The sequence below is a fragment of the Caloenas nicobarica genome, chromosome 12, assembly GCF_036013445.1.
Source record: "Caloenas nicobarica isolate bCalNic1 chromosome 12, bCalNic1.hap1, whole genome shotgun sequence".
Lineage (NCBI taxonomy): Eukaryota > Metazoa > Chordata > Aves > Columbiformes > Columbidae > Caloenas > Caloenas nicobarica.
Window position 1 is genome coordinate 10,932,039 of NC_088256.1, and position 576,716 is coordinate 11,508,754.

The following is a 576,716-nucleotide window of genomic DNA, read 5'->3' on the forward strand; positions in this document are numbered from 1 at the left end:
AAATTTTCCATTCTGAACAGGAATAAGACAGATGCATCCAGTATCTTTTTATGTAAGACCTGACAAAACGAAGTGTACAAATTATCAAGACAGGCTGATTTACTAACAGTTTTTTACTTTATAGTTGTGATATCATTTGTATTCAAGAGTTAACCACTCTACAACTATATTATCTGAAGGGATGTTCTAGCGAGGAGAGTGTTGGTCTCTTCTCCCAAGTAGCAAGTTATATGATGAAAGGAAATTGTCTCAAGTTGCACCAGTGGAGGTTTAAATTGGATATTAGGAAAAATTTCTTCATGGAAAGGGTTGTGAAGCACTGGAACAGGCTGCCCAGGAAAGTGGTGGAGTCACCATCCCTGGAGCTCTCTAAAAGACGCGTAGCTGAGGCTCTTAGGGATATGGGTTAGAGGTGGACTTGACAGTGTTGGGTTAACAGTTGCACTTGATGTTCTTAAACATCTTTTCCAAACAAAATGATTCTATGTTTCTATATTTTCACATCACTTTTCACTTATGGTACCATATCATATCTTGTATAGTAACATTGTTAACTGCAGTCTGATCAGTTGTGTTAGGTGACAGCACATGTGTGATGAACCTCCACTTCCTAGTTCATTTTTTCTTGTTACAGGGTAATTCTTCCTATCCAAACAGAGTTAACAGAAAAATAAGAGATAATGACTGCTTAGTATGTGTCAATTTTTACATGATCTTTTATTGATGTTTGCCTAAAGGGTAAACATCTGTCATGTTACAGGCTAAGTAAAATATATTCTGTTTTTTCTTTATCTTTTATTGATTTCTTACATCTGTAATTTCACACCTTACGCACTATAATATTCTGTAAAGGTATTTATGGAAGAATGTGACCATCTGTGTTCAACTGTAACATAATAATGCCAAGGAGGAGAAGACTTGAAAAAGTGTTTTGTAGCATACTCATAATTAATACCAACATTGAATATTCATTATTAGTACCTATTTCTGATAGGGATATTCTTTACAAAAGCTTTATTTTTCAAAGAAGTAGCATCTGATAATTGTATACATTGTATATATTGTATATATTGACAGTCTATTTGTCTGTTGTTGGGTCTGGATTTTTTTTTTCCCAGGCAACACCAAAGCTTCTAGACCTCACTTTAAGGCTCTGCACAGTTTTGGAATTCAGAAGAGATGGCACATGTACTTAATAGCAGCACAACACCTGCAAAGTCACATTCCTTCAGTATCTAGTGATTTTATCTCATTGTGGCTTTGAAGTAGAAAACTTTATTTGAAGTCATTTCATTACTTTTAAGTAGTCTTCCATGCCTGATAATATTCCAGCATTGAACATGAGGCTTTTGAAAGTTAAAATCAACAGCTGCAGAAAGTTGCTATCTCCTAGGTACAATAGTGTGTTCTGACTTGGGAGATCGTCAGCTTATATATTTGTTCTTACATATTTGTTCTAAGGTGGCTTGTTTTTCTCCCATGCATCTGGCTATTTTAGTTTTCAGAGGAAAAAAGAATCATTTCAGTGGTAAAACATAAACTTTGTCTAGTTATGTTTCTTGGACTGCTAGAAGATGTTGTGAAGAAAATAAATCAGTGTACAGAGCTAAAGGTGGGTGATCAGAAGGAATAGTCCTGCAGCTCATCACAAGTTTTATAACATGGATATCTTTACTTAGGTGTTATAAAAAAAGTGATAGCAAACTGTTGTGGATGACGCTGTCACATACGGCATTACCTGAAGGCCATATTCTGAACATGATCGTTACATGTCATTCCAAGTATTAAGGAAGAACACCACATAGGACAGTAGCATTTAGCATCATTCTAAAGAGAGGATGCTACAAGGTTCTCTCTATAGCCTCATCCCAAGCTGTAGGACTAATGAGATAATACAGGTGCTATAGCAAGTGACAATATTGCAATTACTTAGCAGAAAAATTTAAGACCTGACCCTTGCTATGATGTCATCTGAACCAGCAAACATTTACTGTGGTTTGGACAGGCAGCAAGCAGAAACACTTTGCAAATTTTAATATGTTAAGGATCATTAAGTTGATTGTGTCAATTTGTTAAAGTGCCAAGTAATGATTTTACAGGTAATTAGACTTTAACAGGCAGAAACAAATTTATGTCCTTCTTGTTTTTATGATGCATGTAATGATAGATGTACTATCATACAAGCTGTTGTTTTTAGGTACACAACATTTCTTAATGTCCTAAAGCAAATGAAAGATTACATGTCAGGAACTGATCAGTGACTGTATAAAACACATTAGTAGCTTTTCTTCTTTTAGCTACTTTTAACCGAAGCCCATTCATCATGTCATAGAAAGATGGAAAGTCTCAGGTTATTCTTGCTGCATGGAGAAATGGCAGTGAACCTTTAAGGTCAAGAGGAGAAGACAATAGTTACAGGTTATTACAATTGTTTTTCTATAGCTGATCCTCACGCTGCCATAGTAGATTTTGTTTGGTTTACTTCTCAGTGCGTAAACACATAGTGAATAGGGAAAAACACACCTCAGTTTGAAAAGGCGTTTGTGGTTTAATTTAAATGTGTTTCCGTAGCAGTTTGTTTGCTGTTTTCTAGCCTTTGTGTACCAGAATCACAACAAACCACAGGTATTTTTTATAAGAACAGCATTTATGGTGGTAGTAAAAATTAGTCAATATTCCTGCTACTCTTCTTACAGTTGCACATCCGAGGTGATGATTGCAGCTGCTTTCTTAAATCTAGAAGTCAAACTAACAGTGATTATTAACGAGTATTAACTGAGTAAGAAATTTTGTATGTGGAGATCCCTTTGCAATTTCTGCTGCACCCAGGAGTATTAGCTCACAAAACATGTTGTATAGAAACTGGCCAGTGGTTACTCCCTTGTGCAATGGCTCAGACTTGGAGGTTAATTAAAGATGGTGTAAAAAGTCTGCTTCAGCTTTCAACTGTATTATTATTTTTTCCTGCAGGAAGACGACATGAGGAGAGAATATACATGGTCCATACATTTTTCATTGCTTGGATGAAATCTGGGTTTTGTTATATTTGGCTTTCAATAGTACAGAGCTTCCTGTCAATCAGCTCTATTGTTAGTTGAATTGATTACTACTGAAGTGTGGAGCTGTAGTCTGCGTGATGCTGTCTGTTGTCTGACACTTCAGAAATTAGATGTTTACTTCCGTGAATTCTTACATGTAATTATAGTGTTGCTATTCATGACAATATGGTTAAAAACGTGTCACACCACTGGAAGAGCTATTTTAAGTGGTGAATATCTGAATGATAATTTATCTTTGGCCAAAACTAAGTAAAAGTAGTATCTTGGTGCCCTCCCTGTGACAGCTACAAGAAGACAACCACTCCTTTTTATGATATTCAGAAGACAGTGTCTGTTTACCTGACCCTGGAAAAAATACAGTGCAACAGTCTATCTACACAAATGACAAAACCAAACCCAACATTTTTGTGTTTCATCCCTGAATGGATCTGATTCTTTACTAGAATACTTCAGCTCCCATCTCTTAACAGAAGCTGATTTAGTTGTGCTCCACCTTTAAACTGGAATAATGTGGTAATTGTTCTTGCACTTTTATGGTATAGTCAGTTTTAGCAAAACTTCTATTAATGTCCAATATTAACATAGCACTGTTTATTTTAGAATAAAATTGCTTTTAACACATTTTAATTAAACCAGCGAAAAACAAAAGTAATTTAGGTCCATTACAGCTTGTGTGTATCCAGTTACAAACCAGCATGAGCTGAGCTGTAGCTCTGGTTGCGGGGGACGACGGCTGTTTTTGGTTTTTAATGAAAAATCTAGGAATAGAACCAATTCTATACTAGATGCTAAGTAAACACATACAATATATGGGTTTCATTACCTGCTTTGCAAAATTAGGGATTTCGGCTGCTTCTATTTTTAGATAAACAAATTTATCTTTTGAAGCTACCCTATCATATGGCTTTTCCAGCAAATAAGAACTGAATCCCTAGATCTTCAATTCAATTTAATATAGAGAAATGTTGAAAATGATAGAAATAGCTGAGTTTTTGTTTAAGGTTTTATTACAGAAGATGATGGAAGCATTATTATTCATAATTCTGAAATAGAAGAAAATGTAAAGTTGTTTGTGAATAGTAGTTGAGGAACTGTTTGTCTTTATCTTAAATCTGGACACTACTTTTGTCCTCAAGAAAGGACTTACAATTAACATTGCAAAAAAAATGTGCAGCTTTTGTCATGTGTGCTGCAATGTACTAATCCATTTGCAGTGCATTTTAAATTTTAAAATGTACAAAAAGAACAGAGCTTCCCTGAATTTTTTTTTCAGGGTTCCATTATGAGTAATTATATCTGAGACCATAGGATACAGCTAAGTTCTGTGACTAAATGTTAGTCAAGCCTTTTTAAACATGTGGGGTGTTTTGGTGGTGTTTTTTTACTGTTGTGAGGCTACTGAACTGAGTCTGTCTTCCAGTTACCCTAATGTTACATTGCTTTTGATCATGCCTCATCTGCATGTCATCTGATTGTGTCATGAAACCAAACTGAATGACATTATTAGTTGTGATCACAGCAGAAGGTTAAAAGTTTTTTGGTAGTTTGGTGAAGATTTTGTAAATATAGTAGTTTGATCCCTGCAGGTTATCACAAATAACCAGTGGGACTGCCTTTAGCCATGCTCTTCGTTTAGCTGTCAAGCAATATTATTAATACTTGAAGTTTACAAATATCAATTGTTTGGCTCTAGATGAAATAATATCACTACATGGATTATGTTCTGTTGTAACTAGTACTGTGTCATTCATAAATTATAATGTAATATCTACAGCAATTACAGAAGTATCCGTCATTGAAAGTATGGTTAGAATCTACAACCTTGAAGATATTGAAAACTCAGCTAGGCATGACCCCGAAAAACACAGTCTAACTTTGGATCTAACTGCTTTAAGTGAGTAGAGGATCTCTTCCAACCTAAAGTGTTCTCCATTTGTAAGTAAATAAAAACAAAAGAATTCCCATTACATTGGTGAACAGGTGCTAATGTCCACCAAAAATGTTGTTTACTTATTATAAATGCAAAGATATTTTTAACTAGTTTTCCATACTACCCAGCCACTAAATATCACTAATGACCAAAATTAATTCTGGAGTTATTTGAAACTTCTTTTATATCTCTAGATTTTAAAAATGGTAGACACTTACTGTTTCCTTACAAATATAATTTTTTTAGTGTAAAATTTAAAAAAAAAGAAATCTTCTACGGTAATCCAGCTCAAAAACCTTAGTTTTACTTCAGCATCATTTACAGCCTTAATAGGATGCTTAAGAAGAGCTGCTGTCACCAAATGAAACAGGAATGCAGTTATTCCTACTTTTGGATTGATCAGTAGTATTAGTTTGTAGCAACCTGACAATTTCAAATGGCAGTTTTGAAAGGCTGCTGTTTTTAATTACTCATGATTTGAGTAAGAATGCTACACCAATATGGTTTAGTTTAAAATAAAACAAAATGAAAAAAGAATCATCTTACTACAGCCATTTCCTGATTATTGCTGTACCTCTAAGTTTTCCTCTCTGGTTTATCATGCACAAATTACATTTTCTGATTATGATTAATTTAATTTTTTAAATAAGTAGTTTCAGTATACTAGCTTATTTGTACTGTAGATGCCCTTAACAATGTTAAAATGCTTAACGTCTGGACTGCTATGTAGAAAAGATCTTAACTACCTCATCTAAGTCATGATTTATTTTTCTTTGCAAACATTGAGAAGAAACCTTTGTTAGGTTGTCATCTGGTTTCTTTTCTTTTTCTGTCTTTTGCCCAGTCACAATAAAATAATTTATAGTTCCTTAACTGTGTGAAATGTACATCTACTTAAAATTACAAAAGAGAAGCTGCTTTGAGTAGTTACAGTGAGTTAATTTATCGTGTTCTTATAAATTGTTGTTGTATTTAAATGAGTAGATTCTTGGCAAATTACTTCGATAACTTAGAATCTCTGTCCAGAGCCACCAGATGCTGCTGCAGTTTGGGGTGTGTCTCAATTCATTTATAATGTTACGATATCTGTAAGGTAAGGTGCATATCTTTGCAGTAGAACAAGGGGTGATGGTTTTAAACTAAAAGAGGGGAGATTCAGGCTGGACATGAAGAAGAAAATGTTTACAGTGAGGTTGGTGAGACACCAGCCCAGGTTGGCCAGAGAGGTGGTGGGTGCCCCATCCCTGAAGACATCCCAGGCCAGGCTGGACGGGGCTCTGAGCAACCTGAGCTGGTGCAGATGTCCCTGCTCATGGCAGGGGTGGCACTGGGGGAGCTAGGAAGGTCCCTTCTGACCCAAATTATTCTGTGGTTCTATAATATATATGTATTCAACACAGGGCCAAATGCTCTCTTCTGCTTTTAGTAGTCATAGGACCTTCACCAACCAGCTGGAAACTCAGTGTGACCCTTCTACTCACTAACAGGGAAATTGGGTTTACATCAGAATGACAAAATACAGTGTTCTAATAAAGTCACCAAGTAAAATTCCAGGATCTTGCTTTTTTTTAATGGCATGATTACAAGAGCCTCCGTATAAACTAGTATTGACTATTAAGTTCTTCTCACAGTGATTGCTTCTACAAATTGCAATTTGATGATGAAACCCTTAACCTTTCATTATTCAGAATTAAGTTTAAAATACTGAGATAAAATGATAAAATAATTTTATATTCTTGGTTGTGAGGAGCAGGAAGAATCTTCAAATGATGATCATCTCATACAAAAGTTAAGATGCAAGATTGCAAGATGTGGTGAGAATCAGTATTTGGATACCCAGATGTCCCTGAGAGCTACAGGCTCATTTTTCATAGTAAATTTAGCTAAAGAAAGAATTAAAAAAAAAAAAAAAAAAAAAAAAGAGAGAGAGAGAGAGAAAAAGCCTTTGGCCACAGTACAGTTAGGCAACAGAATGTAAGGAGGTTTTGATATCTTGCTATAGTTTATTGCTTTTAGGTTTAGTGGTTTAATGAATGTGTATTTAGCATTTTGCTGCTGTTCCAATCTCTCTTCTTGCATATTTGACCTTTGGGATAACAATGAACCATCGCGGAATCATGAACTCACTGACATTATTGGACAGGTCTGACTTATTTTCTTCTTCAATGTTCTTTTTTTCTAGTTGTTACAAATTGTTGCATATCCTGGGAATGTCTGGGTTCCTGGTGTTTAGATTTTAATCAGTCCCTTCTCCTTTTTTCTGACAGCACCATTAAGGGAATGCATTCTTCTGCACCTGTGTTAATGCTGCCTTTTATAAGTGTTCTTTGTTTACTGGATTGGAAAAAAAGAAATATGTATTTTTCTTTGAGCTGACACTTCAGCTCGCGTTACTGCTTATACGTTCATACTGTTAGATCTGCATTGTGACCAACAGGCTGGTGCTTTTTGGCAAGATTAGTTTGTAAATTGGTACATATAAGGACTTGCATTTTCCTTCTGTTTTGGGAAGATCATAGAATATATAGATACATTTTTATGATTTATAATAGAAATTTTGATGCTTTATTTCTGGAAGTGTTTTAAGAGATTGTGCTTACTAACAATAAATCTTATTTTTTAAGCACAAAGCAATGAAAACACCCTGTGCTGAAGAGTTTATGATGTGAGCCATACAAAGCTTTATTATTTAATAAGGGTATCAGCTATTTATTTGAACTTTTACATTTAGGAAATCTACAGATCATAGAAATTCAAGTTTTTAAAAAATTATTTTTAAAATCCTCTGATTTACCCATATTTCCATGTTATTCTACTTAAGTTCAGCCTTTGCTAGCTATATTTGGTGAAATAGACAGTATGCACATATACTCCCTCCAAACTTGATTCTGCAATAATTAAGACCGTTGAGGAAGGAGGAAATGGACTTGATTACAGAAGCTTTTCTTCATTGCATATTTCTTGGTAGTGAATGTTTTAATGTGCCGAGGGATATACAATTGTAACAACCACTGTTATTTGCATTGCTTTTATGCATGCATAATGTACTCATGTTCTATTTTATGTGATATAAAACTCGAATGTTAACTGGAGACTGTGGAGTGTGGGGAAGGCTCATGTCAATTATTCCATAATCAGCAGCCATTGTCGCACACTCCAGCACGCCCAGCACACAGCACAATGTGTTCTGCTGCCTGAATAGGCTCCAAGTAGCTGTGGTTATTTGCAGAGTGCTAGAGCTGCATCAACTTTCACTCTGCAATTAGCATTTTATTTTTCTAATTCCATCACATAATTGGCAGTAAAAGGTACTAGGAATTAGTAATGTATTATAGGAAATGAAGAGCAAGAAGCATAAGACAGTATTTCTGTAGTAATTTTAAAAGGTCAGAAGAACCTTTAACAGTGGATTCTCACAGGCAGGAAGCCCTGTGCATAGAAATGCAAATGGTATAAAATGTGGAAGAAAAGCATGTTTTAGTCAGGAAGTAAATTGCTTGATAATTGGAAGGTTCACTGACTAAACATCAGGGAAAATACATTCTGGGGAAAAAAATACATGCCTATTTATAGTCATTTTTCAAAGGCAGCATAGAAAAGATGTAGGAACAAGAAACTTCCATATCCAGCAGAAATGGCTGTTACTATCTCTAGCAAAACTGTGGTTCAGAATGGGCTGTCTGCTTTAGAAAGATGTTTTGTTTTGTTTTGTTTTCCTCTATACTTAGGTTGCTGAAAAACATTGATTCTGTATGGTTACACAGGCAACATTGAAAACACGACTGGAGAATAATCTATGATCCAGTGCTTTCTGTCTGAAATTCCTGTCTTTCCTCATTCACTTCGTTTAGGGCTTTCACAGTCTTGGACTTCAGCTTAAACTTAGAGCCAAGGCTGGGCTTTTTGTTTCCTCCAAGCCTGTTGTAATAATCTGTAATAAGCTGTCTCTCTTTGCTAAATGTCTCCAGAAGGGTTGTTAAAAGGATTATGGTGTGTTGTCCGTGTGCTGTGCTTCAAGGATTTATCACTAGTTCCCAATAAAGAAAAAAGTAGGAGAGGCAAGGGAATCATCTGCACAGGGATTTCTGTTGTGTGTTTTAGTGCTGGAGAAGAAGAGCGGGAAGAAAAGGCAGCGCTAGAACCAAGGAATAATGTCCAGAATTTGCAGAGATTATCTTCTATGTTTCGACTTTTATTTGTGAATTCTTCTTGATTTTGTATTTAGGCAATTACCAGAGGCACCTTAAAAGCTCAACAATTTTAAATTGTCTGCAGTTTTCACTGTCTATATAGAGAATCACTGTGTATTCTGGGAGAAACCATAATAGCTCAGAAAGCAGTATAATGATTTCTTCATAATACTTCCTAAAGATAACTAGTTTCAGACTTAAGAAATTTAGAAATTATCTTCTGGGCTGCCCCCGAGTGTGAAATAGGCTGATCTTAAGCATTTCATGTCACTGAAATCATGATGATTACAGCTCTTATTAACTGAATGCATGTTTGGTTAAATTAGTTATTTGTTAAATTTGACTGAAATTAGCATCAAACTCAGACACATCCAGTGGAAGAGGAAAGCTGACTTGCAGGAAGGTGCTTACATGTCAGTTGTGTCTCATATGCAAGTTCTGCATATAAAGTTTAAAGATTTGATCCATTGTTCAATGTAGCTTCAGCAATATACGATCACTGTGAAGCTGATCTGAACTTATTAGGAGTAAATGTGAATGACCAGGTTATCTACTCACTGAGTACGTGATCATCTCAATTCACTGCACTATCATTCTAGTTCAGTGACCTCATAGGTAGATCCCAAAGAGCTTCTACTGCTTGTTGTGATGCCAACAGCACTGGTACTACAGCACTTGTTATACAAGTGTGCAAAAAGTGTTTTGAGTTATTTTAAAGAATTTTTATCTGGGCTTTTTGCCCCACAATGCTAAAAGATAAAGCAGGGAAATCCTGTCCTCGATATAATATTGTAAGTTAACTAGGTGTGATAAAGGAAAATGGGGAAACTCTCATTTACAAGAAGATATTCAGAGGAAGCAGCTGCTTAAGTCAGAGGCACGAGGAGTGGAGCAGGAACAAGAATGTGGGTAGGCATTTAGGATTGTGACTACTCAAGATTATTGGAAATTATAATATCAGTTTCCTGATATTAAAGGTAGGGAGGATTCTTGCTACCCAGTATTCTAGCAGAAATTATCTGGAACAAGCTCCTCTCTGTTTAACGTTTTAATAATTAGAGAACACTCTATCTCAAGGAAAAATCTAAGTAGGCATCAGATATCAGTTAAATTTGCGAGGGAAAGGTGAAAGATTATGTATTCAGAGACTACTGTAAATATTTCATTTTGTATCTATTCCTATTGCTAGAATTTCAGAAAACTTAGAGCTTTGTTATCAGAAAAAAAGATGTAATCAATTGAATAGCCTGTATCCATGGTAAATGTGTACATCAGAGAACTTACTGCACTGAAATAAAGCCTGGTTCCAGTGTCTAATTGCCAGTTGAAACCATAAGTGAATCTGCACTAACCAGAAAAGCTACACTACGCAGGAAATAAAAAGTATCCTGTCTTAAATATGGTTGTCATCTCCAAGAGTGAGTTATGGCATAACCAGGGGATTTAACTGAAAGCACGAAGTCACTGCATAAGCTAAAGCACATTAAAGTTCTTCATGGAGTAAGGGCAAGCAGTAATCCCCATGAGAGCGCTTCCAAAGAACGGCAACATCCATTACTTTATAGCAGTCTCACTTCCATAAAAACAGATTTATAAAGTGAAATGTCATTTCCTCATGTAATTCTTGTTAAATATATTTTAAGACAGTGATCTCCTAACAAGTCACACTTTCAGAGTAATTAACAAGTAACCTTATTTAGCATCTAACAGTTGCGGATGTGCTGTATTAAATCCAGTTTATGATACATGCTTTTCTGACAATGAAGGTGGAAATGTCTAACCGTGGAAACATAGGGCCGAGAGAAATCTCAGGAATCATTTGTGCCTGAACTCTAGCAATATCACGTAGACCTCAATACTTGCCCAGACTCTTCTGAAAACCTTTCACAGATTATGCTGCAGCTGACTTGTGTGTAGATTCTTTAGAAAAGCGAGAACTGTATCTGAAAAGCAGGTAAAAATGACTGGGTGGACACATTTCTGGAGGGAGTCTTTGTTATAATGTTTAAAAAGAATTGCTTTTTTTCATCTGAGTCATATATTAACCAAAGCGCGTTAAAACTATTAAATCAGGCATTTACTAAAAAGCCCTCAGAATTAGTTTAAAAATTGAGTAATTAGACCCATGCTGCGATGACATTACTTTTCTGATATTGCTTCCAACTGAAGCCCAGTCTCACGGCAGCACTTTCATTAGTTGCTCTGTGTAAATTAACTGAGAAAGAATGCCGTATGTTTTCAATTATATTTTAATGGAAAAGAACAGGTTATTTTCTTTTAGACTGTAAGAGTTAGTCGTAGAATAAGTGGTACGCATAAAATTCGCTTTGCAATCATTTTCACTTGCAGAAGATTGGTTTGCAATAATTTATCTTTGTGAAGGTCTTATAAGCAACTAGAACTTAGATTTACGTAAGATTAGAGATATTTTTAAGAGTACCTTTAATACAAAGTACAGCATAGCACCTTTTGATGAGCACTGTTAGCTAAATTCTGTGACTTGAATGGGAGTTGAAAAAAGCTTCTAATGAAAAAGGTACTATAAAAACAAATTAACTGATGCTAATGACTGACAGCAGCTAAAAGAGTATCCATCCTAAATATGTTTACTTTGGTACCATGTGAAGTACTGAAAGATTTGACAGTTGTGTTAATGTTCAAATTAAAAATGTCTCAACTTCTAAAGCATGCTAATGAAAAACAACAAAATACCAGAAATACTTATGACTGTTTAGCTTTAGAAGGAGGTGCAATTAAGAAAAGGAAATTGTAATGCAGATCAGAAAGAGTGATTAGTTTCTGTTAATTTTGTTTTATTTATTTTAAGCATTAGACACCTGGTTTGTGAATATTCTTCATTAGATTGTGGAGTTTTCCATTTGTAATGTGATTTAGTCTGCATGCATGTATAAAACTTGCAATCATTCATTCTGGTGCTTTTCATGCAATATATAGAAATGTATAGATTTTCTCTTTGAAAACTGCAACTTTGTGGACAGCTCATATAGACCTCCACGATACGTCCTATATTTCTCAGATGCAAGAAATTATCAGTAAAACATGGTACTATGAAATAAAGCATTTTCATTTAGTTGAGATTTCAGCTACCTTCCTGTTCAAGCTTAAGGAGGGGGACAGTATACAGAATCATTTAAATTCAGTCTCTCTTTGTACAGTAAGTGGGTCACATGAGAGAAACCAAATGTAACAACAAGGCTGAATTTAGAATAATATACTTCAATTATAAAAATGTGAAAATACTGGATATTCTCAACAACTCCATCCTCTGGGTGTGAGTGTGGTGACTGCTACCTTGATGTGGTGCAGTCTTTGCTCCGTCCCTTTGCTGTGTCCATAGCATGTCTGCGATACAGGAGCTGGATGAGATTTGGAGTTAGAAAACCACTTCAAACCAGTTCATACCCAGCCTATGTCTACATTAATTTTGGTAGGTCTCTAACATTTTATTATGATTTCATGAAATTTACTGCCACCACTGGACTGTACAAGATTCCCGCAAGTAAGGGGCCGGCTGGTGAGTCTGTAAAATTTGACAGCATTGCGTGTGGATGCTGGTTTCCATCCTGCAGCTGCAGGTTGCATTAGCACAGACAGGTTCTTCCTCGCAGATACAATAAACACAAGGATCAGGGAGGCAGACTGAGTTGTACCACATTGAGACGACTCTTTGGCTGCCTGCCCTTGCTCCCCACTGCTCAAGAAAAGGACACTTGCTTCTGCACTGGTTTTCCTGCCCATGTTTTATCATGGAGTCCCATGTCACCATGTGTGTTGTGGCAGTGACTCTGGACCTGCACTTTTGTTCTGGTTGCTAGTCCCAATTAGCATCCTACAGCTGCACAAATAGTACTCTGGGCAAAATCTCCAAAGTTCAAGGCCAGTGCCTAAAGTCATGCTGGTTATGTTTAAGCTTGTTAAAAGCATGCTACTGTGGGACAAAATGTCTTTCTTTCAAAAAAACCCCAAAAAACCAACCAAACAAAAACTATTCAGTAAGCAGGTTTTAATAGTTTCGTAGCTTTTATACCATCCTGAATTACATTTTCATTCTGACCAAAGCTACTGTAATACAAGCAGAAACAGATGGAGTTTTGGTGGTGATCCAGACTACAGATGTAGTCAAAGGCCATCTCTGACTTGCATCATGGAGGCATTTAACCTAACCAGGTTGTGTGGTGAATATTTTACCCAAAATGTAGTAGCTTGATTCTCGGATGGTAATGACCCACCTTCTGTCCTCAGAATTGTCTGTCTAGTCCCAAGGATTAGTCATCTCTGCACCCTCACGGTCTGTTCTGATGAGTCAGAAATCCACGAACATTTGTGCTGCCGCCTCCTCCTCCTTTTGACAGCATACACCAATTACCTCCTGACTCTTAATTGAACATAATTCTGACTTCCGTTGTAGGCTTTGGTGTTGAGGATTCAGTAAAATGTAAAATTATGCACTAAATAAACATTTAACAAACATAAAGCATATTCGAGATTGAAATGGAAACTCAAGTAAAAACTTGAATAGCATTTTAATAATCAGTTTTATTCTGATTAAGAAAAGGGTTGACAGACTATTACATTTAGAATAATCAGTTGTTCTGGCTGTCTTTTGTCTCATTTGCAGTTGTTCTTTTTTGCTTTAGTGGTTTCAAATTTACATTGCTTTTAACACAGCATTCTATATATTCAGCATATTATTTTTATATATTTTATATAAAATTCAGTTGCATTAAAAAGAGTTCTCTGGATGACTGAGGAGCACTAGCTTCGTGTTATCTCATTTCTACTAGCTGACACCTCTTGTCTCTCTTCCTCTACATTAGCAATTTTTTGTAATTCTTTCCAGTAGATAGCTTCAAAAGATCAGAAATGTTTTTTCATTCTAAAGTAGTCAAATGGAAATATTGCCATTTAAAAAGAATTGTGTGTTCTCTGTCCAGAAACTGTGTTGTATCACTTGAATTCATGCTGAAAAGTGGTTGCTGAGATTATCCTATGACTAACAAAACAAAAAAAAAAAGAAAGAAAATTGCAGCAGTTACTCAGGAGGAGAGGATCATCGCAATATACAAGGAGATTTTGACACCTTTTACTTTACTGTAGCCCTGGTGTCAAAACATTAAGGGATAATAAACTATCAGGCTTTAAGTAAAGCTGGCAGATTATGCGTTTGTGTTGGCACTCGGGCAGATGCTGCAGAACACGCAGACTGACCTGGGAAAAGAGCATCGTCCACCGTGTGTGTGGGGGAAGAGCATCCCCTGCAAAATTAAACAGGAATAGCAGACTTCACCAGCTGCTAGATGTCAAAACAGAAGCATGAGATTGGTCATTTACTGAAGATAGGAATCTAGTTGTTTTAAGAGTAAAATGGCAACGCTTACTTGCTCAAAATACAGCTAAGTAAAAGCTCATTTCAGGACAAGAAGAAATAAATCTGGCTACTACAGAGCTCTAAAACTGAAGAAGAGACTGACAAATAACATTTCATTTTTGAAATCTTGTTGATAACTTCAGTGGTTTGGGACTTACCTGGGAAGATCTTACAGCTAAGAAATATTCACACCATTTCATTTTGGAAGGCATGTTTCTAAAATGCAGAACTATTCTAGATTTAAAAAAAAAAAAAAGGCAAAAAAAGCTTTTTCTCCAGTGGCAAAGTAGCAATATGAAATCTAGATGTTGGTTTGTGTGTGTGTATGCATGCATTAACACACAGACACACACATCGCAATTAAGAATAATTTTTTAACATTTCTGTTATGCAGCAGATGTTGCTACTGGAGAAATTATTCCATTACTCTGCTTGTTCCAAGGACTTGTATTTTGAAGTGCATGCAGTTAGTAGTAATGTGCTGGTTTTCAAGCAACCTCTCTAGCACAGCTTTAGCAGAGAAACAAAGGCAAGTTTGGACTTCTCCTCGCTACCCCACTAGCTTTTACTACTGTTTTTATGGGTTTCTGTGCATCCACCAGCCCCAGTATAGTTCATGCAGCTGGATGTGCTGAGTACCAGACGCTGCTGCTCTTCTCACCCCGCTCCCCTGTTACCTTCTCAGCGGTCCCTGTGACCTTTCCACCCCAACCTGGCCCTGCTGCAGGTGCCACCATGGGATGGAACCTTCTCCCTTCTAAGGGAAGACGCATGAAACCAATCTGGCACAGATAAAGATGGGTTTCTTTTTCGGTCTTAGCAAGATAGCTTCTGTCCTATCGTAGATGAGTTATTTCTTGTGTTAAGCAACAAAATGTTGCTGTTGTCAAAACTATATAGAAACATTTGAGTGCTGAAGGGCATTAACAGTCTAAACATCCAAATAAGAGCTGACGAAGGGAGTTGAAGGTAAACCTTTCTTTGCAAACCTATTATAGAAAGCAAACTTGCAGTGTTGAACTTGTAAGAATGGCCTAAACTAAACTATTCCATCTCTGTTTTTTAAATAATTTAAAAATAAACAGAGATTAAATCATTTAATTATGCCATTATTCAATAACTTGCTTTGAGAAACTCTCATTCCCTAAAGTTCTACAGAGTGATTATTAGAGTAAAAAAAGTATGCAGTCAAACTTCAGGAGTTGAAAAAGATGATTACTGATAATAACCTTGTCTAGTTCCCTGTCAACACTCAAGCGTTTCATCAGAAACTTGCTAGAGTTTTGTTAGGTCTAACTTTAAATAACTCAGTGGATCATTTTCCCTCATGGACTCTTGGGGAGAATTCCAAACTGTAGGAAGTATAATATACTCTCTTTGTCTAATGTCATCAAGTACATAAAATGTAGGCTATAAATATTTCCCAGCTTGAAAAGACTTTAAAACACTTCCTCTGCTGTTGTTCCACTCTTTATTCATTGTTAGCTGAGCATTTTAAATGAGCTCAGCATTTTCCTTCATGATGATCTTTCCTGCTCCCTCACTATATTTTTTGCAGTTCTTCCCCAGTGCATTGTTTTGCTTGGGTATTTTTGTTTGTTTGTGTATTTGGTGTTTTTGTTTGTTTGTTTCAATACATTATACAAATTTCCTTTAAAACCACCAAAAATCCACCATCATCCTTTTCTATAAACAGCAACATTATAATGTGCTGTTAATCAGAACAGAAATGCAGGCTTGTGTTCATTTACATGTATATACTGGTAAATGGGAGTGTTTGGAAGAAATTTTAGAACTCATTTCACAATTAGTTTTATAAATTAAAAAACTAATCAAATATAAATATCTCAACTAATGTCACTGATTTGGTCTCTTCTAATCTTTCCTTTCATGCTTTTATTATGTATTTATATAGCTGCAATGCCTAGAGGTCAGCCCTGAAAATAGAGGCAATTTGTAGTAAACGTTTCCAAATATAAATTAATAGTCGTACTTAGCAGTGAGTTGTCTGTCAGATTATCTCAGTGGTAGCTGTGGTTTGGTGTGGGTAGGAGTGGTGTTCTGCACTGTACCATTGAAAGCGATCTCATTTCATTGCAGTGGATTTTGATTCTTCACCTAGCTCATTTCTTAATAATTTTCCCATATCATCTTTACTGCTTTTAATCCTTAGGGAAGAACAGCTTCTGTTTAAATGTGGTTTTTTAGGTGAATTTTTACCCAGATGAAATCTTAGTTTCCTCCTTTCCGTTAACCCTTCTTCCTGACTTAAATGCATTGTAGAGATCTGTTTGCTGCCTGTTGGATCCACATGACAGAGCCTGTGAAACTGAATTTCTTAATGAAGAACACAACATTCAAAGTCAGATTCTCTAACTGTGCAAATATCTGTTTAGAGATAATGAAAACACCACTGCATCACAAGGGCGAACTTGAAACGTATGTGTGTGCATCAGCTTCATAGCATGAACCACCCGAGAACAACCCCAGTAATGGTTTGTGTTTGGATTTTGTATCCTGAAAATCATTATAAATACTCCTGTGAGATTATTTTGTGGAACTGTAGAGCAGCCTTGCCTTTAGGGATACTTATTTATGTTTGTGAGTGTGTGTGTCATATATCTTAATTTGTGTAGAAAGCCATAATTGAGTAAAGACTTTTGAATCAGAATTTGATTAATTCTGCAGTTATCACCTTTCTCGTGGAAATGAATTCTGTACTGTAAGGCTGACTCTGAGAAACTTCTTTCATGCTTGTAACTAATTTTTGTTGGTAATTCTGTGGAAAGAGAAACTGGAGTTGCTTGAATTTTTGGAGATACTGGGTATTAACAAACCTTGAGCTAAGCACTGTTGGAGTAAGCACTTCTTGTGTAGCTGTTCATTGCCTTGCCTTGCTGAAAGGGCGAAGTTTTTTAGTGCTCATTCATATAAACTTTTCACTGTAATACTCTATATGGTTATGCTTTAGTACAATCTTCACTCTGAGTGAGAGAGAAAATGGATGTGGTTTGTTACTGTTCCTATTTGGCCACCACCTAACAGGAGAGAGCGCAAAGGGGCTCTCCAGTTTTTAGATCATTCTGTTGCCTTCTGATAGATACTCTGAGTAACGGTGGTAAGTTCTGAAAGCTGACCTTATCTCTACTTTCGTCTCATCTTGATCCACCTAGGCAGGAATTATTCAATTCAAGAGCCAATTTTGGCTTAATATTGGGAAAAACTTTAAGGGTTATAGTTCTCTTTAACTGACAGAGCTGTGTGGCCGGGTGGTGACTGGGCATTGCTCTTGCTCCAGTCTCACCAAATCTATCAGTTGCTTCCCAATTGCTAATAGTCTGAAATGAACAGTAAATTGCTTTGGTTTCTCACCATTTCTTGGTATTGGAACGGGAATGATTTATGAACCACAGTGTATAACACTATGGAGCAAATAACTGCAGAAAGAGGTCATTTTATTGTTTTTTCTTTGGTCTATGCTGACGTAATGGTGATGCTGCTGTAGTCTGAGGGTTTGTCATGCCCTGTCCTTCTAATACATGACTCTGGGTGAATCAAGCGAATAGTGGCATTGTTTTTTAAAAATTATTATATCTACCTTAGATACTTGAAATAAGTAACAAACAGAAAGATCAGGAATGGTAAAAGTGAAGGCCTTTCGATGCAGTAGAATTGCAACATAAAATATTATATCAAAGAATATGAAAATTAAGTTTTGAATGAAGACAATAAAGTAAACCTTTCTCTCTAACTTTAAAAGAAAATAAACAAAGACAGAAATTGGAATAAGGAGAACAAAGTAGAAAGAACCCCAGTATCAGACGAAAGATCTGAAGTCTTAGTAAAAACAAAAGCTGTCATTTTATCACTGTTGCCATCTTTTTACCAGATATTTTAGTATTTTAGCCTATGCCACCATCTACTGGACACCAGATGAAAGTGTTCAGCTCACTCCTGCAGATTCACTACTAAAAGTTTAAAATCTAAGAAATGTCTCGAAGGTTTTCACAGATATTTCTGTTCTTGACCTGTGCTTTAGGAATAGATTTTTTAAATGTCATTTTGCATTGGCATAAAACTGAAAACTGCATTTTGTGGTAGAAATTGTTCCTTGATCCCGCAGACACTTCTGAAAATTTCAGCCACTAATATTTCGATATGCACTTGTAAGCTGACAATCATCACGTTGCTAGAAACTTTGGAAATGTTAAAAGTTTTAATTAATGTCCTGAGTGTGTATTTCAGGTTCACTGTGGCACTCGTGCAGTTGATAATTCCTACAATTATTAGTCCTTGGCATGAATTCACATACTGCACAGGCCACATCTAAAGAGCAGTGTTCTAGTGTTAGCAATCTGTTTTACCCTTACCTTCTGGTTTTTTTCAATAAATGGAAATAGAGAAGTGCCAAAACATATTTCTTAAAATGCCAAGCCTTTAGACAAATTTCTGCAGAATTTACAATCGCTTACTATGAATTTGCAGTTTTGGCAAGCATTTTCACTTCACGGCATATGAGAAACGGGATGATGCAGTGCTGAGTTCTGCTGGACTGGGGAGGGAATTAGGTAATTCTGCTGATGTATGGATGTATTTCTTGTGAGCTCTGAAGCTTCTGCATGCACACACACCTCCACACAGCCCTGCAAAGCAGATAGAACTGCCAGGGATGTGATGTCACTTTTGATGGGGAACCTGGAGAGACTTCCCCAGCTCTGGCTGTTCCTGCCTTTTCTCTTCCTCCCCCTTCCAGATACAGACCTTCCTTTCCAGAAGGAGAAGCAGAGTGAAACCACTAATCGGCCTTCTGAAGAATCTCCAGCAGCAAAACAGTTTGGCACTTTAAAATGTTGGCCAGAATAAAGTAGGAATTGTGGCAAGAATTTCTCTGTAAAAAAAAAATTGCCCTCCTGCCCTACCTTTTCATGGGCTCACCACGATCAGAGGATGTTGTTTCCCCAGGCACCACTCCTGGGTGCTGTTTCTCTTGATGCACAGTCTGAGACATTTGTCCTGTAGGCTCTACATTCCCAAAGGCTCAGAGTTTAAGCACTAGGCTTGAGTTAGAAACAAACCCTTCCTTCACATGGGAGGATGCAAGTCACTTTACAGCGCTCATTTGAGTTCAAGAGTGGGTTAAATTGTCACCATAGCCAGAACCACTCTGACGTCAGAAGACCCCCTTGAACTTATGTCAGTAATTGATTAAAGGAAATGGAAACCTTTATTACAGACTTTAATTTCCATATTGCTAAAACCACAAATGAATATGTGAGAGTCCATTCACTACTATGCATGAGTAGCTCATTTGCCTCTCTCAGCCCCATCCCTTGGCCTGTGGCCTGGCAATTTATAAAGTGACAGCAGAGCACAAACCTGTTATCACTGTGGCAGACTCTCCATAATAGTTTCTATAGTGATAACTTCAGGGCTCCATGGTAATGGACACAGCCAATTAATTTCCTGTCTGTCCTTTCTCCTTGCATAGCTTTACTAGGGCCAAAACTAAATGTCAAGTAGGAAAGTCTGTTTTGTCCCTCTAGCCTAGAAACAGTAGATAAGCATAAAATCTAAGCCAAATATTACATCTCTGGAGATTTCACATATGACTAATTATGATTTGGAAGCACATATGCTTTTAATTAAGCACTATTTTTTAACAGACAGAAAATACTAAGGACTGTGGTGGTGAGTACCCTTAGGATGTCAGGCTGGGAAGTCGACTCTACAAGTTGATCTGACGAGAGAGGAGGGAGTTTTTTTCCTCCGTGCTGTCTTTTGCAGGCTTTACTGTGGGAGAAAGTAATCTGGTGTCAGGCGTTTAAAGGACTGGAGGATATTCCCGCGGTCACACACCTCACCAGCAATTTGTCCTATGGTGAATCACAAAGATTTGGCATGATAATGTCCTGTCCAGTAGCAATTTTGAGATTTTGCAGTGGGAAATCAAAGCAGTCTGATGCTGAGCTAGATTTGTAGCTAAATTGTTATTCCTTGTGATAACTGCTATTGCTTCCTATTTGTCATTGCACTCGGCTTGCACATGCATCACTCTGACAGGTACTCTTTATGGCAGCGTTTCTGGAACTGGGTCAAGGAGGTTGATGGGTAATTTGTGCTTGGAAGACCAGAAAGCATGATAATGGGAAGGGAGGTGATTTTGAGTGGTTCTGTCCAACAGTTCATTGATCTACTGATGTGGATTATGATACGGCATTTTCACAGGCACAAAGCTGCGAGCCCCACATACAGCATTTTTTGTACCAAAAAAAAAAAAAAAAAAGAAAAAAGGACTGTTCACTGATTCATGACTTGAAAATAATGCCCTTTTTTTTTTTACTTTTTAAACTTTCTAAGAAAATGAAATATAGAATGAAATACAGAATATAGAAGGTTGTGGATTTTTTTTTTTAATCTCTGGCTTAAGTCCAAGGATATTTTCTGAAAAAGTCATTAAGATATACTGAAAAAAAATCATGCTAATCATGCTTTACTACTATGGTTTTAAGCATTCATTATGGCTACAATAAAAATAGAGATATCACAGAGCATATGGAAATAGCTTTAATGACCCTTGACAGGAAGCTGCACTGTAAAGTTTATCAGGATGTGTGGATGATTTGCATAGAAGTGACAGCCAATAATAGGATAATTGTTCACTAGTAATTTTGGAATTAAATTAGTAATATTCACACAATTAAAGTTTTAAGTATGGAGCTGATTAAGTGGGATCTGTCTGCAAAGCCCTTCTGTTTGAAAGGATCAGATTTGAAGAATGAAGTCTTTCATTAGATGATTAGTTGGATCTTTCGAAATGGTAGACTGAAATTTCTGCAGTTATAAAAAGAAATGGAAGGTATGAGAGTTCTAGAAGCTGATAGATGCTCTTTAGACATTGCCTTGCCAATAGAACTGCCCAGTGACCAGTGACACTGCTTTTGTTTGCGTGGTGCCTTTGTCTGCTGTCATCTGGGCCTTAATCCCAATGAAGCCTCAGGTAAATATCTGTGGCTCTCCTAAACTTTCAGAAATTGATCTTCAGCCCTCAGGGAAGACAGTCAGGGCATCCTGCGGTTAAGTGACATGGACCTAAAAGAAGCCGTTATTTACAATAATTTGTCCTCATCTCTATCACCTGGCAAGTTTTAAGACTGAAGGTATACATTTATTTAAAATGAGGGCTTGCAATAATGAAACAGGATTACAGAAGTTAAAATGCATTAACAGGCTAGACTTAGAGACTCTCTGTGGCTGCTTTCACATTTCAGGCTATTTGCACTCACCTTACTGCAGCTTAAACTTCAATTTCCTCTCAGATTTCTAGTGTTCAAAGTAGCTGTTGCTTCCTTCTTCCATAGAAAAGCGGAGACATGTATGAAGCAAAAGTAATGAACCTTCTTTTGAGCCACCCTGACCTGGAATGCACTGGTCTCTCTTAATTCCCCACTACAAAAGCTTCATCCCTCTTTCTTCCAAACCTCTGTCTCAGGCAGGAGTTGCGTCCTTCCCCTGTCTTCTAGGACGTCTTTGATTACGATGTCCAGTGCAAGGCTTGCTTAACATATACAACTTCTAGGAAGGTTGGTTTGGGTTTTTTGTGTGGGTTTTTGTTTGGGTTTTTTTTTGTTGTTTATGTTTGTTTGTTCGGGGGGTTTTTTGTTTATGGAGGTTTGTTTGTTTTTACTTGTCTTTTGCGAGTGTTCAGAAATACATTGATAGAGCTTCATAGTAACAACATTGTACTGAATTTTCCTCTGTATCATACAAAGATCAAAGCTGGGATCTTAAATGTTGATTTTTAAAATTTTGACAGATGTCCTTTCTCTCCTCTACATGCTTTAAATATATTGGATGCCTTGAAGGGTCCTTACATACCATGCGAGTGAGTTTGTCATAAACAGGGAAGTGCAAATGTACATGGTGTCATGGAAATGGTCACCAAAAAGAAATCTCGTTTTGGTTAAACTTGTTTCCTTTCAAGATATATTAAGGATAGCTTGCGAATTATCTCATACCATGTTTTTGAAAAAGAGAAACAAAGTCATAAGTGTTGTTTGGTTGGTTGGTTTTTTTGTTTCTATTTGCTTGGTGAAGCCTTAAACATTTTTATGAAAGAGAAATAGGTAACTTCTAAATGTTGAGAATATCCTTGTCTACCAATTTAGATTGCTTAAAGACTTGGAATTAAACTCTTAATTTAAAAAAAAAAAAAAAAAAGTACTGCAATAACCTATTTGTGACTGAAGTAGCCAATCATTTTAAATGTAAAGGAGAACCAAAACAAATTACCCAGTGTGTGTAGGTGTTTTACCTGATGAGACCTTGATCTTATTGTGTCTGAAAGTGCAGGGAGTATTGAGCACAGGTAAATCAATCGCAGGTACTGAGTATACATTACACACTGAACTGCCTTGAAAAGATAACAAAAAATAGTTCAAATTCTTGTACACAGGTAATCTACTACTTTAATCATTATTAATTTCCAGGAGAACTTGTGCTTGCAGCAAAATGTACCTGAAAGAAGCCCTATGTCATCTTAATGATAAATGTTTTGCTGTCAAAAGAACAAGGCAACCACCTCCTTCCCCAGCTACTTCTATTACTTTTAAAATATTTTACTAAATTTTGAATGAAGAATATTTAACGTATTTAAATTTATACCATTCTAGTGGTAGCATGGCCTTGAATGTGTTTCATACTTTAATTGACATATGAACTGCATCATTAAATAGATTGTTAAACCAAGCTTTATAAGACAAGTATGACCTAGCAGAAGATAATACAGAGCAGGTGCAAACCTGACGCTACTACCTAGTCTGTTTTTCATTGTCAAAATAGAAGGAGATACAATAATATCATCTGGCCCACTTCTGTTCATTATTTTTCATTAGTGATGTGCATAATAGAGTAAAACAGTATGAAATGAAGTATCTTATACACATGTCCTGTTTTCTGCTGGAAATCTGTTTTACCAACACTGGAGAGGTCACAGCAGCCTGGATACCCTGGCATGGGCTTAGGTTCAACAGTTCAGCTGTTCCTTCATGTTCAGTATGTTAAATGCACAACACCACACTTGGGCAGAATTAAGCAATGAAAGACAGAGAACTGAGGAACAATTGGCCAAATAGTCTTCTCCCCTCAAAAAATTAGTCCAGAGGTTATTCTGTTTCGCAAAGTCTAAGTGTGTAATTTCTCTGTACTGGGGAAAATCATATTTTATAACCAGACTTGTAACAGACCTGCAAGATTTAGCATTTCTGAGCTGAATTATAAGGCCTTACCTATGTTTCATTTTCAAGAAAGATGTCCTACGTTTGGAGAAAATCCAGGGGAGAGGAGGAGTGATTAAATGCCTAGAAAATGTGGTCTACACTATAAAACTGAAGTAATTTGGCAATTAAAAGGGAGAAGCCTCAAAGGGAGACGCAGCAGGTTTCAGACACCTAAAGAATAGTTAATGTAAAAACAAGGTGATGATCTGTTTGTTGTACCCAGATAAGCTCAATTTTACCTGCTTTAGACCAAAAAAAAAAGTAATTAGGTGATCTCTGCATGTAAAGATTTTTCTTTTTATTCTTTCTTTTTGTTTCTTCTTTCTTCTTTCCCTTAATTTATATTTGGCAAAGGCAGTATTGTGGCACAGTTGAAAATGTAACACTGCTATTTCACCAGAATTATTTACATAAATGGTTTTTTTTAAAACAAAAAAAAACCAAAAACAAACAAAAAAAAAACTTCCTTTCCGAGCAACTAATTCCCCTATAGCCATGACCTACCTTTTGCAATTTCCCATGGGTCAGTATCCTCATCTATTATGGCCATTGCCTGCCAGCTCACCTTGATCTCTGAGACTGGTGGCTGGTTGTGTCCATAGTGGATGTTTTTTCTCTGGAACAGACATATTTGTCCTTTCCAAATTTTGAAAAAAGAAAAAAAAGCGAGGGGGAGATATCCTGAATTATTATGTCGTCTTCAGGTGCACTTTTATTAGAAATTAAAAGTTTTTATGGGTTTATAATAGTTCTTGTAAAATTAAAAGGCAAATTGTGTTACACAACATTCTTTTTTTCAACCATCTTCTAAGTACATTTATATATATGTGTGTGTCTTTATATATGTCTGCGGCAAAACCAGAATTTATTTGTATGTATTTTCAATTGAGATATTATAATCTAATAAAACCTTCAGGACTGTTATAATTAGAAGTAATCAAATGTTTAATTTTCAATTTTATTATAAACTGTTCCTTTTAATCACCAGGAGTTCAAGATTAATGGTTGTCCTACTAGCAAAATCACTGTTCCTCAAAAGAAAAGCTTCAGAAATTATTATGAAGGAAACGAAGGACATATTCTGAACAAGGTAAGTGGAATGAATGAATATTTCTCAAACTTTTGTGATCAGAAACCATTTTATTGTATCTAAGACATATAGTATAATGCATGTCAGAACAGAACATAAATTCTTTTGACATAAAATTATGCTCTTTAATGAAAACAAGCTACAGATGGATGGAAACGTCTACTGAATGCTCTGTCAATCCCTTGCTATTCTGAGAATAGTCGGCAACAATAAATATGGAGAAAAAGTGAAGATCTTTCTACTCAATTTTACACATCATTTGTTGTACCTGTACTGATTTCCTTTTAAAAATGGGCATTTTCCAATGTCACATACAGTAATTTGAAGGAAAAGTTAGTCTGCAAGTTGTTTGAGCTATTCGAAGTGATCAGTTTGGTCAAAACTGGGCCCACTAAATCAATAGGCTGTCCTCTCTAACACAGGTGTATATATAATACTTTTTTAATGAGAGTTGATATAATTTCTTTGCAACCATATTATTTATTATGGGACACATATGGAAATTTTCTGTTTCACAAGGAGGTCAATAGACTTACTTTTATTTGTTACATGAAGATTTACCAGTAAGAGAGAGCTTGTGCCCAGCATGGCTTACATTGTGCTGTAACAGTTATCAGCAACGCAAAATAAATATGCTATGCTCAAATGCCAGGTAGTTTTTGAGTACATAAAGTATATTTTGTGTGTCTGTTAAATCTTGCTTTAATAGGCAAACTTAAGACACTCTCACACTCTGTTATAGCTACTAGTATGATAGTTACCTACTAGTTCTGAGAATGCTTGAGGTATATTCCTAAATATAATTCCCTATTTATAGTACAGCTGATTGAATACTATGCATGGGAAAGAAAGACAAAAGTCTGACTTTGTATGTCTGCATTTTACAGAGCCAGAAAACTGCATATACATTGAGTATATTCTGGTTTTCACATAGACTGGGTAGGCTAAGGACTCAAAGACAACAGCTTGTAAAATAGTTAGGTACATTTCATTGCTTCTAAACCCAGGCATTTTGACAATTTTAATATTTGAATCATCTCCATTTTTAACCACTTTTAGTTGTTATAGTCAAGTAGTGAGAAAAAATGGAAATGTTTTGGGGAAGTCCATTTTAATCAGGATATGTACTGGTCACAGTTACTATGTGCTTGAGCATGAGTTTTCATAGAACTGCTTGAAGCTTCCATGAAATGTTGATGTTTGTACTTCAACTCGCTTAATATAATTCTATTGTTCTAAAAGTTCCAGCAATGCCAACTTTATATGTATGCCAGTACACACTTTGTGAAATTGCTGAGCCATCTTGTGATTCTGAGCTTGAGATAAATCCTCTGCCATGTCTCTTTTTGCAGAGACATGTGGGTCAATAATTAATGAAAACAAAATAAAGCTACTACTGACAGGTGGACTTCAAAAAGCAATCTTTTAGAGAAATATAAACTTCATTAGAAATCTCACCGTTGATTCATAGAGTCTTTATTAACATCAAAAAACATTTGCTTGAAACCCTAGAGAATTTCTTACATCTTGGCTTTGTCAGGTTGGAAAATATATTTACATATGGCATTTATTTGAAGCTTTAGAAAGCCGAGAAAGATAAAACATCATGTTGGATTTAGTTTACTTTCTGTTTGTGATTAGTTTTTCATTTCTGTAGTACATGTTTGGGGAGCAGGTGGAGGAAAGTTCAGGGCTTTTTAAAGTTATTCCTTTCTTCACAATGTCCTCCTTTTAAATATAATAGTGTAACTACAATTTAGGCTTCTCAACAATATTTTAGGAAAAAATAAATTTGTCAAAAATACCATTTAACAAATGCAGAATGTTACTGTATCACAATCTAGAATATACATCACTACAAAACGCTTTCAACATTTTGAGAGCAGAACTGACTTTAGGTCCCCTCTCTGTCCAGATCTCTCCTCTAGTAACCAACAGACCTGCTACAGACACAAATCTGCTCTGCAGGTTTCTTGCATTTTATCCACTATAACATTAATTTATTTCGCTACTTGACATTTGCTTATATTTTATCCATCACCCCCTTTTTTTTTTTCCTCTTCCTTCTTCTGTGTGATTTTGCCAGTGAATAGCTTTGAAAGCTAAAAAACTATTTTTCTTGCTTCTTTAAGTTTAAGGTTGTTGGACTATTTTTGAAAAATGAAATAAATGCACATGAAAATTGCATATGCAAACATATGAATGCAAAATAGTGAATGAATTAATACTAGATTTTAATTCACACATTACATTTCCACATTTTATTTACAAAATAAGGCTCTAGGGTAGAAAATATGGCATGACACCCATCTGATTTTGCTCATCAATCTGTGTTTGTAATGTCTATCAATATCAAGGGGTTTTATTGATTTATTTTCCTAAGAAAGCAACAGTGTAACTGAATCATAGTTTCTCCTTTCATAGCAATGTCTACACTGTAATCAAAGCATCTTATTCAGTTTCATTAAAGCAGAATTTTCAATGTGCAGTTCAACAGAGGGTTGAAACAGAAATTTCAAAACACGGTTATTTCTGTGACTTTACAAAAATCTACCATGAACTAGGAAAGCATTAGCCAAGCACTCAGATTTTGACTGCATTGTAATTTATGCCAATAGAAGGTCTGCATTAGCATCAGTGAGCTACTGCTAAGTGCTAAGGTCAGTTGTGCATTTCATACTTCAGCTGCAAAGGAAGAATTTTATTGCTTTTCATAGTCACGGTGCAGTGAAAAAGGTGCTTTATGATGCCACAGACAATTAATTGAGGTACATTACCTAGAAACTAAAAAGGTCACACGTGGAACATAATTGACACCTCATAACCCCTATTAATGATTACAGAAATGCAAATTAGTACTGTTCAGTTTCCAACGAGTAGCATAACTCTTCTCCAGCTTTGAATTATGCTTCCATTTGCTTACCATCTTTACTCATTAAAATGTTTAATTTACCTTTTTTAAAAAGTAACCTCATTCTCCATTAAAAATTGTACATTATATAAATCATACTATTCATAAAAAGTCTACTAAGCTCAATTACATTTCTGTGTAATAAGCATAGGATAAGAGGAAGAACTGGTACAAATACATGAATAACACACTTAATCCTTCAGTAACATTCCTTTAAGGTTATGTGTGCTAATATTTTTTTGTTTCGTGGGATTCCAGAAAAATGTTTCTCCTTCCTTTTGAAGACAAACTTGAAAACCTAACAATTTCATGTACTGAAGAGTAAATTATTGGTTTATTTAAAAGCTGTTCTCATTGTGTTGTTGTTGTGTACAAAAGGAGACATCCTTGAACAGAAGGATGGGGAGGCATTAAATAAGAGTTAGTTACTCAGCTCATTCCAATCTTTCTGCTCGGTTATGTGTGGCTGCTTATAGGTTAGTACATCAAGGGTCAGACCCTACTGATTGACTATAATTAATGTTACAGCTTACTGGCACTTTCTGGCACTGGTATTAAAACCTGTAGTATCGCAGCATGGCATTACGATACGATATCACTGAACTGGGAGAGTTCCTTTCCTTGTAGGCTGTGATGTTTTTAATGCTGACCAAGACCAAAGAAACATTCAGTGGAGTGTGAAAAAAATTTTAAACGGGAATTTGTTTTGTTGGGTTTAATGTCTTGATGTAGTTCCATCTGAAACTTAGATCCTCTGCTGCTTTTCTGAACTAAAGTCTCCTGAAGAGTAAGATTAGAGGGAACTCTTCATGTTATAGGCTCTCAAAGTAGACCTCACTTTGAAGTTGATCAGGTTGCTCAGGAACATGGCCATACAACACAGAAGCTTATTCATATGTATTTCAGAGAGAAAGGTCAAGCACTCAAGCAGGTTGCCCAGAGTGGCTGTGTCATTTCCAACCTTCTGATATTCAGAATCTGACTGGACACAGCAACCTGCTCTAGTTGACCCAGCTTCGAGCAGGGCAGCAAACTCCAAATGTCTCTTCTGACCTCAGCAGTTCTGTGATTTCCCCTCTCTCTCTATTCCTGCACAGCCTCCATAGGACACAAATATCACCTTTCTTAATCTTTGTTTCATTGATTATACAAAACTCTATCTGCCGCTAATTGGTACTAGCTAACAAATGAAAGTTTCAGTATGCCTTGGACCAGCTTTGTCCGGTGTGTCTTTGTCTTTCAGACAGAGAACAGGTTTGGCTCCTTTTCTTCTATAATACATTCCCACTGAAGTCATTATGTTGCAGACCTAAATGTAGTCCCCAAGCACCTTCGTTATGGGCCTGTTGGTGCTGCAGACATAGTAAAACAAATGTAAAGACCAACGTGGCCTTTCCTGAACTTTCTCAATTTTTCCCCAAGAACCTATAAGGATGGATCATCCACATCCACCTCTCCATCCTGAGCTGTGCTATTAGTAATTAAAGACTGTGGATTGCAGATTCCCCAAATTATTCACAAAATTCAAAAAGACAAGTAGTTTTTAAGTACTGCTTACGTCTGTATATTGAAGCACACTTAACTATTTCAGAGCAGTGGTTTGCTGTTCTCACACATGGTATGTATTCTTTGTTCTGCAAAGAGCCTCGTTGCACCAAGTCTTCAGATGTTGTGAACTGATGTAGCTACACTCAGCCTGAATAACCAACAGTGCAGAGAAACTCCCTAATTGTGACTGTAAAGATAATCTTTACCAGTATTTGACCTTTTCAAATTTTTACCTTGCAGAAGCATTTTTGAATGAAGCCATTGATTCATTCACTTTTCCCAGATGATTGGTGTGTTGATTTATAAAGTCATTTCATGGAAGAACTTTTTCTAGGGATGTCTAAAACACAGGGTTGTGCTAGAAAGAGTTTATTGTTTTGAGCTTTAAAAATTGCATATTTTTAACAGTTTAAAACAGGTAGCCACTTTATAATATAGTTTTTGCCTTTCCTTAGTAGCTATCTGGCTCATGTTGCAGTCTGAATGTTGATGACGCATGGTGCAGAACCCTCACCTCAATTGTTGGTAAACAGTGCAGAACACCACCATGGATCATTTCCCATTTGATTCATTGTATTGGTTTTTTCCCCCTTATTCATTTTAGAAGTCATGAAAACCTTTCCTTTTGTCCTGTCTTTGTGTTTAAGACCATAAAGTCTGCATGCTTGTACTGTACAATGTAAGACCATAGTGGTGGTGAAGACAGCTAAAGAATTTCCCTAAAACAATTTGAGTGGTTTGCAGTCCTGAAGTTCACACTGCCTTGTGGCACTAATTGTTGTTATTTTCTAGTTCAAAACAAAAGGCCACTGAAGTCCAGTGGCCATTCCAGCTCTTAATGGGTATAAAAACAAATAAATACCATGTTTCAAATCATAGCCCGGTGCCATAGTAATACTTTTCCTATTAACTGGTAACTGAAAAGTAATTTCGTCTAGTAAACATGACAAAAAATTGATGACGGTTTTAATTTAGTTATATCATTGTTATCCAGTTACTGGAAGTCAGCCCAAATAAATAAACATGCAGTATAAAGAAACAGTTTTTATTAAAATTGTTACGTATTTCAGTATCCTAATTTAGCATGCCAGGTTTTACTATGAGTTATCTTTCGAACTAAATCCCTTTCTTTGTTAGCATTTTGTGTAAACAGTCATCCCTACCCTCCCCCAAAGAAACAGGAGTTCACTGTAAAATTACCATACACAAATGGTACCTCCCTTTTGTAAGAGCTGGATGCATCTTTTTTTCCCAGTGATATCATTTCCTGCTGTTAAATCTGTTACTATTGAGACATGCTAACAAGCTTTTAAACTTTTAAAACTCATTAATGGATATGCAGTCAGAGATATGGTGTATCTTTGTTTCCTTCATTTAAAATGCTGCTTCAGACTTATTTTGAATTTTCTATATAATCCAAATGTCAGTTTTTCCTGATTTTAGCAACATGTAAGGTATAAAAAAGTGGATTTTACTGATGCTTTTAAGAAGTTGTTTTCTATTTCCCTTTGGAGGCATTACATCCATCACATTGCACTGTTGCTTATTCATTGTGCTCATGTGCAGTATTTGATGTAGCTGATGTTGCATGTTTAAAAAGTGTACCTGGGAAATAATAGGGGAAGATTTTGAATGCAGTATTTTATTACAGACTGCTCTCAGGGGGCCGTAGGTGGTGTTGGCGGTGTGTTGTTGTTTGTTGGTAGCGAGGGGGTTTTTTTGTTTTGTTTTTATTTATTTTATTCTGATGTACTCAACAGTTTCCTTTGGAGGTCTGTAACTCTAATATCTGAAAAACAAGAAGTCAGTTGCACTCTCAAATCAACAGCTTATTACTTGCAATTATCAATCAATATCCAAGCACAATTCCACAAAATCCTGTGTTTATACCCTCACAATTCTCTGTTATCAAATGAGAATTTGTGCTGAGACTTCTTCAGTGCATCTTGCCTGTCTGTCTAAATAAAACGTGTAACTCTGCGTTACATTTAGAAACAAATAGACAATAGTTCGATTCCTGGTTAACTTCTTATCTTTCTTTAAAACATGCTACATTGGTCAATACTGGATGTGAGATACTGTGGAGCTCATCACAAATTCTTCTCTTGTATGTCTGTTTACTTTAATGCCATTGTGCCAGCCATTTGGAGATAATAGGAACATGTATTATGTGGAAAAAAGTGGGTTGCCACAGTAGATACTATGAGGGAAAATAAGTGATCAAACTACATAAAGACATTTCAAGGTTGTTTCCCTGGGAAGATTTTGTTTTAAATAGTAATAGAAAAATAAGTTATATAAATAAATTATGGGACTATAAACCTTTCAAGATAGTGACAATTATTGAATCAGTTTCCAAACGGTAGCAAAAGTTTACTTTCATCTCTAGCTACAGTGCATTTATGACAAGATGCCAACATATGAAGTGGAACTTGCATTATATCTGTCTCTTGAGGGCTGAACAAACTTGACAGTCCTGAGAGAATTATAAGAGCTTTATGATGACAATCTAGTGAAGGGGAGGAAAAAAAAAAAAAGGCTTAACTTGTGAACAAAAGAGAACAAATAAAAGGAGCTAACAGACAAATGTGTGTAAAGTAAAATTCACAGAGACTGAGGCTGATGTTTAAAATTTAAGAAAATTGTATCACATTTTGGATCTTGTTAATTTTCTAACCAAAAATGAGTTAAGGCCCTTAAATCCTACAATCACAGAATAGTTTGGGTTGAAGGGACCTCCAAAGCTCCCCCAGTGCCCCCCTGCCATGAGCAGGGACATCTGCACCAGCTCCGGTTGCTCAGAGCCCCGTCCAGCCTGGCCTGGGATGTCCCAGGGATGGGGCACCCACCACCTCTCTGGGCAACTTGGGCCAGGCTCTCACCACCCTCACTGTGAAAAAATTACTTCCTTATATCTGGTCTAAATCTACTATCTTTATTTTAAAACCATTACCCCTTGTCCTGTCATAACAGGCCCCACTCAAGAAGTTTGTTCCCACCTTTTTATAAAGCCCCTTTAAGCAGTGAAAATCTGTGAAAAAGTCTCCCTGGAGCTTTCTCTTCTCCAGGATGAAGACCCCAACACTCTCAGCTTGTCCTCATAGGAGAGGTGTTCCAGCCCCTGATCATCTTCATGGCCTCCTCTGGGCTCACACCAACAGGTCCATGTCCTGCTTATGTTTGGCGCCCCCGAGCTGGACACAGCACCGCTGGTGGGGTCTCATGGGAGTGGAGGGGGAGAATCCCCTCCCTGACCTGCTGCCACGCTCCTTGTGATACAACCCAGAATACAATTGGCCTTCTGGACTCTGTTGCTAAATGAAATAAAAACCTCTTGGCATTTAATCACTATGAATTTTAACTCCATTGCTATGTTTGCATGTGAGATTGCCCCAGTTTTGGCTGGGGTAGAGTTAATTTTCTTCCTAGTATCTGGTATAGTGTCGTGTTTAGGATTCTGAATGAGAATAATGTTGATAACACACTGATGTTTTAGTTGCCGCTAAGTAGTCAAGGACTTTACAGCTTCTCACACCATGCCAGGTGCACAAGAAGCTGCACAAGCAGCCAGGACAGATGACCCGAACTGGCAAAGGGATATTCGATACCATATGACGTCATACTCAGTATATATTTTGGGGAAATCTTTGGGAAGAAGGAAGGAAGGGGGTTTGGAGTGATGGTGTGACAGAACCCTGCTTTCCTGGAGATGGCTGAACACCTACACCTGCTGCCGATGGGAAGTAATGAATGAATTCCGTGGTTTGCTTTGCTTTCATGCACGGCTTTTGCTTTGCTTATTAGTCTGTCTTTATCTCAATCCATGAGTTTTCTCACTTTTACTCTTCTGATTCTCTTCCTCATCTCACCAGGGGAGTTGAGCGAGCAGCTGCGTGGTTCTTAGTTGCTGGCTGGGGTTAAAGCTCAACACAGATAACTGAAGTATGAATATATATACAATTTTCATGTCTAAGTTACTAAATATAGAGTGGAACAGGTTCCAAATACAGCATTACTTTCTGATCTGACAAAATTATTTAGATGGCAGGAAAAAAATATGTAACAAATGCTCTTGAATATTCTCATGGCTTCATTGCTTCTGCTTTGCTTCATGGTCCTCTTGTTTCAGTGTGGTAAATCACCAAATGAGATTTTTTCATAGTGTACTTTGTTGTATTTAAAAGATGAAACGGACTTTGGGAGGTTCCTCAGAGTTTGAATCTATTTGCACCAGTCTCTATCCTGCCGTGCCACTGCCTGCCCGCCCCGCCCCGTTCAGTGTCTGTTTTGTCTCCTGAACTATTCTCTCCAATCGTTCTCATTTTTATAAAATATTGGTAACGAAGTGTGTACAATATTGCTTGGGAAAAACATGCCACAGTGATTTTTCTTTATTTTTGAAGTGTGTTTGATTCCATCTAGCAGCTGCAAGCCCCTTTTTTCACAAAAGAATCTGATTACTGAGTGTGATTAAAATGAATTTTCTTTATATAGTGAACTGTTTTTCCCAACTGTGAATCTGACAAGCATGTGTTTTTCTGAGTATCAGTGTAGTGCCTGAAGTTGTAAAGGCATAATCATCACAAGACTTTTTATTTACTATTGTTCAATACAAACAGTGTAGAGTGAAAGAAAGTAATGAGGTCTTTGATAATCAATTCTTATCAGAAATATCTTGGGCAGAATGTGTTTTTTCAATTATCATCAGTTGTTCAGTAGCTATACACATAGGCTTTTTTCATCTAGAAGTGCTGATTTGATCTTTATTTTAACAAAGATTAACTTACATTTGAATGCTTGAAATTAAAACTGTTCCTACTTGGACTGCTTTCTTGACAACTGGCATTATTTTATCTTGCGTGATTTTACATGTAAGCACTGTCACATAACTATCAAACTAAATCTTTTGAAGGAAAAACTCAAAGGTAGGAAAGTCCAGGAAATTGGCATATGGTGTTTTGGGGAATTTGAGGGTAGGATATTTGTTTTTAAGGGAGTCTCTAAGAACAGAAGCACAGGTAATGGGTTGAACAGCCCAGCCATTCCCTAGGGAAATGATGCTTCCAAATTTTGGAAGAAATTGGAACAAAGCTCGTGGCTGGTGATGAGAGGGAGGGAGAGACAGACAGCAGCAGGGACTGTTCATGTAAAGAATTGCATCCAAATATTAGCTCTAGCTTTTAAAAGGGACCAGTTGGAGACTGAGCAGTTTGGGAAAGTGAGACATTGAATCAGTTTGGATTTTTGGATTTCTTTCTATCTTTGCTGCTTGTACTTCAGAAATCAAGTCATCTGGGGTTTTCTTTTGCCCCACAGTCGTAATTATTGAAGTAACATCTTTGAGGAGGCTGGGCCTAAAAAAGCAAAAGCAAACTTTGCCATATAATACTGGTCATTCAATACAGAGTATTAATAAATTTATGGTATTTTAGCACGCCTAGATAGTGTATAGTTGAAAATCTCTGAGCACGGTGTTATCTTGAGTTCACAGGGCAAGTCAGTCAGTAATGAACAGTTCTCTCTGATTAAAGTATGGCAGAGTAAGGGGTAGCTTTCAAGTGGTGTTATACTTCATTTTCTCCAACAGATTTTTTTGGTTTGGTTTGGTTTTTTAGATCTGTCTTATAAACTCTATAGATCTGCTTGTAAACTGGTCTCTATTCTCTGAAAGAAATAATTCATAAACTGTATTTTTTGTTGTACTTCAGAACCCGTTTCTGAGTTCCAGAAGTAATATAATTGAATTGTATATTCATTCTATGTGATAAAGAGAAATAGTTTGTATATATAAAAGCAAGTTGCAGCTTAGTAGTTTTACAGAGAGACGAGATAAGACTGTTGGAGAATCCTGAACAAGTTGCATCCAAGGTCTGGGAGCAGGTTCTTTGGTCGCTGCTACGGAGGAAGGACAATGCTCTACCTTTTAACCTATAGAAAGAAATTTTAGGATTAGGTGAAGTTTCCTTATATTTCACGCAAAACACGTTGTATTCACCTCTGTCCCCTTTCCATGAGTCTCCTAGTACGGAAAATGTAAAACCAGAAGAAAATAACACATTCTATTGTCTTAACAGCTATCAACTTGTCTTGCTTAGAAAATGTGTCCCTTTTAAAAAAGGCCTAAGTGTGTGGATTAGACCCCGTCTCAGGGGCTGCATCTTAAACGTGTCTGGGTTAAGTCAGGGGAAGGTGGTCTGGGCCAGCTGGCTGGTGATGTGGGCTAATGGGCCAACGGGAACATACTGGCTTCTCTCCACCCGTCTGTCCACATGTCATTGGTCTTTTTGTGGCTAAAGAAATAGTTTTTGTGATTTGTGCTCAGCAAAGAAAAAACAAGCAACTTTTTCAATGTGCCAAAAGCCCAGGCCAGGCACCGGGCCAGATCCCACCTGTTGCACTGGAAATGCTTGCGAAAGGTGCTTTGCTGTAACTTTTTCAAAATCGCTTTTCAGAGGTCAGCAGCATGTGTTTGTGCGTGCGGTGAAAGTGTAGGAATGGTGGTTTCACTAAAAATGTAGTAGGCTTGAGATTATGAAATAGGGAAGAGTTTATATTTAAAGGATAAATATTACTACAAGGTAGCTTCATATGCTCTTATTAAGAGCCAGGATTCTCTAAAAATTGTCACGCAGCACCATCATCTGAGCAAACTCTGTATTGCAAAATGTTAACAAACTGAATTAATGTGACTCACTAGACACTCAAAGCAATATGAGAAAACCTCCAATAGTCAATAAATGACTTTTCAAGCACTGGATTATGAGCAAACTTGTACCCAATTTGCTGAGGAAGAGGACTCAGATTATTAAGAAGTGGGTCTGCGTTTAGCAGGTTCATGTCTTCCCTGACTGAAAAATTCACTGGAAATTCACAGGAAATTCACAATGAGAAAATCCTATGTAGAAAATGAAGCATGTGTGACCCTATTGATAATAATACAAATAGATTTGCACAGATTGAAGGAACGCTGACAAAGTTGCTATAGGGTTTGAATGTAGGCTATTCAGTCCTTGGTTCTGCAATTCTAAGATATCTAGCACTCATCAGTTGAGATTGTGGTTTAGCAAAACTGTTTTATGCAAGAAATGAAAAATTATACTCTTTTTGGCTCTGTTTTTCATATTTTCTGCATTGCTCTTAATGCTACAAAATGCTTTCTAGGCTGTATATTGGGCAAGACATTACAGGAATAATGCAATATTTTTGTAACGATGTATTTTGCAGTAGAATAGAGAGATGCTTATGATGCTTTAAAGGTTGAAAATTATGTGGCCAAAGGGTAGCAATTTTGTAAGTGCACACAAATCGAACAGGTTATAGAAAATCAAGAGAAAAAAAACCAAACTCATACAAGAAACTCATATGCATAAAAACCGAAAACAATTTGGTGAAAGTAACATTGCTAAAGCAATGGAAGGGATTTCTTAGGGGCTAGATGGTTCTTGTGCTCTTCGCCTAAATATCTCCTGCTGGTAGATAGAGACATTACAGTGGTCAAGCTGAAGCTTCAGTTGTCCCCAGAATTGACTTCAAAGGGTAAGTGGTATCTCTGCTTCCCACACATTACACTATAGAAATATTGTTGCTGGTCCAGTTCATTCAGGGATTATCACCCAGTCCAAAGAGGGAAAAGGTGGTTTAAGTGCCAGGGCTTAAAAGGAAAGAAAACACAATGATTGGTGTGGGGGGAGAGAAAGGAGTAGCACTAATAATAATCATTCTGCTAGCAAGAGTCATGATAAAAAGCAGAGAGCGTGCAGCTATCTGGGTACCCAGTCACCAAAGATGTTACGTAACACTTGCACCCACTCATGTTTGGAAAAACAGGAAACATGAAGGGATGACACCTCATCAGAGAATCTCTAGTATTTCCTCTCACATAATAATGTCTAAACTTCTCCAAATTCTCCTCGGTTTGCTTTTCTTCTATCTTCCTGTTCGGTGTCCAGTTTCCTTTTGTGAATTGCAGGTTTCCTTTCACATGATTTTTCACTGCCCTACAGATAACATGGAAGAGAAACTAAAACAAACTTTAGTACTAAAAACACTGAGGAATTCCTTTCTCTAGGAAATTCAGTTGTGCCTTTTTATTGCTTAAATTCAAGTATCTGCTCAGATTTTGTTTTGATGTTTTCTAAAACTTAAGAAACTTCACTTCGGCTTCCCGTGGCACCTTAATAGCAGATCTCTGGGTGCCTCCTCTTCAGACAGAGATTGAAGCTTGAGTTTTCACTCAAGGAGACAGAGTTGCAGAATTATTTCTCCACATGTAGTTTTTAAATCCATTCCCCAGCTGACTGCTTTAATTTATAAGGTTGCATTCAGATTAGGCTGACTTTTCTCTGCTTCGTACTCTTTATTTCTTCTCCCATTTCCCCTCACCCATATTTATTTTTGTGTTGTTCCTATTATAAGATACAGCCTCAAACTTAGAAAGTGTATGAGTTACTACAGCCTTGCCATGGAAATTAGTAGACCGTCTCATCACATAAGACACACATGCAAATATTCACAAATATTCTGTCCTGGTGGCTGTGGTTCACCATAGGAAGAGCTACTGAATTTCTCAAACTGATAAAATTAGCTGCATGCTGCAAGCTAAAAGAATGCTACAATTCTTCTTTCTTATGCTATATTTTAAACAAGCAAACTTCATGGTGCAATTTCTTTAGAGAACAGTAAAGAAATACAGAAAGTGTAATTTTCTTCTAATGCTCTTTTTGAGACTTTATTCAACTATGGAAATGGTAGCATATTAAAAGCTATGTTTAAAGGGAGCGTTTACAGCTAGGTTTTTATCCTAAGTGTCTCATGTCTTGTTTACTGATAAAACTTTTAATAAAATTTGCAAGCTGAAGGAGGAGGAGACAATGGCAGATGAATTCCATGTCATCTCTTCAGTCATAACGTGCAGGTGCCGTGGCTCTCGTGTCTGCATTAAGGTACTCACCCATGGTTCCTGTTCTTCAAAACTGACCTCTTCTATGCTTAAATCTTCATTTTCATTCCTTACTGTAGACTTGCTTAGGTTTTTGGATGTGGCTTTACATGTTGAAAAACACTCTAGAAGCCAAAGGCCCATACCTGCATTCTCTCACGTGAGGCTGTGCTGCCTTTTACCCCGAGCAAACGACAAACTCCACACAAAGGCTTGATGAGAAAGACCCATCAGCACTGGCAGTTTATCAGTGTCTATTCTGACATGCCTCTTGCATGCATCTTGACGTTAGTTGCACATTGTTTGCATACTTTGTATTTTAGAGTTATAAAAATGGGCATTCAATATCAGTGCTTTCCAAACAGGAGCAGAATAAATGAGCTTATACTAGGTACTGGAAACAGTGATGTGCTGTTATAGGAGAAAAGAAGAAAAGCATGATTTTAGAGCTGGAATGATAAGCAATAGTGACCCCGCTCCCTCTGATCCACACAAATCTTTATTTACGTAAAAGAGTGCACACAGCTGTTGCACGACCAAAGCAGAGATAAAACTGAATAGGGCAAAAATATTAGTATTTTTATAATACTGTTAATGTTTTGGAGTTAATATTTGCTGCAAAAAGATGTTCTAGGTAGGTGGTCAGACAGGTGCCCTTATGACAGGGGAGAGAGATAAAATGAACATTTGCCTCACATTCACAAATTTCTTACTCTGCAGATTGACTGTTAAGCTGGGTGGCCAACCCCTTGCATTCACTTCAGATTATTGATTTGGTGGAAGATAAAAATACTTTCCTCCTCTGATGTGAATTCTCCAACTTGTGACCCACCAGCTGGTTTAGGATTCGTTCCCCGTTTCCGTGGCTTTTTGTGTTGGTTTGGGTTGTAGGAATTTTTTGTCCCTCCCGCCTCCCTTTTTTTTTTTCTCCGCAGAGCGATACAATACGAAAATAGACATGAAATAAAGTTTGTTTCCTGGCCAGCCGAGCTAGAGAGAAATTTGTGCATTGATCTAGAAATTCACCGCTAAATGGAGACAGTTCTAAACTGACACACCGATAAGTTTCTATCACAGGGCAGCAGAAGGCAACCTGATATGGTACTATTGGTAACTATTTTAGACTCAAAGAAAGAAAAAATATTAACTTTAACTTCCTTCTAGTACTTTTAAAATAAATTTTAATTTATGTGGACCAGATGCAGTGAGGACACTAAGACAGGATCTTTTGTTCTTTCAGAGTACAAAAATGAGATTGATACTTCTGTGCTTTCTATTCTTGAAAAGATGTAAAATAACACCCACAAAGTTTTAAAAATGTAGTCCAAATTTTCTTAGCAGAAAAAGTAAAGTTTATTTGAATGTAGCATGCTACATATAAATATAATAGATTTTTAAAGTTAAAAATGTTTTTCCTTTTATAAATATGCTTATGAGGATTCATCTTTAGAAGCATTCAGTAAGATTAATGCTATAATTTTTTTTAAATAACATATTGCTGAATTCTGAAAACACAGTATTCTATCAAGAAAGTTAGTCTACACATTCAGAGAATTTTAATATTTGTCCTGACTTTTCTGATACTGACAAAACAGCAACATAACAAACACTAAAGTACATACTGTCCAAATATTGTGCTTTACAGCATATAATATCTTACATACATTCTTTTTCTAAAATACACTTTCAGCGATTGCAAATATAAAAAATGAAATTAATGCAAAACAAATCAAAATTTTCAATAAAAATTGGCACACAAAAAGAAAATATCATGCATGTGGAATATTATGTGCTGTTTTCAAATGACTCTTTTCCTGTTTATTCATAAAACATAAACATGCTTATATAAATGGTACATAACGTTACACAGTGGATGTGGTTTTTTGCTTACCATATTTCTACTGTACATGACAGAAAGCTGGTAATCTTCAGCTGAGGTCAAAGATTGTCATATCAATATGATATAAAATTTCATTTTTAAAGTTATATTCAAGGAATGTAATTATATGATTGTTTTAAATTTTAATGCATGGTGATTATCCCAAGTATAGTAAAATTAGTATAGCACATACTGACAGATGGTTAGTGGGCAAAGACATATCCATAAATAACCTGACACACTGATCAGTATTAAAATATCACATATCTCTGCAGTGTTAAAATATTTGCAACTCGTATTAGCATCCTGCTTTGACAAAAGACGTGTTTTTTTTTTTTTCTGTTGGCATGTACTTAATAACATAACGATACCTTAGTCCTACTATTTCTTTACTTGCACTGTTCAATTGAATATACTGCTAAAAATGGATATTCTATCACAATACTAGCAATGCCAGAGGTTGAATAGTAACCAAATTCTATGCTTTTCTGATTTGATTTTAAAGTTAATTTAGTAATTTAATTTCTAAATATAGAAATGAAGTTACTTCTGCAGAGAATATTCTGTTGCCGATGATATTTATGGGCAAGTATTTCCTTCTGTGCAGTTCTCTGTTGAAGATGTTTCCCCCTTCTTCATTTTCATTTGCTTAAAATACAAAAGCTCTTTTTATAAACATTAGCATTATTGCCAACATAGAAAAGAAAGAAGTTTATGAAATCTTATACACCCACTTAGCACTTTGCTACTGCATTCTATAAATAACAGATACACTTTCGTAACAAACCTGAACCATTTAAACATATTATTGAATTGTTATGCATTAGGCATAAGAAAATAATTCACTTATGCAAAATTCTCTGATTTTTGTAATGCAGGAAGACACTTTTGTGCTCTAATATCATGATGGCCCAGAGATAAGTATTCTCTGTAACGGAGGGCTGCTAAGATGTGTATAGTCTGTACTGCTTTCTGGAAAGGTTTCTTCTCTTCCTGACTCAGTCTTCATGAAACTCAGTTTAGTTTCACAATATTTATAGTCATCAGGGCAACTTCACAACAACGACACATGCTCCAGCCCTTCCAATATTGACAGGAACTTCCTAAAAAATTAAGGCGGGGGGTGGGGGGGAAGGAAACATTTTTATTATTGGATAGGTCTAGAAGCAATTATTTGTAGAATGAAAGGAAAACAATTCGCTTATTTAAACTAATGTACTGCTAAAAAGAATAGATTTAACTGAGGCACTGAAAGAGTTTTACTGAAAAGTTTTTGCTTTTGGGGAAACAGCTTTAGCAGCTGCTGAGAGTTTCAGGAGTGTAGGCTGGTGTTGTTGCTCTTAACTTTTGTAATAGACCTTCATATCCTAGTTCCAAAACTGTGGACTGTGTAGCTACAAAAGGATCTTGGCAGTTTTAAATCTTTCCCCTTGGTCATAAAGGTGAGCACCTGGAAGAGGCTCCAGCAGAGGGCATCGCTGGCCAAGCCATCCTGGCAAATCTCAGCGCTTCCAGCACAGACTGATTTATGCCGCCGGGGTCACCACACCACCAGTGACAATTTTGATACACAGTCATTCGTGTCCATTATTCAGACAGAATTCTTCCTATCTGCAGGAAGAATTCCCAATATTTATTAGGTAACTCTTCCCATTACCTCTGTCCACTCGTTATTTTGAGCGTCGTAGGACTCCACGGTATCCAGGTACGTGTGGCCATCGTAGCCCCCGACCGCGTACAATCTGTCCCCCAGGGGACAAACCCCAACAGCGTCCCGAGGTACACTCAACGGGGCCACTGTTGTCCAAGCATCTGTTTTAGGATCATACCTAGAATGTTTTATGATCAAAAGTAGAAAAAATACATTGTAGAAACATATTTCAAATTTAAATGACTGATATTTGTTTATTTTTTCCTGTGTTGTAGTTCACCTTACACCACAAACTAGTATAGAGAATTAGGACTAAAATGATCGAATATTTAATTTAGCCACTAGAGGGATCTTTGAGCACATGAAAAATGCCCATATTTTTGCTTTTTGATGACAGTATCTCCATTTCTATCAGATTAAACAATCAATACATTTTGAGCATAAATGAGGGCTCAGGGAGGGATAGCAATGCCTTTGGTTGACTCAGAAAAATTAATTTCAGTATATTCTTTTTTAATTTCTTCATAAAGTTTTTTGTTTTCTCTTCCTTGTCAGAACTAATGTCTTTAGAAAATTTCGCTGTAAAAGAAGTTAAATGTCTCATATAGGTGCTAAAAGTTTATAACACAAAAGCATGGCAGTATTTTACACCAGTGTTGATTTTATTTCTAATATGTAGTCTGTCAGTTTCCAATATAAATTCAAGTGAATTCCAGGATAGTTCCAGCTTTACACCAGTTAACTGAGATCAAAACTCAGCCATTGTTATTCACAACAGGGAGCTGAATACTTGCTCAGTTTTCCTTTCTTGTCCCCAAATGACATGAGGATGTCAATCGATTCCCATGGCCCATTAACCATCCAGAGTTGTCCCCACTCCTCGTGTCCCCTTCTCACCCAGGGCTCAAGTGCTGTCCCGTGTCCCACCCTGTGCCATGTGCCACCACGGTAGCAAAGAAACACTTGGCACACAATACTTCTGTTTCTGAAAAGAAATTACCAATATTTGCATTTTCTTAACAAGTCTGCTCATCAGTGAAGAATACAAAAATGAGATTAAATAAGGATCAGCTAAGCAGTATTTTCAAGTAAAAGAGTAATTGCTTGAGAAACAGATATAAAGCCAAGATTTCACTGCTCGGTTGTTGTGTGCTACTAAAATCATTAGGCCAAAGTATTAATACACTATTTAAAGTCTGAACTGAAGTTAAAGTAGTTTGCTTTGGTGCATGTTTACTTTTTTTTTAATCTTAAATCAGATACTTACATATGTTTTAGCCTGGTTTCCTATAGCAACATAGTTTCTTTCAGAAACAAGGCTTTTTCTCTCAGTCTCCTCCATCAGAAAATACCCGTGTAGTGACCACGGCCCGTTTGAATATGTGAAATTTATTATATTTTTAACCTTTTTGTCAATATCAGCCAAATTGTGGAGGAAGAGACACTTGAAAAAGATTTAGTTCCTACTATGTATGACACAAGTAGCCCAAAGCTGGGGTTTGGCACTTGAGAAATAGAAAGGTCACATGCTGAATTTGTCTTTCTTGTTAAGTTGTCTTTACCTGGCTCCTGGGCAGCTCAAATATAGGCAGAGCTGGGAGGAATTTGCTTCTACAGATTACTTGATTTGTTACCATGAGAGCACTGGAAATCAATTGTTCTGCTCAAAATGTTATTTTAAAAAGCATAATATGTATGACAAACATAACATTCCAATTGTGAAGAAATATTGAGGTTTTACCTTCCCTTCTACAAATTATTTTATATTTCCTTCCTGGAATTAAAAAAAAAAAAAAAAATCCTTACCTTTCTACACAGTCGGAAAGCCGAGAGCAGTGGTTGGAAGCAGGTGCATCGTGACCTCCCACAGCATATAAAAACCCATTGTACGTTGCAACACCAACGCCACCTCTTCTCTTGGACATCGATGCACATATGCTCCACTTGTTAGTGTGTGGATCAAAACATTCCATTGATTTTAAGCAGGAGCTCCCATCTCTTCCGCCAACAGCATACAGTCTGGGATAACAACCCACAAGAAGGCAAACAATTTCAGTCTTTACTCTGTCATTTTGATAGGAATTTTGTTTGGCTAGCTTCCTTCAGACTACATCAAAATTATCATTATGCCCATTGTTTGCTAGCTGACAGCTACACTCTGGAACTTTCTTTGCACAAAGTGTTTTGCATGCTATCTAAAGGAAGGTTATAGTCTTCATTTGCAGTGTAAATTTTCAGGCAGTCACATGAAAATTAACTTAAAAATGCATATCAGTTTCTTGACATGTGATCTATAGATGGAATTTAATTGAAAGATGCTACGTATGTTTGAAACATATGGGTGTTATTCCCTATGACAGGCTTGTGGACTATTTGACATCTTAATATTGCAGTAAGCATTTTTCCTACTTTGTTAATATTTAAAAGACCTTTAGTAATGTTATTATATATCAAAAACATATGTCAAGATATATTAAATATATTTTCCTCAATGTTTGTATTGAAGAAAATCTGCTGGACAGAAGTATTTCTTTTGTATTTCAAGCTAACTTGGATGTTGTTAGACATCCTGGATGTATCAGCAGACATGTTTACATGTCAAGTGTTCCAATTGTTCAGGTCATTAAATTGAATTAACTTAGTGCACTAGTTAGAGATGAAGGAAACACATAGACTTGTCCAGAGAAAGTCACCTAAAACAGACTTTTGCATGAGAAGTACCTGCTTTTCTCCAGTGATGGGAAGAGATTTTAGACCGCTCTGGTTTGTATCTAACTAGAAAATTCTTGACCACTGTTAGAATAATACAAAATTTCTAGTGCTCTCTTCTACTGTTTGTGAATGGAAGACAGACTTGAGTTCTATTGTGCAGTTTGTTGCTTGACCCTTAAACTCAAAGATTCTATTTGTTTTCTTTTCACATCATGCCATTAGCTACGGTCTACTTGTTTAGACAGGTTTCAGAGAGAGGAAATCACTGTATATACAAACAGATCGATTGGGATTTTTTGTTTTCCATAACATGTCTAGAAACATGATAGTGTTTCCCATTCTCTATGGAAAAGAACAAATATAGCATTTTTGACTGATGTTCTCAATAGACCATTTATTGGTCAAAAAGCCTTGCCCAACAGAAACATAGTCTTTTCTGGTGGGGCTGAATAGAAAAAAAAAAAAAAATTATCTGACTTAGGCAAACAGGAAAAGGAGAAGCATTCTGCTTGGTTTGACCACAGCAGGAGCACTTAACGATGGACATTTGATCTCAGCTTCCCCTGGCATGCCAGAAATGACATCACCAGACTAACAGACGTGATTTAAGCCAGACTGGAGACAGCTCCTATCAGGAGTGACTGAGAACGGAGTCAGGATCAGGCTGGATTTCCTCTTTGACAAAGTGGTTTCCTGCATGTGGCAGTGGAAGGTACCAACAGGAGCTTGTGGTGAAGTTTACGCTGAGAACGTTTCCTCTGAGATACAACAGGGACTTGAACAGGCAGTTCTGCCTCTTTTGGACTTTTGGGTTGATGATTAAAATCATGTTATGTTTGAATGCAAAATCCTGACTGGTACATGAAGAAGTTTTGCATTTGCTAACATCTGTTTGCTGACGTGTTTCTGCTCTTTATCCTTTTCTTTCTTTGGAAGCTAAGAAGTGAACAGGGAAGCTAGTGATGATGTTTCAGGATAAATGCAGTTGTCTGCCTGCAGTTGTAATATTCTTGACCCCTAAAAGTGTCATTGCTAAGGGCTTTCCACAGATTTAAATAAGAAGGAGGTTGGCTCAAGCCATACTATCCAATATAACTTGGGGCCTTTTACAAGGCTTCTGTATTTCCAGCACCAGACCATGTTGCTGAAGAGGACAACAGAATTCTGTTAGGCATTAATTTATGAATTGTTCTTTCTTGTGCTGAAATACAACTACTTTCAAGTAGGAACGTACACAAGGTGTAACACCCTGTTCAATACAGGTTACACACTGGATTCATACATGCGTCTGTTCCCATGTAAAAGTGCTTGAGTGGCTTTAGTGTCTTAGGAGGATGTTTAAATAAATTTTGAAAGTCTTGTTGGAAAAACAACGGACAGTGAACACAGGAGCTCAGTGTATGTAAGCAATAGATGAAGGGTAGAATAAATCTGGGTACAATAAGACTTATAGAAGGCTGTTCATTCCATACCTTATTATTAAACTTGTCTTCCTTTCTTTGAACACACCATATACCTTTAGCCTTTTAAAAATTATTCTTGACTGTGAACTTGTATGTTGATGTTGTAGATGCATGCAGGAGGTATAAAATGACAGAAGAATGACTGTTTCTGTACAGATTTTCAAATGCTGCTTACTTAGACACATTGATTTTAAAATGTAAACATAAACTTGGAATATTTCTTTAAAGTAACTGATCTTATATCCTCATAAGTTATATTCTAGGTAAAATTCTGATATGCGTGTAATAACATTTGTAAATTGCTATAACTGTAAAGGGCTGAAACATGTTTGAAACATGACTGCAAGTTTGAAAAAAAAAAATACCATACAACAAAGGAAAAGCTTTTCTTTCTTATTTCTGTTCATTACATTTTCTCTTTGTTTTCTTGAGGTGATTAATTACTATAAGATCAAAAAGAAAATTTAAGAAACTGTTTCCAAGGAAGGAAGCAAATAAAAAACCAAAGAGAGATTTTCCTGTTGACATACTTGCTATTTAATGCTGCAACCCCTACAGTGCTCCTAGGGGTTGACATGCTGGCAACATAGTTCCACTGCCGTGCTTGGGGGTCCCATCTTTCTACGGTATTAAGGTAACTCCATCCATCATGACCACCAACAGCATACATTGGTCCTTCAAGCATTGCTACTCCTTCAAAGATAGAATTAGAGACAAATTACAATACCTAATCATTTCAGTGACCAACAGCATATTAACTTCATACTTCAATTCCCCCTATGCAGATAAGCAATTTCAGCTAGTATTAAGTTATCTAAAAGCTGCTTTGTCATTTGGCAGAATAAACAGAGAGAAACAAAATACTTTATATACAGTGTTTTTCTGCAAAAGCATTCTCTTTTGCCAAAAGATTAGGGGAAAGCTGCTTTAGTTTTGATGTTCTCTTTTTGGACTTTCATCTCTTCCACTTCGGTTGACCTTGTTCTGAAGCAAATTTAAGCCCCTAAATGAGAAACAATGCTATTCTTTCAAAGAAAGGCAAAGATTGAGCCTGGCAATGAAAAATATGCCCAAACCAACCACCTATCCCTTATTCTGAGCCAGCTGTAGCTCTGTAGTCCTGGTGTGAGCCCGAGTGGGTGGGCAGCTGGCTGTCCTTACAGCTAAAGTACCGTAACATTTTAATGCCTGTAAGGGAAACACACTTTTGGATGAGAGCTGGCTTGTGTCTGGTATCCTTGAGGCACAGGATAGTGCACTTGGCTGTCTCTGCAGAGCTCTGGGTGGACAGATCCTGGGTCATTGAGAGAAGGGCTTTGGTGCCTCCCCTTGGGGGTCTGCTGCTGTTCGCTGCCTTTCTTAGGTAAGGCAAAATGGTTGAATCTGGCTGCTTAAAAGCTTTCTAAATCTGTCTTTTCAGGCCTAAATATACATGGCCTGATTTTTTCAAAAGTGCGAACTCCCCACAAAATCACACAGAAGCTAATAGGAGCTGTAAGTGTAAGGCAGCTTTGCAAAGCAGGCTGATGCACAGATAGAAGCCTAACTGTGGGCACACAAATTTACCACTGTGACCTACTTGTTGGGTAGAATTGTGCCCCTGCAGATGGTAATTATGAAGAGTTCAATGAGAATCATTTAATCTGTTCTCATTTCTTTCCCTTTGTTACCTACTAGTATTCACTTTTATAAATTTGACAGAGTAGCTGGTAAGAGCCCTACTCTGTACTTTCTCCACCAAGTGATGGAGAAGATGACATAGGCCCGAAAGGTTCACTGAATAATTCTGGATCAATCTTTTTCTGTTATTCCTTAAAATAAAAATATTCTGAGCCATTTGAACTTACCAATGATTTCCAGCATTACCTGTTTCCGTAAACTTAAGAGAAGGCAGCTTTTTCATAAGGACTGTGCTATACAAATAATTCAGAATTTCTCATATTCCCTCCCTTACAGTTTCCTCGACTCTAAACTTATCCTCATTTTTTATAGATCTAGATTTCATATTATTCATGCACTGTCAATAATATTAAGGATTATTGTGCAGTAAAGACCCATAGATACTAAGGCATGGTAGTGTAAATGTTGTGGTAATTACAACAATAAAATTTGTGACGTCATACTTATTTCCTTACCGCAATGTTGTCTTCAGTGTGAGTATTTCTCTGATTTAATTTTCAGACGTGTTTGGTACCTATGTGCTAAGTCATAATTTAGAAAAACCTGAAAACCAGATTGTTATTGTATTGCAAACATATCTCTTGACCACTAAGTTGGATGAAGAGTCAATTATTTTCACTGTTGCTTATATTTTGGAATTTTCTAAAAGAAAAATTAACTCAGGATGACCAGTGCAAGTTAGGTGAATACTAATAAGTATCGTGGTCAGTAAATTACGGCAATAGGTAAGCCTGTCTTTGAAAAACATCTTCTACAAATATTGCTATATGCTATTAAATGCTTAAGAAAGGTGTATCAACAGTGTTTGTGTCAATCAAAATTCACTTGTACATGATCCAAGATAATTCCAAAGGAAGAGCACCTCTTACCTAAGCCGTGTCTGTGCGTTGACATCGGGGGCATTATAGTCCAGACTTTGGTGATAGGGTTGAAACATTCAACAATGTTAGAAGTTTTCAGGCCATCTCTTCCTCCCACAATATAGAGCTTGTTGTCAATCACTGCGACTCCAAACTGTAATCGTCTGCCATTCATGGTACCAATTTGCATCCAACTATTAGTCCTAAGGTCATATTTTTCAATTGTAGTGGTACCTGTTAAAAATGTAAGTATTATGAGCTTATCTTATTATATCTTCTCTCCTCTACCTGCTTTTCCAGATGCATAGACTGGGAAAGAAACTACCCGACCTATCTGCAATAAAAGAAAGAAATTCTACTTTTTTCCCTTTTCCTGTCTTATTTTGAGCAACTGGATTTCTTTGACCGTGCTTTACATTTTCCTAGTCTGTTTGCTCTTCTTTGCTTTGATTCCTTCTCATTTATTCTATGCTAATATGTGAGCACCCCAAAGTTCCCAGCTTCAAAAGAAGTATCTCGCACACTAGCTAAAAAACAGGAAAAATAAATTAAGGTATACAGTGTGTTCATACACCCTGTGGGCTGTAATTTTTATAGAGACTTGAAAGTAGGTTTTGGAAGTTAACGTGGTTTAGGCACAATCACATTTTTCAAAATACCAGCCCAAAAGTGGCTCTTTGATGTTCTTTTGATCATTTGCAGTTGAGATTTGACTTCATATACCACCTGAGATAAGCACAAAGCCAAACCCGTCATTCCCTGCGAGTTTTCTTTATCACAGAAGGCGTATTATTGCCAGAGGTGGTAGTTACTCCCTTCTCAAAGCTGTTCTTCCAGCACATCGTTGTCTCTGAGGTGCTGTTTCCTTTATCTTACAGCCCAGCACAGGCTGGAAATGTGAGTCAGAGCTGCAGAGGCCAGCGGGGAGGAGAGGAAGCGCTGCTCTTCTGAGCCAGCACAGGCAAAAGTTCAAACAATTGGCTTTATTCCGAGGTAATAAGTAATAGGGGCACCAACAGGAAGTGCAGATGCTGGCCAAAATAGCCCTTTTTTGCATAACCTTTACTGAGAAAAATCTATCGCAAAACTTTATTCTTATTTTGGTGGAAGTTAAAGATTACCTTGAATTCTTGGTTGGTTTATGTAATTCGTAAATAATCCGTATCACTAATGAAGCTATACTAATTGCTACAGTTTAACTTCATTTTGCTAAACTATCCTAGGAATGAGTGATGGCGATGAATGAGTGTTTTGCACTGGATTTGGTTGCATAGAGATCGTAAGGTAGCACTGCAAGATCTATCGTACGGTAGCACTGCAAGATCTATCGTACAGGAAAAATCAGTCATCAGCAACTTTTGCAAACCATGAAATGGATTAGCTTCTTTGTGATTCTATTAAAAGTGAACTCACACAGCTAAAAGTAATATTGTTAAGCAAGTTGCTAGACTTTAAAATAATTATAGTTCTTTGGCTCCAAGCTGTGGGTTTGAAGTTAAGGTTCCTGTAGAATATTATTTAATATACTGCCTACTAAATAGAATAATGTAATGTATAAAGCTGTAAGATGACTGCAGTTATGAAAATCAAATAATAGAAGCAGAAATACATTTATTACACTTTCAACCACAAATCTGAAAAAACACCTTTGTATGAAGTCCTGAAAACAGCTGCACATACTGTTGCACTTATGAAAAAGTACAAATCTCTCCAGCTGAAGTTTTATAATAAGGATTGACAAACTTTAGCTAAGAGTTCTCAGTAGTTCAGTAATGCTTTTTGGTTTTATTTTCCTATTGTTTACAAACTTTTCCAGCCTCCTAACTTTTGTCAGGAAGTGGAGCACAGAGCTCTAAAACAACATTAAACAAATCTTGAAATATTTTGAATATTATTTTTTTTTCTTCTGGTTTGTAAAGTCAAACTATACACACAAATTCTTACAAACCCTAGTTTTAAAATCACCCATATGAATCAAACTTGTTTAGTCTGCACTTCAAGGTATGTGTATATCATTTACAAACACGATTCTTGCAAGAAGAAATAATATCTATGTCCTGTGACTTTTGTTGTTTTTCTGTGATTTATTTATTTTATCCTCTTTTTCATCCCTGATTTGTGGCTTTCCTAACATGAATCTTTAAATATTTGTCGTATATTTTTGGATGTCTGCAATACAATTAATTAAGACAATTAAATTAATTTCTGAGCTTACCTTTAGTGGCATCCATACCTCCTACTGCATAAAGTGCACCCACTGTAGATTTTCTAGGCTTAGTTCGAGGGCTCTGCATCATGGACCGTCTTTCTGGTAGGAGATGGTACTTCATGGCCTCCATAAGAAGTTTCTGACACTCTAGGTCGTCTGCAAACATTGGACTATTTTCTAGATCGGCTAGTAGCTAAGAAATGAAAAGTGAGGCTCTTACATATCTCTAAATCATTAAAACTGTATGTACTTCAGTAATTAAAGTATTTGTAACTACAAACACCCATTTTCAGTTCACCTCTGATTCGAGCTTTGCTGGAAACTCTGCTTTAATGCAAGCAAAACAATATAAAGGTAGGAACAAAGACTTTAAGTATGATGTTTTTGCAATTTTAACCTTTTACAGAGGTTAAAATAAAGTTTTCAGAAAAAATAAAGCAAATGTAGTACTGCACCCTCTGAATTAAACTTCTTTTGATGTGAGTATAAGCAAATCTAACAGTATGTCAATGCTCGGAATAGTCAGCAATAATCTAAGTCCTTTTGGTTTTGTCTACTTATATGGCAATAAAGAAATAAGTATTGTGCCTTATCTGTACTGCAGTTTGGAAAATTGAAATAAATATCTTTGCATGGTATATAAGTCGTTGTATTATCAGAGGAAAACTACTACCATTGCTACCCAACAAAGAAACACTGTACTTTTGTAATACTGTTAGACTGACATTTTTATAGAGGTAATCCTGAGCCTAATAATTACACTGGCATTGGGGGATATTTTTTCATCTGTGTTTACAAATAACAAACACATCGGCTACACTGTTTAAAAAACAAAAAAATCACCTAAAAACCCCAGTCAAAACCTTTCCTCTGAATTCTTTTCTCTGTCTAAATGACGCTTGAGGTGGCATTTCAGTGGGTCGTTCAGGTCCCTGGGCTCATACCTGGGCTGGAAGCAGAGGCAGCCTGATGTAAGAAAGGAGCATTCCCAGGTCTCGTTGCCGGTTTTGCAAATCGTGCCTCACCCACATCATCAGTGCCTGGAATATGGCTTCTTCATCTGGCACGTTGATATCATCACTAGACAAGAGCTTTGCAATCTCATTAGCAGGGAGCAAAAGAAATTCCTGGTTTTTTATTACTTCTGTGAAGTGTTCCTAAAATGAAAAAAAATATTTCAGTGCACTGATGATTTTCACAATTTGAAATAACATTCTCTTAGATAATGTAGGCTTTGCATATATTTCATTCCTGTTCTGTTTTACGGCATAGGGAAATGCAATATATATTCTAAATACCACTGAATCTCCTGCTGCCATTTAAAGGAGATTTTAGTTGCTCTTTGCTGCCTTACTCTCACAGAACTGAAGGATAATGTTTATTTTCAAACTCCAGTGTGTTTGTCAGGCTTCTTGTCACTATGTCCTGTCTCAGAGACATGCCACTGGCAGTTTTGTCCATCAGTGGGATCTTAACACTCTATAATAACATAGAAAAACAATTTGAAGGTATAATGTGTATCTTAAGAATGTCAAGCAGGCATTCAAATAAACTGCATAACTTCTGTTATAATTCAAGAATTTTAAGCAAATTACCTTGAAATCTTCAAATTCTTTTGCAATGAGCTGTGCCGGATGTTGACTGCACATCTCTGCTCTTAGTAGCAGAAAATAGAGCAAGGGAAGCTAAACTCACTTTTCTAACAGCACTTTTTGGGCAACAGAGAATTGGACAAGTCCCAACACAGGGGTCTCAGGATTTAAGCTATTGCTATGATAAAATTCACCAGCTCCAGAAGTGGCCACAGATACTAAATCCCTAGAATCTTTCAAATAATTATTTTTCATTAAAATAATATATTATACAGTCAAGTTACTATAATATTAGAATGGATATTAAAATATATTAAGTATGCTTACTTGTGCTAATTCCAAAGGAAAAAAAAAAATTTGATAACAGAGAGAGGGTTTTTTATGTTACTTGCAAATAAATACATGTAAGAATTCGTGTCTCTATTTGAAATATTATTTATTTATGTACCTGGAAGTAATATGTCTTATTTGGAAACCAGACTGAAATAGGGCAGATGAAGAAATTTTTGTAACTGTTATTGGTATTATTTGTTTTCACCAGTTCCTTAGCTTTTCGTAACTCTTTTCAAGAGTACCAAGAATGTAAATAGAGACGTGTCAGTGACTAAAGGAGATGTTAACTTTGCTCTGCAATGTGTACCCTGCTTTAATATTCTGTGACATTCAGAGAATAGGCACAGGAAGGCCAGTCCCCATTTAGTTATAAATATAGCACAAGATGTTTATCAGAACAAGTTCTATCTCTACAAAAAGATACCAGGCAGGAAGCTGTTAATACTGTGCATCAATGGCCAAAGTAATTGAAGGGGAAGGTCTCCATTGTGTCTGTTTTTATTGAATGGATGTGGTGTTTATAGCTGATTGTCTTCTGAAAATATTTGAATACTACTAGTTCATTTGAATGGTGTCTATATTTACGTTACAACTTCATAGGCTTTTCTCTAAGGTACATGTTTTCAAGTGGTTGTTTTATTTATCCTCTTCCACAACACTTGGGTGTGTATGCATTGTTATGGTCTCTTATCCTCCAAAGTTTGAGGTTTTTTTAAAATTACTTCAAGGGTTTAAGAGAAAATTTTCTTGAAGGTTATTTCAAAGGGTGCAGATTTCCTCTTCTGTCTCTAACCTGTCAGTAGCTACAAACTTGATAGCTGCTTTTATGACATGCAAGGTCCTCTTCATGGCAGCATTCTCAATTTGTGTTGCACACAAGAGACAGGAGGTGGTTCTGGGGCTGGAAATGCTCCTGGTTGTTTTCAGGAAGACATAGTGTAAAGCTTACGTATGCCCAGGACTGCTGAGTATCACAGATTCACTGCAATCCTTCACATTACCCAGGGTTCTTAAAGACCCAACTCTCATTTCTGTGACAAACAGTTTTTAAAATAGTAAAATCTAACTCCTGGGAAAAACTGGAGGATTCAAATGGTTAAAAAAACTAACCAAAAAAGCTCTCTTATTGTCTGACATTATAAAATCATATGTCTAATCAAATGATTTTATTTCAATTTTGCAGAAATCTGGACCATGAATTTTAAATGCTTAAAGTTGATGCCCATGTGCTGGTGCTGGTGGGAGAAAAGAGGCAACAGCCGTGGAGGGAAGTTCCTGGTTTTGGTGGAGTATAAAATGGTGTGGAGCAGAAATGACAACACAATTTTATAGAAGCTGAGTGAACCTCTACCTTAAATGCCCTTTTTCAAACTTTAAAATATAAAAATATTCTAGATTACTGTTAAACAAACCATTCATTAGCGTGACAGGAAGGGCACCACCAGTGCCCTCAATCTGCACATGCCACTTTCATTTATTTCAGCGTGTGGAAGTGGACAATCTCTTACTGGAATGCCCTCAGCATTATGAAACCTCCAAACTGGTTTTGGCATACTACGCTAGTATTTCAAGCATAAAGTTGCCACGTGTCTCCTAACAAGGAGTTCTTTTTATATCTACTTAGCTGTAGCAGTTGATATTCTTTTTGTGTTTAAAGTTGCTGTAGCACATCTTTTTGCCTTGAATATTTATCCTTTGGTTTGGTTTCACAGCAAGCTATCTTGCTTCTCTGTTTCCCACACTCTGAATATTCATTTCTTGCTTTGAGCCAGAGCAGGATTATGCTCCAGTCAGGGATGTGCTGCTTTTTAGCATTCCAAATCTTTCTCATGCATTCTTTATTTTGTCTCTTTCTATGTGTGTCTCACCTTAAAATCAGCTTTAGAATTTTCTTTGTGTTGAATCAAAAGCATAAGAATGGGCCATTGCTGTTTGCATCTTGATGTTAGCTGTCTTAAGGCCTCATTTTTTTGGTAAGAAATGTGTGCAAATCATGCTGCAAATTTAAGTCCAATAAATATATCCTTCTACAAGGCAGAACTCTGAAATGGGAAACAGAACTGAACATTTGTCTTTTCTGATCATACTTTTCTCTCCTTCCCATACTTCTGTAACAGCCACAGTTCTTAAATTTCCCTTTGGAGACTGAGCTGGGCAGCGATGTCCCCGCATCAGGGACTTCCCAAAACTGCTCCTGCCAGTGTAGGAAGAGTAGAGCATCAGTCTCAGAGAGGAGCATCCCTGAGCCCCACTCAGCCAGCTCTGCTGAGCCAAAGCCCACATGTTTTCCAGGAGATTATTCACACTTGCTGTCAACATTAATTGTGAAGCATTTCGATTGTTCACCTTACCATGGTGTATGTGTGGGCCACCTTCAGGAGCTCCGCGCAGCCCTGAGCGTCTCCAAAAGAGCGAATCCCCAGGCAGTTGGAGGGGTGGAGCTGCTTCATCAGGAAGCTGCAGCAAACCTCGATGACCTGGGAGAGCTGCAGAAGACAAGCTGCAGACAGCAAACTTTCTATAGTGTCTTCCTTTAACTCTAGAATACCTGTGCAGTTTGTATATAGGGAAAAAAAAAAAATCCATTTTCATTGTATTTTTATCATCTGAAAGCTTCCCACTGCCCAATTTTTCTCCTCTTCTGAAAAATTTTGAGAAGTGTTCTGTGATTCACAAATTCATTTTTGTTTCTTTCCAATATGGTGATTATAATGAGGTCTTTGTTTTACTTCATTTTTTTTTTTAAATTATTCTAGGTTCTTTTAAAGTACTATAAAAATACTGGTAGATACATGTGATACATCTTCCAGCCTTGCTGTTTTGGTGTCAAAATCATGTTATTTCATTCAAAAGCAAAAAAGTAATGTCCTGTGTGGGATATCAGATGACAGGATTTAGTTAACGTTATTTATAATAGGTGTTAACTGAGGGGATGGAGCAGTTTACAAGCAGATGTCCATAAATTCAGAAAGCTGTTATTCTGGTCATTTAAGTGTTCGTACATACTGAGGCAGTAATTTTCTCTGTTGAGATCTGGGCATTTTTGTGTCACAGGAAAAGGGTTTCGCTTTTACCTTTCTGGCTGGAGTAGCTGCCATCTGCATTGAGAGGCTGGCTGAATACCACAATGTGCACACTTCCAGAATCTGCATATGTTTGAACGATCTGGATGTTTATAATTGTAATCTATGCTAACATAGCGGTCATGTTCTACAGCGGTTTTCCCTGTTTACTGTAGAGCAGATGAAAGGGATTTCACAGTTCTCTGGCTTGGTCTTTTTGGCTACTTGGTTCAATCACTTTGGACTCAGCAATACCGGGGCTAATGTTGAAAGTTGGAGAAAATAAATTAGAGGAAAAAAAGAAAATAAAATAGTCATTTTCATTAAGATAAAATCTCTATAATATTTCAAGAGAACATAAGTAAACCTTTTTTAGAATGTAGTGACACTTTCTCATAGTAAAAGTTGCCCTACTCATGGGTGTGACCGTATTCCTATTTTCCTCTGATTATTCCTTCTCAAGAGCCTTGAGTGAGCCAAAGAACTGCCATCCGGGCAGACCATGTCTGTAGCTACCGGTGACAGGAAGGTTCATGGTACCGTCTTCTGTGTCACTACATGAGGTGGGCTACAGGCAAAATACGTTCTTCTCTTTAAAATTCCTAAAATAATTCATATCTAGTTAGAGAAAGATGCCCAATGTGAATTTGTATGTTAATTTTTCTGCATATCTTCTAGAATTTGTTATTGTATAGGACAGTAGTATTTATTCATCCTCTCTACAGAAAGTCTCACATCACATACACATGATTTATGCATGTGTTTATGTGCCGGTGTGAAATGGAAGAAGGAACAACTATGTTTGTGTTGACTAGATTTTATCTTCCTTTACGACAATGACATGAGTAATGGAAAAAGAATTACCTGTGTAGGCGTAGCGCACCAAAGCTTTCAGCGCATCAGGGTCTACTCCCTCCATCTTGATCTCCTCTTGTTTTGCTTCACGCACATCATTGGTGAACATCGCAGCAAAATAATCGGACACTGCACTGAGAACCAACCTTGAAATAAAAGCATTTTAGGAGAACTGCAAATTAGTTCCTAATCTCCATAGCAAGCATGAAATCCATTATTATTACGTAATAAATTTTGTGTGCAATAGAAACATTATCTTTAGCATAGGATTCAAATCTTATTGCAGTGAGCAATAAATTTAAAAAGGGAATTAGAAATTTAGTTTTCTCTCAGTGCTTGTTTGGCCAGATTTTCTTGACTGATCTCACTAGTTTGACAGCGGCAAGAAGGGAAAATAGACAATATCAATGTTTCATGTTTGAATTTCATTCCATTTGAAATAATGAATATGAAACATTGATCACATAATTTTATTCCATTGTTAGCCGATGTACTAACTATAGTAACCATTCATTCATAACTAAACAGGGTAGGCATAAATTGACCTAGTATTTGGAAATTTCAGGCTTTGAAGCCATGTAAACAACACTGGGAAATGTACCTGTGAGCTGGGATCTTTTGGTCACCGACTATGAGAAGAACGTCACACAGCTGCTTCTGCTGCAGATAATTTTCCATTTTGCGGAAAGTTTGCTCTGCGTGGTTTGTTGAGTGGAAATACTCATCGGAGCCGTTGGTGCTCATTCCCAGCAGGGAGCTGCTGGTCCTTGACAGCCTGCAAGGAAACAAGGCAGTGCAGGAAGTTCAGTGTTACAAACACTGATTACATTCTTCATATAATTTTTGTTCAAATGACATTCCAGAAATGCTTAAAATTATAAAGCTCTTATCATCCTGGTCTTGCAATGCCTTCTTCCTTGTTTTCTGTTTGGTATCTGAGAGTTTTCATTTCGAAGGCTGCACATAAACTGTAGTTTACTGCAGTGAACTGTAGTAGGGTGCTACGGATTTTTCTGTTTCCTATCAGTTTTGTGTCAACAATGCACGAACCTATTTTCCTGTGGTACTAATAGCTAAAATATCTTGTAGTATGAAACTCTGGATATTAAGTGTCTTTAGGTCTTATTTCTGTACCTCTTCATACTTCGTACATTACTAAATGCGAATGAATCAGAAGATAATTTGGCAAGGACCATATAATTCTAGACAAATTACCAAACTAAAAACTGATCAAATCAGTACGTTTTATAGCCTTTAAAACCCGAATGCAAACAATAAAGACAAACTAATTTTTCTGCCTTTTCATGGAAAGGTACTTTATAAATATATTCCTCCCACTCCAAAATTTTGTTAGCTGTCCCACTTACAAATACCCATAAAAACTATATACACAATTTCGCTTATCTCACTCTCTTTTAAGACGTCATTCCCATTGCCTTTTAATATGGATTAGGTTGCAGGTTGGAATGCCTTTTTGATATTTTCTTACAAAAATATTTATTTTTATGTTCATCTGTTTTTACTAAAATAGTAATGCATTTGTTGATCTACACATATATTACATCTTGAAAATAATGTTGTCTTCAACACTTTTTTAGTTAAAGGTTTTTTCAGAAAAATGTTTTCTCAATTTAATAGCATATATTATGAAAACGTAAAGCACCTGTTCTTGTTTTTTAATTACCAAAGCCATATAGGAAATAACAGCAGCTGTTTGACGAAATTTAGTGATTGCCTTTGATACTATTAATGCATATTCATAAATGATTAGGAGAGATAAAAATCTCTTCATGAAATTAACATATTAAATTTAGCAGAATACAGGATTACATTCACAATTGAACATCTAGTTCAGAAAATTTAGAAATACAAATGGTTAAATCAGGTCCAATAAGTTAAATTATCAGAAAACAGAGATAAGTTAGATTATACATTTTCAAAGATCATGCGTCATTAAATAGCTAATCAGAATTCAAGGTGAATAATTAGAAATGAAATTATAATGTAATATTGAAGTGAAACACAGCAGAGTTTCCTGTCTCCTCTGCAATACCAGAAAGTTTCTGTACATCAGTGCTTTTCTGAATGGTACCCAACAAAATCACTGTTGGTACGGATATTGTGTATCTGGGTTTTTCCAGGCATAGCTATTTTTTCCATCTGAAAATCTATCAATATGAAGTTTTCTGAATTTGTGCATTGTATTTATATAAATCCCACAGCCCATTTGGAATATGGCATTTTTCAGGCACTGGTGTGTCAAAAGCCTTCAGCTCCCATGTGTATTTGATGCCTTTCAGATGAGCCAGAGTTCACCCAGTGTGTTCACCCAGGCCTGGCCCTGCCGGACTCACTGGAGATGTAAGATCATTTACAGTCTGCAGAGACACATTATTCCTGGTAGAAATGAGATCTGTCAGCCCAGAGATGTGTGTATGTGTCACCTGAGACACAGACACCTGACGCATCTGAGATCCTCAGACGCCCCATGCATCTGCACAGTGGGTGCACGTGTGTTTCTGTCTGGGCAACCTGAGTTTATAGTAATTGCAAGCACATTAAGATTTACCAAACCAGTGCAATAAACTACCTTTCTTTTGAAGGTCTTTATTACAATTTCAAATGCGTTTTCTTTTTTCCTTTTTTCTTTTTTTTTCTTTTTTTTTCTAAGAAAAGGGGCGAATCAAGTTCACGTATAGTGTGTATCCTTTGTAGTTTAGAGCTTATAAAAATTAATTTGTCTCAGTGAGTTTAATTACTGTACTTTTTTATTTGTTTTCCTTCAATACTTCACTGAAAATGAAGAAGCTACAAAATTGGATTAAATGCTCATTAGCTTTGCATGAGCTACTTGATGCCAAATTCATAATACGTAACATTCACACTTTGGTATTTACCTCTTAAACGTTCTTTAACATTTTTCAGAGAAAAATTCTTCAGAAATATCACTTCTTGGAATCATTATATTCACTCTAAGTATTGTATTTAAGTATGTATTATATTGCACTTATCCTTGAGATTTGGAGAAATCGACTAAAATAATACTCAACCATCCCTATTGCAAATGCACAGTACAAGTTTCACAGAACGGCTGAGGTTGGAAGGGACCTCTGGAGATCACCTAGTCCAACCCCCTGCTCAAGCAGGTTCACCAGAGCAGGTTGCACAGGAACGTGTCCAGGCAGGTTTTAAACGTCTCCAGAGAAGGAGATTCTTTACTTCTTGAAATAAATAAATTCCCACAGTGTCTGTATATTTGTGGGTAGAGCAATAATTTTTAAGCTGCAAACATTTACAAAGGGACTTAAAGTCTAAGAATTTCCTTCAGTCCTGGATACTTTTTTCATATGTTTTGTAGAGTGACTTTTAACTACAGCTGAAATACCATTAACAATTTTTTTAAAGACAAATGTCTTCAGAAAATGAAAAACACCAGGAAAAAAAAAAAAAGTGCTCCATTAAGTTTGTTAAGATTAATATTATAGTTGCTGGTTTAACTTCAGCACCTGACTCAAAACAGTAGCTATAGTATATTATGGAAGGAAAAAATTAAATTCGAATATGTATATATTTTCCTTAGTGTTCAATATCACTGCAGAGAAATCAAATATCGACCTTACAAATATAGTACTGGAGATCAGTGAACTAAAGAAGATGGTGATTAAAGTACTTTGAAGAAAGAAATCAGTAAAAATATCCTTGAGTCTGATGCCTTTATGTAGAATTGTAACAGGGGATGCTGTGGCCTGTAGTACAAAGACAGGCAAGCTGGCAGCAAATGTCTGAACATATCTGCCTGTCATGTCTTGTTCTGTGTGTAGGGGACAAGATGGTGAGAATACAATGAGAGAACTTGAGGTTCATGTCAACCTACTCAGAAGGGAAGCATGCAGAAGATGGAGAAATATTTGTTTTCTTTAAAATGTGTAGTTTGGACCAAAAAAAACCCTGAATATTGAGTAACAAAAGTTTCCAAAAGTGCTTTAGTCCTGTGATGACCAAGGAATTAGTTTTCTACTCAGCTGGGAGGGAAAATTATCAATTAACTGTTCTGTAGAATCAGAAACCCAAATTGCTTAATGACATCTTTGTGTTAGTGTTCACTAGGATGTTGAGTGGTGTTAACACCATTAGCATTAGTAATAATGGCTTAAGAAGGCAGATTAGCCTAGAGAGAGCAGAGATAAATCTATATTTGAATGATTCCAAAGTAGCTGAGCACTATGAATTTCATCTTAGGTAGACAGCCAAGTGAAATAACTTTGGAGTTTTCCTGTTAGGATTTGTGAAGGATGGTAAAAATATGGTACCATTTTTCAAAAGAAGCAACACAAAATTTTCAAACAGACAATATAAACTGAAAACTTGAAGAAAAAATCAGAAAGCATTAAAAGTCTAGATGATAACAAGGACATAAATACCAGCCAGCATGGCTGTTCAGAACAAATCATGTCATAACCATTGGTTTTTTTGACAAGCTAACATAGCTTACTGGAAGAAAAACATTAGTTGTCAGAAGTCATCTTGACTTTTGGATCACTTCTAACACTATTTCACATGACATTTTCAAAACTGAACTAGGATGACATGTTTTAAGCGTAATAAATATAAGAGATATGAATAACTGGTATAGCTACTTGTGAAAATTTATCAGGGATTCACTCTGAAAGGGAGACGATGTTCTGAATGCATTCCAGGCAAATTCTGCTTCTGATGCTGCTCGATATTTTTATTATAGACAAGCATGCAATAGAAATAGGGTTTAATTGTTACATCGACATAAGATAGCTAGTGACAAAATTTTGGGGAACAGAATTTAAATTGAGAGCCATCTTTGCCCTTGTCCTTGTTGAACTTATTGGCAAACTTTTACTTTTCTAAGACCTACTCACACGTGTGTGTAATTACCTGAATGAAACAGGCTAAAAAAGGAAAGTTGAGGTATCAGCTAAAACATACTGGACCCTAAATAAGCTGCGTTTCAAAAATGGTGTTGTGGAGGTGAAACTTCATCTTTTCTTTAGTCAGGAAAATGGATGTGATGAGTTTTATGATTCATTCCATTCCTACAATTCCTTAAATTTCTGAATTATGTTAAAATTATTTTCTGTCTTCATAAAGTACTCTTCATTAATCAGCACAGCACTCTTCATTAATCAGTACATAAAGGATAAATTCAATTTTCCTCGTTATTTAATTAGAACATGATAAAACAGAAATGCCATTTATTTGCCATGTCCTTTTTAAAATTCAGTATGTTCTTAAAGTGCCTCATTAAGTGTGCCTATGACCAAAAATCAGAAAAAAAATCTGATGCTAAGGAAGCTTAGAAGCTTAGTATTGCACGAAAACCAAGGTATGAAATGCAGTATTTTAACATTACTGTTCTTGATAGGGCTATTATTTATATATTTATGGTGACCACTTCCCTGTTGGGTATTCGTTGAATGTACCTAACTAACCTGCTATAATATTTGTGAAATTCAGTTTAATCAAGTAACAGTTCAGCTCTCAGTGTCACAGATTTTTATTTTGGATCACCTCACCTCTGCACTGTAAATCAGAGCAGCCACCAGCAGCAAACTGGAAACCAGTTTGAGACACGAGACATCCTAAGAACTTTATCAGAGCTGAGAGTAGCAGTGTGACTTCAGCTCTGTGGGGCACTGGATGTGCCTCAGCGGTGACAGGGCATGGGACAAAACTGCAGCTTCATCAATTCTGTTTGTTTGTGCAGCAATATTTACAATGCAACTCATCTTTTTTTTTTTTCCTCCCTCTATTTTTTTTTCTGCTTATTCAAGGAAACCACAGTCAGCCTCCACACCAGCAGCCTCTCCTGTGCAGCTGTTGGGGCTCTGACCCTCTGTCTGCTGGGTTGGAGACTGAGCGCTGCTGTTTTCCTAGCTCAAGTCATAGGACCATGGCATCTGTTAGAGATAAACTACATCAGCTGGCTGAGAAATAAGAAAAATATTTTGGTTAGGGAGCCACTTCTGAACACAGGTAAAATAATGATAAATCTGATGCACCTGTACCAATTGCTCACTGATATAATTATGCCGTATCAGTAACTGTCCCAATCTCTGCCTTAAAATTTCTACTGTAATTGTTGCCTTTATTTCTTATTCTTTCTAAATGTAACACCTAAATCTTGTGCTGAAGCTTTTTAGGGTTGGGTAAAAAGCTTTGAGTATGCAAAATTTTACAATATCTTAATGACTACTGAGATAGTAACATTAACACGAGGTAGTAACAATGACAGAAAATTATGTAGTAGATGAAGAAATAAGCAATTGAAATGTATAATAATTTAACAGAGAGACTGCTGACTTCTAACCTGTCTAAACTGAAAGTTAATATTCACAATTCCTTTAAAACTTGGTGCTCTTGAAACTGCCTGGTTTTAATAATTTGTTATTGCTAGTATTAACATAGACCTGCCACTATTCTCAATTTGTATTAGTTAAAATAGCTTTTCCCATTTGGGATTACAAGTGTGCATATGATTAAATGCAGAAGCTTCAGCATCCCACTGAAAGTACTGTGGCTGTTTTGAGTTTTGTTCTTCCCCCCAGAAATGATAATATACAGATTAATGCCATTATGAATCATATTAGGATGAGCTTGCGTTAGGGTATTTTGAATTCTCCTGTGAATAGAAGGCACGTGTTTGGTGGGGTAATTTGCTGGAAAAGAGTCTGCAACCAAACTGCAGAGCCCCTGAGCGCTCGTGGCAGCTGTGGCCACATCATGAGTTCCTGTTACGAAGAGGGATAGATCCAAACACTCTACCCACTAAGCTGTTTTCCTTTGGAAATTGTATATTTATTTTTTTAACAGAGGAGGTTAATTATAAAATTATTTCCCAGGCTCACTGCAGTGCAGATTGTTCTCATCAGCATGTGTACTCCCTCAGTTGTTGATCCTTTTCTACCAGGATGACAGCTTGTTGAAAGTTTCCTGCATTCTTTTCTTGGCATCTGGTGTCTATGGTAGAGTTTTCTGTGCACATTTTGCTGTATACAGATAATTATGAAATGGGATATTCCTATGTACATAGTAAAGAGTTTCTGTAATTTATTACTGTGTAAAAGCACAGTAAGACCTGGTTAAGATCTTTACTTGCACTATAATACTATGTGAATAGTTTTTGTTCAACTGCTCAGGACAAACATTTAAGTTTCATTATTATATGAATGCCTGTTCAAGAGTCACTGTCTACGGCATTTTGTTCTTGAGTTTGGGGGCTCAGTTTTTAAAATTGCTCAGCAATATATTGCAGACCCATTCGCAAATTTCAAGAGACATAAAAATAAGGAGTCAACTGGCTTCCACTTCTTGTAAGCCAGAATGGTAGGTTGGGAAAGGCCACCGAGGTGGTGTACATTGTTGAATTCACTAAAAGGACAGTAGGGGCAAAAATCAGCAAATCTTTCCAATAAAAAACTCTCAAAAGCTGCTTCCTGAGCTTGCAGCGTACTGATAAGACTGGTTATATACCTGTGATGTGACTGCGTGTACACATGTTCCCAAAACGTGATTCTGCATACATTTGTAGGTCCATCCTGCACAGCGGTTACAATTCACCTAGCTGAATTAATGAATTCTTTTAATGTACCTTGCTTGGACACAGAGTGAGAATGCACTTTCTTTGTGCACTAAGAGTAGACAACGGCATACAGTAACGATATGCCATTGCCCAAATTACAAACAAGGTCTCTTAAAACCGAGAGACTGCAGTATTGCAGAATTTGAAAAAGTAATTATTTTTCAATAATTCAAATCTGATGTTTTGTAAATTTCTGCAGCTCTTGCTCTCTGAAAAAGCAAAGGCAGAGCACGTTTTCATGCTCAGTGGCTCAGGCTCTGAGCCCTCCTGCCCGCCCAGGAGCCAGGCTGGGCTGTCCGATCCTGGCCAGCGGCGGCTGCCTGCCGGCTGTGTGGGTGCACGCCTGAGGTCACCCACCCAGGCACCAGAGAGGTCAGGGGACAATGCAGAACACTCTGGCAGTACAGCCTGCATGGAGCAGGTTATATAACACATTTTGGCAAGTCACCTCTGCCCCAGGGTCCAACACGTGGGCCGGAAAGGGTTTCACCAGAGCTGGACTTTCTCCTTGCATTTTCACTATGTATATGGCAAGCGAAAATCTTTTATTCTAAACAGATGACTAAAACGTGAAGACGAATGAATCCAAACTGAAGGTAATGTCTGAGCAAATATCCTCAGTCTGGAAACAAAGGTTTTTAATTACAAGGCTTTTGATTTATCAGCGTGGGCATGGCAGAAACGGAAAGCACTAACTTCCAGCAAAGACATAGAACATGACTAAGACAAAATTACAGAGATATTTTTGTCCACATATGTGTATACGTGCATCTCTGTTTCTTCACATTCTGAAGCATTCTGAAACGGTATGACATGGAGAGACAGAGCTTTCCTGAGCATCTGTGCTAAATGAACACTGTAAAAGAGGTTTCCCTAGCAACGCAAACCATATGTAATAGCTTAAAATAGCTTTTCTCCAATTCCTAGGATTTCTTAGTGGTTTGCTCACAATTTCCATTCAAATCAAGGTATATTTGCCCAGTTCTTCTTTTTCTCAACTTCTATTAAAATGAACAGGCTTTCAAAATGCTCATTTCTTGCGAGAATGCCTCCCTCTTGACTTCTAATTTATCAGGTAAAGTGAAGCATAGGCAATGGTGACAGTGGCTGTCTGCTTTATCAACTGTATTCCCTTCATGTTTGCTCTTCAAAACATGTTATTATAAGCATAGTGGTGGTTTTTACTGCTTATTGTAATAGGAAACTTCTAGTTAATGGTAGGTAGGGTGTTCCTTTAAATAGTTTTAGTTATCCTTCTTGTCACCTGTGAGTAGCAGACAGACTTTTAGTGAAATACGCTGACTTATTGTATATAATGGAAATAGTTATTAGAATGAGATGAAAGACGTTTTATGCTAATAACTATTGGATAGGCAGAATTGTTGGAAAGATCTAGGCTCTAAGATCTTGTTCTGTTTGAATTAACTTTGAATTGAGTTTTGACTATTAAGCCTGTGCTTGGGAAAGGAGAGAAGGGGGTGGACTGGGAGAAGATTTGTTGTCAGAGCTGTGTTATAACTTTATTTTAGAGATTATTTTTCAAGTTTATTTCCTATACTTAGCTTAAGCTCTTTCTGTGAATCCTGACAGCACTGCAGCTTTACTTTTGTATTTATTTAGTCTGCATACCTAGGGGCATGCCGGACGCAAGCCATATTCTTTATCACCTGGTACGGTCATTTTCTAAATATAGTATCATTATTTTCTTCTAGGAGAATGAAAGGAGCTAACCCAAATTGGTATATCTTGGGCTAACTTAGCTGTTTGACTGTAGGAAACAAATCCCTTTATTTCTTTAAATGTGAAAGATTTTAGTAATGTTCCTCATTATGGTATTTCAAATGGATCAAAGTAAACAATTCAGCCACAAAACATTGAAAATAAATTATTAATTTCTTTCAAAATGCTGTCTAGCTACATCTTTCAAATCAAGCAAACTCTCTGCTCCTTTTCCAAGAATCCTTCAACAACCATGCGGTTTCCTGTTGATTTTACACTTGCATATGCTCAGTGGGTCTGTAAAAATTGCTCTGCATTGGCCGTGTGTGTTTAATCATCTCCTTAGCTTTTTCTGGCAACATTAAGAAGTGATTTTAAGAACAGTAATAACTCTTTAAAAAGTAATTGAACAGCTGTCTTTGCTGAGAGTGAGCCGTTCCATGGAGTTGAAATGAGAAGATAATTGAATCATAAAGAAATTGTTTTGAAATGAATAGAATTGTCCTAGGTTCTTAAATGGCTATTAAATGTGGGGGTTTTTTTCCCTTGCCTATAATAACTCATATTTGAAAGCTCTGCGTGTTAAATGTAAGCCTGCAAAATATTGTGAGTTTTTAGTAAGTCATATTACTTCTCATTATAGCCTTGTTGGGGGGATGTGCAGAGATGGGGTTAGACTAGATGACATCCAGAGGACGTTTTCACCTATGAAAACGATCTTTGAACAAATATCCACTCCTTTCACAGGCTAAGTATAAAATTAATTTCAAAATACAAACCTGCTTCTTCCTTTATTTTTTAATAACTATTTAAACCCACTTTAACTTAACATAGTTTTGCCATTTCAAGTTCCTCGTAAGATGTCATAATAGAAGGAGAAAATAGGAATAAAATCTGCTGAGGATGTTTTTGAGACATATTGTTTCTCATTTCAGTACCAAGAGCTCTCGTATGAGACAACAACATTTGTTTAGTCAGAATTATTCCATTGGTCACTGTTCATTACATTTGCACATTGCCTAAAGGGTCCTATTCCTCCTTGTGTATTATCAGCTTCTGGGAAAAAGGTAATCCTCCTCTTAGATTTTAATCCTGCATCAGATGTCACTTACTATAACTTCACAAATTTTCTACACTTAGCAAATAATAGACACCAAAGGAAAATTTCCTTGGTTACTCTCTTTTTTCAACCAGTTGTGGCTGGAGTTCAGTAAAATGCTCTTAAAATTCAGCTTAACGTCACTAATTATCTCATGTGCTATATGCGCCTTTGGTCATAAGTACAGGTAAAGTAATCTCTGGCACCAGCAGATGCAGCATCTCAATGATGCCAATGGGATGTTCATCAACCAACATTGCCCAGAGTGTCACCCCCGCGCCCCTGCTGCCAACTGCTCTTCCACTGCGCTGATGTGTGGAAAGGCCACATGAGCCACTCAAGCATCACTTCTGAGAGATCAGCTATAATATCATAAATAACCCACTTCAAATGTCTCCGGTTTCCAATTAATATTTTGACCTTTAGATAAAAGTCATCTTTAGAAGACAATTAGTTTTCACTTGTCCCCGAGTAGTAATATAGCAGACTGGCATAAAAGAATCTTTCTAAAATACACTTCTGAATATATATTAAGTTGTTATACGTATTAAAGAAGCTGTAAAATTCTCCCCAAGATAGAAGCGTAATTTCTTCTTTCCAAATTCTGCAGTGTAAAAGTAATATAATTCTTATTTCTAAGCACTTAAAACAGTCTAGCAGTCAGCAAGAATTTGTGAAGAATAATATGTCAAAATAAATTGAAGTCCTTCATTAAAAAGTTGTAGTAAGCATTATGGAGAGCAGAAAAGAAGTACTTGTAATCTATATCTTGGACACGAGAATATACTTTGACACTCTTTCATGTGAGACAGCACAAAGTTCAACCTGAAGTACCGTTTGGAGTAAACCATTATGGCATGGGTGCAAAGCTGGTTTGAAATCAGACTTTTAAAGTAGTTACCAATGGTTCACTGATAAATAGGAAGCTAAATCAAACTAGGTTCCTAAGGAATGTCCCACTGAAGTTCTACTGCTACTTCTGAAGTTCCACTATTACTTTTCATAAATTTTCTGAATTATTTGGAGGGAGGAGGAAATTAAGAGAAACCTTAGACAGGAACTTTATTACAGTTGAAGATCATGCCAAACTGAGAAGACCTGCAAGTATATTGGAGCATAAGATCAGAATTGAATATTAAATCAGTAAATTGGAGACATTAAATAGGATCACAACTGAATATTAACTCAGCAAATTTGAGACATTATCTGATAAACATAAGATGGAATTTATTTGTGCAAAATACTATATTTAGGCACAAATAACTGCAAAGCTATACAGACGGTAAGGGAACAGGTCTTTGGTACAGGGTCAGGAGGCTCATATGAATCACAAGACAGATACGAGCAATAGCACCATGTTGTTGACAACCCACCCCCGCCCCCCCAAAAAAAAAAAAATCAAAAACACCCGTGCTGAGGAGGATATTAAAACAGTTTTTTAGTCAGAATGACATGTAAGTGATCCTGCCCTCTACCCCAGAATTGTCAGGCTTCAAGCAGCACATATCCAGATCTGACTGCAGCACTGCAAGTAGTCCACAGACACGCTGGAGTCAGGAGGGCACTGAAAATGATCACAGTTGTCTCTAGCATAGGCCTCTGAAAAAAGAACTGCAGCTTTTTAGACTTTTAGCAATTTTGAAACATATAAAGGAATGCATAAAGAATAGTGTAGGAATACAAAGAACAAGGGGAACAATATGCTGTCTGTAGTCATGGGGGAAAGATGAAGGCAATAATGAGCTCAAATTGTGCTACAGATAAGGAAGCACCTGAATATAGTTGATCCAACTTTGTGATGGAAGGATTGACATGCTGTCTGACTACATGTCCAGTATTCTTTATTATATTTGCAAAACTTCTATTTGTTAAAGTTACGATTTTTGAAAGCTGCCTTTTTTTTTTTTCAAAATGTTGGAAGCTCAGTGAAAATAAAAATGGAGCAGTTATATTTTCATTTAAAGATAAAGGCTGCTGCTGCGTGAGATTAGGAATAAACATTTGTAAACTTTTGCCTTAGGTATCAGAGATGGTTCACAAAACTGAATTCTTACTCATGAGGGGAAAATACTGTCATGTGTATTACTCTGAATACAGCACTTCATCATCTCCTCTGCAAAGGAGACACAGTAGTGTCAATGCACCAGGTGCATTGTCATTCTCATGAATCAGTGGTAGGACTCTGCTTATTTGGATACTCAGAACTGTACTCTTAATGCAAAACATCTTCTCAATCTGGTTTGACTGGTGGTTTTATAGAATAACTCGTATGTTCCACTTTCACCAGGAAAATGGTCACCTGTTTTCTTTTATTCGAAATGGTCTTTCCTATTGAAAAACTAAGCAGACATCATTTCAGTGAGTATCTGTTACAAACTTTAGAGGACATAACGAATGTGTAGTATAATGGCTCTCCCCCAAAAAAGTGCTCAGCAGAATGAAACATGACAGCATATGTCCTTCATCTGTGCCATATTAGCTAACTGAAAAAGATGACTTTGTATGTGCAAGAAATTGGGGTTTAGCACTGCACACTGATTTCTACATTTCCACCTGTTCAGTATCTTCTGGGATACTGCAACAATTAAAGGAATAGGTTTTCCTTGTGGTACCTTTATTTCACAGTGGAATATGAGCCAAGAAATAAAAACAGAATTCCAGGGAAAACCTTCATGTGGGGATAATATCCAAAGTAGTCATGTATATGTGGTATATATGTATATGTCATAGACAGTAAGGGAAACGGTCTGTTAGTTGTTTCCATATGGCTGACAAATGAAAAGACAATTAGACAAGTTTTCATGTCTTAAGATGAACTACCAAAAGAACTGAACATCATAAACAGTCACTACCGAAAATGCATCACATCAGTTAAGAGGTTACTCCTGAATATGTTTCCATGTACCCCAGTACCAAATGCTTGGATTATGACGCCAAAGTTTATATTAAAATTAATTAGAAGTATATTTTGCCTCATATGGGAAATTAGAAAGCATGTATCTTTAGCAGAACTAGGGTTTGTCAACCAAACTAGGGTCTGTCAGCAATTTTTCAGCCACATAATTAGAAAAAATGCTCTAAGACAAAAATGATGAATGGATTCATTATCGAAATCTAACTGCCTTCGGGCAACTGGGAAAAGAGGTACACACATCCTTTACCAGCACACGTGGTCTTTGACAGTATACATATAGAATCATAATATATCTCCCAGCAAGCATGCATCAATTGATGTGGCAATGTAGTACAATGTAAATAAATACTAGGCATAGTGCTCATATTGAAAGGTCAATACAGCCATACCTGTGAGTCCAACCTTTACCAAGGGAAGTAATCAAGGTAATTCAGTACCATGGATTCTTCTTATTAGGAGGTATCAGTGCTTTTATTTGTGCACAAGTGTGTGTTCGTGTATTGCACACAGAAGAAAAGTTTCTGTTGTCAAACAAAATCTAGCAATTAAATCCTTCAAGTTTTCGCTGATGTCTCTGGACCAGTGTGTCCTGGTTTTGTATAAATGGTGACACAGTGCCAGATCACTTTCTTTGGAAGAAATGGAACTGCTTCGAGGTCTTCCTGACTGATGAGCCTGAGCCTCAAATGATTCGAGACAGAGTTGATCAGAGATGATCATCAACTAGCTAAAGTGCACGAAAATCCACAACTGTGCCTTCTGAACCAGAAGCATTTCACAGTTTATTTAGCATGCATTGTCTCAGAGATCACTTAAGGTCCTACTTAAAGCTAAACCTCAAATCTTTGAAGGTTTTTACTCTTCATTTGCATGGCCATATCCTGCGGGTTTAGCCTTCTGACCATCCAAGTAATACCATAATATTTTATAGTGGGGAATACAGTGTACAGTCTAAATAAAATAAATTGATATCTCTTCAGGTGTTAGCGAGTTTCTCTGGTTTTCACTTGTGAAAAGTTCCCAATCCTCATTCAAGGAGTAAAGCATTCTAGAGCAGGGGTGTCAAACTCATTTTCACCGAGGGCCACATCAGCCTTGAGGTTGCCTTCAAAGGGTCGAATGTAATTTTAGGACCCTATAAATGTAACTACTCCTACTACTCCTACAAGATATTTTGATACCTGTTGAGTGTGTTCTCTTAGCAATGCTGGATAAGCACTCTGGGAAACTTTACTCTGTGCCAATAACCAATTTATTTATCTGCTATGTACCTAGAATTTATTGGTTGGTCACACCTTAACTGGCTATTGTTACTACAAAACCAGTAAGTTTTGGTCACTTAAGCCCTCATTTACTTCGTCTGTCATTGGTCATGAGATATCATTTAGGAACAAGCCCTATTTCATCAAGCCCCATGCTCTTATGTCTGTGACACTGAAAGCATAAGGACCTGTTGTTTCTAGAGAAATTGAGAATATTGTTTTCATGTTTCCGGAACTTTTTGGTAGAAAGTGTTGAGCTGCTACCAGAAATTGCTTTCATAGTCTGTTCAAGATTGAGGTTTTGGCCAGATTTTCTATCCTTTTCTACTATTTTCAATGTCCAAGTGACATGTAGCAGTGTCCGGCTTTAAATCCCAGCTCAAAACAGGTAAACTTGTTGGATTAGAGACAACCACTTCTAAGGAATACAAGGCAAATTTGTGTGAGATTTTCTTTGGTGTCCTCAGGTATGAATGTGAAAGAGCATATGGCTGCAATAGTTGTATAGTTCATTATGCCATGGCTTTAATAACATGAGAAGATGGAGCCAGGGGATCCTGGAAATGCCTCATTTTTCAGCTGTGTTAATTACTAGCAGAACCCATTGATTACAATCGTTTGTGACCATTTGGAATTTCTAAAGAAAAAGGAGACCCAAAATGACAGGATGATTTCAAAGGTATAAGATAAGGCATTGTTCAAAAGAGATGAAAATATATCCAGCAACAAGATATAGATAGATATAGATATAATGCTGCTTCTCTTTATTTCTTCTTCTCAATATTTCATTTCTACCTAGCCAATTAGCATATTAATTCATGTGTGACCTGTGCTGGATGCTATAGGGGAAGAGAATGATGATTTAATTAATGATTCCCATTGGTACATATTTAAGAACTTTGAACTAGGTTGAGGTGTCTTTACTGATCTATTTTTTTTTCTTGAAATAAAATTTTATTTATAGAGAAACTCATAGACATGCATCACTTTCTAAACAATTTCTTACAAATTTAGTCTTTTAAAGATTTTACTAATAACTTTACAAAAAATACACTTATTTGAATATAAAAATACTTTATAAGATATATATTATACATTACCAAGACTTTTCTAAAAACTGAAAATTTAAACAGCTCAAGAGAAGAAAACTTTTAATGAATAAAAAGGCACAAAATTTTATGATGTCTCAGCAGAAAGTTTATATATAGCTGGAGAAAATGTCACATCTTATTTTAGAAGACAGTGGCTTATTACATTCCAAACTTGAATTCATGATGCTTTTTTTACCTTCTTCTTCACCTGATATAGAATCAATAGAATCTTATTTTGATTATTTAATGTTCCTTTTTTTTTCAGGAAATTTGTACTGTTATTCAAAACAAGTTATACTAAGAGTATGCTTCTTACACAGTACAAACTAGTATGTAAACATACAGAACTATCATCTTCCTTCCTCACTGATTTTTTTCTCTAATGATTTTCTGTAGTACACACTGATTACTAGTACTGTTTTCAAAATGACATTTTGGAATGCCCTTTTTTCTGTTCAGTCTGCGGATGATCCCTATACCAGATGTACAACTTGAAAAATAATAACCATTAAAAATACACAAACTGTCAGCTTTGCTTCTACTGAAACTGTAGCTTCAAGTAAGATGGATTTGTATTTAAATACAATGTAAGTAACCTAAATAATTCCCAAATATGGATGACAATCTCATTAAATTGTCCAAATAATCACATTATAAATGCATAATTTGAGTCCAAGGTGCTGTGAAGTTGTTGTTATGTAAGCTAATAATACCGACATCAATTTTGAAAAAAGATCATAAAAAATTAAAAGGCATGCCTTACCAAATAATTGGTATTAATATTCTCTGTATTAACATCTTAAAAATAGCTCTTCCTTTGTGCTTATACCTTTAAGGTCTCATAGCTGTAATGTTTTTTCACCTGACCTTGTAGAAAGTGTTTGTCTCTTAGTATACAAAACAAGCTGTGAAAGTAATGTGGTTTCAAATAAATCTGGAAAAAAGGCAAGTAATGATGCTTCCTTTCCACGTAGTTCAAGGTTAATTTTACTTGTCAAGAAGGCAGTAAAAAAAAAGCAGTCAAGAAATTTGACATGCTGATGGCAACCACACGGACTGTGCACCTCCAGCAGTTCCCATTTGTCAGAGTTGCACCCATTGATAAAGTTAGAACGAGGACAGGATTTCAGAAGGCTCAGCTTTTCATTGCACTTAAACATAATAAATCAAGACAAAAAATTAGTATGTTGTAAAGTGCGATAGAGAAAATTGATGAACTGGCAGATGGTTATTTTTACGGAATAGTTATGAAATGATGTATCTTAAGCAAAGATCAAAATTTCATGACAGCGTTCCTGTTCATTTTTTAATGTGAATGTGTTCATATTCGAGTGTGGGTGTGCACATATATAAGTGAGACTAATGCAGTAAGGAAGTCTGGTTAAAAACTAAGACAGTTTAAGGGAGTAACTTGGACAGAAGTATGACTTTCTAAGTGCAGACTTTAAAACTCCTACCTCTCTGCAGATTCATCTGAATTTTCTTCTGTGATCATCTGCAACTCCTGTGTGGTTTTACTTGAATCTTCTTTGACACAGTTTTCCTCTGTGCTTGTTTTGGGAAAATCCTCATTCGATCGAAGCTGTTCTATGAGATTCTGTTGATGCCAGGTTTGAATAGATCGGTGGTGCACAGGGGTTGGACCTGGCACAGGTACCAGGATATTGTGGTGGATAGGACTGCTGCTTTTCTTCAGCCCATTTCTGTCCCGAGAGTGGTTCTTGAACCTGTTCTGAACCGGTGTCCCTCTGTGCTCGTATCCTTCCTGCTGATGGCAGCCCCCTGTGCCGGTGGAGCTTTGCGAGGGGTGACTGAACCACCTCCAGCGGAGCCTCAGGATCTGCTTCACATCAAACTCTTTCTTTCCAGATACTGACATTTTTTTCAAGCAAAAAAAAAAAAAAAAGCCTATTCTTTTAGAAAGGAAATGAATTCTTTGTTATCTCTTGTGTTTCAACTCCTCTTCTTAAGAAAAGACAACAAAAGAACAAATACCGGTAGCTCTCTCCCTCTCTCTTCTGATTAATATACTGCAAGCTCTTCAAGCCGATGCTAAGCTGCTGCTAACTGTATAGGTGGGAATCCATACTGACAGGATGATGAGGTCAGACCTTAAACAAGTAAATCAGCTTAGCACAGGAAAGCAGCAACCATAACACTACCCAGCTGCCTGGCTTACACACTCCCAGCACTATAGCACTGCTCTCTCATATATAACCCAGCCTCACATGATCCTCAGGGATCCTAAGCTGCAACTTAAGATGCAGGAAAGCACAGGCAAATAAAGTGACACGACTTTCTATCTCACGAGGTTTTCCATCAAGCCTGCTAATAAGCAATGCTGCGTTGCACAGAAGATTTAGAGAGAATTCTTTTATAGTCTCCTTACACAGATTTTTGGTCACGATTCACTGTGAAACTCTCCTGCAGTTCATGTGTTTCCTTAAGGGGTTTGCATTTGTTTACCGGGCTGTGTAAAATTCCTACAAATGGCCTCAGTGTGGTAGCACTTACCTAAAGGAAAAAGGCAGCAGTTGAATACATTGTGCAGAACTGTATGTATTTTTCTCACCTACAGATAGATTTCTCGATATAATTAGAGGGGTATGAGAACAGAGGGGGAGAGCTCATGAAAATCAGAGATGTGCTCTCGGAATGACTGTATCTGTGGAAAACACACTGTTTCCTGGCTAAGTGCCTGTGTAAACACCCTCTGCCATCCTGCTCTTAATTTCTCATGGACGGTGAAATGAGTGTGATTTTTTTAGAAAACACCTTTCTTTTGTTAGTGTACACTGCAACATGTTTTCAGCAAATTTAATAGATGATGTATATGCATTCCCATCCATTCTTTAATAGGCAGGGCTGTGAGAACTGTTCCCAATGTGTTTTGAAATAACATACACAAAATGTTTTCATATGCAAATTGAAAATAATTAAATGGACTGGATGTTTTTTCTCATGTTCTCTGCAGTTTGCTGCTGATGACTTAAACAGCTGTAAGCAGTGTGCAGAAATACAAAAAGCTGTAGCACAGCTTCAGTAAAACAGGATTCAGAATTACAGGGGGGTACCCGTCTCCAACACATCTTCTTACATTTCTTCTTCAGACCTGCCTATGTTAACGTCCTTTTTATCTGTCTGCGTTGCGATTTATTCTTCTTTTTTTTCCTAAACTCTACTGATGGGGTGTTGAACCCTCAAACACTAACATCTGCTTTCTTTTCTCTTTTGGCTCTATGTAATGCAAACAGAGAAATGTGAAGCAGAGTTTTGAAAAGAAAATCAAAATGAGAGGATAGGACTAAGGAATCATCAGCCTTTACGCTGGGCTGTCAAGTTCCTCTCCAATTCATGGTACTCATGCAAATGCCATGCAGCGTCATGAATGCATTGAGATAAATTACAGGACAAGTGAAGAAAAATAAAATAGTTGGAAGAGGTTATACTATATAGATACATAGAGGGAAAGAAAATACTTTGTACGAAAGAAAACCCACGAGCAAGAGTTGGCTATAAAAGGCAGAAAGGAAGAAGCTGAGGATGTTTGTCAGGCACAGCCAATGCATCTTTGTGCCTGCATGGGCATCCCAAACCAGGGCAGCTCCCCCATAAAGTCATACTCTATTTAACAATTCTTCCTTACAAGAGACTGTGTTCTTGTATATATTTACTTGAAAATGAACTATAAGAAGGATTTCTGTGTTAGAATATCAGGCTGTAATTGTTCTTAAAGGAACACGTTTTTTAAAATATTCAATTTTTGTGTGTTACAGGAATGGATAGAAACTAGGGAACTCATTCAACTCCTAATAAGTTATATTAAGAAGAAGGTACATGAAGGCCTGTTTGTAATAGTGGGTTTCAATTTAAGCATATTGAGAATATAAGTTGCTCCCAAACTTCAGGAATTTTAAAGAATTTATAGAGAGGGAATGGATAGATGAAAAGGCTGGCCATTGAGTAAGAAACACTGTTATATGTCCAGAAGACAGTGTGTTTTCTCACCTTAATGATGACGTTTTTTTAACGATCTGAAATTTTCTGGAGACACAATTGTTTACAGTATTTTTTTCTTGCATTACAGTTATATGATATTTAATTTAATGTCTCTTAACTTTTCAATTTCAGCCTACACGCCTATGGATATTATTTTATTCAGTTTCATAAAAGTAATGATACTTAGTGCTATCTATGTATATTCCTCAGCATTGCCTACATGGCAATCTGAGATCTATTTTAATGAAGGAGTCTCTATATACCAAGTTAATAAAATAATTTATGATAAAATCTTGTAGAGGTGGACAGAGAACATAGGTTCTTGCTACTGTTTTAATCAGTTCATAGAGCTATCTCAGCAGCTCTGTCAGTTCCACTTAGCAACAGCTCTGATACATTTAATCCATATTTTTTCACCATCTCACAAAGCTTCCATTGGTTTCATTTCATTAAATCCCTTTTGCAAAAGTCATCCTTTACTCCAAGATATCACCAAAAGCATATTCCTTGAATTTTCCTTGAGAATGTACAAACAGTACTTCTGTTTGTGAATTACTCTGTTTCCTACTAACTCAGCATATGTTTTGGCAGATGTAAAGTGTATCCAGCTGAAATGAAAATAGTAAAACTGGACATTCGCTGAAGAGACTGTCTTGCTCAAAAAGTCAGCTTGAGTCAGCACAGAACAGGTTTCCAGTAGGGCATAAGTAAATTATTTTTTACACAGCTTGTTACCATTGTGGCTAAAATTTCAATGTGCTGTACTAGGACAGTGTAAATGATTTGATAATCCAAAACTTCATTCCTGACATGATTAGGAGCAGGTATGTGGCATGAAGCTGTACCATGTTTACACATATATATGCCACATACCTGCTTTTAATCATTTAGATCTATCTTCTGGTGAGAAAAACTAAGTTCCTTTGAAACTGAATACAATGTGAGTGTTTACTTCTTGATGATTTCTTTATAAACCTCTAATGTATTTTTAGGTGTATCTCTGACTGGGTTCAAACCTGTAAATGTGAAAAGTTATAAGATTTTTCTGTTATTACTATTCCTAATCTAATATGTTTGGTCTCATTTAGATAAATATCCACTATAATAATTATGTTATTTTTTTCCCCTCATGGTTGGAAATCTCCAAAGAACAGGATTTTCCATGGCTGCAGCAAGTCTAGCCAGGGCCACCAAGAGGGTCAGACAGCTGGAGCATATGATGGAATGTGATTTTTTCAGCCTTATAAAGAAAAGGCTCGAGGGCATCTTATTGCCGCCTTCAGGTACCTAATGGGAGAGAACAGAGCAGAGAGACACAGGCTGTTTTAGAGGAGTCCAGTGACAGGACCAGAGGCAACAGGCACGTGTTGGTACATGGGAAAATCTGGTGGGATATAACAAATACTTTCTCCCCATGAGGGTAATGAAGCAGGTGGGAAGTGGTTGCCAAGAGAGGCTGCAGCATCTCCTTCCTCAGAGAAAGATCCTAACTGGACTCATCCTGTGGAACTGCTCTAACTGGGCTTGATTTGAGCAGGTGGTCAGACTAGGTGAGCTCCCGAGGCCCCTTCCAACCCATTATTCTGTGGCTGTGTGACATGCCAGGGAGTGTTTGAGATGTTTATCTAATGGCTGCAGTAGACCCAAGGAAAACTAATGCAGTTGTCAATTACGAAAAAGAGATACATTTCCAGAAGTCTCAATTTCAGTTCAGAAGCAAAAGACCTAAGTAGCACTGCCTGCAGTTGGGGGCGAGGCGGGGTTGAATTGTTCGTCCCATAGGAGGCTTGCTAGTGGCTTGAGGAAAAAGAAGTCCTCATTCTCTAAAAAACTTCCATTTGATTCAATGGGTATAACCTTTTCAGGAAAATCTTTGATCAGGTTAGGAAATCGCACTAAATATGATAGTAGACTGGCATTTGACAGGAAGTCAGACATGATTTTTAAAGGCTTGTAGAAACATGGTGATCATCCAGATAATTTGAAAGATATGTATTAATAGTAAGAGACTAAACAGGTGTTCATAATAATTTTAAGATAAGTGTAAATACTGAATACAATATTTGAATTAGAAAATTATAAAATTACTTTTGTCACAAACTACCCGTAAGAAGTAACTCTGAATTTTCTTTCTGTCACAAACCATCTACGGCTGCCTCCCATGTTCATCTGCCACCAAAACACTTTATAGAAAGGAATTTTCTAATGCATTTCAAAATGTCCAGATTTTCTAGCTAATAACAGTAATTTCTTTTTTCGATAATTTAAGCAAGGGGAATATGTTCATGCAGTTATATAATCTTTATTCTCCTCTCAAAAGAGACATAGCAAATGTTCTCTTATTCTTTTTCTGTTTGCCCTGAGCTGATAGTACACTTCATGTACGAAAAGCCTATTACAAAAATATATCTCTGTTTCCACAAGCCTAGCGAAGAATAATAAAAAGGAATCATCTAACTTTCTTGTAGAATAATTCAAGAAAGATACCATCTACAGACTGTAAAGGCAGGAGTATTGCAAGGACTAGGTTACTAGCAAGAGCTAATGAAGTAGATCTTTGCTGGATGTGAGGCAGACCAGGAAAAATGATCTTTTTTGTTAGAGAAAAGTCAAGGATAGCTTTGGACCAGAGGTCTTCAATGCGAAGCTGACTGAAATAGGAAAAATCTGTATATGCTGAATGAGACAATCAAAAAAGCAAGCTAAGCACAGAAAGTTAAGAATGTTTTCTCCTATTTTTCAAGATATTTGAAGTCTATCCCGACATTACGTTTTTTAGAAATTCAAGTTAATGACAAGGTCATATCAATACTGTATACAATGCTTGCATTTGGAGAAATAATTATAATGAGGTCTACATATGTACAGTTGTTGCTAACTAACTAAAGTCCTATGCAAAAGCGCTGTCATTCTACCCAAACAGTGTATTGCACAAGGTCTTCACAGTTTGTGTAGCCAGCCGCATGTGAACCCAGATAAAGAGAACAAGAAGTTGAATATTTTTATTACACTGTTTTGAAAATGGTGCTTCAAGAGAACTCCCATTAGTCCGTCCTTTGTAAAAGAGATATTCCAGGAAACATCTGCATAGCACACCACCAGCATGAACAGAAGTCACAGTCAAATGGAAAGGAACAGGACAAAAACAAACAGCTATATTTAATATATGTGGGAAAGTTCAACTTTCTTGTAAAAGAAAACTTTGAATCCCAGCAAACACAAATCAGTTTAAGACAATCAATTACTTCAGACTCTTACTACTAAAGGAATCAGTAGAGATGATCCACTTAAAGGAAAGTGTTGACACATTTAAACACAATTGCTTCCTCAAATAACTGGAAGCTGTACTACAGATTGCAACCCACCTACAAAGCTGTATGCCAAAACTGGAAAAAATCACAGCATTTCTACAAGATCCTGACCAACACTGGGCCAGGCACAAGGTCAGAGCAGGTCACCCAAAGTTTTCTCTACTTTCATCTTGAAAAACTCCAGGACTGAGACATCAGAACACTTCTGGGAAACCTGTTTCAGTGCTTGACTGTCCTAATAGTAACAACGTTTTTCTTACAACTGATATGAACCTCCCTTGCTCTAATTTATATCCACTGCCTGGTATCTTTTCTCCCCTGACCATGCTCTGTGAAAAGCCTAGCTCAGTCTTTTTGCTGACCTTCCTGGAGGCATGTAGAAAATGTTCATGTAGAAAATACTTGAGTTTTCCGCTTATTCACTGACAATAACAACCCTTATTTAACCACCAATTATTATCATTGGATATTAAAGAGCATGGAAAGGATCTAGCATACCCTCAACAAAACCTAGTATTTAGATTTGACACTTGTCAGTATAGGTCTGTATCATATGCCATCTCAAAGCCTTGACAGAATAAGGACTTATGCCCAAGGTCAGTCTTCTTCGGTATTTGAATGTGACTCTAGTTCATTGTATCTTAAAAAGTAATAAATGCTGCCTTTAATTTCAAGAGAGGGAGGCCCTTGAGGGAGTTATATTTCTGTGCATTGTAGAATGTAATGATTCTTAGATGTGTTATTTTTTAAGCCCACAAATGTGTTCTGAGGCTCAAGAAAGGTGCTGTATATGTCAATAAAAAAAAACTTAAAACGTGTGGCCATGCATCTCCTTTGAATCATTGACACCAGAGGTTACAGAGCTCTTTGATTATTCATGGAAAAATGACCTGCCTTGGGGCAGGTGTCTGAGAGGTTTGAGACAGTCACTTGAAGTCTTTCTCCTTAATGACTTATCTAACTTCCAGTACACAGATTGATTAGAACGCAGACACATACTCAAGTCCACACAAGCTGGCTTGTCGTATTTACAAGTGTGGAAACAGGCATTCTGGTGGACCATCTGGTTTACCTTTAGATTAACACAGGGAAACAGGCAACTTTTTTTACAAGTAAGGCAAGTAAGTCTGAGGCTTTTGTTGTTGGGGTTTTGTAGCATAATAATCCATCAACCTTTTTTCTCCCTTCAGTTTCCCTCACAGTTGTCACCAGTGTTCCTATCAATTTTCTCAGATGTTTGATCTATCCTTTGTGATGCCATAAGAATGCAAGGGACAGAATACTTTTAAAAATTGTATGATTGTAAGTATCACAGTCAAAGCTTATCTGGAAAAGTGCTGTAAACCAATATCCTTGTCACCAAACTGTCTCCCAGCATCCTAACACCATCGTTTTGGCCATGCCACCTGTAAAAGCACAGAATAACTCAATTTTCACTTCGACAAAAAGCCATACAGATCCACATCACAATATTATTGTCTTTCAGCCTGGCTCTAGCTGTTGTCAGCTGCCAAGATGCCTTGAGGCTGCACTTTGTGATGCTAGCCCGGAATACAAAAACACATTCTTACAATAGTTTACACCTGAAAAAGAAGACAAATAAATTCACTTGCACAGAGAGACTTTTAGTTTACAGTTAATACTGTAAATGTATACAGTCTATATTGATTAACTTATACTAATGTATCTGTTGCACTAAACCAAAAGTTTTGTACAAAAAGCCAAAAAATAGATCCTTTTTGTAACAAAGACTATTTTTTTTTAGAACAAAAGCTACTTATGCTGTCTGTTGAGTACCTCTTAATGATTTGATGTAATATTACATATCATCTCTCCATTCTCAACATCCGTCCTTCCTTTAGAAAAAAAATGAAGTTTTTCCCCCAATGTCTTGCTAAGTAGTTTATTTCAGACAGTAAGCTTCTTGTCTTTTCCTTGTACTATGTTGTGTCATGGTAGTTTCTCTGATGTTATTTTCAACTCCATGAAGACTGCAGACTTTATTTAAGTACTTAAAGACGTATAGTTGAGCTTTGTATAGATGGCAATTACATATTTTCTTATTCAGTCCAGTTTTAAATATTTAAAATTCTGTTCTTTTTCGCACGGATCTTTGGATTACAGTTGAACTTGGTGATCTTAAGGGTCTTTTACAACCTAAATGAATCTATGATTAATTGACTTAATTCCAGAATACAGAATTACAATTCTCTGATAATCCGTAATTCCTAAATATAGTTTTGTATTCAGTGTACATCGTACATTTTCTGCAATTAATAACATTGTAAACCTCTAGACAGTATTTTTGCTCATCCTTCAGTAAAAATGTGTAAAGCCCAAACGCTGCCTCTCTGAGGCTCACATCCTTCAGGAAAAATTGCAGCTTCCTGATACTTTCTGCCTCCCTTTTGATAAGAGCCTTTGGTCTGTATTCAACCTGCTCTCACCATCCATTACTAACCAGGCTGACTTTTTAGCATGACTCCAGGTCTGCCCTTTTAGCTTTTATTGTGTGACATTGGCCAATTCTCCTGATCCCTCAACAACCTGAGGCCTTGCTGCTGGAGTTGGCCATGCCCTAGAGCTGGAAGCAGCCAAGTGGGCAAAGGTGGGGCTGGGAGCCACTGACTGGCAGAGGCCTCTGTTTGTCCAATTTTTGTTTGTGTTTTCTGTCTGAGTGAGTCAGAGCAGCCGAGGAACCCCAGCCCTGGCAGGCCCTGCAGGGCCCTGATGGCATCGGGAACAGAAGAGCTCTGTGGGGAGCCTGGGAGAGGCGACAGAAAGAGAAACCTGGCAGTGAGGGTGAAAGTGATAACAGAGATTTTTTTTCAGTCCCCAAAATAAGTACAATAGTTGGAGCACAAAACAGGACAGGAGGGAAGGGCCTGCTGTGCAGTAATCCCACGGAGCAGAAGCAACTCCTCAGCATTCGGGTCGGCGTGAGCTCCTGTTGCAGGAGTTGTTCAGATGCACACAAAGGATTTTAGGTTTTTCATCTTTAAGAGCATTCCCTAGCATGAGCCCAAATGTAGTAAAAAGGCAGTAGCCTTGTTAAATTTTGCCCTTCATTGCAGCAGGTGTGAAACAGCCTCACTCCTCCGCCACAGGGAAGGAGGAAAAGAGGCTTCTACAGTTCTGCAAAAACATTTATCTCTACCAAACATCATGCATTGCCAGCATGTCATTAACTCATTGAGCTGGGTGCATAAATCAGCTTTTGCAAGACTGAGAGCTAGACCACAAAAGAGCTGCATCCTTGGCTATACATGTTACTAGAAGCTCCCCAAAGGTTTTATTGTAGGAGATTGCCTTCTGAAAACCAGCAAACCAGCACGTTGCCTGGCTATATTTGAGCAGGACAAAGAGGTATATATTTAGTACGGATATAGTATTTGAATTCTCAGCATGTAGGAACTAATAGTTTTACTTGGTGCTACTTGGTATTTAAGGGTAGGCTTTGCTTTGTGTTGCCATTCTTATAGCTGTTCACAGAACTGTTTGGAGACATTATTCACATGTGATACTGATGTATGGCAGCAAAATATAAAAGTAAAGAAGGAATGAGGCAAAACTACTAGGTCCGTCCTACTCTTTACAAATTTTAATTAGTGTTCATCAGCTGCCACTGCTACTTATCCCAGCTCAGGTTTTGTGAATTAATATGTAACGTCCATGGAGAGTTTTACAGGGCAGGACACATCCCAGCTGATTCTCTCAGAAGGAGAGATGTGAGTTTGAACAACAGAATTCACACACTTTCACAACCATGGAAGACAGTTTATGTGGCACCTGAAGATGACGCCATGTGAACAGGAGCTGCCTAGTGGGGACGAGACATGTTAGAAAAGCTGCATGGGCCCTCCCAGGGAACTGTGAGACAGATTTGAAACCATTTCAGCCTGAGGATTAAAAAAACATGCTTGGAAAAAATGAAAAGAAATATCAGATTCTTTGTCGAAGCCTGTTTAAAATAGTCTGACAGCAGTGTAAAATGGATGAGAGCTGCAATCTCAATTTTTAATGAGATCCGCTGAAATCAGAAGATCTCAGGCACCTAGTCCAGGTCAGTGCAAAATTCTCCTTACGTTATGTTCTCTTTATCAAGCTTCAAAGTAATTGAAATAGATCATCTGTTTCCCTGTAAAAGAGACAGCATTGAATTTACATTTTCTATCATCAGGCTAACTTTCTGAAACTGCAAACTAAACTTTCTTCGTGTATTTTGTTGTTGGTTGTGGTTTGCTTGTTTGGTTTTTACACAGCTCTCCTGTTATTCCTATAAAGAATTCACTGCTGAATTCCATAGCATGATTAAAGCCTTTCCTTATTTTACTTTTTTTTAGCTCAAGGCAGTTGATTTTATTCTTTATTTTCTCCATCTTCCTGATTTTCCTCAAAGCCAGCTTTGATATTTTTTTCCTATATTATTTACTCCTAGGCTGAATGCACGTTTGCCACCTCTTCAATTTAGCAGACAAATATGAGCACAACTATGTGGAAATTTCAGTGTTGTGTTAAGTAATCCTCACAGTTCCGTTAATAGCCTAACTAATATGAATACTTCCATTTTGAGTTTGAGACGGTCTTCTGAATTGCTCGGTTTTAAAGCAAATAAATGTAATATAAAAACTTGTTAATAGAATTCCTTAGTCAGGAAGTTATACGGTCCAAAAGTATAGTCATTAAGTTGGGTCCATTCTTTTTCAGTCCTGTCAAAAACATATTAGGTTTCAGTGGGTTCGCCCCATCCCATAAATTATTTGTGCTACAAAACTGTAAGTGTCAGACTTGCTTTCTTGATTAGTTTACGGTGCAGCTCTCATTACTTAGAAGCAGTTGTGAAAACATTTTTGAGTGGAGAGAAATAAGCTTACCATGTATTCAAGAACTGTAGACTACATTTTGCTCTGTTTTGTCAGCCATAAAAGTAAAACTAACAAGATATTTCCCATACTTCTTGTTATTCTTAAGTATTTGTGGTAGGTTTAATTTTCTCACTTGTCTCCTTGTGTAGGTACAAAATGTGGCCTGTGAGTTTGCCCAACTACAGATAAGAAATACTTAAATTCCTAATAAGCAAAAGCAATCTGTTTAAGAAATTGGGATTTTTCTGACAAAAAATGTCACAGTATTGGTCTAAAAGTTACAATGATAATATGTACTGGGTATTTTTTCAGGATCTTTGATCTAAGGCTCTAAGAATCCCTTCAGAAATCTTTTTATTTTTTTAGAAAAGTAGCGTGCTATCGTCTTTGCTTTACAATATATAAATTACCTTTATGCTCTCTGTGACTCTTCTCTCATTAAAGCAGGCACCAGAGAGCAGATGGCCTCAATAATTAATTTGGCCTGACCATTGTCCATGTCCATATATCTGTCTCATCCAGGAAGAAAGTACCTTGGGACATATCGGGTATTGACTGAACCAAAAAGTGTTCATGTCCCCAGTCCACATTTACATGCCAAAGCAAATCCTTCCCCGCTCTGTTTCACTGGGTAACCAATACTGAGCAAGAATACACCCCTGAGTAGAAGAAAATTTCAAAAGACAGTATGCAATATTTCTGGCTCATCAGTACGCTTTGATCATGGCATTGGGTAGGCTGACTTTAGTGGAAGTGGTTTTGGACAGAAGATATTTGATTTACTGGGGAACAATGTGATGGACCAGAACATGTTAGTGCAACTGTTAAGCTACCTAAATTTTTACTCTTAAAATATGGTACTTAAATAATTTTACATAGCTTTTCTTTGACTAGTGTATATTCGCCTGATACAACTTTATATTTCCAAAAATCTTGTTGCCGATAAATTCATCTGGCTAAATTTCTCCCATTATAAAGAAAAACCACAAGTTCAATCATTTTTTAGTCAAATGGAAAAATGTCAGGCAAGCTTGTCAAGCTGTTTATGTAGTTCCATAGATGGCCAATGCCAATAGGAAACACAGTTCTGTAAACACCCTGATTTAAAGTCAATATTAACTGTGAGACAGCAGAAACTCAAAGCCCGTGTGTGTTTTCATCAATTATTAAATGATTCAGGTAGTTAACTACCTACATTGAGGATAGCTGTAGTGGTTCTGAGATGTTTTTTCACTGTCTTATGATCAGGACCACAAAGGCAAAGTAGGTATTATTTTGTGCTTGTATTATTTTGCTTTGAAAAGGTGTGAATGAAACTGTTGAAACTCCTACTGATCTCTTATCTGGAATTAACTTTCAAAACGACGTTGCAGAGACTTTTTTGCTCGACCTCAAGAATATATTCTGGGAGGTTTTAAGTCATGTCTTCTCTGATCTGGATCTATAAAGCTCTTACGTGTGGGAACCAGTGAAACTTGTGGACACCAATATGTCATTAGAATTTATAACTACTTAAGATTTTTACTAAGGTATTAAAGACAGGATAATTTCTGAAAATTCCTGCAGAGAAACTAATGTGAGTCTTAAAAAGTCATCTTTTGTATTGCTTGTGTGTATGGAACGTTATCCTTGAACTTTCCTCTAGAGATTCAAATGTGTCGCCACAAGCTGTTAACAATATACACATTTGCAGATGTGCAGTTATATAATTATAGGAAGTAGAAATAAAACCATTGTGTAAAGCATTGCACAACAGAGAATCAGGGATGTTAATGATTTAAATAGTTTAAAAGGGATTTTTTTATAGCTGATGAAGGAGATTCAGTTGGCTTTAGGAAAATATGTACAATAATGCCTGCACTTAGTGCAGAAAGAAATGAAACAAAACAGTTATTCTGCTTTTAGTCAATGTTATCTGTATAATAAACCACCCAAACAAGGTATTTTACCAAGGTACTTCTTTAAAAATACTTTGTGAGGCAATCTGATTTATATTTTATGCATGAATCAGCCAGACCTGTTGCGCTTTATGATTTGTGTCCCCATTACATTGCTTTTGCAGCAAACAGATCCCAGCAATCTAAAACTTCTGCAGAAAGCTTTATGTACCACAACATGAAGCTATTAAAAGCAACTGCCTCATGCTTTGTAGGATTTCGCCACTCCCGTTGTGACTAAATTGAATTTATTCATATTTGTAGTCCATTCCGTGACTTTGGTATCATGATGTTATCTGCAGAGAAACATCCTAGTGATACAGACCCAACATGTTCTGAAAGAGAAAAATAGGCAAGAGCAAATGCTGGGTTCAGAATCCATATATTTTTGCTTTTGGGAAGCCTTCTGAATGAAGTAGAGCACACTTTTTGCAGACTTGTCACCACGTTCATTTTGATTTGTGCTTCTCTTTTCGGAGAATACGAACTGCCTCCTTTACTTGTCACAACTAAGTCGTGATCCTTGAGTCTGCGGTGCAGCATTCTCGAAGTGCTGCGCAGTGCAAAGGTGTTCTGCAGGCGTCTCGTTTCTAGGCTGGAAAAGCAAGATGTGCAAGGCAGACCATGCGAATTGAAATTCTGCTCTGCTGATGCCTTGCCAGTTGATGTAGGGATTATTGCATTTGCTTGACAGTGAACAGTTTGAGAAAATCCATAGGCGTATCCATCACCGAGAGGGATTTTGAAGATGATGAAGATCTTTCTTATTTGAAGTGCCAGTGATTGTTAAACTGCATCTCTTACTTTTAGCGCATTCCAAGCATGGACCCTTTTTGAAGACACAGTAGAAAGAGATTGACATTCTTAAGAAAAAAACCCTTACGTACTGTATCTCCTGTCATTCTTTCTCTCTGTAGGGTGTTTGAGTTGTTGCAGATTGTTGAGGGTTTTTTTGTAGCAATGCAGTTTGAATCTATATTATCTGAGAACTTAGAACTGGGACATGGAAACCCAGATTCAAATGCTTTAACAGTGAGAATATAATGCTAGAATTGTGCTAGTGCTGCGTTTTGTGACTGACATTCAAGCCCTGTTATAAATTTAACTCATTACTGCCTTCCCTTCTGTATTATTATAATAAAACTATTGGATAAGTCTAGAGGTTTTTCACACTCCCCTAAATTCCATAAATTTAAGGCAAACATTTCTACCACTTTTTCAGAACTTCTAGGAAACGAAAAAAAATTAGTTACTTGGAAATGTCTATTTTGAGCTGTGCTAAGGTTCAGGTGTGGTGGAAAAGGTGCTCTGAAAAACCACAGTAAAATAACTGCCTTTTAAACTCTGCTACTTGCCTGAGAAATGGCATCCATATCTTCTACATGCTTGAATAGGAGTATATAAATATTGTATGCTTGATTTTTAAGTCAGGTAAATTCATAACAGCAATACAGGATTTCAATATAAGAGAAGGCAATATTGTGCTCAGAAGAGCTGGGGGAACGGCACTGCAGTAAATGACCAAGAAAGGACTGCCTCCTTTTATGTGGGATGGATTTTTCTGAGAGGAATATGGTTGTGTGTTTGCTTTTTGTTAATAAGAGCTTGGAGATTTTTTTTTTTTTTTTGGAAAAGACCTTGGTCTGAGATCAGCTTTTAAACCTGAGCTCCAAAATTTGGCAGCAGGCAGCAGAGTTGCCACGGCAACCCATTATCTCGCACGGTATTACTGAACCTCCTGCCAGTTCATCCACAGTTGAATGCTGAAGGCAACCTTAGAGGGTATTATATGTTCTGTCCTGAAACAGTTCAGCAGGCCCTTCCAAAAATAGACTGTGATTTGAGAATAGGAACAGCTATCTGGAAAATAAACTAATAAAAAGAAAAAAGAACACGCTCTATCTTGATAGTGAATTTTCTTTATCTCGGTTAAACTATTGGGTGGGTGGTTCACAGACATTTTAAGTTAGAAAGATTATTCTGCATTTTGTTCTCGAATTGCCTCTGAATTTAGGGTGCTGTCATCTTCACATGTTCTTAATTGAGAATAGTGACCTGGATGAGGCTGGGAAGTGCTGTCCTTAAGGAAGTACAGTTGACTGGCATCCTGTTCCAACAGAGTTGTCCTCAGACCAGGTACTGGAGATCTTCAGTTCAGGGTAAAAGGAAATCTTCAGGCTGGTTTCAGAGAAAACAGGCAAATCTACAGCCTGCCTTCCCAAATCTTCCTATGGCTGAGACCAACCCCATCTTATTAGTCAAACAAAGGGATAATTTTGTCAGCATTGCGGGATAATATCAGCAGTAGTCCCACTGTGGTACAGCACTAGCAGAGACCCCAGGGTACCACAGCGATGCTGGACTCAGCATCCATTATTTCTTATGGTTTTTTTTCACAAATAAGCACAGTGCTGGTCATCAAAAAAACCTAAAATATATAGAATTAATTGCATGACTTGTGCTCATATCCTCAGGTTTCTGAATCTCAATAACTGTTTTCTGTATGTGTGTTTGTTATTGCTCTGCAAATATTTATATCTATTTTGGCATTCCACCTTCAAGACTTGTGTGTGAAGAGGTTGTTAGCCCAAATACCTTACTGCTCTGACTGCATCCTAAACTGGTTCTTTGTTCTGAAATACTTGTACTGCAATACGCTTGTCAAAATGTGCACAGAAAATAAGCCCCAACTAGAAATGCATGTCAAGTAATGCAAACCCAACAGTTTCATTCAAATTAATGATGACTGATATGATGTGCCACAAGCATCAAAGCTTCCAATAACATTTTCTTGCTGGCAGCAGGAAAAAACAACTTTTTTTTTCAGTTCGGATTTTTTTTTCCACTTGATGGTATGAAATGAACAAGGTTCAGTTCATATTTACACAAATTCTTTTGTTATTTATCTCATGATCTAGTTAATATTGGCAGCATTTAATAAAATACCACACCTCTCCTGACATTAAACTTTTTATGATGTATCCATAATACAAGGTTAACAGAGGAGTCACTTAGGTTACCAGTAAGATTCCACCTTTTTTCGGTTGTTTGACTTTCCTGTTCTACATCTAATAAGCTGAAATATTTATATATGCGTAATGTATATTAGATAATTTATATAAACAATATGTTATCTATTACATAACACATATACTTTCATATATGTTTATATATATATAAATTTCAATATGTTAAAGTAACTTTGTGGGTGGTCTGTATGTGGAGGAGTAATTTTGAGAATTTATCTTTCAAACCTAGTAGAAGATTACTGCTTAAGGCTGAGAAAGTGCTATGTTGTGTATTTGAGATTGAAGCAGAAGAGATATCAAATGTGGATTACTGGCAGAATTTCTTTGATTATAGCTGCTGTTTACAAGAAATTGAAACAAAACATTCACTTTTATGTACAAGTACTGCACTAGTAGGAGGGATAGGATATTTTATTTGATTTCACAATTTTAAACAATTTAAAAGAAAGGAAACATTGATTGCACCTGAATTTCATTCCCAATTTACTTCTGTTACTTGGAAGCTAAAAACCATAGTGACGAGCGCTCATTGTCAAATGTGTTTAATGTAGTTTTAGTTTTCTATCCTTCATTCTGCAGGAAACACAAAATCTGGGGAAAAAAAAAAGGGTTTGTTTGGGTTTTTTTGCTGAAATCGTGCTCTGGAAGATATCTTGAAAATGGAATTTTCTGTACTCCTAAGGTATAGAGATATACCTCAGCTCTAGTTAAACGGTGCAGAGCCGAGGAGTTCCATCGCCTCTGTCATGGCAGTATTTCGAACCTTACCCAACATCACGGGTATTTCCAACTGACCCAGAGGGCTCCCTACACTAAATAAAGCAGCCAAAATAGAAGCCAAGGGCTGGCATGTTATAAATCACATTTGTAAGAAATTTCAATATTTAGCATTTGATAACTTAGTTTGCCAGATTTTTAATGATATTACTGCTAGTTAATATGTTTTCCTGCCTTCAAAAAATAAAAACATTTCAATATTTAAAAGAACTATACTGTTCATTTTAAGGCATATGTCACTGCATATGTTTGTAGTTCTGTTTTTCTGTATGTGTAAGATTTTTTTTTTTTTTTGCATATATTGGTATTTCATTTTCAACCTGGAGGGAATTAACATTTATAGTCACTGTTTGAATTTGTTTCAGTTCTGCTTGCTAAGCCTTCTCCTCTGGGAGTAAGTGAAGGAATCCCAAGGAGGCATAAATGGAAACAAATGCATGACAAGAAAGAAAGGAAGGTGGTGGCAACAGCAGCGCAGCTTTTTTCAGGTCATTGATTTAGTACAGAGAAGACTGCGTTAGAAATCCTTCCTACTCATTTTAAGTGGTAGAAATGCCGTATTTTCCCATTTACAAAATGAATTTTGAGCCATGAAATTTAGCCAATAAAAAACCTAAATTAACTACTCCAGCTAAAATTATACCTTGTGTTGTTATAATGTTAAAGGATTGAGCATCTCTCGAAGTCCATGCATCTCCAAAAGCAAACTGAAAGTTGTTCTGCTCCAACAAAAAGCTGGTGGTGCCTTTGAGAGATCTTAGGTTTTTTTGGTTTTTTTTTTTTTTTAGAATCTTCCATTTCTGTGACTTGCTGTTAAAATTGCTTCTATTTATGTTTTTGAAAAGTATGGGCTTTTTCTTCCTAAATGAAAAATATTTAACAAGATCAGAAAGAAAAAAAAATAAGCTTATGTAATGATAAACTGGTAAACACAGAATGAACTGAGGTTTTTGTTTGTTTTGTTGTTGGTTTCTTTTGGTTTTTTTTTTTTCCACCTGTCTCCACTATTTTGTCAGCTGATAACATATGGTTTACTACTGCTGACCAGAATTTAACCATGTCATATTTGACAATGATGATGCCTTGCAGCCAAATTCTGAGTACATTTAGCAATTTGTGTAAGAAATACTTCCACCTTGTTTTCAAGTAACCTGACATGGGATCACTACTCTAAAGAAAAAGTGCTCTGTATATAATTCAGTAGGGAATTTCCCTTTCTCACATCCCTCCAGAACAGATTTAAAATTTAAAACATGTACATTTAGCAAAAATATTTTGATGTCAACATGTCACTCAACATTCTTTGCCGGTTAACCATGAAATATTTTTTCCAAGTCACATCACTAGATAAAAAGAAATATCTAATAGATAGCCTTTAGCATTCAAAAAACAGATTTCAGTTTTATTTTTGCAAGCCATGTAAAATGAATAAGTTCCATTTTCAGCAACTGCATTTCTACTCTGACAGGCAGAAAAGCTGTAGGTTTGTGGGGTTTTTTTGTTCCAAATGCTGCCAGTTCCTTCAAAGGAACTCATTACTGAAGTTGATAAAGAATGGGTATTAGTATTAAGCATGTCCATTTCATATTAAACGTATTATTCTGGCATAAGAATATTTTCATCTCCAGATCACAGCAGAAGTAATTAAAATTCAAGGCATTAATTATACTTTAATTAAACCAAACCATATTTCATAGGATTGTTTTGGCAGTGTGAGGAAGAAGTCTGTCTCCTCAACAGTTAGTGAGGTGGTTATGACAAATTATAAAATCACTGAAGCCAAGTAGAATTGTTCCAGTCAATTAAGTGCATCTGTGAAGAAATATATACAGTATGTAAGCAGAAGAAAAAAATACAGCAGTATTTTCAAGTTTTTCAGACATACTCAGCCATTGTTGAAAATCACAGATAGTGAAATTTGTTTTTTTTCCTCTCCATGCAGTCTTAAGGAGTCCATTGGTTTGGGTTGTACCAGTGATTCTATATTGACATGTTATGTATTAATAACACATCCATTGACCTGTTAATTTAGATTTCTCTAAATGACATGGCTCAAAGTGCTGCTCCTCTGTATGAGAAAATGTGTGAGCAGCAGACATACTAAAACTTATGGCACATGATACTTTGAAATTTAATGGAAATGTATGTTATTTTTCTTTGTCCTCAGTGCTTTCTTTTAAATATTTTTATATCCAAATGTGGACGTGATCTATAAATGATTGTGATTTTTGTGATTAGATTAGAATTGAAATGCTAAGACTCTATATCCTCAAAAATATTATTTTTTTAATATTCTTCATTTCTTTTTTTTTAAAAGTCTTTTTTTTCCAGAATGTAAGCAAATGTTACTTGCAAAGCTTTCTTATTATAGGCCAGATTACACAGCACGTAGACACTGATTTTCCTAAATACACTACCATGCCACAGGGGATTGGGACAGAGTGACTGACAGATGCTACAAACGGGTGACAGATCCTGCAGCTTAGAGCTCCCTGAGCTGCTCCCCATCTCAGTGTTTTACAGTCTTCACTTTAGTGACCAAGAGAGACACATAGATGAAGTGACTATTGGGATTTGTAGTCTCTTTGATTAGTTGGAAGCTGTTTCCTTTCCCAGTGGTGGTGGTTGGTATCCAGATGACTGTGGGGACAGTGAGCAGACGTGGATATAGGCTGCTGAGAACATGGATCCAGTGCAGTGTGTAACATCTCCTCCACAGACCGACTTAATTGTAGACAAGACTTCGGATCTGGCAGATATCCGACTTCTATGTTTACTGAAACTAATGAACTGACTAGTTAATAGCCATGGGACTACTCAAGAGGAATGTCTTTCTCTGGCGTAGTGAATGAAATTCGATGATACCAAGGCAAAAGTTAAAATGGATGGGTTATACAAAAATGTGCAAACTGCTGATGTGTGCAAAGTATTGGCGAAGCGTTGGTCAAGTTGTGCTTACGTAGTTTGAAAATCCGAGTTGGAAGAATGTTTGTATTTAACTTTGGTAACTCGGAATAAGTCCCTATTTGAGTTAGTGCGGAGCTGGTAGTGGTTATCTGACTTTCTCTATGGTGACAGTGAAGTTGCTGAGCTCAGCTTGTTGTAAATGACTTTGTCAGTCACACGGATGATGCTTCTTACAAGTTCATGGTATACGGGACTGCAGTACTGCCAAAGGTATTTCCTAACAGCTTGGCATGGACATTTTGGAAATCTATATAAAATTATTTTAAGGTGTATCAGCCACATATACAGCCTAATATAACTGTGTGTGCCACTTCAAGTTGCATCTGAACTTTAGTCTTTAGTGCATGAACCAGGTGGTCTAAATTTGAACCAAACCAGGTTCCTTCTGTAGCAGCATTTGAGTAAATATTAATTCAGTAAGCCATGCTAGGAAAAGGACATGTGGCTCAGCAGAGTGTTTGTCAGAGCTTGCTAAACTCTTCCTGTTCTTAAAACTGCCAAGAAATTTCTAATTAACATTTGTGTACAAGTTCATCATAACACTTGCACAGCGTATGGCAATGGCTGCAGGGGGATTTGAACACTGATGTTCAGTAATATGAAACATTCCATATTATTTCTTTGTAGCTTTTCATACTTGCCTCAGTTATTTCCCAAGTTTCTCATACCTGAGGATACTTAATAAGTCTTGATCTGCTCAATGAAACTGAGCTTTTGGAGTGGAAATTGCACGAATTATGCAAATTGATGTTAAGCTTTGGGACCCGATCCACTTTTTTCTGTAATATTTCTGTAATATTCTGTATGAATCTACCAGGTTGTTCTTACTTTGATTCGGCCTTTTGGATGATACATTTATACTTAGTTTAAAAAAATCTATTCTTTTTTTGGGAAAGGAATTGGTTAGCTGAGAAAGGTCAATAGATTTTTTGCAAATTGATCAATTATGTAAACAGTTATGTTGTAAGTTTTCTGAAGCTGTACAGCATGGAAAAATCATTATATTTGAAAAAAACACACACTTGCTAACTGCCATTCCATCCCACTTTGCTAATTTAGAGTACAGTTAGTAAAGGTTTCTTGCTGTTCTGTCTCATTTTTCTGTGAAGGCGGCAGTTCTTCGGAAGCTGTTATCAGCCTCATTTCAGATAAAACCTATTCCCAATGTTATTTGGACTGTAAAGTGCACCTTTCATACAGAAGGAAAGCAACCTAAGACTCTAAGCCTTGCTTCTCTCTTGGTCCATTTAATGCACCTGACTGGGCGATGATCTCGCTGCAGGAGGGTGAATCCCATTTACCCCAGGGCAGTCTGTAATCTGATGATGACAACATCTGATGATAACATACAAACATCCGATGATAATTTACAGCCATTTCCAAGGAAGACAGCTTTGCATCAGGCTAAGAACAACCTAGAATAGGTCATCACACCTGGGGGGAATACTTTCACCACCTCAGTTTGTATGAAAAGCAGGCACAAGTAGTACTTTTCCTATTCTGGTCTGGGTTTTAGGGGTTGTTTTTAGTGAAATATTTCTGGGCACCGTACCTACAAACATAGATGTTACGTTTGCCATGTTCTGTGTACCAGATCCTTCCTTCCTTCCTTCCTTCCTTCCTTCCTTCCTTCCTTCCTTCCTTCCTTCCTTCCTTCCTTCCTTCCTTCCTTCCTTCCTTCCTTCCTTCCTTCCTTCCTTCCTTCCTTCCTTCCTTCCTTCCTTCCTTCCTTCCTTCCTTCCTTCCTTCCTTCCTTCCTTCCTTCCTTCCTTCCTTCCTTCCTTCCTTCCTTCCTTCCTTCCTTCCTTCCTTCCTTCCTTCCTTCCTTCCTTCCTTCCTTCCTTCCTTCCTTCCTTCCTTCCTTCCTTCCTTCCTTCCTTCCTTCCTTCCTTCCTTCCTTCCTTCCTTCCTTCCTTCCTTCCTTCCTTCCTTCCTTCCTTCCTTCCTTCCTTCCTTCCTTCCTTCCTTCCTTCCTTCCTTCCTTCCTTCCTTCCTTCCTTCCTTCCTTCCTTCCTTCCTTCCTTCCTTCCTTCCTTCCTTCCTTCCTTCCTTCCTTCCTCTCTTTAATAGATAATGAAAACTACTCAGCTGTTCCAAAATATTAACATTGTGTACAAAGCAAGATTTTAAATTTGTAGGGAACTTCAATCTTAAAACAGTAAGTGGACTGCACGTATTTTTTCTTGATCTTCCTAAAGAATCGCTGCGTGAAATGAACACTCTCCAGTAATAAAATTGAAGTGGGGTTTCTTCTTTTCCATTTATTTTGATAGCTATACCTATTTTTTCCCCATATCTGGTGATATTTTTGCAGTAAGCTCCATACTGTGTCTACAATGAAAGCATCAGAACTTCAAGAACATATGCATAGGAATACCTTTTATGTATATATATGTGTGTATATATATACCTATTGTTATATTTGCATGAAACATTCAGGGAAAATTCTCATAAACTCTGAAATATTACTAGAGAGTAAATCAAAATACACAGGCTAACTGAATAGTTACATTTTAAGAATTTTGAGCAAAGCTGTTTCATCACAAAGAGTAATTACAGGGCTGAGCATTTAAGTCTAATATTTAGTTTAGTGTACTACTTCTTACTGATATTCTTTCATATACTGCTTATCTGATGGAGATAGCTCCATGTTTATCCCCTTCTTTTTAATAAACTTTTCCTTTAATACTGCCTTTCGTGCAATGGAGACATACTTTTTGGATTAATTTAGCTATAGAGTAGTTTTCCTGGTGATGTCCTTTTTTTTTTAAAAAAAAAAAAAAACCAAAACACTTGTATCTCCTGTTTAAGTCATATACAGAATACAAAACTTTCCATGAAAGAAAATGTTCAAGGTTGCTCTTCAAGGCTATATGAAATATTGAACTAAGGGTTAAAGGTGAATTCTCAAAAAAGAAATGCAGACAGAGATGTGAGATGTTTAGCCACGTGAGAATAGATAAAAGGCTGGTTGAGAGTGAAAGACTTTCCAACACGTGTGCACATGTGGGTGTATTAACAAGACTACATTCCCTCTTTGGATATGACTCAGAAAGCTGCTTCTCTTTAATTAGGAAAATTGTGACACAGTCATGGGTACGTGCCCTAGAATAACAAGAGTGTTCAGCAAATTGCGTTGAATGTTACAGCTGTTGCAAAAGGAAAAAGTGTAAACTTGAAATTATTTATTTTATTTTAGAAAATGGCTTTTTTTTTTCTTTCTTTTTATACTGTATGCATTTTTTTTATTTCTTATATCATTTTTTCAGTCATTTTCTTCCTTCTGGAACTGGTAGACTCCCGTTACATTGCTTTATGGCCAAAGATAAAACTGCCTGTGAAGTTAGCAAAGCCTGTTAAATAACCTGTCAAAACATGACCTGGTTCATACCTTAGAGCTCAGTAAGTAAGACAATTTTATACAACTTAAAATTAAAGTCTTTCAGTGTCACCTTGTTGGACAGCCTGGAGATAGATTGTGTAGAGCTGCTGTTCATCATGATACATCTGTAGGCTATTCAGTTTCAGTAATAAATGGTGAAAGAAACATCACAGTCTTAGCAAAAGCAGCATGATAAAAGGGAGGGATTTTTTTCTTCAGGAACATGTTTTAAATTAAAATGAAAATATTATAAATGAGGTTCATAGTGCTACAGTAGGATTTAGGTAGATTCGTGACAGACATTTTTCTTTGTGGTAGAGAATCCTGAGTTTCAGATAGGTGAGAAAATAGCACTTTGAGGGAGAACCTCGTGTACTTCAGAACAAGTGTTCGACTTATCTTTGCTTTTTTACCAAGGGCTCTCTTCTGAAGTCTGGCTAAAGGTAATTTTTTTATTTGATGAGAATTTCTTGTTAATTCAATTACATTTCTAAGCAGTATTTCATTTACACACATGAGAGAGTGAGAACTGGCTGAAAAGTACAAAAATTAAATATTGGTTGTAAGTAGAAGAAACAGGTCTTGTATTTCAGGAGGAATAGTTTCATCTTAATAAACCTAGCAGCTCGGACCATCAGTTTTTTCTTTAAAAGCTATTAGAACCTAATGCTGTTCACATGAAAGTCAAGGGACAAACTAAGAATACAGTTGTCCTGGGTTCTTATTTACGTATTTGATTTGAGCAAGTGTGCTTGAATGCCTCCAAGCCAGATAAGGTGATTTGTAAATGTGTTTCTAGATTAGCAGTTCCTATAACCAAAGGAAAATTATTCGGTAATCAATTACTAGAAAAAACAGTAGCACTTAGAACTGTGATAGGTGTACTGGTCCATATTTTCTGAAGCACTGATGACTATTGACATTTAGAAATGATCTAATTATGTTGCAGTGACTTCTTGAGTTTTCGACATTTTTAAATACAATAATATCGTTCAGAGTAAAAATGTAAATGGTATTGATTCCTTCAAAACAAATGTCTAAATAGAAATTGACATTAATTTATATTTAGGCATCTTTCCTAACAAAGAAAAAACATCTTTCTGTTGACTGCCTAGAATTTCAGCAGAGAGTACGGGACAAAGCTGAAAAAGAAATAACGAATGTTAACCTCGTAGCTGGAGAGTGGAGGGCAACAGAACTTTGTAAAAGAGCCCAGAACAAAACCACTTCTCCTTGGTTTTGTCTGTTTGGCTGTCCTAAGATGCTCCCAAAATCACTCGGTAGCAAATTAATACAGCTTTTTGTCCCATATGTGGCATCGTAGCACTGAAAACAACTCTCTTTTCATAGTCCTGAAAAGTATATAGATGCCAGTATTAAGTATCATTAAAACCTGTACTTAAGTATGGCAGGTTTTTTTCAGAGTATTTTTCAAGGAAAGGCCTAGGTAGGCTTTAAAAAACAGCGGAACCTGATTTATGGTTGGATTTGCCATGGAAATACATTCATCTGATGTTGTATCTGAAGTAGCAAGAGTTATACTGTCACTGACAAACAGCATTCCAAGTCTTACTTTTCATTGAGAAGCCAGCGAAGCCAAGACACAACTCTTCATTTCCCGTGTTTTCTTACCTGTTGTTATCTATCACGCATGTCAATTTCTGCTCGATTACTCATTTTATCCTTGCATTAAGCGTACTCACAAGCACCAGTAATTATTGAATCTTATCTGTCATACTCTCTGCTCCCCAATGCACAGTTAGACTTTATTTTTTTCATGCCTTATTGAGACCTTCTAGGTCCATGGAAATACAAGCCTATGTATTTCATGTTCAGATGTATTACTTCTGAAAATAGAATTAGTACTCACATTGATTAGTTTGCTGTATTTGGAAAGAAGAGAAATTATGACCTAAAATACATCAGAGTTTTTTAATGTGTTCAGAAAGCATGTTCCTGTTGTGTAGACAATGAGAGAGGCTTTTGTTGCTTTTCAGGAGTAGAAGGCCATTAATGCTCCGTGGAGCTTAAAGCAGATAGAATTTTAGAGGCAGTATTTTTACAAAGTTTTTTAAGTTAAATTGAGTTTTTCATACTAAACTGGTTTTGGTTCTGAGCATCATCTGTAGTTTATCTGCTAGTCAGGCTTGGTCAAGCCCCTTGGGGTTAAAATTTTATTGATCTTCCTGGGGAATTTAGAATCATAGAATAGAATCATAGAATTGTTTAGTTGGAAAAGACCTTTATGACTGAGTCCAACACTGCCAAGAAATATTCTGCCAAGAGTATTTTTTGCACTACAGGGTGAACTGCTGCTTAAACAATAAATAGTTTTCAGAATATATTCCCTACAATGAGGGAAGAGTGATTAAGACTAAAAAACTCGACAGCTATTGTTGGAATTTGCAAGCATTCGTTGCTATGGCTGCAATTAAAATCCTGAATGATAATCAAGCTTTTAGGCCAACTCATGCCATGTATGAAAAAGCAAATACCAATTTATTCCAAAAACATTTTCTTCAGCACATTTTGTTGTTTATCAAAACAAATACATTTGTAAATGCTGTGTTGATTTTGTTAATTATATTTCCACCAATATACTAGACAACATTCTTTCAGAATATTAATTGCTTTATGTAAATTAGAGAAGGGGTTTAGAAATTACTGTGCTGCTGCAAACTATTAATCTATTCTGTGTTGTAAAGAAATACAATTTCAACTGATGTCAGGATGATAATCCTAGTTACTGTCGTCATTATCAAATCCTTTGGAAGGGAATTAGGTTTGTAGCTTATGGCTTTCAAGACTCATATTTTCAAATTTTCACGTGGACCTCATTCAAGAAATGCTTCAAGGTCCCAATCAAAACCAACTTTCATTCTTGCTTTTAGCAGTCCTGTACTCACAGGTCTCATTCTGGCTTGTTTGTCACAGCCTTTCCCATTCACCAGTATCCTTTTTTTTCTCACATCAAGATGGACAGGTGACAAAAACATAGTCCGGGAAACAGTTCTTCTGCTCTCTGAGATATGTTTTTTATTCAATCACTGGGGCTTTCTGTAGTGATTCATCTAGTAAGCTTATGGTCTGGCATTCATTTAGCCTGACAGGTCCCTAATGGTGAGGGCAGATTTAGCTGGATCTCTTGCCATGTCTGTTCCCAGACCAAAGCATTCCTACATGGTTTTGTTTAAGCTGGGCACCAGCAGAAAATGTCAGATTTTCTGTCCTTGAACAGGGTATTTTCTGGGATTTTAGGGGCAATATTCCTGGCTGAATAAAATTAATTTTGCCTTTACTAGCATTCCTTCAATCCTGAGAGTTCAAAGCAAACCAGGTGGAAGCATTGCTAATCCTGATAACAACACCAACAGCATTAATAGTCCTAGAAATCCCCAAACCACTGTTGTTTGGGTCTTTATCTGTCAACGAAGGTTCCTCTGTTTTAGGATCTCTGGAACTGGGGGTTCCTGGAGCTCCATTTGCAGCTCTGCCCACCCCCTGGCAGGGCAGCCAAATGTTTGCTGAGGTTGAAGCTGACGGAAACAGTGGACTGAAGTCCTCTGGGAGATGTAATGACCGAATGGCTCTGGGTTTTCACTTGGTTGTCATAAAGCTCATTCTGCAGCATTTGTAAAACTGAAACACTTCACAGACTCATTAGTGTTTAAGGAGAAAGTGTGTCACTAGCCCAGTATGTTCCAAAGAAAAAGACCAGAGGTGGACATTTCATTTTCAGATGGATAAAACAGAGGTAAAATGGGGGGAAAAAAAAAAAAAAAGAAAAGAAAAAAGAGTGAAAGTACATCTCTTGTACCCATTTGTTAGTATATGCAACAGGGAAGCAAACTGTACTATTGGTTTAATTCCAGTGACAGTCAAAACCAGATTTCAGCTGTACTGTGCATTTCAATAGAACAACCTGCAGAGGCTATGTCTTAATAACTGTACCCTTTTTATAAGCCCAGTTTCTTGAGAATTATGTGATGCTCTAAATAGGAAAAACTGTGAGATCAACTTGGAGGTTTTTTAAAAACACATTAAAATTATATTGTAGCTGTTGATGTTTTTTAAATAATACAAATGCCTTTCAACCAAATACAAAATCTTGTCTTAGTTTCTGGAAGTCCTTCGTATAAGTGAAATAGATATATATTGCATTTTGAGAACTTTTTTTTCACAAAAATATTAGTTATATTATGAAAATATAATAGAAATAGCAGGTTATTCAAACACATTTTAGGTTAATCATTCTAAGTTCAAAGGAGCGTAATGCTAGATGGATAATAAGTTGTAGGTAAGTTGTTGCCAGATTTGCACTTTCCTTCAGCACAGTAATACTGTTCGTTGTATAAGACTTGGGGGAAAATAAGTCTAATTAAACTTTTTTTGTTGTTTGAAGTGTCTGTATTACACAGTACTCAATCAGTTAAGAAATAAATCTACCAAGGTGCTGAGAAAAAATTGGAGGAAGTAGAGAATTCTTCCAAACAAGCCGTCAGGAAGTGGTTGTGCAGCCTGCTGGAGATAGGACACTTGTGCAGCCATGACTTGAAAAAACACAAAGGTCTGCTGAAGCATGAGACACAGACTTCTGCTTGACTTTTAAAAACAGGCCAGGTTGGAGGCAGGCCAGGTTGGAGGCAGAAAGGAGCTCTGACAGCTCACAGAAAAGCAGGAGCACGTTTTAGGGAAGAAGATCTCCAAGGAGCGGGCTGAGGTTTAGAAGTTATTGTTGTATCGATGCTCAAAAATCCTTTGGCAAAGCAAGGGCGAGGGGACAGTCGGGTTGTGTTTACGCCACAAACACGGAGCAGCTGAAAGGCTGGATTGATTATTGTAGCTCAGCCACGAGCTGTTCACAGAGCTTTGTGCACAGCATATTGTGTTGTGAGTTCAGCAGAACAGAGCACATTAATTCTGGGTGATGGTAATGAACTCAGAGCAGGGCGCAAATGAGATGAGGGGAACCATGGGACACACGGTAATGGTTTCATAAGAATGCTGCTCTTTCCTGGGTCTGCTTTATGTTTCACAAAGACATTAAAATAGGTTGTTTCTAAACAATGAGTTTTCCAAACTGAACAAATTCATTTAAAGATAAGCTAGCTCTTTTGCCACTACAACATAATAATCATCATCATAATAACAGCCCTACTGGTCCCTCTTAAAATACAGTTGTAACATTTATGACTCCTTTGTGAGTTAATACTTCCCACAGCATGAAGAGTACTGACAGTCAATTAAAAAGCTGAAGGAGAAATTAACTATAGGAGCAGACGAATAAAACGGATTAAAGATATGTAATTATTATTTATTATCTAGGAAATACTGCTTGAAACAAAATATATTTAAAAGAAGAATCACTGTTATGTTTACATGGAGGGAAATTTTATAGAATCCTTAAATGACTGACTTTTTATTTCTTGTAATTTCAAATAAGACCTCCAACTATTTGATTCCTCTTGGAAACTCATTATCTGTTAGCAGTTCAGTAACAGATACCAGCAAAATAATTGTCAGTATCTATTTAAACAATACAGGTCTTAAATATCTCCCTTCTTCATGAAGTTGTTTCCAAACTCTGAAATATAGTGAGGAAGTAAATTTCATATAAAATAGATTCCTTCTACTTATGTCTTTTGTCAAATAAGGAAACACAGCTACATTTTTATCTTCTTTCAATTAGTATCATTTTTATCTGACTTTGGATGCATAGAGCCAAGTACCAAAGGCTGTTAAAGGATTGTGCTCTTTACCTTCCAGAAAATAAGCACATACTAAGATCAACTTTCAAAATTCTGAGATGAGACACTTTACCAGTAAAACTTTATCAACATAATTGTCTGACTAAACAACACCAGCTAAATTCTCAATGGGAAGAACCTATAGATAAAGAAGCCTGGGTGTAAAATAATTGCAGATAGTGAAAAGCAGTGGAAGATCAGTTTAAGTCTGCACATACATACAGTATGAAAAAAGTATCCAAGAGCCAAGGATAATTGTTCATAACTTACTGTCAAAGCATTTAGTATCTTTAATAGGTTACATCATGGCATATTTTCTGTATTTGATCTCTGTTCTTGCAGGAAATTTTACGCTACTAAGAACAGAAATGGAGGCATATAGTGGGTCTATTGCCTATGTTTTGCAGTTCTACCATGATGTCTTTATGTGTAAGTCTTGAAAATGTTTTTGACCGAATAAATCAGCTCTTGCACTATGCAGAGCTACAGATCTCAATTCGTGTACAGCTTTTCTAGTACAGGAAAGTCACAGTTCAAAAATTAATTATTTAAAGTTGGTATATTAAACAAAAAATATCTGTCAAACTGTGTCAGCAATAATGCATTCATTTTCAAGGCCCTTTTTTCTGACTGTCTCAAATAATGCTCCATAATGCCTTAGGATTTAAAGGAACTCAATTCTAAGCTTTTTATGGTCATGTGCTTAGTATTTTTAGACAAATACTCAAGTTAGACTTCATAATTTAATTGCTGAAATAACTTATTTGAAGCATGGCCTGAGTTTACTCCCATATATGAATTTTATATGAAAGGATTAAGGCTGGCCTTTGGAAAGCAATCCCAGTTCTCTTATTAAGACACCGTTCCTTCTCACGGGCAGCTTTGATCTGTTGTTTTCTAAAGCCATGTAGCTTTTTCTTTCTTTAATAAAGGTTTTGCACTGGATATGTACTTAGGAAGCTGAGCAATATATTCAAATTCTTACTTAACATTTACTGAAAGACTGTACTCCTTAAAAAAGTAATAAATAAACAAATAGGAATAACTTAGAATAACTCATGATAATAATAACTCAGAATAACTGGGTAAAAGGTGAAAAATAAATGCCATGCTCTAAACAGTAAAAATATTGTTGTCAGAACAAAATTTCTGAAAAAGTAGTGATAAACATTTTTCAAAAAAAGCCTCCAGACACTTTCTAGGGTTATGCAGAATTTCTTCTTACATGTTTTCTACCTCTGCTCAACTTTACAGTATTTCTTCTTCCTAACACTGTCACATAGTTAGATACTCATTGCCAATTCCTCTCATTATCTCTGTTCGCTTCAGTCACACCAAATGGTTTTACCACTGTCAGGAGTTGGTAAAACTGTGAAGTGTGCAGGCAATGTTAGGTTCCTGTCCCACCTCCCTACTCTTTCTCTGCTCCTGTGCAAGCTCCATGTTCCCATTGAGGAGCAGCTGGAAAGGAGGAAAGATTCTGCAAGACCAATATAGAGAATGAGGCAGGTAGATGGAGAAAGACAATAAATTTGAAGATGTTCCAGTGCTGCAGCCAGGCATGGCGAGGGAAGTGACATCCTGAGTGATTTGGAATGACCAGGTCTTGAGCCAGTGGAGTGGGAAGGATTTTTGTTAAGTCTGAATAAAAAGCAGTTAGTGGAATGCTAGGGAAAAGGAACTATTTTAACTAAATAGTTAGAGAAAATGACATAAACAGTTATTTTCACCTCACAAACCATTCAAATATGTTTAACCTGAGGTCCCACTGAAGAGTTATGTACATAAAATGAAAAAGCACTTTGAGTTACTGACATGTGGATTAAGTCAACATGAACAAATGGAACATGGACAATTTTTTCATTTTGAAGGCCACTGCGAGGCTGATGTGGCCCCTGGTGAAAATGAGTTTGACACTCCTGCCTTACACTAAAAGCTGAAATATTGTTTGCAGTGCAGTTTGCTTTTCTGTTTGGATTTTGCTGAGGGAGGGAGGGTTTGATGTTCCTTTGTATCTAACTGTATCAAACAATAAAGCCACAGCAAATCCCGGTGTGCCGGGTTGCCTGTGAGAATCACAAACTCTTTTGTTCTCCCGAACACATGACCTGAGGGCGTTCAGAGAACAGGGAGAACATTTCAGTCTAGTAGAAATTTCAGTCAACCTGTTCAGCCCACATCTAAAATATTATATTTTCTAGCTATTTTCTACAATATTGATAAATCAGATTGCTGGTATGTGTCTGAGAAGTCACAAAGAGGTATAAGTCTCCATACCTCAGTCTCAACCATGTGATACCACATTGCTTTCCCCTCTAAGACTGCAAGTCAGGTAGGCTGTTCATTCTCTTACAATTCTTGTGTTCATAAACTGTACAAATAAATAGAAAAAAAAAAAAAAAGGCTTCAGTCTTTTTGGAGAAAGCATTCTTGTCCCTAATTTTGTTAAATGTGTGCCAGAGATTATTAAGGTTGCTAATTGAAAATCTGATGTGTAAGTATCTATTGCAAAGTCATCTTTTTGCTGTTATTTTCGTATGTCTTTCTATATTTCATTTTATTAAAACTTAATTCTAGCTGTTTTCATAGCAGGCCCTGCTTTAATAGAAAGGTTGGGCTAGGTGGACCAGGACCTCCAGAGGACCCTCCAAGCCTGAATTATTCTGTGATTCTAAATTTTTACACAAGTAATTGCAAGGATCCAGGAAATACACTGTGACTATCCAGGGCTGCCTGAAGCAACAAGACCTTCGGGATTGCCAGAGTTAATGGAGTTTATCCATTTCTCAGTGACTTTTGGATCCACTCATTTATGAATATTGTTATTGTTTAACAGTAAAGTTTACAAAGAGCCTTAAAAATGCTGCAATCTTTAATCACCCTTTGTCTGCTTATTTTATTTGTACCGATCCAGCACTAGCCATCTTTAAATTGAGTTACAGAGTAAAATCAGTCCACTGCTCAGTTCAGAGAATGTCATATATTTAAGAATTCCTAGAGTTTCATCAAAACTAAGCAGACTGCTGCCTTAAGATAGTGAAATTGTTTTGGCATATATTTTTGCAGGTTATTTATAGTACAGAGTTATTTGTAGTATACATTCCAGAGTGTTTGAGAGAAGGTGATATGTTGGATTTGCATACAGGGAAAAATGACAGTGTCAACCAGACTATCTGCTGCTATAGCAGATGCACATATATATTCTGCGGTAAGAGAAAGTGAGAGGGGTGCCAGATCTTCCATCCCATTGACCTTGTTCAGTGAGCCTGATCTAGATTATGTTATACCAATCATCATACGCTTGGATCTGGTTATAAATATAATATGACATATAGACTTTGATGGAAATGATTTCCCCTCCTGGGTATTTACACTTCAGTCTGTGAGCTAAATGTGGGAGCCTTTCTGTCTAAAAATTCTCTACACTGAATATGTAGCACAGAGAGAGCGGGGGTGGGGAGGGCCGGGATGGGGGAAAGGCAAAAATCTCCTCCAAGGGGTGGTGTTACTAGATACTATTATTCCTTGGACATTTTCCATGTAATTTATAGTATCTTCAGCTAAAATCAAGACCGTCTTTTTATTTGACAAGATAATTATCCAGCATGTAATAAACAAGGTTTTACATGAAGGCTTCATATTTTCTTAAGAGAAACATAAGTAGACAATCCTGTTCCTTTTCTGAGCACACATGCAAATGTTGCACAGTTTAGATTGTGTGATTTTTAGGATTATGTTTTCTGGGTTGTTTATTTAGTGCTAGTATAGGATAGCACCATACTGTAAAAGGAGTTTAACTGGTAGTTTTATAACAGCTGTATGTCACATATATGTCTTTTAAGTAGAGATTACTCATGTCTTCTGTGCCACAGAAGTAACTTCTTTCTTGTTCTCCAAAACGAACATCTGTGGATTCAGTTGTTTCACATATCTTGGCATCACTGGCTTCTTTGACCTTCTGTATTTACAGAGTGCATATTTGACTTTATCCAGGTTTAAATCAACTATGTCTTGTCGGAACAGTGTTAAGGGACCTTGCTTTGCATGGCTGGAATTGTGTTAACTGGCATTTTCCAAATGGCAAATGGTCAGTTCCCCAAGAGCTGGAGACACATAGTTACTCAGTTCTTGTTTTCCTGCCTCAGGGTGCTCATATGAATACAAAAGACTTATTACATATGGTATTTGCAGAAACTGATACCTAAAATGAAGCATTATCTTGCTCCATGCCGAGTGTTTTCTGAGGGGAATTTTTTTGTTAGTTTTTTGACAGTGAAGTTCTGAGTGTGACTAAAGGCAATATATTCTTGTTACAGTTTGAAATTGTTCAGATTGTAACAAAACCAGATAAATCTCTTTCTTAATCCCAGGACTAAAAAGCAATAAATATAACATGTGTTTTTCACTAGTTGGTACAATATATTTACCAAAAAGTAACTATAGAAATAATGAACTGTTTAAAAACAAACCACCAGTCTGGTGGTTCTTACAATTGAACCTAAACCCTATGGTTATCCTTGGAGTATTTATAAGACAAGTACGGGGATTACGAACTTGCTCATCCCTTTGATATTCCCAAACTTGTTCCCCAAACCTCATCCAATGGGGGTCAGCATAAGAGAATTAGGCAAGATTAGTGCTTTTTATTGACACTACCAGCAAGGTGATGGGGTTTTTTTAAATGAATTCTCTTAGAGAAACTGATCTGAATCTGGCATCTCACTTCACATGGGCATATGAACAGTTAGCTGTCATCACTACCTACATAGCTGTAAGATATCCAGGGTTTAAAAAAAACATAGAACTATCTAATTATATATAAATATCATGAAACTTGGAGGTAACTTGATTACTTGATTACTTTATTCATGTATAAAGTATCTCTCTTTTTTAACTCCTCCTCCTCCATTTGACTTATCTATTAATAAAAATTAAGTACATTATACGGATTACTTCAACATCATTTTCATTTATGGATGGGGTGGAATTCTGGAATGTGTTGGCAATACAGGCTGAGCCCGAGCTGTTGAGCAGTTCTCAATGCTCTCTGGGCATGGTCCGCTGCATCCTGCTTCTGCACGGGAGGAAACCCCACGGTGCCCCGCTCCATTGTGAGCTCGGGTTTCCTTTGAAAGGAAGACTTGAAAAACAAGCCCATGCTATAACACTCCAGCCAGTCCCCCGGTGTGCACAATGGGCAGGTTTGAGGCTGCAGGGCTCTCAGTTCTGCTTTGGAGATGCCACCAGGACATGTGTCTTGGAGCCAGGGACACATGCAGAGATCCGGCCATATGACTCGGGGAACCCCTCACAGGCCTCCCAGTAACACCAAGTGAAGCATAATGAATTACAGAAATAAAAACAAAGCTACTGAGAACATCTTTAATGCTTTCTGATGTGATCGTATCTCCCAACTAATTTGTGTAATTTATTTGTCCTTCTCCCTTCAACAAAACCAAGCGTAAATTGCTCTCTACTTGTGTCCTGCTCTTCAATTCTGTTGCATTCCCACTATTTTACTGTCACGTTTACCTGCATTAATCATGGTCATTTTAGTATTTTTGATGTTATCACACTTTATGAATGAGATAGATTTAAACTGTTTTTTCCTCACTGAGGAGATGCTTTATAAAGATCCGCTTCCTCTGTTCGTGTACAATAAATTAAGGCCTACTTCAGAAGTGCTGTAAGCATCTAAGCATGTGCGTACACTGTCTAGTTGAATCCTCCTTGATGAAGTCATTTATTTATTGTTGCTATAAATTAAGGAAATGGTGAGGAACACATGGTACTGTAGTTTAAACCAGAAAGTAGTGTGAGGGAAAAGATAGGAACATGAACAATGGAGGCATAAGAGCAGGTATCTGAAGACAAGACCCAATAGAGTGCAAGACTGCAATCACACTGATTATTTTCCTAGCATGTTACTTTTTCCTGGCTTGCTATTTTTTATCTACTCTCCATACCAGACATTGCAGGACATATTCATTTTGCCTAGTTTTATGAGCCTTTTGAGTGCAATTCAGAACAACAGGCATAATTTAATTGCCCTAAATCGCTCTCTGGAGCAGCCTTTCTTTTTCTGCTGAGGCACCTAGAGAGTTTTGTTTCATATTATTGGTATCTGGAATTAAATAGTGTGAATATTCCATGTAATGTACTTCGCTCTCTTTCCTACTGTGTTTTCATATAAGCCTGGAAAGCATCTGCCAAACTGAGGGCATTACTACAATTTCTCGTAATGTTTTATTGAATAATAACTCAAGGATACCGGAGTCCTAAAGATAATGCGACTCTAATTGCAACAGCTATGATTTCTAACATTAATTTTTTCCTTTGAGAAGGACTTACTGTTGTGTTCATTTGACCAATAATATTATGATAAAAATATCAATAGTTAAATGTTAGTAAGCATATATTTTGTCTTCAGTCATGCAAGTAGATTTATTACCTGTAATTTAAATAATTAATGAGGTTGAATTTCTTTGGAAGTTGACAATAATCTCTATATTTTTAAAATATACCATTGTAATTAGGGCATTCTTGATTTTTAGTGCCTTAGTCAAGTATTTTGAGGTTAAAAATGATGAGTTCAAGTGTTTTGAGGTTAAAAATGATGAGTTCAAAGTATGATCTCTTTCTCTCCCCACATACAAGTTTAGTGTTGCAGATGAGCGGTATGTTTCCTCTTCTCTGCATCAGCCACCAAAAAGGCTGCTCCACCCCTTGTCCCAGCACCGGCAGGCACAGAGGTGACACCCGTCACAAAGGTGTCCTCTGCCCTTTTATCTAGAGAGGCTTCTAAAAGATTTTGACTGAATCATTGGTGTTTCTCGGCAGGCAGTTAAAAACAGAACAGACAACGGCTACAAAGTTTCTAAGATGTATTGTTTCCGTGATAAGCTTGTGGTTTTCCTATGAGTTATTCCAAAGGCTTAAATAATAAACATGCAAATGATATGTCAAGATATGAACCAAATTAAGCTTTTTTCTCCTACCTTTAAGAAGTGTGAATTGGAAGTAGCCAACTTTCAGATAAAGGCACAATGCTGCAAAAGGATCTTGTGTTGTGGAAGGCTTTAAAATAAAAGAAAAACGAGAATGTTTTCTCACACTTCACTGACATGACTTCAGAGAACTCTCTAGCCCATTTCCTATTTCCTTTGACCTTGGTCTGCTGAGTAATATTTGCATTTTTCCCTAAAACAGCATATCTCCTCTCTGGACGGAAATTTCTGATAAATGTTTTCCGTTTAACTTCCTCCAGCATCTCCATTGAACAGCGCCTTTGCCAAGGATCATTTCCTGAGGTCTCTACTTTCTGCTTTCTGCACATGTAGCCTCAAGATTCTGTCGTGTCTGCCTACTACTATTGTGTGTTACTTAGGATTGCAGGAAATTCTCCGGTCTCTAAATATATAATATCCAGAAGGTGTTACCTTACTATTCTTTGGGGACTAACTTATTGTAACTTTAATTTTAATTCAGTTTTAATTTAATCTTTTAACTAATCCTATAATACTGAATTAAAAAATCAGTGGCAAATTTGGAACTAACAATGGAGATAGTTAAATTGGAAAATGCTGAAACAGGATGATGTCAGAAAGAAAATTCCACTTAATTTTTTATTGCATGCTTCCAGTTTGATTTGAAGCATGTTTCAACAGGATACAGTTATGTCAAAATTTATGCAACTAGTTTTGATCTCTTCAATACCATCTGAGCTGTAGAAATTCTAGCATTACCACTCGTGATTAAATTTTTCCATGAGAATACAATTGTACTTTTCCCTTGCTTCCTATATGAGGGCTTGTAAGACTGGTGAACTGTGCAAAGAACAGTGTGGTGGTTTTGTTTGTTTGTTTGTTTTCAGAAGCTGAGGTGATTTAAATAGAAATGCGATCAAATATTGTGTGTACCTCTGACCAGTTTTTTATCTGTTTACTTAAATGTCTTGTGGATTAACATAGCCAGGTGAGAAAGATGCATACAGCCTTGAATTTCATTTCTGCTTTCTGTGAAGTAAACAGCAAAAAAGAAAAGCAGGTAACCATTCGTCAGGCTTGGGGTGCCAGATTATTAGACACAAAAATTGACTATAAAGCTTACTGGAACTTACAAGTGGCTCTTTCCTAAAATTGCATCCAAAAGCCTAGAGAGGTGAGGAATCCTTCTTTTCCTCTTTCATTCTAAAGCTTCATGTGAAAAGTGAATTTTGCAACAGAAAATTCCTGGAAATCATCATGGCTGGCTATGTGGTCCATCTCCCTCAGTTTTCATTTATTTAAATATGGAGATTATTTCAATCTTTACTTTTGAAGTCAGGAGCCAACAGTGATAACAAAGAATGAAAATTTCTGTAAATACTATTCTTAATCACATGCTACATTGGAAAAGAATGAATAATCCACCACACACCTAGATTCCTTACTTCCTGTTGCATCAAAATCAATAATGTAAATTCCTTCTTATTGTTTCTGTTAGATTCCATATATTATTGAGTTTTGGAATTGGGATTTAGATATCTAAATTCTGTTGATTTTTTTTTTTTTTCTTCAAATTTTGGTCTTCCAGAAATCTGGAAAATTTGATTGTGCCTTCCTTCATTTGATATCAACTTATATTTAAGTCTCAAAGCAGAATAGAGTTTTATTAAACTCTCACCTTCTGGAGGTTATATATTTTGGCTATTTTTTAACGTAGTCTTTACATTTGCTAGGAAAAAGTGAGTAAACTTTTGGATTTTGACTTAAGGAATCCTGATCTGAATTGAACCCACTTTCACTGCTGAGAGAAAACCTTGAAGAAATGTTAAAATCTTGGTAGACCATAAAGTTTTCTGTCAGAGTAGCATTTGCACATTACATTGCACTTCAAAATATTATGATGACATCTGTGTCTGGGGGAGTTAGCTTGCAGCTAGCTAAAGTGGAAAATGTCATTGCATAGCTACTTACTCCTTTCATGGACACTCTTTGCATGCACTGCTGAGCTTTGCAGAAGAAGAAAAAGATTCCTCATAGTTGGTGTGTCCATCGAGTCATCTCGCATGGCAGTTCCCTGACTGCTCTGCCACCACTACCAGTCCTGAGGTCAGTGCTCATGATGACCTTGAATCAAATGATAATGTGCTTCAAAATAGTCGGCAGTGCTGATCTCAGAGAAATTAGCAAGAAAAGCTACCTGACCTCCGAGTGATTAGCATGGAAACTGTAGGCCAGGTTTTGCCATTGTCACATTATGAAGTAATTTATCTAGGAAAAGAATTCTTTAGCCATGGGACATAGTGCAAAGATCAACAGTACCCTGTGTAAGTGAAAGAAACCAGTTTTCAAGTAAAATTACTAAATACTGTAGCAAATTTCTCTAGAAAGCTTAAGGCTCCTTGAAATGATAGACAGATTTGCTACAAGATAGTTGCAAGCTAAGAAATAATAATTCTTGAGAGTTACAGCTGGACTTATTTTTTTGTAAACTAAGAATGTCCTTTGGGGATCAAGATAAAGCATATGGTGTAATGTTACATATTTTATTCTGTAATATTGGTAGGCAATTATTACTTTAGGAGACCAGAGAACACATTAAGATGAATTATAGTGAGGTTGTTTGATAACAGCTTTCTTTTATTTACAGAACAATATTCAGCAATATACCACCTCTTCCAGTCTGCTAAAACCATTTTCTGTTTAGGGTCATTGTCCTCTGAGACAAACTGTTTGATAGCTTTGCACTTACAACGTTTAAAATTTAGGTTTTTATGTGCAAGTTTCAATAGCAGTCGACAATTTGTTAGAGTTTTACTGTGAAAATGAAACTGGTAAGCGAGCTGCATCCATATTGGAATGAACTTCAAGTTTAAAAATCTGTTAAAGCAATCCTTTCAAGACAACTTATGAAAGGTTGCCCTTTAATGTGATGCATAAATATTTGTTAGCTTAAATTTCTCCACAAAACCTGGATATCTTGACTGTGCTGTCATTTACAGCAAAAAGGACTATCTTGAAAAGTTGGGGGTTTTTTGTTTCTAAAAAAGAAGTAATGCCTTCAGAAAAACATTTTTTCATATTGCTAAATTTCTTTTCTGCTAATAACCATGATTTGTCTCCAGATGAATGCTAATCTGTGCTGTTAGATATGACTTGCCATATATTGTGTGAATATTGGACTGTCATCAGTGAATGTAACCATGAAACTCGCATCATTTCCCCCAATTGAAGAAATGTAAAACATATTTACTTTTAAATGTGGTCTGTGAGTACATTTTTCATTGAAGGGTGTTAAAAAGAATTACACCTAGTGTAATGCATTCTAGCTCATATAGTCATGCACATATTTCCCCAGTCATGGCAACAGATAAAAAAACCTGTAGTGCTGTCTTACCAAGAATTATTTTTAAATCTTAGTAATTTATCTTGAAAGACTCCATAATCAATATTATATGGCACTGTGAGCCTGCTGCTTTATTACACTTTTTATTCAAGCGTAGAAAGATAAAGTATTGATTTTTGTTTGGTTTGTGTGCTATAAAAATGAAAGAGAAATATCACTTTTGAATAGCAAGGCTATATGCCCATTGTTTTATTGATTTTTAAATTAAATAAAAGGTATGTAAGGCAATAGTTGAAATTGCTTTGGGGAAAAATAAATGCCATTGAAATAAAAAAAAAAGTCAAGCATTACTATTGAAAATAATTTATAGCAAGTTCATCTCTCCAGCTGAGCTTTCAAAAAATCTTCTGCCATTAACTAGAAGTATTTTTTATAGACCTGTAGTTCTGAATTTATATTTTCCTCCCTTTCTTTTAACTGTGCACTCCAGAAATGTAGCATTTTTAAATGGCTAGCGAGGAGTTTCTGTTATCCTGAGATGCTAAGAATTTAGCCACTGTTACTATGTAAGTGCTGTAAAACTTCAAGAATCAGAAACGTGGGTGGAGATTCTACTATATATAGTTATATATATACATATAGTTACCTAGATGTTGAGAGAGAGATATATATACACATATATGTATATATATACTGTTACTTACCTATCTATATATGTAGGAGGTAAGAAAGGTCTGTAGAAATACTCAAAGAGACTCAGAGAGGCAGGTTTGAGAAGACAGGAAAAATAATCGCATACCTTTCATTTCTTTCTAGTTTTGCTGACCACACACTTTCTGACCAGCAAAATCAGGTCACCCAATGAGGCTTTTGAACTCACAAGTTGTTGTATTCTCTCCCTACATGGTGATCAAAAACTTGCTGTGTGTCAGCTGGGTAGAAATTAGCATCTGCCATCTGTCTTCAGTGTGATCGTTACCATCACATTGCTTATGTGGGAAAAAAAATCCTGTGTATGTATTAGTAGATGCAATTGGGTTTTGTTTCTTTCCAGCAGTGCTTGCAAAAAGAACCCAAAAAGTATTACGAGTGTGAAAATTAGAGATCAAGATAGGCTGTGAATAGACAAGAGCATTTATTTTTAATGTTTAAGTTGACCCCTTTGTAGAAGCACTAGATGAATATTTTATCATGAAAAATTATCAGTACTCTCCTGTCATAAAATAATTCTCTGCAAACTGTTTTCTGTTATTTCCCATGTTGCTATTCTGATACATTTATAAACTTCTCCATCATCTTGGCATACTTAATTAAAAAAATATTTCCCCAAATGTTTTTTTAACCCTAAGTAAGTTTGTACATGTCCATCAAAATTGATGAAAAAATGAAAAAATAAAAATCACTTTATGCTGCCATCCTGACAATCACTTTGTGTTGCAAGACCATGCAAGTGTAAGAATGTTTAAAGGAGAACTTGAGTTACTAAGATAACATGAGGGAATTGGAGAGAGGGAAGGAAGGCAGGCAGGCAGGCTCAGGTCAGTCTGAGGAGGAAGGAGAGGAATTTTTAGGCAAAGGGTACAGTGAAAGTATTATGTTGTGTACGAGGAAATGGCTTCCTTGCTGTTACTATAATATCACTGTTACATTCAGAAAAATGGGTCTTTTTATATCATCCTTAATAAATAGATTCAGAGATAAGTCAGCCATTAGTTTCCTTTCTAATCACAGTCAGTTGCTGGATTGTGAATGTTGTCTGTTAATGAACAAGGCATAAGGGGCTTACAGATTCCGGACTAACTTTTTATGTGTAAATAACCTAATTTATGAAACAGTAATAGTGATCATAAAACAAAATGCTTTTCCACACAGCTATTTTGTGTGTCAAAACCATATCTGATTGTTATTAGTACATATCAAAGAAATACAACCCGGTTAAATTTGTAGTGGAGGGAAACCTGATTTACTTTCCAGTCTTGCTGCAATATCATAGCTACGTTATGGCCCACAATGTAAAGTAGCATTTTACATGTAATAAATTTCTTAGAACATTGTAAAGTACTGTGAAACACAGCACAAGTCTTTTCTGAATTTGCACTGGAAGAATTTCACAGCTTGCAATTTTTTTTAGAAAAAATGTTCTAGAAGAAAGGGGTTTTGTCATATTGCAGTGTGATTAAGCATTGGTTAGAAAGGTTTTATCAGTTATGAATAAATAGAAATAATATCCTGAGAGTTCACAGAATCTAAGAATAAAAAATACAAAAAGTTAAAAAACACCAAGTTCCTGGAATGTGAAAAATTGTTTCGACAACGACATAACTAGATAAGCTGCCATGGCAGCTATTGCAAAAGATACATTCCCTGATAAAATTTCTCCTCAAATTAAAGGTAGATTTAGGAAGTGTTGATTTAGAACTGTACTTTCTAAATATGTGTATTTCAGTACCAGTCATCAGCATGCTTCAATTCCAACATTATATGATGCTTTATAAATTCAGACATTTCTTCTGTGCTACTTTGGTTTGAGCTTGTTTTCATCTGGTCAAATTCTGATGGACATCCTGTGTAATTCAAAGGAATGCAATGGCTTAAATAAGGAAGAGAAATTTTTTATGTTAATTTCTACTCCTGCTATAGCACCATTTTCTATTTTACTGTCAGGTAACAACATACAGTTTTCTAGGTAATTTCCTTACCTCTAATAATGACATAGTGTCATTTAGCAACTTGGGGATGGTGGTACCTGTCAGCCCAAATAATATGTGATTGAATGGTATTCTTGAAATACCACATAGCAAAGTAAGCTTATACATCTTTTTACTGGAAATGTATGAACACAAAGAGGGAATTTATTATTATGTTTTAAACCTCTCTGCCTTATGTCAGAAATATCGCTGCACTTTGTGTGATCTTACAAATTTAGGCACTACCTAGGACTGTGTGCTTAAATAAAACTCTCCTGGGTTTTGATTCAAGGGTCGATTCATGGATGAATTTTAATCTTTAACTGAAGGGGTCCCTCTGCTGGATCATTTCACATTTCACTGCACGGGTTTGAGGAGGGGTCGTTATGTTTAAAATATATTAGTAATGTAGAACATTTTCAGAATGATGCAAATAAATATCTGTTACATAGTGAATGCAGATATCTTCACATGATTTTAGAAATCAGTTTTCTGAAGACATTTCCAAGAAAAAAGTTATTTGTTTTTTCCAGGGATATTTTAATGATGAAGAAAATACAGTACAAAATAACTGTATTTGAAGAAAATTCTAACAATTATAAGACCTCTATTGTGAGTACTTTCTCTTTTTTGGTATTTTTTAAACAAGGTCTGTATTGGAACCAGAATGCTAAGATAAAAAATGTAACTGAATGAAGTAATGTCCCTGACTTTGTTCAGAGTCCGATTCCATTTATGAGTTAGATTGCCTATAAATCTGTTAAAGATATCTAGAAGAGTAACACATGAAATGGTAATGTTTATCACTATTACTTATATCTTTAATGAATGTGAGAGGTCTGTTCTAAAGATGAATATTGACACTGGATTGGGATTTTGAAGATGCAGGTTCAGTTTTAGGTGGTTTTGATCAAAATTTCTGTAAAAAGCACTGAAATGCCAATAATAATGCTTGAAATGCATAGATAATTAGTTAGATAATGCTTCAATAACATAAGGATTTCTGTTGACTTCTTTAACTGTTAGATATTGTCTCACTACCATATTAAGAATTTGAGTGCAACTCCTTTTAATGGAAACTGTAACCTTTGAAGAATGACTTTTATTAAAAAATAGGATTACGAAGTTTTGAATGAATCATATAGCAATTTCAAATTATGTATGATAAGTATTCAAGTAATTTTTTTTTTTAAATCTCAGCAAATTGAGCCCTAATTGCTGTTACTCAGACATTTGGGGCTGGTTGTAAAAATGCTACAGTTCTAAAAAATCATGTCCTGTTCTGGCTCAGTCCACAGAGTTCGCTGGGACAATCACACACTGTCCTATGTAAAGACTTATCTCCATCTAAACAGCTCCTCTCATCACCTTCCATTCAACGTGATGGCCTGTCACGTTATAAACCTCCAGTGTCTGATGGAGCATGTGGAGCTGTGTGTATCCATAACATCTAACGCCTGGCTCCATCTCTGGGCCCTGCACCTCTGGCTTTATACAGGCTACTGGTCAGAATGCCACTTTCTCAGCAAATGATCACTCACTGTCATTTGTTTCTTTAGAGATTCAGCGTGGAGTATCAGGAGTGTGTCAGATATATACAATTATATTCTCCTCTGCTGATGAGAACACTTGGAATGAACACATTCATCAGAGCTTGGGAGCCTCTTCAGCCAAGCAATTGGCTCAGGTCAGAGGTTTTTTCAGTAGTGGCTCCTTCCCATCAAGATGTTCAGACTTTATTATGTCCTCCTGAATAACCACGTAGAGCTGATCACAGACATTTCCACCATCAAGCAGTATCAAACTAATAAGGGAAAGCAAGTTCACTATTGTCAGTTGAGAGGCGACAAAGCTGTGAGTGTAGAATGTCACCAGCGAAGCCCACTTCTGATCAATACACATACTCTTCTCTTCCAACTCTCTTGTGAGCAGTTTCAACAGGAATCCTTGTCCAGGTGAGCAGACAGCTCCCACAAACACAGCCAGTTGGCAATAAGTTCGTTTGCTCTGAGGTCCAAAGGAAAGTTTCACAGATCTTACTGAAAAACAGGGTCAGGGATCTCTATTTGAAAGATTTCTGTATGCCTTTCCCTTGATTCTCTCTCTTTTGCAGATTGTCCAAAATATGCAGAAAGTGAGGGTGCAGGTGACTGTTGATAGGTTTTCTTGTCATTGTCTTTTTTTTTTTCCAGATCTGTGAGGATCCTGACCCAAGGATCAAAGTGTGCAGCCATTTTACACAACTCTGGTGCACAAAGTCATTTTTTATCCCATACTGGATGACTGGTGTCTAAAATCCCACTCATAAAAAGATTCTTTTATATATTTGTGCCCTTTTTTTCCAGATATAGCATACAGTATTGTAGGTATGTCCCTTATTCTTCCTGACCTTATGTCGCAATTATTATTGATTCCAATCCAGATTAGGATGTACAAAACCTAGAACTTGAAAAAGGCTGTAGAACATCTCAGCATCTCTGCTCTTTACCAGACTGTTCTATGTGCTTACAGATAGCACCACGGTTGTGTTTTGTGCTGTCAGATGTTTTCCCATTCTACTTCTATAAAAATGCTGGCTGCAGAGCACCAAAATTTAAATCATCGTGTTAGCTCTTCACATTGCAAGAAAGGTGAGGGTAAAAATGGATTAACTCAGCAGCAGATCATGGGAGCTGTTTGAGTGGTTTGGATGATTCTGTTGTCTAGATATTATTTGCATAGAGTAAATAAGCTGTCAGAGTGCATGAAGATGCCAAAACCCCCTTCCACCCCACCCTCAAAGCCAGCAGTTTTCTGCTGGGTGAAAACCATCACCTCTATATGTTTCTGTTCTGTTTTTCCTCTTAAAGTCAAGGTCAAAAGGAGGTTCAGGTTGGATGGAATTACCATTATACTGATCAGTATGTGCCATTAGATCACTGGTCAGTTTTTTGCTATTTTCATGCCTTTTACCTTGACAGCAAAAGAGGATTCTGCATCCCACCCTAGAAATACTGCACAGTAGTATGGCAAATAATCTGCTGATTACTGTAGACTACATGTTTCAAGATATCATTTTGTATGAATAATCTCCATTCTGAAATCGCTCAATATATTTGGTATCATAAATATGTAATAAGCACAAAATCACAACATTTTGACTGCTCACTCTGGTTTGCTACAATTTCAAGCAGGAGAGATGAAGTCAGTTGTTAATGTAATCATCAAAATCTGCAGCCCCATCAAACACCTGCGCCCAATTTAACCCTCGTTAAAGCTCCTCAAGCTTGCTCACCTGCAGCTGTGAAGGGTGTGTGTTTGTTATCCCACCAGCTGAGGGCTGGACCTATCTGCACTCCAGAGGCAGCAGGGTTGTGTTGGGTGCAGACAGCGCTGGGATAGAAGGTTTGTTGGTATTAGTCTTTTTTAGAAGATATTTGTTAATTGTTGGTTTCCCCAAGTTTATTCCCTGATCTTTCTGCCTGCTGCCGCAGTTTTTCTGTTTAAAATTTTGGTAATGTTGTTTTTTAGTAGCAAGTTTTGTTTGTAGGGCTTTAGGGAAGTAATTTAGTTTCCTGGGCGTCTGGAAAATTCCTGAAATTTTAAAGGAAATCGTTAAACCCTTTACCATTATCATTTCACTAGCTGAGATCATGTAGCAGAGGCATTGGAGCAACGGGGTAAGATTTACAGACTTATGATTCTCATTAGAATTTGCAAAGCAGGTAATTACATTAGGAAGGGAAAAGAGCAGCTAAGAAATGTGAATTCCACTGTGTGTGGTTTTGTCTTTGCAAAACTCTTGTTCAATTAACTGAATTTACAGAGAGGGTCTCTGAAGCCCCAACACAATGAAGAACTTCATTTTCAAGAATATTCTTAAGTCCTTTTACTGTTTGTGTATGTCGAAGTGCTGATCTGAACTGGAATTTCAGCATCTAATTTCGGACTCGAGCATTATGTAAAATATAAAAATGGTCTGATATGCGTTGAAGTGCCATATGCATTGCATGCCACTAAAACTGGAAAAAAAATGGGCTTTTGTCACCTACTAATAAAGCTGGACACTTGATGAAAACTCTTTTTATTATCCAGAACCTCTACAGTTATTCTTGCCTTAGTAACCTGTTACTGACAAAAGAAAAGCAAACTCTGACCCAGAAAGTTAAATAGGTTTATATGTCTAAATCAATAAAACTAAGTAGAATATTGGCATTTACATTTAGAAAGTAATTCATAGTAACTTTAGACTCAAGCTTTAAGTTATCTATAATGAGTTTACTTTTATCTTCTGCTCTTGTAATTGGAAAATAGTAACACTTGTTTTCCTTGAGCACATCTCTATTAGCCAGGTGGAATCAAAGTTGTATGTGATATATAAAGTACAATAGAGGACCAGTTACTTCCAGGATCCAGAGGTTACTGTGGTCTCTCATTTCTCCTAGTAGTTGCATTGTGCAAACAGCTGAAGTTGTAAAAGAAGTATCTGAAAAACATACAGTGCTTTGATTGCATTAAAATATCGTGTGTGATATTATTGGATTACAGTAATGCACGGAATTTCATAAAGGAACTCTAGCAATTGCTGCTCCATAGTTAATGTTTTATAAAGGGTGAAATCCCCAAAAAAGTAAATTTCAATTGAAAATTTCAGACCAACTCGTGTGTAATTGGTTAGAAACTGCTCAAAAAGACAACTTTCTTTTAGTGTTGCATATATTATGAACAATGAGAAAATCTTAGGGACTTGAGAAAATCAAAGACTGCAGGTACCTAATTAGTGCAATATTCTGTAGTTGTATTGGAAACTGATGGAAGGCACGCACCCTTTAAGTTCCCTAATATCTTTTTGCCAAGCAGTATATTATACCTCTTTGAATTTCCTTGAAAGAAAACTTTCCATTTAAGACAAGCTTCCAAAAAGGGAGGGTGGAAGCACAGTAACAAGGTAAGGAAGTACGACATAAAAGCGTAAGATTTCTCTAGTGACAGATTTGAAGCAGAAACAACAGAAATGATAACATTGTAGGTGATAAGAGTGGTAATTAAGTGAATCAGTTGTGAATAGTTAGTGAAGAAATGTGATGTCAGGAATGACAGAAGGATACTTGTGAGTGAGCAGTGGCCCAGTCACAGCAGTGCAGGAGCTGTTGGAGGAACAGTAGAGTACAACAAAGATGCAAAATCAGAAATTGTCCTTTTTTGTCCAGAGAGCTTCAGAGAAGTTAAGGCTCAGAAGAACCGACTAACAACTATTAACAGCTATGTCCCGATAGCTGATGTGCCTCTCAGTACAGGTGTTCAGCTGTTTGTAAAATGCAGCTAACGGAAACAAGAGACCGTAGTATTCAAACAGCTTAGTGATTTTTCCGTGGGTTTTTCAGTGATTCATTTTGCTTTTGTTTTCAATTTTAAACAAGGCAAGAAAATTTCATGCAAAAATACAATTCAGTACAAAATATACAATGAACTACTGTGAGCTGACATAGACAGCTGACAGACATAGTTTACTGTGATTGAGAGGAAACATTTATCTGCTTGTGAGAGGAGCAGGTTTGTAGTCATATGTCTCAACAGAAGGAGAGCGATAGTGCAATATCCCTCAAAGCAGGGGCACCAGAGCATTTTGAGGAAAGGAAGTTTGGTCTTTCCCAGAGAAGTGAAGAATTGTTTTCCTGGCCATCTCACAGCCTAGGTGGAAAGTAATACAGATCTTTTTGCACAGCTGAATGACAAATTAATAAACTCTGCAGGGCAAACAGGTTTTATGCAAGGCTATTTCAAATATCTGTGTGTACTCTGTGTTTCTGGACACCAGTAGCACCAAGGCAGCTCAGTGCCAGCCAGACTTTTTCTCTCAGTCCCTATACTAAGCTGCAATGGCACCACAAAGACCGTTCAGTTTATACTCTGCTATTTGGCACTCTGGAAAGCTTCACTTGCTTCGTCTGTTGATTTTTCAGACATCTGACCTGGTTGTGAAGGAGCCAACCTTTTGGGATTTAGGTTGCCTTCCAGCAGAGCCACGCAATGTTTGCGCAACTCTCTATATGATGTCTTTTGAGATCTGTACTGCAACACATCTTCCCCATGTTTCACAGTATCTCAGGATCCACTGTTCTAGTGAAGAATTGTGGATTTGGGGATTCTGGGAGGGGCATAATATATTGTTTTATTTTACTTCTACTTCATTTGACACTTAAAGTTATCTCTAATTTTCAGACAAGACCCAAAATGATCTGCAAATTTGTTAAAAGAATGGCTACCAAGCAGTGACATAGATCTGATGAAGAATTAGTATGCGTGAATTTCAATTATTGGAGGGGCCACATTAAACATAGTAAAATGTCAGCTAAAAAATAGTTTTTTGTTGGTGATTTGGTGCTGAAGAAATCCATGTAGACACCCCAAAACTTTTTCTGTTCTTGTCCATCTTACATTCTGCCACTAGAGGGTGGTAAAATATTTTCAAGTTTTCCTTCCTTATATTTTCCTTTTTTTCTTTTTTCTTTTAAGTGTTCGAACTCCTATTAAAGCATATACAGATTTCTAAAAAGGTGATTCACACATACTCTCAGTCTTCCAAAAATCTACATTGTACCTAAGTTTAGGGTCCTGTGTATATCAATGCATCTTGATTTTCATTAAGTGTCAGAGGATTGATTTGGGAGTGTATCTTTAGATAGTGATGTTCCATTTTTCTGGCTATGATTGCAATGTTACCCAAGATCTTTGTAGCTGAGCTTAATATCTTGCTTTTAACTATTTTATAAAGGTAAGCAGGGATACACTTCTTTCCCTTTCCATTCTTGTTTTGTATGGATATCAGCACCATTTTTATTATTTCTTGTTTTCTGTAACTATTTATTTACTGGAAATGCAAATATCATTGACACATTTTCTGGAAATGTGACTCTACAAGTAACAGATCATCTAGTATTATTACATTACTGCATGCTTCATACTATACATGGTATACAAGACTTAGCTATGTTTTTGTGAATGTACTTTCCACTATTTGGTGTACAACGTGTAACTTGCATATACACTCACATATAAAGATGCTCCATACTGTATATACATAAAAATACAATTTTATAGATATACTTCATGTATCATTTGTTACTGGAGGTAAATATCTACCTATTGACTTAAGTAGTATATTGTTGATTTTGTTTCAAGAATACACGATGTTTGTATATTGTTTCACTGCCTTTATGATTTCTTTCCCACCCACAACCCTCCCCCTCTCCTTCCCCCACCTCATCTTAACCAACTATTAAGATAAGTAAAAGAATTAGAATTCTTGATTATAGTATTCTAAAAATACTCTTTTTCACTGGGGAGTGTTCCCCAGTATAAGGCTGGGGATGCATTTTATAATTGAAGTATGACACTCAGTGAGAACAATCAGCTCTAACTTATATTTTAGTGGAGATGTTCTTTCCCTTAAACTTTGTGTTGACATTGTTTCAGCCAGCCTTTTTTTTACTGGATTTTCAGTAACTCAAAGTAAAAATTCAATAATAAAGTCATTAAGGAAAGCACATATTGCAAGCTATATGGTATTAATTTTTTACTTGTACTTTAGTTGAAAAAATATGGAAATATGGCTTAACAGACAGTGGCTTAATAGACAGTTTTAGATCCAGTCATTGCAAACTGTAAAGTACTGATTTTTTTTCTTTTTATTTTTTTTTGGGTCTCCTGTGTTTTCATTTAATACCAATTATTCAAATAAGAGAACATGTCCACTTCTACAATTATTATTATTTTTCTTAAATTGCATATAAAATCTTGTATACTACTGAATAATATTTTGACCATTGTAGTAAGTTTACATTGAGGCAACATTGATGACAGTCTTAATTGTAGGAAAGGAATATGAAAGGGAGACTCATTTAAGAAAAAGACTTTTAGCATGTAAGTGTGGTTAGTTTATGTTACAATATGTAAGAAAAGAAACCTTCTGGTTCTTGAGCATGATTTTATTGCCATTTTGGGGGTTTTTTGTTTTGTTGTGGGTTTTTTGGTGGTTGTTTGTTGTGGGTTTTTTGGTGGTTGTTTGTTGTGGGTTTTTTGGTAACTGGGCACAGAAGTCGAATATTCTTCTATTGTAAAATAACTTACCTTTCTTTAACCTTCAGCTGCTAAAATTAGTTGTTCGGCTCTGCTTTTTTGTTTGTGGGCTGACCAAATTCTCTTTTCTCAATGACGTCTGAATTATTTCGGAAAGCCTTCTTGACTGCTTTATCTCCCATTTCATTTCCTTTAATATCTACACAGGCTGGAATCCATACAAAAATGACATTGTTGCTGTGACATATTACCTTATTATAGACATCAATAATTTCCAAAGCTATTCCTACTCTAGTGATTGAAATTTCTAGGGTGATACCAACAGCACTTAAAAGATCGGGAAAAGTGACAGATTGTAAAGGTTGTACTTCAGTAATCTAATTCAGTGCCATCAAGATAGCAAACAACTTAGCAGTATAACCAAGTAACTAATCTAACTGGCTTCTTCAACCCAAATTCACACGTTTGGGGCTACTAAATCCTATCCCGCTATGGTCTCTAGAATGAAAATGGAAAACAAAATAGCATTAATTGCAATGAAATGCTTGCAATGAAATTTTGAGCCACGTAAGGTTTTGCAGAGAAGGCACAACAGTGCAACAAAACTTCACAGTAAAATTAAACTCAAATGCTTGGAGGCCTGGTCGTGCTGGCATAGTGTTCTCGCATCACCAGTTCTAAGAACCCTTAGAGGTTGGGCTGAATTATGTTTTCACGTTTTGTTTCAGCTAGGAAGAAAATACAGCTAGGAACTGCTACTTTATATCATTCACAAACTAAAACCTGAGGTGCTGTTAAAAGTAGTGATTCATCACACACTGTTGACCAACTCATAATCTGTGGCCTTGCCTAGTAATTGCTAAAGATTCCAGCAATTACTTATCTCAGACGAGAAAATTTAAAGTCTTTAACCCCCATATTAATCGCAGCACACCAGACTAAATGTGGTATGGCTGCCTTCTCCATGACTGTTCCAAATCCAGCCAATCTGTTAAATGGTCCATCTATTCCTGTTTTTTCACTGCAGTCCCTTAATCTTTGAACTACCAACAATGGAATTGCTTCCGATGAGCATAAAAATCACAGCTGCTGAGATTACTTTATTCACCCACTTCACTGTCTCTGCAAATACATTTTGAATCCATTAAGTATCTGATTTTCCACCATTTGAGGTTCAAAAATTCTTTTTTTTTTTTCTTTTAGCTTACTACAAAGAGCTTCCTAATATGGGTCACTTTAAGTGTGGTTGACCCATCTCTCCTTGCGATGTCGATCTTTCCAGCTCTGGATTGTTTGTTCCTGCAGGGAAAGTCTCTGTTCAGTGAGAAAAACATCTAGAAGCCCCTACCCAATATCCACATCACTGGAAATATTAAACAGACATGATCATGACAGCCACTTAGGAAGTTCTCATGAATCGTTTGTTTTAATACTTGCAGTTATTCCTTAGTAGCCAATCTCTAGTCAAGAAATTATACTAGAATGTCATGTCCAAACTAAGATCAACAACATGTCCAAACTTAAGATCAACAAAGATCATCTTGCTGGGCTAAACATTTGACATATGCATTCAAATAATTTAAATCAAAATTTTAGGTTTTAGGAAGCGAATTCTTTCTCTATTTCCCAGAAGCCTCTTGATGTACTTCTAATTCTTTATTCTGTCATTGTTCAATTACAAAACTGAATTTGATGACCATAAGTCATTATTCAGTCATTTCTCTAAATATTTAAATTCTGCAGTAAATGTCATTTTTCCTTATTATTGGAGACATGTGGGTAATGAATTTTCAGTAACTTGAAAGAATTCATAGATAATTTAAATTGCCCACTTCTGTGAATACCTGACCTGAAAATTACCCTGTGCTTGTGCCGAAGTTAGACCAGGCAACATTGTGTGTTCTTCAGTTCTGACATTTCATTATGTTGTCACATTATGATATATTCAATGGAAGCAGCTTTAAAGCAAGGATTAACTATATGACTTGTTCCACATTAACCCCTCTCATTTTTTTTCCTTATAATCTAAAAGGCAGCCTTTTGCTTATATAGGGACATTGGAATATATAGGAATGCTGATTTTCAGTGAAATACATTAGTTAATTAATTTACATTGTCTGTTACTCATAGTTTGCACCTTCAGTTGATTATTGTCATCCTGACTTGATCAATTTATTTGAGAAAGACTTTTAGCGAACTGTTGCTCTCTCATGCACTGTGTATGTTGGAGAATTAAGAAAGTTATGCCTATGTATGTGTGCTAAACTTTATTTTAAGCCAATATCGCAGGCAAGGTTGTCCCTTTTTAAACAGGATATTATAGTATTTCTGTGTCTATAAATAAAACACATAAAACTCCTTATTACCAAATGCTTTATTAACATCAGAAGACAGTCTTATGACATGATCCATGGTTGATTGATTTGCCTGAAAGCCACTTTAATACTGAGGAAGATGATTATTCATCTCCAGAAAGAATGACAGTCAACAATAAATCATTTCCTCCATCTTCTTACATAGCAACGAAGTTAAGGCTATCAGATGATAAGAACCTAAATCAAAGCATGATCCCTTTTTTCTTCTTTATCTTTTTTCTTCTTCTTTTCTTTTTCTTTTTTAATAAGGAATGTACAAGCCCGCTTTCCTGTTTTTGATCAGCCTAATACTACAAACACAATCACTGCAAATATGATGAGCTGTCAGAAATTTAAATGCAGTAGGAACGTGGGCTTTTTCTCCACTAAGTTTATTCTCTACTTGATATTTAAGATCACCTTAACTTGTTTTATAACAAAATATACTTATGAACTTAATCAGATTTAATACATATTTTCTATAATACCAAGGTTGAAAGTGTGGTTTAGTAGGGTTCTTGCTTTGTTTTGGTTTTTTTTAGAGCTCCTTCACTAAACTATTTTGGTGATCCAGTAGTTGGAATATTTATGGAATTCCTTTGTGCTTACATTGCTTTTGAATTTTCCGTATGTGTATTTTTCCCTTCCTATGCTAGTAACACTTAGTTCAGATAGAATTGCCCAGGCAGAAAAGCTGCAGAAGGAAGATGTTTTCAAAGACCATCGAATGTTAGGGACAAGTCAGCAAAGTCCCCTAATTTGCCTGTTCTCAGCAAGAAGTGTTTAAGTGTGAATGAAACCCTGGATTTCAAAATGATTCAGGAATTTTAGATCCCAAGTGAAATCCAAATCCTTTTATATCTCATCTTATTATTTAGTAATGGCAATAGCAATACTTCATATCTAACAAGGTTTTTGAAAAATAATGGATGCAGCATTTGTGAAGCGTGCAAGTACCATAGTGAAGACTATGATCAAAAGCACTCGAGTAAATTAATAGCAGTGTATGCAAAGTTTAAATAGTGTGCAACAAGAATAATATCTCAATTTGAACTGGAAGGACAGAATAATATACTAAATTGTTATAAGTCTGGCATCATCCACTCTGTGTCCTTACTGCTGCAAGAGTCCTGGGACAGATGGAAAGAAAGGGGTTTTTAATAATTTCTTTTAATATTACTAATCTCACAGTCATGAGTACATACATCTATGTTTTGTTAAAAGTTAGAGAAATTTGTGCTGCATTTACTGTTTACTCCATTGTTTGAAATAAGTGCAAACAAATTTGTTCTCTGATGCCCTGCAGGTTGTGTTGTGGTGTTTGTTGTCTGGGGCTTTTTAGTCTGGTAGGTTTGGTTTGTTGTTTGGGGTTTTGTTTTATTGTTGTTTGTTTCATTTGTTTGGGGGGGGTTTTGGGGGTGTTGGGTTTTTTTAAAGCTGTTTCTCGCTGAAGTTCACCTTTGTTATTTCTGTTTCTACCTTTTTATTAAGTCATTTCTCTTACTATGGAGTTTAGATAATCTAAAGAGTCGGGGATTTCTTGGTAGTAGTATTTTTTTTTTCTTTTCTAAAAATCCTTATTGGTTTTAGCATTCTGAAAGCTTTATTGAGGTTTTGATTTTTCTTTCTTGACTGTTGTAAACCCACTTAGCACTGCTTTATCAAGTGCAACTAATTAACATCAAAGAGATATTGTTATTCATTATCATTCTATGATCAGTCATGTATGCCATATATGCTGAATTGGCTCTTTTGAATCTCATTCAGTATGCTTACTTTAAGTTTCTTATAGATTGCCTTCTTCATTTGCACAGTACTACAGAAGTTAATATGCATATGCATTTAAGTGGAAAATTACCTCTTCCTGAAGAACCATCAGACCTGTCTATTGGCATTTTCTATAAAATATATACACAAATATTTCACTGCTAACGGAAAAGCTTGCCTATGCTTCTTTATTTCCCTGATCTCTCTTGATTTACTAGGTTCATGATGAAAACCCAACCTGCAAATTTCTGCTAGATTTAATTTAGTCTCATAGGGATCTGGTTTCCTTACATGTGCCGTTATTGTTTAGTGAGAACCCATAAATTGACAAAGGGCTACATAGATTCCGTGGCTGTTTCCTGTTACCCTGCCCTTGCAAACACTCTTCTACTTCCATTCTGTCTGTGCAGAATAGGTTTTCAAGTTTCTGAAATGGGGAAAGAATTCCATCAGCGTTGCAGAAAATGTCCTGTCCCTGAAACTGCAATTCTGTAGATTTTCAGTTTTGTTTCTGTCAGTGTATCAAAATAGGTCTATTCTCAGTATTCTAGAAGTTTAGAGGGAATATTGATTCTCATAATTGAGAAGGCAGTAGAAATCATGCAGAATGAACTAGTGCATCATTAGCTGAAGGTTTAGCCACCATTTCACTTACGCTGAACAGTTTGTACCAATTCATACAATAAAAAGGAATAAGTTGCATGCTTACCTGTCAGCATGTGGGAAGAAGTACAATGACTACAGTTGTGGACTTGATACCGAAGGAACCAAACTTTGCTGCTAAAAATCACATGGAGATTGGTTGTATCGGACTTCTGGTAGTAAAATCTGAAGAAATGTAGTGGACAGTAGCTCCTATTCTAACACTTATATATATAGACAAACTCTCAAAGTACTGAGTTCTACTCTGAGATTTAAACAACAGCTGATTTTCTGTTATCTCCCTATTTTCTCATCATTTAAACAGCCTTAATCAAAGGTCTGGGCTTTGGATACTTACAAACCCTTTGAATACAGTGGGCTTTTTCAATTGGATGAGGTTGTTATATAAGAAGTGAATGGCTGATTAAAAATACATATTTTCAGTGGCTGGGGGCAAAGCATAATTTGAATTTTATAATACTATAACTTCAAAATTAATGGGCTATATAAGGCCTGGAAGAATAACATACAGCTAAGTGTCACTCGCATCATGAGGATTTGCGCTTTAAAAGTATTTCTTGTTGGAGCCGTCCACCTTTGCCAAACTTAATCTCTTATACAGATTGAGACTGAATACGTCTTAGTCTACAATTAACAGCTAGAAATGCTGATTAACATGAATGTTTCTCTCTGAATAAGATATGCTTTTGCAAAAAGGTTGCATCCACTACTAAAAGTGAAAGAGAGTAGAAATCTTGCTTGTCTATGCATATATGTTAGTCTTTTTTTCTGTAAATTTGGAATAAGTCATTTTGTATTTTGCACTGCCTGAAAAATGTAATTTGACATTTTTAAAATTAAAACAGTCATGGTATTTAAAGATGAACTTAAGCTCTACTAATTCTATTAAACTGCAGGCTGCCAATGAGTTATAAAGTCTAATTAATCATTTTGTCAGCTTTGCCTTCTGAAGCTAGTCAATATAAATTTGAATAAATAGGAAGCTGTTGACCCAGGCACCTCTGGATGTTCTGTATAAAGATGTGCCAGTCACAAAATACTCTTACCTACTACCTGTTTTGACTGCATGTAGTATGTACAATTACAGTAGTGAATAATTCAGTGCTAACATACAGGCATGCCGGTCAAGTCTTGATTTAAATTATTTATTTGTGTTGATAAATAGAAGAATATGTGTAGTAATGTCTTATGTGTTTCAACCAGAAATAGTGGGTTTGAGGATAAAAACTTTTCAGTCAAAGTTTGTCGCTGACACTGCAATGTGACATGTCACATCAGGTTGCATCAATAGAGCCATGTTATGTAAAAGTAATGACATGTGACTGATAGAACCCAAGATACTGTAACATACTGTAACATAATGTGTCAGCATTTCTTTAATGGAGCCTTTCAGGAATGCTTTTTGGTAAAATACCTTAAAACAGTTACAGAGAGTGAATTGAGATATAAAATATCTGCAGTTAGTTGCTGTAAAGAACACATGAAAGAACCTAAATAAAAATTATTTCCAGTAATTTCATAAGATACCTATTTGTTGAAATATATGCATCATCCCAGATAATTCTGTAACTGTATTTTATAAAACTGGTTTCTTGATCCTGCACAGGAATAAAAATGTTGCTGTGTTTGATACACAATTAAGTTGTCATGCCCATGTTACTGGAAGTTCTCTTTATCTAGTAGAAAAAACTTGTATTTCTCTAATATATTCTAACAATCTGGGAAACTTCATTTTCATTAAAAAAAAATCCATGTTCCTAGAAAAATGGTTATTTACTTTTGTAGAGAGGTCAAATTGCATGTTTTTCTTAATATCTCACTAAGCTTTTGAACCTGAAAACGGAATAGCGTAGCGTGAAGGATGTGACATCTAAAGCACCATTGCCATGGGCATCCTTCTTCTGAGGAGCAAAGACACTGGACTGTTTGTCTTCAGCAGATTAACAGGGAAGGTTGTTTTTGTTTGTCTGACTGGTCAAGAACAATTTACAGTTCAGTTACTCTGAAGGAAAGACTTGTTGATTTGAGAGTGTTCCCATTATAGCTGCAGGTAGAGGATGATAGATTTAGCCGTCATGGTGATAAACTGCAGCCTATACGCTTGCAATACACAAAATAAATAAACACTGGTAGATCTGTTTGGTTCAGCTACTTAACAGCATGTGCTGATGTGTAAGTGTAGGCAGCTTTAGTGGAGGTACCAAGGATTTAAATGTTAACTTTAGTCCAAACATATCCTAGGCATTATGAGAATATTTAATACTTGCTAAGGGGGGGAAGAAAAAAAAAAAACCACACACCACAAACACCTTTTCTCTATAAAATGACTTTTGAATCCAAATAGGTCAGTTTTCTTTATGTAGTTAAACACTTGTTTTCTCGGACTTTTTTTTTTTTTCCTTCTCCTCCTTATTTTTGGATTTTAAAAATCTAGTTCATCACCTACACGTGTAAGACCGTTCTGTAGAATATCCTATCTTGGAACAGGCAGTGTGACAAAGAATACACAAATTTTTTATAGGCTTAATTGATTTATTACTTCAGTTGTTTGTTATCTGGTTGAATATTACCCTTGATAGCCATTATCATTCCATTAGAGCAATCTTGTCAATTTTTCATTGTTTATCATTTCTTTTAAGATATATTCTATATATATAAATAGCAACTCCTGTTTTATTTAGTAATGGGAATTGTTTGCTATGCCACTAAGCTTTTACTAATGTGAATTTTCTGCTGCGTAATGTTTATTTTCATTATTTTTCTCTTGGTGACATGAGATAAATCACTGTTAACAGTACTAATTCCACCATATTCTAGTCAATTATAACGCTCTAAAAATTTAAATTTAAAATTAAAGTTCATACACCTAAGAACAACCATTAGAACTGTAGAAATACAACCACAACAAAATATATTCATGTCCAAACTCAACACTTAACTTCTGTCTTTTCAATAAGACATGGTGTTTAAAAAAACTGTTCAAGCAAAACCAAAGCAATCAAAGCAAGTGTTTGTTTGTATGTAAGACATTAATGATATGTGCTATAGAAAATGCCATCTGGAGAAGAGGAGGAAGCCAAGGGAGGGTTCTGAACCCACAGTTTGCAGCGGTGAGTGGTACCTGAGTGCACGTCTTTGTTCCCTAGAGTGCTCAGACCAGGGATGGAGGAGAAATTGTACTTCATTGGTTTCATCTTGCAGTTCAAGCAGCAGAGAAGAGATCTAGAATGAGAGATCATATATTCAGCTTCAGTACACTTTACTTTCAAAAACAGTTACGCAGTTTTCTGTTTTTTCAAGATAGGTTTGAGGGTTTTTTAAATGCTCAGATTTGCAAAAATACTTCAGAAGGTAAAACACGAGAAGTTTTCCTCTTTATGAAGACTGCACAGATCTTTTGTTATTTCGTGTCCTTCCCATAGCATGATTGTTACCCTCCAGATGTGTTTTTATCTATTTAAACCTTATGAAATCACCTGCTGATTCAGGAAACCATGGCTTTCTGAAAAGGACCTTTGGAATACAGGGAATTGGTGATTCTTTGGCACCAAAAGGCTTGTGGAAGTCACCTCATCTGCCCTCCAGAAAGAGGGTGAGAGCAGAAAATTAACACTGTGCTTTATTGGTATCTGAGCCTTGAATGGAACAGGTAACATTAGTAAAGGAAATACTAGAGAAGTGGTGGATAGTTCTTTCAGCAAAGATGGCCTATTTATTGTTTCTCTGCCACTCTGTGCTTGATATTTCATTAGTGGTCATGAAATAATATTTTCTGATGTTGGTTTGTTTTGTTGGGTTTTTTTGCTATTGTGTGGTCCCACACAGAAAAATATCACTTCAAGTGATACTAACTATTTTAGGGAAAAGGAGGAAGGAATACTGTTGCAAGTAAAACTCAGTTTCACAGTGAAGAGTAAAAACACCGTTACTGTTGGTTGATGGGTTTTTTGTTGTTTGTTTTTTAAGAAAGATTTATATATATTGAAAATGTGCATTAAGCAAGCTGTAAGTCTATACAACACATTAGCAATTAATAATCTGATAAAAATATAACAGTAGTAGGCAATATTAGAGGAGAGGTAAATGTTACCAAACGAAGTTCTTTGCAAAGAAGTGTGGTTCTGGGAGATGGGTTGTGGCAGTGGCTGTGGTTTCTGCAGATGAATTTGATGCCTGTTATTATTTACATAGTAGGTTGCTTGCAGAGAGGGGGGCGAATACCTGACATTGCAACATTCTTTATCAGCTGATCACTGCTCTTTCAAATCAAAATTTTGTGTGGAGAACACTTTAAAAGTTCTAATACTGGCAAATCTAATCTTATCTTGGCTTTTTAAAGTAAGTTTCAAACAATTCTATTCTTTCTGTTGTACAGGTTGATTTTTTTTTTTTTTTTCTTTTTGACCTCTTCCATATTTTTGCAACTGACTATTTCTTACTGGATTTGTTTTAGACTCACAGTAAGCTTAATTTGTTGCACATGCACTTGCTCTGCACAACAGTATAGTAATTACTGAAACTGCCAATGGAAAAACAAACTACAAAACAATGAATAAAATTTATGCTATATCAAATAGGGTATGGAATTCTATATGACTACACAGGGCAACAAGCTCTAAAAATTGCTGAAGAGTCCAATAAACAAGGTAGATGGTCATACTTGAAGGTGATGTGTCCGCAGAGATCCACAGAAAAAGTCACAAGTTCCTTTGTATGAATGTGAAATGAGATACAATTTAAAGCTTGCGAGTACTTAATAATTATTACTTGTTCAATTAGTAATACAAGGGAAAATTAATGGAGAATCAAAAATGGGCTTATTCTTGTCCATTCCACTCCCTTCCCCTTTTACTGAGAATGCATACAGAGGAATTCTTAGCTAAATTATACAGATCACATTTTCAGCCATTGCCTATCAGATGTTCATAATGACTTTCTTGATCAGCAGAGCAAGCTTTAAAACCAGCTCTGAAGAATGGAAATAGTGAGTACATTTGCAGTAACTGAGTAGGACTAGAAGAGGACCGAGCTCCCAAGTCTCTCAGCAGTTCAGCTGCCAAACATGTATTTCGGTGTCTGACTCCTAAAATAAATGTTCTGAGCAGCCTTGAGTAGCAGATCCTAATTTTTTAAGTCAGTTTTTTTCACTGTGAATTTTCTTTAATCTAATTTAGCAATCATCTGAAAATCAGGCGTTCCAAATACCATTTAAAAATGGGGAAATTTCTGTATGTCTGAGGGTCATCCCTAAAAGTGTAACTGAATAGCAAATGAGTGTGTAGCTGGTGACAACCTAGGAGCTTTTTCATAGTTCAGCTGATGTTTAGAGAGCTGCCATTGTACAGTGAGATGTTTTGGTTGCCCCTCCAAAAGGAAAACCTGTAGGAATTATGATTTGAGAATAAGGCGACTTGGCAATGCTGTTGTGATTTTAATGGAAGAATTAGCTGGAAATGCACACACAGGCTGTGCCAATTACATGAAGAGATTGTAAATGCATTCTGGTTGTATATAATTTATTGCTTTTTCTGCTGTGATTAGAGAAAGCAAACAAGTCCATCTCCGCACTCAAGGAAATTAGGGAATGCGTTTCCTGGAAGGAAAACTAACAAACTAACAGCATCTATGCTAATACAGGAATATTCACATTTATGAAGGTGTGCAGGTTAAGCAGAAAAAAAGTTTCTTCTTTTTGTACCATGATTTTTCATTTTGCACCACAGGCTTTTAGGGTTATTAAATGTCTAGATTTTAAAGTGTATTTCATCAACTGAAGCAGTATACAGCAGCCAGATTCTGGTTTTTGATATGCAAGCATCACTCTCACTGAATTCATTATGAACTTTTCATTTATATTCAAGAAAGAAACATTTGACTCTGCAGTGGTCTGTTGTATAAAATGGATAGCCATTGGAATTCGAAGTGTTTAAAAATAACTTTAATGCACAGGGTTGCTGAAAAACCCTTCTTTATTTAGGAGAGAAAAAAAATAGCTAACCAAGACAATCTCCACGCTTCCAAAAAGGGATGCAGAAGCCTCCATAGGACACATGTTCCAAACGAGACCTGTACATTGTAGAGAGAAAACAGAACTCAAAGTAAACACCTCAAGTCTATTAAACATATTTTTGCCATCCCTGGATTCAGCCGTGAATAACTCGCAGTGTATGTGCCGAAGTGTGCCCTACAAGGAGTTCCAATCACCTTCAGAGATCAACAGGGAAAATAGCCTGTAAACAAATGGGTGAATGAAATTAAGTTGTTGGTGTGCAGGAAGGACGCAGAAGGAACCAGTCATGAATGACAGGGCATCATCTGACATCTGCCTTAATCATCCCTGCCCCTTCCCACCCCTTTGGTGATGCCAGTTGTACTATGTGAGATTCTCAGTGCTCTCTTTAGCTTTGTCCACATCTTGAAATGCAGTGCTGAAACTGGATTTAGTATTTTAGCTCAAGCATTTTCAGTACTAACAAAGGTGATTTTATGCTTTCTCAGGGCATGTTATAGTTTAGACATCGCAGTAAGAGATGCAGCAGTTGGCCTTTTTTAGAACAGCAACACTTTGCTTGTGATCTCATATAACAGTTATCAGTTTCTTCCAGGTAGGTATTTGTTTACAAAGCCATTTTTATTTAGGTATAGAAACTTAGTTGCTGGCTGAATTTGAGGCCAGGGCTCAGATAACTTTCCAGTTTTTAAGTGTTTTATATTCCAAACCTCTCTATATACCTGTGGGCACCTCCCAGCTTTTTGCCATTTGCTCGTGAAGTCAGTTTTTTCTGTACTCCATCATAGTGTTGTGTTCTTTGTGCATGGTTTTTCTCAGACTAGAGGAAAATATAATACCATATTTTGAGAAAAATTACAAGAAAGCATCCTGGTTTCATTTATTTTTTTTTTTTCCCCATGCTTCAGGTTTTCAAATGGGTTATGTGTTTAAATCTCCTGTATTGTTATGGTTTTCTCCCTGGTCTTTCTCCACAGTTTTCTCCACTGTCACAGGTTTGATAATATTTTGAAATTCTAATTACCTAGCAGCATAGCTTTCAAGAGTGCAAAAAGAAGTAATTGCATTTGGGTCTGTAAGCCTGTCAGTTTAAAGTTCTTGGTTTGTTGTTGTGTGTTTGGTTTTTTTTAAAAAAAGGCACAAACAAAAAAAAAAGAAAGGAACAGGAGGCCTTAAAAAAATAAATTAGCAAAAGGGCATCAGCAGATAGCTGGATACAGATCTTCATCTGGTTTCATGCAAATCATGCTGTGCCACTCTATTTATTCAGTCCTAAAGTAATTCCTGAGAGTGGTCCAAAGCAAATAAAGTTGTACCACCAGCCAGTCTAGAATCATCTCACAGAAAACAAACATGAAATACAAGGAAAATAGTTTTACTGTTTATCTATTTTCAGTTGCAAATACAGAAAGAGACAAAAATTGTATTTTTACAGATTTCTTTTTTGCAAGAGAAATAACTTGGGTTTTTTAATTATTGTCACATGACATCAGTTTCTTAAGCATTGGTCTGTACTTTTCTGAAGGCAAATAATGCTACCTCTAAATTTTCAACAAAGTTTTGATCCATGATGCAGAAGAGTGTTTTCCAAATGAAATCACGACTTTAAATGTCTAAATACCCTAAACTGTTGTTGCAAATAGTTATAAGTAAATATATGTTCCCATGTTTATTTAAATTTTTATTTTTGTTCCTCAGAAATGGGGACCATATGACATTGGAATGAAAACTTCTAAGTAACTGAGTTTTTCTCATAGCCCAATATTTACAAATAATTACTCTTCGGCTTTTTTTTTTTTTTAAACTTTGAAATTATATTTTATCTCCACTAGGGAGCAGCAAATGACATAAAAATGTTCTCTGTACTCAGTCTCTAATCCAACGAAAGCAGTGTAGAAGCTGGATAAAGATTTCTTTCAATCTGGCAGGTTTCAAATGTGTTCACTTTCAATTTGTGTTGTTTGAACAGTTGTGGGGGTTTTTTTAACTTCTTGTAGCCTTCTCTCTTTTTGTCTTTTTAGCTATGTTCCTTTTAATTCCCCCTGTATAATGTGGCTTTCAGTGGATAAAATGGGTTTTCTTTCATGTTCAAACTGCTGGACAAGGGCTAACGATGGGCCTGAATGCTTAAATTTGCCTCAGATGAAGGATCAGTATGATTTATCTTTTGCTATATTTTTCATTTTTAAATAGCATCCTTGTTATAAATGCACCCTGTAGTAAGGAATGTGTTGCTGTATTGTGACTATTTTAAATTTAATTCAGCATATTATTCAATTCCTTATCCTCCTAATAGTCTTTGCACCCTGAAGAAGAAACTGAGATTCATCAGAGAGTGCACTAAAACCATGTATATCACATTCATGATTTTCAGTCTAGTTAAAGACTAAACACATGCAGATAATATAAGGAAAGTATATGCAAGAAGAAAAAGAGCAAGCATCTGGGATGGCACAGAGTTTCTTCTGGTCTAATGGGCTAAATCTCAGGAAAAAATTAAACCTTTATTTTTTTGTGGCTGGTAGCTACTAAACTATGAAGTTATTTTCCAATAAAAGTGATGGATGTTCTTTTTTGCAATCATTTAAGAGTGGATACAGAAAAGCTCTAAACAATACACTGCAGAAAATAATCTTAGTGACAGCAAGAGAGGCTCAATCACCATATTTCTTGCTCTGATCTCTTCCTTCTTCTGTCACTTAGCTGGAGTATGTAAATGAAAAATAAGAAATTAATTTCTGGCCTGTGAGAGAGATGGCTGTGGGATGGCCTTTGGGTTTGCTTGGAGCTGTCGGCAGGTTTTGTGAGAACTCAAAAGAGACACTTGCTGTGTATGAAGAAATCCAGTGTTGCCTTAGTCCTCATGTAGCAAACACAGGAGACTGGGAGCAGAGGTGGGTTAGGGACAGCAGAGCCCTGCACACAACCACCACCACACAGGGCAGCATCCTGCAGAAATGCAAGACTAAGACATTTGAATTTAACAAAAAGAACCTTTTACTCTTTGTCGTCTGGTGGGTCTTCTTCCTGGGTGTATTTGTATTTCTGAATAATGCTATTAAAACTAGTGCGTTCTGAAATACAAGTATTTGGTTTAAGTTCAGTTTCCAAGTGATTTCTCAGGTTGAGAAAGAGATTTGTAGAAATAACACTGACATGTTTATATAACCAGTGTTCTTTTATACATTTACATTTGCAGTGGATATTGCTGGATGTTAAAACATACCAATGGTATTTTTGAAAGAGAATTTTTTGCCGTCTTTTCTCAAATATATAAGGAAAAAAAAAAAAACCCACACAATAATTTGGAAACTGGTTCCTTTTAATTCTTTGACTGGAAAAACACTGTGGAAGGCATGTTTTGAATATCAGCACTTCAAAGGTGACGCACCCAGTCCATGAGGCAGCACTGATGGCATATTTTGTCCTCTCTCTCTGGTACATTAGGCAGCCCTAAGGCAATCAAAGGGCCTGTTGTGCTCTCATCCACCTAACCTTCCCATTTCTGCTTCTTTCTTATATCTGTCATACACATAGGAAATTCAGATCACTTAAGTGTTTCCAAAGCAATTCAAAATCTTCCCCTGTCCTACCCTTTCCGCCTAGCTTATATGCTGAACTACTTTGACTTAACTAAAGTCAATGTGTTTAAAATTGTTGAACATATGGCAAGAGATGTATGTAGATATTTATTTTTGTCTCTGAGTAACATGCTGCCCACCAAAATGAAGCTGATGGAGTAGTGAATATGCACCCAGTTTTACAAAGTGTGCAGAGAAGGATCATGGCTGAAGTCCTCTGGGAAAATGTTAATCAGATCAAATCCAGTCCAGAGCACCATGTCCCCGAAGGCAGAGCTCCTTTCAGGGCCAGCCCTGACAGCTGTGCACTTCACTTTCTTCTTCAGAAGAGACGTATACATGAACCTGCAAGTGGGAATGTCACAGATTTGGCGCTATGTGATAAGTATCATACAACATGCATTTCCTTGGTTACCTACACCTCAGAGTTTATACGGCTCTTATGTGGGAAGAGAGAACGTGCTGCAGAGTTTCTGCTCCACCTATTGTGACAGATTGTTTATATAGGCTGGGGAAAGGGAAAGCTTAGTGGAAAATGAGAGGATTGTGGATGAAAAAATACGTAATGAGAAGTTTCTGAAAATATTATCAGTTGAATATTTCCTCTACCAAAAGGAAACATAGAAACTTAAATTTATCTGTGTTCATATGCCATGCAGGAAAGTGATTGGGGTAATTTACCTTCACACTTATTTTGATAGACAGTGAATAGACGGATAGTGAATTCAACTTTTTATTGCTAGCCATCTGTATCCAAAAGCAGGAGCATTAGGAGCATGGCAAATTACTCTGTTTTGCGATGCAGTCATAATTCAATAGAAAAATAAATACATGCAATGTACCTGAAACCTGACCATAACTTTGTGGATGTATTAGTATTGCAATGAATATAAACTATTGAATTCCATTGAATTATCTATGGAGTTCCAGGGCATAAGATTTGTCATTCTCTTGACTGTGTTATAATTAGAATAACTCTGACATCAACTTCAAGTTGCACACAAACCAAAAATAAATAAGATCAATCATAAGATCATGATACTGAGTGAAAGAGCTAAAGTATGATGAGTTCCTAATATATTTCAAGGGGAAAAAAAAAAAGCTTCAGCTGCTCTGTTAAGACAAAATGTTGAAAGTGTTGGAATTTTTCACTGACACAATGGTACAGATTTTATGAAATATTTTAGTATTTTATGCTTCTTCCTTGTTTGTCTAACATGGAATCATCAGTGGCTATTCTGGACAAATTTACGTATTTGTCAGTGCCTCTGAGTAGCCTGAATAATGAAGCTGGTAACTCTGATGAACATTAAAAGCAGTTTGTGTTCGTGGATGCATCTTCGTAAACTGCAGTAATCTCTTGCAGCCTGTTGGAGGATACTCTGTAACTGAAGGTAGAATTTTGCCCCAGCACATCTAGTAAAATGTTCTTCCATGATCTTTTTTTAATGAAGTTTCTAAGGTTCTCTAATTGTAGAAAATAATCTGGTAGAAAGTTTTGTTGATGCATACCTCCGGCCTTGAGAATGTGAATGGATTTTTCATCCCTCTTAAGTAGTCATCTGTTTTCCTATAACTGTTCTCTGTGTTTTTCAGGATTACTTACTGTCAGCAGACTTCCATTCTTTTGATTTGCTTTCCTAAGTAGAACTTCTAGTAGAAATAAATTGCTCTATAACTAATCCAGCTTGCATATTTTATCAGCATTCTTTCCATCATTTGTTTTCTTTGCATTTACTTTAATCTTGCCTGTTAGAAATAATATAGTAATTTAATCATCTATCATATGCAACATTGTTTGTGCCACCAAAAGGTAATGTCCTTCCGAATATGGGAGCAGGATGAGACCCTTGTTTGGAGTGGTTGAATGGTTGCTTTATGCTTCATTTTATCTCAAGTTCTTGCATTAAAGAAAAAAGTTTGAAAAATAATTTTTTATACACACCAGAGAACCAAAGCTCAGTTCTTTGTTTGCTCCACGTTATTTGTTACTGTTGTTTCATACTCCAAGAAACAGAAAACATTTGAGACCTTAAATGGAGATATTTTAGAAGCGCTTTGTTTTGCAGCAGTTCCATTTAGAGACCCCAGTGACATGCATGCAGTCTGATATGACTGTGCTGTGACTACTTATATGAATTCAATATTTTTGTACACATAATGAACATCTGGTGACAAGACGCTCAGAGCAACAACAACAAAAAAGGGACGGAAAGGAAGAGGAGAAGGAAAAGCAAAAGGCAGTAAAATCTCTTGTATGCCTGCTACTTTTATGACTTAAAATATTTTTCCTTCAATCAGTGCATCTAGGGAAACTTTTTTTGATGTAACAATCAATTTTTAACAAGGAAAGAAGTCTGAACTCATAAATATTGTATGTATTAATTGTAGAAGCTTAATGGAACATTTTGTGTTTCTGAACAACTCGTTTACATAATTAAAATCTCCTTTGATCTGTGAGTAAATGATTTAATCTTAATGCTCATTAGGCTAAATGGGTCTTCTATTCAATTGTATCAAGATGGTATGGAAAAGTCTCAAACCTTTAGAAAATATTTGTTAGTTGTTAGATAAGTACAGAAACCTATCTGTGAACAGATATCTTTTATCTCTACAAAAGAATTTGAGTCTAAAACTAATTCAGATTAGAGGGAGTTTTGTGTGCTTTTTTTTTTTCTTTTATCTGTCATTTTGGTTTCAAGAGCAGTTCATTGAAATAGGGCAGGGGGAGTATTCGATTTACATTCATTAACTACTTCACTACAAAAAAAACCTTAGTCCTTGAAAAATATAACATGAAATAAAAAAAATCATAGGATATGCACACTTCTAACTGAAATATGAATTTGTATAACTATAGATCACTTAAGGGTATTTTCTTGTGGGTTCACTCAGAAATCCCTCTGGATATGGCAAAGCTCAGTAACAGCTGGGAAATACACGACAAGATTTTAATCTTTTTTAGGATTCATAGAACAGTAATACCATGTAATACCATGACAATATTGATCTGCCGATGGTTATCACCTATTAGTGTTGAAGATGGACAGGATTCTTTCTTCCAGTTTTTTCTCTCTTAAATGCTAAGAAAGCTCTTATTCAATATAAGGTGCTGCAAAACCAGCATGTAACTTCAGACAAAGTTGATAAGCCCGTCTAACAAACCCACTTCCTCATGTCCTGATCCAAACAAAGCAAGCTTACAAATTGGACATCAGTCTCACAATATTCATTTTTGCCTCAATTCTAAACAAAATAATTTATTTTGAAAATCATCTTTTTTTCATTATCCCATCTGTAATTTTATTTTAAAGCCAGTTTTCATTCCCATGGGGAAGCTTGCTTTCTTTTCTAAAAAGGTAAGAATTTTAATTAGCTCAGGTGGTGCAATAAACACAAACATCTGTGTCCCTTTATTAAAGGCTGTTCTCAGTCCCTCCCCTCTCTCAGGAGCAAATGTATAGCACAAAAATACTCCAGAGTCACCTTGCTGAGAACGTCAGTGACTGGTGGCCAGAGCCACAGTGTTGGACCGGAGAGGGTGTCTCAGAATATTGTGAAAAGCAAAGCAAACACATGGCCCCTCCTGCCTTTCCCCAGAGACACTTCCAGCAATCTGCAGTTTAGGGACATCTTGAGCCAGAAGGTTGTATCCATATTTAATTTCTCTTGAAAGTGTTATCTTCCGTGAAGTAATCCATGGAAGACATATTAATTGTGCTATTACACAGATGCGAAAGCAGTTAGGATGAAATACACTTTTCCAAACTGTATTTAAATATTGAACATGAATGTTTGTTTAATCTTTCTATTTATATATTTTTTTAATTTCCTCTAGTGTGGCTTGAGCTGCTGTATTTATTTGTTTCATTCATTTTAAAAAAAATATATATATTGCCAGAGCTTCATTTGGAAGTTACATTAACAACACTATAGTCTTAAATTACAATTGCGTGTTTCTGAAGATCACCTTATATCAAGGTGAAATTTTGTTTTTATGATGCTAACGCTCAGACTTTAAGAAAACAGCAAAATCTGTCTTGGTTATAATATTTGTTAATTGAACTGTTACTGAGCTGAGTTCTGTTCAACAGTATTTAATTTGGATAATTTTATGCTGAAATCTCTGAAGATTTACTGTATTTTAATTTTAGCAAATGTGAATATATCATTTTAACCAGTATTATCTCATTAGATTTCTTTCACATTCAAAAATCGTTGACTACAGTTCAGTCTCCATATAAGCAAAATACCCATTACTTCAGTGAAGCTTATGTAAGTAATGAAGGCTTGGGTTTACAGGCTGAAGTTTGGGCGTTTTTTAATCAAAACAAAAATTATCCCTCTGATATCAGTTTCAGCTGAAGGAAACAGTTCTTTGGCTGGGCTGAGCATTGAGAATTTGCATAGCAAAGTGCAAACATCCAAGAAAACACATCTCTGTCCTCAAAAGGATTGGTCTAATATATGTGCAAGCAGAGGCTGAAATGCGCGTTTGGCAGGGTTGGTTTTGGCATTGCTGTGATGGTGTGTAACATTTGCAGAATCACCAAAGGGATTTGGGCTCCAAGTACTGAGTTCAGAAAAGTGCTGGTATTCTGGTCTGCACAGTCAGTGCTACTTTGCACCTGAGGGAGCCCAGTACATATATTAGCTGTTACTTGCTTTTAAATTTGAAACAGATGAAGCTATTTTAATGTGGAAAATACACGCGAAAGATTTTTTTTTCCCCTCTTTCATGCTTCTGTAGCTTGAATAAGCATTTCCTTTCTTGCTCACTTTAACTACTGATAACAATGTGAAAAAACTGCATGAACATCCCTTAAATCATTGTGTGGACTATGAGGTAGATTTCTCATTTCAGCAATATAAACACAAAAGTAGCCACAAAATAGAGATGAAGTACAGTTATCCCAGGGTCCTGCCTGTGATTTACATGCATGGGTTCATAAAGAGATAATACGATAAGCATTATCTCTGGGAACAAAACTAAGGAATTTGAACTCTATTAGGCTGATAAAGTTTGAAAAAGGCTTTTCAGCATTACTCTGATTAGTTCTTAATTTCTATGTAAATAAGCTGTGCACAGGTTTTTTTGGAAGTATTTTTGTTGGTCAGAGGATTTTATAATGACACATTTGGTTTGATGACAAGTTTTTGAATAAGACATTGGAGTTTAGATTTCTTTTCAAATGTGTGTATATGTGTATTGTGCAATCGCCATTTCAGATGCCAAGTTACAGCACAGCTTCCATAAAAGAAGCCTAATGTTATTGCTATAAAAATATTACACAGTTAACACACAAACGTTTGCAATCAGCCTATTGAAACATCATCTTCATGCACTTTATCATGGAGAGATAATTCTGGAGTGTATTTGTGTTGAAATCTCATGGCCAAATTGGAATATTCTGAAGACCTAAAAAAATTGCATAATAAGTTGTGAATTTTAGTAATGCTGTATTAACACAGTACTGGTGTGTTTGGTTAGTTGTTGTTTTGTTTGGTTTTTGGTTTTTTGTGGGTGGTTTTTTTTTTTTTTCCAAACAGTACTCCTTTCTTTTGTGTCAATGAAAAGTTGCCCATGGCTTAAAATTAAAGGCACTTTGTAAAAATATTTTGAGTGGAATTCCATTCAGTGCACACTGCATAGATGGAACATTCATGGAGCATGGCTTAAAGAAAGGTATGTTTCAGAAATACTTTAAAGTATTTTTAGTCTAAATATATCAGCCTAAATTGAAGTCAGTATATTTGTGAAGAATTTTAAGCATCTTCTGTATTTGATTGATTTTTAGTTACCTAAATTCCTTGAACAGCCATGATACATGATGGATGGTTGTCAGAATAATAGATTTCTTTATTGAAAATCATATGAAAGATATGCATGCATATTATTTCTGTACACCAGATGTTGGATTTGATTCCTTACGCAAAAAGCAAATCAGAAATTTTCATTTTTGAACCACTTTCTGTTGACCAAGCTATAGAGACCTAAGTACTAAATAAAAAAAGAGGGGGAAAAAAAAGTATTTGCAAATGATTCCAGTTCCAAAATCAAATGGAAATATAAGCAGGCAAAATCAGCTGCTTTTGCAAAATAGCTGAATATTTCAGCATTTAAAACAAAGAATGTGTAACAATGGTTGAATATTACTTGATATAAAAGAATAAGAAGAAGTTAAGAAACTCAGCTGCTCCAAAGGATGTAGTCAAAGGGTGCCTTGTATGTAAGATTCAGGATCAAAGATGTCTTTTGCCAAACTAGAGGAATTTTTGCCGTTAAAATACTTTTTGAAACACTGGGGCTAAACTGTTTTGCACAGAGAAAATATTTTTACAAGAGAATATGAATAAATATAGATTTTGTGCTATTTTTTAAGCAGCCATGTGAATACTTGATCTTTGAAGGTCTAAGGCCAGGGTTTTTCTCTGAAGACCAGAAAAACAAAGTGGCCTTTTATGTAAGAGCTCTGGTTCATTCAGAAGGAAACTAAATATTGTGGGGAAGAGTGTCAGCAAGTTGGCTGTTCATCACAGTAAAAATAGTAGAAGTGAAATATCTTTTATCTGCCTTAAAAACTAGTGTTCAGAGAGGTTGAGACACATTTTCTTAGTTAAAAATAATTTGGTCATCATCACTGTTTATCACTAAAGTGTCCGATTTTCCTCAAGATTTTCTGATTTCGGAACATGTTTGTTATTGGCAACCGAACGTCACATATGATAGGGCACTTTTCAAGATTGGGCCAATATTTATAATGAGAGTAGAGCAAGCCCAAACTGATACTTCTCCAGAATATTTTCCTACCTGTCAGCAGTTTGCCCTCCAAAGGGTACTCAGAGATTTGCCTTTTTTGATAACCTTTTGTGGATTTCTCTTCCATGAACTTGCTCAGGTTCTTCAACAGACCATGTGAAGACGTTTCATTCCAGTTCTCAGATTTTTAGCATTTAAAAAGTACAGTGGGACTTAGAAGTCAGTCACGCCGCTGTACCTAGCAAGTGGATACCTTGGTGGCACAGCCATTACCACACAGAGAGCAAAACCCAACGCCAGTGGTCCTGGTTGCTTCACTACTGCAAACACTTACTAGCAGATAACTGGCGACCTGCACACATGACAGAGGTTGGCTGTGTCAGATCAATATTGTACTGAGATCAAATTTTCATAGCATGGCAAGTGCGCAGGTTCCTAATTTGCACTATTCTAAAAACGCAATGTCAGCCTTATTTTTCTAACATAGTATTAGAATTTTTCATCGTATTATATATTTCTGTTTGCATTAAAGTGCAAATTCTGATTAATAGTGAGTATTCTAATTGTTTAAATTGACTCTTATGCCCATTGAAAGAGCTAAAGCTCAAATAAATTGCTTGGTTCCAAGCTACTACCAAAAGGACATTGTAATTTAGTACTAGGAAACCTTTCTTTCCAGTCGTTAGTTACATTATTTTTTTACATAACTTTTTAATGGTAAAATTTGGACTGAAATTATGAAGCAGGTGATCAGTAGAGCAACTGGTAAAGACTGAAAAAGGAATATGTTAACTTGTTACTCATCATTCCTCAAGTATGTTGGAGATCTAAGATAATCTGGATGACTTTCCCTCAGTAGACCTATGTAAAGTACCTACTATACTGATGTCCCACTAGGTCTTCTGATATCCAAAGAAAACCTATAAATTAGCCCCTTGGAGTCAGGCAAATTCTTAGATATTCTTACAGTGTATGCTTTCCTGCTTGCATCCTATAATGTTTGTCCTTTCATCACTCCATTCGTCCTTCATTTCCCCTTAATCACTTTTAGAAGCTTATTTTGGCAAGATAGAGAAGGGTCTCTTTAACAGTATTTAAAGGTTTTTAACTCTCACTTCAGAATTAAAAATCATAATAGCCTTCTGAAGTAACTTGATGGCTCCTAATATATTGCAATTAGTGATCAAATCGTGCTTGTACACTGCATTGTCCACCAGCTTTTTGTGTCTGGTAAACATCTCAGTAATTAGGATTACACGGTTCACAATAAGTCCCAGATTTCGCTTACACATCTTGAGGGTGGTATTTCTTCCTTTGGTTATAAACTTACGTGAAAGGGAAGAGTGGCATTACAGGCAGAAAATTGAAACAGAAAATGAAATCAAATTTCCTGAGACTGCAGTCAGGTGTCAATTCCCGACTCAAACATGGGAGGTCTTGGCTCCCAGCTTGGTGGTGAAACCACAGGCAGCCTCATGATCCAATTTTTCATTACAAACTATGTTTAGAAGTTGTTGGAAGTGCAGACTACAATTTTATAATCATTGAAACTTTCTATGTGCGCTTATATTTCAAAGCTGATCCTTTTATTATTTCATGAGCTGCATTTTAGCCTAGAGACTGTGGTATTTCTATAGTTTTATTATGGAAAATAATTTTCTTTGCATTTGTTTTCCATGTTACTTTAGCAAAATGTTGATTCCTGAATGTCTTTAAACACTCATCTATTAGAATTTCAAAGTCTCTTGTCTTTTTCAAAATACCAAGGACACCAAGAAAAATTTTAATGTAACCTTTTTCCTGAAATGGAACTGCATCTTTTTCTAAACCATGGCACACTATTAAATGAACTTGCAACATTTTGGGGATATTATGATAAAATATGGACTATTTTAGATAAATTACTGACACATCAAAAACTGATACACTGAATTTCAGATTACTTTTGAATATACAATGATTTTTAATCCATAAAGGCAGAGATTATGATGGATAAATAGCTTTAGTTGACACTGTATCATCATAGGGTGTTCCCATTACCTCTTCTAATAATTCATTCTTTTACAAATGACCCCTCAAACTACATGTATGTCTATGTGCCTATCATTCAACTTGACCAGCAAGGTTCATTTCTCATGTATGGATGAAAAGACAGGAATTAGATTACGAAATGGTAGTATCTAGGAAATGTTTTACTAACATAAGAAGCTTGTAAAAGTAGCTGCCTGGTAATAGGAGCAGTGACAATTCACAAAATAGATAATGGGTGATAATTTTCCAGAAAATAATGGGAATATGCTGAGAAACATCAGGATATCTCTGAAAGAAAACTAGGTATTTTGCAGGATTTGTAGCAAAATTAAATTAACAACTTATTTAGCTAGTAGTGGATGTTGTTTTAAACATATGATAGATCAAGTGCTTTTTTTATGAAACTAACGTATTTGTAATCACTTTTTTTAAAAAAAGTCTAGTTGTGGCAATGCATTTTCTTTTTCAAGCAAGTTTACAAGTGACTAATATGCTGCTGGTCCCTGGCGTAGGGTAAGTGTCCTGGAAACATTCCAAATGTGCAACACGACGTTCACGCTGGCTGTATCTGTTGCACTGGCCAAGAGCTGGCGCTCTGTTTGCGATGACAAAGAAAGCCTTTCCCTTTGATATTGGAATACCCACTTCTTTAGGCCAATCAATGCGTTCCACACAGGCACTTTGTGTAACGCAGCTGTCAGCAGTGGCAGACGGATGAATCACCTTGACACTTCCACTTTACTACAGCACCTAAATCAAATGCATCTGTAAAGGGAGGCTATAAACTACACGTCACCTCCTTGGGAGAGAGGGAGAGTGAGTGATGCAGATGACACTGACATTTCCCTCACAAGAAAAAGTAGCCCAGGTAGACAATGTTTAAACCAACACGTGGATGAGACTTTGCTGAAGTTTTGTTCTGGGCTGATCCTGGGATTCTGGACTGCTGAATAGCTGCACTTCTCCAGAAACTATCAGCCAGTTTTCTATGTTTCCCCTCTTCTGACTTGTCTTAATGTTGAAATAAGACTTCATTATAATGGCTAATCTTGTAAATTAACTCAATTCAATACCTACCATTTTACTTAAATCAGAAAAAGGAGCAAAGGGGAAGAACATCAATATTTTAACAGGTGTAGAGCACAAAAATTTCATAAATAACTGACCCATCAGTACATAACAAATCTCCACAGACTATATCCTGTTGTACAGCTTTACAATTTAAATAATTGACTAAAAGAGCATTCCTAAAATAAAGCTACCTTGCTTAGAGCATTCCAGAAGCAGAGATTGAATGAAAATAAAATTCAGCTACATTATGCAATTTAAACAACAGATTTCTATTCAGTCAGGCTTCACAGACACATTGAATACCAGTCTATATTTTTACAGTAAGTCTGTGCAAATTAATATAGTACAGGACATATTTCTTTCAGCTGTGAAGTATTTTTGTTAGGATCTGTATGAGAGAACATTTATATCAAATACGTGTTTAACTGTTTTTAAAGAACTGCTTTAGAGCTTAATAACTTGTCTCATACAAAGCAAAAATATTTTGTCACTTGGAGTTCTACTGATTCTGTGTAGGAAAATCTTTTTACAGGAAACCAGATAGACTACAATTTTCTTTTTCATTCATATTAGCCAGTGGAGAATCACGTCTTTTATACTTGTCAAATGACTGAAAGAAACTCATCACTGTTTTCCTAGATTCATAAGGAGCCTTTTCCATGGCAAAAGAATGAAACGCCTTGCAAAATAAAAAATTTGAAGCTGTTCACTTGTGACAAAGATATCTATAGACGTTCTGTAGGAAATTTTATTTTTCAGAGAAATCAAGATTTCTATTTTTGTTTCATTAAGATTCTCTGGATCGGGCTATAATTCTTTCTTTCTGAAGTTTTATCCTCAGAACAACAGAACCAAATAAGAACCACCTATGCAAAATAAGGAAATACAGTGTTCCCTAATCATCTTTAACAAAACAGACCTAGGAAATTTTGACAGTCTGTAACAGAAAACTTTAAAAGCCCACAGTTCATCCCACAGGAGCAACAATGCTCTCTGATTGCTCAAGGAAAAAGCTATATACTATAGTATGTTCATGGTAATATGTTTGATTAAAAACCAAAGAAGACTGGAACCACAATGAATTTTCCTGGATTTTACAATTCAATATTCTGTTTCTATTATCGAAGATATTTAGCTACAAGGAATATGAACTGCAAAATTAATGTCACTCGAACTATTGAACAGATTATTATAAATTCTTATTATATGTTGTAGCATTTTTCACCTCCTAGTAAGGGTCTAGTAGAAGGAATTATTGGTCTTCATAGCAGTTTATTTAAAGAGAGTGTACTTTGAAAACAGCTTAAAGGTCTGGCATTGATTTAAAGGTTTTGCGCTTGCTCCTAAAGGCTGCTCCAAGATGTGCTCACTTGGGTGCTCTATCTTGGCACGTTGATCACGGCACAGTGTCTGTGGGTCCAGGTTTGTACTTCACCAACTAATCGCAACTGGTAAACACAAAAACTACTGAGAATAAGCCACAGCCAAGCGAGGGGCAGCGAGTAGGGTGGGGTGGAGGTTAGGCCTTATTTCATCTCTGCATTGATTAAGTCTTTCCATCAATGTTATTGACCTCACAGTAGGTATAGTCATCTTTTACTGTACAGTCTCTTTTTAGTTCTTTGAGGTCACATGAAGAAGAAAAATCAGCTTCACAGGTGCATGTTATTAGACACACAAAGCACTTGTTAACAGAAAATATGAGATAGCTCACATTTATCAAAATTATTCCTGACATTTCCTTTTGCTCAGCTGAAAACAATATTGAAGCTCCCAGAGCAACATGTAATGTGTGAAGAGGAAAAAAAAAAAAGCATATTTTTTTTGTAAAGGACAGCCAAACGAGTATGTGGTGAATAAGCAGTGTTTCTTATAAATACCAGAGTTGTCTAATGAGTCATATTTTATATGTGTTTATTAGAACGAAATGGATTTTAAAATCTTCTGTCTATATTTCTAATATATTGATAGCTAGGGACTCTCATACCCCTGGAAACATGAAAATTGTAATCCTGAGCAATCCTGAAAACTACTGTTCTATTATTCACAAAGTAGACACATTTCCATAGGCAAGGGAAATACAAACTTGGCCATTATTGTCCCATCTGTGGGTGGCAAAAGAGACTTTTAGGGATGAACAATCCAGCTTCAGTCAATTAGTGGTCCAGGTACTAAGACTGCAAATAAAGGTGCATTTTAGTGATAGTTATGCTGACTGTTGTGTCTGTTAATTATTTACTGGAAACTCAGTCTGAGATTTTTTTCCTCCCTTGAGACTGCTGTTGTGATGCTAATAAGTATCTGTATATACTTTGTGTGTTTATTGTATGCTGTCACTACAAAATTTAACTTGGATAGCTCATTCTCAAAATGATGTGTATCAATAAATAAAATATAGTACCTAAACGAAAAGAAATTATGTATCAATAAATAAAATATAGTACCTAAATGAAAAGAAATTATGTATCAATAAATAAAATATAGTACTGAAAAGAAATTTCTATTACAGATAAAAAGAAAAGATGAGGCTTAAAAAGAAGTCATTTAGTAATTGCATGATTTATTAAGGCTAATAAATCTGCTTAATTGTCATGCTTGCCTTAAATTAATAATTTATATCAACATTTGGTGTGGGCAGATAAGATGAATATTTTTATGTTGCGATAATCCTGGAAAGTGGCACTTTGAGCATTTTAAAAAAAAAAACAATTAATTGCAAGTCTTGTCTGTTTTTACACATTTCTGGTAGTAACTGAATAAACACAGGTGAGAATATTTCACAGAGATACACAGGCAGCACAGAGCTTAAATCCAGTAAAACTCTTCCAGTATATTCATTGCAGTAATAAGGAAGATGAGTTAATAATATGACAGGTTGTGTCTGTTGCTATGGCAAAGTAATTCAAACATCTGAGCATGTCATCAACACAAACTGTTAATCTGGAGAACTTTACCACCTGTGGGCTTCATGCTTCTCAGTGACCCAGGTCCATGGTGCTGGGGGGGACCTTCTCCATCTGACACCAGCGTCTCTTCTGAAGGTGGTTGGATTTGCGATGCTCCTTCAGCTGTAGTGGTGCCCCCTGTTAGACCCAAATCTCTTTGCATTTTCTTCCCGTGTCACAGTCTCACCACAAACACAGTGCAAATACTTTTTTTTTTTTTAATGTTTACATATCATTTAACATAAAGTAAATGCAATACTTTAAAAATAGTAGTTTGTTTATCACAGGTTTACTCAAAACCTGTTTTGAAGGATTTGTATGTTACTGCGCTTCCTTCCTGCTGGCTTCCTGGAGCTCATGGCTCTTCTGCTACGTGGCCTGACTCTTCTCCTGCTGTTCCCCTCCTCCTCCACCCCACTTTACATCGGAATGGTGTACATCTGTTAGTGGACAGATTGCACAAGATGAACATAAGGCACTCTTTTCCAGGGTCAGCTAAATTGCCAAGCTAGGTCCACTTAGGCTATTGAAATGTATGTTCAAAATTCCAGAAATTCTACTAATGACAGATATCTCTGTCATATTATGCTGCATAGTAATTATACTTATGCAAGCTTGTGTGAGGTCAGAATAAATACATTGTTTCAGCGTCAGCTACGTATTTGTGTGCATTAGTAATATGTGTAATAATATCAAAGATTTTTTTTTTTCTTGTGATCACAAAAAATGTGGTTTTCAAATTTTCATATTCAATTTGCTTTAGCATAACAAATGTGAAGCTGAAGAAGTTTGGAAACTAGTTTTGGGGGATGCATGTTTATAAGTATTATTCTAAAATGCTTTTGGACATGTATGAAAAATTAACAGATAGTAACAATTAGGAAGAGAGACAAAAAAGCTGAGGTACCTCTCAGCCCATGTTGCTGTTCTTGGTATACATGTGTTTTCTGCGATTTTTTTTTTTTTTTTTTTTAACCATGGTATTAGTGTATAGTAACAAGGCACCGATTTGTCTCGATTCTGTACGCTTTGGAGTGGGACAAGGAACTGTCGCAACACATGGCTTTCAAATGAGTTGATTGTAGACATATTGTCTGTCAGTCAAAACTACAATATTGTAATTAGAGCAGGCCCTGTCTCTCCATACATGCTTCAGATGGCAATGAAATAATCTCAGAAGTGAGATACGGGGATGCTACCGTTCACTATGTAATAGTATGCTATAGTGTTGTTCAAAGCTTACGTCTTACTATACTGGAAATTTTAACTAATTTACAATTGGAATTACTGAAAAAGTCATATTTCATTTTGTTATTCTTGGAAAGTCTTCCTAGTTTGAAAAGCTAAAAAATCACAGGTATAGTATTTCTCAGTAAAAATGTATCAAATATATCAAATTCATGTCCACGTGCTGGAAAAGCCCGAGATGCTGAAGAAAGCAAAGCGCTCTCTACTTTTTTCTGGATCCTGCAGCTGACTTAGTTAGCAGGTCACTCTATATTAAATGGGGTTTATTACTGATGCTGCTGAAAAATTGATTTTTATACTATAGTTGCTGGAAGTCCATAGGTGTAAAGCTTACACAAGTCTATTCCAAACATGAAGAAATGGGGAGGGATATTCAGAATTGTCGATGGAGTACAATAAATGTGTAAGAGAAAAGTAATCCTTTAGGGAAGAGGGGAAATTCTGGTATCATGAGATGAAGTTCCCTGAGGGGCTGATCATAGATGTTATTTGTTCCATTCACAGCTGGTTTGTGAGGAGTGTCCGAGCCCGTACATTCTTGGCACCGGCACCGAGGAGACACATTTGCCAGGCGCTGGCTGCTGCAGCCTGATGAGGGGCATGCTGAGGCCGGATGGAGGAGGGCACCATGACAGACAGGGTTAGTGGCATCACTAATGAATCAGTCTTTTGTTGTTTGTGATATACAAGAAAGTTATTTCAAAAGTAGCGCCATATGGAATGATGCTCTATTTGTAATTCTAAAAGTTAACAATTCGGTCTCCTGTAAATTCTGAGTCTGACAGGGATTTTTCAAGTGATGTGCAGCATAGAAAATACCCACTTTTATTTTTCTAGTCTGAATTACTTCATACAAATCAGCCCTGGCTTTACTGGTAGAGGGTATAAAAGAGAAGGGACGTGCCACAGAGACAAGAGCTGTCTCCTTCATTGTCAACCCAGTCACCAGTTACAAAGCATTCCCCCCAACACAACTCCCTCCAGATCTGACCAGGGCTGCACCCAGCCCTGCAAGCCAAAGCTTTGTTAATACTTTTTTTTAAAAAAAACCTGTTTGATGCTTATGCTTCAGTAGTACCAGGTTCTGCATCTCCACATTAGTTACTGAGGACTGGAACCTTAATTTAATACCTATGTAATAAAATCCCCTCTTCTCTGTGTTTCCTGTGGTAGGGCAGAGCTAGGGCAAGGCCTCTATCAAACACCACAAGGGAAAGAAAATTCCATTTTGTTCATAAATGAAGGCAGTAGTTTCAAAGGGGGTCTTAAGCAGTTAATAAGACTTATTTTCCTGATACTTTTTAAAAACAGAAAAGCACTTAATGACTTCTTGGGTTTATTTTAGTATAATTATGAAAGTAAGATGGCTGCTTTTCTTGACCTGATAATAGGCTTGGAAATCCACCTTCTGATGACTATCTTTTTCTTAATGAGGAAGAATCCTCAGACATTTTTAGTCATTAGTACAGCATGAATAGGGGTTCTTTAGCCCTGGACTTATTAAATAGATGACACCTCTGGTACTCTAAAAGCACGTTTGAAATTTGAAAATAAAAGTGTACTCTGCCAGTATGTTGCGGTGGTGAAGCAGGTAGTAGATGGCGATGAGAAAATCTCCATCCTAGAAAAACCCAAGGTTCCGTAGTTGTTTTGTATAGATATGTGCTGGTATGCTTTAATGTGTGTAGCTATTTAAAAATATGATTTTGCAGTAAAGAATGAAACACTGTTTCCCAAGTTTCGCTCAGTGCGTCTGTGTCCACAGCAAATCTGCTGCTGAATTGCCTCTTAACTTAGGATCCCTGTGGTAATTTACTCTGGAAGTGATAAGAACAAGTTTTGGTCATTATCTTTCAGTCTTGTGGAGGATGAAGTTTCAGTGTTGGTTTGAGCTGCGTCTTCTGCTGCTTTGCCAGGATCAACCCCTGCTAATTCCCTACCAGCACAGCCAGAGGAGGTTGAACACAGAGCAGACACTGATACTAGAACAGCCGCTGCTCTTCACAATGGCATTTTCCTTTCCTTTTCAGTGTTGCCAAATACCTGTTTGTAATTCCCTCCCTCTAATTCACTTCGGAAGTCTGCCCACTAATTCTGCTGCTTTGGTTTTTTATTTCTTTTTTTTCCCATTTGATAAACATGGATTTGTTGTCTTGTTTCTCATGGAACTTGAAATTACCACTGGTAATACAATTGCAGTGCAGGAAATGCTCATATATACACCTTGGTAATATGACTCCATTAGCACCCAGGGACAGCGCTCATTATTTTATTAGTAATGCTGAGGGTAGAAATTGGGGCAGGAGGATAATCCTTGTGAATGTCTTGGAAGAAGTAAGCTTTCCATTGTCACTTATGTAATTAAAATAGAATATTTGTGCTTTTGTACAACTAAATTCATAGCTGGCTTAAGAGTTCCTGGCTTACTTGCAATAACTTTTTTTATTGCATTTTAGTCTATCCATTAATTCTCGTTCATTAGTGAAATGCAGGGGTGCATCTCAGTGTAGAAATTAGTGTAACCTTGCTTCAATTTTGAAGTTGACAAGAATTTAACTATTTTTTACATTATCTTTTTTTTTTGCGCAACTATTTTTTCAGCTGTCTCCAACTGGGCTTTTTGTGATGGTTTTAGACATAACAGCTTAAGTTAGAGTTGCCTTTCTTCAAAGCTTTGAAAATGTGCACAGATCCTGATCAACATAAATTAGCATGGTTATGCCTTCTGTTATCAGTTATTTCAACTATATGAAACAATCTGTTTCTGTTTTAATATAAGATGATGTGCACGTTTACAATACATATCACTACCAGACATAAGTAGGAATACCTGTTGAAGGGCCCTGTGAGTAAAGACAGCCTGTTAAGGATCTTTTTATGCATGAGAGGAATGTCCATATAGTCACTGTGTTTGCAGGAATGTGTGTTACCGGTCTGGAATACAAAATAATGTTTCTGTTTGTGACATAACCTTTTTTTTTTTTTTTTTTTTTTTTTTTGAGAAAAAGGTAGAGGTGGTGATATCATGTCATTATAATCCGCAGGAATTTTGACAACAATTCAAGGGATTCATGAGAAGGCTCACACTGGAATCAACACAAATGAAAAGGTGGCAGCCAAGAAGCATGTATGTGGCTACATTGGTATTCTTTGTCCCTTTTCTTTATAGAAGTCTTGGGAAAGGAGGTTGCTGACACTATTATTAATCTTTATCTTGTGTTGGCACTTAGCTATCAGAATGCCTCTGACATTTGATGGGGTCTGGAACAAATTCTTGTGTTGTAATAGCATTTTTATGTCTCTGACTAGTCAAGGAAAGAAAGAGGAAATTTTGTGAGCACAGAGTAAATATAAACCAGAACTTTAAGTTTTCTCCAAACTTGATTTTGCTTTTATTTTTACTTTATAGCTAAAGGATGTCAGCAGCTCAGAGCGTAACTTCCCATCAATATTTTTCACTCCTTGTTTGAAATCTTTACTTCTGCCCAGGATTCACAGTTGTTACTCTGTGAGGTGGTGTGTCACTGCTCACTGACCACTTCACTACTTAAGGCGTTAAGAAGTGAAGTACAGAAGAAGCTGTACTTTCTTAAGATATCCCCAGATGTAAAATATACAAATGATGAAACTATTGAATGCTTTTGCATAAGGTCTGCCCTTAGTGTATGTAATCTTGCCCAAAGAATTATGGCAGGTCACAGGTGGTTACAGACATGGGAAATAGTATTACTAAAATGCAAGGCAGATGGAGCGGAACACGTGTGTGTTTTCATCATCACTGTAGTTTTATAATTCATAGTATTGGCTGGGAAATTCCTTCCAAATGTAACTGTCTCTTGCTCCATGTTCTGCTGCACTGAAGCCAGAGAGCACACAGGAGGCTTTGTGCTCTCCTTGAGGCTCTGCCTCCACAGGTGGGAAACAAGGACATGGGAGCAGAAGGAGAACTTTGATTTGCTTCTCCTTTTTCAGACCCACATGTAGTTAAACACAAGGGAAAGCACTCTGAGGGCTTCACAATATCTAAATGCAAAACTGAGAGAATGATGGACAAATACATGTAGCTATGAGGTGAAGTGGAAAACATAGGTCCTGTTATTTGTTGGAGTACTTTAAACCTTGTGTGGAGAAAGAGTTATGAATATGGTGGGCACAAGCATCTGAAAATTAGACCTTGTGTGTGCAAGGAAAACACACAGGTTATCTCTCCTGGGACATCTGCTCTGTACTCATCAGAAATAGCACATCTCTCTTCACTAAATGGGTTGTCTTAATGGGCTATGTTAAAAGGACTTCTAAGGCAGATGTATATAATGATTTAAGGAACAAGTTAAGGTCCTGCGGAATGGGCAGGAATAGTCGAGGGAGGCGAGAACCCACGTACGCTGCTCCACCAGCCTGTGCTGATTATGGGGTGAACCCCATTGAGCTCCCTCCTCCAGACCAGTCTGTTAATGGGTCCGTTTCTGACACGCGTTGGGAAATGCAGCAGGGAAATCGTTGGGTAAGCCCAAGAGAGTAAGAGTGTGTGGGGAAAATAGATGAATACGTAGGACAGAAAAACTGCTGTAGTTACTAGTAGAATAAGGAAAATAAGAATAGTAGAAGTAAAGGTAGACCATAACTGTAATGTGAGTGGAACAGAATCCTTTCCAGAGTAATAAAGATACATATTGTAGCTGTAATTTGAGTCAGGGTATGGATTCCTAAAACAAAAAGTTCATATGACAGCACATTTCTGTCTAGATGCAAGAGATGATGGTGATTATTGGGTTTTGGTTTTAAATTTTCCATATAGGAGAACTGTTGAGACATACTACCTGAGCTCTGATGGTAAATGAGTGCACAGAATTATGTTCATGTTTAATTTTTTTTCCTACTACTTTTATTTTTATACCAGGTCCCACTGGAGACACCTGGAACATTACAGTTAAAGGCAGCCACAGAAATTTGATTATGTTTAACAAATCACTGCTATGCACTAACAAGTAAATTGGGTCCATAGACATAATTTTCCTAGCATTTAAGAAATCTGTCGATAGAGCAAAACACAAAAGAATAATCTGCAAGGTCTGTAATTTTGGTACTTTATAGGAGCTGAGGTATTTGAATAGATAAATTATCTTCTGAGACATCAAAGCAGAGGTATTTGTGAGTGGGTAGTGGCTTGGGAAAGGCAAGTGATTAGTGGAGTGCTACAGGAGATCAGAATTAGAACCAATTTTGTTCATTTTATAAATCAATGGTCTGGAAAAAAAGAAAAGACCATGCAGTCAAGGGGTAGCACACACTTCGGTTTCTGTGTTGCAGGGGAGTGGCAGGCCATGAAAAACAAGAGGTCATGCAACCAGATTCAGAAAGATTTATACAAGATGTACAGACAGATAAGCCACTATCAATTTACTTACGAGTGTGTAAATTGTGTGGAAAGAGACTAAGGAAAAGCAAGGAAATGAGGATGCACAAAAAGGCTGACAGAAGGATGTTGTATCACTGGACAGTGCGGGTTAAAGGAAATATTTAAAATAATTTTAGTAATTTCTAGTGTGTATGATTCCTTTTGTTTAAATTTCACTTGTTCAGTGAGGAACAGTCATTTAAAACTCCATGAGTTTAAAAGCATACGTAAAAAACCAGATTGAATCATTTTCCTGTAGCATCTTCAACTTCCAAGCTGATTTCCATAGACAAAAGCTGGGAAACGGATAAAGAATCCGTGAACAGCTTCAGGCCTTGTGGCTGGTGGGGTTGTGACGTTGCTCGGAGTCCTCAGCCAGGGCTGGCACAACAGCCCCAGCTCTGTTGTGCTGAACTACCTGTTCAAGCAACCAGATATGCAGGATTTGTTGAGTCATTGAGAAATGGGTATTTTCTTGTAATTGCCCCAACAATGGTAAAATTGTTTCCCTGCCCAAGTCTGGTTGGCCATGGTAAGTTCCTAGGTGCAGAATTTTTTCCATCCTGTACACTAAAGGTAAACTCAATAAATGTGTTGTTTTGCAAGGCTTTGTGCAGGCAGGGGCAAGTTAAGGATCTTGCAATGTTACTCCCAAAGAGTACTTGCCAAATGCTTGCAGGATGGGAATTGCTTTACAGGTCACTTCCATAAAGAATATTGCTTTTTGGCTTTAAATTAGGGATTAGTAATTTTCAGTTGTTATACTCTTGAAAAATTTATAGTGTGTACCATATATGAATTATATATAATTACACATAACAGACTTGTACACTTACAGGTATGTATGCATTGTTTGAAGGTTATTATTGGCTAATAACTCTCTAAAGAAATGTTCTAGAATTGCAGTTGTCATATTCAAAGGAAATATACTCAATTTGTTCCTGGTGTATTTACTAAGCTGCATATTTTGACATTCTGGAGCTAAGCTAATGCTACAGACTTTAGAGATTAAACAAGTCGTGTGTAACAGCTTAGAAATAATCAGAAGGAAAATACTTTGTAGTTACGGTGATTGTTGTCTCGTGCAAAATCACGGAGCTGCAAAGATGAGATCACGTTGCAAAAGAGACAGGAAAGAAGGGCTCTAAAGACCATACGTGATGTAAACCACTTGAAACGCGGATGAAAGCCGCGGACTAACCGGAAAGGATTTCTAGAGACGGAGCGTTTCAACCCGACCCGCGGAACCGCACGCGGCACCGGAGCGGCCACGCGGCGGCGCCTCCCCGGGCCGCCAGGTGGCGCCGCGGGCACGGGCGGCGGCCGCGCGGGGCAGGGCTCGGGGCGGCCGCTCTGCTCCCCCGGCTCCGGTGCTGGCAGCATTAATTTTGACATTTCAGTATTCAGTTTACGAAAGGGCTTACGGAGGTTCCAGTATCCAAAATGTGTTTACTTTTTACTGGAACGTTAGTAAAAATGGCCATTGCCAAGAGGAAAAATGTGTCTCTACGGTGCTTGTTTCAATCAACTAACAGAGCCATCATTAGAGAAATATTAAACTTCAAACTTAGAACGTTTCTTCACTGAAATAATATCATCTACAAGCTACCACTATAATATTTTGCTTTAATCTACGCAAGTTTATTAGAACAGAAATTGAATTTAAAAAATAAACTCCGAGCCAAATACCCTAATAAGAAACTATCATACTACTTGAGATAAAATAAAACACTATATGAAATAGGGATAATTTATACAGAAATCTCTTCCTGCCAATTAAGTAATCTCAGCAATTACTGCATGTTTTTCCATTTTTGTAAGATTTTTCCCCAAAAGCTTTACTTTTGGTTTAGAAAGAAGTATTTATCTTGGGTAAGTAATGGCGGATAGGCTGTTTGCTCTTATTAAGCTATTACTGGCATGGAATTATTTACTCTCCTTTTCTCTGCCTCTGTTTTTTTTTCTAATGTATTTAACATTTGCATAATTTGTTCAAAATACTTGTTTCAACACAGGCATTTTTTTATTTATAAAGTTGAGATGTAGATCAGACTGGAAAGATTGCAGTCTGATCCTTGTCCTGAGAAAACTCAAACATGAAAATTAATGTCATGCTTTAAAAAAATATTGGCAATTTGATAATGAGAAATACTGCTTATTCAGTTCTTCTGATTCCTTTTTAAATCAGTATGAAGAAAAAAAATGCCTTAACTATTAACGTAGTTAAAGGGTTTAGGAAATGAGGAAATTATTAGCTCAGACTTACTTTATATGGCGTCTCTTGTACTGAATAAACAAACCACAGAACTAAATAGGAATAAATTAAGTTGTCGTAGTCTGTGAGTTCCAGTGCCAATGTTCAAAGCCTCCACAATTTACTTCTCTTAATGAGCGTTATTGCGTATTGACTAGTAATGAAGAGGGCATCTTCTTGCACGTTAGAATGCCGTGATGATTCATTTCATCTTTGTCCAAATAATGGTGCATTTTGGTGATATCTGGCTTCTGAGACCAATAAATGCCTTTCCTAGTGGATGGATGTTTTATGTGAGACAGTGTATTCTCTTTCTGTTGCAGAAATCTTGAGTTATGTAGTATTATCAAAGAAAAACAGAAAAGTGTATATATCCTGAAGAGGCATGTAAAGGTTTGTAATTGTTTTCATATTTTTTTATATTTCTTCTTCACCTTTTCAGCGCTATAAACTGTGATGCCCGCCTTTCAGCAAAGGTTGAAGGGATCTGATTCATTTTTAAAGTGTTTTATTTCTTATTTCCCATCGGAGCGGGGAATCAAATGGGGCTGGTTTAGGAATATGTTTCCCTGTGGCATTCATTGCCTTTGGACTCCCTGGAGATGAGTGGGTTTGATGAATTGGAGGATGGGGTCCTAGTGCTGTGTGAGTGATGGCCTGGTGACCCCGATGATGTGTATGAGTGGATTCAGCAGCGATCTCCTTAAGGAGGATAGTTCAGCTATAGAGTGTCTCCAGATGAAAACATATAGTGTCTTAAAAATATAATTTTGTACAGGTATTTCTCAACTTGACCAACATACAGCATCTTTAATATCTGCTTTTAAAATGGCATGCACTTTGAGGTCACTCTTGTGAGTTGGCCTTTGGGAGTGTGAAACAACCTTCTGCAAGTTTCAGGCACAAAGAAATGCAAATCCATGTCAGTCGTTGCATAGTTTGTACAATGCTAAATGAGGCAATATTAATAGGAAATCCCTTTCTTAAATTTTTTTTTTGAAAGGAGAACCTGTTGTGCTAGACTATAGGCAAATTTCACTGTAGATTATTCTGCATAGTTTACAGTACACGTTGAAGTTACTGAGAAGAAAAGGCGTCATCCCTGAGTGATATCTGTTGTTTAAGTAAGTCATGATCTGCTAATGCAAGCTTTAATATTTTGGTTCAGTTAAGCATATAGCTGCACTCACATTTACCTTTTATGTTGCTTTGACTGTTGTCACCTTTTCTATGCTGTCTTTGAGGAGACCCTGTGCAGAATGTCGTGATTTGTATCCTCCAGTCACCGTTCCCCCTGCTGTCGTGCCCAGTCATGCTGCATGGCCAGAGTCTGCCCAGCAGCTTGGCTCAGCACTGGGGACTGCTGGATAAGTGCATCAGGATCCTGTTTCTAAACTTCTTGACCAAAAGTTGTGTTCTTCACCTTTTCTTGAAAATGTTCTGTAGCTGAAGGTTGCTGTAGATTACAACAGTGGAAGACAGATGCCCTGGATCTCATCTGTCACGCCCCTTCTCTGGTCCTGCCATCCTTCTCCCTAGTTTGGATTTTGCTCAATTTTATTATTTACGGTATGTTTTAATTTGCTGTAATCTCTAACTTGCAGGTGAATTATTTTATTTGTTCTTGTGAAATAAAGCAGGAAGGTGTATTTTGACAGATAAAACCTGTGAGCTAAAGCCACGCACTACCTATGTACCTGTGTTATCTGGCAAGGTACATGTGCTGTCTTTCACTGGTATCTTGTGAAATGTTGGGTAAAACACCATAGTCAGTGATTTCAAGAAAAATCCCACGAATTTGAATGCCCCTGCTTTCATATCCACCTTAAGATATTGGGAGCTATATCTTTGGTTTGTCATATTTTTACAGTCCCCTAGATACAAACTAAAATAGGATTTCAGGATGTGGAAATCATGTTTGGTTTAAAATCAATTAGCAGCTGTTTTCTCTGTTGTCTTTGCTATTTCCTTTTTTCCCCTATTCTAAATCATAATTTGTGTACTGTGAGGCCAACACTGCTAAGAGTACTGGTTTAGACATCTTTATTAGTTAGGAAATGCTATTGATTATGTTTTTCTTTAAAATGTCTAGCTCTCCGCATTCAGGTTTCTCATTGACAATGGGATCTATATGCTCCGCAGTGTTGCAACATAAGAGCTTGGCAAAACAACAGTTTTGTAACTGTTCCAAGAACTGTGGGAAATTGAATGTTTATTAAAGAGTGAGGTGATACTGTTATTCATATTGTAATCATATGAGGCAATGCTATCTTCTGATTTTGATGAAGACTTCTGGAGTCTAAAAATATCTCATCCCTGGTACAGAAAAGTATGTGAAAATATACAGTCTATCCCTTAAATCCACAGCATTAAGTTAAATTAATAGAAGAACTTGTACAGTACGTGATTGAATCCATGAGGGATATAGTGTGATATTGTATATTTGCCTAAAAGCTCACTCTGACAGCAAAAACAATGTACCACAGTATGTTTCTTTCTTATCTAATGGAAAGAATAACACACAGAGGCTCAATTCTTGTAATGAAAACCCCCACATTAATTTTATTTTTTGATGTGTCATTGTAATTCAAGAGATGTTTTTAATCTCAGGATTGCTAGGGCACAATAAACCATTTAAAAAGTATTTGGCAGAGATCCCTGTGCTTAGCAACAGCTCCTTTCATTTAAAACTGTTTTTTGAACCAAGCTATTCAAAGCTTTGTTCCACTTATTAAAATAAAGTATCTTACTTCAAACAAGTATTTCAGAGAATATAATCAAGAGGACAGCATTCAAATACAATGCACAGAAAACATAAAAGGTAGCAGCATGAAAAACTCAAATACTTTGGGTATGTTTTGTTGTTTTTCCTTAAGAAAACTATATAAAAATATACTCATGGTTTTATTTTCCTTTGTGCCATTATAGGGTGTTTAATACTCAATTTCTTTCCATGTTCTGAAATTCATTACTCGATTTAAAGTAAAATTAGCTGTGAAGTATTTTAATGAATGAGATACTGCATTAAAGTGGTATATTTTCTAGTCATCTAGGTGGTATAAAACAGCAAGAGAGAAGCTAAATACAGAATAATGACTATTCATTTTGCTGCTGGCTTTGTACTCTTATGTGAACTATAGTGTTAATACATTGCATAGTATAACCACGAAAGCTCTGCTTTCCAATGAGTTCAGCTTCAGCTTAGTTATGTACGTTTACATTGGCAATTATTTCATATTTTCACGAATGTCATTTTTAGTTCTACCTTAATTTTGTTTGCTTTTTGTATCAAAAGTATTGCCAAGGTAATAATGGCTCCACTAAGAAGGCAAATGCAGTTTGCCTTCACAGGTGAATGGGTACAGCTTGTTCTTCAGTGGGTCCTGTCTCACCTGCATACCTCAGAGAATAAGGAATGATGCATCGTGCAAGCATCCCTTTCTGTAAGAGGATCCAAAGTAGACTTTTATAGGATGCCAGATGCCTTTTAGGGAGTCCTAAGAGTCCTCGGTTCTCTCTGAAGTGAAGAGAGGTTGAGGTGAGTGTTAGAGAGGGCTGAGCATAAAGAATAATTCTGCTTTATGGAAGATTTTGCTATTTAAAAAATTTGTTTTATTAATGAGAACCCCAGACTTGAAAACTCCCAGTCAAGGGAAAGGCCTGGATCTGTAGCTCTGGCTCAGGCTCTGACCTGCTTCCTCAGGCTGTGATTCTTTGGGTTAAAAATACACCAACAAACCTTCTACCCTGCCATGTGGGTTCACAGGAAACTATCTGGACCATCCTACATGTAATTAATAAAATGTTCATGGTCCACCAGAGGTTTGGGAAAAAATGCCTGGAAAGGAGCTTTGAATAATGTAAGTATGTATAGATAATGGTGTATAACTTTTTCAGGATGTCCGTGGCTGTAATATCAATGTGATTTTTAATCTCACATTGTGCGGGCAGAAAAATGGTTATTTCTAAGATGTTAAAAAGCTAATCTATTCTGTTAAGTTTTTGTATCTTGCATAGATATAGCTTCTTTCTTTTTTCTTTTAATTTCACAAACCAAGTTGGGAGCCTTGACATTTATTGGGCCCCCATATTTTTCATTTATATTCTCTCTAGTCTTCACCATCTGTTATGACAGTAAATAAGTTTCAAGTAAGCCATATCTTCCTCAGCATGAGTTGCTTTTTCTGAAAAAAAAAAAAAAAAGGAAAAAAAAATTAAAGTTGCAGTTGGATGTGATATTTGAAGTCACAGCTTGTCTTCAAATATTTAGTAGCATATTCCTGTGCCAAAGGATATCAATCTGCCATTTGCCTTGCTTACAGTATAATAAAGATTATCCATTCCCTTCTTTCATAGATATGTCAAGGCTTTTAATTACTATAGTTCAGGAAAGTAGTGCTTTGCACGTGCTTTTTCCGTTTCGCTTTGACTTAATGTGATTCCTTCTTATCTTTTTACACATTAAATTCCAAAGGGAACATATAGTGTCTGACTTTGGATGACCCATGATCTCCCCTTGCAAGTAAATTCCTTGGCTATAACAACATCTACTTTTATTAACTTCATTAGTGGCTGGTGGTTTTTTCAGATGTTGGTGTCTAGCCTTTGGAAGTTTGACAGAGAACTTTTTTAATCCTTGTAGTATACGTAGGCGTGGGGGTAAATTTGAGGAGCAATGTATAGTTTATTTTTCATCCTTTTATCTTTGTTTTATGCTATGGAAATACACTTCAGTGAGAAGGGATGTGACTTGAAAGTCAACTGTGTACAGACATGCTGCTTTGCTTTCAGATCTTTCCAAATTTGTCTGTTTCCTTGCTTATGAATATTATGTCATGTGGAGGCATTTTCTTTGCCGTTTGAGGATCGTGGTGTAAAATCATAGGTGTTTTTTATTGATTTTCTAGTAAACTGTGCTAAATGTTTCCTTGAAACTTTCTCGAAGCAGCTCCTCTAACAAGGAAATGCCCTAAACCAAAAGTATTGCTAAAAGAAACATTGACGTTTCTCATGGATTGTATTTTTTGCATTGTTTTAAACTGTTCAACAGGTGATCTCGACCCTGTGAGCTTCTCAGATGTGTTAGCAGGTATTGTGTGATGAATCAGCAGTCGTCATGGCTCCTTCTCCCATCCCTAGCACGTACTATTCCATGCTTCCAATCATCCCCATACCAAAGTATATTTTCATCTTTCTTTCACATTTCTGAAGTCTGCAGATATATTTACTAGGTAATTTTAAAAATCTGCTGCTTTCCATCAGTATTTGGGCCTGTGGTACCAACCGGTACTTTGAGAATGGCATCAGAGGATGCTGTGATTGAGCATCAGCTTTGCCAGACACCAGGAGTTCAAGTTGACTGCACTGGGATTTGTGTGAAAAGACTCTGGTAACTTCCGCAATAGCTACAACATTCATTATGCAAAGGTACTTTTGAGTAAAGAAAGAGGTTTTAGAGAATTAAAATAAAATTTGTGTTATAGGCAAAACTGATTCACAATTAAACTTCACCCATTGTTTGCGAGAGGATTTCACTATTATTTTGATATTCATAAGGTTCATACTATAGCAATAAAGCTTTTATTTTAATGTATGCAATTGGTTTAGCTTTTCACCTGTAAAGAGAGTAATTGCACATTTTTATGATTTTCCAGTATTAGATTAATTTTATAGCATGTTCTGAAATTTCATTCTTTCAGCATCAATCTTTGTTTTCTTTTTATTACAGAATTATACTTACAAATAACATCATTTCATACCAATAAACACGAAAATATAATGCAATATAACAGTTACAGCTTTATAGAGTAAACATTTCATTTGAAAGAAAATTCCACTACCTTATGCTATTTCACAAAAGTGGCAAGGTCAGAAACTCTGAGGGTTAATAACAAAGCCATTTATATCCTAAAATTGGGGGGGACAAATATTCAGGTATCAGCGATTACATTTGTGACAAAACAGAGCATATCTTGCCTACGGTTTATCTTTTTTGGAGAGGCTCTTGGATAAAACACTGCTTTTCAATTTAGAGTTAGGGTACAATGTAGAGTACGTTGTATCAAAGCGAAATTATATTCCACAGAATGCGTTTTCTTTCACCTTACGTTACTAAGTGCCAGATATTTCAAAAGAGAATTTAAAATCTCCCCACGCTGCTTTTGCAGACTAAGCAGACTTCTAGATAGCATGGAAAGATAACAAACATAAAGGCAGATGATTAATACGAGGCAGGAGCTGTTTCAGAAAAAAATATTTTTTCCTTAGAAAGAATTAGGAGAATTTTCCAAGGTACAGAATGGAATTTGTGATCAGAGTCTAAAACAAAGAAATAGACAGTGATCAGGAGATCCATAGGGAATTTGGAGTAAGGAAAGGTTTTGCGTTGGATGAGAAAATCTGTGTGATCTGAAGAAGCTCTGCTCACCTAGTACGGATTTGCTTACCAGAAAACACTGTGCTGGACTGGGATCTTTTCCTGGCTTTCTTTTACAGCAGTAGTAAAAATAAAACTAGAAATATCTTGGAATTATATAAATGTCGAAAGGAGACTTTACAATTAGAAAAATATTTTGGTCTAAGACGACAATTTTCTGACAGTTAAATGTATTTTTTTATTTTGTCACTTTTCCATGTAAAAATGCACTTAAATTTATACTAAACAACTTTTATATGGTCTTGAATCTTAAAGAAGGAGTTTTGTCTCATGGTAAGAGAAAATGTTTAAAAGTCAAGATGCTGTTTAAAGGACCATTGGACATCTCTACACAATGCAGTTATTCTCCCATGTGGAGCAGCTTGCCCTGAGGTCCCTGCCACATTGTTCATCATCCTGTAGATGTGGGTCTCTAATGCTCACCTAAAGCACTTCCATTTTCCTAAGATAGCATTCAATTTTTTAAAGACCCTGGTTTAGAAACCCAAGAATTGTTTACAGGTCTCTTAAGTCAGAGCCTTCCATGACATTTCTTTTCTTCCTTTTTCGAAGTCATATGCAGTAAAGAAATGCTATACAAAATTAAATTGGGTGGATTTGCTTCACACTGTTTTTGCAAAGTAGTGTTTGACTCATTTCCTTATTACTAGTATTTACAAGTAATATCTTTAATTATGTACCACAGAATGAATCTGACCATAATTTCCAGCTCCATTTCCCATTTCCTGTTCATTTCTAGGCAATATATGTTGATTGTCAGGTTTTCAGTACTTTGTCCTTTTTCAGTTCTCTAAAATACCATTACTTGTCCTGAGATTCCATGAACAGTTAACCAGCTGGCAGATTATCAGGTCCCAGTAATTTGAAACGGTCTAGCTCAGTGATTGCTTTCTGACCTGTTATTTCTCTGTTCAAGACTGAAATTTCACCTCTTTGTTGTTAATATTTGTCGTAGTCGTCCACAGGATTGACCTTTGTGTGAAGTTAGGTGCACGTGTGCTGAAAACTTTAGCCTACGAATTGTCATTTGTTGATGATACCATCGAATATTGAACTACTGAACCACATTTTTCCTACTGCTAATGTGCTTACAGCATGACTTCTTGGTTTTTGCTTTAATAAATTTAATGTTTCTTCCTACTTGTATCTGCGTCCTGAGATTAATCCTGTGTTACTCTTGTATATATTCCCTTCACCATCTGATCTCATTTCCACTCTCCATGTGCTTTTCTCTTCTATGTGAGAACAGTGGGTAGTTTACATTTAGTGAATTTGTCATTTGATCTGCCTGCTTAAAATCCATGGATTTCATTTTGCTGGTTTTTTTTTTTTCTTTCTTTTTTAAGGGTCTGAACCTTCTCACCTCATTCAGCTTTCCTTATACCCTCCCATTCTCAGCAAGTTTTTCTCTACAACCAATAACAGCTTTTCTTGTCGCTGTCTCCTTCAGTTGCAAAAGCTGCCACTGACGCTTTCTAAGAATTTGCAGGCTGATTTATGTTATATTTCTTTTACAACACATTCAAGTATGTAAAATCTCCCTGTTTTGGGAAACTCGTTTTTTGTGATTCTACCAGTATCTCAAAAATTCCTCATCCACCTAATTTTCTTGATCTGGCATTCTCTAGAAGATGGTCATCATGATAAATGCACATGTTTTTTTATCGTTGTATGTAATCTTGCTCTTTGCGTTGCTGATCTTGAAGCAAATATATAAAGTGTTGTCTTCTAACACAGAAAAATGATGCAAGAGAAGAGGCCAGTTCGGGCGGAACTCTAGAGTGTTATCCTTCAAAGTCGAGCTCTTGGAGGCTTAATTCAGCTGTAGGAGCAGAGAGGGCACCCTTATAATATTTGCCCTTTGTGATGCTATCTTTCAGCAATGACCTTTGAGCTAACTTGGAGTCTGACAACCTGGGTCCTCAGCACAAGATCCTTTTCACTGTCAGCCTCTCACAGTTGATATCTTCTCTGCCTTTGTTCAAAATAGTATCTCCTTCTGATTTTACCTGCCCTGCTTCATGACTCTCTCCTAACTCATGCTATCATTCAAGTCAAATAGAGTTAGTGGACTGTTCCCTTTGTCTTCCAGAGACTTGAGTTTATAATTCTGTTGTGTTCTTTACAGACCTTATTCCTTCTAGGTGAAATATTCTGTCCAGTAAAAAAACTATTCAAGAACATTGAAGTACTATGGGAAGATTCGTAGTCCTGCAGCACTGCACGCTCATTTTGGAACTTAAGCAAACATTAAACATGGAGTTAATCAGGAAAGAGCTCAAACACTCTCCTGACCTGGCAGGAGCAAAATAAGAATGCGACAGCATACAAAATTAGGGAAAACTGTATTAAATCGTATGGATGGTTTCCAAGAACAGAAGAGTCCACACGATTGCCAAATCAGCCATTGCCAGCTTTAGCCATGGTCATTGTGTGGGTTTGCTCATGCTTGTCCAGGCTGTGACTAATGCAGGTGTTTCTAATAGCAGCTTTTAAGAATTCATGCATCCGTTTACATAGCTTTTGGAGTTCTGAACCAAAGTTACACATATAATAAATGAGCTACAAAACTTAAAAGGCAGATTAATATGAATGTAGTCAAAAATTCAGTAAGACTTTTGGTAATAGATCAGATCTGTATTTTGAATGTCAGTAGTTATTATTAGTTTCTATTAAAATGTTGAGAACTGTTCTGGGTTTGATTCATCATAGTCACATCTACACTATTCCTAAAGGCTACTTTTTTAATAAAGTCCTCTTGCTGAAGATTCCTGTTTGAGCCCGCACCTTAGCGGCTGAAGACACTTCCACAGTGCATCGATGTGCATGCGGTGTGTGGGCTGGGGTGGTCTGCAGCTCCTGCACCATCCTGCCACGGCCCTTCCAGCACTCCATGTTCCTGATTCCTCTGCACTGTGCAAAAGCAAAAGCCATGACCTGAGAGCTGCCTCTAGTTCATGGGAGCTTGTACATCTTTATCAATAAGACAATTGTAGAACAGAGGGCCCAAAAAGCCCGCTGAGATTTTCAGCTTTGACTTCTCCATTTTTCCCCTGCGTTACTAGGGCCTGTCAGCGCTTTGTTCCTAATTAGTTGGGCAGCTAACAGAATACCACTATCTCTGTACTTCTCCATGCATTTCTGTACTGGATTGTGTTCTTGCCTTGTCAGTGTATTTTTTTCATCTGTACAATTGTTTCTTTGGTTGAATTCAATATGTTTGTTTTTCTAAATGACAGCAAAACGGGTATTTTTGGTGTACTTCCATATTACTCTATCAATCACTGGATGAGGACGTTGACACAGTGGTAGGGGTTAAGTAAAACCAGGTTAGTTTTATTATTTTTTTGTGTACTATTTTCCACTATTCCCATTGGACTGGGAAAACTGAAATTTCATAGACCTAATCTTCTCAGCTAATGTTATGAGCTAAAGCTAAGTAGCATTTGTTTGAAAACAAGTTCATTTTGCGTTCAGCTTATTCTTCTGTTTGGCATAAATGTAACAGATACCATGCATGAATTGAAACTGCTGTGTTTTGGTTTTTTGGGTTGTTTTGTTTTGGTTTTCACTGTGTGGCTCAGGGTCTATTTGGGTGATTGCTAGTTAACTGTATTTCAAAGATTAGGTTTATTTTGTAAATGAGAAGATAGCTAAATTTTTGACTCAGTATCTATAGTTGAAATAGTGCTAAGTAGTACGAAGAACAAATATGTAAGAGTTGTGCAAGATGATATGAATGGAAGAGAGAATAGGAGAGAGAAACAGAATTTATAAAAGGTCAGAATAGAAAGAACCTCTGGTTTGGCCAGGATTAGGCCTCTGACCGTCGGATATTAATTAATTTGTTAGATGGATTAAAGGCAATGTGAAGGCTGCAAGGCAAATGGGTGAGAAGTCGTCAGAACACTCTTCTCTGGAAGTTAATTGCACTACTGTAACATGCTGGAGAAGGGCAGCAAGTTTATAAATGAAAAAGTAGTTGAGGGGTTGTAATTACAAGTACTGGCAGTATTTAAAGAAAAGGAGTTACAACATATGTGTTGTTACTGCTTTTTGGAATGAAGGAAAGCTGCTAAAGGGAGAGGATTGCTGGGAGTGTGAGACTGTGGATGAAGGCTGGAGGAAAGGGGCAGTTGCAGATTGACACGTTCACAGAAACTGTAGGTTCCCTGAAGGGTCAAAGACCGATAAATGGGAAAGGAGAATACATGAAGAAATGGGTGCTGTCCCTGGACTGTGGCTGATTCATGCTCACAAAAATCATCTGTGTTGCAGAGAATTTCAAGTGCTGAACGGTTTGAATAATATGTTATTATGTAGAAAAGAGATGAGACAGTATCTCTGTTTTCTTCTTCTTGATTTCCTAAACAGAAATCCTAAGTGCATAGTGCAGATGATGTAGGCGAGGCCACAAGCTTAGTGGAAAGGAAAAACCTGTTATTTGGATGTTCTTTGGATATATGTTCCTGAACATGCAGGAGAGAACTCTGCCCATTCTATATACACTATTAATGACTGAGTTTTGTATGACGTATCCTCATTTGTAGCTTTGTTAAGCAGACTTTATAGTCTTTTCAAATTCTCCTCACCTAAGAATTTTTAAATGCTCCTGAAGTTTTTACATCATCTTTCTGAGACCATTACTACAGATAAAAGCAGAACTTTTTTATGAAATAGCACACACTTTTCAGCACTATAGTTTCATCTTTCTCCTGTATCATTCTATAATCATATTTATTTCTTGATTACACTTGTGCACTGAATACAGCTTTTCTGCATCTGCCTAGTGAGAACTTTAATTCTCTTGATGCAGCTGATGACATTAATTTAAAATCGTGTAAATTTTATGGGTAGGATTTGCTTTTTCTTATGAAAATACTACCATAACTAGCTAAAATAGTTTTTTGATACAGGTGTTATATTTATAAATGTAATGTATTTTGTATGACTTAACACCAAACCTTGAAATATTCTGTTCATTCTTTGCCATGATGAACACTGACCACTTCTACCAAACCTTCCCAGCTCTCTAACTAGTGTTGATATTTTAAAAAAACCCTTTCCCTCTCATTCATGATTATTTTCTTTAATAAGTGTTGCTGAAAAACAAACAACTTTTTTTAAAACCCTATGTAACTACCATAATCCATACAACTGCCATAACAACTACTGAAAATCAATAAAATTCATGTTTTTCATAAGAGTGTATTGTCCATTGATAGGTCCTGAAAGATCTGACTTTATAATTATACAAACAGATTTGGTAGCTACAGACCCCGGGTTTAGAAAGCTCAGATGTCTCTTCTCCTTCGCAAGCCCGGGGGCTGGAGTGGAAGCCACGAATTGCTCTGGAAAGACACCAAGGAGTGCAGTCTGGGGTAGATTTTGTCCTCTGCGATCTTTATGGTGTTCCATGAACATGGCCAATTTACTCACCATAGCAAAGAATGTGGGGGGACTACACTTGCTGAACAAAGATTATTCTTCATGAGTAATTTTCTTGCCTGTCGTTTTTTGGATAAGAAGCAATTTTTAAAATGTGTTGTCAGCAATCCATCCCTTATGCAATAAAAAACTCAAAAGCTGTGCCTGATGACATACAAGATGTCCAGATCTGCATTGGCTCCTTCTCTGCAATCTGTTTACAAAAGTTAAAACATGCAGCAGAATGAGTTGGTTTGTAAAGGTGCTTTTTTGAATGCTAAATCGTATCTGCAAAACTGAAACACTAAAATTTGTTTTGTTTCACTACATAAGAGTCTTCTGAAACAAGTTTTAATTTAAATTGAAACATAAGATTAACACAAATAGAAGAGAAGAATAATTCACATACAGAAATCGTTTTTCCTTCTCTCAATGGAAAGAATTCTATGAATTGACGAAATAATATGTTTAAGTTTGTTCCTATCATAGTTTGTATTTGCCCCCCAAAAATATGAAAATTACATGTGCGATTACTATTATTATCTTTTCCAGTAGTATTCATATTAAACTATGATGTGGAATTTTTTATCTAGAGAAAGTCCCTATCAAAAGATTTTTTAATTTACCAAAGTCTTAATTACTGATTCATTTTGAATTTTAAAAATACTTATGCCAGATATTTTGAAGTTTTATTTTGCTCCTGAAAGAGTAATCGGCTTTTTAGAGAAGTGGTGAACCTCATTTGCCATTGATTTAATGTGGGCTAAAAGGCTTAGCATATCTGAAAACTAATTCAGTGATTTTATGCTTCTCTTGAGATCTCTTAAAGCCTGTGGAGAGTTGGAAATTCCCAAATAATTGTTAGGAAATACTGCAAAAGAAATAACTTCTTCTGTCTCAGGTTTGCAGAAATTCCAATTAATGGAGTGTACAGGGTCATATATTCACTCCCTCTAACCACTATTAACTGGTTTAGTTTTGTCGGCATGGCTATAAATTTCTGGCGCTGCGTGGCACTTGAGCTCACTCTGTTATTTTTTAAGGGGTTTTAGTAGTTTCCCTTTGAGGAACCATCCTCCTCGTTTCCCACTAACATTCAGGGAGAAAGGGCCGTGCAGCTGCCAGGACACGCGGCACATGAACGTCGCCGGGTTTTGCTTCTCGGTGTTTCTCGAGGAAGCAGCTGCTGAGGAACCACGTGTGTCACCTGTCGTGTTGATTAACGGTGCTGATTAATGGTGCCGTGGTGTTTCCCTGGCTATGTGTGTGCGCGCAGGCACAGTTGGAATCAGAGCTCACTTACTGCTGCTGCGTGCTGTTCGCCAGCACAGAGCTGCACCAGTGCATGTGAAATAACAATGATTTTGGTTACCTAGCAGTGTTAAACAATCACCTTTTTCTTTTTTTTGAGTATGGACTGAAGCAAGTTCAAAAGTTCCTAAGACTTTCTATTCTGTTTCAATTTCTTGTCCAAAGTGAGCGTTTGCAGGGAAACTTTAAGCTTCTGGAAAATGCCTTTTGCTGCCGGATGCTCCAGCCAGATCCCTTTGGGTGGATGAGCTGGTGTCTGCACATGGGCTCCGCTCCTCGGTGCGGCTGTGTCGGCTGTCCCCAGGTTCATGCTGTATTGCTTAGCTGCAGTCTGTAGAGCTGGGTCACAAGAAAAACATGCTCTGGATTTCTTTCTCAGTGTTTGTTACGTTTGTGTTCAGCTCTGAGCCATAACAGAAAATTCCCTTTATTATCCAAGCAGTAATGTAATTACTGGTCTGTGAGGGGGTTGTTTTGTTTGGGTTTTTTTGTTTTGGTTTGGTTTGGTTTTATGTTGCATGACATAGTGTTATTAGTGTTTCTATGGAGTAACGATGATGGAAGAGGAAACTGCATTCCAGTGATAGGTCACTTCTAGGTTAAAAGAATAAAAAAATACACATTCTCTGTCTTGATTACCTACCATGGCAGCAATTGTACCTAAATATTCACATATTGTACTGAGTAGTAATCTAAACCACACCTGATACAAGACACAGCCCAAAAATTAAATAACAGGGTAAAATGCAGAATTATTTACACAAAGATGAAAGTAGATCTGGAGGTAAATAAGTTATAGACCACAGGCTATAGACAAATATAAATTCTTTGTCCTGATTGAGCACTAAAATTTACATCATTACATCTGCAAATATTCATAATTATCATTATTTCATGAGCTTTATGACATCTAGACAAGTTTCACAATAGATGATACACGAGTTGGTAATACATTTTTATTCTATAAGTAATTGCCAAATATTTTCACCATGGTCTTCCACATGTGTATAAAAATGCTGACATGGGGGCCAACACAGTACTGACATACTGAGAAACATCATTTTTTTAAGATGGGTAACCTTTCTAATGTTTCAGACAAGCTGCCTAGAGAGTAACAGCAGTAGGAAATTATCATTTTTATCTATTTGACATTGTAGAATGTAATGCTGTCTTCTCTTGACACACTTAAAATACATATATAGTAATGGCAAAGGTTGCCTGTATGGTTCAATATGTTGAAAAAAATTCTATTTTGCTCCTTTAGTTTGTGAATGTCCATGCTTTCTGTTGTCATTAATGAAAATATTCAAAAATCTGAACACAATTATATTAGTCTCATTAAGGTAGCTTTCAAGTTCTAGCCATGTGGACTGAATTAGGGAAGAGTAATTTTGAACTTTCAGAAAGGAAATGAGTTACACTCGATTGGGCACTAAAATGATCTTCAGAGAACAGTATTGGGCTGAAAATATAAAGATCATGAATAAAATTTCAGAGGAAAAAGAACATCATTTCAGGTGATTTAGGTTTGATTTTTGTCTGTACCAGATGAAATCTCCACTTTAAAGGTGAAATTCCGTGAAAGGCTTTACTCTTTTTTGAAGGTGCAAAAGCTTCTCACAGATCTAGTTCAGATTCATCGCATGTTCTGATGATTGTCTAAATCAAATTCCTCCAAAAATGCAGGTGTGAACTTGAGGGGGAAAAAACCAGAAAAACAAAAAACCAAAAAAAACCACCACACACAACACAAGAGAAAAAAAAAAACACACAACAAAAACGCTAAACCAAAACTTCTATGGAAAATGTGCAGTGTTTGTTGTTAGAACTGAGTTCAGAGGGCCTGTCTCTCGGCCTTATATGATTTTCATCTCCATCTGGGCCTACAAAGACAGCTCCAATCATTCAGTAGAATTATGCCCTTTTGAATTGTTATTTATTTGATGGAACATTAGTATGTATCTGATTGAAAAAATATGTATCAGCTAATTCTGTTTGAGTAAAGAAAGACTTCTGTGAATTTTTAGCATGCCTGAAGTATCTGGTGCATCTGTATCCTTATGAATGAGAATAATCTAGTTTTGAGAAAGATAACATTTGTAGCAGCTTCATTTCTGTTTTATACAATATTACCTTCTGTAGGTAATGTTGTATTCTTTCTAAAAAAGAAAAAAAGTAATTTACGTGCACTAATATTTAGTTATTTTCAGCTCTAAATGTTTCAATTCTTAAACTAAAATTTTATTTCTTATAAGAAGAAATTTAAACAAGCTAAAACTTATATTTACAAAAATAACCATCCTGATTAGATTAAAATTGGAATTTCTCGATTTGACTGTGGAAACATATTAATGTAATGGATTATTTTGTGAATTGAGTGACAGAGAGATTGACGTGTCAACAGAGAAAAGCTATAACCATCAATGTGTCTCTCATTGTTTGACAGTAATTTACTACTGTCCACCAAGTCTGTTAGCTTAACTTTCAGACTGAGTTATTCCAGTGTATTACACAATTTTTGCTGTGATACCCAGCCCAGTAAAACGGGCTCCCAAAGCTGCTCCACCGGAGCTGTCGCACCTTGAAAGACATTCTGGGACACAGGCCCCCTCCCTGTGCAGTGTACCCTGAAATCACTGATCCGCCGTCAGTCATATGTGTGGGTCTTCTACAGGAGAGGGTCTGGAACTGAGGTTTTGAGATTTTGAGTTCAAGAAGAATTTGGAAACTCAAAGCTGCATTTTTCTCTTTGATGTTTTCTGTTTTAGGCCTGAAAAGCACTTTTTCTACTTAAATGGAAAATTCTGGTGAACAAGTGAATTCTGTAAAACCAGGAAACGACTAGTATGTGCATGATTAAGGCACCTGTGATGTTGGAGATGTAACGTCCACATAGTATTTAACTAGCGGGTAGCTTAAGGTTTGAAAATAGTCTTAGTAGAATTTTAGAAGTTATCATCTAAATATAAATTCCTATGTTCTTAGATCCAAAAGTTTAGCTTAGATAATGGCAGGCCTTGAGATCCCCAATCCTCACTGAATCAGCTGAGAAAATCCATTTTCCTTTCAGCTCTTTTAGAGTCGATGTATTCAATTTTCACTGTGTTATCGTTGGATTTTCAGAAAATACTGCAGCAGAATATTTTTGTTTACCACTGATAATTTTTGTATTTCCTATTTTAAACGTGTATACCTTTATTTATGATCTGATAAATGAACTTTGCTGTTGACTTCAATACAGAGAGAATCTGGTCCTTCATAAATGATTAGCTTAATTATCCATTCATTCACCTTTGCCACTCTTACTAAAACAGTTTGCAAGCAATGTAGGCTGCACTAAATAGTAAAGATCGGAATCTATATAGCACTCATCAGAGTAGGAAGATGCTTGTCTTCATTCCTGGTTTAACACTGAAATGGTGAAGTGCTATTTTGAACTCTAAAAAATTATGATTTTAAAGACATTGAAATAATTTCAGGAGAAAAGGGTGATATTGATCAGAATGGACAAGACTGCAATTTTATCCTGGTTTTCCTCTATTATTTTGGTAGAAGTAATTTATCCAGGTTAATGTAATAATTCTCAGTATATGTTTCCATCTTAAACATTTTTTTGTTTCTGCTTTGCTTTTTCTGAGCTAGATTTGAGCTGGTTTGACCCCCCACCACATTTTTTACGTCACTTGGAAAACCATTGTGTCTTAAGTCTTTTTTCAGTTATGTGGTAATTTTCATAATAGTTTTCTGTAATCTGTGTTGGCATTAGCAAAGGAAATTCTTATGTCCCTGACTCTCTTGGCTTGAAACATGCTGATAATTATATTTCAATACAGAAGTAAACTTAATGGTTCAATACATATAAAGTTAATAGCAACTTAGCTCTTATTTGCTATATTTTCCTTAGTTGCCTGTTCTTGAAAACTCTTGCTGTTTTTTTAACACATTAATTTAAATAAGTACATCAGGCCATCATTTACATGGCAGTGTTTTGCACATAGAGCTTTCCAGAGATACTGTATTGGTGTGTTTCATTTCTGTAGAATGTAGTGTTACATGCAATTAGACATTAATCAGTTCTTCTTGGTTTATATGATCAGCACCAGTTTATAATTCTGAGACAGTTTAGCACAAAGTTGGAATATCCATTGAATTTTCAGGGAGGGCAGGGATGTTGAATGTTTGTCATTAAAAGACCTTAACCTTGTCTGTTGCAAAAAAAATGGCAAGGTGACAGGTTGTGTTTTGCCATGCTCACTCACATTCTGAGAAGGGACGAAGAGAGGTGTAAGGAAGCTTCACACAGGTGCACAAGGTCAGTCCACAAGCATGGACCACAGACATGAAAACGTCCAAGGTGCCCCGGGACTGAGCGGAATGTATGTCAGGCTGTGTTTCATGGTCAATGAATGTCTTTGGTCACTCTTTTATTGTGCTACATTTTCTACTCTATATTTTCTTTCTCTAGACATTGCATAGCACAAGGACCTGCGTCGGATTTACTAGCCTGGCATAGGAAAATCAGGCTAAAATTTGCGTGTTGTCAAAAGACCCAGCATCAATTACTATGACAAATAAAATGTGGACTGAAGAAGAAATTTCAGTTTCCCTCACACATAAATTATTCTATTGTAATTCAGCCATCCCATCTGTTAGAGCAAAATTTAAAGTTTACAATAGAGCATATGTGACTTGAGGAGGGTATTTCACCTTCAATGCGCCTGAGTGTTAGAAAAACAATCAGATTATGTTGTAGTTGTCATAGTAACTCCCAAATTTTTTAATTAAATAAAATATATGAAAACTGTTAGGTGATAGCATCGTTTTCCAAATTAATGAAATAATTTTTGAAAATAGGTATCATTTCAGGACACTGTGAAGATTCTCAAGTAGCTTTAATTGTCCATTGAGTAATATTTCAACTAAGCATTGGGAATTCCCTTCAGTAGCAGTTCATCTGTGTAATAGGTCCAGAATCACCCTGTACATTGTAGTGATGTTACGTGTTGTACCTCAAACCTTCATTTCAGTCACCACTTCAGAACATCATTCATTCAGTGCCAGGGAATGTAGCAGTTAAATGTCTATTCCAATCTAAAATCTGCTGGAATTTCTTTTTCCTTTTCACATAATTTGTGTTATGACTGTTTGATTTCTCAATCATAACACTAGAATAATTACCCTAGAGAAAACAAAACCAAAAAAGTAATGCAGTTATGCTTTTTCTTTCATACTAAGCTATGCTTGATGTGGGAATTTTTAGGTTTTCTGTTCGTTTTTGTTTTGTTTTTAAGTTATTATCTCATTCTAGAGTTAAGACTCAAGTAATAGTGCTACAGAAAACAATAAGAATTCGATTATTCTACATCCTTGACATGAATTGCTGGGACCTGAACTAACATATTTCCAACACATTATTTATCATGTTCCTTATAGTTCTGCCAACTGATCACCTTCAGATTTATTTTTCTAAAATGTATTGATGCAAAGAAAATTTGCTGACCAGATTTCCTCTGAAGAAACACACTATGTGGAAATTTCCCCACAAAATGCAACATATTTTGCCTACCTAGGCAGGTGCACCAAATTCTCTTTGGATAGCTTGCTTTCTGCAGAGGTAAATAATGTGAAACACATCGGTCAGGGCTGGGTTAGTGCCAGGGTGTGCAACTTCGTGTAGTTCAGACTGAGGTCACTCAGCCCATGTTCCACTTCCCTGTGGAAGGCAGTTTGGGAAGAAAGGAGGGTTATTCTGCTTTATTTTTTTTTTTTATCAGTACAGGAGCATTTCTGACAAGAATCTTGAGGAGGTCCCGTTCCCAGTTGTGTTGCAGGTGTCATGTTTTGAAGACAATCTCGAAGCTGCTTTGGCCCAGACAAAATTTTAAATACTGAACTGGGGTGTCTAATTTAGGTGTTTAACTGTTATAGGTCTCCTCTATGGTCAATAAATGAAGACAAACATCTCCAGAAGACCCTTTGAATCATGAAATTAGCAATCAAGATGTTCTTGTCTTTTCTACTGTCCTTAAAGGAACAGGAGATTCTAACTTAGTTGCTTCATTTAGATGTCTAAAACTAGGTGAGAGGTATCCAGGCCCTTGTGTTGTCGTTTTGCATGTTTTACAACAGGAGTAATACTCGGATGTGTTTCAGAAGTGATGTGGAACCAAACGTACAAGTATTTGCTATAGTTGTAACAGCTGTGAAGTTGAGCATAAATACCACTGCAATACATTGTTTGCCCATGGTGTGTAAACACAGTATTTATAAAGTAATAAACATTTGATAGATATTTATTGTGAAGATCTTTTGGCTTAAAAAATCATAATTTTTTAAATATTAGTGTCCTGCCAATTTTTTCCCTTTTCCTCTCTCTATTTTCTGTAGACTTTAAATCTGTTGCCTAGGGGCTTTTCAAGGGAAATAGACTTTTTTATAAAATACCAGCAAAAAGAGTAAATTTTGGCATTAAATTAAAAGACAATGAATCACTTTTTTAGCTGCTAAATTAATTATCATCAAAGGTTTCATTAACAGCAGATTTCTTATCAGCAAAGTCAACAAAATTGGAAACTGGACAATTTTCTCCGATTATCAAAAAAGAAAACATTTTATGGCTCCTTTTTTCTTACTTTGTCCTTTGTAGAAGACTGACTACAGCATGCAGAGTGGGATTTAAAAGTCCTCAAATCTCTTCCTTCCTTCTTTGTTCTAACTGGAGTTGGAAAATGTGATATCAAAATACAATCTCAATGTTAATCTGAGTCTGTCTAAAAATCAGTTTCTGTACATCATTATTACAGAAACATCGGGCTTAGGATGGTGTGTCCATTTTAAATAAAAGAGTTTTTTTCAATAATTATCTAACAATTATCTTACTATCTGCTAAACTTCCCTTGATGTTTAGGTGAAATTACTTTAAATAACCTGGTTGGGCTGACTTCAAAACATTTGCCTGCTAAAAATTCAGCTCAGCTTTACTGGAGCATTTGGCTGTTCAGTGTTTTAGCCATTAACTAATAAAACAGCAACAACCAGAACCCAAATCCCACAACCTGTTTTGATTTTTCTGCTTCTATTATGAATGTCTGTTGTCCCCTTCTTTGGGTCGTTTCTAAGACCAGAACTTCTGCACAAGTTACAAGAGCGAGTCACGAATCATCCGCCAGGTGTGAATTGCAGCATAGCTGTATGTTACTAATGCTATTGTGTGTAAGAAGAGAAACATCTGACAGATTGAGGAAAAAGAGCAACAGTCACGTTTTATTTTTCTAATTTTCATAATTACAGAAGGTCTTTAACTTTTTTTTTTCTGAAATGTGAGAACCAGTAACTCTTGAAGGTGTTGCAATATGGGTGGTTTGATGTAATAACATTTTTTCTTTCCCCTGTCGTGACATGATTTTTGGTGCAGATTTAGATGTATCCAATGGTGTTTTTTGGGGTTTGTTCTCTTTTTGAAGATTCGGTGGTTGTTGTAAGGAGAGGTGTTTGCTTTGCCTGGAGGGTCAGCACTGGTGCAGGGTACTTACTAAGCTTCCTGTGGTGCCTTTGGTGGCTTGTGAGTTTGAACCAATTCATTGAGTTTAATGTCATACGTTGGGATAACATGGCAGCATTCATTGTACATCCCAGGCTACACAGACCGTAAGATGAGGCGGAGATGCTGCCTTATTCATCACACAGGGAGTGGTGCAAGGGATCTACAGGGTTTGTGGGCTATAATTATCCTTAGTAATTTAAGAATCCATTTACCTTCTGTGGATTGAGATACAGTTTAATCAAGTATGGTGGTAAATCAGCCTTTATTAGGCACATTCTATAGGCTATTATGTAGGTGGTAACATTTTAAATGCATCTGTATTGAAAATCTTCCCAGGTGAACAGGCACAGGTTTCAATTGTAAAAAAGAATTTTGCAGTAATAACCGACGAAATGTTTTTTCTTTAGAAACTGTGCTATTTTGAACAAAGACTCTGGATATTTGTAATCCAGGGTTACGACTTCCAGATACTGTGGTCACTCTGTAAACCAAATGGCTGTGTTAGAAAATTAGTAGCTGCAGTCTCATTTGGTCAATGACTAACCAAAACATTTAAAAGTGAACATATTTTCAGGATTTAACACTAACAGAATTCAATACTTTTTTTGGTCAATCTTCTAATTATTTCTTCCTTCAGGATATAGAATAGGGAGCAAATTAAGGTGTTTCTGAAAGCTCTGATCTTCTGCCGTCATCCTCAGGAATGTTATGCTTGTGGTTTTTTATAACAACAACAACAAAGACTAATTATGTGTTGCTGCTGCTTTCATACTTCATGAAAAATCTTTTTTTATATGGTACTGGTGTAGTCTCAAAGAAAGCCGGTACTTACTGTCTCCAAAACTATTCTATTAGCAGCCTGTTCTCTGTGGCATAATGTTTGTTGGAAGAAAGATAAGAGAAAGAGCTTTTTTTAAAGATTGTTTATGGTGAAGGAAAAACAAAGCAGTAAAACAGAACACATAAAAAATGAAAATTGCTATATAGTTTAATGAATATTTTGTAAAAATCATTTTCTATTCTCCTACAAATTCATGATAGGAGCACTGCTGGCTGCTCGTACATGATTTATCGTGTCAGATTATATTGCAGCAAGCAGACTATATACCCTTTGACCTTGAAGACTCCTACTACACTGCTATAAATTTTGTTTTCTTAAAAGTGGGGAGTGAAAATGCCCTTTCATTTAGCCAGTTACTGATCTTAAACACCTAGCAAAATGAGATTTTGTTCTTTTTATTCTGCTTTGTGTTAGCAGGTGATATTTTGTCATCCCGAATTTATGTGGAAAAGTATCTGGATTTTTTTTGCATCTCTGTCTTGATGTGCATGTCCACAGCTAAATGTTATTTTCAGCACAAATATGTGGACAATGTTAACAGACCTTTTCCATGCCAGTATTGCTGAGCTGTGGAAAATGTGAAGTTCTCAGTGCAGCTTTTTTTCAGAAACTGTTTTTTGACTATTTCAGCTTTGTGACAAACAAAGAATTGCTATCTTGTGCAATCCCAGAAAGATACCTTGTGAAACAAGGAAGCCTGATTTCTTGTAAATGTCTATCCTACATTCACATGATATTCCCAAACCAGACCTGGCAGCAGAGTTCCCCTGGTGCCCAGTGCTTCTCCTGTGCCCACCAACCCACGAGATGGTCTCAGCAGCCACTGGCTGGAGGAGGCACCACCGTGCTGGGGTGGGCGAGTTTGGTGGAATGGAACTGTAGTTCAACTTTCAAGCTTTCCTTCTGAAGGGACAGTGGGTTTCCTCTATCAAGCTGCCAATTTTCATTCTTCTTGAACTTTGTATCTTTGAGACCTCTTCTGCTTGTCGAATTCCACTTGACTGGATCCAAAAGTCTTGATGCTGGAGGAAGGGCTGGGTTGTTTCCAAGATGAGAGAAAAATAGTAAGAACATCTATAAAAACGCATTGTGTTTAGTGAAAAAGTAGATTTGTGGTGTAGTTGAAAGGGAGCCTAAGTAGGTAGGTCTCACTTTTTTTTTTTTTTTCCTATAGGAAAGTGTATTTTGGTCTATAAAACCTTCAAAACCGTACTTTGCAGAACCACATCCTGCATAGAAGATACAAAAATTATATCTGTTGAACAAACACCTGTTTTATAAATACTCGGTTAAATAAGGGGTTCAGCCTCATGGAGTTTTCATCTTCTGTTCTTTAATCTGATTCTCAGATTCTTCCATCTATTTAATTAAGCTTGCTCTGCTCTCAGCCAGTTTCATCACAGGCAGCTTGGGTTAATGTACACGTCATCCACTGACCAGCAAAAATTTAATGGCCACTTTATTTTGCTTTGTGGTAAAGCTATTTAAAAGCCTCTTTGACTAAGAATAAAAATAAATAAATTATACATATATCTATTGAGTGAGCTAAATTGTGCCCTAGAGCAAACAATGAAACTCCAGCTAGATGAGTGCGGACTGATCCACCAGGATAGATCCTGTGCAGAGATGGTCATGGGAAGAATTGTGTAATAATATACTAATTGTATCAATAGTGTAAATTAATGAATTATTGTTGTGAAAGTGAACAGAATGTTTCCACAGCAGAAGCACATACGAAAAATGCAGCGACGTTTAGTTACCTAGTCAACTAATTTTCTCGATGCTGAATTGGAGGAACCTGCTGTAAAGGAAAACAAATTTTCAGTTTTATGTCACTTCTGTTTGTGTTCAGAATACCAAAATGAGGACCAAATAATGGCAACTGAATGAAATAACTTCTTGAAACTAAACCATAAGAACTGCATTATTTAATTATGATAATGCCTTTTACATGGCAATCAACCTGTACAGCATTTAAAGCCGTAGGCAGGAAGTTTCTGTTCTTTATCCCGTGAACATAAAGAAATACAGGCTTTTTATTTTATAAAGGCCTTGCATTTTATTAATAATATCTTAAACCTTATAGATTTCTGTATTCAGTATCAAGAGGATTGTCAAAAACAAAACCAAGAATCAACTTTTTTTTTTAGTTATCCTTTCAATAAATATTACCAGAAAGATTACTTTAAAATGTACAATAGAACGAAATCCAAACTAGTCATAAAAAAATTATATTGAAATTATTATAAACAGTGAAATTAGAAATATGAATATATATAAACTAAGATTTTATGTGTAAAACTTTCATATGGCAAATAGTAAAAATAAATAACAGGGAGTATTCAGAAAAAGGAGCTTGAGTTTATAGCCTGGTGACACCAGATATGGCAGTGTCCATGATTCTGATACAGATTTAGAAGCTGATTTTTATTTTTCACTTTAAGCATTCGGCGCAGTGCAAAACAGTTAAGCAGTTCTGATTTCAGAAATAGCAATGATAATCCAATGAAATACCTCATCAATTAAGATATATACTCTCCTGATTGTTCCTTCTCCAGTTCATCGAATTTTAAATTATTTTCTCTGTGCTGTCATTCCTTGAAAGAAGGAGGAGAAAATACCTCATCCCTCGCTCTCCTCTGGCCAGGTGGAGCCATGTCCCAAGGCCAGCAGATGTGATTTGCAGGAAAAAAATATATGAAATATTGTCCAATACTTACCCAGCATTATAATGGGGATCACTTAGCAGAGAAACTTGCATACCATAAATTGCAGTAAAACAAAAAGTAAGACTTATCTGTTAGTTCTGCAAGTAGCAGCTAAAAATACCTTTACAAATTAATGGAGTTAGGGAACTCTCCTGGTTTTTAATTTACTTTCAATAATTCATTAGCATACACTTTAACCTTAATTGCTAGTCCCCACAGGATTCATATGCTGTGCCAAAACAGATTTCTCATAGGCAAAATTAATTTTCTGCAAATAACTTCCCTATTTTTCCTAATTCAGGAGCACCAGAAGGTAGCACAGCTTTGGTGATTTGATCTCGATACATAAGATTTCAGCACTCGCTTTAGCCAGCATTCTTGTGTATTGAATTTTCTTTTTCAGACTGCTAAATATTGGGTGTGACTTACAGGAGGATATGATTCATTTTGATGGAACAGCTTCTAGGTATCTGTATTGGTGCTTATTAATTACTTTAGCAGAAGTGTTTTGTTCCTTCAGTTCCTCTTGAGGATTAAATACCACATAACATATGTTAGATTTTGGCAATCTTATGTTTACAGAAGTTTAAAAAAATACTTTGAGCAGTTGTGCATGAAATTATTTAATATCCCTCATGAGAGGAAATGCTAACAATGTTAAACCCAAATACAACTGCTTTCTATGAATACTCTTTTCGTATCTCATGAGAAAGTGCTGAATGGAATATGAAATTTCCACACTACTTTGGGCTCTGGAAAATCAAGCCAACAGTGATACCTGAAAACAAATATTAAGAGAGGAAGGTGCAATACTGAAAATAGTTGAAAATAACACATATTGGCCTGGTTACACTCCCTGAGTAGGAAAAAAAGTAAATTTGTTTCAGAAGTACATCTAAGTTAAATATTTAAGACGCATATTGTAGTACAGGAATAAAAATATATTGAGAATGTAGCAAGTTATTTTCTTAAATATTCTTTCTTTTCTTTAGTTTTATGTCGTTATAGAGATGATGGCTGTAACAGAAGCTAATTTCTAAATTAAACTGAAATGGTCTCTGAAGGAGAGTTAGGAATTACACTTCTCTCTGTCTTCTCTCTGTATTTACTGGATGCAAACCGCAGGGGCTCCTCCTGAGCCCCCAGCTGGCAGAGCTCTTCCCTGCCCTTGGGGGCAGCTGCCCTTGTGCAGCAGCTCGATGGACTCACCTCACCTGAGAACACCTGGCTCTCATCCTACCTGAATGGTTTCCATGTGAGGGACAGGTGCTACTCTGCCTTCCACAGCTGTCATAGCACCATCTTCCTCTGATCTGAGGTTTAAGAGACTGGAGAAAAGAGAATTGTTTCCTGTATCAAACTTTGGAATTGTACCTTGTTTCTCAGGTCCTTCCTTTCATCTACTGTTATTTCCAGGGGACAAAATCCCTTCTAAAAGCAGAAAAATATTCCTGTCTCCCCTCTACTCCCTTCTGGTTTCCTACATACTTAGCTGATCCCATCACTCCCAAGACTGATGATTTCCCTTCCCAACAGTCCTGAATAATTTGGAAAGTCAGCGGTTCACACGTGCTTAATTGCTTTGACTTCATGTCACGCTGTCTGCTGCTGCACTCCAGGTGAGTTAGCAGTGTTGCCCTGCTCCTCTGGTTCCTCCACCCAAAGAACAAGTACAAGACATTTTTTGATCTTTTTCTGGATTCATTTTTTTCACAGAATCATGTTACTTAGGAAGGCAATTTCTGAGTGTTATTTTCTGTTTTACCTATAACCAAAGAAGGACATTACTTGATATTGCCAGCTAAGATTCACTTACTCATTTAAACCCAGTCATGAACCTCTGGGGTGAGAGACTGCCTGACCATTGGCCTTCTTGCTGTGACTTTTGTTAAATTTTCCTTAATCTGCCTCATTCATTCCTATACGTGAGGTGGTTCAAAGCACATGCAGAGTAAACATTCACCTTTTTTACCCACAGGCCTACCTAGGACTACTTTTTGGAGACTGGAATGGGACTTGTGGACAGAGAGCTTCACTGTGGAAGGAGAAGGAGCTCAGAGGTTCTTCACGGGAGAGATGGCCCTGCGTGGTGAGCAACTGGTGACAAACTGAACCAGGATGGGTAAAAGGTAAGTGAAAACATTCCACTTCTAAAGCCTCATCTTGCCCTTCTCAAGAGACTCCCCGTTCTCATTCCTTTCTTCTCGTGTTTTCTCTGAGCAGCAAATTCAGCTACTGGCTCCCAAGTCTCCTTCCCTCTTTATTCCACCCGATTACTTCTCTGTCATTGCCTCAGAGGTGAATATTGTCTATATGGCTTAAAGCTTTAATGACTCTCTAGATGTCTATACCTAATGCAATTCTAAACTGTGTCATTACTGAGCCAAGCAGCATATTTCAGTGAAAACTAATCAAATGCACGATGTTACCGGTACCTTTACTTCTGAATGCTAAACCCAGACCTATGCTTCCCAACAGGAAAGGGGGTTTCTAAAAAGTGTTTAACACAGACATCCATGAATTGTGTTCGTGGAAGTCACCATTGTCAACTGTAGCACATTGCTCTCCTGTTCTAAGCTGCTGATGTTACCTACGTGATCTTAAGCAAAAAAGGATCACAGGCAAAACTGATGTATGCTTTTGACTTCACATAGGACTAAAATGGCTGTTCTGAATACTTCCCTACGGAGGAGTGACTTTTCTCAGTAGATTTGACACTGTACTGATCAGTCAGGATAAGTCTCTCCCTTCCCAAATTCTTACGGTACCTTGTGTGTCTTCATAGCGTTTTGTTGCAGGAGTGACAATGTCAGATCTTTGAAGTTCTCTCAATATGAAAGCTGAAATTGAGATCTTTATTTGGTCACATCTTGACCAATACCCGCTTCTTAATAGCAGTGGTGCTGCTGGTTGTGCTATCATAGTGTAAGAGGATTAATTTCTACTCTTAGGTGACTCTATGTAAGTTGTCAAAAACCTATCTGAATATGTGTTCTCTAAAACAATTCAGAATTGGAAAACCAGATTTGCAGAAAACTGGCAAGACCTGAGTGGACTTCTCTGTAGCTTCTGACATTGAACATTTAGGGCACAAAGATACGCTCTAGATTTTGTGTGACATTTTCCAAAATTTCTTCAGAGAGGTACTCAAGAAGAAAATAGATAACCAGATGTATCTCAAATTAAAGTAGCGTATTCAGAAATTGCACTGCAAAGCAGAAGACACCTTACTCCTAGTTATTATATGAATGACAGTAGCTGGGAACATATTGGGGTTACATCAGCTTTCGTGAGGCGTCTGGGTGCAGTGAGAGCATCCCCGTTAGTGCGGCAGCTGCAGGGTCAGACTGAGCTTTGCAGGAATTTCCCAGGTGAACCCGCTGTCAGAAACAAGAGTCCCTCACTTCTCTGTCCCTTGCACCTTCTCGCGGTCTGGCTCATCGGGTTCGTACTGGCTTGCTGTAAAGGGAAAGAAGATTTCTTCCCCTAGTCTCTCAGACTGTTTGAGTTTTCTTGAGTAAATGTTGTCCTTTTTCTCTCTAGAATGCATATATAGCAGTTCCCTTGCATTGTCTTCATGTTTTTTGGAATGATAACGCTGAGAGTGTTGGATTTCCTGTATATGAGCTTGGATGAGGTTATTTTCCAATTTAGGGGTTTTTGGCTTTTGTTCTTTGGCCTTCAGAAGGAAAATAATTTGTGGATAAACATGTGCACCTGGTGCTAAAACAATAGGTACTAATACATTTATAAAGAGGATGGAACTGGAACCCTCATACACTAGGTTTCCAGGAAAGCAGTCAGCCATGACTTGCTCCACGCCAACAAAATAACTGTTTTGTTTTGTTGTTTGCACTTATGATGATCGTTGAAAGCTTTTCCCTTTTTTGCACTGAGTTTAATTGTGAACAGAACACATAAATAGCATTACAGTTCTGGAATCCTGGTAGAGGCAATAGCTAAAGACAATCACGAATGAATAAAATTACTGTCTCCTAAAATAGTGTAAATTTTATCTGGGGGAAAAAAATAAAGGTGAAAGTCCTTTGTTTATTCTGCTAGAAAGAGCAAAGTCTTCTGAAGTTATGTATCGAATAGACTAGTATTGTGGATGCAGCTGAGATACAAATATAATTTTGCAATTGGTATCATAATGTGTTTGTCAAAAAAAAAAATCGAAGCACATTACATTAGCATATTAATACAGTCTACCCACTGCTGTTGCAGGTCTTCTGCTTTTATGCATTGAAATAAAGTTCAAGGTGAATGTCATCAGACCATAAAATTTATTTTAGATATTCTGGATATAGTATCCAATATTTTCACACCAAAACTTGAATACTGATCTCATTTGTTTTCTGTGTTCACTTTTCTATCATATCTAACTCCAGCAGAAGTCTTACTCAAAAGCTGAATGACAGTGAAAATCTGGTTGGATATTATTTAGAATATTTGCTTATGTTTTCATTTTTCCTTCTTCTTGAGATATAAAACAATTATTCTCAAAACATAATCAGAAATTACTGGAAGAAAATCCAGAAAAAGTTATAAAAATGCCATGAGAGACATATGATGAGTGGGTGGGTTTTCTTCAGGGTCCATCTGTAAAACATTTTTTAAAAAATGACATCGCACAAAGATTTGTTAGAGGGAAGGATTGGGTCCGAGATATTCAAAGAAGATAATTAATGGAATTGTGATCATTTACACCAACTGGGATATGTTTCTAAATGGCTTCAGGCACTGGCTGGAGTCAGCACAGTAAGATCTACACCCTGTGAAGTAAGATTAGATGCTTTAAGGAAAAGGAAGCCTAGCGGAGTTTTAGCGAGGGATGAAGAAGCCACAGTGAAGAAAAACAGATGTATGAAAATTAGGGAGCGCTGAATTCAGAAGGAATACTGTGTAAGAGACCCCCAGACAGAGGTGTAAAGGAAGAGGAGAATGGAATATGTATTCTGGGACATCTACCTGTTGTGAACAAGGAATAAGAAAGGAGAAATCCAGAATAAAAACTTAAAAGGGATCTGCTAGTTGAAGACCAATTCTTCTGAAGGGCACGGGTTGGAGTAGAAACACATTTCTGTGTGATTGAGGGAGGAACGGGATGGGCAGTGAGGGGAAATGGATTTCAGCTGGGATAAGGAAATTGATCCAGCGAGTGTGAGTGGGGATTAATGTTGTTTGGCTGTGAGTAAACCAAATCAATTCATAAAGACTTGATTCTGGGTTGAATTGATGCTGTGTGGGATGAATTGATGCTGATGGTGCAAGCACTAAGTAGTGTTGAGTTACAGAAGGAGATATTTGAATATGTATGTCAGCGTGAGGGGAATTGACTTTGACTGTGGAGGACAAAGTGACTGAGAATTGATTTTTATTGTGGAAGGAAATTGATCCAGAGAGAGAGGGAAAATCAGTTTGATTTGCGTGTAAGGAAAGCTCTGACAATGGTAGAGAACTGAAGACAGAAGAAATGGACTTTGAATTTGGTCCTGACGTGATTTTGAATGTGATATTTGTAGCAGTAGTGGAACAAGGAGCAGAATAATGGTTTTTGTCTTGTACTCATTCAAGAACTGATAGAATCCTGGCATAAAAATGAATAGGAACTGTATCGTGAACCATTTCAGTATGTTCACACTGTTAGTTATGCTCATGATTGTGTTTAACAAGAAGTAAATCCATTAAACATTGCTTTCCTTCTAAATCATCCTCTCTGGGTCTGGAAGCCTATTGAAGTGACCCTCATTCCATCTAATGTGAGAACTGCATGTGCTGGTTTAGCTCACCAAGCGGAATGAAGATTTTAAGGAAAATTAACCAGAGGTGGTTAGTTTTGTAGGTAACTGTCTTTGAAAATCTCGATTCTGCTTCTGATTTATTAATACAATGAAGACCAGCTGGCAAAAGTAGAATTGAATCAGGAAAACACATGTGCCAGTAGACATATTCTTTGTTACCCTTCTGAGCAACAATAACAATTACTGGTGTACTCAACAAACTAAGATATTCAGAGGTATATTTAATAGTTGGTAAAGTAGACTGTTGAAAGTTGACTCACTCAATTTGACAAATTATCAAATAACTCATGTAGTTGAGATAAAACCATGTAACTGAGGCTTGCCTTCAAGGAGGGTAATTATGAGCACCTGTAATATTCTAGTCTCTAAAAGATCAGCAACTTCTTAGTAACTTGTCGGGTCCAAATTTACAAGCTGTAACTTATTTTAAAAAACTGACATGCTGATTTATTTAATGTTTCTGTTGACATTCCAAATCAAATGGAGGTCAGTTTAGTCAAGGCTAAAAAATTAAAAAATAAAAATAATTTCATTTTACTACACCAACAACCATTGTGTTGCTTTATATTTTATAACCTTCACCTGCACTTGGCATAGATCTTTTCTTCCTGCCATCAGACATTATTTGAATTATTTGAATCTGGCTGTAAGACTCACAGGTGGGAATGCTATGTCCTTCTTGAAGGCAAGGAGGGTGTGGAGAACTATGGGCCAGGACAACCAAACCTCAGGCCTAAAAAAGACAATGGAGAAAGTCTGCATGGAAATAGTTTTCAGGTACAAGATGGCAAAGGTGACTGGGGTAAGTCAATGTGGGTTGAACAGGAGCAAATCGTACCTGACCAACCTGGTTGTTTTCTGTGCTAAAATAACAGGCTTTCTGGATTGCCTTTAATTACAGAATATTATTATTGTGTTGGGGTTTTTTGCTACTGAGTGAACAGCGGTATGTCCTTGAACACTACTGAAGGCAAATAGGTTTTAGTAACTAGTATATCAATGGATTTCATGTTGGGCTTTTTATTATCAATATTTTTCTGTAAGTTATTTTTTGGTCCTTAATTAATCCATCACAGAACTTGAATTTTCTTTTGTTATTGCCTACCACCCATAGGTGTTCATCAAATTAAATATCTAGTAAAAGCATCTTTTAGAAAGTTAGCTGACTAATAGAATACCCTTCAGTTCATGTGTGGAAAAATTCTTTATCTCAAATATTTTGCAGAAAGCAAACTCCAAAGTAATCACAGTATGTCATTGCAAAGCCAAAATCTAGCTCAAACCTCAACTTTTAAAAAAATATATATGCAAAATAGTTTAATAAATGCAGTGATAAGTCATCTAGACAAATTACACTGCGTTTGTGCAGGTGGCTCATAAATACTATAACTGTCAGAAGTTTTGCTGTCCTTTTTTTCAGTTTCTCTCACTAGCCACTATTATTTTTGTCTGCAAGGATTACCTTAGTTTGTCCTCAGAGAATTGTTTTGCGATAAATTACTTTTTAAAGTATAATGGCAGAAATTGTAGGGAACTCTTAAATACTGAAGTGCATATTTAGTGATTCAAAATCAAGCAACTCAAAATTTTAGTCAGAGCTTAACTTGTGGGCAGGTGAACTAATTTGTTATAGCATTACACTTACCTTTTAATGTTGAGTTCAGCAGATAATAAAGATACAAGCTAGTATGTGCCAGTTCCTTGTTCAGCAAACCTAAGAAGGGGGTCAGACTAGGCTAGTTTTAAACAAAGAGAGATAAAATGGCAACAAGTTTTATGAGACAGGAAGTCCTCCTTTTCACATAGGTTTTCTTTCATTAGGTCATATATCAGATGTAATAGGAAAGATACAGGATGTAATAAATCACAAAAAAAAAATCAGTATAAGGTTTTTCCCAGACTTTAGAGGCCTGTGTTTTACATGGTATTTTATAAATATTAGGTGCTTAATTGCCTGTGTGAAAAATATCTATTATTTATTGCCATTTTACTTTTAAACTAAACTAGGAATTGTAGCCAAAAATATCACTCCAGGGTTTATACACTTGTGTCTAAATCCATGCTGATGTATTTTAACCTATGCACATATCCATTTAAAAGGGTGTTTATCTCCTGCGTGACAATTCTTAATAACACAATAGGCCACTCCTGTATCCCCTTTCCATCCATTAGTCAATATATCCACAGCAACCAGCAATAACCCAGCAGCAAAAAGCATACTTAAGTTCTTTAAAACCTCCCACCTGAATTGCTGTAGCCAGGAAAAACAAATGGGCCCAAATAAGTGTGGCTACATTTTTAAAACTGCTGAGCACCTGCAGCTTCATCAAAAGATGTTGGATGTCAGCACTTAACAATTTAGTCCACCAAATTAAAAATATTAACCATGTGAATTCATGAAGACTACAGTAATCTGTGTCAGAGCTGACATTTTACCAAGAATCCATCCCTCATTTGGGATGTTTTTCTTGCCATTGTAAGTAGTTATTTTTGTGGCGGCTTGTCCCATGTGGTGCTCAGGGGCGAGCTGGCGCTGCTGGGATCCAGCTGCCGTGTGCTGTTGAGGGCACGTTGACTCCAGGGCCAACAGCAGTTATCTGAGCAGCTGGGAGCTGCCGTGGGATCTTCACCAGAGCAAAAGAGATCACTGGTTATGGTTTTTCAAGACATGGGTTTGAATGAAGTGGATGCTACGTAGGCCAAATCCCAAGGAGTATAGACCGAGCTGCAAAAAAAAGCAGGATTGATATTTTTCCAAGATGGGTAAATCCATAGCCTTGTGTATGTTTGTAGAGGGCAGCTGTGAGCTTGCATTTTTTATCTGGTTCTCAGAGGACATTAGTTCCTAAGAAAAAATAATTAAATTAAAAGCTTGGCTAAGAGAGCCTGGTTCCTATGTCTCTGTCCCAGTGCTGTCTTCCTTACTAGAACCCCCCAGCACTTGAGTTTCCCTGCTTCCTCAGTCCTCCCTGGTCCAGAGTATCCCCTCTCCTACCCAGTGCGACTGTGCTTGTTTCTGAGCCCTTATATGCCTCAATTCCCTGGTTATTTCTGGTTGCAGATCTTCCTGTTGTGGCTTGCTTTCCATCTCTCCCTTTCATGACAGTTCTAGAGTAATAATACTCTCTGAACTGGCTCATATTTAGTTGAATTTGGCCACTGGCTTCAACCTTAGCAGCGCTTGAAGGAAGGGAAAGGACAGACAGACCTGATTGCCACATGGCTAAAGGCCAGACCAAAGCATTAGTTAGTACTTGTGTAGAGTGAGAAAGACTAGAAGGAAGGTCAAGTGAGCTTTGGATAGGAAGAGATGGGCAGATGATGTGATATTTTATCAGAAAAGCCCCAGGTTGTAGAGGTAAATACAGGACATATGGGGTTTGGTACAGAGCTTTTCGCACCCCATATTTTTTAAGAGTTGAATTCACTTTAAAAGATTTACTCCGTTCAAATAGGTCCTGATGTTAGCATATAGTACTCACAGAAATGCAGAATTGGAAGGTCATGCTGAAAGGATTTACAGAACTCTTATCCTTTTACTATTGCTTGATATTATATAAGTAGTTAGTTTCAAAGTCATAGAACCGGGATTTTCCTGGAAGTAAGTCTGTAATGAAATCCTTTATTAACTGTTCACAGTTGTGCAGAAAAACAAGTGTATTAAAGAAGGAGAATGTGCTGGCTTGGGGGTTACTTTTTTGTGCGGTTTTAAATTGAGCAGTCTGACCATTTTAACAATCTTCCTACTGCTATATGACACCTTAATAATACTATTTAAAAGGTTTGAAATGTTATTTTTGATGCTGGATCTAGAAACATGGATGTCTACCTCCCTCTCTGCCTCTCTCTGTTTCTCTCTGTAAACATATCCCTAGTTTCCCAGCAGGTTCAAACACAGATGGCTGCCTTATTGCGACAGAAGCAAAAATGCAACATTAATGTTTAAAGAGATTAAAAATCCTCTTGGCAGCAGTGGCATATGTTACCAGTTAATTGTAGCACTGGAAGCTTCCCTGCTGTTTTAAAACATGGACTCATTTTACTTGCTTTCTGCAGAGCAGTATGAAATGTCAAATTTGTTGGTATAAGTTTTGAATCCAGTCTGACAAAAATGAGTCATAAAGACAATGTTGTTGTCCTATCTAACATAGTTTTTGAATCCAAATAATGTTCTGCTACTGTGCCAGCTCTGGCAGAAAGCTGGCTCCCTGCTCTAACTCAATGATCATGTGTATACTTTATGATTTCAACAGAGGGTGTCTGCTTTCGGAAGGCAATTTTTAGCTTTTCACCTGCATTATTTCAGATTATTGTCATGTTGGCCAAAGCAGGCTGCTTGTTTAAATTACTTTTAAGATGCAACGCTAGCTTTTTCTGGCATAACCTCCAGTTGGAAACAGAATAGTCGAACCCGCCCTGTGATAGCCTGCTAGCAATGAGTATTTTTGTTGTGTTGAAGACATTTTTAACTGCCGTGGTCAGGTGATTAACCCACTGCTGAGTAACATCATTCTTTCGAGATCCCTGCTCACAGATTAACAATTCTCAGTAGTACATTACTGACAGTGCGTAGCTACTATATGGAGCTGGGGAAAGAAATAGAAAAAAATATTTGAAAAGCCGAAAACTTCTGTCATTCCTTGCTTGAAATTCTCTTGCCATTTTTTGGAGTTTCTCCAATTCTCCTTAAATCAGGTAGCAGCTGTCACATCGGATATACATTAGGATAAAACAAAGGATTCAGTCTTCTTAACCAGCCTTTAGACATCAAACACTATTAACAGAACACTTTTGCTTCAGAAAGCCTGATGATAAAACTTCGTATTACTACACTGGATGTGTTATAGTACTGTGTGTGTTTTGACTAGAGCTGCACAGGCTTAAGTATTCTGGAAAGTAATTGTGGCGTAAATATATTCTCATGTTGGAAAGGTAAACAAAACTTGGCATCACATATTGCCTGTGATCCTTTTTACTATTTGTTCTTTGCCATATGTGCATATTAGGTTTTACAGAGAAGTAGGTGTGATCTCTGCCCCCGAGGGCCTTATAGTCTAGATTAAATATCGCATGGAGATGAGACATTCGTGGTGGTGTTCTCAGCAGGGAAGGCCAAGGCTGTGCTAGGCATGAACTATCCTTGTTGCCTGAGAAACAGACCTTTCAAATCAAGGCTGAAACACATCAGTAGGAGAGCACAACTGCTCCCAGTTTCTTCTGAGGGCTTCAGACTGCCTAGTACTTATCTGATATCTGTTTCTAGCACTGATATCTACATTTTGAAAAATCTGTGCAAACCCAGATGGTTTTCTCTGTTGTTACTAAGGCATACGCTGCTGGTTTGGGTAGGCAGGGGATTTCCAGATTACAGCTTTAGTCAGCTATGCATCACTATTACTTGTCATAGTAATTACAGGAATATGAAAATTAAATGTTTTATTTTGGGAAAAAGTTACATTTTTGAACAGAGTCCTGCAAATTATCTTAGTTTATTATATTTTGCAGGAACTTTAATCCAGTCAATATTTGTCAAGAAAGTGATGTCACTGGACTTGATTTGTATTGGGTTTTTTTAAGAGAAAGGTTCCAACTAACTTTATTAGTGTAATGTAAATGTATTAGAAACAGTAGTTTGGTGAAAGTTTTCAAGACTGAAAATATTATTGGTGACTGAGTCATACAAATGCCACTCACACAGAAAAGTAAGAAACAGTAGCAACTTGCTATTCCTTTCAACTTCTGCTTAGAAGCTTTTGATTATAGGTGGCTGTCCAGTAAGAAACTGAAAATAAATAGTAGGGAGGACCTTTGTACAATAAGACATGGGGTTGTGTTGCATTCTTTGTCTGTTTTGGGAACAGTAACTTAAGCAGCAGATTGATATGGTGATTCATGACACCAAAGAATCTACTAGTTGATCTTGGGGTTCCCTTGTTATCCCATGTAGTTTTTGTGGAGCACAGGTCAAAAACTTCATTTGTGTCAAGCAACATTCTGAGATATCTGACTTAAAAAGAGGAGAAACAACACATTAGAAATGAAGCAAGTGTCCTCTTTGGCTGCATATTTCTCCTTCATTCTATGCTGTCCTTTGTGGTAGCGTCTTTAACCCATCGTTTTTGTGGATTCTGATCAGTCTCATTACCCGAACTTCACGGTTTCTTCTCCTATTATTTCTCCTACCCTGATTTGATTAGATCATAAATTCAGAATATAGACAGTGAAATATATACCTTAGAAGTCTAATTAAAAGAGCAACTTGTTTGCTAACACAACACAGATTTAAATTCCCCACATACAACACTATGGATTCATGCCCTGTGTGGCTTATTGTTATAGGACCCATACAAGTCAATAGGATAATGGAGTTACTAGAGGAAATTGCCTTTGCTGAGCATAAAAGGTTCTTTACTGAGACAACTTAAAGTTACCTAAATTATATTTGTATGCTAATTAACACAAACCTTTCAGGGCAGACTACCAGAAATGAGCAGGATTTTTTCCTTAATTCTGAAGCGTGGGCTGCTTTGGGGAATGACAAACCTTTGAGCCGGTGTTTGTCACCCACTATGTCTCTTGCTAATGGAAAAATTCAATCCAGTGGTAACACGTTCTTGTTCAACTGAAACAATATTTATTCTAGATTGCAAAACAGAGATCGTGTCTGAGCTATTTACAGTCAAGCGGACACACAAGAAATGGTAATATTGCCTAACTAATAGGCATGAATAACAAATAAAATTGTCATATATGACAGTAATATTCTGGAGCACTATATTAAGTCTTGTTTTCAGCTTACACTCAACATTAGAATATACATATTGTATATCAATGATCAAGATGTTGCAGCCAAAAGTATTTTGGTAAAATTATTTTAGATAACAGAGATACAAAATTCTTGGCCCAAGCTATAAACTACTTATTTCAATGTTAAGTGCATATCAAGACGTCTACTCATAAAATATCTTGTGAAGTATCAATGTTATGAAATAGTCTCAGGAACTCCAGCTTTTTCAAAAATTTGGGTAATAGTTTACACTCTATTTGCAAATTTGAATCGCATTGCACCTCTGAGATTATATTTTGGTGCTCCTGCTTATGTCTTTTGTCTGCATTGTTGCTACATTTTTTTCAGATGTCAGTATAACTCCATTACTAATTTTTAAAACATGAAAGCCTGAGAATCACAATAAAATTTAGACAATGCACCATAATCAAGATACTTACTTAAATCTAAACAAAAACACTTTATTAAGAAAATCATACCGGTTTCTTTCATATTACAAGTATGTCCAGTGTGCTGTGTATTAAAAGCATTACCACATACTGTAATGTGCTGTAGATATTCCAAGCTTTGCATATTGTCTTTAACTTTGAAAATGTTACAGGTTTTTTGAGCAGAAGTATGTTGTCATTGTTAGGAACCTCACTTACTACTCAGTAGGATTCTTACTGAAGTTTTCTCACTCTGATACAGCAATCACTTGGTTTTTCTTCCTACTCGTTCCTTCAGTGTTTTGGAATCCTGATGCAACCAAGTCAAGCCCACCTTAGGAAGCTGCTTTTCTTCAAAGGATTCCAGCATCTTTTTTATCCTTGTATTAGTGCCTTCAGGAAACTTCAGGTTCGGCCTCAAGAGCTTTTTTGCTCCCTGGGATTGGGATCGCATTCTAGAGTACAGAATGCTTGTGGGACTGAGCCAGCCAACACTTAACAGAAGGTTAAACGCCATATGTAGCCCAGTAATAAAAGCACCATTATCATCATTTATTGATTGTTACGGATAGTGCTGCATGAACTCTTTTTCTACAGGCAGGTTGAAGAGGGAGGTTGTCTTCTGAATGTGAGGGTACTTGAGATTTATCAGAATTTGAGCTGATCTACATTAAAGACCACTTTTATTCCACTGCTTATTGATATTCTTTGCTAAAATGCCGAACACACACACACACACACACACACACACACACACACACACACACACACACACAACTTTACATAGGCAATTGGAAAACATTTTGTAATTTTCTGTGGTACAGCGACAGACATCACTTACACTGTTTAAATTACTATTACTGGTGTCCTATTATTCGTTTGCAGTTTTATTGGAGCAACAAGATGAATGCAGATGTAGCAGCAGTACTAATTCCTTTGGATTCAGAGATATCCTAATTAAATTATTTTCTTACTTTGTCTTCTGCAAGGGAAGTTTATACTTGAAGAGGAGAGTGTTTTTATTCTCCTTTCTCCATCTGTGAACTTCTGATAGTAGCATAAAATGGTTTAAAAATAATCTTTAATTTTGAAGCTATAGTGAATCTGCTAAAGATATAAACAAGCATATTTAAATAGTTACTTTGCATTATTCATGTAACTGAAAGAAGATTCACTCTGGGTAGACAATTACTGTGTATTAACATCTTGCCTTAGGGCAATTGAAATGGATTTTAATGAGGTGTTACCAATCCTGAATATCTTTCATTTGCCACTTGACCCAACAATTTATTTTTTACTGGGACATCTTGACTTAAAATACTTAGCTTTATTATAGGGATTTTGTTAATCATATGGTATACTTAAACAGAATGTTTATTGCCATTAAAGGACCTTATTACATTAATCCATATTATTCTAAATAATGATAGCTAGTACCCATAGAGTGAAATTCATCAGAATTTCCTGAGTATTCGGATCCAGAGCCCAAGAATCATTCTGCTAAATTAGTATGCAGGTCATGAAAACAACTAATGAGGCTTCAGACCTATAAAAGTCCACTCAAACAAACATCTGCCAGCGTTTTAGAAGATATTCTGGCCCTGGCATCAGCTATGACCTGAAGGGCTGAGCAATATGAACTTAACTAAGACAGTATTTCAGATAATTTGAGATCTAGAGACCATAGCAATAAGGAGAAGAAAAATGGTTCTTCCTCCAGCATGAGGAGACAAATCTCCACTGCTCGGTCACGCAGCAGCAGGCTGAGCAGGGGCAGGATTTCTGAAGTTACCTTGTTGAAATGATATGGCTCAGGTACTTGCACTGTAAGTGGTGTGATTGAGTGCTCTGCACCTGGTTGTACTTGGCAGGAAAAATGATGTTCCTGAAAGCCTTTGGCATAACAAGTCTGTCAGTGGCTACGTTGTGTGTTTTCTACACCAACTGCTCATATGAGCACTGATGATATGGTAAGAGCACTTATGTCATGGCAGTCCCAGGTGGTAATTCTGTAGGGTAAAGGGAGTGCTGTGAATTCAAACCTTACATTATTTATTTCACATAAACTTCATAGAAACAAACCCTAAAAGTCAATATAGTATTGTGAGTTCGGGGCAGCAGGCAAAATTGTGTCAGAACATCCTTCACACAGGCGGCCATAAGAAGAGTTTGTAGACGTAGCGGTACTCAGCTCTTGTATCTGCTCTTACCTCTGCTGGTAGCACAGAGCAGTGCTCACTGTAAAACCAGTTTGGGTACTGGAGTATATAGCCACACCAACATGGTGCTTTTCTCAGGCTACTCCTATTTTTCACACAGTTCAGGCATCTTTACACCCTTCCTTGCTGCCACACTGGTATTCCCATAGTGCCACGTATGCTGCTGTGGCACCAGCCCAGCACCAAGGCCGTCAGCAACGGCCACTGACAGTTCAGGCCTCCAGTAGTAAGATCCACTGGTCTTTTACAAGACCACAGTATGTCCCCAAATCGGTAGTCCAGAAAGGGGAAAGAGACATAACACAAACGAATTTACGAAGAACAAGAGGTTGACCACTGCTTTGTTTCTTACTGGAACATGTAATGATCCATCAGAAATGTAATGATCCAGCAGAAAATGATCCATCTTAGTGAGTGGGAGGGGACAGGGGGTAAGAGGGAACTTGTCTGGCATGTGTACCAATGCAATGCCAGTTACTCTGCTGGACTCTCTTTCTCCCTGTACATGTAATCTATGTTGAATTAATTTGTAGTTGGCTGAATTTCAAACAGATCAGGTTCATTTTCATGTATGTTGATGGCATTTTCTTTTGGATCAGTTTCTTATGTTAATTAGACCTCCATTTATGCTACATTGTAATGAGCTTTAGCAACTCTGCATGCGCAAGCCTGGTGGGAAATTGGCTGGATTTGCACAATCTCAACTTTTGCTGTTGCCTGGTTCTTATATACTACAGATTTTCCTGTTTCCCAGGTCACGGGCAGTTTTCTTTCAAAGGAGGGGTTTTTTTGTTGAGGAATATAAAGCTCAATGTAACTTGCATTTTAAAGGAATGAGGGTGGTTTGTCATGGATTTGTTTGTTTCCAGCTGGGAGACTTATTGGTTCTTCAGATCTTCAGTGGCTCAGTTTAAAAGTGTAAGTGGGATGAGTTTTTTTTGGTTTCCAGACAAGCCTCTACTTGGAGAGGAAATACCAGATATCTAAAGTAGACTGTTCTATACTTGAGTAAGAGGAGAGTAATGTGAGCAAATCTTAAATGACTTTTTAGCAGAATAGAGACATGAGTTGTTTGAATTTAAAGGAATTTCTATATCAGCTGCTTTGCTGGTCTGTTCAATGCCTGAAGATCATCTGATTTTTAAAAGCATTAATCACTCATATATTCTCTTTATTTTATTGGGAGCCAAAGGATGATTCATGCACTTGAAAAATCAAGAAAGTTATTTGTATGTCTAAACATAGAGTAGAATTCCCTTCAGGTGGCTATTTTTTAAAAAACTTTTTTTATTTCAGTGCCTCTATGGAAGCATGATGTGTGCAGACTGATACGTTCACAGATATTATAAACAGAAAGGCTTATAAAATAAAAACAAAATCCAAGCTTACTCAAATTTATTATGTTTTCAATACCCAGATCATAGAAGTATATATTTTCCGGAGTGTATTGGGAACTTTCTACTTTTTTTTGTTATTGCTCACCAAAGAGTTGTTGAAGGTGAGCCCTTTTCCTTAGTTTTCCTGAAAATTCAGGTTGTATGACTTAAACCTGGTGGAAGCAGTGGCCAGTGGACTTTGGTGCAGAGCCATCTGATGGAGTACTGGACAGCAAACCACAGCTGGGGAATGGCTGTAGCTTTATATAGACATATCAGAGAACAGAGGTGGATTCCAGTGAATTCCAAGGCAGATGATGAAAATTCCTCCTAAAAAGTCACTGTAGAGAAACACAGAGAGCTCCTCTTCACCTTCCCCACCAGTAAGTGCTCTTAGCTAACCAATGAGAACAGACATCTAGCTAAGGAGGGGCAGAGCAAGCCTGCTTCTGCCTCTGAAATACCTTCTGTTTACCATCTATTTAATACAACAACCTCAGCGGAGTTTGGCACTTAAAAGCTTTTTTCTTCAGGAGCCTGAGGCAGTACCTGTAATTGTCAGCTCGTAAGTAGCTTCTTCAAAACAAAACCTTATTTATTCGTTGTTTCACACAGCACAAGTGTTAATAGTGCAGAACTTGAGAGCTATTTTTTCCTTTATAACTACCTTCAATTTCCCTTATAACAGTAACAGTTTATGTTTATAAATAGAAGTCTCTTTCAAGCAACTAGCTTCCATTTCCTTTTGAAAACAAGAATCTTCATCTCTCCAAATATTTTTGCATACCAAAAATAGTCAAATTATCTACTGAAATACCTTAAAATATTTAGTATTTTCTTGCTATGTTGTGGTGGGGGGAAAAAAGTAAATCTAGGAGATGTGGCTTAGACTGTTCCCATTTCTCCAAATAAGTTTGCAATAAATATTCATCTTAACCTGAGGCATTGTCATTAATATTCAAACTTGGGCTGTTCAGCTTTGTGTACTTCCAGATCCCTTCTTGAAGAAGAGAATGGACTCATTCTCAACTTTTTCATGTACCACACCAAAATACATTTTTATATGTGTAATTATCAACAGGATAATTATGAGCTTCACTTTCCAAACCATTTGTTAATTCAGTCATTATCATCAAAATCCATTGCATTGGAACATGCCTAAATCTCTCCTCACTTCAGTGAGATAATCTATATAGTACATATAGGGTTATATAATTTCTCAAGGGTATTTGCAAGATATCATTACATGTGAGTACTGAACAATTGCATGATGATGAAAATTATCACAGCATCGCCTATTCTGTAGTCAGTAGTGGGGAAACCATGCCTCATGTTAACTGTTGCAATGATCACAAAACAGGAGAACTGCACCTGAGTTCCACAATAACGAAAAAAAATAAACAAAATTATACATGAAAGATTTGTTTATTAGTGATAAAGGTTGCGTGCTTTACCACAGTGAAAACTGTAGGCTACACAAAGAATGAGCACTGGATAAATAATAAGCATTGGCCTTTAATGGAGCATTTTAGGAGGCTGAGTCGTCAATGCAATGCATTTGCTGGCTCTGGGAACCCATCCAGCCTCAGATGGTGGCCAAATACAAAGATGACTGAAATGCCAGTATTGCCTGAATTTAGTTTTTGGAAATCAGACCCTCAGTATATAATTGAGTACGTCATTCTGTGGGGCAAAAAAAAAGCATTCTTGCCTACACTTAACTATGTCCAGCTCTTCAGATGTGTGGTTCTTGCAGGGTTTTAACCAAATCAATGTGAAATTGAGAAATTTGCAGCATTTAGTTGAAAAAATGAATTTTTAGAGCAGAAAAAAAAATCACTAATGTTCAGGAAGTGGTAAGACATTCAAAGTGTGGACTTTCACAACAGAACTAGCTGCATACTCACACAGTCAAGAATCTAGATAACAGAAATGTGTAAAACAATTTGCAAGCATGCATTGCACCAGAGTCCACAGAAACAAAAATCAGAGTAAGTGGCCATGCATGTAAGTGAGCCTTACCATTAATAAACAAAACATTTAAGTATGTTGGTTTAGTATGCGTAATTGTTTTGCTAAACCGACACACTAATGACTAGTGTCTTTTCATGGAGAAAACTCTGAGCATGAAGTAAGACTTCAAAGATCAAATGGAAAATCCTGCTCTTGGCTCTTACAGCTGGTGGGTGCTCCACTATGCAACTAAACCTCTTAAAATGTCTTATTTGTTGCTTGTCTGCCCTCTAACTCAATAATCTCTTAAACGACCTAAGTATCAGTTCCTTTGCTATATGTACCCATACGTAGCTGTAGAGCACGCATGTTTTGCTGCTCCATTCATAATCTACTCGTGTCCATAGCTGTTCTTACACATCCTGCTCATCTCTCTGCTCTAATGATACAGCCCAAACGGGACCATGCTGTTCCATGCTCGCCTTTTAGGCATCACTGAACAGATGAGGAAAAGATACTGTGTTATGAACACAGGAGCCAAATAATAATCCTAGGACTTGCAAATGGACCATGAGAGAGAGTTTTCTTACTGCCAGTTCTAATTTAAGAACCCCCTAATAAAAGAACACCTTCAAAAGTTTTTTTAAATAATTGCGAACATCATTGCAGGTAGGATTATACCTACAGACTTGATTAACTGCAGAATCTGGTCTTTTGACATTACTAAGTAAAAGATACACAGTGTGTACTACATATATAAAACTGTTTGAAACGGAGTAGGTTGCAAACTACTGAAGGCTGATTTAAATCAATTTACCTAAATTTACTTTGGCTGCCTTGCAAAGAGATTTTAATTTCATAATAACATATGCTTCATCCAGTGTATTTTGATTTTTTTTCAATGACATTGGGTGAACACACAAAGGAACAGAATTAAAGTTTGGAAAAATTTAAATCTAGTATGTCTTACATTCCCGGTGTTTCTCTTGGCAATCTAAATATTATTTTAACTTGTGGTGTGATTATATATTGGCTCACATAGGGGAACTGCAGAACTCTGCCTGCTGAGCATCATTAAGCACTTTGGTGCTCGGTGGGAGTTTGTTCATTAGGAGAAGTGTGTTATGAATTTTATTCTGTGTGCATCTTTGTGAGAGGGAGGGAGAGCAAGGCAATGAGAAGGAAACATAAGATAAATCATTTACACATACAAAATAACTAAGTATCAATACTCCTATTTAAAAGAAGCAGAAAAGTATTGCATAGAAGAAAATAAGTGTCAACATGAGGTCTATGAAAGAAGCCTCCTGAAACCTGTTGCTACTACTGCTTGGAAAACTTGCATTATTTCCTCAGATGTGATCTGGTTGGCAAAGATCCACCAGTCTGTCATATTTTGCCTTTTGGTTTATCATTTCATTTGAGGTATTTGACTTTTTTCTTTTTTTAATCTTGAGACATATAAAGGTGAAATCATATAATATAATTTATTTTAGTAAGTTACCCCTACTTACAAATGAATTCTACTAGCAAGAAAGAGAAGATTTAAACTGTAAAAACTTAAGATCACATAATTTTTTCAGATTTTATAATATTAAATCAAAATTATTCATAGCTGAGAATAACCTATAGTAGTTTATTCTTTTATTTCATTTTATGTGTCAGTTACAAGGTATCAAAGACTGTGGGGCCAGGGAGTAGGATGTTGAAGTTCCTAAAAAAGGGTATATTTTTTAAGATATACACAATGTATTTGATTTTTCACTGGTGTATTAAAAAAAAAATCACTAGCTTAATTTTATATTCATACTGGCTTTATTCTAATGTTTTGTAATTCTGTTGGCTTCTCTGATGTATCTGTTTATTTATCTCTGTTTGGATGGGGATATAAATCAGACTCTTTGTTCTGCACATGGTCTTTCAATACCAATGCAATATACTTGCTTGGCATAAGTGACATCCATAAGATTTTCAAACGTATATATTTTAACTTAATATGGTATGTATCCATAAGTTGACCTTCTTGTCTTTCTATGTGCATTTAAAACAAAGAAGCAATTATTGAGGGAGGAAGGAAATGTGAAAAATTGATATTATCTGTTCCTTTAAATTATGTCTCTAAATATTTTTTCTCTATGAAAGTAGCAAGAGCTTAAGCAACTCCTGCTGTCTTGTTGTTCGACATCCACTACTGCCCATCTGCCTATTGATTGGTAGGAAACTCCAAATGGGAATTTCATCTCATTAATCATGTCACATCACAGGGATTAGGACAAAAAAAATCCTTTATGCTTCACAGCAGCCATCTAATGCCTAGTAAGACAAGTGAATGAATATGATATGGATAGAATATCTTCCCACTAATTAAAGGTCATCTGCTAAAAACTGTTAGTCAGACTTGCTCAGAATGTGCGATAATCTAAGCCTGCGCATATTCAAGCTTTGCAAGATGAAAGAAATAGTAAATATGTATTTATAATTCAAATGTTAGCGTAGCTCAGTGACAATCCTTGCAATAGTGGTTCTCCCTGAATAGTCACTTGCAAAACCCAGTTCCATTGATTCTGTCTTATTCCCCCTCACATCATCATTAATATCCATCCACATGGCATTTCCCCACCGATATGCTCTATAATCCTCTTACACCACCACCAAAATTTTTACCGTTCTACTCATAACCCACCTAATCTGCATTTTAAGATACTAGGATTTTTTTAAGCCTGTTTGGTACTGTAATGAGCAAGAAAAAGCAATTAAAATTGCTTAGAAGTGACTGAGCAGGTGAGGTGAGGTTTCCTTGCAGTTAGGGCACCATGGCAGATGAGAGGGACACACACAGTCTTGGAAGAAAGCCAACTTATTAATGGAATTTGACCATGCAAAACTTGTTGAAATCCCTCTAGAACATCAAATGCCACATTATAATATCTTTACTGAGGTCCCTGCCATTCCCAGGAAATCTTTAATTCCCTTTTCAAAGTATGATTTTTTTTTTTTCAAAAATACTTTCCAAAGCAAGAATTGTGGGATGTATTTTGGTTTGCATATATGTTTTGCTTTGTCTCTGTAATGAAAGCACTCATCTGTTAAAAGCAAGAAGGTGGGTTCTCCTTTTTTCATTAGAAAGAAACCTTCATAGAATTAGGGTCTAATTTTGACAGAACTAAACAATTAATTATTTTTACTTTTAAGTTAATAAACAGTTCTAAAGTCATAGATATTTTCTCCCCAAAATTATTGCTTATGATATAATAGTTGAAATCTTACAGGTCATTTTAGTCATGCTAATGACTTGAAATGAAGGTTAGATGATAGCACAGATAGAGTTTTAATTAAGAGACTTGCTAATGTGATACAGTAACGTAAGTGGTGTCTCTTTCTAAATCAAGAAGAATAATACTGAACACTGCCAGTGCAAAAACTGACAAGATATGGATATTCTTGTGATTTAGTATTTGCATTTTGGAAGTTTATGAGCCTGCAATTATTGTGCACCATTTTCTAAGATTCTAGCAAATAATCCTCTAAGTGTGTTATCCTGAAGAGAGAAATTGCTTACCAATATTTACAGTCATTAGTTTTACAAAGATCATGACAGTAGCAGAAAGATCAGAATTTTTTCCTTGACCTCCATGCTTAGAGGAGCTTCATGCTGAAGCCTGTATTAAATGAGAAATAAAATCATCCATATTTTTGAAAGTTCCAAATCTCCAGGTAGAAGGCAGGGGATGAAGACAAATATTTGACTGCTAGCTGCATTCTTCTGCTGAGTAGACTTAAATATGCTTAGCTATTTTCTTTTTTTTTTTTGACTTTTATAATTTAATAATGAAAACTACAGAGGTCGATTACGTTACCTGTTTCTCAGCTATAGCAAGTTGGCAGGCCATTTCTTAACCACTGGTATTTTTCAGCATCCTGTTGGTATAATAGACTGTTTTGACCACATTTGTTGTAGAAGGATGGTGCATTACTAGTCTACTGTGTATGTGCATAGCTGTAGATTTAAAAAAAAAAATTTAAAAGACAGTACAAAACCCAACACCCTTCTCAATGTTTACAGTAGATCTTATAGCTGATACCATTATTGTAAGAAAAATATCAAGTCAAGATCCTATAAGTGTCCAGTTGTCGGAAGTACTTGAGTAGTCAGATGCACTACTGTAAAGCACAGTTACCAAATACATATTTAAATGAAAGTAGAATTGCTTACACTGAATCAGTTCAGAAAACAAAATATTGGTGAATAGTTGTCCTGCTGCAGTGTTTATGCATGCTAATTGTCTCAATAAACTTAGTTTATTTTAGTATAGAAACAATCCACAACAACATCTGCAGGTTCCAAAACCAACTGAGATAGAAATAACTTCTCTACTTTATGAAGTGTTTTCTATTTGTTGTTTTCTTTTCCCCATATACCTATATATGCATATGCATGATATTCCTCCTGTATGAATCTAGAATATATTATACACCCTCACCACATGCTTCTCCAACGTGCTTCAATGATTAACTCTACTAGAGGAACTTTTCTGAAGAGCTGTTAGAACAACCAGCAGTACAAGGACATGTTCTCATTCTAGAGGAAAAGAAAACCAACACTGCTACCAGAACAGCTGCACCCAGCTGGTATTACATATTCCTCTGGTTTGAGGGAGTCCTGCTTTCCTCCCTGCCATATCTTTTTGTTCCTTCTTTCACCAGTTTTATCTCATTTACAGCACTTCAAGCCCAGCTTTACTTACAAGTCATCCTGTGCTGCCTCTTGTGCCAGTCTATAGCCACCCTCTAACAAATCCACTTCTCAGATCTAGTTTCCTTTCAACAGAGTAGCTCCAAGCCCTCACCTCCCACCAGTCCTCTTTTATTTTACCAAACAAGATCCACCCTTTCCTATAATTGGAGCCCAGATTACGCCTTCAATTCCCGCTTCCCTTTTCTATTCACGTGCTGATTTTCTTTCTGTATTTATTCCCACTTCTCTTCACATTCAGGCCCAGATTTACAGAATTACTTAATAAAGTGTTTTCTGACCCTTCCTATTATTCTGCTTTTCACCCCTCTGCATTTGTAGCAGATCGGACGCCCTCCCCGTTCAGAAACCATGGCTATTAGTAATAGGGTCACTGATTCTAAAGGAAATCCAGGCTCCCTGTGCTTTTCTCCTTCAGCTGCTTCCACTCTTGCCTGGAGAAGCTTAGAGTAGTATTACACAAGGGATTATTCATAAATGTCAGCTTCTCAGAGATTTTCTGAGGATGAATAAGAATGTGCAGGGAAAATAATTTAAAAAAAAAATGTTAAGCTGTTTAGGTCACATCTTTATACAGGTATACAGCTTCACATTAAATGCCCAAACTGGGTCAGAATGAGCTGGTATGTCAATACAGCATAACAGAGAATTCCTTAGGATATTGCCAGGAGCTGCTGAGCCCATCATTGAGGTGTTCTGGCAGGGCTGGGTAGTTGCTTGGAGAACACCGACGTAACCACACAGCAGGGATCATCCTTAGGCACTCACGTGCCGTTGCCTGCACGCTTTCTACTCCTCACAGTTGAGCCCAACAGGTTCCTAAAACAGGTCTTTGCAATGGACTGTGTGATGCAGATACATCTCCTTGCAGGCTTTGAGTTTTGATCTTATAAAGCCGTCAATACTATTTACTTCCTTACGTAGTGACAGGCAATCACCTCAAGCCTGACAAATATTGAGTAATCTGCTCAACCTCTTGCCATTCAGAGGGAAGCTGACAAATCTTTTTTCGTGGCTATTCTGTTTGTAACAACTTTTTCGACCAAAGAACAGCACCTTCTCTTCAGACAGCAGAAATGTTCATCCCAAACTTCCTGTGACATTCAGCAAGTCAACCCATTTGCAGAAGCCCTTACAGCAAGCGGCGTAATTCCCATTTTTCTTTTCAAACAATTTTACATTCATCTTACAGTGAGAGAACAGCTATAAAACAGGTTTGGTATTTGAACATTATAATTTTGTACAACACAGATTTAAACGAATTGTGAGGCATTTCTGTTACCTTTGCTACATATTAATATGGTTGAAAAGTAGAGAAGGTGCCAAAACCAGCTGCTTTGATGTTAAGATAAAAACAACAGGATAAGGAAAACACATTTTATGTGATCCTGATAAAGAAGGGCAATAGGAGCTTCTAGTGCCCGAAACAGGGGTTATCAAAGGAGTGGAACATGGTTAGTTGAGCCATTTTTCATGTTCATATCTGCATTTTCCCAAGTTCACTCTGTTTTGAAAAAGGAAGAAAATAACTTGTGGGTTCGAATATTGTTTTTCTTAATGCCTCTAAATGTGTACATGCGATGACGTTCAGACTTCTACTATGTAGCATGTATTCATTAATTTTCTTCACTTTAATACACAGTTTTAATATTGTTGTGAATAAGAACAGTCCTCTCCTATTGAAATAATAGGAGAATCCAAAGAAGACAGGATGCTAGTGAGGTGGGAACAATCCCTCCAGATATGTGTTCATAGCGTATATTGATTTCTAGTGTTTTATGGTAAGCAAAAGTTTAACAACCATAATTTTATGAAAATGACAATTGGAGAGGACATCTGGTGATAATTCATTTATGCCTTTTTACATTTTTAACAACCTGGCTATTTTTACTCTTCTCATCCTTTCAAAGGGAGTACAATGTAATGAAGCATGGAGCTGGAACTAGGCCACACCTCAGCTGGAAAATGTCAAATTCTATTATGCCATCCTCAAAAGCATAAATCATAGCTGCATGTTTTTAAAGGTATAAATGAGGGAGGGAACAATATAAAACATTTATCTGCATTCATGTAATATATTTATAGTACAGGATGGGAGAGTGTGGGGTATTATTTATGTAATATAGAAATATACCAAAATATTTTAAGGTTGAAATTTGTAGTACATGGTGTCTTTGCCATGGAATCCCTTTGAACATTGTTCACTTTTTTGCATTTAATTTTTCTGGGTCAGCTAGCAAACTGACTTGCTCAATGTCAGAAACCACTAGTTACTTTGTTGCTTGAAACCCTTATTTTATATATGAAATGTTTTTAGTGGTCTTATTTTAAAAAACCATATCTGACTAGTACAATATCCTGGGTTCCACATTTCAATTTTTTTTTAATATAAAATTGTACTTTTGACACATTCTTTCCCACATTTCATTGGTTAAATTATGTACAGGGAGAAAGTGTCTGTCTCTTTGGCAGCAGCAATACCATAGTTTAAAACTATTCAAAAAAGTTAATAACACTTAACAAACACTTAAGAGCGAGGATGAAAGATTTTTAAACTCCGTTGCTCACTCCCACTCTTCCTGTTTTCTTCAGTGTTCCTTTTATTCCAAGAGGATTAAATCATCTAAGTCTGACTCTATCCACAATAATATGTTCTATATAGATATGTTCTGTGCCTCTTGATTCTACAACATAGTTTTTAATTTTTTTTAAATCACCATATTGTTACGTGTATCTGTGATACGCAAGAAATGTAAACCTGGAGTAACGCAGTGCAGTCTGTGGTGCTCTTCAAAAGGCATTTGTTCCCTTGACCTGGCTCAGTACAACAAATTTTCAGTTGCTGAGTAGAAGCTAAACTGCCGCTGTGTCGGAGCAGAGATGACAATTACATCTACTGCTTTGAGCAACGTTGCTGCCGTCATGGACCCGCACCAAGGAGTAGTCTGAAGAGAAGTGACAGAGGTTTCTATAGTCATATCAGTAGATTAATTTGAAATTATTAATCTTGTATTTGAAGGTGAAAGAGGTGCAGGCTGTTTCCTCAGAAGTGTTGCAGATAATTCTTGGATGGGATGGGGCAAGAAGGCAAAGAGAATTTGCTGGACTTAATGATACACATATCAACTAATATATATTAGCTATATGAAATTTTAATTTTTTTCATTGAGAAGGCCATGCAATTTGTTTACTACTTTTTTGAGAAAGGTCTTGAACCAGACAATGTTAATGCTGTTTAACTTCATCGTGTATCACGTTTCCAGCTTATATCGGAACAGTGTTATTGTGCAGTAGATATTTTAGTATTAGACATTTGCTATCTTGTCTGCCATTCTCTTCTCCTCCTGATTTAATCTCCCTGACTTTAAAGAGTCTGTCTGAAGTCAATGTAGAATGGATGGAAAGAGGAGCACTCAGCTAATTTAGAAGGAGGTTAAGAAGCTGTTCTTAAGAGTTATTCTTAAGAGTTCTTAAGCTATTCTTAAAAGTTTAAGAAGCTATTCTTAGGCTGAAGGGTGGCAAGAAGAAGTTGAAGATTTAAAGTTGAAGGCAAATATTTGGAGAATATTATGGTTCATCATGTGTAGTATCAGCAGGGATTTCCTTTCCTTCCTGACCACATCTTCATGCATATGGCAGGTATCCAGTCCAGTTTGGGTTACACAGATGTGTGTGACAGTCACTTTGTAAAACAGATAGGGAATCAATGTCACTTTAAACAAATGCTGAGGAATTTGGGAAAAAAAAATTTTAAAAAAGAGAAGTGAGGGCAGTTCCCTGAGGAAGCTGAGCCACCCCAGCTGTGCCCCTGCAGCTGGTGCTTTGGAAGGTGGAAGCCTAAGCTGCCTTCTTCATTCTTCACTCTCTGCCATGAAATCCATCCTACCCATGCCAGGGAGCTCAGGCTGACTGAGAACCCTTTCCTTTGGCTCCAGGTGTTCCTCACCTCCTCACTGTGGCAGGCCAGGAGCAGTGTTCCCTGGTGCCAAGCACGCTCCTGGCATCAGCACCTGCTTCTCAGGACACAGTGGGGAGCAAGGTCCACCCTGCAGAAGGTAACCAGCATGCTGCCCAGCCAGCTTCAGCAGTCAGTAAAGCGTTAATGTTCAGTGCTCAGCCCTAGACAGACATGCTACTGCTGATTCTCAGCCATCCTCTAACACTTAGTTTAGAACTCGGCAGAAACTGGGTTTTTTTAGTGTTTGAGTAGACATTTGGCAACGTGTGAAGTGTCGGATGAGTACTGGTGAATTTGAGAACTAGGGTGAACTTTTGTGTCAGGGAAGGAAAAAATCTTCACAGCAGAAAGCGCTCTCCAACCTGAGACTGGAGGTACCTGAAATAAAGTAGCTTTAAACTAGTCTGTTCCAATTACATTAAATGCCAAACGCCTGCACTGCTGACACTTTACAGACTTGAGCAGCAAATGTTGAAATCTAGCTTCAAGCAACTAGCTGCACACTTGAGCCTTAATCAATATAAACCAAATATGGTAAAGGTTTAATCTGCGACCTAAACTTAATATACCATGAGAGAATATGGCTGCAAAGTCTCATCTGAAAGCACTAGAATGGCAGAGGGACCGGCCTCTAGGTTTCAGCAGAGCAGATTTCTCCACTGCTCTGGAAGTTCTTGCTCTGGAGAGGAGTCACCTCCTCGTGTCTGCCCGGGTGTCCAGTCTAACCCCACAGCTTCCAAGGTCAAAGGCAGGTGAGGGTCATCCCGCGCTGCTCTCGGGTGCCGTCTCCGTGCAGAGCTCCTGCTCGCTGCCTTGTGCTGCAGAGAACGGCACAGGTGCAAGCGCTCAGTTTTTCTGCTTTTTTTAATGCCATTGCGACATAGTAATTTCCCTATAGATTTTCATCTAAGTGATAAAAGAGTTTGTAAATCTAAAATGTTATTCACTGGACTATTGTTACGGAATTTCTCTATTAGATTTATCACTGCTTCTATTAATTCCATTTAGTCTATTAATTTAGCCTCTATTAATTTATCACAGCTTTCTGGCTTGGGGTTGGTTTTTTTTTTGCCCTCATCTGCGAAGTGCTCAACGTTGACAGTGACGGAAACCTCACAGGAAGCATTGACAAGGTTTGAAAAATAATTCTGGAGCCCTTGTGTTGCTAAGGAAGTTTCATCAGTAGAACCAACGATTTGAGATTGTTTTCTCAGCAGTGCATGAGATAAATGAGAACTATTTCCAGATTCAGTAATTTTGAAAGCTGAAGGAAAGATCTTATCAGTTTGCTGGCCACCCTGAATAGAATACATCAAGAAAGATTAATAGGAAACAGGGATACCTGTTTTGCTTTATAGCAAAAAAAAGCCCTACAAAAGTATTTTAAGTAGCTGGTTTTACCTACTTCATTTTGCATTAAATATAAGATCTAAGCATTATTTTATGTAACTAGTTTTTCATTATACACTGCTAGGATAAGCAAATTGTTTTATGAAAGAAAAATAGGTGAAATTTATTAAACGATAAAAAGAGGCCCTGTATGAGGTCTGAAATGCTGGAATATTTAATGTTTGCTGGGGTATCTTCCAAATTTTTTCCCAGTGGGTGAAGGAATCTCTCAGGAAAACTTTATTTACACAATCTTAACCTAAGATGCAGCTGTATTAGATGTATAAGGAATTTTTTTTTCCAATAGCTGCAAACTCTGACTGTTTTGAGACTCACTGTCCTCAAATATATGACAAATATATTTAACGAACTGATAAAAACAAAAAGCCTATGTCAAAATGCAAACAAATATCAACCTTTGTTTGTAGAGGTTCTTCCGTATCTATAACAAACTCTGGTTATATTTATTAAATATGAAGTATTCCACTTCCATGGGAGTAGGGCTGGGACCATGGGGCAATAGCGGCAGGTGATATTTTACCATAGCAGCAGCCTGCTTGAGCCATCCAAAGGGAATACGTGACACGTATCTGTGTAGCTCAATTTAATGTGCCTGGTTAGACAAGCACAAATGTTCATGTGCAATATATTTGCAGCATGCAGATATTTGTGTCACAGTATATATTTGGAAGCTAACAGAAGTGTGTGAAATCTTTTAAATAGATCATTAAAATGTGTACTTTTTAAACAGAGAAAAAAAATCTGCATTTTTAAAAGATTTTTTAAAAGATTTTTTAAAAGATTTTTAAGAACAGTTGAACTAAGTTACTAAACAAAAGCATAGCTAGGTAATGACAGTTTTTGAATTATGAAATCTGTTCTTCAATGAAGAATCTCTAATTTTTATTAGAAATATAATCTTTAATTTTCACTTCAGATCTTGTCTGCATACTATACTATCAGTCATAATCCTATTGCAACAGTAATTAATTTGGTGTGTTATTCAGCATTTAGAGACTATTAAAGTACATTTGACTGAGCTACAAATAAAACCTCTCCAGGTTAAATGTGTTCCACTGGTATCATGTGGATCTGGTTTGGAGTTTTCTGGTGAAGGAAGGAGGGAGCTATCTTTTCCTTTGCCAATAAAAATAGATCACATCTATTTTTGAACTTTGAACACAATCTACGTTTCTAATTCTCAGACAGTGACTATGACTCACTGAATGTATTTCTATAGTCTGAGCTTCAAGAACATAAGGATCCTGGCCAGCTCCTCAGCTGGTGTAAATCACCACAGCTCCTCTGATCTGGGTTTACCTGGACTTGTGCGAGATCTCTCTTATGCTTTTAGACGTTACTGTTTCTGATACTTGGATTTTCCTTTGCTTTTTCTCACCTCTCTGGAATAGTTTCAGACTATCAGTCCATGAATATCTGAGTTATTTTGGGGGCCATCTCCTTTGTTACTGACATTTTTTTTTTTTTTTCTCCATGGGACAATATACTGTAGGCTTTAAGCATCCGTTTGCTTTTATATAGAATAGTTAATCTGATCAAAGCACTCCAAATATGTTCTTTGCAAACAAGTTCCTGTAAATCACAAAGCAGGACATAATCTGTGTCTTTCTTTAAGTTTTTTTTCTACTCCTATAGTGTTGGTGTGCTTTTCTCATACACATTTCTGTCATGTGGTGTCTGTTTCCGTATTTCAACATGTGTAGTTTATTTCATATAAATGGACTTGGCGTATAAGTTTTTACGTATATACGAGTCTACAGAAAACTAAATAGGAAGGTTACGATAATCAACATGAGAGCAGATAGCTGTTTCCTTCTCTTTGCAGTTGCAAAAGAAGTGTCCGAGTCTGCCATGTGTTGGAGCTGCAGCCAATCCTTGGCCAACAAATTTCAGTAGCTCCTTCCTACGGAAAAATTATCTCTGTGTGAGCATGTGCGCACATTGTGTATCTTGGAACCAGACATTTTCTTTAGGCACTATCACATCCTGTTATGAGGAAGAGTCAACTTCAATTGTGTCTTGATGCAAAAAATACATGATTTTGGAAAAGTTTCAATAGTAGTCACCAATGGATTATCAGGCAACGCTTCCCTCAAGGCATGAAGCCTGGCCACAGGATTTGAAGGTTTTGATAAATCCACCATACGTGAAGAAATCTACCAACTTTATTACATTCTCACAAGAATTTGCCTTTTCCTCTGCAATAGTAAGCTTAGCTTTAAGTGAAATTTAATTACTATTGCTAGAAGATTGTAGCACACCTTTCTTTTATGAGTGTGTAGTTTTGTTTTGTGAGTGTGCACTTTGGGGTACGTATAAATTTCTAACCATCGTCTTTTATTTCTCTTCCCAATCCTACATGCAATCTTTTCATTAGCTTGTTGGGGGCTGTCCCCAGGATTCTTTTTTGTCAATTATCATTATATAAAGAAAAATTATTGTGAGGTAAAAAGTGGGTGCCTTTAAAACAGTAACAATAAATCATTCAAAGTCCGTTAGTTTTCTGCACAGGCTGCTAGAGGAATTGTTTTAATGGATCTACATACAACAGAGCTTTTCTGTATTTCTTAAGCTTTCGCATCTGGCAGAGTATCGCATCATTTGGAACAAGCCCTGTGTAGTGAGTAGACTTTCTCTACTGAAATGATACTGATTTCTGACAAAGAGTGCTTTGATCGGAGGTGGGAGTTTATCTTCTCTATAAGTGTTTCTTGATACGTATTTTGAGACACAAAGCCTAAGAATACAGCACAGAATATGATAATGCAGAATATAGGAAAAAAAAAAAAGTTGTTGATTACCATTTGTATTTTTAGTCTCCTCATTTCAGGAGAATGCCAAAAGCAAGCTTCAGCAGTCATATCCAGTTGTATTATTCCTCATGACAGTATAAAATAGTAAGACATTTTCACAAACTAGATTAAGAATCATAGTTTATATTGCTGCATAAAATTGCTAAAATTGTATAGAAATCTGTATTGTGGATCATAAGTTAATGTAAAAACTCAAAGCTATTTTTTTTCACTTTGTTTAAGCTACTGGGCAAGTTGTCGCATGAATAAATGTATTTTCTTCCTCTGAAACTGTGTAATATTAAATGCTGTGTTGTTGGCATAAAATATAAGTTGATCAGACAGACAAAGATTATTATTCTGACAACAGTGTACACAAGGGTATCGTTGTACATTGAATTTCAGTGTGTAATATGGTATAAATCTTCATGAGAGACTCAACTTTTATTGGCTGCACAGAAGGTGCTTTTCCTTATTAAATACGGGAGATGGTCCCAAGGGATTTTAAAAAATATCTTTATCCATTTTTTTCATCTAGTCGCTGGGCCCTGGGAGGCTGACAAATTCAGCCGGGTAAGCATTTCTCTTTTGGATGCCTGACTGCAGATACAGTTGTGCTTGAGCACTGGATCCCTTGTAATGTTTTGCCTCAGCAGAACCCATCAGCTCCCACATGCTCCACCTTTCCCATTCAATAAAAAGTTGTGTGTGTGCCCTGTCTGTAGCCTGTAGGACAAAAAAAAAGCCTTAATTCTGTGAAATATTACCAATGAAAGACTAAAATGACAGTGGTTTGGATTTTGCACTTCTGTTGTTTCTTGCTATCACTGACTATTATCATCTTCTCATCACAACGGATGAGGATTTTCAGGGCATGGGGACACTGAGTCCCACTTCTGGGCACTGCACAAAATGAAGGGACAAGGGCACTGACTAAGATACCCTCCTCTTGAGTTTAAACCACATGGATTATTTTCCTGGCCAATGCAGATATAGAATCTCTTTATTGGACATAAATAATTAGGAGATTTTCGTCAACTGCCTTCAGGAGAGTTAGCCCACCCACCTAAATCAGCAAGACCAAGGAGGCCATGGAACAAAAAGGCAATTTAAACTCACCATTGTTTCCCTGCCTGATTGCGGACCATGGAGTTTATATTTATACAGTCTGCCTGTTGGTTCATTTTTGGTTACCCTAATGCATCTTGGCATTTCCTAGTTCTTTTGTGTGTTCACACGTTTTTGTACATCTGCACTTTTTTACTTCCCAAAAAATGTAGGTTCTAATACATCAGGGTTTTGTACACGTGCTTATGCCTTTGTTTTGGATAGACCCATTCAGACAAACAAGCATCTTCATTAGTATGTACTTAGGTGTTCAGATAGATAATAATTTTAGTGAGACCATCTAAAATCTGTGTGCTATATGTAGATAAGAATAGTTCCCTGTGGTGGTGAACCTAGTCCACTTTCACAAGGATATTAGCAGTGTCATGCCAGCTAGTGAAGCAGCTGCTTTTCAAACAAGTTTAAAATAGGACATGATATGCGGGTGAATTCAGTGTAAAACCTTTAACAGAAAGCATGCTAAGTTGTTTGGCCAAGCTAACAGGAACCGCTAAGGACAATAATATACAAACTGTAACTCCTTGCTCCAGTTAATACTCAATAAAATACCTATGTAGCACATGAACAATAACAGAACTGCAGAAAGGCTGAACGTTGAATTTCAGCTGTTTCTGGAAATTATAGTTACTGTAACCTAAAAGACTGTTTCAGTGACAGTACTGCCTTCTCTGAATTTTCGTCCTCTGCTTGGATTTTTGCAAAACCATCCCAGTAGGCTTCACCACGTGCATTTGTTGTATTCTCTGTACCCCACGGGAAGGACAGTGCAGCGAGCAGAAGTCATGAGAATCAAGGGGGAGCATTTCTTGTGCAAACACTGATCCAACTGGAACGCTTCAAAAATTTCATCCAAGGAGAAATGATCACTGAGGCTGCTCTCCTTCAGGGTGTCTGTAATTCAGAATAATAGCTCTTGAGTTATTAGCTGGATATGTTTGACATTCATCTTCTGAAGTTACTGCCAAAGGCATATAGGCAGAATAAAGTATAATACCACATTGATAAATATGTGTCATTTCCCCCTGCCTTCCCTCAGAATTGTATAAAGTGGTAAGGCATAATTGGATAATAATGTGGACCTCTGTCTCATGAATTCTCAGTCATTTCTTTTGCAGAGTCTTGATTTATTTAGCTGTTCCTTATGCAGATTATTCAGTGCAACTTCAAAACCTTACCTTTAAAAGTATGTTCTTCTAGTGCTAAATGATGCAGAAGTTTTGGACTGAGGATCTGCAGCGTTACAGAGCCAACTGTATTTAGAATTTCAGGGAAGGTTCTGGATGTCCAGCACCTGATTTTGGTGAGAAAGACCCTGACCTAAGTAAGCTCTAAGTAAGAAGAAAAGCAGGCTTAAAAGCAAAGGATCCTCTGTGGTGCTTCCAAATGTCCAGCAGCAGTTTATCACTGGATTAGACTTTATAAGAAAGAAGCAGGAAATTGTGCAAACTTGAGGTTTATTGTGCTACTAGAAGTTAAATAGGTTTCAGGAGTGAAAAGAATATTTAAAACCCAAAACAAATCAAAACAAAACAACAACAAAAACAAACAAACAAAAACAAACAAAAAAACAACCTCAAACTCCTGAAGTCTTTCCCAAATTACTTCTAGCTCTGTGTAAATCAGGGAGATATATGCATATGCCCATGAATTGTTTAATGGTAGAAATGTCCTTTTTTTCCTGTATAGCAGATGCACAAAGGGAAGGGGAATGTTTTATAACTCAGGCTTTTAAATAATAAATAAATGGCTTACATTCTTCATTTGAGACATCTTGATTTTTGCATACTGTGAAATACTGAAGTATACAAATATTTTTTTAGAAATAATTATTTTTCCCTTTTTAAAAAGAATATAAAACCTCAAGAATATGATAAAACATCACAGCCAGTTTCTAAATACTTTGCATCTTAATATAGTTGAAGTTAAGGCAGTAATTTCTGAGTTTTTCCCTTGAGCTGCGTCGTTCTTTTCATATGTAATTATTCTCTGAGTGCATTAGATAATGCTATGGTTCCCACAGCTGTATACACATCTATAAATCATTAATGAGGCAGTTAACTGAAACAAAACTATAAAAGATTTGCATTACCCGGCAGAACTCAGCCTTAATTGACTTCCAGTTATTTACAATTAATTTTTCCATTTGGAATAATGATTGCAAGCAACTCAGGATTGTTTTATTACTCAGGAATTAGATGCTGACTATTCATCAAAAGTTTTTACAGCAGGACCCTGCCAGTGGACAGTAATAAGCTTGAGGTAATCTTATTTTTACACACACGTATACACATACATCCCCCCATATTGGCGGAGGAGACAGGGGTGGGAGGAAGCACTTGTAGTAAAATGGGGACTGGAGTCAGCACTAACTTTTTTTTTTTTTTTTTTCATTTTATCACATACCTAAGTTTAGCAACAACTAATTTCCTTTCTTTACAGCATCCAGCTGAAAGGCAACACAATGAATAGAGCTGGCTACAGTTCTAGGTGGAATAAACCGCATGCATGAAGTGTGAGTAAATATTTATTTCTATTTTTCTATCTTACAAGACTACAAGATAGAAACCAGTGAATAACTGATGCAAAGGCTGTCAAGTAAGTATTAATCCATTATGCTATTTAAAAAATTACTTTTATAGGAACATAGCACACAAAGTAAATCCTCATTAACTTGTCATGGTTTGAGAAAGCCACAGAACTGCAGGCTGTGGATCAGACTCTGGACGTGCACAGCTAAAGATCTGCTCCCTCTGCCACGGGAGCATAACTCTCACAGACATTAATGGGCTGAGGATGTGTTCATCAGGAAGGGACGTCATGGCCAAATTCCTAATAAAACTTCAGTCAAAACTAACCGGAGCCTATTTGCAGCAGCTGATGTTATTTTCCTTATCTTTCAATCTTCAATTTTCAAAATGCCTCTACAGCTGGATCACATCAGTAGTAACTCCTGGTCAGTTTTCTGTTTCTAAATCACAGCTATAAAATAAGTAAAATCTTACGTATTGGGGTGTGCTATACTGGAACCACTGTCATTGGAAATCAAGCCTTCCCTGAGGCTGAGCAAATGATACTTTTAATTATTGCCCCTTGCTACCCTTATCGGGTACAAGATACATGTTTGGGTTTTAAAATGTTACAAAATAGGTTACAAAGTAAATGTTTAGCGTTGTTTCTTTCTCTTTTCCTCAGCTATAGCTGTAGTGCTGAGAAAGTGAAATTACCTGCTTTTTATTTCTAGTTTCAAAACCAGTAATTTTGTTCTTTGACTTACATTTAAGACTTGTTTCTTTCTTTTTGTGAAAACTGGCTAGGCATGCTGCTCTGAGCGAGGAACCGAGAGTCAAACCAGTGTCGTGAACACAGGGAAGGGCAGTGGCCATGAGCATGAGGATCTTTGGTTTCTTGGGAAGCTGTGTTGACCAGAAGACTTACACTGGTAAATATGGGAGACTTTGATTCATGGCGATGGTAAAACTGATGGCTGCTCTCTGCACCTTATCCATGGGTGCCAGCGAAAGGCCACTATAACTTATCTTGAAAACATGGGCCCCATGACAATCAAACACCTGTAACCTTGAAAATCTTGCAATCTAGTGTTGAAGTAATTTTTTTCCAGGTTACATTCCACTGGATTGTGTTACAACATGTGATATAAAGTAACGCGACGAGACCAGACGTGCGTCAGTCCGTCTGCCAGTAATTCGGAGCTTGGCAAATGGGTCCTCCCTCCTCACCAGCCCGTGAACTCCACAGGTACTGAACCGCTTCACGCGACCTCGCTGCCGCATCATTTTAGCTGGAAAAGCTACTGTGATGTGTGAAATCTGAGAGGCCTTTCTGTTTGAAATTGGGCTGGTACCAGATGAGCAGCCAGTATTATTATTTTCACTAAGACATCACATCCTGTCAACACATAATATTGGCAATTGCATTTCAAATAATTACGTACCTGACAAATTGTATAGCATAATCTTTTCACAGTTTTCATGATCCTTCTTATTGGACTTGACTTCCTGGGGTGTGGAAGGGTCTTTTATTCTTTCTATAAACTCAGAGCTTCAGTAACTTTTATGCACATGGGTGATATTGCTGACATTGATATTTTTTTTTCCACTGGGTGCATGTATTTTAATAATTCCAAAACTGAGAAGTCCACCACATTCCAGAATGTATTAAACTGATCCACCCCTTCTTTCTTATATGGCTTCTGGACATTCTGTTCCTGCCTGTCTTCAAAACCATGAAAAAGAATTTCTTGAGCATTTGCTTTGAGGAAGCCAAACTTCATTTTAGTGAAAACGGAACTTTCATTTGGTGAAAATTTCTGCTTATTTGAGAAACTATTCACTATCAAAAATATGCAATTTACTTACCAGCTCTGTTATAAATCAAGAGTCTTAGTCCTGCAGTGTTTCTCATCACAACAGCAGACTTCTCATTTTTCTGTGACCCCTTGCGGTATTATGAGTGTGGCCTGGTTTTGATTTGCTTTCAGAGCCAGCGTCTGTGAATCAGGTCCGTGAATTAAACACAACTGCTTTTCTCTTTTTCCTTTTATTTTTTTCCAAGTTAGTATGAGCTGAACATAATAAATATTAGAGGAAATAAAGAATTACAATCTGGGTGTAAGGAATTCATTTTTTCCTTTGGAATGGAATCTCAGTATTAAACTACCAGGAAAAAGCAATGAAAGGAATCGGTGGTTTTTCCACTGCTTTGCACATTGTAGAGTCATTTCAACATGTGTAATATAGGTGTCAAATGCTAATAAATAGGCTGTCAAATGCTATCAAATACTTACTTTGCACAGGTGTAAATGGCTCCATAAAACGCAGAGCACTGATCTGACACCAAAAATCTCTGAGTACCATTTCTGTCTTCATCAGTTTTATAGAACTATTTAAAAAAAGGTCCAATAGGGACTTTATTCCTTGTTATTTAAGTTACTAGCTTTTTTTTGTTTGTTTTCTTACTTTTTGGGATGTGGTTCCCCTCTGCCCGCCCCGCCCACCCCCCTCGATTGATACCAAGGGAGAGAATGCAACGATTTATATGGAATTGCTTTGCACGGGTCTAGAAAGAAAAATATTATGTTTCATAATAATGTTATGAATGATGCATTTTTCCTGCCAAAACATCTCTGTAAGTGCCCCAGCATCATCAACTGATGGCAGCACAGCCCTGGGAATAAACAGACTTTCAGCTAATGGCAGGAATCCTCGGGGGAAACACGAAACAGGTATTTCTTCCTGATACAGAATGAAACATGGTTAAAGTTAAATCCAAATCCTACTGGCAATGGAGCAAATTAAAGTTTATTTTTCATTCCTGTTCATTCTTTCTCCTCTTTTTAGCTAATTCCTCTTGTTTCATTTAATGGCAATGGTTTTTCCTTGTGATTTGGCCACTTTGGTGGAAATGGGGGCCAGTTTATTTTAGGCATGTGGCCTTTTGGTAATAAGGTTAAAGCTGCAGACAAAGTCCAGATCCTAAAAAGAGAACTCTGCAGGCACTCCACACTTGTGTTCAGCCCTTCATAGGAAGAGATCAATGTACGATGACCCAAACCACTTCTGTGCATTTCCAGCAAGACAATCCAAAAGACATCTGCTCCCTGGTGCCGTCTGTACATCCATGCAATGCTGCGACACTCCACTGCTCAATGCATAAGCTGTACCTAAGACTTTATACTTTGAAAGCACTCTTAATAACCTTAGTATAAGATGTATTGTAATGTTTATTATGATGGAAGCGTGATGCAAATTTTATTATGATGAAACCATGTTTTCACTCAACAATTCAAAGTAAGTTTCTATCCATTTTCTTATTTCAGGATTTCTTGTGAAAAATGAATACGTCTGCCTCACGGTTGGCTGACTGAAGCACACAATGATGAAGCAGAGCCGGGACAATTTTCAGTATGAACTTGCCACTTCTCTGGTTGTTGCGTCTCCACCATCCCTCTGACTGCCCAAAATTTATTCCAGAATACGGAGCACTTGCTCTGTTACCAGGAGCAACAGGCGTATGTATGGCCTAACCCATCCAAGATCGTTGTTTTTAAAGACAATGACTTTAAACTCAGCAGCTGTCCCAGCTGAGCTGGCATCGAGCTGGATCGCTCTTAGAGGGAAGATCTGCAGTTATCGGCAGATCCCCTGCCCATGGGAAGCTGGGGCAGCCCTTGCAGCTGTGAGAGGTGAGCAATTCCCTTTTAGGGACAGCAAAGACTTCTCCTTTTCCCACAAGTAACCCTTCTTGTAGACAGCCAAAGCAGAAAACTTACATAATGAAAGGGAACTACTACTCAGTGAATACAATTTCAATCGCATTTTTGAAAAAGCAGGGCATACATTTTCAAACATGCAAAGCCAAATGTATTTTTAAAAATTTTAAATATTATAAAAGATCCAATTTGTTAAGGATCAGTTATCATGAGGGCATTTTAATATATGGTGCTGTATTTACTTTAATAATTTTTTATTATGGCAACAGAATCAGATAATGAATATATAGTTAAATATTATTGTATTTCTAACTGGAACTCAGAATAATGGGTGCTCTTCTTTATTTTAAAAAACTACGTCCAAAAATATTTTTTTCCCCCTACTTAGGTTCCCACACTCTGACATTCATGCAAAGGATGCTCTGTTCAGGTGCCAGTGTCAGCTGGCCGACAGAAGCAGAAATGGATGATGGTCTAATGGAAAGGGAGAAAGCTGCAGCATTCGTGCTGTGCCAGGACTGAATCGGCTCATTTCAATTGATTTCTTTGATGTACAAATATAAAACTGTAGTATCTCATAATTCATCTATAAAGTCATCATTTATAAAATACTTTTCTCTTCCATCCCAACTTAAAATCATCAAAGACACCCTTATTTGCAGACAGAACTAAAGTAAAAATGTTTATTAACAGTGATTTTTCCAAGTGCCTAAGCATTTGTAATAAGTATAACAAATGACAACAGCACGTGACCCGGCCTTAAAAAACCCTTGGTGAATAATTTTCCCTCTCTCTCACTCCTCACCCCAGCAAGGAAGAAGCAGCGGGACAGCGGGAATCCTTTCTACCAGGGTTGCTGCCAAAGGTGACAGATCGTCGGCTGGGGCTGGCGAGGCCACATTCCCTGTTGAGGCCAAATCTGCACACACAGAGCCACGGGAGCAGCGGTGGAGATTGGCTGAGGCCAGGAAGGAAATTCGTAACAATTCAGGTTAGCCCACATTTTGTCATGTTACCAAAAATATTCTGTAAATAAATACACTAATGGGCCGCTTACTTGTAGACAGCAATTACTTAAACCAGCATTCAGCTTTTAATGCACAGCCATGCATTTCTGAAGGAGAGTGTTCTCGCTGTGTGTAAGTATAGATCCAGATTTTAAATTGAGATTGGTCATTATTGATTCTGTTAGAGTTTATTATGATAGCAGTCTGCATTACACCAGATTCATAAAACTGCTGAAATACACCGTCCATTAACTTGCCTGCATTTAGCCAAGATCACCTTGTGTCCGGCGAACACCGGTGTTATTGGCATCATGCCATTTCAGAGGCAGGTCACAAACCAGGAGACGCTTTGTAAGAAACTGCACCCCAACCTCGGCCGTGCCCCGCTGCAAACCCCATCCCCAACCCCTGACCATGTCCGAACGGGCTGTCCCTGTCCCTCTGCTCCGCCACCATCAGGAGGAGCTGAGGACATGGGTGCAGGGTCCTGCTCCTCTCGTTCTGGCTTTAGTACCTTTCTCCACCAGAAAGTGTGAGTTACAAGTGTGCTCGTTAGGTTGAGCTGACACATAAAAACCTCAGTGTCTTGGTTTGTCAATATTTATCAGGAGCTGCCTAATAAGGATTTAACAACAGATTGACTCTCCGAAGTTTATCAGTTTCCTAAATCTCATTTGCCAGTACTTTGACATTTAAAATTATTTTGGGAAGGGCAAATTAGAAATCAATGATGTACTCATCAACCCAGTCAGTATCAATGCAGCTCTAAGAAATGTAAATCAGCTGTTGAGGAAAAAAACCAAACAAATAAAACATGCTAAAATTGCCTTTATGGAGACTAAAGAAAAATGCTACCCTTTCAAAGACTAAAAGACTTAGTTACTTTTAAGTCTTTCTGAAATGCACGATGCTGAGTAACTCATCAAAGAGCTTTCTTCAAAAGCTGCAGTTCATAGAAGCGATACCAGAGTTGGTTCAATCAGTCAGAAATCCCAAGGACTGTTTCAAGTCCTTTTTAAAAATAAGATTTAGAAATAAGGTCCAACACTCACTCAGAGCATCCCGAGGGAACAGCAAGTAAAGTTAATAAATAGCCAACGGTAGAATTTAAGCTCAGGTGCTGCAGTGTTTTACACATGTGAGCTTTTATTAGAGTGCAGGAGGACTCACAATTTCTTTGTACCACTCAATTTTTGATTGTTTGATCAATGGCAGTGGGATTAATGCAGTTACTAGAAAGCTTGCAATAGAAACAATATGGAATAAACCGTGTTTGCACATTGAAGGACTATTCTGATAATTAATGTGACCACGGGTACCACAGAGGCCAACATGTTTTCTTGACCTGACACCTGGTTACGCTAAAAGATTTCTTTCAGGAACAAAAAATCAGATGACTCTTTTCTGCTGTACTCCATAGCATAGTTTGAAGCTACACTTTGAAAATTAGCAAAAGTCTGTTAAGCAGAAAGAAAAGTTAATGATAAAAATAAATTAAATTTCGAAAACATATAGATAGTAGTATAAAGAATCACAGGAAATCTATTCCCCATAGATCTATTTAAAGGAGGTTTTGTTTGGTTTTGACAGTGATTTAATTCAGAGTATGTGTGTGTAAACATAAGCATGTGTAAAGAAACAGGAGTTTGTGAGTACACAAACATTGTGCCTTTGGCCCATGAATGAAAGTAAAGAGTGAACAGCTGATGACTTAACTCTACATGACCCAAACCAGCTTTCAGTCATGTATTTTGGAAAGGCGTGTTGCAATTGTTAAGGTTCAGAATTTGGAACATAAAATCATTAGGAAAATGTTTAACGCCAACCCACCCTCTTTATTAAGTAATTTCTTCAAGTATTTTTAATAGTGCAAAATATTGGTTTGCATTAGTACAGTAACTATGGGATTTCACAGTCAAAAAAAAAATCTTAAAAGATTTCCAAAGTCAAACAAAAAAAATTTTAATACTGTATTCTTAGCAAGAACATTTTTAACAAAGAATGTGTACTTTAACTTAATATGGTACAACAGAGAAACCATACTTAAAAGTTTCCATTATCTAACACTCTACTGCATATTCAGTTTTTCATTTTAAAAGACCAAAAGCCAAGCTGAACTGAGCATAAAAAAAGCATCAATTATAATCCTCATATTACGTCAGCTGTTAGGGTTTAGCTCACACTTTTGAATTGGTCATCTAATGAAAGGACAATTTTTACATCATTCTTTTAAAAAATGTACACACATTTCTTTTTAAAACGTAATATATATCGAGTATCTGCTTCAGTAAACAAAGCTTAATTTATAAACACAATCGAAACAGCTCCATGTTGAACAGTTTCAGTGATAAACTGGACTTTGATGTACAGCCAGTGAGGACCTTTGTGGCTTAAAATCATTGTGCCATTGCTATACAGTAATAGCTACCTCCACAGGGAAAAAAAAAGTTCATTTTTTTTGGGGGGAAGGGGAATAATTCCTGTGTGTGCTTAAAAATACTAAAACTCCTTTCTATCTCCAGGGACCTAAAAATGATCTGTTGCAACAGGCTTGGTTTGGTATGGTAAGCTTGTAAAAAGTCTCAATATTTCTTAATGACAATACGGCAGTTTTCGATGCAGCAACAGTAAATTGCTTGAAATTGTCCTTCAAGTTTCATGCTACAAATCCTGTTTTTCACACAGTACTGAAGGCATCAAAGGTTGGAAGGGACGTATTTCATGAACTATATAGTCTTCAAATAGTGATCATTATACATTTTTCAACAATAGGTGTTTCCTTCAGTACATAATAGTAGGTTTGATGTACGTTCTGTTTTCTGGAGGAAAAAAAAAAAAAAAGAAAATAGGTCATTTACACGGTTACATGTTTTATAATTAATTTAAACTTAGCTGGGTTTCCTATTTGTTTGTGGATTTTTTTTTTTCTCAAGCCAAATTATCAGCCCTACAAGTGATACAAACTGTCCACCACAGGAGTTCACCTTACAGAGGAAAAAGCGCTGCAGAGCCCTCGAGAGGTGAATGTGGCCCAGAAATGAGCTGGTCCCAGAGCACGAACCGCTTTCCAAGCTGGTGGTTCAGGGCTGGGCACTCAGTCGGGCGAGCAGAGCCTGAAATACTCAGATTTGGATTTTCTTCCTTTATGGCATTTGCTTTTTAATTGAACGCTTGTTTTCCTTCTTTTTTTCCAGAAGGCAGCCCGTGCTGCATTGCACACCTCTGTGAGACGGGGCGGGGAACACGGCATCACAACACACCATTATTACAGGCGCAAAACCTTCCAGGAACAGTGTGTTACAACAAAATTGCATTAAAAACAGTAATAGAAGTAAATCAATATATGTTCTTGGAAAACTATTCTTTCCTTCAGAAACCACCACATTTCTTTTAAAATTATTTTCCTTTATTTAGGGAAACAAGTAGTAAGGCACTTATTTCCTTCACAAAAATGTTCCTAGTTATAGTACCTATCAACTGTGATTTTTCACATTAGGCAAGTTTAAGCCAGAGAATAAATAAATATTAAAATGCCCACAGAAACTAAAGCTAACAAGAATCCATATTCTTGTTCATTATACAATGAATCATGAATTCACCCAGCTAAACCCGCAAGTACTGATCTTGGAGATGATAGCAAAATGATAATATTGAGAAGCATTTTGTATAATGTTGACATCTCCCCCATTGCTGTTTTACATATGCCAATACCAAACACTCATAAGGAAAGAACAAGTATTGACCTGCTAACTGACGCTGATCCTTGGAGCAATCTCAAAGTTTGCCACATTTCAATTTCAAAATGCATTTCAGCTATAATATGAGTGATTTATCATTTAGCAGTAGCTGTCAAAGTAACCTCCTAGATAAAACAAAAACATCTGGAACCATAAACAGAGAAGAGCAGTAGCTGAATTTTAATCCAAATCCGACATGTTCACTTCATTAGGAACAGGAAACAGCTAATTAGTAATTGAATTTTTCATGGTTTTAAGGAGGCTCAGACTCTCCAAACAGAGCTGATTTAATACGTATTTTGGATGTAAACAAGAATAAAGATCGGAAAAGCCAGGGACATAACATCTCTGGAGGAACGTCTCGGGGCATGGGAACCCCCAAACGAGTGACTAAAATTAGTTTCAGACCTTTGGGTGATTAAAATTATCGCCTTAAACTTTGCGGGGCAAATGTTAAATCCTGAGGAGGGGGCAAGCAGAAACAGAAATACCGAACACTGTGGTTTGCTTTTTCTGTTTCTCCATTGGATTATTAAGAAGTTGCACGTGACATCTTCCCATCACAGGCTGTAGGTGATTTAGCCGATATTAAATGTGTACTTCTGGAAAAGGTGAGCCACTGACAGAATACGCATGTCAGCACCACTGCCTTCAAAAAATCATATACATACATAGTGGCTGATGGACACTATGTAAACTTGGAATCATATTTTGATTTTTCCTTCCTATTCCTCTTGTTTCTCAAGGAAAGTTTGATGGAGGACTACGGAATACTTGCAGGAGAGAAAGTAAATGCCAAAGCCTGAGCACAGTGCAGCCACCCAGGAGATATTATTTATCAGTAAACAGAAAGTGCATAGTTAAATATTTCCTTTTTATAAAGCTCTCGATTATTCTCCAGAAATTAAAACACTTTTTTGTTGCTATGCAATAAACTTAACTCCACGGCATTGACCCCATCATACAGCAACTACCTGTGAGGAATTAAAGCGTTAGGAGCATCTGTACCACCACTTACACATGACAGACAACACGATGTTGTCGAATTCATCTTTTTGAAGAACATTCAGCATCTCCTCGGTGTAGCTGACTGGAAGCTACGTACCATTTTATAGCATTTTACTGTATTCTATTGCAAAGATTTGAATAAATCTGTGTGCAATAAATGTATTCTTTTATTAGGTTTATCCCTTAATCAAGTATTCATTTATGTGGGCTTCATTCTATTAAAAAATGAAATTATACAAAGGTGAGCAAAAGCATAGATTTACAGTAGTTTAAAGCCTAATCTCATTCTCTAGAGGTAATATTGACAATATAAAAACTGGATAAATGATATTCCCTAACACTAAAATATGCTTATGAGCCCCCTGTGCATGTTATACTGCTTTACAACCTACAGTGAAATGCATGACTGGCTTAATAAGCAAGACATTTAGAAAGGATTTTTTTTTTTTTTCCCTTCACAATGGATAACACAAGTGAAGATCTCACCATTTCTCAGTGAGCCAGAGTCTATGTTAATAATTGTAATTTTCCCTCAGGATGGTGCTGTCTTCCCTGCATTGTTAGTCCAGGGGATACATTAATCTCTTGCACTCTCTTTTAGCAACAATATCATCATTCGTCTTTTTCTTTCAAGGTTTTAATGAGTGTATAAAGGACAACTCCAAAAGCAATAAGTATCATCTGCATGTTTATTCACTTTTTTTTTCCAGCCTATTCAGCATCTCTGAATTTTCCAAATCTTTTGTGAGGCTTTGTTTGTAATATCTTTATGTCAGTAATTCAGCTGTATTTCCATAAAACTACTTTAAACCAAAATTTCTATGTGTACCCTCACAACTCACATAAACAAATGTGCCTCGGTAATGCTGGTGTGCAAATCCAGCTACAGCTTGGGGTTGCTCAGGTGACTTGAGCACAGTATGAGCTGGAGGAGAAAGTCATTGCAGAAAGGAAATTTGGGATCTGCTACATAATGAGAAAACAAAGATAAATTTGTTATATTGGTACGTGTAAATTATTCATGCAATTTGAAAAATAAACCCCAGCACCACATAGTGCAGAGAGTATGGGCAGCAGAGACGAATTAATAAACTGGAAAAATCCCACTTTGCCAATTTACATGAAGGAGGAGTTGCTGGACCCAAGGTGAGGCAGAGCCGAGCAGCCAGACCCGGGCGCTGCGGGAGCCACTGCATGACTCTGCTCCAGGGTTGAGTCCGAGTCCTACACCAGGCAGGAGCTGAGCTCTGGACCCAGCCTGGGCTACGGAAACAGCGGCTCAGTTAGATCAGAGCCAGGCTGGGCTTTGGATGCAGCAACACATGGAAAATACAGTGCCATAAACAATAAATCTAACTTACAATGCTGGGGCTAAGTTGTTTGAATCAGTCTCTTACTTTGCAGGAAAAAAAGAAAATATCAGAAAACAGTTTGCATTACCTTCTACTGTGGATGAAATCCCTGAAGAAAAAAACCAAAACTGAACTAAACTCCTTTGCAAACAGGGGTGCTGACCGGCCTGGAAGGAGGCTGCAGCCAGGCCCCTGCTAGCGGGGTAGGGACCACAGCGATCACAAAACCACAGACAAGGATCCTTCACTGCCATGGAAAAAAGACCTGGTCTGCAGCTAGCTCTTGGGTTTTTGGGCTTAGTCATCCAACCGAATAACAACAGTGAGTAAAACTACTTCTTTGCTTGTTTATTAGTTGTCCAGTAAAACTTTCCTTTCCATTTATCTGTAAGTATTTTCCAAACTGAGCAGGGAAAGAGGAAAAAATACCACTGTGAGCAGGGCATGGTTTCCTCTAGACTCACAGAAGAACATGGACAGTAAATGCTGTTTCTGAGAGCAGCAGTACTAATGGAGTTTGCTTTGCTCTCTGTTCTTCTCTCGCTCTTTCCTATTGCCTCTTCTCCACCGCTGCAGGTATGTCAAATATTTCCAGGTCCATGCTAATAGACCTAAAAACTTGTACAGAAAATAGGATTTCTAATGTGTAACAATAGCCAAGGACAAGAGTATGTTCACTGAATACAAACTATGCAGATGCTGGATTGCCATTGTCAGCTTGAGCCGACAGGGAGATAACATAGTGGTTCCTGCTTAGGAAATATTCAAGCCTACTGACACTGAATTATTGAATAAATGTTTTAGTCCTTTGTAAGAACAGAAAGGTATGGACCTTCAGACTCAACAGTCCGCTGGGAAAACCTTTCCCCACCTTTTGTTTCCAGTAAATCACAAAAAATCTCAGCTTCCTCTCTCATATGTGCGTGTGCTTACAGAGGCAGACTCAGAAAAACACCGAGTACCAAAAGCAGAAATAACACCAAGCTCAGCGATACCATTACGTTTCAAGTCCTGCATTTGCATCACCAGCAGACGAGCCATGTAGGCAGCCAGCACAGTAATCTCATGGCTAGTTACTAACAAGGGCTCTTTTCTTCATTAGCAGCTAATGAGATGGCTTTCAGCAGTGCGTGGCACGGATATGACAGTCTGGTAATTGCACTCGAACTTTGGAAGAGTTTTTCTAGCAACACGGCAATACGACACAGCACCAAGTAAGTACCAGAGGTTTAATAATTCAGAGCGTCCAGAGCAGGACCCACACGAGGGATGGAGCATGGCGTGGACAGGAGCAACAAGAAAAGGCCTAAAACTCAGACGAAGAAGATAGCCAAGAACTCGATCATAAGGAACATAACAGACCTTTGTTTAGTTTAATCTCAAAAGTTTCTAATTATGGGGTTCTGATCTTTTCTTACATAAAATTGTAAGTGCTTGAAGATGTTTTTTCAGTGAACGTAAGACCAAGACAAAACCACTGCAAATTCTAAGATGTTGAACTTGTCTCTTACAGAGTATTCTGAAATTCCACAGTATGGCTGGCTTCAGCAGATTGCAGCATTTGAACGTATAATTTCATACAGTAAGAGAGTTGTTAAACCTCTTAAAAATACTATCCCTCTTTTCTGTCCCACTTGCATCCTTTTTACCATAGGCTGGATTTGACAACTGACTGGTTATACCAGAATGTTGAAAAAAAATATAGCCCAGTTTTCTAAATAATAAAAACCAAAATATGTTCCAAACTTTAAAAGTCCTTCAGATCAAAAGTTATTTACAGTTACTAAGAGTTGTTACGCTAAATTTCTGCCAGGTTATTTCAGAAATAGAAGCAGCAGCAGCCCTGGGCCACCCTCCTGTTGCAGGTACAGGGATCCACGTTTCCTTTGATCGGTGGTTTCATCTCAGGGAAGTCTGTCTTCCTACACTGCTGCCTCCTTCTTGAAATTTAGAGTCTTTTACTTTTTTTTGGAAATTGTTATAATCAAGGATTATGGTAAAAATCTATTTTTAAAAATTTTAAGATAACATTGCTTTGATGATTGTTCCGATATCCCCTAACAATGAAATATAGTAATACAAAAGTTAACTAAGGTATAAACATGCAAAAGGAGAAGTCTCCCTGCGATCATAAAATGATGTTATTTTCTGTTCAGCAGTTCATGTTACTGCTGTTCATGCTAATTAATTAAAGGAGCTGTTGCTGTAATGTGCAAACAGGGAATCTGAGAAACTGAGAGGGCTTTTAGGTCTCGGAGTGAAGTTAAGTCAATCTGGGCGCGGGCAATCAAATGTAATGAAATCACTTGTCAGTGCTAAGCTTGCAAAAACTGTGAAGTTTGACTAGGGAGTAAAAGGATTATAATTAGATTTCCAATAGGATAATAACTAAATGGCAGAAAGCAGTAAAGAGAAAATATTACTTTGTTAGCTAATGGTGCTGCTGTTCAGTTTTAGTTTTTATCAGCACACTTGTAGTTGTGCTAATTTAATTTGCTTTTATCAGCAAAAATGCACTATTCGAATGGTACTTGAATGTCATTTGCAAAAATCATTGATCTGAAGGTGCACTTAATGACACCCAGTATGTTTATTTTATGTGAAACGGAGATTGGCTGATAAAATGGTTGATGCACTATCTTGCTGGCCCACGAGTGAGTGATGGGAGCGAGAGCAGACAGCGTCTGTGCGCACACACCGGCCGCTCCTGCACCGCTCGGCCACGCAGGGGCTTCCTGACCACAGCAACTATTACCTCTGTTTTGACAGCTAAAAAGCTTCTCTCAGCTCAAGCTGTGTGGGACTGGAAGACCAGGTACACGGAGGATGGAGGGATTAGACTGTAAAGTTCAAAAAAGTTTTAAGTCTCGTCTGCGCAAAATTTCCATTCAATTAATACACAAAGCATAGAGAAAATGAGTCAACTAAATGGGAAAGATTTATAATGCAGATCAGAATCCCAGTATATGAACAGCTTGTGTTAATAACATCATTTTAAGAAATGAGCATAAAATATGATATGACTTAATCACTGTGAAAGGTGGCTGTGCAGCATTTTTGTAATTTTCCTTTAAACCGTCTTAAGGAGACACTGGCAGTGAAACTAATTGAATTTCAAAGGAAAGGCACTGTGTGAATGATAGATTTCTGTCCAGCAGAGACAACAGAAAAAGAAAGGTCTGCATTGATGCTAAGGCTTTTTTCTGTGCAATAGAGGAGCTTTTTGGAAGCTTGGAACAGCTTTGTATTAGGGACACATGTTCTGACCCTTCCTCCTCCCAGGGCCCAAAAACAAAGGCAGGAAATGAAGGGGCAATGAGGGAGTGCGCTCAAATTGCTCAAGGCAGCAGTGCAATAGGAGCTGTCAGGTACAAAAATTGTAATCAAAGGAAAAGAGAATAAAAAGATATTACAGTATCAGCATAAATAAAAATGAAAGAGCTGGTGCTACAGGACAGAAACACTTTGAAATCTAAACAAGCTCTACAGAGCTTTTCAGAATCCTTTTTATCAGCTGCGAGTGCTCAGTGGAAGGACTGGCTAAACTCATCCCACGTTTGCTATATGAGCGGGATTGCCACACTGGAGCTGTCAGAGGAGGCTGTGAATGCTGTCACTGATCTCTGCGGTGACAACAAGAGGAGCTTGGCCACTGAGGAGGGTCTGAGAGGTTTACAACTCCTGGCGCGCAAGTCGCCAAGCTCAGACGTAGCGGATATCCAGTTCTCAAGGGTTCAGGCTTTTAACCTGAACAAAACCTTCATGATCCAAAGCCTCTTAAAACTAAAGAATGATGTAGTTGGGATCAGATTAAAAACAAACCAAAACAAACAAAACCCACCAAACCAACCAACCAACCAACCAAAAAATCCCACCAAAACAAAACCAAACAAACCAACAACAAAAATACACACACAAAAAGCCCTACAAACCCAAAAAACCAACCTGAATTAAAAAAAAAAAAAAAATCACAAGGTTTTCTTCTATTACAATAGACTGTAAGAAGGGTAAGAAAGTTCTCTTAATTCCTTCTAGTAAGTTAATGATTGTTGGAAGTGGCTGCGCATCACCTTCCCCACAGTTATTTATAATAATTTTTGATGGGAAAACACATTTGAGCTAACTGTAACTTTTTTCCTTCAATTGAAAATTGAACTTCCTTTTATTTTACTAGGTTCTGTCAAGATGCACCTTTGACTCTCAGAATCTTTTTGGAAGAGCACTGAGCACTCACCTCAGCAGGTATCATAAACAGATCAGAAATGTTAGCAATATTCTGCTCGTCCAATTTAAATGCATGTGTCCCAAGTGCTTATCCAATATTTTGACTATTTCTGGCAGTAACAATTTTCAAATTGTAATATTTAGAGCACAACTCTAATCACGTGTATACATACGTACACACGTGTTATATGTATGTATGTGCATCAAAATAAAGCCGTGATTTGCCTTCTTTGTAATACGTAGCATATGAACCTAAAATCACAACAGGAGACAGCTTCTTTGGGAAGTGCTCAGACAAGACAGGAATGTTCTGTATTTGCAAACAGGCACAGAACATGCGGAACATGGAGCACTATGGGATTTCCTGTAACATGAATGTGACTTTCCTTTTCCACCTACAGTTCACCTGTTTTTTGGAAACAGCTGTGATCTTGATAGGAAGGTAAGGATAAAGGTAAATATTAAAAAAAAAAAAAAAAATTGTAAAAGTACTTTTGAACTAAGCACATATATATGATAGCTAGATATGAGTTTCCCACACCTCTATTTAAACCATTTTAAGTTCTGGTCTTGTAAAGTATTGATCTTTCAAAGGTTTTCTATATTGAACAGGAAAACAAAATGAAGTTGTGTAATTTACATTTAACTCAAAGCAGGAAACAGGGACAAAAACTATTCTGTATTTCATTTATAATATGGCTCATGATAAACACACATTTGATGGGACATGGTACATACTGCACCTTGCATTGCTGCACTGTCATGTTGGGTTCCATTGTGTTCTATTTCCATATCTGGGATTCCAGCATCTGAAAGACATGACACCAAAGATTAATGCATTCCTGTTTGTCCTTCTCTCATGCATTTTTAGAAAAATATTTATAGTAAACTAGGGTGATCTCCAAGTTACACGGTCTTGCATAAAACATTTGGTCTTCATAGAATTTTCAGTAGTAAATTGTTTCCAAAATGTGCAAACATTACTGGTCTCACAGTGAATTATTTTTAACATGGTTCGCATTTGTCTGACGATCAGATAATAACCAACACATGACATTAATATGTCTCTACAATTCTCTTCGAGAACGAAGGCATCTGACATATGAAAAATAAAAGTCGAAATCAAACTGTGATAACATAAACTACAACTACATTGACTCTCCCAGCCACATACCTGAAAAGTACAGAATTAAGGAATATAGCCAGTGTCAGTCAACATGTTTGTGAGTGTGCGCATCACTTTGTATAAGTGCACATTATAGATCAGGACTGTGCAAACTGCATTTAAAAGACTCAGCTCAGGATGTTGCAAGCATGCGCTATCACCCAAAGCAAAATGACATATGTGATATTATGTGACATATTTCCACACTTCTGAGAAGAGTTCTCCAAAATGGATTGTGCTCTTTTTTTCCAGGTTGAGGAAGGGTCTCCTAATGCTATGCACTCCTGAACTATTTAATTTCATACTGATAATAGCTCTGTATGCACAGTCCTCGGGGTGGGGGCGGGGGCTCCAACACCCCAGGGTGTTCCGATAACAGATGCCATTATCCACCTTGTGCCAACAAGGATTAGCATGAAGGGTATGTGATTTGAATCCATGGCACCTCGAATCCTGGAGAAACATCTGCTTCCCTTATAACACAGCACTTAAAATTACAGCAAGGAAAACCCCACACCTGAAAGGGAGCTGCCTACAGAGGTTTGCCGTTTTTCTGTCCAGAAGCCTCTTCTGGACTTTCTCAAATAAAGAATAACTGCACTGTTGCTTTCTTGGGTCTCTTTAGCTGTAGCATCAGCACCTATCGCAAAGATGACATTTTCCTGGTCACCCACAGCCCGACCGGACTCTACATCAGTGCAGGTCAATTACAGTATAGTCCATACACAGAAGAGTAATATTGGTACTATCTTAGTAATAGATGTGTAAATGAAATATGTGATATTTGCATATATAGCCTTATAAATATATATGAGCAAATAAATATTTTCATGTATACAATTTTTTCTTATAAAATGACAAGTGACTGCTACTCTATAGGGTTTCCCTTATTCAGATTCCTGTTTTGAAGTAAAATTCGGGGCACTGATCTATTAATCTCGAAAGGTTCCTTCTTTTCAAATCTTTCAGAGTATAAGTTTTATATACGTCAAATGACAGTCATCTGTAACTAATAACAGCATCTGTTAAATGAGACAGACCGTCAGAGTTAAATTAAAAATATTCAGAATAGCCCTTCACATTTTGTTGTCATAAAATTGTACCTGCAATTAAATTGTGGATTAAGATGCTAATGAGCTACCTGATTTGCATGTGAAATCAGATTAGCATGTAAATATCAGCTTCTTGCAGGCACTAACATATATATGACTACCTGAGTGTGCCTGCAAATCAAAACGTTAGCAGGCAGGCCCGCAGCAGCAGATGTAAAGATCTGTTAATCACATTGCTGGCATGTTGGTACCCTTTAATTTGTGGTTTCCAGAACTGCTGAGTGCTCCTAACTGCTGCGTGAGTGGCAGGTGCTTGCCAGCAATGGCAGAATCTGGGTGAAAGACATTACAGAACATCTGGATTTGGGGTTTTTTTCTGACGTTCATCTCAAGGTGCTGGCTATGGCTGTGGGATCCGCTCTGGGCATTTTTCTGATCCAGTGGGAAAGGTTTCTGCTGGCTCTGTGCCCCCACTCTCCCTTGGGTCATTGTCCCTTATCATGGTGCAACTGCAAGCTGTATATCCACCCCTGAATCACCACCCTTCACCGGCAGCGCATCAGAAGTGCCAGCCAGCTCCCCGTTACAGTGATATGCTGGACTATAAACCCAGCAGATGAGAAGGCCTCTGAAAGATGTTTCTCTCCTACTTAAAGAGTTTATATCTCTTCGGTGCTTTAGATAAATCACAGCTCACTGGCTGTCGCAGAGTGCTGGGATGGCAGTTCACATAGAAAGGCTCACCCTAACTTTAAAAACCAGTGTGGGCAGCCCTCGCCACTGAGAACTCAAGACAAGCTAAACTCATTATTTTTACTCAGCGGTTGAGGCAGTTTTTGCAGTTTGCTGATATTACAGCTCAGGTGCTTGGAGTGCCCAAAGTGGGCAGCACAAAGTTAACGTAAAGACAGGCAGCAGAGACTGAATCCAACTCTGAGTCATGAGCTTCTGCAGAGACTCCAGGGTAGGGACACACAGATCAAACCTTCGCTACAGAACCTGAAATCATTAAAACTCAACTAGGCTCAGTCTTAAAGATTCAAACCAAAGCTCTAAACTTTGGTCAGAACCACATTAAGCAGGAGAGGCAAATCCTCCCACTACCCAAACCATAATCACTCTGTTTAGGAGATTAATTGATTTACTTTTGTTTCACAAGAATAGCTGGGAAGAAGTATTCAAAACCTCGTCGGCTCTGAAAACTGATACACAGTTAACAAAATTAATAGGTCCTAAGGATGAGCAAACTTCAGGCAAACAGCTTTTAAAATGAAGCTCAGCAGTTCTAAAAATGAATCTGCTGGGAGAGAAGAGTTCAGAGAACCTTACAGGAACCAAATTTCACATTGTCTTAGCTGGCACTGTAACAGATTTCTCTGGTAATATATTCAGCATTTCTTGACATGTCTGTGTAAACTGCTCTGTTTCTCTAGTTGCAGATGTGTTTTTTTTAAATCACGACCCAGAGCACATGGCCTGAAGTAGATTTTTAATTATTTCAGGAAAGAATTGGGTTTTTTAAATTCTGGAATTTGCTTTGTGCATCATCTCACTTTTTTGTCACTCAGTTAAACATAATTTTAAGATAATTGTGAAAGGCCAACTAAGACATTACCATTTAACATCCTGAGACCGTCACCTGATGTGGCCTGTTTAAGCGCCTGTTCCACTTGTTCTCTTCGTTTTGATTCAAATTCCAAAGCTTCCTGCAATTTTCTCTTTGCCTTTTTTTCTTTCTTCAAGCGTTTCTGAATTGTTGCTGAAATGTAAATATATTGTAAGAGTGGCTGTTAAAGCACAATTAATGTATAATGGAGACAATCAATTAATTTATGTTCAAGGGCCTAGTTCTAGCTCACAAAAAACTAAAAAAATCTGACATGAATCTGACACAAAACCAAAAAAAAAAAACCAAGCCATATCCTGTATTAAAACAATGAACAGTCTGAAAGGGCTTTAGACCTTGGTAAAGATCTTGAATTTTATTCTAACTCTGGAATTATTCCATGGATTTACATCTCCTGACCAGAATCTCAAAGACCAGAGTCTCAAAGCCTGCCCAGTGATTCACATTTATGCAGCCGATTTTACTTCAAAATGCACAGGAAGACAGTACTTGGCACCTACATTTCTGGTCTTATCTAATTTTACCTTTCTGATTTTATGGATGTAATCTACAAGTAGCTTTTGGCACAGAAAGTACTATTCTTCTATTTTAGATGCAGATTTGAATTTTAAAAATACTGCATTCTTTGCAATATCACAGTGAAAATTCAGATTTACCAATTTAATTGCCTGTTATTATGAAAAGTTCCTAAACAGTCATGGTTTTGTTTTAGGAGGCCCCATATGGGGAGGGCTATTGTATCTCACTCTCTTGATGGAAAAAAAAAAGTCTAGGGTTATTCACTTCAGCTCTTCCATCTATTTTGTTGCACTGAAGTTTTCTACAAAAAAAAAACCTAGCTGACTAGCAGCTAAGCTACAGAAATGTGGGCTAGATAAGTAATGAAAAAAAATCACCTAAATACCCAAACTACAGACATGTTATCTTTCTCACAGTAAGACTGATCCTCAGTGCTTGGAGGATAATAGTAGAAAACAAAAGAAATTAAAGCTGTCAAATGAAGAAATCAGGCTGGGAATACACAGGCAGAGTGGTAATAATACATGGAAAGCCAGGAAACTGAATCAGGAACCAGCCAAAACTCTGTGGCCGGTTGCCCTCCAGGAAATAATCCTTCAGTCACTGTTCTGTCTGCTTACAGAAAAGTGTGCTTCATTCTGCTTTGATTAAATTTAAATCTTTCATTACCAGTGCTAGTCCACTGCTGCATTACATGGACGTACGAATGTCAGTTAACTCCAAGTCCTCAATGGCTCCAGCTGGAAATGCCAAAGGGTTATACATTTAATAGATATCTAAACTCCATTTTTCATTCACTCACCTCTGCTTTGCAGCTCAGCTGTGAGTTGCCTTTCCAAGCTCTCTCTTAGTTCTCTCTCCCTACAAAGCTCCATCTTTAACTCTTTCTTTTCCTGCTGGATCTGCTTTTCCTGGACTCTCGCATTGTCCACAGCCACTTTCAGGAGGCCCTAAAACACACACAAATGTAAGATCTGAAAATGCCAGTTTGTTTCAGCAGTGACAAAATTGTTTTATACCCTCTAGGAAAACACAAAAATTAAAAGCAGGAACCTATAGACCTGGAAAGCAACTGGGCATTTGAAGTAGCTAAATGTTATATATGAGCAATTTTGTGCCATGGCTCCTGCTAATTCATCCTGCTGACGTGGTTTGGTACAAACCAAGTGCCATGTCATTGCTGAGCTCAGTCAGCTGCAGGACGAGCAAGGGAGGAATAATGAGACTGGTGAACTTTAATGTGACCATTATTGCCAATGTATGAAACCCTTTCACAATTGCTAATGCCAGGCAGAGGAAACCTTGGCATTACCTTAAGTAAAATAAATTAGAACTGCAGATACAAAAGAGTTTCTGAAGCTTTTAAAAGAGACTGAAAAAGAAACACATTTTATCTACCATGAGAAAGCCTGGCCCTATAGAGAATAATTTACCTGTATGTTGGTTAATAGTGTTTCTACTGATGAGAGACCATCAGCAAAAAGAAATGGCGCCGGAAATCCAGGAGGCAAGGCCTGTCCAGCCAGTTGGACTTTATCTAAGGTAGGTTTCATTATTGGAATAGCAATTTGGACCTCTTCTGTAAAGACAGGTTTACAAGCATCATCAGAAAGCGTTGGAAACATAGATAAACGTAATTTCTAAAAACCGGTGTGCTGTTTACATGGAAGTCAAAATACAAACATGTTAGTAAAATTGACATTGTTTCAGTCATTGGGCAGCTGTGATTGTTGCTAAGGTAAGTTTGCAAAATAATACAAAACCATAATAAATATATTGAAAACTATAACATAGCTGTAATAAAGACTATTTTATCTCAAATTCTACAGAATTGTAATACAGAATTATAACAGTATTACTCAGTTCATTCAACCTGAATGACCTTTCTTCATTCTATCACGTTTGCCATTCTGTGATGTGCATTTTTTCCTGCTATAACCTTGACAAAATTCTAATCAAGAACCATACCACATCGCTTTACTCCTTTAAGGTTACCCTGCCCGTGCTGAGCAGTAAATAATCTCCACTGAGTCAGACCCTCCTGCTTCGTTCGCAGCAGCTCCACATTGTCCGTCAAGTATCAGCGCAGGTTTTCTCAACAAGTACCTTGCTGCTGTCAGCCCTCCTGGGCAGGGCAGCTCCCCCTTCACTCATTGTTTTAAATACATGTTACTATAGGTCAAGCTGTGCAGGGGCAGTAGAAATGTGTATCCAGAAAGAAACAACATTAGCAATGATTTTTCAAAAATCCTTTAAATTGTGATGAGTCAGTACTATCACTAATGAACCCACATTTTTGAACAGGATAATTTAAACATATTTTAGGATCGTAGATGTATCTCCTTCTCTCAGATCCCTATCAGTACTTCTTCCCCATGTATTCATTTTAAACATCAATTGCTGAAAAACAAAAAATTGAAATCTGCTAGCAGTCTTTGAAGCGAAACTCCGAACGTTTCTTTTACTCTGCAATGTTAAAAAAGTATTTCTGTGTAATATTCCAGGAAAATCCAATCTATATCTTCTATGTTCTTGCACTTGCAGAAATCATTAATATCTTCTCAGCAACTGCTTTTTAGTAAAGCTTGCAGATAATGGACTGACCATAAGTTCATGATGCACGTGTTTTCTAAGGGCGACTACACAGCCAGTCCTGATAGTTTCATTTGTCAAGTGCTTTGGTCATATTAAAGCCAGGATCTACAACTAGAGCATACCATATTCAAAGGCCTCCTTCTCATACCTCTCTTGTTTCAAAACAAACCAAACCAACCAAACAGACAAAAACAACAAAAAAACCAAGCAAAACCAAACACCAAACAAAAAACCCAAACAAACAAAAACCAAACCTTAAACAAAACAAAAAAGCAACAACAAAGCAAAACAATCAAACAAAAACCAAACTGACCCTCAGAAAGAACCTGACATCAATGCATTAAAGCGCAGTGTCTCCACAGCAGCACTAGTACCTAGTGTAACAAACTCCAGGAGCATCTATTGAGTAGGAAACACTTTCTGCTCTGTTTCTAAAACACTCCTGCTGACAAGGAAGTATGGGCATTAGCAGTTTTGAAGCATTCTTTGAAATCTCTGTTTAGGCAGTGTTTTGTTTTCACTGAGTAAATTCATTAAATGGAACATGTTCATAATGATTCTTCAAGGTCAATAACAACAAAAGCCAGTAACCTCTGTGCATCTTTGTAGCTATAATATCACTTTAGAGCTCTGGTCATGTAATTTAAATGATCCATTTGAAAATAACCCAACCCTGGTAACACACTCAGGCCATGGAGTTCATTCTGATTCAGATTTACCATTCCTCATATTTAAATATATCAGTGTCAGAGTTTTATAAATAAACTGATTAGTTGTCGCATGTGATGCTACACAGAAATAATATCTAAGCCATGGAGTCGCAAAAGACTAAACTAAAGTGGCATTTGAAAAAGAAAGTAACACATGAAGTATGCATAAAAAAAACTATGGCTGCTTTAAAATCTCAAGAAATCTCTACTATTTTGAGATGAAAGTAATAACATTAAACTGGCTGAAAGGAAAATTACTATTGACTGTGAAGACAGGTTGCATGGTCTATGGTTTGTAATGTTACTGTACAGCAGATTGAAGTTTCAAAATAGTATTACTCTTCTTTAAAGAGATAGACACAGCTAAATTAGGTGCTGCTTGCTGCAGTGAGGATCAAATGCAAAAAGAATCATATTTCATCAGACCTAGTCAACACCAGGAAAATAAATAGAAATATAAGAGGTATGCAGGCAATGATTCATTTTGATAATCTGGCCCAAGAGAGACACGGAGAGACAGCACACAGATCTAAGCTTCTACCAAAAGACAAATAGGACGCAGAGGGTGGGAATTGGGATGACAGTGTAGCAGAGGTCACATCGATTTTCAGCAGCAGTTTTCACACAGATGAGATAACCCTGGACTCTATTTGGCCCATTGTTCATATCCTACCTGTCCCAGAAGCAATAAATTCCCAAGTCCCAGAAAAAGGGCAGTAAAGAAGAAGGATTCTACTTATGACTTCTTATGATTAAGTTTTTGTGCTAACCAAACATGCTTTGCAGACCAAGGTCACATTGCATGTTAAAGTCTGTAATAGCTGAAAACTCGGAGCAGCATATTATGTTTTAGCGTATATGGGTGGAAACTGTCAAACCATTCATCTTTTTTTTTTTCTGATTGAAATCACACTCTGCAAAGATGAATGATAAATGCATTAGAAATCTATTTCAATCTTGTAATAGGACTTCACATCTGAATGGTGTCTACATCTTGCCCATATTCTGAGTAAGTGCACAGTTAGGCAGAAATTTATTAGCTAGACTGGAGAAATCATAATTGGTAAAGCAATTAAAAATGGCACACGTTGGAAGCAATTTTGTGGACTGTATCGAATGTATCTCTTTAACAGGAAAAAGAAAAGATGTTGATTTAAGGATTTTGATTTTAAAATAACACTAAAAATAGAAATGCTAAAAGCTGCACTAACACGTATAGTACAACAGAATAAACAAAAAATAAAGCTAGGACAACTACAACCTAACCAAGGACACAAACAACCTTTCTATTTATTGAAGCAAAGTGGGAACTACTTTTATTGAGCTTGTTTGTTAAACCTGCCATGGTTTATAATGGCATTCAGGAATCCATTTAGAAGTGCAGTCTTTTTATTTTAATTTCTAGCTGGCATCCAGATGAATAGACAAAAGCAAGAATTATATTTCAGAGAAAAGGAATACACAGTAAACATTAACAGTGAATGGAATATAATTCCAGGAAAGCACATGGAAATCCGCTAGAAGTTTTCCTGTTCTTAGTTTGATATACTGAAGTATTTCATCTTCTGCCCAAATTGCAGAAATGGGGATTGAAAAATAAAGCATCAACCTACAGACTAAACCCAGCGCTGGGAACACGAGTAACGCGAGTTGCTCCCTGCACGACAGCGCGTGGCCCAAACCTGCCGGTGATTTTATTTGCCAGCTGGTTTCTCTTCTTTCCGAAAGCACGTTTTTAAATCCATCGTTCATACACCTGGTATGGTATGTCACATCCCCCCCCCCAACAAGGTAAAAATAATAAAACTATCATTTAAATATTGCCTAATGCCAGTTAAACCACCAAGTTATTTCTTCACATACACTTAAAAGTTTATCTATTCGGACCTGTATAAGCATTCTTCACCTCAAATAGCTTATAGAATATAACCCATGTATAAAATACGTATGTGGCATATGGAGAAAAGAGTAACAATTTATACAAAATTTATAGTTATTAATCTGTTAGTTACTAACCAAGACATTTGACCTCTGAAAGCCCTCAGCCAGTGTTCATAAGACGGTTTTGGACACAGACGGCAGCCCAGTGACTCCTTTTCCATGCCCGTGGCACACGGACCAGAAACCTAAGGGCTAAAATGCTTTATTGCAATTATAATTCCTTGAGCTTCGCATTTGAGGGGCAGGGATTACATTTAATGGTCCGTAGTTACTGAAGAACAGTCTAAAATCTCTAACAGACCTTTTTGGCCTTTAATAAAATAAAATAGAGGATTTGCAACACCAGCTGTGTTGAACGTGCTCCTCATCTCTGAAAATAAGATGCTACATTTTTTTTTGAAATAGCATTATTGGCCCAAAGATCTTACAGAGTCATCCGAACCAGTGTATCTTTATGGTGGCAAGAGGTCCCTCCACTTGCAGCTGTGTAATATGTCTACTTCACAACAACAGTGACAGGCAGCAGTTCCAAACAGGGGCACGTTGACAGAATTAGGGCCCAAATTCTAATTTTTGATGGCAAAAAGCAGTTACCCAAAAAAGTGAGACTTGTTATATTAATTTTAAACCTTGGCAACTTCTCTGTTGCTTAAGTAGAAACTAGTAGAATTTTTTTTCTTTTACAATAAGTATGAAAACCCTGTAACGTGAAGCATTGTTTATTTCAAATATTTTGTATCTGTAAGCCTGCAAGGACAGGGTTATCTGTCTTCAGTGTCTTAATAACTCTGAAAATCCTCCCTAAACCTCTGCCTGCCATTTTCTGCCTCCCTCATTGCTTCTCTGCCAGGAGCTGAGCACTCCTGGTCATTGGTGAGAAAAGAGATTCCTCCTCCCAACCTGGCCCCAATCAGACTTAGAAATTTACTGCTGCAACCTTGTGATTCAGGTGCCAAATTTAAAGCCGCTGCTGTTTTTCTTAATTACAGTCCCTGAATGAACTGGGTCAATGAATGCAACTGGGGAGTAGCTGATTAAACCTGTGCCCTAGCTTTAAATCGGACTTTATTTCATTTTCAAATGATTCATACAAGTTGATAGCGCACAAGCATTTTTCACTACTGAGCTTTGCCATGAAGAAACTCTGCTTTACAGATACTATCTCATCATTATATATACATTTCCAGGCTGCCTTAAAAGCCTTTGGAAACTCTCACAAACCAGTGACATCAACTGTCCTCTGCTTCACAGCATCCTCCTCCCCGCTGGTTCTCCCCCAGGCACTCGGAAATCAGTTGATTTTGTCCTGAAGAAGTGTTTAAGAAAACCACGTCTGTTACATTTAGAGCAATATGCTGGCTTAGGAAATACTGAATATTTAGAGTGGTAAAAAAAGAGAGAGCAAACTGTGCAAGCAATGGATTCAGCACCTTTCCAGAGATGTGTTCTCAGGAACTAGGATGCTTTGTTTTCCTGAAGGATGTCATAAAACAGGGACTTAAGTGTTTCCACAGCAGAAGGAGGCAAAAAGCAAAAAAAAAAATTTCACAAGAAAAGGCTGGAACTACAGTCTACAAATTGTCTTTATCTGTGCACACTTTATCAAGAAGTGCATAATTATACAGCTTTGACATTTTCATCAATGTACTCTCTTTAATAACACAGAAAATTATACCTATTTATAACCTCAACATATTTACAATATACACTGATGTTCACATGGTGCTGATGGTAAAAACACCTGAAAATATTTTATTAATTCGAACCTTAAAAAAAAGGACCCGAGTTAGATGAGATATGAGGTTTGCAGTATTAAAAAGTGAAATTGAGAAGTGCTGTAATTCACTAACTAGACATCAGAACTAACGTGTTTCAGTTCAAGTAAATTCAGTCTAAGTTCAATATGCACAGATTAAGAAAAACAAATACAACTGATGTCACCTAATTAAATTCTGCTCATTAAGGTGAACTGTTAAGTACAATTAAGGCTACTAATTTATAAAAAGCCTTCAAAAATACTATATTTTATATGCACAACAATTATTTACAATTTATACTCTGGGTTATTTTTATCTCTGCTTTATCCTATGAGCTGCTCCTCAGGCAGCTTTGGGTAATCTGGATTCCAAAACACAAAGTTGTTCTGTGCTTTAAATTGCTTCTTAATCTATGTAAAAGCTGAAGTACAATTGATCTGCATTTTCCATAGGGCGATTCAAAGCAACTAGTTACTCTCGGCTAGTAACAGTATCTTGTCATTGTTCACACCGAGAAGAAGTACTTTTTGTACTGACACAGAGAAAAGTGAAAATGTGAACTAGTCAATAAAAGGCTAGCAATGAAATTACTGTGGCATGGAAGAAGGGAGGAAAATGAAACAAAATAAACCAAATCCTCCTCATGGCCATTATCAAAAGGTTATGCATTTTTTTTTCAGCTAGGTCTCCTATAACATTCACAAAGGTTTCTTTTTTTTCACGGTGATTTTTAAGCATCACTGTAGTCCGACTGTTCTTCTACCGAGATTTTAAACTGTCAGATGAGGATGGGTAGGAGGAACTTGCCAAGAAAAAAAAAATTCTTCAATTTTCTTGGCGGATTCATCTTTTCCCTATTAATGTTGAGATTATTTCTTCAACTATTTTGTTGCAAATATTTATGACTCCATATGGAGCAACAGATGTTGAAGGGAAGGGATAGCAGAAAAGACTTCATTTTCAGCAATTACCCTGCTACTTGTTGTCATACTGTAGGTGTTCTTAGTGCATCTATTTTACATACCACTCTGTCCTTTCACACACTGCAAAAATGTCAGTTTGGATAATTAATGTAATAACTTTAGTCCAAATTATTTCCACAATATCAATTTATAAAAGAAAAATATAAATAGGACAACAGGAGGAAGAAATCAGGAAGAAAGCGGGAAGACAGGAATTGCTTTCCTAGTCCAATAAAGGCAAAATTACTGCTTAAAAAAGGTGAAGAACCATGGGCTGGGGGTGATGAAGATGACAGGAATGGGTTGATGCTGGTGGGGCGAACGCTGCTGCCTCCGGGTACGTCTGTGAATGCAGCGCTCAAAAACTGACAAGCAAAACCGCGTACCCAAAAATCTGCCTCCTGTGCCGCCAGAGTCAGGCAATCTCTTTCATGTCCCACTCGTTGTAATAAAAATATACAATGTGCTTTTTAATAATTCTCATCATCTACTCCCTTTACTGCAGTATTGGGTAGTATAACCAATAATTTGAAACAGATCTCATTAGAAAGATTCAATTTTTTTCTATTCACAAAACCCACACAACTATATAAATGCTTCCAGAGAGCTGTGACCAGTGGGACCAGATTTTCACCGGTATGGCACATATACTTTTGTCCTCATTTTGCACCTGAGAAACTGCACCTTCCTGCTAGCGCTGCAGTTGTGCCACCAGAAGAGGCTTTTTAAAGTTGCCTTCCTGGTCCAGGGACTACTGCAATGTCAGCGGTGCGGATGCATAAACTGTGCTCGGAATGGCTTTGTGCCCTTCCCCAAAGTCTGCGTTCTGATCTCGGGCAAAACCAGCCTGGAACGAAGACACACAAGATACTTCATCTCTTATATATTTTAAAATCAAACCAAACTAATGTCATTACCGTTGAGCTCAATTTCTTAAAGTACATGTATAATCAGCAGTTAAGTCCTCCGAATATTTGAGGAAGGCAGAATACTACTCCATTTCCTGGTTATTCCCAGATAATTATGTCTGCTTTATTAAGGTTTATTTTACAACTGTGTAAAATAGGTTATAAAGGACAATTCTACTATTATGCCCTCCCTTGCTTAGGCTTAATAAATATTATATTCCACACCATCCATTAAAGCCAAGCAGTAGAGAAAATAGGAGTGGTAGTAATCTCCTCCACAGATGTAAAATACCCTTAATAAAATAAGGGTGTATAACAGTCAGGAACAAATTACTGAGGTCTGCTTTAATAAAACAGTACCCTTAAAGAAGTATTACTCTTAAGGTACTGACATTCCCACTGGTGATGCAGTGTATCCTTTCAAAGCAGTATAGCTTGTTAAAATGGCAAGATATCTTTTTTGCAATAGAGTGTTTGTGTCCAGGCAGATACAAGGTTTGTATAGAATGCATCCAGGGAGCCATAAAACTGGTGGGAAACATATTTCTCCGTGGTATTTTAGTACTTCGAAAAATTCAATCACTGGGAAAAAATGTTTTGCTGTAAACATCTGAAGAGCCTTATAAAAGCAATGGCTTCCCACAGCACCTGCTTAAATAATTTTAAGAGGGAGTATGTCTTTGCTCATCTTCTAAAACTTGTAGAAAGCTTCTTCTATTAATTTCCCTGGTGCTGTCAGGCCAGGGCACTTTTAATCAGAAATAATTATGAGTGCAATTGGGGGATGCTCAACAGCAGGATTTCTGCACTGTAGAAATGAGACAAATTTCAAAACTGATCGCTAGGAGAAATATGATTGCCTTAACAGGAAAATACACTCAGAAAGACGATTGCCTTAAAATTTCTTTCTGAATGAATTATGAATTCTTCAGATGTCAACAAACACTCTGCTTATATATCCTAGTGTTTGAGTTCAGTTCAGTTACACATTGACTCCATAAACCCCGATTATCAAGAAGCACGAGAAATTACTCCCTTTTTCATTTACCTGTTTTAATTTTACAGGCGAGCGGCAGTTCTGTGCTGTAGCTGTTACCAGCACGATTCCCGACACAAAACCCATGTGCACCCACCTCCCACCCACTGCTGCTGGTTCTTCCTGCAGATATTAAAGGTTACAGAACTGAACCCTAACACAACTGAGCCTCTCTTGGGCGACGCAACGGCCAGAATTTGGCTTCTCCCACACGTCCTCCCCGCTTCAACTAAGAGGGCAATAGGGCCTCTGATAGAAATGTTGTCCTGGCCCATCAATATTACATCTTCGTGACAGAATGATTAGACTCACATATATCAGCATTACGGCAGCTCTCAGTGTGGAGAGCCCCATGTCCATAGCAACGTAGCACAAGTCTTTGCCACCAAGTAATTACATGATGCTCTGGGGAAAGACAAGTTTTCTGAGTACACAGCTAATCTATCAAAAGGGAAAACTCTTTCTGACCCAAACGGCAGCTGTGATCAGAGTATAAACGGGAGCTAACCACCAAGTAGTCCACATCCACTACTTCACAGCCTACTAACTGTTAAGTCTATTGCTGTCACTTAGCCCAAGCTCTTCTAAAAGATCAAATACTGCTAAAAGGAAAGAAAGAGGGAACCTTTCTGCAGAAAGCAGCAGCTCTCTGACATTAATCTACCGTGTGCTTCCTTCCCGCAGCCCGAGGGCCGTGCGTGGTCGCTGGGAGGTTGTGCAGCCACATGCTCCAAGCCGGCACCGTGCGGGTGAAGCTCCTACTGACCTCCCGAGCAGTGTCTCCCGATACAGATGGGACACAAAACACCACTTGCAAAAAAAAAAAAAAAAAGGTGCTAAAAATCAAGTATTTTAACCACAAGAGGCTCATTTCTGGGTCTTGTTTTCCACTAACAGGTCACCAGTACAGTGCAGGGGTGCAATTGCCAGCGATGGGTCAACTCTTGTCTCTGTCCAAGACCTCGAGCCCCTGCGCCGTCACCCTGGAACAGCCAGAAGCGTCGTGCTCCGCTACAGGCTGCAGCGCACAGCAGAGTCTGGCAGTAAAGACCTGTTTTTGGCTAATTTCATTAATAACAGCCTAATATCTGCTGGTGCCAAAGCACAAAAGTTGGAAAACTAAGCAAATGAATATATATATAATTTTTTTTTCCCTTCTCACAGATATGTGTATGTACAATCCCATTCTTTTGTTGGTTGAGGATTGCAAACCAATCACTCTAGAAACACTGAGACTCTTCATGAACCTTTTGCCCCTAAATCACTCTAATTTCTAGTAGACTTTTAAGGCAAACAATGCCACTGGCATCATAATTATTAAATAAAATTTCTTTGCGAGTCGTATTTAAAACTCCATAAGCACAAAATCCTTCACAAATGTTCAGGTTTTGATCATTGCTACTGTGACTTACAGCTTTTAGCAACCAAAGCGTTTTCCTTTTAAAACCAGCTTACTCTTTGTGGGCCACATTATATTTTCACTTCAGTTTATTCTACCTCCTTGCTTTGAAACTGTGCATTACTTGAGAGAGTAGCTGACATACCCATTCACGGTAGTGCACAAAATGAAGCTTAATGAATCCCAAATGCAATGTACTTCATGTGCTAAAATCAATGTACATTGCCTGCTACAGTATCTCCCTGCGAAATTGAGGCATTTGCTCAGAAATTTCTCTCTCAACAGGGTCTTTTCTTTTTTTGCAGTGCTTAACTGCCTTTTGTCTGCTCTCGTCTCCCTCCAGTGTTGCTCAGATGGCAATCTTTTATTCCTTGTGCAAACTCATTTGGAAAATGCTGGATGGGCTACAGCTGTGTACCGCTATGTAAGGTCTAATACATGTCAAGCAGCGCTTTACATGCGCTGAATAAACACAACGAAACAATGTTTTAATGGATTATTAAAAAGGCAGAGTTCTAGACTGAAAGTAGTGTTTAAAAGCAGATTTAATCAGCTAGTTTTCTAAAATTCTGGAAGGTATTGATGCTGTACACTCTGCTGCGCCAGCTCTGAAGTTTTTGGGAAGGTTACTGCAGCCTGTGGTGATGAAACTGGTGATGACGCTGTTTTGGGGGGGGATTCCACAAACATTCAAGTCTGCGGCCCACAAAAAACAAGCAGTGGATCAGAACATTAATGAAGTACGGACCTTACCTGGAAAGGCATTTTCCCACATATCTTCTACAAAATGAAATAAAATAGATACTTTTCAAGAGCTGCTCTCTGTTCAGGTACTGTGGAACCTTTGCAGCTCAGCCGTACTCAAACAGTAAAATATGTTCTTGCTTTTACGATGTATAAGGTCTGGATTTGTACTGCCCAGTAGTAAATATCCAGAATCAATCTGCATTGCTTCTGACAATGGTATCTAAGTTGGATATGTAGTCTAGAACCATAAAAATGTCAGTTTAAACTGACAGCTATCAGACTGTGTAACTAACTTATTTTTCAAAGTCAAAATGTCAGAAATAATAATAATACAGAAAATTAAGTAATTGGTAATCAAAATAATTGTGGATCCAAGAGAGCTGTCTCTGACCCTCCACAGGACACTACGTGGGGAACTGCAGATTTTTTGAAGGGCATTTTTGAAAGTTCGGGCAATGATAAATCTGAAAGGAAATCAATAGTTTAAATTCTTCTTTATAGCAACAAACGCTGTCTCCACTGACTGTATTTCTCTGTGGCACCCAAGGGATCATGTGAAAAAATACTCTGTGAAGCAAATAATTCTTTTTTATTTTTTCTTCAAACAAAAAATGCCAATGTTGTCCTGAAGTTTAGGTTGTAAAAACTAGTAACTTCCATTAAGTGGCAGCATGAAGAACCTTCATTAGCTTGAGGTACAAGGATTATCAATCAAAAGAAAAATAAGCATGGGGCAGATGAAAATGGTAAACTGCTATAATTACAAATGATGTTTTGTGCACAATTGTGTCTCAAGAATTGTTACAGGATGCTGTGAAAAAACCCCACATTTGTATCCACAGTCCAGAATAACATGGTCCATTACAATGATGTACTTTGGAGCAGAAATGACATTTATTATGTTTCACATTGTTTCTGTTCTATCCACTGAATCTATATTTAGTTTTATTTTTTTAAAAGGATGAATTTGCTTTAGAGAACTGACAGCTTATATGAATATTTTAGTTTTGCTTGCAAGTACCAGGAAAAAAAACATGGCATAAAACTCGAGCTCCAAGTTCCCTAGAATGCCTACTGAGAATAAATTCTATGTTTATTTGTATTTCATTTTCCTTGAACAACTGCCTTTCCCTCGGGTATTTATTAAAAGCATAAAAAGAATGAGCCAAATTCACTTCTCAATAACATCCATTCAGCATTGTTGAAGCTTGTAAAATTGCACTAGACTAGCCAAGGGGAAAATTTTACTCACTGTTTAGTAAATCTATCTATCTTATATCTATTTTTTCTGTTTGAGAAGATGTATTGTTTAATCTTTAAATTATCTATCTGCTCCTGCTTATCAAAGAAGTAGAAGCAGGTTTTTTGTTATAAAACCGTGACTTCACCTAGGAAGGCTATGATGTATATGCTCTATTCACTCAGGGTTCCTTGGGGCAGCCCTACAGTTTGCATTTCCCATCGGACTTGTTGAAGACTCCAGTGAAGTTTCCATCAACTCCACTACACAAAGAACCAGTTACGTTTTCTTCTGTGCTATTTGCCTGAAGATTCCCATAAATAATCTTATTTGACCTACATTCTAAAATCCACAGACTGAGGCAGCGTTAGCAGCAGAACGCCTGGAAGCGCCTTTGGCCATTGGAAAGTTCTGTTCTGGATGGAAGGCTGGAGAAGCAGTTTCATACTGACAATGGTGCACGACAGACACGTCCACTTCTGTAGCAACTAAACCAGCAAAATCCACAAAAAAAAAGCACTGAAACCGAAGCTATCAGTCAGGCTATGACCACAGCTGAGACGGTTCACATCACAGCAGCCAAGCTGTCTCCGCACCAAGTTTCCATCAGGCCAGGCTGAGATCCGCAGGGCCGCTCTTCACCTACCCGGGCAGATGTCTTAAAACTGTCTAGATAGCAAATAAAATGAAAAACCCAATTCCCATGATATAAGAGCACTTCTCCCCGTGCAGTCAACCATCACTGTGGTTTTTGTACGGTTTGATTAAGTCTTTTTCAGCAGACCTTGCAGGAAAAGTCATTCGACACTAACGTTGTAGCGTGGAACTACGGCTGCTAAATGGAGTACGTGGGCAAGAGCAGGGGTTAGTGCTTCTTGCTGCTGCTCCCCAAGAAATTACAGTTTATAGCTTGTTAGCAGAAAAATAATGTCTTTTAAGATCTAAGCCAATGTTTTCAGAAATATCATGGATTGTCTTTATTGCCAGCATAACAAACCCCCCAAAATATAATAGCGAGCGATGTGACCATTGCCCTTGGCAGCACCATTAAACTGGGCAGTGAACTACTTCAAATAGCTGCGAGTGTTAAACATTAGTTCTGCCTTAAGTAGGTTGATTTTAAGAGTCAAATGTGCACTGCAGCCTAGCTGAACATTAAAAGCACCTTTCAAACTTAATTTTACAGAAATGTTAACGACCAGAACAAACTATTGAAGGTAAAAAAGAAAAGTAATTATTTCAACAGATGAAAGGAAACAGTAAATTAACACTCTTGTTTTAAAAGGTGGCTCAGTAACTTACCTGCTTTAAGGAAATACCATTAACTGAGGTAGTATGGATATTTCACTAACATGTTTATGGTTTGGGGTTTCTTTTCTCTTTTGGCCTTTAAAAATGAGGTTTAAGGCAACAGGAGAGCTGTAAATCTTTAACTGAAATACAAGTTCCAGAAATGCTTTATCAAAATCATAGCAACAGAACTGGTTCCTAAATATCTATGTGTCACGTACAGATATGTACACGCAGCGAGAGAAAGCAAAAAAGGAAAAGACAACAGAGCAAAACCTTCAACAGCGACAAACTTTATGCCCACAGAGGCCTCTAAAGACTAAAGAAAGGAGTAAGACGGAACTAGAATGACTCAGAAGTTTTCCTAATATACCACCAGTGCCTACGTGCATTAAAAAAAAAAATAGGGACAGCTAAACTAATCCTATTATTACATTAAAAATTATCCAGGGAGAAATTTGTCATAGCTTAGAAAATGCTAAGCTGCTTGTTATAAAATATAAAGCATACCAATTTTTGTACATGAGCTATTATTCAGTGCAATTTTGAAAACTGTTTAAAAACAGTCATTGGCTTGCAAGCAAGATTTTCTTACCATATGTGTTGCAATATGGAAGCAGATTGTATAATAGACATTTCCAAAAGGAATGTCAGATATATATTTTAAAAATGTTTACAGCAAAAATTAGGTGATCATTATTTTTTGGTGGACATGTATTTTCCAAGCAATAAAAATGTACTGATATAAATGTTGGGTTTGAAAATAATTTATTCTGCATAATCAGCATAGCTACATATGCTTTTCATTCTGAAATCACTCATTCACAGACTTCAAATGATGAAATGGTAATTATTCCTGTGACTTACACATGTCCACTTTGAAAATATGGCCAAACGCGAGGTTTATTCAGTAAAGCTGCTTTGCTGACGAAATTAGCTTTAATCTTGGCTTTTAATCGATAGTTTTTCATAAAGAATACTTTAGTAGATAGAGATACGATAATGCACTGCACACATATCAGTTTGCAAGTGTTTATGTGTATTTCTATAGATACTTAAAGCTATGTACACACACACATATTCATATAAGACATATATGACCTAAGAGGTAAGGAAAGAACTGCATTCTGAATTTAGCACTACTGAAGTAAAATGAGAATCAGACAGTCAGGAAACACTGATGATGCAGTCTCAGAAAACACCCGCTCTGACAGTAAAGCCAATTTAAGTAGTTCCCACACCCCATCAGCCCCTTCTGTGAACATCTTTTTAAACCGCATCATATAAATGAAGTCTCTCCACTAACACCTCTGGATCATACATAGGATCATTATTTTGGGGAGGCATTTCCAGGCTTAAGGTATTTTGATGTGGAAATAGACACAATTTGGTTTGTTCTTACATATTACTTGGATCGTGGCAATTAATGTCATTTCACATAAAAACAGGAGTAGGAGATGTCTAAGGCCCCTTTTTTTTGTTTTTGCTAGCTGAACAAAATCCATTATATCTTGTCCAATTTAAAGAATAAACTGAGGAAAATGTGGGAAAGTACATGTCGCGTGCAGCGTTTGATGACAGAGTACAGGTATGTGACACCTCAAGGCTTCACGCTGGTGACAGCTGAGAAGAGCCGGTCCTGGCGCTCACCGGCAGGCTGGACACAACCGCACTGACGCGACCAAGACAGAGACTTCCCAGAGCAGAAAGGCAAGTTTGATGGGAAGTCACCGCATCAAGGACTATGTCAGGAGACCAGAATAACACTTGAGAGGTGACAAGAACCACAGAATGGTTGGGACTGGAAGGGACCTCTGGAGATCACCCTGTCCAGGGCTGCCTGAGAAGTCTGAATGAGTGGTAGAGAAGGGAAGGTAGACTTCAAACTCAGGACATTTAAAACTGGTCAGAAAGAAATAAGGTATGACTGGAAGAGGATTGGTAGTTAAACAGATTACTGGCATGAAAGGAGAAGTCTGCTCCACAAACTAACCCTCAATTTAGTAGCCTCTGTTCATTTGAGGGCATTAAGGGGACAATTCAAAGAATAAGCAATAGCTGAAGACAACCCCTTAAGACAGGATTATGTGGTGGAAACCTTTTAACTCATGTATTGGACCCACTCAGAGACTGCCAGATACACCACCCAAACCAAGCTGCAGGCTGCCACCTCTGCGTCCATCACCCGCGTGTCGGATCAATCATTATTTGGTATTGAGTTGTGATAAACACCACCACTTTCAAACCTTCAAATAATAACTCCTGCTTCTTCAAACACGTTATGACAGTACTGTTGCTATAAACACATCTGCATCGAACACCAGGGTAAGAAGTAGTTGTGAGCCAGCAGCCTAAAATCATAAGTTTTAGCTGCACACAGCAAGGTATACACTTATTTAAAAATAAATGTGAAATTCAGTCTTCCACAAAAGAAGCAGTGTCATGAGAAAACTCAGGCTTTAAGTTTTGTAAACGCTGCGTTTTCAATATTAGAGTGTCAGTCTTCATTCAGGCTCTGACAAGGTTGTCAGTCAAACAGCAATCTAGTTTTGTAAGACTTTAACCAAAGATCAAAGCAATGATATTGCTGAGTTCACATTACCTTCCCAGAGATAACTACTTGAACGCTACTTGAACGCTAGCACTGCATCGATATTAACTTTGCACCATTCCTTCCAAGCAAATAAAGCAGTACGAAGTTTGACAGCTCTTCTGGCTTCTGCTCTCAGCCCTGATCCGAACCGAATCCCAGTGCCCATCCCCATTCCCCCTACCCCTTTGCAGCTGCCACCTGGATATTAAGCTGGAGGATTGCAGGACTCGCCTTCAGTTAAACTTCTGTCAATTAAAGATAAAATGAAATGTGCTTTCTGTCTCCTTTGGGAACCACATTGAATGTCTTTTACTCAATAACAATAGTTGGGCAATAAAAAGATGAGTGAGCAAAATGTGGTATATCATCGTTTTGCTTTTGAGTTCAGCCCAATGGCAAATGAAAGGCATCCAAAATCAATTTCAAGAAGCTAATAAATTCAGTATGTGCAAGCAGTGAACATATAACTTTTGCAGCCTCATCATCAAGCTGATTTGTAAGCAAAGCCAGGCCCAATTCCCGCACACTATGTCACCCATATTTTCAGTTTCATGCAGGTAATATACTATTTCTACAGAGTTTATATTCTGAGGCTAAACATGGATACATATATATCTTCTTTCCACAAACATATGTCCTGGTAATATCATAATAAAAATCTGAATGTACTCTGCCCAGGAAATGGTGTTGATCACTATCAGAGGTACCTCCTCCCATCCCAGCGAACAAGGTGAAGGCCAACGCTGCAGGCAAGGGCAGCTGGGAGCTGAACGGCTGCTTCGGGTTTTTATTTGCTTGTCAACCAACTGCAAAGCTTGCGAGACTTTGCCCATCTAAAGGCAGCCTTCCAAAGGGAAACGAATTGATCGTAATTACAACATCATTTAAAGTACTCCTTGAGCAATGCTGAATGCCTCCAGCGTAGAGCTTCTGATCCTACTGAAGACAACACAGAGGGCTTCCGCTTACTCCAAGCAGTTCCTTCAGATTTACATGAGAAGAAAATTTGATCCATGGTTTCTACCATGACATAAGAAACCTTGATTCAGGGTCAAGTCCATCCAAATGATTCAGCGGCAACTGCTTTTAAGAGATAATAGGCCTTTAGTACAAGTACAGCGCAACTACAAATAAACTGCTTGAGAAAGGGAAGGCAGCAGGATGTACCTCACCTGGCTGTAAGGCCAGGACTAACGCCTAGGAGAGCAGCGATGATGAACCACTTTTGGTTACACACCAAACTTGCACATGCGGCATGAAAAATCGCCAACAAAAGTTGAGCCAAGGCATGTAAACAAATGGTTGTACAGCAGGCCTGGGAAGTGCACGTCTGTATTGGAAAAAAATCAGAATTTCTGAGAGCAGCAGTTTCTATTTCTGATATAGACAATCTATGTGATGCCTTTTGGATTTTTTTGCTGATCTGAACTGACTTCAGACAATGTATTACAGAAGGTCAAATACACTTATCTAACTTATTTGGAAGTCTTTAATAGTGTTAAAATTTTCTTGCAGTGTGGTACTTATTTAAAAAGAGTAAATACAAACCAAACAGGCTTCTGACCTTGGAGATTTCTGTGTCAATACATGGATTTGTTTCCTGTAGAAAAAAAGACAGCAAGAAAAGAAGGCAGGCAGGCAAGCTGGGTGCTGCACTGAGCTTGAATTGGGAGGGTAAAATGTGAATAGAGAGCGTAACTGAAGAATGATGGTGTATGTGGACTGGGGACATGTGCAAGTTTTAGAAAACAGCAGGTGGAGAAAACTGTGGAACAGAATTATATTTAAAGGGGAGATGTTAGAACTAGGTGAGAACAGTAAAAGAATCACACTTGAAGTGTGCTTTTGTTACTTAGTTCATCCTGTGAACATGTCCAGGTTTTTCCTTCCCAAGGCAGAAGCAATGGGAAATGCTGGTTTTTCTTACTCTATTTCTTCACCAGAGCATCATCCTCCTCAGATGGTGGCAGATGTTATTATGGGACCCGGGACAACTAGTTCCTCACCCTGCAGAAAACACTATGCTTATTTTTCATGTTAGAAATATCAGATCTTGCTTCTCAGATTTCACTGACCAGGTGAAAATGAGTGACTATGAAACCCAACTCAAAGCAGAATTACACTGTAAACTCCTCTTTCTCTTATATTTGTTATATCTATTTTACCTCTTCACCTCTAATGTTTATAAGCAAGAGGAAATAATAACTTTTTTAGTCTCAAACACTGTTTCTCCAGCTGAAGACAGTCTGTGCCATGCCCACTCTCCACAGTTTCAGCTCTCTAAAATATCTCCAGCAAAACGAGAAAATCTAAGAGATTATGTTACTGAAGGATCTGTTCATTAAATGTATCCAAACTGCTTCTTTTTCCAAGTACCCTTAATGCTATGGGCCCTTTCCAGACCTCCTGTCAGACTTCGCTAAGCATACAGTGATTTTACATATTTTAAAGCATGAATTACCTACACGGTCAGTCTTTCTTGCCCATAGGATTTAAAATCAATTTTCAAAATGAAAGTTTAGGAAGCTAAAATTTTATGCATTTATCTTTGATAATTCCACACAAAAACAGTTCCTCCTAAACTGTGCATTTCTTCAAGCATTTGTAGAGATGGCACTTTTATAAAAACATTTGAAAATCAGAATATACTTAAGTATAAAAATGCCTAACTATCCATTACTAAGTATTCATTTAGTTTAAAAGTTTTGATATTATCTCTCTTATTTATTCTTCAAAGGAGAATAGTAATTGGAAAAGTTCTGCAAATTTACACTAATGAAGCAGAAAAATCCACTATGAAGTACCAAATTTTATTAATCACCATGTGAGCAAATAAATACAAAATGTTACAAATGTAAGTATACCTAGCCCTTTCTTTTTATGATTTTTCTATTTAAAATTACTTACAGGTTATTCCCAAGTCTTTATAATAACTTGAGCTGGGAACTGTTATTTTGCTACAAACTTGGAATTTTATCAATGAATTTATATTCCACAAACACTGGAAAAGAGAAGCCACTTAAATACCCAGCAAAATAACATACTGAAAAAAATCGAATAGAGAACAGGTTCTTAGGGACATGGGTTAGTGCCAGAGTTAGTTTGTGGTTGGACTCAATGATCTTAAGGGTCTCTTCCAACCAGAATGATTCTATGAGTCTCTTTTTTTGCTCTCCTCACGGAAGCTCTCTAAATCCAGGGGAAAAAAGGATGCCATTAAAAATTGCCTTACTACAGTATGTGCTAGTGCCATTATATGAAATAATTGCTCCTTGGGAGATTCTAGACAGTCAATTAACCCCCAATTCATGACTCAAGTGGCAGAGCAGACACTCAATGAATAAAAGGTAGGGGTTCAATTCTCAATTAGGATGAATTTTTTTTCCTTAATCGTTTAATCTTGTGGTCAATTAAGTCCCCTAGTGTTGTATTAATTATTATATGAATTCTAGGCAACTCCTAATTCAAAGGTTAGTTATGGTGTACTGCAACTGGACCTGAGTCCTGGACTTAAATTTCTCAAAGCTGAAAGCTATTACATCTTAAGGGGAAAAATATTCTCTTTCGAAAAAGAGACAAGGAAACAACCTTACATTGTGCTTTCCTATTCTGGGATACTTTAAATGCCTGTTGTATTTTTATGCCAGAGATAAAATTGCGATTATGTCATAAGACTAATTTAGTGCTGCCCACATATTTGTATCACTAGTTATATTAAAAAGGATTTCCATGCAGACTTTTAAGGATTAATCTCATCTCGAACTGCTGGGTTTTTTTCCTATATCGTTGGGCATAGCAGCTTGGAATTGTAGCTTACTTTTCCATCTGTTAGACATATAGAGGCTCTCAGTTTGTGAAGTACTTTCTTGGTACTCTTTTTGGTAGAATAAAGTCCTGGATTTCCTCGGGGAAGCAGAGGACATATGCTGATGCTCTATGGTTTCAGAGTTGCTGCAGAGATGAATTTACTTGGCCAGCTTTCTGTTGAGTAGGCGCTGGAATCATATAAAACAGCAACTTGCAAAAAAAAGAGTAAAATGGTGAGTTCCCCGGCCAAATCAGTGATCTTTTTTCAACTAATTATTTTTCTTGCTCAAAATGAAGACAGTTTGTCTTTGAAAAGAGTGTCTATCATTAAAAAAGAAAAGTATTGAAAGTTTTTGAAACAACTATAACAGATGTCATAGTAGTTGAAAGTACAATTAGAAAGCAAAACGCCACAGAAATAAAACTTCAAACAAAAGCGGAAAGAGTTCTTTGTGCACATCAATAATTTAGAATGATTTAAGAACTGTTTTATAGATGCAAGTGGAGCTCTTTCTGTCTATATATAAATTGAACGTGGTCTTTATAGGCAAACAAAAAGGGGAAACAATCCTTTTAAATTATTTTTTGGATAATTGTTTCTGCAACAAACATCATTATTTATCAGTTTTGAAAAGAAGCCAACTGCTAACACTTGAAATGCACAAATCTTGGCACACAACATAGAAAATGGTAATCTCTCCCCTTTTGAAAACCAGTTTTGCATTTATTTTACATGTTTGTCAAGTTCTTATCTCAAAGCCCGTGCAGTGGTACCTATTTCTATCAGAAATCATTATATTTCATTTCTAATCACCTTCCCATAGCTGATTTGGTAACTCAGGAAAGGAAACATTTATTGCTACCAGATGTTGCTACCTTCATGCTCACTCGCGTCTTACTATAAATTGATTCAACAGCCTGGAAAACAAGGTTTAATATCTATTATTTTGCCTTCTATATTTCTTCTGTAATAATGTTTCTTTTTAGATAAACAGTGTCATTTTAGTGATACCAAACGTTCTAAATCTACGCTACAGCTACTTATCAGCCAGGATGCAACCACGTTGCACAGTGCCATATATAATAGTAAATAATATATATTATATATAATACCAAGACCTGTGATGTTCTGCACGCTCCCAGCAGCTCATTCGGGGCAGCAATGGGGCTCCCCCCAGCTCTCCTATGAAGGAGGAGCTGGAACGGCCCATGGAAGAGGCTGACAAGGCTGCTCTGAACCTGTCGATTTCCTGATTTCTCTATATCTTTATGTCCATAAATAAACTTTATTAAGAAAGTAAATTATCTATTCTGTATTTGAAACTAACTGCATTGTTTTTCTCAGTTCCTTTTTATTCTGGGGTAAAACTCCTGTATACTAAAAAAGGATTTTGATGGATAGGCTGTTTCCTGTATAGAGAGATATTTTCCTTTTCAGCTGAGAGGGAAGATAAGGGAATAAATGACAGTCCTTGAGACTAAACTTTCTTAAGAGGAAACGGGAACAGACATTTTTGTAGTCACAGAAGAAGTGGAGGCAGTTCCTCAACAGCTTCCACTTACGCGTTTGAACATCAGAACACAACTGCACAAAACCCACAAACGTTCTGTCACTTTAGCTACAACTATTACAGAAAGATAATCAGACTTTTCGGATACTTGGGACCATTTAGCTTCAGCAGTTTATGGGACTGATGATATATGAGCTGCTACTTGTGTAAAATTAAAACTCTAGCCTGATTTATAATATATTTAATATATGCTAGATAGGCAGTGAAGTTTACAAAACACTAATCCTAAAATAGGGTGCTGAAAACTTATCTTGTATATTAAAGAGAATTCTTATTATGAATAAGACTATAATCTAGAAGAGCCGGACTTATTTTCTGTTGAGATTTCAACATGTGTGTATAGAGAGTGATTAGCAATGTATGTTCTTGAAACAATAAAACTATCTCTCAGGAACACATTAAATAGTTTTTGAATACTGGTGGCTTTTTTTTTTTAAGTATCAAAAGCTTTCACAAAGAAACAAAAGGATTATGACACAATGGAATTATTATTATTATTATTACTGTTGTTATTTGAATTTTACAAAAATATCATGCTTTCTTTAAAATACACCAGTTAAAAGAAGATGGAGTATATATAAATATACTCTTTCTAAGGAGTGATTTCAAGCTTTCTTTTCTATCTAAATCCCTTCTGTCTGGGATGACGCAGGGTACATGACAATAATGTCAAAAGTCAAACAGCAACTCTGGCAACTCCTTTAATACGTGAATTTCTCCGCACTTTTGCCTGGAGGGCACCTTCATTACAATAACTTTCTAGATTTTAAAACTAACAAACAACAAGACAACAATAATAAATACAGGCCAGTCTCCTAATTGACAGCATCTAACATGTCTCCAAAGGTTACAGATGTATAAATAACATGTTATTTTCTGAGCCATTCCTATTTTCTGACTTGTGTGAATAGACACGTGTACACATAACGTGTGCCATTTTCTGCTCCAGCTCAGCCATCTACCAGAGGATCTCCATCCTCCAGCATATTCTACCTCAAAAAGGCATCTTCTACCACACCAGAGCAGGCACTCCACTCAACTGTGATTAAACATTTTACAGTTACGTATCCCCCCACTGACAACACTCACCTGATTAAGCCATGGGATATTGTCAGCAAATCCACACAAGCCAAATCGAGCTATCAAAACATTGCACAGCAAGCCAGGTGATGGACAAAATAGCAACTATATAATGTTTTATAGATTATAACATCTCAAAATACACCTGGAAGCAGAATTTTATTTATTAAACTACTTGTTATAGCCTGTCATATTCTGTCAACTAGAAGAAAAATCTGCTTTGGAAACTACTGTCATACTGACTACAAAATAAAAGAAAATAAATCAGCTGGTATTTCCAGAGCAACACGCAACGGTCCAGCATGACCAAGGAAGGGTGCCTGGGGAATTCTGTACTGGAATGATCACTGTCTTTCTAGCTTTGCACTCATTTGCCTTGAATTTCAGAATTCTAATGGCTAAAACGGTTAAAGTGACCCTGTGTATGTGCGACCCAAGCTTTTGGGAATATTATAGATTTTCCACAGTTCTCATTAACACAATTAAGCATTGCTAATACATCGCAGATGAAGAATATCCAACTTCTATGAATTTCTTGAAGGTCTTCCTCAGACACAAATATTGCAAAACTTTCGCAATCACCGATTTTTGTTATTAATTTAAATTTTTATCAGTTGATTTACTTTGACTTAAATCAAATGCATGGAATATGCCAAAAACATCTTTTCTTCTAATGCGCAGCTGTACTGAACGCAGAAATTGCTGCCTTCTGAGTAGTTTGCTAGTGAAGAAGTGTTTGATGGCAGTCTTTGTTGTACTTGCTAGAAACGACATTTTTTTTTCAGTAAGATACACTGTATGTACAAACAAAAATTTCAGGCAGTGACAGGCTAAGACTTATTGGATGAGTTCAAACAGAGAACCTACCCCTTCCCTACACCCCTGGGCACACAAATGCACAAACACGATTTGTGTGGAGCAGGTTTGGTGCCCGTGAGAGGGGGAACCCCTTCAGCGCCTTCCTGGAGATCTCCAGGATTTCTGAAACATGAGAAAAACATTCGGGATGCATATTTTTCAGATATTACTCCTTGCAATGAGGACTCAAGTAAGCTTATTAAATAACTGATAGACATTAAGAGTGTCACCAACCGCAGTTTTCAGGTGACTAACTTTGTGTCAGAGGTATTGTAAATCAGGGAATTCCAAGGGTCCATTTTAAGACAAGTGCTAACTCTAAGGAGAAGATTCCTGGGCCTAATCCAAAAGCTTCCTTAGGTCACTGGGTGCCAATCAGCAATTCTTTCCCCCCATTTTATGCCTTTCAAATCTGATATAGTTCAATAATATAGACCTACCTAAAACTCAATTCACAGTGTTGGAGGAAAAGTGGAAATAGTGAACTCTGCAGAGACAACCTTACGCTGGAGAGTAGCTATGTTATGTCTGTCTTGTTTCATTCTTATTCGCCCATTTTATTCCACAGACTTACACCAACACCTTACTAAAAAAATTGGTCCAAAGCCTTTCCAGCAAAGAAAATTTCATTATTTCAGCACGTTTATATAGACTCATAATTTGTAGAGTCGAGAGAGCAATACATTAAAGTCACTTAAATTTAATAAATAAAACATAGCAATAAATTATATATCAATGTAAGGAACTGTCCTGGTCCAGCTGCCAAGATAATTGTGAAGTAGGTATTTTACTCTTCAGAAAAAATGCATCCTTAAAACTGATTCTGCTAATAAAGTTCTAAGATAAACTTAATGTAAAAGATGTCACCATGGAATACTTCATATCTCTTGCATAACTGCCCTTGTGGTTATAAATGGTTAAACACACAATCATAATGATATGTGTCTAGACACTTCAAAAATTAAAGATCTGCCATTACTTTCTATTTACATATATCGTGAATTTAAGCGTTAACAAATGTTTCCCTTGGTTTCATGGGTTTGCTTTTTTTGGATTGATTGACTGAGGGAAGATCACGTCTACTCTTAGGCCACCATTTTAACAGTTGTCAGTTCATCTGCAGGTTCAATTTAACAATGAAAAAACCTTCTGGAAAAAGCCTTTACCGAGGATAAAGCACTGCTCTTCTTATCTTTCAGTATTCTTGAAGGATAGAAAATGTAAAAATATAGTATCTCCGAATTTTCCAGAACATTTGCACTGTGCATGTCACTTAAGGATTTTAGAAAAAAGAAACCCTTGCAGTCGTTAAACCCCTGTGTTATGGCATCTGCTGCTTACGAAGTGACCTCAGGGTCTCCAATAGACACACTTAGACACCAAAAGGAACACAACTTCATTTCTAACTTTGGGAGTTTTTCACGTATCTCAAGAAGAGATTCATGAGCGCATTAATGAAGAAAATTGCTTATTTCTTATTAAACCTTTAACATGCAAGTATTGATACGTCAAAGAAACAGCCTGGTGAACACTGAAGTGTTGGCCCCTATCGCACACTTGGTACCTGCACTGTGTGGTGCTGCTCCAGGCTCTCAGTTGTCTTTCTTACTCCCTGCACTCCCCATCTGGATGCGTTCAGACTAATTGTTGGAAAAGTCCCCTCTCTGGAGGACATTTCCCCACCACCGCGGGGCCTGTTGCTGTTTCAGGTGTTCTGCACCTGCTCGTTCTCCTCCCCTCACGTCGTGAGTAACCCACTCCTTTGGCAATGATTAATTTAAACAGCATAAAGCCTCTTTTCCGCTAATGAAATACAATAAATAAATATAGTTATTCTTTCATTACCGTAGTCTCCGGCCATCTGAAAATATTTCACTCAGCTGACAGAAATGATGCAAAATTTCCATTTCCTTGAAGTAATAAAGGGAAAGGTGTTCTTTAATAAACCAAAAAGGGATAGCTGCCAGATGCACAGTTTTGGAGACAACCGTCTACAGGAAACATGAGACATTGCCCTTGAGTCCCACCTGGTGCTCTGAAGATGCAGACAACTGGCAGCACCACCGAGCAGCTCTGGGAAATTCAGAGCAAATCACTTTCTCAACAAATACAATCTTTATTTCTACTCAAAGACTGCTTGAACAGTGGTTAAATCTGAAGACACTGGTCATTTAGGAAATTTTCCTACAAAATTTTACTGATTTCTGTGGCAGGATTTGGGCCAGTGCCTTTTATTACTCCGTCTTATATGACGAGTTTGCAATATTTCTTGTCATGCAGTCAAACAGAATAATTGTACCGGCATTTAAATCCAACTGGAAGGCATCGCCAAATTCTTTTCTGGCTCGTTTAACCTTCCTAATGCCAGAATTCATATGGAGGTTTCTATAAAGCCTATACGGGGCTGTGTCAAACACAATCCTTTCCCATAGAATAGAGATTTTTTCCAGGATATATCCTGAAGCAGACGAATTTAAAATTTAGTTTCTGTGAGCAATTTGTATAGGTAAAACGTAACTGCTTAAAACCAGACAGAGCAAGTAAGCACAATCAGGAAGAATTTGTGTTTAAATTTCAGTAAACGTTCGAGGCTATGTTCTGCGGGGGATTTTCTAACTCTGTTTCCTTTCACTAGCAATTTCAAAATAAAGTACAGATTACTCTTCATATGGTTTTCACTCACACCCTGACATGGATGCAGAGGCAAACTGTGCACCATAGTGGTTAAAGATGTTTGAGAAAAAATATAATAATGTATTTTGTATGAAAAAATAAAACTGCAGACCTATAAAGATGTTTGACTTTGTTGTCCTCTAATGTTAAGCACGACCACACTTCCTGAAAAAATAATGAAAGGATGTGGAGTAATTGAGATTTAATGGCATTTCTCCTTCAAAAAGCTGACAGGTATGGCCTGTAACTGGGCTCTAACCCCTCTGTGATGAGACAGCCGCTACTTCAGTAAATTCTGCCACACCAACGTATGCAAACAGCTCAACAAAACTGGAACAACTCGTCTTACCCGTCTTTTAAAGAAAAACTGTTTAAGCTATATTCTCTTCAGCCCTAATCACCTTGAAATTTCTTAGATGAAAACAAAGTGCCACATTTTTGTCTGGTGATGAGATCACTTGAAATGGGAAATGGAAAACAAAAATTGTGTATCCTGAGGGATATCACAGTATTTGCCTATAATGATTACAATAACTTTTATTAGTTTTTATGCTAAGATTTCACAAAAGTAGTAGCACTGCTAAATTTTAGTTACTTAATTTTAATTTGTTGCTATCTTGTTACAGAGTGTTCAGATTTGTAGTTCTATCAAGGTGTGTAACACAAAAACATGTTCAATATATGCCTTCAATAATTTCTTTGTTGCTTGAAAACTTCCAACTTACAGCAAAGCTGGCATTTTATGGCCTGCAGAGCTATAAATCATTTTTAAAATCATGATGATATTACTCAAAACAGATGTGAAAACATATGTTTGCCACGGTTGTATAAACCGCTTACTTGTCATACTTAATAAATGTTGATACTTTTATTTTAACTACATTCCTTCTTAATAACTTTGAAAATCTTTTCCATGGTAAATATATTTTGCCTTAGTAAAAGCAATGGCAGGTTTTGAAAAACAGAGCTCGTTCTGTATACAAATTACATGTTGGTTTGGTTTTTTTTTTTTTTTGCTGAGCAACCCAGCACAGAACACCCTCTTCAGTGATTGTCCACGTCTGACTATGAAAAACATTCAATGTATTTGAGGTGCACCACAGCCCAAAACAATGATGCACTACAGAACAATAATAGTATTAGGAACAAAGAATCTATATGGGAGCGAGACAAATAATCATATTTTCAGAGAAAAAGTTGACCTGTGCAGACCAAGTATAAAACCAGAAACTTTATCCTATTTTTAAAATGATAATTTAAAATGTCTCACAATTTTGAAGCACTTTTTTTTTCTGACACAGGTCAAGCTCTGAACACTAAGTTCATCCTAAAAAAAGCCCATCAGTGCATGCAGAAGTAACACATGTCTAAAGACATATTTCCCAGTACATAATCAATTGAAGAAAGATAATACTACGTAAAAACACAGACCAGGAAATGAAGAAACCTATACAACTTGAATCTTAAAGTGAATGATCATACACACAATGTTAGCGTCAGATCTTGGTGATTTTGTACATGTTACAAGGAACGTTCAATGATCACAGAAGCCTGGGAACTGAGTTCACAGGTGTTGGAGTTTAAATTATTTTCACGCTTTTTGGGATTTTGGAATTGTCTTTTCTGATTCTTAAACTGTACCTTCCTTCATCCATCCCGAGTGACAGGACAGCTACTACTGATAACTACCTGAATTTGCATCTTTGAACCCCACAGGATATTGAATTGTTTTGCTGAAAAATGACTAAACATGTGGCAAAGAACCACACACAGTTCAACAAAATTAACATCAACTACACCTTCGGATTTAGATTAAATTATTAAACTACTCGCCTATGTAATTATTACAGAAATGTAATTTTTTAATCTTAGAAATGAAGGTATGGTTGATAACTGTTCAGCTTCTGGTATTGGTCTATAAATGCTAACAGGAGCCAAGAGGGAAGGATTGAAGCACGATGATCCAGAAAATTATCTCAGAATGACATAGAAGGGCTATTTTGGGGTTTGTGAGGAAAGTGCCCAAATGCCTAGAGAAACCAGTGAACAAAACCAGCTTCTTCTGCTTTCAAGAAGAGAGTTGAGTATGAAAATATAAGGAGGAAGTTTCAGGTTCTTCCTTCCCATTACTGAAACAGTCACAGATGTCTAAGGAACAGAGCTGATCATATACAAATATGAATCTGCTCAAATAATTTTGTATAACTCTGGAACCACCGAGCACCCGAAACCTCCAAATTCTCTTTTGAGTAGCTCATAAAATTGTCCATACCCGTCTTTTTAGCCTTCTCAGAAAATACATTAAAATCACCTCCATGAAAATATAAATCAGTTTCTGTTTTCATTTATGATAACATGTTCCTATTTACAGTGGACTTATAAATACACTTGGCTTATGTTGTCTCCTCTTTTGGTCACTTCCTTCTTTTCCTTCACATCTTTTTCACTCTGAAACATTCATATCTCCCCCAGTATATGCCTTTGCAGTATTTTTCCAGTATTCACTTACCTTCAGCTTTATTTTATTTCTTTAACTATATCCCATCTTCTTTCTTTTTTTTGCAGGCACTCATTTTGTATAGTGCTTTCTGTACATATTGCCAGAATAAACCTCTCTCCTATTAATACAATTTATTTTTGTTATATTTGCAAGGAAACACAATGGTTTCTTCTTCCTCCTCGATGTGCAGCCACAGATGCCACATGCTCTGTCACTAAAACTTCCCCAGGCCTTACCTGCATATGCCAATATATTCACTTTCTCCAGCACCCAACCGAGCAGATGAGGCACCTCCCAGCCTGCAGGACAATCACTGCAGGGCAAACATCACTTATTCCTTCCCTGCCTCTCACTCGTCAGGTAACGTAACTTTATTAGACACAAAAAATAACTTATTTCCCTCACCTACGTACCAGCATTAGTCTGTACACACATCTCCTGGAGGCAAAGCAACAATACCAGGTGACTAATCAAATATTTGCTAGGAACTTCATAAATAATTGAGTTACGAGACCGGCAAAATATTAGCCCCATAATATATAAACAAAGAGAAGTGAAGATCTGATTGTTTACACTTCCTAAGAAGAACGCCATGTAAATTCACTGGATCCATTATTCATTGCAATTAGGCGCTTAGCGCTCCTAAATTTATAACAGTATGTCATCGCATATTCAGAATACTAGAAAAAGGAATAAAACATGTCATAAGTGTAATGAAATGCCTGAGATGGAAAACAGTCCGTAATTTTACCTTTCTCCTTTTGTATTTTTTTTAAGCTGGTCCCAGTTTCCTGATCAATGAGTTCTCCTTCCCTACTGTTGGTCAGCATAGCTAAAAAAAAAAAGGAGAATGCACAGCTATATAACACTGTCAGTAAAAAAATGTCAGAAGATAGGAAAAGTATTAAATTATAATTCCTTTTTGTCAATACTTTGGCATTTCAACATTTATTTATACTACATAAGTTCTAAAGCAAATGACCGTTTTTATTGTCCATAATCAACCATTTCACTGTCCTGGTTCAGCACTTCGAGCCAAGTGAAACCTGCAGCAGAAGCAAATTTGCTCAAGTTTATTAAACAAAGATATCAAGACAGAACAAAAATTACTACTGAGATGAATGTGATTTCTTATGAAATGTTCAAATTAACTAATTAGAAAAGTACTTCAGAGAAATCATTTTAGGGTAAAACACATTTAAGGATTTAAGTATTAGTAATTTTCTATAAAGCAGCAAGCTTAATAAAAAACACAGACAGATAGTAACGCAAATTGATAGATGACAGTGAAAAAACAATATGCTGCAGAACTGAAATAAATTCTTTACTTAACACCTGCAAGATCAGTGAGAGGTGTTAAGTTTAGGATTTCAGGATGCCTATTTTCTTTCTTCTTATTTGATTAAAACATTTTGTTCTCTGTAATTAACCAATTACAGAATTTAAAGTTATTCCAGTGAGTACACTTGTTAAAAACTTCATTGCCATATTTTAAGGAGAGCTTTTTTTTCTTTGAAATTGCAAAAGAATGTATATAGATAAAACTATCTATACATATCTTTGCAACAGTAAGCATTAGACTTAAACACAGAGAAACAGTTTGTTCAACATAAATAAACCCCAGTTTCCTTTAAAGAACTTTCAGCACCATTTCTGGAGCCCAGAGGCTTGCAGTGGGTGCTACTAGTATTAATAAAACAAGTTACAGTTCCTTTCAAAAGCTACAGTGAGGACAAAAGTCCCTTTTTCACTGTTGCTATAGGAAGATTCATTTCTCGTCCTATATATTTCTAGCCTTACTTTATATGTGAAAAAGTTGAAGGGAAGGCACTTTCTAGTCTCTTCCCTGTGTGTGTAGAGGTTTAGGCAAAGTAATTCGGGTTCCACTGAGTAGTTTGTGCAGCGCCACGGTGCTGCTGCATGGACCAGAGTCAAAACTGCAAAATCCCAGCAAGCAGCTGAGCAGTTCTTTGGTGGGAGCGAAGTCTACACGGACTTACACGGGCTGCACTGCTTTTGTAGTTTAAATCTAGCTCAGCAAAGCCTACATAGGCTGCAGTCACTGCGAAGACAAGAGTGTTGACATATAGTGATGTGAAGAGATGTTAATTGACTTGCCCTAGATCCCTCTTGGAAGCACCAAGAATAGGATCTAAACTTCCTCTAGACTGAATTAGCATTTTAAACACAAGATCGATAATGCACAGGCTGCAAAAGCTGTGGTGGAGAGACCAAAAAAAAAAAATCAAAAACTCCTCAGCCTTGTGGTGACGAGGGAATGCGTGGGCATGAGGAAGTTTTTGGAACGGAAAAAGCCATCATAGAACCTGTGACTTTTCTGACATACATACCAAGAAAAAGATATCTTGCTATTTTTTCAATTCCGAGTGCTTTCTGAAGCCCTTTCTCACTCCAGCATGTAGAAGTTGGTTGTACCAGAGCGGGGGTGATTATCCTCTGGAACAGAATGAATCTGAGGGGCTGGGCTCTGCATAGTGATTAACCTCATGGAACAAACTAGAGTGATGAACTTTGATTTTTTTTTTTTTTTTTTTTAGCAGATGAGTGCTTCCCTGAGTTTCCTAGCAAATAAATATTTGCCCCAACAAACTCCTAGAACTGTTGAGGTCAGTAAGTGCGCAGGGGCGTGAGGCTGCAGAGCACTAACCGATTCTGTCGGGCGTGTGGTCCAGCTGGGACGGCGAGCTGGACACGCTGCTGCTCTGGTGCGAGGACGCGTGGCTGCCGGGCCGCTGGCTGTCTTCGAGAGACGGAGCTGGAGAAGGGCTGTCTTGAATCCTTTCCTTGAAACAGAAATAAAACGATGTCTGTGCAATTTGATTCATGAACTTCACTGAAGTTCAATGAAAAAATGAAGTTGGCTATAATAGTAGTAACAAATGGTCTTTCCGGGATAAATAGCAAGCAGAATTCACATTGAAAGAGCAGTACAGTGATCTATACCCAAAAAGAGTATAGTCTATATGTGGTGTGTCTGGGCACAGCCCTCATCCCCGGCAATCAACTGCTCCCTGTGGAGACTCAGAACTGAAATATCACATTCTTTTTTCTAAAAAAGGGACATCCTCTTGCCCCCACCTCATTAAAACTCGCAATTACAGTGTCATCTGGGGAAGCTGTCTCAGAGGAACTTTGTGATTTTTCTGCCTTTCTAACCTGTTCTCAAAGCTTTTTGATTAGGAGTATGCAATCTGGCTACTTGGTAGCAGTTTACCCCGTGATCTTGAAAATAAACTCAGTAGTATCTGAACCTTCTATACATTTTTTGCTAGACAGTATCCTAAATCAATAATATAGCTTTAGGAAAAGAGTGGTAGATTCTAATAGTTTTTCCATTATAAAAAGCTAGCATAATAGCTTCTGTTCATAAACTATTGAGGCAATTCATTAATATCACTGGCAGTAGGATCGACATTTTAAGAATATTCTGTAACCCATTAAAACCATCTCTCTAAACCACACTCATCTTCATATTTACAGATACAGTTGAGAAAGATGCACAGGGAATGTGAGATTGGATCCTCTATCAGCAAGGGGTGGCATTTGCCTATTCCAATCCCACCAGCCGAAAACATAGCATTGAATGTGTTTTTAATAGGATAGTTATTGTATGTTAAATAAGAACTGAGCCTCAAAATCATGTAACAGATGTGTATCTATTACATAGCTGTTAATCCTCAATGGATCGGTTTTCACTAATTATCTGTTATTTAATGAACATACAATAACTAATAAACCTTCAAGGGAGACTTTTAATTGCAGTATTTTTGAATGCTAATTAAAAATGTTTATTAAGTTTTAACAGAGAGGACTCTATTATGTTGAGTCACAATTCCTTAAAGTTTTGAAAACTGAATGGTTTAAACAAACAAATTTTCAAATTCGGGGGGAAAAAAGTCAGACTCACTGATCTTAAAGTCTCCTGTGTTTTCTTCTTCTCGGTTGCCAAAACAGTGGGTTTAGGGGTTGCCAAGATGAGCAGAAGAGTAACAGACAGTCGTGACTTACTCTGTGGTTGGGCTATTTATGAAGTTCCTTCTAAAAGTCACATTCTTACCCCAAGAAGTATTCGCCTAAATAAATGATGAATCATATACCTGCAATCCTGAGCTACGTGCCTTTTACCCTTGTGTAAAATAATAGATTCCAAATAGGTTACTGCTAACAGGCTACAAGTCTGACTGTGATTTTATTTGCGGATTTCAGTTTTAACCATCCTCTTTGATGCTATTTCCTTTTTAACACACAGAGCACCCGATTTACAATTAAGATATCATTTTGAAATGATTAATTTTACAGAAGAGTACATAGTTTAAGTAAATTTCATTGTCTATTGCAATCATGAAAATGAATAGCCAAGGAGAGGACATGCCAACTGTTCTGCAAAAAAAAAATCTATGAACAAGTATGACTATGAATTAACACTTAGATATCACACATGCAGCCATATATGTCATCTTAAATGGGAGTTATTTGAGTAATTCAAAAGCTGATGATTTGGAAAAGCAAAGTATTTGAGCTCCTGGTAACTACATTTCCCATTGTCTCTTGCTATAATATAAAATAATCTCTGCTTCAAGTAATTTGCCTTCAAACTCAGGGTCTTGGTTTGAAATGTTCAGGCAGAAATAACTGTGTCAAACAATAATGTCATTCTTAATCACACAGTGAATCACTTTTAAAGACAATTAGTTGATTATGTCATTTAATGTCTTACCAGTTACAAAAACCTACACATACAGGGAAGATACACTTATCTCTATAGGCAACAAAGGAGCTGAAATTTTCTCTACATTATATGTACTACAAATGAGGATAGAGTATCATCATGTAAGACTGCATATGGATTGAGAAATTGTCTATTTCTAAATGTTAGTGTGGGAATGTAGTGCTGAATTTCCCCTGCTATAACAAATAACACTATGAACATTCTTTTTTTGCAAGTAAACAGATCCATTTTTCAGTCCTGTAATCAGTATGCATCTATTTAGCTACTTAACAGCAATGTGCTCTGGTTCATTAGGTAGCTACTGTTGTGTCTCAGCCTAGTTAAAATTTCACAGCAAGTTAATCTATTTTATTACAAATGAGAACACAAGTGATAATGTCCTCACCATTTTCCAAACACAGGGTTAACAGTATTTGTAACAAATCAATGAGGGCATTTAAATAGGAAAATTGCAAATCTAAAACCTTAACTTTTTTTTTTCCTTTTTTACATATTGATGACTTCATTTTGTTTGTCATCGATGCATTTCACAACCTTGTTACTTTTCATATATTTTCTTTTCCTTTTGAAAGCAGCTCAGGTCCAACCAGCACACTGTGCAGCCGGGTTCTACAGCGAGTACACTCACAGTAACAGAGAAGCATTTCTAAAGAAAGTTCTATTTTCTCGATTTGTATTTCTCCCTATTTCACAAATTTGCAAGGTTCATATTCCAGGTTATAATGTAATGAACTACATATATAAAATTTACAGATTGTGGGAATTTTATGAAAAATTAAAACATTTCTCAAGATCTCACCTATTTATCTAACTGTAGTACCCACTTCATCTCATCTTTTCTCTTCCCTCTACAGAGCTGTAACATAAATTCTCAAAAAAGACTTTTGCAGTATTTAATCCTCTTGAAGGGTAATGTATTTCTGTCTCACTAAAGATCAGTGTCTTGCTTCGGCTCAGAAAATGTAGCTACAAAGCTTGACATTGTTAATTTTAGTTGTGATTTAGGTTAACGGCACTGAAGTCATCAACTCATCCAATTTCCAGATACATCCTTGATTTCACCTCAATATCCCTTTTCTCTCCCCTGTGAGGTAGTATTCCACTCGAATAACATGAAACACTACATAACAGTTGCATCCACACTAGTTTTATTTGAAATATATATGGACAGCTTACCTATTTTTGACATAATCATCTTGACCTTAATTCCTTACCTCTGATTTTTTTATAGTATTGATCTTCGTTTTGTGTCAAGAGTTTAGAGAAATGATGCTGCTGGATTTTCCTTTATTTCTCTTTATTCTTAGTTCTAATGTAGCTGTAATTACTCTTCCAAATGTTAATCTATTAATGAGTTCCTAGAGGATTTAATGGCATTTCACTGCTGATGAGCAGGTTTTGGACGTTTGTTTGAGTCCTGGATATTTTATTCAGACATTTATCTTGATATTTCATATTTAATTGAGGTGTTGCTTCTGTAATCTACAGGGCTCTGCAGTGGCAGGAGAGCTGGAATTCACCAGACCTTGCTAATGAAATGGAGGGGAAGGAAAAATGGGGATCTACTGTCTTTAGGTCTAGATTAGAGTTTTCAAGTATTTTAAGAAATATTTAGATTTTTTTTTTAGTTACTATTAAGACACACATTTCTTTCCACTTGACCTTAGTTGAAACTATTTGAATTCTAATAAAAACTACATATTTTTAGTAGCTTTCTAAAATTTACAGTCCTTACCTAATGCATTATTAAGAAAAGCAATATGTAAATGGCATTTAGGCTTTTCAAAGAATAATCATGACACAGTAAGCAGGAGCTGTGCTAAATCTGAAATGATGCTGGAGAGTGGTAGACAAGAAATACAGAGGTAGAGTTACTGTTTCTGGGCAAGAGAACAGAGGATAGGTTTACATTTTGAATCGTTTCAGGCTGGCAATGGGCACACGCAAACACTATGGATGACTTGTTGGTCTTCTGAGCTACTTACAGTATCTCCAACTGCTGGAGGAACTGGAGATGCACAAGGTAAACAGCTGGTCCAAAAACTAGGGTAGGATCTGTATGTCTGAAAGCCAGCTGGATCCCATTCATCTTTTGCAGCGCATTGGGAAGTCATTCACTTAAAATATGTACTCTGACATTTAAAACGCAATTTTTTTCACTGCGTACATATAGTTGTTTCAGTTGTAGTCAACTGGTAATTATTTTCCCACCAAATTTAAGAAATCATAAAAACTCTCCTAAATTTACTGATTTTTAATACCAGATGTTCACTCGCTAATTCCATTACCTTGTGACTACTTCCTATCAATTCATTAATTGCCAGCTGCTCAGCCAAACAGAGCCACAGCGAATCAGATGGGATTGGTCAGCAGCCAAACAAGAGCCACCTTCTTCACTATTTCTTAAATTAGCAGTCACTGCAAAAACTACGGCAACCTTCACTTGTGTATTCAGATTTTACCTTTACATTTTAGTTTGAATCTCCAAGTATCAGGGTGACTAAAACTGGAAAGGATCTTGCAGTGAAAACTTTCTACTTGTATTCCTCCTATAGATTGTTTCACCCAGTGCTGCTACTGAATGAAAGGCAGACACTCCAGAACTGATGATGATAATGCTATATCTAATCTATGTTATAGCTACATTAGTTATTAAGTACAAATGCAAATGACTAAGCCAATATTAAAAAGATCTGAGCCAGAACTAAGAGGTAGTATGTGCTTAGTGTAATGATATTTCTTTGCAAGCTTTGCAAAAAAGAGTTGTACTTGCTTCTTACTGTATTTTTTTCCACTTGCGAGTTTAAAATCAGTATTCATTGCTTATTCTTTAGCCTAGCAACTAAGTGTCTCGGTGTTAACGAGCGAGGCACTCTTGGCATTACAGGGAGAGGGTTTTGCCTCCCTTCAAAGGAGGAGAGATGAGAAGGGTATTTAATGCAATTTGTAGGGACCTGAACATCTCCTAACATATTAGTTCCTCCGTATCGGCGAAATAAAAGGATACAAGACCACACACTCACTTCTCCTTCGCTACAGATAAAGCCACAAAAACCAGCCTTATAAGAAGCAAACTTCAACCAGTCCCTCTCACGTGTCTCTCCCAACATATTCTAGTGCCTGTTTCAGCAATAAGCTGCCAGCAATGAACATGTGCTATGAAACACGACAGAATAAACCTAATAATGAGAAAACTAACATAAATTTTACAGGAGTTTTATTTTATAAGTCTTGTAATATTCTGAAAACAATTCAGAACGAATTGAATGCATAGAGAGAGATGAAATTAAATATGTTATAAATTCTGTAATGAGAAATGTTTTTATACTGACAAGAATTGTTTCAGAGTATTCCAAGATGGGCACATTTTTCTGGCTGTCAGGTAAATATTATGAATGCGAGTTGTATGGCACACAGAAAATAGCACCTCTCAGCAATAATTACACAGCCCATCTGTATTCTCTTTGGGGGATTTAAAATCATGTCATATACATCCTTTACAAATGCTTTAACAACCCCACAAAATCAGAAGAGAGCACAAAGGAAAGGAGACTCAAAAATCTCTACTGCATGTCTAGATCACACTCTATAACTAATGCTTTTTCTGTGGGTTTTGATATGTTTCTAAAAACATTGGAGTGAAAGTCTGAAAGAAATATGATTTCAAATACAAAAATAAAAATGCCTTATTTTGAGGTGGTTTTGAAACAAAACATTTGAAATTACATTTTAACTTTCTTTTTCTGGGTTTTCGAGGTGTATTCAACAAATGTCCCATTTATTCATAATTGGAACTTGGATAAGAGCAGAAAGAAAAAGAGAAAAGTAGGAATACAGCAAGAATGAGGGAATCACGACAGAAGAAAAATGGACAGCAGGAAACCAATCTGCAGAAATACTCCTACTCAGGAGCAGCACATCTCTCAGTGGCTCAGCAGAGGCTGTTGGAGAGTCAGAGGAAAGAAGAGAGAGAACAAGGAGAGATGGAGGAGGAAGGGTGAGACATGAGCAAGAGTAGCAAGACAAGTGCAAAATATGTGGGGTGAGTAGAATAAGAAGCATGGAAAAACTGCGAGAAAAGGGTAAAAGAGCCTCTCAAATCGCTGTGATAAATTTTTGTCTCAGTATTCTCAGTACTCTTTTGGTATCTAGCAGAAAAGGGAGCAGCTTAAGGCCCCTGTTTTGGATCTGGTTCCCACTCTAACCTAAATTTCAAGCCCACCCTGACCTCGGCATCTCCCACCGACCTGTTTCAAAGGACACGGGCGAAAGTTCGGTGACCACAGAGACTCGCGCACCCACAGCGCCAGAACCCCGGCTCTTGCCAGCCCTCCTCACACCTGCCTACCTCCAACATTCCCAGCCTCTCCACTGCCTGCTGGCCGAAATTGTGTAAATTAATACATTTTTTTAGTCATATAAGACCTTTCTGGATTAATCTGTATAAATTGAGACTTTAGGCCTGATGACACAAGTTTAACACTCCTGATGGCCTGTATTGGACACAGCTCGAGGATCCGCAGCTTGAGGCCTCATTCCACTATCGACAAGGACTTGTCATATGGGCACAGTCCGATTCCAAGGTTCAAATATACTGTCAATGTACAGAAATATATTCCCATTTTTACTGTGACACCTCTTCATGTATTTGCTGTCCATCTTATGTGCTGTGAGGTCTCAACTCCTTTGGACCCCATTTAATTTAAATGATCTGTTAAGACTTAGATGTGCTTTCAGCATGCTATTCAGTTTGTGTTCTCAGCATACATCTTAACAGCTCCTTTATGATAAACTGTATAATATGCTGTGAATACATATTAATAGTCATATTCATTTGTTACATAACCAGCCATATTTGTCATAGGTCCACTGTAAAATAAAAATCTTAATGTTATGTAGTTACTGATCTCTGGAGTTGAGTCGTTCTATAAACTTCAGTCAAAAATCCTTTCTCTTTTGTATAAAGGGCCCATCCAAACTTTGCTTCTGAAGACCTGAAAATATCATAACTGAGTAGATTTTTCTGAATTTCAGGAACAAACTATTGGATGACAGGAAACTACAACATTTATTCACTGCTGCACCATGATTCAAATACACGTCAGCTAAGTTCCACTCCAGACAGGGCCTCAAGACCAGGCTGGCAAAGCGTTTTACACCGAGGCCAGTAACTGCATTGCAGAGTTCATCTGGCTGAAGAACAGCTCTGGAAACAAAAGAACTAACAGAAGAGAAGACACAAGAGGGAGAAGAGAAAGGGTGGTGAAGTCAGTGTTGCTGTCAAATTTTGGTTTTGCCACATGAGACTCTCGATTGTACAGATTTTTCAGAACCATTTGAGCCAAGTCTGAAATGGAGCAAGCTCTTTCAGATGCGCAGTAAATCCCTGCAAGGCTGGATTTATTACAGGGGCACTGCCAGAACCACAGCTATAGCACTGCTAGGGGGTGCTGCTATAATCACATCAGTTCATATTATAGATGGCTGAGAAGGTTTTGTGAGCCTGGCCATTGTGCTTGCCTAATTTACAATGTTCCTGTCAGGAAGAAATCAAGTTTCATAGTTATGACATTTCTTTCTGGAGCACTAAATGTTAACTTTGCTGATCATGCATATCTTGGTAGAACAGCTTATTTCTAAATGGCAAACGTGATATAAAAAGCGTAATGACTTCATTCAAAACCTTTATAAAGGAGCTGATTCTCACACCTATAGAAAACAGGCCAAGTGGTATTTTAGTCATCAGAGTATAGAAATAGATACACACTCAATATATTAGATTAATTTCTCCCATTTTAAGTAATCTCATAATGCTGGAACTGCAGTCCATCTAAAACTAGTAACTTGTACTTATTAAATGCACTTAAAAAGTGTCATATAATAAAAGTAATACTGCTGACAGATAACAACAGCAGCAATGCTTTTCTTTGACATGTTTTGTTTTGTACAAGGATTTCATCTTAATTGATTGTCATTCAGAGCCAGATGACTGTACATAAGGGAAGGAAAGGACAAAAAGAGTCTCACACTCTGTAATAAAAATCATCTACAGTTTCAGCACTCGGAACAAACGAGAGAAAGATGCAGCATCACTTGACAGGTGGGAGGAGCACAGCAATGGCGGCACACTTTACCTCTGTCACATTAGCTACTTGTATATTTTCCTCTACCTCACGTAGAGAAAATAATTCCCACTGGAGTGCTGGTGAGAGCAACTGTTGCTGTGGTGATATTGTGCATCCTCTAGTGCAGGTGTTGGGGAAAAAATAGCTGTGAATGAGTAACTAGCATCAGCAAGGGCCTGCTAAAGAGCATCATTAAACCTAACTGCTTGCAAAAACTGTAGTCTATATTACAAAGAACAAGTATTCTTTACGAATACATATTTAATCTTCATTTTGACATGCTGATAGCATTTAAAATATAATCAAAGCTTATGCAGTCTTCTTGCTGCTACAAATATTCCACTGCTGTATTTAAGTTACGGTTTTCTCAGGAGGTCTCTGGAACAGTTAAAGAAAATGATACTGAGTGAAATGCATGGAACCTCAATTCATTTCTAACAGTTCAGTGACTTGCATTAACTAATGTGCAGTTGGACATCAGAGATACCACATTTCCCCCATGCAGTCAACAACTGTGCAGATGCACTGATGACAGGAGAAGTTTTCATAGATCTTCATCCTAAGTAGTCTGTAACTGAGGAACGGCCTCCCTGAATTTTACCAGCCTCCCACAACCCAAGAAAACAAAAGGTAAACAAAATCAAAGTATTGTGAACAACATTTGCCCTAATTTGGAAGTGGACTCTCAGTGAAAAAGAAAAACAACCTGAGGGAAGTTCGGAGATGCTCAGCGCCAGGAAGATCAGATCAAAAACAAAGACCTCCAGAACCTCAGCAGAGAGATGTAGTATTTTATGCTACTGTAATGTGACAAAAGAAATTTGCTTTCTTCCTTGCAAGAATGTTGATGTCAGTAAATATGAAAAATAAACATGTGGTCATGTACCACAAGTTTCTTTCCCCGCTTGATATAGAAACAAATTTGCCTGTGACAACAGAAAGTACAACACAATCCTAACTAATTTATTCTGACAATTGGTCAGTAATATTTGCAACAGTAACTTCTCAATTATAAAAAAAGATATTTTATAATTAGGGTGGTTTACAGTAAAGATATGAGGGATTAAGTTCAGCAAATCACTGAAAGTTATTTGAATAAAGCAACTCAGAACTCTGGGATTCCAGAGTGATGGAGATACGCGAGTGTAAATGAACCTGAATATCAAAATAAAAAGTCATATACTCTCCAGAACAGAGACTCCTATATCTGAAAACCAAGCAAAAATACTAAAATAACTACCTTTCAAAGTTGGCAAAACTTCATTTCCTCAACAAGAAACATGCATGTGCATGCAAATACACACCAAAGTTAGACTGATAAAAGCTCTCATTTTTGCTCAACAAAAAGAGGACACACTGTACTGCAGAGACTCCCATAGCACCAGTCCTGCGCATGCACTGATCCTGTCTCCCGCTATTTTGAAAATTTCTTGTCTCAGCATATTTTTTAGTGTGTAGCAGGACTTCAGCTCTCAATACGGGAATTAAATTTTCTTAACAACCTGCTTGGAAGAGAGTATGAGAAGCCTTTCAAAAGGATCAACACCTTTTATCCAACCAGAAGGAAATTTAAGTGTGGCTACCACAGACTATATTCACTAAGGTACTTCTGACGATTTTCTCTGCTATTAACCTGTTCCAAAATTGCACCGCACTAGAGTTCCTGTTGTGTTCTATAGTAGTTTCTTTTAAGTATAACGTAAAGTATGATTTTAAACAACACTTTAGAATAGTTTTTGAGCTTTACCAGATGCAGCACTGCTTATTCCCCTAGCCTCTTGTGAGTGTTACTATCTGGTTTTAATTATATTACAGATTGGTAGATAGAGCAGAGCATCTTAACTTCTTGACTGTACCGGTGGGTATTTCCTCAAACAGAAGCATCACCAGGACCAGCAGCCCAGGTGTGCTATGGGCAGCATAACCTCTTAGTTATCTGCCTTCAGAAACTCACTGTAAATGTTTTTTTTTAGCCTCAAAAAGTTATTTTTTTAAAGTCTCATAGATGACTCTTACCTTGATAACCGAGGCCCCTGCCCTGGAAAGGGGACTGTGCATTTGGGCCGCCGCGGCCATGTTTGCTATTGTGTTGAGGTGGTTCATCTGGTTCATCGCCATCGCCACCGAAGCGGGAGGTAGGCTGACAGGAAGCAGAGGGTGAGGCATCATCATGAATGGCAGGTCTATCCCTGAAAGAGAGCACGGGCAGGTTATATGGGTCAGTCCCTCTTTTTATAACCCAATACCTCCATTTTTAGAGCCTATATTCTACATTGACTAGTTAAACTCAATACGATTATGTGTTAACAGTTTTGATGCTACATAGGGAATAATTGTCTTTGCCTTCCAGAAGAGGCTGTATGGTTTGTATTGGGGAAAGAAACATACAGCTGAAAAGTAACACAGTATTAGCAAAACGAATATACAACAGTGCATAAGTTCAATGATCCCTTTACGAAGAGCAACAAAGCAAAAACCACAAAACATGCAGATATTTGCATGTTTCTCCAACACATCAGAATATTATTTATTAATAATTTTATCTGACAATATACTCCTATCAAGTTCTCTTACTATTATTAGTTCCCATACACCATAATCTGAGAAGGGATTTTTATATTTGACCATCTCTTGAATACAGGAAGCTGTGGGCTGGACTACAGAAACTACTGGACTACCGTACAGAAGGTCTGTGAACTGGAATAAGAAATGAGAGGTTAAAATTGTTGCCAGAGGTTTTAATTTCCAAAAAGTCACTTTAAATTGTCTTCTGCTATGGATATAAAACTATTTAAGGAGGTATGAAATTCATTTGCACCAACTTGCAGATCTTGACATTGCCAAAAAGGTGATGTTACTGCTAAGACTAATTGGATTCTCGTGTTTCATTAGTATTTATTTCAGCATGGGTACTACTTTATGTATTTAGTAATGACCACTATGGAAAGCAATACCAAGACACCAATTCACTGAAAAAATTATTTCACGTTACTGCGCATTTAAGAATTCTTTAGAGAGACCACCTGAAGATAGCAACCTTTGGGCATCCAAAACTATTTTTTTCAGAAAAAAAATGACTCATTCTACCACATAAAATGACTTATTGTTTTTCTAAATGAAATTTAGATTAGCAATTCTCATTTAAAAATTCAGGTACAAGTAACAAATAACATAATCATATAGCTAGTCATAACCATATGCTATTCCCATTAATTATTTTTAAAAGTCGTTTAACTTTTAGCTCTATCTTAACTATTTTAAATGAGAAGGCCAGTCACCATTTTGATGTATGACAGAACCCACAATAAAAAATACCATTGACTGTTATAGCTTATGTTATTTCAGTACAATTTGACTACAGCCATATAAAAACACCACTGCGCCCACCACAACAGGCAGAACTGTATATATTCTGAGCTCCCGCACGATTTCTGTTTAGCTTGAGCACATCATGATCAACAACTGTGATGCCTTATGATTCACTATGTATTTAATATGATGATCCACACCAATATTAATTATGATAGGTAATAAGCGAAGCCCACATACGTCTCCCATCACTTTAAACCATACTGACAATCCCCTTCAGCGCTTACATCCAAAGCCTTTGTTCCCCTGCATGTCTCCCTTAACAGCCCAATAATCTTTCCTCATACTCCATAGAGTTCCAAAACTCCCAGACACCATCTGGCCACATTGAGTTGTATGTCTACTTAAAGTCCAATTGACATGCAAACTAAATGCAAACTACAAACAGAATTTAACAGCACATCACCAGTTTTAAGACACAACCCGTCAAACATTTCAGAGGACTATGAAGAAAATATATCCTACACTTGCAAATCATCGGACATAATGTCTGACATTCAAAAAAACCTTTAATAGCCTATAGACATTTACCTACTACAAAATCTACTGGAAAATAAAGTTTTCTTTATTAGCAAAGAACATAATATTCCTGTATGTAAAATACATACAGGTGTTGAATTATGCATGGATATAAAATGAAAGGATAAACTACAGTGAATTTGAGTCCTATAATCTGGTGATTCGTAACTACTGACACTTAAACCAGATGCCCAAAATGCTAAGGTCTGTACCTTGCCATGAACAAAGCAAACACAGTGTAGAAGCCATTTCAATAGCTTTGATTTGTTCAAGTCTGGGGCCCTACACAGGTAGCAAGGAACTATCTGCTCCTAAAATTGTTTAAGGAGCCAGAAGCGTCACTCATTCATTAAGACTAACACAAAAAGTCAATTTCCAAAGCTTTGAGGATGAAGAGCTTAAACAAATAACAAGGATTCAGAAATAGTGAGATTTTAATTATTCATCCACCATCATCTGTTAGAATTAACTTTGCTCCCCACTAATTTTTAAAATACTAATCCTGAACATCTTTCTTGCAATAATTTTCCCTTCCTTCCCTCTTGGAGTGCAAAGGAGAAAGGGAACTGCTAGCTTCCCATCTGCCCCTTTCCTGAGGGAAGGAAAAGGGTTTGAAGGGAGCTTTAAACTCCAAATCCAAACTTCATCTGTGTCATTTCATCCCAGTTGCTCTGTTTAGCTGGGTTCAGCGGATGACCCTGCCCACACCTGGCAGGTACAAGGCAGGATAAGTCAGAGGGTTTCCTTCTGCTCACTTTTAACTAGTCATTTTGCATTTATTCCTTGCTCTCATATTTCTATTTTGTGCTCAACATTTTCACCTGGAAGAGCTTTTTCTCATATAGCTAAAGTTTTAGGCAAACTTATGGTTATTTTTCCCTCCAGTCCAGGCCACGGAAATGTCAGTTGAGGACTGACAGTCCCTAACCCAGCGTGGGTGACTATTCAAAGAGGGTGGCTGTATCTCAGTGGGCACCCTGGACGTGATGCACGAGTGCAAGAGGCAACGAGAGCACTGACTCTCCTGTCACCCACGTCTCCCATCCATTTCCCCACCTCCACGAGGCTGGGAAGGAACGCACACCCAGCCTCCAAGCAGGGCTCTACGTACTTATATTTCCCCCCGCTTTAAGAGCACAGTACATACTGTTGGTGAGCAGGTGATTCTGCTGGAGAGGACTGAGCGGGTGTGCACTTCCAAGGCTCGACTGCCCTGACAGCGTGGGATGAGTGATGCTGTGCTGCGATCCCGTCGTAATGGGAGACTGAAGCTTGTCTTTATCCCAGGAGGATTCACTCCCACCTGCAAAACGGGGTACAAACAACCATAAATGGCACACACTTTTCTTTAAAAGACATATTGCTTGGTTAGCAATGAGCTAATGCTCTTTACCAGAGCTAAGCATTGTGCACAAACAAAGCACCCGAAATTTTAAAAAATAAATTCATAAATATGCATCAGGCAAAAAATATGAGAAACTTTCAGCATCACCTAGCTTCATAACACTAGTTTCTTGAAACAGGAAAAGCTAAATATTTAAGGATAAAATCATCCAAGTAAATATCAGTCACAATTAATTAAATAAGGCAGAAAGGGAACATCTGAGAGCCAGAATCACAATCTCTTGCTATCGCAGGGAATCAGGCCACCTTGTCCCTGCCAGAGACAAATCCGTGTCCGTCCCTGTCCAGTCTCTCACCAACTGTCAGTCTTGCTGCAGAGTTGCTCTGCTGTTCACTCCTCCAACACTCACTGCCATTCTGGCTTCAATTCATTCCTCAACAGGTTTCCACAACTTATCCTATTGCTGCGTTATCTTTGAGCTTAAACAGCTTTTCCTCCCCTGCTGGATTTGATCCTGGGGATGCCCAAAGTGAAACACTTCTCTTTGTGAGGTTATACAAACCAGGCATCAGGGCAGGCCAGGAAATCATCAATATTCAGGAATTTAAATTTTAAGAATCCAGATAAATATTATGCACAGTAATTACTGTCTACCACAAAACCATAGTACAGCAAACTAAGCACTCATGTTTGGTCAGAATATCCCTTTGGTCTTCTGAAGGGAGGGTGTTCTGCAGCAATTTTACAGATTGCAGTTTTCTCCAGTATTACACTTGTACACTTGAATAACAAGTTCCTTTCAAACAGCAGTTAAGTAGACCATGTTAGTAAATTCTGAAATACATCCGGTTCACAAAACAAAACCACCTTAAAAAAGTTAGATTGGACATTTCTAGAATAACAGGTATTTTAAGTACATTCCCATCTCAGGTACACCTCACATTTTCAATTAGATTATATATTGTTATGAAAATATGTAACTGCCATACTGACTTTGCTTTGAATTTATGAACAAGAATTTCAATTAGAATAAGTAAATAGATGACTGTGATGCAGCACAAAGACACAGCAAGCAAAACACATTTTAATTGAATATGAAAGTAACAGAAAAATTCCATTCTTTATGACAACACTTAGCTAATAAACATGACTAATACTGCTAAATGAAAAAGTTTGAAAGATCAATGACCGAGAAAGAAGGAAATCACTCCATCATTTTAGCACTATGTCCAAGTATGAATTACCTTCCCATAAAAGATTTGTAATTTGTAAAATGTTAAGTAATACATTGACAAAGAAAGATACACTAAATTATGCCATGTGATATAACATGGCATAGTGCAGTAATTAGAAGAACTACTACAGTTACAGCTGTGTCAGCATCTTTGATATTTAATTTACTGTATATCAGCTCTTCCAAATAACATTTGACTGATACTTAGTATAGAAGTTGTTCACTCTGACTACTGTGAAACAGAGGTGGTATTCTTTGATAAAGTATTTCTCAATTTAAAAGTGTAATTTAAAAAATATTTTCTACGGGAATGCTTCGTATTTTATTTCACCAAAACAGTTTTAATTTTTTCCATATGCTTTTTCAGTAAATTTAACATTTAAACTTTATTCTTCCTCAAAAAAAAAAAAAAAAAGACGTGCCTCAGCATGAATGTTTTGCTTACAAATAGCTTTTATGCATGTAACTTCACATATCAGCGCAGTGTCCATGAAAACTGTGCACAAGACAGCTTGTCAGAGATTTTTCAATGAAAAGAAAAACCTGTACTCTTCATTTAAAAGCCTCCCTCACCCTGTTTGTTTTTCTCCAATACTTTCAACTCCAGTTACAGACGGTCTAAACTCTTAGTTTATTTACTTATTTCTGGAAGTTTCTCTTGTCCTTCCCAAGCCTCGTGCATCTACCCATGGCATTTGTGTGGCCCCGGAGCTGCAGCACCAGGTGCCCTGCCGGCGTTCTGTGTTCAGCTTTACAGCTGCCACATGTTCCACAGGAACGTACAATTATTCCTGTTTTACAGATGGAGAACTGCACTGCAAAGAAGTGTGACTTGCTTAAGGAAATACAGGAAATCTGCAATGGAACAGGAAACTGAATTTAAATTATGTCGTAGAGTCCAAATCACTGGACCAGTTTTCCTTACATACAAGAACAATAATTACTTTTTTCCTGTAAATTCCACTTGTAAATTTTCTCCAGTATTCAGTGCCAGTAACACAAGAATAAATTGCAATACACTTATCTCTACAGACCATTCCTGTATTCTTATGTTCCCTATCACTTCTGATGAGAGAAAGAAAAAAAATACTGCTGAGCGTATGATGTATAAGAAAATTGCATGTTAAATGGAACGTATTCTGCAGTATACCACATAGATAACAGCTTCATCACTTAATCTGGACTGCATATACTATGTAGTACCAAGTCTCTCAAAAAGAAAATAATAATTAGAACTACTTCTTACCTAGAACTGTTCAATTGAGAGGTGTTTCATAAGGGCAGTATGATTATTTCCAGCTTACAAGTGGGAAAGTCGAGGTGCAGAATTCTGAAGCAACTTTTCCCATGTTCCCTGGCAGACCAGTGGTGAAACTGGACGAGAAGTCAGGTCCCACAGGTCCTGCTCCTGTGCCCTGTGACAGACACTTTCAACTCAGCCTACCCACAGTCCCTTAGCACTGCTAAAAACTCATCGTTTTAAAAGAAAACTTGCATCCTTCCCTGCTGTATCTATTCCCGCACGGCAAGAAAAACCTACATATAAATTAATAGTAAGTCAGAACTAGATTCACATCATAAACCAAATATGTAAAATGCAAACCTGTGGAAATATACTCAGTCCTTTTACTATCATGCAACTTGAAAAAGAAGTATTCATTTTTGAGCACACGTATTTAGTAACACAGTTGTCAGCATGTTATGAGAGCATGTTATATCAGCAAGTACATATTTGACATATATATATCAATGCATATATTCAAATTCTTTGTTACCATAACAATTAGAAGTGAATAAATCTATAAAAAGTAAATCCTCCTTAATACTTCAAACTTAGGTTTAGCCACAATTTTTCAGGAGATTCTGTTCATTGTCATTTTTTGTCCAAATAGGTGGCATTGATAAGGCAAAGATGTCATGTTTTGATGATAAATCCAGTTTTTGGTATGACGAGTTTATGAGCGAAAACAAAAAACGAAACTTTTATATGAACCATGCAATACACCACAAAGAAATACATTTATAGAGGCTGACTTTTTTTTTCTCTCATTATATTCAAAAGGTTTGTCTTTGAAGAAATGTGTATCAGGAAAAAATAATTTCTTTGTCCATGCTAAGCTAGGGAAGGCTCTTGCTCTTTTTAATATAGAAAACAAAGAGTCTAAAATTAAACAACGATCCGTACTATTGTATACAGAGAGACGGACTTCAAGTAATTTCTTTTAGGTACATTTGAAATGAAAGGGGAAAAAATATATGAATAAGGAGAGCAAATATACAACACTATGGAAAATGAGACACAGAAAACAGCAGTGGAACTTTCTCTCTTGTATATGAAGCGAAATACAACTTTTCATTTATTTTAAATGAGAAAGAATATTTCATTTTAAAACATTAGTAACTTGATTCATAAACGTCATAGGAATATTATTAGAGCACTCAGAAGTCTGTTGATTTGTCAAAATGCCAATTCATCACTTACACACTCTACAAAAAGCTTTATGTTTAACACTATTACCCACTACCCGTATGACCTTCTCTCCAACAGATAAAACTAAAGGACAAAAAGGTAATTTTTCCTTATCTTGTTTGCGTTCTAGTTGATCTTGTCCCAGAACAGATTGTACTCAGCATTAAAAGAGGGCAAGAGGGCAGAACCTCCGTGTTCCAGAGCTCCTGGCACTGGTCAGAGCCGGCACAGAGACCATGGTTTCCTTCACCCCACGGTGGGATGAGGAAGGAGAGCCATGGGCTGGCTGGACATCCCCAAAGAAGCAGGAGCAGCTAAAAAAGGTCTGACCTGCCTCAACCATCCAGCTCAGGCCATGCAGCCACTGTGTGGGGTACAGTTCTGCTTCCAGATTCGCACCTAAATGCACAATATGCATGAAAAAAAGGTCTGATTGTCCTTCATTGTACAGACACCTAAACGGAAACGTCGTGTGGGCTTCAAAGGGCACAGATACAGACAGACACTACATGAATTCCGTAAGAGAAAGACTAATTTGTGACATACTTTAATTATTAAAGTCTGGTATTTACCAGTCCCAACAGGTTACTTGAGAGAACTTATTTACCAGTGGATGAATTACACTTATGTTCAACTAAGCAAAACCAAAACTAATGTAATAAACCCCAGTCCACTCACTTCTAAATTAAAATGCGGTGAGAGGTAAGTATTCCCTTAATGCTGTTGTACAGCCCAGTGGCCCAATTCTCTATGTCTCTGTCCCGGAGTCTCCATGAACACCAAGTTTGGATGAGTTCAGATGCACAGGGAGTTAAATCACAGGTACCACAAACAAATGGTGGGAATCAGCCAGAGCTGTACATACATCTGCGGTGGATGATGTACCCACAGACCCACTGCAAGGTTATTTACAACCTCACACCCGCCCCTGTTTAAGTTTCATTTTGTTTAGTTGAAAGAAATGCAAGTGATAAGCTCAGCTTCATTTTTCTGGAAATGCTGCTTCTCACCCATCTTTGATGTTTGTAATTTTATAAGATAGCCCTTAAAGCTACATGTTTTCTAGTAATAAACCCACCTGTGCATTTGTATTCTTCAAAACAAAAACCAAAAACTTCTTTTGGTGAAAGATAAATTTGTTAAGATTAAATTAGTGTCTTGGTTTTAGGTATTGAAAGATCTCCAGAAAGTAATCAAAGTTCAATTTGGTGACAGCTTCTTTTCATTTGGTTTCAAATTCATTTTAGCACCCTTAGAACTGTCTGGTCTAGCTAAATGAAAACCACTCTGTCAAAGGTACCTTTGAATTGAACAACCACACTGTTTCAATCTATGTCTGTCATTTTATTTTTTGTTGTGATACATTTCTGAAAAATTGAACTCAAATTGTTAAAAGCAATACCATCCTCACTGTCCAATTTTATTCTAAAATTATTTTTAAATACATTTTTCATGCTGTTGGGCATATTAAGCATAACATCAGCTGCCAAGAAAAAAGTATTCAGTGCATTGCTATCTCAGCACTGATAATTTCTAAGTATTTATGACCTTTTTTATAAGTGTTCAGCACACACGAATCCTCTGAATTTTTTTGGCTACTCCTAAAATAAGATGGGCCTATTTGCCAGCATTCCTAGCCCCAGTGGCTTCAGGCATCCGACACTATTTGTTTTTACCAATATCCTAATCTCACCTCAATACTGGGAAAAACGATCACTTTTGTCCTACAGAAAATATCCCTTGCTGAAAACTCTTAAACCTACAATTTTCTGTCAACGTTCTTCATGGTATCAGCATTTGAACACCCCAGGAAGACAAAATTTGGTAGAAAACCATTTTTGACATATTTGATAAACTGAGAACATCCCTATAGTAAGGATGGGAAGATGCCATCCACATTATGTTCCTGGTAAACTGTCACTTTCCTATCAGAAAAATATAGAAACTCTTCTGGGTCAGGATTATGACTCATTTAACCCCAAATTCTGTCCCTCATATTGGCAGTAGATGAAGTTGTTTATGGAGACACCTTCTGTGGTCCCTTATTACACCCAAATAAACTTTCTTGCTTTAAAATGGGAATGAGATTTTTAATCAGCCCCCAAAAGCATGACACCCATCTGAAAATCTAAATGGAAGATTTGCAATGCATTTAAAGCTTTAATGCATTGATTTGCTTAGCTGTGTATATTCAGCTAGATCAACTTCTGGATTGTGCCCTACCAGAAAGCCTTGGAAGTGTGTACAGTAAGAGACTGAAACTCAAGAAATCCAGTGATGGCTTTACTGGGCTACTTCCAAAAACTTATCAAGTGGTTCAGCAGACGTAATTACTGCTTAGCCCTGCCAATGCTTTGAAATGTGCCCATTAATTCAGCAATTCCCAATCTGTCCATCAGTCAGTCATACTTAAAAAATATGTCTGTCACAACTTAGGTGAAGTAATCTGTTGATAATTATACAATAAGAAGGCATCAGAAATCTGAATATAATTTCTAAACTTTTTGAACAGTCTCAATGACAGCAAAATCAAAGTTTATTTCACAGCAAACCGGATACTGAAAATACTGTCAGAATATTTGATGCCAATTTAATTAAGAACAATTTATTCCAGGAAGATTCTTTTCTAGAAGACAAAAGCAGAGATGTACTATTTATTTGAGAACCTAACCATCCCTCCCAAACCATCAATTCCTTCTCTTTAAAATGAACAAAGAAATAAGAAGGTGGTAAATACAATGTGTTTTACAGTTCCCAAATTATGATGGATGATTATAGTGCTAAAGCACAACACCAGAAAACTCTCCTTACTGTCAGCTGCCTTGGGAAGTAAGACTGCAATGGGCCTTTCCAGTCAAAACAAAATCTCCCAATTGCAACCAGGTGCTTGGTGTCAAAGACTCGTAACAGTATAAAACCTGTTCTCTCTTTCTAAGAACACATTGGGTCATTCATCCCTTCAAATGACAAACACAAAAATGCTGATGGCTACTAAAATACAGCAGCGTTTTCTCCTACTGCTAATACCAGTGTAGAAGAACTACTGGCTCATCAAGAAAATACTTTCAGTAAAACAGTCTTCTGTAAACAACTGCTAAAATATGGATGGCCTTTTCCTCAAGAATCTTATACTAAAAAAATGGGAAAAAAGTTACAAAACAAAAAAAGAAAACATGCAGGAAAAAGAACAAAAATGCAATATTATGTAAGGGACTAGTTTGATAAAAACATAACTACTCGAACAGGCAGAATCTTTATCTAAACTCAAAATACCCAACATACCTCAGTGGGACAGCTGATTGAACTTATAGCAACAAAGCACCCCATTAAAGTTAGATTTAACAAGATGAAGTATCGTATTTACAGAAAGTTAGACACAACCTATTAAAATAATAAAAATACACTAATATTCAAAAGCACTTCTCAAAATTAGCTACCCATACTCATTCTCTTATTTTCTTTTGCTGATTTAGTAATGCATAAATATTAAACAAAACAAGTTGCTTCTTGGCTAGCAAGGAATGTGACACACTGGAGAACAGCTCTGACGATTAATAAATTCATGCATTAGGAACTTCCTGAAACAGAGATATTTCCCTTGAATTTAATAAGCCTTAATAGATTTTTTTCTTCCATGAAATTAAACGGATGACAATTTTTTCCATCTACAATATTCTGTAGTAAGGAGTTCCACAGCTTGCCTACGCGCTGTATGAAAAGCTACCTGGTGCTATTTGCAGGGGTGTTGTTAGAGGGTTAATTTGGCATTTGCTGCCTTCCTCTGATGTCTTCTCATTCATACAGATCAGTATTTCAACAGGTGTGATGTTGGTGAACTCAAAGAAGAGGACAACCTTTAGAAGTTTAACAATATTCTGAAATGGAACCACAGCATTATGGTTCATTCTTGCACAACTGATCTGATTTGATTTTTAGTAATAAGGGTGTGACTCCATCACTATTTATCTTTCTATACAAAGATAACAATACTGTAGTTGAACACGATCTCTCTTGGTTTAGGACCATCAGTAAAAAAAATTAACTGTTTTCTACTGCAGAACCAAAGTCTGTCTTCAGAAACACGTACATTTCACAGATAGAAATAGGTCAAAATTTTGGTCCGTCATGTTTCTAGAACCGTTGGTGATGCACAAGCCAGAAATAAAACAGCTTAACTTTCAGATCTTGGACACAGTTTGTAGGGCTGGCTGCCAGAAAGGATAAAACATACACCCTTCTAAACTCAACAACTGCAGCCAGCAAGTGAGGAACCAGGATTCCTATTCCAGTGATGACAATCATTGACACCTTCACTCACCACAAACCAAGCGTTCGGGTTTCTGTTTGTTTGTTTGTTTTTAATTACTTAATATTTTCCCATACTTAACAACTTACTGAAACAATCACTGACTTATATGTACTGTATATTTTTACTGTGACTGAAACCACCCAGATTAGTTCGATTTTGAGAGGCTTTGAGAACATCTTGACATCCACAGCACATAGGTAACGCTACTGTACAAAATCAGATTATTCAAGTTTCAACAATTTATCATTTAATATTTCTTTGAAATAATTATTATGAACAGCTCAAGTTAGATATTGTAATCTGCTGAGGTAATTTGTAGTGACATAAATTAATTATGTATTTATAACCTTTTCGAAAACTCCTAATAATAAAAGAACTCTGTGTAATATAAAGTATGGCTTGCAAGAACTAAACCCAGTCCGTGGCACTTCATCCACACACATCTGGACAATCTTCCAAACCCCTGCCAGCTCGAAGCATCTCCACGGAACTCAGTGACATTGGAGGTGTCACTAGAGAATGAGAGGTTGCAAAAGGGATGCTTAACATCCTTTTTTACTGAAGCTGAATAACTGCAGAAGGTCTCCAATGAGATTTACTGCCGTAAGTCCCAGTTTCCATGAAGGATCAGTAAGTGCAGACACTTGTACAGTTCCAACAAGCCATGTCAGTATGGGGAACATTGGCAAGATAAATACTAATTCTGAAGATGCATCATTTTTTGTATCTGGGATTTGATTCCTTGCACTAAGTTGGTACTGACTTCCAAAAAATTTAGAACACTGCCCAAAACCAGGAGAACCTGTGAGTCAACACAATCCACATAAAAGGTCAGCAGTGAACTGTATCACGTTTCATTTAATGTCAGTCTAAAAATAACACACAAAAAAATCTTGAACTGTATTAGCAGTCAACTTCATACTTCCTTTAAAAATCACTCTCATTTTTGCTCACAGTAATAGCTGAACATATACCTGCCGCAGCACTTGGACATCTTACACATTCAGTCAGGCTTTGATTTTCAGAATATATTCCTCATTCAGCAAACCTAGCCGTTAGCTGGTCTCATCTAATCTCTAGTGCACTTCTCAATGAATAACAGTGGGAGTTTTGCATCAGCATCTCTAAGGAGCAGGATCAAACCCCTAAAAAAGACCAACAGTGCCAAAGAACCTGTTCAAGAAAATACATTTTGTTATTGTGTAAAGGATATTCTACATCTTCAAATTTATATTTCTTTCTGAGGTATACAAAATCATAAATAGCAACTATCGTTAGAATAAACAGTATTAAAATGTTGGTATTAATACCAGATAAAGTGAAAATATTTCTTAGGAAGAAAAAGTGAGAGGCTTCAGCAACAAAATACAATAGCACAGTGCCAAGTTGAACTTGACGAAGCTTGAGATTTTGGACAGGATTCATTTCTGCTTGTGGTATAAGTATGCACCACCTTGATTATCATTTAAAAAAATATTGACAGCTTGCCTTCTCATACCAATGCCTAGTAACAAATTCCAAATGTTTTGTCACATTTCTTGTGAGCAATGCCATCTGCCAGAGGTGGCTTTTCATGGCTGTTTACCCTGACTCCCTCCAAGAATTCATCTGCCACTATCTAATGCTGCCTGAATAAAGGGGATTAAGACTCTGATGCAACAGAGACTATTGATAATTTGGTATAATTGGGAAGAAATGAAGATAAATGAGGTTGAGGATGGAGAGGCAATTAGTTGAGCTGCCTGTACAGCTGTGTTCTTGGTCTAGCTCCCCTGGCCTTTTCTTTGGTGAGGTGTGTGCAAATTAAACATAATGACAAATACAGTCTTCCCAAAGCTCTTTAGTCTGGGAAGCTTGAAGATATGATTTTCGCTTCTGAGATTCCAGGCAGTTTTCAGTCAAAAAAAAAAAAAAAAAAAAAAGAAAAAAAAAAAAAAAGAAAAAGAGTCATACTCTTGAGATTTTAAGAGCAATGCCCTTTGCAACGGCACACCTATGGACCTGTGGCACAGCATCTGCGGTTCCAAATCACAGCGCTTCATTTGGCAGTGGTACGTGGCACTGGTTTGGTTTCATGGTTCTGACCAAAACAATGAAGGCTTCTGCCTCCCCCAGCGCCACAGAGAGCCCGGACTGATCCACAACTCCAGAAGTCTTTGATACCGATATTTGATGTCTCATTCCGTAAATATCATCTGTGCAGGTAACTGGTCAAACAACAGCCCCGGAGCACGATCCCCCTGAAATACAAGTTCTTTAAAGTCTAGCCCACGTTTGCAGCTAGACCTCCATTTTTTTATATCACATTAGCTTCAAAAAATGCTAGCAAAAATAACATGAAGTGAAATGTCTACAAAACACATTTTACTCTTCAAAATAACTCAGAAGTGATAAATTTTTAGTCATAAATATCATACAAAGGCAGCTACCCAGATTTGAGCCTTATTTCTAAGCTATATTATTCAGGTGAGGCCAAATAATCACACTTGAATAACTTTAAAGGTATTTAAATCCAAACTGAGCATGGTCAGACCACAAACATCCAAACTAGAAGGCACAAATCTGCAGTCTGATTTGTAGTTCTTCTTTCAAATATATTGAGATACGTTCATACATATAAATATAAAAATGTGCACATATATGGTTTAACGTAAATGTACAAAAATACATTTGCCACAAGAAATGCCACTGTATGTTTGACATAAGATTCTAACATAGTTTTTCATAAATGCCAAATAATGTAAGAGCCCTTTTAGAAAAGAAACAATATTTACAGAAGGAGCTTTGGCTTACAGACATGTCTTCCTACCTGCCTCCACATGCGGATTTTCTGCTTTCATTACAGGTGATTCTATCCAAATTAGGTTATAGACTAAAGACTTCACAAAATTGCACTTTTTCACGCATCCATATTGTCTTCCGCTATTTTAAAAAATTATTTTGCAGATTACTTGAAGAATGCCCCTTAGAGAAAGACAAAGCCTAACTCTTATCTGTTTTCAAACTCACAGAACTTTGCAAAGTACAATGTCTCCTCCAAATGTTTTGCATATGCAAAACATTTCTCTGTCTCCACACAGTGCTCTTCTCTGCAACCTAGAGGTCAATCAAAATTTCAATTTAGCTTTATCTAATGTACTTTTTCATTTTGGATTAGATTTCTACAAAAGACTAAAAATAGTTCACTTGTTAAAAAGCAAACATGCCAGGAGAAAAAAAAAAAAAAATGAATAGTTTATAATTAAGTTTAAATCTACCTTGTTTTGCCTTACTGAAGCTGAAAATTTGGCTGAGGCAACTGTTCCTTTACAGAAATTAAGTTTTTAACATATAGCTCATAAGAGTGATTTTTTTATTAGTCTGCAATATTCAGATTGTGTATATTACACCTCTGGTCTTTTACTAAAACCCTCTTCTCATTAACATTGTAAATGAGCAAAATTATTTGCTGCCCATCTTCTGGCTTGACACCTTATGAAAGTATTCCAAGTTAATCTTTAGTCTTGTGACTGACCGTGCACGGCGCACACATTAAATATAAGTCATATTGAGCGGAGCTTTGGCTTTCCGCTGGGAACAAACACCCGTGTCCTGCTGGAGAGATGGCAGCGGGTCCCTCCAGCTCCCGCACACCTGCAGCACAGCTGCACACACCTCCCTCCACCTCCTGGGACCACGCAGGGCTGAGCGCTCTCAAACAAAGCCAAAATACACGTCTCTGCGGGTGCTCCTGACATGTGGCAGTATTGCCGTAGTCAACAAGCCCAATCCAGCACTCGCCTTTTCTTTTGCACTTGAGAAAAGCACTGGAAGACTTGCCTGGTCTCTCTACACCTCGGCACGTCCCTTGTCCTTCAGCCCTGCGAGGGCAGGAGCTGCCGGATGAAGAACAAGTGCTGGCTGAGGCCCACGCGCTCCGGGAAATATCAGGGGGATTTTCAGAAAGGGCAGAAACCACAATGCAACGGGGAGACTAAAATCTGGGAAGTGACCCACTTCAGCACCGGCAAAAGGAGAAAAAGGATCAAAACTGTCTCCTAACTTCAGTAGGTGACTGGGCGCAGAAAGGGTGGCCATGTCGAGAATATTGCCATAACCTCAGAGGTATGAAAAGACCATTGCTGACACCGCAAATGGAAAACAAAGGAAAGGCAGTTGAAAAAAAGAAAGAAAAGAAAAAAAATGAACACATGAAAAAATTTACACTGGAATGAATAGGACAAAGAGCTAAAATTGAAATATTCTGTTTTCCATGTTCATCTTGCTTTGTTTTCCCACTTCCACATTGAAACAGTTGTGTAAGTCCCTCTTCTTTTTCCTCATTTTCATCTAGCCCTTCCTCAGAGGCAGGTGCTTATTGTCTTGACATAAAAATCCCATCCCCGAATCATAAAATGGGACAGACTCACGATAACTGCAAGGGATCAAGTGAAACTCTTCCTGAGAAAGTACATTGTGTTTTTATAGAATTTGTTCCAGCTGTGACTACAGCTGTATTGCAAGGCTTACCATGAGTTCTGCTCTACCTCAATTCTAAAACTCAGACACATCCGATTTGAGTATAAAAGTTAAGTATACAATAAACAACAGCTTTTTGACTGGTAAAGTCGTCTTCTTTATTTATTTGTACCCTACTTTTAAATGATTGCTCATTTTCCTATTTTATAATGGTACCTACAGCAGTATTAGATAAGATCTCTGAAGCTAAACCTACTTTATTACAAAAGTAACCGATTTCTCAAAAGTGAACCTGGAAAGCAAAAAGAATGGGTTTTTTCTTTTTTTTTCCTGAATAAATGCTCACTCAACCTATAAAATTGACTTGAAAACATGTAATTTGTGGCTTGCTATGGTATTTGCACAGAACAGCTAACACACACTTTTACCTGATGATCGAGGATAAAAACTGTGGATCTCAACAGATTTTCAGAGCTTGCCGGTATGTGCTGAGAACAACAATATCAAAAAGTCCCTCTTTCCAGTACTGCTGGTGTCAAGGTTAATGACAACTTGTTAAATTGATATTACCAAACTAATGATGTTTTTATAGTATACTGCATGGATTTTAACAGACAGGCTAATGTGGAATATTGCTAGTCTTAATTGAACTAGAATTTATGGCATGTATACAATCCAGATAACTAGAACTGGAAGAGCTGCGAAGCAATTGTCTATCTAGAACATGCTCTTGTCACACACCTCATGTGCTGCCACACATATCCTTCAAATTTCAAATTCAGTCCCTAAATTCAGACCATATTCACTGCAAACGTACAGGGCAGAGGAATTAATTTTCTAAATTACAGGTCTTGTAAATGGGAGGATATGGAAAATACACAGTGAAAATTCCAGGACAAATTGGTAAGAAGTAGGTTACAGCAGAACAGATCTGCAATTTCCAACTTCTAAATTTGAAATTATTTGAATAACAGGAACATTATTATAAAATATTTTTACATCAACTATACTATACCTTAAGACAGAGGGGAAATAAATGCCTGGAATCTACATCCAAAATAGATGAACAAACAGCAGGGAATTAAAAAAAAAAAAAAAAGGATATTTAACGAATCATATTAAAAGGGAAGAAGCTTACAAAAAACAAATGGCATTTGTAGATGATTAAATTTTGAAAGTGAGATGTTGTATAACAGCACCAACCATTTATTTCAGTGCCATAACTGCATCTAATAAATAAAATACTTTTTTTTTTTTTTAATCCAAACTGAAGATTCAGTGCTGATGACTTGGATTTCCCATTTATGTAGTACGGGGCAGGGCTTGGGCTGTAATTATTCAAGGCAGTTTCAAAGAAAGAAGAGCTATTAGTTGGATAGAAAATGAGTATCAGTCGTTGGCAATAGAACAATGCAAATATTTCTTCTACAGACAAAATACCAGAGTTTAAATTCAGAGGCTCATTAGGGATTATCCTCTTTAATATATCTACAAGTTTCACCCAAATGTCCTTCTGTTTAGATAGTATTTTTCTGTTAAAGTTCAATCTCTCACTAACACAGAAATGTTATTTAATATACAGTATATAGCCAGATAGATTTGGTATTTATAAAAAAAAAAGAAATTAAAAGTCTTACTCATGCTAGTTAGTCTAGAGTTTTCTAAAGGACTTTTCTCCTGCATCTAGGATTCTACAGAGAAAGGGAATAAAGTTGGATTCAACTTCTAAAAAATATCTACTTTGTTAAAATGAAGAAAAATACAAGACGTGATGCAAATGAGGGGGAACCTGCAATACACTCCCTCCTTCTATCTTTCCAATTCCCATCTGAAATATGAGAAAATAAATCACAATTTAACTCATAAGCCTTACAGGAGAAAGGGAAAATGCAGCCTCTGATGTCCCATGACATTACGAATCGAATATACAGCTCTCATACAGGAATGCTGGAAATTTCACTAGTCCCAAAGTTTCATTTGTCACCATCTCTACAGTAGCCAGAGCATCATCTTAAAAAGAAGAATCTGGTCTCATTTTTATATTGTACAAATGTTGAACAGACACAACTCCCCCAATTTTCTAGGTTTTAAATATCAATGCATGTCTGATCTTAAAGGCAAGCTCAACATTTATGTCTTGTCTTGGTGATAAAGTTCATGAATATATAATGAGAGCAGAACAACTCTGCTACTGATTAAATGTCAAAAAAGGTTTTATTGTCAAATATATTGTAAATACAGAAGATATACAACAAAGAGCATTAATTGCAGATGGCTCTGTACAGCTTAAAAAATGCACATGATCTAAACAGGAAATGTGACTTTCTGTTTCAACTTTCAATTTTAATTTACCTTCAGAATGTACCTCCAGACAGTCTGTAAAGATGGAATGAACTACAAAAATCTGTAAAGACAGAAAGAACTACAAAATGGCCTGAATGAAATGCTTCACATTCAATGGCAGATGTTAGAGTCTATATCATGAGCATACATAGCAGAATTAACCAACCTATCCAAAACTCTGGATCGTTATTAAATTTTATCTAAAACTTTGTGAACATTTAAAAGAGCTATAATGTGAAAAAGTGGTCAGGATAGATGAAAGGTTGGAATAGTCATCCTCAGAAATTCAGGATGGGGTCTGACTGCCTGTGTAGGTCTTCTGCAAAAAAACCAACAAAAACCCAAAAAGATATCTCTAGAGGCTGTAGCAGATTGCAGGCGAACACAGGCCAGCAGCATCCCGCTTCTAGGAAGTCGCAGGAGAATAAGAGTTCCACACACTTACACAAGAGAGCTGCATGTCCAATTGGGAGCAATTCCTTCTCCCCGTCCTGTTCTCCATTGCTGGACTGAGCACGGGCACAGCCTTGACCACAGCCTTGTGTTGGGCTGGGAACCAGCGGGTGCAAAGCACCTGGAGAGAGGCCGGCGAGCACAGAGAGAACTGCCCAGGGACCCAGAAAGTCATCAGCATGAGGCACGTTCAAAAGGGCAGGAGTGTTTAATGTCGGGAAGGGAAGACAGAGGGGAGATGCGCTAATAGTCTTCACTAGATAAAAGACATGTTCAGTAATAAAAGGGAATAAATTGTTCTCCACACCCACAGGGTACAGAACAAGAAGCAGCGAGGAAAGGCTGTAACAAGGAAGACTTAGGTTAAACATTAGGAAAAAGGCCATGATTGGTAAGCCTATAAAATTTCTAAAATTAAGCTGGACAACTATCAGTCAGACATGACGCTGGCAGAGTTCTTGCTCCATTGAGAGCGTGGATGAGAAAACAAGTCTGAAAGTGCCGGTTTCCTATGATCCTAAACGCGGCAAACTGCAGCAGAGAGGCCAGACCCAGAGGCAGAGACACAGTGTAGGGTGACAGGACCCGTCCTGAACTTGCCCTGTCACTGCTGAGCTACCCTGAGCTACACCCGTGCGCTCCTGCCCAACACAGCTCAGTGCAGGGTACGGCCCCACGTCCATCCGCAGTACAGGGTCATTATCCCACGCTACGGCCTCTTCTTCAGCTACAAGAATGGTTCAGGCAAAGCCCGACCTGCTCCTGTCCTCAGGAAAACGTCACGGTTTGAGAAGGTCCTGCCGTTCTAAAACCCATCGGCACATGCTGACTGTGCCCCCAAGAACGACACCTGTATCTGCAAAAACTAATACCCAAACTGGCCAACCTAAAATACACATCGGTTAATAACCAGATAGCATAATATTGGTCACATTTCCAAGATAACAAACACATTAAGACAGCATTTGAAATGTACTAAAAATCCATGCATTTTCCCTTTAGGTTACAGACAAATTAGTAATTTCAACTATATGGTGCCAGTAAGATTTTCTTCCCCATGACCAAATGGCCCAGGTTTTAATATTCTTCAGTGATCTTATGAATTTAAATTAAGCTTCTAAGAAATTAAGAATATGAATTTCATTTGAGAAAAAAATGTCACAGCCATGGAAACGAAAGATTTCTAACACACTTTGGTGATAAAAGTACATTTACTCTTGGTCTGGGACAACATTGCTGTTCTTTCGCAATTGCAACTAGAACGATCTAGAACGATTTTTTTTTTTTTTGAAAGGAGCTAAAAACATAGACTACCCACCTGTATCTATTTTTAATTTGGTAATGACTGTACTTGCTAAAATTCTACCAAAATGTCACTCACAGCTTTGGATTCCAGCTTTTTTTAAGCAGAATATGGAGCAGAAAGCATAACCTATTATGCAAAACTGTCAGATGCTTACTTTTAAAATCACAGAAATAAATGCATAATCCTGATTTTCTTACGGATCAAAACTTTATTAAACAAAACTTGAATCTAACTATTCAAGATAACCAAGGTATTCTATAAAAAGTAACAGGGTTCTGATCTGTGTACGTCCCCTTGACCCATATAGTCCCTACTCCAGAACTAAGGGACGCCTCTTACTGGGTGGGTGCAAGTAAAGGCAGAATTACTTGAGACCACTGTGACTTTTGTCTCATCAATTCACAAATCAGCCAGACATTTAAACAGCACCAACTGTTGCAAGTAAATCTGCTATCAAATCTCAGCTGCAAAAATGTCAGTTCAGGGCACTCTGCAAAAATCTAGTACTGAATCCTTAACTAAAAAAACACATTATTTTTTTTAATTAATGCTATTCTTTTGAGTGAGAAAATATTCCAAACGATCATATCACAAATATTTGTTACCTCAAACATAAATTAACTGTACTTTAGGGGACTTTCTTAAAAATCTGATGAAAATTGTAACTCATGAGTCTCCTGCTGTTGGCAGCTGTATCACAATCAGTGACATCCTTCGGGGGACTCTCAGCATGTGGCCTGCATCAAAGGTAATATGCCAGTTTTCATCCTAACTTATATATGCCTTAACAAGAACGAGAATGTTCCAGACATTGTAATTAAAATATTAAAATACTTTTTTATTTTTAAAATATCATTTATGTGAGATTGAAGATGACTCACTAGTATTAACAAAGACAACTATCACTAAGACTTGCTTTTCCTAACATATTGGAATTCTTTATTGCCTGGATTCCTTACATACTGAAGTGGGAAACTAAAATACATTGGTTAAGCGTGCTAATACACCATAGTGTTTTAAAAAAATGCTACTTTATGAAAAATGATAGGCAGATGAGATTTTGTTGAAACAGAGTACATACAAGGACCTAAAAAAATTAATGTATTTGACATATGGTACTTTACTATTCTTGTTCTTTGGTAGCACTGCGGAAAATCTGCAAATCACTGATTTTAAACGAGCATCCTTCTTGGCATTATTGGCATCCCAAATTGCCAGAGTTCATCTGATCACCAGCTGATGGTTCCTGCTCCCAGGACCACTTTCGCTTTTATCCAACAATGGTTTAACATCAAATACAAAACGCATTTCAGAGAGGTATATCCGGACCACACTTTTTTCCTTCCCTTTCCCACTAAGCTCAGAGAGCAGGACAGAACCCCTCACACCGTGTCCTTCAGCAGTCGCAGAAGCCTACTGAAATATCTCAACTGGAATGATTTTTCCTTTTAAAGTGCAGTGCACCTAATCTCTATTAGTCTTAATAAGAATTTATACTGAAAGTCCTAAATCTGGTGCATTTCTGGTAAGTATTGCTCCCTGCAGTGCCATGGCAGTTCCTGTGCCTTGTCTTAACGAGGGACAGTCTGAGCAACCTGCTGTCCATCGGCAGGTTGACATTGACCATGAATATCTGCTACTACTAACAAATGGGGAAGTTATAACCAAGAAAAAAAACGTAGCCTTGGCTCTAGAGTGGCCAAAATGATTTATGACATCAAGACCTAGTGGAGAAGACTAATACTCTGAAGGACCGCGTGAGCTCAGCCTGCACTCACGTGTTCTGTGCCCACTCCTAATGACTTCGGTTACGACTGTAAAAGTGTTTTAACAAGAAAAATTAATTATTTTGAATAATACTTCTGAAATATGATATGCATTTTAATTGTACATACCCTGTCATTAATTAAAGTTCCCTACCTTTCGGTACATTAATTCAAAGATCATATCAGTGACAAAGCAACAACTGTAAGATGACTGTTTACTGAAATTAAAAACAAAGTTAAAAGGTTAATGTACTCTTGTGATACACTCGAAGTAATGCTAAAATGTTTTCATTTGAGTTTTTACTACACATTATTTTTCTACTCCTTAAAATCAATCTCTTTGTTCCAGGAACACATTTCCTGTCAATAAAATGAAAAATGATATAGATTTAGGAGGATAGTGGTCTCAGCGTAGCATCTCTCATATTATTATTCCAGTATCATCTGTTACAAAGTAAGACCAATTCCCACATCTAATTACAAACAGGATTTCAGAGTCATTAAACAAAATACATTTCCATTAGTGCTGCTGTAAGAAGATAGGGGAAAAAAATGAAGATTAGTTCATGCTGTACCTCTGTTTTTCAAGCTTTGAAGATTTAGACCTCTGCACTCAGAGACTATAAATTTGTAAAGGATCTGAAAGGTGACAGACACACGAAAGCTCTGAATTCTACACAGTTTAGCCATACCATTTGCATTTTGTCATTAGTTTATCTTTTGCTGCACTTTGTTCTGATAGTAGATATGGCAAGAATCCAGAGAGGTTGTTTGTGATTATGCTGTCTGCACCCGGAGGTGTTTTATTTGGCGTCTGGAAAGGGTTTTTTAATAGATGTGATTCCTGATTTTCTATACTAATTTTTTTTCCAGCAAAAGTTAAAAATCATTATAACGAATTCTGTCTTCATGAAAAAAAGTACTTTATGCTCTGGAAAAAAGGAACAGCAGTTCTTTGACTTCAAATAAGGTAACAGCCAAAATACACTGAGGAAGCAGATTGTGTGGTACGTTTAACTGCTGAAATATAAACTTACAAGTATATATATTCTCAATTCATAAACATTTAGCAGCATCTAATTGCCATGAATCCATTTAAAATACACCCTTGAGAATTATTCACTCAAAAAGCATTCACACAACCAGAGTTTAGACATTTAATAAGAACTTTTCTAAAAAGAAGTCTATGTAATACTTAAATTTTTTTGATGTTTAAAGTAGATTACATTAGCATATGATGTTATATAAATATTGATTAATTTCATCATGTGTAAGTTAAGCATCAAAACCAGAAATTCCTCTCAAAGAAAAAGATGCCCCAGAGTTACAGAGAAAAGCGGAGAATTTCATTTTTGATTGGAAGCGCATCCTGAAAGCCACTGAGTTTCATCATGACGTGAATCTTCATCAAGCATTCTGGCCTTGGGAGAAACGCCCTGTGCAGAGCGTGTCCTCGCAGCCGGTCCCCGTGGGGCCACACGTGCTGTTGTTGTCTAGAGGAGCGCCACCCACACCTCAGACTGCAGCATGCTGCTCCCTTGCCCTGAGGAACCAATGTCTCGTCCAGGGGCTTCAGAAGGTTTTTTGCTCAGACACACACTGTAATATTGTAATATTGCAGACTCATTGCAGCGTCTAACCTTCTGCAGGGAAACACATCCCAGACTGCTGGGCTGGACAGGAGCTGTGAGGTGCTCTGAACTCACTTCTGATCTCCAGGAGATCTTTGAAGCACAAACTGACCATCACCACCTGTCTTCTGGCCTGGTCCCATCGCCTGTCTAACACGGTCACGCCGTGAGCTGTATTCACAGCACATAACCATCTGCATGCTGGAGGGACAAAGGTGTATCTCAGCTGTTACCCTCTTTCCATTCTATCCTACCCCACCTGGTGCTCTGTCCATGAGTGGCCGGTGGCCATGGACGAGCAGCTCCCTGCCCCTTGGTGCTCAGCACACAGGGAGGTTTTTGTACCCGCTATGTGCTGCCCTCAACTGCCAGCATGGAAAACAAGTATATTCACACTCACCAAGCCCAACGCAGGTATGTGTCTGAAGAAGTAGCACAGATATCTCAATCTTTAGGATGAAATGTTTTCATCTATCTGCTAGTGCTGGCATTATAGAATCATAGAAGGGTTTGGGTTGAAGGGCCCTCCAAAGCTCCCCCAGTGCCACCCTGCCATGAGCAGGGACATCTGCACCAGCTCAGGTTGCTCAGAGCCCCGTCCAGCCTGGCCTGGGATGTCCCAGGGATGGGGCACCCACCACCTCTCCAGGCAACCTGTTCGACTCAAACAGGTCTAGTTTTGGATGAGACTGCACAGAAAACAAACCCTATTAAATTCTCTCTTACTTCAAGACTGTACATATTGCTCCTGGCAAAAGGACAATTAAAAAAAATTAAAAGTATGCTTTACTAGCTTTTCAACTGATTCTAAAAATACTAGTAGTCATTTTGACCGGTTATATTTTTTAAATGGTATGAATGTTTTGTGTTCTTTAAATAAAATTATAATCTTTGAAACAATAACTCTGCTCACGTAACACAAAAATACTTGCTTTAACAACAGGAAAAATGACTTCATGAAGTCTGCATGGCACTCGAGGATTAAAAAAATCTGTTCTCTGGTCTTGTCATTTTTACTCTTACAATAAAATAACAGCCTCGGCATCCTGCTTTTTAGAATAAAAGACCTACCTCTTTTGACTTTTCAAGCACTTGAAAATTTTAAAAGAGAAAAACTAAAAAATGCTGACCGTGTAATAGCTGGGTATTCGTGGTGGGTGGAGAACTTGAAAGGTTACAATATGGATCTGTGCCTACGCGTTTCTTTTCAACTTGAGCAGCATCCTCCTGCTTCTGCTAACTCGGCAATCATACAGCTGACAGATTTCTGGGTTTTCTAAATAATGCATGGGATTTTCTTTTAACATGTCAGTGCAAAAGTATCAATTCTGCCCCTGTGTCGTTTGTGATGCTGATTTTCCTTGACAGCATTCCATTAAACCAATGAGTTTTTTCCCTCCTGATGGTTCCTTAAATATTCCTCTGAGTGATGTATTTGTGGTTTTTTAAGCAGATTGTGAAGGATGTTTGCATTTATGAGAAAACTGCATGGCAGGTACTGAAGGGAAAAAAGGATAAAGAGGTAACACTTTGTCTTTTTATGAAGAGCTTTTTCTCTGATCCTCTTATGCCAAATCTGGGGTGTTTTTCCTTTCTTTTCTGCCTAACTTAGCTCCTTGTCTGGAAATTAAACAACAAGACTCTACATACAGAATAACATTTTGACTTCCTAAGGAAATACCATTGAAACATTTAGTACTGTTTGATATCTCTCTTGGGAAAGTAAAACGCGTTTATTAAATCATGCACGCTAACTCCAAAAGCTGACAGAAGGAAATAACTGCTTTATTCTTTGCACTGAGGTTTTGTACAAACAGGTACTGTCACGGATTGCCACGCACTGATCATTCGCTGCTGGGTAACACAGCATCCTTAAAGGACATCCCGATAATATCACCAATACTGCATTTTGCAATCTATCCTTCATGTTCCAGTTCTATCACACACTTGTACAAATTACCTGCTGCCATGCTATTAAAAAAAGAAGCTCTGATTTCAAATAAGTTTCAAATTTCCCTAGATAATTATATGCTAATTTCCAGAATACACTTTGCCTAACATGAGTATTGCATGATGATGAAACAGATGATCTTTATAAACACTTCTGTGCAACCAGAGAGGTTTTGCTTTGTGTATGTGATTTCTATAGAACAACAAAATTGATGACGTGGCAGCACTTTCAGGGAACCGCACACGCATCCCGCACACCTGGCTTCGGCTGCCAGCTTCCAACTCTTGATCTTGCTCATTTTCCAAAGTGGAATATGAAAGGCCACATTGCTCCTGGCACATGTTATCAGTCATTATCATTTACAGCATGACTTTCCTTGGCTATGGCGACCCTCTGTGCTCTGAGTGCCGCCTCATCTCCAAGGACTCACATGGAGTAGCCAAAAAGGAGGAATATAGGACTTAAAAAGACTTACGGCCACCAGGAATTTGAAATTTCAGAGGGATGTAACTTCTCCCACTTCCAGACACCTATGTCCCCAACTACATCGTTCTCTAAATTCAACCTTCTTTCCCAAGCCCTACAAGAAGATGGAGGCAGACACTAAGAACAGATTGGCTGGACTATGGGGCCAGAAAACCTATAGTGCCAGATTAAATATGAGATTTTCAAGTGCCTGAGAAGTTTGCTTTGACACTTCATATGATGAGTAGGAAGGTGCAAAAAAACCTTTCTCTTCTGCAGAGAGTGGAATGAGGCCATTAACGTTCAAATGTATAACAACATTCTTCACGGCACTGTGAACTAACGCATTACTTCAATTAAAAAAAACATGCTTTTTTTTTGGTACTTTTTTTTCTTCACAGTTTCAGTATTGTCTTTTGCAGCATGTTTTTTAACATAAGTTACTTAGAATATTCCAGTACTAAACTCCACTATCACTGAGATTATTGTAATGTCACAAAAATAAGGTAGGGCCTGATGGGAACAGCTGCTGGGCTAGAAGCAGGAAAAGAGGCGGCACTTTCCTCCCTACTTCCTCAGACACATTTGTAAGATTCAGTTCCACATCTGTAATTTCCTAGAGGACAACACAGTATCTGGGGATTTATAATATAGTCAATGATCCTGAGAGTTAGAGCTCAGGTTGTAAATTGATACCATGAATTCTGGCTTCAGATACCAAAACTCTTGAAAAATTCCCATCATCACAGGTGCACAAATACAGAGGAAGAAACTACAGAAGTGACATTTGAGGCATTACTAAAAAAGAAAATCCACAATTATTTCATACTGACTTCAACAGGTACAGATGGGCATTGAAATGAATATGACAAGACATCCTCCCCACTTTTTTATTATCCTAATGGCCTGTATATAATGACGCATTTCCAAAATATCTGGCAATAAAGTTTCAGGACTTAATACTGATCAATTCAAAACAAGCAACAGCAAAATAGACTGTACCACTAATCTATCAGACTACGGCACGAGGAGGAAGGCACACATCCTAATGTGAAATATTTAGTGGCATTGTATTTTATGTTCACCAAAGGAAGACAATGGGTAACACTAAGGTAAAAAACCAACAGTTTGTTGTTGTTGGTTTTGGGTTTTTTTTAGGTAAAACTGCAACCCTTCAAGTCTTTGTTACAGTAAAAAGAAAAAAAGAAAAACAAAACAAAAACACAAAGGAAGCAAAAGGTCCTCTGTTCTGTGTAACTATATTTCTGATTTGACAGCTACAGTTATAATCATTCAGACATCTATTTCCCACAAACTCTCCACAGCCATAACCTTTAGTGATTAATTATAAAGTTCCAGGAGCAATAGTACACAGACTAATTTCCTAAAACAATAAAAGACAGAATTTCTCATTTGGAGCTAAATGAAACAGGAACAGGTTGTTATTCATGCTGAAATCTAGATGCGGAGTCATGTTGCAGCCATTACAGAAGCTATTAAACACAACCTCAAATCAAAGAAACTGTAGGTCTCTCTCCTAAAATAAAATGCATTTCTCACTTATGAAGCTTCTGACTCCTTTGCTCCGTTTCTTTTTACCTCTTCTTTTTAAAAAAAATTCAAAATTCAATTTTCTTTCTCATTTCACATCCTGATTTTGTTTTTAATAGTCATTTAAACTCTAAGAGTCTGGAACAAAACATTTGGTAAAGGTTTCAGGCCCACGGAATTATCACGGTGTTCTCTTCACAGTGAATCAAAGTACAAAATTATATATATATAAACGTCTAAACAAAATGCCCACTCTCTTCATGCCCTACCTCAGCCTCCAGTGGGTTTTCTATAGTGAATATTTGACAGTTCTTCAGTTATTTTATATAGTGAAATGTATACTTGAGGGTTTTTCCTTTTTGACACATTCTGCTGTACCTGCTCAATGTAAAACTTTAAAAAATTATCCTCCAATAGAGAAACCATGCATTACAAAAATGATCCTACTGCTGGCACTTTAGATACTAAAAAGAGGGAAAACTGTGATTTTAATGTGATTAGTAGTAGATCTTTTTGTTAAGGATTTCTTTCTCTATCTGCAAGCAACATTGGCACTCGATTCAGCAAATTTGCTCTTGGCAATTTTACTGAATTAGGCAACGAAAAGAGGAAAGCATTGAGAAACTATCTTTACACAACTGACGCCATATCCTTATCCTTGGGCCTCACTGTAACTTCAGCTAAAGCCAGTGGAAATTCTTCCAAATATTCAAATTGGTATTGAGTCAGCTGTAGAATTCATTGAATTGCTAAACCACAGAGAACTTACATTGAATATGCAAACTTTTGACGTATTGTCAAAAGGCTGGTATGACAGTCCCCCATAAAAATTGTCAATGAGGTACCTAAAATAATATTAATGTACTCTACATTCTCCCCATATAACCATACAAATTTTGCCATATCAGGTAACACACCAAGCTATGAACATTTGAATTAGCACAAGCTTTTGTACAGCAGCTTTTAAAAACCCTAATACTAACCCTACATTTCTTTCTGTGTGAAGCTTCCTTGCTTATCTGTAGGAATTCTATCTTCAGTCATATTTTTTAGCATGTCGTGAAACTTTATAATTCACTTTGAACTACATACAGACTATAAGAGTAACACAAACTAAATATGAATTTTCAGTGCTTTTTTTCTGAATTCAATATGCACTAATTGATTAGGGTCTGAGAGGTGAATAAGAAACACATATCCTACATACCAGAAAGCTGGGGAAGGCTTTAATGCATGAATTAGAAGGCAGATTTCTTCAATACAGATGAGTACACAGAATTAGCAAAAGGCACTACCACTTTTGGAAAGACTGCTTTGTGCATAATTTGTCATGAATTCAAAGTTATTCCTTTAGAAAATGAGTCTAAGACCTCCCAGCTGCTGCTTTATTGGTCTAATAAATTAGCATTTTGATGGTACAATGCATACACACTATACACCATCCAAGCAAGCAAACTGTTAAGAGTGGCTTCGTCTTTAGAGATGCATGTGTGACTTCAGAGAAGTGTGAATGCAATGAGGGATCAGACAATACCTCTGTTCTTGAACTGAAAATGAAAACAAAGGATGCTTCAGTTTCCAGATGCTAAGGATATATGGTAGGATTGCTTGTGTCAAACAAAAAATGAGCCCTAGCGAACCTGCCCTTATTGTAGTACGTATTTAGCTGCTTTCTGCGACAGAACGGATCCATCTTGCTCTAGCTTGTCTACATTATCCAAGTAAAAATCTTTTCACAAGAAAAGAACGTTAGAATAAACAAAGAAGATATGCTCTTCAAAGGATCCATTTCTGGCATAAACTTTGAACCTAGTCTTGTGGAGCTGGGACTTGGGGACCTCAGTTCAAGTTTATCCCAATGCTCATGTAGTTGTACAGACTGAGCATATGTTTGGTGCCAGTGCCATTCCCACAAGGTCACTCCAGCCAGGTGGGACACAACGAACATATATTGTGACTCTCCTTCATACCTGTGGTTTGCAAACATCCATTCAAGGAAAGAACAAAATGCAGAAAAGCCTCAAAGTTGGTGATTTAGCATTCCTTACTTTGCTTTTCTCAAGTGAACTGTGGAACTCACAACAAGTACCAACCACCTCATGTTCTGGACACTTTCCATCATTTACAAGACATCTCTACACTCACTGTATTATTGCCAATAGAGAAGTCTTTTGTTACTACAAAGATATTTTGGGAACAGTTTAAAATGCCTGTATTCTAACATAATAAAAAAATCCTTCAACAATATATTGCAAAAAAAAGAAATGAAGGTGGCTGTTAGGAGGAAAACTGGAAGAACGTTGGAGGAATGGGTGCGGTAATTTTGATTTGACACTGGCAGAGCAAAGCTTACACAACGAAAGAGCACAAGATTTTGAGACAGATTTCTGATCTTGCGTCCCATGCACAAACGCAGGTGTTCAGAGCTCCCCTACAGCTCATGTGCACAGTGTGACTTACCTGCATTAGAGTTGAGCTCTTCATTTTCTGATTCTGTTCCATTTTGACTTCCACTTCCATGAAGGCTATTCATTGCCATAAGTTTCATTTTCTGTAACTTCATAGCTTCTGCCATGGCAGCTGCTGTCAGACCTGGAAAAATATAAACAAAATGTAATAACATTCCATACGAGGCCGCACTGAAAAATATGAAGAACAAAACAATTCCTTTCAGTGAGAATAAGTCACATAAATTCAACACACATTCTTAGTCCAGTTAGGTAATGTTATTCTGAAGACTATTTTAAAGTCGAGTTATTTCCGTACATCATTATAAGGATTTTTTTTTTAAAGTTCTTTCATGTTTCTTTTTTTTTTTTTACATGTATCACATAAAGAAATATTTATTTAATGGTATCCCTTTTGATTATAGTTTTAAATATCATTTCCTGTCACTTTGATCATTTTGTCACTTTGATCACTTTCTGCTTGACTTATTTAGCTGCTACAAAATTTCCAAGTACACTAGTAAGATACATTCCTCAATTTCAACAGCTCAAAGGCAATTAACATGGAACAATCGATGCTGTACTGATTCATTATATATTTAAATATTATTTTGTCTTTTCATGAGGTCTGTTAGTTTGGATTAACACTATTGCTACTGGAAAATGACACTGGAAATGTTAAAAAAGTACAATATGGGTAATTAGAAACTCAAACCCACCTTTAACAGACCATTAAGACCAGAACAAACTTACAGAATTATGGTGGGTTCATGCTAGAAATTTTCAAGTAACTGGAAACCAACTAATTTCCAATAGTAAAAGAGAAGAAGAAGTGTCAGGCTACAGGTTACCACCATTATCATAATTCTTTTATTTTTATTTAGATTCCCAATATATTTTTTCACAAGAGTAAACTTTTAAAGTTTTAGCATTTTGAATGGTCAGTAAGAGATCAGATTTTCTTCCAGACAGTATCAAATTCCCTTTACTCTGGGCAAGATACGACTGAAGATATCTTATCTGAAGTTCATCTGTCTTGCAGGAAAATACAGGGGATAAGGCCATGTAACCAAAAAGACCTCCACTGGTGTAACTGTTTATTCGTTCAGTTATGGATTAAATGGGTTTGTCTTCCTCCAAGTACAGCATGACTTGCTTTCGTCATTTGCTCAAAAGCAAGCTAAATGCTTCATACTAGCTATCTTGTCAACAACTGTGCAATAGTCCCACAGAATCACTGAACTGCGGTTACCAAAACCCATGAATTTTTGCTGGTGGTGCATGTTCTATCACCCCACAGTCATATAATGTATCACAACAGAGTTAAGTAATCTGCAAAGTACTGCTTACTGAGAGATTAGATACTGATTAAAGTGAACTAATAATTTTTACATCCTATACTGCCACACATCCATAAATTAAAATACTTTCTTTCAAAAGCTGCTACAAATTTGACATTTAGATTAGCTCTGCCGCTCCCATAATAGGCTTCACAAAAGTCCTCATTATTTTAATACAACTTAAGTAAGCAAGCAAGCAATAGACTCCAACTGCACGGAGGAGGGACGCATATTATCACATATGGCTACAGCAATTTGGTCAACTTCAGCAAAGATATTCCTGATTGACATCAGGAGGCTGGAGATGACAGGTCACAAGAGGGGACTCACACAAACCTCTGTCCTCCTCCCACCCTGCCCAAGAGCCCTCAGCATTCAGCAGCCCAACCTGCAGCTGCATGCCCCTGGGCTCCCAGAGCGCTGCTGCGGACCCAACAAATATCGTTCTACTGTTTTGTTCTTGATACACGAAAGCTTTTATCAACTTCATTCTTAAGATACACTAAATACAAATACGTAAAAGTCAGTCCAGAAAACAACATCAACAATCTTGTCTCTCAGGTCATTTAATGCAGTCATCACTTCATACAGAAGATCACTATACAGTAACGGTACTTCACTTGTTATTTATTTTTTTTTCCCCTAACAGTCTTTAAAGTTCTTTTGCAAATGCTACAGGTTTGGGGTTTTTTTATCAGGCAGATACAAAATCCTGACGTTTTAACTCCTGTTTTTACGAAATCTCTGGCTGACATCACTCACACTTGATTCATCAAAGAATATATCTTCAAAGATAAAACTGTTCACACACTTTCTGGAGAAGATGAAATAATCTATAAACGTTTCCACTTTTTTTCTAGGGAAAGGAAGTGAGATTGTTCTTTGATTGAATTTCACATTATTTTCAGGAAGTTCAAAAAGGAAGCACCAGCACAAGTCTTCTGAGGAATTTACTGTTTTGAAGACTTCCAGGCACCTGTGTGATTCGCCTGCCTACCTGCACATGGGCACTTTTCCTCCTTATCCCAACCATCTCCAGGTTTGGAGGCACAACCATCACCAAAGCATTTTCAGAACGTGTACCCACTCCCAGCCTTCTCTCTTTTCACTTTATACTTCTAATCCGTTTGCAAAGAATCCACATTTACGTAAAGGTTACAAAAAATAGAGTCTGAATGTGGACGGTTTTATCATAACTTTTTATCATTTATATGCACCCAAATACATAGAGATGAACCAATATCCCAGCAAATATTTTCATCTGGCTCAATATTTATACAGGTTCTTGATACTCTAAGTCATAAAACTTAATTTAGTTTAAATAAACAAAGGAGTAAAGAATAGGGAGATAAACAGGGAACGGAAAGCAAATTCAGAGTTTTAGTAAAATGTTCAGTGAAAAGACAAGACAAAAAATTATCCAGGGCACTGTATAACCAAACCAAACCAAACAAACAACAACAACAACCACCACCACCCAACCCAACACACCACACGAACAAAACCGAACCAAACAGACCACGTAAACTTCTACCGGATAACTGTATCAGGAGCATAAGGTAGAAAGCGTATCAAGTAACAAACAGAAAAGAATAAACACAGTCCCAAAATCACCAAGATGCTGCCTGCAGAAACTAAAGGTAATTATTGTCAGGCGTTTCTGAACTCCCTAACCAGACACAGCTGCCATAAGGACAACAGCCAAAAAACAGTGATGTATCAGAAATCTATGCTGTGCCATCTGCCACACCAAAGTCACTCTACTTCAGCATTAAAAGTTTAAAGAGTTAAGCAGAGTCCTGATGCAGAAAGCCTGACAGTCTGAAGATCCCGGGCAGTCAGGCATAAGCTCAGTATCAGCAATGTCTTTATACTCTCATTCATTTATTCCCCAGTCCATACAACTTCTTACTCGAACTATGATAGCAGTAAAAGCCCCAGAATCTGACTGTATGAGGCACTATAAAAACAGTGTACTAATTCTTCAGCATTTCTGAAAGCTAATAAAATTGAGGTTAGAGCAAATGGTTTCAGCAGTAAGGGTATGCTACTGATTGAAAGGATGGAAGAAAACGTAGAGCAAATCACCCATTGGCATAATCTTCAATTAAGGTTACTGCCATGGCTAACGTACTGAAGCTACTATTTAATTTAACTATTAATAAAACTCCTCTCTGTAATTGACTCAGCTCTGGCTAGCTGTTGCAAAGAGGGCTATTCTTCAACTGACTTATCTGAAGATCTACAAAGAACTGAAGAATTATTTCCATCCCCTCAGATGAATCATTATCAGCAGCAGAATCTCACTTAGAGTACCTCACTTTGAAAAATGTACTTGAAAACTGCTGTAATGTATACATCTATTCCTCTCCTTTCACCTTAAAAAAAAAAAAGATCCCTAGGAAAAGCGACGTGCTGGATTACATACTTCAAAGCTTCCAGTTTTTTTCTCTCCATTAACACTTTAAATTTCCTTTCCTTCAGTTATCTTCTGCCAGCTGTGAATAATCACTACACACCCAGGAAATAAGCTACATACCGCTCATTATCAAACACGCACGACCTTTACAACACTAACAACAACAAAGCACGACTCTCATCAGGGCTGCAATGCTTTCTTTTCAAAAGTGCTATTATCCAATAGCAACCACGTGGCCGGTGGAGCTGGTCCTGCTCACAGCAGCCCACGAACCAGTTGCCTTGGCCAAAGACTCCTTGCAGAGCTGCGGGGAACTTTGAGAGAGACACACCAGCGCTGACCAGGAATCTCGGAGCCGCGTTCTGGGTCAGCTCTCTATAGATGCATCTTGATTACAAGTGCGTAACAGATTGTGATGGTGTGCGCTCAGGTACACCTGCACCGTGCATATGGCAAAACAACAAACTGCCATTAGTAATCTTCATTCCGTAATTTCGGTTTTGTCAGTACACTGTGTGCTCTCCCTTTGACGAGTCTGCATAACTTTGCTGTACAACACGGGAATTTAGCTCTGAAATAACCTTCAAGGACACACAAACCACCAGGCTTAACGCTCAGGTTGCACCGAAGTAAAATTCCGCAATTATATTCTGAGCTGCAGTTAAAATGCACCTAAGCACCAAACAGTTTTAAAATTAAGGTTTTTGATCCAAATTAGGACCATACTCAACACAGTACGCCACACTGCTCTGGGGAAGAGCCGCTGCTGTGGGGTGTTGGAGGTGGAATAGACCTGGACATGAGGGAAGAAAATTTTTACAGCCAGGCTGGACGGGGCTCTGAGCAAGCTGAGCTGGTGCAGATGTCCCTGCTCATGGCAGGGGGGGCACTGGGGGAGCCGGGAAGGTCCCTACAATCCAAACTATTCTGTGTTTCTATGGATGTGCTGTGAAGCTTGGCTGCTTCTGTGAGGGCTGGGCCCACTGAACTTGTCCTCTGGTCCCAAAACCAAGGTACTTGAGAGGGTGTGAAGACCAGAGAGGCTTTTCCATCCCTTGTCTGCATCCTATTAAAATTCATGGTTAATTGTTTACTCAAATGTCCTCTATGCTGACACAAAGGCTACTGAAGATTATTCCTCTGTGAAGTCTCAGGAATTATTTCAACAAAACCAGGCACTTTTAAGGCACGGCCCAAAGATCACAGCTCCCAGGTCGTTTGTTGTGTATCCCCCCCAGGGCCAGTCTCCCATTACACGGCAGTGCCAAACCCACCAGCTTCCAAGAGCACCAGGTGACAAGGGGACAGTGTCTCTTGCTTCAAGTAAACATCACTGATTAGCAAATACCTTCCTGGAGACATCAGAAACTAAAACTTAATTACATTCCCACTTGGAGGTACCCAGGACGTCTTGCATGCAAGTGAATCCTCCATGTTTAACTAATGTCCAGTCATTGAAAATTGAGTTTTGATGGTGAATACAAGGACTCAGAGCATCTTAAGGTGACCCTGAGTATCTGCTAATCTTGTACTCTAGCTACAGCTATTTTTTTCAGTTCCTTAATTAGTCAGACTGTGCCCCTCCTTCATATTAGTTTGAAAGCTTTTGTGTCAGAACTGTGAACAAGTAAATTAACTAAAGGAGAACTGTAAGTAATCAAATCTCGAGGTTTTCAATTAATTAAATGAAACGGTGAGTCAGTGAGCTGAAGAATGGTCTTACAGTAAAACAAAACATTTAATTAAATTAACAGTCAACACATTGCAATTAATAATATTCAAAAGGAAAAATGAAAACCAGTTTAGCCTTGCCGTATTATTTCAGTCTAACAGTCAAGCATTGTGCATCGGCTTGTTTGTTATTTGCTTTCAAAGCGGCTATGGGTCAAGTATGATGTGCTAAAACAGGAATAATGAAACATCTGGTAGTATGAAATGTTAATATGAGATACCATATTGCAAACAGTGAAAACAATTCTGAAACATTCAATAAATTAGGCCTTGGAAGACTGAAAAGGATATGCTTTCTTTCCCATTTTCTTCAATAGGGAAATTAATAAAAATAAATGCATATAATGGACTTTACATTTTCAGAATGCCTGCAAGGATGTACTAGTAAATTTAAACATTCACAATAGAAAGTGCAGGCTTCTCTGTAGCTGAACAGAATCATCCTTGTTTAGCGATAAACAGGTAAAATCCAACTACTAACACGATGGACAGTAAAACCAAATTCTTGAAAAAGAACATTGAAATGACCAAAGTGTTAGAGCAGTTTGGAGACATGTCCAAACATGGAAGTCTTGTTACTGCAGACTTTTTCCATTTCTGTAAACTGACTCAACCAGAAACCGCAGGAAAGTTTTAGGTCTGGTGCATGTTCTGTTTTCAATGGTTGTTCAAAGATGCTCCAGCTACCATTTCGGATAGATCATAATAATCCATCAATGTGGAACATTTCAGAGACCGTAAGGAAAGAATTTAGTGAGTAATTGGCTGCTGTGGGCAGAGGATGGGATTTCCGAATAAGCGCCGCAGCATGAAGCTTTATCATGGGCTAAGTTGTGCGAGAATTCACCCTGGGCCCGGGGAGGACACTTGGAGCCCAGACTGAAATTCATGCTACATCCATTTGACATTGCCAAGCTGAAACATAGTCAATAGCCAAGAAATGGATTACAGCCATTGAGTTTCTTTCATCTGTTCTGATACCTACAGCCAGTCATTCTGATAATACAACCATATTTTAAAAATATGTTCTCTCCCATTTTGCAACAAGAAAACACCCCAAACAGCAAAAAAATGTTTTTACAGCAGAAAATTTGCCAGTATTTATACAGTGTTTATTCTGCTCCATGTTCAAAGTGAAAGAGAAAACAAAGACTAATTCTCTAACCACATTCAGTTAACGAAACTTCAGAGACTATTGAGGATCATCCTTAGCAAAACATCTCAGACAACAGCTAAAATTTTTGAATGGCCTAATTTTTAAACATCACCACTTTAAAATGTCAAGAAACGATACTATGGAAAAAGAATCTTATTGAGGAAGAAAAAAACCCGAACAAATATTATGCCTATTTGCCTGGAATTGTGGGAAATTAATCTTCCACAGAGAAGCTCCAGTCAGCTCAATTCACACTGAATTGTCACACAGCCTTTACTTGAGAGACTTTATTCTTTGCCCTTGTGCAGCCCCTTATTCCCTACACAGCCTCCACTTCTGCAGCAGACAGAGAGGGACAGACCTACAGACAGGTCTCTTCATCACACAACCTTGCTTCTCCCACAGGTCAATCGATTCTCTATCATCAACCAGGCAGTTATGCTGGGGAAAAAAACCCCAGTATGTGATAATGCAATTTAAAGACTGCCAAATGCTCAAGGGATCTGATTAGGGTTGCACGAACGTTTCTGAAATTGTGACAGCTTGGTTTTGCAATCCTAGAAATTTCTGTTTGACACTGTGTGCTTGCTCACCTTATTTTAATTCTAAAATATAATTTCATGCAAAAGTTCACATGAGCATAAACAAGATTAAAACTTTTACACACCAAAACATCCCTGCCACTCCTCAGAATAATTCAAAGGAGTAAGAGGTTGTCATTCTCTGACTTCACACATATTTAAGCAGTAACAAAAGTTCTGATACTTACAAATTTGGACGTTCACTTTAAAATAAAAGGGAGAATTTGCTTTCCAGATGCTTTCATCCCATGTCTGCCTCTAGTCTTCAAGATTCTTACCCCAGTTATAATCTCTGTGTTTTGTACAGCCTGACCTTACCCTCCCTGATACCCACCTCAAAGACTGGAAATGTTTTTAACATGAACATCTTCCATCAAGTCCCTGCACCTGAGGTATTTCATGTCCTTGATCCGCATGAAGACACGATGACCAAAGACCTCAGGTTTCTTGCCTAAACCTAAGAGGCTCAATTTGAAGTGTACAGTATTCTAACCCCAAATTCATGCTTAAACCTATGTTAACATGAACGCTCCTGCTCAGACTGATAGACAGTAATACCCATCTGTATATTTTACAGATTGCTTATATCCGAACAGGTAGCTGGTATCCTACGTCAAACAAAACTGCAGCTTACCTTATTGGAGGGAAACAGAAAAATCAAAACTACAAAGAGCACTGAGAGGGTTACACTATTTTTTTTCCTTCATTCTTACAGTATGTCTCATGAGAATTGATTCGTTTTGTGACATTTTCTGCTCTTTTTTACAATCTATGCCATGAGAATGATTTGTCAAGACCATAATGCGTAATACTTTTAGTATGCTGCACTACTGTGACCTTTACCTTCTTCTGTATATTTGATTGACTGACCACCCCACTTTTGATCTACAGGTTTCAGAAGATGGATGCATACACGAGACAGATAACATCAGCCATTGAATTATTGTTGAAAAGATCACAATCACTTTATACAGATAATTTGCATGTTCTTCTGTGCATATCTGATGCAATTTTAGTCATGTCAATGAAAATTTTCAACATAAAATGAAAACTCTTACACTATGTGATATACTTTAAAAGTGTTTTCATACATCAGAACAGTGACAAGTTCATGCATTAGATTTCAGTAAGGATAAGACAAGTTAAACTAATGCTCATAATAATCCAAATTCTCAAACTATCCACTTATGCTTTCATAATGCTGTCATGGAATAAAGATTACAAATCTTTGAGATAAAGACTTGAAAAATTAAAAACTAAATCAGAAACATGTTAAATCACCTCCCTGAGAGCAACATATAAAATAAATTCCATTTACAGGGAAAAAAAAAAGTTAACTCCAAAGAGCTAAATATTCAGAGGCTACAAGAAAGAATCCAAAGGTGGTTATCATCAACCTCAAAAGGAAAACAGACCTTTGACACAGACCTCAGAGCCTGCAGAGCAGGAATGCTTCGGTAACTTCAGTAATCCTTTAATTATGAGGACAACCATGGATATTGGCACACACTGTCACCGGGCCAGCACTGGGCACTATCATCTAGCAACACCGCCCAGGTGGACAGTCTCAGATTTACTTGAGTCTGACTCAAAACAACCTGGACTGTCCAACAGCCTGGAAAGCTCACACACAGCCAAGGCCCTGGGTGCACCACAGGGCTTAGCGGCCACCTTTTCTGGGGCTTCAGAGCTTCTGATGGCAGGACTTCGATATCCATTTTAGAATAAACTTTGGGCTCACGGGAACCTGAAATTGTCTTACAAATGCATTTAAACCTAATAGCCCTCATAATCACCATGGACATCCTGTAACTTCTCGGTCATCACAGAAATCTGTCATGGTGCATGTGCCACCATCTGAAATTACAATTATTGGTTGTTATTTTTTTCTCCACGTTTATTCCTTTCCTGTTAAATCAATTTCTGTGGCTATAAAGCACTTGTCCATAAGCGGTAATGGTGGGGAAATTGCTGAAGTTTTTCGAGGTCCCTTCAGTTAAGAACCAAAAAGTCTGAAAGCTTATCTGGACTCGGCACAAATCCCTCGAGTCTGTAAAATTAATTGGGCTGGAAGGTCTTCTGAGAATAAGGATATCTTTAGGAGTGATTTCAGGCTACTTCCTACTTGTGATTGGAACACACCATATTTGTATCAGATGCCACAGCTCAGCGACGTCCCAGCTGTCTCAAGTCACAATCCAAAAATTGGTTATTTTAAGTGAATACTGAGTTCCATAAATTCAACATACTACAGTTTTTCAGATGAAACCTCAATATACTGTCAAGATCAGGGCTGCAGTTAGAGACTGGATCACTAAAATATTACCCCTGTGAGCCGCTCTTCACGTCAGCTGGGCCAGCCTGACCAACACTATGGGCTCCCGAGGATCACACTGCGCAGGTCCCTTCCCCAACCCGCCCCAGAAGCTGAAGGGTTAGGGGGGAGAAATGTTACTCCACGCTTTCCTCAGATGTTTCCACTGAACTGAGACCAAGAAAATAATAATTTCACATTATTACTCACCCAGCTACAAACAGCAGCAGTGAGCTCCCTCTTTACTCAAGATGGCAATCGCACCATAGAAACTTTGCTTGCAAAACATATTCTGTGAACGAGGTTCCTTCACTTACACAACTTCGTAGAATCATCCCCTACATGGTTTTTCTTCCACATAAGCAATTTTTCAAGACCTCTGCCAGAACAGAAATTGAATGCTATGATAACACTGCTCTTAGTTACTTAAGGCTGAGAAATTTATGACCAATTCATAAAAACCACAAAAACATTATGCTTATTTGAAGCACAATATCCTAAGCAAAGAAAAAAAGAGGGAGCCCACACACTCTTCTCCAAATGGCATTTAATTAATGCAACCTCAAAAGATGCAAGTTTGAAAGCAGCATCACTTAAGAGCATAAATTAATGGAATATTCTTCCAAGACCTATAATCACTTTCCAATTCTGGCTGGTGAATGAAAGTGAAATATTATGAGATACTTTAGATTAGTTTATTTTTATTTCAGCAGGGTTTGGACGGCAATCCAATTTGCCCTACTTGGGAAAGAGAAGCTTTCATGCAACTTCCCAGCAAATTTCTGTGAGGCAAAAACCACCGCACCAGGCAGCAAATGCTGCCCAAACACTTCCTCGCATCAAAACTCAGTTGCTGCTTTGGGCACCTTCTGCAAGTAGGTGACAGATATATGGATTTCTGATACTGCAAAGAAAAAAGACGAGGGACCCCACAGGCTGGAGAAACCAGATTTAACTTCTAGCTACATTTAGACTGCAGGTAAAGAACCACAAAGGAGCTGTATTTTCCTCTGGGGCATAAATTAATGACTATTGATTACACACCAGAGAGTGTGTGGAACATGATTACAGAGGAGTATGTACCTTTGTCTTCTTTTAAGCATTTTTTACCTCTGATTGTTCTGGTCTCCCTTTTTTTACCCTACTTTCATACAGTTTTTATTCATGCACGTTTGCTTATATAAATAACACAGGAAACAAATAAATTAGTCCCAATAGGTTTAGTATCTCCCTTGATTATGAAATCATGCCAGAATAGCTATTCCTATTTTATGCTGTGAAAGGTAAAGAAATTTTTTCAAAGCTGAGACACTGACTGGAAGCTTATTTTCTTGTTCCAGGTGGTGAATAAAAATAACACATAGAAGATGGACTACACCACTTTTAAAATCTTAAAGGATGTGTCTACTCATTGGTGAAGCTGAATTAACTTGCAGCCTCCAAGCACAATGCAGGCTAAAGGAGAGGAATAATTTGGTCACTGAACTGAAACACTAAGTAATCTAAAATGATGCAAATATTCTCTTTGCCCTTGCAAGTCCTTACAGGTAAACTCTAGTGGTCTTTACTCCCCAGCTCGTATCAGTATTAGCAGTTTCTTTTCTTCTAAAACTATGGCAACAAACATTTTTAGCTTAGGTTTTGTGCAACTATTTCAGTAGTCGAAGTACATTCAAATCTTAAAATACCTTCTCAGATTTTTTAATTCGAATTAATTAAATTTACTTTAAAAATAAAAATATATTCAATATAAATTATGTCCAAGATGTATTTAATTTTTTTAGTCAATTCAGAAAAAATATTGCATGTATCTATTAATCTTGTTTTTCCAGAAGTCTACATTATATAAATAACCCCTTGCAAGCACTCCCTTTAAAATTATTACACTGTGCAGTCCTCAGCCTTTTCTCAATATTAATATTGTATTTTTTGCAGCTATCTTTTTGCAGCTGAGAGGTTTAAATCTACTTTAAGGCTTTTTCCCACATTGATAGGTTGAGTATTATATATTATTACAAACTTATCTAGGTAATATTCAGATATGTTTCCAGTCAACATTTAATTCTTGGCTTTAGAAGTTTAATATGCAATACATCTGTCAATTTAATAGTTTATTAAATAGACACATTCTGTTTCTTCTACAGATATTGCTTTTAAATAAATCTTTGAGTTTTATATTTATAAATATATTTATAAATAAATACTTTGAGTTTTATTTAACAGTTGCACTACATTGGTAAGAGGAGGTTTAACAGGATAGTTATTGTGGATTAATTAATAATTGCCCAGTTCACTATGTGATTCTGTGATTAAATGTAAATCTCAACTGCAATTTTATTCCTCTGTGTAGTTTTAGGAACCAGTATGTAGTTATGAAAGAGCTACTCACTTGACTTAAGCTGAGAAGTAAATGCGAGACAGTGAAGCTGCCCTAATGTGCAGGAACTTACCGAAGACCAAGAAACATCTTTCTAATTCTACCCAGGAAAGAAAGGATGTAATATCCACAATCTCATCTGTCCTTATTTCTTGCAAAAAGCCACTAAACTGCTCATACTGGAGAAGAAAATTAACCTTTTTACTGATTAATCACTAGGCAGCTTTGACTGGTGAAGAGAAAATTGTATTACAAATGAACAGCTACCTGTTATCAAATTACAAGGCATTTTCATCAAAGGACCAAAAAATGCAGCGCATTGACCAGTTAACGTGTTTCCACTGACCTGGGGGGATTTTTCCAGTTAAGAGCTTCTGAAGAATGCTTCCTTTTGATTCTTGTCTCTGACACAAAAATGATTGTCCCATTTAACCACTATTCTATCACATACATCAGAGAATCCTATTTACTCACACACTGCTGGAACATTAAAACACAATAGTGTGATTGTCTCTGGAAGAAAATTTTAAAGATTGACTTTTTTCTTTTTTGTAAAAAAGGGAGTAAGATCAAAAGCGAACTTTAATAGATGTTTGACTAAGGTCATACTCCTAGGAAATGGAACACTGAAGATGAAAGAGAACAAATAGATTTGGCTTTTGATCTCAGCCAAATGCATTTGGCATTGTTTAGCTTTTATAAAAATACTTCAACTTTAGGCCATATCAAGACTAAAATAAATTGAACATGTATCAACATTCGGTAAAACTTCTTTCTTAAGTATTTGGCTAGATTTTTTTCTCACTGGAATGAAGTCAGGTCAAACCTGGCTACTGTTGCTAATGCAACGTATGTATAAACAATTTTAAGAATATATTTTCCTAATCATAGGCAAATTTAAGAGTTGTTATCCACTAGCGCTGTTAAATGAAGGGCAGTGGAATTTCTAGCATGAAATTTAAAGAGCTGAGAAAATCCAAAGATATAAGGTCTGATATTTATCATCATTAAAGGAGACCTATCTGACCACAAACCTTACAAGTAACCCAGGGAAGGAAGAGCTGATTTCCCGTATACTCCTCCACTCATCGCAATACCTTTCTCAAGGGCCACTTAAAACAAAACAAAAAGGCACAAGAAGCCTCAGCCATTTGCTCTCAAACATCTAGCCACAAATTTAACCACACAAAGCAATAATTCATTCATTTCTTCTTTATACCATTTATCTCTTAAAAAGGGAAAATATCACAGCCTCTTTCCTTTTTTTTTCCTTTTTTTAAAAAAAAGGACATGGCTTACTACTCCTTTTTATATTACTTATTACTATACGTACCATATTTCTGCTGCTGAGGCAATATGTATGATTTGCTGAACCCACCTGGACACTGAAGATCTCTGCAGACCAGAAAACCCAATAACCTTATATCTGATTATTGCAGGTGCAGAACACCTGCACCCAGCAATATTTTAGCTTTGTCATTCTCAAATATTACAAATACGCACCTCCCTTTTTGTACTCAACCAATGAAAAAGACCCCGCCATCCATCACAAATAAACCTTTTCATTTGTTTGTTTTTCAGCACCTCAGTTATTTCTGTTTACTGTCACACAAAGACTTACACCTTCAGCCAAACTGGAACCTCATCATTCATGTTCCACCCAACTTCCAATGCTAGCCGGTATTGATCTACACTACTGCAAACCTGATGCTTAAGAACCCTTGCCTTAAAACAGAAGGATTAGAAATTTAAAGGAAAAAAAAAAATCTAAAAGGACAGCTGATTTTTATGCCGACATAGAAAAGCTATTCAGAAAAGTATTAAAACATCTTGTTTTCAAGGACAGAAAACATTGACAATAAATTGAGGACGGAAGCCGTCGAGACAGGCTGGATATCAGCTTATGTGCAAACATCTGTGTTTTACCTACCCCTCGCCTCTCTCTCTGGGCAACAGAGAAGTGTGAATAGGATGCAAAAGAACCAGATGATGAGAAAGGAAAAACGTGGGGCAGTGACGGCTGGAGCCTCCTTGCCTGCTGCACAAGGCCATCTCCTGAACCCCTGCGGCCCACACAAACACAGGAACGGGGGAAAGGCAGAGATTGACTGGACCTACTGCCAGCTGATGTCAGTTTGAAGATAATCTCAAAGTTGATAGTAAGTACATATGTACTATATTTATATACACACACACTTGTGCATAGAGGTGGGGTTTTTTTACATATATGTATATATAATTAAGGCATTATATATATAGATATATAAAAAAAAGCAAATATACTTTCACTCTCAAAAGTTTCCGTTGAACAGCACCCAACGTGGAATCCATTCCCTATTTCTCTTAGTTATATTTCCTCAGGCATCGAAAACTTTCTATTCTTCTTCAGTCTAGGATTATTTTTACTTCTCTACCCTTAAGACATTAAGCCTACAGAACTTCAATAGGTAATTTCCTTTGCTTCAAGAGCTGGACATTTGCTATTCTGTAGCCCTTGTGTTTCTTGAAGGACACAAAACTCACAGCATTAATTATACACACATTTACTCATCACCGCAACAGGTCTTGGTCTCATCCTTCTCACTGTCCAGCGGCACAGATCTACATCTTCTGCTTTATACATTTCCCAGAGAAGGTGTAAGTTTATCTGCAGATTAAACTATGGAATTTGTTGCTACTGGAATTTCTGAAGAAAGAAGCTCAAAATCAGAAAGAACTTCTTTATATGGAATATATAGAAATTTGCTGAATGACAGAAAAAAAAAATTTAGAATTAAACCAGCTAGTAGAATACTATACAAATATTTCGGATGTACGGTAAACAATGTTATCTCCTGAGTCTTCCAACTGTTCGACTGCTGGGTTCAAGTTTCAAAATACCCTGCTTCTTTAATAATAAAATAAATTAACTCTGCATATCTTCTGTGTCTGGTTCTGTGCAAGAAAAGGAATTTATTAAAAAACTAGAGTGTATTCACGGATAGAAATAAACTTCTACCAAATAAAATACACAAGAATACAAAGCAAAGATTAAGCAAAATAGTGCTTGATTAATTTCATCCTTAGGCGGAATATAAAAGGACCAGTGTTACCTGTTGGAACATATAAGACTGATTTATATTATGAACACTGAACTATTGAGATATATGCTTATATATCACATTTTATAAGAGGCAGCATGGGATCACACCATCTGGTATGAAGACATCAATAACTACACTTTTAAAAAATTAACAGCCAGAAACCAAAAACTATCGCTAAGAGGTTTTCTTTTGTTTTCTTTTTCACCGCGGCCATTTTCCGCAGCGGAGCAGCAGCACGGGCCGGCGCGGCGGAGGCGGCCGGGGAGCCCCCGCTGCCCCCGCTGCCGCGCAGACCCCGCGGCAGCAGCCAGGGCAGACAGAGACGGGCTCTGCTGCAGGTTCCTTTACGCTCGAGATACAATCCTAGACTTCTTGAAAGAATCATTTGCATTAGGTAACATCATAGACAAAAATACTTAATTGAAATAAAATGTTAACTAGCTCCATGGTTAAAATATCCCATAGAACTGTTTTCTCCTAAATAATGCAAAGCCCAGTAGAACATATGCTGCTGTATTTTGCTTATTTATTGCTGGAAGAAATCCACAACACTGCAAAGCTACACTCTCACATTATATGCATGTCTAGACATAGATTGAATTTGATTTTCAGGATATTCCAGACTCAGCAGCACTCAGAACTACGGTGATGAAATACAACTGCATCCAATGAATTTCCCTGCCGTTCTCAGGTGCTCAGCAGTTACGCCTCCATAAACTACACTCTTAATATCTGTGTTATGATGATGTATGTGTGACAAAAGCACGCACAGACTTCTGGCCAATTCTTCAGGCAGTGAATTTGACTGGAAGCCGTGGAGCTCCCAAACCTCTGGAATTCGGACTGAGTCCTGCGAGCGTCAGTGAGGAAGGGCACGTTGTGGTCTAACGCTGTGAAGCCCTTTACGCCAAGCAGAAAGAGAATAAGGTAGCATACACGTCAAGCTCATATGGAACCTTTGTTGCTACAAACAAAAAAATATAAGACTATAAAATATAATCTGTAACTACATTAACGTGTGTCCCTGTTGTTATTCACTACAAACTATATTTAAGGTACTCCACTGTGGATTCAAAGAGTGAACAAGTTCCAATAACTAATGCAGGCTCCTAACTTGGAAAAAAATTGCCCTGAACAATTTTAACCATGTTTAAAGAGACCTACTCCTATGCACATATGAATAAAACTAGATTTTGTTTGACCTGTTACACCTGTGATAGGTACCCAGATTTACTGAATATAGCATTACTTTATTTTGTCCAGAAGATCAAATATTTTTCTTCTTGAGCAAAAATATTGAGTCTCTAGCTGTAAGCCCAGAAAACAAACTCTCCGCAGGAAATGAGTTATTTTTCCCTTCCTGAAAGAGCTCATAATATGATGAGCATAACATCACCAGTAACGAGACGAAGTGGTATTGTAAAACACTGTAGAAATAACAAATCTATTATGAATAATTCCCACCAGAAATCTTGGAAATTGGACAACCTACTGCCTGTTCTTATTGTATTTAGTCAAAACAGAAAAATGAGAGGGAGATCTGGACAACTGGATTTCAATTGGCTTTACTCACAACTTCCAGTTGCATTCACTCACAGATGACTAATTGTCGTCTTCCGTTCTTGTCTTTCCTATTTGGCCAAATGAACAGAAGGCAAAGACGTCTATTGTCCCCTGACACATTAGTATTCATTATGGTGAAAAGTAAATGAGAACTATTTCATCTTCGGAGCGATATCCTAAGACATTAACATCTAATAACAATATTAAAGCCACATTACAGGTCTTTAATCTGTGGCAGTAATAATGCTGTCTAGTTTAATAAAAATTCACATTAAAATAAATATTTTGGCTATCCACTTTTAGGAGTTTGCAAACAACATTATTACCAAGTTGAAGTGACTTCAGGATAATTGGAACTAAATTTTGAGAGCGCAGCACTGGTGCAGTTCCAGCAACTTGCTTCTTTTTCCTTGCTTACCCATAGTCTCCCAGAGAGAAATGAAAGCTATTTTATCAGGATTTCTCATGTTAATATTCTTACAAAAGAATGAAACAAACACACCCAAAAATTAGTGATGCATCTTGAAATCAGTAACCATGTAAATAATCACAATGAACCAGAGCTCAGGAATTCTGCACATCTCCCTGCAAACATGATCTGCAGGACAGCCTGTACGTTGCTTGCTCCTAAAATATTCCTCACCAAATTTTTATTGGAATTCTATAAGATGGACCAACTCTAAGAGGCAGCTTTTCATGTAGTTCAGCAAATTGTAACATGATAATTGTTGTTTAACCAGGAAAGTAATCTTTGAAGCAGCAGTCTTCCATATCAAAGATTTCTGGCCAAAACAGACTGGCACTGACTGTTACAAAATCATCTGGCACCATTAGAGGTGCTCTGGATGCACTGACATGTTTCACGATACAATTTACTGGTGAGTATATTGAAAAGTTAGTAAATAATCTTTATGGCTGCAAGAGCTGCCCTTTTAATTTGCTAAGGAGTTTGAAAATGTATCATACTAAGTTCTTGCTGGTTTACATTTACAAAATTGAGTGTCACCTTCAAAGTTTTGGGACCTCAATCAGTCAAACATGAACACATTCATTTGTAATGCTGCAGACATAGCATTGGCCAATGAGATATTAATTCATTAAGCTGTTTACCAAAAGAAAGAAATAAAATAAGTACATTTTTGCTGTTGGCTTCACAGAAGGTGCAAACAGCATTTTCAGATTGCAAGGTAGTCTCTCTTTGGTTTTGGCTGACTGATGACATGTCCTTGCCAATAAAGTGTTATGCTTGCTCTCTTTTTCAGAAATTGCTAGGTTGAAATAATTGAGAAGTGTCTAAATAATATTCCAGTGCTCCCTTAATAGCACGTGAAACACTTGGGAATTGGAATCCCTCTAGTTTTGTTTTATAAACCCTATGGCTCCTATTTCGCCCTTTTCCCCAGCTGCTCTCACAGCATGCACTGCTTAGGTACAGTGGCAGATGACAAGCCAGATAATATCAATTACAAGTGACGGCAGATGAGGTGAGCTGGTACAAAAACCAACGTCTTCCATGTGAAATTTCTGCTCTTTATCTTTCTTGGAGAGATCATTCGTGTTGGCTTGGACTTGTGCATTTGATGAATGGGTCAGCAGCTAGAATCTGTACGAGCAAATGAATAAGATGCACATCTCATCCCTCACACCATAATGAAAATCTTTACGAGATTGGATTCATGCATTAAGATGACCTAAGAATATGTTCCTGGCTTTTTACATATTACAATTTAGTTATCAAGTGACAGCATGAAGACAAACCAGCACCAACCATTCCTGAAAGCTGAGAAGGTAACTCATAGGCAGGTGGTGCTACTACAAGCAGATATTTAATATTAAATGCATAAAAAATACATAAAGCAGCAGTAAGAGAAACTTTTCTCATCATATATGTTCCAATCATCTTTTTGAGGAAACACAATTGCTGACAAAAACACTGAAAAATGAAGTTTCATGGGCAGAAAAGCTTTCTAAATAGCCAAAAGTTGCTCAGTTCTATTGTTTTCTTTTCTTACTTAGCATGTAATGAGACCACAGAACTAACCTATGAGAAATAGCTGTATACATCTGAGAGTAAAGGATGATATCATTTATGCTTAAGTACCTACACACATACCCAGACCTTTGTGTTGCCAGAATGAGCATATTTCCCATATTTCTCTAAACTTCACTCCCGCAAACTTTCTATTAATTATAAATTTTATAGTCACTTGGACACTCTTTACATTGAAAAACAAACAAACAAACAAGACCAACCATGAAGCCACACAAAATTACAGCAAAACCTGTTTAAAATCCTTTGGATGAAGCACTGTCCCACTGAAACGTCCCCTTCACACCTTGGGAAAAGGACCAAGGTCACTCTTAACTTCTCTTGTTAAAGCTGTCACATAATTTCCCGCAAAAAAAGTTACCTCTTTTCACAAAAAGAAGTATTTCAGAAATTCTTGGTCAGTTTTTCATAGCAGCTTACTATCTCTAGAAAGCTGCTAGCTGATGATTTAGTGACGTGAACTAAAATTTGTTCAGGCAAACCATTCACTTTCTTTGCTCAATCCATGCAGAGTTTGCTCAAGCTCATGTTTTTCCAGCAAGGCCATTAATTGATAGAAACGATATCTAGCAGGTAGAGATCCATTCCTTCATTCTCACTCTTTCATGATGGAATTTTTTTTCAATTATTAAAAGCCAAGAATAATGAGAAAAGTACAACAAAAAATATATCAGCTGTTACAGTCTGGACAATGAAATACAAAATTATGATGAAGAATATTCACAATCAGCACATAATTTATTGATTGCCCTTTCTCAAATGAAGGGCCATCAGCTAGTTTAAAAGTAAAATTACTTACTAAAATAACAGCAGAGAGAGATCAAAATTATGAGGGTCATGCAAGGAGAAAAAAGATGTATTTTCAGCAAAGATTTTTAAATGAGATGGAGAGTCAATAAGGCAGAGAAATACAGGAAAGTCCTTCCGCGCCAGAGAGAATTGCAGAAAAGCAGGTTCTTTTAGCATTAGTTGTGAAATGTTGAGTGGCAGCACGGGAAAGAAAACTAAAAAAGCAAAGCAGATACTCTTGAAATAAACTGCCGTAATCCTGCTTTTTAGAATGTATATTAATTACATTAGCATAATGGCAGTTGTCTGAAAGGCCAGACAAACTGGGTAGAAGAAAATAAATGACTTGCTAAAAATGTGCTAACAAGTTATACGACTGCAAACGTGAGTTTAAATTGTGTAGAAATCATGAATTGCATCACCTAGCTCTTTCCTGAACATACAGCTTTGAAATCCTCCTTCTCATGGCCAGTCCCAATCTCTGCCCCAATGAATTTGCAGGAATAAGCAGAAAGTTTAACATAAACTGGGGAAAAAAAGGTCAACTTTTAGCAGCACAAATAAATAAACACTGGGCCAGTTTACCAGGGCATGGGATGAATTCTCCATTACCTGAATCTTTGGGCTGGGACTGGGTGTGCTGCTCAGATACGGCTGGAGTTCAGTCAGAAATTGCAGACTTAACACAGGAGCACCTTAGAGAAATTTCACAGCCCAGATTACACAAGAGGCCTATCCAGATCATCAGCACGGACCCCCAACACATTTCTATTTACTCATGCACGCAATCCAAGAGCAATCCACGTCCACAGGCTTTGCATCACAAACTTCACTTATTTACTCCTTCCACTCTCCATTGTAACACACACAAGGCAACACCCGGAATCTCTCCCACAAGTCTCAGCCCTGCAGAAGCCTATACAGTCCCTTGTAGCCTATACAGCCCCTTGTAGGCTATACAGCCTATACAGCCCCTCGTAGCCTAGACAGTCCAGTTGAAGTGCTAAATACTAAATAACTATTAAATCTGTCAGGGTACCATACCCTTGCAGAATATTGTATTAATTCATATATAGCCTGTCATAGTGATAAACTTGCAGATAAGTTTGAAGAACAGGCAATGAGGATACCAAGCTGCTTTTTTTTTTTCCAAATATTTCTTGAATGTTTTTCCCCTGAATTGTCAAATGCAATTACACAAAAAATACAAGCTACTCAATTGTGAAATCATATGTAACTCTAAGACTTTATCTGGCTATTAGAACACCTCGGCCCAAGCTGCACTGCAGAGCAGTTCCCCAGCCTGTGTAATTCAGGGCTGATTTTAGTTCAGCCCGAGCTGCTGTGCTAGGACTGCTCTAAGTCTGCCCTGGCTGCGCCAGCGTGGTCACGGTGATTGCCACGGAGCACAGAGCCTGCCTTAGCAAGGATGAGCAGCTGATGAGCTGTGCTAATTCATTTCTGGGTCTATCTAGTTTGAGCATCCACAATGATTGGGCTTCAATCCTTGACCTACAGAATTTCAAGCATCACTTCACTCATACTAGAGATTTTGTATATAGACAAAATACAGATTATGCATGATTTCTAGGCCAGCAGGAAAGAAAATCCTTTGCAGTCAAGACTATTTTACTGAAGATCTGTTTAACAACAAAAATCAAAGAAATCCTTTCAAATTCAGAACTGTAAATTAATTTTAAACTTGCTAGACATGATCGTTGCTAAGTACATAAATATACGATGTGGGAGCAGGTCAGGTAAGTTTCAAATTTCTTGAAGAACATGTGGGAAAGAATACCACATCTGTAATGAACTAGCCCTGTGGTCATTGTCTTCATCTTGGTCACCTGCCCTGACACCTTTATGATGACATGAGCACACAATCCTAGAACCTTTGCTCTGTTATTTCCAAAGGTAGCCTTTAAAATTAACTTTTTCTCTGCTTAGAATAATTTTAAAACACCACAATTATAAAATCAGATATATTAATTGGCAATTGCTATCTAATGGAGCATGTCCCAGCAGGTATTTTATTTCTGAGAAATCCCTCAAGGCCCCAGAAGGGAGTTACTGAAGTACATCGATATTGTAAACAAATGGTTTCAGTGACAGCAGAAAATCAAAACCACTCACCCCGTCTTAATAACCAATGGCTTAAAATAATGTCATACATTTCTTATTTCAAGTATCAGTATTTATATGATTAAACAGGTAATTTAATTGTGTGCACTGAAGTTAAACTGGGATTACAGTGTACTAACTTATCCTTACTGTGATATCCTTAAATCAGTGGGAACGGAAAAGTGCTGGGAACACATCATGCAAGCCAAGCAGGGAGTCCACCTGATATTCAGAAACCAAACAAAAAAAACCTGGCAATGCTTAAATAAAGTTCAAGTTCCCTAGTGATAGGCTGTCGTGACTGCTCAAGAGCAAACCAAAATAATTATCAGAAAATATCATCCTGGGATCAAACAAGAAAATTCATAATAAAACATAGAAAATTTATTTCATATATATTTGTATAGATGGCTGTTTGTATACACATTTGTGTATCTGTGTGTGTAGCTGCATATATATGTATATGAATGTACAAAATCTGATCCTTGTTTTTAACCCCACAGAAAGAGAAAAGGAAGGAAAACAGACTTCAATATAGCTGAGGTCAAAAGAGCCACAATGAATTTATGATCCTAGTATGATATTTCAGGTCAAGGGTTCCAAATTTGTATTTCATTTGCGTAACAGAGACAATAATAAAACTGCACCCACACTGGCTTGCTCAGAAGTTGGAACAACACGCAAACCTGTTTGTGACCTGTATCCTACAGACTCCCCAGTGCATTTATCAGACAGAATTTACTGCAAGAGCATCACCTGATCTTAGGAGAGGCACACCTGGTTACTAGGACTAGGGACAGCAGTTAGACATGCTTCTTCCTGCAGAAATCGGACTTCCAATCTGTTTAGCGATACACATGATTGTTGCAGTTTCAAGATTTCATGTTACATCTTTAATTGCGGGCATTTAGCAGACTGCCTCTTATTATTAAGATACTGCTGACTTTTATTGTCAGTGTGGCCACAGGACAAGGCTAATAATTACTATCACCAGAAGCAGCTTGTGGTTTTATATTACATTGAGGTAAATTACACTGGAATTAGAGTGGATTACTTTTATCAAATGGGGAATAAGCTGTTAATTAACTCCCTGCTGTAGCAATCTTTTTCTGAGCTTGCAACTGTTATTAGCTCTAGATTAAACTGTTGAATTAATTTCCCACTTACTTACTATTTCAAGAGTTTTTAATTTACCTGGCAGCAGTTTTAATGGGAAATTGTATTAGTGAGCATAAATTGTTTTTGGGAAGGGTAAACAGTTTGTGATAATGTTTATTAAGTCGTTTTGTTTGAGCAAAAATATAATTGCAGTTTTAATTAGTGCATGCTTGTTGGAGTATTAGGTTTGAGATTACATTATGGCATTCTGAGAAAACAATCGCCCAGGTAATCCCGGCATTTATAACTGATGGCAAACGGAAAAGCTGTGTCGGCACGGCTCTGACTCATGTGTGTGCACGTCTGCGTGTGAGCGCACACGCGTGCGACAGCAGCGCCAGGGCAGGGGCTCAGCAGGGACAGAACGCGGAGTTTCCCTCTGCACAAGGCAAAGGCACATGGAGCACCGCATGGTGCCCCTACGGGTAAACGCCCAAGAAAAAAGGGTCGATAAAGTAGCAGAATTTCACATACACTACATAGACGCATCTCTGACTCTTAAAAACATAGATATTTTCTTATAAAATTTAGAAAATGCATAAAAGTAATAGCGGAACCTCCCAGTTTTAGGCAATGTAGATTCAGGTATTTAAATTCAGAAGCACATACTTCAAACTTGGCCTTACCACTGGGTCAGCAAGACATGAGCCCACGAGGTTCTTATACACCTTTGAAGTGGCCCAAAGTCAAATGGGGTGAAAATGTGATAATAAGTAATAGGAACTGATGTCAAGTTTCATCACTTTTCATAAACACAGGCCACTGCAGCAAAAACTACCTTGTGCCATGATCTCATTTGTTACCGATTTTTAGGAGCCTAACAGAGGTGAATTAAAATGCCAAGACGACAACCGCAAAAAAGTTCCTTGTCAAACTCTGTGTTACAGGGTTTGGATCTTTTTAGCTTGACACCTGCCATGGGCAGCATTCAGAGACATAAACATGCAGGAAACTACTCAAACTGTTTCAAAAGACTGAGCATCATTTCAAAAGGTATCTGCATGCAAAAGTTGTTTAAAGCATCTCACGGTGATGCAAAAGAAGTTCATGAGCATCAATTATTCGGTAGCTTTAAATATATATGTGTATTGATTTACAGAATACAATAAACTTCAATAAGAAATAAAAAGTTTAGACCATTCTAATTGCCATATGATGTCCCACTTTGTATCCTGTAATTGAGTTTAATATAAGATTGGCTAATGGAAACCTGTTACGTATGGATTTAGAAATCTTTTTAATTGAAAATTTATTGTAATTTAATCTTTGGCAAATTGGCACTAATCCACTTAATGCCTTCCTGAGACCCAGTCTTCAGGTCGAGAATGTCAAGAAAAAGTTTTAATGATTTTTAATATTTTTTCATTCACTGTCATTAATAACAACAATTTTTTTCTATAAAGTTATTCTATTTCTATTAATATACTAATATGAAAACACATTGTTTATACACCAGTATCATGGATTTTCTAAATGCTGTTACACATTTGTTGCTACAGTCATTTATACTTTTAAGTTGATGCTAGATTCCCCGAAAACCATAAAACTTTTAGAAATTTTAGGGTAACAGAACATGATTAATACTTTACCACAACCTTTTTTAACCGTTAGAAAAAACAACTGAAAGGTAACATCTCTGATTTGCATGTCTGCTAATTAATATATTAGGCTTGTTTTGTGACTTCTATTATACTGAATAGATTGCAGCTGTTTTCAACTTCAGAAAAACAGAGGCACTTTCAGAGTTTGCCAGCCATTAATGATCAAGATAGACTAGGAGAAGTCAGTGATATTTAAGCCATGGCATTGGCTCAGAGATGGCAGGAAACATCACTTCCAGCTCAGGGACTGAGGGGAAAAAATAAACAGCCCTCTTGCTGTTACAAGAAGCATTTGGTACCTTTCAGAGATGCAGAAAAGCTGCTCATATTCTGCCTTCTTCTGTGCTTTCCGGTGACTGTTTGTCACAGCCCAGTTCCACCTCATCCTGTGCTCTAAAGCCCACTATGTATAACAACAGGAATTCATTTCTGCAGTGTAAGAGACATCACAAAACCTTCCCAAGTGAGGAGGATCAAGCTCTCTGCAAGCGGGATGCTCACCTCTCTACACCCCATGCTACAGCACAGGCTCCTCTGCGATGTGCACACCAGCACAGTTGCACATACACTGAATACACTGCAAAGTAAGAACTAGCTTTTTTCTTTAAAATACGAAAAAACCACAAGCAACTGATTCTATTTGTGATTCCCTTTAGCCTATAGATTCTTTTTTCTCATTCAGCTTCTTGGGCAGATAGATCGCAGTCTATATTTATGCGTATTTCTCCTTCCCAGCTGCCACCTACTGTAGATACCTTTACAGAATTTCATTTTACCAGTCTCAAATCACCTGTTCAGTTTATAAAGATCATTTTTAATTCTGAGCCTCCCTTCCCAAGTTCTCCATTGGTGTTGATCTGCCAACGCTGTAAGCATATGCCAGACTGTCATTCAGGCTATTAAGGAAGATATCAAACAGAAGAGAACCTGTGGGATGGCTGGGGGAGACAACTCCTGTTGAGCACCCATGTCCAGTTCACCAGCACAATGAAGTAAAAACTTTATAGATGAGTGAATTCACTCAAAAGCCAAAGAACCACCCCATAACTATTTGTCTACAGCCAGGAGTACCAGCAGCCCTCTGCTCTCCTCCCCCGACCTGCCAGCTCCCTGTATTACCAACAAAATACAAAGTCCCCCCCTTGTGAGAGGTTTGTAGGAACCAGACAGAAGAACCAACTCAGCTGAAAAGTGACCTGGAAAAAAAAAATTATCTTGGTCAAACCTGTAGTCCATTTCTCCAGGTAGGCGTCCATGCTGGACTGGGGCAGCTCGCTGGCTGTAAGGCTGAAAAAAGCAGTTGCCAATAATGGTGTTTTACTGGATGGAGAACTATGGTCTAGCAACAGACGCAAGTGTTAGCAACTACAGCACAGCAGTTAACACAGCTATAAATCATATAGCGCTAATTAACATTTGTTCTTGGTCTTTGTTTCCTTCCATCAGCACTTTTTTCCTGAACTGTGTTCGAGGTGTGGTCAGTGTTAGAAACCATTAAATGTTCTTGAAAACATCTACAATATGCTTTTTTAAATTCAAACAGAAACATAAAAATGTTCAACTGAAGTTTATTCAATTAATTTTAGTTCTCAATTTAGGAAGATTTTACTATTTATGCAAAGGAAAATGAGAATTAAGTTGCAATGTGCTGACATTCAGTGTAGTTTTACAGCCTTTTTAATACAGAAGTAATTTTAAAAATAATAGGCTTAAAATAGTAAAAAACCCAAAAACTAATAGTTTTGCTAAATTACCTTTTTATTACATGGTTTCAATTAGCATTCCCTCATCCTCCCACCCAACACATAGATTGTTCTCTCTTTTCTCTGAAGGAAATTATGAGATGACAGAAGTTACAGAAGATACTTCAACCAAATGTTGGAACCTCAATTGAAAACACAAGTATACAGCATTCCCAGAATGATTTGTTGCAGCAAATTCTAGAAAAGTTAACAGTTCCAAGAGATGTATGTAACTTATGAAGCATGTTTCTTGCATATGGTAATAGAGATTATTCTACTAAACTCATCAGTTATTACATTTATTATGCACTATGCTAAAAATTACAAACAATAAAATGCTTTAAACTTGAACATGACTTTTCATTTCTTTGAAGTCATTAGAAACCTGCTGTGGTTTTAGTTAAGGTACTATTCTGTAGCATGAGGAAAATGTTATCCTACAGGTGCAGAGAAGATTTAATCCATATGTTGCAAGGTTACATATGGATATAAACAATGGATTAATCCTCAGTTCCCTTCAGTTTTGACTCACACAGGTCAGAAGAAAAATGGCCTAATTCCGAGATTGTATGGTCCCCTGTAATGTTAACACTTTTTATTTCATCTGTGGAAGGTTTTGTGAGACAGACCCTAACTGATTACAATTTCATCACCATTTATAAAACTAAAGATCACAAAACAGGCAGAAATACCCTCATGAAAGAAAAGAGGTCACTCCTGCAGACATTATAGGTGAGGACAGTACCACAAAACCCACTCGGCCTTGTCTACACTGACCTAACAACAGCGTGTAGACCAGGCACGACCAGGCTGAAGTGAAGCAGCTCAGCTAAGAAAACACGCAAGTAAACAGTATCACCAGGACGAGATCAAACACAGTCCAAGAATGCTCTAAATACCTGAACCGAAATTTCAAGATGTTCTACTATGACCAAATTTAATACATGCTTGGGTACAGAAAGTATTAATTATCTTTCCTAACTTAATGAGCACAGCCTTTAATGCTTGAGGGTCTGCAGTGAAAGTTCACATTAGGAAATTCTGAATGCCTTCTCAGTATCTTTTTCAATTATTCTCCTCTCAATTATTCTCCTCTTAGAGCATAAATATTTTACCTTAATAAAATCAGTCCCATTTCCAAAAAGATTATAAACACACTGATATATAGAACTATAGAGCTTAAGAATTTCACAACAAATTCAATCCCATTGTCCAAAATACAAAACCAAAGCTTTTAGGAGATGAAAAAGACCTGGGTTTTTTTAGGAACCACAGAGGGCAGAAATCTATTGAGAGAGTTATGGAAATCTACAGAGCTTAATTTGATATGATGCTATTTAGGTACATACAAACACACATATAAATCAATTGAAATCAACTACTACCTTCCTGTTAAGTTAGATAGCATTTTTATAGTTGTCATTCTTATGTCTAAAAGCAGCAGATTAAAGACAGCTGTATGAAACAACAGGTAAACACAGTTTAGAACAAGAGCCAAATACAGTCATTCATTCACCATAGTTACAAATAGTAGTAAACACCTTGGATTTGAAGAGTCTTGAGCTTTGCAAACTTTATCTGGGTTTCACCACGAAAAAACAAAGTTCTTAAATCTGGAAAAAGAGAACACTATTAAAAGCATGTATATGCTACTAAACCTAATACTACCCTTTAACAATGCAAACTTCTATTTCTTGCTAAGTGGGCGGAAAAGTGACCATCAGCAATATACAAATCTTTAAAAAGGTTAACAAGCAACGAAGGTTCCAATGTTTTTCAGTATGTTCACCCATGCATGTACACAAAGTATTGTGCGTGCACAACGTGGTCTCCACATGGGTCCAGCTCTTCCGACTGTCTCCAGGTGACAGTTTTGAGCACAGGAATATTAAGCACAGACATGTATGTTCTCCGAGGAGAGACAGCCAGGGTGCAGTGCCCTGAGACTGTTCTCCTCCTCCCAATGACAGCTGGGGACTGGTGGAGCTGAGTAAGACTCCTCGTGATGGTCAATCACAACGTGGAGCCCGTATGCCGCAAACTGTTGTGTCTGAGTCAGGTACGCTGTAAAATTTCAATGATGCCTTTAAATTCTAATGGTTTCAAGCTGCTGTAAACTTCTGCAGCAATCAAAAATAATCTGTCATGGGACTAAGGGGTATGAACATCATGTCATAGCCACTCTGCTGTTAGATTTATTGGAGGGTAAAGCATGTCATTTATGCATCAACTCACAGGAGAAAAAAGCAATCCCTATGAAGTTAATCTAATAATAGACTGGAAAGCAATGATTACTGTTTCATGTGCAGTAGCTATTTGTAGCAGTGGTTGGCCTAATTCAGCAAACCTGGCCTGTCAGAGCTCTGGGATTAGCAAGTGTTTAGATGAAAATCTATCGGGAAACATCAAGAAATGGCTTAATGAGGAACAAAAGTCTTCATTGTTACATTTAATATTTGCTGAAACTTTTCCATTTGCACCACTATGTTTTTAAAAAGCTTACTGGAAGTGACATTCCAAACAGAATACAAATGTTGAGGGACTGTAACTTTAATTAATCCACAATAGCTCTCCATGATTTCAGCGTAAAAGTCTGCTCTTGTCATTCTTATGCGGGCAGAATGCCCTGAAATTGAGTGCAAGATTTTTTAAAGACATGACTGGTAATGATGGCATCACTGTTCCATATACGTATTCCATCAACTACATATTTCACATCTATTGACTAATCAACCTCCTCACTTCCCACATGATATAATCCAACTGTTGCCATCATTTCAGAGGAGTGGAAGCAAGACGACAGACACCTCACACTCTGAACCCAAACACACAGAAAAATGGCACCATGGTGATGGGATGGCAGAAGATTGATCGTGTCCAGTTCTGGGTCCCTCAGTTCCAGAAGGACAGGGAACTGCTGGAGAGAGTCCAGCGCAGGGCCACAAAGATGATGAAGGGAGTGGAGCATCTCCCTTATGAGGAAAGGCTGAGGGAGCTGGGTCTCTTTAGCTTGGAGAAGAGGAGACTGAGGGGTGACCTCATCAATGTTTATAAATATATAAAGGGTGGGTGTCACGAGGATGGAGCCAGGCTCTTCTCGGTGACAACCAACAGTAAGACAAGGGGTAATGGGTTCAAGCTGGAACACAAGAGGTTCCACTTAAATTTGAGAAGAAACTTCTTCTCAGTGAGGGTGACAGAACACTGGAACAGGCTGCCCAGGGAGGTTGTGGAGTCTCCTTCTCTGGAGACATTCAAAACCCGCCTGGACGCCTTCCTGTGTAACCTCACCTAGGTGTTCCTGCTCTGGCAGGGGGATTGGACTGGATGATCTTTTGAGGTCCCTTCCAATCCCTAACGTTCTGTGATTCTGTGATTCCCCAGCCCACTCCTGTGCCAGGAGCCATGCACCTCTCCCTAGGAGATGCCTTAAACATTTTCAGTTCTTAAAACAATTTATACAAAAAAAGATCTCAAATCTCTTAATTAGGTTCAAGTTCTAATGTTAAATAACCCTGGGGAAGAGGTTGCCTTTCATCTTCCTTCATCCATTAAGCAAAATTAAAACTAACCCGGGGAAGATATTTCAATTCCCTTATGCCTATAGATATTGTTCACCGTAGATCAGAATGAATGTCTCAAATTAAGGAAATAAGTCATTCCTATCAAAAGCAAAAATCAGAAGTTAATCTGATTAATGCATAATTACATAGCTAATTCTCTCCAATAAAATCCTCAGCAAAGAACAAAAAAGAAATATAGAAAATAAGACATTGCAGTGTACTATCACATAACTGCAACTGACACACAAGGGAACATTTAGCCATACCACAAATTCTCATTTTCAGAGGCACGCAGGCATTTCCACACCTTCTACCAGAAAACTACCCAAGCAGCAGAACCCTTCTTCAGATAATCCAGAAAAGCCATGAAGGATCTAGCTTAAAACTGCTCTGACAGCCACGTCGGCCCCTTCTCACAGCATGTGAGACAGCACCGCCTAACAAATCAGACCGTCCGTCGGGTCCCTGCCCAGCCATCCCAGGCCACCTCCCTGCTCTGTCCACGTTCAGCCACCAGCAAAACCCCAACTGCATCTCCGGAATGACAGCTTTTACCGAAACCTTCCAAAATCAAGATGTGACCAGCAACCACAAAAATACCTGATGCATGATAAGAAAAAGAGGTAAAGAAGAACAGAAAGTCATCAAGAAGATCAAAAGCCATCCTTTGATCATACCACATCTTTTATGATAACAACACAACCTTACTAACTACTGTCGTCCCAAGTACTTTTCCTGCCAAAGTTGCCACTGAATTCCCCTTAATTCTGGCCCTGAATTCCCCTCAATACAAGTAATGCTGCAAAATGTTCTGTCTTTATGAACTGCTCTCAGTCTATTTAACTGCAAAGGTAATATGAAATTGGACATTTTTCCAAGTAGGATAGAAAGTAAAACCATAATCACAAATATTTACACTAGAAATCCCGTTTTACTAAGACTTAAACAGATCAATGTAGGGGAAGTGATCAGGTGCTGGAGAAAAAATGATCTAGGACTAGCACAGATCTCACATCATTTCTTGCAAATGTGTAGAAACAGGCAAACATGGACTACTTGATCATAGTAAATACTGACACGGTTAGAAGTCCAGACTGACAATATCAATATCAACCTGCTCTATCTTACCAGTTTAACTCATGAACCTTCAGAATCACAGTTAAACCAAGAGTAACCAACACTGCATATATCCTTCCCTTCAGTAAAAGTTTAATTTTTAATCTGGGTTAACATAAAAACTAACAGGAAGCTATTTATACTTTTTTTCAACTTCTTGTTGGTGGAATCTTGGTATAAAAGCAGAAGTCAAAACTGATACATTCAAATTACTAATCTTGATAACTGATTTTAGACACACAAAAGAAACATATTTTGTTTTATAAAATAAAGTTAAAAATCTACATAAATTTGAAAAAGAAATAAAGATGTGTCTGAAACAATTTACTTTTTCTTGAGCACATTTTAAAATGCTCATGCTATACTTATAGCCCCTTAGTTGGTATTTGTGAAAAATCATTTCAGCATGATATTTAACTGTCCTTCCAATTGCAATTGAATGGCATCCCACAATATCCATTGCTAAATTTCCATTTGTAACTTCACAGGAGACATATAAAACCAGAATTTGACCATGCAGAAGATGCAAGTATTAGAGTTGTGCTACTGGCTGTCATCTAGCAAAAATGTGTGACATGTGAGTAATAACATTAGATGTCACAATTCACCCATTCTTTCAAAGACCAATATGGTCTTCTTGAGCTAGCGAACTGAGAAAATTAGCTCACTACCAAGACCAGCTACTTCCTCAATTAACACAGCTGTTAATCATCTTAGTCTTTGAAAATATGCAGGTAGCAAATCGTAAAACTATGCAATATTTTACTATCTAGTAAACTACTTCCATCTCGCTTTTGTTTTTACTGTATCAGCACAAAAGTTCTAGAAAGATGTTACACAAATGCACATTTGGACCATTGCTGCTCCATAGATCACAATCTGGAAAACACAAAAATACCTGATGCATGATAAGAAAAAGAGGTAAAGAAGAACAGAAAGTCATCAAGAAGATCAAAAGCCATCCTTTGATCATACCACATCTTTTATGATAACAACACAACCTGTCCTCATCTTTGCCTACCCACAAGCCAAAGCCACCGGCCATGGGACAGCAAGGTTTGTTGTCATCAGTGCAGAATTTGCCCAGAGAACAAATTCCAGTAGAGACCAGGGACAGGTGAGGACAAGTGGCCAACACTGGCTTTCCATCCATAGGCCATGGCAGGAGACGTACGAGCAGGTTTGGGTTTTCTGCCACCAATGGCAGAGCAAAGAACCTGACCATGCTGCAGTGCGGCCACTCCAACACCCTCCATTTAGGGTCACACATGAGCCCAGCCTCACCTGCGGTTTGCCCATTATTCATCAAATTCTTGATCTTGATCCCTGGCAGCCATTCTTTGGATCCTGAGAGGTTTGTTGAACTTTCAGGGATAAGATTTATCTCTCTCATTCAAACCCTTCCTAATCGTCCTCCTTTTGCAGGTGGCACAGACACTGTAGGCACAAGCACAGGAACCCACCAGCAGCGATCCTATGATTTATTGCTTCTGATTTCTATCTCTTTTGTATCACTCCTTCTCTTTATTGCCTGGAAAGAAACACTAACTTGAAAGGAAAAGAAAAATGGTCACAGACCAGTTTCTAGGATGGCTCTGCTTTTCAAATCAGAAGCACGTTGTGGAGGATTTTGGCATGGGCCACGATACTGAAATGGCTCAGCTAATTGAGGGCAACCTCAAGGTCAACACAAATTGTAGTGTAGACATAAAAGTCAAGGGCAAAAAAATAAAGAGGAAAGGCAGAGTGATATGATGGAATGAAAAATGGAGATCAAGACAGACACATCAGAAAGGGAAGGACACGTCCATATCAATGGGCAAAAACCTAGTCTCAGGATATTTTCCTATGCACAGCCTACAGTGAAAACTTTCCATCAATGAACACACATTCTCAACAGGATTAGGACTCATGGTTAGCTACTACGTAGGACTGATAAGCTACTATGAAAAAAATATTATCTGTAATTAAAAATTTTAATGAAGCAGCTCCAAAACAGGAAGGCCAAAACCATTTATGATACATTTCCTTGATGCTTAGTATGTTTGAAAAAGAGATTCTGGTGACAAGTTTTCAGCAATCTAACCCAGGTGCAAACACAAAATAGCCTTCTGACGCCCACAGACTAATCTAATATATTTCAGGAGAGAAACCTGAGATCAATATATCCATATGTCATACAAGACTACACAGAACAATTTTGTCCTGGGAAATACCAAAACCACTGTCTAAATGGCAAAGCCCTCTGAATTGCCATTGAAAGACGGCAAGGCTTTCTGGGTCAGCTGAATTTGAATAATAGGGTGTTCTTAGCCCAAATAACCTATTGACTTCCATATATAACAAAATAGAGAGAGTCTTTCAAGTGCCTCCTAGATTTAGCAGCTGTTGCTCTGACACTGTCAGCAATGCATCCATCTTAATCACAGTATGATCCTTTCAACTTTGCTTTTTGAGGCTCCGCTTTACTTCCTTCCACCCTTCAAGTCCCCTCAACTGCCCAAGACATCTGTCAGCTCAAAGGGTTGTGTGAATGTCAGTTAAAACAATATACCTGGCTGCTCCTGAATCATGCCTCTTTGTTTTAGCATGTGATACACATGCATATTTTTGTACTTCTACATACAGGAAACCTATGGTTAGGTGCCTATGGGAGGTGCCTGCTGGCTACTTTTGTTTTTCTATTCTCATGCACTCTGCTGTAGCAACTCCCCTGTAGCAACTCCCCTGTAACGTCCCTTGCCCATCACCACAGGCATTTTACTCTTTATTCTCATTATTCTTTTTGATTTTTCTTTGCTTGAAATAAAAGACTCCATATGTTTTGCTCCTCTTTTATTGGAAAATGTTAATGCTGTGTACCAGAGGGCACAGTTAAATGAGGGATTGCCATGTGGACAGAATTACATACCCAAGTATTGCCTAGGGTGTATCACCTGTATGAGTGCTTTAAGCAGATCTCAGCTTTGTTTCTGCCAGAATTTAAAGCAATATTTTCACGCTGAAAACAATATTCAATGCTTTCCAAGGGAATATTGTTCTGTCAAACTCTTTCAAATTAACTGGTACTTAATGGCCTACAACTCGCTGCAGATATGTTTCTAGCTCTTAAAAATGTGACCCATCTGAATTATATCTGCTTTTAAAAGATAGCTCAACCACACACACTTTTAGTTAATTTTAAATCATATTCAAACTCTTCTGCTTATTCAAGTTCTCATCTGAAAAACTGAAATATTACTGTAACTGTATAGGTTATAACGGAGTCGGGAGTGCCTTAAAAGGAGAGCATTCCTCCTATTTCACCACTAAAGCATGAGAAGGCTGCACATCTGAGACAGCTTTAGTAACTGGGTAATTCACATTCAGTAAGTGGATTAGCTGAAATAAGCATAATAAATGAAAGAGAATAAAATAAAAAACAATTTCACACTAAGTGAAGGCTTGACTTATAGGAAGTGGCAGCTCTGATGGCCCAAGGCATAGAATTAGTTTTGCCACTCGATAATTTGACTGATGCACTCGAGTGGCCAGAAGAGGACATTTTCTGCCTGATTTCAGGGTAACCAAGTCACCTGCTCTGCGGCTGCTAGGGCCGAGTGCGCTGCACAGGCTGCACCCGCCTGTGTGTCCTGCCCGGCAAGAGCAGCGATCTCTGCGTGTGTGCGCGGAGCTATGCAGCTGCCAACGACACGGACATTCAGCTCCAGCTGTACGTTAGCGTGTTTCCATTTGAAACCATGTACGCGATATGAAAATCATCTATTAACTCCTTTATTTACACAGAGTTTAGGAGCGGGTGTTCTCTCAGTTCTGTTACACACACCAGCAAAGAGCTTAGGCATTACTTTTACTTAGTCAAAAGAGGTGACAGATGCAAATATAGAAAAAATGTAATTCCAAGAGACTGGAAATATAAATGACATTTTCTGTCTTAACTAGAAATTACTATGAAATTCTTTAGAAACAATTAGAGCAAGATTTTGTGTTACATATCTCTAACACTCGTTACATATAATTTTCTTCCTCATATATATCATAGAAAAAGACTGTAATACACATGCAGAGGTTTGGGAATGGATATGAACAACTCGAATGATGTGATGTTAGTTTTATTGCTGTTTTGTTGAACTGAGGCCAGAATGATAAGTGCAATATATGTGCTCATCTTTAAGCATATGACCAGTTTCACTGGTTATTATTATATTTATAGGTAACCTTTCAAAGTAATGATTGTATACTGCATGTCAAAAGAACAGAATTTTATATTACTATGGAAAATAATATTTTCTTCCCTTTATGCAAATATTAGATTAAGATTGCCCCAGTCAGGAGAGATAATCCACTTAGAAATATCATTACTATTAAAGCATGTCCAATCAATATGCAAATGTGAAAAACAGTAATTAAGCATTTTATTTTTTACAATTGTGCTATGGTAAAAACAAAGATATAATGTGTATCAACACGATTTAACATTTTATAACCAATTTTCTACTTGACATATGTTACTGCATGACTCATCCACATTTTTCAGTACTGAAGTCCATGATCTGGCAAACTAAATCTGCTAATAAAATGAAAAGGTGACCTTGCTTAATTTAATAAGTCTGTGTAGAAATACTCTTTCAACATGTTAAAGAATTACAAAAAGGTTATCATAGCTCACTTTCATGGGAGAGTACCTTTTCCAGCTCATTTCTCAGGCTTTCACTGTAATTCATTAGATTACATAAAAACAATGTAGATCATCATATTTTAATAAAGGCTTTCCTTTCCTAATAAAATGTCTGTCATTTACATTCAGGCACGTATTATATGAAATGCTTCTCTTTCTGAAGTAAAGCTTTTCATACTCAAGTCACAGGATGTTGGTAGCTCTAGGAATTATTTTTCTTTGCAAAGGATTTTCAGAAAGAATTCAGTTTCTAGACTGAATCCTCCTGAACTCTGGTCCTACATTTATCTTTAAAATAGGTACAAGAGGGTAGCAGCAATGCCAGTTGCCATCAGCATGCCTCTCTGCAAAAGGATGGTATATATTACTATACTCATTAAGTCAGCGTGCTTTTCTTTACACCAATTAAGGTTGACTGTGACAAAATAGTTTATATAACACAAACACATTTCCAGTGAAATCCTGTTACGGTCCCGGTCACTTAATGAGAACGATCAGACAATGAAATCTGTTTTAGTTATGCGAGCTTCAAAATAAAAGTGTGTGCCTCCTCAAAATGCTAAGAGATGTTTCCTCTTCATCATGAATCCTAATTTGTTGCCAGCACTTGGCATCATGTTTTATTACTTGGGAAGGGCTGAAAGAAGAGTACGTTCTTCTTGAGCAGGAGGAAACACCAACTACAGCCGCTGCACTTTCTGTGTAGCAAAGGTCTGCTCCTCGGGAGCTCAGCTGCACACGCAGCTTCTGCAGGAAGGACGGGCAGGCAGCCCTCGTTGCTAAACCCGCTTCTCTCCATTTTCTGCATACACGTAAAAAATACGCCAAAGTCTCTCCCAGATCACCAGTGCAGTTTTTCACTATGTCACATAGACAGACTCACATTCTTTGCCTAGTTTGAAAATATTTACCCTCTTGCTTTCAGCATAGGAAGCTCTCCCCACTGCAAAACCAATTTGTTATCACGGCCTCAACCCCAGGAGAAATATTGCCATGAGATGGGAGAACTAGAACCAGTATTTTGCAAATCATCCTCAGATAAGACAGATTTCCATCTATCACCTTGGACTCCAAGTGCAAGCCGTTCCCATCACTGTGAGCTGCTCAATGTGCCCAGAAAAGAACAAGTAACCATCATCTTTCAGGTGACTTCCCACTCAGCACCCATTTCGTTCAAATTTTTTCAAACTTTTTTTTTCAAAAAACCTGTTGCTTCTTTTCACAAACCCTAGTCCACCCAGGACAGCAGAAGGGTGACAACCACTAGGACAATCAGAAGGGAGTATGGGTTTGATACAGACACTTCCTGAATTCACAGTTTTGCTGAAGAATCCTTACAGAACACGTTCTCCAAAACACTACAGGAAGTAGCAAAACATTTACATTTAAGCAAACAAGTAATCCAACCCAAATCAATGGGATTATTTGTTTGCCTAGTCTCAGAAACATACTGAAGTATTTCACTTGGTTAGGACTCCAGAGGTCTGTATGACAAGGACTGAAGCACAACAGCTGTTCAATTACATTAAAAGTACTTAATAACCTGACCAGAATCGTAACTATGGAAATACTTGGATTTAAGTACAGTACATGCTTACTTTTTATTTTAATCCAACGAGATTTATTCCCTACTTTTTTCTGAAAATTTGCAGCAGAGTTGTTATAGCAAGATTTTGCCAAAATTCAGCCTTATGAAGCTTTCTTTCAAGAAACCACATTACTCGAATCTAATATAGATTTGAATGCTGCATTTTCACAGAATCACAGAATCACAGAATCACAGAATGTTAGGGATTGGAAGGGACCTCGAAAGATCATCTAGTCCAATCCCCCTGCCAGAGCAGGAACACCTAGGTGAGGTTACACAGGAAGGCGTCCAGGCGGGTTTTGAATGTCTCCAGAGAAGGAGACTCCACAACCTCCTGGGCAGCCTGTTCCAGTGTTCCGTCACCCTCACTGAGAAGAAGTTTCTTCTCACATTTAAGTGGAACCTCTTGTGTTCCAGCTTGAACCTATTACCCCTTGTCTTACTGTTGGTTGTCACCGAGAAGAGCCTGGCTCCATCCTCGTGACACCCACCCTTTATATATTTATAAACATTGATGAGGTCACCCCTCAGTCTCCTCTTCTCCAAGCTAAAGAGCCCCAGCTCCCTCAGCCTTTCCTCATAAGGGAGATGCTCCACTCCCTTCATCATCTTTGTGGCCCTGCACTGGACTCTCTCCAGCAGTTCCCTGTCCTTCTGGAACTGAGGGGCCCAGAACTGGACACAATATTCCAGATGAGGTCTCACCAGGGCAGAGTAGAGGGGAAGGAGAACCTCTCTGGACCTACTAACCACCCCCCTTCTTATACACCCCAGGATGCCATTGGCCTTCTTTTTTAAGAGAATATTATTCCTGTAAATGTAGTAGACTTTTAGCATTGCAAGTAGATGATGGATCAACATTTTTCTGCAACCAAATGTGTTATCCAGCTAGTTACAATTACATGTATTTAAATAGTTATAGACAGTTACCTCTCATAGGAATAAAAATTTAAGTGTGTGTCGATATCTTGAGCTTAACAGGTCTTCTGAAATCCTGCTGGATAAACCCAAAGCAGAGTAAGGCTATCCGTGTGGATCTATGCCTCTTACCTCTGATGTTGTATGCCATAATATTCCAATTTCTGTTGTTAGCATAAAATACACTTCTTTCAAAATGGAAAATCATGAATAGACCTTATGTCAGCCAAGGTAACAGCCCAGAATCTGAAGATGCCTGATTTGCGTGCCAGAGGATTATCACCCTACAGTGCATTTGATGAGCCCTGTAACCAGCTAAAGCAACAAGCCATTCTCCATTAGCCTGACTGTAAAAATTCTTCAATGACAATATCATTTCAATGAATCCAAAAAAACTACTTCTTATATTAAAATGCAAGACTGTACAATATGAAGTCACTTGCTGTGATACTGGTTGAAGGTACTGAATGGAAAACATTTCAGACTGTAACTACTTGTTCCACTTATGTTATCGTAAAGGAAAATAAAACCTAACAAAAACTATTCAATTACACTAGTGTTGTTATTGGCAAAACAGACCTCCAGAAAACGGAGAGTCCTGAAGATAAATCTCTCCTATCTCCTCATACTATTTTTTGACTTCAAGACACTTCTTGATGATGACTTAAAAGAGCTAAATCAGTTTCAAAGTCAGTTAAAGGTGTGACAGAGAGAAGCAGACAGGTATTACGAACATCAGAGACCTCAGTGCTTTCAGGGACCAAGCCAAAAGAAAAGCTGGGAGGAGAGAACGTCACAGATTATAAAAAAGACAGATGAAAACTTTCTGATTTTGCTAACTCTGTGATACTTCAGCCAGCTTTTTCAAATGGTTCCCCTTCCGTCTGCAAATCAAGACAAATTCAGTGCGGACCTGCGCTGAGTGTCAAGACAATATAATCTTAACTCTCTCAGTGTGACCACAGTGGTTGAACTTTGCAATCTCAAAAGATGTAGGAACTCAGCAGGATCAAATTTCTAAAATTTTTGTGTAAATGCTTAAAAATGAAAGTATAGTACTGAGTTTCACACTTCTCGGACAATAATTAGTAGCTGAGGCTATGTGAAAATTAAATTTACAACAAGGTTAACCATTCAGTAAATTCTCAACAGGTTTAACCGTTCATTTGTCAAAAATGTAACGTCCCACCCAGCTAAAGCAGACACTAAAAATGGATCCCTAGAGAAAGATAATATTACAAGAGAAAAGGAAAGAGAGGAACCAAGTGACTCATGGTCACCAAATCTAGTTTTTAGATTATCAGAACTCTACTGAAGGGTCGTATTTTAAAGAGTAATAATATGATCCTGCATTCCTCATTCACTCCAATTCATGCTCCCTTCAGCATGAAAATTTGCTGGCATGAGACAGGGTGGTACTCAATCATGCAGCACACATGGTCTTTAATTTTAAAATCCAGTTAAATAGATGTCCTAACATCATTTTTTATCTAAGAACATTTCACGATAAAATAAAAGAGTGAGCATGTAACTTATTTGTCAGCTTTACTGTGTAGTGGATAACTTTCCTATGTTACTCACGCGAGCTTTCATTTCCCAAAGCTATATGCATTCATTATGACAGTAAAAATGAAGAGTTGCTAAAGAGACGTATGCATTTTTATTATTGTTTGAAAAAATAGATCTTTCCACACTCCTTTGAGCTTCTGAGTGTGTGATTTGTATAAAACATTTCTCATTTTGGGGACACACCAGATGGAGTGCAGGGCACTGTGGGATATGCCATTTATCACAATGACAGTGCGTAGGTAGCACTGATCCTCTCACCACAGGGGGAAGCTAGAGCTGCAAATGTAGAGCAGCATTAAAAGCCGAACGAGTGGAGTTTGGCAACACTCGTACTACTCATTAACTTAATCATATTAATTTATTAGCCATATATATCAAAGTAACTCACTACTGAATTGTCACCAAGAACAATTTATAAAATGTTAATGTTCCCCATAGGCAGAGGAGTGTAGTGGCATCCTTAATCAGTATGTTTGCCTTTGATTAAAAATAATAATTTCTACCAAGCCAGGTAATACCAACAATGACAAAGTCATGCATATGTTTCTCATTCCAAGTGGAACTTTAAAATGACATCTATGACAACTGAAAAAAAAAAGGACAATTGTAAACAGTGAAATGAGCCACAGAAACAGGATGTAAACATACAAAAATGTTCAGTTCAGTGTGCTGAGAAAGGACAGGGTTCCCTCAATGCTACAATCGGCCGTTCCTGCACTTGGAGGCTCCAGGACTCCTGCCAGCAGCTGCCAGCCCCACATCAAACACCCCGAGAGGTGAAATCGGTCAATAGATGTTCTGTAAAGTGACCCTGAGTGAATGCTTATTCCTCAAATAACAGCTCTTTCTTGGCAGCAGGCTTTACATCAGAGAGGCAAACCTTCGGAGCCCAGTTTGGGCAACCCCAGCCTCTGAGCCAACGCTAGACGTGGAGCAGATCCGCTGCCTCCAGCCCCACTGCACCCCTCCGCAAGGGAACGTCCCTGCTGCTCCCGCCGCTCCGCTCTTCTGAGCCCGAGCGCATCTCACAGCTCCTCAGCCAGGAGAGACTGGTGGGCGCTGGAGCAGCACCGGTCTCGGATGGACATGAGGAGATGATCCAAGCGGCCGACGGCAGCAGGGAGCTCCCACCGGCAGCTCTGCACGTCAGCAGGGCTGTGCTGGCTGTGCCCACCTTGATAAACAGCAACGGGATGCCAAACATCTTGAAAGCTGCTACTCTCATTCATTCCTCTAACATGGATACAGCAAATTTAAGTGCCTGAAGACTGCCACAAATACTGTTTATCCTGTTTTTTCTGTAGAAAGACTAAGTGACCGCTGATATCACTGCTGACTTGAAGTAACACGTGAAGTTATCATACTCCTGTGAAGTACTCTATTTATTTGAGTACCACAATGATGTGACTTGGTTTAGCTATTAAAATATTAATTTCGCTAAAATATTAATTACATGAAACTATTCAGTTCACAACAGCTTCTCTTTAACTATTAATAAGACAAAACTACACTGAAAAAGTATTTGTATCCGTACAAACAGGTCAATATTTTAATTATTACGTTCTTAAAACCTCTAGACAAACAGCTAACGAGACGGCGTCTATTTTAACTGTTTATGAAATAAAATGAGTCACTTCAAGGGAGGTGAAACTAGTGTAGCTGACAATGAAAATAGCAGTTTATCTTACAGATTTGGAAATGCAAGTGGTTTGCTTCTGTTACCTGGGCAGACCAGCGTAGGAAACCAGCAGAGACCTGACACTAGATGCTGGCAGAGGGTTTGATCAGGAGGCATTAACACCAGGGACAGCCTCAGACATCGCAAGGAAGACTTCATATAGCGGTTTTCTAACTTTTTTTGGGGACGAACTAAAGGAAGGGCAGGAGGACTTAAGTTGGCTTGGATAACTATCAAAAGATCCAACTACTCTTTCAGCTTCATTCCATATCAACAGTTTTCTGAACTAATGGCTTAAATCGTATAATGGATTTCAGCTTCCCTCCACACAGCACACTGCTGCTTCAGACCCTAAAGCTTCCTTGAGAATCTATTCCATAAATAATTCCCAGCTGTCTTGTTAAGATACACTGATGACAAAGACTTGTACATTAACAGAAGATAAAGCCTTTTTTTGTTCATGTCACTTCATCACACTGCATTGTTTGAAGAACTGAGCCTTTGATGACCATCCCTCTGTGACATACGGGATTTTTCCTTTGCCCTCACAGCAGGCAAGGGCACCACGCTGATTTCCACATTTCCTACATGAACACAAGAAGAAAAACACTTTCTCCTAAGTTAACATAAAATGGACAGCACTTAAATATCAGCTCTTGAAGGATGCATTTTGGGCACAGTTATTGTGCTGTTTACGCAGCCCTGACACACCACCTCACCTTTCTCAATCACAGCAGTTTTAACCACCCTGCTGCTCTAGTCTCATCGTAACTCAAATGTTCCCATTCCCCAAAGGTGGAAGGTACCTACAAATATTTAAAAAGGTCAAGGCTTCACTTATAGCTCCTTCACAAATTACTTATACATAAGAGTAGTAGTAGTCCACTTTGCCAAGAGGTATAAAAATTACCCTCTACGCTGGGAAATGCAGTATGCCTAATTTAACTACCTGTTTATTATGTGAAAATGACCATGTAAACCGAGCTGACACAAACCAAATGGGTGATGAAAATAACAGCACATTTCAAGGAGTGGAAACACAGATGGCTCACTCAAGACTGCAGGAAGTTACTAATCATCGCTCTGTAATACCCTCTACAGACAGATCTGTGAGCTTTGCAGCCAGAACAGCAACTTCTTGAGACCTATCCATCTAACCCAGAGCAAGCATGGGCAAAAGAGAAGGTCAAAATGAAAAAAAGCAATGGGTGGATGAATCATGCTGCATTTGCCGATGTGTACTTTGTTACTGACATGAACTTATCTGAAGAAGAAAGCAATTCAGATGCTACGTTGGATACATTAGAAAATGAGGTAGCCACATAAGAAGTGGTTTTTGATGGGGTTTTTTTAGAACAATATAGGCAGATTAACATAACCATCTGCACATCTGTGCTGTAGGAAGAATGGGCAAGATCAGACACAGGGATTATCAAGGAGTGGACAAGATAACATCTCAAATAAATGTTCTGGGCAAGTACACTGCAGTCAGAGGAAGCAAGTAACCAAAGAAGTCACCAAGATGTAAAGAGTCGTTCTTGCTTCCATATCAGCACCTGCTCTACTGGAAGGGACGGATCCAGCCCTACCATGCTACGGACTGTCCTCAGTTGCTGCCCCAGCCTGGTCCTGCTCCGTCACAGTGCCTGAAGCACCGCGTGGGAGCAGAGAGCGCTCCACGCAGAAAGCCTCCATCAATCAACAGGGCAGGGAGCAGGCAGGGGCAGCAAACAGATTCTGTTCTACAAACAAGTTCTGTGGGCCAAAACTGTAAGAAGCAGTACCAATTATATGCAAGCGAGATCATAAATAACCAAATTAAAACTCAGCCAGTAGACAACAGGTTAATATACTTGCAACGCTTCTTCCAGTCTATTATCCACCACTCAGAAGCCTGGAAGAAAAACCTCTATTCTGTGAGAAATGTTAAAATGCATTTTGTTCTTAGTTCAGCCAAAAGGAAAGAATCCGACTGCAAAAGTGTCAAAGGCAACCAGAGCCATCAGTAATTAAGTGTAAATAGGGACAAATAAAGCTAATGGGGGCTTCATATCCCAGGTGCTCCATTAAGTTTACAACAGCTCAAATCCTCACTGAATTTACAATTGGCTCTTTTGGCACCTTTCCTTAGTCAGCAATTCCCCCAACTTTTACACTGTTCATTCTTTATGAAAAAGATAAAACAACCCAAAAACTTCAGGAGCTCTGATTCCTGAGGGACAGGACTGCAGTGAAGCCACCAGCATGGAGCTGCCCCATGTGGGCCAGCAGCACCGCTGCCTCATCTCCGGGGACCCGTCTTGTCCAGGGTCCTCAATGACACTGGGGTGCTTCGGAAATGTGCATTTTCTCCCACCTACAAGCTGCTCGCAAAACTCCCTTTCAGCTGCGTGAGGCACATTGTCTGTGACTTTTGGCACTTGGTCACGCAGAGGTTTTCACAGGCGGCCCCAGGGTCACGGAGGTGGCCACCCCCAGCCCCGGCTGACAGACAGCCCCCCCGGGGCCAATCTGCTCATGCAATGCACCGCGTATTAAATCAAGTGGGCTGTATCCCAGTCATTGCTTCAGATTCCACACAACTTACAATAGTCTAGAAATTCAACTTAACAAATTTTTACTCAAACCCTATGATGCTCTAAATATCTGAGAGGCACAGACTGTGTCTATGATACTGTTTTACTGTGTATACTCAGACACTTGCATCCTAAAATATTTCCCAATTTAAAGCAATGTGGTAGTCTGCATAATTTGATGTCCTATTTGCAAACACACACGGGGTGAAAAAGCAATATGGAATATTCTGGACTTCTGACAAGAAATTATCAATGCAAGGTGGCTCTTGTGCTCTCCTGTCTATTGGTAAGAACATAAACAACACCAAATCCATGGAATCTCTGAGCAGAGAACACAACGGAGCTACTAAAACCCCCTCATTTATAAACCGCTTGTAAGAGTAAAAACGCAGCTCGTGGTCCCTGCCACAAACACGAACAGCACATGAAGTTGCAGTAGCTCAGCTGTGGTGCGTGGCTCTAGCAAAATCCTTTCAAACTTTATTAACTACTCCAGTTAAGGTTACTGGGACCATTGCTTAGGGATGTTCATTCCTGCTTCCACAGTGATACAGGTTATTGATTCACTGTGAAGTCCTTGTGACATCTGGAGTTGTAGGAGAAATTAAAGATCTCGGCTTTGGTCGTGAGGCCCGCTGAGGCACTTGACCATGGTGCAACAGGTTCTGCAAGCAGAGAAATCGGCAACAGCAGGACAGAAGTCACTAGACTCCTATCAACCATTTTCTTTTAATTCTGCTTTTCCTGCAAGATGTTCTATGGCTTTATATTCTGCTAAACACTTCACTAAGTTTGGTTATTATGGAGATTCAATATATTTAGACTGGACTTTGACAGTACTGCTAAAACTGCTAAGCTTGTTGAATATTTAAACAACTACTTTTATTAATATAGTCTGTTAATATAGCTTTATTACCAAAATAAACTTACCTTTAGCACACAGCAATTAATAAAAAATTAAAAAACTCATCAGGATAGCACAAGATTTAATTTAAACTCTATTAATAAATTAATGATGTGAAATAAAATACTATGCACTAAATTATGTTTAGGGCTTGTTTATAATTTCACATATCTTCACGCTAGTTTTTTCATATTATGATATTAAATGCAGATTATTAAAGTACAATCCACTGTGGCAATGTGGACTTATCTGCTTTTCAAGTGTTTCTTCTATAATTCGTACAAGCATTTCTCTGTCTTCCCAGCATACATTAATGATGTTACAATACAATACGCATTAGCCACGCTGTTCACATCCCACGAGAACTAAAATACACATGCATTCGGAAGGACAAAATGCATGCTACAGGGCTCTCTGAGACAATAGTTCATTTTCTCAGTTTTTTTTTTTTCTTTTACTAAAATAACACATTTAATGGAATTTCCTGTAAGGAAATTACAATTAATAAAGAACTAAATTACAAATCCATTAGATTTCAGTCACTGCAGCAACAAAACAGACTTTTCATGAACACTCAAAAAATCCAATAATGTAACCTCTGGTAAAGCCTGAAAAAGCCCTGAAGGACAAGGCAGTTAGATCAATATTAGTTTATTTTAACTGCTGTGCAGTATGAAGAGATGAGGCTGATCATCTGATGGATTTTATTACCTGTCGGAGAGATAAGTCCTGGTGATAAGAGGCCTGGAACTCCATGGGGCAGAAGACGTGCATTTTCTTGGATCGCAACTCCTAGTGAACGCTTGGGGGGTCTTCCTGGTCGTGAGCTGATAAAATAAGAGGATAAATGAAAACACATTTTCTTTTTGAAATATTTGCTTATTACACACGGTATTGATTTGTATAAAATATATGTACCATCAATGATACACAAAAATATATTCAAAATTCTTGCTCAGGAAAAAAGAAAAATAAGGTGATCAAACATACAGGAATTGTACAGGTTTCAAATGAACTAACAACAAACTGCCAAACAGCACTTATAATTAACAAAATAACCAGCTCAAAGTCCCATAAATTACTAGAAAGCTAAGATTTTTTTTTAAAATCTCTACCACTTTTCTGTAACGCAGAATTCCATGACCTCGCAGGGGGCTGGTGCAGAGGGGTCTCAGCAGAAACTGCTGCCCGTGCCACGCGCCTGCACCACAGCAAACCAACAGCTGTGCTGCCTAACGATGAGAAGCTGAAACCTTGAGTGCAACACAATCTTAAACCTCGCCTTGTGAACCGTGGCAGATAACTGCCTGCTTCTCAAGATGCAGCAATAATTTAACACTGAGTTTTTTCCAAAACTGACAGCTTTACAGATTTGCTGGTGTTTTTAATTATTACAGGTAGGTTAACACAAGAACGTTAGCCTAAGCTGTCAAAAACCTCACCATCCCTTGACCAGCTTACAAATTATGATTGCAGTTTTTAATCCAAAATGTTAAAGGTCTGTTTACAGACCTATTAAATTTAACTATCGTTTTCAACTACCACATTTATCCCTTACATCAGTGTGCGTACATGTAATCATTCTACACAGCTGCCATCATATTACAGAGATTTGCAGACCAAAAAAACATTTGAATCAAATCTTCCCCAAGCCAGCTAATAAAAATAAAACCTCTTCATGTTTGGAAAAGTATCGCTGCTTCTCTTTGGTCAAAAGACATCTCACTCTGTCGAATAACAGAGCTTTTGACAAAATATAGCAAAACATTGTATAAAATAACTAAGCTGCAACAATGAATGAGGTTGGAATAGAAAGCATTTCCAAAACGACTTCAAGTTCACAAACAAATTTCAGTTAAACCTCACTCTATCAGCTTAGAGAAGCAAAGCCCTCCATCAACGTAAGACAAGCTCTGCGTTTCAATGAAGACAACTTCCAGTAACCCTACACAGAGGTACCATTAACCTGTTCATTTTTCACAGTCTGCTAGCGCTATTTTGTTTTACTGTACATCAAAGTAGCACAAAATCTTTTTTTTGGTTTATTATTTTATCTCTATAAAACTATTCCTCCCTCCTTTTAGCTTTGGCTTTATCCATTTTGTATTTCATTTAATTCAGTACTTTTTCCATTTTTCTTGGTTTATGCTTTGTTTATCATACCGTGATGGCTATGTAGTAAAGCCTACTACAAGAGCCCAGACTCACTAGGCTGTAATAAAGTAAACCTAAAATAAGAGTACTTGAGTTTCACAGGAAGGTAGATACACACATGCATTCTCAATTAACATCACCTGCTGAAATCATCCACTGCACAAGAACCTTGTCTAACAGACAGTACTAGGCTGGTACGTGGGGGCTTTAAACAAAAAAGAATCGTTGCTCTTTGGAATTACAGAAGTCTGTGCGTGCACACATGCACGTGTCAGTGCTTAGTTGGCACTTACTGTCTCTGAAAAAAATTACAAAACAGCTAAAATTAGCAGCTTTCTGTAACGGAAACGCTCAGTCAACAAAACTACAAAACTCTCTTCTCAAGCTCAAATACCAAAAAATCTTTTGCATAAAACTCCATATGTTGATAATAATCTAAGGAAAACATTTTAAAAATTAAACAAAGCATTTTAAAAGATTTTATGAAGAGACATTTTATTTATTCTTTGAGTTTTCAGAGGGAGAAGGGAGAGAAGGGGAGACAATTGAGTTTCACTCCTGGTTATGCAGTTTTTACCGGGACAACAGTTTATGTCGGTGACTGTTGACCCTGCGTAGACAGTCGCAGCCCATAGGTTTACCAGATCAGAAAGAACCATTCGGGTGTTTAACGCCGTGTTCTGTAGTTCACGTGTGAACACCGTGAATGCTGCTCGTCTGGTTCTGCCCCAAGGAAACGGGGCCAGGAGCCACGCAGGGCACGGATGTGCTGCCGAGCGGGCAGCAGACACCTCACAGCTCCTGGACAGGACCAGAGACCACGTCTCGTGCTTGGAGGACACCAGAACTTGCAGAAAGCATCTTGGTAGCGTATCTGAACCCAAACACTTCCAAATTTTCTGGCATTTTTTTTTAAACATGAAACCAGAAATTTCAGAGAGACTGGACTCAAATGTTTGATCTAAATCTTATTTTTTTTTTAAGATATACACAAAAGAAACAAAAACATTAGTAGATTCAAAACTTGAGTGGGATTTACTTTATGTTGTGAATACGCTGCTGTCAGGGCCTGGGCTGACATCACCGAGCAATGAAATCTCACCAGCGCAGCCCAACACCCCCAGTACCTAGGACCCCTCCCCTCATCTGAGGCAGCCTAGAATTTCAACAAATTTCACATTTACTATTTAAAGCCCATCTCACCCTCACAATTCAGAGAAAATTGCTAATACAGAAATCATAAGGCAAGTAGAATTATCATTTGGGGAGAGTAAGACATCATTTCTTATTATGTAACTGTTAGCACACAAATATTAACTTTACTTAACACTATGTATCCTAATCTTTTGTCACCTTGCTCTTTTACTGCATTTTCTTCTTCATCTTTTCTTTTATCTCATTCAAGAAAGCTATATATTCAAGAAGGTAGAACAATCTTTCCCTCATTGACAACAAAGGAAGCATAAACAGGAATGTTCAGCTTCAAACCATTTTATATGTTTTTTTGAGATTCTAAAACCTCTACAAGTTTTATACTTGCCATTAACAGGACTTCGTGAACGGAAAATGACTCAATTCTGAATGAGATGTTACTTCAGGTAGAAACTGCTAGTTTATAGATATCTTTTAAGAACACTTTTAAGTAAAAGAGTTACGGTCACAAGTGAAGACCGTGGTGACTAAACCAGATGTACAATACCATTTCTCATGAATAAAATTAGTAAACTTACACTTTTTACTAAATAAATGCAAATAAATGGGCCAGCCTAAAGTCTATACTGATTAAAATTCTATTAGTATCTCTCAAAACCAACACCAAATAGCCCTTGGGTCATCAACTACTTGAAAGTGAAGATGATGGGAGGTTTTGGTTTTTTACCTGTGGTTACACAGCCATTCCTGTCATCCCCTCCACCCCACCCCAGAAAATCACTAATTCGAAAAGAGAAAAATGAACTGACCTGAATGTTGTTCATTTTTGTATTTTGTTTGGAATTAAATTTGTCAGAGACTAAATTACATTTTAAGCAGTATATTCGACAGTTAAAATTAACATAGGAAAATGTCGAGAAATCATTCATCAATGTATTTTTTTCCCTTATTTTCCACTCCTATTGAGATCTAATTTTATTATTTTTCCTCTCCAAGTTCTATATATTCCCTAGACATCTCAAGGATTTTTAATTTGCATCAAAACATAGAATAAGACTATTTTTGTGGTTTTGTTAAAATTCCTGATCAGCTCCATCTTTTACAACTCTATTTTATGCTCATTTTAGACAACTCTTTTAGAAAAATCCCCAAATTCATCAACACTTTGTAAAACGTAATTAATCAGTGGAAATATACACCACATCTCTGTTGATGTATGATAGTGCTCTACTTTTGTGCTTTTAAATATAGGAGATTTACTAGAATCAGAAGTGAATTTGCATATTAATCAAGACAAATAAACATGTGGTGATTTAACTAGGAAACTGTTATTTGGATGACAATTTAATCAGCACAGGTTGAAAGGTCCATCACTGCAGCATCCTGTTTCTGCTAAAATATTGATTGCGTTACTGATTTCAGTAATGCTTTATTTTACAGGGCACAAATAACCATGTAATTACTCTTTAATTGAATGGTAATTGCTTGCTGGCAATTATTTGTTAAGTTTTGGAGTTTAATTACTAGGTTATTTGTGTTCTGTGAAATAAAATGTTATGTATTAGTAGCCCAAAATATTTTCTGTATGAATGGTCTGTCAAAGCTAGGAAAGTAAGTTATGATGGTATGAGTTTGACAAATAACACTATAACACTAAAACTATTATTAAAAGGATCAGACGAATCTTTGAATGCTTTCCCTTTATGAAATTAACATTAGATGTAACATTTGTAAGATAAATGGAGGAATCCTGTACCACAGAAGCATGATTTCCTCTGGGGTCTAGTCCACCATTTAGCATAATTTATCCTGATGTTTTGCTTTTCACTCTCCGGGCTTCTTTAGTGGAACTGAAATAGTATCCTGTCCTCTGGAGAGCAAAGAATAAACCAAGTAGAAATATATTTCAACAGTACTTCATATTTCTGCAACTGAAGTGGATTACCACCAGCACATTATCTTAGCAGCCTATAAACTTTGTAGACTTGGCACTTAGCTAGATAACAAGGGAAAGCATTATGTCTTGCAGTGTCAATGAGATATGACACATTCTGTGATATATTTATTCCAAGTTGTGATAGATGAGGTAACCGATACTTTGATCGTTAAGATTTGAATTTTACTTCTACACTTCCCATTTTTGTCATCAACTATTTATGAATTGGCAGTAGACAGTCTAGCAAGGATTGCTGATTTTTTTTTTTCAAAAAGATATCCAGTTAATAAATTAATTATTGATTCCATGAGGCTTGAGCTGTTTGGTATAAAAATATGCTAGACTTGTGATTTAGGAAGCCCTCATACATATGACAGATTTCTTCAATAGCAACATATTTTATTAGGCTTAAAGGAGAAATACAGAAGTCCTATATGACATGCTGTGTAAATTGCTCTGATAATAGTGGCAGTAACTAGTGCAAGTACTCTGAAGTTAAAAACCAAACAAACAAATCTTAATTGCTTTCCAGGAACTGGAACAGGAACCACAAATTAAAATTACGCTGTCCTCGAATATCCTGAAAATACATGCTAGTGATTGTGCAAGGTACTCTTCAAAGCCTTTACCAATAAACATCTTGATAATTTGAGTTAAAGTTATTTCCTTTTATTACCCTAAGATTTTTTGTTGTAGCATGGATTTAAAATAATCTCCTTGCTTTGGCATTTATTACAACATTTCAAAGATGCCAATGGTAGTTAAACTCTACTTGACCTCTCAGTGTTTAAGAAGAGAAGCAAACTCTGACCTCGCAGCAACCTGATTCTGTCTCCTCTCAGCGCTGGCAAACTGATCACTTGTCTAACCATTGCAGGACACTGGATCACCAGCCACATCAAAGGCAACAAGAGCCAATTCAGCAGGAGGAAAAAAGTCATCCATGCAAAATGGGCAATTAACATTAATCATACATGAAGTTGTTTGAGCTGATAAGTAGAACCTGGTCCCTATGGCAACTCTCATAGAACACGAGGACAGCCACGGCTCATCGGCCACGGGCTCGGCTCCCTTCTCACCGCAGCCGACAGAGGTGACTGTGGAGAAAAGCTCCGACACTCCAAAATAAAACCTTCCCACCCAGTTCTCCAGGGTTTTCCAGCGAGGAAGGTCCTCAACACCAGCCCCAGTTAAAATGTCAGTGCAAGTTTGTTCCCAAAGCATCACAAATCTGAACTTTTTTCTGTCATTACGAATTGCTGTTCCTATCAGGAAAAAAGATTCCTTAATACCACTGAATTGTTCAGAGCTGGGACTAATGAGGAATTGATTAACTTTAAGAATGGAAAGTGGCACATTATTATCGTGTTCTTCCTAAAAATCATGGATTAGTGAAAGCCCAATATAGATCTGAATAATGTCACATGCATTATGAAGAACTAGGTTGGTTAGTTCAGAAACATCCTCATCAACATGAGCTGTGTAGGCAGCAATGACAGTGAGCGCACAGTTCCACCGCTGACCCTCGTCTACACGGCCCCTCTGTACCTCTTGTCACAGGGTCTCCAGGAGGCCCCGCTCGCTATTGCCATGGTCACCTCCACCAGCAGCCCAAGTCTGGTCACTCATACAGATGCCTGAGAATACAACATGGCAGAAATAGACCGAACACCGCGCATCCAGCTGGGTATTGGTTTTTGCTAAATACACCAATTCCACAGTCATCCCAATGCTTTATAGCAATGGATATGACAGAAGCCATCAGTCTTCAGAGTATGGGGCAACAGCACAATTCAAGAGCAGCAGCAGTGGCGTTTGTGGTGTCAGTACTGCTAGGTTCACTCATGGAATCATTTTGGTAGGAAGAGACCCTTAAGATCGAGTCCAACCATAACCTAAATCTAGCACTAAACCATGTCCCCAAGAGCCTCAGAATCATAAACTTGAAACGGGCCTCTGAAGGTCACCTGCTCTCTCTGCCTCTGCCCCAGGGCAGGATCAAACACACTCAGATAACTCCTGACAAACCCGCCTCTGGAACCACACCGTGCCAGAGACTTCACAACATCCCTCGGCAACCCCACACCGCTGCTTGCCTTCCCGTCAGGAACGGTCTGCGGGGAAAGGGAGCCTGACATCTAACCTAGTTCTCCTCCCTTTAATTTAAGCAAGGTACCTTTTGCCAGCTACTCAGCAGACATGGAAAACAACTTACAATTTCCTGCTTCACAGACACTCTCTGTATTTTTTGAGAACTCGTCATATTTTGCCTTTATGAGACTTTCATGCATACAGATGGAACTTACAGACTCAGTGTTTATATCCATGATATTCAGACTCCTTGAAGACGTGCTACAAAAAGCAAAGGTATACACCTTATCCCAGACTACAGGTAGAAATAGTGTAACTTGATCCTCTTTAGTTTTTTCTTGCTCTGCATATGTCTTTATTGAACTGAACCCTATTTAATACAAGCTTTTCGATTTGGTCAAGATCATTTTGTATCCTAATGCCATTCTCCCATTCTCCAACGTGTGAAACCCCTGCCAGCTTGGTAGTGTCTTCAAGTTTAATAAGCATTTTATTTCTTTTTTTTTTTCCCCCCTCAACCAAGCAATGACTGAAGTCCTTGAACCAATCTGAAAGCAGCCCCCATATCCAGGATGTCCTTCCTGTTCAATCTGAACTAATGGTAACCATCGCTCAGCACAGTGTTCCAGCATGTTTGTTTGTAAACTTCCATTTTCGTGTGGACATTTTTCTAGTTTGCTTAAAGGAATGTCATGTGACACTTCATTAAAAAAGAGGCTGGTCTTCCCTAAATTTCTACATACATCTGTAGAAGTTGGCTGCCCCGGGAGACAAGCAAGGGAGTCAGACAAGTCAAGTCCCTCGACACTGCGCATTCCTCAAGTGGCCACCTGAAGATCTCCTGGGGAGCAGAGCAACCCTCTCTTCTGACACTCAAACACATCTGTATATTGATTTTCTAGATGCCAGCTATGTCTTGTACCTCCTGGGAGCAAGCCAGAGAACGCCGCCTGCCTGGGCAGAGGAGATGTGATGCACTGTGCTTTATTCTCCCTTTTTTAACCCACAGCAAATTCTTAGTTTCCGCATTTTCCACAACTGAATCCAACTGTATCTCCAATTATTAATACCAGTGTTGACATCTTCTTGATAAAGATTCACTAAATTTTTTCTTTGTCAAAGAAAGGTAGGCGATGGAACAGACAATTTAAGGGTTGACTACTCACCTGACAATGTATAACTGTGAAGCTATTTTATACTTCATTTACTTGACCTAGTTACTGTACTTGTAACCCTAAATGTTCACAAGTCATGACCCTGAAATCACAAGAATAAATAAAATTCTGATGCTTTTAAAGTTCCATTTTGCACATTTTTATTTGGCTTTTAATTTTGTAATCTTTAAGTTTCTAAAAATCACACTTCTAAGCTTTTCTGCTCTAGAAAGGGCCAGGAGAGACTGAAGAGAGTGGTGATGGTTTTTTTCCCAAAGTTTCACAACTGCAAGATGAGATTCTCTAATTAGTTGATATGTAAACTTAGATGCTTCTAAAAAAAATAAACACAAACAAGCACTAAGAATGATGAGAAGTACAGAAGTAGAAGTCTCTTTCTGCAGTAATGGTAACTGAGAGCACTAGGAGTTATCTGTGGCTCTTAGTCTGGCTACTGAGACTGGGTGGGCATTTCCCTGCCTACTGCATAAAGAGGTCTGCAGGTACTACAACAGAATTAAAGACAAGACTTTCATTACATTTAAATAAAAAGAAATGTGGGTCTGATTCATTTAAACATCCTCAATACAGCTATCTGGAAAAAATACTGAAGCAGTATAGAGAAATATAAAATTATTTAATTTACAGTAAAATTTAGTTTTGCAAAACATCTTTGTCTCACTACATCTCGAAGCACTCTACCTCATTTTAAAAAAGTTCACGAATTCAGGACTACTTGCTTTTAATGGTGTAAAAAGATAATACAGAATTGAAATGAGCTTCTTATAAATGTCTTAAACAGATATATTAAAAAGTCCTGCTAGAGTGTTATCTTAAAAAAATAAGATTATGAGTCAATACCTGAAAATATTCTTTGTAAAAGTATTACAGCTTTATCCCCATTAAGGTCTACCGGACCTTTTGGTTATTTACTGATTAGGTTATTTATTTAAAACTTGAGCTTGAGTCTACAGTCAGAAAAATTACCTGAATTCGTCGTTTTCAAATGTTACTATCGTCTAGTTGCAACAGAGGACAAGTGATTGGTTCCTATTTAAGAAAGTTTAACTCCTATTTCTGAAGTCAGACATTTCAAAATCAGTTTCCAACCAAAAAAAGATTTTTGGTTCTATTGAGACTTAAAACTTTAACTTACTCTTTCTGAATTGCTTATGAAAAGTGCCTGCAGACACACAAGTCCCCCAACATTCCTACTGTTAATTTTTTCCTGTCAAATAACACGGGAAAAAGGGGAATAAATCACCAAATTTCAGAATTGTGGTGATTCACAGCTGTAGACAAGATGAAAGGCCTGCCTATGTAACACAGTGCACCAGCTCAATTTAAGGGTATGTCAGTAATGAAATTGAAAGTGTGACTATAGCACATGTAGTATAAGCATGCTAATTTAATATAACTACATTAAATTAGTAACTGTAGCAGTGAAGACACAGTGGCATGGATACAATACAGTTCATTTGGCAACTTGAGATCATATCCAGTGGGATAAAGTTCCTGCTGCTCTGCCTTTACTCCTGTTGTTACCCGCTCCACCTAGATTAAACCTCATGGGGGGGGAAACTGTCAGTGCTGGAATCTTGCCACTAACTACATCCCCAGAACGACAAATTTAAATTGCAGATTTGTTGTCAAAACAATGCTCACCCAAGATGTCCAGCTAAACCAAATGTGAATGTGCCGGAGATGTTGCCAAGTATATAACGAGCCTTGCAAACCTCGGCTCAGCTACTCAGTTCTAGTTGGACTTTGCATCCAGTGAAAGCTGTGAACCACTGGAGATACTATAGGCAATATTATTAAGCAATTTGCATTCTGGCTATTTTTTAATTTCCTAAAATATCTGACTACTCGGTATGTAGAAGTCACTTGAAACATTGTTAGGATTATTCCATCTGTATATGGAAGCTCAGCACTGATGTCAATAGATGTCAAGGTTGGCTGTGGGGTCAGCATGGGAACAAACGCAGCTCCACTCCAAACAGCCTACAGCTGGTGTTGGCAGAGACAGAGAATGAAGATTGTTACATGGGCAAGCCCTTACTGGCTTGCCTTCCTCAAAGAGCCACGGAAAGTGTCAGTAACTGTCTTTCAGTAAGCCGCAAATCCAGCATGTGGAAACCACACAGGTCTCTGGTACCTGTGTGTCTGTCTGGAGCCTGATGGGTGTCTTTCCCCGACGGACAGCTCAACTCCTGGGCTGTCAGCGGGCTCTGCCCTGCGTGGGAGGACATCGCTCAGCCCACCCATCACTCTTTGGAGCCACATGTCCCAAAACCAGGACTGTGGGACTGAATCATGGACTGCCTCTTTGGGTAAGGAACGTGCAAGGACCGCGTGGTAACAATGAACAGTCTCAATCCCACCTACAGGGAAAGCACTTGATAAGAAAATTATCCCTACAAAACATTCAGGATTTGTCCCAAAGGAAAAAAAAAAAAGTATTGAACTGAAAATTGAATGAGAAAAGGCAGGAGGAAACTCACTTTCATTAATGTAGCTGAACATCACATATATTGCAGCCTACAGTCCTAGTGCAAAGATAAGCCATTACGCTGAAGAGCTATAAGTCTGCATTCTTCTGAGTTAATTTAGCACCAATTTTTTCAAGCACTACTTTATAGTTTCCACATACATACTTCCACAAATATTTGCATGGATATTTTCCAAGCAGGGAATCACCATCTATTTCAAATACTCATGATATGTCATATGCGTCTGAATTATATTACATCCTTACAAGTTTTGCTTTTGACCTGAATTCTGAATTCAATGCCAATTTAGGGGAACATTATTACAAAGAAAGGTTTTTGAAATAATGCTGTTTTCCACTAAGCTGTATCTCAATAAGATTCAATCCAATGAAACTAGTAAAAAATGTGACGGTTTAAGCCTATTATCTATGGACAGAAACCTAATAGCAAGCACTTGATGTATTTACAACACCGAGTATCACATAACCCACATGAGATGATAGCTAATTCCGCAGCAGTGGTGTATTGCAGTATGGTGGTACAGTATTTTCATAGCAAGTCAACTTTGATGCAATGGGAAACTACTCTTGCTTTAACTGTGCCTAATCTCTGCATTACAAGTTTCAGCGTTTTCAGAGTTTTGCAAAGACTCTTCACAGTTAGAAAACAGAAATCCGTCTTTCAAAGAATAATAAATGAAAGAACACAGAAACAGTCCTCTATATCACCCTTTGCGCCTATGCCCACGTTGAAAGGAAGAATTGTTCACAGCAATCAAAAGGAGCCTCTATGATTGTATCCAGAAGGAAACGTCTGAGGGTCAACCTCCACAACATGGAAAATACCCTTTAGTGAGCCGGTGGTCCTGGAACAGCATGAAATGAAACAGGCGGTGTAAATACTTCACCTTCCCAGGTTTATGACTGTTAGTGTTTAATTTGCTAGCAATGGAAGTATACAAGGTTATGATTGCTACTGCAAATTTACAACAGAAAAAGTATTTTTAAACAACAAAACACAAACCTTTAGGACCATGAAAATATGAAAAGGCAGAAGCAAAACTTTCCAGATTCAGGCTCACACTTTCTAGGTAAACTAGAGCGCAGCTGTGGGAGAGCCATCTAGTCTTCATTTTAAAGACCTTTAGTGATGCATTACCCAATAATCCTGCAATCGTCTTTTTGCTACTATTTAAAAAAATAAATAAAAATCATCAACTTCCATTGCTGGTATTATCAAGTTTCTTTTTCAACCCACTGGATGTTTTCTTGCCTTTTCCCCTTGCTTTGAAGAGCACACTCAAAAGACATTTTCTCCACACGCACAGAGTTACAAACTGAACAAACAACAACTTAATATTTTTGGCAGTAAATAAAAGATGATGCTTCTGAGGCTTTTCACTATGGGCTTACGTGGCCAGGGCTGCCCTGAGCCGGACACAGCTGGTTCCAGACGGTTCCGACCAATTCTGCAGATTGTGCAACAAATATTCACATCGCTTCTCCTGGAAGTGACTTAAAAACTATCCCCAAGGTAGGCAGTATTGCCTCTGCTTCCATTATCGATACTCAAACATGCAATGCAGAAATAAATGATGAAAAAACTCTAAAGAGAAGATTTGCTTAATGTGACTGGATTAAATTAAGGAAAGTAGCTGTAATATTTCTTTTTCCGGACAGAAAAGTTAGGAGTATTATTGTGAAGGAATAAATGGCTCAACAATGTGGAATAAAAGGGCGGTTTTTGTGAGGAGTAGGAGGGTATTTGAGAAGCGCTGTGATGGTCGGTGGGTTTGACCTCAGGAACTCTCCTGACCTCAGAGATTCTGGCGTTAGTACCAGGCTCAGGAACAGACCCCAAAGCCTAACAAGGAGCTCTGGAAGTCAAAACTGCTCCGAAAGAGATCAGTGATCTTGCCCTCCAAGGTGATGTCGAATATGCCCGAACCGTAATTAAAATGACATGCTAATAAACTTCATTTGCATCTGAGGTGAAACCTTAGTCCATTTGTACTGTTTATGTCAATACTGCCACACGGCTCTTGAAAAAGGTCAGGATTTTCTGGAAGCATCACGTGGGGACTGTCGCCACCATGAACAGTTTCATGGGACCCCAACAGGAGCTGAAGCTGGAGGCAGAGAGGAGCATCTTGACACACAAGAGATTTAGAATGGAATTTTTCTCTCTGTTACCTCCATATAAAACCAGTGTAGTACTATCAGTTATGTTAAACGAAATTTACCCTTCAGCAATGCTAGAAACTTGCCATATTTTGCGCACGCATACACACACACACACGAACTTTACCTGATTAAAAGCCTTTATAATAGCAGGTGATTGAAATGACTGTGTAAACAACCCACACTGTGCTCTTTGATTCTGAACTGGGGCAACCTTAGAGCTGGTCGTACGCGAAGGGGCACACTTCAGCTGGAATCTCTAACCCGTGGGATTCAACAAGGACACCAGTTTCGTCTCACTCCTCCCCATGCAATTTCAGCATCACTCTTTGCCTTCCTGGCAATACTCCCCCTGCTTCACCAGTAATACTTACTCTTTCCATCCTTTCTCTCCCAGGTGGTCTAATGTATCCATGTGAGAATAATTATTCTCAGCTCATAGTTAGCTTCAAATACTATTTTTTTAATATCTGACTTGAAGAGCTTTTCTATCAACAGCTACACCTATGAACCTTTCTCACTACAGTTGCAATCAGTTTGCCACTGTCAGAGAAACGCAATGTTGATTTGTAAATGCATTTTTCTTTAAATCATCTAGACTCTGTCATGTATGATGAGGAAAAACTGGAAGAGAGCAACTACAGAAAAAGCCAAAATCAGTTGAGGGCTCTGAAAACTGGCATGAGTTATTCTAAAGTTCAGGGATTTCCTGAAATAAAGTATTTCCTAGAGTAGATACAACGGTTTATCAGACAAGTCATGCCTGCTGTTGATTTCTTTGTAAGATATCCTTTTAGACTGAAAACTCAGACTCTCCCAAAAAAGTATGTGTTATGTGTTAACTTCCTACCATCCACTTCTGCTTCCCTCAACTCGAACAATCAACATTTAACTTGGCTTCCAGAAGACAAAGAAAATGTAAAACATGAGATTGTGTAAGTACCATCTTGCTATGGGCAAATAGTCTTTCCACCGACATCAACAGCATTGCGGTCATACATCATCTGCACAACTTGCTGCTCCTTAGTAAAGATTTTTTTTAAAAGCTGTTGAAAAAGACTAAAAGAACTCCAGTGAAGGAGTGTTTGTAACCAGATTTCCTGAAGATAAATGAAAGACATACGTTTCCATGGCTGCCAGCCTACTACATTTTGCAAGCATAAATATTTACCTAGGACTAGGGGGTGGGGAAATCAGGAAGAAAACCTCCATCTAGACCCCTCAAAGTTTAAATACTGTAACACAGAGGTCATCATTTATAAATAGAAAACACATCTTTTCTCTGTATATTTCTATCATGCTTTTCATCCACTCCATATGCCTTCTATTATTACCATTCTTATACCAGAAAATAATTTCTATGTCACTTGCTCACACTGTATGCATTAATTTTCTTTAGGCTTTCTTGTGGTTATTGATTTCCTGCTTTGTTGAAGTGGCTTTGTTTCTTTCTCAGCAGGCTATCCATTTTAAAACAACAGTAGTTCAACAAATAAAAAAAATTATATTCTAAAATTAAATTAGTTTTATCTTCATTTATTTTTATCTGAGTTAAATGCAAGTGACACATTTCCCCTAGAAAAAAAAAAAAGGAAATACTTAATGCCTCCCAGCATGCAAAGCAAACCCAGTAACATTTTTCTTTTCTAATAAGACATACTTATTCTTATCATTTGAAACATGAAAGAAAAAGTAAAGTATAAATAAAGCCTCTTTTGTATTCTGATGTTGTAATCACTGCTGTGGCCAGTGTTTTAACATCAACAAAAGAGGATTATCTGGTCCAGAGCCAAATTCATTTAAGTCCTATCTTGCTACAGTCAAAATCATTAAAATAATCTTTTGTCTTTCTTTCAATGCAAGTGGGATCATGCTCTAATACTACAACAATCTATCCTGCTAAGCACAGTAAGTTTGCTGTCCTCGTCCACTAGACCAGTCCAAGACACACAGATTTTATACAACGAAGAGGCAGATGAATACAACTGGTATTTAATCAACTGCCAAACCAAGGAAAAAGGTGGTTTTGCAGGTGACAGTTCTGACATGTGCTACACCTTGTTTGGATGCCCTATGTTTGGCCAGAGCCAGTTCCAGGGTTCTGAGCCTTGTTTGCCCTCTTGATCCTCCGACATTGCTCATTAACTAACTCAAGTGAACTACAGAAGAAAAGGGGGGAAGCACGCAGACACTATAGCAAGACAGAATTCTTGTCAGGTTTCTTGCTAAAAGCATATTACCAAGTGCCAGTTATCAAGGCTCCAAAAGCTCCTCTAGATCTTCTTTCTCCATGATCTATAACACACCCTCCTTTGTGAAAGGCAGGAATTCACTGTTCTAGCATCATCTTCCTTATCATCACACCTTTAAAGAAAACCCTTGTGTACTACTGCTTAAGCACGAGAATTATTTTCAGAAGCTATGGGCTTTAAATTCTTCATCCAGTTATTGAAGACAAAACTATAAAACACCTCCCATATTGAATAAATCATTCTGCTTAGGGAGAGACATTTTCCTGAAGGACTCATGGACTATGTTGTCAAACAGCAGATCCAGGATTCTTCAATGCAAAAGCAAAGAGACAGCTCAGCACCTCTAAGGACTCTTAATTCTCCACTGTCGGTATCTGGCCTTTACAGTCAGATTATTTGCAGAAGAGTGAAGAATCTGACTTCAAACTACTCCCAGTGTTGCAGGAGGCTTAACTGACCGGATATAAAATGAGGATCTTTCGGCATGGGAACATCTGATAATGAAGCTGCATATAGCAAGTTAGTTCATTAGAATGAGAATTTTTCTGACAAACACACACACAAGAAAACAGACACATTCACTCTGTATCTCTCCAGCATGACAGATGACAGCAATATCTGTTGGATATTTACCACCTTCTGAAACTGTCAACAATCCCCAAACCTAAGTGGTGAGCAACACAGCTATGTCAATTATCCTTGCAGCAAATAAATAATAGTAATAATAATCTAACACACAGCAATTTCATCTGTAGAGCTCAAAGTAGTTTCTAGAGATCAATGTCATTATAGACAAAGAAATTTAGATCTACAAGGTGGAGATCACCGTGAACTGTAGGTAGATTTTGTAATCCTGAATCCCCGGTGTTTGCCAGGCCCAGCCATGAAATCCAGCTGATGCTGGTTCCGATCCCAGGAGCTCGCTATGAGGCTGGATCCCTCACACGGCCCAAAACCATCTGCAAAGATCGGTACTTTTGCAAACATTTACAGATGGGAAAAGTGCAATGCCCAGGGAGCAGCCTCTTATACCACTGTTAGTAACTGGTGCTGAGTTTACAAAACCTTACACAGGGAAAAGAAAAAAAAAAAAGAAAAAGATGTATAAGTATGCAGACCATATCTAAAAAGGAAATAGATTTTGAAAAGGTTTGCAGGATATAGGAAATGAAAAGAAAAAAAAAGTTTCCATTCAGTTTCCTGTTTAGATGTTATGGATAGATTTGACTTCAAATAGATGAGCCACACAGAAGTTCAGTTTATAAGGGTCAGATGGTAACAGTTTCTGTTTAGTCCTTGATTTACATTAACTTACAGGAAAATTAATGATTTTAAACAGGCATCAAAGTGAAGCTGGCTTTTGCATTTCTCTGACTCTGCTTGTGGAACAATTGTTTCCTTTATCTGTCTTCCAGAAAGTTAGTGATTGTGTTTAACTTAAACTAATGATTTAGCCTTCAGGCACAGCACGTTAGGAGTTGGTTTTGATGAACATTAGCCCCTTAAGAGTGCAAACTCCTTGACAGCTCTCTTAGATTCTTGCACTTACCTGAGCATTTCACAAAACCACTCTTCCCAACTGCACACATTATAATTTACGCATTAAAACAGCAGGTTTTCACCTCAGGACTGTTGCCAAGAATAATCTTTCAAAACTCTCGTATCTTTTTGTAAGAATTATAAATGTGCAATTAACAGGCAAAGAAAGGTCTTAAGAAAACTCTTAGAGTAATATTGCCTATTTTAATGCCTCAAGCAGATGGTGGTTTAAAGAAGGCAATTTAAAGAAAATAAATAAAAGCCACATCTTTAAGTCTGGGATGATAAGTCAAGTGTAAAATTTGAGATATTAAAGTGAGAGTGCCACAGGTCTGTTTAACCACCACGAGTGCTCTTCACTTTTTTGTATTGCTGTTGGACAGACAAAGGAGTTAAAAACATCATCACTGATATGCATCAGTACAAAAGCATGGAGAGATCATATGTAAAAAGAAATATTTGTTGCATTTTTTTCCATGAACAGAGCCTATCCAGTGACTGACTTTCCCCAAGGATGAATAATATGCTCATTTTTGTCCTTTTGTTACAGCTTTAATTTGTACAGTCTAATCCCGGAGTCTTTTCCTCTAAAAATACAGGTGCTTCCCTTTTACTAATTAAACATGAGTACTGTGTAATTGTTGACATTCTCAAATTGGTGTAATCACCTTGGACTAAACGGCTGACAGAATTTCCAGCTTAGCTTTATTCCAGATAACATTAAGATATTTTTAAAGCTGTAGAGAAATTACATAAGACTGCCATTTGAAAAAGAACCAGCTGCATTATTTCACAGTCAGACCATAGGGCTATAAAATATCTGCTTGGAACTAACTCAGAATAGTTAAACACATCACACAATAAACTGACTGATTTGACAATAAAATCAACTGCTTAACTCCACAGTGATGGGCACCTGGACTGCTCTTGTTCACATACTCTAATGTGTCCCACTATTACCAATTCCTATAATTTTAGATATACTTCTCTCCTTGAAATATAGGAGGTTTAGGTTTGTTTGGTTTTGCAGGGTTTTTTTTGGTCAGTTGGTTGGTTTCGGTGCATTTTTGTTTGTTTGTTTGTTTTTAAATAAATTCACTTATGCTCCTTACACAACCACTACTATTATGTAGGGTTTTAGTCAGCATTTCCTTACATAATAACTTACAAAATTTACTGAAGCTGGAAAGTACTCTTCATTGCCAAGAGACATTTGGATTATGTTTTAAAGCCTCTATTACAGAGACACTTAAATAACTATGAACAGAAATACTCACCCTGAACTGCAACTGAAATCAGGAGGGGGCGGCTTTCAATCCCCTATCAACCATACATAAAAACACATCCACCACCTTCGTGTAAAAAGTTACAGCTGCAGTAGAATTGCTTCTAAATAGTATTTTTAACTAATAATTTTCCTTCGTATTAAAAACAAACAAACAAGCAAAACCTGAGTTCAGCAATGCAATTAGTTTCCAGGCCAATGGGTTCTTTTCCCTTAATTTTAAAAATAGCTTTGATTGAAAAAATATCTTAAAGCGGTCCAGACAGGGCAGCACGAAAATCTGTTCTATGTTAGTGCCAGTCTAGGTAGGTCTGGGTAATTACCAACCTGGAGAAATAACTTCTGCTTCTGATAAATAGTTAAACAACTATGAAAAGAATGATCCCAGGCTGATGACAGCACACAGTTGCATTGCCATTAGGCGGAATAAAACCCTTCCAGAAAAGAGACTTGCAGAATTAATTGATATATGGGAAAAAAGAAGATGCAATACATTCAGACTGTAATTTAAGAAGAAAAAACTAATACAGAATGCCTTGTTCTAATAAAAGATTAGTATAGATGTGAGCACTTATGGGCTAAAACAGAGTGAAAGATGTAATGGAGAGGAGCTACCTTGAAGATTCAGCAATAAATTGATTTGGCTCTAACTCAGTCTAATATCTCCAAAAACATCCTAAAAGGAAAGCACAAAAGTTTAAACAAAACCTCACAGAAGAGATGGCTTTGATAGGAAAAGGGAAACATTACAAAACCTCCACTGAGATCAGGAGGAGTAAAAGCAGCTTAAAAAGTAATTCATTTTTCTAAAGAAGAAAAATTAATGAAGTGTGAAAAATAATGAAAATGTAGCTCTCAAAAAGAGAGGCAACATCTGTAATGTTAATATGCTGAGAGACACGTAGGTGTTATAAAAGATTGCCAATTAGGCAGATGTGATAAAATAAGGAAAATATCCAACTTTGTGCTGGGCCTCGTGCCTGGAAGCATCATGTCAGAAAAGGAAGAAATTGCCCCAACTCCTCGGCTCCGGTACGGCTGTACCTGGAACTGCGTCTGTATTTCTAAGCAACCTAATTACAAGAAAGATATTACCAAGCTAGAGGGAATTAAAAACACAGCGGTCAAAATGATTAAGTCGTAAGAATGAGCTGATTTAAAATGAAAGATTAAGATTTCCATTACTGTATTCTGTGTGGTAAATAGCAGATGGGAAAAGAATGTTCAAAATAAAACACCACATCTAAGCAGATCTTGGCATGTTTTTCACTGCTGCAATGGCACTGTAGAGCTCAACAATTAACATTTTAAAATCACAAATGGTACAAAGGCACCGAACACCCCAAACTCCCGCAGGCCACCCCGGGCAAGTTAAATGACCAGGTTAAGGGTTCGCTGGCCTGATTATACAACTTGGAAAAACAGCCTTTACAGAGGTCTCAGCACTCCCCGCTTCTGGCCATTACTTCACAACACCCAAAGAAGTATTTTAGATTTAGAACATGTAGAGTGTAGAGATTTGCACCGGACGCGGTATTTTGTAATGAGGTTTTTTTCTGAGAGCAGCGATGATGCTACAACACTTTCCATGTTCTCCTTCACTATTGCTCACTGCTGCTTCTTAGCTTGAACTGTCCAGCTTTTCTTTAAGCAAATATTAACAACAGATTAAATTCCTTAGCTAACTGAAAAGGTTATTTTCCAGTGATACTTAAAAGACCACAGTTATTCTAAAGCACTATTCTACCATGACTAACTTTCATTAAAATAAGTGCAAAGTACATAACTTGATTCTTGTTCAAATACATTAGAAGCCATTTCTTTTCAAATCACATAAAATCTTGGATGGAATTCTGCTTAGGTTGCGCTGTTCTAATCTCAAAGGAAAATTCATTGCAAGCCAAATTTTTGCATGAAATCTCAAAGTTTGGTGCTCGGTAAGCATGTTCTTATTGTGTTTATTTACTTATTGATTTTTATTGGCATTGGATATTTCCTAGGAAAAACAAAAAAAAATTATGAAGCCTTGAATTTTTTTTCTTATTTTAATTTCTTAAAACATGCTTTCCTAAGGAAGTAGAACGGATTGCACTTTTAATATTGCATTATTTATCTGGAGTATGCTCATTTTTAACTTGCTAACAGTGATACTAGTGATTCTACATAGCCTAAAACTGATTTAAAACTACTCAAGTTTAAATTGCTTAATAATAAGACATTTTCAAGTCGGTTATAAATCGGTTGCTTCAGAAAGCACATCCCTTGCATTGTGGAGCAAATGCTGCTACCCCTATTGTTCCCTCCTCCAGCACAGCTTGATGGAAGTGTCATCGTTCACCTGACCAGGACTGACCCCACGAAACGGTGTAACCCCCAAAGCTCCTGCAAGGAACAGGCAGAAATTCTCTTTGCAAGTCTATGCATCAAGTGCAATCAACTCCAGGATTATCCTTGTGTGCATTTCTTAATGGAATTAAACTTTGGACCATCATAAGTTATTCAAATAGAGCTAATTACAATACAAGCATACTGCCTTATAAATTGGTGTTGAGATTGAAATTAATTCAATATATTAGACCTCAGTTTCTGAAAGTCTTTGGGAGAAACGAGCACTTGTGTCTGCACTCATTTTATTATAAGCTTTATCAACATATTATATTAATATTAGAAAAATAAATTCTAAAAAGAGCATCTCAGAATGCTAGCAAAGGCAAAATGAAAGTGGACATCAATTCTAACTTTACAGCCAAAAAATACACAATCAGTGACTGATGTGCACATTAAAGGCCAGAAAATTTTTGCCATATATTTTCAACATCTGCATTTTAAGTAAAGACATTCAGATCTATCACACTGTACAGGGGCCTAAAATTTGTATTGATTATTAGGCTTCAACTGAGACTTTCACAAAGCAGCAGCCCCTTGCCCAAACTGACTCCGAACTAAGACAACATTGGAAAAAATTAAAAATGAGAGAATCAACACAAAGTTGTTCAGAAAAAAATGCAACGGCTTTTTCTATATTTGAATTTCACCTTTATCTTTAACAGTTATATATTTATACATTTACATTTTCTATGACTACCCTTCCTGTGTTCTAGGATTATTTTTAACTTGACTTTTTCAATCTTAGGATTCAAAACAGCTCTTGATCTTGAGCAACATAAAACCAAAAAAGTCTGGAAAGAAATGGAATTCAGTATCATGCTCTTATTTATACAACTATTTTTATGGGATTTTTTTTTTTAAGTTTTAAACACAAGCATAATTACAGGAAACATTCATCTAATAGGAACAGGTCAACATAATTAAATATTGCAGTAATAAAATGTCTAGCTAACATTATCCATCAGTGTTCAAATGTAGCAGATTTAATGACGTCCAGAAAAGAGTTTGCCTTCAGATATTCCCCCCAGATCCTGCCATTTAAGGGAGATGATATGAAATATAGAAGGCCCAGAAGGGTGCAAACAGAGGCGAGGTGGGAGGAGAGAAAAGAAAAACATGAAAACTATCACAGAGCACTGTCTAAAAAAAAAACCAATAATAATTTTTAAAAAGCCAAAACAGTTTAAACTTAAGGGTTGCAACACTTCATGAGATTATTTCTCAATCCCTTGGCAACTCCTTCGAAGCACAGTTCTGGTCCCTACCAGGGTGACGGTTTCCATCAGCAACTTTTTTAAAAGGAGACATCTCTATTTGATACCACAAGTGTTTTCCTGTTGAACCACAGACATTTCTCTCACTGTCTACAATCTTATTTCAATAAATTCCTAGTCCTTAGTCCCTACAAGAAAAAGCAGCATATCTAGAGATTTTGTGTACTTTCTGACAATATTATAATTACAGCAAGTCTAAGTTTGTTCTTTCATGTGTTATCACGGTTTATGCAACAGCCAACACTTTCAGATACTAAGCTATAATACTGCTAACTAAACATCTTTCCAACCACCATGCACAAAACACAGGAACTAAATGAAAACAGTTGACCAAAAGCTGCAGTTAAGCACTTCCACCCAAAACTGAAAAATGCTTGTGTATTGTACCAAATTTACAAGAGGGACCTATTTTGCAATTGCATTGTATTAGGAGTAAAAATTAAGATAGCTAAAAATAAAGTTATTTTCATCTGGAAGGAAGGCAGAGCATCATCATATAGATGACAACATAAGGGGCATCAGAATTACTGAATATATTTAAATTCTTTGATAAATTAAGCTAAAAATTAATACCTACTACATTTCAAATTAATTTCCTATTTCTTTTTTCGTGTGTTTCTAGACTACAAACAGGCAACTTATTTGAATTTCAAAAGTGTAATGACGCTCAAGAAACTCCTCTGATGTCAACCACCATAGTTTCATGTCCTGCACACAAAAACCCCCCGGCCATCCCGGGCCCACAGCAGGAACCTGCCTGTTGCCCCCACCCTCCACGATGCTGGGGGGCCGCACGAGCACAATGTGCTCAATAGCATTTGCAATGAACATGTTTAATTCTGAAATGTACCAGGGTACCATGAAAAACAAATAATTTTTAAAAATTGCTTACAAAATGTCTATCATAAACACTTAAGATTTTCAACTGGTTTGAGCAATGTTTCAGGACACTATTCTACATATTCGTTCTGATATTTGTTATTTACCACGGCTTTCCCTGTTTAAGTGAAAGGTCTTTATGAAGGGGTAACACACCACTTCTTTCTCTGTACCATTTTAGACAGCTGATCAAGCTAGAGGGAGCAGTTATTTTGCTCGGCTTAATTGCATCTCTTTAAAAAGAATTTTAAGACTATAGCACTACTCAGTTTGAACTACAACTTTTACACATATTTAAATTCCACACAAAAATCTCTTGTTGTCTTCTTACATCCTCTTCCCATCATATTGGTTTTGCGTCTTCAAGACTGATAATCTCAGTCCAGCAAAACACCAAAAGCTGTATCTAACTAACGCTGACTCCGGTTCAACTTCAGCAACTGCTGGTGCCGTTTGCAGGACCAGGGCAGGATAATCTGTCCCTGTCGGGACGGGGGCCATCAGGCACCTGCTATTTACACCCCCGTACCTCCCCGTGCCCAACTCATGCAGAAAATCTCCTGCAGCTGCTGTAGCCGGGCTGAGGCAGCCGTGCAAGGATTCACCTCTACCTGCCCGCATCGAAACAATCAATTCATCGCATTGGGGTAACCACTTAATAATGATAACCATTAAAATGCAAATACCTGGTTTTTAGAAGTTTAAGGCACTTCTTGAATGTGAAATAGTACATTAAACATTTATATTGGCTTTAACTTGGACACTCACTCATTTTAAATATAAAGGGACAAGTGAACTACTTGTGCTAATTACTTCAATTCAAACAAGTGTCATGGCACTTTTATTTGATTATCATTATCCCTAAAATATACACATAGATACATATAGCTTCTGTTCAATGACAATTAATTAGAAAAACAGTAAATAATATGTATAAAATTAGGATTTTGTCCCCTCCTAAACTCTCACAAAGACAGCAGCCAAAAAACTGGGTACGTCAGGGTGCCTTTGAAGATATTTAATTAAAATCTAATCCCACATTCTTAAAGGCTCACATAAATTAAGCTGTCATTCAGGAGATTTATGCATTCACATTTGCATATTACATACAATTCATCAATTACTCGTGTTGGAAAGCGAGGCCTTTCTCGGGGAGCAGAGCTGCCAACAGGCGCACGGAGACGCGGCAGCTGCACCCGCTGGTACCGCGGGAAAGCCACCTCCAGATGGTGGAGACCTTCTTCTGCGCCACCCACCTTCTTCTGCGCCACCACAGCCCCAAACATGCTCACAGGTATCCCCCTCGAACGTCACAGATTCTTTTCAGCTCGATCTGGCCACTGAAGATGAACATTTTGAGGAGCCTTCAAGCAATCAGACCAGAGAGTCAATATTCTTCAAACCAGGGAAGGAAGCTTCACAGAACATCCATTGAGTCACCCGGTTCTGCTGGAGGAAGCCAAGCCCTTTCTCATGGATTTTTCTGAAATAGTAACACACTCAGCCCAGGAAATTTCCCCAACATTTTTCTATAGCTTTAAAAAATATTCTTAGATAAGCCCGGCTCATATATACATGTGGAACATTTTTTTTAAAGTGTCATTACTGCTTCCAGCTAACTAAGAAAGTCTTAATAATTGCTTTATCCTCTCCTAGCAGTGTATGAGCCAGCGCCGGTGCGGAGCAGACACACGGAATGCCCCAGCACACCCCTGACCTTTCCTGGCCTGGCTGAACCGCGTCCCCTCTCCTCTACAGCCGCTTTCTCCTGAGGGTCTCTACATCACAGCCCCACAGCATCTTCCTTATTCAGACACCTGCAGTCACACGGTGACAGGATGGCCAGAGCTTTAATAAAGAATCCCCCCAAGAACGCGTGAGAACATGACCTACATGCAAATGAAAGTCTCAGAAACTGCAACAAAAAAAAAAAAAATCAAACTCAATGCTAACTTACCTATCCTGCTTCTAATCAGTTTTATAGTGGTTTTGGTTTTTGGTCTTTTTTGTTTGGTTGGGGTTTTTTTTAGGCTTAATCCATGGTTACTAAGCATCTATCACCAGGAATGGAAAGTACCTTATGACCTGAAAATGAATCTGTGAAACAAATTTATTCCTTTCATACAAGATTTTTTAATAAAAACAATTGGCTAAATGTCTGTATTGTTAATTACATTATCTTTTTTTAATGGCTTGCCATAATGGCGGGTGAAGTCTCAATAGAACCTCCATTCCTTATTTATTTTGATCAGTCACAGATTGGTGTTACTGCGCTACCTGTAGATCGTATAGTCTCTGGACCAAGGTTCCCTCTCAGTCGCTGGGCACTGATTCCCTGCGCATCCACCATCCACGGCTGTGGCTTCGGGTAAGAGCAACAGCAAAATGTAATGCCCCTCCTTTGGCTGTTCTTTCTCCTAGAAATATAGCTTAGTTACTTTGTTTGAATTAACATACTGATTTCAAACCCGCCAACAGGACGAAGTAGCAGGCGGTGTTCTGTGAAGTCCTCACATGGCTGTGGCAACTGAGCACGGACCTGCACCGTGTCTGCTGGCCCAGCCCGAGAGCTTTCAGAGCCAACGCTGATAATTGCACCAAGTAAAATGTGTGAAACCGCTCAACTTCATTAACGGCAGCCTCAACCAAGTCTTACACTCCAATCTCCAAAGGTGAAAGGTTAACGTGATAACCACTTGTTACCCTGTCTTGTTACCAAGCCACTGTTCATCCCACACAGCCAGTTTTTGCTCCATTTATTGTATTCTTATTATGCTATTAAAACTACCCTATTATTTACGTTCCTCCACCAAATGTTTTATGAAATTGCTTTAAACAGTTTGTTTCCATCTAGCTATTAGCTGCTGTTAAAGCAACAGCATAAAATATAAATGCTTAACAAAATTCTTTTAATATCTTACGATTTTTGATAGTTTGCGCAAAGAGTCAAAGGAACAAAGGATAAATAGCAGAGTTGATGTTACCATCAACTTCTCCATGGTTCTTTCTGACGGATGAGAAGTGACTCAGTTATCCCACACCTCGGAACCCCCTGCTGAAGAGTTCAGACACGGTGAGGCCAACACGGCGCTCGTTGCTGTCCATTTATTAACTTGCCCTTAATACAGGAGCACTTCAGCACGCTGCCAGCATTCTGCACAGGCATTACATTCACTTGTACAAAGATACCGCTCTTCAACATTTCAAATGCCCTATATATTGAGCTATTTGTCTGTTTCAAAGGAGACCCAGAAAAGAAAAAGAAAATGCAGTTATGTCCTTTCTCAGAGACTGAGATGCTCCATTTTTATTATTTTGGGTGGTTTAATGTGCGTATTTTTCATTTAGAAGCCAGTTCCTGCCTCCTCAGGAAATCTTTTGACAACTAAAGAATCAATGGGATTGTTAAAATTACAAGAAAGCAATCCTGACACAACTGATCAGGAAAGAGATTTTCAAATTCGCACTTTTCAACAGCCTCGATTTAACTTTCTATCTTTTGTTAACTCCCTTTTAACTTGACTTTTAGGGAAACTGTTGGGTGGGAAGGGAAAATAATTGTTACAACATCAGTCAAGATTAGAAAGATTACACCTCAGAAAAAATAACCTACACATTTCTATAGTACAGTAGTCTGGAGGGGAGGAAAAAAAAAAAAAAAAAAAAGAGATGCTATACAGAATAAATGGTTTTAAAGTATCCGGTTTAAATAAGCACCAAACCACGCAATCCCCGCCTTGTGTCCCAGCGGGAGGCCTGGAGTCCCCCCAGCGCCCCGCACTGCTCAGCGTCACCAACGCTGCACTACGCGGTGTCACCGCTCTCTTGATTGACTGACACTTGAACAGTGTTTTATAAACTGAGTATCTAACAACGGGGTTTCACTCTGGGCGGGACACTCATCTGCACTTGTTATATGAGGACTTGTCACAACAGGGAGCGCACAGTCACTCACACTGTGACAATGGCACCTCCCCTGCCCCTCCAGGCAGCTCCGCTTTCCGTAGGATACTCATTCCTGTACAGCTCCATGGCTGCATTATAGCTGCACTTCCCAGAAAAAAACTAAAGAATGTGGAATGGAAAATTATTTTTCTAATAAAGAGGTATTATTTATTGGTGTATTTTTCTAATAAGTAGGTATTATTTATTGGCGTAGCTATTAAAATGTACTGCATGTAAGAAGACAAAACATATTCTAAAATGAATCCTTAAGACAATCGATAAACAGAGGCTACAAATACACTGGAGGCAAAAACAGCCTTAAAAGCTACATGATTTTACACATTAATTGAATTAATAATATTGACAGTCCTGAAAGCCTCCCTATCTTCCTGTTGTACAGTTCATCGCAAAAATTCTCAAGAACATCTGTCCCCCAGTAGCTACTAAATGATTAGTTTATTTCAATTAAAGTTAAAATTATAGTTTATAAAGCTGGCATCAGCTGGTTTTGTGCGCATGGGAAGCTGGCAGAAAACTCCATTCCTCTTCCACAAAAGAACAGAATTTTAGGAATCACGCACATAGTTTAATGAGAAAGAACCTAAATGCCATGAAATTTACCTTCTTCACTGACTCTGGTGAACACAACACCTGTGCTGTGGGCTGCCCTATCCAGTCGCTAAACAGCAGACAGTTTAATCTGATGTTTCATAAAGACAGCATCACCCCGATTAGCTGAACGATACCCATTTGTCTGAAATTCCTGCAAGAAGCTGTATTACGAGCAAGTGGCACCGACTATTTCTCATTCATCAAATACATCCACGTGTCACAGGCCTCTGGGAATTTGTTTTTCTCCACATGAAGTTATGCGGTGTTAAAAGAGGGGGGAGAAAGCCATTTAAGCACTCATTAGATTGGAAGGTGACACCAACAAACATCTGGCTTCAAAACAGAAAATGAAAACTGCTCTAAATTAATAGCTTCCTTACATTAACGCACCTTGAATTTTTACTATATAAACATTAAACTGAAGTTTCTAAAATTTAAATGACGTTAAACCACATCTACAATTTCCTTCCAATAGTCCAAACAGACAGATGGTTCGAGCCATAACTTCAAATCAGAAAAGAGCTCCTCTGGTTCCTGAAGCCCTGGAGCTTCTCTCACAAAAAGCTTTGCTGGGTTTCACCTTCAGGATTTCTCTCTTGGGAGAAAAATCTGCAACTAATGGTCAACCCCCATGGGTGCCCTTCAGACTAAATCTTCAAACTGAGATGGTCCAAACTATCTGTCACTAAATCACATGTGCCTTTTACATCAACAATAATAATTTGTAGGTATGTGGCATTCTACCTGTATAAGCATGACAAGAAAGTACATTTATAGCTATTTCCATTTTCTCTACATTCAAACATTTTACATTTTCATTTTTCAATTAAAGACTAAGGTCTAAGCCAGCTATCAGTTTCCACTGAGATTTTGAACTGGCTGACTGCCATTTCAAGCAATTACTATTCCTTTCTGCTGAGGAAAACCACTATACAGTCATTTTTAGAACTATTTCTACATTTTTAATGTTTAATGTATGCAAAGGATGTAATGCACAAAGTAATCAGAAGACACAGTAGAACTACACATCACTTTCACAACTATCCATTCATTTTACTTATTCCTTTAGCTGAGAAAACTAAAGAAATTAATCTTTATTATCCTGAAAGATCACTGACTACCTGCTCTACATAATCAACAGAAACTAAGTGCAATAGGAAGACACTGCTCAGGTGGGATTTTAGAGATCAAATTCCCTTTTTCCCTTAAAGAAAGGCTAAGCTTTCAGGATTGGGCACACATCCACGCTAAAAAAAAAAAAATCCCACCATCTACCTGCATTAGAGGCAGCAGAAATAAATATGGTCAAACACCAAAATATAATTCTGCTTCAGCAGTACACAGTATGCTTTATGTTTTTCCAAAATTATTCAAGAAAGAGTGAAACACAAATACTACACACTGGAGCAAGGAGGGCAGCAAATGCTTAGAAAAGGCAACATCTAAATCCAAAAATGAATTTTTTAGTGCACCTGAATCCATGGATGCTGTAACACCCTGAGAGCCATTTACTCATTTCTAATTATGCAACTTCGTGCCCTCTTCTATCTGACACACACCGGGACTGCGCCACGATACAAACATCGCAGCTTTCCTGGTAACGGCCATCAGAACAAGGACTACACAAGGCCTGCAGTCAAAAGCAGCGTTATTAACAGAAAAAATAAAAAGCTTGAGAGACTTAATATTGTCATATGTGTGTACGTATCTGCATATAAAAGCAGGTAGCAAAATCTTCCTTAAATCTCAGTACCAATAATTTCATTTCAAGTACAAGGAGCCATGGATGAGAGTACAATCACCCATTTACTGAAGACATTTGGAAGCAGAAAATTGTTTGGATTTTCTCTTTCCGCTTCCATCATTTCCTTTTCTGCAGATCAGCAAAGCTCCTGCTGTTGCAATACACATAGGGGTTGGTGGTTTGGTTGGTTTGGAGTTGTGGGAGTTTTTTTGGTTGTGTTTTGTTTGAGGTTTGTTGGTTTTGTTTTAGGTGTTGGTTTGGTTTGGTTTTGGGGGGGTGCTTTGAGTTTTTGTTTCGGAGGGGGGGTAGTTGTTGTTGTTTTATCTGAACTTTGTGTCAAAAATGAATTTGTAAGAGAGATTCTTGCAGTTTCACAGAAAAACATCATGAGCACATGCAAGACAAACTCGGGAAATGCAGTACCAAGGAACAAATGGAAAAAAAGGTAATATTTCATGTTGGTTGCCTACAGGCCTCAGGTTCTTTGCTTTTCTATTAACAGCTCAGAGTTCTCTGTGCTGTGAGAGCACAGAAAACTGTAACTGCCAATTAATGTAATGATATTTGCATATTCATTACCATGGTTATAGAAAATAACCATCCTCTCATTGTGAGATGCAGGGATCCAACTGACGCACAGAGAGGAGTTCAGCTGGCGAGTGCCATTGGGAGGAAAAGTGACGGGAGCTGAATAATTATAACCCACTGTGCGACACCAAGGCTCATCTGATTGCCTGTTCAAACTTCCTAAAAATATGCAATCTATATTTATCTGTAAGTTATTAATATTTGTTATATAATCCTTTCTACCTTGATTATTGTTTTATGGGGTTTTTTTATTAGCAGTGATCAGTTAACAGCACTAGCATCAACTCACAAACTCTCCCCTTTTTAACTTCCAGCCACTTACTGTATTTTTTATGATAACCATACACTATTATCATTTAATTACGATTAAAAATAAACTACCTCACAAATGTAGGTTAGTTTGAAATCAAGGCAGTTTACAAATAACTAAGTTTGCTTTTCTTACAGTTCACTAAGCGTTTATCTGTCACAAACGTGCTTACTTGAACTTAAGCAATCTTTCGTCTAAAATAAAGTTTATGCAGACACAGGCGCAGACCTTCACACAGAACGAAATTATGGTCCAGAACTTTTCAATGCTTCTTCCAAAAGCACTGAAGTCTCTTTTAAAATCATTTAAGTGCATCCGAAGGAACACTTTTCAGAATAGGGCACTGTGGTCATTAGACATATCAGTACAACCAAAGTGCTTCTGTTACCTCAATAAAGCTACTTGAGCTCCTGATGTTAATGTTACTTTTCATAAGAGCACACAGCCTCTTTATTACCTGGAAATGCAAAAGATTTTCCATCTACCATCCCATGAGGTGCTGCTGCAGTACACTGTAAGCAGCTAATACTGTATCTCCAATTTATTAACTACATACATCATCTAATATGTGACATTTATCTACATATGTGCTCTGAAAATGTAAAGCATTCTTGTAGGGAATGGAAAACAAAAGACCAGGAACAGCTGAATCAGATCCCAGGCAATACTGGCTCATTTGACCGCGCACTTCATCCTGTAGCATCTGAAAACACATTAACATACAGTATTTGATTTTTCATTTTGTGTAGCCTATTTTAGATATTAAATTTTTCAATCATCTTCCTTTGATGCTGTCTTAGTGTAATTTAAGAGCAACACAAACATGTCTGATTTACAAGATCTTTATCACCCCGGTATCTTATCACCTCATTATAGTGATTTGCAAAGGCTTTTGTCCAAGTGGATACCAGAATGGATTTTATTTTCACCTGCAGCTTCTTTTTGCTTTAACAATATGTTTGTGAGCTGTTGTACCTTGTCTCTGGTTACTGGGGGAAGGTCTTGGCAAACAGGCAAGTTTTGCAATACTATAAAAACCACCAGGCTTGGGCTGTGACTCTCTTTGGCTGTTGACCAAAACTGTTTTTATCTCCAGCTCTCAGGAACTTCCTTCAGAGTGGGGTGAGCAGCATCGTCACCAGGGTTCCAGCTGGTTTGGGTGGTTATGAACGAAGAGGGAGACCCTGTCTGCATCACACGAGCTGAGGTGGTTTGCACTAAGCTGGGCTGAGAAACAAAGCGGAAACTGCATGTACATCGACACACATCCATGCTTATAATTAATTGCTGATAGACAGTTATTTTTTTTCCACTTGAAATTCTGGTGGCTGATCATAGCGTAAAGCATTGCCTGTACTGCAGGACCTGCAGCCGGCCCAGTGGTGTTTAAATACTCACCAAAACTAAAGAACAATAAATTGCGGGGCATATGATGCTACGGCGTGTGATACTGCAAGTTGCCATTTTTGCAGGATGAAAGACAAGCCGCTAAAGGCTGCTGAGCCTCAGGAGCTACGTGCAAGACCCTGACGCATTCAGAAGGCTCGAAAGAGCCTCAAAAGTCACTGACGTCCTTGATCCAGTGGCAAAAGAGAAGTCAGGAATGAAGGAGAACAAAAAGATGACCCCAAAAATTAGTTTCTCAGAAGGATTCCAGTAGAATCATTCTATATTTTGTTAAACTAACCGTACAAAAATCAGAAGCATGGCACTGATATGGAGTTAACAGGTTAACATCTTAATGAAACTTGTGGTGACAACACACATGTACCAATAGATTTGTATTTGTATAATTAGCATTCTTCGCAGAAGTAGCAGATTGAGGGAACCTCGACTTGTTTCCAGCTCTTCTGATGACAGGAGCTGCTTGAACAAAGCTGGTTTATTCAGACTCTGGTCAATTTTCTATTACTTCGTTATGCAAATTAATGTTATTCTTCTGAGAAGTGAAATTGGAATTTTTTTTTAATAGATGAGAAACCATTACCCACTGTAAAAGAAGCCAAGAGTAAAAGCCCGGTATGTCAAGACAAATTTGGATCTTCCTCCCCGCTTCATGGCATGATGTCCAAGAAAAATCACATAATGTTACTTCTATGAATTTGTAATTTCATCCCAGAAAGTAAAGAATAAGATAAACATTTTCTGTTTGTTTTTCACTTTCACAGTAACACCATCCGTACTTGCTTCTAGATGGTCACATTTTGCTGACATTTACAAACATTTCATGTTGATCTTACATGGGTCACATCAATCATCTATACAGTTTCAATGACACTTTGTTAAATAAACTGTCATGAAAGATTTATAGAGAATTTGATAAAAGTAAAGAAGATGTAGTTTAGCTTTTAAAGATGCATTACCCCTTTTCTGAGGTGTAATATCAGCTCTAAAATACCATTAAGCTTTTCTGGCAGGAGATGAAGTGAGAAAATAAAATGTACTCTTTCATCAGCACTCGCGGATTTGCATCTCTTGTGCCTCTACACAAGGCTGGGGAACAGATCCCGGCAGCGCTCCTGGTCCCATGGTGGGTGTTCTGCTCGTCTCTACTAATGCCTGACTGAAGCCATTAAAGTCCTTAACACATTAGCTGAGCAAAAATGATTTAAAAAAAAAAAACAACCACAAACATCAACTGTACATCTGATCAATGTCTTTTTGAAGGTAAGCTGATGTTCTCAAATTCCTTATCTCAAAATAGGGAACACAGACAAGTAACACATTTTCACTAAAAGCTTTTCTTTAGATAAACTAATTTATTTCAAACCAACCCACTAAATGTCGCCTTCAGCATGTTCATTAGGATGTACTTAAACTTTGAGACTTTACTGTCTGCTATCAATTCCGTATTTAAGAGCAGCTAATACTGTTGGGAAGGGCCTTCATCATACTTAGTTCACTAAGAACCACCAAAGTTTGAAAAACTTCTTTTTGTCAGTTTTCCAGCACTGCCTGCTCTAGTTCCAAAAGCAATTCTTGGTTACAAATCTGAGTTGTTATACCCACGGTGTCAGCTATTCCTGCTGCCCTGCAGCTGCTCAGCTTGTCACAAAGCACCAGCACAGAAGCCAGCATGGAAAGACTTTCTCCATTTCACCACTTACTCCTGAAAAACTAGAAGTGATGGATTAAAACTCCCAGAAAAAAATAACAAACCGAGAAATCTTGCATCTTTCTTAAAGACCATTAATTTTCAAAACCAAGAGGACAGCACAAAAAATTCCTAAGAAACCACTGTACTCACAGAGTCCGCTGCCTAATGACCAGGTTTTGCATCTTCCCTCTACAAGAGCTCCTGTTACTTCATGCAGTTACCCCATCTCCAAAGGCTCACACACACAGTCAACGAACAGTGGAAAAATCCACTGCTCAGGCAAGTAATTCAAGAAAACCAAGCATTTTTTCAGCAGCAAAAGTTTCTTCGCAAGATACAGAATTACAAAATTATATTGGATTTGCTGGGGTATTTATGACCAAAAGAAAGCAGATGTAGGTGCAATGGTATCAGGCACTCAATAATAAGTCCTGGCAAATCAATCTCCTACTAGTCTGTGACAATAATTTCCATACATATAGCACAGTTACTTTGAAGGTTTTCTTCTACACGAATTTCTACTACCTTACAATTCCTGTATCAATAGCATACATACAAAACACACAGCAGCATTTTACACCTGCGACTCTGTTCGCAGGCTGCCTGTTCCCTTTCATGTCACCAACTGGGTCCTTCTGCTGATACAAAGACCCCGAGTTCATCTCTGCAGCCTTCACAAGGAACAGCATCTTGACATTTGGGCTGCATGAACTAATTTTTCAAAAAGAAACGAGAAAGACGCACCGTATCTGCCCAAAGTGTTACACAGAAAACCAGCTGTGAGATCCCTACTTGTATCAATCACAGCTAAAACTTCTGGCAGGTTCAAAACCCAAACCAACTGCTCTTTGTGAAGGGAACATTATGGATCTGACTTCTACATCATTTGCTGAACTGACTTAAGTCGCAGTAATACTCGCAGGGTGAATTTGAAGCAGTGATTTAAAAAAAAAAAAAAGAAAAAAAGTCCAATCTGCAGCCATAATCACAACAATAAGTGGCATCTTAACAATGCTAATTTGTAGATATTGTAAGTACTATATTATCAGCAGTGTTTCTAGATAGTGTGAATTCATTTTAAAAAAAAAAAAAACTAGGAGTTTAAAGGCAGCAATTTACTCAGTTATTCAACACATCTGTCAAATATATTACTGAGTGGTAAATGAATAAATATTGGATTTCAATTGCTATGACTAGAAATAAATGACTAGCCATTCTCCAAGCAGCAGCACCATGAGCTACAGGCTCTCAGTGTAGGCTTACTTACAGACAAAGCAGTAATTAAAGTAATTCCTATATTCAGAGAAAAATCAGTTTGTGATTTGATAGATTAGATAGCTAAAACATAATTTAACTCTCCTTTACCACATGTCATGTGTTCTTCAGGAAAAAACCCAGGCTACCACAGAGAAACCATTCCTACTGCACATCCCAATGAGATCCGAACTGCCAAACCCTCAAGGTCCAAAGACACACTCCATTTTGAAATGACTATTCCAAATATTTTCAAATATTCTGAAAATAACTTACATACATTAAAAACTGACAGACCTAAATGCATTTTCAATGTTTAGATAATATACTAATGATTTCTTACTGTGTTAGATGTTAAATTATGTGTTGCATAAGACCTTTATTATTGTTCTGTGAAAATTAGTGGAGCCAAACTTGTGGCTATTGAAAATTAGTTAGAAAAATATTAGCTCTCAAAGAAGAACTGATGGATATACATGTAAAAAGATGACATGAGCTCCCAACACTTTCAACTGTCGTGCAAACTTCCCATGGTATTTTCTTATTGAAAAGCACTGGAATACATTGATAGATAAAAAATTAGTGTCTCTAGCCAATGACAATATACTTATAAGCTGTTTTGCTGAAGTTTCACTCAGATCTGCAACAACTTTAAAAAACTGTAACACGGTCTGAAACAGGGAAAACACAAAAATCACTCACATTTTAGTGAAGTTCAAAGTCGCAATATAAGTGGAGGAGCATTCCTAACCTCCCAGGATGGAGTGAAAATGTCTACCTCCAGGTAACAGACACAGTGGATAAGCTTTAAACTATTCTCATGTGAAGTGACTTTTTTAGAAGGTATTGTTGTAAAGCAGCAGACAGTATTAGATCAAAAAAGCAAGTGCCTCTTCTTCATTATGGTAACAAAGATGATTAATAGTAATTGCCTCATTTGAGCCCAAAGCCTTCGCTGCTAACTAAAGGCAGCAGCGAAAGACAAGACTCTGCTTCCTGAAACAAACCTTTCTACCCTAAAGCATAACGTCTCTCCTTTTATAATTTCAAATTAACTAAAGATTAATTAACCGTTTCACCACAAGCCCCAGCTTTGATGATATCTCTTTTTAAACAACCGTCTGGCCCGTGACTTACATATAACTTCAGTATTACTGGGAGGATGTAACAAAAACTTAAGATGTGCATAGTCTTCCAAACTGTTTTTGTAACACCAACAATTTAGCTAAAACTTCTGCACGCTGCATATTTCACTTTATGTGCTCTACAGCGCTTAGCTCATGAGAAACGACCAGAGCACGTTTAACTCCTGCACGTTGTGCTGGGCCTACGCTCGCGTTGATGCTCACGGTGCGCGCACAGAGGGTGACCGAAATCTTCCTCTTGCTGGGCACGCAGCCGCCAGGAGGGACTGCTCACGGCAAAGCGCATCTTCCAGCCCAAACGCGTCATTTCAGCTCAGATCTCGGCATTCAATACTCTGCCAATGCTGATATCCAGCTCCGGGTTGATTCTACTACGGTAGAAGATGGTCAAGATGATCAGTGGCCTCTTAGGTTGACATTTCAGATTTTCCCAGTCTTTATCCACGTATGTTACAGGCTGCCGAGGGAACTACATAACAGGATTAACTAATGGCAATAACCCTCTTTTGTCAGAGAGGATTACTGTCAGTCAGCACTGGGGGAAACTGAAAACCAGGAGTTTCTTTTGTGGTATTTATTTAATATTCTACTCTGTAATCTGTTTGCAACAGTATTAGTGCAAAATGTCATGGGAAGATGTAAACACTCACCAGATTCCTTTTTGTACCTACAAACAAACCAAATGAAAAACAAAAGCCAGTTTGTTTCCTGTCGCTCAAACCGTTCCAAGATCCCGATGCTCTATGTTATTTAGCGTTTTCAGCTGACTTTGGGGACATTGTAGACTGCTCTGATGAGGCATGTTCTGGTGTCAGCCAACAGTTTATCCCTGGCACGCTTGTCAATCAAAATAAAACTAACAGACGGCCTTCTTTGTTTCAAATGAGCTGTCCCTGGTCATTAAAATTCACTTTTTATTACAAAAACTACCATTTGGAGAGAGCAAATTGAAATGTTGGTGGGTCCTACTGAATCAACTTCTACTGAAGTTGAGTGTTGTAGAAGAATTTTGAAAATATAAGAAATGTATCATTTCATCACCTGCGTGCTACCTATTATAGGTCTCACTATAGCATGTTGACTACAGAATGGTCATTTCATATTAAAGCCTGTAACCAACATTTTGGCAACAGGATGGCATGATTTCCTTTAGTGTTTTCAACAGCAGTACATAAAAGCCTGGAAAATTAAAATTTTCCTAGGACTGAGCAGCAGGAGTTGAGGTGTATCTCTGTAGACAGCATGAAAATATAGTAGTTACAGAGTGTCTGCTTTTTAGAAAACATGGAGTTTCCTATTCTAAATATTGAGGAAATCATGGTCTCTTAGATTACATTTGTAAAGTTATGGCAAAAACATATAACTGAAGCGAAAATTAAAAGTGTTTCCAGCAACACCAACTTAATTTTTGGGAGATAAATCAAGAAGCTATTCAAATATGTCATGACTTCCAACCAGCCTTTGTGAAACAGAACGCAGCACGGTGATTTGTAATGATGCAAATCATGCAAAGGAAGCCACTGTTTTATCTGACGTTCCCACATGACGTTCCTGCAAATACCAGATTTCCTTTTCCTTTTTAATAAAAGTATATTAAAAAATCCTAACAAACAAGGTTTCAAAATCATTATCTATCTTCTCTACAGGGAAAATGTGCATATAGCCTCTAATTATGTCAATTATGAACATGTGGGATTTTAGTTATTATAAACACACTTTCCTTCCACTGACAGCCATTCAAATCCCATCCTACGGATTGATTTGCTGCCCTTAACATCAGACTCTTCTGTTAACAAGCACAATCCTCTGCAATTGCCCTTGGAATAAGATGCCAAAATGAAAACAAGAATCTACTCTTTTTACATCTTCTACAGACTATACTTTAAACACAGAATGTAACTAGTGAAGAAAAAAAAAAAAAACAAAAACAAAACAAAACTGAAATGCTCTCAGATACTGTCCTGGGCAACACAATATTTTAAACTAAAAATATTGGCTGTAATTTGGAAGAAAATAAGACAGGAAATAAATGTCCAAAACTTAGCCCAGATGCTGAGCATGAACTATAATCCTCTGGTCACAACTTAACCCCACGTACCCGATAGCATTTGCACACGAGAAAGCAAGTGCCCACACAAATTGCCCAGTAATTATAATGTAAGTATCCTGCCTCTCTCAGAACAAGTTCAATAACAACTCAATTTTATCTGTCTATGCAAACAGTAACATTTGGGTACAAACCCATCGTGCTACCCCCATCTTAACCACTGTTGCTACTACTCTCTCCTTTGTACTGCAAACAGATTCATATTCATTTTGGTCCTGATAATAATATTTATTAAATGTAGCATTTGGCACATAAAGAGAAGTGCAGTTTGGCTGCTAGAATTCATAATTTTGGAACAGAAATTATTAGAATTCGTTACAGTTTCAGTCGGACAGATGGACACAGCCCACCTGATGGACCCACGGCGCTCCAGGACTGGCGGCAGCGACACCAAACACACAGGTTCAATTTCCTCCGCATTCGAGAGCCTTTGACAAAGACTGACCTAACAAAGAAACTGGCCCTTAAACTCTCATCTACACCCACTCATCCCCTAGAGATAAAATCCCGTCATATTAAGGGAAGGATAAATTGTCTTTTAATGCTATTAAAAAATCTTTATTAAGTGGAATGACTCCTCTTGAGTATTTGGCAACACAATTAGTCAAGAGGAATAACATAAGTTATGTATTCTTAAAAAGATACATGGTTTTAGCACTTTGACTGAGCTGCATTTTCTGAATAAAACTCCAAGAAAGAACAAATATGCCAGTTTTTCCTGAGATGTCATTTAACACAGTAAGGGTTGATACGCCCTGTACTGGACAGCAAAGTCCAAAACGTGCCAGGAAGAGGTGTAGGGGGGTCTCTCTTTTTCCTTCTTCTACACCTCACCCCGCATCAGTAAAAGCAAATTCAAGACCTCTATGTGCAGAGCAGTTTTGAGAGAGCACGAGCCCCATGGCCTTGGGGTTAGAGGAATAAATCCCAGATCTGACAACCAGAGTGACAGTGGGCGTAAGGAGCTAAAGTGTGATGACAGAACATGATATCCTCATTGTGCCAGAGATTAAACCATCAGAAGAGAAGGAAATAACAATACTTCGATATCAGCTTATTACTAAACATTGAAGTATTACGGAGGCAGAATCCCATAGTCGCTAACTAGTAATGGCAACTTGAGTTTTGAAAAAATATCTGAAATTAGTGGTTTACTACTTGCTGTTTTCTACATGAACCATTCTACAGTTCTAACATGTTGCATGGAATTCCTTTGATTTAGTCCACATTTTTTCTTAGATTTTAGCTTCAAAAATCAGACACAAAATTTCAACTTCCCCCACCTTGCCTTGCCATTGCAATATTTATTTTCATACCGCCCAGCGCAGTTTTCCCATGTCCACACCACCACAGAACTGCTGACTTGTTTTCAGTGTCTGGTGCACCCATCGTCTACACAACTGCTGTACTCCCAGTGTTTCCCCTGCATTTGATTTTGACAGGGTACTGATAAATCCCAAGTACTCTTTTCAACCCATTTTGCCTCTATCCTTACATAGTTTTCCACGCTGCATGAGACCCATCTCCCTGTGTGTCACACTGCTTCTGAGGCTGTCTAACCTGGCAAACCCGATATCTTTCTACAGTTGCTATTTATTCGTATTTATGCCCTTATTAATTTATTTTTAAAGGAATTGCAAAGTTTGTTGAAAATTTTACCCTTCTGCTACCATGGAGTTCTTACCTCCCAATCCCAATACATCAGACTGCGTTATTGTAAGGCACTTTTATTTATATATTCTTTATTCCATTTGTCATATGGCTCTCTGTTATTTCATAGCCACCCTCACCCAATTTCCATTACATTCTGACATTCTCAACTAGTTCTTCTTTCTTGGTCACACTGGAGTGTTAAAAGAAAAAAAAAAGAAATACATAAACTTTCCTTTAAGGCTGCTTTCTCTATCTTATATCTTAAAAAAAAAAGCTTCTATAATGCATTTCAGTGCATGCTGGTTATATGTCTGTACTGGAAAAATTTCCCATTCCTGCCAAGTCCTGTGCCTTGGATGGTTCTACCTGAATCCAGTCGGATCCCTCCTGCTCTAGCGGCCTTTGAGCCCAGGCTACCACCACATCCAGTGCTCTCCTCCCACATCATCTCCCTCCAGAGCCTGGACCTCTGAGCAAGTGCACATGCCCTGATTTATAAGGCAACATCTCTTTCCTCTTCTGTTGCCTTTGCTTCCCAAACAAGCCATTCCTTTACAATACTCTACCTATGCGAGTAATCGGATCAATTCTCGTTCATAACAACCATAAATAATGATCATTGACTGATTTTTTGTTGTTGTTTTTCTTGTTTATTTCCCTGTACTATTTAGATTACAACACAACTTTAAGGTGATCTGGAACCAACCCACCAGCCTGTTTCTGGTGAACAATAACTTCACATCTCTGGTTATGTAAAGGCTCGAGCAGTTGTTTTTATCTATATTAACCTCCAAGCTTTTACCATCCAACTCTCAATTCTAATTTAGAATCTTTGTGAATACATTAACAAGCTAATATGTAAACATGCACATCAACTTTTTCAGGATGTGCATTCTAGTGAACACATTTCTTCACCTCTGGTCACATTTCCACTTGTTCAGAACAACAGGTTAGAAGAGGAAGAAACCAACAGAACAAACAAGTATAACAGTTCCTAAATAATACCATCAAGAGAGCTCCTGATCCACTGACTGATGTGGGTAGGCAGAATTACCCTGTTTCTTGCATAAAGAATTGGTAACGGACTGTGCACGATCTTACTGTACCTGAGAAATGCAGCAAACTCTAGTGGATTCACAGGTACGACAACCTTATCTACAGTGTACTAAAATCTCGGAACGCAAAGATATAACCCAATATGTAAAAGCAGCGTTACCTTTTCTTATCTTGTATCTCACAGCCCGAACCCTCTTGTTTTCCTCTAGACTTCCATCCCCCATCCGCCCCTTTTCATTTTCAGTCACCACTACTGCAGATTGCTATCAGCCCAGTTTCAGTTCTGGCTGTACGTTTCCAAAGAAGCAAGTCTAGAAGTTTTATACAGCTCTCTTTCACACCACAAAATGCCATAATATAATATTGATCTAGGAACACTGCTGCTGTCATGCAGCTGACACTGTGATATAGTAGTAAAAGTCATCAAGGGTCCACGCAAACTTGTGTGACAGCAGGTCTGCAATGCAGCTGCAAAAGAACTGATGCAGCACTAGAGATACAGAGCCAGGGAAAAGATCTCAAGAGTTATATTGATTACAAAGGATTGTAGTATTAATATCAATTATCACAATAGGTTACTTTTAAAAAAAAAAATCTTTCTTATTCTGTTTAAGACTATTTTGTTTAGTTACCAACATACTGCAGAATTCTATTTATTTAAAAGGAATTAGGAGTCTGTCTTCCTCAAGTTTTGTTTCATTACAGCCATTCAACCATTCTCAAATGATCTACTTTTTCAGGGCATGCTAAACTTGTATTTGGTTAAATTAGGAACATCATTTTTACCTAAACAAAGAACAGAAAAAAGAGACCCGATGTTATGCGGCAAGATTCTTCTCTGATGTCACATATATTTCCTTAAAAATTGAGCTTATTCTGCATCATTTTTTCCAAAAATGTCAGCATGTATCTACAAATTCATTTTAAAAACCAGGACCATTTATAAAAGCTCATGTTTTCTCATCCATAGAGCTTCTGACTTGAAACACAAATTATTTCATTTGTGAAGTAATAATGCTATACTACATAATACTATTACCATAACAAAACCAAAAAATAAATATTTGTAAGCTCCAGTAATATAGCCTGGGCAGGCTTGGTTGTGGTGTCTCTTATGAAAATCCTTCAAACACCAAATGTAGATAAGACCTCATTGAACCAATCTGGAGAAACAGGCAAGAGAAAAATACTGTCATTTGCTACTATAATAACAGCATTTTCTTCACATATAGTCCTTTTACACTCCTATGTCTCATAACTTCGATGCAGCAGGAACAGATTTGGGTCTGGAGCACCCTCGCAAAACTCATTTTTGGAAAAGCTGTCAAATTTTGAAAATCCATACTTCCCTCATACTTAATTAGGATTTCATAAACTGAACTTTCCTTTTTATTAACATCCTTTCCCCATTACCAATATTACACATGTGATAATTAGCATTGTCAACTCTCTTAAAATTTGTACAACACAGCAAACTGGGGCCTCAAGCTCAAACCAGTCTAAATTCCTGCCTGGATCTCCTGCTCCTCCTCTCCTAAATTACTGCCTAGATCAACAGAAACCCCACATCCCACTGTCACTTTAATTTTGCCTTTCTCTCCAAATCTCTTCTGGCTTCCCAGCATTAGCCTCAGCAGCTCCTCCCTGCCTGAAACATAAGTTTGCAGAAGAAATGGAACATTATCTCCTACCCTGCCAACCTCTTCAAGGCAAGAAGAACCCAGAGCTGTGTTCAAGGTGAGCAGCTGCAGGAAGAAGCGTTGGCTTGAAGCCGACAGTGGCAAAGATCTTGAGGAGATAGCCATGCAAACAGACTGGGGACAAAGAAATGCAATCTGGAGACACCTGAAATGACTGGAAAATAAGATTACGAACCAGAGTGGGAGCAGAGGTGTAATTTCAGGATAAGTGGAGTACAGAGGAGCAAGACAAGACCTTACAGGGCAAGTCTGAAGATGACAGATGAACAATGAGGGTATGTGAAAGAAGTGAAGACCTGGTGTTGGAAAAGCCTGTTGTGTGAGCTATGAGAGACTGGCAGAAAACTTGTACTCACTGAAGTAGCCTCCAAAGGCAAGTGCAGCTCGGTATTTCCCCAGCAGCAAATATCAAAGAAAAGCACACCCAAAGGTGTCCAGCTCTCTCCAATGCTGGCTCATACGGACGACTGCAGCACTTTGTGGCCACGGCTGTGCCATCAGTCCCTATGGCAGGTCTGGACAGTCACAGAATCAAAGAATGTCCTGAGTTGGAAGGGACCCACAAGGATCATCAAGTCCAACTCCTGTCCCTGCACAGGACAATCCCACAGTTCACACCATGTGTCTGAGGACATTGTCCAGTCTCTTCTTGAACACTGTCAGGCTTGGGGCCGTGACACCTCCCTGGGGAGCCTGTTCTAGTGTCCAACACCCTCTGGGTGAAGAATCTTTTCCTAATGTCCAACCCGAACCTCCCCTGGCACATCAGTCCAGTAGCTACGGGACCTCTATGGGCGACACCGGCTGCAGATTGCAGAAGTTCAGGGAGTTTTGATTGCGTTTCTAAAAACCTCAAGCAATCACAATCACACATACCATAATGTTAAAATACCATTACTGAGACAAAACAAGCACCCCAAAATAATTTAATTTCAGAATTTAGTCTGCTTGTGCGACTTGGGTTCTGCTATCCCATTAGAGCCCTTAATGACCCCCTTTCCCACCCCAAAGCACCACAACCTGCTGCTGCACACCAAGAGTGTGTCCTGGGTACAGAAGCTGCTGAGCAGCTTGGCCTTGCCTTACGGCTTTGTATAAAAATAAGAAAATGTATGAGCATTTAGTGTCCCAAGCCCTGTATTGCTAAATGCACACGGAAATACACCCTTGAAAATATAATGCATCATTAAGTGTTAAGATAGACGGGGCAAGTTGTTAAGAGGAAGAAGTCTGGCACAATGCAACACATGTTGGATTAAGTTTCAGATTCAAACAAATCTTAAAAGACCCCTGTTTTAGAGGACACGAAAAAAACCACCCATTTGGAAGTATAATTCATACTAACATTCTGAAGTAAGAGTGAGAGAAGTTTAAAAAAAAAAGTCAGAACTGTTTTTTTTTCCATTCTGTGATGCTTCTCCAGCTCCAGCTCTGTCCCCTCGCTCGCCCTGCAGCACCAGCAGGATCGCAGGGAACAGGACGGAGTGAGCGAGAAGCTTGTGAAATCTTTATTACAGCTCTGCTGTAAACCACCACAAGACAAAGTAGACAGTTCCAACTAGGAACAGCTGTTATTTTCCAATTAAAAATCACAAGACCAAAATATTAATTTATTAAGCAAGTGTTCAGTTCGAGCAGCCACAACTACATTTCCTAGCAATATATTCTCTTTTTTAAGAGAGGCTGTCGGGACATCTCTGGCATAAATAATTTAATGTGACAAAACAGTTTATTATCTGCTGCTGCTATGCAAATAACTCCATTCCATATTGTGAAATACTGTCTCGATTTGTAATGAACTGAGAAGGATTTTCCTTTGGGGAGAGAACAAAATTTGTTGATTCTTTTCCTAATGTTTTACCTAGTAAAGTATTAGCTGTGTTAGACTTTGAGAAAGATTATCTTCTGCTATCATAGAAGCAAGTTAATAAAGTGACAATAACAAACTGATGTATCTGTCAAAGTTTATAGATAAGGATGTCAAGCTATAGGTTATCAGCCTACAGTACTGACACCGTTCATATATCACAGCCCCCCAACACACACTCTGTCAGCATTGTTTATTTTCAGTCAGGAGTTAAATAATGACCATGTACTAAAAATGCCTTTGGGGAACTGCTTTGTCTTACATACTGTTCACCTGTTTACTTCAGAGTAAGTTTTGAGTTGCTTTTGTTTAATTTTCTGTTTGAACAGCTGGTATTTATCAACTTCAAATGGACTTCAAGTCAATACACTGCAAAAAATTCTACTGCAATTTCTACACTTGCTGTGCACATACAGATGTGAGATGCTAATGAGAACAGCCCTGCATCGAGCCCAGAGCCAGGGAACACGGAAAATGACCACAATGCTCCCCAAACCACACCAGCACTGGAACAAAGAGAACAGAGAAAGCAGGAAGGTTTTTTAAAGGGTCCAGCAATAGAAATCATACCCATTTGTACCGAGCACCACAGATAACAGACTTTATTACTTCCTGTTCTTACTCTGTGTATTTTCTTTACGGTTTTCAAATGGCGGAAAGAGAAGCAAGTTCTGCTGAAGTTCGAGATGAGGGTGCAAAGACGACACAGCTGTAGGGGTGAGGAAAAAAAAAAACTCCAAGCTTCTTGGTTTTCGTCCTAAATACCTAAGGAAATCTCCATTTTTTTCTCGCATATATAAACATATAAGTAAATTAATCCTGTAAAAACTATTCCATAAGAAGTTACGAAAAGAGTTAAATTAAACAATGGAAATACATATCAAAATATGAAAAGTTAATGCCTAGATATAACCAATAACAACATAAAGGGTTTCCACCTATTTATTCTTTTTGCTCTATATACCAGGCAAGGTGACTGAGTGATATTACTCTACCAGAAATTGCTTGCTGGAACTGACAGCTCTAATTGTCATATTTGATGAAGTAAAGAAGAATGGGAAAAATCCTGAATTCTTACTTCAAACGAGTTTCTATTAAGGTTTTTTGGAACCATTGTCTGAGTACAGATCTCAAGATATGGCCTGAAAATTATCATATTACTCTAAGGATGCTTTTTTCTAATCGGTGGATTTTTCTTCCTAACACAATACCTTTTTAAAAAGAGAACTGAAATAAAAAGGGCACATTTAGAATGTCTGTTTATTAATGGCAGGGAGAACAGAATGAATTATGAGGTGGGGAAAAACCACCGTGAGCGGGAGTTGCTAATGCCAGTCCTCCTTCAACATGACATTGGCCTTTGTAGGCACCAAATTTAGGGACTGGAGTTTTACAAAGTTCCACAGAACTGTGGTACGAGGGGGTTTCTCCTGCCAGTCCCATCCAGGAGAGCAAATAATGTGGCCTTTGGACATGAGAACACTACTAGAACTTAATCTGACACCTCTTGGTACTATACGACCTTCACTGAAGACTGCAGACTCTAATTCTCCTCAACTTCATTTAATCAGTTAGAAAAGGTGGTAATCTGAAAGACTAGAAACTTCTTTTTAAAGCACTGATTTCTCATGAAGAACATGGCAGATGTAACAAACCATGATACAACTAAACATGTTTGTGAATAAAAGCCTTTCTTTTGCAGTCATTGAAATTACAATCCGAATAAAAAATCATTTATTCTATGATATTTTAACTTAGACAACAGTAGGCAAAAAATGGGCTGATATATGTCGCCAAGACTTTTAAATACAAGTATTACACAAAGGATTCTGAAATAGCAAGTATACAACAGAGATTTGTGCAACCCAGCTTCCATGTCAACTTCAATAGTGAATACAAATTATCTATTTTCTTAAAAAGGTGTTGACTGAAACCACCCTATTTTGGTCATGATTTACGTAGCTTTTACAAAAGGCACTTCAGCCCCTCCCTCTGTAGGACAACTGCAAAAATCCCTGCAAGACCAGGAAACCTTATTTAATAAGAACAAATGGAATAAGACGCTAGAAGACCTCCTGAGCTTCGCGCTGGAAACTTTTTCACAGGAGTCCAAGCCTTTTGTATGAGAGGAACCAGGGGGTGCCGAAGGAGTTGGTTGCTATGGTGGCATCTCATAAATCATCAATTATTGTCTGTTATTATGAAGGTGACAGCTTCATAAAGAGATTTGCATTTTCGGCTAATTTTAAGATTTTTTTTTTCTCTCTGCAGACATCATTTGCTTTGTAAAAGAAATGTCATGACAACCATAGAACACTTAAGCTTGTTATCGGGTAGTCAGGCATCCGCTCGGCCCCCGTCACTTTGGCATTTGAGCATCGTCGCCTCTTTTGCATTATTGAGTAGTTTATCTTTACAGTTCATAAATATATTTCTAAATGCAGGGACGGCAGGGAAAGCGATGGAGGGCTCCTGGTTGCCAGGGTAACCTAAACTGATCAATTCCTGTCACTGTTTTAAAAGAGGCACCAATCTCCTGTGGCCCCCGATGCTAATTACAAATGCAGGCCCTCCGCTCACATGTGCGGCGCACAGATTAAAGCAGTTCATGCCTAATTTATCATTTAACGTGTCCTCCCACATTTGTAGTGCCGTACAGAATGAATAACAACTTCGCTTGTTTACAGCATTTTCAACTTAATTTCACTAATTAGTTTTGCAGTTGCAGGAATTTGAGGGCTTCACCCACCCAGACCCTCATGATCCCCTCCAAACATGGCAGACAATCAATACATTACATATTCATATCGCCTTTTTTTCAAAAATATTTCTTTTTAAGCAACCAGGAGGTTTTTTTATGGGAATGGAAAATAAATTGTCGAATAAATTGTATTGTACAGTCCAAACGTTTGAGACAAAAATACTATGCGTTTCCCCTGCAAAATGGACACAAGCGATGACACCGCAGTGGCCACGGACACTGTCTTTCCAGTCCGGCTTCTGCTGCTTCATTTAAGAAATATGACCAGATTTTATCCAAACTGAACTTTAAACATGTATGTATCCCCCACCGCTCGGGCTGCACCTCCAGATCTTCCTGACCAGCACTTGCGATGTCTTGGAAAACCCCTTCCCACCCCTGCAACCCCTGACAAATACAGCAGAGAGCGTGGAATCTCTGCAAGGAAAACCAACATGTGTTGGACCCAAAATGCTCTCAGTCACAACAGCAGCAACTACTCAGGTACTTAGGGGAAAAAACACACTTAAGGCAGTCAGAAATGAAGAAAGCCACGATCCAGTGTCCTAATATCAGGAATATTCTCTGACCTTTCTGCTCCAAGGAATGATATTGTAAACTTTGCATATTCCAAAACTCTCCATAACTTGAAATGGCAAATAAAGACAGAACTTGTGAGACTAATCTCTGGCAATATGAAGAGCTCCATGTTCGAGCACTGCCGCCTCTAGGGAGGAGCGGGAAGGGATTTTTGATTCGTGGGTAATATTTGCACTATTGCAGTCACAAAGGAGTTTACACAAAGGTGTTTTTTTAATGCAAGGTTGCTTCTGCGTTCTCACAGTTTTTTAGTCCTGTTTCAGAGAGTCAAGCGGTGGCTCCAAACCATCCTATTCCACCAACAGAGCCAATGGAGAGAGTGCGTGGATGGATAAATGAGCACATAGCACAGTCAAGGCAATTGCTGCTACTAGTGGAAATTTGTTTTAAAACAAAACAAAACTGCAACAACTAAACTTTCTCATGTATAAGATACATTCTCTGTCATTTGCACTTGTTTTGTCTTCTGTTGTTTAGCTCCTAATACCCTAGGTGGATACTGCAGGGCAAGGAGAGACCTCTGGCCATCAGCAGCATTAAGCACATCTTAATTTTACTAAGACAATCTGAGAAACATCAAGTCTACGTTACTTACCCTGATCAGATATTTAGCACTTTATTTTAAACCCAAAATGTTGGAAACTATACAGCAAAAAAGATATATTGAAAATAATTATACATTAGCACATCTCCAATATATGTGTATGACTATGAACACCCCAGCAAGCAGAGAAATTCCCTGTGCCAGAATGATTGCAAACAGTTTTGGTTTTGTTAAACTTTTAAGGAACATCTCTCAAAAGCTGCCGCAATACAGCAAAACCTTCACATGGGCCACGCAATGGTAGTTTGCACTCTCGTTCCACAGAGCATCCTGGATGCTAACACTGATTTTTAAAAATCCTTACAAATAAACAGTCTCCTTTCTCAGCCCCTCTCTGTGAATAAGACAAATTTCATTACAGGAAATTGCAGGTTGCTGTAAGTAAAGGGAAAATCAGAGCACAAGTTTTTTTGCACCAGCGCAAACCAACACCAGCTACAGACTCACTGCTCAAGTGCTTCTGCTTGTTGCATACACTTGCAACTTATACTACTTCTTTAATGTCCAGCTTTTCCACACATTCATGTAAATTTATGTTGTCTTCCAGGCCTGAGAACCAAACCGTAGACATCAGGTGAACTCGAAGTACATACTAATAGTTATTTTAAAAAGCAGTTCCTACAGGAAAGCACACAATCCCTCCCAAGATGAAAAATCCTATCTGCTACTCTCAGTAAGATGCAAATTCAAAACTTATATTTCAAACAATACTAAGTCACTCTGGGTTATCCACCTGAATCTGTCACTGTTGGCCACAGGACACGGCAGCGCAGAGCCCAGACAGGAGGCCAGGCAGGTCCTGGAGAAGTCTCAGCGCTCTCAAGCAGCAGAACAGCCATCCACTGTGCTCTGGTTTTGTCTAAACTGCATTATCACAGCTGCTAAATAGTCTGAGTCTTGGGACAAGTGTGTTTGAGGCATGCAGTAGGCTGTGCACTACTACATAGTGTTACTGAAATAAAAACAACGTATTAAGAATAATCATTCCAGTTTTATAAAATGATTACACAGTGCTCAGAAGAGAACATGACAAATACTTTTGTTTTTTGCAAAGCATGATAATTGCTCATGATTTGCCTTTTATGATTACATACTCATTCAGGATCCAGCTTCTTATTCTGCTTGAGTACACAAGGTTGGTGCACTTGGTACAGGCAGAAAGGAAGGATCGCTTAAATATTTAAGGAATAGATTGTTCCAATCTTGCCATATTTAACACTCACACTCCTCTCCACTTAATGGTATGTTTGCCATAATACAGTATGGTTTTTATTACTATCTCATTCCTACCATTCCTGTTATTTAATGAACTTCAGCCTCCAGCACCTGCAGAAATCCTTAACCCAGATTATACCCATTGGACCAGAGATGCTGGTACAGTCACTTCAGCTTCGTTTTGCCTGTCAAACTGTACTTTTAAAGGAAGGTGGTATATTGTTAGCAACCTAACACACCAAGGATCTACATCGATCACAGAATTTCTCCTGACCCACTCTAAATCTGTTTGCTTTCAGTTTAAGATAACTAAAAGATCCCCGACAGTTAATACAGTACCTTCAGGTTATTAAATGTAACATGCAGAACATTACATTATTATGCTACACATGGCTAAGGAATTTTAGTATTCACAGGATTATGGTAATTAAGTCTTCCTTCACTTTGGGTGATGTGACACTTGCTTGACTATAATGTCACTCCACTTAAAGTCTGTGTAAACAACATTATCTTAGTCACTCTGCATTACATTTCCAACTGTGAGCAAAATTACAAGGTCAAAGTGGACAAGAATGGAGGTAATCCCAAGGAAACATCATGTAAATGACGAGCTCAAGGTTCAAGCTGGGTTTTCAAGGGTGGTAAAAGGCTTATGTACTACACCAATATTTTAGTATTGTTTTGGAGAAGGTATCACTAGCAAAAAACATTTTGTATTTGTAGGGATGTTTAGTTGGTCAGAACACCATGAACTTTTTCTTTTGTAAGCAAGGACTTGGCTGCCAAACATATGCAAGAAGTAAAACAGAGCTGATTCTGTACAAAAAAACCCATATGAAAGTAGCAGAGTATTAAATAAATCTCTAAGTGATAGATTCAAACAAATACATATATATTTCAATGACATCACTAGCATAACACAATAAAATCTCCATTAAACTGTCAGTCAAAGCTGGGAAAAAATATTAACCTTCTTTTTAAGACCAATTTTTAAAAATTCATTTAGTAGAATTTGCTTTTCCTTTGAAAATCAACTAGGAAAGCATTTACAGTCTTTTTTGTGATTTTAATTGTCAAACAGACAAACATGCAACTGAATCTCTTTTCCCCTAACAACCATATGATAAACTCCGGGCATTTCTCAGCCTACATACATTTCAAAATGAACACTACTAAAGGACAAAAAGCCTTGGCACACTTTTTGGTCTTAAACTGAACCAAAAAATTGCATATGTAAGCAAGTTAGTCCTACAACTAGCAGATAACAGCTTACAAGTCCATGGGCTCTGCAGGTTTGGAAATGCACCAGTTGCCCTCTTTTCAGTAACATAAAACTGACCAAACAGACAAAGTCTTGTTAGCAGCTAGAAACTGCCCAAGTTGTCCAAAGACTGTAAATCCACAAGGATTCAAGGCTACATACTTGGAGACGCAACCAAATCAGGTTGGGCTGGGATTTAGCCAGCTCTATTGGTAATGGGGCTCTAATAATTCCTGGGAATCCCACCGGCAGAGAAGTGGTACCCGGGGGAATGTCACTGACACGCCAGATCCTTGGAAATGGCATTTCAGTCATTTCTATCTTCAACAGTAGCTGTGGGGAATTTGATTAATGACAAAAATACACCATTTCAAATTCTCACAGCTAGGAATTACCTACATATTTTACTGATAAAAATAGGTCTTTGCCAAAAACCTACAGGAGTAAAATCAACTTTCAACTTGCTACTGGAAAGGACGTGGATTGTCAGCAAAAGCCACGAGCTCCCTGCTCCCTCCTCATTTTATGCTGCAGACTCACCAGTTTTGGGTCTGGACGCAACAAGACAAAGTTCATAATGAGGGTACGATGCTCAGTGTGAAGGAAAAACGGTGTTTCCCACATAGGACCATTTGGAGATTTACAAACCAAAAAGGATGTGTAAGAACTGAAAGGAGCGGATCTGCTCTCTGTGCATTACTGGCTACTTTGTCGGTCATGTACTGCTATCCTTGAAAAATGCTGTAATGCAGCTCATAGATCCTCACAAAATAGGACATAAAGGTCTTTGATGAGAGTAACATTGTTTAAACTGAATTTCATATAATTCAGTCCTTTTAGGCCATCGTCACAGTTGGTTATAACCAGTAGATCATTTCATATTTAAAATATTTTAGTATTCACTTACCAATCATACTTATGTTACACGTTAACAATAATTCTCACATAATTATAATACAGTCTTACTATAGGATTTAATGGAAAAACAAAACTTAAATGCATATAAGATTACTAATATGAGCGGGCAAAACATCACCAAGATCAGTGACTTGGTGTTCACTTTGGCAGGAGCTGAATTTGGCCTAATGACTTCTGGTTCTGATTTAGTGAGGGTTCCTCATCATGTACGACTTTGTGACTTCTTCAGTATGTTTTCTTTGAAAAGTAAAGGTTTTCTGTATGAGATTGGAATTTAATTGTTTCCTTTTTAGACAAATATGCTTTTGGATGGATGCTGATGGAAAGGGCAATCGGATGTCAAAAGGGCAGCGGTACAGTGAGATTATGTGCTGAGGTCTAGGGCAGGACAGGTAAACAAGGGGGGATCTCAGATAGTTTCAGCAGATCCTTATAAATAAAATCTCAGATAACAGGCTTTGTTTATTCTGCAAAAATGCATATCAGCAGGTCAAATCAACTTCTGTTATGTTAACTACTTAAGTTACTTTCTTATTAACAAATCCGCCTGATAGCATAACAGAACTCTCATCTGTGGGCATCTGGAATGCAAATGGGGGGAAGAAAAGTTTAAGCAATTAGGAATGAGATGTCCTGCATCTAGAAGGAATGAACTGCCCTTTTCTCATTTGCGGGGGGGGGTGAGAAATAAAGTGCAGCAAGAGAGAGCTCATGTGGTAGCAAGTCGATGCTGCTACCATCTCATGGCACAGACACGAGAGAACAAAGTCAGTGCTAAGGATGAGAAGAACATCCTGCTTGGCAGAATACTTCGACATCACACATTCCACTTTCCAAAACATTTAGCAGGCTATTTAAAAGGAAAAATATTTGGAATTTCTCTTTAGAATTGAGAATCATCACTGTGACGCTTTTCCTGTAGCCCCGTAGCCCTTAACAAAGAACTCCGAAACAGGATCATTAAAATTATCACTAAATAAAGTCAAAAAAGAAAAAACACATGAAAACTTCTGATTCATTCACCAAACTTCTCCCCAAAAATCAAATCAGTTCTCATTGCCCAGCGACCATGCAGTAGGAACATCAATACCTGAAGGGAGAGCAGATAGAGACTCCTTTGGAAAAAGCCAAAGAAAAACACTCATTTTGCACTGAGCAGATTCACACTGATGTATTTCAATGCCCTATCAAAACCATCAGTTTGGGAAAATCTGACAAACGCTGCCATGACAGCTTACCTTCTCTGGTCAGATAATGGTTTTCTTGCTTAAATGATGTGGCGAATCACCAGTGTCACTCTTCAATTTTTTAACAATTTTCTTATCAATTTTATGATGTTTATGTTAGCAATATCACTAAATTTACTTTGTCTTCACATATGCTTAGAAAGATCTCTGTGTAACACTCATTTGATGCAATACTCACTAAAAAACCAGTAAGAAACGTAGTAAATCCAAGCTTATTTTTTATTTTCCAAGTACCCCCCAACAGTAAGTCACAGCTCCTGGCGCAGGAGGCTCTAATGGAGAATCATTTCATCTCCAATGTGTTTATAAGGGCAGCTCAGTCAACAACAACAAAACACACCTGCAACTTTTATCTTGAGAGAATATATTGGTATTTTAGCTCACTTTAATGTTGAGTGGTGATGTGTGAAGAGATGCCTCTTCCAAAACCCCTCCAGCATTTCCATTTTGCTTTTATCATGCCTTTTAACAGGCTTTGTGTCCAGGCTCCAACGCATTGAGTACTGATTCCACACTTCACCAAAGCAGCTTCCCCAGAGATTTTCACATCAGTTATTTCAAACATCTGGGGGGAAAGTGGCAGATTTGAGCATTTAGTAGCAGAACCTCCTGTGGTCTGAGACCAGCACAACAAGCTGCAACTGCCCAGAGCTGAATTTGTCACCATCACAGCAGGCACATGATGTTCCATCTTCGCGTGTGTCAAAGCACGTGGTGCCCGAATCCCCTCCGAATCCCCCCACCCCCCAAAGAGCTTCTGTTACAGAAGAACAGAAAATAGAAAGAAAACAGAAAAATTTTCAAAGTTTGGAGCGGTCTGAGTTTTAAATAAAATAACAACTTACAAAATGATAACTTTTTCAGAACGCTGTTAAGATTGAACTGCATCTCTTCTGTACTATCAGTTTCTGAATTATTCAGGGACTACATTCTGCAAATGCATCTGTGTGAGTCCAAGTGTGAGTCAGCTCCGTCTACTTGATTCCTCTACATGTAGTACATCCCTTGTGGTTACCTAAGGAAAGTGATGCTGAGCAAAAATCACTGCTGAGCACAAATGGGTTTGATAGGAAAGTTTGGTGGGTTTGAATAATCCCTTTTAACACTTTTTACCTCATGCATTTCTGATGTAGGTCAATGCAAAACTACACAATTCAGACCTTTAAACTCTCTTTTTCATGACTTTCCAATTTCTGGTCGTCAAGAATATTGGAAATACACGTATGTGTGTGTTGGAAGATAAAGGAGAACAAGCTTTGTGCTGCCCTTCAATGTCCTTCGGCAAGGAGTTCTGCAGGTCAGCTGCCCAGCGTGTCAAGTACAAAGCACGATCCTGTTTTGCTTGTGTAAGAGACTTTTAAGTGTACTTTAGGAGCAAAATATCAAGTAACTGTGCCTAGAAAGATGAGAGTATTAATTTCTATGTATCTGTTCCATGACGTGTAACACCACTTTACTGAAAAAAACCAAAGAAAATGGCAAGTGCAGAAAGGTCAAGAGGATGGACAGTGAGCCTGCAGGTCAGAGCATCCTGGGTCAGGGATCTCGGAAGACTTAAATACTGGAAGGGCAGTAAATCTGCAAGCTGTTCTTCATCACGTAGCATTACGGCAATTATCAATGTCTTTCAAAAAAAACAATAAGGTGTTGTATTCTTCAGATACTGCCATTTTTCCATTCTCCATGAATCCAAAATTATACTGAGCAAATTTAACATAAATATCATAAGCAAGGCTGAAAGAAGAGCTTGTAGTGAGTGAAACAGCATCGTTCACTCAGGGGACCACAATAAAAATCCACATTCATTATTCAGGCTGTTAAACAAATCAATTCAGATCTTTAAGCAGACAAAGTGTATTCCTCTGCTGGACAAGTTTCTAACCATTGCATTGCTGAATTTACTAGTTTTGTCTTCAAGTAGCTTATGGGTGGTCACAAATTCATCTTACTTCTCTTGGAAACAGATGTCGTAGCCCCAGGTGTATATGGTAATACTGTGGACTATGGACAAAAGTAACAAACTCACCAGTAATCCCAAGCACACCTCTCTTCCCTTCATATTCCATGGCAACAAATGGGCCACAAATAATTGCTTCTAAGCAGCTCAGTATCAATCGCAAGAATATTCTAGAACTGTTTCAAAGGTTTGAACAGCATTGGAGAGTATTTACTGACTTTACTGCACATTTTGACAGGTAGTTGTCTTCGTTTCAGATTTTAAAAGCTGTAACAATTCTTGGAAATCCACTTTCACTCCTAAGAATTCACAACTAAATCCTGTGACTTGCAGTGTGTCCTCACTGAAAAATACAAAAAATCCCATACTTTCCTTAAATGGAAGTATACACTCTTACCAGTCACATAAGCTTGGTTAAAACAACTCTAGAAAGATATTTCATTTCTGATTTTCAACCTTCCTTTCCACAAAAAGAACACAGGAACCAAAAGAATTTAGAACTGCAAATATTTCCAATTCTTTTCTTTAGGACTGCTGCAGTTTGCCTTCATCATGTTACGAGCACATTTTAAACAGCTTAAATGTGTTCTCCTTTTCTCAGAGAGTACTTTTGTACTTTCTGCAAAGGAAAAACATGTATGTTCTGATAATTAGGTATGCTACATTTATACGTCTGCTTGTAATATGTGCTACGGCTATTGTTAACACAAAGTTGCTAATGTAATTCTCCAGGAAAGCCAAAATTGACGTGAAAGGAACTTGATGACTCTTAATGCAAATAATACTCCTAGACTCAGCCTGTGAAGGCTTTAAAAAGCTTAATGATTTTCTCAGCTGTGCTGTAACAACAAAGAATCTCATGGTTCAGCGTCAAACGTCTGCTAGAAGCCAACGTTCATCACAACCAGAATGACTTGTTCATCATAGATTCCATCAATAATTGTTTCAGTATGTGAATGTGATCAATGTAGCTCTCATCAAGGATAAATCAAGCTATGCCTTTTCTAACGGGACCTTCGGCGTTCTCATGGATCCTATTCAACAGTGAGATTCAATCAATGCACGAGCTCAAGCGACGAGACATCTCTCTCAAAATGGCAGTTATTTACAAATACAAAAAAATATAAATAACCTAACTTTCTTGTCATAAAACGTTTAAATAACATGATTGCATACTGAAAGAGGCAACTAAGAAAGCTACTGCACGGTACTAGACTGCATTAGACCTGTGTTTAAAAGCTGTCCAGTTTAAACTCGGTGAACATGTTTAAATGATTATATCCAAACAGTGATGTCAGTGACAAAAACTCTATTAGATCAAGAGCACAAGAAATGACATTTATCAAAGATAAAGGGAAATACCGAATGTATCCACTTAGAGCTCTTCATTTCCTAGAAAAGTGATCTCATTTCTACAAGCTGATGGCAAAGTTCAGTAGATTCTATTTCTTTTTGGTGTCACTGGCTGAGCAAAGCCTACCAAATGAAAAGATACTGTTGCCTTTATCTCCCTTTTACCAGTTTCTTATTTTTACCAACTACTTTAAAACATGGTTCTTGAGTGATCTGTCACAGACAGATGCAGAGTGACCTGGACCTGCGCGTTTTACCACAAAGATTGTTCTCAGCCCAAGCCCTGAGCAAAGTCCAGCCAGTCACAGTCAGGGGCCTCTGGACCAGTCTCAAGATACTGATGGATCCAGTTTAGCCAGTGTTCAATACCTTGAGAAATCCCTCACATCCCTAATGCCCTTTTCTGTCCTACTGGAAGGAAAACAGCTTTATTCTTGCTCTTACAAAACGCAAAAAAGCAATACTTGAAGTCCCCCTGGGTTGGGTCTATCCCCAATGTTTGTGCACACTAGAAAAAGCCTGAGCAGCATTAAAACTCCTGATACCCACAGAAGAATCTTGCAAACCTCTCCAGCAAAAATCACTAAGATTGTTTGAATATTTGAGACTCATCACAGACTTTTCCAGCTTTTTCCCCCCACACACATTCATATATTAACACATTTTTACATTTTTCCAAATCACCTTTGGTCATTTTACAAGTGAAAGGGAAGCTGCTTTCTCTGTGCCTGTCAGACCTGGTGCTTCAAAGAGAAAGGCAAAAAGAACAAGCGCACAGAGGTTGCCAAGTTACTTGCCCCTCAACTGACATATAGTCTTCCTTTTATAATAATTCCTGATATAAAAGAAATAGAGTTATATATTGATATATAATTCAGGAGATTTTATATTTTTCAATTAAATGCCTTTCAACCTTTGCTCTTTAAAGGTTATAGAAATTCATGATTTTAGCCTCTCTTCAGAGTTCCTATCTTTAGTCATAAGGTCAATCAAATTCCCCTTTTCAAATGTTACATCTTTAAAGAATATGGTAACCAGAACAAAAACAATATCCTAAGTGAGGTCAGAAGATTTCATAACCTTTACATATATTCCTTACATTCTTATTACATTACTGGCTACCCCACCCCTTCTGCTTCCCATTTTTAACTCTCTCCATGTTTCATGTGTGTTTTCTGCTATTTTACTGATGTCTCTATAGTTCAAAATTAGAAATAGATCAAGTCCACTTCACTTCTTTTTGGAGCTGCTACTTTGCTGTAACGGCTTGCAGAAAAATTTGCAGGCCAGTCGTCTTTCCTTACTCTGTAAATACTGCTAATGAAATCCCGCACTGTTTGATGTTTCAAAGCTATCTTAAGATACTCTTAGAAGGGATTGCGCTAAAACAAACTCAATAAAATTGCATGAGTTACATTTGCAATTGTTTCCAAGTCGCATATATCAAATTCAGGTTTTTGAAAGAGCCACATTTATTAAATGAAAACCTGTGCCACTAAAATTCGACTACTCATTGAAACAATTTCAGTCAAGCAACCAATAAAAAACCTAACTAGTGCAAAGCTGTGCTGCATTTCCCTACTTAGATGAGTACACATCCAACTGCAAGAAGTATTAGAAATTTCTTAGCACAATAGTTTTAGAAAAATCATACTCCTGCAAAAAATACAACAGAAAACTGATGGTGAATACCTGTAAAGGCAAACAACTAACTTTCGTCTTCTTCTGACTTTAGTTCCATTAGAGCTAAACTGGTAGGAGCTCAAAATCGTTAAAAGTCTAGTTATCAACGCAGAGCCTAAGCAGCCCGTGCACAACCCAGTCCCAACGTGCTCGCTGGCACAGATCCCGCCAACGCTGTGGCTCAGAACAACACAGGGTCAGCTCTGAGATGCTACAAGGCCGTTAATAAGCAGTTGTACATGTGGGCAGAGTTTATCTGATTGCATACCGCATTAAACTTGGAGTGATTCAAAGTCACCTGGAAGATTTTTACGTGAAAGCGGGACTGGGCATTCCCCACAGGCTGCTCGCTTCTGCCGTCTTTAACCAGCCTGTTCATTGCACAACACCCGAGGCTTCGCTGGGGCCACCAGCACTCCCTCGCCCACCACCGCCCCCAAAGAAAATAGTTTATATGCAACCTAACAATTCCTTTCCTTTCCAGAGAAAGGCTATTGGCTGGGTTACCCTCTCCAAACACATTAACGCACTCCTAATTTAGTTACTAACACTGAAGGGTTAGTGCCGGTGGTGGTTTTGGCTCTCGGAGCCGTGACTGACCAGGGCTTTCTGAGCCACACTGCTACAAACCATCCCTCCCGTATCACTGATGTCTAAATTTCTAATCTGGTTAACATATTTTGCTGTCAGGGTTAAGATAAACCATCTGGACAATTTTGCTACAGATTCTTTCTTGGCTAAATGTAGTTTTTATTGTAATTTGCCTCATTTCCTCCTAATATAATAACAGAACATTGCTTGTGTGGATACACTCCAGTGACCTGACAGACCTTTCTATCAACTTCAAAACGTCTCACCACATACTCTTTATTTTAACATCACTCATTCCTTCTTATTTATCTTCTCATGAAAATGTGATATTGAAACCAACTGCTACAAAACGCCAATCCCATCAATGTCCTGAAATTGATAACTAATTATTTCTGAGTTCATTCATTTTAGACAACTATCAGTTGACTTTTCAGCCAGCACATCAGAATAACTGGATACTCGGAGTTTTACCTCTTACTTTAATTCTTCAGTGTCTCTTATTTTTGCTACAGCAATTCAGAAATACTCTTACAGACTATGATTCAGTGACTTCACCTAATGCTGTAAGTTCATTGCTTTATTCACACGTAAAATCATACAACCTTTTATATCTATCTGAGCAGCTGTTCTAACCAAATACTCTACCAGTACACACAGAACCACAGACTACAAATAAATAGCCTATCTTTCGATATACTCTTTGGCTATTTCTTACCAGCAAATCTAAGATCTCCTGAAAACCCCATTGCATGTTTAACTTGGTGTGAAGACATCAAGGCTGAGATATGGCACCAGGGAAAGCCAGGTGTAATATTGCCTCCTTTCTTCTTTTTATAAAGACTTTATTCAATTCAGCATCACTCACTTCTCTGCATTGCTGGTTTTATTTCTCAGATGCTCTTTAAATTTTACATTCATCAGTTTAAATTCTTCACAGTTAAGTAAAAGTATGTCCTTTTTGTCAAGCAGTTCAAGACTTTAAAACTTTCTAATTTCTAAAGGTAATTTAATTCCTCTAAATATATCCTAATGTACACAAGCAGCTCAAATTCTGACATTACTCACACCGCATCACTCTGTGCTGTCAGGCATCAATTTTCAGTTTTAAAGATTACACCCTAACTCAAATTTCTCTTGCGTTTCCTGTCTTGGTTAGTTATGGCTGTTCTTTTCAACAAAAGCCATTTGTTGGAGGAAACATCACCGCTCTCCACAGTATTCCTGTTCTTCAGGTGAATGTTCTTGCTGCACCCAGGGCTCACACTGGTTTGTCACCTACATAGATGTATTATGAAAAAACGGGCAGGATTGAGCCTAATGAGGTATTTCTCCTCCCAGCAACTCTTGGGTGAACATTCACTATAGCAGGACTTTGACTAGATTTTGCCTCTGATGTATAAACTCCCAGTTTAGTAAAGAAAAACATCTGTGTCCAGACAGATAAACACAGGCCACCAGTTGTCAACACAAGCTGGGGCAAGGACTGGATATTTACAGATTTGTTTAATCACTGGAATTGTACTTTATGAAATCGCTTCTGTTTGAATTTGAATTCAACAAGCTCATTTGTACAGGAACCCAGAGCAGCGCTGAGCATCTCCCAATTGCTTCCTTCCCCCGGGGTTTAAGGCCCAATTAAATCTATTCACACACGGGGTCATGCAAAGACAAAACAAATGGCAGGATACTGGGTCTTTTTCAAAAATAAATAAATCAATAAATCAAATCTTCTCAAATGTTGTGGGATGGTTGTTTTGTTGTGAGGTTCTTTTTTCCCCCCAAACTGTGTTAAACTCATTGAGGTCGGGGGGAGGGGAAAGGAAACTCTGCTCTTTCCATTTAAATGTTTGACTAACTAGAGATTGAAATTCACCTTTTTCGCCCATAATCACTAGGCAAATCAAATTTCCCTCTAAAATGCAAATTCATTCCATAATATAAAAATGAGTAGAGGCAGAAAGGTTTACATGTCAAATGGCAATTTTCCTAAATGGCTCACATTTTAACTTGTTTTCTTTTTTTCATATCTTAGCCATGACAAAAGATTTAATGGCCATCATTACTCAGATGTTTTGTCAGCATACCATGATGAATGCACTTTTTCTGTGTGTTCTTCAGATTCACCTCACAAGATTTCTGTGTTACATTAACAACACCCTTCATACTTAACAATTTGATCTATCACACATTTGACTGATGTTACCCATTAGAGTTCTGTGCAAAGACTTCTTGATTCAGGGAAAGGTAGTTATTAAAATTAAATATCCTTGCCTCTTAAAAATGTATTTTCTTTAATTACTAATATACATTAAACGGGATCAATCCATTAGCGTAGCTATCCCATAAGCTGTCCATGAAAGTAAGTGTAAGGAGAAAGTATCATCAATTAATTATAACCATTCTACCTGACCTGTGGAGATGGTGCTACCTCCCCTCTTTCAAAAATCTCTGCTTGAGAGAGTAAGGAAGGAATTGTCAAGAGAAACAAAATGAAAAACCAAAATCGCTCCGCTGAGGTCCAGGACACCGTGAACACACAAGGACAAGCTGCACAACTGCGTCCCAGGAGCAGACAACACATGTTGCAAAGCTTGAGCTCCTTCAGCCTCCCAAATCCAAACTTAGGCCATCCCACCTTGAAAGCACACGGATGGGATAATGGGAATCGCCGGATAACATCGACCCCCTCCTCTGTAATATCGCCCCTTCTCCTCTTCCACAGCACTTTGCAAAAAGAATCCAGAAGGGCACCAATTCACCAGTGTTTGCTGCTGCACAGCACAATGAATCACTGCAGGGCTAAATATAAATATCCTCAGGGTCAGGCAGCAAAGGATGGCATACTGGGAAAGCTCAAAGGCCGAATCCAAATGAATTAAAACATGAAACAATAATGAAGGCTCAAGCATCATTTCCAGGGGTGTGCTCCCCGGGCAGAACAGCACACAACTGTAGCAGCAGAACTGAACGAAAAAGGTGAATCTTTACATGACAGAACTCAGAACCTGCTACATTTTCTTTTTAAAATATTAATTTTTGTTTAAAAACTAACTACTTATAGAAATTACATCACGCTTTGGACAGTCATTCAACTAATGATTGACTTTTCAAGTAAACTCCTCGTTGACTGTGCAAAATCAATATGGATTATTAATGGCACCTATAAATCTTGCTGTATCTGACGTAACTTGCAAACAAATAGAAACAATCTTCAAGAAACTATTTTGTTCTATTACAGAGTATATAAAAAAGACATATAATGGCTAGAGATCTTCACCATTACGTACTTCATTCACTTGGAAGCATCATCAATACCAATATGTTATTTAGAAATTTTTTAAAGTTTGTGGTGTTTTGGGGTTTTTTTAATTGTTGTTATTTTGTGGGGTTTTGTAGGTTTGGTGGGGTGGCTTTTTGTTTTGGTTTTGGTTTTTTTGTTTCTGGGGGTTTTTTTTGTCCTGTGCTTTTTTGTTTTGTTTTGGTTTGGCTTTAGAGTTATTTGGTTTGGTTTTTGTTTGGTTTTTTTACAGAACTTAGATGATGGATCTACAAATAAGATGTTCTTTCTATTACGAAAGATTAATGAAGGTTTTCTTTATATTTCTTTTCAGCAGTGTTTGTGCTCATGACTTTTTCTTCAAAGGCTCTTCAGAACTCAGTATGTATCAATTGAACTGAACCTGCATTTAACTGTCTGAAACAAGACATCAAAATTTAGAGGATTTAGAAAAAAAGCATTTTTCTTACTTTGATATAAGTATCATAATAGCTTTACATGGAACTACTTCGAGCAATGGGGGTTTAGCTTGCTTTGAATCCTCCTTTGAAAGCATGCCTTTAATTGCAGTTAACATTTTACTTGCATAGAAAGTATTAAAAAGATATTAAAATGCACTGTTACCATTCCCTAGGAAACTCCTCAATACAGTATTTTTTTATATTATCGGTAATTTAAGATTATAGCATAGAAGCACTGATCATCCATGTTTTCTCCTGTCCTGTCCAAAGTGTTTATTTTCCCCTCCTGTCCTACAGAAATGATTTGCACAATTAAATCTCCCCAAGATCAGCATAAATTGCTTACACAAATGCCACAAGCTAGAGACAAGATTTGAAATATCCAGCTCATTATATGTGCAAAAAATGTTTGACTGTTTTTAGGGACAGGTGAGGGCATCAGTCATTCTATACGACTGGAAACAAAGGTACACACAATGTATTGCACTGCGGAGACACAAACGAAGTTGGCAAAATTAGACCTATTCCAGACCATCACTTAATGAGGTAAATTCCTTCAATGCCATAAATAAAACATCCTATTTATAAGCATTAATTATTAGACTAGAGAAAAAACTAGACATACTGAATTTTTAGTGTATTGCTTACAGCCTTATCAATAGGTTACTCCATTGAAGAGTCTGTATTCCAGTTTTAAAAGCACAGGAATTATTCAGGACTTCAAATTTTGCAGGCAGACCCCATTTTTACTGACAATCTTTATAGAGAAGTGTGGTATGACATAAATCCTTTCCGGGTCACCATCTGAAAGCAACCAATGGCATGGTACAAAAAAATACATATTTTAGTGGAGAATGAATCCTTTCATCCTTTTGTTTTGAACCCTGATATAGAGTCCTGGAGCAGAGACATGACGGGTCTCCCATAGGGGATCAATTAAGTAATGACATAATGACTCTTGCTGTAGCATTAGAAAAACTCCACCTAGATTTTTATTACAAGGGGACAGGCTAAAGAAGAACGGGGGGAAAAACCCCCCATGGCCACACTCCAATGTATGTGACAAACTGCATTAATTTACGCATGTCAACATCCATTTCAAACCACATCTTCAGAGGGAAAAATCTGGGTAAGTTTTGTCAGAAGAAAAAAAAAGAAAAAGAAATAGAGAAATAAAGAAAAAAAAAACAAATTATGAAACACCATTTTTTGCTTTCATAATTTGCAGCAATGTCACATCATCACTTAGTACAGAAAAAAATATTTACTCTGGGAACTGCAGACACACAAATGCATTTTATGATGACTGTTACTTTTACAGAGCCTGGACTTATTTCTAGACTGCATTATTTCTTCGTGAAGAATTTGCCTTCTGTACAGTGAAAGAAGTGAGGTGTAAAATGCTACCGAAACCCCCAATAAATCCCCTTGTTCAGGAGGTTTAGACCAAGGAGCGCTGCCCCACAAACCCCGTCCGAGGTTCCTGACCCCGCTCTGGTCCATGGCCGGGAAATACCTGCGGGGCTCAGGAGAGATGTTTTTATGAGTTTTCTTTCCTAACTTCTTTACAAAGGTTTCAGAAACAAGGAAGCGTTCAGTTGTCGAAGAGGATGAGCAGGTCCTCCACCACTCCTGAATGGGATCTAAGAGCGAATCACGGAGCATCCAGTGTATTTAAACAACATCAAATGCAGCGGTTCCTGCAATCGTCACAGCATCTGACGGGATTTCTACCCATGGCAGAGCTGCACCACAACTCGTGGCCTGATCCTGAACCGAATTCAGCCACCCCTCTGCCCGCGGGTCATTTATAGCCGAACTCAGCACAGGAAAAGGACACTTCACTCAAACTATACAGAGCACTGGGAAACACTTGAAGAGGTTTAGGGCATGCAAGGAAGAATAATTCTAATCTACTTAATAGAAACATCATTTTGACCTAAATGTGCTTTGCTCAGCTGTCATTGATTTTGTCAACGGTGCTATCCTAACAAATACAAGAAATTATATTTATCTTCTCTGCCCATTTGACATTTATATAGTTTGAGAGGCTTGCAATTAACAGCCTCACGAAGAGAGTCAGCTCATGAAATTAAGTAGCAGAAAACAGAGAAGTGAGGAGGTTTGTTTGAAAGGAAAATCCCTATCCAAAGCACAGCATGGTTTATACAGCTTAGTGCATACTTGTTGCAATCTAAAAAAATACTACAACCATGAAATCTATGATGAGAATGCTTCATATGAAAACCACCACCGGATTAAGTTCAAGAAAGGAATTTCTCATGCAAACTTTGCACTCTAATCTGAACTTTTACTGTAAGCATTCAGTTTCAGTTCAATTATATTTCAGGGGCTATTTAGCCAGATACTCTGGAAAATTTGACTTGCTCTTGTCTACTTTAGGAATTAGAGGAGACCAGAGATCACAGCTGTCTGGAACAAGATTATGTTTGTAAAGTACAAAAATATTAAAGATGGGAATACTTTTAAAACAAACAAACATAAAAATCTCAAAGCAAACACAGATATCTTTCATCTTATTAAGAAAACATATGACTGTTTCCTTTTTCATTTTGTAGAAAACAGTCTTATTCAATTGTATTTAAAAACCCTCAAAAACTCAGATAGGTTTTCTTCTTTCACACAAATTTCTAACTGATTTTGTGAGCATACATCACGCAGCAAAGAATGTTTGCTGAATAAATGATGCCATAGCAAAATAAAATGCACCGATTCTTGCATAGCTAGTTCTTGAAAGAATTCCAAGATTAAAGGAACATAAAAAATGAATTACCCTTTTTCACCTCTCAAGACAGTAATCCTACAGGTCAGCTTTGAGGTACATCTGAAACAAATGGTAAACTGTTTGGTAAACAGAAGGATTTTTCAGCAGCCCTTTTTGAAGGAATCATGGGAAAGTTTAGATCTAATCACAGCATAAAGATGAGTTCAAACTAAGGTTGGATCTTTTTTATACATCCTGCCTATGAAATACACAACATGGAAAAAACAGAGGCTCCAAGGGACCCATTCATATCAGTGTCCTACTGTCTTTGCTCTTGCTTTTATACTTTTTTTCCTAGAAACAACTTTATTTTATATCTCAAATTAGTCCCAGTTACACAGACACCAGTGTCTTACTTCCCATGACTTCATCAAAGGGAACAGAAAAAAAGCAGCTGAATGTATCAGAAAACTTGTGAAGCTTTTACAGTTTCCATGAGTTCCAGGGGAGGCAGATGGTGACACCCAAGCCAGGGATGACCAGTACAGCCACAGCTGGCACTGCCAAAATACCTCCAAATGCTTCTGCTCCGCATTAGCAGCACTCGATACACAATTCAGACTGACATACGCTGCTTACGCACTTACTGGAAAGGTTTTCCTTGAATTCCTACAAATGCAAGAACTGGGGATTCTCAGGACTTCAAACCAGAGTTTGGACACAACCCCCTTCTCCCCACGCCCGGTGCTGGGTTTGTGGTTGTGAAAAGAATCCACAGAAAGGTTCCTTCCCCCATCTCCCCTGATTACGAGAGATGAGATCCTCGAAGGACCTGTGACTGCATCAGCAGAGCGACCGCAGCGCTCCCAGCACCGACAAAAAACATCCCACCTATGCTTAAAACAAAAATGCTGAACTCTCAGCTGCAGAAACAGCATTTGTATTTATCTGAAAAGGGATGCCAAGTCTTTAATTATTAAACCAATTGCATTTAGCAGATGGTCAAAGAAAAGTACTTTTAAAAAGTTGCCCAGAGGGTTATAAAAACGAAGAAGCTAAAACAGCTGCCAGCTGGTGCGTGAAATCAATAATGAGAAAACGAGTCCTACTGTATCTTTGTGCTCATTGTCTGGCCGAAGACAGCGAGGACAAGGGAAGGGGAATGTCACAGCCCCGCTGAATGGATTACGGGGATCTAATTAGGGAAAGACAAACATCTGAAGTTCGGCTGTAACGAGAGAGACGGGCCGAGGACGCGGAGGCTGCGAGGACGCGTCGCACTGCGGCACCGGCCGGGTCGTCACTCGCTTCCCAAGCCTGGGAAAATTCAAAACGTGCTTCAGCAGCACGAGCGCTCTGAGGGCAAAGAAGCCAAGTTAGGAAAACATGTCAAATGCTTTAATGATTTTCCGCAGTTGGTATACATCCTAAAAAGTAAACACACAAAATTGGTACACTAAAAAGTTAGGTGAAAGCTTTTCCATAATTAATCATGACAAAGTGTTACGCTTAACTAATGTTAACTCTCTATCTCCCAAAAGCACCAACCTGGTTATCACTGATTTTTATTCTCCAAACCACACTTTACGGTCTGTGTTCAGATTAGAAATTTTTTAAACTGTGGACCTCTCAACATTTAAAATAATACTAAATTTCTACAAGACCTCAAGCAAAAATCTAGAGGATAATATCACTATAGACATGAAAATCAGATCAATTTTAAAGATTCTTGTTTTATTCAAGTCATTTAAAAAAAAACCAAAACAAAACATCAAACCACAAACCCAAACCAACCACACACTTTTACCATAGGAACCTGACTACCTTGTACATAAAAACAACAGAGAGGTTCTTTACTTTACTAGTTGAATACCTTATTCCACAGGGTTGGGTGTTTTTGCAGTTTTGTGTTTTGGGGGCTTGTTTTGTTTTGTTTAAGGTTCATCCTGCAGAATGATGGGTTATTTGATGAAGAAAGGGCTAGAAGAGGGAAGGAGTCACAAGAAAAAGCAAACAAAATGGAATTGATAAAAGCACATTAAGTAAAATTTCAGCTGCAGATGAGAGAGCTATTGCAGTAGCAGCATGCTTAAAAGAGAACACCTTATCAATTAAAGACATAAGTATATCAAATCACAGAATCTTACTGACTTGTCACAGTGTTGTTTCCAGTGAAGGTCCACTGATAAAAAGAGAGAAAAACAGATTTAGAAAGGCAGAATAAATATTAATTGCTGCTCAAGACAGCAAAGATAACTAAACACAAAAGCATTCCAAATGTTATTTTTAGCACATAAATAGTACACTCTGTTTTAACTTACATCGGCTGTTTTCTTTATCAGATTTTTATCTTAAGATGGAAACAGCACACATCTCTCTAGCTCCCATCAGCTGCTGTATTTTGTGTAATTTTATCTTAGCAAAAAAATAACGCTCTGTGCTTGAACTCACATCAGCTGTTTTTCTAGTTACTATTGACACAACATATTGAAAACTTTTCTTGTGCACACAAAGACCCTGCGTCCGCATTAATGCATGGAAGTGATGCTTCCTCGGGACATCCGGATACGGACAACGCAATTAGAATCAGACTCTTTGGTTTATGCAGTGGAGCGCTGCTTTTTGCAAATAAAAAAAATGGCTTTATTCCCATTCACGTGACACACAAGCATTTACCAAAGCAGCTATGATATGTGCAGGTTGGTAGTGGTCTTGCATGAATTGAGTAAATATGATGTACAATTATAACCATTCTGACAAGTATTTGATTAAAAAGAAGAGGAATGGCTTCTTTGATGTTCCTGGAACTGGATTTTCATTGCTAGCAAGGTTTGGCTTGTGTTTTTTTAAAAAACACCTAGATTTGTAAACAAGGTTTATTTTCAGAAGCTCAATTTACCTTCTGTTATCACATAAATTCTGTATAAATAAAGTATCACTGCCATTTTTCTTTTCTGCTGTTCAGCAAGGCTTACTTTCAATCACACAATATATAAAATGTAGATTGCTAGAACTGAGCATTCATTTTGCCTGTTCATTTATTTAGGAATCCTGAAATAAGCTCCTGAAACATTGCTTACAGCCTGACTGTAAACTAAAAGGCACTGGAATAATAAAGATAAGGCTGTCCCATTTAGAAAGGGAAATTTCTACATTCTTGGGTAAACAGAGTGCTCTCATAAATCGAGCAATGCCTTTTAGCGCTGTCAATGTGATTTGAGTCTAGATGGCCCATTGTGTTCCCTAAGAAACTTACTTAAAATATTTACTGTAGAATTGTTTGAGCAAGAATGACGAATAAATTTAACTCTTTTTAACAAAAATATTTTGGTAAAAAGTATGCTTTTCATGAAGTTCCTTTTAATATCTGAATAAACACATGACTTGTAAGGCAACCAAACCATGGTTTCCAGGCTCTGTATTTAAGCATGTGTACAGAGATGCCAAACACAGAAACTGGTCTTATTTGTACTGTATGAAATTTATAGGAATCACTTTATTTTAATCAAAATCTGCAACATGCAACACCCCATCTCCTTCTAATGACAGAGTCACATGATGTTTTGCCCTTGGTGAGCCCACCTACACGCGCCAGACTCAGCTAAAAACTTTAACAGAAAAAGATTGTGATGATTGTGCTGTATCTTCTTTCTTTTCATATTTTAAAAACTACTCATTTTACACTCATATTCTTGACAGGAGGATCTAAAAAAAATAGCACAAAACATAATGTCAAAAAAAGGGGGGAAAACGAACAGCAGAAAACCCCACATGGTTTGCCTGGTGAGCCTCGGAGGGTATTGCAGAACACACCAAAACCAGCAAACGAAGCAGTTTCAGGAACAAGATGAAGGTGAGGAAGGAACGGAGAAAGTACCGACCCAAGCAGCAAAAAGCAGTAGCAAAGACCATGAGAGCATTTGAAGTCAGCTTCAGCTGGAGGTATAGAACAGACAAATTCATTCTTAACCCTGCAACGGCTCACATGAGGTATCTGGAGTAGGGAATAAACACAGGTATTTTGGTGGTTTGCAGGTTTGTATTTTTTCCTACTGAAGCTGGGGATTGCAGCCCACAGGTTACCAATTTTACTTCCACAATCATTAAGTTCACTTTTACAGAAAAATCAAGTTTACAGTAAACCTTCAAAGCTTAATATTATGGTGTGAAACATTGAATATACAAGGCTAGTCTTTGAAAAATTATATTATCTAAAAAATTCTTTGGATCACTTATGTTTCTTCTTAATCTACAAACACTTTATAAATGTATTCTTTTTAACTAGTTAACTCCTACTCAAACTACTCATTTCGCTAACAAAAACATGTTAAATTAGTCTTAAATCTATGTGCATAACTGGAGACCCAGCCATCTTCTTTTTATTACACAAAAACAGGCACTTTTGTGTACAAATTTTTCTGTGTTAGATAAGGGAACTTTCAACTCCAATAAGGCAAGTTACATTTAGCATAGCTAAAGGTATTTAAAAAGTCTTTGTCCATTTAGGTTGTTTTACAATATAAAATGCTGCTTCCAAAGTGAATAAAAATGAACATTAAAAATTATACCAGTCTTATTACGAAAAAGTCTCACAAATCCAAAATCTGCAACAGTTAGTTATGACACGATGAGTTATGATTGTCATGAGGTAATGGTAGAAGGACACTGATGTGTGATGATTTTTTAATTCCTTTTCAGAAAAATTCACAGAAAGGAATTTATATATTAATAACCTACTGTAATGAACAAAACAACTCTTCTGCACTGCCTGTAAAAATACAAACAGCTTGACATGAACGCAATGACCTTCAGCACCTTCAGCTCAACAGCAGCCACCCGCTGTGTAATTTTTTAAAGGCGGATGTAGGCAATTGTAGAAATACACAGTGAGTACCAGCCTAAACCACAGACAAAAAATAGCGCCAGATAAAGCTAAAAAAATCAGGAATGTTCACCAATAATTTAAAACTTTTCAAAAGTTATAATTACAAAATATTGATCCCAGAAGCACCGTAATTTAAGAAACTTAGAGATTACCTGCAGCTAAATCAAGTACATGAGAAGTGCACAGGTAAAGTACCTGAAAGTACTTTTTTAAACTTAATTATTCTCTCAGAGTAACTACGGGGGCCCCTCATGGCAGACTGGAAAGTTTGCCTTTATTTTCATAACTTGTCCAAATCTCTTCAGAGTTCAAATGGGGCTTAAAGGCTCTGGAGGTGGGAAACTGAGGTGGAGTTTTGAAAAACACCTGCCATTGGATTAACTTTTTGCTTAGCAAAGCCAAGACTGAACACCACCATGTAAACACTGTCTCTGGTTTCAATGGGAGCAGAGTCCAAGCCTATCTGTGGCAACTTGTGATTTCTCACTCAAATCTGCACTGACAATCAAAGGCTAAAACTCTCCATATAATACTTGGACAATTGTTTTGAGCTGTTGTGAAACCCAACATGTAAATGTACGGGAGCTGCTTCCACTGATGAGGTCCAGAATCTTTTCAAATAGTGACACCATTAGGGAGAACAATAGACAGAAAGAACAAACTAATTCCTCTAACATGGAGTTTATCATCTCCCTCATCCCCTCACCTTCTTGAAAAATCAAGATCTATGTTAGCATAGTATTTTAGTTTCTCTTAAATTGTACTCAAATTAGCTGCAAGTAATTTCAACAGAATTTACTAATTTCTCTCAAGAAAGAGTATTCAACAAAGTCCTTGTAGAGAGTGGAACTGGGATGGCATTAGAAAATACATTTTAAGTCCTGTACCTTGTGGAAACCAACCAATGTGCCTTTACCTCTATGTGAAGTGAAGTTTCCAGGTGTCACCTCCACCACCTTATCACCTGGTTTACCTATGCTAGACAGCCACACTGCACCCTCTAAATACTTGTCCAAATGAGGACAAACTATAATTCAAAATACGGACTTCAATCAGGGTCCAGTTTCTGATTCACAGCCTATGATATTATGCACAATGCCGTTCTTTATGTAGTGTCTTTCACATCACCTAATAGTAGTAAAAAACACAGTGAAATACTGCAAAACTCATTTTAGAAAAGGAGCCTCCCACCCTTCAGCAGGGGTAACAGATAAGAAATTACTATGCTACTGTGATTACACTGCTTCCAATACCCAGTTAAATAATTTAAAAATAGGTGAAAGATCTATCTCTGTCTTGGACTGTTTTCAATATTGGTCATCAATGAGACTTGACTCACTTGATAACTCTGTCTACCAAAAACATTCTTGTGTGCAGTGAGAATTGCTGGTACTGAGAGCTAAACGAAATGGATCAGACGTTTTCGGGTAGGAATCCAGAACGCTATAAATAACAGAAAGCCACTTGTGGACTTATGGCCACATCTCATTTTCTGATTTATTGTAACCTCTACTACTATGTAATTTGCTGAGCAAATATCAAGACCTTTCACCCTGCTACTATAAGAACTCTTTAAGAATCCACATGTAAACGATGAGCATGATACTAACCCTGGCTACTCCTACAGAGGAGTGTTCCTTTCTCTCTACTTCCAGATGCATTAAACTAAGCGGAGGCAGCCAAGAATCCTTCAGAACCCACAGGTCTCACACATATCACTGAGCTATAAATATTTGCCATGCATAGGGCTCAAGCAGCAGTAGTTCATAATGAAAACCTGCATTCCCAACTGCATTCTAATGGGATCTCCAAACTTCCCCACTGTTGATGGGCTATCATCGCATGAAGTCGCATTACACGGACTAAACCAATACGCTGGGTTGCCATTGTCCTTGAAACCTGCCTCCTTTTCGGGTTTTTTTTTTGTCTGCAGGCCGCTCGCACAGCCACACACAGCCCTCCATCCCTCCGCGGCTGTATTCAGAGCTCACCAATACTCATATGCAGCAAGGTCACAATTTTTTTTTAACATTCTTTGATTAATGCTGAGAGCTGCAGCATGTTTAGACAGGGTCATGACCCCAGGCATCCATTTAATCAAATTTCTCTGCTGCTTGTCCCAGTGGAGCCATCGCAACAAGAAACTCTCTCAATGAAAAAAAAAAAAAAAAAAAGGAAAAGAAAAAGAAAATGAAAAAAATGCACACTTCACATCTCACATTGTTTACACGCTGTTAAGTAATTATTTCACTCTTCGACCCCCACTGGCCATCAACAGACAAGTCACCTCCTTGGAGATTCTGAAAAGCTTATTCAGCTGTATATAATTCATTTTGTCTCTTTCCTTCATTGTGAAGCTAACTGCTTAGCTTAAAGACTTCTTTGTGAATACTTAAGTACATGGTGTCCATGCTAATGATCTCACTAATTATAAGCGTATTTATCATATACAAAGCGTTCTCAGCTTTTCTTTCCCAAAGCCATCTTACTGCAACTAGACCTTGCCAGCAGTTTCTCACCACGTATTCACCCAAACAAGCGGGCACCGCTCCCGTGCACGGTGCCTCTCGTGAAATTCCATCCTTACCCGAGTGACCACGCAAGATGCTCAATATCTGCTCAGGAGTTTTCAATAACACTCTGATCTTTCATGCAGCTCTTCTCCAGGGCAAAGTACAGAAGTGAGACAGGCAGGTAATGAAGAATTAGAGTTTGCCTTTATCTAATAGCTCATCAGTCAGAGAGTTGGATAAAATGGTAACCTATTCACCCGGTTCTTCTTAATTGCTACCCTAGAATGCAAGAAGAAAAGTAGGAGGCAAGAAAAAAAGTTTATTTCTAATTGCAGTTCAGAAAGTAGAACTGAATGACTTGAAAGCTAGGCAAAAACACAGAACATCCCCAACTTCTAACTCAAATGAAAACTGACTGGAGACTGGATCACAACCACAAATCTGAAAAAAAAATTTAAAAAAAAAAAAAAAAAGAAAGAAGGGAGGAGCAGTATTAATTTGGGGTTATTTTACATTCTGGTTTATTTTTTTGTGTGTTTTCCTCCTTCCAGAAATAAAGATATTCACATTATTTGGTACAGTTATTTTCCTTCCTTTTTAGAAAGATGGTGGGGTACCAGTTCTGATTCTTGCCAAGGTCTCTCAACATTTCTAAAAATTACAACTGCAAATGGAACGTGAAGTGCTAAGCTTGACATTCAGGCATTAAGGCTTTCAGTTTTATTTTCTCTGGCTTACATGTGACTTCACCAGCATTTATTTCACCAGCCACATGGCCCCCTGTGGAAGCCAAGCCCATCTCCATTGACCGCAGAGTCCTTGCTGATGAGTTCCACATCCTTTCAGCGCACTCCAAGGACCAGGCTTTTCATACTGTCATCAAAACTTGTTCACTAAATAAAGGGCTACATGGATCAAGGGAAATGAAACAAACAAAATAAGAAAGCCAAATGAAAGGGGATCCCAGAAAATTAAGATCAGATGGAAAGGAATGTAGGTAACAAGGATAATCGTAAGTAAAACAATGATTATCTAATAACAAGTGAGAACAGAATAAGGGAATTTTTGATGGGTTTTCCCCCAAGGGAAGCAATACAGTAAAAGAATTGCACGGAGCAGATTTATTTGGGGTATCTTTTGTACCAGGTTTCCTCCTGCCCCAAATGTCATAAGGACAAGTCCCCTCATGTGAAGCTGATTCATGTCCACGCAGCACCAGCCACGGCAGAACAGCAGCTGCCACCAGCAGAACAGGGCAAACTGGAGACACTAAAACAAGCTGACATGCAGGAAGGACAAGAGTAAAAGTAAGTGACTTGCTACTTTTTCATAAACACAGGGAAACTTTGGGGTTGTTCTGCTTGTGGTTTTTTTGTTGTGTTTGGTTTTTTTGGTTTGGTTTGGTTTTTGTTTTTGTTCTTTTTAAAGTGAGCAGCATAGACCCAGCTGTCTCTAATAAGTCTAAAAATCTGAACAGTATGTAACTTCTGCATATTTTTAGCCCCTTGTACAACCGCTTATACATGCCCTGATTGAGCAGGAGGCTGGCATATAACATCCAGGAATCCAGAGAAGCACTGATGGATAAACACGTTGTGTGGCCTGTCCATAGAGATGCAAGCATTAAAGCACTGAATTTCACCAAATAACAGCCCAGACATGGCATCCTATCAGACATGCCCATGGGATTCAAACCTTCAAAGACCCATGGCCTTAAATTCTGAGTTTGGTGCTTGATTTTGTTTAAATTAAAAGAAAAAGGACAAATACACCAACATACTATAAATCAAAACCAATAAGATCTTACAGTATAAATGTTATAAAGAGCAGAAAAACAGAAGAGAAAAGGGATGCTGCATGCTGTACACTATAAACATACTTGCAAAGCCTCTGAATTTCTGACGAGGATTATGAGTTTAACTCCCATTGACATCAGAAACCTGATAAAATTTCTGATAGAAATAACCAGTTTCTCCCCTACAATGGTATTCTTGTATCTGTAGATTCAGATAGCAGCAATACAACGTTGTCCTTTACATGTTTCTAGAAAATGAGTCCTGAGCAAGGTTAATTTATATACTATATTAAATTAAAATGTTTAAAGGAAATGTCAAATATATTTTCTGAAAGCAAATTCCACAATTAAAATCAAAACACGCTGTTACAAAGCTCTCAAAAGCTGTACTGTACAGAAAAAGCAACTGGGATGAAAAAGAAGTAAAACATCACTGAATGCCTACACATGCATCTGACCTTCAGTTTCTTCAGAGCTTACAAAAACAGCTTATTGAAATTTGGGTGAAGCTTTCTGTTTATCTGCCTTTGACATGCTCGCTCTTACAAAACATTCCAAGTACTCTTGCAATGTCACTTTTAACTGCTGGTTTTTTTATGAAATGGAAGAATTGCGATAATAGGTCTGTGTAAAACCAAACATTACTAGGGGAAAAAGCAACAAAATTTAAGAAACAGATATGTCAAAATAAAAAAAAAATGCTCAGCACTAAGTGTAACTAGTACTAGAAGTTTTAAGCCTTGTTCAGTTTTTTTGTCTTTTTATTTTTGTAAGTAGAGCTCAAAAACACCTTTATTCTTTCAATATGACAGTTAAAAATTAATTTCCAACCAAGTATTATAACACAGTTGTTGGACTCTACTTTCTTTAGGAAGAACAGGGCAAGGATCACCTACAAATAAACCATGTTCTGTCACCAGAAAAGCTGTCCTCTATGGGTGATTTATACATTGTAAAAGAGTCTGCAGAAAGAAAACCAAAAAGGAGAAAGCGCAGAATGTTACAAATACGTGAAAAACTAAGCAATTCATTATTCTCTGGCTACTGCCGTATCGCATTTGTGCTCGGTGCGGGAAAACCTCGAACGTTCCTCCCCAGCGCGCAGCTGGTGACCTCCCATGAGCGCAGCGAGGAAGGGACATGGCACATGAGGCACAAAGGGGACGGCACGGGACAGATGCCACCAAACCAAATGGCCTGTTCAGAGCACAAGCAGGAAGACAGAAACCAACATTTTGTGTCTGGAGCAGAATTAGCTTTCATACAGGCTGTATGTTTATTGCATAGCTTTTCTGTTGTTATGTATTGCTAAAAGCAACATTGGTATAACATACTTGTGATAATATTATTAAGATCCTGTTCTGAACTGCTTTAATTAAGATAGTAATATTATCATACAGTTAACACTTTGCACTCCTGCACATTTTAATAATTTAAAACAAAATTTTCCATATCTGGTGTCTGCCTCCATCTTAAGTTTGTGATAGGAGTAATAACCTGTTTGCCCCTACTTCTATATTAATAAAATGTAAGTCTTTTATTGCAAAACTTCAGCATCTCCGTATATGAAATACGGGTTGAAACCTTACAAGAACCTTATTTTTCAGTCATGGAAATACGTTAACTCACCCTCTGCAACTTTATATAAACGTAATAAAATGATCTAAGCTTTTGAGTAAATCTGATGTTGTATATGCTAAGTACATGACATTTAAATTACCAAGTTTTCTATGTGCTAGAAATCAGTTTGTATTTTCCTTGTTAGGTTACATTAATTAAAACAAACAACCAAACAAATTTACGGTTCTCCTTTCAGAGAGTCCTATAGAACAAACAGGCTGGGGAACAGGAGCAGATTTCTACGTCACATCATAGGACACTGGTAGTGCCTCATCTGCCACTTCCCTCCAAGAAGGTTCCAAGGGAATTCAAATCAAAGCAAAAAGCAGGATTTCTCTCAGGTTTACAGTGCTTCACTGTGAGTGTACCCTAAGCTTTTACTTACTTTTTGTGTAATTATAGAAGAAGTATATTTACATATTCACTGAAATGGTAAGTCATTTAAAGGGCAGAGCAAGTGCAAAACTCTCACCCGAAAATTGCAATATAGAATTAAAGACAAAAATTACAGATTACGTGAAGACTGGGCAAAACATAAAATAAAAATATTTACAACCTTTCATTGACCACAACTCAACAACTTGTTCCTCACCAGTTTAAGCTCTTGCATGGTCCACAGCCACACTGGTCAGAACACAAAGTTAAAAGGTCAGCAATAGGTCCAGCTCTCATGAAAAAAAAAACAGAACTTCTCCGGTATCTGAAGATGACAGTCTATCAGTTGGATATACAGTGTTCCCTTATAGCGTTATTGATGAAGCTATGGCGGAGAAGAAGCAAATCTGGACAAGCAGCAGAAGGAAAAAGGAAGAGGGAAAGTGAACAATTAATTCAAATTCACCAAAGAACAACCACAGGTCATGAAAACTGGTAGTGTTTTCACACTATGATGGAAAAAGAAAGTAAATCAAGGGAAGAGATTGAAGACAAAGTTATGCAGAGCTTAATCCACAAAAAGAACCAGAAGCTGGAGCTAAAACACTTTGAAACAAATACCGCATGGCAGGACAAGGCTCTTCTTAGTATCTGGGAGAAGATGAAATGCCTTAAAGTTGACATTACTTTAAAATTGTTCACAATGACCAGCACAGTAGTTAGGAAAATGTGGGCAAATTAACAAGTGAGCCAACAGCTCGGTGAACCCTTTAGAAGACTGAAGGACAAAGCACACTTGCCCCCACTGCAACAATCAGCTTGCTAGTGTGTGAGATGTTTATTAATTTTAAGCTGACAGAGATGTCAGCATTATGCCAGAAACAGCCACATTAGCAGTGGAAGAAAACCTACTGCCCAGGGATAAACAGTGAAATTCTGTGCTTACCGTGGTAAATTATACTCACCAAAGGTATACACAAACTAAACGTATGGGTAAAAATCAAATTGAAGATACCCAATTTGTGACAGCATCACAGAAATTCAGCAACTTGGAAACAAAAACAGCAATATCTTGACCCCATCCTTTTTCTTTGGGCCTGCCCACAGGCAATGTACCCCACTCTAAGGCGAAGCTTTAAAGAAGATACGAATAAAAAACTTCCAAGAAATTGCCTCTTTACAGAGGAAAACATTCACTGTCTGCTGGAAACTGGGAGCACCACCAGTTCATGGGGTAACTCCTTGTGCCTCCTGTAGTGAAGTCAAAGTCTCTGCTGATCCAAGAACAAGGAGAAAACTGCTGCTCCATTCGCAGGGTGATGACAGGGAGCATAACGGCACTAGGAACCATCCTTTCCCATGCCAACCTACAGGCTGCACTTGAACTTGAGTCTTGGTGTGGTTTATTTTTACGAACTGAAGAGCAGTTAAAGAGTTCATGTCTAATTCAGGTTTTTTACCCACTATTATGTCTGATGAGAGAAAATACATTTTCTTTAGGGATATGGCTAAAAATTAATCCTAACCTTTAATTATATTGGAGTGTGAAATTCTTCAATTTCACATTTAATTATATTTGAATGTGAAATTCTTCAACTTCACTACCTCTTTTTTAGATTTATAAAAGTTACAAACAAGCCATGCCTTAAAGTCTCATTTACAGCAGTTACTCTAACTGCTCGGGCTTTCAGAAATTTCAGAAGCCATTGCATGCCTGTACTGCATTGGAAAAATTTAATATAGTGTAAGATATGCAGATAAAATATGAATTCCAGCCATGTAACAAAAATGCCGTTGACAACATGTATATTATGCAATTATGACTGTCATTTTATTACTGTTATTAATTTATTAGTATAATTGCAATTTTTTTCAATGTCATAATGTGATAATAAAGGACTTGTCATTACTACGTTAACCTCGGAACATCTCTGACCTCAGGGGAGGTAGCTGTACGCTTTCAGTCCAAAATGAGCTGTCAGTTACCACAACGAGATTTTGATGACTACATTATCTTGTAATTAAATGTCTCAACAAACTTCTCCTTTTGATTGACAGGTAGTTAAGACTATCTTTGACCATAGGGCAGTTTCTTTATTTTTCAATAATAATTTTTCAGCAGTGAAGAAGAAAGACAAGAGTTTAAAAATTAAAGTGTTTTGAACTATATATTAATCTATATTTGGTACTTATAAGACAGTGAAAATTCTGCCGAATTACATTATCCTCTGCCCAAGCTACTGCATTTAATTGACAACTTTGATTGATTAAAGGAGTTTCTGCTGTTCTTTATTAGCATTTTGTTCTTTAAAGAAATAAATTGTTTTGATTTTACTTCTTTTCCCCTTTCACATTCATTTTTTATTTCTAAGACAATAAAAATGCTCAGAATCACTACTGGTAACTACAGCGAGATCCCATCAGTAAAAATGTTTAAGGAGATATTCATAAGGGTCTCTTTCTGATGATTTGGACCATCTAGCAGAAGACTCACCAAACTCAACAGAAACTCTGTTTATAACGAGTTTAAAAGAACAGGTAACAAATGATCACCTACCTGACCACACGTCACCTTAAACATGATTTTTTGACATGGCAGATCCTCAGTGAAACTGATGCTGGAGGGACACCAGTGCCAAAAAGATCCCCAAAAGATACTAAGATGAGCAGCAAGACACGACCTAGAGCAGTAACTCTAGTCTCTTCACCAAAGAGAAGCTTTTTCTGAAGACAGGAAGGTGGAACAAACTTTCGTGTACAATTCTCCATGAAAAGATGCACTTGGAAGTTGTCAGAAATATTCATGTCGACCATTGACATCCAAAGCTTTGCCCTCCCATCGAATCGTGCAGTGGGAGAGACCAATGTCACTGGATCCTTCCCTGCACTGGCTACTTTGCTGCAGCTCAGGAGGACAAAGGAAGCAACACGAAGATTATGGGTGGCCAAATCAATTTTACCTCCCTTTGAATGGATCTTATCTCCATTAGTCTAAGTTTTAAAGATCAACAGCAACAAAGGATGAACAACATCCTTTCCGAAACCAAAATGGACAAGAATAATACAATCCTTATACACCAATCAAATTTAAATAAAACATGAAGTCTTTTGAAATGCATGAAGTTGTATCAATAGTGATATCTAATGAAAATAAAGCAAGGACTTTCCAGAGCAAGTGGAAGGTCCTGAAGCATGTCCTAAACACAGTTGTAGCCAAGTAATTTCTTTCCCATCTATGCCACAGTTAGTACCAAATTATTCAACAGGACTAGGCAGCATTTCAGAAATCTTCAGTGGTCACACGTAATTGTCACTTAAACTGTAAAGCTTGTGGTTTAATGTTTCAGGAAGAATCCAATGAGTCAGAAGTTGAGACAACAACATATGGTCACAAGCACAAACAGAAGGTTGCACTTATCTGCTCATACACTCTTAAGTTTCAGTATTTCCTAATTTCCCCCTATGGGCATACTGTTGCAATCCAAATTTTATCAAAGACTTAACATTACCGATGTTCAGAGTTGTTTTTCATTAGATTTCACAGTACGCAGTGTTTTACAGAAGTTATCAACTTGAAAAGTCATGTATATGTATGGGAAACAATTCTCATTTGAAGAAAAAGAGAAGGCTGAAAGTAAATAAAAACTTAACATTGATTTTTTAATGAAATGTACGCATTTTTAAAATTCTGTTAATTTATTTGCTGATATGCAATTTTATTTAATCTCCTTTTCTCTCACATTTCCTCAATTTAGCAACACATCTTCCTGCAGATTGTTGGACCAAACCTCAAGAGATTCAGATAATGAAGACATTTAATCAAAAGCACAATGAAAAGCTGGAAAAAAACCTGAAAACTAGAAAAATGTTCTCCAGCATGTCACAGTAATTTATGTAAAGTAAGCTTCTGTGGTTTTATTCTGTATATGTAATTCCTCTGAACTGTTCAAGATAATTATAATGGCTACATTCACTTGTATTTTGGGGTTCAATTTCATTTGCCATTAGGACAACTGGATTTCTTGAAACGTGTCCCATGTTTTTAAATTTACATTTTAAAGTGTTTTAACGTGATATATACCTGTTCTTGCAGAAACTACATTAAATAGCTATGCTTGCAGAAGGAAAACTTTTACTCATCAAATATTGTAGTTGCAATTGTTTTGCTATTAATTACATACTAACATGGTAGTTGAGAGCTCAGCATAAAAAAGTAAAAAGCTTTCACAGAAGAAAAGGAGAGACAATTATGTTGACAAGTAAAGGAGGAACTTTCCAAATTCATAACATACCAGGATGAAATAACACCAGGCAGAGAAATAACACAACTCCGAACTAGACTGGAGCAATAAGAACATTAAAAGGTTATATTTACCGGGACAGAGAAGCAAATGCAACATACCTATCAGTATACTAATTTTATGCTTGGCATAAAGTTGAGATGTCTTGCGCTGTATTTTGTTCAACCACTGAAACAACATAAATGCTAAATTATATAAAAAATTACGCAATAAACTCATTTTTTTTTAAATTGCAAACTATTTATTTTGAATTTTATTTCACTTTAACTTTAGAAAACCAAAACTTGTCTCTCCATTGTTGTGTCAACCATTAAATTCTTAAAATTCATTAACAATGAAATTACTGGCTCCTATGAAAATCAGTCACCAAACAAGTTGTGGGGGTTTATATAAAAAATAAAGCTATCGATTCTAGACCAGCTACAGGTCGGTCTGAACATCCTGATACCAGCTATATTAAAACTGCAGCAGATAAACTGTGCGGAAAAACTCAGACTTCAGAAGTCAACAGATTTCTGAAAGGTAACATTTTCATTTCAGTTTTATGTAAGGATGCTTCACTGTGTACATATTCTAAATATCAAATTGAAATTAAAATACTGAAAATATCTAGAATAACGTGCCTCAAATTACACGCCAAAATGAAGTTTCATACTATTTAATCTTGAAATTACATTTTAAGATACTATTACATCAAAATATATTTTAAAGCCCCTTGAACTTGCAGAAAAGTCTAAATCCCAATGCTTCCTTATATAAAAGGTTCAGAGATAAAATACATAGCTACAACATCAGATTCTTTATTCTGCCCCCCTGGTGATCTCAAGCTGACCTTTGCAGATCATATTCTCTGCAATACTGCTAGAATATTTGCAAAGCCAAATATCTCATTTAGTCTCACTGTGCCCTACTGTGCAGGTCTGAAGTGCTCTCTAAGAGGATTACTGCCAGCCTTCAAAATATTTTTAAAGAAGGAGAAGATCCTGCATTGTTTACATGTGGCGTGTTTGTATATTCTCCTGTGACTGGGAAGAACCGCCTGTTGAGGAAATCTGCCTTTGAATATTGAGACCGAGTCGCTGCGGTCTCACAGCTACTCCCAATCAAAGAGCTGCTGATGCTTTCAGTGATTATTACTGATTAGTTCAAGCTAGTGAAAATGATTTTATAATAACTGCATTTCAATGCAGCCAGTCTGTAAGCAGCGGGATTTTAACAGGAAAAAGAATGGAGCTTTGTTCCCCGTTATAGCTCCGATGCACCAAATTCCAATATTTGGTTTTGTACTTGTTTCCATTAACTCTGAGAACAATGTTTCCTCTCAGTTATTCAAGACTGTATCAGTCAACAGGAGTGATACGATGAGCTGCCTCTGTCTAGAATATGTTTCCTTCATTTAGGAAAGTGCAGTAATTCATCAGTGATTTAACCTATAGACATTTGAAGGTTGGAGAGCACCTCAGAGGGGCTGTTGACCTTCAGCAACTGAAAGAATTGAAGCTCCAGCCTTAGTCAATATATATTTATCTTTCTGTTGGGACTATTACAACTGTTCAAGTAATGCTGACCTTGAAACTTCTGCACACGATGCACTAGAATAATGATCCCTGAAGGAAGAGTATAAAAATACCTAAATAGGATATCTAAATCCTAAATGCACATAGAGATAAAGGAAAGCATTTCAAAGTGTGAAGTCGCTTAAGAAGAGGTAATATTATTGAGGCTCCTATTAATTATAATTTGAATAACATCACTAAATACCATAATTACACATTTCTAAATATTTTAATGATAGGATATAATTTATGTCAAATACTTTGTTTGTTTCAGTGTGAAACCTTTCCCTATTTGTAATTAATTTAATGTCTGATTGACAGCCTTGTAAATTGAAATCATCTACATCTTGAACTTGCTCTGCACAACTCCCAGAGCACAGTCTTCGCTCTGTTCTTCTGCTTTTTTAACTTTGCTGCAGACCGAAAATTTCAAGAAATAAAATGGGTTCATGTAACATCCAAGTTACTTGTTCCCTTGCATTTGGCACAGATTTTTCACTCAAACTTGAGATTCAAGCCATAGCCACAACCAACTTCGTTAATCAAAAATTTTATGGTATTAGAGGTACTGATAAAATGGATATATCCTGCATTGTAAACCAGACCTCTCTCAAACCTCTGCCCTGGACCTGCTGGGGACCTGCCTGCCCAGGGACTTCAGCCAGGTAAGGAAAAGAAAGAGCCTCTTGGGGTCCTCTCCTTTCCTAATACCTCATATTGGGACAGTTGGAAAGTCTTTTCCAAGGAAAACCCACTCTTGGAGACAATTTCTCAGAACAGAAAACAAAAACTCTCTTTGGAGGTGGCTGAAGTAAAGATGATCATGAGACATAAGCTACCACAAAGACAAGGACCCAGTTTTGGGCATGGATTGTACTTAGTTTCACATCTGCTCTTAAAACAACCATATGCTATGTGTAAACTTATACAAAATACATGTCCCCAAGAAAAATATACCCCAAGTCTTTAAGTTGGCTGTTTTGACTTCTCTTGAGGCCACCTTTGATTTCTCTTCCCAACCTGAATATAAAAATGCTTCAAATTCAAATCGAACTGCAGTTTGCTTAATGCTCTTTGATACATACTGTCCATAAATGACCTCCCCAAGCTATTTACAGGCTTTAATTATAAGAATTCCCATTAAGAAATCCACTGCGAAGATAGTTCGTTAGATTTTTATATCCACTATTCTCAGTCTCTTCCATTCTCTGTTCTGGAGAGCACAGAGCGTTGCCACAACGCCAAGCAGTGGCAGCAGACTGAGACATCAGAACACAAGGAAGACCCAAAACCACTATTATCGAGCAATTATCTGTTCGCTTCCTGGCACAGGGTCATTCTGAATTTTCCCTCACACTTCAAAAGGTCCATTACATACTTGAAGACAATAATCTCTCTTGTACACTTGTTAACACAGAGTACCTTACTCTCTAGTGCAAACGGGACTTATTTTCCAACCTCACCACGGATTTCCTAACTGTCAGATTTCTAGCTGTCTAGTATTTTCCATTTTCTAAAAGACTTAAGAAAATATGAGTTCACCTAACCATCATTCCTGTACTGCTGACACATTCTGAAGGAAAATTCTGAAAATCCCCGTATATTTAATAAAATTAAGTATGAAATTGAAGCAGCCTTGTACTAGCCACAGTATAAAACTAGAAGTTGACATTTTACAGTATCAATGGAAAACACAGAAATACATAAAATGTGCAGAAGATTTTTCCACTGCTGAGCAAAAATATTACATCCAAATGACCTCCTTGAGACCTATATATTGCAATTTCACATTCTTTCTTTTACATCAGAAAGTTGGAAAAAAAAAATCTTTGAAATCACACTGTACATACACGTACACTACCTAGAGAGCAAAACAAAAATATGAATAAGCAGTGTTTAAGTCTAGAAACTCCTGAATACAAGAAGCCTGAATCAACATTTCTAAATGACCCAATGAAATCTTGTTATTCAAGAGGAGGAAGAAAAATAATGCTCCAACTCCTGCTCCAGTTCAGAAATTGGGTTAAGATTTTTTTTTCTTTTTAAATATACTCAATACTCACAGCTGCCAGTATGCAACAGTGGTAAAAAAGAGATATAAAGTAGCAATTTAGAGTCTTTTTGTAGCCAAGCCTAACCTGTGAAAAATAGTTTTGGTTGAATGCAACTTGCAGCACAAGGAGTGACCTCTTCGTTACCTGAAGATCACCCACTAAAAACCTATTTCCACACTGCGGTGGGATGCCTGAAGCAGGAGTAGAGGCTCACCTAGAAAGGCTGGGGTCGCTGGACACCACACATGCACGTGGGGATGGTGAAAAGTCTGCAGCAGGGAGGGATAAGATCTTTGTAACAAAGGGGAAATGTCTCTTTTCTCTTTATAAATAATTCTAGACATATAGCATTGCTCTGGCAAAAATCTGGAAAGGTGTGCTGTTTTATTAGTCTCATTAGAGGTGATAATCATCTATAATGAGGTGGTTAAACACTTCCTGGGGAGAAGGAACCCTGTGACAGCTCCACCGCCCACCTTCCCCTGGCTGGTACCTCGGCCTGTCCCAAAGCCCTTTGGGTGGCACCTGCCCAGGGCAGAGCAGGGACCCGCTCCCTAGGTCCTCGAGCCCAGTTGTGGGGACACAGCTCGTCCAGCCCCAGCACATCCCAGCTCCTGATCCAGGTCCTGGGGCTTCAACCGGCCTCCAGCTCTAGCACCACAGTGCTTATAAAAATCACAGAATCATTTCTGTCGGAAGAGATCCTCAAGATTATCGAGTCCAACCATAACCTAACTCTGGCACTAAACCATGTCCCTGAAAACCTCGTCTAAACACCTTTTAAACGCCTCCAGGGATGGTGACTCCACCACTGCCCTGGGCAGCTTGTTCCAATGCCTGACAATCCTTTCCAGGAAGCATCTTTTCCTAATATCCAATCTAAACCTTCCCTGACACAACTTGAGGCCATTTCCTCTTGTCCTATCACTTGCTGCTTGGGAGAAGAGACCAACCCCCTCCATGCTACAACCTCCTTTCAGATAGTTGTAGACAGCAATGCCAGAAACAACAAAAATATAGTTTCCTCACATCTACTGAATACTTAACACACACGTGGTCATTAAGGAATAGTAATTGCCAAAATTATTTTTGAGAATGGTAGCACCACTATGGAGACAGACACCACCACAGAGAGCATCTAATCACAATTATAAAAAAGAATTTCTGTTCAGTGCATTGTACTCAGTGGAGTAGGTACCATTTTATTTTGCCTGATATTATCCCAGATGCTGTTGTGTCTTACAGTTATTTATGCATTTCCCATTGGAATACAGGATTCTGTATGAAAATCTGATCTCTCTAAGCAAGGATCTCTTTTCCTGCAGCAGTTGATAAAAGGTTACCTTGAAAGAAGAAAGAAGGTAAAAATTGCACCTATACGATGTAATTCAACGTGGCACACAGGGTTTTATTTTACCCATATATTGCATAATAAAATGAAGTTTCACAACATTTACTGCTATATTAACTCTCTTCCATGATGTCCACTAGATTAAGGCTGCAAAAGGAATTTTTTTAAAAAAAGAAATCTGCTGGTTTTGGAAAAAAGCTCAGCTGGGGAGACAGGAACTTCTTCAGCTTCTGATAACTAGTTTAGCATCAAACCTGTTTAGTGAATTAGTCACTCATGTCTGAAGATTGTTTGGTACAATGAGGGTAAAGAGCTTTGGACACCTTCTGCCCAACAGCATCATCATAAATTTTGCCTCCAGGAGATCACCCAACTCTGACATCCAGAGCAAGATACACAGCTTTATAGAAGGATATCCTCCCGGGCAGCCTGGGGACACCTACTTCAAAGTCACCATTTTCCAACAAAGAATTAATATTAGACTGACTTAGCAGTATGCCACGGATATCAGCAGACCTGGATGCACAAGGAGACCAAACCTGACAGATTCTGTCCATCTTTTTCAAACTGTACAGGACCAGAGCCAGCGCTACCCTAGTGCTGGTTGCAGGTGGTCTCAGAAGTGAAATCACCGGCAGAGCAGCTCTTGGAGCACTCCGGGCATCATACCATTAAGTATGAATTAAGCTTTTGCTTCCAGGTAAGGAAACCACTGCCACACAGACCATTAAAAGAATTCTTGAATATTTGTCCTCTCTAAAGAGACAAAAATAATTTCTTGTCGCCACCTTTGGAAAATATCAAACTAACTACCCAAAATCAGCGTAGTCTCAAAAGACCAGTGTTGGTTAAGCCCCGTCAAAAGTGCTATTTTTCTTCCAAATGTGTGTTCTAATTATCCCACATTTTACACATAATTTAAATCAGAAGGTGAACAATAAGGAAGATCTCTTAAAACCTGTGAGCAACAATCTTATTTTACTTAGCCTGCAGAATATCTCCATTTTGTCCTGTACTTTATTTTAGCTTGGGTAGCAGAGGAAGATAATAAAGTTTAATGGGTACTATTATTTAGTTGCTCAAAATTCAAGGTCGCTGGGACATTAAAGGCTAGAAAAAAACCTGCTGATTGAAGAAACAAGTTCATAAACAATTTATTTTAATTGTATTTCTTTTGTTACATCTGCAGTTATATTAGAACTTGATGCAAAATGTTGACTCAGAAGCGCTAAATATAAACAAAAGCTAGCTTACATTCAGCCAGCGTAACAAATTTTGGTACTATTCATAGAATGCCTTTAGCCTTGCTAATTTGATAATGTTATACTCCCTCTATATTTTAAGTTAGTGGTACAGAAAGGTAGTATAGGGAGGAGAGCTATAGGTGAGACAGGAAGTTATACTTCACCCATTTCAATTTCTCGAGGATAACAATTAAACCTGTATGAAAATATAAATTAGACTACATATTAAAATAAAATACATATTATATAAAAGATATGAATTACACTAGACTACATATTAGACTACATTTTTGAACAGAAAAAAGGTGACAATGAAGATCAATCACCACATACAGGCCTGTCAAATTGTCTATGATATGACCAATTTATTATGTAGCAATGGCTACAACATATGAAATGTACAGATTTAGACACAAAATGTTCCTCAGGTGACAACTCTTTGTCAGTATTCAAAGATATTTCTTTAACCAAACAATGAAGCAAGTAGTAGTACAGAATTTTAGCCATCATGGACCTTTGCATGATATATACCACAAACATTACTTTAAGTGTGGTTGCTAAGGGATTCACTACTTCTGACAAGGTCTAGGAGCAACCGTGGGTGGAGACAACCACTCAGCATCTGTTTCCAGCTTTGGACGGACAGACAGGACAGTTCTCCTGCTCTCTGCTCCCAGCCGTGCAGAGCAGACATGAGCCAGGTCTCCTGGAGCACACCAAGTGCAGTGGATGTGGTTTCCCTGAACACACTACATGTAGCTCAGAAACCTGGGCAAGAGTAGCATCATCCAAAAATATCATGCGGTTATCTGACTAGTGTATGAAAAGGGTCATATTTCTCAAATTTGGCATTTGCCCAATTACTAAGAGCTTTACTTTCCACCCTTAATATTATGTTACTGGAGATTTTTTTTTTTTAATTGGGGAAGACAGACTATTATCTCTGTTGAACTCCAAATGGCTCTGGAACATAATGCTTTAGACAAACTTCCAACCAACATTGTACAGATGGTGCACAGCCTCGCCACCTTTATTACAACAAATAAAAGTGATGTACAGTATACCGAGGAGTTATTCAGCAAGCAATTCCCAGGGATCGCCTTTACTCAAAGTACCGAAAGACATCTAGAACTCTTTATATGATGTCAGAAGTTTACCCAGAAGCAACAACGTGGTAGATACAACAACTCACAGTTGTTATGGAAAGGATCAGGCTGTAAATAGATGTGCATTAGCTCTGCACACAGCACGTCAAGGAAAAATGTCTGTGGCCAATATTTCCTACAAAGAATTTTGATGCTGCTAAAATTGGTACCACTACCATCGCACCAAGCCAACGCAAAAATACAATTTTAGACAAGCACCAAAGGGGAAAAAAAAAAAAAAAAGGAAAAAGAAAAGACATGCAACATCTCACATCCTCCCCTCCCAGCCTCCCAGCTTCACAGAGAACCAGTGCTGCTTCTGCTGTGACCAGGGTGGGTAAAAATCCAGCTAAAAGCCAAGGAGATCTGATGTTCTCGATGAACGCTTAGGAACACGATTTAGTAGCATCAAGTAAGTTTTTGATGTAATAGTTTCATTTTGCTGTCTTGGGAATCAAGAAAACAGATTCATTAGGATGTTCTCTGGAACTGGGCATTCTCAGGACCGACCATCCACATTACAGCATGAAGCTGGAGAACGCCCACACTGCCCATTTTACCAGTTACATCCAGTTCACCCCGTGTGAGCCCTTGGCAGAGCCAGCTTTATGCTCCTCAGCCCATGGATCTACTCACATACAAGGTATGAAATAGAGAGTCAAGTCTTCTCCAACATCATTTTCTGCTCTGGCACAGTGAGACCCATTTCGCCAGCTGCCTTCAGCTTCCAGAAAACACAGACTCCTACTGCTCAGAAGACACAAGTCCTATGTAGTTTAGAGCCAGAATTTATTTTTTTTAAGCTAAGGCAAGGCTTTACTGTGTGGGGGTGTTTGGGTTGGGTTTTTTTTTTTTTCTTCCTTTTTTTTTTTTTTTAAATTGCCTCCTTTATTCAATGTGAAAAATTCTGCAATGTGTAGAAAACTAGCACACAAAGTTATAAAAATACAGCAGCCATGGGAAAACATGTTCTCAGAACAGCACCTTTCACTTTTTTCCTCCACCTTATTTTTTTTCTTTAAAAATATGGTTTTCAATTAAAAAAAATACCCCTGAGAAAGAAGAGTAAGAAAATGAAAACAAATGGGAATGTGAGAAAAGTATGGTTCCATTAACTTACAAAAAGTTTCAACTCTATGATTACCTTGATACAGAAACAGCAGCTGGTAAGCCACTAGAAAATAATTCTCCCTGGTCATTTTGATCTTTTCTATAAACAAAGAATCCAAGGAGAATCCTTTGATCCTGCATGACATAAGAAAGGGGGGCAAAATGGTTTTAAACTAATATTTCTAAGATTCTATTCAGACCATTTTCCCTAATTGTATGGCATTTAAATGCCAACAAAAAACTGCACCCATTCCAGAAGCAATCTTACCACATATGTTTTCTTTCTTTCTAATAGATGATAAATCCATTCGTGGTTTTCTCCATAATTAGAAAAGCCATACTAAGAGCATTCATATGTAAGATCAATTTGCTATATAATTCTCTCCAACTGGGTATACCAGAGATTGAAATTCTTTTTACTTTTTAATGTGAATTTATGAAAAAAATTCAAATTCTGTCAAATAATATTTTTCAATGTTAAAACTCTGAAACCAATAACCACCTGCACACTGTGAGGAGGAGTGAGACATCACCAGACAGAAGTTTTCAAGGAAAAAAAAAAAAAAAAAGTAATAACATGGTCTCACTGCTGAACCCCAATAGTCTGCTGGTGCCTACTGGGCTACTTGCTGCAGAAACAGCAACTGCACTGTCAAAATGAGTGAATTTTGCTAAACTGGGGTCAGTAAGTCCGTCGACCAAGCCTACAGAGCTTCCTGTTCTATGAGCATATACAGAAAATAAAATTCTCAAACCCTATAATCTTCGTCAGACTCTTCTCATGGCCTCTGTTTTGCAATTTGAAACTGATACAGAGCTCCCAACAGATTCACTTATTGTATTCCTGACCATCCAGTTATTTATATAGTTTAAATAAGACACTTTTGCAATGTATGTTCCTCTCGTATTATTTTTTGAAGCTATTTCACATTAGTGAGATAAGGTCCCTTTTAAAAACACTGGCTCTTTAGGTGTTAAACACAAGTAGTAAATCCACTTTGTCAAATTGCCCCATTTATAATATTTAATCTTCCTTCTGTAATCAGGAGAGCTGAAGTACACATTCAGAGTTGCTTTCCTTTGACACAGTTCTTTTATTACTGTCTCTTTGCCTCACATAATGTCCCACAGCAGCTGTGCCATTATGATGATGCTTTCTCTTTTTTTTTTTTTTAAACAGCCTCTCTAGCACAAATAATTAAAACATGTATTTACCTTCCATCGCTTGGCTGAGACTAAGTGCACATTTTGGGGGAGGGGGGACAGTTGTTTGTTTCTTTTTATTTTATTTCTGAGCAGTGACATATTGATGTTTCGGATAATAAATCATTCCAATTTGTTCATCCCTGCCAACAATGGTTTTAATCTTCATTTACGACTTGCAAAGTCCGTTTTGTTGGAAGCGTTTGATAAAATACTCAATTACCATTTTTTTTGCACTGCAGTTCAACTGCTGTGCTGATAAAAGGCTCTAGCTCAGAAGATAAACTGCAAATAATTCCTGAAGAACAAATGTCAGAGGCAGTTTACAATGAATGGGATTTTTTTTTGAGCAGATTATTCTCCCACCAAAGTGACAGGGCAGCTCAATATTTATTTTGTTGAGAATGTCATTTAAATATTGTTTGACACCTGCTCCCTGCAGTCAGCTACTCAGCACATTACACTTTCAAGGGGTTTAGAAGTGAGGTTCCAGCTCTCTGCATCTACTAACATATTTCAGGGACTGAGTTTAAAAAGCAGAAATGGCTCCTTCAATCCACACTTTGCAACTCTTTCCAGGTAAGTAAATAGGATTAATACCAAAATGCATGTGCTTGCACACTTCCGCCTATTAAAGTGCACATAAAATTTCACAGAACAAGTGTGAGAAAAAGTGTGGACTTAAAAGACTTGCCTCATGCAGCTTCTTTGACATTTAGTAATTAAAAAAAAAAAAAATTTTGGATCCTCCCCCATGCCTGTGCTCTGGAGGGCACCGCTCAGTGCCCCAACACAACCGTAACGCCACCATTCCTGACAGCAAAGGGGGATTTCCCCTCCACATCAAATTCTGAAGTTAAAACGTTTTGGACTGATGGTGGTTATTACTGCATTGCCTAGTTATCTCAAAAGGATCATTTGTACACTATTTTCAATTAACCAGTAGCTCTCTTCAGTCCTTTAAAAATCAAAGTGCTCTTCCAAATACAATCTACTGAAATGTATGTGAAATGTATGTGCAAAACGTGCATGAGCACACAGGGAGGAAACACAGCTCAGAAAGCCAAGGGGGTACCTACAACATTCCCAGGGAAGAGGTCCCCATCTTTACAAAAAGCAAATAATAACATATGTTTATCCTAATGAACTATAGGAGTAATTATGTCTTTTGTTTCAGGTTGTTAATCTGTTTTCAACTACTCTGGTTTATTTGTTTCAATTATGATTTTTTTTTGGTGCTAAATCACTGTTTGTCTAGAGGGGCTCAGAGAATGCACTGAAGGTGGAGCTTTGCCTTTTATCACAGAAGACTTGGAAAAGGCACAGGCAGGATTGACACACGCGGTGCTGCAAGGGAGCAGGAACCAAGCAAAGGACCAAAATCTGAGATATATTTTAATTCAACACTGCTTGAAGCATAACAAGTCCATTTAAAGGCTGTAACCTGGTAAATTAGGTCAAAGATCTGTCTTCGCTTCAGAGACCTTTATACTCCCAGAACTGGCTGCAAGGAAAATTACACTAAACCAAAAACATGCTGTAAGTTAGGATATTCGTAATATTAAATACATGTATGCAAGTTTAAGTAGTTATAAACCTAACTATATTTACAAACTATTTCCTCTACTAATTTATATATCCACATATTGACAATAGGCAAATATAAAACAGGAGTGTGCAGAGAATTTTCTGAAGCTCTTGTCTCACCTATAAGCACTCTTCAATAAAAGAGATAAAATTAAAATTTATGGATAAAAAATAGATAAATATGTTTTTATAGATAAAATACTCACTAAACTCCCTTTTAAAATGATAAAAAATATTGGAGCTGCATTGTAATAAATGGAGAACTATTGCAAGTGTTTTTACCACAAGTAGATATATAGACTTGAAGAAGCCAATAAGAAGCATACACTAAATTTCAAGCTCACATGCACGTAAGTCTGAAACACAGACAATTGTAGGACACAGGCAGCACAAACCCTAGAAGGAGAAGATGGTGACTTATCTCCTGGCCTCCAGAGCTAACAAAATTGGGCACAAACCATTATCTAATGATAATATACATTATTACAGAGACAAGATAGAGTATCAAACTCTTCAGTGCATGTGTACACATATGTCCGTATCTGTATACACCTGCTTTTAGAAGCCTATTATTGCTTTTCACTAGCCTCTCAAAAAGTATTGAGATTAATGAATCATTTGGTTCCACAATCTCTTCTTTTTCCTCTTTGCTTTCAGTAGCTCAATACAGACATCATTACTTCTCCACCAGTATAGTGATTCTGCTCGTCATGCCTGAAACAACTACAGCACAGAGATTAAATACAATCTATATCCACATAAATCATTGAATAAATGAATCATGAAATTAATATGTAAATTGTGTGTTTAACCTCTATTTATACAGCACTGTCTGTCACCGTGTAGTAAATCTAAAACTAATTGCAAATTCACAACTCTGCAAAAAGAACACCATGGTAAAAGCTTGACATATTTATTAACTAAATGTTGAACTACATTAAGTAATTAACAGTCATGCCAGAACAGGGAGAGGAAATTATATTTAAGCACAGATGTCACCTGTATGAAATGGCTAAAACTATTTTAGATTAGATTTTGATATTAATCAAAGAATACTCCTATGTAATTTTGGACAGACAAATCTGTTTCCATTTATTCATTATTCCATTAAACACTCAGTTTTTAAACCTGAATGTCATGTCCATTCTCAGTCTGATATGTTCCTTTTAATATGTCTTTTAAAAGAAAACGTGAAGAAAACGCTCAAACAGTAAGGTTAAACGGTAATAAAATCTTCTTACAGTCTAGACAAAACCACCTCAATAGACCAGGAATATGATTTTACATTAGGGTAAATTCTGTGATTAAGTTCTTTGATACGTAAAGAATTGAATATAAGCCTTTAAATACTATATCTGATTTCATTCCTATGTATTTCCAGTCCTTTCCAATAAAGAAAAAGCACCTCCAACTGGAGGATCACAGAAGTTCCCTAGCTGCTAGCACCAATGCAGAGATCTCCTCTGAGTTTTTGTTCTAAAATTGGAATGTATTTAAAAGACAACCAAAATAGATGTTATAGGAAAGCACATGCGCAAACGCGTGTTTGTAGCTTGCAACAGACTAGTCAGTACGGTACTAACAAAGTACAAAAGGGAACAGAGTCATTTCACCTGCAGGCAGCCAAGACAGATTTATCAGTTCCATGGCACAAAGGGAGTAACACCCATCAGGAGTACCTGTTGCTGCCAAACCAAACCTTTTGTGAAATTCAGAATATTTTTTTTCTTAAAATCCTCAGCTGTTGAAACTGAGCAAATTCCATAAGAATCAAGAAAAATAATGGAAATTCTATTTGCCTATGAAAGCTCACTGTCCTGTGCTATCTGTCCTCTTTGCTCTCTTGCCTTCACCAGGGAGTCCATGGACACGATTCCCACCCAGGGTGTGAGCACTGGACAGGCTCATAACTGGGGAAAGATGAAACCTTGCTGAATATTAGAGCAAAGTGAAATCTATTCTATAATAAATATGTACTTTAAAACACAGCAACCGGCCAATTGGGCAAACCTGCTTTCTAAACGGGCACTATAGATTTGAAAAATACACCAAATAAATTCCAATGGATTAAAATGGAAAACACATGCCGCAGGGGAATCAAGTGTCCCATTCCAGGGCAGGAAAAGGGTGAGATCCTGGAACAGCCAAGACTGATGAGAAAGCTCACACAGAATTTTATGCACTTGTGTTTCCAGGCTCTGAGTAAAGATAAACTCAGGTAAGCAGATAAATTTTACTTCATATGGAATTTATAGACTTCAGCTGTCCCCTCACGGCAAATTTATTTTGTACACAGCACTCCTCACACTGTGCTGGACGAAGCTACATAAGCATTAGTAAACCCATTTCACAACCAGCAAATCAGAGGCACAAAGAGATGAGGTGATTTGTCCAAGGTCACAACAGGAATTACTCATAGGGCCAGCAATGAGACTTAAGTTCCTCGACTCCTAGTTCTGGCAACCAGACCATGATGCCTTTAACTGCATTACAGCAAACCAGTCCTTGTGTCATCAATCTCAGATCCAGAAGCACTTTAAATCACTTGAGGATTATGACATTTTTATGGGAGGACAACACTTCATTACTAACCTGAAAACTTGGGGGGAAGAGCAGGAAAATCTCCCAAAGCTGGTGAGAAAGGAAGGGTGCAGAAGGCTGGCTGATCAGTTACGATGCAACAGAGGCTGGCAAACAGAGAGGTGAATAAAACAGTCCAGTTCTGCTTGATTTCCAGAGTATTTGAACAACCACCAGCTGTTTGTAAATCTCAGAAGTTACATTAATGCTGGTAAAACAATTGTCTGAAAAGACAAAACATGAAAACTACTGTTTATTCTTCACTATTTCTTATCCACTTACCCATCTGTCACCTCCAGTTTTAGCAGTTTCAGGCATCCAGAGAAGAGAAATAACAGCCTGTGGCCCAGGACCTATGGCCAGAAGAGCGAGTGGCCGGAGGACAGGGCGGCAGCGCACAGAGAGCTCAGAAACTGAAAGCTTGAACAAACTATTGGAAAGCTTGAGTGATACATTAATTGGTATAACCAAGCGCAACTTCCAAAAGTCAAGTCTTTTTAAATAAAATAGATACCCATGTATTTTCACAGCAGATAACTTCATTGTATGCAACTTAAAATATAGAATACAACACAACTGCAGGAAAACAACACGTGCACACTCTCAGTCACCAAATCATAACTCGATCTTACAGGTGGGCTTTGGGGTCTTGAGGGGTTTTTTGTTTTTCAAGGAATCATACCAATCATTACAATGTTCACTGCAAAACACAGTGTATTGTAGTTCAGTACAATTACTGCTTGAAAACATGAAAAAGGGAAACAAGGGAGAAGGAGGTTCTGCTCCTCTTCATGGGAAAGGAACCTCTGAGGCTGAAATATTTGGGACAAAAGGCCTCTTTTGAACTACATGCATTGTAAAAGAATAAATATGGGAAATTAAGAGCAAGAGATCTTGCAAGGAAGACGCAGAAATTCTTGCCAACATCAGCCATTCTGTGACTCTGTTTTTTTCCATTCTCTACACTTACATTCATATGCTGGGTGGCTTTGAGGAACCTTTTCCAGTTCATTCTCACTAAATGGCAAGTGCTTGGCTCCCTTTAAAACCAGGCTCATTATTTTTGTATCATGAAACCTCAGCCACGAGAATCAACAGCTTGTGAAAGCATCACCTCACCCTCCTGGGATGCTGCCCAGTTTGAATGAATTTGTTTCAGTACAATATAAATGTTTCTTCCTCTCTCTTGCAGGTAGAAACGAGAAAGCAAAATAAACACCACAGTGCTAATACTCTAATGTTCATGAAGCTTATCTTGTTCTTCTCCTCTATTGAACACATAAAAATAAAAAATCCCCCCTCTCAAAAAAAAAAAAAAACCACAAACCAAAAAACCCCACAAACGTTACTTAGGACTGTAAGGTTTAGTCTGGAGGCAGAAAATTGTGTATGTGCAACACTTAACAAAACCAAGCATCCCACTGGGCACAGAAGGGACTCAAATGATTACTCATAATTGAGTCAGAACATAAAATTATACAAACAAAAAGGCAAAGTACAATGTAAAAATAAATATTTAGAACAATAAATACAAATAAGAAAATATCGAGTGAGGAAAAAAAATGAGAAGGGGCGTCAAGAATCTGAAACATTAAGCCAGACAAAGACAATACAGTCAGTTAAGAGACTAGAACAGAAGAGATGGGATACACAGTTCAGAGAAGGCAGAAAAACTTTTAAGTAGCAAAGAAAAACCAATAAGGAAACATATCTGAAAACATTTAACAAGATGGATAAAGTAGTTAAGGTTGAGTTACAAGCATTTTAACGGAGCCTGCCCCTTGCCGGCACCAAGCAGCCCATCATCTGTTACCCGCTGCAGACTGACAGCAAATCACCAACACGAGCAGAGCATGAAAAGCCAAATTAACTCGAGGTAACAAGAATTATCTAGATAAAATAAGAGTGGAGCTTCCAGTAAAGACACAACTATTAATGCCTTTGTTCAGGAGCCTGGCAAGACCCACCCGGAACAGCTTTAATCAGCTGAGTTCTAATAGCAACCAGACGCTTTCTCTCACTTGTCTAATACTGTGTCTTCTCTCAGTCTTTTACAGCCTTTTTCTTTAAATCACCTATATTATTTTGTTTGGCCTAATGTTTCAGATTTAGTAGTCCTCTTAAGTGAATTATTGGCCTTATAATCTACTAATTTTCAGCCTATTTCTATTACTCCAGTCCTTCACGTCACCAAGTTGTCTTTTTTATTCTCCTATGTATTGACAATAGCTTCTTACATTTGTCATCAGCAAACTGCATTACCACACTCCCACTCTTTGTGCCAAAGTGATCATTAAAACTATTAAATAAGATCAACCGCAAAACAATTCTTGAAACCTCAATATCAACCTTGCTTAGGCCTGATAATTTCAAATTACATTTTACATCTTTAAGCTATTTTCCCCATTTTTACCAACTTCTACCAAGTCAGCTTTGCATGATCCACCCATGGAAAACCACATTACATTGTACTGAGCTATCCACTTCTCTGCCTGGTTTTAATTAGATTTAATAACAATTTTTTGCTTCAAGCTCCTTTTGCAAGTTAGATAAATGATTATATCTAAATTTCCATGTTTTCTACTACAAAATCTATACTGACAAGCTACCTAAGCTTAATGAAAGCTTGCAAAGATAAATTTATTTGTTCTGTTTGTATATCTATCTTTATTTAGGAATAAGGATCCAAAGTACTTCTTTACTATGGCAACAAAAGCCTAGTACTTGACCAGTTTTGCCTCCATCTCAGAAAAATGTAACCACAAGCATTATTTTCAGGACTCCCAAGGCATTTTGGACAAACTCAGAAGGATTTAAAGCAAACCCTGTTATAGAGCTTCACACCAAATACAAGACAAAACAAAGCTACACAAAGTATGTAAAAATGGCAGCAATGGGGAGAGAAAACAAAGAGTAAGAAAAAGGTTAGCTTGCATTAAGAGCTAGCTTCCGTAGGCGGTGCTCATGTCCCATGGGCTAATCCCCGTATTTCTCAAAGACACCCAAGGAGACAGGGAAATCACCGGCAAGTGGGTGTACTACTTTACATTTGCTCTTTGGAAACTGCTGCTCACGAACCACCCTTCAAGGGCAGGAGGGGCTGGACAACCACCTGGCTCACTCCTCATCACACCCAAAAGCCATAACCAGGATCTCCTGTTGCAACCCCTCACTGCTGCGTGGCCGGCGGCTCCTGAGCCTTCACCACCTCAGACCTCGCTGCCCACACGGAAACTGAGAGCAGCCCATCGCTGCTGCTCAGAGATTAAAAGCAGCGGGGAAGGGAAAGAGGAGATGCCATAAAGCAGCTTTTTTCTCTCCATGTGTAGGGAGAAGATTGGCACAGTGCTGTTTTTCAAACCACTAATGGGTCCGATACTGTTTCCAAAAGAGATTTATGTTAAAAAGATAACTTTCCTCACTTTTCGTTTTCATTTCTGTTCCTTTCTCTATCCAACATTTCATTCTAGGAAGGAGAAAGAGCTGCTCATTTCTGCGGCAGGGAAGAACAATCTTAGATTTATAACGTGTGAGGAACCCATCAGGGTGATAGAGCAATCTTTCCAGCAGACATCTCTCCATTACCGGGGCTGATGTCTCCCTGCCCTGATGCCGCTCCCGGGCTGATCCGTCAGCCCGAACAGGGGGGCTAACAGCTCCACCAGCTCCCACACACATTTTTCATCTTTATCTCACCAAGCTCTGTAATTCTTCCTAAACAAACTCTTCAAATGCAGTTTCACCATTTTTTTTTTCCCAACAAAACCTTTGAATGAAACTGCACATTTTCAACAGTGGATCTTCTGTGACTTTATTTTCCATCTTATTTTATGATGAAGATATTTTAGTTTTTATGAAAGGAAATAATGGGTAGAGATGAAGGCTTCATTCCACTGTGCTGACAACATACTGGTTGGAGAAATGGTGTAGTTAATAATGTAAACTTGATGTATGTAAGCACAGCTGGTTTGTGAGCATCTTTTCAGTAGCACTAATTTATACTTTGCCTTCATTTTGTGTTTTGGTTTATGATTTTGATTAGCCACTAGAATGAGCTCTCTTAATTGCTTTCTGCTAAACTGCTTATAAGCAAAAAAAAAAAAAAAAATTAAACCATGTGACCTTTATTACTTTATTAGACTTTTACTACATTATTAGATCCAAAAATCAACATCCAACCTTAAAGGTTGCCAGGTACCTTCAGGACTCCAAAGGAAGAGGAAAAAGGGGAGAGGAAAGCATGAGCTCTCCGCAGGATTTGCTCATAAGCCATTTTCAAAGCCTGTATCACACGAACTTCTCCATTGATCTAGCTTACTTTTTGTATCTTAATTCAAGTTTTTATGTACAAAATACCAGTATTAACTGTCAACTCCTTTCATTTCCTGCCCTCCCAGTACTCCCTAAATTCATTACATATCTACTTATCAAAACAAGGCAAATACAGTACAAGACAGGAAAAAAAAATGGTAGAATAGAGCGGGAGATGCCTTCAAGAGTCATATATTAATACACAGCTCTCTTCGGATTCCTGAACAGACACTATACGAATTTAGTATTTACCTCTTCTGTCAAAATTGCTTTAGAACTCTATTTTCTAGAACTACTTAGACTTTAAATCTCAGACTGTTATGAAAGGCTTTCAGAAATTTTTGTATTTTATCAAAAACATAGCAATCAAAAAAGACAAGACATGCAAACTCTTCTTTTTGTTGACATCAATAAATAAAACTTCAGAAAGACAGTTAAAGTGTGGGAACCTAGTGAGGCTACCAAAACTGAAGCCATCATTGCAGAATTAGAAATATATAATCAAGCTAAAACAAAGGTTTCCACCTGAAAATAGAGATGGGGGGGAAGTTCATTAAAAAAATTGCAACACTGAAAACAGGCCTTACCTTCAAAAGGTATCTTCTCAACACTTTTCACCCACAGGTGCCCAACTGTATACCCCAAAACCATCATCACTTTTTTTTTTTCCTTAACAGAAGGGATTGGCAGCAGCCTGTGACACTTCCAAGTCATTTTTCCCTAAATGAAACACCACAAGTATTTCTAAAAACAAAATCTGGATATATCTCTATTCTTACACTTCTCAAACTTATTTTCTGAAATTGGTTTTCAGCAGAACACCTAAGAAAAGGCCAGAGAATTCATCATGGGAAGCCCCCTTGAGAAACACTCAGCAATTGGAAAACTCCTGTCACCATCATTGCCAAACTCTCATTGCGTGGTCAAAGCAGAATTTGTGAATTTGCCCTTTGCTGAAACTCGGTGGAAGCGCTCTTACAGCTTCAGCACGGATAAGCAAGTTAATCACCTGATTTAAAGGTAGGCTGCTCTTTATATTATTTCTCAAGTAAACTGACAGCCGTTAGGCTTTTACAGCAACAATGTTATGATCAATGTTGCAGTCTCAGGTCTTAATGCTTCATCTACCTTTAAAAGCAAATGTAATAACCCAGAAAGATCAATATTCTAAGTTCCTTATTCCGTGTTAAATTACTGTGAATTCATTGCATTATTACGGAATTTCAGCAGTGACATTAACCACAGTCTAAAAACGTTAATGCCAAACAGTACATCACAGTTGTCCTTACTTATGAACCCCCAAACTCCTATAAAACATACAGATCAACAGTAAGAATGCATCAGAAAAGTATTTTAGCAATACTGTTCTTATTTGTGCAAAATTCAACAATAAAATAGCTGAAAAGCTTGAATGGCTCAGGACACTGAGAGCTGAAAACAGCCTCTCACCTGCAGGTCACTGGTTTACAGACCAGATACCAGCTGGACCAGCAATGCAGCAACTCCAGGGACACAACATCCAGGTCTTTCCAGTTTCTGAACAAAGGACAACTGTACGAGGATTCAAAGTATATGAAGAAAAAAAAGAGGAAGAGTGGAGACCCTAATCCATGCACTACTTGCATTTTTCACCTAAGGATTTTACTTAATTGAAATTGAAGTTATCAGTTGTTGTACAGTGTTACGCTACAGTCTGGTACCACTAACTCTGGTGCACCACCATACCAGTTGCTTCATAGTCTGCAGAAAGCTTTCATTCCTTTGTATTTCTTTTTTAAAAAAGCACGCAAGTATGAAATGGCTCCAGGTTTCCACGACTAGCTGTTCAGAACACCAGCAATGGCTTTCAGCTGCAATGAAAACTAGATGACAACAATCTGGTTCAATGGGTCAACTGTCCTTCACTTACGAAGAATCAGGCCAGAAACCCAAGAAACCCAACTCATGAGCTACTGTCCTGATTTTCACCACCCCTCAGTATCTGTCACAGCTTCCCAAAGTCATAGTTAAGCCTCATAAACATACACTCTAGTACTGCATTCTTCCCATAGCTAAATAATCTTAACAGGGTTTGCACATGCTGGAGGGGGTAGGCAGACTTTTTTTTTATAAAGAACAAGGCTATCTTTTTTAAAGGGAGAGAAAAAAAGGCTCATTTTAATATAACAATCTATTTTGCAGCCAACTCAACTAAGTTCTGCAAGGAAAACATTTAGTCAGTATTATAAAGCAGAAAGCACCTTACATTTTGATTAATTTGATACTCTTGTATTATGCATAAAGCCACTCATTCATTTTGCCCTGCAAACTATTCTTGTTCAAGAACAGATACAATCAGAGTGAAGCGGTGAAGAATTTTATTAAAGTAAACACAATCCCAGTGTAAAATGCTTGTTATGGAAAGAGACTAGCAGTTGGTAAAAAATGGGCCATTTCATATGGATGTAATAAATATTTTAATGGACAAACACCTACTGTTCTTGGAAAGTTTTAAATGCATAACTATAAAAAGCTTTTCTTGGTGTCTGCCTAAGCAGATGTCAGTCACCTACCATATTTTAGACATTTAAAAAGCTTCCCAAGTAGGAAACAAGAATACTACTGCTCAGCAATGACAGCAGGCACACATGCAGACTTCGTACAACTGGACAAAAAGCCAACCCCTCAGTTTGGTGTCACATTCTGATACTTCCATCTGCACTTAAATACCTTACATATTAACTTCTTAAGAAAAGAAACAACTACAAACAAAGCCAAGTGCAGCAATAAGTTTTCTCCAGTAACAGATGGGCAATGCCAAATAGCAATTGCAGAGCAAGCCACAGGGTAGGAATTAATCCATCTCCTAAATCTGATGGATGAACTTCCTTAACACAATAAAAACAAACACTGCTTTCTATCAAAAGCTGTGCAGCAGTTTCATGTTTGCAGAACGTTCAGGTTACAATTAAGATTCCTCATTCTGCTCTCCACTCTTTTAATGATGGTCTAAGGCTTGTCATACTTGCTACTGATAAAACTGTGTCATCCTAACACAGTCTTTGCCCATAAGAGAGAAGCTAAAACCAGTTCATCAGCAATGGAGGTAATTAAGTGGGGCACACCTCAGCTCTCCGCTCAATTCCTGATCATACCTGCCACGTCTGCTCTCACTTCTGTGGGCCCAAGCTTGACTTGGGAGTCTGATCTTCTTTCTTCAGTAGGCTTCCTTCAGCAAAAGCCAAGGGGACGGGTATCAGTGCTGGATGGCTCTCCACCCAAAATGGATGGACTTGCACACTCCAGAGATGGGAAAAAAAAAAAAAAACACCACACACCAACCCACAACACTCTAGTGCTACCCATCACACCAGAGTCTCACAAGACAACACTCACAACACTGATGGGCCGATGTAGACAGCGTAACCCAGGAGCACATTGCGTCCATCAGCTTGGCTGCCCACGCACAATGGAACAAGAGCTGTCAAGTACCAGACACCCTGTACCACCGCACCATGATTTAGTAGATTTCTCTCCTACCCACCCCCGCTTTGGTTTTGGGGTTTTTGAGTGCACATAATAGTTTTATGGGCACTGTGTCTGCACTGCAATGACTCCACTCTAATTGTACCAATACTGAAGGCAGCATGACTCCAGCCAGCGCAGAGAGCAGCCAAAGCAGACCGGAGAGAGCTTGACCGAGTAGAACATGTTCTCCACAGGTTTTGCAGCCCTGAGCAATGAAGTACTGTAGGTCACCTGCTGCAAGGGGCCTATCTAGCTAGTCTAAAGGTAGATCAGCTACATCTACATTTCACTGGAGGCAGACACAGTCACTATTAAACACACAAATACTGAAGAAAAAAATTCTTAGGAAAAATGCCTTGAATTTAAGTGTGAGAAGGAAAGGTGAGGAAAGCCCACCCACTTTGTTGAATGACCTCAACAGCCAAGGAAAGGATGGTGCCCATCTACTCCTGCGTAGAAGCTCGGCTTGGGCAGGATCCACAGAGCTCAGCTCACATGTTTGCAAATACCGAGAGAAATCGGAGCAGAAAGGCACCTCACCAGCTCTCCGAAGGGTCAGCTGGATCCGGTCAGGCCCTGGCACAGCAAGGACCACAGCTAGAAGGAGAGAAGCCTCTTTGGAGCAGAGACACAGCTGTGCACATTCCGGGCCCCACGAGGAGAGCTGTGAAGCATCAGAGGTCCCAACTGGTCAGGAGAAGCTACGGAGAGAGCTTCTCATGGAGACTCACCTACAAAAAGGCTTGAGAACTACTGTTTACTAATAGCCTGGAAAATTACATTCCCAGACTCTAGGCTTTGCTTAATTGAGTGGCAATAAAACCAGTACCATTAACAAACATTTTTGTTTGGAAAGTAACAAAGTGCTCTTCACCTCCCAAAAACCTTTCCCTTTTTATTAACTCATAACATTCTAAATTATCTTCAATTTCAGTTTATATTCTTATGCTAATGTTTTAAACACCCCCAAAAATTTAACACCAATAAAAAACCCCAGACCTTTCACATAACATGAACTAAGTACTAGCAAACATACACTTTCACATTACAGAGCCTAAAGCCTAGACGCATATACTAACATCAATAGATGCATTATGTATCTATTTTTGGTTCTAAATATGCTTATAGCAGTACACACATATATGCATGTGCACACAGTCAAAAATCATCTCATGCTTTCATGAAAAATTCTGAGCCTTCTTTCCCAGTATTTTTGCAAATGCTGCCTTTGTGAAAAATGTATAAGAGTAATGAAATTCCTGGCTGAGGCTTTAATCTGTAGCCACTTCTATAACAGAGGGGTGGATCAGAGTGTATAATTTGCCGTTATCACACTGCTCATCTCCTGTGTTGACAATAGAAATCCTCCTGTTAGTTTTTCTTAGACAAACGTGACCCCAACCTGATATGACACTTTATTTTCCCAGCTGTGTAACAACAGTCTTAAACCAGGTGCTTTTTAAGCTGCATTATCCCATTTTGGGAAACTTTTCTATTACTATCAGCAAGCTAACACATTAAATTTTTTTGGTTTGGCTACATTTGTAAGGTTATAAATTAAACACTTTGAAGCAAATTATTGACACTTTCCCATTAATATAAATATTTGACTACTTCATGTATTTCATACTTTTAATTAAAATTCTTATGTATGGGTTTTCAGACTTCTAAGGAAATATCAGTAACATTCCAGCATAAATTGAAAGCATTAACATGTTTAAAATATTTGTCTGCCTTTTAAAAACCTGTTCATTAGTGTTTTCTGGGTTCTTTTTGGTGGCGAATGTATATATTTTCTTGTTTTTATGTCTGCATATTCATCAGTCTAAAACAATTTTAGACCTCGGCCTCTTTGGTATTGTGCTTTAGTACTTGCTAGCACTAGAATTTTGCACCATAGCCCTCGATTTATAGCCCTCATTTAGCCATCATGCTATTCAAAACCCTGACTTTAAATATCCGCCACACAGATATGAGTAACAAAAAGAGACAGAGTATAGCTATTGTGCCTTCAAAGAAAAGCAATAAACCATTCTGCTTGCTCTCCTTCATGTTCTTTAATTCATTTCATTTCATTTTAACTACCCAGAACAATTTCACCAGCCATTAGCCTGGAATGAAACCTTACAAAGGCTGATTGTTGTTATAAAGACTGGTCCCAGCACTCCCTCCCCCTCCTTTTCAGAAGTTTTAGGACAAATGGGCTACTTCATAGCTACAGCTTTGTTTTTTAAAAAGAGAATTCTTGCAGAGGACAGACAAACTGCTTCACATCCACATTCAAAAGACTCCAAAACAACATCCACAGGGAGCTGGGCTGGCTCAGAGCTGGGAACTGGGATCTCTGGGGAGCAAAGGGCCAGCAAACAAGAATCTCCCGGGCTAGTTCGGACACCAGGGTCCAGCCTATATGCAAACAGGGATGTCCTTGTCCTCACAGCTTTAGGAAGGGGTTGGGGGGGGAACACCAAATGCTCGACTGCACTACAGCCAACTATAAATGGGAAAAAAATAAAAGCATCAATTTTATCAGCACGTTTTTATATTTTGCAAAAGTAAACCTTCATGAGTGTCATTTCTGATAGCCTATGCCAAGAAAAACTGCACAGTTTCGTCTTCACTGCATCCATGTTTGGAAAACAATCTTAAAAAGAAACAAAAGAGTCATGCTATCTTCTCCTATTTGAAAAGAATTACACACCTTACATTTTAGCATCTTCATGCAAAGGTGCGAAGAAAGCTATTCACTCTAAAAAAGTGCTCAAGTGGTGGATTCTCCTTTTTCTAACAAGCTACTGGCATTTCATCAGGCCTGGACAGTCTATTTGTTTAACATTTAGTCCTTGAACCTGTAACAACTTTGCCTCAAGTTAGAAAGTACGTATACGTAGCAGCACCCCCAATAAAATGTTCACAACCCTGTCCAATTTAGATGTATTTTTGATCCTACCCAACAAGCAGATCAGAGAAATCTTTTCCAAGAAAGTGTCAACAAACTGTCTGCAGAGACAACTCCCTCCTCAGTTTGTATATTATGCAGTTTGTATTATTTTTATTCCTTGGTTAAGTGTCACACTTGTCAAAAGAGTGAACACCGCTTTTCCATAGTAACACGGTTTTGCGATGGAAGTTGTGAAACCTTCAAGACGTACGGATATTTCCGCAAATATCCAGTATCTGCTCAAACATTAACACGAGCTCATAAATCAAAGGAATGGATTTCTGTGTTTTCTAGAAAGATATCAAAATCTGCTCCAGAAATCTGCTCCTGAAATTTGGACATTTTTTCCTCTCACAAAAACAAAGTCTAACTATTCAACTGGTATTTCTTTCAGCATATCGCAAGGGAAAAAAACCAACCAACCAAACCAAAACACACACCTTTAAAGAAAATCAAAGTAATGATAGAAGCCAAAAATGACTTTTCATGTAGTGACAAAAAACCTGGAACATGAGATTATGTTGAGTGTGAGAGTGTCTATAAACAGAGCTGCTTTATCCCATCTGAGCTGTTAGTGGTGATGCCAATAATCAGAGTATTTTAAAGATGATCTCTGCAAAACTGCATGTTTTACTATTCGCTTCTAAGTTATGTAAATAAACACCATATTAAACTATATCATTTTAGAGGTATGGTTGGTAAAATAGACCGATAAATAAATCCTAACGCAATTAAAATCCATCTTCATATGACATAAATGTATAGAAATCTATCGAAAGAAAAACTAAATAAACATTCCACTATTTGTCTTAAGTACATATCTCTTACAGATACCGTAAACAGAATTAAAGGAGTTACAATCCAGTTACACCATCCATTTGTGTTCAGCTGCAGTGCTTCTTGCCATGTTCTCCTCCACATCCCTCCCAAAGAGTTGGAACATTATTAATTTCAAACCAGACTTGAACTGCTAGGAAGCAAGTAGCACTCTCCTATCCTTTTCCAATTATACCGTTCACAAAAGTTACCAGAAATCTTGACAAAAACTGATGAGGATAAGTTTATTGTATTTATAAGACTCCATAGACAACATGAGCCATATTTGCTCCGTCCTACACAGCTGTGGAATAAACCATCAGTGACCACAGAGTCACTAGAACCTTTCAGGTATTAGCACACTGAATTAAAACGTTTGTGTCTTGTTATGCTGTTGTATGATCAAACAGCTAACACTGCAAGATTAATTATGACTTCTTAAAGGAAGCACTGCTATTCGCATTTTTAAATAAACACAGTACTTTACCTGACATTTACTTAAATATGGATATTTTCCTCTATGTGCTTCGTACCACCACAGCAGACATCTCCATTCAGCAGGATCAGGACTTTTCATTCCAAGTACCTAAACTCTCACCGCTCTCAACAGGAGAAAACAGTGTTTGCTTCCAGCTTCACAGCTTTCATAAAACCACTGAGAACTGTTAAAATGAAATACTGTTTTCTCCCAGAGGATAAAGGGATCACCAGGAATAGCTCTGCCCTGAAACAGGCTGGTGTTTACATTGAAGCAGCACTGTGCAACCCACCAGGTATTAACAATTAAATATGTTTTACCATCTCGAGCTTCCAACACATTTTACGTGTCTTCATTTCTGTTTCGAGGCTTCTACATGAATTAGGACAAATGCAGTAATTCATTCTAACAGCTGTATGCAACTGGCTGAGGCCAAGAGAGGTTCGTTAAGTGTCTTGCACTGGTCAAGACCCCAGCATTTGTGAGCCAGACACTCAGAAGGGCAAATCCTTTCTCTTCTCTAGATTGCTTTAAGTGCATGTATATATATGTATATATATATGACTGTATATGAACATTAGAAAAAACATCTAACAAAATACAATGCAATATATGTTCAAATCAAATTGTAAACTAAACACTTTAAAAGTAATTATGTGAGTTTTTCTTCCTCACAAGTCCATTTCTGGAGCACCAGAGCAGCACACTCCAGAGAAGGCTGCCAGGAAAATGTAGTGGCAAGGAACATGTGGTCATCTCAGCTTCACCCTACCACCCACCAAATAAAAATAGTAATACTTATTTTAAAACAAAACAAAACAAAACAAACAAACAAAAAAAAACACCAAAAAAACCCCCACACACAAAAAACACACACACCCCACGTTAAACCGATACTCTGAATCAGATACGAGTTTGTACTTCCTTCTCTCAAAGATCAGCTTCTTGCTGCACCCCACTGAGCTGCCTGGAATTCACAAGTTTCCTTCTCTTTACTGACTGCATCAGTAAATCCAGACAATGATGCTGAAGGTATTAAACTCTAATCACAAAGTGGCCACACAGGGATGAAAGGGGAGTTTAGGCACCAACTCCCTTATACCAACAGCTGGGATCACAGGTATTGACACAGAGTAAAATGGCTTTTACAGAAGGCCATGGAATTAGGAAAAATCCCATCTAATTTACACTGCCAGCTTTACAAACGAAATTATTTTCACACAGACAACTATCACAGAACTCTTCCTATGACAGCAAGAAGAAATTCAGAAGCAGACTGCAACCTTAAAATAAGAACTACATTAATTATCCATGAGAGGAAAAAAAAGTAAAAAAACTGGTCTAAACAAGCAGAGTTTCTATACAACAGCTTATTTGTCCCTTCCATCCTTGGTACTTACAGTGACACAAAACACAGATTGGCACTCGCGGAAAGCAGCAATAAGGAATGTGTCTTCTAGAGCATTGTTTCCTAGTTCAGCCGAATCCCACAGAAGCTGTAAAAACTTCCAAGTCTGCAAAATCTGTTATAATTATTCTGCATGTTAAGATGCTACATAAGAAGTGATTTTCAAAAGGAAAAACATATAAATAGTATTGCCATTGCCTGAAGTTGTGGGATGCAGTCATCTCCTATTGTAACCAATGAGAAAAATCAACTGACCTCAGCAGGTGCAGGTTCCCCTACCAGACCAAAATCTGAGCTTGCAATCACTGCATGTAAACGCCCACACCCCTGCTGGAAACCCACACAGAAGATCCCTTGATGTCATTAGTATTGTGGAAGTTCCACAGAACATTCTCAAGTAGTATTTGACTTGCTTTTTGACACTGAGTGTGGTGAGAGCCCAGCCCAGGTTGCCCAGAGAGGTGGTGGATGCCCTATCCCTGGAGACATCCCAGGCCAGGCTGGACGGGGCTCTGAGCAACCTGAGCTGGTGAAGATGTCCCTGCTCATGGCAGGGGTGGCACTGGATGAGCTTTGAAGGTCCCTTCCCACCCAAACTGGATAATTAGGACATTTTACAAGCTTGTGCTTCTCTGTCAAGCCATCAGTCTCCATCATGTTCATCCCTGAGTCCCAGGGTAACAGTGCAGACACCAAACCAAATCCAGCCAGGAATCACGGTGATTCCAGACACACCTGGTCTCATGTGCCCCTCAAGATGATACTGTCACAATAGAGTTCAACACGAATTTCATAGCAAATCTGGGGACGTGATTCCACCTCGAGTCTGCACCTATCACCTTCAGTTTGCATTGCAAAACGTATTGCAAATTCACACAACTCTTACTACTTTTAACGCACATCTGCAGTATCTGCACACACTTCTGACACAGTTTAGACAGAAACTACTTTGATTTATCCTGATGTTAATATGCTGCAATTTGCAAGTACAGTACAGAATTAAGAGTGCAAGCACAAAAGTCAATATTAAAATTCCCATTGCATGTACAGATCAAAAAACAAAGTATATTCCCTGGGAGAAATGAAAGTAAAATAAGTATATAAAAATAATAGGCATGTCAATAACTTTCTGCCCAAAGAGTGTCCTGATGAAAACTTCAGCTCAGACAAAATGCTGTTTAAAATAGTTAAGACATTATCTCATTATGTTTATCAAAAAAAAGAAAGAAAAAAAAAATATATATTAAAAACCCCTTTGATTTTCTATTTTTTTTTCTTCCCCTCAGTGGCCTGTAAGGAAAATCAGAAGAGTAAAAGTAATATATGCTGGATGAGATAGTAGTTGAAAAGCTGAACCACCCAGTAATACTTGGATAATTTGACTTTTTTGCTATTTGCCTTAAGATCTCTACCACAAAAGTTCTACTCAACATACTCTTGCTAGCAATGATCTGCACCAAAATTAGTCTCTCTCAAGTAGCAAGTGCAGTATACACAACAATCTTGATGAAAGAGGCAATTAACAACTGCTACAAAAAATAATTATATATAAAGATGGTTTGAAAGACAATACTTTATCTAAAATGACCTCGCTGTATTCATAGCACTGATAAAACAGTTTTCCTTTAAAAAAATGCCGCTTTTTTTATTCATCAAAAGAGAAAAGCCCCAAGGTCACCTGTCAATAACAGAACAAACCCTCAGTAAATCACAGTGCTTCACAAATAAATTCCTCATCAGTAATTAAAACCAGGCCTCTCTGGCCCTGTGTTATCAGCTCATCAAATTCATTGCTCATCTAGAATAACAGATCCACATCTGCAGTCATTACAGCATGCCAGATAAATCAATCCTCTCAATGATGCTTTGAGCCATCTCTGCTCCCTTTTAACCAGCCCGATATTTATTTCCCCCTGACACTTCTGACATTCTATTTACTGTAGGCAAATGGAACTCATACGGCACCTTGTAATGGCTTTACCAAACCCCATTGTGGGGCATATCTTCGAAGACTGATGGTCACAATAAACAAGGTTTTATGGTGTAAGTGTGAGCTTCCAACTTCTTTTTTTTTCCAGGAATTTGACTTCTGCAGTGAAGAAGGTTTATTACATTTGATTGCAGGTGGAAAAAGCTATATCCACTTAGAGCCCTGTCAGCTAAAAGCAAGCAGAAAACTTTTGAAATAATACTATTTTTGTAATTTTATTTTCGCATTGATAACAATACAGAATAAAGCATCTCCCCATCAGGACTTGGAAAGCAAACCCGTAGTTTATCATCCCACCTCCACGCTCCCACCAAATCAAACACAGGTCTCCTCTGGTAAACTTCAAAAAAACCTACAACAGCAATATTTAACCACTGCATATGTACAAAATATATACCAAACCCTTCCCAGTATTGTCGTTCACATCCAAATTTGGAGTGTGAGTGTTTAAGCAGATACGCACATATTAAAATATGGGGTCAATCACCTTTTTTGTTGTATCTGAGCCCAATGAAAATCACAGGTTTCTTAAATGTACTGCAGAAACTAAAACTTTTTACCATTTGGTGCATTCTCTGACAAGTGTTAGGCTGTTAGCTTCAAAATAAGAACATAAATGGTTTCCTTGAGAGTGAAACAAAGAGCTCAAAAATTACTTTTCAGCATAAATTTTGATTGTTTGTACACTATCACAGCTGCTCGATTTACGGAAATTAAGCAAAAATCTGTTTAAATGAAAAGAAAAACAATTTCTGAAATCCAAAGGAGTCTCCCAGAATACAACATATGTGTTAACGTCTCTGAGAATTTCAGCACTTTCTAGAACTTAAGCAGATACACCCCTTCTTATGTGAAGGTGGTGTGCTTACATGTACATACGTACATTTATACAGCATATGCCTGAAAGCATATGCTTTCCATCCGGTAACCTAACTTTTGTACTAAAAATCCATAGTTTCTGTGCTACAAAGAGAATTATACTATGTTTAATTCAACTACCAAAACAAATTCCTAGTGTAGGAGATAATTCCGTGAAGAAAGACAACCCAGCTTACCCAGTGAGCCAACTGTTCTGCAACTGGATCTGTGTCGCTCTACGCAAACCGGCCTCTGGAACGAGCCATGCTCCACATCGCGCCTGGAATTATGCATGGCTCAAAATGGACTTGCATTAAATTACTGACACAGTGGTAGTGGATCTCTCCTTCAGCATATATTAAAGTTTTATTTCTGTGTGCCGATGATGCCTCACAGTAACATGAAAAGGCTGTTAAGTCCTTTTTCGCAACAAAACTAAAGTTAAAGCCTACAGGAGGCTATGAATCCTCAGATCCTCTTTCGAACACTGATTCAAAAATGACAGGATATAGTCTTTTCCTTAATGAAAAATCTATATTTATCACTCTATTGTTCTTGTGTACTGATCCTACCGCTCTCTGAGGCCAAAGTTTGAATATATTGGATTTTGAAATAATAGCCTAAGGCTCTGAGATGCTGGGTCATGATACATAAATGATGAGAGGGTTGTTCCCTTTTTCTCTGCTTCTCACCACAAAAAGAAAATACAAATTCCAGATTGAAAATCTTCAGAAGTCTACATTATCTGTAGAATGGAAATTATGGAGGCATATTCACAGAACTATAAACAATAAAATCAGAATATACTGATAAAGATGATCTGCCTGTTCTATAAATGAACAAGTAATTTCTTGCTTTAATAGCATAAAGTAAAATTCTAGTTTTCACCTATCAACAGATGTGGCAAGCTCAGTCTGTTTGGCTTTTTCTCTTAATTCAAATTGAGCTTGCATATAATGAAGAATCGAAATACTTGAAAACAACAACTAATTCAGGAGAAAGATTCAGGGACTGAATTTACTAATCTGTTATATTTCATACACAGATTCTTAGGTACAGCAGAGGTTGAAAAAGAAGAAACCCCCAGCTATAGTCTATTAGTACTGGGAGAATAAAGAGAAAAAAAAAAAAATACATATATGTTCCCCCCACCCCCCCCCCACTTATAGTCAATTTCAATGAAAACATAAGGGGGAGAATCTGGAAAGTATATTTCACCTTCACTCCATAACAACATAGAGTTACTGTTATTTACATTTCTGTAAAGTTCCACCTTCTACACCAGTGTAAATTCAGTGTACAATTTTTTTTTCCCCATCCACTATCCTACATTTTCATATAGCTGCAATTTGAAAACTACTCCATATTCCGGCCTGAACAACAGTGAACCACAGACAGCTAATCACAGGTCCATGGTAAATAAAGTCCAGCTCTTTAATGTTTGCGAGTTATTAAAAGTAGAAGTTCAGCAATTTCTGGAAAACCAAACGTTAGAACTTTTAAGAAATAGTAGATCTATGGAAATACATTAATATGATCACACAAAAGCGTTTAGTGTGCCATTCCACACTCATCCACTATTACGTTCAGAATAAGAGATTAAGAAGTGTGCATCCTACTGCCATGGAAAGCACGAGGCTGTATTGCTTTCAGTACCTCAAACTGGAATTTCACCCATATGGGTGAAGACAGATCGGTCACAGCGTTCTTCTGAAGTCAAAGAACTCTGATGAGCATGGCTTTGTACCATATTGTCCATGATTCCAGAAAACATGCATCACATACTCACTGTACACTGACAGTCTAGAGCCATGAATATTTAAATGCTCTACTATTTCTCAACGTTTGCCAAAACATCTTTTCAATATCAGAATTAAGGTTTTTTCAAAAATATTCAATTACCCCAACCCACAATAAGATCACAGCAGGGAATACATTTGGACTTTTTAGACTAAACTAATTTGAAATTAGAAGACAAATCACTAACTTACTCAAGACTATTTCTCTGTACGAATTCTCATTGCTCCTGGATGTCGCAATTGGCTCAGACCTTCCCACGGATACGGATCTTGCTTTAAGATCATACTAGTGAAGCCACATACTGGTTTAGTGTTTTGTGCAACCATTTATTTTAATATATAACACAAACTTGATTAATGTTAAAATAGCCTTTACCTTAACCGCTGTAAACATTATTATATCTACCTAACTGTTACAAATAGTGGCTCCATTAGCATGAGAGAGAGATTAGCGGCTATTGAATAGCATTCTAAGTGCATAAATCCCAAGGACAACTGAAAGATCTTTTAATTGGTGGTTCTATTAAAACACATATTGGAGGAACATATATGCCCATAAAGGTAAAGACAGTACATCCCACACAGGTTAAGAACACCCTCCTCAAAAGCAGTTAGCATTCCAGGAGGTACCAACAGTATATGAAGCAAATCCTTTTTACAGTCGCATGAATTTATGTAGCAACATCCCCCTTCCCCTAAATACTCACCTGGAAACTACCATCTGCATAAGACCACCCATCGTCTCATTAACGTGAAGAATCACTGCCACAGAATGAAAAGCAAAAATAACGCAAGATGAGAACACAGAAAATTAGGGCCTTGCAATGGACTCTCCTTCAAAATATTCACCACTCATGCAAACTGAATGCCCAGTTCGGCTGTCCCATTTTTCAGCACCAACATAGCTTAGGATGGGTTATTCCATGTATTATTATAAAACAAAGAAAAATCAAAAAAAGAAGAAAAAGTAATATGTATCAGTTTTCCTCCCTTTTACTTGGGTAAAATCCTTTTGCTTATAAAGTACAAGATCAATTAGTAATTCTAATTGAAACACATTCAACTTTTCTCAATATGCCATGCATGGGTAGTAAGCAGTTTTGAGAATGTGCAGAGAGGTCAGATTGGCTAAAAATCTCTCACATTTAAGAGACTTCACAACTTGATTAAGTGTTACTGTTGGACACTGTGTTAAGAAAGGCTGCTAGATTTTTTTTAGGGACCATTACATATCTCACCATAGAGAATCAGCAATTCTAAGTCCAACACTTAACCCACCAAGAGGAGAAATTCGAAGGAATGTACTTAAATACCTTCTGAACACAAACACCCAAAGAAAAATCATGAGATGGCTCCACTACAGTATCTATCAATCATGAAGTCTTACAAGAATTCTTTCTAGTTCAACTTCTTGCAAAACCAAAAACTTAATTCATAAAATGATTTGAGAATCTATCATCTGTCATGACATACGATTACTCAGTGAAAACTGCCCAGTACAGAGATAAGAAAAACATCCGCATGAGCAACTAGATAAACACCTGAGCATGCGCAGACATAGAAAAGAGAGATCTGAATCCTTACTGCAGACCACTTCCTTCCAATTTGCGTATACGTAATATTTGGTAAATACAGACTACAGATTACAGCAGTACAAATATTTTGTGTAAGAGTTCTTCAACAAGCTCTTCTCATCTTTCGTTTTGTGAAGAATTTTGGGGTGATAGTGATGAAAATACATGTAAAGATAGATGTGAACTGATTTAATTCAATCATATTGCTTGAAGGTACAGAAAAAAAATATGCAACCTCCTCATCCCTAAAGTGCTTATGAAAAGATTCCATCAGAAACTTACATCTGTGTCGGACAAATTTAAGCAGTGTCAGAACTTGCATTCTTTATGTTGCACCACCAAAATCAAAGAAAAGTCAGATTATCTACCACAGTCATCATTTTAACTACTTTCGGATTTGTGCGAGATTATTTCTTCTTAAATCCCTATGACACACACCTAATCACTAATAAAGATATTATTTTGACACCATTGTTTTCAGCTTCTCAGTATTTATGTAGGATACTTACCTTTATAAAACAGTGTTTCCCACCTTCCTGGGGAAGTTATTAAACTCATCTCAGATTATATCAGCAAACCCCTGTGTGTGTACGTATGTATATGCATAAGCATACATGGCACACAAGCACAAGCCATACATACAGGCAGGGAAGCTGAGGATCTTTAATGAAAAAGGAAGATGTTGCAAGCAACATGTCCCTCAAATTTCAAAACTGTTGTGTCATAAACATTTGGCATTTACCAAATCTGTAGAAAACACAACCTACAAATACATGTATTTTGTTTTTCAAACCATAGTACTAATGAAGCCAAATAGAGACACTTGCATGACTTTGTTTATGAGAACTGGAAGAGAAAGTACCCAGTGACTCAATTCTTGAACCTTAATAATTGAATTTAAAGTTAATATGGAAAATTATGGGCAAAGATCAGACATAAGAATTATCCTCTTATGAAAAAAATCACTAAAGCAAGACTAGAAATAGCACAACAAGCCTTTATTACTGCTTTTTGAACAAATACACATATTTATCTTGTACCACTAAAGCAACTTCCGCAGTTTCATTGTCAGGTCCCATTTTCTGCTTCCTCCATTCTCCCCTTCTCCTGATTCAAAACCACCCCTTTAACACATCATTCCTAATTAGATGATTAGTGCTTGGAAGGGCAGGAGATAAGTCATTTGCATAATTTAATCATAAAAAGAAGTTAAAGATACAGATTTTGCTGTTCGTTTGTACAATTATCTTCACCGGCCTGGGGGGCTGAGATATTAATGTGATTAAACAGTATTTCTGCAAACAGGCAACTGTGTGTCCTCTATTAAAGCAGAGCTGGAGGCAAATGAAAAATTAATTTTAGAAGACAATCAATTTTATTCTACATGACTGTAATAAATAACAGCTCATCTGCAGACAAGTCATTAGGCCCTAGGAGGCTACATGTGTCACAAAGTCTAAATGACATACAAGGCCAAATCTTCCACCAAAACCAGAATGAGTAATAAATAGTCCACCAACTGCCATTCCCCTTCAGAAAGTGCATAGGATTTCCCCCCAAAAAATCAGGTGCATGTGTAAAGTACTACTCACTGATCACGATTTAAGCTTGTACAGTATTCAGAAATAGAGATGCTCGGTGGTTTACCCTTCCTTTGTGTTTTCAGCCTCAGCTTAAGAACGGTCAGAGTTTTTCTGCCTATATTAGTGAATACCATTAATGAACAATCCCTTGTATTCTGCGAGACTGCCACTGCTTTGAAACACAGAATCAATAGGCCTGGCACAGAACTAAAGTTTCTTAGATACTAGTTTTCCAATAATCTGCTGAAATAATTTTCAGTTGAAAAGTTATAAAAGAACAAACTGATTTTAATATAGCCAAGAACTTGAATCAATAGCTATGAAAAATCAAGACTTTTCTGAATTCTACCTGCAAGAATAAATCAAGAGTTGACTAAATAGCCAGGATGCTATCTATGATAACTTCATGAAGTGTGCATGCTTATTAAGTACATTATAATTATCAGTTTCCTACTTTTTAAACTGTTAAGGTGCATAAAATATCTTCTCCACCCCTCTTTACATGCAGTCACCTCCATTTAGAATATTCAATCCTCCCTTGATTAAAAATAATCAAGATTCAGCATAATCATATTTCACGTATTTGAGACTAAGTAAGGATTTCTGAATATCAGCAACGTACAACATATACACAGTAACAAGGCTACCATAACAAGTTTATAGTATTCACTCTATGAAAAATATTTTCTATTTATCACCATTGATAAGCACTTTCTACACTGGGAAGCGTGAAAATTCCTGTATGAATTTGCACAAACACCCTGTAATCCACTATTTTTGGCAAGAGTTTAACAGGCAATGCAAACATACATTTATTGACTCTCACTACTTCTAGCCCGTGTAGTGCCTTTCCTCAGAAGAATTTAAAAAAAAAAAAAAAAAAAAAAAAGAAGAGACATTCTCTACCCAAATGTCTTGGGGTTCCACTGCACACTTCCTCTATGTTTATTTTCTATATGAGCATATGGAGATAAAGAGAGTAATTAAAATCTATCCAAATAAGATATTAGCTAAATATGTAGGGGATACAACTGATTTCTGAGGGACCCATTCATTATTCCACTTCCAAATTGACACAAAATCTTTCCTGGTGTGGACCAAAGTGATTTAGAGATCCATTCATGGATATGCATTTAGCTTTGATTGTTTTCTGTGCTCCTGATCCAAACCCACTGAAATCAATTGAAAGACTCTAGTTCTGCAATGGTTCCATTGCAGAGTTTCATCTGCAATGAGGTCAAGAGGACAAAGCAATCTCCTCCTTCACATGAGATCCAAAGCCTCCATGTTCATTCAGTCTCCTCCACAGTGTTGCATAGAAAGCTTACAGTCAAGCATTAACACATTCTTTGACTTATTAACACTTAAAATACCTTCAGTGCTAAACCCGCTTACTTTTTCTTTCTGTCCCATGACTCAGTTTCTGACCAACGCCATCTATGTTTTAAGACCCTCAACAGCATCCCTCCAAGTGACACAACAAATTGAACAGAAAGACTCTCTGCTCTGAAAAAGGGCGGTTGAAACCAGGATTTCAGAACAGGGCATTAAAATCAACAGCAGGAAAAGGAAGTTTCCAATTTTGCCCACAGTCATATAACAGAACTAAGCAATCATCCTAAGCACTTAAATAAAAATGTTCTTTGACTACTTACTGTCTGTATATTTGTTTACTATCACTCAAATTCTCATCAGGCTAGACATCAAGGGGGATTATTTTGGAGACAATGTGACATCATCAGATAAACTACATCGTGTGCATAAGATGCTAAAAAAGAGCTTCTGATCAGAAAGCAGGAAAATGAACAGCAGCATCAAAACCCCTCCAAACAAGCAAACTAAAAACTTCCACCAAAATAGGTGTTTAGAGGTTATCAAAAAAATAGGGTCAAGAATATCTTAAGGAACTTTTTAAACTCAAAAGACTTTTTTAAAACTTGAAAGGCAACTCGATGGCTATTCAACACAACAAATGAAACCTGCAATTGCTGTCTACAACAGAACGCTATTCATGCATTTAGTTATTGTCAATGACAGATCCATCTAGATGAGAGAGGAAAGATGATGCTGTGTAGCCACAAGTACCTGAAGGTGTCAAAGAGAAATTCCGGGGCAGCAGGGGGGAAAGATAATCACAAAACAGGCCCAGCAAGAAATTCTGCAATAAATTCAGCATCCTGTGCATGCAGTGCAGAGATCATCGACTCTCTTGCAGGGACTCCGACATAGTCTGGTCACATCAGCCCATTGCACACAACACACAGCAACTTCAGCCTTGCTTGGCCTCCCCTACCTGCCTGTGCAGCTGCTGAAGTACCGCACTGTGCAAGCAGAATATCTGCAGTCCTTCCAGTGCCCAGGGATCCCAAACACACTGCATCTGACAGCTCAGCCTCCCCGTTCCTCCTTTCTTCTCCCTGTAAATCAACAGCCAACTCCTACTAAGGGTTTACACTTTGAGAGACATGACTTCACTGTGAGCCAGCAGCAGATGGGCGTAAGATGTGGTGTGTCATGTTCCTTCATATATTTTTTCCCCCCTAGAAAGCAGATGGATACAGCACCTATGACTACCTAACACTGCAGGACAATACCCACATCTCCTTCTGAGATCGTCCCCCCATCTCGGCGAGCTGGGAGGCACTGGGAGGATGAATACATTCACACACCTTCCGTGACAGGTAGAGGACAACTAGCAACCAAGGTTCCCACTTTTGTTTGGCCGACAAACATGAGAAAAGTATCTACACAGAAACTTTCTGTAGGTTAGGAGAAGCCAATGCAACAAGATCTTTCTAACTACACTTATGGATGGAATGTAAAAACAAAAATCATTCAGACTCTAATACAAGCCATCATTTAAATGAAAGGCAGTGCTAGTCAACTAAATCTCTGACTTGGGTTAGGCAGAGATGCCCAACCCTGCTGGACATGTAACTTTCTGTTAATAGCCAAGTTTGGAAAAAACAACAAAAATATAGAGTTTGTACTATCATAAACATCACATGAACAGTTAAAAAAAAGTTCTTATAAAGAGTTTCTATCTGGATCAGAATACAGCAGCATGAGAACCAGTGTAAGGCTTATCTTTATTCAGAGAACACGAGTTCTTAAAATGTATTTAGCAATCTACTGGCATACTCTGAACTACTCTACAACAGTCACTGCATTACTTAATAAAGATGCCTATAATAAATATATCACAAATATTTTTTGTTCTGTTTCCACACTAACATGAATACAGATTCTCACAGTATAATAAAGGGTTAAATTTTTCAGTCAGTAAGATTAAAAGCTAAAATCATAAACTTTCAAGGATGAATAAAGTAAGATGATGGGACAAACAGTTTATTAGAGGACTGCTTGTTGGGGGAGGTACTAAAATTTTGAAGAATGCATATTAAAAAAGACAAGATAAGTGGATGATCCAAAATCCCTCTAGCTTCACATGGAAGAGAAAAGTATTTTATGAAATTGCAAGACAGAAACCTTCTTCAGTTCCAACAGGAAGAAACAGATTTGTTTGAACCAAAAAAATCAGTCGTGCAACAAATAAGGCAAACGATAAAAATGGAGCAGAAAGAAGTGAGTGACTATGGTTCTGATCAGAGACAAGAAATCTCAGTTCTACGGTAGGATTGCAGGATCACCTCACCTCCCCAAGCACTTCTGAGGGAGCATGAGGTTTGCAGCGTGTTGCAGTAATCACTCTGGCCAAACCTCTTCCGAGGGCTCTTTCTAAAAGATGCGCCCAGGCTGGGGAAACTGCAATCGATGCATCACCCCTTCCACCAGCGCAGCCCAAAGCCACAGACGAGGAACACAGCAGGAAGCACAAGGTATTATATATAATACATACAGCACATCCAGCAACTCTCCCCACAAAAGCATGAGCTGCACCAAAAGGTCCCCTCCCTATGTGTCCTAGTGCTCCACGCAACAGTCAGAACAACCCTGCAGCAGGTACAAGTGATTTCTGAATGATGAGATGCTCAACTCGTGGTATTTTCAGAAGTCACCTATCAATGCATGAACTGTCATATAAAACACCAAATAGGGCCTTACAAGCCTACAAAAAAAACCAACAACTCTCCATAGGCCTACAAATACATATTTCAATAACAAGTTCATGCAACAGAGAAAACATAATTCTGAGTTCAGTACCTCAGGTCCTGTTCCGGCATTCACATTCTGCTGTTTGCTAACTGGCAGCATTTCACTGCCTTGCTCTGTTTGGCTTTTTGTTGCTGGTTTTGGTTTTGTTTGGGATCTTTTGGGGTTTTTTTGTTTGGTTTGTCAGTGTTTGGTTTGTTGGTTTTGCTTTGGTATTCGTTTGGTCGTTGTTTGTTTTTCTACATGTCTTTTAAGTCCCATTGGAAAGACCTGACATTTTTTCCTACTTCTATTTTTCAGTATTATCTCAGCATCTTTTTAGAAAATTGCCCTCTGTCAGCACACAACAACATTTAAAAGCACAAAGGACAAGAAGAGGTGGCTCCAGGGACCTGCAGCAGTGAACTGAGGTGCCTTTATCAACTTTGCAAAAAACAACAGGGATATCATTTCACAGACTGCGGACATTTTCTGATTAACGGTTATAAAAACAGTCTATTTGCTAACACATAAAACTTGTACTAGGCAAAAGCAACTGTTACATGTGTAAGAAAAAGCATAATGCATAATATCTTAAATATACTGATTAGAAGTTCTAAATGAAACTCAAAATATTTTTTCTTTAAACTAGCTTGACCTTAATTAGCAATTCTTAAATTACTGTAACATGCAAGTAACTAAATCCCCCTACTGGCACAACGTCTGTGCTAAGGGCTTTCTCACAGCCACCTTTTTTTTTTAATTACAAATATACAAATATTCCTAGATTTGGAACTCCATAAAAACGCAGTGTGAAATAATTTTGATTAACTTTTAAAATAAAGTGTTCTGGTTTAATTCCACTGTCCATACAGGTTTGGAAACAGGAGAGAAAAATGACTCGATGTTCTGTTGACTGAAAGCACCATGAGGGCATCCCAAGCTAAAATTTGTCTTGCCACAGATTGGACAGAAATAAAACTACATGCTGAGAATGTTGAGAATATGGCAATATAAGTTCATTTAGGAAATTGAGTTTGTCTCTATAGCAAATGCAATTTAAACCAAATTTCTGGATTATTCGAAAATCTCTATAAATATGTTGATAAAATTTTCCAAAAATCAAAGTTAGTTTCCATGGTTTGGGAAAGAGGCTTTGGAATAATCTAGAAATTTAGATTAAATTGCATTATGTGTGTGAATATATATCAATGTGTGTGTGTATTATATATTAATTACATAAATCCCATATTAAATCTAATCTCCAGTTTTATTTAAAGGGTAGCTGAAATGTGTTGTCTGCTATAATATGAAAATTGTGATCACAGGAGTGTACGGCTGAGAACAGCAGCAAGGAAGACTAATAACAGTGAGTGCAAAATTATGTGGAAAAATAGTATCAAGATTCTTTCAACTAAAAATCAGAGCTACTGCTGTTCAAAATGCTATTAGGACTTCAAGGGGTTCATCCTACCAGAGGAAAACATACAAAAAAAACAGTGTAGAGGTGGCATTCAAGAGAGTAAGGACAACCTTGTAGTATGAAGAACATTTCTGCTCCTTAGCACAGGAAACCCTTAAGGGTCTTACAAGCTCGTGAGATGCATCAGGTTGAGTCCTAAATAGAACTGCTGAAAGGAAAGTGCACTGATGACGCAAAACACCATATATTTCAGTACATTCTAGTCATAAACAAACTAGACTGCACGTGCTTTTGGACCATATACAATAGATAACATCTTGATTCTAAAAATATACTTTTCACCCAAAGCCCATAAAATAATTCTTTAACTATCAGGTATTCAAGCAAAATAATCTATTTCATAGAAGCAGCTCAATCAAAAAAAAAAAAAAATCCAAAATCATTACAGGAGATAACCCCAAAGTTCTAGGTCTACCCTACACTCCATATGTCATGCACAACTACAGCTACTGTTGAGGGCAACTGAACTGGTGAGCTGAAGTGGGAAAAGATTTCAAAATATTTCAGATTTTCACCTGATTCACTGATATGATACATGCCAGAAGCTACCTAGCTCAAGTAGGACAGAAAACTACCAAGAATTGCTGGGAAAAATTTGAAGGAACATATATGAAGGATCTTTTCAATACTTGTATTCCTATTGTATATCATAAAACACATTTCATTTAAATACTTTGCTGTCTATGTGCCAAATCCTTAACTAATACTGTCACTAGAAACCTTCAATTAATGACAATATTAATGGAGCCTTATGTAGCATAGATAATAGAACACATGCATAAAGTAGCTATATACCTCAAGTTTTACATATTACTAGTAAAAAGTCCATTAATAAAGAATAATCCAATAAAAACAGTTTGTGATAGCATTACCATACTTTTTAGTATAAGTAAAAAGAGTCTCCCTCCTAAATAACTACTAAATGCTTCAGGATCTAACATACTGCTGCAAGCTATAATGGTTATAACTGTTAATCCAATACACCTTTTATACAAACCCATAAACACACGAGTGGAAAAATAGCACAGATGTTCATCTCTAATGCAATTTCCATTCAATTTCCTAAGTGCAGTCCCTGTGTGCAAACTAGCTTAACGTTATGTTTAGCTTGCAAATTCTTTTAATAAATAATGAATGCAATAAAACTGGTAGATCAATGGCAAGCTGAGAAATCATAAAAAAAGCCTTTTGTGCTCATGCTGTTGCCGATTTCAAACTTTAATCCAGTGACAGATCGATACTACTTTTTCTTTTTAACCCATCACATAAATAGCAGATAGACTAGATGTAGGTTAAATGCTGTTACCAGATATCAATTTCCAGAAACTTGATAAGATCACACACAATTGCAATCGAACATTTTATACCTTAACATACACACAACAATACACACTGCTAAACATTACACTTTAAGCCACTGTACAATAATAAAGCAAGCACTACTTATTTGTTTTGGTTCTTATTTTTTGGGAAGTGGTATTTGAGTCAAGAAAGGCTCTGATACAATATATTTTAATGAGGAAAACAGGCTTAGCAGGTCAAGATGGTACTGACGAGGAAATATAATCTCCCCACACTTGCTGGTGACAAACTTTCTATCTGTACACAAAACAACAACATAGATGTGCCAGCAAAAAGAAAGGAAAGCAAACAAATTTCTGTTTTACAGGATTTGGATATTGGAACCTTCTGGGCAGGTATCAAAGTACATTCGTTAATGGGTATTGGTGTTTCTTACAGGTCGTAGAACAGGAGGAGAGGGGAAACCCTATTACTAAGTCACTTTGGATAACCATGTTTTACCAAGAGGGAACAAAGATCAAAAGCGTGTAGCCCCAGGGGACAGTTCTAATATCACGCAGGATAAATCTAAATCACTAAGAATCATTACTGACTAATGTACTTGTGCTTGGTAATGCACATTTAATCGTAACATATAAAAGTCTTCCCTTAGCTTGCACCAAAGCAACACGTCACCAATGGCAATAACTCTAAAGTATCCTCATTATGTTTCTTTTTGCTGTTAGTGTAGTTTACGTAAATAATCATTAAAATGCTGCATTTCCATACACCTACAGGGTTTTATTACACTGATAATGACATGAAGAACTTATAAAAGAAACTAGATGGAAACTTTCTAGGTATATTAAAGTAAGGTTTTGGATAATTTTGTTCGTAACTTCAAAAAATCCAAAATGACTCTTTCTGGAACAGGCACGGAAAAGATTAAAGATCCCACATTCAGCGAGAACAAGATCAGACCCAAATATGTAATGCCTGTTTGAAAACACCATAAACATGTAATTCTTTCAAATGAAGGTTTTAAGCAAATATGTCCCGTCTCTTAACAGGAAGGGCTCAGATGTTAGAAATATTTATAAGTTCTTTGCCGTTGTTCTGGCAAACTTCCACTGGCATGAAAAGGAGGTTCACCTCAGCAAAAGCAAAACGGGCACTTTATTGCCCATATTTCAACACCTTTTTAATACTGATACTGACAAACAGCTCTTACAGGATGTGAATTCCAGCCTGTAAGTGATGGCATAAACAAGATACAATTCTTCAAAACATCTCAGAATACTCGTCTTAAACATTTTCTGCAAAATTTCCAAGGCAGGTAGATACTAGTTTCTCGGTCTAAGGCCACTGCCATACAACAAAACATGATTTTCTAATTCAGTGATTTTTGCTGTGCTCCTCGGTTCTATCCAAGCTGTTTTTCACCTGCCTTTAAAACAAATGCACAGACACAAACAGAGCCTGCGTGTCCAACCGTAGCCCCAGTGTGAGAATAATTTCCCTTCTACAGAGCTGGTCACTTCTGGAGGCTAAGTATAATGCTATTGCCACGCATTGATGTATTGGTGAAAGAAAGGCAAATAACAATGCTAAAGCTTAAACTCATTTGAATAAACTGTGAATTTCTATTACATATATTGTTTCCTTTATCAAATTGGAACTACTGGAGCAAGAACACCAAGAATGCCAAAATAAATCTAGATCTGTTACAGCCAGTTTCTCCAATTTATTGCCTTAATGACAAGAAGTCAAAGTTCTGTTTGAGGAATTAGGAAAAGGAGCATTCGCAATAATTTTTAACTTTAAAATAAAGTGTCATAGAGAAAGAGATCAAGTTTAACAAAATGATTGAAGCAAATCACAAAATACTATTTTATCTTCTAAAGAAAAACAAGGAAGACCACAAGTGATTTAATAAACACTGCGGAATAAAAGCCAATAAAAACTGTGCGTAGCCTACTTGGGAAATAGATCTTCATTATTCATGGCAGAGTACCCTACACTTTGTACAATCTTTTAAAACCATTCCACAAAGACACATTCCAGCCTCTTTCATGATTTGTGTTCCGCAGGTTCTGCTCCAAGATAATGGATACCAGACTATTCAGATCAGAAATTAACGGTGATCAACAACTTTTCTAACATATCTGGCTCTAAGTGGTAAGTAACAACAGAAACATTATAAACATGTTTTCCTATTCTAAATCTAACAGATGTTGAATCCAGACACACTTCACTTTGAAATAAAATAATAAAAACGAAAATGGAGAAAAAGCCTTACTTCAGTCTGTAATCAATTTGGACACAATGATACTCTATTTATAGCAACACTTTTAACATGTTCTCCTCTTATATTATTTATTCGGATCATTCCTATTACAATGAAATATTAATGTTGAGAAAGTGGTTACTCTATTAAAGAGCTATCCTATGTTTAGATTTTAATATTGATCTCCACTATTTTGGAATAATTAATCATTCTGTATGAAACTGTATTTGTCTGACTTTGTGTTATAATAGGATCAGAAGTTTAGCATCTTCCTCACAAGAAAAATGCCACAATTGAATTTCTATTTTGACCTATTCCTAAAGGCAATTTAGTTATTCCAACTGAAGGGGGAAAAGGGGATACCGCCACTTTAAAAGCTTCAATCTCTTTGACATTGCTGGCAGTGTATGGGAACATTAATGCATCTGTCATGATAACAAGCTAAGAATAACATCTAGACATCAAACCGAGCAGAGAATCCATCTGAAGTGATTCATTCAGATCTGTCTCATTGATTTATTAAACACAGGGCAACATCTGCAGCCTCACAGAGCCGCTTGGCAAAATTAATGCAAGATCAATTCAAATGGAAAAAAGTGCAAAAGAGATAAATCAAAACACAATTTGCATGCAGTTCCACAATCAGGCTTATTGGGTGCAAATGCTCAATTTCCCTCCCAAAGCAAATGAGTTTAAATGTTGTTTTATCTTTGTAGAATTGTGTGATTTGAAGTGACAGTGAAGAGTTCTGCAGGTTGAAATGGTGAAAAGAAAAAAAGGAGAAGAAATGCTTGCAAAGACCTTTTGAATATGCAACAAGAATATCATTAATACCTAATTGTTTAGCTTTTTTGTCTTTGCTACAAAAACACAGTTATTTTTCAGTTGTAGAAGTCTCAGTAGAAAATTACGTATGTATTATGCATATACACATGCAGGAAACATACAAATACTTCATTTTGGAGGAAAAGCATGTTACACTTCAAATGGGGAGCTCTATTGCCATGAAAAAAGAAGGGAATTTTAATCAAGGCTTCTCCAGATTAGATATGCTTCTGATGAAAATATTCAAGTGTTTCAGTAGTTTTGAACAAGCATAGACTTTCAATATGTCCAAAAAAGAAAGAGAGATTTTTCCAAAAGTATAATTAATCTGCTCAGAAAGTGGAAAAATTCCTTTCTGCATCTCTAGCAGAATCCACTCTGCTAGTGACCTCTCTCGAGAATGTTTTAAGTGAGTCTCCTCTCCAAGGAAGAAAAGGAAACGAAGAAACTATTCATTGTTTTTATTTTAACATGCTATGACCTCCAAAATTCACAAGTTTGGCCCACTCTGAATGCATACTAAATATTTACAGTCAAATAAGTTTATATAATTAGATGTCCACATTAAAATCAATATACAAGGAAGCTCTGTGCAGTGCTACATGACTGGATTGCTTTAATTATAATCTTGACATCATTCTCCTAATAAAAGACAGAGTATTGCTGACTATAGGGTAGCTTTTAATAGACAACATGACTAGACCCTCATTATCTCATAAAATAAAATGTCTGCATTTACTGCTTAAATTCATTTATGAAGCCTTTTATTGTTTGTGAATAGCCAAAGTAATACAAAATATTAGCTTAACTGGATACTTTAAATCACAAAAAAAGCCACGTACTGAAATGCTGTTTTGTGGGAAGTATTCTTACTCTTCACTGAATACTCCAGACCAACATTATGCTTTTCCAGTAGCCAACAGCATCCAAACACAGAAACCCTGTAGAATAGGTTATGATCATACTCAAATAGTTCTAATTTTAAGGACTGATATATTTATCATCATGGAAGTGTTCTCACTACAGTTTTAAAGTTCATTTTAAAATAAAAATCTCGTTATCACTTTCTACTTTAAGTAAGCATTATACTTTACTACTAAAATTAAGCATGTGCCCATAATTTAAGTATCTTCTAACAATGACGGCTTACAACAAAGTTAGCAACATTTTGTTTACACGTGAATGAAAATTATACATATACTGTCCAAAAAAAATACAAAGGTCAAAGATGCTAGACATAGGTAACTAGTATTACATACACAGAACATAAACGTACACAAAACTTTCACTTACAAGTATATGTCTCTGCGGCTCTTATGAGCTCTGTAGACAAGATCAATTAAAAAATGCAACGGAATATGCAGAAGCAGAATTTTTCTTTTTTTTATATAAAATTGATGGTTCACATTCCAATTAAAAAATAATTAAAAGTATACACTAGCATAGGAGATATTGTTTTCAATATTAGTTGGCTTGTAAAAGTCAATATGTATTTCTTCTTGCTTTTTCTGGCAGCTCTTGAGTTTAATGCAGTATTTCTACAGTATTCAAACACATATATAAATCTCCATGAATTAAAAAAATACATATTGCAAAAGCAACACAAAATATTCTGAGTTGAAAGTAATGCTTGAGCCATGCTGTGGAATAACACACAAAACTTCTAAAAGATCACATTTTTTCACAACTTTCATTCCCAGATACAGAACCTATATATTACATGCAGAGCCGTGACAGTTCTACCGTGTTGTATTTGTCTGGTACCATGCACTTGCAGTGCTTCCCAAGTCACTTCACAACAAACAAAAATTAGATCACTCATGTATTTCGCTATTTTTATCCAATCTTAGCTCCCATTAAGTATGGGCCGTTCAAGAAAAAAGAAAATGTAAGTAACATACTAAGCATTCAAATAGCATGATGGAATACAATTAACATTCTTAAGTTACAATACTTGAGAAAAGTTTCATATATGCTGATAACACTTATAATGCACTACACCCGAAACCGTGAATGCGAAATACATTGGTATCAGTAGGTTATTGGTATCAGTAGGTTATTCGAACCAGTACCAATTCCAAGAGATATAAACAAAGGCTGAGCTGTGTTTCAATAAATGAGAAACATTTTGGGAAAGGTAAAGGGATTTGCTGTTCCTGAACAGGTAAAAATATATAGTGTTTTCATAACTGGGCAGGGAGAGCTTGTGCTTACACACGTGTTGAATGTACTTTCCAAGTTGAGAGCTCTGACTCCATTCAAACCTGTTTCTGCCCTACAAGAACCCCCTCAGCAGTGCTCTTGCCATCGCTTCAGTCTTTGACCAGCTCTTCGTTCCAGCGCCTGCTCCTTTCAGACCCTCTCAAAGCATCACTCGGCTCCTCACTCTCAGCTCTCCCAGCCTCCCTTCTCAGCTGCTCCTTGCATTACTGATTCCCTCATCCTATCACAGCCATAAGTCTTTGTCAGAGGAAAAAAAAGTCATAAAATACAAGTTTTAAATATTTGACACTTCAGCATTTCTTGATCTTAAATCATTGGTTGTAAGAGAGCAGAAATCATCAGTTTGCATCTAAAGACTGTACCATCAAATCAGATCCCGGATTTCCCCAAGGAAAAACTTTGGCACGGTCACAGAAATAAAGACATATTTCTTTAGCAGTCAACTTTCACGCTAGTTGAGTTTCAGAAACATTTCAGAGAGTCATTTACATATTAAATATGTCCCTTAGTAATCTTATATTGATTTTATTCAAATACATTAGTCTCAAACCTTATTTATAACACCATCATCTTAGTAAGGCAGCAGTTGGGATGTCACAGAGGTGCACGACATTGAAATAAACAGGCAGCGGGAGAAGGTGTTACAGAAACAGAACACAAGCAACAGCACATACTCCAAATAAACATATCCAGGAATTGAGTGCAAGCGTGTCTAAAATGTCACCTTTAACATAAAATAATTTGAAACAAAACAAATACTGCTATCCAAGAATGGATGTCTGGCCTGCTCCTGCTTAGGCTCGCCGCAGCGAGAACAGGATCAGGCCCCAAATTAGCGTGTACTTAACGTGCTAAGAAAAAAAACAAAGAAAGAAACAAAAAAAAAAACAACAAACAAACACACACAAAAAACCAAACACTACCCTACACGTTCAGTCCTCACCAGCTGGAAATAGTGGCACAAAAAGCTAAGTTACTAAATATGTTCATGCTGGAAGTCAGATCTCACGCTCTAAGCTCTCGGAAACAACCTCTGTACAGAAAGTTTCCTGCCAGGCAGGAGCAGGAGTGACTGAACCGCGGACGTTCCTGAGGAGCTACCGCACGAACTGCTGAACTTGGACATGTCACCTCCGAGCACCCTGCCCTCCATCCTACCCCACTCCACTATGTATTCCTATGAAGCCTCGAGAGGGTTTTTGTGGTTATTAGATCATTATCATTTCTAAAGGCAGCAGCTATGAGGTCACAAGCCAGGATTACCGCCCCACCGACGAATGACCCAGCAGGGATCTCCCATGAATACAACCCGGTCCGGGCTTAGCGATTTAAGCACGACAGGGCAGGGGCCGCGGCCGCCCCAGCCCGCTCCGCTGCCCGACGCGCGATCGCTCCGGAGCGACACCGAGCAACAGTTTGCCGGAGCCACCGGCCTCCCCGGGAGCTGGCGCCGCCCCGCAGCCTGCGCTGCCCCCCTGGGGAGCGAAGGAGCCTGCGGAGAACTGAAACTTTCAGCGGAAAAAAATAACGGAGAAAAGTTTGGGTTTGTTTTGGTTTTTTGTTTTTTTTAAAGAAGTGTATACGGGAACTATCCGCTTTCCCTGCTAGGGGGAAAAACTCTGCAGAGCGGGGCACGGAATGGTCCCGCTGCCCGGCGGTCCCGGCCGGCGCGGGGGCCGGAGGATCCCCGGCAAGTTTCCGTGTGGGCACCGCCGCGGTGCTCACCTCCCCCGCACCCCGCGGCTCCCCTCCCGGCCCCGCACACCGCAGGGAGAGCGGAGGGGCCGGGACCCGCCGCCCCCCACCCCGGGCACGGCTCCCCGCGGGCCGCCGGCCCCCAGCGGCCGGAGGACGAGCAAAGTTTTGCGGCTCACCTCGCGTTGGTGCAGTCGTTGTACAAAGTTTCGAAGTCCTTCCTGGTGATGAGCTTGCAGCGGTTGACGCCGGGCTGGATGGCCCCCAGCCCCCGCAGGATGCGGACCTGCTCCACCGTGCACACCACGGGCGATATATCCAGCCGCTTCAGCTTGGTGTAGACCGTGTGCAGCCCTCCCACCAGGTGCTTGAGGAAGAGATCAAAGACCTGCGGCAGGCAGATCAGCTCCTGCCCCTCCACGAGGAACGAGGCCACCTTCACCCCGTGCAGGTCGACCATCTTACACTCGTTGCCGCCGCCCCCGCCGCCGCCACCGCCCGCGCCGGCCCCGCCGCTGCCGGCGGAGAGAAAACTGTTGACGAGGCTGTTGGTGAGGCGCGGGGACTCCGCGGGGCTGGAGTACAGCGGGTCCGCCCGGAACAAGCCCGCCGAGCCCCCCGCGCCGCCGCTGGAAGTTGCGGCGATGACGGGCGGCGCGGAGACAGCCATGGCCGGCCCGGCTGCCCGCCGCTCGCCTCAGCCCCGCGCCCCGCGCGCGCACTCCCCTCGCGCTCTTTGCGGTACTACTAAAAACAGCGCCGCGCGCCCGCCCTCCCACACGCAGCGGCCGCCGCCAGCCGCGCGCCCAGACCCCTCCCCAGCGCCGCGAGGGGGGGGGGGGGAGGAAGAGTGACAGCGCCCTCCAGCCAATGCGCCCCGCCCGCCTCAAGCGCGGCCGCGGCGAGTGGCTGCCGGGCAGCGGGGCGGGGCGGGCCGCAGCACCTGGGCCGCGGGGCGTGAGGCGGCCGGGCCGGTGCGAGGTGCTGCGGCGGGGGAGGCGGCGCCGGCTTCGCGGACGGGTGGGTGTGCGAGGGGAGCCCGCCCGGTTCGCGCTTCTCCCGGCTCCCGAAAACTCCCTCTGGGCGCCGCGGGGTGGGAAAGTTTCGGTGGGCTGCCCCTGGACCGTGAGGGGATCCCGCGGCGCTCTGAGGGAGAGGAGGGCGAGGCTGGGTCCCGCTCGCCGTCCCCCTTTCCCAGGTAGTTTCAGCGGTCGTTGCGCTCTGGTAGATTCCTGAGCGGTAACACCTGTGTGCTGCCACAGCTGAAAGAAATCGGGGGAGGCGGGGAGAGAGAGCAGCGGCGCAAGTCTCCGTTAGGCAAATAACAAATCCGACTTTCCACTTAATGAGAGATCAACAAGGTGTGGTGACTTCTCTGCGGTCAGACGGCGGGGCAGCGGTGATACCGCAGGGGATTCCGGTCTAAAGCAAACGAAGCCCCTCGGAGGAGCGTGCGCCGCGCGGGCGGGACGGGGCAGCTGTGGCCGGGCACAGGGGGCACAGTCCGCCCTCGGCAGGTCTTGGTGTCGTGGCTTTGATGGCCAGATTCGAGTGCGGCGTCAGTTGTGTTTTAGATACAATGGCATCGGTCCTCTCCGCACGCCTGATTGTAAAGCAGCCTCCAGAAGCACCATGTGGTACCTCAGTTGCGTAAAAGTAAAAACCCCGCAGTCCTGGGAACCAGGCAGGTCTTGTCTCCTTCGCCTGAGCCAGGTCAGTTGACACAAGAACTGCCAGGTTTGTGCATCTCTTCTCCCTAAACAAGTGGACCCGAAAGGTGGTCAGACAGATTTCCTACAAAGGAGTTGAGTCTAACAGATGCACACCCAGCAGCTGCCAGGACACACTGGCTAGATGGGTTATTTGCTTCTTTTCCCGGTGTACTTACATTACACCTTTGCCCAACCTCTCTCCTTTCTTCGCTTGTATCAACATCCTTCTTTCCTGTTTGTTTCTACTTTTTTTTGAGTATCTTATCTTTCCTTCTTTCCTAGTCCTTTAACTTCTTCCCTCCCCCCCCATTTTTTTCAGTTTCCTCCTAAAGCATTCAGTAAACAAAGTGAGCAGAAAAGTACAAACAAAACTTGCCAAATGTTTACCAAACAAGCAATACCAACAGAGCATTTCAACAATTTCCATTATAGTGCTGCTTGTGTATGCCATCTTCTCCTTCCTTTTGTTAAGCTTGCTTATTGAGGCACTCTTTCTGCAAAGTTTAATATTTTTGCATTGTGAGTAATCCAATTTTAGATGGGAGGAGATGACTGTGCTAACTAAATTGCTATATTTGTTAACATATGTGATCTAAATTACACTCTGAAGGAACCTCACTTTCTCTCCATTGATTATATGTATGTTCTAACAAGGCCAGTCACTTGTTTTAGGCCCCTAGCCTAGCTGCCTAAAACTAAGGCAGAATTTTCACATAACCTAAGTTTAAACAAATACCTTTCAATGAGAATACTCATATTTCCTAAACTTGTTCGTGCATTTCTCTAGAATCGGAACCTATGTTTGGAAGTACTGTGGGGCAGGGGCTGTTTACTTCAGCAAAGTATTTAGTGCAGTCGAGCCCTGAACTCATCTGAGATTTTTCATACTGGAACTGATAGAAATAACAAATAACTGACTTCAAGTAGAAACTTTTGGGGGTTAATTTACTGGATATAATTGCTATTAGGAGATTTAATAAATCAGATTTAAACATTTCTCATTGGCTTTGCCCTTTTAAAGACATTTTTTGCTTTGAGATTAATGTGACAATCAAATTCCACTGTGAGAATTCTTTTTCCTTTTTGACTTTAATGTCTTCCATAAGCTAAACATATTTCTAAATAAGACTGAATTTTTGCAAGGCCGGAGTAAGCCTTGCGCATCGACACCCAGCAAGTTGGAGTGGCATGAAGTAATATAAAATCATAAAGGCTGTAGTAAAAACAGTACCCTTGAGAGGTGACTATCCATGGAGAGAAGAACTGCTCTAAAACTAAAAAAATGCTCAAGGTTTGAGAATTAATACCAGGCAGCTGTCCAGTTCAACTAAGCATATACAACTCAACTATATCAATGAATATTATTATATCTCTGTAATTTTATTAAAGACAAGGCAAAGTTACTAAAGCCTAACAATCATACAGTAATATCTTGTCACTTATAAAGTATCCAGATGGTTTATTTGAATGGAGTCCAGCAGTATGTAATTTGAATGTGTACAAACTAGTAAGCCTCCCTATAGCCCAAATGAGTATTTTAGAACATTTATTTAAAATTAAAGTTTAAATATTTTTGTTTATTTCAGACTGGTATGCAAAATATTCTGCTTTCTTAACACTGACAGCTATAGAAATATTGGTATATTCTGTATTAGTTGTATATAAAAGTCGGCTGTGTTTGTATGGCAAAATGTCAAGCAAAGGTTGTTCTATTTGTTTTTGTTTTTATCATCATTACATATGCCCCATTGGAGTGAAATGTGAAAGAGCTCTTTTCTGACACAGGAGAAGAGAGGAAAGCCCCAGTCATTCCAGACAGGGCCAGTCAACAGCTTTCTGGGAATTACTTATTGCCAGCTGGCATAAATGTGGCTACTGGCTCACAGGGATCCTATAGAGAAAATGATGGGTGACACAACTGACTAGGAGGAGACAATGATAAAAAATGACGTCTTTTTAGGTGAAACAGTAGGGAATTAATTAGGAATAATAATAATAATTTTGTTTCTGGAAGACTGGAAAGCTCAATAGTGATATTTGTCTATATAGCTCAATAGTGATATCTCCGTCTACTGTAGCCAAGCAAACATGACGCAGGACGCTAAAAAAAGGAATTCCATAGATATTGAGATGTAAAGATTCCCAGTGGATTTTTTTTTCAATGTAGCCTTGATATAGGTATGTCCAACGTGAATAGATTATAGGAGAAAATGCTAGTTTTTCTTCACTAAAATACATTTGAGGGATATATGTGAACATAGACTTATGAAGGTCAGAGGTAATGGTGAGCCCAATATGAGGGATGAAAAAATAACGGAAACATGCATTTACAATGCACCCTAGTCATAACAAAATGAAACACCATTTTTGCTGAATTCCAGTCTGTCTGGAGTCCTAGTGACAATGATATTCTCCTAGTCCGTAACAAAAAAATTAATCAGGACTGATTTAAAGCTGCTAACTTACCCTAGTGATCTTTGAGTTTGTATCATGAGCATGCAAACCACTGATATTGCTAATTCTGAGTAAAAGCTTGAAAAGGAAGAAAAAAAACGTTATTAATTTTTTGCTAGTTTAGTGTTTAATACCTTGGTTTACTTAGGAAAGAGTAACCATGATTATATTAACAAATGTAGGCCACTGATGTGACAAAATGAAGAGACTGAAATTAGTATGTCATTCTTGTTACCCACATTTTTCTAGGCGCACTAGTACTTGACACTTGTATTCAATTTATTTCTGACATTTCAGTAGAGTTTTTTTGGAACTGTGGATTAAAACTTCCCACTTAAACATCAAGGATTTTAAATAAAACTGATGAAGCTAAATGTCTAAGTATCAATAGAAAAATGATACCTTCTCTTATGTAATTAAATGTATTGTATTAATGTGTGCATAACACGGAATCAATAAATAATGAATTACCACTGATTGTAATTGAATGTTTTCATAATTTTATTGTCAACCATGATAAATAATCAGTACATTTATACTGCATTAAATTAATTAGTGTGTCATTTCTATTACATACATCAGCAGTGAAGTAATGCAGTGACATCTGTTTCTAATGTTTTAAAGATGTGGTATTCCTTATTAAGTAAAAGGAAGAGTTATTAGAGGTATTTCCTGTGATTGGCAGTTATACTGGTACAGTCAGAGATCAAATAAAGGAACTTGCACTCCTGGCAAATGCTGCATTTCAGCCCCTAATGGTAGTAAGTAACAATGACTGGAGTGAATTTTGCTGCTTCAGGTTTTCAGAAAATCCTACCCACCTTTCTAGAGGAAGTAAGAGCAGATCTTCTCTCCCTAATGCAGTCAGGGAAAATGCAAAATACTCCGCACCCTACAAAAGAACCAAGCATCCACATCCATTTATTGTATCCATTTTTCTGCCCCAGTCCTCTGCATAGACAAAAGGATTCCCCTGCTAGGTGCTCATTAAAAAGTCGCAAATTAAGTGTTTTTTGGCTGTGATGTTCTTATGTGGAAGTATCTGGACTATTGGGTCTGTAATCTTTGCTTGGAAATCATACTAATTTGGAATATGTCGACACTTTTATACTACTCATACTGATGTACATTATTTGCAAATAAATAGGAAATTGAGTAGATGTTGCAAACATGAGAATTGAAAAGTGAAAGAGTGGAATAGGAGGAGTAGAATAAGTGGAAGGGAACGTATAGAAAATGTGAATCAAAGTGTGCCAGAAAGAGGGTTGGTTTTGAAATTACTCTAGAGGTTGTAAATTCAATGATCATTTGGGAGCAGGGTGATGTGAGGTAAAATACACTGAACAACAACAATTATGGACAACTATAGAGGTCTGGGATTATTAATTAATACTTTTTTTCCCAAGACACTTATGGACATCCTTAACTTCTCTAGCATTACATCATCTTTAAAAAGAACAATTGGAAAGTCTCATGTTAGGGCTCTTCTTACCAGAGTTCTTCATCCATAAAACAGCTTTTAATTTTAATGTCAATTTTTCATACTGTCAGTGTGCATCATCATATTTAAGCAAAATTAAAGCACTTCAGATTTATTTTATTCTTTTCAGTGCAAGTCTCTCAAATTGCTTTCAACCACTCTCTGACTACCCTTGCACAAATTGCAGAGCATGGTGTCCAGAGCACCCACGTGCGAACAGCCAGTTTGTCCACATGGCCTGTTGGGTACTCAGGGAACTGGAGACTTGCTTTGGACCACCTGTCAGGGCAGGAGTGACAGCTGGCTGGCTCCCCGGCGGTGTGTGCACGAGTCATACCCCGCATGCTCTGACATCGTGTGCCAGCTCTGGTGAGTCTGCCTCGCCAGCCTTCCTTCCAGCACAACAGTCAAGCGGGACTTTGAGCCCACTCTTGGGATGGTCCTCAACAGACAGAGCCTTTGAGACAAGCTCTCCAGTTCACAGAATCTGCGTTGAGCTCAACAGTTCAGGCTTTACTTGAGCCATGAAGTATTTGGCCTTTTACTGCAGGGACCTGGGAGAATTAATGCACAAAACCACTCTCTCAAACAAGGTCTCATCTACCTTTCCTATCCATTACAATTTCACTTGACTGTTGTAACTGAAGAGTTGTGCCCTTCAATCCCTAGACACTCGTTTTTTGTCTAAATGACGGATAAATACCTTTCTCCTTAAAGTGAGGAGTACGTTTGTTGTATAAAAATGTGAGTAGTACTTTTAAGATGGTTCCAATTAAATATATGAACACAAGATGCAGTTGTTGCTAATGATTCACTGCTTTACTCTGGGGTTTGATTTTGACTGAGGATAGAGGGCAGTAAAATTGCAAAGCCAGGACCTTTGTATAATAAGGCTGCATTACCTGAGATACAATCATAATTAAGGTTCAATATTGTTTGCACCTTTTCTTCCTCAGGAAGAAAAATTAATACTATTAGATGTGTATTGAAGTTAAAACACCTTTTATAGGATACTACTATAAACACAAGACTTCATACTGAAGTATATTCAGTAAGTCATTATACCTGAATGCTTGTTAATATCCCCAGAGGAACAAGATTAGCCTCAGCTCTCACTCTCTATATTTGCAGGTCAGCTAAAGAAAGCAAAAGTTTTCCTGTACTGTCTGTTTGAGCATCTCAGTCCTGATCTGAAGGCACCACCATCTAGTGGGATAAGAAGGTATTTAATTTTTCTTTACATTTTTTGGTATTTTTTAACATGGACATTACATTCTACTTCAAGGAACAATTAAAAAAATATATTTTTTAATTTAAATGTATAAGGCTCATGGAGACCTTTCATTAATTCTCATATCTGCTGTTTAACTGCAAAGCATTTTCCGATAAAAATCTTGAGTTGTTTCCATGAAAATAGGCTTTCATAAACACAATTTTATCAATGAGAAAACAATTTATAGCTATTCAGACTCAGCCAGAAGTGTAATTGATTTATTGAATAAATATTTTTAGTATTTTATTGACTCTACTTTGTGGAAATCCAATTGGCAGAATTATTAATATTGTGAAAGTAATTATCTTGAGCTCATCTTTAAAACCAATATGTATTTTAGACAGTAAAGATACATAGTTGCAGTTTTCCATACAGCCATTAAATATACAGCACTCGGTTGTAAGTGTACTCTGACCATTAAGTCCCATCAAAAACAAATTTCAAAACTGAATGCAAAGCTTTCATTTTACCTTGGCTCTCAGTGTGACCATGTATTGTACTTTGCCCGTACTGATATATGGCCTACTACCTGTTCTTATTTGTTTTTCTTTTTATGCACTTAACAATTGGAAAGGACAATGGCCAGGATTTTACATGGGGGAGGGAGAAACACAGGGGTGAGCAGCGTGTATTCATTTGTTTGTTGTTTTACCGGAGAATGCAGCTGTTATCCTAAGATGCCTCCTTGTGTTCAGGTCTCATTGATCTTGTTACAGCATTTCACACATACAGAGATAATTGATTTACATCATTCAGGAGTGCATATCCTTTATAAGCATGAGAATAAATATTAAAAATTACCATTTTTTAAATTCTATAGATATTTTGATATTTTTACTATCTAAACCAGTAATTAAATAAAAAATATTTAAATACTTCACAACAGATAATATTTTAGCATTCAGAACCTGGGCCTGCTCCTGTTTCCATGGAAGTGAACAGTATTTTAGCCTCCGATACTACTAGACATTTCAATGTTTTATTATTTTCAAATTATAGAAATCTTATTGACAGAAATTGGCATCAATGGCTATTCTGCATTGTACATTAATTTTATGATACTGTCTTTTAAAATACTACATTTCTTCTGAAAGCTGTACAGTAATATCAATCTATGCTGCCATTTCTTATTGAAATCAATCTGGAGTTTTAAGTAAAAATCAATAGAACTGGTCCAAACTGGCTGAGGTAGTACACGCCATTTTGACCCTTTGATCCTTAAACCACAAGCCTGAGGTTAGAGGCATTTCATTTAGAATGCAAATTAACAAATTTGTAAACACTTCCATTTGCAGTTGATAAAGCCAAGGATGTTCTACCTCCCACTCCCTCAGAAGAACAAAAATCCTAAAAGACTCTTTAGAAGACAGTCTAGCATGTATAGAGAAATTAAAGCCAATAATCTATTACAACTACTGACTCCTCGTTTCATATAGACTTTGCAAAAGCCTTTCCCTCAGAATTCTTGTCTATTTTTCAACTTCCAAAGGAGTGAACCTCATCCTGAAGCCTTACTGCCACTGTTTGCTGGCTCTTGGTCATACTTTTGCACAGCTCTGAAGGAAGTTGAAAGAAAATATAATGAACCTGATGCTTTTTAAAAATGAAAGTAACTATTTCATGAAAATAGCTCCCGTATACTCTATAGTTTTTTATAGGAAGTTGAGGGTAAGGCCTCATTGGGGCCCCATTCTACTATTTCACCACTGTTAAAGAAGTGTGATCTGGAGAGTCTGAATCCATTGTAGAACTGAGTCTCTCTGAATCTCAGACAAAGGAATACAGAGTAGGATCAGAATCAAATCTCTATGAACAGGGTTTGGTTTTAACCTGACCAGTCTTCTGTGTCTCAAAATGATTCTCAGTATGTTCTGTGGGTTTTTGAATGAAGAACAGTCACATGAAAAATAACAGTATCTTTCTTCATCTTCTAGAGACACATACTTTCTCTACTTTTTTTCCTCTTTCTTATTTTCATGTCAAGGTTGATGTGACAAACATTGATAACCTACAAAGAAATATATGATCTTACATAAAACTGGTGTTACATACTTTAGCTTCATTGTCTTTCTGATGGAATTATCCGTGACATGTGGAGGCATAAGGATGATCAAGCCACAAGTTAAAAGTACAGGTTGAAACACCTGTGATCATTATTATTTCATGCATAGCCCTCCTGTAGTTTGAGTTTTTAAAAATTATCCTTACCCATCTTTCTAGTGCTGAAACCTTTCAGTACCCTGTGATACCACTGCTGATATCTTTCATTCATATTATGATGCTGTGAATTTTAGGGTATTTTGCACTGAGGAAGACTGTAAAGCAAATAAATTTCTTCAGATTTTTTTCTAGAGAAATGTGTTACCATTTGATTAAATTATACCCATCACTATTTTAAATATACTATTACAAGATCTTATGTATTTTTGTCACAAAGTCTACAAATATAGAATAGAGTGTAGTTTAATATAGACCTTGGAATTTTTTTTTTCTTAAAATGTAAATGTATGATATAGTTTTAAATACAAAAAAATATTTGGACTGCGAGTTCTTTTCTATTTGAGATATTATTTAATCTTTAAGTAAGGATATAAGCAAAAGAATGAAAGAAAACTGTTCAGAATTATAAAAAATAAAAAAGCTTTTGCTTAGAAATGATAGAGCAAGAATTAACTTCAGACACCGATATTATTTTCTATTTTAATAATTAATGTTGATTGAACATATTGTTGTCACTTCAGTATATGAAGTAAGCCAGGCATTCTGGGTTTGCCAGTATTTTCCATCAAGAGAAACTTACTTGAATCCAGTTACCTTGTAGTGCACTGCTTTTATATACAAAAATATATGTTAAAAATTCAAATTCCTGGACATAGTGAGGAAACAGAAGGCTCTCAAAACCTCAAAACCAGAGGTGTTATGTATCTGTGCTGCAACTCATCAGTTGTCAGTCTTTCTAGTCTCAGGCAGTTCAGGGAAATCCTTACAACAGGTTCTCTCTTACTCAGGCCATATCTTGGCCAGTGGCATCTATTGTGTGATTATTTACAGCTCAAAGCAGGTTTTTTGGAAGTTGCTGGTGTCTTTTTGTGTAGTGGCATGAACACACTTCTATTCATCCCAAGGAAATAAGAAAGACGACACCATAATTTAATTTAACATAGACAAATAAGGCTTCTGCTAGAATCTGTCTTCCCGTTCCTATTTAGGGAATTCCTTGTCAAGCAGGAAACCATCTGAAAACAGACAATCGGGAAACTCTGCCATCGGCAAGGCTGCAGGGAGCAATTGTTCTCACAAGTCACAGTAACCCTGGTCAGAAACAACATTTTAACACTTGGCTTACTGGTCCTTACGGAAGAAGCTGCCCATAGTCGCCATTACCGGAAGGCTGAAAAGCATGGGTTTGGAGCTTGGTTCTACTAACTTAAATCTTTCTTCTTCTTCTTCCCCATAACAGTACTCTCTTGACATTTATGTACTCTTTAGCATTATTTAATATTGCATCCAATGTCGTTGTTTACTTACAGCCTTTTAAGGCCATCTGAGAAAGATGTGCACAGTACATAAACAACTGTATAGCAGAGACTTAAATTCCTGATAATAAAGATATATCCACGACTCTACACTTCATGCCATGTCTCAGACAGCATACAGTAAAATGTTAGCTTTGCAGCTTGCACACTTTCACAGGGCTAACAATTACGGTGGTGTGACGCAATGGAGAATCACATTGTTGATCTACTTTGTGCTGGGGAGATAATTTAGTCCAGAAGAGTTTTTTTCTTTTCATGTTAACAGTAGTTTACATTAAAAGTTTAGAGAGCGAAGGAACCAAATAAAATTTATTAACACTAAAGCGTAAGTTAGGCAAAACCAAGTCCTGTTTTTCAAAGATATCAGGTATGAAGAATTCCAGCTATCATACCACCTACAGTGATCCCTCTGTTGGAATATGCATGCTTTTCATAGGAATTTCAAAGTTATCAGGAAAATAGGAATTACAAAACTTTTATTTTGCTATGCACAGTATAAGGCCTTTGTAGTCTTGATTGCTCATCTCTGGTTTTATGTGATATAAACTCAGTAAAAAAGAAACTGTTTTCACCAACAGATTTTGTGAATCTGAACTCTTCACAATTGTCAATACTGATAAATTCACACAATATGGATTTACTAGTAGAATGCACGCTTTTTACTATAGCAACAATAACACAGAATACATAACTAAATATCAGCTGTATCAATATACATAGTATTGAAATAGAAATAATTATATAAATAGAAATATAAAAAATAATGTAGACAGTCTTTAGGAGTGCAATGTCTACATGCAGTTTCAATTTATTAATGGACTTTTGGAATGATACCTTGATGTGAATGTGCAACCACTTAAGTTAGCTCACCTCCTAATTTGTCTGTAACTATCACTGTTCAATATCCCTTATCTGGTCAAACAGTCCAGACTCATGTAGAGCCTGACTATTCAGAGTGTCCACCTTAAGAACATTTTGATGTGCCATCACACAATATATATGTTTCAGGTTTTCTGTACAATTTGATTATATTTTATTGGAAAAAAGTACATATGTAATATTTCTAGATTTGACTTCTTTTGAAACATTTTTCCACCTTTTAAAAAGATTACAATAGCTTCCATGAAAAGTTCAGACTGAAAAAAGCAAATGAAAAACCCCAAGCACTAAAGCACAAAACAGAAAAGAATTGCACTGACATGTGAAATGTGTTAAAATTCTTCTTTGAATCAGTCATTTAGACATACAAAGATAATGATGATGATTATGATGACAATAATTATAATCAACTAAAATTTAAATTCATCCATTTTCTTCTATGCAAATACCAATTATATTTCTTTTCTTTAAAATGAATGTGACCATTTAAAGTAGTTATTCTTGCAAATCTTCCTAATAATCTGCCTCAACATTTACAAAGGCAGAGCATTCTTCTGAAGTGAGGGAAGAAATGCTGTCTCTTCTGACTTAACTGAAGAGTCTATATAAGGCTCTACATAGAGTTAATATTCATATAGCACCCTCAGAATGTGAGGAGCTATGGCCTATTCTTCCCTTTTATTTACTTAATCAAACAGAGGAGGCAGAGCCACATATAAGGTGCTAAATAGATAGATAAAAGAGGAGTGAACATCATGTTCCCATTAGTTCTGCTTTGGAGTTCCTGAGTCGTTTTAGGCACATGGCAGAATTAAAGTATAATGGCTCAAAGTCTTCCTCTCTCCCCTTCGAGAGTCTGCGATGCCAAATTGCTCCAAGAGAGATGGTTGTAGCTCTAAGAATAGTCAGATGTTGGGGAACAATGAGAAATTCTGCTATTGGAGAAATTACCTTATCAAAGAACCGTATTGTATGTATTGCATGAATCTGTGATGTAAATGTCTCCTAAGACTGACAAACACCAAGCCTAGATCTTATCCTAAAAAAGATGATGCTAAGACTAAAACAAGAGTCTTCTAATTGGTACAATGCACTACGATTTGTCACATTCAAACCTAAAATTCTCACCCAGGCTACAACCAAATTTGACCTCCTATAGTTTTCCTTTTGTACAGTATCACATCAACTGGAGAACACTCTATTATCAGGGCAATGGTATTGAAATTCAGGTTTCAGATGTGCTGGCATGCTCAATTGCATCCTCCCTAAAACAGGTTAAAATGCAAACATTTTATAAAAAAAATTAAATACTTTAATATAGTTGATCCACATAATGTTTACAGTAGGAAAATTCTTTTGCTAGACATAGACAGTTTAATTAAAGTTTAATAAGTACAATATGGATGTCTTATTTTCTGCACAAGAAAAGCTAACATTTAAATGGAGTGCGCTATGTTTGGATTAATGAAAAATAGATGTTAAATCGTAAGCGTCCTTTCTGAATTCTCAAAAGCATCACTACATATAGTGATACAGTTTACAGCTTTTGAAAGAAAAGCAAAACCTTTTCTCATTTCTGTAAGGCAAGCTGAGCATAGTCTCATTTAAAATTTCTTCAAAATTTTAGTGGACCACTGTTGGCTTTGAAATTCTAAACAGAATTCTAAACCTTATTTAATTGTAATCTTGTGAGAGTTAATAAGGGGGTCTTTCCTATATATGGATTTTGTAAATGTACTTACTGAAAATAAAAGGTGATCACACATATTCCTGGTTCTTGCAAACAAGACTGATGGCTGTAGAAGCTGATGGCTTTTTTTTTTCTTTTAGTCACAACCGTTTTAATACTAAAACTTCCCCCAAAATCACTCTCCTGCAAGTGACAGATGTTTTCATATATGGCCTTCCAGAGGGACAACAAGTAAGAGGGTCTGGCAGTTCCTCCACTGGCCGTATGTACCCTCAGATAATGTTAATAAGTTTTCACCACTGCAGCCGTAGAGCCTGAACTAAATATCTGCTCTTAATGCAGAGCTCCAAGTGGAGCACTGACAGACCCAGTGCATTGAAACTGAGGCAAATTCAGCCTCAAACACACACTTTCCCAAAGTGAAAATAATGTTTGCTTCATCATTTTTGTTCTTTTACTCACATAATTTCAATTGTAGTTGTTATACTTTGTTTCTTTTTTTTTTTTTTTAATTACTGTTACCACTGCTAGCTTGCTTTACCTGGCAATCAGCCCCTCGCTGTTACTTGCTCCTGACTTTTAGGTGCCTCTTGAACACAGTTTCATGTTTGAGTCCTTGGCGATAAGTGCATCTTCACAAGAATCCAAGTTTGCAAGAACTCATTTCATCTGAGGCCTTTATAGTCTTTTGTTTATGGTTTCTCTGGTGAAGTCTGGGTAAAAATACTGCATATGAGACACATCAATTCACTTAGCTTTATGGACTCATTTAAACCCTTTTAATTATATGATAATATTTATGGGGAGTTTCCTAAGGGAGCTTTATCTGTTTCAGAACTTAAAGTCTTGGCTTATCCTCTCTTTTCTTTCAGCCATGTGTCATTTATGATTTTCAAGACTGGAGAATACTACTGTTTAAAAAAATACTAAAGAATCTTGCATTTGTCATTCTCCTCAAATAAGGAACTAGAGCCTTCCATTCTGTGGTTGGTTGGGGTTTTTTGCTTCATATGCCATATTTTCCATCTGGCAGACCAATTTCTCTTTTTTTCAGTATTTGTATGGGCAAATTTTAAAATACTTGTATACAGTGAAATGAGAGAACTATCCTGTCTTGTTTAAAGCCATATGCATTTCACCTTTAATGGTAATTATTGTTTGTTAATCAATCAGAAAAGACCATGATGTAGAGACTGAACTTTGCATGGTAAAACTTTTGCTGACTCTAATAAAGTAGGAGTATGTCCTAACGGCAAAAGAATCCATATTCATAAATTAGCAACAAGTCAAAAGAGGTGAATAAAAGAAATGCAATATCTAAAAGAACAGCAATATTTCCAGAGAGAAGAGATTGGTTTCTTACATAAGCTACAGTCTCCAGATGTGTTGGAAAAGGTACATTTTTCCTAAACCCTGACTGAGAACAAGAGTCTGAAAACCTCTTACTATGCAATAAAAACTGCTTCAAGTAATATTGCACATGAAATAAGGCAGTAACTGAATACTGTTAAACACACTCCTCCATATTTACTAATGTTGATTTATTGCACAACTTTATATAGCAGTCCTATATATCCAATCCATTTATTTTGTCTCTTGTTTACTGGCAATTTCTGAAATATCATCACTAACCAAGACTTTTAGATGCTGGAATATACAAATAATGGAATTACTAGGACACAAAGCATTAAAATCTGCTTTGTAATATCCTGTTTTATAATGGCATAATTTTGGTAATTCTTCCCAATTCATATTGATGTTATTAAGAACAAATTTGGTTCTAACAATGTCATTTTCAGCAGATGAGAAGAAAAAGAAGACATTGGTTATTACAACAATATTTTTAAAATGCCAAATTATCACTTAGAATGTGTAATAAAGCTATACAGACATACTTTGATACATATACAAAATGCATATATTCTATGAGAGTTTATAATTTCCTTACTAGCAGAGGAAAGGTTCAACTGTGTATGTCTGAGTACATTAAAGTTCTGTTACTTGCTTTCTCTTACAAATTATCCTGCGTTAGTCCATAGTGTTGCTAGATCCCATTTTTGGCTTTGATTTTTGCCCTGACGCGAGGCAGGAGCTGCCTGCTGCCCATTCCTGCCTATCTGCAGTGTGGCGATTCCACACTTCAACATTATCTTGACATCAGCACAGGGAAGCATTTCCTCAGGTAACTGACTTTGCCATCCTATTGACCAATCTTGAATTTGGGAGTTCTAATTCTTTGAAGAACCATTTACATTTTGTGTTACAGGCTGATGACACAATGCTGATAAGTTGCATATTCTTTTATTCATTAGAACAGGACAAACTGGGAATCCATGTACAGTGTAAACTCTGAAATAAAAGTGTTAAAAAGTGATGTGCAAACTTCTGTCAGAAATACCACTGTGTCTTCTCAAGAACCTCTTAGGTACAGGAAAGAACACACTTCAAACTACAGGGGAAATGAAGGCAACTTCTGAAAATGAACACATTCCTTTAAAAATTTGCAGCATATAAACCAAAAACATAGTCACAAACTCCTGATTAATTTTTTCTGAACATGTACAAAGAAGTTTTAGTGCTCTGCTTAAATATATTGGCATTATTTCAGTTTCAAAAATAATTTACACCATTCTGTCTCTATCTCAGTAGTCAAAAAAAGTACAGTTTCTATTAAGGAAAAAAAAAAGTGGCAGAATGAAAATTAGGAAGGTAAAAGGCTGTTTTACAAACATGCCTAAACGCTAAAAAAAACCCAAACCAAAACAACAACAAACTATAAAAGAAGATACAGCAATAATAATTCATCCTGAATTACATTAGCCACTGATACAGAGCACTGAGAGAAGGAGTCAAACCAAATAAAAAACTGAACTGACACCATATATTGCATATAATGCACTAATAACATGGGTTTAGGTCAATGTAAATCAAGACATAGTCTGATTCTACTCTCAGTAGTTCTTCAGGTCTCCAGTTCTGAAAGTAAGTTTTCTCCCACGTCTCTAAGAGACGAGCAGTAAAAACTGCAGCATATTAGTCATCACCCTACATTCATCAGCTATTTTAAGCATTAAAGATTAGCCTGTAGCATAAAAAAATAACTGAACATTTGGCCTGCTGCAAAGACTTATGTCCTTCACCCGCACATCTGCAGTTTAAGGAAGCTCACAGACAATCCCTATGCTGGGCAGAGCAGCCTGATCAAAGCTCTGATCCTGTTTTTTTCTCCTCTGTCCTTACTTTGTATAGGAAAGTTTTGACTGGGATAGGAAACCTGCAGAATTTTTGCAGAGCGTCATTAATTAAAGATTGGAAAAACAGAGATCTTGCCTTGCATGCTTACAGAAATGGAATGAAATGTAATTCTCTCTCCCCATCTCTCCTATAATTTACTCCCATCTTAGCAATCAAAAGGGCAACTTCAAAATTAGTTTCAGTGCTCCTTAGATAGAGAATGTGGATTTAATTACTTGAGGTTTTTAAAATATGTTTTGTTCAGCGATCTACCAAGGCCAAGATTACTGTATCAAAGGCCCATTCATGCCATCCCTGGGAATTAAGTGTCTACATACAATTGAGAATTTGCAGTTTAGAGTCTAATGCCACTAATAAAACACAAGTAATGTGTTTTATGCGCATGATTGGGGCTGACTACTGCAGGCCGTGACAAGAAGAAATACAAATTCAGGCAGTGGTAACAAAGAGGTGTATCAGAGTTTAGAAGAAATTTGAAAACAAATAATTTTTTCCCAAACATGCTTGAATGTAGAGTGGCTGTTTCTGCAGTTAATGAACAATCTGCTTTGGGTATGCTTGAGCGACTGACGGTTGCGTAACAGCAAACTCCATATGACAACCATGCATAACTTCAGCAACACACAAACATTTTCTTCCTGCCTGAACTAATGAGCCGTTTAGTTGGGATAAATCAGGTTATTCAATAGATGTTGCAAGCAGCTAATAGGCTCGATCCTGCTGCTGATCCTTATTCAAACTGGTACTCGAGTAGAATTAAATTTGTATCCACTGAGTGAATAATAGAATGAATAGTGAGATTTTCACACGTGAATTCACTGCAAGATAAAGACACTACATAACTTAAAAAAAAAAAAAAAAAAAAGAATAATTCATCATACTGAATATGAAGTATTTGCTGTTCGGTTTTGGAGGAAGAAATATTTGATCAAATGATCTGAGACTAGATCTTGAGAAAACTAGAAACTCCGTAATTCTAATGCTAATTCTTCCTGATTTTCTCTTGGGCTTCAGTGTGTCTCCCTGGGAGTTTATGATGTTTTGCTAAGATTATTATATTTCCAAAAAGTATTTTGATAAAGTTCGATATTAACTACACAGGCTTTAAAGCAACAAAGGTAGTTCTATGAATATGTGAAAATCCCAAAGGAAAGTTAGAAAGCAAACTCCATGTTTTTATGAGAGAGCTGTTTTGCTTGAAATCAAAGTAGCAAAAGCTGCTTAAAAAAAAAAAATTAGAACTGTTAAAAGTGGAATCTTAAAGTTGATCATCGCATGTGTTTTTCTGAATTGTTATTGCTAAAAATGCTGCATGAATCTTCTGCAATATATAGGATTGTGAATTATTTCATAAAACATAGAAAAACAAATGTATTTAATACAAATGGTTAAAAAAATACATTTAGACTTTCCTGTGCACTTTCGAATGCATTTTGGCAATTCTAATTGATGAGACCTAGTTTAACAAAATATAGGGAATTTCTGCAATCAGGCCACAGGATGTGCAGTTTAATTATGTTGGTGTGCATTTCTATTTGTTTCTAATGTTGAGGATCTATTGGTAAAATGAATGCCCATTTTGTGGTCTGTTATGCAGAAAATGTTTAATCCAGTGTTTGATTTACTCTGTTAAATCTTCTTTATTGAATGTGCTTATTCATCCATGCAGAATTGGGTATGCTGCTTTCTGTTACTATGACATTGCAATTAAATAGCTAAAGAGAAAAACATGGCAAGACATTTTCTCAAGGTCCATGAAATTCTCATAAAAATTATTCATACTTACATATTTTACTTCTGCATTTGCTGATATTAAAATGGTAAAGTGCAGAGAAATATTTTTGTGTTGCACGGGGCTGACAGACCTTGCCTTTAAAGATCCTGAATAATCAGTTTTGTCAAATAAATAGTACTAAGAAGAATTTCTGGTCCAGTGGATAATGACTGTCATCACGAAATAGGGTTGCACTGATTGCATCTCATGAATGAAGCTAACAGGAGCTCACAGAACCAAACAACAGCATTTTGTGGGGAGATAAATACTTAAGCACTTGAGAAACAGTAAGACATTGACAGCGAAAGAGCTCCGTTCTGCTGCAGTCCTAGAGTTATACTAAACAATAACGAAAAGGTTTTCCAAATGAAATTATGTTTTCATGAGTTTGCCCTCAGTGAGAGAAGGGTGTGCAAGGAGAATTTCTCTTATCTGATCTAAGCAAGACAGTGAGGCTTTGTTCCTCAGCTCAAGACATGTAGGTCAGGATGATCCAGCTTTGTGAGAATTCTGGAGCTAAGTTTCTGTTGTTACAGGTTAAAAAGTAGAAATGACAGCTTCATTAACAGAATTGCACTATGGAAGATGCAGAATGGATTTTTTTTAATGTCTATGGGACAGTTGAAAGCATAAATATAAGAAACATAAGATTTGATCTTACTACTTTTATATCAGAATCTGCAACTACAAATTTTCTCTGTTATATGTATTTTTAGCATGGTAATCAAGTACTGATGTTTAAATCTACCTGTTTTTCGTTCTTGCATTGTTTGATGTTTCCTGCTGGACTATTTTCAGTGCTGCACTCTGTTCCAGCACGGTCAGCAGTACTGCAGGGGGAAGGTGGTCTCTGGTTTCCATTACTCACTTTATACTGTTGTCACTATTCTTTTTGCTATGTGAACAAGGAGCTTGTAATAAGGTGTTAACAGGCTGCTAGCTGGTTTATTGCTATTATTGATTTAAGGTGTTAAGACTTCAATATAATCATATACAATGAATAATATTAAGGGATTAGTTTAAAGCCATATAAGCCATTAAATACAAAATAAAAAGCAAAACTTTCTAGAAATCTCCAGTGTATTCTGGCACAGGTATTCTATGGTAGGTTATTTAGCCTACATTGCTGTAGCTGGCTTTTAATTCTTGCTGTTCAGCCTGGTGATACAGGAGGGGCTACTCTGGAACTGTTTTTCTGTTTTTCCCCTGATTCCCCTTTGTTTCTTTGTAAAGTGAAGGGGCAGAGCAAGACTGTGCTCGGTGCTGGCGAGGCTGCACCTTGAACACTGTGTTCAGTTTTGGGCCCCTCATCATAAGAAGGACATTGAGGAACTAGAGAGGGTGCAGAGGAGGCGACGAAGCTGGCGAGGGGCTTGGAGCACAAGTCTGATGAGGAGCGGCTGAGGGAACTGGGGCTGTTCAGCCCGGAGAACAGGAGGCTGAGAGGAGACCTTCTCGCTGTCTGCAACTGCCTGAAAGGAGGTTGGAGCATGGAGGGGGTTGGTCTCTTCTCCCAAGTGATAGGACGAGAGGAAATGGCCTCAAGTTGCACCAGGGGAGGTTCAGATTGGATATTTGGAAAAAATTCTTCACAGAAAGTGTTGTCAGGCATTGGAACAGGCTGCCCAGGGCAGTGGTGGAGTCACCATCCCTGCAGGGGTTTAAAAGGTGTTTAGACGAGGTTCTCAGGGACATGGTTTAGTGCCAAAGTTAGGTTATGGTTGGACTCGATGATCCTGAGGGTCTCTTCCAACCGAAATGATTCTATGATTTTATGATAAGACTGAAATGGGACTTCAGGCTTTGGAGGAAAAGAAAGAGTTAATGTTAATTGATGATTGAGAAAAATAGAGATGTTTTCGAATGCAGATGACAAAGTACAACCCAACATAGAATACGGCTGTTAATTAACAAGGATGGACATGAGATTAATGAGTAGGAATAGACGAACTAATACACTTTTCTTTTAAGATCCATCTTCAACATGGTGGATAAAGGAAAGAAATTATCACAATTGGGGAGTAAAGGTGCTTTTAAAAATAGTAAGGGAAATATTTCCTTGGTTTTATTAATAAAGTGCAGTGATTAATGAGACTGGACGAAAAATAGGAATAGTTTTGGAAACACAGCATATGCAGGGGGAGGTAGAAATGAAATCTGTTGCAAGTTACTGAAGAACTGGTCGTTGAAGAAACTTCAGTGGAATTGACACAGAAATTGTACCAAAAAATGTGGTTGTTTGCACTGAAGAACCCTGAGTCCGCCGTGAGAACGACGCTACAACAGAGCGGCCTGGCGACTGGTTTCCTGCCATTCGCCGGGCCGGCCGGCCGGCCAGACAGACAGACAGAACTACACCTCCCAGCAGCCCCGCGCGCGGCGGCCGGAAGTGTCCGTCGGCGGCACCCTCCATTTCCGCCAGCGCCGGCCACGTGACGGCGCCCCGCCCAAGATGGCGGACAACCTGCCCTCGGAGTTCGATGTGGTGGTGATCGGGACCGGTAGGAGACGGCGCGGCGGGCGGTGCCGGGGCTGCTGCGGCGGGGGACGCGGGAGGCAGCGCCGGAGGGGCCGGGCGGGTGGTGTCAGGGTGCCGGCGCTGCAGAGGGGGCAGCGGGGGCTGCAGGGCAGAGCTGGCGGCGGGGGAGGGCGGGCCCGGGGGCTGCCGGGGGCACCTGCGGGGCCTCGCAGGCAGCTCCGAGGTTGCCGCTAAGACTTCAGGGTCAGGATTTGCTCAGCTATGGAGGGGGCACGGAGGTGCGTGTGGTGCGGGGCTGTGACGGGAGGGGGATCTCCGCGAACCCGGGGGCAGCCCCGCACCCCTTGGGTGTTTCGTGAAGCCTCGGCCGCCCTTTTTCCTGAAATACCTTCCTGCTGGTCGAGTTTACTTCTGTGCACCCAAAATATTTGTGAAGAGCTAAATTTCGTGTTGTTGCAGTATATATGGTATATGCTAATAATTATTTTTTTACTATATTCTGTAATACAAGAACTTTTATCTCTTAGAAGTTTTTTTCTAATCTCTATGCCTGCTTACGAATAAGCCAATTTTTTTTTTTTTGTCCTCCTCAATAAAGTGTATTTTTCACTATGTGAACAAACATAAGGTTGAATGATTGCACATATCAGAGACTAAATTCTGCACTTTCTGTATCCTGCACAAGTTCATCCTGTTTCCTGTTCAGATGAATAATGGTGGAGATCCTGAATGTTTTATGGGAACATACCACAACATTGTAACTACAAGAGAAATTCTAAAATATTCCTTCAGAAGTAGAATATAACGTTGTGCTCTAGTTGTAAGACGTCCAAAATAGATTACTGTTTGTAGGTCCCAAATTTAGACTCAAATTTTGTTTGCACTTATGAAGAGCTCCTACGGTCAGCTCAGGATGTCGGCTGGAGCACAGAAGGGAAAACACTTCTAAATGTTACTGTTTTCCATGTGAAACCAGGAACTGTATTTTTGGAGCTCATTGATTTGTCAAATTGTGCCTTTCAGATTTAAGACTACTTTTCTAGCATTTTGGAATAGAATGAGCGAGTTTCTTAATGTAATTGGCCTTTTCAGTGTTTACCAGAAAAAAAGGAATCCGCTTATAATGTATGTGTAATTACTCAAAGAATTTCTGATTTCGTTCTGAAGTTTGTGAGAGTCTCCCCATTGTTGACTGTAACTCTACCAAAAATGCAAAATTAAGGCTCTTGAGCAAATTAAGAGTGTTCTCAGCCCTGTTGTGTGGAGTGGAAGCCCTACTAATGAATCTGGCATTTTCATATGTATTCAGATTTGTGAATATTTTGAGCAAATGAGAATAATGGTAACTAATGAAAAGCGAAAGTACCAAATTAAAGGGGTGAAAGATTAAAAATTGAGTAACTTCTGTGATTTTTGAAGATAATTCATGCTTTACTGCCATGAACAAAATAGTACTTATGTAGATGATGCATTGATGTAGAAAATTACAGGAAACTCAGAGGTTTCTAAAACTGATATTAATGTTAAGCTATTGAGCTGTTATAATTAGCAGGTGAGAGCTGATCACATGGTGGCCATCAAGTTGGATCTTCCCTGCTTTGGAATGATCTTGTAATATCAGAGCTCTGGTAGCTGGGAAAGGAAATTCTTTGAGCTAAATTCTTCCTGAGTGATATTGCTGTATTTGCTGGTGGGGGTATGGTTTTGTATTAAATGATGCGGTTTTACCCACCTGTAGACAGTACTGCTAAAACTAATTTCAGGATTTTCAGAATTCTGCATTTTAGGAATCACTTACATAAATGGTGACTAACACCGTTGACTGCTTGCCTTTTTTTTTTTTTTTTTAAAATCTGTATTAAATACCTCAGTATGGAAGATTATTCAGAGTAAAACTTTCATTTGTCTTCTCTCCTGGGAAGTGGCTCCTGAGGGAATATCTTAGCCTTGTCTTTAACTGTTTTTTAATGCTGTTACCAGTGCTGAGTGTACCTGTGGATATTTGTCATATCGTAATCACTAGAAGGTTTGTGTTAATGGTCTTTTTAACTGCGTAGTAGTAATGCTGTTCTTTTCTGCATGTGTGGCCTTTTTCTGTTTTGTTTTGTTTTTTTTTTTAATTTGTGCATCTGTTGATTTTAGTAATTAGATTGAGTGGTAACTTTAGATTTGAATTTGGCTTTATTTCAGGCTCATTTAGCTGTTTCCTTGTAGTAAGCTTAATGAAAATGGAACCTCACACTAAATTTTAGTCATCAGTGCTCCATTTAATGTTTATGTTCACTTACTTCATCAATATTTCTATGGGAAAAGTAAATTCACTTGTTGAAGAAACTTCTTTTCCTGAACCCAGATTAAACATTTTCTTTCGCAAGTTCGGAGTAAGACGGATGCGTAGAACAAAAATGCTCGTCCTGGTGGGTTCAGCAGCAAAAGTTTCCCTGCTGTTATGGAATTTATATTCATCGTTCTAAAGAAAACTAGGTTATCATATGGCACAAAACTGGTGGGTATATCTTGAGGCTTTTTATGGCAACACGATATGAGAATTAAAGCTGTTACAACATTGTGCTTTTGTTCTACTGCCTTTCTTGTTGCAGCATTGAAGTTGCTCTTTCCCCCTCCCCTCCAGGCCTCTCTTATCCCTATTTTCCTGCTTTTTGAATAAAGTACTATGGTCAAGTTACCCGCTAACCAAACAGGAATGGATTTATTGGATGATTCTCTGCCAAAGGAGATATTATGCAATATCAATTCTGGTATTTTGGAAGGTCAGTTCTTTAGCAAGTGATACGCTGTGATTTTTTTATTTGTTTAAAAGCCGGTAGAGTCTGGATTTGGAAGGCTGATATAAGGTGGGCATTAGTCATGTTCATTTAAATGAGTTCATTATTGATAAACTTTTGTGGGGTTAATTAGTGCAGGCATTAAAATCGTGGTACATTTATAGCAAGAGGGTACGTTATGAGTTCTTTGATAAATATTTATTTCAACAGGCATCTATTTGAGAGTGACAGTTCGAGCTAGGAGTCAGTGGCAGAGCTTTTGTCTTTAGGCAGTTGTTAAATAGGAAAATTCATAGGCAAAACATTCAGCAATGTTGAATTTATGGCAGAAACCACTCTAAGTGCAAAGAATTGAAACATGGCCATGCATATTTACAAGTGGTGTGGATAAGGATGCAGCGTCGTGCTTACCTTTGAATTTCTTCAGTTGGTTGGGTTACATTGTCTTAACTTCTTGAACTTGTCTCTGATGTTCCAGAAGGCCTGTATTAAGTACTGTGAAGTTGTACAATAAAGGATACGGCTCTTTAAAAGGTGGTTGTATTCACAAGTTTGTCTGCCAGTAATTCTGATTTTTTTTCTAAAAAGAAGTTATTCTTTATAAAAGCAGTCACAGTAAATTTTCTAGTTCTATGCAATTTTCTTTCCAGTCTGGTTTTCAGTGGTTATAAATAACACATGAAATGACTTTCAAGGTAGAAAGCAGGAATCCGTTTTGAAATATTCTACAAAATAAAGAGTGATTTATGGTTTCATATGATTTTGGCTGAAAGCACTCGGGCTTTGCCAGGTCATCAAAGTCCTGTCAGGAGAATCTATTATTTATTGTTCGATATGCTGGGAGTGGTGTAAGTACTTTATGTTTATCTTATGTAAGTATAGTGTTAGGAAAAATCACTTCCAGATACTAATACCGTTTTTAAAATATACCATGAAAAACTAACCTAAATATTATAGATGTGAGTTATGAAGTTAACACTGAAGATTGATTTTTTTAAAAATAATGACAAATTAGTAATTCCTAATGTTTTTATCGTTGCAGGATATTTTTAGGATGTGCCTAAAATGTTTTCTAATACATCTTCTGGGCTGATATTTTGGTTACATTATCTTAGATAAGGACACAGTCTTCAGTTTACATCAGCAGCTATTTGGAGTTTTACAACAAGTGCTAGATGGAAAATCAGCTGAAGATGAATATTTTTTTATGTCAGTGGTCATTGTGGACTAATATGGTGCCTCTGACTTGTGATGTTGATGTGTGGAAGGGAGTAGACCCATATTATTATTATCACTTGTAAATAAGTCGTGACCTGTCCATGTCAATGTCAAACAAAATGGACACTGACTTGCAGTTTTCTCCCCACTTCCCCCTTTTATTTTTTTATTTTTTATTTTTTTTAGTATTCTCCAACCATAAACATACCTTTAACTTCTTACTGACGTTTTTAACCGGACTAAAATTGAGGGGCTGTTTTCTGGCATGCCCTCTATTCTGAATTTTTTTGCCTGGCAGAGGTACTGTGGTACCCTTTTTGGAGGCTTGGGCTGCCACTGATATCTCAGGATTCTTTCCCAGATGCTGTGAAATGTCTCTTGTCACACAGTGTGACTCAGCCAGTGATACAATTTTTATATAAATGTTTAATAAGCTAAAATTATGTTGTATTTGTGCTTCTGTCTAGATCTCATATATGTTCATTTTCCTAGGCTGTTACAGCTTGGAACCAAATTCAGAAATTGCATTCTCTTACTGATTTAATTAATTAATTAGTTAATTTTACTTCCTCTTCAGAGAACACTACTTGGATTGAGCAGGATTTTTAGCGACAAGTTAAACATTTATTTGGAGCATAAATGTCTCCTTGTGTTTGTTTACTAAATAACGTTTATTTCCACCTACTAGGAGATTCCATGTTTTTCATTGCCACATTCCTGTGGTGGTGTACAGATAACTATATGGAATTACTGATGTAGGAGAATAAACTTTTTACATGTGGGTCCTTCCTTGACCAGTTATGATTTTTTACTTGTCTTAGTGGGTTGACATTTCTATGCCACTGCTATATTCTGTAATGCAGAAATTTTCTGATATTATTCTGCAGTATAGACATACAACAAAATGAATCAAACTTATTATCAATTTTAAGTAGATAGCTTTAACTTAAAATATTATATACAAGAAGTAATTCAGCTTCATTTGGGATTAAATGATAAAATGCCTTGTAACTTCTACATATACCAAAATCATACCATGAAGATTGTGTAGTGAGCTTCCCAGAGTCAGCTGCTCTTCTCTTCTCAGAAGTCTGGATACAAACAAAATTTATTGCAGTTGGTCAGTTGTCTGACTCCAGAAGATTGTTTGGAAATTGTCTGTGTTCCAGCATTTTAAATATATTTCCCTTCAACATTTTCTATTATGGAAAAGCCACTTGTGATTTATTTAGTAGATACAGTGAAGCAAATTAAACATTTAAACCTTTTCAAGATGAGGCTTGTATAATTCAGTAAAAGCTGATCAACTGAATGACTGGGAAATAGTTTACAGTGAACAACTCAGGAACCAAAATGCTTCCACACATAGGAAGCTGTTTTGTTTATAAATTGCTTGGGGCAGTGAATGTGTCCTGAAGAGGCAGTGTATAACTATGGCATTATGGATAGCCACTAATCAGAAGAGACACGATGTGTAAGCCTGAAAATTAATTTTTGATTATACAGAGGTGAATTATAACTTTTCATTTATTTCGTAAAGCTTTTAACATCAGTTGGCTTTTAAAGCTGAAGGGTTTTCTAGCTTAGTAGTTATCTCTTATTTTGATTTTGCTATGTTGAAACTAGAAATAGAGTTGATATATTGAGAACCATATAATATGTAGCTAATTCCTCTAATTCTTGCTTATTTACCTGTAAAACACATTATTTATGAAAGCAAAAGTAGAGCTGATTTTGCTTCATAGGGAAGGTCCAAGAATTCTGTTAATGGATATTATCTTGGTCAGAGGTTGCTGGAAACAACCAGATGTAGACTTCAAGGTCAGCTTGCAGCAACCACATCTGTAAGATTTATTGAGAGTAACCTGCCTTTTATGTATCCAAGAAGACTGTGACAGAGTGAGTGCTTAGCCAGCTGGCAGTGCAAACCACTACTATCACAAATGACTGTGTTCTTCATTGTAAGATTGTCACGAACCCAGTGTTTACACTGTCTGCTGGCTGAGGTTCGTCATTCTGGTGCTACGACTGTTTCTGGTGCAGTCCCGGAATCTCTTGCGGCAGTTTCTGCATGATGCAGACAGCTGGAGAAACAGAAAAAAGTGTAGGGCTCATGTCAGTTTCTCCATGCTGAGGTGAGCCATGCCACCATGTTCATTAGTCTAAGTAGAGCCACCTTGTTACAGTTTAATCTGCTTGCCATTCTTTTTTTTTTCATATCTTTCCAACAGGATGCAAGAAGGGCAAGCATGTAGGCAGAACTCTGCCTGGACCAGTACTAGAAAGACTTAGAAGTTGGTTCACTTTGACTTTGCGTTTGTGTTTCAGTGAGGCAGTGTCAGGATTCATGCGAATGCATTGCTGTCTCAGGAGGGGTCGAGAAGTACCTATGCAATTCTACCTGTTAGAATATCTTAGCGACCCAGAGGTCACTAATGAATAAAATCCCAGATTTTTTTTGTTTTACTTATTTTTATATCTGTCTGCAAAGGTAATGTCCTACTTCATTGAAATTTTAAATTAGTGTTCCCTTGAGAAAGCCAGAGGGGCTAATTTACCTAATACTGCATCTGATAAATGGAGGTTAGTAAGTGGAGAAAGAAGGCAATGGTTTTAAGGAATGATGATATAGATTTCAACTGGTATTAATCAGTCTTTCACAGAGGAAAACTCTTTTTTTGTTGTTGTTTTTCCTAGTAACAGAAATGAGGTGCAGGGCAATTTAACATAATGCAAATATTTCATGTGTAAGCACTCTAAAGGGGGATATGAAAGGGCCAGGAAGCACAGAAAGTATTTATGCTTCTTGATAACAAGCACTGCTATTTCTGAATTGATTCTGCCTCAAATACAAAGAACTTCTGAGTCAGCATATTAAACTGGTAAAAGAATTGTATGGACTTTTTATTCCTCTACATAAATCCCTTTTATGCTGCCAGATGTTTACGTGTAACATACTGAAGTCTGGATCTGTTGCTGCTTTCTTGTGGTTGGATCACACATTTCCTATTCAAACTTATTTTTTCCTGCTAATACTGTTGGAAATCTAAAAATTGTCTGGATTTGGAACCTTATTTGAGGAAATGTTCTTTTGCAGTAGCCCTTTTCATTTCAGATACAATAGAATGAGGTGTGTGCTGTGTTTCACAGTAACATGCATAATAGCTTAGTAGGAAGATATTATTTAGTATGAATTATACCAGAGGGCAGATCTGTTGATGATTCGGTAATTTGATTACTGATTCTGATAGCAGTACAATCTTAGATTTTTATATATATATATATATATACATATATAGTCTAAAAGGAAATGTAGATTTTCATTTAGATCTTGCTGTCCTTTGACCGAAGTTATTGGATCCAAATCGTTACCCAACTGCCTGTTCAAAACCCTTAAACATCATGAGTGACACGGGTTATAGTGCTGAGTCTGTCATTCATTAAGCTGGCAGAAGAGAAGCTGACTCTTCCCCAAGAGGGATGAGTGGCAGCAAGTGTTGGAATAATCCTTCATGAGAAATACACCTCCAAGATACCCAGCTTTACTTTCTCATTAGGCATAAGTGGAACTTCAGAGTCAATATTGGGGATACAGCCTTTCCCTTGTAATCATTTGAATTCTATAATTAGTCTTCTTCGAACCAAACTGTGAGCGAAAAGTTTTGGAGTCTGCTCTGCCCTGGAGCTAGGGTCTGAACACATTTCAAAATTTGAATATAGTCCAGCTTAGAGTTTTTGACAAATCAAAGTTCAGAATAGGAAACTGTTTCCAAATAGGAACAATTTTTAAAAATAATAGATTTCTCTGTTGTTGAAGAATCTGAATGCGACCTATTTTGCACAACTATTTGAACATCCTGTAGGAGATAGTCCAGCTTCACATGATTAAATAAATCTCTACCATTTCTCTAAGGAGTGTTTTCCAAGTTAGTTATTTTTTTCTTAGGTAGAGAGGGACTATCTATAATTGTATTATAACGGTGTGTTTACCAGAGCCTCCTTTCTTGGAAAAGGCTTTTGTAAAGTAACCACCATGCATCCCAGATCACGTGCAGGAGTAAGTTGCGCTTGGCAAAGCTGCTGGTTTTCTCTGTGGCTTTATTTCTGTTGGAGAAGAGAATTCAGAAACTGGTACCAAGGCACAGTCTTATTTCTTCGGTTTACTGAGGTTTTGTCACATAAGAATAGATGGTGTCTTGCTCCATCCAGTTGTTCTAAGAGCCTCTTCAAAGCGAAATGCACAGGCCTTGCCATCCTTACGCTGTCTCATTCTGTTGCCAGTGGGTACCTGGGGAGCCACAGTGTCTTGGAAGCAAAGGGTTGGTGAAGAAAATTGATGCCAGCTTTCAAGAGCGGGGAAGCTAATTCAGGGAACAATTTCATCCAAGGTTAATGGAAGAACAGACCTCCAACACAGTATCAATTGGATCAAGCTTAGAGCAATCAGTTATGCCCTAGTAGCTATAACTCCAGTCCTGGGCAGCCAGGCAGCACCCGGGATGTTTTACAACACTTTCTCAGTGGCTTTTATCAATAAGGAAGGAGAAACAATTTTCTCAATTCCATTTCCAGAGTCATACTCTCAGTGCCCAAATGAAGGAAAGAAAACCTTTTTTCAGGAACTACAAACAAAATAGTAGTTGTAGATTCTATTCCAGATGGTTTATAGATGGAGAGAAATGAAACGTTATATATAAACGCTTTCAGAGGACAGCGGAATGTGGAGTTGCCTTCACACAATAAGGCTGTGTGCATCCAGGATCTCGTGACAATCCTGAAGTGTGTCCTGCCATCACGTATTTTCTTCTTGTCTCGTTGTTCAGAATGGTCTGTGTTTTGAGTTCTTACTTCAGAAAATTCAACTCCACAGACAGTTGGCCTTTCTAGGCTGTGAAACAAACATCCCAGGAACTGATGCAATTGTTAATCCCTTTTTCTACACCCAGAGATTAATTCCATAATACGTCTTCACTTGCTGTGGAAGGTCAGCAATGCAAAACTGTCGTAACATTTTCTACTTTATCAATTCAGAAAGGGATTTTATTTTTTTAATCCATCCAAACAGTAAGTGTTAAAAATGGAAAAATTGCAGGGAAGGTGTAGCTATTTCCTGGAAAATTTGTCACGCCTGTTTTAAACCACCTTTCTTGTATTGATACAATCATTTGTGATTTTGGACTGTCAGCACCACCATGGAACTGGTGTGCTGAAAACTGACCATCGACTTCATGTGGAAGAAGGTCAGAAATGGCTAAAGATAAGGGTAGAGAGGTGAAACCTCTTTATTTTGATGGCTCTGTTTGCCTTTGCTGGCTTAAAGAGTTGGTGAAACTATGGCCTCATGTATCTAAGTTCCTCTAGGTGTTTCCTAGACTGCATTTCAGGTGCTAGATTTAATAAAGACTAGATCAGCCGTTGAAAATGGTTTGTTCCTGTCTCTGTGAGTGCTAAATTGTACTTAACATCCTGTTTTTAACACCTTCTTACTCTAGGTAAGTAAATCTGATACCATACAAGTAGTAAATAGTTGTCCAGTAACCTTTAATAGAGTGCATTTTGTGGTTTAAGTGAATCATCAGATTGGCGATGTGCTGCCCTTTTATTTGGTTGCGAAAACAGTGTTCTCTAAAGAAATAGATGACTGCAGGCCTGAAATTCTCATGACAGCAATGTGTGGTGTGAAAGTAGCCAAAGAAGTGTGGGCTCTACCACAGGTGCTTTTGCCCCTGTCAGTTCTGTCTCTCTTCGGTTGTACCGGTACAGCTGCTGCTGGCGCTGTGCCGTCAATCAGATCAGTGGAACACTCCTTTTGCTTGGTTTCATCTCATCCCTTAATTGAATACATAGCCTAAGTGTCTCCTAATACCAGTCCCTTAGAATTTTAATGGCTTTTACTGAATTACCTGCTTAAGCAGCCAATAGATCATTTAAAGAGAGATTTCAGCAAAGCTAGTGCCATACAGGCTTTTAGGTAGTGAGCTGTGCTTTTCTGAATCTACTCAAAAATCCAAGTCATCTAACTGTGCATGGAAAAATCTGGTGAGTGGGAGGAGAAGTTAGAGAACAGCCTCATTTATTTATTAAACTTCCAGTTGGTATCATGTGCTGTTCCAAGCAGGTATTGCTGGTAGAGAAATATCATTAGCCTTTTTTTTTTAAACTATATATCTTTTCTAAATGTAATGAAAACATACTGATTTGACAGGCTTAATTGCATGACATGGGAGCTTTTGATAGGGATACCGCTTTAAGGACAACAATCTCAGATTCATTCTGTCCCTAATGCTACTTTTAAATGTGAAGTGAAAATACACGTGCACTGTCTGTTTAGCTTTTCTGTTTCCAGGTCTTGGTCTGCATGCAGAAAATTGAGTGTGCTCCTGGGCACTTGTTTGGAGCAAACGAATCAGTTCAATCAGAAACAAAGTCCAAATACAGTTCTGAGACCTGTTCACACTATAGATGTTTGCAACAGATGATATGGAGGAGACAGCACCGTGCAGGACTCTGTCTGCTGCACACCGTTGCTTAATGCCAGGGTTTATACCCTCACGCTTCCAGATGCATCCTTGGACAATATACCAAGGCATGCAGCATTTACTGTAAATTTCTTAATTTTAAACGACCATTTTAATGGGTTGTTACAGAGTTTTCACAATATGTCAGACACTTTGAAGGAAACAAAAATACACAAAAATGCTCTCAGATAATACCTGTCTGTATCAGGAGAGAGACACTTACAGAGCATCCACTAAAATTTGGGTATCATGCTGGCAAATGCTCAATCTGTTTATGATAACAAGATGTCTAGAGAAGACACTGATGACAAGGTTTATCTCGGAGATAGTAGTGTTTGCAAGTGACACGTGCCATGTGACTATTAAAAAAAGTGTTGTGTTCAAGACGGTCATAGGAAAATGTTAATGAACACAAAAATTATTAAAAATTTCAGTGACTTGCATTGTAAACTTTCTTTTGTTTGAATTGCCTGTTTCTGACAAAGTTCTAAATTTATTTCATTTTTTAATACGTTTCAGCATACTAAATTCTAAAAATTGCATGTGTCCTTTCAGGTTTGCCTGAGTCTATTGTTGCAGCAGCATGTGCCAGAAGTGGCCAGAGTGTCCTTCATGTTGATTCGTAAGTTACACAAATAATTTTCCTTTTTAAAAGTTAAACTGGCTGGAAGTGTGTCTGTGTCGGTGTGCCCTTCAGGACTTGTGTTTTGTGTTCGTCTAGCATCAAGTAATCTCACACTTCTATCTCAATCTTGTCTTTGGGGTGTTATTTCCTTCCATAGAACAGGCAATTTTTGCATGCTAGCTCAGGAGTTTGGAGCAGAAGTGATGTGGTCAAGGACACTGTTGATGTCTCCTTTTGTACAGACAGGAATGGTTACAGGTTTTGTGCCTTTCATTATAATTCCTGGCAGTAATTATCCCATTCTGGTTTGGGGAGAATTTTTACCTGAACCATTATCATTGAAGGACAAAATATTTTAGTAGTGTCTCATTTGTATCCGTTCTCAATGCCTAGAGAAGTTAATACAAGTATTTTTGCATTTTAATTGTTATCAGAATGAAGACACGTGAAATCTGGGTGACAGGGAAGGAGATGAACACGGCATTCTTGTTTGCTGTCTTCTCTCTATCTCATGCTAAATCAGTTTGTAAGAAGAGTACAGAATACTGCTGAAATTCCTTGGGTCAAAGAGTATTTCTGTTGCACTTTGAAGCAGAAGGATTTGCTTGGAGTCGCATATTTCACTGCATCCTATTACGTTCATTTTACTTCTCTTTAGCAGTTAGCCAAAGTGTTTTGTGTTTGTGTGTGTGTGGTTTTGTTTATTTGTTTTGTGTGGTTTGCTTTGGTTTTTAATAAACTGTGTTACTATGCACTATGATGCACACTGTTTTTTAGGAAAAAAAAAATAGAATCTTTGAACCTTGGCTTATTTGTATACCTCAGCAAAATTTAGTAGCATGACTCAAGTCTGGAGCTCTGGTTTCTGAAGCAATCTTGAGATCCAATGTTAGAACTTCAGCTGATCGAGACAGACTTTTACAATACTCCTGTCTCCCATCTCCCATTTTAAAATTAAATTTTTCACAGCTCTTCGAGACGATTCATCATTACTAAGCAGCTTTTGGGGCTGCTTTGCTGTCTGTGTTTTTCTAGAAGATAACAAATAGAATTTATATTTCATGAGGTTTCTGTGCTGCACTGTGCCTGCTGTAGTTTGTTATGTCAGACCAAGGTATGATTGTACTAGTTTGAAATTATACACAATTTGAAAATTTGCAAGGCTAGCTTACTAACTCTGTTGCAGGAAATACGATTCACAATTGCTCAGTTTGCTGTTACGCTGCCCACAAAGTCACTGTCTTGGGCTGGAGTAGGGACAAGTGACACTTTTCAGGGTTGGTAGTTTTTATCAATAGGAGGGCATTTGGATTAAGAACTCGTCTTAACAAATCTTCAGGCGTTACAGTCTACTCTCAGAACCTATGGAAAACTGGAACCTGTAAGGAAAAAAAGTCCTTAAATGGGCTAATATTCTAGAATTTTACATCACAGTGGGATAGCACACAGCAAGGCAGTGCTTGATGCTCCGTATTTAATTCAACTAATGATTCAGTTGAAACAAAGACAACTCTTAAGATTTTAATAATTTTAAAGAAAGATGCAACTACATAGTAGTGATACTGAAATTACGGTAAAGACCTCATGCATAATGTATAAGGGTATATTCATTTCTAACATTTTGGCACAGTAATTCTTAAATTAGCTATTATTGCTAACAAAAAAAATTAAAAACCTTATTTTAGAATAAGCAGATATAGAATGAATAAAATGGTTACATTTGGATTTTAAGCTTAATGCATATATTACCAGTAGACTACTTAGATTTTGTTAAATGAACCATTTCTGTTATTTCCATTTTTCATATTCATTGGCTATTAATATCTGTAATAATAGTTAGCCACTGGAACTTTGATTTCTTTTATCCATACCTATTTTTAGCTATGAAGAAGAGCCTTTCGGAAAACTCACAGAAGCAGGCAATTAGAACTGTGGAATACAGATTTTGTTTATTACTGTTTTCACTTAAATATGCTCATTTACATTCACACATGCTTTTGTTTTTCTGCTGAAAATGAAGGCTTCCACATTTGATTCTTTTCTCCTGTGGAGTTATTTTCCAACTCCAGTGCAGGGTAAGGTCAGAGGGAGGTGTTTTTAACCCGGGTGTTCTTCACTCGTATTAATAGTTGCCATTTTAATTGGTGTATGTGCTCACCGAATCATGGTCTAGAATCCACATATTGGCAAAAAAAAAGATATGTTTATACTGTACACCCCCTTCCCATAAATAGGGAAGCATTTCAAGCCATCTGCCTTTCATGTTTAAATTAGTACTCTTGCAAAAAAAGCCTACCAAAACCAGCAGAAAACCCCCACCCTGATGCCGATTGAATTTTAAGTGAAAAGTTAAGTCTTAGAAAGCTTGCCGGAGATTAATCCGAATTAAAACATTTTAATGTATTATATGTCTGGTTTAATGTACTGATTTCTAGATGAATTTTCAAGTTTCATTTTACTGAGGTAACAGTATAATTGAAAATCACCAGCAAAAAAATCTGTTTATATTCAGAATATCACTTTTTAATGATATATGTTGTTCCCTTTGTTCTTGAAGGATCATGAGTTTAAATTTTTTTTCAGAGTATAAGAAAATAAGATTTGGGGTTACCGAAATACTTGTTTGTGTTCGGTGTGCTATTTCGATTAATCTTTTGTTCTCTACAAAGGTCTGAATTAAGTTAGGCAAAAGGTATAGAAAATCATATGGATAAACTCTCTGTTTATAGTTTGCTTGCACTCATTACCTTGCGTACATCGTTTTATTACTTTTAATCTCCAGCCGTGTTTGCATTTGTCATAATATACTGCATAGGTGATTATGGAAGATAGTTTTGAAGTGGCCTGTTATAAAATACTAAGTTCTAAGTTTGATTTATAAACGCTGTCCAAGCATCGCCCATCAACAGCAGCTAATCTTATTCAAAATAGTCACTTCACTGCAGTGTTGCCATAAATTCCTGGAGACTGATTTTAAACTAAAGTTAGCTTCTGCCAAATAGTAATTGAAGGAGCTCTATTTCTCTGTGCCAGCTATCTGTCTCAATAAATGTAAAATCTGTGGTTCTTCTCCAAGAGCTACATTTACTGTAGATATTAATGAGCTGTTGACATGTGAAATTTCAAGGATATTTGTTAAGTGATTTAGAAAAGTAATTTGCAATTTAAAATGTGGAGATTGGCACTTAGTTTAACTTGAAGTTGCTGAAGAAAGGTAGATCAAGACTAAAAGTCAATTACTTGAAGTGAATTTACTTCCCATACTAATTGTTCATATGCACAGGACTTTGTCTTGACGGCTTGCTGTGTTTTCTACTTTTGGTCCTTTGCTTATTTGGTTCTTATAATTATATTTCTATGATATATGTAGATCGCACCCACCACACCCCTCTTCAAGATACCTGCTTTTGTAGTTTGTTCCACTTCTTGTTAGACAATGTCTCACTTTTTTCAGAACTTGTGAAATATATAATATAGTACAACCTGTGTCTTCATATAGCTTTCTTTTTGCTTTTTAATTCGTGTGAAGTGAGGTAGCTGTGTAAGTACAGCAACCAGAGAGCTACGAGGTCGCTTCTCAAAGCAGCTCCATTTCTTGCAAGAAGCTAAATGAATGATTTAACTTTCAGTAAGGAAACCTAGGAAAAGTTCTTAATTCTGGTACCTTTTGACCTTTTTTTGAAAACAATTTTATTTTTATTTTGCTTTAGGATATGATCTCATAGTGAAGTATTAGAGGGTAAAACATGGTCTCCGCTGGCCCGTGATAATCACCTTTGGTCACGTTCATATCCCACGATATGATGACATGTAGTACAAGTGACTGTCACCATTACCCTTTTATTGAGCTGAAGGATCTCAAGAGCTGTTGGGGTTCAGCCCTTCCTCTTGGAAGGCAAGGGCGTCACGGTTCGCTGCTCGTGCTCCTCAACACCAATTTTTGATAACGTGACTGTGTATTTACTAGGTAGCACTTGAAACTTCATGGGTTTGAAACATAAATCATTTTGTGTTTGGATCCTTAAAATTGATGTGGCAGTAAGTTCCTTTGCAAAAGACAGCTGCTCTGATGGGTCGAGACTTCTTTCTGGAAGATCAAGTGCAGGACAGACACGTACAGGCAGCTCTGGGGAGCAATTGTGAGGCATCAGCAGCTTTTCTCCAGACATCACCAGCTTTGATGGTTGTACCACAGCTGTTAGGACATGGCACTGAGAAGGGCAATCTTCTTAAAAGGCACAGGCCATGAAATAGCTTTTCTGTTATTATGTTTTACTTGTGTATCTCGTGCTTTCAGAAGCGTTCAGTTTCTCAGATTGCGGTTGTCTTCAAAAGGACATGTTAGATATTCTCTTGGTTTGGATTCCAAGAATGTTCATCAGTTGGAAATAATTTGCAATTCCAGTGTTCTGGACTGGGATTTGCTAATTCTTTCTAAGTATTTGAAGAAAAAATTGTGTTAGTAACTGAGAAACAAATAAAGAAAAAACTCCACTAATGTTGGAGAAGAGAGAATTAAGCTTTTTGCAGAGGTAAAACTGTACTTGGGCTACATTTCCAAAACTTTGCAAAAATGGCTTCAGCAGTTCTGCTGTTAGCTCTGAACTGTAGATTCAAAATATGTGCACTAAAATCAGCAGTATTTTAATTCATATGAAAATCCAAGTAATACAGGAGAAGTTTTGAGCAAATATAATCTAGGAAATGATATATGGTAGAAAAAGAAAACATCTGTGTTCCAACTTGGTAGAAAAATTAATTTCTAACTCTGCTGTTACACCTTCAATATGTTTCATGTTCTTACTTGGGGGTAATTGAATTATAAACCTGAAATAGGGAGAGATGATCCATCTTTGTAGTTCGCTAATATAGCAACGGAAGAGAGGAGCTTAGTCCTTGAGATTTTGGGACAATATTTTAGCTTTAATTAGGCTTTGATCTTGACCACTACTTTAAGGAATTCCTCAGTTCACCTTCAGGGCAATTATAACAAAAATATTTGGTTACAAAGGACTCTTAATTGCAAAACCATTTGTCAGCTCTTTTTGGAATTCCTTTTTACTAAAAACTTTGCTTAGTATGTCAGTAATCATGTCTGGTCTACCTTCTTTTTGTAGTGTTTTCAGATGAGAAGATTAAACAATCCTGATCCCTCATGTAATGCAGGGTAAACTAATTAAAATTCTGGTGAAAAAAATCTGGAGGTTGATGCTTGAAGAGAAGATGAATATTTAAGGTGGTAAACCATAACTTGGGAAAGGTGCTCAGAATCCAGATGGAAAGGCCAGTCGTGATTCATTTTCCATTTGCGAAAGGCCGTACCGGCTTCACACAACTGATTGAGCGTCAGAACAGCATTACAGAGTGCTTGGCTGGAAAGATTGATTCACATCAATGGTGGTTAAAAGAGAAGTAGTTTCAAAGGAAAATCCACCTGATGAACAGAGGAATGTTTATATCAACGACGTCTGATAGCTAACAAATACACTTTTGTAACTTTCTGTAAAAATAATTCATTTCTCTTACTGAAAGTTTGAATTGAAAATATTCTAAATATGCATGAATTTATAGTAGTATAGATTCAAGAAACCCAGTCCTAATTTGGGGCAGGTGTCTTCTGCAATTTCTGTGATCAATGGCCTTGCTTGCTCTGACAGCCAGATTGTATTCCATATTCAAGGAAACTTGCAACTAAAGCAGCAGATTCCCGTAAAAATAAATCTTCGTGGCTGTGTTTTTTGGAAATCCCAGAAGTGGCAGATAATATATGGATATTGGACTTTTTATTCAGTGGAATCTTAAGAAAAAGCAAGAAATTACTCTGCACCATTGACAGCTAAGACAAAGCCGGAGATGACCACTCTGTGCAACTCTCAGTTACTGTTTTACAGGTTGAAACCTGACAGAATCAGAGATATATTTAATCCTCATTGCTTTGTATTCTCTATGATACCAAATAGATGCACTTTTGAAGCCTCACCCATGTCATTCCCATAATGAATAGATTTCCTTTTTACAGCTGGTTGGAGTTTCTGGTTGGTAACAGATCTGCAGCTGGAGCATTACTCCTCGGAGTAACCACGTTGCAGATGGACTGTGGGCTCCTAAAGCCCAGAGCCCGTCCTCCCAGTCCATGTTCTGTTCTTGGAGCCACCTCTCTGGAGAGAATGCTGGATTTTGTTGTCTTTGCAAAAGATGTCCTATTTGTGTTCTTCACTGTTGCCTTGCAGTAGCTGAAAGACTTTTTTAGGTCAGGTTCTAGTCAGGAGCAATTAGGCGCTGGTGAGCAGATGTGTGTCCTTCAGCTGCTAAGTAAGCAACATGGGCCGGAGCATCACCCTCCGCTACCCTACGCTTAATGAAGTCTTTGTCAGTGCAGATAAGCCTTGTCAAAACTGTCCCATCTTCAACAGTAGAATTTAATTTTTCACATTTATCACTTATCTCTGCAATTTAAAAGTAGAGGAGGTTATGATAAGATTTTAAGTTCATTTGATTTAACAGTCTTCACATTATTCTGTACAATGCAAAACCTATCTTCCTCCCTGAGTGTATCTTTTTTTTTTAGTGGATGCAATAATATTAGATATCCATTCAGGAGGATATTTTTGACGTCTTTCATGCTTCCGAAGTGCCAGCATACACTGCCAGAAAACAGTTAAATCCTGAAATGAGTGTTTTATTCTGCAAGAACTACTAATTTTTTAAAATTGCTCTATTATTTTTCATATCAGAGTTGTTAAATATTTAAGATGTGGTATGCATGATAACAAAAGCTAATTAATCCAACTGATATTTAGAGAAATATCGATGAAAAATTTTTTTAAAGGGAGAGCAGAGACTTTCTTTGATTAACAGCAGAACTATTAATTTTCTGTGATATAAAAGAAGTAAACTAGTATTTTTCAAGAAAGAAGGTGGTAAATAAAAACCGATCAGTACTCCAGAAGGTATGATTGTTTTCTACAAATCAGTTCCTTTGGCTCCACCTACAGTATATGCAGTTTAATAAGAATTTTGCCAGAGAACTCAGTGGAAACCGACAGACTCGTTGGCTTGGCTCCACACCAAGTGAAGATGTCTGTAGTGATGCACATGTTTGAGTTAGAGGTGTCGAGTCAGTCTTGGCCAAGAAGCAGTATTATCTAGATTTTCCTTTTACTCAGAGCGTCCCATGTGCTTTTCTTGCATTACTCATTTTACCCTCCAAATAGTTTGATTTTGGACTATAGTCCATTTGGTCAGAGGTATACACAAATGAGTGAAATTGGAAATTTTGCGTCTCTTTAAGAGTTGTGAAATATATCAATTTTTGTATTCTGTGTCTGTAAAATTGATATGGAAAATATTTGGAATGTCTCAAACTTGATTGTTCCTTCTTTAAACCTGAAAAAGTGAAGTATTATCTGTCCATCAAGTTTCATTGTTGTTTTTTCTTTACAGGAAAAATTACTATGGTGGAAACTGGGCCAGCTTTAGTTTTTCAGGATTGTTGTCCTGGATTAAAGAAAATCAGGTAAAAATTTCTCAACTTCTTTTAACGTTCCTTAACGTTAAGTCTTGGTTGTTTGCAAAATTTATTACAAGACAAATTACCACAATAATTTTTCTCTTTGGTAATTTGACAGATCAAAGAGGTTTCTAGTTTCCAGCTTTACTGGTTAAGACTAAACCATCTGCCCTGGCATTCTAAGACTCTGATAAACCTAATGATAATGAATATTATTTTATTAATTCTAAGACTCTGATATTCTACTAATTCTAAGACTTTGATATGCCTGGTTTTTTAATATTATTAGTGGAGACCAAACAATCTAGCGTTAAGTCCTACTTTTTGGGTTCTTTAAATTATGTAGAAGCAGCTACACTGTTTCCATTCCTTTCCCAGCACCTTTTGTAAATGATAATCCAGTTTGCTTTCCACGCTCTGATGTTTCAGTCCCTTTTTTTTTTTCTTGTGGTTGTTGGATCCTTCCATTGAAATATCCTGTAACCAGGACACAAAGATTAATGCTGATAGCGTATTTTTCAATGACCAAAGTTTATCTAATTCATGACAGTCCACTAGAAATCTTCTGAAGAGGATATTTGTTTAGGAGATTGAGCACTTGGACTATATTAGCAAATGGATGTTCATATTATTTACTGAAGCATTATGAGCCTGTTGGTCCGGAGAAGATGGAACTTTTTCAGTTCAATCTTGTGTGTATTTATTACATAGTGCTACCTTCTGGTGTAATGAGTGGAGTTGCTCAATGTCAGAACTTAATATTCTCAGGGTTCTGTTACATGATTTAGAGATTCATGTGCGGACAGATTAATATAATGCCCAAATCAAAGAGTTTTGTCACAAAATTTGGAAATAACCTGGCTGTGGCGAACCTGTCTTCTAGTAGATTGTATTCAAAGTTATGTTCAACTCTCTGCTAAAACTTGCATTTCATTTAACACTATATTTTCAGATTACTAGAGCTAGTAATGTAGTGTAGATGTTGGCATATTATAATGAAGTAACCAGCTCTAACTATTTTAACTCAAAAAATCTGAATAGAAGAAACATTAAGACAGTTTAAATGATTCTTTCTTCATTTTTTAAATACAAAGTGATACAAAGAATTATTTGGGACTGTAGAGATTTGTAGTTCAAGAGCAGCTAGCACAGTACAAAATGTAATTTTATAATTGTCCTTTGTAAGCAAAAGACAGATGTCAGTGATGAATGGGATGACTGGAGAAAACTGATCCTTGAGAATGAAGAAGCTATTTCTCTTAGCAAGAAAGATAAAACCATTCAACATGTAGAAGATTTCTGTTTTGGCGAGTAAGTATGAATATAAAAATATATAAGTCATGCAGAAGGTAAGCTTTCCACAATGTCATATAATTGAAAATCAAGGAGCATCGAAAAGTAACCTTGTGAAGCTGTAATTTTGAATAGCATGTAAGCGTAGGAATAATGAATGGAAATTGTATGGGCCTCAGCTGAAAACCGAGCTATTTCTGAGTATTTATTTTTAATTTTTGTCTTTTGGATTTTGCACTGAACTAAACACTGTTCTGAATTTCTGAAAGGTTCTTTGGACTAGTTATGTAAGTTTAACCTTGAATCCCTTAGATAATGTCATAGACAGCTGAATGAAACATTGACGGATATTCACATAGAAACGTGTATTTCTTTCTGTAAGTCATAGGTAGGAGGGGAGAAAAAAGTGTGAATTATACTAATAGAATCTGAAGATCACAGACTCAGAATATTCCGGAGACCTGTATTGCGCAGTAATGGCTACTTGACTGTATTGCAGATAAAATGTTATGCTTGTTTTAAAGCACCATCACTTGAATATTGTAGTTGTAATCCTATTGCCATAGTAAGTGTTGTTCAGAATCAGTATTAAATCAAGTTAAAGGTTTCATAATCTCTTAACTTTGTATGTGATTTTCCTGAGAAGGTGTGATATTGGCTGTTGGTCAGCTCAAAAATAACTCCCTTAGCACTAAGATTTCACTCTTTACTAGAAGCGAGCATTGTACATCGAATCAGGACAAACCAGAAGATTCTACGTGTAAGTATGTAACTTAGCCTGGCAGTACAACGCTGTCTCTCTTGATGATCACCAAAAAAACCCCAAAACCACAAGGAAGAAGGTGACATTAGTAAAGCTAGCAAAGGAAAAGTTTTCCAAAATAACTGAAAACTTTCTCAGAGAGTCAATTATTGTGTTTCTGACAATTTACATGTTCTGGCTAGATTCTGTTGTTTTTGCTTAACTTTTATAACTCCTATGAAGTAACCATTAAACATTTATTTTGAAAGAATAAACAGCTGGGTAGCAGTATAATATACACAGTGCAAATCTGAAATGAATGGCCTTAGAACAAAGTGCATCCATCAAAGGAAAAGAATACTGTGTCTACAACAAGCTGTATTGAAAAAAGGCAAATGGCTGAAAAATAAATAGTGAACACCTGTGCTGAATAAATTAACCAGCTGGTTGGCAATTTTTCATTTGACCTATCTGAAGGGGTTGCTGTTACAAGGCATTAATAAGACACATTCATTTTAAGATATTCCTTTGTTAGTACCATTAATTGATGAATGGTGGAAGATAATATTCTAAATTTACACAACAATTTGTCTGCAGATGTATTATTTTTTTTCTGAATTAGGAGAAGAACGGTCTGTACAAAAGTTCAATTTGAGTGATTTTTATAGACAGTTCTTACATTATTCAGAGATATTTGTTCCTATAGGAAGGATGTCATGAATTTAGATTATATACAGTTTTTAGGCTTTCATTATAAAATGTGTAGAGCTGCAAATCATGCAGATTTACATTTCCATTAATGATGATTGAATAGTGATTTAAAATATGTAAATATAACATTTTTTACACTGTTTTTCAGCATGATATAGAAAAAATACACTATTGTGAATCCAAATTTGATTTAAAATTAATAGTTACATTTGTTTAAAATGAGATTGAACTGTACATGAAACTTGGGAGAAGGGAGAATTTTTTTGTGTAATAAAAAGTTTTAGGATGGGTTAAATAAAAGCTTCATTCTTTGTTATTGTATTAATGGCAACAGCTTTATCCGTTATCGCAAACTACATGTTCCAAATCCCTTAAGGACAAAAAAGAAAAAATACTTGAAATGCAACCCCAGTATTTAATTGACTTTCATTGGGGTTTTTTTTAGTAGACATTACTTTTTAAAAAACGTTTGACAAAGTACGTAGCTTTCTTTGATATTTTGTAGTTATTTAATGCTTGCAATGTGAAGCAAAAAGCCATAATTAATGTACAGAAACACACTTGTTTCATTAGTGCTTCCTCCTCGTTCTGCCTTTCCCAGGGCAGGATTTTCCCCCATTCGGGTGTCTGTGCACAAGCTGAGAGACATGTGTTCCCGGGAGCTCCCGGAGTTTGTGAGTGAGGAGCAACTTTTACAGCATACAGGGTTTTTGTTCCCTCTTTTACCAGCAATCCTGCCCCCTGCTTCCACCTGCAAGGCTGCAAATGTGCAAGGGAGCATTTTCGTATGTATACCGAATAATTCCTTGCTGTTCAGTGAATTTTAACCATCCTCTTAGTTATTGAAATTTTGTACTGTATGTTTGCAGGTCACCTTTAAAATCATAGTTCATTAGTTTTCAGCTAAGATTAAATTGTTTATTCAGTACATTAATGGCTTGTGGTATAAAGATAAAAAGATAGTGTGAAATTATTGCTGAACTCCTTTCACTTACAATGACATTGATTTGATTCATCTCACCTGGTTGTATAAAGTAGAATTCTAAGTTCAAAAGTACTAGTTTCTAAGGAAGGTGTCATTGAAGTTCAAGATAAAAAGAGGAGATGAGATTAAAAGTGGAGGTCTGCTTTATAGGAGGAATTTTAAAGAATTGTGTTGTGAAAAGGGAATGGACTATATGGAGTAAATGTTGTGTAGTAATGTTGGTCCTTTGGGCTGGCTGCCTTCATCTGAGCACAAATTTGTTACACCTACATAAAAATAACATTGCAGTGTGAGGGCACTTTATTCTGTGTGGCTGTTACTTGAACTACTAATTAGAATGCGGGGTCAGAGGTGAAAAAGGAATCTGGAAGTTTTACTTAAACTTCAGGTCAAAATTGGATGCGTCTCTTCTGGGCTTGCTGTAACAGATGCAAAGAACCCTTCAGTCATATAAATCAGTTCTGTTTTCTTCACTGAGTTTGGTTTTTAAAATATCTGAGCTTAATGACTTTAATGCGTTTTTACATTTCAATTTCAAAGGGGTTTTTAATCCATAGGAAAAACCTAATCAAATTGGCTTCCTGTTTCCTCTTTAAAATATTGTATTTCTTTTGTTTGTGGCTGTGTATTGTGTTTCATTATGAGAGTTTTGATTTTCATTTTAAGCTCAGTGAGTCTTTTGAGTCTGTATACAATAAGAACCCAAACTTTTGGTTGTTGTATTTGTTGGATTTTTTTTTCTTTTCTCCTCAGTAAAAATACTCCCCTTGAACTATACCTTTGCAGTGAAAGAACCAGAATTCTTTAGTGGTTGGTACACCAGATTTGGCCAGAATGAAGAAATTCTAATGCTTTTCATGTAAACGCGTGAGGTTTCCATTCTGGCACTGACTCAAAACTTTAAACAAGTTTTTGAGATTCTTTAATAGACTTTTTTTCTCCCCTTCTTCCTGTTGTGTTTTTAATCAGTCAGGATTCAGCTGAAGGTGTGGAAGAAGCCGGTGCGTTGCCCAAGCTGCCTGTCTTTGGAGCCGCTGGCGCTGAGGGGCTCGCTCAGGAATCGGAAAAAGCACATTCAGCAGTGGAGAGCACGGAGCCAGAGAGCCCAGAACCCGAAAAAGCTACAGGCCCCAAGCCAGCAAGTGCAAGGGAAGGGAGTGACGCAGAAATCGCCTCCGAGAACGCAAGTTCTCATAGTGCGGCTTTGGGCGAGTCTGCTGGGGAACTGGAACAAACTGAAGCTGTGCCCCCAGAAGCTTCGGCCCAAGAACCAAAGAAAATTACGTATTCTCAAATCGTTAGAGAAGGCAGAAGGTTTAATATTGATTTAGTTTCTAAGGTAGGAACTGAATGACTCTTCATATAAATGCATTTACTTTGCTTAAAATGCTGAAATTCAAAAAAAACCTTGAATGTTGAGGAGGGCTGACCTGGTACCCTTGAGGCAATAAAGACACCCTGGAGAAGGAAGCAAGAATTAGTACCCTAAACCAAACAAGAGCTATTTCATGTGTGCTCTTCAGTGTTTGTTTATAACCAAAGCCACCATAAAACATAGCTTAAAAATATGTCCATAAAGTAGATTTCCTGAAATTTGGCACTTAAGTAATACCTGCAAAATTGCTCTTTTTAAATAGTACCATTAAAAACAATTGTGTTACAAACAAGGAAAATCAATCTCCATGCTGATCTCTGATGTTTTTAAAATGAAAAATAATTTTCTTATTGGAGCGCTTCCTGGGTTTTAGATTTTCCTGTGAAACTCTCACTGTCTCTATACTCAGTCCAAAGCACTGAATAGTAATAAATTTCATTGGAGGAAAAAGATAATTACAGTTAGTCCATAACATACAAGCTGACTGAAATTAGTTATTATTGTGTTGAATGCTTTCTAGTGTGCATTTTACTTAGAGGAAAAACTATTAATCTGACATATTTATTGTGCTGTTTAAATTCTAAAAATCTACCTTCGCAGAAAAAAAAGATTTGCCAAACCTCTGCAAACTGGAAAAAAAACTTTCTTCAATAATACATTAAATTCTTTGTGGAGACACTACTAATTGCATTCTTTCAAGTTTTGTCTCTATATTCCAAATGCAGACACCTCTTTCATGCGTCGTTGGAATGACATGATGTAAACAATAGTCAGTGTGTAGTGGTTAAGCAGATAATACTGTTTTGGATCCTTTTTGTAATTTTTCTGTGCTGCTGTGTTACATGGTGTTAATTGCAATGAATTTCAGAAATTCTGACAGAAGAGTAGTGTCCCAGTTAGTGTTCCAGTAAACCTTTGTCTTGAAAATTCCTGGGTGGTCGTGCAGATTCTGTTACTTGGGGCCACAAGACTTGAAAGATGTTTAAACTGATTTCCAATTCCAATGCTTTTCAATTCAGACATATGTCTTCCGCTAATAGTTACGTTTTTGTCCCTTCGTCATTTTATATTTGCAGCTTGTAGAAAGAGTAAAGGTAGATGGAGTATAAATGAATATAACAGAATATGACTAAACTTTATCTGGGGGTTTAAGGAGTTTACTTTTGGAAAAGGGGACATTATCATTTCAGGTAATTTAAGAAACAACTAGTGGTGATTTACACAGCATCACCTACCTTACTGATATTGGGAAGTGAAGGTTGTAAAATACGGTGTTCAAGGATGTGTAGCATACAATGCAAAGAAATTATGCAAGATGACAATACAAAAATTGTCTCAAGCTCTGACTCCCAGCCTAATGAAGTGAACTGAGCAGTAGGCTGACGGCTTCTCCCTTCCACTCCTGGGCCCCGCTTTGTCTCCTCCGTTTGTATGGTCACTTTGGTTCGTTTAATTGCATTTTGCACATGCTACCTCTTGATACTCTTTTATTTAGGTTTTACTTCACTGTGTGTACTGGTAAATAGTTAGAGAAAACGTTTTACAAGTGAATACTGTTGGTATCACTGTTTTCTTTTGGTGTGAGCCCTTTCTCTTTACTCACCAATTTCTTTTTTTCTTCACTTTGCAGTTGCTTTACTCCCGAGGTCTGTTAATTGACCTTCTGATTAAGTCAAATGTTAGCAGATATGCAGAGTTTAAAAATGTGACGCAAATTCTTGCCTTTCGAGAAGGAAAAGTAGAACAGGTATCGTAAAATAATGTATTGCATATGTTTAATCTTATGTTTTTAAAGTCAAGAAACTTTAAATTGGTTTCTCAGAAGTTTTGTAGCAATAAGCTAGTGTTTTACCTTAAGACTGTGATTTTTATTTCGTTTCTGGAATGAAAAGGAATTTGTTTGTGTTATATATGTAATTTTTTAAAAAAGGCAGAATTATTGACGTAAATCTCTCCTTCATCTCAATTATTTAGACCATGATCAACTTGGCAGTAAATTCTTAAAAGTACACAGGTTTTAGGTTTTCTCATTCCGAGCATAGACTTGATTGTGTGTCTGTTACACACAGGAGAAGTCATTGGTCTGGCAATGGCAAGGGGAGTTTTTCGCACAGTTAATTGATACAAACTCTTGATTAAATCTACAGTCAGAGACACAAGTGAAATTGAAGGGAAATAAAAAGGGAAAGAGCCTGAGAAAGTTTTAAAAATATTTTTATTGTAGAAAATTGATGTACTATAATAAAAGTTTAATAGAAAATAATGGAAAGAAATATGTAAGAAAATAACTATAATACAAAATAGTAATTTAAAAGATTTTTTTAGGTAATCAGACCAGTGTTTCTTGATGTTTTTCCTATCCAGAGTATGGAAAGTATCTGAAACTATTAAAAAATATTTTCCAGGTACCTTGTTCTAGAGCAGATGTCTTCAACAGCAGACAGCTCGCGATGGTGGAGAAGAGAATGCTAATGAAATTTTTGACATTTTGTTTGGACTATGAACAACACCCTGATGAATACCAAGGTAGCGTTTCATTGAACAGTGTACACTCTCTTCCCATGACTTCATTCAGTTATGCACAATTTTGATAGCTCTCCTGTGTTTTCACGCAATTTAGTTTTATGGATTCATTTTCAAAGTATGCTTTGACCTTTTCGTGACCTTTTCACTTCAATGGTAAATTCTGCTACTTAAGCACTTGCTCTTCTAGTTCCCATGTCATTTTTTTATTTACATTTTTCTTTAACAGCAAAATTATATATTACAGCAAGGTTGCAAAATGTTTTCTTTTATCATTTTTAGGTGTTTCCTCCCCACTCCCAGGGATTTTTTAGTATGGTGTGATGTACCTGATCTTACTTTCTTTCTTTTTTTTTTTTTGGATAATATGTAATTCTTCACAATATATTGCCACAAAATCAGAAGTGGAGAAAATGGAATTTTTTAACTTTCAAAGTAAATATAATTTCATGCCTGTTAGTTGCAGAGGGCAAGTTCAAAGTGCCTTTATCAACTCTTATCTTATTTAGACAAGAGAAAATCTGAACAGATTTGAGCCATAATATGCGAAGAAAAATGAGCATCGGGTCAAAGAGGAAAATTGACCATGAGAAGCAAGGTGATGGAAACCCACTCTCTGCTTTGGGTTCATGCACCTCAGGGTACAAAGAATGATGTTCTCAGTTCTTGGAGTCTAAAAGTAAACTAAGGCAAAAAAAAAAATCTGTCAAAAGAAATGATGAGGAAAGAGGAATAGTTAAATATTGACGTATGTTTCAGACTGAAGCGTATTGGTGCTTTTGTATCTTGACAGTAGCTTGGCTAGGCACTATTTTTGAAAGGATCTAGTATTAAAAAGAAACAATTGTTAAGATACTGGTATTGGTTTGATTACTTGAACAAGACCCTTCGATTATGTGCAAACAATAGAGAAAATTATTTTAAACATACTCATGAGAGAATTGGTCACTATCGAGAATGATCTGGTAAGAGTGGGAGAGAGTCTGTAATGAACTCCAGGAAATTCTGAAGGGGGAAAAACTCGTTAGACTGAAGTGGTTTATAGATTACAGATAGTTTCAGGTTTGCCGCTGATGGAAGAAATGAAGGGGCTCAGAGAACATACGTGGTATTTAGAAAATTTATTAAGTAAAAAAAGGAAACACCACATCAATTTTAAATTAATTCATCGATTTATGTACCTAAATGACATTAGATTTACTTCGCTTCCAGATGTAGTTAAACAAATTTTATTCCTCCATTTTAAAATAGCCTAGGAAGTGATTTAGAGAATTTTGAGTCAGATTACTCTGAGGTAAAGACTTCAGAAATTTAAAATTGCTCTTCGTGAGATCATTACATTCGTGGGAATGCAGACTTTTAATAGGAAGAGTTCATGATAGTGAAGAATTTTTTTTAGAGCTTTTTTCTGTAAAATTTGGGCTTATGTAAGAAGTCTAAAGTTAGGGAAAACTTGAGAATTTTTTTAGAATGGTAAAAAAGTGTCATTTTGACTTAGTACATGGCTGTACAAAGAGTAGTGAGAGACATTTGTAGTAAAACAGTGGTTGAATCTTGAACAAAATATATAATGTGATAATACTAGACTCAGCATTGATGGAAGTATGTCTGAATTACCCATGAATTTATCCATGGCTGAAATAAGCTTATGGGCAGATTTCTGAATAGTAGGAAAGTATGCTATTGCTTAAACAGTCTTTTCCTGGAAAGCAAACCAAAATGTTCAGTTATTAGGTAACTGAAGTGTTTCAGAGGTGTATCAGGGACATGCAACACTTGTCTTGAAAATCTCCCGAAAGACACAGTTTCAAACTGCGTCAGCAATGTTGGTAATTGGAAGGGGAACCAGGCTTCCTCATCCCTCCTCTGCCTGGCTCTTCCATGCCTGTTTGTTACAAGCAAGTCATCAACTTGAAATAAATATTGCACCTTCTCATCTTTGGATTAAGACACTGTGTGGGTGGCTTCTCTGCACATAAAGACACACTCTAACCATGTCAGCATGGATTCAGCAGTACTATTCTTGAATGGATGTAATTCAGGTATAACATTTTTGGGTAATTTGCAGGAAACAGCGTCCCAAAGCACTTCAATGGGTTTTTGTCCACAGCTGCTCACTTTTCTCACATGATTGAGAAGTGGATTTGAATCCGGTCTAACATAATGAAGAGATTTAGCCATATTTAGAGGTTGCTTTGGAGACTTTTTAACTTCCGTCGACTTGTATTATCCATTTTCAGCAATATGTTTGTTGAAGAACTCCATTACTTGTTCATCTAAATACAACAGTACTTTTTAAACTTGAAGCATATGAAAAAATACAGATGTTATACTATACCCTTTACCTAAATTTACTTTTTCTGCAGACTATGAGAATGGTACATTTGCTGAGTTCTTGAGAACACGGAAGCTAACACCCAGCTTGCAGCACTTCATTCTTCACTCCATTGCGATGGTTTCAGAGACTAATTGCAGCACTCTTGAAGGTCTTCAGGCAACAAAAAAATTTCTCCAGTGCCTTGGCCGCTATGGCAATACACCATTTTTGTTTCCTCTCTATGGTCAAGGAGAGATTCCACAGTGCTTCTGCAGGTAAGCTTTGCTTTTCCAGTACCTATCTTCAAAAAAGGAAATCCTTGGTAACCTAAAGCTAATGGATATTATTCAATAGGAATCATCCTGTTAACAATTTCATGTTGATTTTATTTGCTTTACATTTTCACTGGCTATGAGATTGCACACACACACACCCCACACTTCCCCCCCACCCTCTCCGAAAAAAAAAAAGTAAAAAAAAGTTGGAAATTATGTTACTCTAATACTTTGAAACAACAAATGCAGCTTGTAATTGCTGGCTGCCTATGGCAATAAGTACTAGGAAATGTGAAAGAGATAATGTAACTCACACATAGCTATTCCTTTTTGAAACTGGCAGAGGAGAATTGGAGCAATGTCTGTACAAAAGGATGACTGTGCAACCTGTAGGGTGAGAAAATTTATGCTTTAGTCTTCCTGAAGTTAAAGGAAGATAAATGTGTTCAGTTTGTGTTACTAATTAATGCTGAGAGTGCATCCACCATTCATAGGCATGTACTTAATAACGAGCTGGATTTTTCTCAAAGAAGCAAAGTGTGCCACATGTCCAGTTTACTACTAAATATTAAAAAATGTAATTATTTTCATTTTGTTTTGTCACGGACTTATACAAACAGGGCAATGGACGCGAAATCACGTCCTTTTTCTCTTCATTCTGTGGGTCTGTATAGAACACAAGCTTCCAACTATGACTTGAGCAGCAGAAAAGATACCGTGAAGCCGTGTAACATTGAGCCATATACAGACTGCGTTTATGTATCTTAAACAGCAGCCATATATTGTCCACTACTAGAGCCCTAGAAAGTAATTAAAACAAAGAACCTGTTGGTTCCAGGAGGAAACAACACCCACTTCAAGCCCTGTACATGACCTGTGGGCAGTGACAGTGCAGCATATAGAATAGATGCAGTCATATTCTGGAATAATTCTCATGGTTTGTGGAAGTGTCTATAAAGTAGCCGACTGGCACCAGCCACCTTGGCTGGATTGTGGAAGGTCTTATTTAGCCCTAGCAACTAATGAAGGCCACGTGGAATTGCCCTCTATGGTGTATATACATAACCTAATGTTCCCATTCCTTCATTAGGCAGCTAGCCGTTGTTCTGCACTATATTGAAGAGAAATGTTATTTGGTAACCTCATCTGTACTTTTGTCTGTACCTTAAACTGTATTTGTATGGAGATTTTTAAAAATGTGGGTTTACGTAATTAGGTGTTCGGAGAGACAATATGTGAAAAAGATTTGTTATTAGGTAAGTACTCTGGACACAGTCATGCAATAGAACTTGTGTTTGTAGATTTTAGGAATGTCCTTCTGTCTTTAAAGGACTTCATGTGGGACCAGATATCTCTATGTGACTGACGGATTAATCAAAAGATTATCAGAGCCATTATAGTAGCACAAGTTTTGTAATTAGACCTTCTTTCACTTCAAATACCTGGGAAAAATAAAAGTGTATTGAATTATTAAAGCTGAAATTAGAATTTTAGTCACATTTTTCCACTCTAGGTTTTTCTAAAGATAATTTTTCTGACATTCTTGAAAGCCCTTTGGCTTTATTTTGTTCAATAGCTAGTACGTGCCATTTTCTGATCTGTAACAGCAATATATTTCAAGAGTTAACAATAGTGGTGTTTAAAAGCCTTATCAATATTCTTATCAGAAAATCATTCTGTGATCACAGGAATTCTTCACATGACCTGAACTTTCTATTTATGCCTATTGATAGCTGCATTTTAGGTTGTTGTTTTTCTTTTTGTTGAATTGTAAGTCTTACAATGAGGACAGTATTTTAATAGTTGAAGCAAATTACTCTGTCAAACCAAGAAATATTTACAAAGGTTTATATTACAAACATTCTGATAAAAAATAAAGTCTAAATGTCTTTGTTTTTAAGTGAACAATTTAGGAGGCAATCACAAATTTTTTTTAAGATTAATCACATTTTTTTAATGTGGTTTGCCTTGGATATTAGGTCTTCCTAAAAGTGAGCAATATTCCAAAGAATACTGTTCAAACCGTATAGTAAAATGGTACCGCCACAACCTATACATCATACCCTACAGTTTTTATCACCAGGTTATCAGACTAAGGTGTCACCTGTTCTGTGATTTCTAACCACCGCTCTATATTCTGTTTTAATGTAAACCTCTTAAGCGTTTCTTGCAGCCAGTTACACTGTGTGTTCTCATCAAGGCTACTGTTATAAATGGCATGCATGCATATTTATGTGAATGACTCAAAGACATTTGTAAGTCACATCCTTGCATTCTAAATGAATTCTGCATAAACAGTACAACGTTTTATAACTACTGACAACACTTGAGTGAGTAAAAGCGGTGTTAGTTCTTTATTGGCTTAAACAGGTATGGTTTAGGAGAGAAAATTAAACTTTTATATCACTGTAATGTACGTCCCAATATGTCGAGGTACAGATGTGAGATTTTTATCTCCATAAATTGGATTCGCGGCACAAGGAAGGTCATTGGAAGCCTCGTGCTATTCCGAGCTGACAGGCAGCAAAACTTTTCCTGGCCTAACAGCTTCCAGTGCTTCAGACTCGTTGGCGTGAAACTGCCGCGTCTCTCCTTCATTAGTCACGGTATTAAGCAAGCCTTTACATTTAAGATGGTAAACATAAGATGCCAAAACTTCAATATGTGGGGCAGCTAGGAAGATCAATATACGTTTTGCAGCTGCTTGTTAATGTATTGTTGCAAATCTATAATACAGCTTTCATTTTCTTGAAAAAACATCACTAAAGAAAAACTATAATTGGGGATTGTTGTAAATTCTGAGGTCTCTGTGATACAACATTTAGAGTATTTAGTGTGATTTTGATTTTTTTTTTTCTGTTTTTAGAAAACATTAGGTAATACCCCTGAAACTTTCTGATATAGGAGTTTAGTGTTGAAATTGTCAGCTTCCAAATTTTCTTTTGTAACTGGGGAAAAAAAAAGATATTTGACTTAAAAATCTGAAATAGTTTTCAAATATGAGGACACTAACTCCTTTATTGAACTACAAGACGTGATTTTTAGCTAATGAAGAGACAAGTCATAATAAGAAGTTTTTTTCTTATAGCTTTTGCCATGTTGTACAAAGTTCCTCTTTTTAACTTAAATCTCCTTTCTTCCAGTTTTTCAGAAGGAAAAACTTTTTGAGTTTTTTCTGGTTTTGGGGAATGTTGTTTCAAATAGTTCACTTCTACAGTTCACCTCAGTGAAATATGCATCTTTTCAGTTTTCCTTTGAGACAAAATTCTTCTGGAAGCTGCCAGTTGTGATTTTCTTCACCTGTGACCACTGTTATTCAATGAATAAAGGCTGAGGAGCCACTTGTGGGTTGTGGCTTCACCTCTGATTTTGCTCTGTGCTTGCTTTGTGAACACACTGAATTTTGGGGGAGTCTGTACATAGTGTCTCCTCAGTCTGGTTTCAGATTCTTTTTTCTGGATTCTTGCTGATACAAACACCCAAATGGAAATGACTTTTTGAGAAGCAGCAGGGTAGGTTTTTCCCACTTGAAGTTTGAGAGGGAATTGGAGGCTGTATGGCCTCTGTCATCTCATAAAGGTTCTGGGGGGTGACACATTGTGTCTTTTTTCTGTGTGTTAAGAGTCACCCAAGAACAGGCAGACGTGGTTGTGGTGCGGAGACGCTAGAACATCTTCAGCTGCTTTGCCGGAGGAATTAGTGACTTGCTGACTTTTATGGGTAGTCAGTGACTTGCATTTCCTATAAATAAGCTTTGAACTTCTACATTGTGTATGTATTTGGTGGGCAATGGAACCTTTTTGTAGTAGTTGTTACAGATTTGAGCTGAAATTAGTCATTTTTGTGTGAGTGCCAGTGACAGTAGTAATTTTGTGATGGAGGAAAGATCTGATTAAGATGGTTCATCTCTTTCAATTCCTATATTTACAAGAAGATTAAGAGTCCAGGCTGAGAGATGATGGATTGTGTGATTGATTTGGAAGGTTCCTGTATATATTTCAAAAATGAATAATCAGTTTTTACCCTCACATTTGAGCTATTATCTGCTACAAATGTCGAAGGTTCTGAGGCACTTTAACATTTCGAATTACATCCCTGTTACAATCTCTAGGAACATTATAGTATTCTGAAATCAAGACTGGACTTTAGGAAAGCTGACTGTAATAAGCACTTAGAATTGATATATTAAAATTTTATTGTAACGTCTTTTAAATTTGAATCTATACATGATCTGCACAATTAAGCAATATACATAACTTTTCTGTATGTTAATAGTATGCTTTGGCATATTAATGAGAAATTCAGTGTTAATTCCTTGTGACAATCAGATATGAGTCACACCATGTGTACAATTCTGTACAAGTGCGAAGGAATCATGGGTGATTTAAAAAACATAGGCTATGTCTGAGATGGAGTTAAATCTTACATTTGAAAATACATGATTTTCATATTTACATATCTCTTATCACTTAAGATTATTCCATTTCTCTGGACCTGAAAATTTATTTTGAAATGACTGACAACTCATCAGTATTACTTAGTCATTACTAAAATACTGAATAGTAAGAGTAGCTGCAATGCTTCTTTCTTCTTAATCGTTTTCGCTTGCATTTCAGTGAAATAATAAAACTTAATGTAGTTTGGCTTTTAAAAAATCAAACTTGATGTATTTCTCTTCACTTTGTCGGCAGATGAACGCAAAATGGGCAAGCGCAGTTAGCATGAATGTTTGTAGGATCAGTTGTTTGTTTTTCCCTCTAAGGAGAAACTCTTTCCTGGGATAAACATCAGGGAAGTGAGATAATCCATCATTCTGAGACCTATTCACTGGTGATGGATGGATAGATTGGTAAAGTAACTCAATAATCTTCATTTTTTTCTTCAGGTTATTCACAGATCAGTGAGCATTGTCGTTAATAAAGCTATGGAATGCTTTTGTGTCCTTGCCCACATTATTTCTCAGAATTTGACAGGGAAAGACTTTTAATTTGGAAATAACCTTTGTTCTGAAATGCATTCTAAGTATATGAAACTTTGAAAATCCCTTCCCATTTCAGATTTTCTCTCTTCTTCTCAGTGAGATGTTTGTCTATTCTTTGTTTAAAAATTATTTACAAATACCAGAGCTTTTCTGCTCCATATTATTTCACTGAATAGAAATACAGTGTTCTTCAGAAGTTTATGCCTTGTGAAGGTCTTCGACCATTAGAATATATCACAAGATGCTCTGAATCATACAAATGTTGTCAAAGTATATAGATTTCAGATCCCTAACTAGGCATGGAAAAGTTTTCAGTCAAGAAATTAGATTATAGGGGTTAGAATATACCCTGTGGTATAGGAAAAATAAACATTGTGTTGAAAAAGGCTGAAAATAATGTACATTTTCTTCCTTGTATTCTGATCATTCTTGCTTCATTTTACAAAGATATTTAGAACTTAAAAGCACAATATACAAATGTTATGGTATATTTCAGTAATTATTTGCTTTAATAATTTAAGACAATGGTAATGTATTAGATATACTTCCTTCATATTATTATTTGGTGTTATCTCTTAACAAATGAATTACTCTCTGCTTGTATGGGGATGTGCAGACTCTGGTTTATGTATCTTCCTGCAAATTAGCACTCAGGCGTATGAGTATGTTACAGCGTTATCAGAAGATCTATGGAAATGACACGAATGTTTATTATTGGAGCAAATTTTTTCTTTTTTTTCTTTTTTTTTTCTTTTTTCCTCTCCTGCTTGGTACTAATTTCTTACAATTCCCACAACACCTTAGCCATGATTTTGCCTTACTTTCATGGAAATGATCTGGTTCTTGAGTTTAGCATCCCAGAGAATGACTCCTAACCTAGATTCACTGAAAAGCACTGTTAATTGCAATACCCTTGAAAAATGTTTGTCATTCTTGTAGCTCATCTGAGGGAGGTGTTGAAGTGAAACTCTTCTGAAGTGCCACCCTGACTATGAATGGAAGTAAACGTTTGCTTCAGAAATGACTTAAAGCTAAGCAGCTACTGTTCCAAAGCAGATTTTTTTTAAAACCATGTACATGTGCGTTAGCACTTTTTAATGCAGTTAACATGTTTGTGCAGCTTCAGTATTTCTTAAATGAGGATTTTTGTTCTATGGTTATTTTAAATGTGGACAACGGGAAATGAGTTTCACAGTTGAACACTTGTAAAAGAGGATAGCTAACAAGTGTGCATAATTACTGAAAATTTCTGTGGTGTTAATGATTTTCAAGTGCGTTATTAGACAAACCGGTCTGAACACAGGCTCTAGGAAAATGTCAAAAATTAGACTCTTCATTTGCTTGCTAAAGCATTTATTGTCACATATTATCCCTTCCAATAGCTCGCCAAATGCCAGGACAGTTGTGGTTGACATTGATTATTATCTTCATTATCTCTTTGGTGCTTTTTTTTTCTTTTGTCTTCATCTGGGTGGGTGCACATACTGAGGTTTGACTTTTTTATGGCAACTGGATGTTGGGAAAATTTAATTATCCATTTTTTTAACTGTACCCATTTTATTTATTTGATTTGTCTGTATTCTCCTTTTAAATGTTTTTAGAACACAAAATGATACTGTAGGAAATGCTAAAGTTCTAGGGACCTTTCAGGAAACACAGAATTTAACGTAAGAATGAGGTCACAGCTTTCTCTTTGTGTAAAAATAAATTGAAACAGGACAATTCATTAATTCAGCACTTGGCATGTTTTCCTTTGATCTTTCTCCAAAGTGTACTGCACTGTACATGCTGTATTCATTTTTAAGGAGGGAAGGAAGTAGTTTTTGCTCTAGAAGACTATACAGTTGGGGAGAAAAACGTTCAATTTTTAAATTAATTACTCCATGCATTTTAGAAAGTAGAAGACAAAATATATGCTGGAAATAAAACCTACTTTTTTTGTTGTGAAACTATGCGATACAGTTTTCCACTTCTTTCATGTAGTTTCAGAATGAACTAAGGGTAAGTCTGTAATTTAAGAGTGTTTATGGTTTGTCTGTTGAAAAATCAAGATGTCAGATGGAGACACATTCTATTTTTGTTCAATTAATATCGGAGAGCATTACATCAAAGCAGTAAACTCCTCTCCTAGCAACAGATGCAGCAACCCTGAAGCCTATTTTCTCTCTTGTTACATTAGTTTTTAATTAAAGAAAACAACTAGTTGGAGGCAGTTACTTTCTGTGAAATGTAATGAAGATTTATTTTGTAAGTGACCTTCACTGGATTAGCTGAATCAGTAATCAGTAAAATTAATAGAATAATCAAATTATGTACAAACTCATAAATCATCATGAATATGCTGTCAAAAATTCAGCTTTTAATATGTCCTATTGTTTCACAGCTGTATTAAAAATTACAAGTGCTGATTCCTGCCTTGATGGGAACTGAAATGGCATTTAAAAGCTGTGCGCGATGGAGGCTACCAGGCCAAGCATTTTCACAACTGTTAATTTAGCTGTAATATGATTTGATGTCACCAGGGCAAAGTTGAAGTTGAGTACAGTGTTGTTGCAATCTTTCAGCAAAACTTGAATTATTGGTGTAGGCCGTTGCCAGTTAATTAGAGTAATATCAGTTTAAATGTCTGTCATTTAGGGTTAATGGTATCAAAGAGTTGCCTTGTACTTGAAGTACAGTGAAATCATCTTGAATAGCCTACTGTATGAAAGTAATGTTAGCACAACGATTTTACTTCATCATAAATTATTAGGATGCCATTTAGTTTAATATTTCAGTTTCTATATTTAAATAATTTTGGCAAGTTCTTCCTAATCATGTCATTTTTCATGTGAGACCGTTTTAGTAGGTATTTTTGCTCTTTGTAATTGTTTAGCACAACACAATCAGAATTCCTTTCAATTTTCAATTCCACTGGCCTGCTATGAAAACATGTCATGCCCTTTTCCACTGGATAGGAGGCTACTCTTGAAAATAAGTAATTCACATTTTTGCGCAGCCAAGCAGCAAAGTTCTTTCGAAGCACACTAGAAAAATAAAGTGCATATATCAAAAAACCTTTGGCTGTGGTTGAAGTCAAAGGAAATATGTAACTCTGAGTTTTTAACAAAGGAATCTTAGTTCTGGTTAGGTAAACGGTGCTATTCTTTTATACAACATAGGAAATAAATTAATCTGAGTTGGTTCGAAAGATCCTAATATGTGCGTTTGCCAGGCAAGGAGCCATTGACTGCAGCATTACAGATGATAAGCCCATAGCTCAAGGCTCTGTCATAATTCTTCAGCGGATGTTTGACCTTCGCATCATCTTCCACAATCTCCAGACAACCATGGCTGGGATTCAACCCAACGTGTGTTATCCCTGCTTTTGTGTGGCTAGAAGAGGGATTTCTAGGGAACTGGATCTTCCGATTTGACCAGCAGTAAGTGACGTTGCTGATGGTCCTGCTGGAGTGCGACTTGGGAGAGACACGAGTTGGTAACGCGCTTCAGTGGTTCGCCGTGCTGTGGTGTTTGTGCAGTATAAAAGATATCGCGGTACTGTCTATGCATATCTAGTATGACTTTTGAATGCCAATTTTAGGAAGTCAGGTTTGTCAAATGAAAGTTTTCTTTTTGAGTTCATCATCTATGAACAGATATTCAGAGCTCTGTAACTTCAAAATAAAATTTTTTAAGTGGAGAAAAAAAAAGACAAAAACCAAACCAAACAACCAAGCAAAAAATAACAACAAAATCTGTTAGTAAACCAGGAAAATCCTGTTATCATCCAAGAAACCTGGGAGAACTATGTGCCACCAAGCCAGCCTGCTTGTCTCTCAAAGTTTGCTTTGGCTGGTCTGATGCTTCGCTAATGCTGGGCGGGTATTAGAAATGTAGCCACACCAATCTCTTCAATTACGGTGTAAACTCTACCAAAATATAAATAGAATTACATGTTCTTATTTTAAATACAATACCTAGGCAGACTCTGTTACTGAAATGACAGGTGTAATTTCTCATTTTTATGCCCTCCCAGTTTCAGCTCTGTCCTTCCATGTGTGAGCTGAACGTGGAATGGTTGGGTCAGACTAAACCTCAGCCGAATAACAGGAGCTCAGAAAACTCACAGTATCCTTCTCCAGCATGGGGAAATGGAACAGGGCATCACTGGATTGAATGTGCTACAGGCTCTTTTCCGATTGACTCGTAAGAGGCTATTTACTTTTGAATAATAGGGCTCACAAGAAGAACACAGGTGTATTTAACTTGTAGGACAAAGGCAGAATTGTCAAATGTCACTTGATAGCATTTGACAGTTGTCTCTGATAGAGTGGTTCTCTCTGAGGAAAGGATAATGCAGTTTCTGTCAATATGGAAATTATTTGTCTGTTCTTTCACTTCAGCATACATGAGAAGAGGTCAGTGATAGCTCATTGATCTGAATGAACCACTGGAGATTCTTAAATAAGTAAATAAATTATTTTTAAAAATAAAGATTCCCAAGACAGATCAGACATGGCAAACAGTCCAAACCTGAAATTGTATTGTAAGGGATCAGACACACTTCCCTCATCTTTTTTCACAGAAAAGTGGTCCCCAGAGATTAATCCTGGCTTTTGGCAGATCTAGGAAGTTGGGATGTGGGGATTAACCCAGGATCATGTTTATCACCAGACCAACTGAATTTACCCTGTGCAGCTTTACAGGAGAGCACAGACTTTGTGTGCAGGGCAGATTCGTCTGGTGAAGAGTTTTAGTCGGAAGTACCTCCAGGGGGTGGTTAAACAGCCTGGTTACTGAAGAATCGGTGCCGTGGGCTGACTTGACATGCAGCCCCTCACATTTACATGTCATAGTCAAGTTTCTTTCAATCCTGAGTCTCCTTAGAGTACGAGTTGCAATATTGACTTTATGTTTGGTTAGGATAATTTTCTTTGGTTTAGGTGTTGGGATTTGTTTGTAAGTGGAATACTGCTAAATGGCTTAGAATACTTCAGCTTTTGAAAACCTGACCCACGAAGCTGGTTCCTTTTTTCATTTAAGAAATGTTTCTATCATCAGTCCATGAACAGAATGTCTTAAGCGACTATATCATCACACAGGCGGAACCTGGAGGAATCACTGTTTGTTAAGAGGTCATCTTTAGATTGTAAGAAGTTTCATTCTGTTGGGGCACTTCTTAGTGCCCTCAAAATTTGAGCTGCTTGTGGTCAATGAAGTTCCCACAGTACGTTTTGTAAGAGTAAAGAAATAACTTGTGAATCACACTGGGAATTCTAGTAGGAGGTTGGTATGGTCGTTGTGTGTTCTTATGGTTTTATTCTACACTGTGTGCAATGTAGCATGGTCAGAATATCAGTAGATATTCTGTGCATCTTCAGTAAATAGATGCTTTTGAATCCTGAGTGAAAGTGATAACAGAATAAGTGCTCAAGCTAATGTAACAATTTAGAGGACCAAGGTAAATGCTAATACAAAAAAAAAAAAGTTAACATATCCTTTGCAAAAACTATATGACATGCTTTATTTTTTTTTTATTGTCTGATTCAAAGATTTAAGATGTGTTATTAAAAACTTACTACAACATGCACAGTACTTTGCCTTGCTTATGACACTTTGATTACAATTAGTTGTGATAGGAGTAACCTTTATTTTTTTCCTCATGTTTCTAGGCTATGTGCTGTATTTGGTGGCATCTATTGTCTTCGCCATCCTGTGCAGTGCCTTGTAGTGGACAAAGAATCTGGACGGTAAGTGTAATATAAGTAATCTTCTGTTTATATACAAAATACAGATGAAAAATGTGTTAAGTCAATTTAAAAAAAATGATTCTTCAAAGATCCTCCTTGGTATTAATAACATATCAACCTTGATTAAAAGTAATTTGTGTATAGGTCCTCCAGAACGAGGGAAGTGGGTCTAGAATATAGAAACTAAATTAATTTCCCTGTGATATTACTACAGCTCCTGATCACCCAAGCTTGGAAGACAAATCATTTCAGCTGCCGGGGGGCTGGTGATGAGTGATGTTAGTTTTCCTTGTGGCCTTACCTACTCTAATTGATTTTCATCAGATGACAACAGAGCCCTCTGTTATTGCATTTTTAAAAATGGAGCCCACCTGAAGACTCATCAGATTAATCTTTGCTGATAATGCATGTCACTCCAAGAGAAAAGACTTTAATGAGTTTTTAGGTAGATTGTTGTCATAAACTATGCTGCCCTCTTATCCTAGGATAAATTCTTTTACAACAATATCAGGCATGTAGGCAGGTTTAAAGTTGAGCTAAGGAAATCAACCCATAGTTTTTTCCACAGGGGCATTTTTCACACCTCTGTAAATTGTCCTGGTTTCTGGTTTTTACATTCTATCAGTTTTTAGTCTAACTGCAAACCTTGCACCTCTTAAGATCTGTTTTCAGCTTAGTTTCTCTTACTGAAAAGTTCAAAACAATTCTGTAGAGAAGTTTGAAGTTTAAGCTAGAAAATACGTAGTAACATTTTATTAGGAAAATTAGTAGTTAAATGATCGGTGTAATGTCTTTCCAGTTGCATTGCACATTTGATTCTCTGAGTGTGCTACATGTAGCTGGATTTGTCATGACATGGTCAAGTAGCATCTGTTCTTCCTGAAACTCTGTAAGAGTTTATCTTTCTACCAGTTCCTTAAGGATCTGCAGTTCATTGCATAGTTTTAGCCTTTGAGATGCAAATGGTAGTGTTTCATCATGATTCATATGCAAACAAAATTACGCCTTTTCATAAACTCTGTACTTATTTTTAACAGTAATATTTGAACTTTTACCATAGGGAGCTTTATTTTCCAATAATGTTTAAATAGTTAACTTTCTCATTCAGAAGGACAAGACTCCTAGTTGTTAGCAACTCCCAAGCACCACTCTGGAGATCCTAACTGGTCAGTGGTGCTGGTTGCCCAGCTTTTTTACTGCTTTTACTTGTGGAGTCTTTTCCTTGGAGTGTTACTAAGCAAACTGTCCAGTTTGTTGTTAAGATCATCACTATTTCTTTTTCTTTTTTGTTTTCTTTTTTTTTTTTGTGTTACCTCTTTCCTTACTGTGTATTCCGTTTCTGCACTAGCTCTAATTTCCTCTTGACTTTAGGCTTCAGTCTTTTGCCTAATAAAAATCAACTATCAAATTGTTAATGATGGTATTTAGGAGTTACTGAGCTTTTGAGTCAACAGGCTATTAATGGTAATTGCTAATAGACAAATTCCCATCTCCTTGACACTGCAGCAGCTCACTTTGGTTACACATCAGTTAAACTCACAACAGGAGAAGTTTAGACAAATTGTGCAGTATTCATTACTATTTTATAAGTGTGTTCTGTAGGCTTCCAGACTTCATCAAGGTCTTAGTGCCGTTATTTTTTCACTATATTTAACAATCTTGCTGTAATGCATGCAAGGAAAATTTATGCTTAAAGCTACAGCCTTGATTTTCTTCTCAAACTTTTTCCTGATAGTTTAAACTTTAATTTAAAGTCCCTACATATCACCAAAGTTTATTCCAGCTCCTTTCTAGACATGGCTAACACTCTCTCCAGCAGAAGAAAAATAAGAACCCATTCAATATCCAGTTGAATTGCCTTTTCACTTCTTTACTACCCATGATTGTATATAGAGGGAACAGTAGATTTCATCCCTAACTGTACAATTATTTTTATCATATTACTATAGCCCTTTTTATAGCTTATGAAAATAAGATTCAGGGAAGAGTGTATGAAAGTATAGAACCTTTCAGACATAACCTATTTAAGGTTTTGCTAATCCACTTGAAAATTTCTATTTTTAAATGTATTGTATCAGATTAGTTCTGCTGTCTTAATACATGTGCAGAACATCCTGTGTTCTTGATAGAACTCTGATGCTCTGTTAGAAAATAAAACCCACATCTTGTTCCTTAGGTTGAGGAAAAAGCACACTGAATGCATGCATGATGATTATTTTTCTTTTTGTTGTTTATTTTCTCCATGTTTTTTTGTAGGTCACTTTTTTTGTACATATGATAAAATTTCAAGTCTTTTAAATTACATGTATTGCATTAATAATAGTGGTAGGCATTTTATGTTGATCACACTTTGCATATGTTTTCAATTACATATTTCTGTCTCAAAAGTGGAAAAGATATGATAAATGGAAATTTATACATCTGTAATAAAAAGATATAGCAAACACATAGTAATTTACATATCCTTCTTGAAATATTGCACACTGGCTTTGTCAGTGCTGGTGAGTCCATTTCAAGGATGTCGCCCTTAGTCCATTAGTTTGGATAATGAGCCCTATAAAGTACATTTATAACTCGTGGCACTGCAAGGAGATGGATTCTAATTTTCATCCTTTTATCTAGACACATTGAAAGAAGGTCAATGGAGGGTTCTGTATGATTCATTGTCCCAACACATATCAGATGACAGAGACCTGATAATGTCAGTGCATAAGTGTTTGCCATATTTGGAAGCCGTACTTGAAAGAAATTTTCTTGGCATCATCCTTTGAAGTAAAGTGGAGACTGAAATTAAAAGCGCTATCTCTTTTTCTGTTTAAAATCTTATCAAACATACGACCTGATTGCTATTCCTGAACGAAGGAGGGGAAACAACACTTAGCAGGAAAACAGAAAGTGTGAAGTTGCTTTTGCTGGCTTTGAGTGATGCAATGTGACATTTAATCAACCTTTCCCCTCCTGTAATGTTTAGGGGGGTGGCAGAGGAAATTGTTTCATAAACAATAAGAAAGGTTGTAATTAGAAAAGAACTGTGGCAGCTCGACTTCCTTGTTTATTTGCAGTATTCAAATGAGTTTTTGAGGATGAAATCCGTCAGGTTAACAGTAAGAAAAAACTTCCTAAACATGCAAGTAAAGCACATGTTGAATAGAATGTGGCTGAAGCTGTATGAAGAATACTACATGATTAAATTAAACAATGCTTGTGCTGTTAGACTGTTCTTCTAGTTACTGTTCTCAAGTAATCTGTTGAGTTTCAATACAGGTATGTATGTAGTATCCAGATTCCTACGAAATCAGCATTAGAAGTCAGTGCTATAAAAAGATGCTAATTGTCCTGAAGCGGTCCCAGCCGTACACAGCGTTGTGTCGCCCTGGCTCAGTTCTACCTTCAGGCTACAGAAGCAGCTGATTTACCCAAGTTAGCGGCAGCTGATTGCTCTGACTTATTTAGGTTTGGTTCTCATCTCTAGTTTTATAGATCATTTTGATCACAGGAACTAATGAATAACGTGAAGTTACAGAAATGCTGTTTATTCATAAGGCATAACTTGCATGTCAGATATTTACTGATACAGGATAATGTGCTATGATAAAACACATTTAAATCTGTAAGAGATCTCTGATCTATGGCATCCTTTTGTTTCTTTTGATGTTGCCATGTGCAGCTGTGTGTGTCTAAATGCGTGAGAGAGAATTTGCTGGTTTGAATCCTGTACATTAAATCGACTGAAACACTGAGGTATCGATGCAGATAAATTTAATTTTTAAAAAATATGGTAACTTTCATACAACAAGCAAAAGTTAAGTAAAGCTAATTTGCTTTATTTATTTATACAGTAAAAGTTCTGGTGTTCTATAAAACCTTAAACTTTTTTAGATATCAGTATTAAGCCTAAAAAGACCTTTTTTTTTTTTTTTTTTTTTTTGAGGTCTTGGGGGGTTTGGTTGGTTGTTTTTTTTACTTTTTCAGGTATTGCCTGAGGCAGACTAATACATGTTTGTGTTACAATTTGTATATATTGAAGGACTAACAGTATCTATCAAGAAGGTTTGTGTTGCTCTTAAAGCAGTGTGACTTAGTTAATCATTTTCTGTGCAACTTGGAAATAAATGGTATATTTAGTCACAAACATAACAAGCTCAGGAAAGTTCTCTTGGGACAATGTGATGCACACATTTTTCCTTACATCTCTTAAGTTAATTTGTCACTTAATTTCTCAAATATTATTGTCAAAATAAACTTGTCTTTGGTAAAGGTTGCTAAGTGGGGAGAAATAACGCTGCGATAGGGTAGTGCCTGCCAAATAATTCACAGTGTTACTTTTCCACATATCATGAGGTAAGAAACCTGTGCCATTTTCATGGACAAACAAATGCCAGTGTTATTAGCTTATACTTAGTTTTCCTTATAAAGTGACCGATTGATTAATTTTCTGATTTAGTTATTTATAAGGGCACTGCGTGTAGAATGTATAAGTCCAGGATTTGTTTATTAATTTCAGTTGAGTTGTTTTAGGGGTTCACATGTTAAAGAAATGAGTAGGTAACTCATTTAAAAAATACAAACAATGTGTGATATAACTCAATATCAAAAACTTACACATCCTTTTGTTACCTTATTTCCAACTTTCTTATTTTGGTTTGATTTTTTTTTTTTTTCACAGATGCAAAGCTATTGTGGATCATTTTGGGCAAAGAATAAGTGCTAAGTATTTTATTGTGGAAGATAGTTACCTTTCAGAGAGTGTATGCACAAATGTGTGTTACAGGTATGTAGGAAAACAGTAAACATAGTAAATTTCTTTAAATAGTAATGTATACAGTACCCTACAAGTAAAAGCACGAGACAATAATCTCTTAGGTTTATCTTTGCACTACAGCTTAGTTCTGTTCATGGTTTTTCTCTTCTCTAAACGTGAAGGCATACTGTGTACCTTCTATGTTTAGTTTTTCTTAAATTGTCCTCTAAATCCCCTTTTCCTAGTTAAAAAATCCAATAGCTCTACGTGTGTTAGGGATTTCATTTTGTTAAAAAGCGTTTAGAAGATGTTTGCTGTTCTCGCTTTTATTAGTTCAGGTTTAGAAAAGCATTAAAAGTCACAGTTTACTCTCATTTTTGTTGTTCTTTCTAAAAGTATTGAACATATATTGCCTTTGTCTTCAAAATATTGTAGATGAGGATTAGAAACTTCAATTCACGAGCTCCACCCCGGTGTATTTTCCCCAAGTGTCCTGTGCTGTTTGGAACAAAAGTCCTGTAATGTGCTGCTACTCATCTTGATCAAATAAGCAAAAGAATTTTTAAAAAATCAGAAGGGTATTCCAGCTGTTTTCTGTGATGGCACTGGCTCATTTATTCATCATCTGTTTTGGTCACTGAAAATACTACATTAATGTTCTAGACATGGTCCTGCTTCAGCAACAGGCAAACTATCCCACTATCAATCAGATTAATAATGATTATATGTTGAAATAGTCATCCCACAGTTTTATGTATATAAATTGGTATTGCCAGAACTATGAGTCTGAATTGCGATTTTTTACGTTTTAGGGAAATGCCATAATTGCTTCATTTAATTGCAGGCAGATCTCCAGGGCAGTGCTCATTACAGATCAGTCTGTACTAAATACAGGTTCAGAGCAGCAGGTATGTATCAATTTTGTATCACTTACCTCTTTATCCACTGTATGCATTCATATTGAGTTGTTGGTAGGAATTAATACATGCTTTTGTTTCTGCTTGAATCCAGCTTTTTAGTCAGCTCTCTCTACTGACAGTTGTTTCATTCATTAGTCTATATAAAACTATTAGAAATTTTATTTTATTTTAGTTCAATGACTTGGGTTTCTCTGTTTGGTTGATACTATGTTAATTAAGAGTTTCTAAGCTGCTGTCTTTAAGGTAGTTCATTTTACTTGCTTTTTAATAAACTGTTAGCCTTAGTATTCTGTTGACTGTTAATTATTTATCTTGTCTAAACTTTGTTCAAAGTTCTTATTTTTTTAACATTCACTTTTACTGTTCTAAGTGGTTATTGTACAGTTTCCGATCTTTTAAATGTTTCTGCTTCATCAGTCTTTGCAGACCTTAATTTTAAAGGATGTTATTCTGTGTTAAGTGTTTATTCTGTATGTTTCCTGTATTTTTACAGGTTAAATAGCATCTACCAAGTAAGAACTAAATGACACAGAAGCCTCTTCTTCCTGACTCTTGCTTTTAGCAGTCCGGCACAAAAGTGCTCCAGTCATTCTCACTTAACAGTGTTCTTCCCAGTGTTCAAATCCAATTTTGCAGTCTCTTGCCATCAGAGTTTCCAAACTGTCATCCCTTTGGAAAGGGTTGTGGTACGAGGTTTTCTTTCAGTTCTGCTGCTGCAGATGTTCCTAACAAAGGGACCTCACTAACTTGGGTAGAAATTCTTGAATGCTTAAATTCTACAGGATTGATTCTACAAATTGTTACTAGTAAACCAGAAAACAAAACTGTATAAATGTCTGCAGTTCTTTTTCACCTTTACTCAGGATTGCTTTGGTTGACTTATTCCCCATAATACTGTGCTTGAACAGAAGTTGTTCCTTCTGCTCGATAGGTTTCCATTTTGACAGTGCCTCCAGTGGATCTGGGAAACCCAGCAGTTTGCGTTGTTGAGTTGTGTTCCTCAACCATGACGTGCATGAAGGGCACTTGTAAGTACAGGGTATATGGAATCTTAACTATATTTTTCCCTTTGACTCTATCAACTGTGAAACAAAATCTAAAATCTGTGCGTGTCATCCCTCTGCAGCACCATGAGCAGGTTCTTACCTGAGAAAACAATGTGTACAGGTTTACTCTGAGCAGCAGATGAGGGAAACAGTCCAGTGTCTTCGTTCTACAGCAGTTGTGTGCTGTTTCGTAGGGCTTAGGAATCATGCTACAAGATTCCTGTTGCAGTAATTTTTTTTTTTAATTTACATGTGATAATTATTTACTTAAAATCTTTTTGTGATTTATTTATTTCCAACCAGATCAAATGTCAAATGTTCCTTTTAACACATATGTGGCTAATAAACTTGATAGTTATAGTTGAGGTAAGGTGTAAAAAAAAAAAAAATTTAAAAACGTTCTTATTGTCGTATACTGCATTAGATTCTTTAATTCTAAAGATATCTATGAGATCACCTTTCTGGAAGGGACATCCCAGTATTTCCATTAACAGCTTACAGAGCTTTATGACTCTGTCGTCAGTGTTTTATGTGGACTTGAAATAGATCAGCAGCAAAATGTTCTTATTGGGTATTTATTTTTCTTTCCTCATTCTGTTAAATAGGTTACCAGTTTGGAAAACTATGGAAGATAAATAGAACTAAAAGTTAACTGACCTAATGCTTTTTAACAAAAAATAAGTAACTGTAATAATAACCAATTTATTTTACTGTTACCTAGGCTTGTGTATGAAATAACAGTGAACTCTAAATGATTAAGACATTCAAAGTTCTATTTCCTACTTAAATAATAAAAAAAGATAAATCTGTAATTAAGAACTTAGTGCTATAAAGCATACTGTTAATATTTATCCTGTAAATAGCTGATTTACTTCATTTAAGGGTTCACAAAAAATATATAGCTGGAAGCAAACCAAAAGAAGGGTTGATGTTCAAGTAGATATAAATTATCAGTTTCATGAGAATTTCTGTGGTGCTGAAAAATAATAGTTTCTGTTATTTACTTTTCTCCATAAATTCTTGTCATTTCAGAAGAGAAGGTACTATATTCCTTAATTAAATTTGTCTTCATGTATTGAAATAATATGGTTGTATTTTAGGTATAGCTGAGTTCTAGTTATGGGACATATTTCATAATTTTTTAAAAAACTTTTACATCATTATCTGCAAATGGGTTTTTAACTGACTGATTTCTCCTTCAAACAATTATTTAAGATAAGTATACAAATACATCTACTCTTTGATCACACTGCAGAAATGACAGGCACATAATCTGTATTGCCAGTTGAGTGGAACCAAACTCCTTCACTTGCCCTAAAAATTGAGACCGTAATGATGAAATCATGAACTAAACTCATCGTTCTTCTTGCTAGAAGAATTACTTGAAGACAGATGTTGGCAACCACTGTAACTAATGCAGTTATACCTGAGTAAATCAAATATAATCAAAATATATACTGATGACTGTGACTCATAGCCATAACCTTAAAGATAATAAAAAGATTTTATAGAAAGTTAGTGATGTGAACTTTAGTGATCTATAGCTGGGTTTTTTGAGGAAAGAATAGATTGTGTTACAACGCTTGGGGTTGTAAACATTTAGTTAACGTTACAGGGGGACTTTCACTATCACCACCTGTTTGCATTTACTTTTTTTAGTACATATTTCTTTTAGACAGAAGGTTTGGTTTTGGTTAAATAAAAAATGAATAATAAGGTTTGAATATAATCTCTGTGTGCAATTGGAAAGAAGAGGAGCACGAGGGTTAAATTTCTGGTCCTCCTGGAGTCTGCGTCAAACTTTCTGTGGCGAAACTGTGGCCAGGAAACCATTCAAGATCTGTGTGGTGTGATGGACTTTTAATAATGACACAAACATAGCCAGACTTGAGAGTGAAAACGGAAAAATGTCACCTGCGTGACATATTATTTTGATGAAAAAAAAGTACAGTAATGAAAAAAAAGTATCAGTTTAAACTTTGTAGAAAGATATGTTCAACTTCTTCATGATTCCCTGACAGATACTTCTTTCCAGACAACCGTTCAGTAGCAAATGACTCTGTTCAGGTGGTTTTAGAAAAAGCTTTAAGATGAGGCTTTTAAGTATCTGAATGAATTAGTGTAAAATCAGCTGGGATAAAGTGGCAGAATAGCTGGTTCTGTGTCTGGATCGAGACCAGTGGAACACAAAGAGGTCAAGAGCTGCATCAAGTGATTCTCTTTTCTAAGGAGTCAGCAACTTCACTTGTTTGCAAAACAGAACAAATAAAGGAATCGTATGCTCTGTGAGGGATCTATTTACCAACTTTATTTTCCTGAAAACAACTAAATGAGCAAGCAATCTAAATATCAACTCTGCATTATTCAAGCAAAATTGTGAATTTTCACAAACACAAGATTGGATTTAGTGACATTGATTCGCCCATGCTGCAGAGTGAGTTTTGATTAATTATACAGTTCCACAAATGTGTTTTTGTGTTCCAAAATCTTTTCATGTCATCGTTTTCCAGTATGGGTTTGCTGTACTCTGTGATTTGTTTCTGATGTGTACAGAGCACCTCTTGAAATCAAGTACTTGAAATCAGTTTTGCAGATGATCATAAATCCTTACTGGCCCACCCAACATCATTACAGCCTTGCCCAAACACAAAACTGGCGTTTCTCTCACTTTATAAGAAGATGGATGACAAAAATATTGTCGAGCTTTTTTGTTTTGTTGTACCATGGGAGTGTGTATGCCATAACTTATGTCGCAGAACAGTTAGCTGATATTCAGCAACACTCATCTTTAAATTCTCTCTGGTTTGTCACAAACTGCCAGTGTTCCCACTGTTCTTCATTCTCCGTGTGGCTGGAGAGAAACAGTCCACTGCCTGCTCACATGAGCTGGATCTTAAAACGCGCATCTGTTCCCTTCATCACCTATTTACTCTTTAGTACAATAAAATAAATGGAAATCTTGCTCCAAGGTAGCTTCCTACTTACTCCTCTACAGCCAGACTTAAATTGGCTGTAGCCAAATTTCCAAATTCCCACTGGGTCCCAACTGGGTTCTGAAAGGAGGCTGCTGATGAAAGCAGGGATATTTGTGGGTTTCGTATGTTGTTGAACTATTGGACTGTCAGCACTGTGGTAAGAATGTTCTTGGGGTTTCTAGAGGTCATTAATGGCAAATACAGTGTATTAGCCAGGTTCTTGGTGCTGCTTTTCGTGGTATCAGTAGACACCTGGTCACAGAATGATATTCTCTGTTTGCACTGAAGAGAGAGGTAATTATGAGATGTATTGAGAAAATTTCTCTGTCTGGTGTATATATGCTGTGTTTCCACAACGCAGTACTTCTCTGGGTTAAAGGAGGTGATTTATATGAAGAGCAGTGATTTCAAAAAGCCTGCTATGCCTTTTAAACACTGTAAATGATATTTATATATCTGTATATTGGTGACTGTAATTAGCTTGTGTTCTCTTTTCACAGATTTAGTCCATTTAACCCGTCCATCAACTAAAACTGCTAGGGAAGATTTAGAGCCTGTTGTGCAGAAGTTATTCAATCTAAATACAGAAAAAGGTAAAAATAAATAAATGAAATATTAAAAGATTATTTTCCAAAATATGATTTACCCTTGTAACTAGAGCATCAATTACTGAACGTCTGAATGTGTCATCAGAGTCAACATATGGTGAGCTGCTATTCAGATATCAGCATTTCAAAGTAAAGGAATCTATTTTGAGAGTGAGATTGATTAGGCAGATGTCAGGGTTTTTTGTATTTCATGATCTAATGTTCCATGTCTTCTTCAGCTGTGGTTTAACTTAAGGCTGTAAGTGTCTTGGACGTTTGTAATTTTTCACACTTTCTTTTTCGTGGAAACACATTTGCTCCTCAGCATGTCTTTCAAAGGTGCAGTAGTGAAAAGAAATATTCATATTTGTGAATCTGTTTTTCTACACTGTATTTTTAAGTGTTCTATCACTTAGGTATCCCTAACAAAAGATCACAAACCCCCGAGTGTTAGTGGTCTGCTGTTCTCCTCCAGCTGCCAGATATGCTCAGTGCTCTGTATAAACTTCCGAACTTTTTTTTACCTTCTCTTATTCTAACGCCATTGCTCATCCTTCTGTTCTCAAGTGCTTTCTTTGTTTGCTGCTTTTAGTTGAAATTATCTGGATTCTGCTTGAAGCAGTGGAAGCATAAAGTTATTAGGCACTGCAGTGTTCTCAGGAAGACAGATTTCATTTCCAATAATGAACTATTTGGCCCTAAATTCAAGGAAACCTTGCCAGCTACTTTTGTGAGCTTTGACCATGAGACGGACAATTTCACAGTCCCAGGTGAAAACAGCTGTTGACAAAGCAGTTGTTGCCTAGAAAGAAATTGTCCCTGAGATATTTAGAGCTCGTTCCACAGAAATCTTTGACATTTAATCCCAAGATCATGAATTTAATCATGTTTTTTGTAGATGCTCATAGGATAGGTAGGGTACACACAAACGATGTTGTTGTCACCCTAGCAAAGCATTTTTAAATATAGTGTGCTCATACTGAAATACAGTAAACCATAGTTCTTCTATGAGAAAACAACACTTGGCTGTCATTGGAAGTGTTTATGTTCATATACATGCAAGTTAGTAAGATGTGGATGTATTTTATAATATTTATAATTGGTTTGCATATAATATTTGTTGTTAGGCCTCGTGAGTGAAGCATCACATGAATTCAGGTAGAATTTTTGCCTGTTAAAAAAACATGCACTCTTTTACGTGGCCAATCTTTCTTTTTCCTCTCAGGTCTCTGTAACCAAAGTGTTTCATGAAGGGTCAAGTTCAGCTTTTCACTAACTTGTTTTTCTATGTTCTTTTCCATTTTTACATTCTTTTTTTCCTCTACCTTTTAATGAAAAAAGCAAATATCTTATTGTTTTAGTTAGACAGCAAAGTGGTTTTAATACTAAGTAAAGTATTATATAATATGCATTTTCTTTTTTGCTCATAGAAAGGCAATTATTTTGGTGTCCCAAAGATACGATTTTTTTCTTAGATTTCTAGTACAAAAGCCTTTACAAAACAAATATGTAGAATACAACTGGGGTCTGTAAATAGAAAAGTTTATTAGATTGGAGAACTGCAAACACTTCTCGTGTTGGTATTTGTTAATTTAAAACCCTCTAATTTCTAACTTTTCGTATTTAACCTATATCTTAAATTTCCAAGGCAGTACTATGTGTTTCAAAGGCTCGGTTGGTGAAGGAGAGGTTAGCTTGCAGTTTAGTGTCTTCTAATCATTTTGTGGGGTTAGCATTAATCTTAATGTTTAAAGTGATCCGGTTTTGAAATGATATATTGTTTAGAACCTGGGTGAAATTCTTCTGCAGAAACTCTGTGATCATAGGGGTCCTCAGGTGCACCGAGGCACTGAAAAGCTAGTTTTCACTGACACATAGGCCTTTTTATCATCAGGATGAGGTAGTGGTCGTATTTTAATTAAAATGTCAGAACAAATACTGTTGGAGTTATTGAAAATGAATCACCAGATAAAGTGAGCACTGGGCCATGGCAGGTCAAAGAGGCAAAGTCACCTGGAGAAGAGGACTCCATTCATTTTCCTGCCTAAATGAGGAAGAAGTAACTTTTATGAGCAGTGTGAACTTTTAAATATATTAAAGAGCATCTTGCCCTGTATTAAGGCTCAGACTTTCACAGGCTGATGAATTTAATTTATATTTCAAACTGTTCAGTGTGGGTAGCACTTATTTTTTTAAGTATTTGACAGTTATATAAAGATACTGAAGGAATAGCATAGATTTATCTTTTTTTTTTCCTAATTCAACTGCTTTAAAATACTGTTTTGAATGCCATTGTTATCTAGAATTGTCTTCCTTGGAAAGAAGTAAATCTCGCAAGGTCTTTTACAAGCTTCATTTATTTTAGAGCAGGTAAAACACCAGAAGGGGGACAGCAAATATGACAAACAAATAGTATCTATTAAGCTAAGAATCTATGTTGTGTGTTCCTCCATTGCATTCTGCCCTATGAAAAAGTGACCTTCATCTTCCCAGGGGTTTTTCTGCCTGTGCAAGGAGGGTTATATGAATGTGCAAAGTAACTCCAAGAAGGTACAGATGATGAACAAGCAAGACGTTGTTTATGATCATTTTGTATTCATAATGAGTATGGTAGCATAGTACAAGTCGTCAGTACACGTAGATAAATATAAATTAATTGTTTATTATATTCATTTAGCAGTATTTCCACAGCTTAGAGATTCTACTTACTGCATATCACACATCTCACATAGAGTACTCCTGGGTTTTGGTAGTTCTTTATTTGCAGCTCATCTGGAGTGGAGGATATTCTTTGTGCATTTTTCTTTAGAATTTATTTTATTTAAACCATAAGCATTAGCTAGGTTCCTTAGACTGACTTGAAGACACTCAATCTTAAAGCACACAAAGATCTACTGTGAGAAGAGTTCCCATACAAAGATAAACTATTAAAGGAGGGGAAAAAAGTATACATCAAAAGTATCTTTGCATAGGGAATGCAATAATTTCAAGTTGGCACAGGCTGCGGAGGACTCATTCAGACTGTCATATGCTTATGGAGTTTATCCAGAGTAAACTAGGTAACATGAAGTGGAAAGGTATTAAATTTAGATCAAGCTTCTTGGTAGGATGCTTTTAGGTGATAATTGGATCTTATGTAACATAGTGTGTATAGAATAAGTAGAGTTTACATATCTATGGTTTTAAAGGAAAAGTATGTTGAAAAAGCACCTCAGGAAAGAATGGAAAGTAAAATTAATTGGCTTTTTAAAGGAAAAAAAGTACTTATTACAGTAACTCCATTTTAATAAATAGACTTTTGGTATGCTAGATTACATATTTCCCCTATTACATGTGAACATAGATTACTGCAAACACTTATTTTTCTTTTCAGAGACTAAAAATGAAGAGCTGGAAAAACCTAGAGTCCTCTGGGCCGTCTACTTTAACATGAGAGATTCTTCAGGAATTGACAGAAATTCATACGATCGCTTACCCTCAAATGTTTATGTCTGTTCTGGACCAGACTCTGCCTTAGGAAACGACTGTGCTGTCAAACAGGTTAGGCAGATCGATTTGTTTGGTTGCAGACCTTTAATTTTAAAGACCTGTGGAAGTCCAATACAGTCTGCTTTTGTTCTGGGTTCTTCTGCTTTATGCTAGATAATTAGTACTAACAAATCTATAAAGCTTCACAGCTAGACATACAAAAATCTTAGTAAATGAGCAGAGTGTATGTCAGTGGAATTGAGAAGGGAGGAAACTTGAGAGAAGATCAGTTGATATAGTAACGTTAAGAGTAGCAGATAGTTAATCTGGACAGGTAAAGGGAATCTAGGAGGCAGCAGGACCTGAAGATGATGATCTTGGTATAATGGTTACTTGCTCTAATGCTGTGGAAAGGAAAAACTGTCAAATAATTCAGAAATATAGATGATAACTCCCAAAAATACGTAGTCTTTCACCTGTAATGTTAAAGAGGAGGTGAAGCAGTAAAGAAGCAGTACAAATCAAAGGTCAGAAAAGCCTATCACGTGGGAAGGATCGTCAAAGGAGCGTGTTGGCAATCGGCAGAATGTGCAGGGGCACCGGATCTTCAAGGGTAGATGTACAGGAATTCACAAAGAACTTCATATCACACCTGGCTTTGTGCCTTTCCTGCTGCTATTCAGCAGGAGATCATGCAAAAATGTACATTTCGTTTTGTTCAAGAACAACAACAAATACAGCTACAGGAATGCTTCTCCTTTGCTGTTCCAGATCACCATTCTGTGATTCTGTGTGTTAATAAATTCTCAGGCAAATCTCTCCCAGCAATCCCTGTGGTGTCGGAGGCTTTTGGAGCTAACTTGAGAACACCTTGAATCTCTGTGGGATTCACCGGCACTAGTCATTTTTAAAGCTGTTTTTTTAATGGCTGTGTTCAGAGAATGTGTGTGCCATCTTCTCGCCAGTTGTGGGAATTTTTTTATGACTTAGTCATAAACCTCTTAAAATTTGTTTTTAAAATGGAAAGGCTGACATAGCCTGAACTGTTGGGTCAGGACAGTATAATTAAGGGCTAACAGTACCCTTCATTTTGCTTTACAACGCAATAATTTGCCTCCAAAGAGGGTAAATAATGATTAAGACAAAAAATAAAGCAAGACAATTATTGTGGTAGCAGTTTTAAACTGTAATTAAGTTCTTTTCTAAATGAGATTTTTTCAACTGTTATTTAAAACAGTGCAAGTTAAAAGCTGTTTAAATACACATAAGCAGCCGATTTCTAATTCTGACAGTCACCTTTTCTAGCATTCAGCTTTGTCTTACCTTAAGAGCTCTTTTTCTTACGAGTGACTAATGGTATTATAGATAGAGCTGTGTTTAAATATTTTAGGTGCTGTAGTTAGCCCTTGTGTTAAATCTGCTGACCATCAGCGACAGATGTTAAACCAGTAGATCTCAGAGCAGAAACAATTAAGAGCCTACAATGCTTCCTTTCAGAAAGAGATTTTTTTTTTTAAGTTGTTTTAAGTTTGGAGACAAATAGTCACTAGTTAGAGTGGAAAATATTTTAGTGTGAACGTGTTTATAATTGAAAGTCATAATAGAAAAAAGTGAGGAGCGTATGTGAGAACAACATGAAGAACAGGCTGAAGATAAAGTGGAACTCACAGTTAGAACAGACCCTTCCCATCAAGTGTGCAGGTACCTCTAGAGAAGTGGAGGAGGGAAATACATGTAAGTAGTTGTGCTTTTCTACCCCCAAATCACTTTCATCTTCCTAGCAATGGGCTGGAAATCTCCAAATGTGACATACTTACAAACTCATAGATCAGAACACTTAAAAAAAAAAAAAAAAAAAAAAAAAAAAATTGTGTGTATTAGGTGTATTAGTCTTGGAGATAGCTTGGAAAACCGAATGATACTTCCCAAGATTTATGTTTTCATTACCATTAGTATTACTAAATTCTATATGTCATGCTGCTTGATTGTAATGCTGATACTTTATTTAGAAGGCAAGACATCACAAATTTTACAATTATCGATCTACAGTTCAGTATACAAAGTCCTTCATTCTTGTTTCATTTTAATTTAGTGTTAAATTCATAGTATAATCTTGAATTAATTTGGATGTCTGCATTTATGTGCTGTGAGGACAGGCTAAATAAAATGTAAAGTGCCATTTCTAATTCCTTGACATTCTATACGTATAGATCAAGTAAAGCATCTGGCTTCCAGTTTTCTATTTTTTCGTTATTACAACCTGACATGAATTATCATGTTCTAAAGTAATATGTTCCCTCAAGTATTTCAGATTTCTGAGGCATCTTCACATTTTTAAGAGGAAGCTCTAAAATCATCACATCAATATTTGTTCTTTGCCTGTTTACTTTTTTTTTCCTTTATCTGGAAGGATTTCAGGGTTATTCGAGTGTGTCATATTTCAAACTACTGTTAGTTTGGTGGTGTTTTCTGTGAAAGTTGCTACGAAATTATAATCAATGTCAGGATGTCCCACGTAACATACTGAGAATTTCTTTTCATATTCAACTTCATAATGATTTGACCATTTTTGGAGTGGATATCCGCTGACTAATTGCAGACTGAATAATTGTTGAGAACTGCATAGGAATTGTTTGCTCTGGTTTGTCATATATTTAGTACAAATATGACACTTTTCTTCCATGTTCTATTAAATACAATAATAGTTTAAGTATATTTCTGGAGTTTCAAGGACAAGTGCAGATTTGCTAATAAGTCGTTCTCTTACCTTCAAAAACTTAGTTATGTAAACTTTTTGTAGGATATTTTACCCCCTTGTCCCCAGACTTGCTAGGTAATGTTTTAAAATTACAAAACCATGTATTTGAAGTAGAGAATACATTTTTTTAAAAAATATTTTTTCATATACTAATAGAAATAGTTTTAAATGGGTATGGAAAAAGTGAAATTTAGGAGGCAGAATGAAAAATTAAAATGAACTGAGAGTAGACAGGGTCATTTAAGGAGTTAATAAAGGAGTCCTACATCCACGTGCTGGTGATACAAATCCGTGGCTGGTGGGCAGCGGAGTTTATCACAGAAGGCTGTTTGGGACATGCTAAATGATGTATTAATCTGAAAACAATTCCCTCTTGGCCAGGAATCCACATCATGTAATCAGCCTTTGCAGTTGGCAGTAACTGCCTCCACTGTCAGCTTGGTGGTGCCGTGGCTGGAGCAGGATGAATATCAAGATTAAATGCGTTCGGGCCTATGTGGGAGCTCTCATCACAGGTCGCCTTCAGGGCATAGTTTACTAAATAGACAAAATCAAGAGGCAATATTCCTTTCCCTTTTTAGCGACCCAAAACATCACTCCGATCTGCATCAGTTGTCTCCATTTGCCTTAGAAGCTTAAGGACTTTGAAAAGAAAACCTTTATGGAAATGTGAAGTGCATGTTGATTCAGTAAATAATACATTCCTGAACCTCTCTAGTTTTATGGGGCTTTTTTGTTTTGTTTTGTAAGATAGGCATATAAATAGGTTATTTGCACAAGAACATGTAAAACTGTTTAACAGGGGTTAACAAAGCTCCTTGCATTCTTGTGGTTTTTTAAGGATTTTCGGCCTCCTTTGCTTTTATAAAATGCCTGGTTTTCAATAATTCTAAGACTGTATTATTTTGGTTCTTTTTCTCCCAAATTTTGTAATTGTATTGTGTATGTTGTAATAACAACTCCCGTAACGTTATCAAGAATACGCTTCTTTTAAACATCTTTCATTGCAGCGCTCAAAAAACTTGACTTTTTGTGCGTACTTAATTTCTAAACCCTGATGGCATGAAGAGTAAGTGGCGTTGCAAATTAAAGAGTAGCTATCCTTTTAACCTAAGTAAAGGTTGTTTATACAGTTCTTTTCAGAGCAGCACCATTTGTGCACATAGATGTATTCATATAATACATTGCAATGATAGACATGGTTTTTGAATAAATTATAAACGTGTTGCGTTCAAGTATGTGTATGTTTTTAATGATATATTCGATTGGAATAGTTCTCAATTAAGCTATGTATGAGCTGTTCAGAAAAACAGAAACTGATTTAAAAAAAAAAAGGAAACCTGTATAGATATGAGGCAGACTGTACATATGCACAGTTTCCTTGTTATGTGAAATGGATTTTTCTGTCTGGAAATAGGTGAGGTCTTTCCCATGCTTTGCATTTGACTGGGGCTATTTTTATAGTGGAAGAGATAATTTTGCTTGCAAAAAATCATCTTTGGTATTCTCTAATACAATCTAGAATGACCAGTATTTTGCTAAAAGCCTTACACTGTGACTTTCCTAGTAGAACACTGTAAAAGGATAGATCGCTTTTTCTTTTTTCAAGGACTGCAAGAAGGAATAGCTTTCCCATGTGTTTACTGTCAAAGTGTTAAATCATTATTGATTTGAAAGAACAGAGGTTAATGTTAAATATCTGTAAAATACTGTTGCCAGCTATTACATTTCAAGGTAAAGTTTATTTTATGTTTTTTTTCTGGATAGGCTGAGACTATTTTCCGAGAAATGTTTCCTACAGAGGAGTTTTGCCCACCAGCACCAAATCCAGAAGATATTATTTATGATGAAGATGAGATCGCGCCGGAAGAGTCTGGATTCAGTAATTCACCAGAGACAAAACCCGAAGCCTCAACTGAGGAAATGAGTAGTGGAGGTAGCACTGCTGTTGAGAAAGCAGATAACGAAGAATGAATTAGCTCTGTTCTCTTACTAGAAGAGGAGGTTGACCCAAACTAAAATGTAAGGGAGGAAGGGTAAGAAAAAGAGGTTTAAGAAAACCATAGCCGTATTGTTTGTGATTGCCTTACTTTCCTTAGCTTGAATAATCTTTCTTTGTCAAATACTTTCATTGATAGTGGAGACATTTCAAAACAGTCATAGGTTCACCAGAGCCAGGGGTTTTTGTAGCTACACAAAAAATATAGAACAAAGCATTTGAATTTTAATTTAAAATTGAATTTAAAATGCTAAAACAAGATTAATGATTTGATGAGAGAATTTGGGTTTGGTGTACATCTTGGAAAGAATCCTCCATCTTTTAAACAGGTAACAAGTCAAAACTATTCCAAAGAAAAAAAATGTGCAAGTTTGCTCACCAGTCAGAAGATGATCTTCTGATCCAGTATATCACAGTTCTACTAAAAATCATTGGATCTGCTAATTAAACAGCTGAAGGTGAGCTTCACAATCTGCCCTTCCGAGTGGTTTTATGAATAGAACCTGAAGGCAACAATATTGACAGTTCTAGAGTGGCTTTAGAATATGTAATGTTTAATTTGTAGAATGAAAAAAATTTTGTATGGTTTTGAAGCTGATGCCAGAATTTAGAAAGAAATATGATCCATTAGATATTCCTCACATGAAACTATTTTACGTTCAAATTTTTTTTTAATATGATCTAATAGATCACACATTTTCACTAGTGACTTAATTTACTGTAGTCAGGAAAAGAGCACAATTTAAACTTAATGCTAGATTTCGCAACAAAATTTGAAATAATAAATGGAGTGTAGTGGTTGTTAGTTTCCTTAGATTTGTTGCAGTGTTTGGGCCTTTGAAAAGCCAGAAGTTAATTTTTTGAACTATGGTGTCTGAGAAATTTAGATGATTGAGGTTTTTTGTGGTGGGAGGAGGTTCAACTGGTAATTCCAAAGGTTTGTATTGATCTGGCTTAATAGGATTAAAATTAGGGTGATAGCTGTAAATTATGCATTTCGTAATGATAAATCATAAAACATTTATACAATAAAATGTATTGAAGTATTTATAAGCCTAGTTTGTATGAGAAACTACAAAATGAGAATGATGATGTAAATGACCATGATAAACTTGCACTTCTTCTGAGCAATGCTTGAAATTAGATATTCAGATGATGAAAAATATTTAACATTTACTTAAAGATTTACCTTAAAATGTACACCAAAAAAATCAGCAGTGTGTCTAAATATCAATGAATTTTGATGAGTCAGGGTTTAAACTTCTACATTAACTTAGATATAGTTCTAGCAGTGCTTAAATACTGTCTGTAAATAAAGAATGCCATGGAATAATGAATATTCAGTGCCACCTGAACAGGACACATCCAGGCTTTCGTGCGGTTTTGCAGGGCACTTGCTTTCCTTTAAAACGGCTTCATGCCGTAAAGGTTAATTTATTTATTTTTTTACAGCATAACTGATAACAGTTCACTTTATCTTGCATCATATTACATTGTCCAGTTTGCATTTTGGAAACTGGTTTGTTAGTGTTTACATTCTTTGTTTCTTGGATAGGCACCGTTGTGTGTATAATCCCGAAGTCCTCAAAAATACGTGGTTGAAATGTTTCCAATGTTAAACAACAGTTATCTTTGGATGCTTCTGATTGAGCAGTTATTTATATATAGTTATAAGCAGACTGCCTCTTCATTTAGCTGTGATTTTTATGTGTACTGGAAAGCATGAGTGTATGGTAATTGTATTTAACAGCTATAGATCTGTATAAGAACCAAGTGGAGGACCTAGTCCCTGTTTGTCTTGCAGTAATAGGGATCCTAGTTGAATTTTTCATCTTCTATGTTTACAAGGAAATCATTTGATGAAAATTAAAAGTTGGCTTGCAAGTGTGTTTTTCTGTGTTTTCTTTCAATTATGCAAGAAAAGCAGTTCATTCATTAGCTGAGATTTGCTGATAATTCTGCTGTCTACTTTCATCATGTTGACACTGATAATAAGATTGAAGTTTACGTGTGTGACAGTGTGTTTAAGTTGGCAAGTTTATATAAAGTAGCATCTTAGTGCTTCGTGTCTATGTGATAATAAGTTTGGAAATATTACAAATTTGATTTTAGGTAAGACGGAATAATATACAAGTTGTGGGCTATGACTTCACACTACATAGATTGCTTAAAAACTATTTTCATGTCTTGTTGGTATGGCGAATGGAAACATAGCGTGTTTTTCCTGAGGTACTTGAGTACCCAACAGCTCACTTGCAGCAGCAGTAGATAACTGTTGATCTTTGTATTTTACAGAAATCATGCACCAAAATGCATTTTGTTCTTGCTTTAAATGATTCAAGCATACAAAGTGAGGATTAGGCTTATTTGAAGTAGTTTTTAAGGCTTGTCAAACAGGATGTATTCAAAAGATAACATGACTTTTTAAAAACTGGCAATTTATCTGTAGGATTATTAATAAATCAAGTTAAAGAAAGATAAGGTTAATTGAATTTTTAAACAAGTACCTGTATTATCCTTCAAGCACCTTGGAGCTCATACAATATTCACACCTTTTTTTCTAGGAGTGCTTTGATATGTTTGAATTCCTTTTTTAATGAGTCTTTTTTTTTTTTTTAATAACTTGGTTAATTGGATTAACCCTTAATATTCAAGCAGTCAATCTGATGCCATTTTCCCTTCTGCTGTTGTATTGCCTTATCTATGTGACTGCAATTAGCTACTGTTCCTTGGAAGTATTTTCAGCCATGAAGCTGCTACGTCTGCTTTTTCTGGTGATGATGATGCTTGGGGCCATTTGACAGGTAATCATTAGAACTTGGATCCTTGCAGACTATGGTGTCTTTTCACCTGTCATTGCAGGGGGATTTATGTAGGTAACTCCTATTAATGTTAATGGGACTTGCATGTGTAAATCCTCCTTGCATCAATGGGAAAATTGACCCCTGAAAAAAATATCTTCATGTTAGACTTGCTGATTCAGAAACATCCAGATTGTGTGTGGAAATGGGATGAAGCACGTGCTCTATGCTGGTTCACTGAAATGCTCTGAAGAGGACTTGGGGAATTGTCAGGGGGTTTATCTTTTATATCGTATTTTATATTTTCTATACATTCCCAAATCTTGTCAAAGTTCCTCTTTTGATTCTTTCTATGTAGGTACTACCAGTTTCCGTTTCTGTACTCAGGAGGTCACTTGGCTCCTTTTGCTTTGGCTCTCACGGTGTCTCTCTTTCTCCCCTCCAAATCTCTTTACATCAGCAATGTACATTGCAACAGCTTAATTCTGAGAACAATTTCTAGTAATGTACTGATTAATGACAAGTCAGAAGTATTATAATACTGTTTTCACACAAGATGAGACTAGGTCACTTAGAGTCCATAATCTCAACTGTTGAAAGGACAAATTAAATTTCCTCAACGCTTTTCCAGGCTGGGAGTGGGAAGAAGAAAGGAAAGACAGACAGACGGAAATGGCTGAAGCAGGATTGCAGTAGTGGGAAGGGAGGATGAAATGGGGCTGTTTGTCATAACCTTCATGCTCTGAGATCAACTGAGTTTTGCACTTTTATTTCCTCTTCTGTTATATGAGATTTTGACACAATTTCTAACAGTTTATGGACTCTGGGGGAAAATATATATGTGCTTTTCAGAATGAGGCAACAACAATTAATCAAGAATGGAATAACATAAATGGAGTGATAGCTGGCACTTGCACTGAGGACTTGTCAGTACAAATAAGAGGAGTATTTTTTTCTTTACCTGTGGATATGTTTATCCATTCTTTATTGTGTATTTTATTGCTCAGTCAGTCACTGCTGTAGATCTTTTGAATAATCATCTGCAGTACACTTTAGGTTTTTACTTATCTGACAATTTTATATCAGTAGCAAATTTTATCACCCTGTTTCTTAATATAACATGAAATTATTCAGCAGCACATAGCTGTTTTCTCTGAAAGCCTTGTTCACTCTTCCCTAATATTGTGGTCGTTCATATCTACTAATTCTTTCTTTACAATAGTTTCTATCAATTTGCCTGCTATGGAAATTAGATTTAATTCACTGGTATTCATAAAGCAGCTCTCTTGGGAAAAAAAAAAAAAAAACAAACAACAAACCACAACACTCTCCCTTAAGGAAAAGTTCCAAGTCATCCCGTAAAAAGTGAAAATCCAGGTGTCAGAACTACCCTAAACTGCTCCAGAGATGCCTCCTAGCTTTTGTGCCACAGTGAATGTTCTCTTCACCAATTAATTATCAATATGCTCTGCAGATTATGGTGGGTTATCTGCTGTTGATGCCCTTCTTTATTTTTCCATAGGATTCTGCAGCTGCAACTAATGCAGTTGCTGATTTTCCAGTTAAGGGAGAAAGTTACTGAGATCACATAATGAAACCTGATTGATTTGTATGTGTATACAATTCTTAACATATATTTTTTTCAAATACTATTAATTAGCTTGTGTGTGTGTGTATATATATTATGACAAAATTATCAACTCATGAAAGTTTATCATTTAAACTTTTGCAGAAATCAACTACTATAGAATGTCCAAAAGTTAGAATTACCTGCTATTACCAAAACTGTCAAAAATACATGGGAGGTTTGTGGTGGCAGGGCAGTTGCTCGCATTCCTTGGGTAAGTAATAATGCGGAGTGTCTTAGGTAAGATGTAGGAGTAGTTGTGACACTGGTAGTTTGAGACGCTGGTATAAAATGCTCATTTATTGCAACCCACTTACATAGTAAGATTGCTTCAATAATCGGGTGGAAACCTTTACTTAGGTGCATATGATTCCAGGAATAACTTTTTAATGTGATGAAAAGTTAACATAGAAGGATAATTTCAGTTGTAGAGCTAGGTAGTAGGAAATGGTCAGCCGTGGGGAATTCATGTCGTCAGCCTCATATCTAGCAAACAAATTACTTTTGGTGGAAATAGAGCTTATTAGCAATTCCACCATTATGTTTATTTACAGGCTGCCGGTTCGTGTTTATAAGAGTGACTGGTTCTTCAAAATCTGGATGGGGAGCCAGGCAGGAATGTTGTAAATCTCAATGACATTTGAGATTTAGAAAGTTGACAGTGAGGTATCGGGAAGATACAGTTGTTGACTGCATGGGAGTTCTGATCAGAAGAGACTTTTAATAGAAAATACTCTTCCTGTCACAATTCTAACAGACAATATATTTTATGCTACTTGCATAGATTGACAAAAAAGATGGAAGGTATCAACCTGAGTGTATATCAAGCCCCAGATGTATTTGAGTAAACAGTGGCTGATTCCCAGTGTATATAATGCTGCTTAAGTGGCAGTTTTATGTAGGTGTCTTCTCCGTCTTGGGGAAAAGGTTTTTTGAGGGTGTTGCAAGTGTTATAGCTGGCCAGTATACTGAATTCAGTAGTATATTTCTTCACCTGATTTTAGTTTTTCCTATTACCTGTCAGATTTTTTTTTTTTTACTCAAAAAGTTTAAGCATCAAGTAGAACTAAAACACTTTCTTAGTGGCAGTCTGATATTTCCATTATCATAAGAGACATGGCGCAAGGAGGTTATGCTGTTAATACAGATAATGCCGTTTTTTTGTTTTTTTTTTTTTTTTTTTACAAAATCTTGGAACATTCACATTTTTAGATACAGATTTTCGGGTTTTGGTATTTCCTTGTGAAGTACCACCCCTTAATTCATAATATATTTGGGTCTCTGGGAAGGCTTTAGTGCTGTTCCTCCATTCTGGGTGGTTAAGAGTTCAGTAAAAGGGGCATGCCCAGTGCTGTGGACGCTCCATCTGTCTGCTCAACCAGAGGAGGTTTCTCTTCTGAGGTGTTACTGCATGGCGACAATCACCACTGGTGGCCAACAAATGCAGCCTCAGCTTTTGGAGCTGCTTTTTTGCTCCAATTTCAGGCAGCTCGTTCTCTAGCTGAGTACTGGTGGCTGTATCTCATTCTTTCTCTTTTCTCTAAGCTTGGACTGTGAAACGCTGCTCTGTTGGAAGTGATTGTTGTCTCAATCCTGAAGCTCTTAGCTTAGTAAGTCATTAGCACAAGGATAAAACATCTGGATAACGTCATGCTAGACTGCAGTTCGTTGATACCTCAAGGCCTCGTTCACAAGCCAGAAAACCAGTATGGGGTTCGTTGGTAAGCTGGTGTTCTGTACCTGAGTTGAATATCCAGACTGAGGAAAAGGTGGTGGTTTTTTTTTTTTATATTACTGTCTGACATGATACTCGAAACTTAAGTCTAGAAAGGATAGTTTACAGTAGTTTTTGCTCTTAAAAAAAAAAAAAACAAACAACAAAACATGAATCCAAACACCAAACACTTCTGTGCCATGTTTTAGACTCTGAGTACAGAAGAAACTCTGTAATGGCCAGTGTGGAATTCTGAATCTATTCTCTTTCAAACCCGAGCATATTTCTGGAGCTCACCCAAGGGAAAGCCATTTAATCATGATGAGAGACCAGCTGTCAGACCAATGTAACAAAACATCACTCTGCTCTGGGAACTCTTCAGTAGCATGAAAGTCACTGCAAGTCATGGTTGAGTCCTTTGTTGTGAATAAATTATCCAGTGAATTCAGCCTTTTTTCCTGTTAAAAAATTTGTGTAAACCCTAGCTAAGTACCTTCAGTGGATAATTTTTAGACTGTAGATTATTTAGAGAGAATCCACTACATGATTCTTACAGCAACATATTAGCTAAGTCATGCGATATTTTCCTGCTTCATAGTTGGATGCTGAAATAAGCATTTAAATAATAAATAATTTTTAAAGTGGTTTATTCATTATTGCAGCATACGTTTTTATGACAATAAAATAAAATACTGTTACGAAAAACAACAAAAATGCGATTTATTATTAAGGAAGCCATCATAAAATAACTTATTTTGGTGACACTTGTACATGATACTCACATTTTCTTTACACAGAAGTTTTAAGCCAGGAGACCTTAAATTACTTTCCAGATTCCCAGTCTGAACCTAAAATGAAAATGTGAGCATGGTAAAAGCTAATAGCCCTCTCAGTTACATTTTAAGGACATATTCATATCTGTTAAGATATTACTTGAAATGCACACTGCATAGATTATACATTTAAAAATTGGGTTTGCAGCAAATCTCTTCAGATGGCCTATTCCAGTGTCATCCCTGAAGTGATGTCTGAAAATAAATGCATGTGCACAAGTGTAATAAAGGGGGGGACGAAGCAATACTCAAATGAAGAGTAACACCAAGCGGTGGGTAATGTGTCAACTTGGGATTCAAGAGAAATGGTTTGATTTTTTGGCTCTGGCGCTGGTTTCTTCGATGAACTCGGTTGAGTCATTTCCCTTTAATGTCATAGTAAAAAGATGTAGAATGGTGACATACTTTCTGAAGCCTTTTGAGAGGTCAATAAAATAGAAAAGTAATATATGTATTTGAGAAAGAAAATGAACAGCATTCGTGATAACTGTAAAAATGGATAGCAGTAATAGTTGAGTAGAGGTGCAAATGATTTTCTGAGGAAAAAAAATCAAATATAACTATTATAACGTGATTGGGATAGCAGATGTTTTGTTAGCCAAGTGCTGTTTTCCATCTCTGACATTTTCTGTGTTTCACAAGTTAAGTTCACCAATCAGCACAAACTCTTTGTTTACTGCTTAATAAAAATAACATAAAATTATAATTTTAAAAAAATCTGATTATGCATATTTTGATGGCAGATTGTAATGCATATTGCTTCATTGTTTAATTAGGACTTAATGGTAATGTCATTAACATTCTATGTGGTAATTCAGTAGGTTGTGTATTTATAGACATAATGAAAGTCGTAAACTTTTTGCAGTAAAGTGCTTTTGACTGTGCTGTTAAATTAAAAATGTTGAAGTTATTCTAACCTGACATTAGCTCTCAGTCCAGTGAATCTGAAAAATACTGCTACGTGTACTAAATGTGGCAGGTTTAATTATCGATTATTATTTTTTAATAGAGCCTAACTCATCCTTTCCTTTGACAAAGAAAATAGAAATAGAATGAATAAAGCAGGAATCTCAGAAAACGGAGATCTGAAGTTAGAAATATTGTCCTCCTGGAAGACTATTTGGAGTACTGACACTGAATTTAAGTAATCAGAATCTCATCCAGATTTTATTCTGTGGTACTGCTTATAAATCAAGTAATTAGGCAGCACTTCACTTTTCAGTTTATTACCACGAATGTGGATGTGTGCTTTATTTGTGATTATAAAGCCTTTTTCTAAGCATTTGTTATATCTTGTTTGCATAAGCTTTTCTAGAAAGGTTTTTAAAAGCAGTGGGATACCTGTAACAAAAATAGTAAGCACAAAAATGTGAAGGAAGTACACTTCAAGGAACTCCTAAAATTGTGTTATGGCCCTATTTTGGATAGTGTTTCACATGATGTCGTTTTGCATTTAACTGATAAATACAATATAAATACAGTGATCATATTTTGCACATTCTTACTTTAATCCAACTTTTTACAGCTTGAATTAGGCATATTTGTAGGCCTCTATTTCTGTACTTTGTAACATATCCCAGTTTAATTAAACAAGTCTTTTCACTGTGTGCTCTACACTCCTCTACACTCCTTAATGAGAAAGGGGCTTTAATGGTGCCAGGCCAATGAATAGTGATTGAGTGATAAGCGGGAAGTACTAGAAGGTAAAGAAAATACATTTAAATGCTGCGGGTTCCCTACCTCCAGTACACCATGGGGCGGTTTTGGTGGTGGGAATAAAATTTGGTGACTGGTGATAAAATAGTTTGTACTTCATGGGCTGGAAGGACTTGTGGGGAGGCTCTGATGTTCTCCCCATGAGCACAAGTGTGACGGAGAGCGGCTGAGGGACCTGGGGGGTTCAGCCTGGAGAACAGGAGCTGAGGGGAGACCTTCTCGCTCTGTGCAACTGCCTGAAAGGAGGGTGTAGCATGGAGGGGGTTGGTCTCTCCTCCCAAGCAGCAAGTGATAGGACGAGAGGAAATGGCCTCAAGTTGCGCCAGGGGAGGTTCAGATTGGATATTAGGAAAAAATTCTTCACGGAAAGGGTTATGAAGCCCTGGAACAGGCTGCCCAGGGCAGTGGTGGAGTTGCCATCCCTGGAGGTGTTTAAAAGGTGTTTAGATGAGGTTCTTAGGGACATGGTTTAGTGCCAGAGTTAGGTTATGGTTGGACTCGATGATCTTGAGGGTCTCTTTCAACCGAAATGATTCTATGAGTGAGGCTGATGGTGGATGCTCTCCAGCCGGGGATGAAGGCCACCACTGCCAGTGGTGTGGCTGGTCCTCTCTCCGGCTTAGATGGTGACACCAGCAGCAGGAGGCCTGGGCTGGCACGAGAGTCCTGGTGAGGCAGGAATGGGCATGTCTGAAGACAAGGGGCTGCATGTCTCTGCTCTTCTGAATCTCTTGAGGCTTTGCAGTTGATAAATAATGGCATTTCTGACCAAGGACGGTCACTCCCGCGTGGAAGGTGCTGTTACAGCACCTCACTATTTAGCCTGTACTCGCTGTTTCCAGCTCCACAGGAGTTGAGGTGATGAACCAGTGCATCCTGCACAGGGAAAACTAAATGCAACTTGTTGTAAATTAGGAATTTTGTGGATTTTTAGAGGAAAGTGAGGTAAGTTTTGTGTTTCTCCTAGACACTTCTGTGGCTGTCATCCTTGGTGATTTTGAAAAGAAGACTAAGAACTAAACAAGCGAGGAAAATTTTTCTTTGAACCTGCCTGGAGTCCCCACAGTGCTGAGAGAGGCTCCCGCCAGGAAAGTTCCCGTTGCGCTGCTCTCCGGGAGAGCGTTCTTTACAGTACTGAGTCTGCTCGGTGTTATGGATGCTACAGTAGCTTCACACTGCAGGGCTTAAACCTATTCTTACTGAAATCAATAGGTATTTTTCTTATGAAGCGACTTGGAAAGGTTTCTAAAGGATTATTGGAATTTTTGGATTACCACAGATGAATTCATTCTGTTTCACTGAACTGAATTACAGCATCGTATCTGTTGCTAGTATATTAATAAAATGTATGAAGCCAGCCTTAAAACATAGTTTCTTTTTTCCTTTTAAAGAAGCAGCAGGAAGGATTTTTCAAAGATGCATTATTTTTCTCAGAGTAATGTTGCGTACAGACTGGAGATTGCTTCTTCTATTGAATTGCATAATGAAAAATCAATCAGTTTAATGGTTGACAAACTTTGACATTCAAATAAAAATGTTGCTTGTATTTTCATAAAGACCTGTAGGCAAAACTAGATTCAGTGACTTTAATTTATGCAATAGTAAATGTCTGCCAAAACGTTGTACAAATGACTGTATAATGAGGCAATAATAACTCTGAGGAACGGAAGGAAAGCAAACAGAGGCCAAAATTCTCAGTTTTTACAGATCATATAATTTCACAAAGCCTTTCAAGGTAAAATATGTTTCTACAGCAGCCTTTTCAACAACACATTCTGTTTGGAAAGAAATTGCTCAAAATCACCAAACCACATTTATCTGAAACTGTTGCATAGTATCTGATTACAATGTTTACTTTTTCTACTTGTTTGGTCTTCAACCCCGGCTGCATTTACTTCTTCACCACTTCTCATCTTATTGTGTACTCTGCAAGAACTAGCTAAATAAAAAAATCCTTGTTCATAGTGGTTCTATTATATTTTTCATGTGCCTGTGAGCAAAAAGGAGGATGAGAGGTCCTCCTGTGAAGGAGAAAAAGAAAACAGCAAAAGGCTTGACAAGCTGCTGGTTTTGCATGTATGTTGGTTGTTCTGTGGTGTTTCTTTTATTTTCTTTGATTCAGAGTCCCATCTGAATCCCAGTAAGGGAAGGGAACACCTTTGTTCCTCATTCATTTCTGCTTTTAATGTATGTTTGAACACAGGACTCAGAGGAAAAGCAAGGGGAGTGCTGTCCTGGAGGCAGCAGACTGGCTTAATAAATCCCATTAGTTTCTCCTCTTGCTCAGGTGTTGTCTGTCATAGTTGCAAGCCTTTCAGTGCCACTCAGCCCAAATGTTCATCCTTCCTCCAGTCACCTTTACTTTGCCCTTTCCTTGCCCTATTTCTGTGTGCTTCTTGGAAATTTCGCTTCCCGGTCCTAGGACAGGCTTCAAGGAGCGACTCGATGACCTCTGCTTGTATGAAGATATCTCAGACTGGGACATTGAGGGGCACAAAAGACTGAATTATCAGTGTCTTGGAGGCTCCGAGATTGACTGTTATTTAATATAGCCGAAGTATTTTACAAAAAACAATTCCTTTGCACCCATACTGTTTGATTTGAAAGCAGGGCTGGCTGTTACTCAGGCTCTTGCTGGTCTAGGCGGTTACGTGTTTTGGCTGCGACCATGTGTGTCGGCTTGTTGGGCTCTTTGGTCACAGAGGTTTTGAGTGTTTCATTCATGTCAATAGCAAGTTTTGCCCTGTCTTCCGCTTCTTAGCACTGTTAACTACTTGAATCTTATAAGCTTTGCATAATTTTCAGCTCCCATTCCTATATGCTCTGGGTGTTTTTGTTAATTCTTTTTTACTATAATTATACCAGCTTGATACAATTTGCCTTTTTTTTTTTTCATTTTCCTTTCATGCATTATCCCAAGCTCTGAATACCCTTTTAAACCTGACTTATTGCTATTTCTTTTAGTATAATTATCTGTCTGAATTCAAGATACTAACTAAACTAGATATAAATTTTATTGCATGGTCTAACAGGAGGAAAAAAAAAGTACTTGTATGCTGCATTCCCGCCCTCACCAGGTAATGTCGCTGCTTTACAGCCACCTGCCCTCGCAGCTTCGGCCCTCACCTGCCTCCTGTCCCTTTGACTTACTGTTCCTTTGTGTTGAGTTCTTCACGGTAGCGACCTACGAAACTTCTCGGTGCTGTATTAAATAATGTGCCAGGTGACTCACGCATTATCACTGGTTAATTGTGTGTTCTGCCACTTCTTTTCTTAAAGTCAATAGTCCACTTTTGTTTCAGGAAGTTCAGGAGAGTATTCCCTTTTCATTCCATGGAATGAATTATAATTATGCTTCTTTTCCACCTTCATCATTCTTCTGTTTTTGTCTTGATATGATGACTGATTTTTAGTATCTCTGTTTTATAACTGGCAAAAACAAATTGAAGAATTTAATTGATTTCCCTGTGGCCATAGAAGGAACAAATGATAGAGCTCAGATTAAAGTCTCGTTCCCATTTTTTCCTAATAACTAGAATCAGATATAAGTTACTCTGTATCGTTCTGTAGTAATTTGTGTGGTGATCTCCTAGCATTTCTCTATCGAGGAGAAGTCTGTAGTATGTCTTTTTTCAAGAGCTTTGCTTTACCACTGATGTTAACGTGTGGATGGAAGCTGGTATGGTAAATGTCTGTTCCCAAGGGTAAAAAGTGTCTTTGGTTGGCATTTTGTGGGTTTGTTTTGTGGGTTTTTGTTTGTGTTTTGTTTGGGTGGTGGTGGTGGTGTTTAAACATAACCAATATTTATTTGTACTGATGTATCTCACAAATATTTAACTATTTTCAGGGGGAAAATGTTACACCATGTTTACATTTTGGAAAAGCTGTGTCAAGGATAGAAATACAACCGTGGCTCCAAGTTGTGTGTGAGGTGTGTGAACAGGGATTCGTTTCTTTTGCAGTCGGGGTCTGACACTTCCCACCTCTGTTTTTTTAAGCAGCACATGACAGGATTGTGAGCTACTGAAAACAAGGTAAAGCCTGTTAGCTGTCCTGAAATCCATCATAAGCAAGGGAGCATGTGTATACTCAGGTATTTCTTTCCCTGTCATGGATGTGAACGAACTCTTAGAGCACTGGGGTTTTGGTACGCAAAAGCTTAAGCAATTACTCATGAGGACACGAGTTTTCCTCAGTGTTTGGGAGATTTATGTTTCCTATTGACACTTTGCAGCAGGAGAGCAGCATGCATGTTGCATCTAAAGAGCAAGACAATATTTGATATTTACTGTAAGACAAAAATGTGCATTAAAAACTCTGAAAGAAAATACAAACTTGAGGAGGCCAGAGCTGATCGACATCCGTGGAGGTCATTTTTCTTTCACAATTCTGGGATTTCATGCATTGCTGAATGTCACCCAGAGCTGTCTCTTGTATGTGTCAGTAAGCGACACAATCTGACAGCTGCTCTGCACCCTCCCGTAGCATCCGTTCATTCAGTAATACGCTTCCACGTGGTTTTCTCTTTCCTAACAGTTCAAAATAACAACAGGTAGTAATTACAATTGATACTGAATTCCCCCCAGTGCCAAGGTGTTGAATAAGCAGCCCTACGTGCTAAATCAGTTATTAACTATAGGTCTTCTCTTCCTTCTTGGTGTGGAGCTATAACATACGTGATCGTTCCTACAAGCACATTGTGCATTCTTAACTCTCACAGTACACAGGCTTCAGCAGGCAAGCACTGCCAACAGTAACAATTTTAAAAATGCTTTTATTTTTGTTAGGTAATACTGTGTTCTGTATGTATTATCTTCAGAATGGATGTATGGATAGAAATGCTGGCTTCACACTCTGAAATTTCAGTTTTCTACTGGTGGTGTATAGTTTAGAGTGTATATAACAGACACAAGTGGAACTGAGGTTTTAGCTAAGCCCTCTTCTTACATATGCTCATTGCTATGTGACTGGTTTTAGGAAAATAAGATATTTATCCATTTTATGTCAAGAAATATGGCAAAATCATGCACTCCTTACTGAATTTTCTTTACAAATCATTGCTAAAACAGTGTATTTTTAACATGATTGTATGCATTCTTAGTCTTTTACGATTCTACCACTGCTGTAAGTTTAAAAGAAAATCTTTAGAAGTTATTACTGGTGGTACTTATTAACGCATAGGCTTAGCTTTGATGTATTTGGTTATCTTGCTAACCCTGTTAAGCAACAGCTGTTATTAATTGGCTTAATTATTTTTTATAATTAATATAGCTATAGTAAGTGCAGTAATCTAATTTGTAAAACACATAAAATACAATATTTTTTCCAAAGTTCTAATTTAGAATTAGATGCCTGACTTGAGTCAGAGAGGAGGCTGGTATCAAATGCTTG

At 37.4% G+C, this 576,716-nt stretch overlaps 3 protein-coding genes across 5 annotated transcripts; 1 reads left to right on the forward strand and 2 right to left on the reverse strand.

The window, feature by feature from the left end:
• Positions 1–41,143: 41,143 nt before the first annotated feature.
• On the reverse strand, positions 41,144–74,202 carry KLHL4 (kelch like family member 4). The gene is made up of 11 exons (XM_065643230.1): positions 73,781–74,202; positions 57,228–57,401; positions 56,636–56,772; positions 55,061–55,257; positions 51,729–51,941; positions 50,791–50,977; positions 48,585–48,809; positions 46,566–46,728; positions 43,667–43,879; positions 41,867–42,038; positions 41,144–41,312 (listed from the first exon to the last, which is right to left on the reverse strand). Exons 1-11 carry the CDS (start codon positions 74,200–74,202, stop codon positions 41,253–41,255), a joined length of 2,163 nt encoding a protein of 720 aa, XP_065499302.1. The 3' UTR covers positions 41,144–41,252.
• A 151,443-nt stretch (positions 74,203–225,645) lies between these two features.
• DACH2 (dachshund family transcription factor 2) lies at positions 225,646–484,717 on the reverse strand. Of its 3 annotated transcripts, none has more exons than XM_065643287.1 (12): positions 484,197–484,717; positions 355,773–355,888; positions 310,460–310,591; positions 283,865–284,020; positions 280,846–281,018; positions 270,623–270,758; positions 268,706–268,786; positions 239,721–239,863; positions 239,090–239,237; positions 237,757–237,900; positions 234,668–234,733; positions 225,646–226,422 (listed from the first exon to the last, which is right to left on the reverse strand). In XM_065643287.1, exons 1-12 carry the CDS (start codon positions 484,685–484,687, stop codon positions 226,385–226,387), a joined length of 1,824 nt encoding a protein of 607 aa, XP_065499359.1. In that variant the 5' UTR covers positions 484,688–484,717; the 3' UTR covers positions 225,646–226,384. The 3 variants fall into 3 exon arrangements, with proteins under 3 accessions (XP_065499359.1, XP_065499360.1, XP_065499358.1); XM_065643288.1 differs by having other exon boundaries at positions 237,781–237,900; positions 239,721–239,866; XM_065643286.1 differs by having other exon boundaries at positions 239,721–239,866.
• Positions 484,718–504,501: 19,784 nt separating this feature from the next.
• CHM (CHM Rab escort protein) lies at positions 504,502–564,508 on the forward strand. Its single transcript, XM_065643206.1, has 15 exons — positions 504,502–504,571; positions 515,627–515,693; positions 523,140–523,212; positions 524,393–524,517; positions 527,907–528,276; positions 529,943–530,059; positions 530,718–530,838; positions 533,202–533,427; positions 544,063–544,140; positions 548,807–548,911; positions 549,726–549,789; positions 550,733–550,829; positions 554,323–554,415; positions 557,783–557,949; positions 562,403–564,508. Exons 1-15 carry the CDS (start codon positions 504,523–504,525, stop codon positions 562,607–562,609), a joined length of 1,959 nt encoding a protein of 652 aa, XP_065499278.1. The 5' UTR covers positions 504,502–504,522; the 3' UTR covers positions 562,610–564,508.
• Positions 564,509–576,716: the final 12,208 nt, after the last annotated feature.

What these genes read in the sequence shown, in the direction of transcription:
- DACH2 (XM_065643286.1), bottom strand. Translation starts at nt 484,687, where the DNA reads ATGGCTGTCTCCGCGCCGCCCGTCATCGCCGCAACTTCCAGCGGCGGC. An exon ending in CAGGGGCCTCGGTTATCAAG is followed by an intron (nt 270,759 to 280,845) that starts GTAAGAGTCATC and finishes TTCTGTTTCAAG; the next exon opens with GAAAGGATTCAAGACAGCCC. An exon ending in AAAAATACAAAAGGAGAAAG is followed by an intron (nt 239,867 to 268,705) that starts GTAAAATTACGG and finishes CTGTCTTTACAG; the next exon opens with AAGAGGTCCAAATTGCTATT.
- CHM (XM_065643206.1), top strand. Translation starts at nt 504,523, where the DNA reads ATGGCGGACAACCTGCCCTCGGAGTTCGATGTGGTGGTGATCGGGACC. An exon ending in ATATTGATTTAGTTTCTAAG is followed by an intron (nt 528,277 to 529,942) that starts GTAGGAACTGAA and finishes TTCACTTTGCAG; the next exon opens with TTGCTTTACTCCCGAGGTCT. An exon ending in GAGAAGGAAAAGTAGAACAG is followed by an intron (nt 530,060 to 530,717) that starts GTATCGTAAAAT and finishes AATATTTTCCAG; the next exon opens with GTACCTTGTTCTAGAGCAGA.
- KLHL4 (XM_065643230.1), bottom strand. Translation starts at nt 74,202, where the DNA reads ATGTCAGTATCTGGAAAGAAAGAGTTTGATGTGAAGCAGATCCTGAGG. An exon ending in AACGCACAGACACGGCTTAG is followed by an intron (nt 46,729 to 48,584) that starts GTAAGAGGTGCT and finishes CTATCTTTGAAG; the next exon opens with GAGTAGCAATGCTTGAAGGA. An exon ending in AAAATAACGAGTGGACAGAG is followed by an intron (nt 41,313 to 41,866) that starts GTAATGGGAAGA and finishes TTAATTTTTTAG; the next exon opens with GAAGTTCCTGTCAATATTGG.